At 41.8% G+C, this 576,716-nt stretch overlaps 1 protein-coding gene and 1 non-coding gene across 3 annotated transcripts; one reads left to right on the top strand and one right to left on the bottom strand.

The window, feature by feature from the left end:
* Positions 1–265,082: 265,082 nt before the first annotated feature.
* Positions 265,083–531,811, bottom strand: LOC126092134 (little elongation complex subunit 2-like). Of its 2 annotated transcripts, XM_049907590.1 has the most exons (13): positions 531,680–531,811; positions 483,365–483,578; positions 483,100–483,270; positions 452,879–453,010; positions 433,087–433,212; positions 402,496–402,610; positions 387,443–387,595; positions 365,515–365,662; positions 327,766–328,546; positions 294,770–294,914; positions 278,286–278,502; positions 266,368–266,543; positions 265,083–266,060 (listed from the first exon to the last, which is right to left on the bottom strand). In XM_049907590.1, exons 1-13 carry the CDS (start codon positions 531,796–531,798, stop codon positions 265,936–265,938), a joined length of 2,622 nt encoding a protein of 873 aa, XP_049763547.1. In that variant the 5' UTR covers positions 531,799–531,811; the 3' UTR covers positions 265,083–265,935. The 2 variants fall into 2 exon arrangements, with proteins under 2 accessions (XP_049763547.1, XP_049763548.1); XM_049907591.1 differs by lacking the exon at positions 452,879–453,010.
* A 9,597-nt stretch (positions 531,812–541,408) lies between these two features.
* Positions 541,409–541,481, top strand: Trnaa-cgc (transfer RNA alanine (anticodon CGC)). The gene has a single exon. It is a non-coding gene; the product is annotated as a tRNA-Ala (tRNA).
* The last annotated feature ends 35,235 nt before the right edge of the window (positions 541,482–576,716 follow it).

Here is a 576,716-nt window from a genome sequence, read left to right as displayed (position 1 = left end):
TGATCCTTATAGCGAAATGTAAATTGGTGGCAGTAGAATCGTTCTCCAGTCGACATCATATGCCGGTTCTCTGAATTTCTTCAATAGTGTTTCGCCAAAAGAATCTTATCTTCTCTGCAGGGATTCCTATTTGAGCTCTCCGTTCAAAATGGTTCAAATGGCTCTGAGCACTATGGGACTTAACTTCTAAGGTCATCAGTCCTCTAGAACTTAGAACTACTTAAACCTAACTAACCTAAGGACATCACACACATCCATGCCCGAGGCAGGATTCGAACCTGCGACCGTAGCGGTCGCGCGGTTCCAGACTGTAGCGTCTAGAAGCGCTCGGCCACACTGACCGGCGAGCTCTCCGTAATACTCGCGTGTTAATTGAACCTACCGGTAATAGACGTACCAGTCCGCCTCTGAACTACTTCTACACACATCAATAGAAGTTTTGCATCACCTCGGTTCCGTGAGTCTCGGAACCTATACAGAAAATTGGAATAGAGATCAAGATAAACATCATTTCCACCCTTATTATTGCTCACGAAAATCACACTTTGCATGTTGTACCACAATACAGTGAGACCTTCAGAGGGGGTGGTCCAGAATGCTGTACACACCGGTACTTCTAATAGCCAGTAACATATCCTCTGCATTGATGCATGCCTGTATTCGTCGTGGCATACTATCCACAAGTTCATCAAGACACTGTTGGTCCAGATTGTCCCACTCCTCAACGGCGATTCGGCGTAGACCCCTCAGAGTTCAAAAATGGTTCAAATGGCTCTGAGCACTATGGGACTCAACATCTTAGGTCATAAGTCCCCTAGAACTTAGAACTACTTAAACCTAACTAACCTAAGGACATCACACACACACCCACGCCCGAGGCAGGATTCGAACCTGCGACCGTAGCAGTCCCGCAGTTCCGGACTGCAGCGCCAGAACCGCACGGCCACCGCGGCCGGCCCCCTCAGAGTGGTCGGTGGGTCACATCGTCCATGAACAGCCCTTTTCAATCTATCCCAGGCATGTTCGATAGGATTCATGTCTGGAGAACATGGTGGCCACTGTAGTCGAGCGATGTCGTTATCCTTAACGAAGTCATTCACAAGGTGTGCACGACAGGGACGAGAACTGTCGTCCATGAAGACGAATGCCTCGCCAACATGCTGCCAATATGGTTGCACTATCGGTCGGAGGATGGCATTCACGTATCGTACAGCCGTTGCGGCGCCTTCCATGACCACCAGCGACGTACGTCGGCCCGACCGGGTTGCCTCCAAACACGTCTCCGACGATTGTCTGGTTGAAGCCATATGCGACACTCATCGATGAAGAGAACGTGATGCCAATCCTGAGCGGTCCATTCGGCATGTTGTTGGACCCATCTGTACCGCGCTGCATGGTGTCGTGGTTGCAAAGATGGACCTCGCCATGGACGTCGGGAGTGAAGTTGCGCATCATGCAGCCTATTGCGCACAGTGTGAGTCCTAACACGACGTCCTGTGGCTGCACGAAAAGCTTTATTCAAAATGGTGGCGTTGCTGTCAGGGTTCCTTCGAGCCATATTCCGTAGGTAGCGGTCATCCACTGCAGTAGTAGCCCTTGGGCAGCCTGAGCGAGGCATGTCGTCGACAGTTCCTGTCTCTCTGTATCTCTTCCATGTCCGAATAACATCACTTTGGTTTACTCCGCGAGGCCTGGACATTTCCCTTGTTGAGAGCCCCTCCTGGCACAAAGTAACAATGCCGACGCGATCGAACCTCGGTATTGACCGTCTAGGCATTGACTACAGACAACACGAGCCATGTACCTCCTTCCTGGTGAAATGACTGGAACTGATCGGCTGTCGAACCTCCTCCGTCTAATAGGCGCTGTTCATGCATGCTTGTTTTCGTCTTTGGGCGGGTTTAGTGACTTCTCTGAACAGTCAAAGGGACTGTGTCTATGATACAATATCAACAGCCAACGTTTGTCTTCAGGAGTTCTGGGAACCGGGGTGATGCCCAACTTTTTTGATGTGTGTATCTTCCTATAATCCGACCTGGAAAGCTTCCCAAAAACTGGAGCAGTAGTCAGCAATGGGTTGCACTAGTGTTCTATACGCGGTCTGTGTCACAGATGAACCGCGCTTTCCTAAAATTCTCCCAAGAAACTGAAGTCGACCATTCGCCTTAATTACTACAGTTCTTATGTGCTCGTTCCACTTCATACTCGCAACGCTACGACTAGATATTTAATCGGTATGACTGTGCCAAGCAACACACTACTAATGCTATATTAAAAAATTTCGGGATTGTTTCTGTTACTCATCTTCATCAACTTACATTTTTCTACAGTTAGAGCAAGTTGACCTTCACCACACAAACTAGAAATTTTGTCTAAATGGTATGCTCCTGCAGTCAACAACGACTCTTCCCCGTACGCCACAGCATCGTCAGCGAACAGCGATAGATCGCTGCCCACCCTGTCAGCAGATCGTTTATGTATACAGAGAACAATAGCTGTCCTAACACGCTTCCATGGGGCACTCCTGACGATACCTTTGTCTCTGACGAACACTCGCTATCGAGGGCGACGTACTGGGTTCTGTTACTTAACAAGTCTTCGAGCCACTTACATATCAGGGCCCTATTCCGTAGCTCGTAGCTTCATTAACAGTCTGCAGTGGGAAACCTCGTGAAATGCTTTCCGGAAAATAAGGAATGTGGAATCTACCTGTTTTCCTACATCCATAACATGCGAGAAAAGGGCAAGCTAAGTAAATAACTACCATTGCTTTCTAAATCCGTGCTGATTTGTGACAGAAGCTTTTCGGTCTCAAGGAAATTTATTACATTCGATTTGAGAGTATGTTCAAGAATTTTGCATCAAACCGATGTTAAGCATATTGGTTTGTAATTTTGTGGTCTGTTCTTTTATCCTTCTCCTATAAAGATTTCATCTGTACTTTTCCCAGTCCCTTGGGACTTTGCGCTTTGCGAGTGATTCGCGATACCTGCAAGCTAAGTAAGGGGCAATGTTGTAGAGTACTCTCTATAAAGCAGAACTGGGATTCCACCCGGACCTGGCGACGTATTTGTTTTCGACGTATTCAGATGCTACTCTGCGCCAGGGATGGCTGTTACTATGTCCTCCGTACAGGAGTCTGCACGATGGTCACACGGCCGTATGTTTGTAAGATCATCCTGCGTAAGTAATTTTATTTATTTATTATCATCCCAATGATCACATTTGTAATATAGGATTTGTCAGGATACATTTTAACAACTATATAATATCTTTACAAAAATTTTTTTCTGTGCTGAATTCATATGAATCTATCTTATGTTTAACACAATATACAAGTGTTTTTATAACATAACTTCTTATGTGCTTGACAGACCGATTCCTTGATGTTGTAATTTCATTTGTCACATTTATGATACCACATATTCTTACACAGTTGAGCAGAGCTATTCACTTATACTGTAGTGACATTTGTTAAGCACGTGCTTCTTAATCTTCTTATATGCTTGACAGACATATTCATTGAAGTAATTTCATTTGTCACATTAACTTAAACATATATTCTTATACAGCTGCGAAGAGATATTCGCTTATACTGTAAGAATATTTGTCATGCATATGGTTCTTTATATTCTAGCACAGTCGAGCACAGAAACTCACTTACACTGTAATAACATTTGTCAAGCATGTGATTCTTTACAACAGTTTTAAATTTATCCTCATTTTCCAACTCTTTGATATGTTTTGGTAATGCATTAAAAAGTTTGTTGCTTTGATTACATACATGTTTCTGACTTCGGGTCTTTGTTACAGCTTGTAAGTGGAGATCTTTACATTGCCGTGTATCGTAATTATGGTAGTCTGTATTGATTTTCATTTTGTCCTGATTTCTCTTGATCATCAACAGACATTCCAGAATGTATAATGATGGAATTGTTAAAATTTTCAATGCTTTAAAAAGGGACCCACAATGTGTCGAGGTGGGCTCTGGGTCATTATCCGAATAGCGAGTTTTTGTAATTTGAAAATCTCATTTAGACGACAATTTGTTTTTCCCCAGAATACTATCCCATAGGATGCAATGGACTGAAAATAGTCAAAATATACTAATCTGGTACAGCCATTACTACAAACTCTTGAAATTATTCTAAGTACAAAACATGCTGCATTTAGTTTTAGTGCTAAGCTCACCACATGGTCCTTCCAGTTTATCTTCTCATCAGTGTGCATACCCAGGAATTTTTCACATTGTACTCTTTCAAGTTGTTTGTCCTCCAAGCTGGGATTTAGGTCATCATGTTCACTTATTTTACCATATTGCACATAATTAGTTTCTTTTTGCATTCAGTGTTAGCTTGTTTGCACTAAACCATTTTTGTATATCTTGTAGGACATGGTCTACACTACTGTGCAATGACTGCTTCATATCACTACTATTAAACTAGTATCATCAGCAAATAACATGATTCTAGCTTTTCTCTCTGACACCTGAATATCATTAATGTAAATGAGGAACAGTAAGGGGCCTAATACACTTCCTTGGAGTACTCCTACTCTGATCTCTCTTGAATCTGATCTTAGTTTAATTTTTTGGTTAATATTTGGTGCTGTAATTTCAACCACCTGCATCCTCTTTTCCAGATAAGACTCAAACCACTTTTTTACCGGTACTCTGATACCTATAGCTTCAAGCTTTTCCGAAAGTATGCTGTGGTCAACAGTGTGCCAAAGGCTGTTGACAAATCTAGATCCATCCCGACTACATTTTTTCTCTTTTCCAATTTACTGGTTATTTCTTTTGTGTATTCCAGTACAGCTGTTTCGGTGCTTCTCCCAGCTTGAAATCCATGTTGATTACTGTTCATCAGATTGTGGATATTAAGATAATGTGTGATTCTATATTCCATTAGTATCTCTAAAACCTTAGAGAAAGTTGGGAGAAGTGGGACAGGTCTGTAGTTTTCTATTTTAAGCTTATCACCCTTTTTCAACAGGGGAACGACTTTAGAAATTTTCAGTTTCTGTGGAAACACGCCCTCAGCCATTGACAAGTTTGCTATGTGCGCCAATGGTTTCGCTATTTGATTAGCTGTTTTCTTTACTAGTATTATTGGCACCTCATCTACTCCAGCTGACATCTTGGACTTCAGACTTTTAATCACTTTTAAAACTTCCTTTTCGTTTGTTGGGACTGCCATCATACTGCTGGCTGCCTTTGTTGCTACCATCTCAATCTGCTCCCCAAAATTCCTGCTTAATGTCTGGGGTATATTTAAAAAGTAATTATTTATATAATTAGGCATGGCATATTTATCTACCATTTCTTGAAGGAGACTTTTAAAACGTCAGCTTTCCTTTTGCTGTCTTTTATTGCAACCATAGACTAGTCGGCGAGGGTCTGAATAGAAAGCCTTGAACCGCTTAGCGATTTTACATATAACCAGAATTTTCTCGGGTTCGGGTGCAGTGCTGCATCAAGTTCCATTTGCGATCTAGCAGGAAAAAAATCGCGTGGTATTCTATTTTGCGATCGTCCATGCATGCCCGTTACTCTTCCAATGTGTAGAGTAGCGTTTATAAATGCCGAACTTCATCCTTATGTTCGTGAAATCACGGCCGAACAAAGTTAGCAGTGTAAAGCAGGCCATTGTCTTCTTAAAAGAAGGCGTCCTTGCTGCGGAACATCTGTGGCGCAGGACTCACCCTCTCGCATAAAATGTCCACAGACACACACGCAGTGACCGTGATTCGTCCTTGCAGAGAAGCAACAGTACCGGCAGAAAGTCATCAAACAGCAGCACACAGCGTCGCAGTTGAAAGTAGGCCATCCGATGCATAAACTTGTTCGCACGACTGCCGCACGTACAGAGCGGACTTTCGTAGTTAACAAGATGAAGGGCATACCTCGGACCATTTGGCTCCCTTCCAGTCGTTTTTAATGGTCTCGGCATCACGCGCACAGAGCTAGCTTGTTCGTGATGGTGATCTGAGATTTGCACCACGCTCTTCGATCGTGGATGTATAGGTCGTGCATCATGCGTCGAACCGCAATTGTCGGGGCATGTTTCTCCAGATGGTCAGTTAAGTACTGGCATCGCTATCGTAGTATGATTCTTTGCGATAAAGTACTTCTGTTTTCGGTGACCTCAGTCAGTAAAAGTTGTTTTCTGTCACTTACAATATCTTGAGTCCCATACGTGTCACCAACCAAGCCGATACGTATTGAAAGAAAGGAAGAGTATGTCTTAACATCTCGTTTACGGCGAGACCATTAAGGATACCAAACACGAGCGAGGGATAGCAGCGATTCGTCGCATTCAATACTGCTGTAATTTATCGCTCGTCTCGACCCCAGCACACTCGAGAAGAGAAATTTGCCAAGCAATTTCAGCCAGTATAACGAATGCCACTGTCTCCAGAACTTTCGCTGTAGAAAATGAAGTGCTACGTTTAGCAATAGTCAATAATCTCACAAAGACATGAGAAATATAAACATAAATCAAAAGCCGAAAAACACGGGAATTGTAATTTATTAATCTTGTTTCGTAATGCGTTTCTTGGGAACAGTAGGTTACTTTACGGTCTATATTACATTTTTCAATGACGCCAAGTGGATTGCATACATCTTTTCAGTGTGCTAAAGCAATTGGTTTTTCGCTTATTAGTGCTCAATTCCCTTTTCGTTTTTATATTACAAAATATTTACACAATTTGTTCTGCAGTCTCGCTGCGTCTATAGAAATGTTGTCAATATAGGAGCACTATTAATTACAATAACTCTTGCTCTAAATTGTATGAGCGAGAATTAGATTATATGACATGACAAGTCACTTAAATATAGCTGTATAATAGAATTTCCCTGAACATTTAAATCAAAATGTCAATTTAATACTATAGTGTCTCAATCTGTCTGGGAGTTAAAAACTTTAATAAAGTGTTTAGTTGTTTCGTAAGTAACTCAGAATCACCAGATGGAGGAGCCCAGTGTATGGTGACTGTTACTGTGAAATTCCCATCTATTCTACTTCTGTAACACAAACTTCAAAACTGTTAATCACTGCAAAATCGGACGGTGTATTTTGTATTTCTTCTTAATATAAATGGAAACTACGGCCCTCGCTTCGCTTGTCAGAGTAGTTCGTGGTCTCTCAATAACTATAAATATAAAATTGAGTTCGTACTCAATTTGGGCAAAGAGAAGCGAAACAAAACAAAACAGCACAACCGGACCTAATAATTACAGAAGAGGGTCGATGCAATATTGCCAAAATTCGCTACTAACCACCGTGGCAGCCATATTGCATACACGAACCGCAGGCGATCCATCAGATTGTGATTTCCACGCGTTCAGTGACCGATCACTGCGATTTGCTCACATACTTATGATCCACAAAGCGATCAGTCGCCCATATGTATCTTCTTTGGTTCAAATGGCTCTGAGCACTATGGGACTCAACATCTGAGGTCATCAGTCCCCCCATATGTATCTTCTACAATTTCTTTGGTTAACTGCTCGTAGAAATTAAATATCTAACAGACAGATTACTACATGTAAAATCGTTTCTGCTGTCTGTCACAAGTTTAATATCTATCAGCAACTCCCCAAAGAATTTTATTGGCGTACATTTCATTCCATTCTGCATCCAAACTAGATTCACTTGGAGAACGTGAAGATGTACTATCATACCCAAAGGTATTCGAACGACCTGAATTGCGTTTCGCCTGTTTTGCATGCATCACACATAATTTAGCTGTCTTTGCAGGTCCTCTAATCTCTTTGCAGTTCAGTCTTTTGACAATACAAAATGGATACCAAAGAGATGACTAGAGCAAACTTTTCCTTAAGGTAATCAGTCCAGATGTAAATCAACACCACGATGTTGCAAATACTAGGAAACACGTCATTAGAGACGAGACAGTCCTTAGTGCCTGCAAATTCAATTTTATTACAGTAAGTGACATTTCAAGATCACTAAAACAATTATTAGGATTTCAATTAACTAACTCCGTCACGTAAGTCATTCCAGCAACCTTTAGGCAAGATTAAATATTTTTTATTGACAAGATATTTTGAGACAATATCTGGACTCCTAAGGTTTTCTAATAATTCGAAGTATTTTTGCTCTTTAAAATGTTTTCTGACGCCTGTGAAACGTCGTTTCTGATACAAGTGGTTCGTCATAATCTTTATTTTGAACTAACCAGTTAAAAGCAACGCGATTAACAGCGGCAGGCGCTCTATGAGAACCTCAAAATCAACATCTTATCCCCAGTAATTTCTCTGTACTCGTGGCTGAGCAGTTATTTGTCCACGTGTCTGAATTTACATCGAGGTGACAAACTTTTTTTTCTGGATCTGGACTGAAACCAAACACCTGCAGCCATTGAAACTATGCAAAGCTTTCGCACCTGATCGAACTCGATTACAGCAACGTTTTTCACTTGTGTCTAGCCATGAGTAGCCGTGAAATATCGAAGTTTTCACCAGTATCGGTTAGCAAATCTAAACTTGAAAATTTGTGTGCAATGCCTGTCAAGACCCTGTTAACTAACGGCGGAAAACGATTAATATCATTTCAAGTAACAAAGTTTGGACCTATTTAAAACGAAGTGCCATGATATAAGGTTTTGTGATGGGGAGTCGAACCTAAAATGTAGTCATATTGTTACTTAAGTAAAATCAGATGGATATCGAATTTTTTCACTAGCATTGAGATGTTTGTCTTTGAAATATGGATACAACTTTTCTGCCTGACAGGACATTGAACAAGGCGTCTACCGCCATTGTTTTCTATCCACGAATAGTGAGTTGTGTGCATGTTTGACTAGAAATAACAGCCCCTATCGTCATTGTTGACAATACAGAGACTTTAAAAATGAAAATTATTTATCACCAGTAGTTCGGTGTGCGTATGCTAGAACTTGAAATGAAACCATAAATATTTTTGTGGTGGACCAGGATTGGAACCTACATAGGCGCCTTTCGTGGAGACCTAGAGGGGTTATCAGTCTTGGGGAAAACAACGAAATGATCGAACTATATGGTCTCGTGTGGGGCAGATACCACGAAAGAGGAGAGCCAAATTCGAATCCCAGTCCAGCACCAATTTTTTCAGTGACTAAATTTCAAATAAAATAAGAGCCCTGTGACCTGAAGTGACCAGTGGCTCATTAAATAAAATAAAGTTATAACGTAAGGAAGCTCATTGGCGAAAGAGTTTCTGTTTGTCGCGACTTCTGCCACTGCTATGGCCTAACCTAAACCGGCTGTGCCCCAGTTGGTAGCGAAGAGATATGTTGTTTATAATGCGGAGTTTGAACTATGGTGCAACCTAACGTTCTTGACTTGGTATCACTAGACGTGAAGGAGACCTCTTCGTGTGTGTTTAAAATATCTGATGGAAGGGGGAATCGAACTCCTACATCGCAACTAAGTAACTAAAAGCAATACAGGAGACCACTGATGCCCACAGTTCCTGTATTCATGATTGTGTCGTAAAGTATGATTCACTTAACTTACAAATTAGATGCGATGAAAAAAATTCAGTTCTCTATTAACTGGTTAATTATCAGCTGGTTTCTGATACGGAAATTATGCTAGTATCATGTCAGCGGGATTTAAAGACGCTTTTAGCCATCATAGCCTCTACTGGAAGCCATTTTGAAATTTTCACTACTTCAAGAAACTTCTTAGACAAGAAATACCATTGTGAAGTAGGTAGTTACCAAATACATCGATTATAACTGCTATTATCGCTATTAACTTCTTCAGTCTGCTGCTGCTACACGTGTTCGAAGGAAACATTTAATGGTTCTTGGTAATTTTTAGAAGCAGTTGCGTAAAAACACGCATATATGGAATCAAAGTTATGACGAAGCAGCAGCTGCCATGAAGGAACATCTTGAAGCACTTGCCTCTACTTTCAGGTACTTATTCTGAAATAATTTTACTAGTAATCACTTAGATTCGAAGTATTCCTTATTAAATAAGTTCATAATTTTCATGTTATTGGTTTTCACCCAATACACAAAAGTAACAATTAAGTTCAACCACCTCCATTTTCAAAATGGTAGTTAGACAGTCAACACATAGCAGACTCAAAAGAATCTGGTAGTTTCATATTAATGCCACTGATAGCTGTTTGCTTATTCAAGAGTGTCACTTAATATTGGTTTCTTGTAGTAGATGTTACTTTCCAAGAGGACAACCTTAAAAAGTTAAAACTGTCGGCACCTTTGAAAACTCTATTTCAAGAATTAAGCGTAATCCCATTTTGGATCAAACTAAAGGGAGACTATCGAGTGCTTGCAAACATAGCTTTGAAGGAACTAATGGGATTCATAACTATTTGCTGATTTAAACATGCTTTTTCCAGCTTTTTTAAAAAGCAAATATAGAATCAAACTTTACGTGGAAAACGTTTTACAACTAAAACAAACAAGCTTCAACCCAGGTACAGAACGTGTCGTTAACATCAAGACTAAACAATACCATAAATCTCATTACCATTTATTTTTGCATCAAATAAAATTCTTATGGGCCAAAATATTGTTTCATTATGTTTCCTTCACCATTTTCGAAATTATTACTCAGCAAAGCATTTTTTCATACAATACTAAGTTCAGTTTCATATTATATATAATTTCTATATTACTATAACTACTGTGTAGTGACTGTACTGGTAGAGTATACGTATGTATGTGTGTGTGTGTGTGTGCGCGCGCGCACGCACGTGTGTGTGTGTGTGTGTGTGTGTGTGTGTGTGTGTGTGTATTGAACCAGGGACTTAGAAACGACACAGAGGCTTCGACCCCTGTAGCCCTCAATGGGTCACAACCCCAGCACAGGCCACCCACCCCACCGCTGCCCTACACCGAACCCAGGGTTGTTGTGCAGTTCGGCCTCCAGTGGACCTCCCCACGGGGAACGTCTCAGACCAGACAAGTGTAACCCCAAATGTTTGCATCGTAGAGTAATGATGATGTACGTTTATGTGGGGACAGTGTTTGTGCAGCAATCTCTGACATTAACTGAGGCAGAATAAGGGGAATCAGCCCACATTCGCCGAGGCAGATGGAAAACCGCCTTAAAAATTATTCACAGGCTGTCCGGCACACTGGACCTCGACACTAATCCACCGGGTGGATTCGTGCTGGGGACCGGCATGCCTTCCCACTCGGGAAGCAGCGTGTTAGACCGCACAGCTAGCCGGGTGGGCTCACATATGTATGTACCGGATCGCGAAGACGTTTCCAGAAAAACAGTGGTCGCATTACAAAAAAGTTTGGGAACCACTGCCCTAAACGAGAAGCAACACATAAATTACTGTCATTAATGGTCCCTTTGAAACTTTTCTGTGCGTTTCTTGTGAAGTACTTCAGTATTTCCAAAACAGATCCTTCTGCTCAATCCTACAATGTATTAAATGGAGGATGTGAGATAGCTTATGATGCAGAGTTTTCTAACGATTTAGTCACTGAATTTTCGTTCTAGCTATTTGCGTATTGAATAAAGAAAACGAGAGAAAGACTTTCAAACTGTAACGTTTCTCCAGCGAGATCTGAAGAGACTTCATATTAACCAGCGTGTTACCGCTAAGCCAACATAATACTGCTATGGTATATCTTTCTTCATTACAACTATCTTTCCTAATATAGATTCCTTGGGACATAACATTAGAGAGCAATTATAGCTTAGGTCTGGATTTCCACAGTGAATTTTACGTACTCATTGACACAGCTTAATGGAAGCCATTCATGGAGATGACAGTAAAGCACAGCATTAGACATAAAACCAGGCCACCAGCCGGCCACTGCAGAGACGAAGACCGAGGAGGCCAATATTCCCGACCACTCCTCACCATTCTAAGTCTGACCATATGCACGATCTGGCAACACTGTAGGATGCAGAAGTGTATGGAAGAAGATCTGTCAGTCATCTCCAGCTGTTACAAGAACGTATCTGCTCGTGGTCTAATGGTAAGCTTTGGGCTCTGTGGACATAAAATCGCGTGCTTGAGTCCCCTGCATTCCCTAGTTTCTTAAATAGCACATCAGATATCTGCCAAAGTTACCAGTCAGATGGGACCTAAGATATAATTTGTTTCATTTTCTAATCCACATGTAACAGAAAAAAGTTTCAGAAACAGTTCCGCCAAACAGTTCATGGCTGCATCAAGATCAGAACAATTCAAACTTGAGGGTTTCTTCACCCTGTAACAATAATGTACCTATAATAATTTTTTTCTTTATGAATTTAGATAAATTTTTCTTTCTGAATTTATGTAAAATAATATAAGTAATGTTGTGAATTTCTTTTTCTTTTCGTGTCATGTTAAAGAAACTGTAAACAACTTTTGAAATGAATGTTATTATTTATGTTAGATTTCAAGTAATTTGATAACCAAAGGAAATTGTATTTAATGTTAAAACTATTGTATGGTGTGAAAATTGTAATTTATACACTTGGTCCATACGTAGGTAAAGCAGTAGGATATGTGTAGTAGAAAACCTGTGGTGAATACCCTACCTGTAGGGGAGCGGGAAAAGGTGGATGCAGGCGAGCGCGGGAAAACGCACACTGGCGCGGTTCGGCACAACGGGCTCAGTGAAACAGTCGGAGTTGGGCATCGGTCAGAGGAACATGTACTGTACCAAGGAGGCTATCTAGGAAAAGTGGATTCCATTGAGCCTCGGATGAGCCGATTCCGACGACTACTTGGCACGGCTATCTCCTCAGGCACAAAATTGGAAAGATTACGACGCTAAGAAGAAGGAAAGTGCCGATACTGTGAGAGCCTTAGCCGTGCTTGTATGTGTGCTGTGCTGCCCGCTATCTCGTTGCCCGCCATCCGCCGCACCGACGTGCACAGGTCAAACATTTATTTCATCTTTAGAAGTGTATCTGTGTGGACCAGTGTCGAAACTGTTTTGACTGTTCAATAATAACGTGACTTTTATCAGAATTGCCTTAGCCGTTACTCATCCTTATCACTGACCTAGATAGGGTCCTTACCACATATTGTGCAACCCGAGTATCCCGAACTGAAAGTTCAAAGATAGTATTAACGAGAATTATCAGTAGACAAATCTATGTTATAAAGAAGTTTAAATGTAGGTATGTTAACGTAAATGTTAGTAAAGAACAACAGTTTGATTAAATTGAAAGATAAAGTTTGAATTGAGCTCGCAATGTTAGTTAATTAATTTGAGACAGAAAGAATGATAACTAATTAATTCAGAAATAAAAGAAAAGAGTAGTTATCCACAGATCGATAATTTTGAGTGTTAATTTATCTTCAGGACTTACTAGTTCCAGTTTGATGACCATAACAGTTTCAGCCCCCCCCCCCCCTTCTCTTGCCTATTCTTTCACATCTTGAAGTGTACTGATCAGATTTGAACAGCAAAGTTAAGTTCTATATTAAACCTAAGTGTATTAGTGTTTTTCCAATTTTAATAGTGACATTGTATGTATGCTTTCAAAATTGCTAATTCTAGGGTAATCTATGCCCGATTTCAGTCTGATCAATATACAAAATGCAGTCCGTAGTAATCATTGCTGTGTGGTGTTGTGTATTTATAGCTCGTCCAAATTAATACAAAAGGAGAGAACTTTAGTTCAGTGGATTTTTCCTATTCCAAACTTTGTCATATAACGCAACAGTACTACGTGCCATTATGTTTGTACATGCAACCACTTGTACAGAAAAAAACTCATTCAATGCCTTATTAGGCTGGCGACCGAATTATTAATCATTGGTAATATCTACTGTGTGTAATTCTTGTCCATGCGAACGCGTAATTGTACTTTACATTTGCTTGACGCATCACTGTAGTTTTTGACTGAGTATAGGTCCGATCTTGCTTCCATTAGGTACACGCGGTCAACTTATGTACTAAAACCCTTGTTTATAAGGTGAAGCCCGTGAACTTATTACAGTACAGGCTTTATAGAGCTAACGCACGTCCGACAGGGTGGTAGTATTACAACCCCACAGCAGTTACTGGTTACCAGCTATACGCATCCCGCCACCAGCGTAAGACACCTCTTTCCAGGTAACATGGCACAGCGTTATGAGTGTATTTATCAACTGTCATTTTCTTATTTCCCATATTTATCTCGCAGTTCTCATTTGGATTTTGGATGCCTGAAACTTATAAACGTTGTTCAAGTGTGATAAAATTCTGCCGAAATTTTTACAAAGGCACAGACGGTGTTTAGAAAGGATAGATTGCATGCAACCGGTGGTGGAGTGTTCGTCGCTGTTAGTAGTAGTTTATCCTGTAGTGAAGTAGAAGTGGATAGTTCCTGTGAATTATTATGGGTGGAGGTTACACTCAACAACCGAGCTAGGTTAATAATTGGCTCCTTTTACCGACCCCCCGACTCAGCAGCATTAGTGGCAGAACAACTGAGAGAAAATTTGGAATACATTTCACATAAATTTTCTCAGCATGTTATGGTCTTAGGTGGAGATTTCAATTTACCAGCTATAGACTGGGACACTCAGATGTTTAGGACGGGTGGTAGGGACAGAGCATCGAGTGACACTATACTGAGTGCACTATCCGAAAATTACCTCGAGCAATTAAACAGAGAACCGACTCGTGGAGATAACATCTTGGACCTACTGATAACAAACAGACCCGAACTTTTCGACTCTGTAAGTGCAGAACAGGGAATCAGTGATCATAAGGCCGTTGCAGCATCCCTGAATATGGAAGTTAATAGGAATATAAAAAAAGGGAGGAAGGTTTATCTGTTTAGCAAGAGTAATAGAAGGCAGATTTCAGACTACCTAACAGATCAAAACGAAAATTTCTGTTCCGACACTGACAATGTTGAGTGTTTATGGAAAAAGTTCAAGGCAATCGTAAAATGCGTTTTAGACAGGTACGTGCCGAGCAAAACTGTGAGGGACGGGAAAAACCCACCGTGGTACAACAACAAAGTTAGGAAACTACTGCGAAAGCAAAGAGAGCTTCACTCCAAGTTTAAACGCAGCCAAAACCTCTCAGACAAACAGAAGCTAAACGATGTCAAAGTTAGCGTAAGGAGGGCTATGCGTGAAGCGTTCAGTGAATTCGAAAGTAAAATACTAGGTACCGACTTGACAGAAAATCCTAGGAAGTTCTGGTCTTACGTTAAATCAGTAAGTGGCTCGAAACATCATGTCCAGACACTCCGGGATGATGATGGCATTGAAACAGAGGATGACAAGCGTAAAGCTGAAATACTAAACACCTTTTTCCAAAGCTGTTTCACAGAGGAAGACCGCACTGCAGTTCCTTCTCTAAATCCTCGCACCAACGAAAAAATGGCTGACATTGAAATAAGTGTCCAAGGAATAGAAAAGCAACTGGAATCACTCAACAGAGGAAAGTCCACTGGACCTGACGGGATACCAATTCGATTCTACACAGAGTACGCGAAAGAACTTGCCCCCCTTCTAACAGCCGTGTACCGCAAGTCTCTAGAGGAACAGAAGGTTCCAAATGATTGGAAAAGAGCACAGGTAGTCCCAGTCTTCAAGAAGGGTCGTCGAGCAGATGCGCAAAACTATAGACCTATCTCTCTGACGTCGATCTGTTGTAGAATTTTAGAACATGTCTTTTGCTCGAGTATCATGTCGTTTTTGGAAACTCAGAATCTACTATGTAGGAATCAACATGGATTCCGGAAACAGCGATCGTGTGAAACCCAACTCGCTTTATTTGTTCATGAGACCCAGAAAATATTAGATACAGGCTCCCAGGTAGATGCCATTTTCCTTGACTTCCGGAAGGCGTTCGATACAGTTCCGCACTGTCGCCTGATAAACAAAGTAAGAGCCTACGGAATATCAGACCAGCTGTGTGGCTGGATTGAAGAGTTTTTAGCAAACAGAACACAGCATGTTGTTCTCAATGGAGAGACATCTACAGACGTTAAAGTAACCTCTGGCGTGCCACAGGGGAGTGTTATGGGACCATTGCTTTTCACAATATATATAAATGACCTAGTAGATAGTGTCGGAAGTTCCATGCGGCTTTTCGCGGATGATGCTGTAGTATACAGAGAAGTTGCAGCATTAGAAAATTGTAGCGAAATGCAGGAAGATCTGCAGCGGATAGGCACTTGGTGCAGGGAGTGGCAACTGACCCTTAACATAGACAAATGTAATGTATTGCGAATACATAGAAAGAAGGATCCTTTATTGTATGATTATATGATAGCGGAACAAACACTGGTAGCAGTTACTTCTGTAAAATATCTGGGAGTATGCGTGCGGAACGATTTGAAGTGGAATGATCATATAAAATTAATTGTTGGTAAGGCGGGTACCAGGTTGAGATTCATTGGGAGAGTCCTTAGAAAATGTAGTCCATCAACAAAGGAGGTGGCTTACAAAACACTCGTTCGACCTATACTTGAGTATTGCTCATCAGTGTGGGATCCGTACCAGATCGGGTTGACGGAGGAGATAGAGAAGATCCAAAGAAGAGCGGCGCGTTTCGTCACAGGGTTATTTGGTAACCGTGATAGCGTTACGGAGATGTTTAACAAACTCAAGTGGCAGACTCTGCAAGAGAGGCGCTCTGCATCGCGGTGTAGCTTGCTGTCCAGGTTTCGAGAGGGTGCGTTTCTGCATGAGGTATCGAATATATTGCTTCCCCCTACTTATACCTCCCGAGGAGATCACGAATGTAAAATTAGAGAGATTAGAGCGCGCACAGAGGCTTTCAGACAGTCGTTCTTCCCGCGAACCATACGCGACTGGAACAGGAAAGGGAGATAATGACAGTGGCACGTAAAGTGCCCTCCGCCACACACCGTTGGGTGGCTTGCGGAGTATAAATGTAGATGTAGATGTAGATGTAGCCACAGGAAAAAGGTCTAAATTTGCGACATGTTGTTTACTTTGGGTTTAGGAGATGGGTGAAGGTAGCAGAGACATACCTGAACCTTTGTATTGTGTGTGGACCAAGTGCTTTAGGGTAAAACACGTGAGAAAAAGATTTTTACTTCAAGAAAGATGGTTCTATCATAAATGATTTTGGACATTCAGGGAGCCTTGATGAGAGACATATGTGATGAAATGCAATCATTTAAGCATCATGCAACAATTGCATTCAGTAGGAAAGGTTCAGAAGTTGGGAGCAGTATCACTGCATGCTCTAATTTAAAACAACAAAAATCAAAGGGATGACTATTAATGCATTTTTGCTTGGTCATCATCAGTTGGCTCATTGACAGTTCCAATGCAATGTTCCAACAGGTGACTAGTTATGAGCAGATACCACTTGAGAATTCTGGGGCATGGAAAGCAAAAAGTAAATTTAAAATTTTTCAAATCTAAAAAAATTTAATTTTTATCTCTAAAGAACTTCCTGACCTTAACACAATGCAACAAAAGAGATTAAAATTAAAAGAATTAAAAAGTAAGGAACTAACAAATTAAAAACAAAGAAATTAAGTAATTAAAAGTATAAATAATTCTAAAACAATTTATCAAATACAATAACAGGAACAGAATATGTTTTTTTCCCTCTATATACAAGGTGAGTCACATAACGTTACCGCTGGGTATAATTCGTAAACCACATCAAATACTGACGAACCGACTCCACAGACCGAACGTGAGGAGAGGGGCTAGTGTAATTGTTTAATACAAACCATACAAAAATGCACGGAAGTATGTTTTTTAACACAAACCTACGTCTTTTTAAATGGAACCCCGTTAGTTTTGTTAGCACATCTGAACATATAAACACATACGTAATCAGTGTCGTTTGTTGCATTGTAAAATGTTAATTACATCCGGAGATATTGTAAACTTAAGTTGGCGCTTGAGTACCACTCCTCTGCTGTTCGATCGTATGTATCGGAGAGCACTGCAACATACATCGCGTTTATACAGAATGATCTGCCAACGTTGCTCGAAAATGTCCCACTGGAAACGCGTCGACGTATGTGGTATCAGCATGATGGTGCACCTGCACATTCCGTAATTAACACTAGGCTGACCCTTGACAGGATGTTCGACGGGCGTTTCATAGGACATGGAGGACGCATAAATTGGCCAGCCCGCTCTCCTGATTTTACACCTCTGGACTCCTTTCTGTGCGGTAGGTTAAAGGAAATGTGTACCGTGATGTGCCTACAACCCCAGAGGATATGAAACAACGTATTGTGACAGCCTGCGGCGACATTACACCAGATGTACTGCGGCGTGTACGACATTCATTACGCCAGAGATTGCAATTGTGTGCAGCAAATGATGGCCACCACATTGAGCATCTATTGGCCTGACATGTCGGGACACACTCTATTCCACTCTGTAATTGAAAACGGAAACCACGGGTGTATGTGTACCTCACCCCTCATGGTAATGTACACGTGCGTCAGTGAAAAAGACCAATAAAAAGGTGTTAACATGTGGGCGTAATGTGCTGTTCCAGTCTCTTCTGTACCTGAGGTCCATCACCGTTGCCTTTGGATCCCTACGTAATTCGGTGCTCTCCGATACACACGATCGAACAGCGGAGGAGTGGTACTCAAGCGTCAACTTTAGGTTACAATATCTCCGGATGTAATTAACATTTTACAATGCAACAAACGGCACTGATTACGTATTCGTTTATATGTTCAGATTTGCTAACAAAACTAACGGGGTTCCATTTAAAAAAAACGTAGGTTTGTGTTAAAAAACATACTTCCGTGCATTTTTTATGGTTTGTATTAAACAATTACACTAGCCCCTCTCCTCACGTGCGGTCTGTGGAATCGATTCGTCAGTATTTGATGTGGTTTACGAAATATATCCAGCGGTAACGTTAGGTGACTCACCCTGTATAAATTTTAAACTGATAAGATATTAGTTTATCTTCATCATCTTAAACAATTTTAGTAGAATGATCTGGATGTATAGTTTTAAATTTGTTGTTGTTTTACATATATATAAAAAATATGTTCTGATTTTTAAAAAAAATAAAATATGGGATGCAGTTCAAACAAAACGAATTGCTGGAGAGCTCAGGCAGCCATGACGCTCACTATAGGCAGGAGGTACGTAATAGCTCCCACCTGTTGGCATCCAGAATCAGCCATATAGATTGATTTCCATTAATTTCTCAGCCACATATTAATCGATTTCAAAAGTTAAAAAGCTAGCATAATCTGCATAAAAAGGACTATCCTGAAAAATAGCAAATTATAACATTTTGTGATTAATATAATGATGTTTCCTAACTGTTATAATAAAATTTTATCTAAATATTTTCAATTAGAAGTCTGTGTTGTGCATCATAAGTTAATTCTTCTTCCTATACAAAATTATATAAGCTAAAGTATCATTTGAATTTTATCTTTCAAACTAGCAAATACTTCCATAGTAGTTTTTTGTGTAGCTACCACATTTGTTCTCTTAGATATATTTTTGACATAGATGGGATAATTTGTGATGAAATTGTATGGATTTACTATAACATCGCATTCAATTGTGTCACTCTCTTAAAATCTCAGAAAAGAGAATAACCCTTGAAAATGTTGTTTGGTAGATCTAGATTCCACAATTCTTGAGGAAAACATCATTTCTTCTATTCTTCATACAAGTGTCTGTAGTTTCATGTGATCATACACGGAAGGGTCAATCTTCAGATTATTTTTTTCATTTGGGAAACAGGAAAGATAAAGTAATGCATATCAAAAATTGCAGAAGTGTAGTAATTAGTGATATCTAGCTCAAAATTTCTATTTCTATTCAATCCAGTAATTTCTATGGTTTGTGATAGATATAGGAGTCCTTGGATATTTTTAGTTTTTCTTGCTGTAGGATAATTTTAGTTTTTCTTGCTGTAGCTCTAGTGAATATTCTGGTTGATACCTAACCACAGGAACATGGATTTCCATTGCTTGTAGAACAATTTTACCTTCCTTAGGAAGTGTGGTCATGTCTTCAGCACCAGCTTGATTACGGTTAGGCCATCAAAAAATGGCATTTTTACACTAGAACTCCAAATAAAAATTACAGTAATCTCTTTCCCATGTAATTTCTTTATAATCTTTGAAAAACCCTCCAAATAATTCTAAAGGATGAAGTACATTTTTCTTATTTCTATATTTCCATTATTGAGGATATTACCCCCCCCCCCCATGGTTAATTCACTGGCTGGACATGAAGTCAGTCAGATAAGGGCAGACGATGAAATAAAAGGGTGTCCTGTTCTAGACAAAATGTTGTTTCCTTTTTCAAACAGGTTTACAAAAAACTGTCAATTATTTTTTTGTTGGATTTTTCATCGTATGTTGGATAATCTGTAACATCAGTTCCAATAATACTGAAGCTCATATAAAGTTGAGTATGATTAGGATGAATCCAACCATCTCCTACATTTATATTAACATTGTATCCTTGTTGGAAAGATTTAGGTTACTTATAGTCCTCCCATTCATAGGGAATGAGTAAAACTAATAGTGCTCGCCCTTAATCATTTAATTAGGGGGAAATTTATTAAGAGTTCTTCAACTAACTGTTAAAGTAGCACCATTGAAGTCAATCAAATTATCGTTTTCATCACATACAGCTATTTCTAAATCATCTATAATATTCAGCATTAGCTTTGAATGAAGGAATAGTGTTAGTTTCTTGATGAAAATCATCAGTGTTCCACAAATATTCCATCAGTGAGATTAATATTTATGTTGATTATTTCGAATGAAATAATAATAGTAACTTACTGTCAACAATTTGATTATAAAAACCTAAGACTTGCCCAGTACTATCTTTTATATCCATATATAATTTAACACCACCAATAATAACACCATTTAAAATTTCACCTTCTTGAACATATTTATAAGATCTTTAGAATGAATGAATTTTTCAAATTTTTTTAACAGGAATTACTATTGTTTCTCCATCACAATATAGTTTCTTATTTTTGAAGTAATATTTGGAGTTTAAAATGTTGCTGTAGAAGAAAACCAAATAGTGAAACATTATCATTTCTGTCTCATAGAGATACAATCAGCCTCTTTTTGTGAACACAAGACTTCTCACTCAGTTGAAATAAGTGACAGCAAAAGATGTCTTTAGACAACTCATTTAAACTAATAAAAAGTATATAATTAAATGAAAAATGATTAGGAACCAAAAATAAGAATTCCAAAGAAGTAGTAGAAGAAACGGAAGCTGAATTCTGTTTGATGTACAATAATAGGACCACATGGACTTGGAAAAACGACATTAATGAATGATAATTACGTTTTAGCCCCAGGGTTGTTAAACTGTGATACAACTGATCATTTATTTATTTGTTCTAAAAGTTTAGATCAAATAAAATAATCAAAATTAATAAAATGTGTAAAAAATTCAGGATAAAACTAATGAGAAGATTACTACTTTTATTGAAAATATTAATGAAATTATATCATTAGATGATGTGCAGGTAATTCAGATGTAGTATTTGATGATTTTACTATAAAAAGTAAGGATGAGGGTAGACATAAGGGAATAGATTGTTTTTGTTTAGCTCAGACATTCTGAAGTACCAAAAATAAATAGCCAGAGATAATCTCAATTTTTAAAATGATGACACAAATTTAACTTGTATTTATCATGAGTTTGTTCATGGTGATTAAAATTTGATGATATTTAAAGAAATATGTCATAATTCTTGGAATGAGCTGTTTGGATATAGAGATAGAATAAGAAATTTCCCCAACACATAAATGTTTAAAAAAAGGAATCCAAGGTTCAGGTGATAATGTGTTGAAAGCTGTATAGGAAAACAGATAAGTTGAAAAACAGATAGTATTGTGAGGGAACTTATTGTTCCTTACACTCACCATTATTTAGAGGAGTTTAATGATATTCGATCAATTAAACAATATGGAAAATCCAAGACTATATGCTGAGTGAATCAGAAATAAAAGGTCTATTAATAAAAAACAATTTAGAGGTTCAAGATGGAAAAAAGTTAATAGATGAAGCAGCTAGAAAAATAAATATAAGTGAAAAAATGTTAGAAAATATCAGCCATAGTGAAGATACTACATTACTAACAGTTACATAGAAATTTAAAGAAATTGTTACAAAGATAGGATATAATAAAATTCTAACAGAATTTAATAAAAGAAAGAAAGACTATTATCATAAAAAGATAAATTACATCAGTACAACATTTAATTATGCTTTAGATGAATTTAAAGGATTAATAACTAAGAAATATTATAAATAAATAAATAAATTTACACTCCTGGAAATGGAAAAAAGAACACATTGACACCAGTGTGTCAGACCCACCATACTTGCTCCGGACACTGCGAGAGGGCTGTACAAGCAATGATCACACGCACGGCACAGCGGACACACCAGGAACCGCAGTGTTGGCCGTCGAATGGCGCTAGCTGCGCAGCATTTGTGCACCGCCGCCGTCAGTGTCAGCCAGTTTGCCACGGCATACGGAGCTCCATCGCAGTCTTTAACACTGGTAGCATGCCGAGACAGCATGGACGTGAACCGTATGTGCAGTTGACGGACTTTGAGCGAGGGCGTATAGTGGGCAAGCGGGAGGCCGGGTGGACGTACCGCCGAATTGCTCAACACGTGGGGCGTGAGGTCTCCACAGTACATCGATGTTGTCGCCAGTGGTCGGCGGAAGGTGCACGTGCCCGTCGACCTGGGACCGGACTGCAGCGACGCATGGATGCACGCCAACTAGAAGAATTTCCAGCTTCGGTTGTCAAAGATGTTTTATTTTATTCGAAATATAAAATAAGAAAATCATTTAAAAAAGAAGTCGAAAATGAAATATGAAATCTTCTAATTGAAATTAGTCAGTTGCCAAATGTAAATAAAATTTATGGTATTTATATTGAATGTGGAGATAACATTATTCAACTTACAACATATATTGAAATTTTATAAGACCAAATGCTGTTCCACCAACACAAAATCCATAATTATGTCAAAATTTGTACTTTTCAAATTATTTGATAAGGATGTTAATTATTACATAGCTAAAAATCTTCAAAAACAAATAAATAATATTGAAAGTTGACACCCTAATTGGGACTTTACCAATTTTAGATTAGGAGCCAAATTCTATTAATATACATTATAGGATGAAAGAAAACTTTCCAATAATATCTACTTTTACGGAAATTATTTCAATCCTAGGAATGATTATACACAAGAACAGTTAATTCATGTTATCGACAAAGTACAGGGAAGTTTTTTTATTACTTTTATTTTTCATTAATATTTTTAATCATAAAAATAATTGCAAATAAATCTCATTTTCATTTATTAAAAATTTCTTACTTCTTTATTAATTTTTTATGATTTTAATTTATTTTTCTTATTATTTATATTTCTTTGCCAATTTTATATTCTTTTTGTTTCTCAGTTAAATTTTTATATACAAATTGATAGGCTAATTAAACTGATTTGTTCTACCCAGGAACTCCAAGAAATGAATACAGATAACAAATAACAAATGAGAATTAATCCTCAAATACTGGTTGTATTGACTGTACAAAAAAGGAACGAAACGAACACAGAAAAAATAATTTACAACATATACAAGAAATCGTTCGTAATTGGAATATAAAACATACACTTGCCCAATTTGTAAGAAAGAGATTAAAAAAGTTTCTAAATATATTCACAAATGTGGCTGTAATCGTCCACAGTTTCTGCATGACCTGACCATCATTTAGCAGGACAATGCTCAAGCATGTACAGTGCAAGTTTTGTGTGCTTACATATGGATGGACTGACATCTTAATAGGTAGACTAGATTTACATCTATATGCATACTTCGCAAGCCATTGTACGGTGCGTGGCGAAGGGTACCCCATACCACTAATAGTCATTTCTTTTCCTATTCCATTCACAAACAGAGCGAAGGAAAAAGACAGTTTATATGTCTCTGTATGAGAGCTAATTTCTCTATGTTATCTGCTTCGTCATTACGCGAAATGTATGTAGGTGGTAGTATAATCCTTCTGTGGTCAGCTCAGGTCTCAATAGTGTTCCTCAAAAGCAACATCGTCTTTCCTCCAGGGATTTTCATTTGAGTTCTTGAAGCTTCTGCCCACTAAGTTGGCAGGAGCCAATAGGAGCGCTTCTATAGGATTGTGCTCTGAGGGAAACCCAAATGTGTAGCTTCATACACGTTTGGGATTGGGTGGTCAACAGACACGTGTTTTGCTATTGCTCAGTGGGTCAGCCTTTCCAGGATATCGGTTTTCAGGTGGGCGGATGAGAAGCGTATTGTTCAACATCCTGGTATTTACCCCAGCGACATTTAAGCGCCCAGTCCTTCTGAGAAGGACAGGAAAACTTCTGCGAGCTTGGAATTATTAATAGCTGTCCAGCACGGCGAGTGGTGGCTTGTCGACAGGGAGCAGTACAGGCCTGACATGCAGACGGGGGTTCGCGATCTAACTGCGGCGGTGACAGCTGTTCACATGTGGCCCAGTGACGGTGGTGCGGATTGAGACGGAGGCGTCGCTGGGGCAAAGGTGAGGGTGAAACATCCTGCCCTCCCCAAAGACAGACAGGTCTACGTAGGATTAGTTCGGGAGCAGTATACCAGAATTCTAAGTGACTGACTTCTCTCAGCATGACAAGGAAACCAACAGATAGAACGTACTTAGTACTGGATACCTTTGGCTGTCTGGCGACAGTTACCACCCATTTTGGTACTGGAGGAAGTGACTACCTAGCCTGTGGGAAGCCCCCAGGGATGTCACAGCATAGTCTGTAACGGTTACCTGGAGAGTGTAATCTGACTGCAGAAAGAAAGAAATTACTCACCATGCACAGTGACTCTCATGATCAATTTCATTAATTAGCCATTCGATTTAATATCAATGACGTGCCCCAGGCGAGTGGAAGCGAGGATGAGAGTGCCACAGATATGATTAGCGAGTTGGAGCAGTAACATGCGTGGTTTCGCTGCAGCGAGAACTTTTAATGGAATTTCAATCTTCCACTTACACAGTGAGAGTGTGTCATCATAATAAAATGACCTATATTACCGAATGTATACAGTGATACGTAGTATTAACCCGGTATTTACAACTCCTCTTGCTGACACCTTAAGAGACTTCATAGTTGGTGGGGCATTTGACTGTCTTAGGAGAGTTCGCTCCGGTCGCAGGTGCGAATCCTGCCTCGGGCATGGATGTGTGTGATGTCCTTAGGTTAGTTAGGTTTAAGTAGTTCTACGTTCTAGGGGACTGGTGACCTCAGAAGATAAGTCCCATAGAGCTCAGAGCCATTTCTAGTCCTATGAAGGAAGACATAGCTGTTATTAGGCTGAAAAGAACAGATTTCTTTATTGCATGAGAGAATACTTAAAGGAAATATCGTGTATGCCATACTGTTGTACAGGACTTTCATACTCAGAGCGATGTGAAAAATCGTGTATGCTCTGATTTCATCTGTCTTCGAAAATAACGCGCGTAAAATGGAGAAATCTACATATCGTGTGAGAAATTCGAGGTGTATGGACAGCAAAATCCATATTTTGGATTGGGTAGAGTGGAGTTTTTAAACTGAGGTGTCTATGTTCGGGGTGGAATTGCAGTTAGAACTCTATGTCTAAGCCGCGCCTTCCTGTCTCGCAGCGACCTCCGCCAGCTGCAGGAGTGGTCACGAGAGGTCGTCGGACTGGCAGTGGATAAGAGAGGTTTCGGCTCGACGGCTCCTCACGTGCGCAATAAACTCAGTAGATGGCGCTGGACTAGACTGGAGATGACATGTCAGATTTTTGTCTTGAGATGAAGAGCTATTCAGCACACCACTCACAAAAATATCATGCGATGTATTTCCCACGTTTCTGTCAGCTAGGATGCGACTTGCAACTCGTAAATAAATGTAACTGACTTATTCCCAACGGAGTAACTACAGGACTCACATATATAGGTCCCGGGATTTATGGCAGTCTACGTCCCCCAAGGCCCCCATCCTCTCCCCTCCGATATGCCCAAGCCACCCACACCTGTACACCTCCTCCAATATGCTGATGACACCGCCTTGCTTGCTCTCTGTCCTATCCTTCGACGGTCCCAACGAACCCTTAAAAACCAACCTTGACCAGTTTACCACTTAGTGCAACCAGTAATTCCTTTGTATCAACCCCTCCAAGACCCAGGCAATCATCATAGGACGCATTAACCGTTCCTTCCTTCTCCAGGATTTCTACCTCACCATTTATGTTCGTCAAATCCAGCTCACCCCTACCCTGAGATACCTTGGCCTCCCACTCGACCGTCACCTCACCTGCACCCCTCATCTCCTCTCTTTAATCCTCCCCCCCCCCCTCCTGAGTCTCTGCACTCCCTCCTCAGCTGTTTTCCTCTCCCGTCCTTCTCTCCCACCCCTTCTAGCACCGCCTCTTCCCCCCTTTTCCCTTCTCCCTCGTATCCCCACCCCTGGCAAATCCTCTCAGATTTTTAATTCATCACTGAGTGTGCTGCGTCAGTGTTGTGTTACGGACGTTCTACAGTGTCGTCAAGTGACGTGGTTTTAATCGTGTGCTCGAGTTGTGTACAGTTTTGCTGTCCATGTTTGTTCCGTGCTGTGCCGCCCCTCGCGTGGCTGTTTTAATCGTTCTGCGAGTTTTCATGCTCCAGGCATGCCTTGTGTCTTTTAATCCTTACAGTGTGTGGTTTTTTGTGTACAATACCTTTTTAGATTTTTATCTCCATTTTACAGTCACTCCTTTTTGTATTGTGTCTTCCATTATGTCCTCCCTTTTTATCTCTCTGTTCCACCATGTTTTTCACCTTCATATTGTTTTAAATTTCCTCCTATACACTTGTAATGCCTCCCCAGATGGGGAATTGAAAATACAATAAAGGAAAAAAGTCAGTCTACTTCAAGAAAAGGCGCCCAATTCTACACCATAAGATCACTATTGCAGGCGTCCAGATCCCATGGTGCCCAGATACCATATATCTAGATGTCTGGAAGGATAAAAAACTGCTCTTCCCTCAACATGCAGAATACGTCAGCCAAAATGGACAGAACCCGATAAAAGCTTTATACCCACTCTGCAGCAGCAGGGAACTGAATGTAGGAACCAAACTCTGACTGTACCAGATGGCTCTCCACCCTTCCATCACCTACGGCTCCTGTGCATGGGCCGCGATTGGTGGCTCCCTGATGCAGACCCTCCAGCGCCTGCAGAATAACGTGCTTCAGTGGAGCCAGCATGCTCTTCCCCTCACGAGGGTTGTTGCCCCCAACGAGGAAACAAACATTGTAACTCTAAAGACGTCCATTCGAAAGAAGGCAAGTCGTCTCTACGACAAAGTGGATGCCCTGCGCGACATGCTCACTGGCATACACCACATTGACACCATGACTCCCCGGCACTGGCACTGCCACGCTGTTCCTCTTACCATCCTTGAGGATACAGATTCATATCATTGCTAACGATAGCCCTGTTAAGGCCACTAATAAAGTGTCAGTCTTGATATGTGACGTCCCCAATACGACTGCCAGTATCAGCACCTATGTAGTTGCGCTGCCTATTACCTGTTAACTTGAACTTCCACCGTTGGAGGGTGGCACAGGACATCAAATCCCACTGCCACATCTTCAAGGTGCACTCCAATGATGTCATCGGGATGATGTCATTGCAGGATAGAACAATTTCACAATTCCATCCATTTTGGGGTTCATAAACATTTTATTTTTATCTGTTATTACTTTTCGTGTACTGACAATTCCATGACCTTGGAGATTTGCTCCTCAATTTCGTCCTACGGAACTTGACGTGTAAATAAATAAATAAAAAAAACAATAAGACTGAGATCCACCCGTGACGCTGTACATAAACCTCCCAAAAAAAAGAAAAGAAGCAGCACTGGATTTACATTATCCGCAAAATCGACACCAATAATCCTATCGTTTCCCCTCTGCTTTCCAATTTTCATATGCTGCCGCACCTTTGCCAACACATCTCACCAACCCTCCAGTTACACACCCTTCACATTCTCTCCCAACGAAACTTCAGCCATCCCCCCTCCCAGATCATGAACTCTGGCCCAACATTTACTCGTCCTATCAGCTATACGCCCATCCCACCCACTCCACCTTTGTAGGGCTTCCTCTCCTACCCCTCCCCATATATCTTTACCCCCATTTTTCCCTTCTGCCTTTCTTTCCACACACCCCTTTCCCGACGTCATTAGTGTCACTGATTCCCCTCTCTGGTCCATCCCCCTCTTCACTACCAACAGCCACTCCTATCCCATCGCTGCTATGCACCAGCCCTCCATTCTTATATCCCCGCATTTCTACCCTCTCATCAGCCAACCTTGTCCCTTTCGACGACTGACTCCCTATCCCATGGCAGGCCTTTCCAATTTCCAGACACAGGAAAGTGCTTCTTTTACATGTCAGAGTTTCGGCAACATGTTTTCAGTGTGCGTATATTGTATTTTATTTTACCTTTTATTATTACGGTTTTTAATTACCAGAGCAAAAAAGTCATCCATCGTTTATCTCTAAACTTCCATTTTATTTTTCACCTTTAAAAAGTTTTCGATTCAATGTATGTATCTCCGCTATCTGTTTGTTGTTTTTTTCATCTAATTTACTGTTTTATTGCCCACTGGCTGATGAGCAGGTTGCCTGTACATCTGACGGCCCCCGCCCCTCACCCCTCCCCTGCCCATATGGGGTGCAGGGGGATGAAATAACAATAAAGAAAAAAATAGCAGCACTGGGACTGTGGGTCGCTGTCCTAACATTTATTACCCATCCTTATTTCCCTCCCAATAGCTACTCACTCGTAAATCGGTAGGAGGCTACTCCACTGCGATTTAGTGATAGTTTGCTGTCTTATTATTACTACTCATCCTTCCCACATAGGGCTGTTAGCTAGACTGGCTTGAGCAACTCTCTAGTGCAAAACGAATAACCAAAATATCCTCTCTACATCCAGCATTTTTTGACGAGACTAGCTAGAGCTGATCTCTAGTGCTCAGTCAACGGCAGCTACTCCTCCCCAACTCCAGTGCTTCACAGCCAGAGGAAAAAAATTGAATTTTCCCGCGGATTTTTGAATTTCCCACCAATAGGAGGAGGAAAATTAGGGAGCACCGGTATTCTGGGTCAGCCATCTTGCTTCGTGACATCATAGTTAGACTGCACCAGTATTGCAAAGATAATGAAAGAAAGAGAGTACCCTACATCCTTCCACACCAGCGCTATGCAAGTTGAATTTTTATAAATATTGAGTATATTGTTATTATTGTTATGTTGTCTGCAATTCAGTGTAATTAACATTTGAATTTACCACCAAAATTCGAATTTACTACAAAAATTTGAATTTGCCAGCGATTTTTGAATTACATTTAGTACAGGTTGGGGAGAGGAGGGGAGAGCTGGGGATTTCCTACCGAGGAGGGGGGTAGGGATCCCGATGGGATGAGGATTTCCCTGACAAAGCTGTATCGGGGCGTTTTTCTTCTTTGGGAAGACTGACACCATGCAGTTGTGGTTGTTCCCACAGCTGTATGCTGGTTCCGAGAATTTTATCTTCCAACAAGACGAGGCACCCCTCATTGGGGCATCGATGATTGTCGCTGCTTAAACGACGAACCTCCGCATCGCTGGACTGCGCCTAGTGGTGAAATAATGTGGCTTTGTTCCCTTAGCCGCCTCTCCCCCCCCCCTGCCCCCCACAAGCCTTGTGAATTTACTATGAAAGTGGTAGATACATGTAAGACATAAACAATCGTGACGGAATTACACAGTTCTGCGTCACAACGTAACAAAATAAGGTGTTTGTATTTCCTGGTGGAAATTTGTATAAAGGCACTCACTGTCCCGTTGATTTGTTTCATTGTTAGCACTTTGTCCACCCTCCGTTCTTTCTAACCACCTCAAAAATTCACTTCGGCATTGATTGTATTAGCGTTTGCATTTCTTGAAGTGAAATTGTCTAAATGGTTCAAATGGCTCTAAGCACTATGGGACTTAACATCTGAGTTCATCAGTCCCCTAGACATAGAATTACTTAAACTTAAATAACCTGAGGACATCACGCACATCCATGCCCGAGGCAGGACTCGAACCTGTGACCGTACCAGCAGCGCGGTTCCGGACTGAAGCGCCTAGAACCGCTCGGTCACATTTGCCGGATTGAAATTGTCTCCTTTTCTTCTCGTGTCGGTCTTTTCAGCTCACATACGGCCTCAAATTGTCTTCCATTACGATAAACACACCTCAGAAAGTTTTTCCACGGGGTTCAAATCCAGGCTACGAGTGAGTCAGGGCAAGACGTAAATATTTTTATCTTCAACCCACCTTTTCTGTTGTAGCAGAAACATGCAGAGGTGCATTATCTTGTGGAAACATTAGATTTTCGTCCCCTAGGTCCTCATACATTCTAGTACATTTTGTCTACAGCATCTCAGTGTACATACTAGAGTTTATTCTAGCGTTCACCCAAGCAATGCGCGATTTACCTTCAATGCAAAAGGCGGCCCAAACCGTAACACTTCCAGAGCCAAAATTTTTGTTCATTCCTCCCTGTTCCTCTGTTTTCAACTCATGCCAGTCATATTGCAATCCATGGGACCATCTATATTAAACTTCCTCTCTTCACTGAAGATCACTTTATCCCATTCTCAGATCCGTGACTTATGCTTTTCAACAAATTCCGTTCTAGACTGTTTATATGTTAGGGGGTCAGAACAGGTTTCTGTAGCCTTTTCTCGAATGCACGATGTTTTCATTTGACAAAACTTCTCGTACACGTCTGGCACTTACTGGCGGCTGCGAATTAGCAACAAGTTGAGAAGAATAACGGTTTGTGGCCCTTGCCTTACGCACAAGTAACCACTTCGATGCCTCAAATATTTTTCTACTTTGCCTACAATTTCTGTTCTGTCCATTTCGTGCGCCCAGTCTAACGAAATTACAAATCACTGTACTTGAAATTTTCAGTTTTTCGCTTATTGACTATTAGTGTGTCCCATTCCGTTCTACTCGCGGATTTTTGCTTGTTCGTCACACGATAACTGTTTTCTACTTGGAACTGTCACAATCATGGTTTATGTACACAAAACGCAGTGTTATTAATGGCGCCTGTTTCCTATCTGCAGGAAGAGCACGTACACACGCTCTAACACCACACAGAGCCAACTGACTTTATCTACATCTACATTTATACTCCGCAAGCCATCCAACGGTGTGTGGCGGAGGGCACTTTACGTGCCACTGTTATTACCTCCCTTTCCTGTTCCAGTCGTGTATGGTTCGCGGGAAGAACGACTGCCGGAAAGCCTCCGTGCACGCTCGAATCTCTCTAATTTTACTTTCGTGGTCTCCTCGGGAGGTATAAGTAGGGGGAACCAGTATATTCGATACCTTATCCAGAAACGCACCCTCTCGAAACCTGGACAGCAGGCTACACCGCGATACAGAGCGCCTCTCTTGCAGAGTCTACCACTTGAGTTTGCTAAACATCTCCGTAACACTATCACGCTTAACAAATAACTCTGTGACGAAACGCGCCGCTCTTCTTTGGATCTTCTCTATCTCCTCTGTCAACCCGAACTGGTACGGATCCCACACTGATGAGCAATACTCAAGTATAGGTCGAACGAGTGTTTTGTAAGCCACCTCCTTGGTTGATTGACTACATTTTCTAAGGACTCTCCCAATGAATCTCAACCTGGCACTCGCCATACCAACAATTAATTTTATATGATCATTCGATTTCAAATCGTTCCGTCCACATACTCCCAGATGTTTTACAGAAGTAACAGCTACCAGTGTTTTTTCCGCTATCATATAATCATGCAATAAAGGATCCTTTTTTCTATGTATTCGCAATACATTACATTTGTCTATAGTAGGGGTCAGTTGCCACTCCCTGCTCCAAGTACCTATCCGCTGCAGATTTTCCTGCATTTAGCTGCAATTTTCTAATGCTGCAATTTCTCTGTATACTACAGCATCATCCGCGAAAAGCCGCATGGAACTTCCGACACTATCTACTAAGTCATTTATATATATTTTGAAAAGCAATGGTCCCATAAAACTCCACTGTGGCACGCCAGAGGTTACTTTAACGTCTGTAGACGTCTCTCCATTGAGAACAACATGCTGTGTTCTGTTTGCTAAAAACTCTTCAATCCAGCCACACAGCTGGTCTGATATTCCGTAGGCTCTTGCTTTGTTTATCAGGCGTGTTCCACCTTCTACCACGTGAAGCGTTCATGTCTTGTTATATACTATACTACTGACATCGCCGGCCGGAGTGGCCGAGCGGTTCTAGACACTACAGTCTGGAGCCGCGCGACCGCTACGGTCGCAGGTTCGAATCCTGCCTCGGGCATGGATGTGTGTGTTGTCCTTAGGTTAGTTAGGTTTAAGTAGTTCTAAGTTCTAGGGGACTGATGACCACAGCAGTTAAGTCCCATAGTGCTCAGAGCCATTTTTACTGACATCAAATGCGATACCATTTGATTGCATTCATCGGTAAACTGGATCCCACACTACTGCATATACACTGTGCGCAACTATTCCAACCTACAATGTTAAGTTTCCTACAAATATTCATGCCTTTATAGTGATTTCCACTACTGTAGCATGACAGGTGTTACTGAAAGGCACTGTACCAATGCAGTGTAAAGCGTTGGTGGTTGAACCAATTTGTACTTATATTCTCGAATTACATAAACGTGCTGTTTCAAAGAACTCGCGAGATTTACTAAGAACTAATATCTGGGAACCAACAACAGTTGTGTATATGACTTCGTTTCTCTCCTCCTCAGAATGCAGGCAAGGTCGTGCGCCGAGTCATGGCGCGACCTCGACCATGAACTACTTGCACGACCACTTGCGGGGCGTCCCTGCAGTACGGCAAGGCTACGCTGCTGCCGCTTCACGACCACGCTGCACCTGGCGGGAATGACAGCACAGCGCATCACACGTCACACGCCTCCACCGCTATATCAGCAGCCCGCAAATCTCACGAACGATTAGCAAGGGTAATCACTTTGGGTTAGCATTACAGACAGCCTTGTCGAATAGAGCATTTGCTGCGTGTAAACCGCCTTCAGAAGGCGGCTTGTGCACGTAGAGAGAGAGAGAGGGACCCCAGAACACATCTACATTGCTAAAAGACTAAGACGTTCAACCCAGTCCTACTCACAGGGTGCCTATCTAACAGCTATCAGGGGTAACAAAACTTTGATCTTCACTATTTCACATAATTATCGACCGAATTAAAAAATTTAAACGGCTGTCAACATCTGCTCATAAACAGGGTGGTCCATTGATAGTGGCCGGGCCAAATATCTCACGAAATAAGCATCAAACGAAAAAACTACAAAGAACGAAACTTGTCTAGCTTGAAGGGAGAAACCAGATGGCACTATGGTTGGCCCGCTAGATGGCGCTGCCATAGGTCAAACGGAAATTAACTGCGCTTTTTTAAATAGGAACCTCCATATTTTATTACATATTCGTGTAGTACGTAAACAAATGTGAATGGTTTAGTTGGACCAGTTTTTTCGCTTTGTGATAGATGGCGCTGTAATAGCCACAAACATATGGCTCACAATTTTAGACGAACAGTTGGTAACAGGTAGGTTTTTTAAATTAAAATACAGAACGTAGGTGCGTTTGAACATTTTATTTCGGTTGTTCCAATGTGATACATGTACCTTTGTGAACTTATCATTTCCGAGAAAGCATGACGTTACAGCGTGATTACCTGTAAATACCATATTAATGCAATAAATGCTCAAAATGATGTCCGTCAACCTCAATGCATTTGGCAATACGTGTAACGACATTCCTCTCAACAGCGAGTAGTTCGCCTTCCGTAATGTTCGCACATGCGTTGACAATGCGCTGACGCATGTTGTCAGGCGTTGTCGGTGGATCACGATAGCAAATATCCTTCAACTTTCCCCACAGAAAGAAATCCGGGGACGTCAGATCCGGTGAACGTGCGGGCCATGGTATGTTGCTTCGACGACCAATCCACCTGTCATGAAATATGCTATTTAATACCGCTTCAACCGCGCGCGGGCTATATGCCGGACATCCATCATGTTGGAAGTAGATCGTCATTCTGTCATGCAGTAAAACATCTTGTAGTAACATCGGTAGAACAATACGTAAGAAATCAGCCTACATAATGCCGTTTTACGTTACCGCTGTTGGTGAATGACGCTTCGTCGGTAAATAGAACGTGTGCAAAAAATCTGTCATCGTCCCGTAATTTCTCTTGTGCCCAGTGGACGTTCAAAGTCGTCGTCATGCAATTCCTGGTGCATAGAAATATGGTACAGGTGCAGTCTATGTTGATGTACCATTCTCAGCACCGACGTATTTGTGATTCCCGATTCTCGCGCAATTTTTCTGCTACTGATGTGCGGGTTAGCCGCGACAGCAGCTAAAGCACCTACTTGGGCACCATCATTTGTTGCAAGTCGTGGTTGACGTTTCACACGTGGCTGAACGCTTCCTGTTTCCTTAAATAACGTAACTACCCTGCGAACGGTCCGGACACTTGGATGATGTCGTCCACGATACCGAGCAGCATACATAGCACACGCCCATTGGGCATTTTGATCACAATAGCCATACATCAACACGATATCGACCTTTTCCGCAATTGGTAAACGGTCCATTTTAACAGGGGTAATGTATCACGAAGCAAATACCTTCCGCACTGGCGAAATGTTACGTGACACCATGTACTTATACGTTTGTAACTATTACAGCGCCATCTGTCACAAAGCGAAAAAAGTGGTCAAACTAAAATATTCACATTTCTTTTCGTACTACACGAATATGTAATAAAAATGGGGGTTCCTATTTATAAAAAAAAAACGCAGTTGATATTCGTTTGACCTATGGCAGCGCCATCTAGCGGGGCAACCATAGCGCCATCTGGTTTCCCCCTTCAAGCTAGACGAGTTTCGTTGTTTGTAGTTTTTTCGATTGATGCTTATTTCGTGAGATATTTCGCCCCTTTTGGAACGTACGATAAATCAACTTTGGTTTTGCTTCTTTGTGTTCAATTTTCGTTGTCCTAGACTTCCTTCATCCTTCGAAAGTGTCCCTCTGCTGGAATCCTGCTTTTGTGTTGCTTTGCTAAAAGGTATTCTTTCAGCTATTGTATCCATTCTAATTCCTCTGTTTTTCGTATCTTTGTCACTTTCCGTGAACCACGTGGGTTTGATTTGAAGCTGCTTAGTAAGTTGAAGATCTGCTTGGTTAGCCTGTTATTATCCATTCGTTATATGTGGGCTTAAAACTGTAGTCGACTTTTCCTCATTATGTTAGTTAGCTTATCCATCTTCAAATAGAGTTCTCTATTTGATCTTAATCTGTATTCAGGATTACTACTACTTCTAGGTTTAGAATACTTCTTGCAACTTTTTCCATTTTCTCAAGATCCCCAAGTCTTGTTAACTTCAGTATTCCATTCATTACGAGCTATATTATTACTTTAAAGGTCTAACACAATAAACCAAGTATTTGAGTTAAAAATTAAATGATAACAGGTCAGTAAATGAACGATTCGTTTCCTGATACAGTCTACAGAACAAAATTAGTAACGTTCATTTGCCATGTGCACCAATCATCTGTGCACTATAGCTGACATTTATATGCTAGTTGGGACTTACCCGTTGTCTTTCCCACTCAACATTCTATTTTTTCTTTTCTTTTATATTACGCTGGTATTTGACATCACTACCGAACAAAAAAAAAAGGTTCAAATGGCTCTGAGCACAATGGGACTTAACATCTGAGGTCATCAGTCCCCTAGAACTTAGAACTACTTAAACCTAACTAACCTAAGGGCATCACACACATCCATGCCCAAGGCAGGTTTCGAACCTGCGACCGTAGCAGTCGCGTGGTTCCGGACTGAAGCGCCTAGAACCGCTCGGCCATAGCGGCCGGCCAATACCGAACACCGTGGACAAAATTTCGGATGTTTTTCAGATATGTTTTCTGAGTATTTGGTACAACAGACCCGTCATCTCTCGTGCTTTACGTTCTGAGAACAAAAGAAAGTGTCATTCAGCAAAAGGACAGTAAATAACAAGCATCTGCTGAAAATGAGACAGAGAAAATTTTACATACCGGTAATACATCCAGTATCGCATGTATTGGGGCACCATAAGCTGACAAAACTTAAATTTCTGTACAGTCTGAAACAACGACCTTGTAAACACTACTGAAGTGAACTGCAAGCAGATGGACTAATGTGGCACATTATAAGTACATTGTGCTCAACGATTCATATGGTGCATAAGTTCGTAGCGATTTTCCACAAGTGTAATAAACACAACAGATACACGTAACAGAGACTGTAGCCATCAGTAATGCATTCTGATTCACTGTTTACAACAGTCTGCCAATGCTGGGATAACTTTTCGAATTCGCGATTGTAGAAATCACGTTGTTTTGAGGCAAAGAGCTCGTTGAGCCATGTTCGAAGCGCATTTTCATCCGGAAAGGAAGTTCCTTCAAGGTTGTTTGATAGAGAGCGGAAAAGATGAAAATCTGAGGGTAGAAGGTCAGCTGAATAAGGTGCCTGCGGAATAACTTCCCACCCCAACGCCTGTATCGTGTTTTTTGTCAGTCCAGCAAAATGCGGGCGGGCATTCTCGTGGAGTAGCATGACTTCACGCAGTCTTGCTGGTCGTTGTACTTGGATTGCGTCTGGAAGACGTTTCTGTTGTTGACAATAAATGTCAACAGAGATGGTTACGCCTCGGAGAACCAGTTCGTAGTACACCACACCGCCGAATGCGTGGAGGTCTTTGTACGGGGAATTTCTGCTTTGTTTGGGAACAACCATTCCTTCCTTTTCCCAATGTAAACATAAGGACGCCATTTCTCGCCACCAGTAACAATACGTGATAGGTATGTTCGGTGGTGTTCACGAGGCAACTGATGGCGAGCAAACAAAGATCCACATACAGCCACCCGCAGATTTGTATGATTTCAGCTTTGAACATTCCCCCATTACAAGTAAATGTCGCACAATCTTGGAACGATAACAGTTCATCACATCTGTCAGTTCTCGAGAACACTGATGTAGAGCATTGCGGTTTAATGCGTTTAAATGATCTTCATCAAACGCCGAAAGCCTTCCTGAACGTGGAGAGTCACTAATTTCAAAAAGATCCTCCTTAAAAAGAGGAAACCATTTTCTCGGCATGTTCTGTCCAGTAGTATTTTCCTCATACATGGAGCAAATGTTTCTGGCTGCCCCCGCTGCTTTCACCCCTACACTGAACTCAAACAGGAGAATATGTCGGAAACGTTCCTTTTTCTCCACTTGGCACTCCATTTCCTAGTATCCACATCTCCACTCACTATCTCCAAATGACAGATTTTTTTTTTGTTATGGTTGTAGGGCGCAAAAGTGCTACGGTCATTAGCGCCCGGTCTGTGATTTAGGAAAAGGTAAAAAAAAAATGGAAACCAGCATCAATGGGAGCGAAACTCAAAAAAATGGGGAAACTAAAAACAGAAGGAAAGCTTAAAAATCCACTATGGAAGGGGGTTTGTTTGTCCCCAAAAAGAGCTTCAAATGACTGACGTCATCTCACTCGCACTAATAAACTCGAGAACACGGTCGGCTGAGCGCGTGTCATCTGCTAAAATGGAAGATATATCAGGCGGCAGCTGTAGACGGGCGCGTAGCGGAGTAAAATAGGGGCACTCAAGTAAAATATGTCTCACCGCCCACAGTTGAGAGCAGTGGGGGCAAAGTGGGGGAGGATCGCCGCTTAAAAGATGTCGATGGCTAAAAAGACAGTGCCCTTTCCGGAGTCTTAGTTAAAATTACCTCCTCCCGACGACGCGTTCGGGAGGAAGAGGTCCAAGCACAGGGAAGAGCTTTCACGTCCCGCAATTTATTATTGGGAAGTGTCCACCAATGTGCGTGCCATAAAAGAGCAACACGACGACATAAAACGCTCCGTAGATCGGTGAAGGGAATCATGCCAATAGCAGGCTGAAGAAGAGAGACTGCAGCCTTGGCCGCTATATCGGCCGCCTCATTTCCACAGATATCAACATGTCTTGGGATCCAGAGGAACGCCACAGAGACGCCCCCCAAGTGGAGCAAGTGGAGGCAGTACTGAATCCGGTGGACCAGAGGGTGGTCGGGGTAGAGAGCTTGGAGACTGAGGAGAGCTGAGCGAATCTGAGCAGATAACATACTGTATCCGCTGATGGCGACGGATGTATTGGAATGTATTGGACAGCCTGGAGAACAGCGTAAGGCTTCGCAGTAAAAACCGAACACTGGTCGGGAAGCCAACAATATAGGCACTCCCAACACCAAACGATGTTTTTGAGCCATCAGTGTAAATAAATGTGGCATCCTTCATTTGTGCGCATAGAGCAGCAAATGCCCGACGATAAACAAGAGAAGGGGTACCATCCTTGGGAAACTGACAACGGTCACGGAGCAGGCAGGTCAGGGGCCGGAACCAAGGCGGTGCTGTACCCCAAGTTGTCAAGAAAGTTTTAGGAAAGTGGAAGGAAAGAGAACGTAGCACTTGACAGAAGCGGACTCCCGGTGGTAGTAGGGAGGAAGGGCGGCCAGCATACCCTAAATCCAAGCCGGCGTCGAAAAAAATGTCATGGGCCGGATTGGCAGGCATGGAAGACAGATGGCTAGCATAACGACTCAGAAGGACAGCTCGCCGATTGGACAGCGGAGGTTCAGCAGTCTCAGCGTAAAGGCTTTCCACAGGGCAGGTGTAAAAATCTCCAGACGCTAAACGAAATCCACAGTGGTGGACAGAGTTGAGACGCCGAAGAATAGACGGCCGAGCAGAGGAGAAATGACAATGACAATACGTAAATGCAAAAAGCAACAGCTAACTACAAATAAAAAACTGGCAGTCGATAAATAAACCGATAGCAACCAGAAAACCAATATCCAAAGCAAAAACGCCACGAACTTAGGCATCACCCTAATGCAAGGGGGTTTTTCCTTAGCAACAACGCTGTACCGGATATTACATGACGTCTTTTGTGGCTTAATCAAACTTCTTACTGTCAGTGAGTATTTAATGTATGTAAATTGGTTAATAGGAGATGTGACCAGCCGAGACATACCTGCACCTCTCATAGACCGTCTCGTACGATTGCGAGCATTTATTGCAAAGGCCGGAAAGGACAAAAATAACAGAAAGGACAGAAACATGACTCCATTGTATCTCGACTACTGCTTCTGTTATATGTACAAGAACAATCAACAACGTGAATAAGAGTTTAGAGCAAGAGTAAACCTATAGGTGAACTACTTATTGAAGTTAAACCTCGCACATGACATTTTGATTCTGGTTGAAAGTAAAAAACACTCGTCCTTTCGATTATTATATGCAGTTGATAAATTTAGGCAGATAAATTTAGATAAATAACTGAGAGCCAATTTGTGAACATTCGCAGCAGTACGAAATAACATCATTACAAACGTAAACATGGTAGAATAGTGAAAGACTTCTTTTAAGCAGCCGTAATTAATGTGTATAACGGTGAAAGGGAGGCAGGTGTGATGACAAGGAAAGACATTTTTTGGTGCAATTCATGATAAGCTACGAAGCAACTGTGTAATTAGAAAACCAGGTAGCATTAAGCAAAAATGTAGCAGTACTTTGTAAGTATGTAACAAGATTATCGATTAGACATGCAGAAATGAATATTTGGCGTTGGATAGGAATGGGTGAGAGAAGGTATTCAAAACACGGGAAGACTGATTACGATATAAAAATACACAGTTAGTGGACACTTGCAAGAAATTTAAAATGTCGTACCGGATGATAAAAGTGTTCTTAATAGTCTGCTGTACCAGTACTATGTAGATCGATTGTCTGTCTCATAGTGCATCACTCAGAAATTAATAATGTAGATAATTTTTTTATGTTCTTCGTTAAGGTATTACGTTCTGTATTCAATTATTCAAGCAAGGTGCACGCTCCCGGCTGTAAGGGAGAGTGAAATGAAGACGAGACAAATGGAGAAAAAGTGAGTAAACTGTTTATTATTTAAATAGCAATCGCCATAACTACTAATATGTACGTAAGAGACGACGGTCGGCGCCTTCATGGAAAAATGTTTGCCTTTGCCTACGGAACTATGATTTTACCCGAGCGTGCACCACTTCGCCCGAAGCAAATCGACGGCCAAGAAAGTTTTTCCTGGGCTCCAAAAAAAAAAAAAAAAAAGTGGAAAGTGCATGCAGAGAGATAGGGACTGTACGGAGGCTGTGCAAGGGCTTCCCAGCGAAACTTGTGCAGCGTACTTGAAACAATCTTCGCAACATGTGGGCCTGCCTGGGTCCACTCATGGTTCCGTAGGTAAACGCAAACATTTTTCCACGAAGGCACTGACAGTCTCGTCACACAGTGGGATAAATGTGTTAACAGTTATGACGATTACTTTTGAAATAATAAACAATTTACTTACTTGTTTTCCTTTGACTGTTACTTTTAAATGAGTGCTGAATCGATGTAGCTGAGTGCAAGAACAATGCAGAGTCAGTACGGATACGCGGCATAGATCAGCAGTCTTTGAATAACCAATCAGGATGCGTGGGAGAGAGGCCATGTGACTGCACAGAGGCTCTCGCGAATCTGTCTCGTATTTTCGGTTCTGCTCCAAGACAGATGGGTTAAGTCATCTACCTCAGACTGGATATTCTGGTTTGGTTCTGCTCCAGGACTTTGCCCGTCTGCCATTGCTCTCTCTCACTGTTATTTTTCCTTCGTGTTGAGAATGGCATTTGTCTTAGAAATATCCTCAACGCTTGCCATCCCGCGCGCGCACACACACACGTGTTTCCCAGGAGACTAGCATTCAGGTTAAGTCCGCGTTTCCTTGGGGCGGTGACCCGTATACTGCAATAAACTGTGACGTCTTTTGATTCTATTTACCTCTCTTGATCGCCCCTGCCACAATCGCCTGCGCCGTCCTGGCCACGCGCTACTCAGTGTACTTACAGCAAGTAAGAAATGGTTGCAAGAGTGTCTTTAGTTACCGTAAAAGAACACAAGCGCTCACCAAATACAGAGTACGGTGAACGTCACAAGCTAGTACTTTTTTTCTGCAGAGTAATCGGTGTCGCCGCAAGCCACGAGTAGGTGCTGTTGACGATGTCCGGCTAAACAATCGTTAACTATAAGAAGCTAAGATCGATTTAGTCGGTCGAATTTTAATCGTGTTATTTACTATTGGTTCTTGGAATAGGATGAAACAATTAATGTTGTCAAATCCTATTTAATAAGACACATGTGAAATTACGAATTAAGGTAACTGAATTCTTCAATAGCGAAATAGTCCCAAGCGTTCGTGGTCACACAAAGTCCCATGTACGAGAAATATCTGTAAAACAGTTGGAGTGACCAATAAAATGTATTCGTGTTCAGGGAGATCAATACCAAACCCCATATAAACAAAACTGCTTAGGTATCGTCTGGTTCCGACAAATCACTACGGTGGGCACTGGAATAGCACCAGCTTCGAATGGTGACCGAGACTTGTAACCAGTGGCACCCCATATCAACACGCCGAGTGATACGCCAGTATGGCGATGACGAATACACGTTTCCAATGTGCGTTCACCGCGATGTTTCCAAACACGGATGCGACCATCATGATGCTGTAAACAGAACCTGGATTCATCCGAAAAAATGACGTTCTGCCATTCGTGCACCCAGGTTCGTCGTTGAGTATACCATCGCAGGCGCTCCTGTCTCTGATGCAGCGTTAAGGGTAACTGCAGCCATGGTCTCCGATCTGATAGCCCATGCTGCTGCAAACGTCGCTTAACTGATCGTGCAGATGGTTGTTGTCTTGCAAACGACCCCATCTGTTGATTCATGGATCGAGACGTGGCAGCACAATCCGTTACTGCCATGCCGATAAGATGCCTGTCATCTCGACTGCTAGTGATACGAGACCGTTGGGATCCAGCACGGCGTTCCTTATTACTCTCCTGAACCCACCGATTCCATATTCTGCTAACAGTCATTGGATCTCGACCGACGCGAGCAGCAATGTCGCGATACGATGAACCGCAATCGCGATAGGCTACAATCCGACCTTTATCAAAGTCGGAAACATGATGGTACGCATTTCTTCTCCTTACACGAGGCATCACAACAACGTTTCACCAGGCAACGCCGGTCAACTGCTGTTTGTGTATGAGAAATCTGTTGGAAACTTTCCTCATGTCAGCACGTCGTATGTGTCGCCACGGGCACCAACCTTGTGTGAATGCTCTGTAAACCTAATCATTTGCATATCACAGCATCTTCTTCCTGTCGGTTAAATTTCGCGTCTGTAGCACGTCATCTTCGTGGTGTAGCAATTTTAATGGCCAGTAGTGTATTTAGTCTTCGATCATGAGCGATTCGGCCATTTGATATCACTACTCCTTGTAAAGACGGTCGATATTGAGTGCCTTCTGCGTGCTCCTAAAGACGACGTCAAGTAAAGTCTGTAGTTCTGCTGTATCTGTAGGTAGTTGCTGAGTTGAATTTGGATCGACTGTCACAGGAAAACTTATGGTGTAGCACTTTGGCTGAATGTGCCTAAGCATAACGCTATTTTGTCGAAAGTCGACATGTTGAGAACCGTGGCTGTTAAGGTTTATAATTTATATAAAAAACAGCTACCAGCCACATGTATGGTTTAGAAAGGTTTATTATCTTCAGACCATGACCGGTTTCGGATTTATCTTTACAAATCCATCTTCAGATGGCAGATTACAAGCGTTCTTAGTTGGACCCAGTTTTGTTTATGTTATTCATTTGCTGCACTGGGAAAGAAAAGAAATATTTTTGTTGTCATATCGGTAATGGTATTTTTACGAAAGATTTACTTCTTTTACAAGATCTAATTGCTCAGAGATGGTTTTTATAAACATTAGTAAACTTGCAGGTTAGTGTACTTACGAGCTGTGTAGTTCTGCCTGACGAAATATTCGTGCGTTTATGTTTTCGAACGCAAGCTTGATAAACTTTTCAATATGCACTATGTGAGTGCTATTCCAGTCTATGGATGTCACTTTTAACCTCATCATCTTAATTGACACGCAGCACACACGAATAACGTTTACAAAACGTGGCCCAGCTTCACATTACATGACTGTAAGCTCTTTGCAAATATTGTTCTCGTTTGTAATGTGAAGCTGGGCCACGTTTTGTAAACGTTATTCGTGTGTGCTGCGTGTCAATTAAGATGATGAGGTTAAAAGTGACATCCATAGACCGGAATAGCACTCACATAGTGCATATTGAAAAGTTTATCAAGCTTGCGTTCGAAAACATAAACGCACGAATATTTCGTCAGGCAGAACTACACAGCTCGTAAGTACACTAACCTGCAAGTTTACTAATGTTTATAAAAACCATCTCTGAGCAATTAGATCTTGTAAAAGAAGTAAATCTTTCGTAAAAATACCATTACCGATATGACAACAAAAATATTTCTTTTCTTTCCCAGTGCAGCAAATGAATAACATAAACAAAACTGGGTCCAACTAAGAACGCTTGTAATCTGCCATCTGAAGATGGATTTGTAAAGATAAATCCGAAACCGGTCATGGTCTGAAGATAATAAACCTTTCTAAACCATACATGTGGCTGGTAGCTGTTTTTTATATAAATTATAAAAATAGTGCCTAAGCATGTTTCTTATTGCCGTGGTTAAAGAACGCATATCCTCACGCATATCCACTCATTTAACTAATCTCATTGTGTTTTCATCCCTTTTGTAAATAAGCCGCGAGTCGGACCAGAAACTTCTTCCATTTCTCATATCAAGTCGATGCCTTTTTATATTCTGTTCGAAATTCCCGTTGGCATATACTATGAAGAAAGGAAGGTAGATTAGAGCATTAGAGCTCAATGTCCCGTCGACATCGCCGTCATTAGAGGCGAAGCACAAGCTCTGATCACGAAAGGATGCGCCGGCCGGGGTGGCCGAGCGGTTCTAGGCGCTACATTCTGGAATCGCGCGACCGCTACGGTCGCAGGTTCGAATCCTGCCTCGGGCATGGATGTGTGTGATGTCCTTAGGTTAGTTAGGTTTAAGTAGTTCTAAGTTCTAGGGGATTGATGAACTCAGAAGTTAAGTCCCATAGTGCTCAGAGCCATTTGAATTTGAACGAAAGGATGGAGAAGGAACTCGACCGTGCCCTTCTGGCATTTGCTTGGAGCAATTTGAGCAAATCCTGGAAAACTTTAATCTTGATGGCCGGACGGGAATTTGAACTGTCGTCCTCCCTAATGCGAAGTCCAGCGTACTAACCACTGCGCCACCTCGCCCGGTGGCTCTCCTCTGATCTGCGTGTTTACATAATCTGCTTCTGTTACCTGTTGCTCCACTGCTATAAGGTGTTACGTACTGTCACACCTTGCATTCATCGCACTTTCGAATCGTTCTTAATTTGAGAGGATGTTACTCTTTAAGTCCTCTTTGTCTGGATTGTAATCCTTCTGTCCGTCTCTTGTATTCCTTTCTTATTAGCCACCGCTAGAAATTCCATTCCTTCTCTCTGTTATCATTATTACTGCCCACACACTATTGTCCATCAGCCTATAGCACAGCCACGTTTTCGATTTGTGCAGCTGTATCTCTTCTCGCTTTATTCTTCACACTAGAACAGTATCTTTTGGCTATTTCTGTAGACGGTTTTCTTACGACAGATGTGTCGTTTCTTGCAAAGATAATAAGTAATTTCATTAACAGTTTCACCAAAGCGATCGGGTTTAATAGTTTCTTCCCGTGCAGGGCTGCATCTTCTTCTATTGTCGACCTGATATTTATTACGCTTGTAGTTCACACATGGTTTTATGTGACGCCCGTTAAGGGGCTCCGGAACGCCCTATACTTGCAATGTTAAAAAAACGCTTATAAATTACATCTTTCCTCACAAAGTATTTGAGGTAGGAAGTTGAACTTTTTACAGATTATTTATTGGAATATGGGCTACAACTTAACACAGGGATTTTACAAAATTTTAGTTCAGTTATTAAAGATGATTTTTTTTTCAATTGTAATGAAAATTCACAACATTTTTTTGCAATTTTTTATTTATATATTCAAAAATATACAGTTTTTTGGAAAAAGGCTGTGTTAAATTACGCAGAAGGTACTGTGTAACATTTACTGAAAGTTTGAAACAAATATGTTTGGAAGATCCTTAGAAAACATGCAATTAGTATGAGAAAATAAAAGTTTTGGGACTCGAGCGACAAAGATTGGATTAACTTTTTAGTGCATTCCAGGTCAATAGGATGGATTATCTTCATCCTCTGCAAACTCCTCCTCCAGCTTCCTCTTGTTCCTCCTCCTGTTTACTCTTGCTTGTATTTCTAGACTCTTTACAGCCCTGTCTGCAGCCCGAAGTCGTTCCTTGTCTAAAGCAAGCATCGCTCGTCTTTATTGTTTACAGTAATAACACATACCTTTGGCTTTCCAACATTTCTCCTTTTCTTAAAAGCCTTCAGAGGATTTCTAATAACTTTACTTTTACTCATTATTATACTTCAACAAAACAGAGACTCCAGAAACAGATTTAATTACGAATATTTTCGAGATAACGACAGAGTAAATAAACATGAAACAATCGACAATCACACCAGCGATATATATTGAACCATCACAGGTTAGCCACAACACATACTTTATCTCACATCACTAAAATGTACCTGATGAACACGGACGTTCATAATAACACCATTTGACAGCAGTTGAACAGCGCAACAGTGGGTCACGCCCATGTAGAACACATTTCAAAAAAATTTAAAAATAGTTGTAGTCTCCGGAATTGAATAAATTATATATCTATTAAAAGGTAATAGTCTGCAGATTTAGAAAACACAAAAAAGTAAAAATTGAACTTTTCATGATTTTGAGCCTTTCCGGAGCCCCTTAAAAGATTACTCAACTTTTCAGAAAGCATACTGTTTAAACTTCCCACTTCGCGGACATTTGGCACGTCCCACAACCTTCACCCCATTGGTTGCACGGTGCCTTTCTTTGTGCACATTGGACGCACACTGCTGCTTGACTGCTATTTTTACCGTTCTTCGTCGATGGTTCAGATTCTCCAGCGGAGGAAAGACTGTTTTTATCAAATGGTTCATATGGCTCTGAGCACTATGGGACTCAACATCTGAGGTCATCAGTCCCCTAGATCTTAGAGCTACTTAAACCTAACTAACCTAAGGAAGTCACACACATCCACGCCCGAGACAGGATCCGAATCTGCGACCGTAGCAGTCGAGCGGTTGCGGACTGAAGCGCTTAGAACCGCTCGGCCACCGCGGTCGGCCTATATTTATCAAAGAGCAGCAAAATGCACTCTTAGACAAAAAAAACTCAACACGAAGGAATTGTCCGAATGGGACATAAATCGGTAGATGTTCTGGTACAAACAAATGATTACAGTTTCAGAAAAATTGTATGATTTATTCAGGAGAAAGGGCTTCTTGTTGAGCAAGTCAGTAACGAGTAGGTCCACATCTGGCCCTTATGCAAGCAATTATTCGGCTTGCTACAGATTGACAGAGTTGTTGGATGTCCTGAGGGATGTCGTGCCAAATTCTGTCCAACTGGAGCGGTAGATCGTCAACATACCGAGCTGGTTGGAGGACCCTGCCCATAGTGATCCAGACGTTCTCAGTTGGGGAGAGATCCGTCGACCTTGCTGGCCCAGTTAGGGTTTGGTAAGCACGAAGACAAGTAGCAAATACTCTTGCCGTGTGAGGGCGGGAGTTACCTTCCTGACATGTGAGTCCAGGATAGCATGCCGCGAAGGGCAACAAAACGGGGCGTAGAATGCTGTCGACGTTCCGCTGTCCAATAAGGGTGCCGCGGATGACAAAGGTGTCCTGCTATGAAGAGCAATGGCACCCCACACCATCACTTCTGGCTGTCGGTCGGTATGGCGGGCGACAATCAGTTTGGTATCCCACCACTGTCCGGGGCGTCTGCAGACACGTCTTCGGCCTGGAACCTCACTGGTTGGTGTATAATTGTCTTCAGTGATGAGTCTCGCTTAGAACAGAGCGACGATGACCATCAAATACGCCTTGGATAGCTTTGGGATGGTAACGTCCATACATCCCGACAACCAGGTGTGATAGTCTCCAGTGTCGTTTCTTTTCATACTAGGGCCCCTTTTGTTGCTCTCCGCGCCACCCTAACAGCTCAGCGGCACGATATTCTACGCTCCGTTTTGTTGCCGTTCATGGCAAGATATCTTGGTCTTACATTTCAGCAAGGCAATGCCTGCCTGCACATGGCGAGAGTTTCTACTGCTTGCCTTCGTGTTTGTGAAATCTGCCTTGATCAGCAAGATCGCCGGATCTCTTCCCAATTGAGAATGTGTGGAGCATTATGGGCAATGCCCTCCAACTATCTCGGGATTTTGAAGAGCTAACGCGCCAAACGATAGAATTTTCTACGATATTCCTCTGCAGTACATCCAGCAACTCTCTCCATTAACGCCAAACCGAATAACTGCTTGCTCGAAGAGCAAGGGGTGGACCAAAGCGTTACTGAAATGCTCAATTTGTGAAGCTTTCTCGTGAATAAATCATCCAGTTTTTATGAAATTGTAATCATGTACATATCATCTACCTATTTCCGTTCCATCCTGGCAGTTCTTTCCTGGTGCTTTCTTTTTTGCATACATACTGGGTGATCAAAAAGTCGGTATAAATTTTAAAAACTGAATAAATCACGGAATAATGTATATAGAGAGGTACAAATTGACACACAAGCTTTGAATGACATGGGGTTTTATTAAAACCAAAAAAATACAGAAGTTCAAGAAATGTCCGACAGATGGCGCTTCATCTGATCAGAATAGCAATAATTAGCATAACAAAGTAAGACAAAGCAAAGATGATGTTCTTTGCAGGAAATGCTCAATATGTCCACCATCATTCCGCAACAATAGCTGTAGTCTAGGAATAATGCTGTGAACAGCACTGTAAAGCATGTCCAGAGTTATGGTGAGGTACTGGCGTCGGATGTTGTCTTTCAGCATCCCTAGAGATGTCAGTAGATCACGATACACTTGCGACTTCAGGTAACCCCAAAGCCAATAATCGCACGGACTGAGGTCTGGGGACCTGGGAGGTCAAGCATGACGAAAGTGGCGGCTGAGCACGTGGTGAACTAGCACATTCCCCATTCTGATAACACTGTTCACTAAAAGCGCCTTTTCAGGTAACGTCAACATGCTGCGACTGCTGGCGCATCTGATTCTCTCTTTTTTTTCCTTTATTGGGTTTCGATTCCCCCTAAAGGGGGCGGGCTGGCAGCAGCTGATTACGCCGCTGTTCAGCCTACAGAATTTGTTTTAAAAAGATGAAGATAATAAAAAATAATAACAGTTGGCAATAAAATCGGTGACTTAAAGGTAAAAATGGCAGAAAATTCTGGAGCGTAAAACATAAAACACAGGGTGGATGAAGCTAATAAAACACAGGAAGCAGAAAAACAATAGACAGACAATTAAAAAAAACACGGCCACAGTCTGGGTTCTGTTCGCAAGAGATATAAAAAGCACACCCAGCGACAGCATGATTTCCGTTCGCAACACTGTGGAAGGACGCACAACACCGAACACTCACTTAAACACTGCGCTAAAAGTTGGCACAAATACGACATACCACACCCGAGAGCAGGTGGGGGGAAACTGGTCAGATGACGGGAAAAGGGGGGGGGGAAGGAGAGGAAAAGTGAAGGGGGAGGGGGGAAAGGAGCCAATGGAAGAGGAGGATCCATAAGAGGGGTGGGGGTGCTGAGCAGACGGGCCAGGGATTGGGGAAGGCAGAGGAGGGGAGTACAAAAGGACTCGGGGGGGGGGGGAGAGAAAGGAGATGATAGGCGGGGAGAAAACACAGGATGGAAGGGGGGAGGAAGAGGGAGCCCAGGGAAAGGACGGACGAAAGGAGGGGGGGTTGAGGATCAGAGTTGATAGGAAGGATAAATGGAGGGAGAGAGGGCATCATCCGGGAGGGGGAGCTGATGGAAGCCACCTTGGGAAAGGAGATGTAGGGTGTAGAGATGGAGGGTAGGGGGGACACAACGGTGAAGATGTGGCAGGGGGCGGGGATGGGAGAGGAGAGGAGCAACTAGGGGGTGAGGGGGTTCAAGACGGCGGGAGGTGTAGAGGATGCGGATATGTTCGAGGAATAGGAGCAGATGGGGGAAAGGAATGAGATCATAGAGGATCCGCGTGGGGGACGGGAGGCATATACGGAAGGCGAGGCGGAGTGCATGACGCTCAAGGATTTGGAGGGACTTATAGAATTTGGGGGGGGGGGGGGGGCAGATATCCAGGCAGGACTGGCATAACAGAGGATGGGACGGATTAAGGATTTGTAGATGCTGATTCTCTCTCTCATTACAGCTCCTTTTATACACGATTGTCATGCGCAGTCACTGACTTTTGCTGTACAGCGCCATCTGTCTGACATTTTGTGACTTTTTTTTCCTAATAAAACCCCATGTCATTCCAAGCTTGTGTGTCAATTTTTACCTCTCTATCTACATTATTCCGCAGTTTATTAAGTTTTCAAATTCATACTGACTTTTTGATCACCCGGTACATCAGTGCCGGAAAACGCTCAGTCACACTCAGTCGCAAAGGATCCATTTGGTAAAGCCAAAACAGACGAGATCAGTAATCGTGTACACAAATGCAAACAGAACATAAATGCCATTGACGAAGTTCAGAGGCAAACGTCGAGAAGCAGCCGAGTGGGTCGAACCCGAAGGCCCGGTTACAGCTCTGTGCTAGGCAGCGGGAAGTGTGTATCTCTCGTGCCTCTGCTCTGCTGACAGTTTATACTGTTCTCCTGTTGCGTTATATATCGGGGTTTTAATGCTTTTTAATATTTATTATATTAAACTTACAGTTATAAATGATATGTCAAATGAAAGAGCAACTCAAACGGTTTTACCAGGAACCTTATAAAAGTTCAATGTGAGCACCATTTGTCACACGGCATACATCAAGTCTATAGCCGAGTTCTTCCCAAACGTTGATAAGTGTGTCTTCAGTGATTGTAGCAACAGCTGCTTCAATCCGGTTTCTTAATTCAGGGAGGTCTGCTGGTAGCGGAGGCACGTACACACGATCCTTGATGAAGCCCCAAAGGAAAAAATCGCGTGGCGTTAGGTCGGGTGAACGTGGAGGCCATGCAAAGCAAGCCCTGTCATTGGGCCCCTAGCGGCCTATCCAGCGCTTGGGTACAGTGTTCAACCAACCGCGTACTTCGCTATGCCAGTGAGGTGGAACTGGTGCCAAACACAACTGTTTGAGTTGCTCTTACATTTGATATATCAATTATAATTGTAAGTTTAAGGGGCTCCGGAACGCCCTATATTTGCAATGTTAAAATAACGCTTATAAATTACATCTTTCCTCACAAAGTATTTGAGGTAGGAAGTTGAACTTTTTACAGATTATTTATTGGAATATGGGCTACAACTTAACACAGGGATTTTACAAAATTTTAGTTCAGTTATTAAAGATGATTTTTTTTCAATTGTAATGAAAATTCACAACTTTTTTTGCAATTTTTTATTTATATATTCAAAAATATACAGTTTTTTTGGAAAAAGTCTCTGTTAAATTATGCAGAAGGTACTGTGTAACATTTACTGAAAGTTTGACACAAATATGTTTGGAAGATCCTTAGAAAACATGTAATTAGTATGAGAAAATAAAAGTTTTGGGAATCGAGCGACAAAGGTTGGATTAACTTTTTAGTGCATTCCAGGTCCATAGGATGGATTATCTTCATCCTCTGCAAACTCCTCCTCCAGCTTCCTCTTGTTCCTTCTCCTGTTTACTCTTGCTTGTATTTCTAGACTCTTTACAGCCATGTCTGCAGCCCGAAGGCGTTCCTTGTCTAAAGCAAGCATCGCTCGTACCATGTTAGAACCTATCGTCTTTATTGTTTACAGTAATAACACATACCTTTGGCTTTCCAACATTTCTCCTTTTCTTAAAAGCCTTCAGAGGATTTCTAATAACTTTACTTTTACTCATTATTATACTTAATCAAAACAGAGACTCAAGAAACAGAATTAATTACGAATATTTTCGAGATAACGACAGAGTAAATAAACATGAGACAATCGACAATCACACCAGCGATATATATTGAACCATCACAGGTTACCCACAACACATACTTTATCTCACATCACTAAAATGTACCTGATGAACACGGACGTTAATAATAACACCATTTGACAGCAGTTTAACAACGCCACAGTGGGTCACGACCATATAGAACACATTTCAAAAAAAATTTAAAAATAGTTGTAGTCTTCGGAATTGAATAAATTATATATCTATTAAAAGGTAATAGTCTGCAGATTCAGAAAACGCAAAAAAGTAAAAATTGAACTTTTCATGATTTTGAGCCTTTCCGGAGCCCCTAAAAATGTCATAAATATTATAAAGCGTTAAAATCCCGATATTCATTTATAAACACCCTGTATTAAAACGCAGCATAAGCCCCTAACGTACGTTGTGGTCCACTTTAGTCAGTTCGCAGCCACTCATACTGGCAGTCCACGGCAACAGACACTGAAATCAATGCAGTCCTGGCTGCTTCAACTACATCTACATCTAGATGACGACTCGGCAATTCACACTTAAGTGCCTGGCAAGGAGTTTCTCGAACCAGGAACCACTTGCACACTAATTCTCTAATGTTCCACTCTCTAACAGCGCGCGAAACACTTAAATCTTTTTGTAACCTCGGATTTCTCTCATTTTATTACGATAATCATTCCTCCCTATGTAGGTGGGTGTGAATAGAATATTTCCGCATGCAGAGTAGATAGTTTGTGATTGAAATTTCGTGGTAAGATCTCACCGCAACGAAAAATGACCTGTTTGAATGATTCCTTACCAATTGCGTAGCACTCTCACCCCTGTTTCGATATAGTAAAAAACGAGCTTTCTCTATGTTCTCCCTCTATCCTATCTATTAAGGATCACATATCGCACAGGAATACTCTAGCAGAGGACGAAAAGCCTGGTGTATGCCGTCTCTCTAGTGCATTTGTCACGTCTTTTAAGTGTTCTGCCAATAAAAGCAGTCTTTTTTTGTTCACCTTACCCACATCATCATCTATGTGACCGTTCCAGATTACGTTGTTCGTAGTTGTAATTATTAGGTATTTAGTTGAATTGACAGCCTTTATATTTGTGTGATTTATCGTGTAACCGAAATTTAACCCCTTAATACCCGAATAAATTAGTACATAAAAGATAAAATTAAAAATCATGCCACTTTGTAGTACCCTAAACACTCAAAAAAATGCAGCACTTGTCAGAAGCGTTGGTAACTTCATGCAGAACCAGCACCTACTGGCATTGGAGCTCAAAAACAGTTAACCTTCCAATTATTATTAGCTCAGCACTGATATGATGCGAATTCGCGACATTCGGCATTAAGGGTTAACAGATCCCTTTTATTACTCACATAAGTGACCTCGCTTTTTTTATTTTTTGGGATCATGATCCACTTTTCACACCATACAGATATACCGTCTAAATCATTTTGCAATTGGTTTTGAATTTCTGATGACTTTACTAGACTGTAAATTGACAGCCTTCAGATTTGTGTGATTTATCGTGTAAACGAAATTTGCAAGCAATCTAAGAGAACTGCTGAGATTGTCTCCCAAATCATTTATATAAATTACGAGCAGCAGAGGGCCTATAACACTTCCTTGGGGAATGTCAGATATCAATTCTGTTTGATGACTTACCGTCAGCTAGTATGAATTTTGACCTTTCTGGGAGAAAAACACGAATTCGTTCGCCAAATTGAGACGATTCTCAATAAGCACACTATTTGACTAGAACCGCTTATATGTTGTATCCACGTCCTTTGGTATGTGAACTTGAAATGAAAGCTAACTCTTCCTTACTGTACTTATAATTGAGTGAATATAGCATATGTTGATTAAAATTCATTTGTTTGATTTTGTTCACCAAAGGTCTCAGAAGCCCTCCACGTCGGTAATACCAGATAATTTCTGGTGGTTGAGACTTTGGTTTTAAATATTTAAAAAGAAACGAATTTTTGCATTGTTGTCTTCAAACATATTTTATGAAGTCGACGGTCTCTATTTCCATTGTTTCTGCTGCTGTTGAATAAGTAACACGAATAGACAACGTTAACGTCATCTTTATGTGAAATGAGAGCTTGAAGAATTCTTGAACGAATCAGATTTAGCTGAAATTGAAGTGGATGATGATGTGGAAGAAGTAGGAACTGATTCATCGTCTGAGAATGAAGATGAGGTTCAGCCCAAATCACCAGATGCTAATGATATCAACTGTGATAAATTCAACGCCAAAAGTAGGCACGAGTATATTACGGAGCCATCTCGACAATATCGGCGTTCTGTACAAAATATAGTTCGGGAAAGATCGGGGCACAGACAACAAGGAGAAACTAAGTCTCCGAAAGAGATATGAATCTAACAAAAGAGATATGAATCTAATAAAACTACACTCAAATGAAAGGCTTCTCGTCTATGTATCCATCACACCGTCGAAGATTAATTTTTTTCTTATTTAGGGTTCTTACTAATCATGGGATCAAATCATGACAAGATTTATGGTCTATGCTTCAGGGCCGACAAATGTATTATCGACCAAGGAGTCGGACCCGGTACAAGAAAAGACCACACGGTGGGAGGACCACACGTTCCCCTCTCCTTGAAATGGTCGAAAATTCGAATTTTTGACGAGAGTATCAGTTTTGTGTGTTAATCCTGAAGTTCGGAGACCATCTGACCTAGTTCACGAAACCACCACCAGAGAATGCTGTTTGCCATCCCCACCCACACCAATACTCCTCCACTTGTGAGGGAGATTCAGTCTGTGCTGAGCATTCAGACATGATGGACGTAAGCGTTTATTATTTTGTACACAGTGCGGAATATTGTTTATTTAAACATTTGAACTGCCATTGATCAAGCAACAGACAGTAGCTCCTTTCAGTTTGGTAAGTGACTGCTGGATGTGGAGAGGATATTTTCGCTATTAGTCTAGCAGAGAGTTGCTCCAGCCAGGCTAACCAAAAGTTCTGTATGGGTAATAATGATACGACAGCAAGCTGTCACTGAAGTACAGGGGAGTAGTCTCCTGCCGATCTACAAATGACTACCTGCTGTTGGGGAGAACGTAGCTATGGGTAATAATAACATTAAAACAGCAACCCTACATCCCACTGCTCCAGCTTTTTTTTCTTTATTCTTATTTCACTCCCCAAAATGGGACGGGCTGGCAGTGGCACAATAAGCCGCTTTTCAGTCAAGAGAGTTACAGGAAAACATAGTCAAATGAGAAAAGAACACATAATGTAGAATGGTATAAATTGATGAATAAACAAGAACAAACATAGATGAGTATAAATGGTAGATTTAAAAACAACATAGACGAGAGTCACACACACACACATGCGGAGAATGAGCACTGTGTGTCGACACAAAAACAAAGAAACACCACAGTGGGAGCACAAATGAATGATGCTGGCGACACTGTTCGTCCTGGTTGAACGTAGCACTGAACACGGCACTGGAGAAACACTGACAGCACAACGAAAACGTTAAAAATCACTGCACCAAAGGGGACCTACCAGAGAGTAAAGGGAGAAGGGGGTAAGGAAAGGGAGGGGGCAGAGATGGTAAGGGGAAACCAGGGTTGGGGTAGGGGGGCGGTGGAGGGGAGAAGGAAAGGAGAAGGAAACTCGGTGGGGGGGGGGGGTGAAAAGGAGAAAGGAGGTGGTCGGTAGGGGAAGGGAGCCCTGAGGAGGGTGGGAAGAAGGAGGGATTACATCTGTTAGGAGGGGTAGATGAAAGGCACGAGGACATCATCCGGGAGGGGGAGTTGGCAGAAGACACCTTGGGCAAGAGTATGGAGCTTGTGGAGGTATAGACCAGGCGGGACACTGTGTTACAGGTGCGGCAGTGGGCTAGGGTGGGAGAGGATGGGGGAAACCAAAGGATGGGGGCATCCAGTTTGTGGGAAATGTATAGGATCCGCATTCGTTCAAGGAACAGGAGGAGATGGGGGAAGGGAATCAGACCATAAAGGATCCGCATGGGGGAGGGGAGATGGATGCGATAAGCAAGGCATAGTGCATGGCACTCAAAGATTTGGAGGGATTTGTAGCAGGTGGGGGGGGGGGCGGAGATCCAAGTGGGGTGGGCATAACGGAGGATGAGGCAGATGAGGGACTTTAGGTATGTAGGATGGTGGAAGGGTCTAATCCCCATGTTCGACCAGAGAGGAGTGTGAGGAGACAGAGATGGTTATGAGCCTTGGCTTGGACTGTGATGAGATGGAGGGTCCAGGAAAGGCGGCAGTCGATGGTGATGCCAAGGTACTTGAGGGTGGGAGTGACGGAAATGGGGCAGCCATAGATGGTAAGGTAGAAATCCAGGAGGCGGAAGGAGGGGGTGGTGCGACCTACAATGATTGCCTGGGTCTTGGAGGATGTGATCTTAAGGAGACATTGGTTGCAACATGCAGTGAACAGGTCAAGGTGGGACTGAGGAGGCGCTGGGAACGTTGGAGGGAGGGGGCGAGAGCAAGGAAGGCAGTGTCATCAGCATATTGCAGGAGATGGACGGGTGGTGGGTGCTGTGGCATGTTCACCTTGTATAAGAGGTAGAGGAGAGGGGAAAGGACAGAGCCTTGAGGCGTGCCTGCAGAGGGATAGAAGGTGTAAGAGTTGGAGTTGTGGATGGTAACATAATTGGGGGGGGGGGGGTGAGAGAGGAAGGAGGCTATCAGGTGAACATACTTGATGGGGACGGCGTAAGTCTGGAGTTTGAAGAGGAGGCCGGGATGCCATATGTGGATATAGGCACATTCAAGGTCAAGGGACACAAAGATGGCGGAGCGATAGGAGTTGAGGTCTGCATCTACATCTACATGATTACTCTGCAATTCACATTTAAGTGCTTGGCAGAGGTGAGTGGAAAGGAGGTGTATCAGGTGGAGGAGGAGATCAACGGCAGAGAAGGATGGTTGGAAGCCACATTGGGTCAAGGGAAGGAGGTGGTGTTGGTGGAGGTGGTGGTGAATGCAGCAGGTAAGGATGGACTCTAGGACTATGCTGAAGACCGACGTGAGAGCAATAGGAGGAGGTGTCGGAATGGTTTAGTACATTTGGGAAACATAAGGATCCGGGAAGACTTCCACAGGTTGGGGTAGAAGACGGTGGAGAGGATAACATTATAGAGGGTGGCTAGGACTGTAGGGAAGGAGAGGGAGGCTTCTTTGAGGTGGCGGTATGTAATACGATCATGACCGGGAGCTGTGTTGCATTTGGTGCGTAGTAGTGGTGTGGTGACGATGTCTTGTGTGATGATGGAGGTGTTGAGATCGGATGGTGGTGCAGCCCCCAAGTACTAGAAGCTAGGATCAAGTGGGGGGGGGGGGGGGGAGAGGTGTCAGTGCGGTCCTGGACGTCAGGGAAGAGGGAGTGATCAAATTGGGGATCATTGGGGATGGAAAGAATGTCAGATAGGTGGGAGGCAAAATGATTAGCCTTACTGGTATTGTCCAGGAAAGGGTGGTCATAGTGTAGGAGAGGATAGTGGGGAGAAGGTTTTGTGCCAGTAAGGTGGTGGAAGGCTGACCAGTACTTGGAGGAGTTAATAGACAGTGAAGCATTAAGACAGGTGCATGTCTGTCGCCAGGCCCAGCGTTTTTTGGCCGTGAGCAAGTTTTTAATATGGTGTTGGAGATGTCGGTGTTGGAGGAGTATGTCCCAGTCCTGGGTATGGAGGAAGGAGCGGTAAACGCGACGGGATTCATGGAGGAGGAGTACAGCCTATGGCGGTAAGGTAGGATGGTGAGGATGGATGGCTTTGGTGGGGGACATGCACCTCAACAGCCTCTGACAAAGTCCGGTGAAGAAAGGGGGCGGCGTAGGTGATGTCATCAGGGCGCTGGTAGGTGAGAGGGTGGTGTCCGACCTGGGTATCTATGGTATACCGGTAGGCATCCCAGTTGGCACGGTAGTAATCACGGATGAGTCTCGGGGGCGAGTCTGGGTCGTGGGCAGGGTGAGGGCGAGGTCCGCCTGATACAGTGAGCAGGACGGGAAGGTGATCTCTACCTATAGGGTCAAGGACGTCCACAGTAAAGCGCACAAGGAGGTTTGGGGAGGCAAGAACTGCATCGGGAGTGGTATTGGATTCTGGGCAGGTATTTTGAGGGAGAGGGGGGAGGTCACCTTGAAGGGTGGCAATAAACCAATGCCACTGCCGTAACTGGGCGGGTGTGCGGGTGTGGATGTTGAGGTCGGCAGCAATCACATAGGAAGAGAAGGTGCTGTCTATGTCGATGTCTCGATTTCAATCACTTGTACGTTATTTTCGACATTGCTACAGCTCTGCAAATAGTGAAATGCTCTTCACGAAATAACGAAGCACATCTGGTAAGCAATAAGAGCATAAACTTATGGAAAAAATATCTCAGCAGCAACGGAAAGCAACTCTGCACACATATCAAATTCCTATTGCAGACCCCTACACAGTGGAGTGGAAGTCAAATCAAAATGTTCAAATGTGTGTGAAATCTTATGGGACTTAGCTGCTATGGTCATCAGTCCCTAAGCTTACACACTACTTAACCTAAATTATCCTAAGGACAAACACACACACCCATACCCGAGGGAGGACTCGAACCTCCGCCGGGACCAGCCGCACAGTCCATGAGAACAGCGCCTCAGACCGCTCGGCTAATCCCGCGCGCCGAGTGGAAGTCAAATGAACACGTTGAACTGATTCCAGTCTTTAAGTTTTCATCAAGTGCAGCACTACTTCAGTTTGCAGACAGGCTCTCTGATAGGCTGGAGCAATACACGGAAGTCTCTCCAGACCTTAAGATTCCAATGCATCCATCATCTGCACCACTCATTGAGTCTCACAAGGGTACAAAGCGATTATTGCTACTCTTTTAACAATCGTCCTATTCAAAATGCATGCGTGTGGATCACCAGGGAAAGGGGATGTCTTAGGATTTTTTAGTAGGCTGGTGTACAAGATGACCAAATATTCTCGTAGAGAATCTGATAACACACGGGTATGTCAGCAATATGACCACATAAATATGGAAAACTTTCGAAAAATATAGAAAATGACATGTAACCGATTAAATTCGTAAAAACCTTATATAATCACGAAAAATTGATGTGAAAAACGTAAAAAGTGAGGGAAATATGATGAAATATGTAAAATCGTAAAAATCAAGTAAAATTATGGAGACTACCAATAATACACAAAATCAATAAAACTGAGTGTTTTGGAGGAGGCTAGCGGACATGATGCTACATATGCACACCTTAATAGTGGAAAGAGGAGGCATTCTAGAGACGTGGTGTCAAGGGGAAACAGCAACATTATCCTGCACGTAAGCAATACAACCGAACATCGGACCAAGACTTCTATTTGTAAGAAGAAGGTTACCAGCGCTGGTGGTAAACAGTGACAAGACTGTTACATCTCCTCTGGTTAGTAATGGCGCTTTACATTTCCTCATAAGATATCACTGTTTCTTCGTACGCATTTTCCCCTGCCAATTATAATTTTATGGGACTGTTGTGAACATATCATAGTTTCTGAAGCATAATTGGGCTCGAACTCCATAAATTGAAACTATGCAGTGTTTGTGTTACAAAGAAGAGATGTTTTCTTTGGTATGCAAGGTTGTTGTTTTATCACCTTACAGTTTGTCACCATAGTTTATCGGAGAGAAACTTGCGAATGGGATGTATGTCATGCGTTGGAAATATATTTCTTACAATGAAATATTAACAACATTGCATTACGCAACACCTAATAGGTCAGAAACGGCACAGTTGTAGCATTACAGAATGTTTAAATGCAGAACTGTGTTGCCTTTGGAATGTGTTTATGTTCCACGATCATTTCTCTTTTTCCGAGCGCTTCTTGGTATGGGCAGGAAACACCAGAACAATACATCAGAACTGCTAACACAAGTGATTTACGTAAAATGTTTCAAACTCCTTTTCTAAGTCACTGACAGAAATTGTGAGGTACTGCAAACCTTGTATGTATGTGTGTGTGTGTGTGTGTGTGTGTGTGTGTGTGTGTGTGTGTGTGTGTGCGTGCATGTGTGTCTTTATATTTGCTCCTGTTTACGGAGATAGCGCGTCATGATGTGTAATTTCACACGTCAAACATCGCTGTTATGCATTTGTCTGTTCCCTCATCAGATGCGTTTTCCATTGCTGGCGACCACTCTTAGGGCTGATAAGCACATACGCTTAGCATAATTTCTGGACTGTAATCAGGTGTCAGAACTGGGCGCTGCATACCTTTGGAATATATATTGTGCATGTATCACAAAGAATCTGTGCTTTTCTTTGGTGGCGAAAGAAGTAGTTTTATCATCCTTAAGTTTGTCACCATCGTGAGTGGGACAGAAAACTTGCACGGTGGATGTGTATCAGATGTTGGAAAACATACGTCCTGCATTAGACTATTAACAGCGTTGCACTCCACATGAGTAACATTTCGAAAACCACACGGCTTTAACATTTTACGTGCAGAACCGTGTAGCCTTTGGGGTGCGTTGTGTTTATGTTCTGTGATCATTTCTCTCTTGCCAATACCGTCTTGGTACTGACCCCGGACATTAGAACAATACTTCAGAATTGTTAGTACAGTTGATTTACGTAAAATGCTTCAATCTCTATCTGGAGCTCCCTCATGCATAAACCACACGTATCTTCATCGTAACCATCTGCTATATCACCACACACTCTCATACGTACAAAACACAAACACCGGGTGCTAACCTCCTTGACATGCATGGATCTCTCAGCTCTGTTTGTTCCTTCATGAGACGTAGAATGTAGTGGGTATAGTACCCTCCTACCTATCAAAGACAATGCAGGAAGATCACTCAAAATTCAACTTTATTCTATGCAAGCAATAAACCCTGTGACTGCCATCCTCATAGGGAAAGATGGCCAATTGCTATTGTAGATTAAGCACTATGCTCGAAGTGCATCGGTATAGGGCACTGTCTGGTTTACTTTGGTGTAAATGTCTGAGAATTAAAAATGAATGGACGTACTACATAGTCATACATCTACATTCGCAATCTAATACAGGGTGAGTTACCGCTGGATATATTTCGTAAACCACATCAAATACTGACGAACCGCTTCCACAGACCCAACGTGAGGAGAGGAGCTAGTGTAATTGTTTAATACAAACCATAAAAAAGTGCACGGAAGTTTGGTTTTTAACACAAACCTACGTTTTTTTAAATGGAACCTCGTTAGTTTTGTTAGCACATCTGAATATATAAACAAATACGTAATCAGAGCCGTTTGTTGCATTGTAAAATGTTAATTACATCCGGATATATTGTAACCTAAAGTTGACGGTTGAAACCTCCGACGTTCAGTTGCGTGTTGTAACAAACACGGGCCACGGTCGGCGAGCAGCATCTGCAGGAACATGCATTACTGGTCCGTGGACAATCCTCGCTGGCACAGACAGGTAGAGCGACAGCGACCGTGAACTGTAAATGTATGATGCAGGATCATTGACGACCACCTCATTGGTCCTCACTTCATTGCAGGCGCCCAAACAGCTGCAACATACATCGCGTTTCTACAGAATGATCTGCCAACGTTGCTCGAAAATGTCCCACTCGAAACGCGTCGACGTATGTGGTATCAGCATGATGGTGCACCTGCACATTCCGCAATTAACACTAAGCTGACCCTTGACAGGATGTTCGACGGGCGTTTCAGAGGACGTGGAGGACGCATAAATTGGCCAGCACATTCTCCTGATCTTACACCTCTGGACTTCTTTCTGTGGGGTACGTTAAACGAGAATGTGTACCGTGATGTGCCTACAACCCCAGAGGATATGAAACAACGTATTGTGGCAGCCTGCGGCGACATTACACCAGATGTACTGCGGCGTGTACGACATTCATTACGCCAGAGATTGCAATTGTGTGTAGCAAATGATGGCCACCACATTGAACATCTATTGGCCTGACATGTCGGGACACACTCTATTCCACTCCGTAATTGAAAACGGAAACCACAAGTGTACGTGTACCTCACCCCTCATGGTAATGTACATGTGCGTCAGTGAAAAGACCAATAAAAAGGTGTTAGCATGTGGACTTAATGTGCTGTTGCAGTCTCTTCTGTACCTAAGGTCCATCACCGTTCCCTTTGGATCCCTATGTAATTCGGTGCTCTCCGATACACACGATCGAACAGCGGAGGAGTGGTACTCAAGCGTCAACTTTTAGGTTACAATATCTCCGGATGTAATTAACATTTTACAATGCAACACACGGCACTGATTACGTATTTGTTTATATGTTCAGATGTGCTAACAAAACTAACGGGGTTCCATTTAAAAAAACGTAGGTTTGTGTTAAAAAACATACTTCCGTGCATTTTTTTATGGTTTGTATTGACCAATTACACTAGCCCCTCTCCTCACGTTCGGTCTGTGGAATCGATTCGTCAGTATTTGATGTCGTTTACGAAATATATCCAGCTTTAATGTTAGGTGACTCACCCTGTATATGGTACACGTCAAGTGGTAAAGGGGTAGTTTAGCGATGGAAAAGATATTGGAATGCATGCAGCCGTGTCATTGGTTGGCACTGAAATTATGGGAAAGCTGGTAAAATTGCTAAAATTGATCACGCAATCAACTGTGGTGCTAATTACAGTATATCGCCCCATATCAATGGGGTCGTTTCCATCTGTCCAATGGCACACTGTTGATTACCAGATAAAGATTGACTGACACCACTTCTTTGAGATGGAGAGAGTCCTGGTGGGAGCAACACCTTCCGGGGATGGGCAGCACCGAAACAGTGATCGTGAACGTGACTGCAATAAGGGGAATCAATGCTCTTGGTCTCTTCAAAGTGGAACACTGAGACATCTGATACCACGTCACCATGGAAGATGAGATTAAATGTAGAGATCACAATGGACAGCTGTTTGGACATACTCTACAATGCCGCAAACTCTTCCAGTTTGCTATGTCTTCCAGATTTTTGTCAATAAGTAACACTTCCACTGTCTTTTATTTCTACCATCCTGCATGTTGTGAGAGTAATATAGTTTACACCATGCTAAGTCCAGATTCCTGTGAGAGCGAATGGAATGAAATGTATTAATGTCGAGTTAGCACCTGATACAGACCTTGAAGTCACGGTAGGAAAACAAAATGGATGGCTGTTAATACAGCTGTAGTCATACGCTGCTTCGATGTGTTACAGCATAAAACAATGTATCAAACTGCTTATGAAACAACAACACAAAAACGCTCTCCTTGTGACTGATAGTCAGTACGGCCTTCTTCCAGTACATGTGACAAGCCTTTATACAGTAGACCAATACATGTATATTTAGTCGTATCACCACATATGGTCGATGACAAAACAGAAACGGTATTTGTTTCGCTAATATATCAGAAGAGAGAGATGAGGTAAAATCTTATTGAGTTCTCTACCAGGCAACGTCAGCAAAGTTTTTATAGTTCGTAGTTTTACTCTGTTGGGTGTTACGAAAATAACAAGGGGGGAGAGAGAGAGAGATAGAGAGAGAGAGACTGTGATGCCAGGAAAGACTCGGTCACCATTACGTTTTTGTATTTCTGGTGAGGTAATCATAGGTACACGATAAAGGAGATCAGCACATGTACAGGGTGATATTTATAGACAGTCATTCGATATCGATAAATTGTAGATGTTATGCTTCTGAATTTCTGTGTGCAGTCCACATATACTTTGCATGGTTGTGAATTTCCTCCTGTACGTTAATGTCCTATTTTTCTCATTGTGATAGCTCTCTACCCGTCAGCCTTCTAACTAGGGGAACAGTGTTGTCAGTACTTGATGGAAAATTCAGACAATTTGCAGGGATCTGTAACTTGGTGGGGAACATCTCTTACTCGTCGAAATCAGGTATGCAGTCCTATAAGATTCGTAAGAATAAGACAGGCAGGTGATACTCTGACGAAAGGTGAGTTGAAAGGTGAGCTCTATACCGTTTCTTCTAAGTATTGTAAGCAAAGATATTACAGCCTCTCACGTATGTCTATGAGAGTGACTACAATGAGAAAATCAGAGGCTAATTCGATAGTTGCTACAGAGAGACTGGAGCACAAGTTCTGTCTTAGATTTTTTTCTTCATAAAAATGACACAACAATCTCCTGTGAGTTTTGTGTACCTATAAATGCAAGGACTGACATCTTAAAAGGTAGACTACAGTTACATTTACATCTACACTCCTGGAAATTGAAATAAGAACACCGTGAATTCATTGTCCCAGGAAGGGGAAACTTTATTTACACATTCCTGGGGTCAGATACATCACATGATCACACTAACAGAACCACAGGCACATAGACACAGGCAACAGAGCATGCACAATGTCGGCACTAGTACAGTGTATATCCACATTTCGCAGCAATGCAGGCTGCTATTCTCCCATGGAGACGATCGTAGAGATGCTGGATGTAGTCCTGTGGAACGGCTTGCCATGCCATTTCCACCTGGCGCCTCAGTTGGACCAGCGTTCGTGCTGGACGTGCAGACCGCGTGAGACGACGCTTCATCCAGTCCCAAACATGCTCAATGGGGGACAGATCCGGAGATCTTGCTGGCCAGGGTAGTTGACTTACACCTTCTAGAGCACGTTGGGTGGCACGGGATACATGCGGACTTGCATTGTCCTGTTGGAACAGCAAGTTCCCTTGCCGGTCTAGGAATGGTAGAACGATGGGTTCGATGACGGTTTGGATGTACCGTGCACTATTCATTGTCCCCTCGACGATCACCAGTGGTGTACGGCCAGTGTAGGAGATCGCTCCCCACACCATGATGCCGGGTGTTGGCCCTGTGTGCCTCGGTCGTATGCAGTCCTGATTGTGGCGCTCACCTGCACGGCGCCAAACACGCATACGACCATCATTGGCACCAAGGCAGAAGCGACTCTCATCACTGAAGACGACACGTCTCCATTCGTCCCTCCATTCACGCCTGTCGCGACACCACTGGAGGCGGGCTGCACGATGTTGGGGCGTGAGCGGAAGACGGCCTAACGGTGTGCGGGACCGTAGCCCAGCTTCATGGAGACGGTTGCGAATGGTCCTCGCCGATACCCCAGGAGCAACAGTGTCCCTAATTTGCTGGGAAGTGGCGGTGCGGTCCCCTACGGCACTGCGTAGGATCCTACGGTCTTGGCGTGCATCCGTGCGTCGCTGCGGTCCGGTCCCAGGTCGACGGGCACGTGCACCTTCCGCCGACCACTGGCGACAACATCGATGTACTGTGGAGACCTCACGCCCCACGTGTTGAGCAATTCGGCGGTACGTCCACCCGGCCTCCCGCATGCCCACTATACGCCCTCGCTCAAAGTCCGTCAACTGCACATACGGTTCACATCCACGCTGTCGCGGCATGTTACCAGTGTTAAAGACTGCGATGGAGCTCCGTATGCCACGGCAAACTGGCTGACACTGACGGCGGCGGTGCACAAATGCTGCGCAGCTAGCGCCATTCGACGGCCAACACCGCGGTTCCTGGTGTGTCCGCTGTGCCGTGCGTGTGATCATTGCTTGTACAGCCCTCTCGCAGTGTCCGGAGCAAGTATGGTGGGTCTGACACACCGGTGTCAATGTGTTCTTTTTTCCATTTCCAGGAGTGTATATGCTTACTTAACAAACCATTGTGAGGTGTTTGGCGGAGAGTACGCTGTACCACTGCTAGTCATTTCCTTTCCTATTCCACTCGCAAATAGAGCAAGGGAAAAACAGTACCTACATGCTTCCGTATGAGCGCTTATTTCTCATATCTTATCTTCGTGGATTTTATGCTAAATGTACGTCGGTGGCAGCAAAATTCTTCTGTGGTCACCTTCAAATGTCGTTCCTCGAAAAGAACGTGGTCTTCCCTCTAGGAATTCCCATTTGAGTTCTCTAAGCATCCACCCACTAATTTTGTGGGTGCCAAGAGGATCACTTCGATAGTGCTGTATTCTGAGAGTCACCAGGGGCTGCAGACTCTCGCCCAATTTGGTTGTGGCAATACGTAGACAGGTGTTTTGTCACTGCTCACTGCGTCAACGTTTCTATGATATTTCTAAAACACGTCCTAGAATGTTTCGGTTAGCAGGAGGGATGATGGGAAGCATATTGTTCAACATCTCGGTATTTACCACAGCGACTTTAAGCGCCCAGTCCTTCTGAGAAGGATAGGACAATTTTTATGAGTCTGAAATCATTAACAGCAGTCCGGCACGGCGAGTGGTGTGTTGTCGACAGCAAGCAGTACAGACCCGACGCATGGGCGGCAGTTAACAACCAAGACGCTGCTGTTGACATGCAATCCGGTGCCAGAGGCGTCGATCGGGTGGAGAAGAGAGTGGAACTTCCTGCAATCCCTCCATAGATAGACAGGTTGCACCAGGATTAGTTCAGGAGCAGTATGCCCGAATGGTAAGCGACATACTTCCAGTAGCGTGACAGGACAACTGAGACACAAAGCGCAACTAGTGTTGCATGTATTCAGCTATTTGACGATGGTTACCACTCATTTTGGTACAAGACTAAGTGGCTACCTAGCCTGTGGGAAGCCTACAGAGACGTCACGGAAGCATCTGTGACGGTTACCCGGCGAGTGTAACCTGACTGCAGGAAGAAATCATTACTCACCGTGCAAAGGTGCTCTCATGATCAATTTAATTAATTAGCTTATCAATTTAATATCAATGACATGATCCGGCGTGGGGGGATAGGAGTATGAGGGTACCACGGATACAATTCAAGGTTTGGAGCATTAATCAGGCGTTTTTTCGTCGCGTTAACCTGATATTTACGATTCCTCCGTGCTGTTACCTTTAGAGAGTGTGGATGTTACGTGACATCGCTTACTTTAAGGGAATTGAAAAGTGACGAGGTATCCTGCGACCGAGGTAGAGCATGCTCTTAGCACTACATCATGAGCCAAAAACGAGTTCAACATTCTAGTTCTGTGATACAAAACATAGCAGATAAGAACAGATTTTTCTACCTGATGAGAGAATACTTAGAAGAAATGTAGCCTATGCAGTAGCATTGTACAAGATTTCCACATTAACTAATGATACTTCAGCGATGCGAAAACGCGTGTATGGTCCAATTTCTCTTATATTCGGTAATACCTCGTGTAAAAGGCAGGAATCTACGTTTCACGTGAGAAATTCTATGTGTATTGACAAAAGAACGTCCCTGTATAGGATTTTGTTCACTGAGAAATCTATGTCAGGGGCGGAGCTGCAATTAGTACGAGTGGCACTACATTTTGCCATAGTTAGTGGCAGGAGAGGCCATAAGTAGAGACCAAAGAAGTATGTTGCGAGCCACGGTTTTCTGTCTGACCGACTCTTCAGGTACACAATACAGTCGGTAGATGGCGCTGGACTATGCTGGAGTTTGGTCAGTTTTCTTTTTCGTTTTGAGGCACCATGTTCAGGTAAGTTAATGAGTAGTACGTTCAAAAAAAGTATCATACGTCATATTTCCCATATGTTTGTTGCCTACGGTGTGACTTGCGACCCATAAATAGGTGTAAGCGTGTTTCAACAGCAAATGATGTTGCTACAGCAGTCCTGTATATAGGGGAAGGATGTTACTGGCGTCGTGGGACAGTGGGATGCTGTTCTAATATTGTTATTACCCATATTCATGTTCCCCGCAGCAGCAGCAGCTATTCACTTGTAGATCGGCAGATGGCTACTCCCCTGTACTTCAGTGGTAGCTTGCTGTCCTATTATTATTACTACATTTCATTCCTTTCTCAGACGTTATGTCTGGTTAAAAATGGAAAGTGACGCGGACCTTGATCAAGCGTGACTTTCTTTTAACTGTACGGTATATGTTACATTGCATTTAGGAACTTTCGGGTAATTGAACATGTATCAATAATTACAGATTTCTGTAGTTGTATATATACGTTTGGATGTAGCTGTATTGCCTTGATGTACTGGTCGATATTGTGTGGTATGTCTCCTGTAGTTGATAGTATAGTTGGTATAATGTCAACTTTATCCTGATGCCACATGTCCTTGACTTTCGCAGCCAGTTGGATGTATTTTTCAATTTTTTCTCCTGTTTTCTTCTGTATATTTGTTGTATTGGGTACGGATATTTCAATTAGTTGTTTTAATTTCTTCTTTAATGATGTCAGTTTTGGTATGTGGTGTTTTATCTGTTATAGTGCTTCTGTTCCAGTATAATTTGTATTCATCATTCTCCAGCACATTTTGTGGTGCATACTTGTATGTGGGAACGTGTTGTTTTATTACTTTATGTTGTATGGCAAGTTGTTGATGTATTATTTTTGCTACATTGTCATGTCTTCTGGGGTATTCTGTATTTGCTAGTATTGTACATCCGCTTGTGATGTGGTCTACTGTTTCTATTTGTTGTTTGCAAAGTCTGCATTTATCTGTTGTGGTATTGGGATCTTTAATAATATGCTAGCTGTAATATCTGGTGTTAATTGTTTGATCCTGTATCGCAATCATGAATCCTTCCGTCTCACTGTATATATTGCCTTTTCTTAGCCATGTATTGGATGCGTCTTGGTCGATGTGTGGCTGTGTTAGATGATACGGGTGCTTGCCATGTAGTGTTTTCTTTTTCCAATTTACTTTCTTCGTATCTGTTGATGGTATGTGATCTAAAGGGTTGTAGAAGTGGTTATGAAATTGCAGTGGTGTAGCCGATGTATTTATATGAGTGATTGCTTTGAGTATTTTGCTAGTTTCTGCTCGTTCTAGAAAGAATTTCCTTAAATTATCTACCTGTCCGTAATGTAGGTTTTTTATGTCGATAAATCCCCTTCCTCCTTCCTTTCTGCTTAATGTGAATCTTTCTGTTGCTGAATGTATGTGATGTATTCTATATTTGTGGCATTATGACCATGTAAGTATATTGAATGCTTCTAGGTCTGTGTTACTCCATTTCGCTACTCCAAATGAATAGGTCAATATTGATATAGCATACGTATTTATAGCTTTTGTCTTGTTTCTTGCTGTCAATTCTGTTTTCAGTATTTTTGTTAGTCTTTGTCTATATTTTTCTTTTAGTTCTTCAAAAATGGTTCAAATGGCTCTGAGCACTATGGGACTTAACATGTGTTAAGTCCTAAGGACATCACACACATCCATGCCCGAAGCAGGATTCGAACCTGCGACCGTAGTAGTCGTGAGGTTCCAGACTGAGCGCCTGAACCGCTAGACCACTGCAGCCGGCTTTAGTTCTTCTTTAATATTTGTATTATCTATTCCTATTTATTGTCTGTATCCTAGATATTTATAGGCATCTGTTTTTTCCATCGCTTCTATGTGGTCGCTGTGATTATCCAATACGTAATCTTCTCGTTTAGTCTGTTTTCCCTTGACTATGCTATTTTTCTTACATTTGTCTGTTCAAAAAGCCATATTTATATCATTTCTGAATACTTCCGTTATCTTTAGTAATTGGTTGAGTTGTTGATTTCTTGCTGCCAGTAGTTTCAGATCATCCATGTATAGCAAATGTGTGATTTTGTGTTGGTATGTTCCAGTAATATTGTATCCATAATTTGTATTGTTTAGCATGTTGGATAGTGGGTTCAGAGCAAGGCAGAACCAGAAAGGACTTAATGAGTCTCCTTGGTATATTCCACGTTTAATCTGTATTGGCTGTGATCTAATATTATTTGAATTTGTTTTGATATTAAGTGTGGTTTTCCAATTTTTCATTACCAGTTGCTCTTTACATCCTCGTGCTCCTTTGCAACAGCCTTTTTGTTCTTCATTTATAATTTTGTTCTGTGTTGTATGTGTCATTAATTTCTGTGTAATGACTGAAATTAATATTTTGTACATTGTTGGTAGGCATGTTATGGGGCGATATTTAGCTGGGTTTGCTGTGTGTGCTTGATCTTTGGGTTTCAGATAAGTTATTCCATGTGTAAGTGTATCAGGGAATGTATATGGGTCTGCAATGTAACTGTTAAATAATTTAGTTAGATGTGAATGTGTTGAGGTGAACTTCTTTAGCCAGAAATTTGCTATTTTCTCTTTTCCAGAGGCTTTCCAATTGTGTGTAGAATTAATTGCTCAGGTGACTTCACGGTGAAGAATTATCACTTCAGGCATTTGTGGTATCATCTTGTATGTGTCTGTTTCTGCTTGTATCCACCGTGCATGTCTGTTATGTTGTACCGGGTTTGATCATATGTTGCTCCAGAAGTGTTCCTTGTCTGTTGTGTTTGGTGGATTGTCTATTTTAATATGTGTGTCTGGTAAAATCTCTTTTGGTTTGTGTTGAATGTTTGGTTTTGTTTCCTTCTATTTTCACTTTTTTTGTATCTTCTAAGTCCTTCGGCCAATGCTTGTAATTTCTGATTCTTTTCATCTAATTGCTCTATCGCTTCTTGTTGAGAGATTTTACCTAACTTTTTTCGTTTTTTGTCTGATATTTCATTTCTTATAAATTGTGTCAGCTGTCTGATGTCTTTTCTCAGTTTTTCTGTTCTGATCTGTAGCCTGTGTTGCCATGCTGGTTTTACGGGTTTCTTCTGTGTGTTGGTTGGTTCTGATCTCTGCCTACTGTGTACATTTAGTGTAGTGAGTGCTCCTATGTAAACCAGTAGTTGTAACTCTTCCATAGTTGTATTTTCATTTATTTTGTTGTGTATGATTGTGTTGATAGTTGTTATTGTTGTTTCGGCTTGTGGGTTATTTGGTGGTCTATGCAAGAATGGTCTAATGTCTGTATTTGTGTCTATGTATTGTATATATGTCAGCTGAAATTTTTCTTCTGTATCTAACACGTGTGTCACTTCATGTTCTTTTTGTGCTTGTTCTGGTGGCTGTCTTAAGATTTCGTTTTCCTCTGATTGCTTAATTGATGCGTGTTGTTCTTTGTTTGTTTGCTCTGGTTCAAATGGCTCTGAGCACTATGGGACTCAACTTCTGAGGTCATTAGTCCCCTAGAACTTAGAACTAGTTAAACCTAACTAACCTAAGGACATCACACATATCCATGCCTGAGGCAGGATTCAAACCTGCGACTGTAGCGGCCTCGCGGTTCCAGACTGCAGCGCCTATAACCGCACGGCCACTTCGGCCGGCGTTTGCTCTGGGATGTTTGAGTCCATTACTGTATTTTTTTCTTCTGCTGATTGCACATTATTTTGTTCCAGTATTTGTTGTACTTGTTGTATGATGTTTTCTAATTCTGACTGGGGTATCCTGTTATTTTTTATTATTACACGGATCTTATCAGCTAGTCATTGTTGTGTTAAAAATTTTAATTCTGGGTATCTGGTAATAAATGTTGTGTATACTTGTGATCTGTATCCAGTTGTGTAGGTTCCTAAGTTTGTTGCTTGGTAATAACAGAACATGAGGTGTCGGTTAACTTCATGTGACCATCTCATCCTCTGTCTTTGTTTTCCTTCTAGGGTGGTTGTAGGAAGCATATCCTCCAAAACACCTCTATTTGGATTTAAATCATTTTCCGTGTGGCTAGCAGTGTCATTACCATTGTGGACGGGCATAGGGTTCAAGCGTCGTCCCCGACCATGACAGCGCTTGTCCGAGGCTTCATTAGTTCTGTCCTCAACCAAGTAATCACACTAAAAGTGGGGTTAGCCCTATTAGTGGTTTGTTCTTTTTGTCGCCTTTTACGACTGGCAGAACATATCGGAGGCCTATTGTTTTCCCAGGCCTCCACGCGGTTTATTATTATTATTATTCTTTCCTTTCTTAGATGTTATGTCTGGCTAAAAATTGAAAGTGACGTGGACCTTGATCAAGTGTGACTTCCTTTTAACTGTATGGTATATGTTACATTGCATTTAGGAACTTTCAGGTAATGGAACATGTATCAATAATTACTGATTTCTGTAGTTGTATATATACGTTTGGATGTAGCTGTATTGCCTTGATGTACTGGTGGATATTGTGTGGTATGACTCCTGTAGTTGATAGTATAATTGGTATAATGTCAACTTTATCTTGATGCCACATGTCCTTGACTTCCGCAGCCAGTTGGATGTATTTTTCAATTTTTTCTCCTGCTTTCTTCTGTATATTTGTTGTATTGGGTATGGATATTTCAATTAGTTGTTTTAATTTCTTCTTCTTATTGGTGAGTATGATGTCAGGTTTGTTATGTGGTGTTGTTTTATCTGTTATAATGGTTCTGTTCCAGTATAATTTGTATTCATCATTCTTCAGTACATTTTGTGGTGCATACTTGTATGTGGGAACATGTTGTTTTATAAGTGTATGTTGTAAGGCAAGCTGTTCATGTATTATTTTTGCTACATTGTCATATCTTCTGGTGTATTCTGTATTTGTTAGAATTGTACATCCACTTGTGATGTGATCTACTGTTCGTATTTGTTGTTTGCAAAGTCTGCATTTATCCGTTATGGTATTGGGATCTTTAATAATATGCTAGCTGTAATATCTGGTGTTTATTGTTTGATCATGTATTGCAATCATGAATCCTTCCATCTCACTGTATATATTGCCTTTTCTTAGCCATGTGTTGGATGCATCTTGATCGATATGTGGCTGTGTTGGATGATACGGGTGCTTGCCATGTAGTGTTTTCTTTTCCCAATTTACTTTCTTCGTATCTGTTGATGTTATGTGATCTAGAGGGTTGTAGAAGTGGTTATGAAATTGCAGTGGTGTAGCCGATGTATTTATATGAGTGATTGCTTTGAGTATTTTGCTAGTTTCTGCTCGTTCTAGAAAGAATTTTGTTAAATTATCTACCTGTCCATAATGTAGGTTTTTTATGTCGATAAATCTCCTTCCTCCTTCCTTTCTGCTTAATGTGAATCTTTCTGTTGCTGAATGTATGTGATGTATTCTATATTTGTGGCATTGTGACCGTGTAAGTATATTGAGTGCTTCTAGGTCTGTGTTACTCCATTTCGCTATTCCAAATGAATAGGTTAATATTGGTATAGCATACGTATTTATAGCTTTTGTCCTGTTTCTTGCTGTCAATTCTGTTTTCAGTATTTTTGTTAGTCTTTGTCTATATTTTTCTTTTAGTTCTTCTTTAATCTTTGTATTATCTATTCCTATTTTTTGTCTGTACCCTAGATATTTATAGGCATCTGTTTTTTCCATCACTTTTATGCAGTCGCTGTGGTTATCCAATATGTAATCTTCTTGTTTATTCTGTTTTTCCTTGACTATGCTATTTTTCTTACATTTGTCTGTTCCAAAAGCCATATTTATATCATTCCTGATTACTTCTGTTATCTTTAGTAATTGGTTGAGTTGTTGATTTGTTGCTGCCAGTAGTTTTAGATCATCCATGTATAGCAAATGTGTGATTTTGTGTTGGTATGTTCCAGTAATATTGTATCCATAATTTGTATTATTTAGCATGTTGGATATTATTATTACCATCATTATTATGATTTTTGTTATTATTACCAACTATCCTTCCCATATAGGGCTATTGGCTAGACTGGCTGGAGCAATGCTCCCGTGCTAGATTAATGGCGAAAATATCCACTCCACATCCAGGGAAAATTGACAAACCTGGAAGGAACTACTGTCTTTTGTTTGATCAATGGCAGTTCAATTTCTTCAAACAAACAATATTCCCCACTATGTACAAAATAGTAAACACTTACATCTGTCACATGCAAAGGCTCAGCACAGACTGAAGCTTCCTTACAAGTGGAGGAGAGGAGGGGTAGTTGGGGTGGGATCATGATGGAGATGGGGATGGGAAACAGCGCCCTCTTGTGGTTGTTTTGTGAACTATGTCAGTTGATCTTCAGACCGCAAAGTGAACACAAAAAAGTTGATATTCCCACAAATAAATTTGAATTTCCTGTCAAAATTTCAATTTCCTGCCATATTAAGGGGAGGGTAATGTTTGGTCCTGCGAGTCCAGCAGTCGGCACAGACTGAGCGAATTTCTCATCATTTTTTCCCAGGTCGTAATCTTGGATTATGTTGTGGGAGGGGATGGGGGTGGAAGGGAAGGAAGGGAGCTGGGAGATCCCTGAGAGGAACCCAAGCGCCGGTTGGGGAAGACCCATGACGCCTGCCAGGGTGAGGGTAATTAACCAGGTCATTTAACTGACATGCATAATTAATTTTGTATCAAATTGATATCAAAAGTGGCCTCAGAGCCCCCTTTGCCCTACTACTGATGATAGCAGATGCATTAAGAAATCAGGGAATAAATTCCGTGGTACTGGAAGGAGCCATCGGGAGCAATTATTTCAGGGAAAGTCAGAGACTGGAGTATACACAACAAATATCTGAGGATGTTGCATGCAAGTAATACTCTGAGATGACGTGCAGCTTCAACACGATACCACAGTTCATCAAGAGTAGTGACTGGCCAGTTGCTCGGCCATCACTGACCAGACGTTTTCAATTGGTGAGAGATCTGGAGAATGTGCTAGCCAGGGCAGCGGTCGAACATTTTCTGTATCCAGAAAGGCCTGTACAAGACCTGCAACATGCGGTCGTGCATTATCCCGCTGAAATGTAGGGTTTCGCAGGGATCAAATGAGGGGTAGAGCCACGGGTCGTAACACAGTTCAAAGTGCCGTCCATGCCAACAAGAGGTGACCGAGACGTGTAACTAGTGGCACCCCATACTATCACGCCGGGTGATATGCCAGTGCGGCGATGACGAATACTCACTTACAATGTGCGTTCACCGCGATGTCGCGAAACTGGATGCGACCATCATGATGCTGTAAACAGAACCTGGAATCATCCGAAAAAATGACATTTTGCCATTCGTGCACCCAGGTTCGTCGTTGAGTAAACCATCGCAGGCGCTCCTGTCTGTGATGCAGCGTCAAGGGTAACCGCAGCCATGGTCTCCGTGCTGATAGTCCATGCTGCTGCAAACGTCGTCGAACTGTTCGTGCAGATGGTTGTTGTTTTGCAAACGACCCCATCTGTTGACTCGGGGATCGAGACGCGGCTGCACGATCCATTACAGCCATTCGGATAAGATGCCTGTCATCTCGACTGCTAGTGATATGAGGCCGTTGGGGTCCAGCTCGGAGTTCCTTATTACCCTCCTGAACCCACCGATTCCATATTCTGCTAACAGTCATTGGATCTCGACCAACGTGAGCAGCAATGTCGTGATACGATAAACCGCAATCGCGATAGGCTACAATCCGACCTTTATCAAAGTCGGAAACGTGAGGGTACGCATTTCTCCTCCTTACATGAGGCATCACAACAACGTTTCACCAGGCAACGCTGGTCAACTGCTGTTTGTGTATGAGAAATTGGTTGGAAACTTTCCTCATGTCAGCACGTTGTAGGTGTCGCCACCGGCGCCAGCCTTGTGTGAATGCTCTGAAAAACTAATCATTTGCATATCACAGCATCTTCTTCCTGTCGGTTAAATTTCGCTTCTGTAGCACGTCATCTTCATGGTGTAGAAATTTTAATGGCCAGTAGTGTACAATACTCCGACTTCCTGTATGATGAACGGCCACTCATAAACATAGTATCATCGTTCAGTACTGCTCTGAGTGACGAGGTGTTGTTCTGACTTCCCATCTAGTCTGAACAAACCTTCATTTGGCGCAGCTGTGCCGGCCGGTGTGGCCGTGCGGTTCTAAGCGCGTCAGTTTGGAACCACGTGACCGCTACGGTCGCAGGTTCGAATCCTGCCTCGGACATGGATGTGTGTGATGTCCTTAGTCCCATAGTGCTCAGAGCCATTTGAACCATTTTTTTGGCGCAGCTGTCCCTTTCTGTGCCGGTCCACAGTGGCGGTCACGGTTGAAAGCAGATAGGTAGTAGCCACAGGTGTTCAATACTTCCCTCAACAGAGATGGAAACGAACAAAACGCGTGGAGCTATTCTGGCGACGGTCCTTGCGCTTGACCGCTCCCGGCCGCTCCTAGCTGCCAATTAGCCTGGTTGTACGAAAACAAGCACGCTCGCTGCGCCTAATTAATAGCTCCGGGCACGGAACAGAACGTAGGGAGTCCACCTAATTGCCATAACCCTTCCAGCTGTCGTGGCCCGTGAAGGCGGCACTTCCTTGGGAAGCGAGCAGTCGCACACTAAACGAGACCAACTGCTTTCAGCCCGTAATTGCGGAGGGTAGGGACCTACCTTTAATGTTCCACCACGCTTGTTTCACTATAATCTGCTTATGCTTACGAATAAAACAAAACCAATGCGCAATTGTTCAGGGATTAGACATTTCTTTCATACCCGGCGTTCACAAGTAATACGTATAAAAATAAATCAAGAAATATAGCACATTGTGAATGAATTTCTACTCTGCAGTTGTGTTCTATACACTCTTTCCATGGTTGTTGGATTAAGCGGTCAAGTTTTACGAATGTATAAAATGAAAAGAGAAACTTTCTATGACATACTCGAGATGATTCGTTGCGCAATTGAAAACTCTTCACATCTTCAAATAAATTCAGCAAAACATCTATATGTCAATTAACAATCAATGACTGTCATTAAAAATACGCCTGAAAGAAAAGTATAAATTTTAGATAGTTTAGATACTCTGAACGTCTGAAAGTGGAAACACGTACACCACATTTGCGAAGCACTGTATATAACGGAATCACCACTTCACTGACGTCAAAACGCCAGTGGGCAGAGCCGGCCGCAGTGGCCGAGTGGTTCTAGGCGCATCAGTCCGGAACCGAGCGACTGCTACGGTAGCAGGTTCGAATCCCTCCTGTGAATTATTATGGGTGGAGGTTACACTCAACAACCGAGCTAGGTTAATAATTGGCTCCTTTTACCGACCTCACGACCCAGCAGCATTAGTGGCAGAACAATTGAGAGAAAATTTGGAATACATTTCACATAAATTTTCTCAGCATGTTATAGTCTTAGGTGGAGATTTCAATTTACCAGATATAGACTGGGACACTCAGATGTTTAGGACGGGTGGTAGGGACAGAGCATCGAGTGACATTATACTGAGTGCACTATCCGAAAATTACCTCGAGCAATTAAACAGAGAACCGACTCGTGGAGATAACATCTTGGACCTACTGATAACAAACAGACCCGAACAAAAGTGCAGAACAGGGAATCAGTGATCATAAGGCCGTTGCAGCATCCCTGAATATGGAAGTTCATAGGAATATAAAAAAAGGGAGGAAGGTTTATCTGTTTAGCAAGAGTAATAGAAGGCAGATTTCAGACAACCTAACAGATCAAAACAAAAATTTCTGTTCCGACACTGACAATGTTGAGCGTTTATGGAAAAAGTTCAAGGCAATCGTAAAATGCGTTTTAGACAGGTACGTGTCGAGTAAAACTGTGAGGGACGGGAAAAACCCATCGTGGTTCAACAACAAAGTTAGGAAACTACTGCGAAAGCAAAGAGAGCTTCACTCCAAGTTTAAACGCAGCCAAGACCTCTCAGACAAACAGAAGCTAAACGATGTCAAAGTTAGCGCTGGAGGGCTATGCGTGAAGCGTTCAGTGAATTCGAAAGTAAAATTCTATGTACCGACTTGACAGAAAATCCTAGGAAGTTCTGGTCTTACGTTAAATCAGTAAGTGGCTCGAAACAGCAAATCCAGACACTCCGGGATGAAGATGGCATTGAAACAGAGGATGACATGCGTAAAGCTGAAATACTAAACACCTTTTTCCAAAGCTGTTTCACAGAGGAAGACCGCACTGCAGTTCCTTCTCTAAATCCTCGCACAAACGAAAAATTGGCTGACATCGAAATAAGTGTCCAAGGAATAGAAAAGCAACTGGAATCACTCAACAGAGGAAAGTCCACTGGACCTGACGGGATACCAATTCGATTCTACACAGAGTACGCGAAAGAACTTGCCCCCCTTCTAACAGCCGTGTACCGCAAGTCTCTAGAAGAACGGAAGGTTCCTAATGATTGGAAAAGAGCACAGGTAGTCCCAGTCTTCGAGAAGAGTCGTCGAGCAGATGCGCAAAACTATAGACCTATATATCTGACGTCGATCTGTTGTAGAATTTTAGAACATGTTTTTTGCTCGAGTATCATGTCATTTTCGGAAACCCAGAATCTACTCTGTAGAAATCAACATGGATTCCGGAAACAGCGATCGTGTGAGACCCAACTCGCTTTATTTGTTCATGAGACCCAGAAAATATTAGATACAGGCTCCCAGGTACATGCTATTTTCCTTGACTTCCGGAAGGTGTTCGATATAGTTCCGGACTGTCGCCTGATAAACAAAGTAAGAGCCTACGGAATATCAGACCAGCTGTGTGGCTGGATTGAAGAGTTTTTAGCAAACAGAACACAGCATGTTGTTCTCAATGGAGAGACATCTACAGACGTTAAAGTAACCTCAGGCGTGCCACAGGGGAGTGTTATGGGACCATTGCTTTTCACAATATATATAAATGACCTAGTAGATAGTGTCGGAAGTTCCATGAGGCTTTTCGCGAATGATGCTTTAGTATACAGAGAAGTTGCAGCATTAGAAAATTGTAGCGAAATGCAGGAAGATCTGCAGCGGATAGGCACTTGGTGCAGGGAGTGGCAACTGACCCTTAACATAGACAAATGTAATGTATTGCGAATACATAGAAAGAAGGATCCTTTATTGTATGATTTTATGATAGCGGAACAAACACTGGTAGCAGTTACTTCTGTAAAATATCTTGGAGTATGCGTGCGGAACGATTCGAAGTGGAATGAGCATATAAAATTAATTGTTGGTAAGGCGGGTACCAGGTCGAGATTCATTCGGAGGGTCCTTAGGAAATGTAGTCCATCAACAAAGGAAGTGGCTTACAAAACACTCATTCGACCTATACTTGAGTATTGCTCATCAGTGTGGGATCCGTAACAGATCGGGTTGACGGAGAAGATAGAGAGGATCCAAAGAAGAGCGGCGCGTTTCGTCACAGGGTTATTTGGTAAGCGTAATAGCGTTACGGAGATGTTTAGCAAACTCAAGTGGTAGAGTCTGCAAGAGAGGCGCTCTGCATCGCGGTGTAGCTTGCTCGCCAGGTTTCGAGAGGGTGCGTTTCTGGATGAGGTATCGAATATATTGCTTCCCCCTACTTATACCTACCGAGGAGATCACGAATGTAAAATTAGAGAGATTCGAGCGCGCACGGAGGCTTTCAGACAGTCGTTCTTCCCGCGAACCGTACGTGACTGGAACAGAAAAGGGAGGTAATGACAGTGGCACGTAAAGTGCCCTCCACCACACACCGTTGGGTGGCTTGCGGAGTATAAATGTAGATGTAAATGTAGATGTAGATGTAGGTTTAAGCAGTTCTAAGTTCTAGGGGACTGACGACCTCCGATGTTAAGTCTCATAGTTCTCAGAGCCATTTGAACCATTTTCTAGTGGGCAGCAATAATAAGTTGTTGACAGTTAGTCGCCATGACAGAAACTTTAAACATCAAAATGCATATACGGGGCCTTCTCACTTGCCATGTAATTTTTTGAGGTTATAATCTAGGCCTAAAATTTCAATAGAGATTTTGACTGTGTTGTAGATGAGATATTCCATTAAGAACAGACATGAGGCTGAAATGGCTTGACAGCCACAGAACATGCACAATGTAATACAAGGTAACGCTCAAAACATTAAAGTTTCAGGGTTTTCGAAACTTGCGGTTTCCAATAAATTAGCGATTTGAGACCATCGATTCTGCCACATCTCCCTGTTATCTTCCTCGTACTCAGGATGCGGCAAAAAACTTTCTTGTACTGCGCTTAACATTTCTTACAATCCGTGTTTTGCGTGTGGGAGCGTCGTCCGATTCCACCGAACATCGTCCAGTATCTGTACGCTTAGGAGTTGAAATCGCTGGTACTGCAATCGCGCACGTGCTGATGTGTTATGAGGCGTTTCTAGCCTATCCATCGCCGGGGTGCGAGCATTCCCCCCCCCCCCCCCCCCCGCCCTCCTCCACCAGATCGTGAAGTTTACTAGCGGGGCTACTAATTCACTCCTATTGTTCAAAAATTTATTCGTATTACACACATAGAAAGAAGTTTTGCATCACTCCACTTCTCAGAACCCCTGAAGACGGACGTTGTCTGTGGAGATTTATCACGGATACATTATTACTTTGTGGCAGGAAGGGCTCTCAACAAGGGAAGTGTCCAGGCGTCTCGGAGTGAACCAAAGCGATGTTGTTCGGACATGGAGGAGATACAGACAAAAACTTTCGATGACATGCCTCGCTCAGGCCGCCCAAGGGCTACTATTACAGTAGATGACCGCTACCTACGGATTATGGCTTGGAGGAAACCTGACAGCAACGCCACCATGTTGAATAATGCTTTTCGTGCAGCCACAGGACGTCGTGTTACGACTCAAACTGTGCGCAAGGGGCTGCATAATGCGCAACTTCACTCCCGACGTCCATGGAGAGGTCCGACTTTGCAACCACGACACCATGCAGCGCGGTACGGATGGGCCCAACAACATGCCGAATGGGCCGCTCAGGATTGGCATCATGTTCTCTTCACCGATGAGTGTCGCATATGCCTCCAACCAGACAATCGTCGGAGACGTGTTTGGAGACAACCCGGTCAGGCTGAACGCCTTAGACACACTGTCCAGCCAGTGCAGTAAGGTGGAGTTTCCCTGCTGTTTTGGGGTGGCATTATATGGGGCCGACGTACACCGCTGGTGATCATGAAATGCGCCGTAACGGCTGTACGATTAGTGAATGCCATCCTCCGACCGATAGTGCAACCATATCGGCAGCATACTGGCGAGGCATTCGTCTTCATGGACGACAATTCGTGCCCTCATCGTGCACATCTTATGAATGACTTCCTCCAGGATAACGACATCGCTCGATTAGAGTGGCCAGCATGTTTTCCTCACATGAACTCTATGCACATAACTGGGATAGATTGAAAACGGTTTTTTATGGATGACATGACCCACCAACCACTCTGAGGGATCTACGGGGAATAGATCGGACAATCTGGACCAACAGTGCTTTGATAAACTTGTGAATAGTATGCCACGACGAATACAGGCATGCATCAATGCAAGAGGACATGCTGCTGGGTATTAGAGGTACCGGTGTATACAGTAATCTGGACTACCACCTCTGATGGTCTCGCTGTATAGTGGTAAAACAAGCAATGTGTGGTTTTCATGACCAATAAAAAGGGCGGAAATGTTGTTTATGTTGATTCCAATTTTCTGTACAGGTTCCGGATCTCTCGGAACCGACGTGATGTAAAACATTTTTGATGTGTGTATTTTGTTTTATTATTTACGAAAAAAACATGTATTATTGAATCTTCATTTATTATCGAACGTAAAGAACAAAAATAGAATTGCTCATTCAATTTAAAAAGAAAATTAAAAGGGAAATCTAGAGAAAATCCACTTTCCGAGCTTTTGTATTTGCAAAATGCTTGACAAATTGACAGATTTCAACATTGATGTATTGGATTCAGACTGTTGAAAATAAATAAATTAATATGTCCAGTTGGGATGTGCAATCAGCTACGAATAACGGTAAAAGTCGCGCTTCTATAAACAGAACTTTTTCATCAATATCAGAATTTAAGTCGCTGCCCAGTTTATTTTCTAAACTTGAACAGAGCCTCCTTCTTTCATCCCTAATTTTTTCCAATGCTTAAGTTCTGCAGAAAGGAGAAAGCTGCGTGGTTTTCATTTAAAAGTTCGAAACTTTCGTCCAGTTGTTATAGTGGTGTACACAAATAATAGTAAAAAGGTGTTTTGGAATACGTTTCTGGGTCTATTATTGTTCCATCTGTACTATGGTAGATAAAACTTTTTTTTTTTGTCCTTGGAAATTTTGTCTCGGCGTCAACCTCTTCACCTACTTCTTTTGCATTACTGATCATTTCTCTGAACGTGGATTGAGTCCGAATTGCAAGTAATTTGTTTTTAGCTTGAAATATCACTTTGCTGTCCGCTTCTGGAAGAACAACGGTTGGTTTTTGCAAAGCTTAGCTGACAATATGAATTTTGGACAGTTTGTCGTACCATATAACTACGGAGCAGATTAATTTAAATGACTTTAACTTCGCTATTAAAGAATTGGCCATGTTCCTACTTTCAGTATCTCTGTGATCATCAGAGTAAATTTTATATAAAGCATCCTAGATCTTTCCTTAGTTGAAATGAAGTGCTTTCAAGGTTTCGACTCTGCTCCCCTATAGGGCCTTTAAAGTCAAAGTAGATACTTCGCTAAGAAGTGTTTGCCAATGTGCTGCGGACGCGGCAGAAAACATAGCGTTCTTGAACCATAGAAAAAAATCTGATTTCTAGTGAACTTCTAGCAGCATTATTCACTGCTAAAATGAGACTGTGCGCCGCACGAGGGATGTAAAATGCACGTGTGTTAAGGTCTACTATTCTTTTCTGAACACCTATATTTTTGCTCGCATATTCGCGCCATTGTCGTAATCTTGACTGTGCTTATCTTGCAAATCAATGTTACACGTGGACGAGAAATTTAACAGAAATGTAGTTAAGCCCTGGCCAGTAGTATCTGTGACAGCAAAAAATCACAAAAAAATTTCCTTTAGTTCAGCTTTATTTTAGATGAGTTAAGAAAAACCACTATCAAATATAATAAATATAAAAAATACCATTTTTCAAGAAAATTCGGACTGTAATATATGAAAGTAAATCAAAAAGAAAAAAAAATCACAAAAGCAAATGACACCTAAGTTTGAGCGTTTTAAGCTTAGGACAGAAAAAACTATGACTAGAGAAAGTAAAAAGAATCCTGAGAAGGATGATTCACGAATAAACGAGAAAAATTAGCAGAAGACTGCTGGTATATTTCAAAGAAATGCAAGGAGTGAGGGAACACTTTAATCGCAACAAGTGACCAGTTTTTCGTCCACAGCAAAGCAGTGAAATATAAAGCGATGCTGATTAATGTAAACTGTTCTATATTGAAAACTTCCTGGCAGATTAAAAATGTGTGTCGGGCCGGAATTCGAACCCGGAAACTTCGCCTGTCGTGGACAAATGCTTTACCGACTAATGTAGCATCCTGCCACGACTTATGACCTAGCCTCACATCTGCACTTCCGTCAGTACTTTTCTCCTACTTTCCAATTTACTCCGAAGTCCTCATGAATACTTTTCAGGACAAGAACTTCTGGACGAAAGGATAAGCATTTGCCAACTAAAAGCCAAAGTACTCTCTTCGAGACAAACACAGCTCATTCACATGAATTCGGCGTGTTTGTAATAGCAAAACCGAAGCAATGAGGCGCTGTGACATCCGTCCCTCCAGGCACATTAAAATACACTCCTGGAAATTGAAATAAGAACACCGTGAATTCATTGTCCCAGGAAGGGGAAACTTTATTGACACATTCCTGGGGTCAGATACATCACATGATCACACTGACAGAACCACAGGCACATAGACACAGGCAACAGAGCATGCACAATGTCGGCACTAGTACAGTGTATATCCACCTTTCGCAGCAATGCAGGATGCTATTCTCCCATGGAGACGATCGTAGAGATGCTGGATGTAGTCCTGTGGAACGGCTTGCCATGCCATTTCCACCTGGCGCCTCAGTTGGACCAGCGTTCGTGCTGGACGTGCAGACCGCGTGAGACGACGCTTCATCCAGTCCCAAACATGCTCAATGGGGGACAGATCCGGAGATCTTGCTGGCCAGGGTAGTTGACTTACACCTTCTAGAGCACGTTGGGTGGCACGGGATACACGCGGACGTGCAATGTCCTGTTGGAACAGCAAGTTCCCTTGCCGGTCTAGGAATGGTAGAACGATGGGTTCGATGACGGTTTGGATGTACCGTGCACTATTCAGTGTCCCCTCGACGATCACCAGTAGTGTACGGCCAGTGTAGGAGATCGCTCCCCACACCATGATGCCGGGTGTTGGCCCTGTGTGCCTCGGTCGTATGCAGTCCTGATTGTGGCGCTCACCTGCACGGCACCAAACACGCGTACGACCATCATTGGCACCAAGGCAGAAGCGACTCTCATCGCTGAAGACGACACGTCTCCATTCGTCCCTCCATTCACGCCTGTCGCGACACCACTGGAGGCGGGCTGCACGATGTTGGGGCGTGAGCGGAAGACGGCCTAACGCCTAACAGTGTGCGGGACCGTAGCCCAGCTTCATGGAGACGGTTGCGAATGGTCCTCGCCGATACCCCAGGAGCAACAGTGTCCCTAATTTGCTGGGAAGTGGCGGTGCGGTCCCCTACGGCACTGCGTAGGATCCTACGGTCTTGGCGTGCATCCGTGCGTCGCTGCGGTCCGGTCCCAGGTCGACGGGCACGTGCACCTTCCGCCGACCACTGGCGACAACATCGATGTACTGTGGAGACCTCACGCCCCACGTGTTGAGCAATTCGGCGGTACGTCCACCCGGCCTCCCGCATGCCCACTATACGCCCTCGCTCAAAGTCCGTCAACTGCACATACGGTTCACGTCCACACTGTCGCGGCATGCTACCAGTGTTAAAGACTGCAATGGAGCTCCGTATGCCACGGCAAACTGGCTGACACTGACGGCGGCGGTGCACAAATGCTGCGCAGCTAGCGCCATTCGACGGCCAACACCGCGGTTCCTGGTGTGTCCGCTGTGCCGTGCGTGTGATCATTGCTTGTACAGCCCTCTCGCAGTGTCCGGAGCAAGTATGGTGGGTCTGACACACCGGTGTCAATGTGTTCTTTTTTCCATTTCCAGGAGTGTAGATACTAATCTCCTTGATAGGGTAGATTCTATACTAAACTCCTTGAATCCGCCAAAAACTAACGAAAGAGACCGGACGCAGTAGACCAAGCTGTCTGCCGATGTTAGACCTATGATGACCGCTGTCGGTGCTACTGTGAATGCGGTGTAAGCCCATTGTGACATTTTTTTCCTATCCACGCCTGTACCATATGCAGCTTCTCTGCTCGGTGTCCGCCTCCCTAACTGTGCGGTCAGCGCGGCTGGCTGCCATGCAGACGACCTGGTTTCGGTTCCCGGTACTGCCAGGGATTTTCGCGTGGTGGTAGGACTGGAATAGTATCCAGTCAATCCTGCGCTTACAGTTGAAGAGCTGCTTGAGTAAGAAGTAGCATATCAGGTCTGCTAACCCACCAACGGCCGGGACAGCAGTGCACTGAAACCAAGCCCCTCCAAACCGCACCCCGATGACGTCATTGGTTGAGAATGACACGGCAGTCGGTCGGACGTCTGAGGCCAAAAAGGTGGTAGTTTCCTTTCTGTGATCGATGGTAAAGTGATGATTGTCAGACGTTGCTCTGTAACTGGTTGAGTGAGACATTACAAAGGTCGGAAGAAGGCAAAGTCATATCACGTCCAATAGGAGGTAAAGCATTACTGTGTTAAAACCAACATTCAGATGGAGGAGAACTTTAGTTTAAGCCATCACGGTCATTTTTCCTGTACGATAGACAGAAGATTCCAGAATCAACCTTCATTTCAGTCCAAAGACTCGTTTCACGCACAGTTCTTCGCGCTAGTCTGCAATCTACAGGAAAGTACAGGGCCGTTATAATTAAATTTTTGCTACTTGAGAGGGTCCCATGACGACTGATCACAGGGCAATGGAACTTTGTGGGAACATTTGTAAGGACATGCGGAAGAGAGATAACCAATAAACATTTGAAATAAAAACATTTTAATTTCCACATAATAGGGTGACATTTGTTAATTACGTACCGTGTTTACGTTCCAATTTACAAACATTGCTCAATTTGATGGCCGTCTGTATCCACGACAGCCTGGAACCGCAACAGAGCTACCATTTCATGTGTCCACGGCGCTTTTCGGTGGTCTATGGAACGTCCAGCTGTCGTGAAACTGCTCATCCACTGCTTGGCGATGGCACATTGCGTCCAGCTTTCTCCATCATAGCAACAGTAAATTCTTCAACAGTCTGTGGCGCAATTGGCCGTCGGCTTCTCCAAGGAGCAATTCTCAATATCGCCAGTTAATTCGAACTTCCGAATCATGTTCTTCAACCCCGGTATGGAAAGAGGACCTCTCCGTATTCCTTTAAGGCGTCGATACTGGTGAATAGCAGCTGCACTGCTGCTGTTGTTTTGATAAAACTTCTTTACGAAAAACTCCCTGCTCACCTTGTCCAGACCCATGCTGACTGTCTGCAACTGTAATGAAGATTGATGCCTCTGTTTCTACCCCACGTCGACGTTCCGGTACGTTGCGTAACGGCAAATCGTGGCACTAACACCACCAACTACGCAAAATCCTGTAGCGCACAATCTCAACACCATTCCTATGAAGTTAGCTATCTGAAACTTAGGAAGTGTAGATGAGGGGTACACTTAGCGTGAAAGGTCAAGGCCCCTGTAATGTCACTCCTTAAACAACGACTACCAAATTCATTGTTTATTCAAAATAGGTAAGAGATAATCAACGTGGGCATCTTTTATAAAATATTACAGATATCTTGCTTCTCAAACAAGACAGCAGATAACAATTACCAACAGACTTAAAGAGAAGACCCACAGAGATTTCAAATAAATTACAGTTTGAAACTGATTTAAAGAAATGGCACAAATGTTTTCCTTTAAAAAAAATTGTTACATTATGGAGCTGATTTACGAAAAGCATCAGTTCTTTTAGAACCACCAAAAACCCAACCAGCACAACACGTGACTAGAATTACAATTCATATCAATAAATATAAAACCTTTCTTTTTTTAAAAAAGAAACATTATATGAAATAGGTTAGGTTTATCAAACGGGCAGTGACCCCAGGCTATCCTGGGAAAAGGTGACTTGAATTAAATGCCGGAAGCAGCAGACCAGCCGTTCAAAACAACACCTAAACGCCGTGGCCCAACCGGGAATCACTTCCCATTAGACGACACGTCACAGCTGTGCACCGAAGCGGGACGTGGCGCAGCACCCACGCACCCCAACTAGCAGACACTGGAACACAAACAGACCGCAGAAGACACGGCAAACACCAACCAAACATCAATCAATATACGTTAAGAAATTCATAATGAAATACACAAAGCAACTACTGTTGAGTGAGTGCATTCAATAAGTGCACGTATATAAGGAAATACATATAAATGACTAGCTTTACAAATACAAGTTTTACTAATAACAGAATAACTGGTTGCAAGAATATACGAGGTGCATTCAAGTTCTAAGGCCTCCGATTTTTTTTCTCCGGACTGGAAAGAGATAGAAACATGCGCATTGTTTTAAAATGAGGCCGCACTCATTGTCAATACGTCCCAGAGATGGCAGCACCGTACGGCAGATGGAATTTTACCGCCAGTGGTGAGAACGAGAACTGTTTTAAATACTTAAAATGGCGACGTTTTCCTTACTTGAACAGCGTGCAATCATTCGTTTTCTGACTTTGCTTGTTGTGAAACCAATTGAAATTTATCGACAGTTGAAGGAGACATGTGGTGATGGAGTTATGGATGTGTCGAAAGTGCGTTCGTGGGTGCGACAGTTTAATGAAGGCAGAACATCGTGTGACAACAAACCGAAACAACCTCGGGCTCGCACAAGCCGGTCTGACGACATGATCGAGAAAGTGGAGAGAATTGTTTTGGGGGTTCGCCGAATGACTGTTGAACAGATCGCCTCCAGAGTTAGCATTTCTGTGGGTTCTGTGCACACAATCCTGCATGACGACCTGAAAATGCGAAAAGTGTCATCCAGGTGGGTGCCACGAATGCTGACGGACGACCACATGGCTGCCCGTGTGGCATGTTGCCAAGTAATGTTGACGCGCAATGACAGCATGAATGGGACTTTCTTTTCGTCGGTTGTGACAATGGATGAGACGTGGATGCCATTTTTCAATCCAGAAACAAAGCGCCAGTCAGCTCAATGGAAGCACACAGATTCACTGCCACCAAAAAGATTTCGGGTAACCGCCAGTGCTGAAAAAATGATGGTGTCCATGTTCTGGGACAGCGAGGGCGTAATCCTTACCCATTGCATTCCAAAGGGCACTACAGTAACAGGTGCATCCTACGAAAATGTTTTGAAGAACAAATTCCTTCCTGCACTGCAACAAAAACGTCCGGTAAGGGCTGAGCATGTGCTGTTTCACCAAGACAACGCACCCGCACATCTAGCTAACGTTACGCAACAGTTTCATCGTGATAACAACTTTGAAGTGATTCCTCATGCTCCCTACTCACCTGACCTGGCTCCTAGTGACTTTTGGCTTTTTCCAACAACGAAAGACACTCTCCGTGGCCGTACATTCACCAGCCGTGCTGCTATTGCCTCAGCGATTTTCCAGTGGTCAAAACAGACTCCTAAAGAAGCCTTCGCCGCTGCCACGGAATCATGGCGTCAGCGTTGTGAAAAATGTGTACGTCTGCAGGGCGATTACGTCGAGAAGTAACGCCAGTTTTATCGATTTCGGGTGAGTAGTTAATTAGAAAAAAAATCGGAGGCCTTAGAACTTGAGTGCACCTCGTACCAGGGACGTCGCTTGGGGGCAATAACCCTAAATCACACGCACACCTTCGTGTTAATCTGCCTTTTAATAGTCATCCAGCCAGCGGATTTTAAAGCAAATAGTAACTGCTGGTCTGCATACAGTCACACAAACTCTACCGGCTGCTCTTACTTCCACAACACATGCATTAGAACCAACCGACCGACAAATGCACTCGCTGCAACGCAAATCGTTGGACGAAACGAAGGCACCAAAACCACTTACACGTACGATGGAGAGCGTTGTTCGAGATGGTCTCGAGGGATGTGTCTCTCCTAGAAAACAGGCCCCAAGGCAAAGCGACGAGCAGCGCCCGGAGTTCACACCAGACAGGCCCACCACAAACTCGCTACCGTCCTGCAAGGCAGACCGGCCGCGCCGCTGCTGGCCGAGCCCGCGTGTTTGCTCCGTCGTCCCCTCAAGCACGTCGCAGCGCCTCGTAGCGAGTCCGACGACCAACTCGCCTATCGCAAATACCCGCCAACAGATCACAACAGGGGCAAAGACCGTAGTACAGCCAGGTAATCGATAGTCGTGCCAAATAGACGGTGTGCCAAAAAAGGCGCACCATGGCTCAGTATCCATACGGTAAAAGTTTCGCTTGTACACTGGCTCAAGTTGCGAAAGTTTAACCAAACCACCTTGTATACTCCGGCAATCGTAAGGAAACGCAGAGCGAAACAAACTTTCCACTTCGTGTAACTAGTAGCTGTTCTCTTTAAATGTAGATGGATGTGAGATAATGAAAGAACGTGATAGTACCCGACTGCAAGGTAACTGATGAACATCTGAAGCACTTAACATCACGTCCGCAGCTCGTGGTCGTGGGGTAGCGTTCCCGGGTTCGATTCCCGGCGGGGTCAGGGATTTTCTCTGTCTCGTGATGACTGGGTGTTGTGTGATGTCCTTAGGTTAGTTAGGTTTAAGTAGATCTAAGTTCTAGGGGACTGATGACCATAGATGTTAACTCCCATAGTGCTCAGAGCCATTTGAACCATTTTTGAACTTCACATCAGCTGGCCGGTGTGGCCGAGCGGTTCTAGGCGCTTCAGTCTGGAACCGCGCAACCGCTACGGTCGCAGGTTCGAATCCTGCCTCGGGCATGGAAGTGTGTGATGTCTTTAGGTTAGTTAGGTTTAAGTAGTTCTGAGTTCTAGGGGACTGATGACCTCAGATGTTAAGTCCCGTAGTGCCCTGAGCCATTTGAACTTCACATCGAGTAAGTCCCTCTCTCTCTCCGTGCGAATAGGCCTTGAAGATTGAACGGTACCGACCGAACGCCGTGTCATCCTCAGATATAGTCACGGGATGCGTATATGGAGAGGCATGTGGTCAGCACACCGCTCTCCCGTCGTTGTTAGTTTTCGTGACCAGAGCAGCTACTTCTCAGTCAACTAACTCATCAGCTGACCTCTCAAGGGCTGAGTGCACCCTGCTTGCCGACAGCGCTTGGCAGATGCGGACGGTCACCCAACCAAGTGTAAACCGTGACAGACAGCACTTAACTTCGGTGACCCGACGGTAACCGGTGTTACCACTGCGTCAAGGCCGTTGACACAACGAATAAGTATTTAGAAATAGTGCTAAGAAGAGATAGAAAATGGGACGATCAGGTAAAATCAGTATTAGGAAGGCGAAAGGAAGACAGATTTTTTGGTAGGGTCCGGCAAAATGTAACGAATCTGTAAAAGTAATCACGTAGAAGACGTTAGTTCAAAAATGGTTCAAATGGCTCTGAGCACTATGGGACTCAACTGCTGTGGTCATAAGTCCCGTAGAACTTAGAACTACTTAAACCTAACTAACCTAAGGACATCACACACATCCATGCCCGAGGCAGGATTCGAACCTGCGACCGTAGCGGTCGTGCGGCTCCAGACTGTAGCGCCTTTAACCGCTCGGCCACTCCGGCCGGCGAAGACGTTAGTGTGACAGATTCTACTGTTATACCGTTATCAAGTAGGTTTAACAGAAAATATGGAACGAAGTAAGAGACGCGCTGTTAGCATCGTGACAGAACGGTATTGCTCACAAGAGTGTGAAACAGAAATGCTCGAGGAAACTTTTGGGGAATCTTTCGGATAAAAACGACACAGTTTTCGTGAAACCCTGTTCGGAAATTTGAGAAAACCGTTATTAGAAGAAGATTGTAGACCATTCCTCTGACATCGTCATACATCTCGCCTAGGGATCATGAGAACAAGAGAATAAACATTAGGGCGCATTTAGAGACATTCAGACTGTCATTTGTCCTTCGTTGGATACGCGAATGAAATAGGAGAGAAAACCGATAACATTCGTATGCCTACGACATGCCCACAGCCTGCACTGCACAGTGGCTTATGGAACACATATAGACAGTAAATGAGAGCAGCATTGGTATTTTTTCTGGAAGTGAGTGCGCCATCTGCATCTTCGACGTCATTTCTGGTTGGTAGAATTACGGAATTACTTTGGTACTCACAGTTAGAGTGTAGCCAGCTTGTAAACTTAATCCACTCAACTAGAATGAGACTCAAGGCAAAGAATACACAAATTTATATTTTTAAGTTGTGTAAGAGACTTTTCCCAAGTCATGACCCCGTCCATTGTCCTGAAGCAACTGTGTGAAACGTTAGATTTCATCTTGCATTCGGACCGTTAGTCAGAATAGAAGATTCCTTCTTTCGAACAGTGTCGTTTTGCCTGATTTTATCTGTCTCGTATTACTGATGTTTGTCTCATCGCATACTTCTGATAAGTTCATACACAAATATGGTAAATTCCCTAACTGATGGCATGTCTCAGGAAACCGTACTCTCCATCGGTGTAATGAATAAAAAAACTCTGTCTCGTTCATTATTTTTTAAATTAATGATGACCGGCTTCTATCTGACTTTGCAGTACCAGATCTGAATATGATCTGCTAGTCAGAACGAAACCAGTCACCATTAATTTTAAACAACCATGTTACGTTATAAAAGTCATTGTCTTGGTCAGACAATATTTCATTAAAATTGATTACCCGTTCCAACTTTGCAGCCACCATTTGATCTAAAAATTTTGCAGCGACATGTGTAGGTACGTAGTCAGTACATCAGTACTAACTACGCATCTACGTGTCGCTGATAAATTTTTAAATCAGATGGTGGCTGCGAAGACGATAGCGATCATCAGTTTCTGTAACATGTTTCGTGACCAAAACATTGATTTTTAGAATCTAATCCGATACACAGGTCATCGGTCTTCTCAGGAGGTTCAAACGGCCTCATTTCGCGTACAAAATAGTGATTCAAACCGTGTTTTGCATTCGCAGTATCGTAAATTCCATTGCATTTACATTTCACATCGTTTCCTTCATGTATCTGAAATTGAAATTCAGTAATAGGGAACATGTACTAACAGTATATTATAGAGCGTATCCATTCTTTCCCTCATATAACGTGGAAATGGTTGCGGCATAAACATCCGTTTAATGCCGTTTGAAAACCAAAAAAGGTCAGGGAAAGGTACCTTTCTGCGCGGTACGGCACGTGATGTATGGGAGAGGAGTGTGACCAAATCACTGAGGCCTTAGGACGCTGTGACAAGTGGTAACTAACTGTGGAATAACGCGCATCCAAAGACAGATTTATGTTTTATGAGGATCGGATATATAGTTCCTTGTGTTCGGTGGCTACTGGTATAAATAAAGGTTTTATGGCGAAGGATGTCATCATGGGATTGAACTTTCCATACTACCGCTGTGTCATTCCTTTATTTACTGAGCAACCTTACATTCTCAGCTGACGCTATCACAAAATCTCATTTACATCAGTCTAACAAATTTTGCCGCATGCCACATATACTTTTACTTCATATTTCGACAGTTGCGGCAGCTCTCAAATTTATGATTATCATGGACATGATTTTATAATTTAACATTTATCTCATTCTTTCCTTGACGTAGGATTTACGAGAGATATCCACTCTTCATTACTATTCATCTAGTCAAGGCACCTGAACAAGTACCAAATGTCCGGTGGAAACTCTGTCAGACTTTATACAGATTTTGCGGTTGCGTGTGCTCCTGTTTTAGCCTTAAAATATCGTAAACGTCTTGAGCAAAAAGCTATTACCAGCAGTTGGAAGAAAGCACAGGCGACATCCGTCTACACTAAAAGTAGCAGAAGTGATCCAATCGGGCCGGCCGCGGTGGTCTAGCGGTTCTGGCGCTGCAGTCCGGAACCGCGGGACTGCTACGGTCGCAGGTTCGAATCCTGCCTCGGGCATGGGTGTGTGTGATGTCCTTAGGATAGTTAGGTTTAAGTAGTTCTAAGTTCTAGGGGACTTATGACCTAAGATGTTGAGTCCCATAGTGCTCAGAGCCATTTGAACCATTTGATCCAATCTCATTGACAGCTATCTATCTTAGAACACAATTCTAACGTCGTACAAAGGGCAAAGGGCGTTCAAAAAGTTTTGCACAGTCATCTCTATTTTTTTTATTTTTTTTTGCAGGAGCAGAATGAAAATTTTTGTGAACGTACTTGAAACATTTAGCTATAAGTAGGTATATGAAAGTATCTTCTTTTATTTACAGGTGAGTCATAATGGACCGTGAAGTAGAGGTCAGGTAGCGACAACGGTCGATGATGGAGTTCCTCTTCAAGACCTCCGATGACTCTGCCACATCGATTCACAGTAAGTTGCTCCCTATTTATGCGGAGGGCACAGTGGATCGCAGCAGTGCCAGCAGTGGTTGCAGAGGTTTAAAGAAGGTTATTTCTCCCTAATGAACAATCCACGATGCGGTAGACCATCGACGGCAGTGAGTGATGTGGATAAGGAGACCATTGATCAAATCATCCAAAATGACAGATGTGTGATGACACGACAGCTTTCTCAAATGACTCGTTTGTCATTGGGTAGTGTGGTATCACTGGTAGTCACTAGGGCACAGAAAAATCTGTGCACGTTGGGTGCCTATATTATTGACAAGAGAAATGAAAACGATGAGAAATAATGTGTGCGAGGATCTCATGAAGACCTTTACAGAAGAGTGGAAATAGTGTTTTGACGACGTCATTACTCAGGATGAAACATGGTTGTTTTGTCCGAACCTGTGAGCAAAACCCAATCCTGGAAACGACGGAGAGGCTTCGTCCCGCCGTAGCCCCCAGTGGTTCACAACCCAACAGGCCACAGCGGTCCACCCACGCCACTGCCGCCCCATACCGAACCAAGCTACTGTGTGGTTCGGCACCCAGTGGGCCCCACCGGGAACGTCTCGTACCAGGCGAGTGTTACCCCAAATGTTTGTGTGGTAAATTATGGTGTACGCGTACATGGAGACAGTGTTTGCGCAGCAATCGCCGACATAGTGTAACTGAGGCGGAATGAGGGGAACCAGCCCGCATCCGCCGAGGCAGATGGAAAACCGCCTCAAAAACCAGCCACAGGCTGGCCGGCACATCCGACTCATCCGCCGGGCGGATTCGTGCCGGGGACCTGCACGCATTCCGGCTCTGGAAGCAGCGCGTTAGACCGAACGACTATCCGGGCGGGCACTGGTTTGTTCCTTGAATATATATACTCCATAACAATACTGTGAAGCAGGATGTTGCATGGACGTCAACTTTTTAATGAACGCTAAATTTTTCATTGCTTATTAGTCAAAATACATGTTCACAGTTCAATAAAATCATCAGTCTAGCACCTCATGTGGTGTCACCGCCAGACACCACACTTGCTAGGTGGTAGCCTTAAATCGGCCGCGGTCCATTAGTACATCTCGGACCCGCGTGTCGCCACAGTCAGTAATCGCAGACCGAGCGCCACCACACGGCAGGTCTAGAAAGACGGACTAGCACTCGCCCCAGTTGTACGACGACTTTGCTAGCGACTACACTGACGAAGCCGTTCTCTCATTTGCCGAGAGACAGTTAGAATAGCCTTCAGCTAAGTCCATGGCTACGACCTAGCAAGGCGCCATTAACCATATTTGGAGAGAGTCTCACTGGTATAACCAAGAGCGATGTACCACAATGATGGAATAAAGTTAAGTATAACATCAGCTACGTTCTTTTCTTTATAGCATTAATTACGTATCCTGTTCCAGAATTCACGCCAGTCGGCGTGAGTTGACGCGTGCCCTTTCGGTATCTCCGCCTTGTGTCTAGACTGTCTTGTCTAGACACAACACCTCATGCCTCCTTGCGTCTCACTATTCAGCAATCAACAGATAGAAAGCAACTACTTGGTCACAATTCCAACGAGATATCAAAAGTTCGCATACAAAGATATGCATACTGATATAATCGAAGTTTCTTCCAAGAGATATACATAAATTTAACATTTCATTAAAAAAAGCATGTTTTTTTTAATTTTATCTTTTTCATTAAATACAGGAAACAATAGCTATTCTTCTTCTTAGCGTTTATCCCCCGCTTGCAGAGTCAGCTAGCGTTCGCGCTTCCCACGCCCGGGTTCCCGGGTTCGATTCCCGGTGGGGTCAGGGATTTTCTCTGCCTCGTGATGACTGGGTGTTTTGTGCTGTCCTTAGGTTAGTTAGGTTTAAGTAGTTCTAAGTTCTCGGGGACTGATGACCATAGATGTTAACTCCCATAGTGCTCAGAGCCATTTGAACCATTTTTTTTTTTTTGCAGAGTCAGCTTGTGGGCCCATTTGGGTTTGTCATTGACAGCTTCATAGGTGGCATTGGCGAATTCCATATCCTTCTTGACACGGTCCATCCATCGCGTCTTGTGTCTGCCACGAAATCGTCGGCCATTTATGTCCAGGTGCATAGCAGTTTTTGCCGCCGAGTCTGCTTTCTGCTTTACTGCACATGACGTGTCCGTATCATCTTAACTTGCCTTCTCGTAGTTTGTCGCAGACGGGCGCAACTCCAAGTCGCCGTCGAACGTCGATGTTTGCTCCATGGTCAAATCGGGCAAGCCCAAAGGACCATCGGAGCATACGCATTTCCTTCACGTGGAGAGCCGGCTCATGCTTCGTTGTTCAAAATGGTTCAAATGGCTCTGAGCACTATGGGACTTAACTTCTAAGGTCATCAGTCCCCTAGAACTTAGAACTACTTAAACCTAACTAACCTAAGGACATCATACACATCCACGCGCGAGGCAGGATTCGAACCTGCGACGTAGCGGCCGCGCGGTTCCAGACTGTAGCGCCTTTAACCGCTTGGCCACCACGGCCGGCGCTTCGTTGTCGTTGGCCAACACTCCAACCCACAAAATGCGACTGGGCATACTACCGTCGCATACGGCGATCACACAGAAGGAAGCTGGTCACCTACGCCATTTCATCCAGACTGTGTTGGCACGGGCACGGACATCCGGTAGACTTTCACCTTCACTGCATATGAGTGAGCTTCACTCTCTTCAGGTCTTCTCCACCGATTTTGATGCTCCCATCGATCTGAATACCACACTCCATGTATTCTGTCTTCTTGATATTCAGTCGCAGGACAAATATGCCAAGTCGTAGATTTCATTGCTTGCCTGGGCCTGGAGATGTTCAGGGTGTTCGTTTGCCAGTAAAACACCGTCAGCATACAGGTATTATATTAAGTATTATCAAGAACGTAATTACTTTAGTATCTGTTGTATCGTATTCTACCATACTTCATGAAAAATGAGTTGCGTTGAGCAGTTCCATTACACTGCCCACCAGAGCATGATGTCCGTCTGATCTTGCGTTAGCCGCGGCTGCCCCTTCGCGTTTCCACTTCACAATTACATCACCAACAGTGGACTTGAGCTGCTTCAGAAAGGTTGAAATGTCCTTGACGGATTTGCTGCTCAGGTGACATCCCCTAACTAGCCACATTCGAAGTCGCTGAGGTGTCCTGGCCGGCCCATTCTGCTGTTAATGCTTGTCTAATTACAACACAACATTCCCCGTCGCCTTTTATACCGGTGGATCCCTCTCTTGCTACAGCTAGTGGTCTCACCTTCATTGCACAGAGGGGTCCGCGTACTTCTGATCAGATAGTCTACTTCAGCTAGAGGTGGACACATTCCACTTGCCTGTTAGCCAGGCATCCAAGATGCCGCATGATATCAGCCGAACGGGCAGGCTGTTTTAGTCCCCTCCAAGCCAAGCTGTGCCCAACCCAAGCAGGCAAAGAAGTCTTGCTTGCCTGCCGGTCTTCCCGCTGTGCTACGCTACGCAGCAGTTTATTCTGTACGGTGGATTTTATTTATCCATTTTTCCCTTTTCAGCGTATTTCGTGCTTGTTTATTTATTCGGATATGAACAGTTTTCTCTGAAACCTCGCCCTCTTTCAACTAGTACTGGCTATTCTCAATTCGAACCAGCATCAGGTCACCAATAATACACTCATGTTCAGAAAAAAAAACAGAACACCTTGAACGACTAGAGACGGGATGTTCATATTCACGGGACATGTACATTAGTATGTGCTGCAGAAATGATTAGCGTTTGCATCACGTCGGTTCGCAGGTTCAAGGTCAACATCGATATCGCGGCGCATCATCACCTACCGGTAAATTGTGCCTGCGGCTCTCGTTTTCGCTATAAACCCTATAAACCGAAGGTAATGGATCAGTGTGAGTTGAGCAGATGTGCAGAATGCCTCACACAAGCATAGGCTACTTGTACCAACGAATCAATTCGTTTGAAAGAGGGCGCATTTTTGGCGTGAGACAATGTGATGGATCCATCAGGGAAATTACTGCTCGTGTTGGACGAAGTAGCCGGCCGATGTGGCCGAGCGGCTCTAGACGCTTCAGTCTGAAACCGCGCGACCGCTACGGTCGCAGGTTCGAATCCTGCCTCGGGCATGGATGTGTGTGATGTCCTTAGGTTAGTTAGGTTTAAGTAGTTCTAAGTTCTAGGGAACTGATGACCTCAGGTGTTAAGTCCCATAGTGCTCAGAGCCATTTGAACCATTTTTAGGACGAAGTGTTTCGGCAGTGCAACAGGTGTTCGCAGAATGGTTCACGGAAGGCCGTAGAATACGATGAGATGGGCCAGCTCCCACCATCCAGACCACCCCACGGGAAGATCGACACTTCATCCTAATGCCATTGCAGGACAGATCTGCGTTCTCTTCGGCTCTGGCGCAACAGAGGACCAGTGGTATACATCGCATACTACCGGGAGTGACAGTCCGTCACCGTTTATTACAGCGTGGGTTACGTGTGCGTCGTCCACTTCTCCGCCTAATTTTGACGAATGTGCATGAACATACTAGACGGCAATGGTGAATGGAACGACGCCAGTGGGGACAGGAATGGCATCAGATAGTGTTTTCGGATAAATCCAGGTTGTGTTAGATTGAAAATGATGGTCGCATTTTCGTTCGCCGCAGGTAGGGGGAACGTCATCACAGTGACTGCATTCGCACAAGACATACAGCGCCAACTCAAGGCCTCATGGTGTGCGGTGCTTTTAGGTACAACCGCAAATCACAGTTGGTGCATGTCCAGGTCACTGTGACTTGTGTGATCTACGTGAATGACATCCTGCGACCCGTAGCCATACACTTCCTGCACAACACCCTAGACGCCATTTTTCAGCAACACAATGCACGACCACATGTTGCTCCACGAACACGTACCTTCTTGGTGTCACAGGATCTCAGCCTTTTGCCCTGGCCCACCAAACTTGTCGTCAATCGAAGATCTGTGGGATGTGGTGAAACGACGGTTGCAGTGCTGTGACACAATGCCAACTACAACGGACGAACTTTGGAAGCAGGTGAATGCAGCGTGGATGGCTATATCACAGGACGCTATTCGCGCCTTGTACGCTTCGATGCCATCACGCATGGAACAAGTTATCAGGGCCCTTGGCGGACCCTGTGCCTACTAGGCAACAGACGCAACCGAGGGGACTGAAATGTTAAACCATTTCTGCAGAACATACTTACGTACATATCCTGCGAATATGAACGTCCTACCTCTCATCATTCAAGGAGTTCTGTTTTTTCCGAACATTATTGTACATGTTTTCTGTAGAAAATTGAATTATCTCTGAAAGTGGAGGTCCTTTGCGCCCAACAACCTGAAGATGCGTATTGCACTCCAGCGGCAACTAAAGTAAGGTTTTGTAACTCTAGCTTCTGTAATCTTAGTGCGTTCCAGCCAAATACGACCCCAATTACACCAGTTTCAATTACTTTTTCCAGGATGTGTACTGCGGGTTCGCTGAATTCATTTTACTGTAAGTGGACAAAACTAATTTCCCCAAAAACATTTTAGCACTCACGAAATCTGTTTATCATATTATGTTACTCTAAAAAGTACATGTCTGAAATAAGAAGCTTTACTTGAGCTTTCTTCACACTGCGCTGCATTCCACCAGAATGTGGTTTTTAATATCCACGAAGCCATTTTTTTTCTTAATCAATGTTTGTCCTCAATTTACAAAATCGTATACTGCTAAATAGCCTCAAGCCCTCCCTTCCCACATACTTCCACACGCTTGTCAGTCAATAAGTCTCTGTCGTTTTTCAAAACATTTATGGACTGAGGATACTGCTTGTCAAATGTACGAACGTATCGCAATATATTTGAGGTTCCAGAGTGAATGTTCAGTAACTTTTTACACAACTGGCATTGCGAGACACTTACCGAGTTATTTGAAGCTACATCATAAACACATAACTTAATTCCCCTGCTGGACTTGACCTCTTGTTTCTTGACTGATATATATTGCTCAATTGTTAATTTTTCCCCAGTTTCCTTTAGCTTTGGTTCAAATGGCTCTGAGCACTATGGGACTCAACTGCTGTGGTCATAAGTCCCCTAGAACTTAGAACTACTTAAACCTAACTAACGTAAGGACATCACACACATCCATGCCCGAGGCAGGATTCGGGCCTGCGACCGTAGCGGTCGTGCGGTTCCAGACTGTAGCGCCTTTAACCGCTCGGCCACTCCGGCCGGCTAGCTTTGGTTCGTTCATCTTGCTTCTCCCACTGTTATGATAAATGAGCCGCAGTGAAACTGCCTTTGCAAACATGTACCCGGTTTGTCACGTTGGAATGACAGCGCAATCTGTTGTCAGGTGCAGCTAGCTGAACGGATTCTGTGAAGCTTTCCAGGCTTGCGTAAACCCAAACTCACCTGCTTTTACCACTGGACTTCAGTACACACGTATTCTTATGAGCGCGTTGCGGCAGAAAATGGTTCAAATGGCTCTAAGCACTATGGGACTTAACATCTGAGGTCATCAGTCCCCTAGATTTAGATCTACTTAAACCTAACTAACCTAAGGACATCACACACATCCATGCCCGAGGCAGGATTCGAACCTGCGACCGTAGCAGCAGCGCGGTTCCGGACTGAAGCGCCTAGAACCTCTCGGTCACAGCGGTCGGTCGTTGTGGCAGGTTTAGCTGCTTTAATGGTTGCGGCGGAGATAGGGGCAGATGGCTGGAGAGTGAATTTGTACACCTCTGACTTCACTACGCTACGTATCGATCCGTAGGCATCGCGAAGACAAGATAGGGCTATTTACGGCGCTCAATGAGGCATTTACACAGTCATTCCCCGAGCGCTCCAGTCGTGAAATGAACGGAAGTACTCGTTAATAGGCGGTACAATGGAAGGTACTGTACTTCACAGTGGTTTGTAGAGTATAAATGTGGATGCAGATCTGACGTTGTGTTTGCCTGTGATACGACCCTTCTCAACTGCGAAATTTCTCTAGGCGCCCTGAGGCGTGGCACGCGCCACTTTATACGCTTTACACACACTTTCTGCTCTTTGCATATAATTTCTCCTGGTTACAGTTAGCTGCCTACTTAGTAAGACACCGCGCGGTCAGTCGGTCCTACTAACATAATGTCTGGAAAGTAGTGATAAAGTAGCAATTCTCATCCACAGTGGTAAGCACGGTAGCGAGATAAGAATCTCACGCCGCTTTCTTGACGACGTTCTAGTGGGGGTGTACCGCAGACGGGTTTTCCTGGCCTCTCTCTGAAGCGTCGAGTGCGTGTGAGTATAATGTGAAAGACCGTGATGCGTACCTTCATTGTGCTGTGAAACGAAGGGTAGTGGCACAACATTTTCAGAATACGGTATAAGTGCCCACTGGTAGATATACTGCAACATTTCGGCACTGTGAACTTCCTCAGGCACAGGGATATAAAAAGAAAATCGTCAGTATAATGTGCCTACTTTATTTTCCTAATGTAATGTTGTCGTTGTGGTGATACATCTCACAACGCTAGATTACTATCTGCAAGCTTCTTCAGCTCCGCACAACCACTGCAAATTATATCCTCTTAAAACTGTTTACTACACTGAAGCGTTGGTCTCTCCGTCTAATTTTAAACCCCTCGCCACCCCCCCCCCCCCCCTGCCACCACACGGACTTCCTACCACTGCCTTGATGCTTCAGGATGTGTCCTGACAACGAATCCCTTATTTTAGTCAGATTGTGCCATAAATTTCCTTTCTCCCCAATTTAATTCAGTGCCCCTTCATCAGTCATTCGGTTTATCCATTTAAACTTCAGCATTCTTGTTTATCATCACAGCTCGAAAGCTTCTATACTCTTCTTGCCTGAAATGTTTATCGTCCACATTTCATCTCCGTACAAGGCTATACACTAGAAAAATATCTTCAGAAAAATCTTGCTAACATTTAAATTTACATCCAACATAAACGTATTCCTCTTTCTCAGAACTGCTTTTATTGCTGTTTCCAGTATGAATTCTACATCCTTTCGATTTCGCCCGTCGTCAGTATTTGGCTACGAAAAAAGCAAACCTCATCTACAACTTTTAGTGTCTTATTTTCTGATGAAATTCCTTCAGCATCACCTGATTTAATTCTGTTATACAGTTTTACCCTTGGTTTATTTTTTTTAATGGTAATATTTTACTTTCTTTCCCAGGCACTATCCGTTCCATTCCGCCGTTCATTTTCCCCGTTTGTGACAGAATTACAGCGTCATCGGCATATCTCAATGTTCCTATTTCTTCTCCCTGATTGTTAATTCCTTTCCAGATTTCTCTCTGAAAGGTCTGCTCAGTTTAGGGGTTGAACATTCGAGGTAGGCCACTATTCTGTCTCTCTCCATTCAGAACTACTGCTTCCCGTTCCTGCCCTTTGACTCTCGTAGCTTCAGTCTGATTTCTGTACAAGTTGTAAATAATCTTTCTCTCCCCATATCTTATACCTGATATTTTCAGAATTTCGAAGAGTATATTCCATTCAATATTATCAAACGCTTTCTCTAAGCGTACAAACGCAATAAATAAACTATATTATAAGATGACTCGTAGGGTCAGTATTACCTCCTAAATATCTCCGAAACCCAATATGATATTCCCCGAAATCGGCTTTTACCAGTCTTTCGATTCTACTGTAAATAATCGTGTTTGTGTTTTGTAACTGATACTTATTAAACTAATATTCACATCTGTCAGCTCCTGATTTCTTTCGAACTGGGATTGTTATATTCTTCTGTAAATATGAGATTATTTCGCTTGACCAATATACTCATATCCCCATTGCATAGCAGGTGGAATAGGTTTTTGTCATGGTTGTTCTCCCAAGGATCTCAATAATTCTAAGGGAGATTCGACTCTTCCAGGTGCTTTTTTCGACTTAATTCTTCCATTGCTCTATCAAGTTGCTGTCATAATGCCATATGTGCCAAGTCATATTCATAATATACTGTATGATCGACAAGTTCGTTTCCTGCAATGTTAGATGTGACCATATTCTGTGGCAACTACTCGTGGAAAGCTTTTGCAATGCAGAAGTGTACAATATGTTTTATTTGTGGTGTCCTGGAACACCTACTGAAAGAATTAGGAATATGGACTATTGTTTCTCAGTACACTTATCTTTATTGAAATTTGTCGTATAATATATTCCTATTTCCCATCAACAGTTCAGGCCGCAGAATCAGTACTACGAACTAGAAGATGTCCATAAAGTCGAAAGATGCCTATTGCGTTCGTTTTAATATTCACACATCAAAGAAAGTTTTGCATCACCCCTGTTCCCAGAACGCCTGGTTCCCAGAACTCCTGAAGACAGACGTTGAATGTGGATATTGTAGCACAGATACAGTCCCTTTGACTGTTCAGAGATGTCACTAAACCCGCCCAAAGTCGTAAACAACCATGCATGAGCAGCGCCTCTTAGACGGAGGGGGTCCTACAGCCGATCAATTCCAGTCATTCCACCAGGAAGGAGGAACACGACTCGTGTTGTCTGTAGTTCAACCACGCCTAGATGGTCAATACCGCGGTTCAATAGCGTCCGCATTGTTACTTTGTGCCAGGAAGGGCTCTCAACAAGGGCAGTGTCCTGGCGTCTCGGTTTGAACCAAAGCTATGCTGTTCGGACGTGGAGGAGATACAGAAGACAGGGACTGCCGATGACATGCCTCGCTCAGGCCACCCAACGGCTTCTACTGCGTTGGATGACCGCTAGCTACGGATTATGGCTGGGAGGAACCCTGAGAGCAACGCCACCATGTTGAATAATGCTTTTGTGCAGCCACAGGATGTCGTGTTACGACTCAAACTGTGCTCAATTGGCTGTATGATGCGCAACGTCACTCCCGACGTCAATGCCGATGTCCATCTTTGCTACCACGACACCATGCAGCGCAGTACAGATGGGCCCAACGACATGCCGAATGGACCGCTCAGGATTGGTTTCACGTTCTCTTCGACGATGAGTGTCGCATACGCCTTCAACCTGACAATCGTCGGAAACGTGTTTCGAGGCAAACCGGTCAGGCTAAACGCTTTAGCCACACTGTCCAGTGAGTGCAGCGTGCAGCAAAGTGGAGGTTTCCTGCTGTTCTGTGGTGGCATTACGTGGGGCCGAGGTACGCCGCTGGTGGTCGTGGAAGGCGCCGTAACGGCTGTACGATATGGGAATGCCATCCACCGACCGATAGTGCAACCATATCGGCAGCATATTGGCGAGGCATTCGTCTTCATCGACGACAATTCGCGTCCTATCGTGCACATCTTGTGAATGACTTCCTTCAGGATAACGACATCGCTCGACTAGAGTGGCCAGCATGTTCTCCATACATGAACCCTATTGAACATTCCTGGGATAGATTGAAAAGGGCTGTTTATGGACGACGTGACTCCCCGAATCGCCGTTGAGGAGTGGGACAATGTGGACCAACAGTATCTTGATGAAATTATAGATAGTATGCCACGACGAATACAGGCATGCATAAATGCAAGAGGATGTGTTACTGGGTTTTAGAGGTACCGGAGTGTACAGCAATCTGGACCACCGCCTCTGAAGATCTCGCTGTATCGTAATACAACATGCAATGTGTGGTTTTCATGAGCAGTAAAAAGGGCATAAATGATGTTTTTGTTGATCTGTATTCCACTTTTCTGTACAGGTTCCGGAACTCCCGGAACCGAGGTGATGCAATTATTTTTTTATGTGTGTATATATTTTTTCAATAGCTCGTCAGCTACCATAAGCGTTTAGCTACGCAGTTTAAAAGGACTGTGAAGGATTTATTATCAGACAACTCCTACATAGTCGAAGAATTTATTGCAGAATTAATAGCTCAGAATGTGTCACTACTAGCGCATTTTTTGTGTTAGTTACATGTAATATCAGAACTCCGTACATCTTAAAGGCAGTAGTTTGATAAATATAAGTAAACACTGAGTTTACAATTTTGTTTTATGCCACTTGGTACAACAGTCTGGAAAGTATTTTACGCTCTTTATAGCAATTATTGTGTTTTTTTAATTTTCTTGTAACCATTACATAACTTGATATGACTACACAATGCGAGGGTCTTGCACACCCTTTAACCAGCCTAATACGCTGCTGAGTGATAGGAGTGGGCGAGACAACAAGGAACAGCACTCAGAGTTGACAACACCGACGTTATTTTATTCAGTAGAACATAAAAAAAAATTCTTTTGTCCTCCCACCTTTTTTACGAAACTCATAACAACAAAAATTTTTCAAATTACTGAAATGTACCATTTAGTCATAAAACTTCACTCATGACAGAAAATTCCTTTTTTTCCGAGACTTCAGAATTCCTTCAATTGACTTTGGACACCAGTAAAATCCACCAAAAACTGATAGTAAATACACAAAATATGCGTTACGCCCATTGGTGACCTAAGTTTCGAAGTAATTTGAATACAATTCAAGCACCGCTAATCCAGTGGACGGGAGGGGACGGGGCGTGCGGCGTAGACTTGCCGCCCACAGCAGTACTGGGAGATGGACGCGTCCCATACAACAGACCAAAAACCAATTTTAAAAATTAAAAACAATGCGCTGTTTTACAAGAAAGGAAGGACACCATGACTTGCAAGCCCAACACAAATTGATAAAACATTTACCCAATAACTACGTATGGTAGTATGCAAACTATCAATACATGCAACTCAGAATTACAATGAGCTATACAGTCCTTAACAACTGCGTGACATCAAAATTACAGTAGTAGGCGACAAAAAAAGGATTTAATACTCCAAAATTACTTTACCAAATCATTTACGTAATTAATTACAATTGAAAGAATAGCTCTTATTAAAATAAACTTCGCCATTTCTGCTAGCAGACCAAACAAACTTTCAATGTCCAAACGTTTAACAAATGCTTCCTCATAATAATTGCAGTGAAAAGGGTAACTCTTACTAAAATAAACTTCAATGGTTTCAAATAGCAGAGAAGACAAACTTTCCAACCCAAAAATTGTTTTACAATTAGTTACCATTAATGTTGTTGTTGTGGTCTTCAGTCCAGAGACTGGTTTGATGCAGCTCTCCATGCTACTCTATCCTGTGCAAGCTTCTTCATCTCCCAGTACCTACTGCAACCTACATCCTTGTGAACCTGTTTAGTGTATTCATCTCTTGGCCTCCCTCTACGATTTTCACCCTCCACGCTGCCATCCAATACTAAATTGGTGATCCCTTGATGCCTCAGAATATGTCCTACCGACCGATCACTTCTTCTAGTCAAGTTGTGCCACAAATTTTTCTTCTTCCCAATTCTATTCAATACCTCGCCATTAGTTGCGTGATCTACCCATCCAATCATCAGCATTCTTCTGTAGCACCACATTTCGAAAGCTTCTATTCTGTGCTTGTCCGAACTATTTATGGTCCACGTTTCACTTCCACACTCCATACAAATACTTTCAGAAAAGACTTCCTGACATTTAAATCTATACTCGATGTTAACAAATTTTTCTTCTTCAGAAACGCTTTCCTTGCCATTGCCAGTCTACATTTTATATCCTCTCTACTTCGACCATCATCAGTTATTTTGCTCCCCAAATAACAAAACTCGTTTACTGCTTTAAGTGTCTCATTTCCTAATCTAATACCCTCAGCATCACTCGGTTTAATTCGACTACATTCCATTATCTTCGTTTTGCTTTTGTTGATGTTCATCTTATATCCACCTTTCAAGACACTGTCCATTCCGTTCAGCTGCTCTTCCAGGTCCTTTGCTGTCTCTGACAGAATTACCAAGTCATCGGCGAACTTCAAAGTTTTTATTTCTTCTCCATGGATTTTAATTCCTACTCCGAATTTTTCTTTTGTTTCCTTTACTGCTTGCTCACCTACCCTTAATAACCCCAATGAAAGGGGCAGCTCTTATTAAAATAAACTTCACTATTTCGAATAGCAGACGAAACAAAATTTCAGCGGCAAGAAAACCGCCGTGCTTACCGTCCCACCCAGTGGATGAATCGTTATCTATAGTGCCACGCACTTTCATAAGATACTATGGAGAATCTAAGGGGTCAATATACAGATTGAATAACATCGGGGAGATACTACAACCCTCACTCTTATAACTGCCATCTGGTTTCTGTACAAATTGTAAATAGCCTTTCGCCCCCTGTTTTTTACCTCTGCCACCTTTAGAATTTGAAAGAGAGTATTCCAATCAACATTGTAAAAACCTTTCTCTAAGTCTACAAAGGCGAGAAACGTAGGTTTACCTTTCCTTAATCTATTTTCTAAGATAAGTGGATATTAAAACTAATAATGGGGTGAGACTGTATTTTTCTTTTCACCGTGTAAATTGCACCTTGTGATGCGGCTTTAAGACGCGAAAGCGGTCGCCTTTAAATAAAAAACAATTTTACCAGCTGTTAGCGGAGTTCTTCCTATCATCATGCTTTTCAACAGCTGCCTTCTCCGGAATATAAAATACACTCCTGGAAATGGAAAAAAGAACACATTGACACCGGTGTGCCAGACCCACCATACTTGCTCCGGACACTGCGAGAGGGCTGTACAAGCAATGATCACACGCACGGCACAGCGGACACACCAGGAACCGCGGTGTTGGCCGTCGAATGGCGCTAGCTGCGCAGCATTTGTGCACCGCCGCCGTCAGTGTCAGCCAGTTTGCCGTGGCATACGGAGCTCCATCGCAGTCTTTAACACTGGTAGCATGCCGCGACAGCGTGGACGTGAACCGTATGTGCAGTTGACGGACTTTGAGCGAGGGCGTATAGTGGGCATGCGGGAGGCCGGGTGGACGTACCGCCGAATTGCTCAACACGTGGGGTGTGAGGTCTCCACAGTACATCGATGTTGTCGCCAGTGGTCGGCGGAAGGTGCACGTGCCCGTCGACCTGGGACCGGACCGCAGCGACGCACGGATGCACGCCAAGACCGTAGGATCCTACGCAGTGCCGTAGGGGACCGCACCGCCACTTCCAAGCAAATTAGGGACACTGTTGCTCCTGGGGTATCCGCGAGGACCATTCGCAACCGTCTCCATGAAGCTGGGCTACGGTCCCGCACACCGTTAGGCCGTCTTCCGCTCACGCCCCAACATCGTGCAGCCCGCCTCCAGTGGTGTCGCGACAGGCGTGAATGGAGGGACGAATGGAGACGTGTCGTCTTCAGCGATGAGAGTCGCTTCTGCCTTGGTGCCAATGATGGTCGTATGCGTGTTTGGCGCCGTGCAGGTGAGCGCCACAATCAGGACTGCATACGACCGACGCACACAGGGCCAACACCCGGCATCATGGTGTGGGGAGCGATCTCCTACACTGGCCGTACACCACTGGTGATCGTCGAGGGGACACTGAATAGTGCACGGTACATCCAAACCGTCATCGAACCCATCGTTCTACCATTCCTAGACCGGCAAGGGAACTTGCTGTTCCAACAGGACAATGCATGTCCGCATGTATCCCGTGCCACGCAACGTGCTCTAGAAGGTGTAAGTCAACTACCCTGGCCACAAGATCTCCGGATCTGTCCCCCATTGAGCATGTTTGGGACTGGATGAAGCGTCATCTCACGCGGTCTGCACGTCCAGCACGAACGCTGGTCCAACTGAGGCGCCAGGTGGAAATGGCATGGCAAGCCGTTCCACAGGACTACATCCAGCATCTCTACGATCGTCTCCATGGGAGAATAGCAGCCTGCATTGCTGCGAAAGGTGGATATACACTGTACTAGTGCCGACATTGTGCATGCTCTGTTGCCTGTGTCTATGTGCCTGTGGTTCTGTCAGTGTGATCATGTGATGTATCTGACCCCAGGAATGTGTCAATAAAGTTTCCCCTTCCTGGGACAATGAATTCACGGTGTTCTTATTTCAATTTCCAGGAGTGTAGTTTGTGATATTCCACTTCATATCCCTACCGATCGATACACCCAGGTATGAGCTGACTGATTCCATTTGTGACTCACTGATTTTTTAGTCACAGGATACTACATTTTTGGTTTTTCTGAAGAGCACAATTACACATTCCTGAACATCTGAAGCAAGTTAGCAAATTTTGCACCACTTTGCAGTATTATAAAGACCTGACAGAATGTTTTTAGAGCTTTTTTCAGACAGAATTTCGTTACAGATAAATGCATCATCGGCAAAACCCCTGGGTTAACTGTGAATCCTCTCTCTCTCAGATCATTAATACACGACATAATCAGCAAGCGTCCCAACAGACATCCCTGGTGCACGGTTCAAGTTACTTCTATACATATCGATGACTCTCCATCCTTGTCGCGTTCTCCCTATCGATGCAGTCTCAAACTTTGTTTCATAACCCATATGATTGTAAATACGTTAATATGCGTTCCTGTAGTACTGAATCAAATGCTTTTCAGAAGACAAGAAATACTGCAACTGTCTGGCTACCTTGTTCCATGGCTTTCAGGAATCTTGAGAAACGTGCGAATTGGGTTTCGCATGTCCGATGTGTCAGGAATTCATACTGTTAGAGATACCTCCTTACGTCTGAGCACAGAATGCCTGAAAGCATAATACACTACTGGCCATTAAAATTGCTACACCAAAAGGAAATGCAGATGATAAACGGGTATTCATTGGACAAATATATTATACTAAATCTGACATGTGATAACATTTTCACGCAATTTGGGTGCATAGATCCTGAGAAATCAGTACCCAGAACAACCACCTCTGGCCGTAATAACGGCCTTGATACGCCTGGGCATTGAGTCAAACAGAGCTTGGATGAGTGTACAGTTACAGCTGCCCATGCAGCTTCAACACGATACCACAGTTCATCAAGAGTAGTGACTGGCGTATTGTGACGAGCCAGTTGCCCGGCCACCATTGACCAGACGTTTTCAATTGGTGTGAGATCTGGAGAATGTGCTGGCTAGGGCAGCAGTAGAACATTTTCTGTATCCAGAAAGGCCCGTACAGGACCTGCAACATGCGGTAGTGCATTATCCTGCTGAAATGTCGGGTTTCACAGGGATCGAATGAATGGTAGAGCCACAGGTCGTAACACAACTGAAATGTAACGTCCACTGTTCAAAGTGCCGTCAATGCGAACAAGAGGTGACCGAGACGTGTAACCAATGGCACCCCATACCATCACGCCGGGTGATACGCCAGTATGGCGAAGACGAATACACGCTTCCAATGTACGTTCACCGCAATGTCGCCAAACACGGATGCGACCATCATGATGCTGTAAACAGAACCTGGATTCATTCGAAAAAATGACGTTTTGCCATTCGTGCACCCAGGTTCGTCGTCGAGCACACCATCGCAGGCGCTCCTGTCTGTGATGCAGCGTTAAGGGTAACCGCAGCCACGGTCTCCGAGCTGATAGTCCATGCTGCTGCAAACGTCGTCGAACTGTTCTTGTAGATGGTTGTTGTCTTGCAGACGTCCCCAACTGTTGACTCAGGGATCGAGACGTGGCTGCACAATGCGTTACAGCCATGCGGATAAGATGACTGTCATCTCGACTGCTAGTGCCGGCCGCGGTGGCCGTGCGGTTCTGCCGCTGCAGTCCGGAACCGCGGGACTGCTACGGTCGCAAGTTCGAATCCTGCCTCGGGCATGGGTGTGTGTGATGTCCTTAGGTTAGTTAGGTTTAAGTAGTTCTAAGTTCTAGGGGACTTATGACCTAACATGTTGAGTCCCATAGTGCTCAGAGCCATTTGAACCATTTGAACCATCTCGACTGCTAGTGATACGAGGCCGTTGGGATCAAGCACGGCGTTGCGTATTGCCCTGCTGAACCCACCGATTCCATATTCTGCTAACAGTCATCGGATCTCGACCAACGAGAGCAGCAATGTCGCGATACGATAAACCACAATCGCGATAGGCTACAATCTGACCTTTATCAAAGTCAGAAACATGATGGTACTCATTTCTCCTCCTTGCATGAGGTATCACAACAACGTTTCACCAGGCAACGCCGGTCAACTGCTGTTTGTGTATGAGAAATCGTTTGGAAGCTTTCCTCATGTCAGCACGTTGTTGGTGTCGCCACCGGCGCCAACCTTGTGTGAATGCTCTGAAAAGCTAACCATTTGCATATCACAGCATCTTCTTCCAGTCGGTTAAATTTCGCGTCTGTGAAACGTCGTCTTCGTGGTGTAGCAATTTTAATGGCCAGTAGTGTATTATAAGGAAACTGCAGAAAATTAAAATTATTGTGGGCGAACGAAGATTTGAACCCTGTTACTCCAAATGCAGCTCCAGTGTTTTCATCAATGTGCTTCTGCTCTCGATTAGAATTTGAACCAGTGACGACGGTCACGAACTGATCCCATGAAGAAGCCACACAGGAAAACAAAACAAAAAAGATGAAAATAAAAATTAACTAGTGAACTACAAGATCTACCTAAAGGAAGGGAGACATATTAGGATTTAACTTCGCGTCGACATCGAGATCATTAAAGACAGAGCACAAGCTCGGGTGTTTCAGGGATACCATCCCGACATTTCCCTGGAACGATTTAGAGAAATCACGGGAAATCTGCATCTGGGTTCCGGACGCGGATGTGAACCGCTTTCCTCCCGAAAGCGAGTCCATTGTGCCAACCAACGCGTCACTTCACTCGATAGGTCTACCTGACTTAGGTTACGAAAAAAATGGCTCTGAGCACTATGGGACTTAACTACTGTGGTCATCAGTCCCCTAGAACTTAGAACTACTTAAACCTAACTAACCTAAGGACATCACACACATCCATGCCCGAGGCAGGATTCGAACCTGCGACCGTAGCAGTCGCGCGGTTCCGGACTGAGCGCCTGAACCGCTAGACCACCGCGGCCGGCACTTAGGTTACGGTAGTACCACATGGAGAACAGTGGTGCGACCTACAGTGGTTTCGTCTCCAAGTGGAAGGGGTCGAATCGGTTCCACTTACACGTATAGGAGCATAGGGCTACCTGAGAGAAGCACAGACGGGTGTTGTTTTTGTGGTCTTCAGTCCGAAGTCACATTTGTTCCAGCTCTCTACGCTAGTCTATCCTGTGGAACTTTCTTCATATCTCCTTAGCTATGGCAACTTACATCCGCTTGCATCTGTTTACTGTATTCAAGCCTTGGTCACACACGGTAGTTTTACCCCCTCCCGTTACACACACACACACACACACACACACACACACACACACACACACACACACACACACTTCCCTACATTAACAGACTATTTGATACCTCAGAATGTGTCCTATCAAACGATTCCCTTTAAGAAAACTGTGCCAAATAATTCTTTTCTTCGCTAGTTACATGACCTACCCATCTAATCTTCAGCAATCTGTTATAGCACTATATTTCAAAACTTTTCTTCTCTTCTTGTATGAATTGCTTATTGCCCACGTTTCACTTTCACACAAGGCTGCACTGCAAAAACATTTGGAAAAGACTTCCTAACACTTAAGTTTATATCAAATGTTAACAAAATTATCTTTTTCAGAAACGCTTGTTTCGCGATGTAATTCCACCTTTTATATCCTTTCTAGTTCGGCCATTACCAGTTACCTTGCTGTCCAAATAGCAGAACTCTTCAACTACTTTTAGTCTCTTTTCCTAGCCTAATTCCTTCACATAATTTTACTATGATCCTTTATCCTTGTTTTACTTTTGTTGATGTTCATCCTATAACTTCTTTTCAAGACATTATCCACTCCGTTCGATTGAACTTCCAAGTATTATACTTTCTCTGACAGAATTTCAGTGTCATCGGCAAATCCACAAGTTTCAGTTTCTTCAACCTCTTGTGGATGTTTCCCACTGTCTCGTTTTCACAGCACACGAATTCTATGACAGCACGTTGCTTCTGACGAACGTCAAGTGTAGCAGCCATCTTGAAGACATGCTGTGATGGCACCACTCACGGGAACAGGTTGAACTAAGTTTGACGTGGTCGTGCGGTAGCGTTCTCGCTTCCCACGCCCGGGTTCCCGGGTTCGATTCCCGGCGGGGTCAGGGATTTTCTCTGCCTCGTGATGACTGGGTGTTGTGTGCTGTCCTTAGGTTAGTTAGGTTTAAGTAATTCTAAGTTCTAGGGGACTGATGACCATAGATGTTAAGTCCCATAGTGCTCAGAGCCATTTGAGCCAACTAAGTTTGAAAACAAGTGGGAAAGATGTATCTACACACTGTAAAACTTTCACACATGCAGAATGAAAACTGTATTTTTAAAAAAATAGTGTGGATTTCTCTTGGAGTGACCCTCGTACAACAGGACAGGGAGGTGTTCACTCGCTTCCTGGGACAGTGAAGATGAAGACCCATCACACGGAGCAATGCTCGACGCCTGCGATCTTGCAGTCGCACATTGAAGGCAAAAGAAGGGGGAAGAAGTTCCTTGGTAAAAAAAGTCAGTAAACTGGCTGCTTCGGTCTCGTGGATAGATTTAATTTTATACACACAATGCCGGCCGGTTTGGCTGAGCGGTTCTAGGCGCTTCAGTCTAGAACCGTGCGACCGGTACGGTCGCAGGTTCAAATCCTGCCTCGGGCATGGGTGTGTGTGAAACTACAAGAACAGTTCGACGACGTTTGCAGCAGCATGGACTATCAGCTCGGAGACCGTGGCTGCGGTTACCCTTAACGCTGCATCACAGACAGGAGCGCCTGCGATGGTGTGCTCGACGACGAACCTGGGTGCACGAATGGCAAAACGTCATTTTTTCGGATGAATCCAGGTTCTGTTTACAGCATCATGATGGTCGCATCCGTGTTTGGCGACATCGCGGTGAATGCACATTGGAAGCGTGATATTCGTCATCGCCATACTGGCGTATCACCTGGCGTGATGGTATGGGGTGCCACTGGTTACACTTCTCGGTCACCTCTTGTTCGCATTGACGGCACTTTGAACAGTGGACGTTACATTTCAGATGTGTTACGACCTGTGGCTCTACCATTCATTCGATCCCTGAGAAACCCTACATTTCAGCAGGATAATGCACGACCGCATGTTGCAGGTCCTGTACGGGCCTTTCTGGATACAGAAAATGTTCTACTGCTGCCCTAGCCAGCACATTCTCCAGATCTCTCACCAATTGAAAACGTCTGGTCAATGGTGGCCGAGCAACTGGTTCGTCACAATACGCCAGTCACTACTCTTGATGAACTGTGGTATCGTGTTGAAGCTGCATGGGCAGCTATACCTGTACACGTCATCCAAGCTCTGTTTGACTCAATGCCCAGGCGTATCAAGGCCGTTATTACGGCCAGAGGTGGTTGTTCTGGATACTGATTTCTCAGGATCTATGCACCCGAATTGCGTGAAAATGTTATCACATGTCAGTTCTAGTATAATATATTTGTCCAATGAATACCCGTTTATCATCTGCATTTCTTCTTGGTGTAGCAATTTTAATGGCCAGTAGTGTATTATGCTTTCAGGCATTCTGTGCTCAGACGTAAGGAGGTATCTCTAACAGTATGAATTCCTGACACATCGGACATGTGAAACGCAATTCGCACGTTTCTCAAGTATCCTGTTTGACCCAATGCCCAGGCGTATCAAGGCTGTTATTACGGCCAGAGGTGGTTGTTCTGGGTACTGATTTCTCAGGATCTATGCACCCAAATTGCGTGAAAATATAATCACATGTCAGTTCTAGTATAATATATTTGTCCAATGAATACCATCTGCATTTCTTCTTGGTGTAGCAATTTTAATGTCCAGTTGTGTATTTCACGTATATCTGTATACATATTTCACATGTATCTCTAGCGAATTTCGCCCTGCAATTTCATTTTCATGCAGCTTAATATTTATGACGCCGTATGTCCTGAACTACATGCTGTACGATGATATAATTTTTCGGGTGCATCCAGTGGTATATGCGGCTACTGTCTGAGAAATGTGTTCTGAATAGTCTTAGTATTAAAGGAATAATAAACTGAAACGTCATGCTTGACGGGCAGTTTCTCACACAACTCATTGTTTATGACGTCGTATCTCCTACCTATATTCGTACAATATTTTTCAAGGCACTTGTGGTTACTGTGTGCGAAATGTGTTGCGAACAGAGTTAGTGGCAAAGAAGTAATAAATTAAAACGCCAAACATGATGCCGCAGTTTTTCACGTATCTCAGTATTTGCCGTCATATCTCCTGAGGCCGGCCGCTGTGACCGAGCGGTTCTAAGCGCTTTAGTCCGGAACCGCGTTGCTGCTATGGTCGCAGGTTCTAATCCTGCCTCGGGCATGGACGTGCGTGATGTCCTTAGGTTAGTTTGGTTTAAGTAGTTCTAAGTCTAGGGGACTGATAACCTCAGATGTTAAGTCCCATAGTGCTTAGAGCCATTTGAACCATTTTATCTCCTGAACTATTTGTCGTCCAATGATATAATCTTGCTTATACATTCAATGTATATGTGAGTACTATTTGAAAAACGTATCGCGAATACAGATAGTAGCGAAGAAGAAAAAATTAAAATGTTATGCTTCATGCGACAGTTTTACTGCATAAACAGCGAAAATGTAGTAAGCGATAAGCTTTTTTCCTTTCATTATTTCGTGGCTGTTGTCAGCGACAGAAAGTTTCGTAAAGATTTGAAATTACTTGTTAAGTACGTTGCAAATCACTAAGTACTCTCATTCTCAAATACTGGATGCCTAAGTATGGCTATTCGCGCGTCATGGCCTACTGCTCGTTCATGCCTCCTCTTTAATAGGCTAGTGGTTCTTACCCTCATAATGATTTCTACACAGTATGATGATTTGTAGACAGTGATTTGTGTCCCCCCCACAAACCATGGACCTTGCCACTGGTGGGGAGGTTTGCGTGCCTCAACGATACAGATAGCCGTACCGTAGATGCAACCACAACGGAGGGGTATCTGTTGAGAGGCCAGACAAACGTTTGGTTCCTGAAGAGGGGCAGCAGCCTCTCCAGTAGTTCCAAAGGCAACAGTACGGATGATTGACTAATCTGGCCTTGTAACATCAACCAAAACGGCCTTGTTGTGCTGGTACTGCGAACGGCTGAAAGCATGGGGAAACTACAGCCGTAATTTTTCCCGAGGGCATGCAGTTCTACTGTATGGCTAAATGATGATGACATCCTCTTGGTTAAAATACTCTGGAGGTGAAATAGTCCCCCATTCGGATCTCCGGCAGGGACTACTCAAGAGGATACCGTTCTATGGGTCTGAGCGTGGAATGTCAGATCCCTTAATCGGCAGGTTGGTTAGAAAATTTAAAAACAGAAATGGATAGGTTGACGCTGGATATACTGAGAATTAGTCAAGTTCGGTGGCAGGAGGAACAGGACTTCTGGTCAGGTGAATACAGGATTATAAATACAAAATCAAATAGGGGTAATGCAGGAATGATGAATAACAAAATAGGAACACGGGTAAATTACTAGCAACAGAGCAGTGAACGCATTATTGTAGCCAAGATAGACACGAAGCCCACACGCACCGCAGTAGTACAAGTTTATATGCCAACTAGCTCCGCAGATGAGGAGGACATTGAGGGAATTTATGATGAGATAAAAGAAATTATTTAGATAACTAAGGGAGACGAAAATTTAATAGTCATGGAGGACTGGAATTCGATAGTAGGAAAAGAAAGTGAGTGAATTGTAATAGGTGAATATGGACTGAGGGAAAGGAACGAAAGAGGAAGTCGTCTGGTAGAATTTTGGACAGAGGAAAATTAATCATAGCTGACACTTGGTTTAAGAATCATGAAAGAAGGTCGTATACGTGGAAGAGACCTGGTGACACTGGAAGGTTTAAGACTGATTACATAATTGTAAGACAGAGATTGGGGAACCAGGTTTTAAATTGTGAGACATTTTCAGGGGCAGATGTGAACTCGACCACAATTTATTGGTATGAACAGCAGAGTAAAACTGAAGAAACTGCAAAAAGGTGGGATTTAAGGAGATGGGACCTGTATAAACTGAAAGAACCAGAGGTTGTACAGAGTTTCAGAGGAAAAATTAGGGAACTACTGACAAGAACAGGGGAAAGGAATACAGTAGAAGTAGAATGGGTAGCCTTGAGAGACGGAATAGCGAAGGCAGCAGAGGACCAAGTAGGTAAAATTTTGAGGGCTAGTAGAAATCCATGTGTAACACGAGAGATACTGAATTTAATCGATGAAAGGAGAAAATATAAAAGTGCAATAAATGAGGCAAGCGAAAGGGAATACAAACGTCTAAAACAATGAGATCGATAGAAAGTGCAAATTGGTCAAGCAGGAATGGTTAGAGAACAAATGTAAGGATATAGAAACATGTATCACCAGGGCTAAGATAGGTACAGCTACAGGAAAATTAAAGACGCCTTTGGGGAAAAGAGAAGCAGCTATATGAATATCAATAGCTCAGATGGTAAACCAGTCCTAAGCACAGAAAGGAAAATAGAAAGGTGGAAGGACTATATAGAGAGTCTACAGGGTGGTCCATTGATCGTGACCGGGCCATCACGAAATAAGCGTCAAACGAAAAATCTACAAACAACGACACTCGTCTAGCTTGAAGGGGGAAACCAGATGGCACTATGGTTGGCCCGCTAGATGGCGCTGCCATAGGTCAGACGGATATCAACTGCATTTTTTTTTAAAATAGGAACCCCCATTTTTTATTTCACATTCGTGTAGTACGTAAAGAAATATGAATGTTTTAGTTGAACCACTTTTTCCGCTTTGTGATAGATCGCGCTGTAATAGTCACAAGCGCAACATTCCGCCAGTGCGGACGGTATTTGCTTCGTGATACATTACCCGTGCTAAGATGGACCGTTTACCAATTGCGGAAAAGGTCGATATCGTGTTGATGTATGGCTATTGCGATCAAAATGCCCAAAGGGCGTGTGCTATGTATGCTGCTCGGTATCCTGGACATCATCCAAGTGTCCGAACCGTTCGCCGGATAGTTACGTTATTTAAGGAAACAGGAAATGTTCAGCCACATGTGAAACGTCAACCACGACCTGCAACAAATGATGATACCCAAGTAGGTGTTTTAGCTGCTGTCGCGGCTAATCCGCACATCAGTAGCAGACAAATTGCGCGAGAATCGGGAATCTCAAAAACGTCGGTGTTGAGAATGCTACATCAACGTCGATTGCACCCGTACCATATTTCTATGCACCAAGAATTGCATGGCGACGACTTTGAACGTCGTTTACAGTTCTTCCACTGGGCACAAGAGAAATTACGGGACGATGACAGAGTTTTTGCACGCGTTCTATTTAGCGACGAAGCGTCATTCACCAACAGCGGTAACGTAAACCGGAATAATATGCACTATTGGGTAACGGAAAATCCACGATGGCTGCGACAAGTGGAACATCAGCGACCTTGGCGAGTTAATGTATGGTGCTGCATTATGGGAGGAAGGATAATTGGTCCCCATTTAATCGATGGCTATCTAAATGGTGCAATGTATGCTGATTTCCTACGTAATGTTCTACCGTTGTTACTACAAGATGTTTCACTGCACGACAGAATGGCGATGTGCTTCCAACATGATGGATGTGCAGTACATAGCTCGCGTGCGATTGAAGCGGTATTGAATAGCATATTTCATGACAGGTGGACTGGTCTTCGAAACACCATACCATGACCCGCACGTTCACCGTATCTGACGTCCCCGGATTTCTTTCTGCGGGGAAAGTTGAGGGGTATTTGCTATCGTGATCCACCGACAACGCCTGACAACATGCGTCAGCGCATTGTCAATGCATGTGCGAACATTACGGAAGGCGAACTACTCGCTGTTGAGAGGAATGTCGTTACACGTATTGCCAAATGCATTGACGTTGATGGACATCATTTTGAGCATTTATTGAATTAATGTGGTATTTACAGGTAATCACGTTGTAACAGCATGCGTTCTCAGAAATGATAAGTTCACAAAGGTACATGTATCATATTGGAACAACCGAAATAAAATGTTCAAACGTACCTACGTTCTGTATTTTAATTTTAAAAAACCTACCTGTTACCAACTGTTCTTCTAAAATTGTGAGCCATATGTTTGTGATTATTACAGCGCCATCTATCACAAAGCGTGAAAGTGGTTCAACTAAAACATTCATATTTCTTTACGTACTACACGAATATGTAATAACAAATTGGGGTTCCTATTTTTAAAAAACGCAGTTTCGGTCGTTGTAGTTTTTTCGTTTGAAGCTTATTTCGTGAGACATTTGACCCGGTCACTATCAATGGACCACCCTGAATATTTACATCAAGCCAGAAACGTCATACGCATTATATGCAACAGAAACTTTCGTCACGAAACTGAAAGTTGAACAAGAAAATATCAAGACATTAGAGAGAAGAATCATCAGAAAAATTCAAGGGTCCAATAAAACATAAGAAGGCTACAAACTGTGGAGTAGACAGAAAGCGAATAGATATCTACAATAGTACACGGTATGAAGAAACGTTGACTGACTTTTTTGGGCATATCAAGTAAATGCCGGACACCCAACAAACTAAACAGACTTTGGACTACAGAGAAAGCATTAAGACCATGAAGTGGATCACCGAAGTCAGAAAAGACCTCAAGCACGCTGCCATAATAGACGCAGATATACAATACAAAAAACATCTACGAAACAATCAACTGGAAATGAGCCAAGAGGTCAAAAAATACGAGACAAGAACAACTTGGTCGTAAGAAAGGAAGAAAATGCATAGTGATAAGATGGAAGAGGAGTGGTACCTGAGAAAATATCACATCAAGTAGCCACTTCACGTTCCCTAAAGTGGCCTCCATATAACTCTGCCATTTCTGAACCAGGTGTTTAAATCTTGCGATTCCTTCTGGACAAGAATTGGGGATATCATCTCACTGATTTCTCATGCAAAAAACTTCTTGTTCATCTGTATGATTTGAATTTACATGTTAAAGAGGTTTACTTCGTAAATCATAACTGGTCTAGGATTGAACCCTGAGGAACAGCACACTGTATTGGCTTCTCGCCTGAAAGGTAAGTGTCATTCCTGTTCTATTAATTTCTTTCTCAGATCACTTAACTCCTACCGAAGTGGGTCTTCTGTCTGTGATGTTCTGAGTAAGACCTGAGCAGGCACTAACAATTCGTTCTTTTTATATTGTTTTGTCGGCAAGACATTTGTGACACGTTTGCACTCTTCCATGGCTTACACTAGACGCAGACAGCTGGGGTACACTAATTCCGTCCCAGGTGGTTCGGGGTGGCGGAAGAGAGGGCATCCGGCCCCCCTCTGCAACTAACACTGCCAAATCAATAGTAACAAGACGGACCCCGCGTTGCCGCGGGAACAAGGCCTCAAGTAAACATTTTGTCTGCAAATTCTTGTTATGCTTTACATCAAAGTGGCTTAGCATTTTCCTTGGCAGTTACAGGTACCGCTAATAAAAGGGTACCAAGAGGAACAAAGCCCGCTACTCATATTACAGTTGGAAATCGTAGTGTTTAGTACACCGGCGGCAGGCAGCAGTCCTGGGAAAGCGTGGAGTGGAGGCTTGGTGCTCTCATTCCTCTGTATATGGCCGCGACGTCGATAGCGCCTAATTTGGCGCGGCCGCGGTAGCAGCGCCACGCCGCGTCGCCTTGGACTGGTTCGCCACCTCGCGAGTATTCTACCTGCCAGTGCGAGCGTCCTCGCTGCGGTATACGCGAGCCCTGTCGACCGCGGTTATATCGATTGTAGGCCACACTTCCGCGCGCAGCTGTTTCTGCGCTGTAGCAGATGGTGAGATCGCTGGTTGATGCCATGTGATTTAAGCAGCGTCTTTCGTCGTGGGAACCGTGTAAGACGTTTGTTCAGAAAGTAAGGGGAATTTTGGTTGTTTTAGTCCGATTCGCACGGTTATTTCGTTGTCGTGTTGGTAAACATGGCTGGGCCATATCGGATTGTCAGCTGTTAAAAAGATCACTAGCGCTTTGTTAGTATCGGCGCTTATTTGTTTTGTATGAAAACAGAGCACAGACTTTGTACTAAATTTTGCTGTAAGAGTGGAATAAAGTGCAACAGAGTTTTAGAAATGTACAACACTGCTTTCGGTGAGTCAGCTGCGTCCAAAAATCAGGGATAATTGTGTAATTCTCGTGTTGTCTTGGTCCGATTCACGTGATTATTTCGTTGTTGTGTTGGTAAACATGGCTGGGCCGTATCGGATTGTCAGTTGTCAAAAATATTACAAGTATTTGCGCATATTTATTTTGTATGAAATTGGATCGAGAATTTGTATTAAATATGTTTTTTGGTGGTTCTATTACGAGTAAAACTAGATTTTACGAGTGGTTTAAAAATTTCTTCGAAGGCCATGTAGGCTAGACGCAGCAGCACATCATCGATGAAATCGTAGGACTAGTGAAAGAAAACATTTGAAGAACTGCCAAATTACAGTCAGTCAAGGCGTCGATGATGTTGACGTTTCAAATGGTTCATGCTACGAACTTTTTTTTAATGTTTTGGATGTGTAACGTGTGACAGCAAAATATGTTCCAAAAGTATTGAGTTACAAATAAAAACATCGGCGATTGCAAGTTACTGAGGAGTGGCTAGATGATGGTAATAGCGATGGGGAACTACAAAAACGTGTCAAAACAGGTTGATGGATCACAGGTTTACAAAAGTGGCTGCGAAACTAAGGCTCGGTCATCCAAATGGGAGTATTCTGAATCGCCAAGACCGAAGAAAGTTTGATGAGTGCAGTTAAATATGAAGATTGTGTTCATTGTGTTCTTCGATTTTAACGGTGTAGTGCACAAGGTTGAACAGTCAATAACCAGCACTATTTACAAATTCAACGAGGTTTGCTTGAAGCAACCAGAAAAAAAAACACGCTTGTGATTTGTGGCGAAGCTATTCATGAGTTTTGCGTAATGATAATGCACCTGCTCACACTTAATTGCCTGTCCGTCAATTTTTGGATGGAAGCAATACTGTAATGACGACCCAGCTTCCATATTTGAAAGAAGGGCTTCCATGTGCTTTTCCCACAAGCAAAGATGGACAGTCGTTCTACAAGTATTGACAAGATTTAAAACACATCGTTGAAGGGCTCAAAGCTATCCGGAAAACCGAGTTCCAGCAGTGCTTCAGGGTTTGGCGTTAAGTCTATAATATCTAATTTGGGCTGTCTGTATTAATGCAGCCGGCCGGAGTGGCCGAGCGGTTAAAGGCGCTACAGTCTGGAACCGCACGACCGCTACGGTCGCAGGTTCGAATCCTGCCTCGGGCATGGATGTGTGTGATGTCCTTAGGTTTAGTTAGGTTTAAGTAGTTCTAAGTTCTAGGGGACTTATGACCACAGCAGTTGAGTCCCATAGTGCTCAGAGCCATTTGAACTATTTTTTTGTATTAATGCAGACGAATAAATAATTTTTTTGCGAAAGACAAAAATTCCCGTATTTTTTAAGCACAGCTCGTACGAGTCATCGTGTGCTCCCCGTTACTGGGATAAATTACGTCCAACAACGGCCCTGCATTAGTCTTCCACGAGAGTGTGCATCTGACAGTTTTCGATTATAACTTTCCGGTCCCTAATTTAGAGGCAGACACAGTTTATTTAAAATTCGAATCCAGCGAAAATGTCTTTAACTCTGTGCTTTGAATAGTCGTATAAGCTAGTGCACTGCGTGAGTATCTATACGGATTATAAATTAAAGTTCCCCTCCTCGTTTTTCTGACTGTATGTGAAGGCTAATCTCAGGAACCGTTGTACAGACTTTTGATACGGTTTTCATTAATAGATTGATTCAAGGGAACATTTGTATACATCACTACATATTAAAAACAGTCGTACGTCCGGGGCAGATCGCTAGTTTTTGTTGAAATATCTGCAAGTCTGTGCAGCCGTTTAGTTCTGCTTGTACTTCATCCATTTACACAAGCGATTCATCCGATACGGCGCTGTTAGGGACACTATAGGCAGTTACAAAATTGTAATTCAGTTTAGGATAATGCACGGATAATGGTTCACAATTTTAAACCATTGGGAATAATCAATTATTCACGTGCAATTGTGTGCGTTTTTAAGTGTTTGAATACATTCGAGGTAACTCTAATTTATTAAACGATATTTTACGTATATCAGTTAGGCGCAAGAGTTTTATTTGCATTTTCTGTTGGGCTCTAATCTCCTGTGCACTATTAAGAACTCACGTAAAAATATCGTCGACAGAGATTTTCGCTTTACATTTTTTGTTAACAAAGCTCACCTAAAATTCGTTTACCTATTAACCTGACACCAAACGACATAGGTCGCTAATTGAAACAGACGGACAACCAGGGAGCTCAAAATCTAACAGCTATTCGTGTGAGTTATGATTGGCGATGAGCTAGCTTACTTAGGGCTCGTTTTGCGATCCTGTCACTCATTCGAGTGTTCCTTGCGGCAGGGGCGCCTAACGCGCGAAAATAAAAAAGAGAAAAAAAGGAGAAATTAAAATCGAACAATTATTAAAATCAGTTGGTTGGTTGGTTTAAAAGGGGGAAAGGGACCAGACTGCTTGGTCATCGTACCCTTGTTCCTATTGTAACAATTCCATAAGGGAAAGAATAAAACGAACGAGACATACAGCACAATACCGAGAGGAAGGAAAAACCACAAGAACGCCAGAAGAGCAACAAACACCACAAGGAACCTAACAGGACACGAAAAACACAGAGAGACGTAAGAAACAGGTAGAAGAGAGTAAAACAGGAGAGCAGATTACCATGGCTGGCTGACCACGAAAATAAAAGGATAAGCCAGCCACTCTGCAACACATTAAAACCTCCATCCTAAAAGCACTAGGGTGGAGGACACAGAAGGACAAAAGACAGGCGCTAAAACTTAGATCAAATGCTAAAACCCAACCTCACGTACAAAACGTAAAACCAAATCAGCCGATGAGGCATTGTCTGTTAAAATTAATGATAACAAGTCGAGAAACCGAAGATGATGTGTCAGGGCAGCCAAACGAGACAGTGCAAAAGAATATTGACCAGCACCACATCGGCACTGAGGTGGGTCTTCACGGTGCAGGAGGTAGCCGCGGGTCGCCCAAGCGTGGCCAATGCGGAGCCGGCAAAGAGCCACAGAGTCTCTGCGAGAGGCCCGCATGGAGGACTTCCACACATTCGTAGTCTCCTTAATGGCACATAGTTTGTTGTGTGTACTGAGACTATGCCATTGCGTCTCCCAGAGCCGAAAAACCTTCCTGCGTAATAATGAATGCAGGTCAGCCGATCCCCATAAGCGATTTCCGTGTAGCCTGTTTGGCCAGCCCGTCAGCAAGTTCATTGCCTGGGATTCCGACATGACCTGGGGTCCAGACAAACACCACTGAACGACTGGACCATTCCTGGGCATAGATGGACTCCTGGATGGTCGCTACCAAATGGTGACGAGGGTAGCACTGGTCAATAGCTCGTAGGCTGTGCAAGGAGTACACAGAAGAAACAACTGCACAGGGCATGAGCAGATGCACTCAAGAGCACGAGAAATTGCCACCAACTCCGCAGTGAAAACACTGCAGCATCTGGCAAGGAGTGCTGTTCAGTATGTCCTCCATGAACGTACGCAAAGCCAACGTGACCATCAACAATCAAGCCATCAGTGTAAACCACATCATGGCCCCGGTACAGGTCAAGAATCGAGAGGAAGTGACAGCGGAGAGCCGCAGGGTTAACTGAGTCCTTAGGGCCATGTAAGAGGTCCAAGCAAAGCTGCGTCCTAGGTTTACACCATGGAGGTGTACATGAATCGACCTCAGGGAGAGGTGGTAAAGGGAAGGACTCCAGTTCAGACAGAAGGGACCGGACATGAACCGCAATCGTAAGCCCTGACCTAGGCTGCCGATGTGGGAGGTGAACCACAATGGTTGTGAAAAGGAGATAGTAATTAGGATGCTCAGGAGAACTACAAATGTGTGCAACGTAACTGGCAAGCAGTTGTGCATGCCTAAACTTCAACTGAGGGACTCTGGCCTCCACCAGGACGCTGGTCACCGGACTCACCCCAAAAGCTTCCATCGCTAGTCGAATGCCACAGTGGTGCACTGGATCGAGTAAACGCAATGCTGAGGGCGCCACCGAACCATAAATCACACTCCCACAGTCAAGACAGGACTGAACAAGGGATCTGCAGAGTTGCAGCAGTGTAGAGCGATCTGCATCCCAGTTGGCATTGCCCAGGCAGTGGCATTTAGATGCTGCCTGAACTTCCACTTAAGCTGACGAAGGTGAGGAAGCCAAGTCAATCAGGCATCGAAAACCAGTCTTAAGAATCGATATGTCTCCACTACAGTGAGTGGAAGATAAAGTTCTGGTTCTGGATGAACAGTACGATGCCAACAGAAGTGCGTGACACATGACTTTGTGGCTCAAAACTGGAAGCCGTGGGCAAGAGCCCATGACAGCACCTTATGGATGGCTCCCTGTAGACGCCGCTCAGCAACATCAGTGCTGGAGGAGCAGTGGGAAATGCAGAAGTCGTCTGCATACAGAGAAGGTGAGATGGACACTAAAACTAGAGATACACTCTATACTGGGCCATGGGAGACCACATTCTCCTGGATAAGGTGGGCACTATGGGAGGCACCAACTTGGACATGGAAAGTACGGAGCGACAGAAAATTTTGGATAAAAATCGGGAGCGAGCCCCAGAGACCCCACTCATATAATGTGGCATGGATACAATGTCGCCAGGTCGTGTCGTAAGCTTTTCATAAATCAGAAAAGACAGCAACCAGGTATTGGCGTCTGGAAAAGGCTGTTCAGATGGCAGACTCGAAGGACGCAAGATTATCAGTGGTAGAGCGACCCTGGCGGAAACAGCCCAGGCACAGAGCCAGTAGGCCACGTGACTCCAGGGCCCAACCAAACCCCTTACACACCACACATCCAACAGCCTACAAAGAACGTTCGTGAGGCTGAACGGCCGATAGCTATCCAAATCAAACGGTTTTTTTACCGGGTGTGAGCACCGGTATATTGGTTCTCTCCCGCCAATGCAATGGAAAACCAGCATTGCACCAGATCCGGTTGAAGAGGATGAGGAGATGTCGCTTGTAGTCAGACGAGAGATGTTTAATCATCTGACTGTGGATCCGATCTGGCCCAGGAGTGTGTCGTGGCAATGTGCAAGGGCGCCGAGGAGCTCCCACTCTATAAATGTGGCGTTATAGGGTTCACTGTGGCATGCAGTGAACGAGAAGACTTTTCTTTCCATCCGCCGTTTGAGGGTGTGAAAGGCCGGGGGGTAGTACTCCATCGCAGAGGCTCGAGCATAGTGCTCAGCAAAGTGCGCGGCAATCGTGTTTTCGTGGGTAGATAACACGCCATTGATGTTAACGCCAGGGATACCTGTTGGGGTCTGAAACGTGAAAACACGTATGATCTTTGTCCAGACTTGGGAAAGTGGCGTATGGCACCCAATGGTCGAGTCATTCCTCTCCCAACACTCTTGTTTCCATCTTTTTATAATCTGGTGAACGCCAGGAATGGAGCTGTTTAAAAGCTATTAGGTGCTCCAGGGAAGGGTGCTGTTTATGTCGCTGTAGAGCCCGCCTACGCTCTTTAAGGGCCTCAGCAATTTCCAGCGACCACCAAGGTACTGTCTTGAACCGGGGGTATCCTAAGGAACAACGGATCGCGTTTTCCGCCGCAGGAACGATCGTTGTAGTGACCTGCTCAACCACTACATCGATGGCACCATGTGGGGGAGAGCCAACAGTGACAGCAGAGGTGAAGGCTTCCCAGTCTGCCTTGTTTCAAGCCCTGCTGGGTAAGTGGCCGTGGGCATGATGAAGGGGGAGTGACAGGATAATAGGTAGGTCATTACCACACAAGTTGTCATGTGCTCTCCAGTGGACAGACGGGAGAAGGCCAGGACTGCAAACCAAGAGATCAATCGCCGAATATGTGCCATGAGCCACAATCAAATGTGTGGGGGCAGCTGTATTTAGGAGGCAAATGTCGAGGTGAGTGAGCAGGTCCTCAACATCTTTGCCACGGTCATTAACCTTGGCCCCACTCCACAAAGGGTTGTGGGCATTAAAATCATCCAGAAGGAGAAAAGGTGGGGGGAGTTGCGGAATGAGTGCAGCCAAAACATGGGGTGGTGCTTCACCATCTGGAGGGAGGTAGATGTTACAGATGGTAATTTACTGTGTTGTCCTCACCCTGACAGCCACAGATTCTAAAGGTGTTTGAAGGGACTCAGGTTCGCTACAGGCAGAGGTGAGGACGAAAATACATACTCCAGCTGACAGTCTGTCACAGGCAGGACGATTTTTGTAGTACCCCCAATAGCCATGAAGGGCAGTGGTCCTCATTGCAGGAAGTCATGTCTCTTGAAGGACAATGCGAAAAGCAGGTGCACTGCTTAAAAGTTGATGTAACTCAGCCAAGTGGGAGAAAAAACGGCTGCAGTTCCGCTGGAGAATGACACTTTCTGTCGTCTGGGGTGGCATGGAGTGACCAAGGAGGCAAATTAGGCTTCAGCATCACCTGTCATGATTGGCTGAGTGTTGGCATCCAGTATCATTGCATCCGAGGTGTCAGTGAGATCTAGGTCCTCAGGGGACACCAGATTCTCCACCTCATCCTCAGATGCAGAACCATGGGGAAGTGCTGGTGAAGGGGGCACCAGAGGCTCACATTTCTTAGTGGACCTCTTTTGGGAAGTTTTGCCCTCTCGACACTCCTTAGGGTACGGCTGGGAGGGCTTCTCGGAAGTAACTTCATGGACAGAGGAAGACCTTGAAGCTCTTTGACCAGCAGCCAGTGGCTCTTTCAACCACTGGCTGGTATCCATTGGACCACTGGGGGGACCATGGAAGGTAGAGTCCCAAGGGACTCCTTTTGTGTAAGAGGAGCTGGAGGAGGCCATTGTTTCTCTAGCTGGGGGGAGGGGACCAATGTCCCCAGCATTCTGGGGATTGATACTCCCAAAGTAGAAGCTCTGGGAGCAACAGAAGAAGATGTGCCCCCAGCCAACTGAAGGGGCGAGGAAGATGGCTGGCCCTGAGGACCCACTGGAGGAACCTTAGATGATGGGCAGATGGTGTCATCGATGGTGATGCTGTTGTGGCAGCAGCACAGGAGCAGGGTGTAGCCTTTCATATTTGAGTTTAGCTTTGCGGTGAGTTTAGATTTGTGGTAAGATAGCCTGTCCAGGGTCTTGTACTCCATAATTTTCCACTCCTTTAGGAGTACCAGGCAGTCCAGCGAGGAGGGAGAGCGATGTTGCCCACAGTTCACACAGGTGGGAGGAGGCGCACATGGAGTATTTGGATGCAGCGAACGTCCACAGTCTCTACATGTGGTGACTGAAAGGCATCGAGAGGACATGTGCCCGAATTTCCAGCACTTAAAGCACCGCATAGAGGGAGGGACATAGAGTTTGACATCACATAGGTACACCGTCACCTTGACGTTTTCAGGCAATGAATCACCCTCAAAGGCCAAGATGAAGGGCTGTAAACACACCGGACGAAATGAACACCACACCATTCTAAATTGGCATGTAGCTTGTCATCGGACTGTAGCAGGAGGTCACGATGAAAAAGAATTCAATGGACCATATTGAGGCTTTTGTGGGGAGTGACTGAAACAGGAATATCACCCAGCTTGTCACAGACGATTAACACCCGGGATTTGGTTGGGGATGCCGTCTGAATCAAAACCGACCCATTGCACATTTTCGACAGCGCTGTCACTTCCTCAAACTTATCCTCCAGGTGCTCAACAAAAAACAGAGGCTTTGTTTCCAGAAAGGAGTACCCATCAGATCTGCTGCACACTAAGTAATGTGGCGAATATGGATCCTGTCACTCTGAAGCCATACGTTCCTCCCAAGGTGTTGTTAGGGAGGGGAACGATTTAGGGTCATACCTGGTAGCATGAAAATCAATTTTACCTTTCTTAGAGACTGCTGGGGCCATTCAGTCCCCAGTAAAAGATGACTGTGTCTGCTTCATCGTGAGACATCCACTCTGATGTCACCCACTCTGATCAGGGGTCTCCCACAGGCGCCACCCAGCCACAGCAAAGGCCACCTGGCATGATGGCCATTGCCAGGAGTACTGATGCCCCAAGAAGATGGGCATCTACTCCTTGGGATACGTGGGGAGTTTACAGCTCAGGCATCAGCAGTGCGATCCCTGCACTGTCAGGGGGCTACCACCAAATGGGTACGTGATGGCCCCACCACAACAGACTGGTACCGTGCTGGATATTGGGCTCAGAGAAATCCAACAATGTCATGGGGGGATGAGGACAGGAGACAACTGAAGAAGATGACGTACCCTGGAAAGTGTCCTCACCCAAATTGCAGGTGGAGATGCAAAGCCATGACGAGAAGAGGTTCAGGAGATCGAATCTCATGGCACTATGGATAACTGGGCACCATTTAAGGCATTCTTCCCCATATGCCCCGCACTTCTGTAGAATTTGGAAAGTGGCAGGTCAAACCATAAAATGGGAGCTGAACTTATAGGGCCGAAAAGTGAGAGACTCCTTTTAGTCGCCTCTTACGGCAGGCAGGAATACCTCGGGCCTCTTCTAATCCCCAGACCTGCAAGAGGCAATCAGTTAGTCAAGTGGAGTTTTTCCCTCTATTAAAACACTGAAGGCTGATCTCGAAAATAATTTTGACGTAGAATCATTTAGCAACTTTGGCTACCACATAATGCTGTGATCAGTGCGTCTATGTTCTTTTAAACGAAAGCAAATGTAACAGGCGGAATTACTCGATAAAACCACAGAAATGTTGTATAAGACACAATCTGAAATGTTTTAAATTTACTAAGTCGATCAATGTTGATACTCCTTACACACAATACTAAACGCATATTCCTTGTTTATGGTTCATGTGTCATTGTTCAAATTCCGTGTTCCCTATCTAACAGCTTCCAGCGGCAATAAATAAATAAATAAATAAATAAATAAACCAATATTTCGAATAATTATTCACCAGATTAAAACTGTGTGCCCGACCGAGACTCGAACTCGGGACCTTTGCCTTTCGTGGGCAAGTGCTCTACCATCTGAGCTACCGAAGCACGACTCACGCCCGGTACTCACAGCTTTACTTCTGCCAGTACCTCGTCTCCTACCTTCCAAACTTTACAGAAGCTCTTCTGCGGACCTAGCAGAACTAGCACTCCTGAAAGAAAGGATACTGCAGAGACATGGCTTAGCCACAGCCTGGGGGATGTTTCCAGAATGAGATTTTCACTCTGCAGCGGAGTGTGCGCTGATATGAAACTTCCTGGCAGATTAAAACTGTGTGCCCGACCGAGACTCGAACTCGGGACCTTTGCCTTTCGCGGGCAAGTGCTCTACCATCTGAGCTACCGAAGCACGACTCACGCCCGGTACTCACAGCTTTACTTCTGCCAGTACCTCGTCTCCTACCTTCCAAACTTTACAGAAGCTCTTCTGCTAGGTCCGCAGAAGAGCTTCTGTAAAGTTCGGAAGGTAGGAGACGAGGTACTGGCAGAAGTAAAGCTGTGAGTACCGGGCGTGAGTCGTGCTTCGGTAGCTCAGATGGTAGAGCACTTGCCAGCGAAAGGCAAAGGTCCTGAGTTCGAGTCTCGGTCGGGCGCACAGTTTTAATCTGCCAGGAAGTTTCATATGAGCGCACACTCCGCTGCAGAGTGAAAATCTCATTCAATTATTCACCAAATTTAAAAGGCTGTTATTATCTACCTCATTAAGATGTAAGAGGTTCATTCAAATGGAACCTGGTTAGTGCCTTACACGTAAGGTGGCACCACGTATCTGTGGGTATGATGGCGCCATCTATTGGTAAAGAACCTGACGCGTGCGCACCGTATGGTATTGCACACAGCCAATGTGGTTTCACGCCGAAAAGAAGAAGGTATCGTCCACTACCGAACATGCGAACCAGTAAGCAGGAACAACGAGGAGTGATTCGATTTTTGGCAGCGGAGGCAGTTAGAGGCCGTGAAATGTATCGATGTGTGAAGACTGTGCACGGTAAGTACAGTCTGAGTCGTTCAAGTGTTTTGGAATGGCGCAAACGATTCCTTGAGGGGCGCGAGTCACTGGAAGGTTATGCTCATCCTGGACAGGCTCGTCCACCGTACAGTCCCGACCTTTCACCATGTGACTTTCATGTGTTTGGACCTCTAAAACAAGCTATTCGCGGACATCGATTTGCAACGGACTACGAAGTGTGTGACTGGATTCATGCCTGGATCCGACAGCAGCCCGCTTGCTTCTTCACGGCTGGAATCGACGGGCTAGTGTTGCAATTGGATAAATGTGCCAACAGTTTTGGCGATTATTTTTGAGTATGTGTACTATGTATAACTACACTTTTGAATTAATAAAATCGTTACCGTTACTTTACAGTAGTGAACGGGTTTCATCTGAATGTCCCTTGTATGATTTCACGTTAAAGGTTTAACACTAAAAGAGAAATATTACAGTTACAAACTGCATATAACTCAACGCAGGCAAATAGCCAGATTTTATTCATCCGATTTTTGAGAATGAGAGCACTTAGTGCTTTGCGACGTACTTTACACATAATTTCAAAACTTTATGAAACTTTTTATCGCTGACAGTCCTCAGAAAACGATGAAAGAATAAAAAAGCTGATCGCTTACTATATTTTCGCTATTTATGCAGTACAACTGCCTCATCAGGCATGACGTTATAATTAATTATTTCCTTATTACTGCCTCTATTAACAACATATTTTCCAGACGGCGTCAACATATACCGCTTTATGAACCAGCGTAATTATATAACTGTACCACACAAAGTTTGGGGAATATGACGTCACAAACTTTGAGACGCCTGAAAAACTGGATTTGCATAAAAGTGTCGCAAATTATACAGACTATACTCATCCGGTGTTCGACAACGAGAGCCTAACGACTCCCAACAAACTTCAAAGATAATTTCATACATTTTTAAACTTTTTCTCGCTTACATGCTTAACGCCAGACATTTAAAATATTAACTCATTTGTTATGCAGTCAGTAGATTGAAGCCGTTTTGGACATGGTAATTCGATTCTTTAAACTAGAGTCGAAGCTTTACTGTTAGATTGGTAACAACTGGAAACAGACAAATAACCGTCCGAAGCCATACGTGCTTTGGTGACTAAGGTGGAATGAGAATTCAGGCGGCTGGTTCATCTACATCTACATCTACATTTATACTCCGCAAGCCACCCAACGGTGTGTGGCGGAGGGCACTTTACGTGCCACTGTCATTACCTCCCTTTCCTGTTCCAGTCGCGTAGGGTTCGCGGGAAGAACGACTGTCTGAAAGCCTCCGTGCGCGCTCTAATCTCTCTGATTTTACATTCGTGATCTCCTCGGGAGGTATAAGTAGGGGGAAGCTATATATTCGATACCTCATCCAGAAACGCACCTCTCGAAAACTGGCGAGCAAGCTAGACCGCGTTGCAGAGCGCCTCTCTTGCAGAGTCTGCCACTTGAGTTCGTTAAACATCTCCGTAACGCTATCACGGTTACCAAATAACCCTGTGACGAAACGCGCCGCTCTTCTTTGGATCTTCTCTATCTCCTCCGTCAACCCGATCTGGTACGGATCCCACACTGATGAGCAATACTCAAGTATAGGTCAAACGAGTGTTTTGTAAGCCACCTCCTTTGTTGGATGGACTACTTTTTCTAAGGACTCTCCCAATGAATCTCAACCTGGTACCCGCCTTACCAACAATTAATTTTATATGATCATTCCACTTCAAATCGTTCCGCACGCATACTCCCAGATATTTTACAGAAGTAACTGCTACCAGTGTTTGTTCCGCTATCATATAATCATACAATAAAGGATCTTTCTTTCTATGTATTCGCAATACATTACATTTGTTAAGGGTCAGTTGCCACTCCCTGCACCAAGTGCCTATCCGCTGCAGATCTTCCTGCATTTCGCTACAATTTTCTAATGCTGCAACTTCTCTGTATACTACAGCATCATCCGCGAAAAGCCGCATGGAACTTCCGACACTATCTACTAGGTCATTTATATATATTGTGAAAAGCAATGGTCCCATAACACTCCCCTGTGGCACGCCAGAGGTTACTTTAACGTCTGTAGACGTCTCTCCATTGATAACAACATGCTGTGTTCTGTTTGCTAAAAACTCTTCAATCCAGCCACACAGCTGGTCTGATATTCCGTAGGCTCTTACTTTGTTTATCAGGCGACAGTGCGGAACTGTATCGAACGCCTTCCGGAAGTCAAGGAAAATAGCATCTACCTGGGAGCCTGTATCTAATATTTTCTGGGTCTCATGAACAAATAGAGTTGGGTCTCACACGATCGCTGTGTTCCGGAATCCATGTTGATTCCTACATAGTAGATTCTGGGTTTCCAAAAACGACATGATACTCGAGCAAAAAACATGTTCTAAAATTCTACAACAGATTGACGTCAGAGATATAGGTCTATAGTAGTTTTGCGCATCTGCTCGACGACCCTTCTTGAAGACTGGGACTACCTGTGCTATTTTCCAATCATGTGGAAACTTCCGTTCCTCTAGAGACTTGCGGTACACGGCTGTTAGAAGGGGAGCAAGTTCTTTCGCGTACTCTGTGTAGAATCGAATTGGTATCCCGTCAGGTCCAGTGGACTTTCCTTCGTTGAGTGATTCCAGTTGCTTTTCTATTCCTTGGACACTTATTTCGATGTCAGCCATTTTTTCGTTTGTGCGAGGATTTAGAGAAGGAACTGCAGTGCGGTCTTCCTCTGTGAAACAGCTTTGGAAAAAGGTGTTTAGTATTTCAGCTTTACGCGTGTCATCCTCTGTTTCAATGCCTTCATCATCCCGGAGTGTCTGGATATGCTGTTACGAGCCACTTACTGATTTAACGTAAGACCAGAACTTCCTAGGATTTTCTGTCAAGTCGGTACATAGAATTTTACTTTCGAATTCACTGAACGCTTCACGCATAGCCCTCCTTACGCTAACTTTGACATTGTTTAGCTTCTGTTTGTCTGAGAGGTTTTGGATGCGTTTAAACTTGCAGTGAAGCTCTCTTTGCTTTCGTAGTAATTTCCTAACTTTGTTGTTGAACCACGGTGGGTTTTTCCCGTCCCTCACAGTTTTACTCGACACGTACCTGTCTAAAACGCATTTTACGATTGCCTTGAACTTTTTCCATAAACACTCAACATTGTAAGTGTCGGAACAGAAATTTTCGTTTTGATCTGTTAGGTAGTCTGAAATCTGCCTTCTATTACTCTTGCTAAACAGATAAACCTTCCTCCCTTTTTCTATATTCCTATTAACGGCCATATTCAGGGATGCTGCAACGGCCTTATGATCACTGATGCCCTGTTCTCCACATACAGAGTCGAAAAGTTCGGGTCTGTTTGTTATCAATAGGTCCAAGATGTTATCTCCACGAGTCGGTTCTCTGTTTAATTGCTCGAGGTAATTTTCGGATAGTGCACTCAGTATAATGTCACTCAATGCTCTGTCCCTACCACCCGTCCTAAACATCTGAGTGTCCCAGTCTATATCTGGTAAATTGAAATCTCCACCTAAGACTATAACATGCTGTGAAAATTTATGTGAAATTTATCTTCTCTCAGTTGTTCTGCCACTAATGCTGCTGAGTCGGGAGGTCGGTAAAAGGAGCCAATTATTAACCTAGCTCGGTTGTTGAGTGTAACCTCCATCCATAATAATTCACAGCAACTATCCACTTCTACTTCACTACAGGATAAACTACTACTAACAGCGACGAACACTCCACCACCGGTTGCATGCAATCTATCCTTTCTAAACACCGTCTGTACCTTTGTAAAAATTTCGGCAGAATTTATCTCTGGCTTCAGCCAGCTTTCTGTACCTATAACGATTTCAGCTTTGGTGCTTTCTATCAGCGCTTGAAGTTCCGGTACTATACCAACGCAGCTTCGACAGTTTACAATTACAATACCGATTGCTGCTTGGTCCCAGCATGTCCTGACTTTGCCCCGGACCCGTTGAGGCTGTTGCCCTTTCTGTACTTGCCCAAGGCCATCTAACCTAAAAAACCGCCCAGCCCACGCCACACAACCCCTGCTACCCGTGTAGCCGCCTGTTGCGTGTAGTGGACTCCTGACCTATCCAGCGGAACCCGAAACCCGACCACCCTATGGTGCAAGTCGAGGAATCTGCAGCCCACACGGTCGCAGAACCGTCTCAACCTCTGATTCAGACCCTCCACTCGGCTCTGTACCAAAGGTCCGCAGTCAGTCCTGTCGACGATGCTGCAGATGGTGAGCTCTGCTTTCATCCCGCTAGCGAGACTGGCAGTCTTCACCAAATCAGATAGCCACCAGAAGCCAGAGAGGATTTCCTCCGATCCATAGTGACACACATCATTGGTGCCGACATGAGCAACCACCTGCAGATGGGTGCACCCTGTACCCTTCATGGCATCCGGAAGGACCCTTTCCACATCTGGAATGACTCCCCCCGGTATGCACACGGAGTGCACATTGGTTTTCTTCCCCTCTCTTGTTGCCATATCCCTAAGGGGCCCCATTACGCGCCTAACGTTGGAGCTCCCAACTACCAGTAAGCCCACCCTCTGCGACCGCCCGGATCTTGCAGACTGAGGGACAACCTCTGGAACAGGACAAGCAGCCATGTCAGGCCGAAGATCAGTATCAGTCTGAGACAGAGCCTGAAACTGGTTCGTCAGACAAACTGGAGAGGCCTTCCGTTCAGCCCTCCGGAATGTCTTTCGCCCCCTGCCACACCTTGAGATGACCTCCCACTCTACCACAGGTGAGGGATCAGCCTCAATGCGGGTAGTATCCCGGGCAACCACAGTCGTAGTTCGATCGGGGGATGCGTGGGACGAGCTGGCCGTCCCCGACAAACCCCCATCTGGACCCCCACAGTGATGCCCATTGGCAACAGCCTCAAGCTGTGTGACCGAAGCCAACACTGCCTGAAGCTGGGAGCGAAGGGATGCCAACTCAGCCTGCATCCGAACACAGCAGTTGCAGTCCCTATCCATGCTAAAAACTGTTGTGCAAAGAACGTCTGGACTAATCTACAGAGAGCGCAAACAAATCGACACAAAATTTAAACGGTTATTAAAATACAAGATTGCCTAGTAAATGCAGTAATGCTGCTACTTGCGCACTGCTGACACACTGCTCGGCGGCGGAAGGAGACTACGCGATTTTACACTATTCAGGTACTAAAACGCGATGCTACAACTATCAAATACTATAATACGCCCGAAATTTATGAATTAAACAATGCAAGTACCAAAAACACGCAAAGAAATTAAGAATTAAACTATGTAACAAATGAGTGAGCTAGGAGTATACGACTTGCTGCTGCAGCTGCTTATCCAACGGCGGCAGGGAGCACACTGACTGTGACCAACCGACACTGGCTGTTCAAAACAAAAACAGAAGACAGACGACTACGCGAATTTACACTATTCAGGTACTAAAACGCGATGCTACAACTCTCAAATACTATAATACGCCCGAAATTTATGAATTAAACAATGTAAGTACCAAAAACACGCAAAGAAATTAAGAAATGAACTATGTAACAAATGAGTGAGCTAGGAGTATACGACTTGCTGCTGCAGCTGCTTATCCAACGGCGGCAGGGAGCACACTGACTGTGACCAACCGACACTGGCCGTTCAAAATAAAAACAGAAGACAAACGACTACGCGAATTTACACTATTCAGGTACTAAAACGCGATGCTACAACTCTCAAATACTATATTACGCCCGAAATTTATGAATTAAACAATGCAAGTACCAAAAACACGCAAAGAAATTAAGAATTAAACTATGTAACAAATGAGTGAGCTAGGAGTATACGACTTGATGCTGCAGCTGCTTATCCAACGGCGGCAGGGAGCACTTTTCTCTCAGAGTCTTTTAAGGAGGAACATATTCACCTATTCCTCCTTTTGTGCTCCGGCAGGAGTATTTTCCGCTGGTTGTTGTTTACTCTGAGTGTGTTTGCGGAAAGATAATAACCGCACAATAAAGAAAACTCTTCAGCAATAATACTAGTGGCATATAACTAAGCTGAGACGACCGGACAATGCGCTCAAGGATAGGATGCCTCTGGAATTAATGGAAGACCATGCGCTAAAAAAAGGAAAAATTAAAATCGCATGGAAAATTGGAAAATTTAGTAAAATCGATCAGTCAAGAGAAGTCTTTTGCTATGTTAAAACAATGAAATATTGGTTTGAAAGTCATTGTGATGTGAAAATATGCGAATCATTTACCTCCTTTATCCAGCTTAAATGTACATCTGATTTTGGATACGAACATCAGTTAACTTAATATACAGAACAAAAGGGACTAGATGCGAGTGTTTTGGCCAAGGCTACGATGGAGCCGGTCACAAGTCGTGGGTATACAATGGTGTGCAAAATAGTATCAAGTCAATATTTAAATTTAGTTCTTAAAAGCAGTGCAGGAGTAACAGACTAATCAAGAAATGGGTGAGAACACCTACAAATTATTTGGTTATACCATGCTGCAGCGTTAGGGTTTAAAAGCTTGTTCTCCCGATATTTACAACATAACCTCAAAGACACCATTCAATGCCTTGGGCTGGTAGTTAAGAAAGCATCTGTACGCTTAGGGAATCACTGACATTTTTAAGGGTTTCGCAAAAATAATTCGTCAGAGTAAGAAATGAAACGAACAAAATGTAGCAATAGGTCTTAAAAAATCTTAGTCTTTTCAGATTCGTATAAGCCACTAGAAAGAATTAATACAATACCAATGGCCTTGATGTCTTAGAGTATGGATTTTGCAGCTGTATATGATTCCTTACCAACGAAGATGTAGATTACGGTTTAACATCACATCTACTTCTAAATCTACATACACACCTCACAAGCTATCGTATGGTGCGTGGCGGAGGGTACCCTGTACCACTTCCAGTAATTTCCTTTGCGTCCCACTCGTAAATAGGGCAAGGAAAAAACGACTATCTATATGTCTCCGTATGAGCCCTAACGTCTCGTATCTTATCTTCGTGATCCTTCGTGAAATGTATGTTGGTGTCAGTACAATCGTTCTAGTCAGCTTCAAATGCCGGTTCTCTAAATTTTCTAAATAGTGTTCCTCGGAAAGAACTTCACCTTCCCTGCAGGGATTAACATTTGAGTTCCCGAAGCACCTCCTTAAAAGAAAAATGTTCAAATGTGCGTGAATTCCTAACGGACCAAACTGCTGAGGTCACTGGTCCCTAAACTTACACCCTACTTAAACATACTTATGCTAAGAACAACACACACACCCATGCCCAAGGGAGGACTCGAACCTCCGCCGGGAGGGGCCGCGCAATCCGTGACATTGCGCCTCAAACCACGCAGCCACACCGCGCGGCAAGAATAGGTAGTACTAGTCTCCTATTGTGGTCTCCTTTACACATGAACGACACCTTACCAAAATTTTCCCAATAAACCGAAGGGGAGCATCGCTTTCTCTACTACACTCCTCATGGGCTCGTTCCATTTCATATCGTTTTGCAACGTTGCGCCCACATATTTAAACCACGTGACTGTGTGAAGCAGGACACTACGAAAGCTCTGTCCGAACATTACGGGTTTGTTTGTTCTACTCATCCGCATTAACTTCCATTTTTATATATTTAGAGCTAGCTGTCCTTCACCACACCAACTAGAAGTTTTGTCTAAGTCATCTTGTATCCTCCCAGTGACTCAACTTCTACACCTTCCCATACACCACAGCGTCATCAGCAAACAAGCGCAACAACTTCGACGCCTTCACGTACACCACAACTTCATCAGCAAACAACCGCAGATTGCTGCCCACCATGTCCGCCAGATCCTTTATGTATAAGGTGTGACAATACAGTAAGGAGACTGAAGCGAAAAAAAAATGTTGCTTACCATTTTACTCATGTTTAGTGTCTCCTTCAAAGTAGTTCTCTTCTGATTGCACACACTTTTCCCAACGCTTCTGCCATTGATGGTAACATTTCTGGAACTCATTTTCTGTAATATCCTCCAAAACCCTCGTCACAGCTTATTGGACACCTTGTGTTGTTTGAAAACGGCGTCCCTTGACCGCCGTTTTGACTCTTGGAAATAGATAAAGTAGCATGGAGAGATATCTGGTGAATAAGGTGGCTGTGGTAGTACTGAAATTTGTTTTGAGGTTGAAAATTGCTGTACTGACAGAGTAGTATGGGATGGCGCATTATCATGATGCAGAATCCAATTGTCAGCAGTGTTGGCATGGACACGAAGAACTCTTTTTATGAAGTCTTTCTAAAATTTCTTTGTAGTAATATTGGTTAACTATTTGTCCAGGAGGCACCCACTCTTTATGAACAATTCCCTTGGAATCAAAGAAACACACAAGCATGCATTTCACTTTTGACTTTGGCATGCGAGCTTTCTTTGGTCTGGGTGATCCCTTTGAGCACCATTGAGAACTTTGGCGTTTTGTCTCTGGATTGTATTGAAAAAAACCAACTTTCATCACCAGTGACATCATGGCTTAACAATTCTGGATTGATTTCCGTTTGCTCTAACAGATCGGCTGCCACATTTTTGCGTGTTTCTCGCTGTTGTGGTGTGAGATTTTTGGGGACCATTTTTGCACAAATCTTTCTCATACCAAGATCTTCAGTTATTATTAGACGAACCGTTTCTCGATTGATGCTCAGTTCTTCTGCAATCATTTTCATGGATAATCTTCAATCAGATCGTACGAGTTCACGCATCCTGGCCAATTTGACATCTGTCCGTGAGGATGATGGTCGCCCACTGCAGTCTTCATCTTCAACATTCGTTCTGCCTTCACTAAACATTTTATGCCAACGAAAAACTTGAGCTCTTGACATAACCTCCTCTCCAAAAGCCTTCTGAAGCTTACTGTTAGGTGTTGTCACGTTTTCACCCAATTTAACAGAAAAAGAAATAGCATAACGTTTCGCAATATTATGCGGTTCCATTTCTGTGACAAGAGACACAAACACGTTTTAACTTATTACAGCACAACTCACGACTGAGGAGTTCCATCGATGTGCCGCTTGGACTGGAAGCAGCTTATAGACCAAGGTCAAAGATATTGTGTCTATGTAAGCCTTCAGGGTTGCCACATCTTGCAAAGAAAATCAGTCTCATTACTTTATTGTCATACCACATACATAGTGAATAACAGCCGTCCTATCACAGTTCCCTCTGACATTCCTCACGAAACCCCTGCCTCTGATTAAACTCGCCATCACGGACAACTTGCAGGGTTCTGTTATTTAAGAAGTCTTCGAGTCATTCATATGTCTGGGAACCTATTCCATATGCTTGTATCTTCTTTAATCATTTGTAATGGGCCACTGTGTCAAATGCCTCCTGGAAATCTAGAAATATAGAATCTCTTGTTGCCCTTCATCCATAGTTCGCAGTATATCATGTGAAAAAAGGCAAGAGCAATGCTTTGCAAAACCATGCTGATTCGTGGACATAAGCTTCTCGGTCTCAAGAAAACGAGATCATTAGTGAAGGAGTGCAAACTCGGATAGAGAAAGGTTGGTTAAGGATATCTGCAGCATCCTTGACAAAGGAACCACCCCGGCATTTGCCTGATGCGATTTGGGGAAAATAACGGAAAACCTTTCACTAAACAAGCTGCGATTCCCACAAAAGCTCTACTTTCGTCTCATGAAGTTGCTTACCAGGCAGCAAAGAGCAGGAATCCACACTTCATAACAGGAGACAAATTTCAGTCTTCAGAAAGAAACTAATGCTGTGGAAAAAAGGTGGATAATAATAACTTACATTAAGTTTTACCAGCTCTTCACACAGTTTTAGAAGACGACGACTTCCAGTTGCGTGAAGACTTGAAGTCTACGTTTGTGGATCATTTAACTTAACTCAATGATTACTTTCTTTAGTACCGGTATTTAACAAGCTGATCAACTCATCTAGATGAAAGATCCATTCAGTATGGAACATCCGTTAACACTTACCACTGAAAGTGAAGAGCAATTTTTGAAGTTTCTTCAGACTCAACATTGAAATTGAAGTTCGTTTCCTAGGCACTGTTTGAGTTTTGGAGCTTGGTGAAGCAGAAATATCCGCAAGTTGGCAAGGCGGTAGGAGTTTTTAGACTTTTTGCGTCATCCTACGTATGTGAAGTTGGCTTTTCAACATTGGCAGTCATCAACGTGAAATATAAATCACGAATGTATGCGGAGAAAGAGATGCAGGATGCTGTTTCCAGTGTTGTATCGAAATCTGAAGAACTGTTGCTGAAGATGCAAGTTCATCCTTCCCATTGATTTCAGTGCAAGAATAAGATAAAATAACGATAAAAGTTGATTGAGATGCGTTATGTCGCTAGATAAGAACGAAATATGTGTCCACAATAATTTGACATTTGCGCAGTAGCTCTCAGGAATGGCAGAAGTTCTGCAAATATATATACAGGGTGCCCCATTTATCTTGACCACCCTAAATAACTGTTTGTCCAGATGCAAATTACAAAATGTTTCAAGCAAATGTTCTTTAGTCGTTAGGTGGACATCAACCAGCATGATTGTCTTTGTTGTAGCTTTGTGTTTTACAAAGATATGAACAGCGGTATGACTTTTTTTAAATGGCACCCTGACACAACGTTATTAATTACATAACACAACATTTACGTTGACACTCCCAGCACTTAGTGCAGGTACTCGGGGTAATGGAACACATCCACGTGCTGACGTTGACAGAGAACAAATGTAAACATGATTAGAATTCACGCCCATCATTTCGTCAACCATCATCAGTTGAAGTGTTGTGTGAGTAGAATGTACACCAGCGAAGAGAAGGTAGAAATGCTACTCATCTATGGGGAATGTAAGTTAGCAGAACAGTAATTGCAATACTTTTTTTCTTATGTACGGGTACATTTAGTACAGTAGTTTAGTTGTTTTAAATATCGTTGTGTAGTTAAATCATTCAGTAAAGGCTGTCCTTCCTACAAATTGCATCGACATAACGTTTCTTTTATTGTTGTTGTTGTCATTGAAGGTAGGGGAAATGCTACACAGGCAGGGGAACTGTACAGAGAGCGATATCCTGACAAGAAACCACCTTCCCGATGGATGTTTTCTCATCTTGTTGCGACGCTTCAGGAAATGGGAAGTTTTCAACCCACGACAACGCAAGTGTCGTAGCACTCTCACAGACGAAGCTGCCGAAGTCACTGTTCTCGCTTCCGTTGCTATGAATCCACATATGAGAACACGACAGCTTGAACATGAGATTGGCATTCTTAAAACCAGTGTACACTGTATTCTTACATGTCACTGGTTCCATCCTTACCATGTACACCTACATCAAGAATTGCATGGGAATGATTTCCAGAATCGTGTACAGTTCTGTCATTGGGCATAGCAGCAAATCCTCGCCAACCCGAACTTCTTCTCCAATGTTCTATTTACCAATGAATGTTCCTTCTCAAACAAAGGACAGGTAAATACAAGGAACATGCATTATTGGTCCAGCGACAACCCACAATGGCTTAGACAGGTGGAACATCATCATCGGTGGAGTGTTAATGTCTGGTGTGGGATGTTTGGTACTACAATTATTAGCCCGTATTTCATCAATGGTAGTCTAAATGGCACAGCGTATGCCAACTTTCTCAGACGAATTCTTCCTCCTCTTCTGGATGAAGTGCCGCTAAGAACAAAGATGCTTATGTGGTATCAACACGATGGATGTCTAGCACATAATGCCTTGTGTTCACGTCATGTTCTGAACCGAAGGTATCCTGGCAGGTGGATTGGTCAAGGAGGAACAGTTACTTGCCCTGCTAGGTCTCCTGATTTAAATCCGCTGGACTTTTTTCTTTGGGGATGCATTAAAGACGTCTATCGCGATATTCCAACAACTCCAGAGGACATGCAGGAATGTATTGTGCTTGTTTGTAATTCTCTTCAGCAGGAAACACTGGAAGCAGTAAATAATTCATTCATTCAATGAGTGCACCATTGTATCAGTGTCCAGGGTCACCACTTTGAGCACCTTTGTATGTTCTACTCCTGGGCAGTGGTACAGGAGAGTCAAAGTCAATTTTGTGTTATGTTTTTACTTTGTTTTCATTTGTTTTCTGACAACTCCAGAAAGTGGATGAGTTTGTGAACATGGAGTCAAGGTCAGTGTTGTGTTATGTAATTAATAACGTTGTTTTTCAGTGAATGGTACACTGTGATACATTTTTGAATAGGTCTTTAGGAGAGGAAATGAATTACTGAATAAAAAACGTCATATTGCTGATCATATCTTTGTAAAAAGCAAAGCTACAACGAAGGCAATCTTGCTGATTGATGTCCCTCTGACAGCTAAAGAACATTTGCTTGAAACATTTTGTAATTTGCATCTGGGCAAACAGTTATTTAGGATGGTCAAGATAAATGAGACACCCTGTATGTATATATTAATGTCTTTTACCTAGAACTGATTTCTTCACTTCTGGCAGCACCAGTAAAATTGTCAAATATGCTTCCAAACATATTTAACCACACTTGGAATTGGATGTTGTGTAAAAAGGAACAGTGGGTGTTTATGTTCATGTGAAGGGAGCTGTGGACCCAAAAAGTTTGGAAACAACTGGTATAGATACTACTGGCCCTGAGGTATACTTTGACAATCAAACAAAACATGTACAGAACTCATTTCTTTCAACTTCAGTTGTCCCACTGTATATGGAAAAAATATAATTCACAAAACTAATGCAATAAATTCATTAACATGACCAGCTGTTAAATTATGGAAGTTAACGAATGACCAGATTTTTTTTCATTAGCCCTGAAGACAGCTTCTAATCTGCATAAGGGACCATATATTTACATACATACATATAATTTGATTTTAAATACAGGTTGTATTGTGCAGCATGCAGTTGGGTCAATTTTATAATTACGTTAGATTAAATTTGGGTACACTACCTATACAAAGTTGTTTTGCTCATACACTAAGAATAATAAGGATGGAAGCTGTTTGTTTATAATTAAATTAATTGATGAGAAGGATAGCAGAAACTGGTATATAATTAAATTGCTATATCACTGCTGTCACTATTTACAAACTCATCAACAGTAGAAAGCTTTTCCTTTGCTAATATTTTCTAGCTATATTTTTATCCTTTTGGATACTGTGAATTTAATTTTATAAAAATTTAACTTTAATGTCATTGAATAAAAATGTGGCATCTATATTCATGCAAATTGATACTGAAATATGCTTACCATTTAGGTATCAAAGTACTCTACCTGAAAAGTAAGCAGACAACTATCAATCATTGGAGATACAATAGTTTTGTATATAACCTGTCAGTATTAGTTCTTGGTGCAAAACACATTTTCCAACCTATCCAAATCGATGGCATTAAAAAAAGAAAAAGAAAGGAAGGCAATTATAGAATCTTGCACTCTCGTGGAAAAAATTCTACAGGCCCCCCACGTGTGCAGGTGATGTTTTGTTGAGTTGGAAATGGGCTGGAGTGAAGTAGGCATGCAGGATGGGGAAGGGGCCCATTTTGTGTAAATGCCCCTGGCTGTCCGTGACTGTAGTTTTGTCCCTGATTGCCTACACAATTCCGTAAGGTTTTCATGCCTGCTCTAAGGTTTAGTCCATACAGCTTCTCCAACATGCTCATTGTTAACTCCAGGTTTCCCAACTTTTGTTTCCAATTCTTTTAATTTTTAAAATTTTATTTATTTATTTATTTATTTATTTTTAATTACTGTGTGGTGTAGTTCTAGGGAATGTGTCGTGACATTTTGTTGTAAGCATAGACCTAAAGAGCAGAGCTAATTCCTTGAGAGGGCGCTGATGCAAATTGTAAGCATGTTGAATCAAGTATATTCCTCTCTACCTTCTCTTTCCATAAATGTCATGTGCATCTTTTGCCTAAATAGGATGACTATGGTAGCAAAATATCATAGCAGATTAAAACTGTCTGCCAGACTGTGACTCAAACATGGAACCTTGCCTAGTGATCAGTCATTCAATGCTACAATTGGCTGAATGAGAGGTTTAGCAGAATCACAGGAAATCAGTTCTAGATGGGTACAAGAATTTTGTAATGCATAATAATGGTGTGCTTCAGGTTCAAGTGCGAGTCAAGTGGCCCTTCTTCTCATCCCCCCCCCCCCCCCCTCCCTTGCACAAGCCTATGCCTGTAAGAACTTGAAAAACAGCACACATATTGCTGTAGAGTAGAAGATTCAGTCTGGGTGGTGACTAAAGTTAAATTTACGTGTGTTTATATGGGTGGGCAAGTGCTGACATCTGTTTCCGAACAGTTTCATTGTTGTAATGTAAACTTTGTTTTTGGCTCCAGTCAACGTTATTTCATGTGCAACTTTGTTAAATACTTCACTCTGTTTTGTACTGTTTACTTCCTTACGATGTGTATGCAATTGTTACAGATACTCTCTTTATTACACGTGTTAGTGCATAGACAATCTCAGTTTTCATTACAAACAACATTTAAGTAAATTTTACCTCCTCGAATAACTTCTTCTTTTGTGGAAGCATGCCATGGTTCCTCACCCGCTGGCGGTCTACTGTGGCAGCAAGGCTTGCTTCCTCCATTCCCCGCAACCATTTCTAGCAATCAGCCAACTTACAGTTAACATGAAGTATATTCACTGCCTGATGAAAAAAGTGAAGTACAGGAAGAGGAGGGTGAAATGAAATGAAATTTTGCAGGTTGATAGGATACGTGATGTTATTTCAGTGATTACAAAATCAAGTCAGATTTTCAAAGAACTAGGCAGTATGAGTCCACTTATCAGGCTGTCTAACTTATCAGTATGATGTTACACTCCCTCCGGCATGGACGATTACACGATCTGGTTGGGAAAGCCATTGTATCCTCTCCTGAGGCAATCTGGCCCATAACTGTTCTACCTCTTCCTCAATATCCTGGAAACTGGCACTACAATGTAATTGACATCTGAGCTGGTCCCACATGTGTTCTATTCGGGACAGTACTGTGGATCTCTCTGGCCATGGGAGTACTCAAAATCACACAGACAATTCATAGATACACATGCCATGTGTGGATGAGCATTGGGGAATGTACCACAGTACTGTCACATGATTGGTTATATGTGAGAACACAGGAGTCTAGCATGTACTGTTGTGCCATCAGAGTTCCCTCACTCACAACCACGTGTGATCTTAAGTCATACCCTATGGCTCCTCACATCATGATTCCGGGAGTAACACCACTATGCCTCTCCAAAACATTGGAAGAATAGGACTTCTCCTCAGACTGCCACCATATTCGCTAATGATCATTATCTGGGCTAGAACAAATCCACGATTCCTTGCTGAACACAATGTGACACCATTCATCAGCAGTCCACACTTCCAGGAAATGACACCACTCCAAACACAGCTATTTGTGTTGTGGTGTCAACAGCAGCCTGCTCACGAGATGGCAGCTGCTGCTTTGATCCAGCAATGGTGCAGGATGTCACAGACTATTGCAGGGAGTCTCTTACTTGTTCTCAGATGGCAGGTGCAGGTGTGAAGAGGTTACAATGTGCTCGATGTGCAATGTGCCGATCCTCCATTGTGGTGGTCAGATGTGTCAATCTGAACCTTGATGACGAGTATGCCTGCCCTCCCATTCCCATAAAGTCCAACATCATGCCACTTTCGCATCCGAATAGCGCACAAATCTGAATATTGCACGTTTTGATGAGCCAGCCAAATGGAGAACCACGATGAGGCCCTCTCCAACTCTGTTAGGTGCTGATAATGCTATCTCTGAGAAACACGCCACATCCCTGAGTCCTTCACAGTGATCACTCAACATCTGAGGCTGTTTGAAACCCTTATACACCATACCGGGCCTCCTGACAACACTAAACATGAACAACACTAATGCACTCTGGTGGCTGTCCTGCATGTCAGGGAGAATTGCAACAAGTGCGTGTGTGTGTGTGTGTGTGTGTGTGTGTGGTTGAATCATCTCCAGTCTGCCAGGCTTGACATAGCCATCTTCGGATTAACTACTTATTGGAGTCAGTCACAAAATGTTTAACTACTGACTTGTCTAAAAAGTGATTTTTCCTTATTAAGTGATTGGAATAAATACACACAAACTGCAAGAAGCAGATTTATGCTTGGACTAATATTTCTTAATTTGGTCAGTTAATGGTTCAAAAAAGCATAATGCATTGCATCTGTTTGTGATTATTTTGGACACAGTTGTATAAAATTGATTATATTATCTACACATATGAAGGAATAAAAACACAAAAAAGTATACCACAGTACATACTGCTAAATATTGGCTCATAAATCATAGTTAACTGGCTCTGCAATCGCATACCAAGTTTCATGAAACTCATTATGAAAAAGACCCTTCAGGTATGTGGAATGAGTTGTTATATTTTAACAGCAGATGCAGCATACTTGTGCAAAGTATACTAACAACAAATTATAGCATGCACTGCTCTACACGTAGTGATAATTATGGGCATTACTTTATATGTTTCCACATATATTAAGAGAAAGCAGCTCCGTTGAAGAAAACTACTGGTCTTCCTCTTTTACTACTCACCTGCTGTTTTCATCTCAGGCTTTGAACAAAGTATTTATGTAACTTTACGCAGATCACTACCAGATATTTATATATTGGGAAAATCAAGATCAGTTTAATGTAGAGTTGGGTGGACTTTACATCCCTAACTCCAAATATTTTGATAAATTGTATAAGTGGCTAGTGAGGTATTCTTTTACTTTTTTAAAAATACCTGGGAATTTCCTGTTCCCTGCCTGATGACTACTGGCAACACATTACAGACTTTTGAACTAGGTAATAAAACTTTAAATCTGAACACAAGTTAGAGATACTTAGTCCATATGGAAATTATTTTTACTTCTATTGTGGTCATGAATAGTACAGTTCGGCCTAAATTCATTCTTGTTATTAACCACCAATATCAACAGAGTGTATATGTTGAACACAATAGTGTAACAGTTGATGAGACTTCTGCAACATATTCAGTTATCAAATTTACCTGTATTCTTAATGCATACTTCAGAAGAATACATACATTTTTCACCTTAGCTGCATTACCCCAAAAGATTATCCCGTAGGGCAATATTTATAGAGCGAAAGTATGCTAAGAATCTGAACGTCAACAGAATGACAAAATGAGAGACATTTTTAAATGCAAAACTTTGCTATTTGGCTTATTTATCTATGTATTACTACCACCTAGGAACTTTGTATATTGGATGTAACCCAGTGCACACTCATTAATCTAAGCTTGTGGTACCTGTAAGTCATTTTGATTTGTCTGTAATTGCATAATATGAGAGTACATAACATTCAGAGATAAGCTGTTTGCTGTAAACCATCTGTAATCCTGTTCCATTATTCTGCTAGCTGTGTCAGGTATGGATGTGTTTGGGATCTTTATCAGTATACTGGTCTCACCAGCAAACGTTGCAGTTTTTTAAGCATACTTCAATGGCCCAGACAAATCATTTACGTAGGCTGATAACAGGAGGAGAGCAAGACTGAACTTTATGGGTCAATATATTTGACATTTCTCTCACTCCAGATTTACTGTTATTCCTGTCCTATCATTTGTTACAGCGATCCTCAGTTTTCTATTGTTTTAGTATGTCCTATCATTTGTTACAGTGATCCTCAGTTTTCTATTGTTGTAGTATAACTCCATTCTTGCAAGGGCGATGCCTTTAATGCCACCCTACTTTAGTTTCCATAATGGACTTCTATGATCCACCCAATCAAAGGCCTTGGCTAACATTTTGCTTTCACAGTAAAAGAGCCCTTATTAAATCCAAACTGAGATGCAGTTAAAAAATTATTCTCAGAAAGGAGGTTCTGTCATAATCTACTTCCTCAAAATTTTCTGAGAATATAGGAAAAATGGCGATGGACCTGTAATTAGAGGTCACTGGCTTATCTCCAGTTTCTTAAATGAGTCTTTCAGGGTCCCAAGTCAGTACAAGATTTTAGTGCTTTGGTTGAAATCCCACTTTTTTCAGTGGCTTATAGATTTTTGTGGTCTCTATAAGAGATATCTGGTGGTATAATATGCAATGCCTGTCAAAGTAAGTGTAATAGGTTTGCTTTTGATGGCCTATTTTTTCCCGTTTTCTGACTATTATGAAGAATTCATTGAATGACTGGTATTTAATTCATTGAATGACTGGTATTTAATTTTACCTGTCTCGCTGTTACTGTCATTAAGGACTTGAATATCATTTGCTGTATCAAATTCATTTGTTTCATGATTGATGATGCTCCATACTGCCTTTGATTTATTCTTGTAATTCTGAATCTTTTGTATATCTAAAAACAAAGATGATTTGACTTACCAAACGAAAGTGCTGGCACGTCGATAGACACACAAACAAACACAAACATACACACAAAATTCTAGCTTTCGCAACCAACGGTTGCCTCATCAGGAAAGAGGGAAGGAGACGGAAAGACGAAAGGATTTTAAGGGAGAGGGTAAGGAGTCATTCCAATCCCGGGAGCGGAAAGACTTACCTTAGGGGAAAAAAGGATGGGTATACACTCGCACACACACACACACACACATATCCATCCACACACATACAGACACAAGCATTTCGTCTTTCCTTTTCCCTTTCCCTCTCCTTCCCTCTTTCCTGACGAGGCAACCGTTGGTTGCGAAAGCTAGAATTTTGTGTGTATGTTTGTGTTTGTTTGTGTGTCTATCGACGTGCCAGCGCTTTCGTTTGGTAAGTCAAATCATCTTTGTTTTTAGATATATTTTTCCCACGTGGAATGTTTCCTTCTATTATATTCATATCATTAATTTGAATCTTTTGTATGTAGTACATGGTTTCTTCCTTTTTGCATGGTATAGTAAAGAATTTTGCTCTACTCCTTGTACTGCATCTTTCATTTTTTATTGCAGCTAAGCTCTCTGTATTAAATGAAACTTTCTCTTCCTGGCACAATATACTTTTCTTTCAGTTGTTAAGCCTCTTTCTCTCAGTTTCAGTGTAATTGCTTCTGATCTGCTGTAAAGGAAAATTAGATTTGTAGTATACTGACTGTTGACGAAATGTTCAGCTATATGGATCTGCATATCTTGACACCTCGTCACTAGATGGTAAGTATGACACTCACTGAGATGTCATGGTAGTATAACACTGCTCCCTGGCTGGAAACTGGAGAGCTAGATTTGTAGTGCTATACAAATACAGGGTGTACATAAAGTCCAGGAAGACTGTCAATTATTTACTTCACAAGAACTAACTATTGTACAGATGTCATACACATTGCAATTTGAAGAGAAGCCCTGAAAGTTTTTTTTTTTTACAAACATTCGATATGCAAACCATGAGTGACCTGGCAGACGTCAATACGGTAATCAAATTCTTGCCATACCCGTCCCAGCATGGCATTGTCAACTGTGGCAGTCGCTTCCCGTATTCTCTCCCGGAGCTCTGCTACCTCACGTGGTAGAGGCAGTATGTACACCAGATCTTTAATGTGTCCCCACAGAAAAAAGTCATGTAGAGTGAGATCTGGTGATTGTAGAGGCCATTTTATGAAACAGCTGTCCCCTTATGAATGTCTCTTGTATCCACTCCACATTCACTTCATTCACACTGGGACGTCCGCTTCTCTTTGCCGGACGCAATCAACACGTTGTAACAAATTTGTTGTGCCAGTGGTAAATGGCCTTCCTTGTTGATGGCTTCTTACCGTACTTGGTTCTACACACCCGTTGAACAGCTGTAGCACACTTGTTCTTGTCAAATTCCAACACACAGAAGGCTCACTCCACACCTGAACTAGCAATGTTTGCGACTAGTGCTGACTATTTGCAAATTACCAAATTACACTGTGCCGGTATACGTTAAAAAAAAACTTTCAGGATTTCTCTTCAAAATGACATATGTATGATATCTGTACAATGTTTGATTCTTGTGCAATGAATAATTGAAAGTGTTCCCATACTTTTATGTACACCCTGTATTTTTTTGAAATAATTAAATTTTCATCTATTGTTTATCTTTGGTAAACATTTTTCCAGTGTTCATCCTGCGAAGTCACTTTGAATAGCATAATTGAGTCATCATTTATCATTCTGTGAAGTATGTTTCCCAATGTAGTAAAGGTGGGTGCTTTCTTGCTTCCATTTGACCATCATGATTAGATAAATCATTTATTATGGGACTCACATTTATTTCATGAAACACCATTGGATTTTTAACAAATTACCGGTTGCTGTTTGGACTGTGTCATTTCCATTCTTATTGGGGATATTACTTTGGGGATTAAACCAGAGTTTGATACCAACAGCTCTAGGTGTCCTCAATCAGAAGTGCCTGAAATGAAATCAGCATTTATATCTCTATATACAATTACTCATTAATTACTCCTACTAAATCTTATTAGTACCCTGTCTTATTGCTTAACAGAGTTTAAAACATTTGCTGTTGGAAACTGTAAACTGACAGAACTGATATATTGTATGTTCTCAAGAATGTTACTGAAGTACATCACTAAAACAGCTGTTCACTATAGTACTCACATTTGTCTATGGCCTGGGACATTATTCCACTTTTTATGTATATAGATAGCCATACCCCCTTCTCTTGTATTAAATCTACATTGATGTGATACTAACAAATATCCAATTGGGTGCATCTGCTTAACTTCTGTGATTTTCAAATGCTGGTCTGTTATGCTTAGCTCATTGTAGAAATACCTTCAGATTTTTCAATTTCATGTGATTATATAACAATTCTTCTTTCTTCTTTAAAAAGCTTATAACATTCTGATGGAATTGTTTATTCTATTATTATTGTTACCCACTGTGATGTCCAAGCTGCTGTGTTATTTTTCTGCATTGCTTGTTACAACTGTCTTTCAAACAAATATACCCTAAAAAGGGCCTTGTCAAAATACTGGAAGTCACAAAGATTTGCTGCAATGGATGCTTCTGGAAAATGGCTGTGCTCATAATCTCTTACCAGAACATCATGCTGTGTATGGTGTGATGCATCAGTCGCACCCGTGTGAGATCGCCTGATTCTGTTGAGTGATTTCTGAATCACAGAATTGACACATTCAATAGAATTCTGAACAGTTTGGGTAGGATGAAACCAGATCCAGACAGGCAACTGCAGTACTAAACTTCATTAAGATTCTAGCTATATGCTAATCTTGGACCATTAGCTTTCACGAGCAATTTTCATAGTCACTGACCTATTCAGCACATAGTGTTGCCAGGTAAGTTTCACTCTACTGTAGGCTTGAAAAGTCATTCTTCGGTATTATTTATTTATTTACGAGGTCTGCTCAAAAAATTCCAGAACTTCATCCACAAAATTTTTCTAGGGTTACTTTTTACTTATTGTGCACGGTCTCCTGTGAAATACTCTCCTCCACCTTGGTATGCCTCTTTCTGGATCGTGTGAAGTGAATTTTCTTTTATCTTGTCTATTGTTGCAAATCTTCGTCATTTCGACAAGGTTTTCAACTATGAAAATTAAAAAAAACTCCACAGGGGCCAGGTCTTGAGAATACAGAGGATAAGGCAGCACAGTGATTTCATTTTTTCTGCAATAGTCACACACCTTACAAGAGTCATGAATTGTCTCACCACATTTCAGGCCATTTCCTTCTTACATTTTATTGCATCACAACATGTCCTGATAGTACCATCGATCAAGAGTTTGTCCTTGTGGCATGAATTCATGATGAACTACTCCATCAATGTCAAAGAAAACTACAGCATGGCTCTAACATTTGACATGACCTGAAGAGGTATTTTTGGTCTCGGAGAACCTTTCCCAACCCACTGCGAAGACTGAATCTCTGTCTCAACATCATAGGCATAGACCCACATCTCATCAACAGTTATGATTCTCTTAAGGAACATCTTGTTCTCATTTGCACGATCCAAAAGCTCTCCAGAAAGGCCTTCACCCCACAATTTGTGGTCTTGACTCATGAGACGTGGGACGAACTTTTCAGCAACACAATGCATTCCAAGATGCTGTGTCAGGAGTTCATGACATGATCTAACTGAAATGTTATGTTCTTCTGCAATCTGTTGGACAATCATTCTTTGATTGGCATGCACAATTTTGATGACATTCCTGATATGAGCACTGTTGGTAGACGTCAAAGGGCTTCCTGAATGAGGGTCATCTTCAACTTCCGTCCAACCATTTTTAAACCATGAGAACTTCATGCAAAATTTAACACAAATGCATTGTTCCTCTAACTCTGTCATTTCAAACTGTACAATGCAATGTACTACTCAATATAGCACTGAACAATAACTAACAGACATACAACAATTAAACTTCCAGCATCTACACATTTAACACTGGCATGTGCAAGGATACCTGCATTTCACTCCAACACACCATTGGCACAAAATTACGAAGGTTCTGGAATTTTTTGAACACACCTCATACTTAGTGGTGCACACCTTTATCCTGCTGTCTAGATACTATTATGGGTCATTTAGATCTGTAATCACATTGTAAGTATAAGTAATTGTACATTTTATCTTTGTCAAACAATTTTCAGATACATTCCATTTGTGTTGTGGTAGACTATGACAGTAAAGTGTCTTATGTTAATGTGTTACTATTTTACACTATATCCATGTTAATATCAGGTCATATCATACTACATACTTTTATTTTATTTTGTGTGATTAGACTTAGTGGATTAGGCTATGCTGCCCCTAAGATTCTCCACTGAACTTATTCTATAGGATTTTCCCCATCTTCCAATGTTCACAGTCACTATGTGCCTTCTTTCAATCAACCCCATCACCTCTTCCTAGAAAAATGGTCACTTCCCCAACAAAATGAAATCTGTTGCAATCCTCAAGCACTATTATCTCCTACTGCTTTCAGCATGTCAGGCTCTACCATCTTCTGACTTGTCAATTCAATAACATATGGTTTCTCATGTAGATGTTCCATCTCTGTAAAATGCCATCTTCTCCATTTACCAGTTGCTGACTTTTGGGCTGGACAATAGATTTTCCTCAAGATTTTCCTTCAAAACTAGCAGATGGTTGAGATACTGCTTACAAGTACCGTACTCAAAGTTCGACAGTCATAGAATAACACTGGCATAGATAGAGTTTTCTTCAAAAGCTGAGTTTCAGATAAGACATTGGATTAGAGAGAGAAAGATACAGAGACAGAGAGAGAGAGAGAGAGAGAGAGAGAGAGAGAGAGAGAGCCTGAATTCTTACTTTTATTTAAGCATCATTTGTGTATTTAGAACATTCTGTGACCTATAAAAATTTTTAAGTTTGCCATTTTATATTATTTACTTTTTTATTATTATTGTGTTGAGATCTGGTGCCAACCAAACACAGGAGTACAACAAAAAACCAACAAAGTTGCAAATTTCACTTCTTTATTCACTCAAAATTTGCGAAATTTCTGAATTTTCAGAAATATCATTTTGACTATCTGTTATGATGATTTGAAAATCAGTCTGGCCCAAAACTAGTTACTGAGTGAATAAAAAATGGAAATTTGCAACTTTTTATGGTTTTTCATTGTACTGATTAACATAAGTTGCTGACCTACAATTACTACAGCATGCTAGAAGTTCATACATACACATGAGCCTGGTAACATATGTATAGATTACCACATCTGCAACTCAGTTCCAGTACCAGCCCATGTGACATATATCCTATCTCTGATGCTTTCAACCAGTGGATATTGTTCCAGACTGCAATAAACTCCCCCTATCAACCATGGACCTTTCTGATGTGAGATGACTTGTTTACTTGCTTCATTGATACGGGTAGCCCTACCATATCTACAACCAAGGCAGAGTGGTGTATGTGGAGAGTTGCTGGGCAACGGTCTGGATGATTGACAAATCTGGCTTTGTAATGCAAGGCAATGTGTCCTTGTTATGTTGGTTCTGCAGACAGCTGAAAGCAAAGGAAAACTACAGATGTAATTTTCTATTGTATGACTTAATGGTGGTATTCTCTTGGATAAAAAATTCTTGAGGTAAACCAGTCCCCATTCAGATCTCTGACTGGGGACTATGTGGGAAGATAATGTCATCATGAAAAACAAAACTGGCATTCTACAGGTCGTAGCATGGAATGTTAGAGCTCTTAACTAGTTAAGTAGGTTAGAGAATTTAAAAATGGACACAGATAGGGTGAAGTTAGATATAGTGGGAATTAGTGAAGTATGGTGGCAGGAAGAATATGACGTCTGGTCAGATGAGTATAGGGTTATAAATACAAAATCAAATACAAGTAATGCAGGAGTAGGTCTAATAGTGAAGAAGAAAACAAGAGTGCAGATAAGTCAGTATGAACAACAAAGTAAATGCAGTATATTAGCCAAGATAGACAGGAAGCCAACAGACACCACAAAACTACAAGTCTATATGAATACTAGCTCCATAGATGATGTGATAAAATAAACTGTCAAGATAGTTAATGAAGATGAAAATTTAATTACGATGGGGGACTTGAATTATGTAGCAGGAAAAGAAAGAGAAGGAAAAAAAGCAGGGGAACATGGACTGGTGGAGAGGAATGAAAGGGGAAGCTATCTGCTCGAATGATTCATAGAGCATAGCTTCACCATTTCCCAACACTTACTATATGAATAATGAAAGAAGGCTGAATACATGGAAGACAGCTGGAGACTCAAGCCTTTTTGAGACAGATTATGTAAAGGTAAGACAAAAAATCTGAAACAAGGTTTTAAACTAAAAAAGATTTCCTGTGGAAGATGTGAACTCTGACCATAATTTATTGGTTATGAACTACAGATTAAAATGGAAGGAGTTATAGTAAGATCTGGACTTAAGAGATGGGGGTAAATTGAATGACCCATAGGTTGTTGGAAGTTTCAAAGGAAGAATTAAGTAATGACTGGCTGTAAGAGGGGAAAGAATATGATGAAAGGCAAATGGGTAGCACTGAGAGATGAAACAATGAAAACCGCAGAGGATTCAAAAGAAAATGCCAAATATAAATTGTTGACTAATACATGGGATACTGAATTTAACTGAAAGGAGGAAATATAAAAATGGAGGCAATAAAGCAGGGAAAAGGGAATGCACATGTCTAAAATATGAGAGTGATAGAAAATACAAGGAATGACTAGAGGGCAAATGCAAGATTGGAAGAATGCATAATTAAGGGGAAAATAGATGTTGCCAACAGGAAAATTAGGGAGACCTTTGAAGAAAAGAGAAGCAGCTATGGGAATGTTAAAAGCTCATATGGGAAGCCCATACTATGCAAAGAAGGGAAGGATAAAACGTGGAAGGAATACATGGAGGGTGTACATATGGGAAACAGGTGAGGCAATATTAGCCTTATGGCTTTTCTTAGAAGATAGGTTGTAGAAATGCAGATCCATGTTTATAGAATCTGAAGATATAGAGAAATCTTTTGAAAACATGATTTAAAATTCTAAAGGTAGGAGGGATAAAATACAGGGAGTGAAAAGGTTATCTACAACTTGTACAGAGGCCAAGTTGCAGTTAAAAGAGTTGAAGGACATGAAATGGAAGCAGAAGTTGAAAAGGGAGTGCGACATGGAAGGGGAATAAAGCTCAGGCAGAAGAAGTGATAACTTTGAAATCTGCCAGTGACATTTTAATTCTGTCAGAGACAGCAAAGGACATGGAAAATCAATGGAATGGGATGGATTGTGTCTCAAAAAGAGGTTATAAGATGGACATAAACAAAACTAAAAAAAGGTATAATGGAATATGGTTGAATTAAATCACTCAGTGTGGAGGTAATCGGATTAAGAAATGGAATACTAGAAGTTACTGGATAGTTTTGCTATTCTGGCCCAAGTTAACTGACCACTGAAGCAGAGAGGTTATAAAAGGCAACCTTGCAATAGAAAGGAAAGCATTTGTGAAGGTGGGAACTTTCTGTCTAGCACAGATTTAAGTGTTAAGAAGTCTTTTCTTCCAAGGTATATGTCTGGAGTGTACCCTTTTATGAAACCGAAATGTGGAAAATAAATAGTTCATAAAAAATAATAGAAGGTATTGAAATGCAGTGGGGTTCTGAATAGGACTGTGCGAAATTTAATTGGGAGAATGTATTTAGAGATTCCAAAAATTTTAACAGGTCAGCATCATCATGAGTCCACATGGCAAAGATGTCGTCAGTGTATCTAAACCAAATAAGGGCCTGAAGGCTTATGGATCCCAAGAAACCCTCTCCAAGCGACCCATGAAAAAGTTGGTATAGGAAGGAGCCATCCTGTTTCCCATGACCATGCCACTGATCTGTTTGTATGGTGCCCCTCAAAGGTAAAGTAGTTGTTTATAAGTGTAAAATTGTTTAAGGTGAGCAGGAAAGATGTCGCAGGCTCGGAATCAGGTAGGTGCTGGTTGAGGTGATGTTCAGCAGCAGGTAGACTGTGAACATGGGGGATGTTGGTATAGAGAGGGTGGTGGCACCAGTGGTGACAAGGAAGGTGAGTAGTGGGAGTGAGATGGGGACAGATTTCCAATTATCTAGGAAAGGGTTGGTGTTTTAAAATAGTGGAGGCCAATCTTTGTACTATAGGATGCAGGTTTTGATCAATATGGCAGATATACATTCAATGAGTGCTTTCAAGCCAGAAGTTATTGGACAGCCAGAGTGATTGGGTCTGTGGATCTCAGGAGGAAGGTAAAAGGTGGGAATGTGTGGTTTGGGTGCAGTAAGAAGTTCTGTGGGTTGAGTTGTTAGTTCTTGTGAGGGACCTGATGTTTTGAGGAGAGACTGTAGGTCAGTTTGTATCATAGGGATGGGATCTTGTGGCAGATGCTGTATTGAGAGGTGTCAACAGCTGGTGCAAACCCTCACTTACATTCTCCTACGAGTCAAGTAATGGAGTCTGCTGGTAGGATAATGATGGAGTCATCAGTTTTGAGGAGCCTGGAGAGGACAGGTTACGGTTGCCTTTCTTCATATTTTTTCCGTCTTGCGGCCAGTCATTACTTAATGCTTCCTTTGCAATTTCCAATGACTTATGGGTCTTTCAATTTACCCCCGTCTCTTAAGTCCAGATCTTTCTGTAACTTCTGCCATTTTAATCTGTAGTTCATAACCAATAAATTATGGTCAGAGTTTTTTAGTTTAAAATCTTGTTTCAAACTCTTTGTCTTACTTTCACATAATCTGTCTCAAACAGGCTTGAGTCTCCAGCTCTCTGCCATGTATACAGCCTTCTTTCACTATTCATATACTAAGTGTTGTGAAATGGTGAAGCTATGCTCTGTGAATCATTCCAGCAGATAGCTTTCTGATTCATTCCTCTCCACCAGTCCATGTTTCCCTGCTTTTTTTCCTTCTCTTCCTTTTCCTGCTACATAATTCAAGTTCCCCCATCATAATTAAATTTTCATCTCCCTTAACTATCTTGACAATTTATTTTATCACATCATCTGTAGAGTTAATATTCATATAGACTTGTAGTTTTGTGGTGCCTGTTGGCTTCCTGTTTATCAGGTTACGGTCATATTGTACAGACCTAAGAAATCATTGTGAAGCAATGCTGGATCTTAGGAATTCTTGGAAGGCTTTTTAGGGGTGATTTTGAGATAGTGGGATCATATTCAGAACTGTTCAAGGCAGTGTTCAATGTGACGGATGCTGTTGGAGAGGTCTTGAAATTTGGTTGGAAAATGATATTTCCAGGTGACATCATGTGTGAAGGAAAGTAGATCCTTCACAAAAGCAGCATAATTAAATGCAAATTTATGGCTGAAAGTGAGACCCTTGAATACTAAAGATAATTCAAGAGAGGAGGCTGCATTAGATGAGAGGTTGAGAACACTACTGTTGTTGTGATCATGAATTACCATTGCTCTGGGATGCACTAGTGACTTCTGGGGGATGATAAGAAGGTTGGCCAAGCTTAGTTTGTGGGGGAGGAGGGGTGATCGATAGTTGTGGCTGCTTAGGGAACTAGAGAAGGACAGGAAGGGACACATCACGTGAAGTTTAGGAGAAGGTAGGATAGTTTTCTGAGGTGAAATCTGGCCTGCTGTTGAGGAAGTTTGTTTGGCAGGTGGTATCATCAAAGGAAACATGAGGGGCTGATGACTGTAGGATTTTGTAGAAAGAGAGAAATCTGGCAGAGAGTAAAATGGCAAATGAGGCATATAGATCACAGTTTAGCCGGGTATGTGCAGGAGATTGCTGTATTTGAACTGTAAAACGGGCTGGTGTAGAGTAGGATTACATTCAGAAACAGAGACTATCAGCATTAGGCATTTGGGATATGCTGGGGACAAGGAGGTTTCAGTAAACAGAATGAAGGATCTTGTGCAAAAGCATGTTCTCAAAATGACTGAATATAATGTCTGGTGGGATTCACCAGGGTAAGAGAGAAGGGCATATTAGAGATGGTGGGAGTAACAAAAAAGAAGCATATGGAGGAAAACGATAAGAAAAAGGAAGACAAGCATGGAAAAATCAGAAAAATGTAGAAAAAATTTGCATGGAAATCACGATACTGGACAAGGTTTACAAGAGGTAATGAGTGGGTGTGAAAATGGACAGGAGCTTAAAAACAGCACAAGCAAAAAGAGGAAATCATTGGGGATAACATTCCCTAAAATTGATGATCAATCACTACGCCCCCCCCCCCCCCTCACTAGACAATGGATCCACCACCATGGTTCTTGACTGACAAAACTATGTACTACACAAATGAGGGTCTACAACAGCTGTGCGACATCTCTACGTACAGCATCTGCCATCAAGATCCCATCCCTATGATACAAACTGATCTACAGTTCTTCCTTAAAGCCACAGGTCACTCACAAGAACAACTCAATCCATAAAACTTCTTACTCCACCCAAACCACGCACTCTCACCTTTATCTTCCTCCTAAGATCCACAAACCCAGCCACTCAGGCTGTCTCATAGCTGCTGGTTTCAAAGCACTCACTGAACATATATCTGCCTTATTGATAAAAACCTGCAACCTGTAGTACAAAGAGTTCCCTGCTATATTTAAAACCACCAACCATTTCCCAGATCATCGAAAATCTGTCCTTATCTCACTCCCATCACATATCTCTGCTTGTCGCCATTGATGCCACCTCTCTCTATAACAACATCCCCCATGTACATGGTTTACCTGCTGCTGAACATTACCTCTACCAGCACCCACCTGGTTCCGAGCCTGTGACATGCCTCCTATCCACCTTAATCAACTTTACACCAATGAACAACTACTTTATCTTTGACAACACGCATACAAAAAGATCAGGGGTATGGCCATAGGTACCAGGATGCCTCCTTCCTGTGCCTGTCAACAGGATGTTAAACACTAATCTCCTCCTCCTTCCAATGGCAACTTTTTCATGGGTCACTTGGAGAGGACTTTCCTGGGATCCATAACCCTTCAGCCCCTGGTTTGGTGTAGATATGTTGATGCCTTATGGACTCATGGTGAGGCTGACCAGTTAAAATTTTTGCCATCTCTAAATATATTCTCTCAATTAAATTTCTCACAGTTCAATCCCATACACATTGGCACTTTTCTTGATGGGGGTCAGCTACACACTTCCATTCACATTAAATCTACTCTCATGAACTCATGCCATGCTCATTCATACAGTAATGTATTCGTTCGTATATAGACACTTTACAGCAATACACCACCATTCTCACCTCAGCCTTCACTTGACATAATTACCCCACCGACACAGGCCCTACATCCAACCCTGTTATTGCTCAACCCTCCAAAAAAACAACTTGGCAGAACACCTTTTTGCTCAGTACTATTCTGGCCTTGAATGCATTAATCAGTTACTTCAACAAGGCAATGAATTCTTACAAACATGCCATGAAATGAGGTCCTTTTGTCTGCTATTTTGCCCACCTCACCTAGAATAGCATTTCATTGTCACCTCAATCTGCACAGTGTCCTAGTCAGACCCAATGCTCCTGCGCATATATCCCTGCCCTATGGCCCTTACCCTAGTGACTGATGGCTCTTGATCTTCCACCATAATCAAGTCCATCAACATGAGGTGGCAAATATGAGGTAGTCAAGGACGTGGAAATGTGAGTTCTACTAAGCCAAGACTGCTTGGTAGCTACAACCGGAAAACACAATTAAGTAGCAGGAGTACAAAATAAGAAAGTATTTATTATTTAACTTTGCTTCAGTCCATGATCAGCTGGTTGACAATTATGGAAGACGCGACTAGACTAAGCGTCTGTAGAATGACATAATTTACAAGTCACAAATCTTGCAGTGATGAATTAATCTCTCGTAATCTTGAAAGTTGAATCTGGTGAATTTGAAGACTAACTTGGAATGGAGCTACAAAGACTTGATGGCAGCAATAACTGAGCTGCAGACGATGACAAACATCGGCACTGGCTGACCATTGAGTGCAGCTAAAAACTGTAGACTGGCACAACTGCACTACTCTCTTGCTGCACGTGAAGTGGCCTAGCGGCACCTCACAGTGAGCTAACACAGCCATTCTTCTATTCCATTTATCGAGAGAATCGCATCCAGTGGATAGATCTTGCAGGCAGCGGTGTGGTCGTATGACTGATGACATCACAGTGACCGTCCCTTCTGTACGACTTTCCCTATGCACCCTCCTACCACCACATATACCAGCACTGTAACTGGCAAAATATGCTAGCAAAGGGGGAGTCACCTGTGAAAAGACACATGCATACACCAATTTTTATGTACACACTGTTCGGCCCTACATTGGTATGACTACCACCAAGTTATCAGTTAGGATGAATTGGCATTGGCAGATGGTGTATACTGTTAATACATAATACCCTGTTGCAGCACATGTTCTACAACTTGATAGTTGTTACCTCAGTGCCGGTTTCACCACACATGCCATCTGGACTCTTCCCCCTGACATCAGTTTCTTAGAACTCTGCAGTTGAGAACTGTATTATAACATGTCCTTGGTTCTCACCACCCACCTGGCCTTAATTTACATTAATTTCTGTAACTGCAACATTTCTTCTCTGTAACTATTTATTTCTTCACTCCAAAAAATGGTTCAAATGGCTCTGAGCACTATGGGACTCAACTGCTGTGGTCATAAGTCCCCTAGAACTTAGAACTACTTAAACCTAACTAACCTAAGGACAGCACACAACACCCAGCCATCACGAGGCAGAGAAAATCCCTGACCCCGCCGGGAATCGAACCCGGGAACCCGAGCTATTTCTTCACTCCCTTTTACACACATCAAAAAAAGTTTTGCATCACCTCGGTTCTGAGAGTTCAAGCACCTGTACAGAAAATTGGAATAGAGATCAACATAAACATCATTTCTGCCCTTTTTAATGCTCACAAAAACCACACATTGCATGTTGTACCACCATACAGCGAGACCTACAGAGGTGGTGGTCCAGATTGCTGTTCACATTGGTACTTCTAATACCCAGTAGCACGTCCTCTTGCATTGATGCATGCCTGTAATCGTTGTGGCATACTATCCACAAGTTCATCAAGGCACTGTTGGTCCAGGTTGTCCCATTCCTCAATGGCAATTGGGTGTAGATCCCTCAGAGTGGTTGGTGGGTCATGTCATCCATAAACAACCCTTTTCAATCTACCGCAGGCATGTTCCATAGGGTTCATCTCTGGAGAACATGGTGTCCACTCTAGTCGAGTGATGTCATTATCCTGAAGGAAGTCATTCACAAGATGTGCACAAGGGGGGTGCAAATTGTTGTCCATGAAGATGAATGACTCGTCAATATGCTGCCGATATGGTTGCACTATCTGTCGGAGGATGGCATTCACGTATTGTACAGCCATTATGGCGCCTTCCATGAGCACCAGCAGCGTAAGTTGGCCCCACATAATGCCACCCCAAAACAGCAGGGAACATCCACTTTGCTGCACTCGCTGGAAAGTGTGTCTAAGGCGTTCAACCTGACTGAGTTGCCTCCAGACACATCTCCGACGATTGTCTGGTTGGAGGCATATGCGACATTCATCAGTGAAGAGAACATGATGCCAATTCTGAGCAGTCCATTTGGCATGTTGCTGGGCTCATCTGTACCGCACTGCATGGTGTTGTGGTAGTAAAGATGGACCTCGCCATGGACGTCAGGTGTGAAGTTGCGCACCATGCAGCCTATTGCGCACAGTTTTAGGCATAACACAACATCCTGTGGCTGCACGAAAAGCATTATTCAACATGGTGGCATTGCTGTCAGGGTTCCTCCAAGCCATAATCCATAGGTAGTGGTCATCCTCTGCAGTAGTAGCCCTTGGGCGGCCTGAGCAAGGCATGTCATCAACAGTTCCTGTCTCTCTATATCTCCTCCATATACGAAAAACATCACTTTGGTTCACTCCAAGGCGCCTGGACTCTTCCCTTTTTGAGAGCCCTTCCTGGCACAAAGTACGAATGTGGACGCGATCAAACCATGGTATTGACCATCTAGACATGGTTGAACTACAGACAACATGAGCCATGTACCTTCTTCCTAGCGGAATGACTGGAACTGATCGGCTGTCGGATTCCCTCCATCTAGTAGGTGCTGCTCAAGCATGGTTGTTTTACATCTTTGGGTGGGTTTAGTGACATCTCTGAACAGTCAAAGGGATTGTCTGTGACAAAATATCCACAGTCAATGCTAATCTTCAGGAGTTCTGGGAACTGGAGTAATACAAAACTTTTTTTTTGATATGTGTAGTTTTCTATATTTTTTATTTTCTGACCTGTCAATTTTTCCTGCCCCCCCCCCCCCCCCTTTTCCTTACCACATATAATGCACTTAATTTTTCACTCCTGTTAACTCTTGTATGATTTTGATCAGGGTTCATGGCGACTTTTCTGTAATTCTCCCCTTTTTTCAAACATTGTGAATCCTTTTCCTTCATCCCTCTTCCCTCCCCTGAAACCCATCTGGCGGCAGAATGAGCTACTGCCTCTGAAAGCTTGCACATTTCCTAAACTTTTATAGGTATTTTCTTCTGCTGCCCCTTCGTGAGTTCATCTTTAGTATTATAATAAGGAATTATAAACATATTTGCAAAAAACATGTAACCTTGATTCTTCAACCTCAGACTGCAGTTGTACACTGTTTAGTTTTTTCTAAGCTTTTGCTTCCTGCAGTGTTTTTAGTATGTGAGCCATCATACAAGAGTGGCCTACTTGTCTCCTAGACAGCACATGACGAAGATAGTACATAATGTATCATAGTACAATCTGTCATGATTATGATAGATGATGCTTTGAACAACTCCTGTAAGGACAATTACTGCAACAGTTTTGCAAATATTTGTTATCCATTCCTGGACATATTATAGCAACTTACTATATCAGAATTCAACCTGAGAATGACGTGGAAGCATTTTCTTTACAATCACAACACACATTCTGTGACATACACATTTACTCTAGCATGCAGATAACCTCAGTAGAGATAACTGAGGTACCAAATTAGAAGAGTTGTTCTACAATGAGGCAGTGGCGACCAAGGATTCCTTACCTCAAAACACTTGAAGTTGGGGGCAGGGCCATTGACTACTGCTTTATCATTTCGATCATTCACCTGAACATTGTAACTAACAAAAAGCAAATTTTCCACGAAAAACCAACTATTTTTATGTGTACCTATATTGGCTTTCTTTATGCAGGCACTGTATGTGAGGTAAAATACCATTCTGCATATTTTTGTAGCAGCAGAAAACATGTTTGCTTATGTTATCTTTGAAAAATGGCCATATTTTAATTTTTCTGAATGCACAATGCTTTAACCACACTGTTACAACATTTTATTATGAAACACACTGGTTTTTCTGTGTGACTCATTGGAAAAATAAATAGAATACTGAAAAGAAGTACAACACATGTCAAAACCCATAATGTTTACTGCAGTATAAATTTACACGAGCAGTGCCAGAAGGTACTGGAAAATTTAATACTATTCCTGTTGCAATTACACTAAATGTGTACATTCATCATTACATTTTCAGTCCTTAGTCAATGGGTTTTGACAAACAGACATGCAAATCCAGTATTTACTTGGTAGTTGCTGACAGAAATTCTGTTTTTCAGCTGGGATATATTGACACATGTGTAGTTAGCCTTTGTTCTTGCCAGTTCTGTTTGAAAAATGTTTATCATACAAGGCTGAGAAAACTGAAATGTTAGCTGGTGGAAGATCTCTCTTCCCAGTATATCTCAGTTTTCAGCTTCTTTCCAGTACTGTGAGAAACCCATGGTTGCAGGACGACTTTCTTCCCTCTTAGTGATGTAGGACTGTCAGTTGAAATTAACAGCCAGAAATACTCAAGTTAATTTGAATGATCCTCTATGCAACACTTGCTCTAGTGCACTATGTTCCCTGAAAATCTCTGGTTGCATCTTACAGACTGTCCTTGTCAGTCACAATGACTGGAATCCAGATGCCTTGTTCATATACATGAACTAACGCTCTTTTGTCACTCTCTATATGGACAAAATCCCTATCACATGTTAGGAAACTATGCCCTGAATTGAGGAATTTCTGCCCCCCCCCTTTTTCTGTCTTCCACCCCAACTCTTCATATCTAGGCAGCAATTGCAACCTACATCCTCAATTGTTTGTTGAATGTCTTCACTTACGGTTTCTACATTCTGATACCAAGGAAGTTATTTTCTGATGTTTTTCATATGATCCTTTCTTTACAGAGTCTGAGAAGTACCTCTTGGCTCCTTATCTTATCTGTCCACCTAATTTTCAGCAGTCTTCTATAGCACCACATGTCAAATGCATTGATTCTCTTCTTTTCCAGTTTTCCCACAATGCATAATTCCACACAATGCTGTTTCCAGATGTACATTCTCAGAAGTTTATTCCTCAAATTAAGACTTATGTTAAGTACTTATAACCTTCTTTTTTTCAGAAACTACCATTTTTTGTGATAGTCTACTTTTTGTTTCTTCTTTGCTTTGTTGATTTTGTGTTAGTTTGCTTCCACGGTACTAGAATTGTTACATATTGTTTAATAGTGGGCCCATATATGCCCAGTTATATTCGGTTTTGCAGTCACATGGGTCAATATCTGATTACATGGGCAAGAGGGTTTTCAAAATGAATTTTGCACTCTGCAGCAGAGTGTGCAACAATATGAAACTTTCTGGCAAATTACAAGTGTCTGCTACGCCACGACTCGAACATGGGACCTTTGCTTTTCATGGGCAAGTGCTTGAGTGGCTCAGCTGGTAGACCACTTGCCAATGAAAGGCAAAAGTCTAGTGTTTGAGTCCTGGTCTGGCACACAATTTTAATCTGCCAGGAAGTTTCAAGTGGGTTTTTCTTCTGCCTGGAGTTGATGGCCTCCCCCAATCCTCTAAACAGGTTGCAGCTGGAACCAACATGCCTGGCTTGCAGGAAGAATAATTTCCCCATGGTGGCCAGTGTTGCTAACACCAGCTGCAGAAAAAGTTTTTAAAATCCTATGAAAAGGCGGCACCTCACAGAATTACTGTAAACAGAAGTAGGAAGTGGTCAATAACAGTGCCTACACTCTGCTCTTGACTCCACTGGCTGAAAGGCCTACAGGTTTAATGATTTTGTGGAGCAGGCTGGAGTTCCCATAATCGAGGAGTCGGCCAGCAGCACTTGTAGGGTGGATAAGTCAAGTGCCTCCTTGAGCAGAGAGAGTGATTTTGTTTTTTATTTCTGAAGTCGAAAGTAGGAGGTCTATGTGATTAACCAAGTTACTGAGTGCAGTATGGAAGACTTTCAGAATTTGAACTTTGTTCCTGTGTGTAGGAGTAGTATTCTGCCCAGGGCTTTCTTGTTTTTTTTAACATAAGTTTGTAGATTAGTGAGTGAGGATATGTTTGATAACAAGAGAAATATCAGAGTAAGGTATGGATCCGTTAGCAAGCTGGATATGGTGTTGCATAAAAGTGAGAGGCTTTCTTAGGTTAATTCATGTCAATAAATTCCATTTTTCCGTAGAAAGTTTGGGGAGGTGTTTTGTGTGGAGATTATCAAAAGGAATTTTTAGGAACCACTTGTAGGGGTGTGTGATCTGTTATTGGTGAATATATTCCATTCCAGTCGTCAGTGGTTAGATCTAAGAATCTTTATGAAAGAAGTTGGACAGCCACAAACCATTTTCAGTTATTGACTTCAGAGTTGTGAGAAGTTTAACCCTGTCTTGTGGCTCAAAGCAAGGCTGGTGACTCTTTTTTTTAGACTGGTTTTACGAGTGCAACAATGAAGAGAGCTATCCCAGGTCCACCAGTAAACATTTTCAATAAAATCTATGGAGCACTATGTCACATAATTTGTCTCACGTTGCACACATCACCAAAAGTAAGTGGATTCTGCCAATGGCCACAAGTGTGACTTTGTGCAATGCTACAGAACCTCTAAGGCATGGACAAGAGGAATGTTTCAAAATTTCATAACTATTTCTACTTCCTGATCATTAATTTTGATGTTAAGTTTATCACTAATCTCATTTCTACTATTTCTCATTATCTTTTACTCTCAATCCATATTCTTTACTTATTAGACTGTTCATCCTGTAATTCTTCCTCACTTCCACTGACGATAGCAATATCATCAACAAATCTTATCATTGATGTACTTTCACTATGAATTTTAATCCAACTCTTGAACCTATCTTTTATTTCAGTTGTTGCCTCTCTGATGTGCAGACTGAACAATAGGGGCAAAAGACTGCATCCCAGTCTTACAATCTTTTTAGTCTCGAGCTTTTCATTCTTGGTCTTCCATTCTTACCTTTCCCTCTTGGCTATGTATTGAATATTACCTGTTTTTTCGTATAGCTTACTCCTGTTCTTCAACAGTATAAGGAAAAGATAGATTTCTACTTACTGTAAACATGACACATTAAGTTGCAGACAGGCACAATGAAAAGACATTTACGTGTTAGCTTTCAGCCAAAGTCTTTGTGTCAGAAAAGGAAATACAGACACATTCATTCACACAAGCAGGCACTCCTCACACTCACATGATCACCATCCCCGACAGCTCCGCCCAGAATGTTGCTTCCATTATTAATTAAAATGTCAGATTCTCTGGTGCCTGTATCTTTCCTAATGCCAGACTGGTCATCATCTAACAGGTCCCCATTTTTGTTTCCTTTCTTCTGTATATTATTCTTGTTGGCAATGTGGATGTGTGGGCTGTTAAACTGATTGTGCAATAGTTCTCACAATACTCACAAGGGAACCTCCCCATCACACCCCCCTCAGATTTAGTTATAAGTTGGCACAGTGGATAGGCCTTGAAAAACTGATCAATCGAGAAAACAGGAAGAAGTTTTGTGGAACTATGAAAAAAATAAGCAAAATATACAAACTGAGTAGTCCATGTGCAAGATAGGCAACATCAAGAATAGTGTGAGCTCAGGAGCCCGGTGGTCCCATGGTTAGCGCGAGCAGGTGCAGAACAAAAGGTCCTTGGTTCAAGTCTTCCCTCGATTGAAAAGTTTACTTTCTTTATTTTCGCAAAGTTATGACCTGTCCGTTCGTTAATTGATGTCTCTGTTCACTGTTATAAGTTTAGTGTCTGTGTTTTGCGACCGCACCGCAAAACCGTGTGATTAGTAGACGAAAGGAGTGCCTCTCCAATGGGAACCGAAAATATTTGATCGCAAAGTCATAGGTCAACCAATTACTCCACAGGAAAACACATCTGATATATTCTATACAACACTGGTGACAGCATGTGCATCACATGACAGGAATATGTTGTCGACCCACCTAACTTGTACACTTGGCGAATGGGTAAAAAGATTCTTCTACCTTGCCAGATTTAGGTTTTCTTGTGGATGTGATAATCACTCCCAAAACAGTGATGAAAACATAAGAGTTTGTCACATAAACTGCAACAAATGAATGCAACAGTTTCACAGTCATACAGTTTTCCCTGTGCTCTGTCAAAACATATGTTTTTAACGTTTTCAAATTTTTCCGTGTGTAGACAGTCAAATCCTGTGTATGTCCAAGCAAATCTAAACATGTCCTGGAATTTTGGAGAGAAAAGTTGATTATGTGAGAGTACCTGAACTTTGATAATTGTCTGAAAATAAAAAATTAAACTTTTCACTCGAGGGAAGACTTGAACCTAGGACCTCCCGTTCTGCACCTGCTCATGCTAATCATGGGACCACCGCGCTCCTGAGTTCATACTATCCTTCATGTTGCATATCTTGCGCATGGACTACTCAGTTTGTATAGTTTGCTTATTTTTTTTCATAGTTCCACACAACTTCTTCCTGTTTTCTCAACTGATCTGTGTTCAGTTTTTCAAGGCCTATCCACTGTGCCAACTTATAACTAAATCCGAGCAGGGTGCGATAGGGAGGTTCCCTTGTCAGCTCTCACTGTCTTCAGGATCCTGCGGATGACATTTTCCCGACAGTCTTCAGACTCCTAAAGTCTAGACAGCAACTTGAGTACTCACTTGATTGTCACTTTCCCCAAATATTTAAGAAATTTTGAAGGATTGGCATTTATCTATTTATTATGCCTTACATGATCACCATCACCCAAAGCTCTATTAAACTCTGACTCTAATACTGGATTCCTTATATCTTCCATATCACCTCCCATTTCTTCTATTACTTCGTAGATAGTTCCTCTGCCCTGAAATGATCATCAGTGTAGTCTTTCTATCTGTTTACTCTCTGCTCTGTATTTAATAGTGGAATTCCTATTGCACTCTTAATGTTGACAACCTTGCTTTTCAACTTCATAGAAGTTTGTTTTGATTTTCCTACACAATGAACCAGTTCTTCCAATGACCATTTCATTTTTGATTTCCTTAAATTCTTGTACAGCCATTTTGCCTTGGCTTTCCTACACTTCCTATATATTTCATTCTTAAGTGACCTATATTGCTGTATTCCTATCTTTCCCTGAGCAGTATGTACTTTCTCCTTTTTTTGGTCAATTGAAGTATCATTATTTCTTCTTCTGCTCGAGACTTTTTTCACAGTAATCTTCCTTACAGAGTTAGTTAGATAGATAGTGTTTGTCTGTCTAACTTCAGTGATTGATCTTTTTAGAGTTGGACTACAGCAGTGAAATACACTGATGGGAAGAAAATTGCAACACCAAAAAATAATTAATTTAGAGTAATGCAAGTTCAAGAATACATTTGTCTAAATAACATAAATAAGAGATTAACATTGCAAGATCACAAGTTAATGTAAGTATGAAACAAGCCATTGTAAATGTGAAATGCTAGTACGCTGATAACGGTATAATTGCCTGACTGTTGAATGCAAGCATGCAAACATATGTCCACTGTGTTATACAGGAGCCAGATGTCAGTTTGTGGGATTGAGTTCCATGCTATTGCACTTGGTCACTCAATACAAGGATGATTAATGCTGTTTGTGGATGACACTGGAATTGTTATCTGATGATATCCCGTATGTGCTCGATTGGAGACAGAGCTGATGATCGAGAAAGCCAAGGCAACATGTTGACACTCTGTAGAGCACATTGGGTTATTACAATGGTATGTGAATGAGTGTTATCCTGTTGGAAAACCTCTCCTGAAATGCTGTTCACTTGGCAGCATGACAGGTCAAATTACCAGAATCTTGTACAATTTTGTAGTCAGGGTGCATCGGTTAGCCACGACAGTGCTCCTATTATCATACAAAATCGCACACAAAACGATAACTCTAAATGTAGGTCCAGTGTGTCTAGAATGCAGAGACGTTGACTGCAGACCTCAACTAGCCTCTTTCTAACCTACAAACGGCCATCACTGGTACTGAGGCAGGACCAACTTTTGTCAGAAAACACAACAGACCTACACTCTGCCCCCCAGTGAGCCCTTGCTGGACACCACTGAAGATGCACATGATGATGGTTTGGGGTCGGTGGAATGCATGCTGCAGTGCATCTGGCTCAGAGCTGTCCTTGAAGTAAGAAATTGGCAACGCTTTGTTGTGTGACTGTGGTGCCAGCTCAGTTTGCTGCCGTAGATGCAGTATGATGCACCAGAGCCATACGCTAAATACTATGGTCTTCCCTCTTGGTAGTTCCACATCACTGTCCTAAATCCAGTCTTCTTGCAACTGTACATTCTTGTGAACACCCTTTGTTGCCCTAAAGGCATTCTTGACTAACATCAACTCACCATGTCTGTTCTCAAAGGCAACTAACACTCACAACCATTCCAGCTTGTATTTTAAAGCAAAACTGATTCGCATCATCACAGTAGCATTCCTAATGCCACTATTAATTGACTGGTGTGAAATCTGAATAGACATCTGTTAGATGTAGAAACATGCCTATCAACTTTTGTTTATGTTGCACAACTTCTCCTTGGTGCTGTGACTTTTTTTTTTTTTTTTTTTTTTTTTCGTCAGTGTATTTACAGATGATTACATTTTGCGAAAGGTAAATCATCTGCCATTTGTTGTTCTGCCAAGTGCAACAGTCAGACCAGATTTTCTGATCCTCACCATCAATGAATGGATTGAAATGTATAAGAATGTACTTCAGAATGAATGATTTTCCTTTGTTTGAAGAACTGTAGTTTCACTAAGATCATCGGAGACCCATTCTCCAAGGTACTTTAGAGATCATCTGAGACCCATTCTCCAAGGTACTTTAAGGTTTTGGCTCTCTTGATATGCTTGGCAGCACTGAGTCTCATCATTCTTTAGTATTGGTAATGAATATGGTCTTTCTGATGTTCATCAACTGAACTGTTTTCTGTGCTTTTAAATGCAGTGCCTAAAACTGCATGGAAGCCTCTTGGATGTCACTAGTAAAGCCAGATCATCAGCACAGGCCAGGCATGGAATCCTAGGTTTTATGTACTTTGGTCCCCATCCTTAATCTGATATTCATTGGTAGACGTCTGATCCAGTCCCTGATGAATTTTTTGCAAGACACAGTTAAAATATATACATGATGTAGTGTCTCATTGCTTCACGTCTTCATTGACCAGAACACTGAGAGTTGTCCGCTAATCTTTACTTTAGATTTGATGTTGTACAGTGTGGCCTGCATCAAACTACTGAGTTGTTTTTGTTGACTCTCATTCTCTTAGTATTCCAAAGAGAGTGGTTCTGTTCATGGTGGCATATACCTTTTGCAAGTCAGCCTGGCTCATTCCTTGTTCTACTGGAAGTCTGTCTTGAGGTGTTGTATTCGCTCAGTACAGGATCTCGATGCTCTGAAACCTGGTTGATATTCCTGTAAATCATTGTCTGGCATCTTGTTATGTTTCGTTTTATGCCACTATCCCCTTCCCCAGAAGAAACTTTGTTGTTTCTGAAGAGATTTATGACTAGTTTGACTTCCTTGAATGTGGGAGGAGGGACTTGCTCAGTACTGTGATTAGGAGGTTCTCTAAAAGGGAGTTGTTGGAGAAGTTCATTGGTATTTAGAAGTTTCTGGAAGTAGTCAGTTAATAGTTTTAGTGCATTTGCTATCATTAAGGCAATGTCATCCATCTATCACTGGAGATGAAAAATAGGAGGCATTAAATGGGTTGCCTGTTGCTTGAGGACCTTTTATAGGTCTCTAGAGTTGTTTCTTTTAAAGTTCTCCTCCTACTGAATCAGTTGTTTGTTGTACTTCCTCTTTGCCTCTCTTGTGTAATAATGGCTTGTAGGTTGGCTTCATTCTTGTGCTGATTCCATTGAACCATGCTAATCGTCTGGCCTCTATAGCATCAACACATTTGCTGGACCACTAAGGGTGCTTACTCCCCTTAGCTCTACTGATGATTGTCTCCTGAGTTGTTGCTACCAAGGCATCTCTAAGTTGGCCCCAGTTTGTTGAGGTGTCATCCTGTTGGCATTCTGGTCCAGTCTCTCTTGTTAGCTAAAACTATCATTTTTGGGTAACAAATCCATGGATATTCTTATTCTGGTCCTTTATATTACCCATTGTTTCGCTTTATTTGGTATCAGCAGCAAGTGTTTTGGATGCTCTTCAGCCCTTTAACTTCTTTAGTAGAATCTGCACTAACGATTGTAAAAAATGTTTGTCACAATATGACCACACATCCAACCATGGCACCAAACATTAATTTAAAGTCACTTCTGAAAAACATAAACATTTTTGCTGATATTTAGTTCCATGTACTTCTACTGGAAAATGATCTATGTGGCAGCTATACCACAGAATGGTGTGAACTGCAGAATGGTGGTTCGCAGCTGGCTCAAGGTAACCAGTACCAATACACATAGTTTTGACAATGTGCACTGGCACAAGGAAGAGAAAAGCAATGTGAGCGGAGCCACTATATCATGCAGACGGCAGATTACTTAGTCCGATTCAGCAAGTCACGGACTGCGTGGGTCGAGCTTACCACCAGCATGTATTGGAAACTAATTTGGTGCTGTTCATGTCATTTTCTCACATCTGCAAAATATGTGGCAGACCAAGCGTTAAGCAAAATGAATTCCTTAGCTGATCTGCAAGCTGCACACCATGTGAGTTGAGCTCACTGCAAGTACCTGACAACATGCACGGTACATTAATTTGGTGCCATTTGTTTCATTTTTTGTGTGCTAAAAAGACACAATGCCCTGCAGGTTGAACAGAACATGAGTCACTTTTGGCAGGGGGACTCAAGAGCATAGTTTTCCCAAGGGTATGGTCAAGTGATGTGCTCATAACACTGGGAAGTGCACATCCTTCAGGACCAGTGTTCAAAGCCTGCGGACAGTAACTGTCTAATTGCATGACTGAGAGTAAAGCAGTGATCCCCACATATTACCTCTTCATATACATTTTTTGCATGCTAAACTCTTAACTAAAACAGCAACCAACACTCTATGACACCTGGAGTAGTTGCTTTCTTGCATTAAAAACTGTGTGTGTGTTTGGTTCTTCTGGGCATTCAATGGTGAGGTTGTCAGCACCCTCACATGCATTAAAAGTGTATAAAATTACTAAAATGTGATCATACACACCAAGACAATGGGAAAGAATAAAAAATGCTATACAGAAGACTAAAACACAAGTAAAACAACAAAGGAGCTAAAAGGCAGGCACAGGAAAACGTCACTGGCTGACCACTTATGAAAAATACATTAACACATTAAAACCATCTCCCTAAAATCTTGGAAAGAACCTTGGACAATTCACAAAACTTAGCCACATTCATTTGAATGTTATCTAAAGTAGACTGCAGATCTGTTGGCAAATCAGCCATGGCCCAATGGTCAAAAAATAAAAGGCAGTCCAATAAAATGTGGTGCACAGTGACCTGTACACCACAGGTGCCACACATTGGAGGGTCCTCAGTTCTGCCATTACTATCAGATGCCCAGTGAGCTTCATTTAATCAAGTCCACTTCCCTGTACAGGAATTGGCTAGCCAAATCTCTAAAATGACTGAATTTACGTGTCACACATTTTTATTTTAAACCATGGAAAATCCAAGATGTGATAATGAAAATATTATGAAAAGGGGTAAAACAATACTCACCATATAGCAGAGATGTTGAGTCACACACAGGTTCATCACAAAGACTACTAAACACATAAGCTTTCAGCCTGAAGGCCTTCTTCTGAAAGAGACAATATACAAACACACATTCATGCAAATGCAGCACCAACACACACGACCACTATCATTGGGCAGCCCCAGCTGCCAGAGACTGTGCTCAAGTGTGCGTGTGAGCTGCATTTGTGTGAATATGTGTGTGTTTTGTCCATTTCAGAAGAAGGCCATCTGGCCAAAAGCTTATGTATTTCATAGTCTTCTTGTTGTGCCTCTCTGTGACTCAACATATCCAATATATTGTGAGTAGTAGTTTATCCTTCTCATAACATTTTTATTTTAATGATAGTAATTTTATAACAGTTTTGTTCACAACTGTCTTCATATTTTATGTCCTGTTGATAAACAATACACTACTACTGGAAGGGACTGCTGCTAATTAAGTGCATTCAGTGGATGAGGGGTGTTAATGGCACAAATTCCAGTTGTGAAACGACTAAAAGCACTGGTATGGACTTAAGAATTTGTAAGATTGTTTGATCATCGTTACATTTTTATTTATTTATTTATTTATTCTTTGCCCATGGACTCCAGCTGAAAATCCAGCTGAGAGTATCGGGTGTGTCATACAATAGGCTATTAACATCAAACTTGATTTCATTATATATAAATGAAACAGATGATTAAACAGAAATAGTCCATAATCATACAAAGGTATTACATGTTTCACATTATATGTACACACAAATCCAAACAACATACATGATAATTTTAAAAGATACATTTCAGTAATGATATAACGTATTAAACACCATCTTAGTATTCACTCAAACTGTATATACATTTCTCTGTGAGATATAGTTTCAAATGATTTTTAAAACATTTTAGGTCTGTTTCTTTTTTAATGATTTTGGGGAGTTTATTAAAAAACCTTTTGCCTGCTGCTTCTGGGGCAGTCATAGACAGTTTTAGATTTCTGTTTATCATGTAGTAATTTTCATTTCCTCTTGTACCGTGTTTGTGTACATCTTTATTTAGGAGGTGTTTATCACTTGACCTTATCGCCATTATGCTTTGGTATATGTACAGTGAATATACTGTCATAATATTATAGTATACAAAAGCTTGCCTACAGGTCTGTCTTGGTGGTATTTTTGCAATGCATCTCACTGCCCTTTTCTGAATTGTGAATATTCTTTTTAGGTAGCCAGCTTGTGCACTTCCCCATATATGAACTGAATAAGACAAATGTGGGAAGACAAGTCCATAATACATTGATCTGAGGACTTTATCATCCACAGTCTTAGCTGTTTTATGCATGATGAAGATCTGTTTGTTTATCTTTTTACACAGTGCATCGATGTGCTCCCCCCATGCCAAATGTTTGTCTATTATAGTTCCTAGAAAATTTGTGCTGGTTACTTCTTTAATAGTCTTTCCATTTATATTAACATTTATGTTATAATTTTCACTATGCTTGGTCTGAAATACTACATTCATTGTTTTAGACTGATTCATAAACAGGTTGTTTTGTGTTAAATATTTATTTGCATTTTCGATAGTCAGGAGTGCTCCTTCTCAAGCTCCTCCTTTGTGTCAGCTGTGCAAATGATTGTTGTGTCATCAGCATACATTATAAGTTTCTGATTTATATAGCTAGGGAAGTCATTTACGTAGAGTATAAATAGTATTGGCCCAAGTACAGACCCTTGCGGCACACCGTGTTTAACTGTTTGTAATTCTGATCTGTAGTTTGTTATATTTCCCCCACTAGTATGTCTGATTTCTGTACATGGTTTCCTATTTGTAATGTATGATTTAAGTATGTCATAGCATTTTCCTCTAATTCCATACTGATATAATTTCATCATTAATTTTGAGTGGTTCACACAATCAAATGCCTTAGATAGGTCCATAAAAATCCCACAAGTCTTTTGTTGCCTGTCAAGTAAATTAAGAATGTGCTCAATTATATCTGTTGATGCTGTTTTTGTTGACTTCCCTTCTATGAAACCATGTTGTGATGAATGCAGTATACTGTACTTTGTTATAAAACTTACAATTCTATTCTTTATTATCATTTCATAGATTTTAGCAAATGTTGAGATCAATGATATTGGCCTGTAATTTCCTAATTCATCCCTGTTCCCTTTCTTAAATATTGGCTTCACTTTACTTACTTTCAGTGAATCTGGAAATATACCTTCTTCTATCGCAGCATTCAGCATGTGTTTCAATGGTTTTAATATACATTCTCTGCATTCTTTTATGAGATGTGATGTGACACCATCCAAGCCAGATGAATGTTTAATTTTAAGTTGTTTTATTAGGTTTGACACTTCTGCATCTGTTGTAGGTATGAAAACCATAGTATGATTTGTATGTGGGGGTTTAACAATTTACTTGCTGCATTTGTTTTATTTTGACTTATTAATTCGTCTGCTACAGTAATATAATATCTGTTAAAAGTATTGGCTACTTCTAGAGGGTTTGCGTTGCTTTTCCCACTCATCAGCGGGCAGATGTACCTGGAATAATGAATCAAAAGAATTCCAAGCTCAGGCATCAAATTGTGTAACACAATTAAGAGAAGTATGTGAACTGATAATCAGTGCCATGGCAATTGACTTATTAATGTGCCAATGTGTTGTGGTGAAGATATTTGTTATTGCCTCAAAATAACGAAGCAGCGATTGGTTGCAAATAAATCTTATAATGTGGGTAGTGCATTCCAATACATTTCACTGTCTTGGACAGACCATGATAGATCATGATGGTTAAGGGTGAGAAAAAAAATTATATATATATATATATATATATATATATATATATATATATATATATATATATATATATATATAAATAAAAAGAAAGATGATGAGACTTACCAAACAAAAGTGCTGGCAGGTCGATAGACACACAAACAAACACAAACATACACACAAAATTCTAACGGTTGCCTCATCAGGAAAGAGGGAAGGAGAAGGAAAGACAAAAGGATTTGGGTTTTAAGGGAGAGGGTAAGGAGTCATTCCAATCCCGGGAGCGGAAAGACTTACCTTAGGGGGAAAAAAGGACAGGTATACACTCGCACACACACACATATCCATCCGCATATACACAGACACAAGCAGACATTTGTAAAGGCAAAGAGTTTGGGCAGAGATGTCAGTCGGGACGGAAGTACAGAGGCAAAGATGATGTTGAAAGACAGGTGAGGTATGAGCGGCGGCAGATTGAAATTAGAAATTAGCGGAGATTGAGGCCTGGCGGATAGCGAGAAGAGAGGATATGCTGAAGGGCAAGTTCCCATCTCCGGAGTTCTGACAGATTGGTGTTAGTGGGAAGTATCCAGATGACCCGGACGGTGTAACACTGTGCCAAGATGTGCTGGCCGTGCACCAAGGCATGTTTAGCCACAGGGTGATCCTCATTACCAACAAACACTGTCTGCCTATGTCCATTCATGCGAATGGACAGTTTGTTGCTGGTCATTCCCACATAGAACGCTTCACAGTGTAGGCAGGTCAGTTGGTAAATCACGTGGGTGCTTTCACACGTGGCTCTGCCTTTGATCGTGTACACCTTCCGGGTTACAGGACTGGAATAGGTGGTGGTGGGAGGGTGCATGGGACAGGTTTTACACTGGGGGCGGTTACAGGGGTAGGAGCCAGAGGGTAGGGAAGGTGGTTTGGGGATTTCATAGGGATGAACTAAGAGGTTACGAAGGTTAGGTGGACGGCGGAAAGACACTCTTGGTGGAGTGGGGAGGATTTCATGAAGGATGGATCTCATTTCAGGGCAGGATTTGAGGAAGTCGTATCCCTGCTGGAGAGTCACATTCAGAATCTGATCCAGTCCCGGAAAGTATCCTGTCACAAGTGGGGCACTTTTGGGGTTCTTCTGTGGAAGGTTCCGGGTTTGAGGAGATGAGGAAGTGGCTCTGGTTATTTGCTTCTGTACCAGGTCGGGAGGGTAGTTACGGGATGCAAAAGCTGTTTTCAGGTTGTTGGTGTAATGGTTCAAGGATTCCGGACTGGAGCAGATTCGTTTGCCATGAAGACCTAGGCTGTAGGGAAGGGACCGTTTGATGTGGAATGGGTGGCAGCTGTCATAATGGAGGTACTGTTGCTTGTTGGTGGGTTTGATGTGGACGGACGTGTGAAGCTGGCCATTGGACAGGTGGAGGTCAACGTCAAGGAAAGTGGCATGGGATTTAGAGTAGGACCAGGTGAATCTGATGTAACCAAAGGAGTTGAGGTTGGAGAGGAAATTCTGGAGTTCTTCTTCACTGTGAGTCCAGATCATGAAGATGTCATCAATAAATCTGTACCAAACTTTGGGTTGGCAGGCCTGGGTAACCAAGAAGGCTTCCTCTAAGTGACCCATGAATAGGTTGGCGTACGAGGGGGCCATCCTGGTACCCATGGCTGTTCCCTTTAATTGTTGGTATGTCTGGCCTTCAAAAGTGAAGAAGTTGTGGGTCAGGATGAAGCTGGCTAAGGTAATGAGGAAAGAGTTTTTAGGTAGGGCGGCTGGTGATCGGCGTGAAAGGAAGTGCTCCATCGCAGCGAGGCCCTGGACATGCGGAATATTTGTGTATAAGGAAGTGGCATCAATGGTTACAAGGATGGTTTCCGGGGGTAACAGACTGGGTAGGGATTCCAGGCGTTCAAGAAAGTGGTTGGTGTCTTTGATGAAGGATGGGAGACTGCATGTAATGGGTTGAAGGTGTTGATCTACGTAGGCAGAGATGCGTTCTGTGGGGGCTTGGTAACCAGCTACAATGGGACGGCCGGGATGATTGGGTTTGTGAATTTTGGGAAGAAGGTAGAAGGTAGGGGTGCGGGGTGTTGGTGGGGTCAGGAGGTTGATGGAGTCAGGTGAAAGGTTTTGTAGGGGGCCTAAGGTTCTGAGGATTCCTTGAAGCTCTGCCTGGACATCAGGAATGGGATTACCATGGCAAACTTTGTAAGTAGTGTTGTCTGAAAGCTGACGCAGTCCCTCAGCCACATACTCCCGACGATCAAGTACCACAGTCGTGGAACCCTTGTCCGCCGGAAGAATGACGATGGATTGGTCAGCCTTCAGATCACGGATAGCCTGGGCTTCAGCAGTGGTGATGTTGGGAGTAGGATTAAGGTTTTTTAAGAAGGATTGAGAGGCAAGGCTGGAAGTCAGAAATTCCTGGAAGGTTAGGAGAGGGTGATTTTGAGGAAGAGGAGGTGGGTCCCGCTGTGATGGAGGACGGAACTGTTCCAGGCATGGTTCAATTTGGATAGTATCTTGGGGAGTTGGATCATTAGGAGTAGAATTAGAATCATTTTTCTTCATGGCAAAGTGATATTTCCAGCAGAGAGTACGGGTGTACGACAGTAAATCTTTGACAAGGGCTGTTTGGTTAAATCTGGGAGTGGGGCTGAAGGTGAGGCCTTTGGATAGGACAGAGGTTTCGGATTGGGATTCTAATCCTACTCCTAATGATCCAACTCCCCAAGATACTATCCAAATTGAACCATGCCTGGAACAGTTCCGTCCTCCGTCACAGCGGGACCCACCTCCTCTTCCTCAAAATCACCCTCTCCTAACCTTCCAGGAATTTCTGACTTCCAGCCTTGCCTCTCAATCCTTCTTAAAAAACCTTAATCCTACTCCCAACATCACCACTGCTGAAGCCCAAGCTATGCGTGATCTGAAGGCTGACCAATCCATCGTCATTCTTCCGGCGGACAAGGGTTCCACGACTGTGGTACTTGATCGTCGGGAGTATGTGGCTGAGGGACTGCGTCAGCTTTCAGACAACACTACTTACAAAGTTTGCCATGGTAATCCCATTCCTGATGTCCAGTCAGAGCTTCAAGGAATCCTCAGAACCTTAGGCCCCCTACAAAACCTTTCACCTGACTCCATCAACCTCCTGACCCCACCAACACCCCGCACCCCTACCTTCTACCTTCTTCCCAAAATTCACAAACCCAATCATCCCGGCCGTCCCATTGTAGCTGGTTACCAAGCCCCCACAGAACGCATCTCTGCCTACGTAGATCAACACCTTCAACCCATTACATGCAGTCTCCCATCCTTCATCAAAGACACCAACCACTTTCTTGAACGCCTGGAATCCCTACCCAGTCTGTTACCCCCGGAAACCATCCTTGTAACCATTGATGCCACTTCCTTATACACAAATATTCCGCATGTCCAGGGCCTCGCTGCGATGGAGCACTTCCTTTCACGCCGATCACCTGCCGCCCTACCTAAAACCTCTTTCCTCATTACCTTAGCCAGCTTCATCCTGACCCACAACTTCTTCACTTTTGAAGGCCAGACATACCAACAATTAAAGGGAACAGCCATGGGTACCAGGATGGCCCCCTCGTACGCCAACCTATTCATGGGTCGCTTAGAGGAAGCCTTCTTGGTTACCCAGGCCTGCCAACCCAAAGTTTGGTACAGATTTATTGATGACATCTTCATGATCTGGACTCACAGTGAAGAAGAACTCCAGAATTTCCTCTCCAACCTCAACTCCTTTGGTTACATCAGATTCACCTGGTCCTACTCTAAATCCCATGCCACTTTCCTTGACGTTGACCTCCACCTGTCCAATGGCCAGCTTCACACGTCCGTCCACATCAAACCCACCAACAAGCAACAGTACCTCCATTATGACAGCTGCCACCCATTCCACATCAAACGATCCCTTCCCTACAGCCTAGGTCTTCGTGGCAAACGAATCTGCTCCAGTCCGGAATCCTTGAACCATTACACCAACAACCTGAAAACAGCTTTTGCATCCCGTAACTACCCTCCCGACCTGGTACAGAAGCAAATAACCAGAGCCACTTCCTCATCTCCTCAAACCCGGAACCTTCCACAGAAGAACCCCAAAAGTGCCCCACTTGTGACAGGATACTTTCCGGGACTGGATCAGATTCTGAATGTGACTCTCCAGCAGGGATACGACTTCCTCAAATCCTGCCCTGAAATGAGATCCATCCTTCATGAAATCCTCCCCACTCCACCAAGAGTGTCTTTCCGCCGTCCACCTAACCTTCGTAACCTCTTAGTTCATCCCTATGAAATCCCCAAACCACCTTCCCTACCCTCTGGCTCCTACCCCTGTAACCGCCCCCGGTGTAAAACCTGTCCCATGCACCCTCCCACCACCACCTATTCCAGTCCTGTAACCTGGAAGGTGTACACGATCAAAGGCAGAGCCACGTGTGAAAGCACCCACGTTATTTACCAACTGACCTGCCTACACTGTGAAGCGTTCTATGTGGGAATGACCAGCAACAAACTGTCCATTCGCATGAATGGACACAGGCAGACAGTGTTTGTTGGTAATGAGGATCACCCTGTGGCTAAACATGCCTTGGTGCACGGCCAGCACATCTTGGCACAGTGTTACACCGTCCGGGTCATCTGGATACTTCCCACTAACACCAATCTGTCAGAACTCCGGAGATGGGAACTTGCCCTTCAGCATATCCTCTCTTCTCGCTATCCGCCAGGCCTCAATCTCCGCTAATTTCTAATTTCAATCTGCCGCCGCTCATACCTCACCTGTCTTTCAACATCATCTTTGCCTCTGTACTTCCGTCCCGACTGACATCTCTGCCCAAACTCTTTGCCTTTACAAATGTCTGCTTGTGTCTGTGTATATGCGGATGGATATGTGTGTGTGTGCGAGTGTATACCTGTCCTTTTTTCCCCCTAAGGTAAGTCTTTCCGCTCCCGGGATTGGAATGACTCCTTACCCTCTCCCTTAAAACCCAAATCCTTTTGTCTTTCCTTCTCCTTCCCTCTTTCCTGATGAGGCAACCGTTGGTTGCGAAAGCAGATTTTTGTGTGTATGTTTGTGTTTGTTTGTGTGTCTATCGACCTGCCAGCGCTTTTGTTTGGTAAGTCTCATCATCTTTCTTTTTAAATATATTTTTCCCACGTGGAATGTTTCCCTCTATATATATATATATATATATATATATATATATATATATATATATATATATATATATATATATATAAGCTTTCGCAACAAACTGTTGCCTCATCAGGAAAGAGGGAAGGAGAGGGAAAGACGAAAGGATGTGGGTTTTAAGGGAGAGGGTAAGGAGTCATTCCAGTCCCGGGAGCGGAAAGACTTACCTTATGGGGAAAAAAGGACGGGTATACACTCGCGCACACACACACATATCCATCCACACATATACAGACACAAGCAGACAAGACTCTTTGTCTTTAAATATGTCTGCTTGTGTCTGTATATGTGTGGATGGATATGTGTGCGTGTGCGAGTGTATACCCGTCCTTTTTTCCCCATAAGGTAAGTCTTTCCGCTCCCAGGACTGGAATGACTCCTTAACCTCTCCCTTAAAACCCACATCCTTTCGTCTTTCCCTCGCCTTCCCTCTTTCCTGATGAGGCAACAGTTTGTTGCGAAAGCTTGAATTTTGTGTGTATGTTTGTGTTCGTTTGTGTGTCTGTCGACCTGCCAGCACTTTCATTTGGTAAGTCACATCATCTTTGTTTTTAGGTATATTTTTCCTTCATGGAATGTTTCCTTCTATTTTAACTATATATATATATATATATATATATATATATATATATAAAAAGAAAGATGATGAGACTTACCAAACAAAAGCGCTGGCAGGTCGATAGACACACAAACAAACACAAACATACACACAAAATTCAAGCTTTCGCAACAAACTGTTGCCTCATCAGGAAAGAGGGAAGGAGAGGGAAAGACGAAAGGATGTAGGTTTTAAGGGAGAGGGTAAGGAGTCGTTCCAGTCCCGGGAGCGGAAAGACTTACCTTAGGGGGAAAAAAGGACAGGTATACACTCGCGCGCACACACACATATCCATCCGCATATACACAAACACAAGCAGACATTTGTCATATATATATATATATATATATATATATATATATATATATATATATATATATATATATATAAAACAAAAATCTCTGCTTACCTCTTCTCTTGAGGCGATGTTCCACTGGTATAGTTTTGGCTGAAAATAAAAAACTCCAGCAGAGCACACTTTTGTAACAATGGCTACAGTATTTTTTGATGAAAAAATCTTACAACAGTCCTTTTTGTCAGTACATCAACTGAGACGGTAAGTGTATAGTCATGACCTCTAGTCAAGTTATTGTTAATTCATCAATGAACAATTGTGACAAGGGTAATGATTTCAAAAATAAATGAATTTCTATCTTGCACAACAACAAAAATATTTTTTAGTTGCAACCCATTAACTATAATGAAATTCCTCATTACAAAGAAAATGAGTTTTCAAATAATCTTTGATACCTTTTCTCTTACAATGTTATTTTATAAAGTATTATACTGATTAAGTACAGTTTAAAAATTAATTGCAATTGATGTACATTGTACCCTAATATAAGCGTACAGACCAAAGAGGCTTATTACAAGATGCCTGTTCCTACAAAACACATTTCACAGATACATCTATCCGGAGATTGATAGTTAATCAATACCAAATAGTTTAATCTTGTGACTTCAGTTTTACATATCTTACGGAAAGGAATGACCATGAGAGCAGTTGTTTTTTATTTTTTGTGACAATCAGCTGGTCTGCCTCGTGTATCGTTTTATCCAAATGGTTTATTAATGTTAATCTACATTCAGATCCAATGATGGCACCTTTAGTGTATTGAAACCGGTTATCCAGTAAACAGTATTTAAGCAATCTTGGCGTTTGAATTATTTCTAAATCTTTGATGTGCATATTTTTGACAGATGAGCAGCAACCATAAAAGATCAATAATAAACAACAGAAAGACACACACACACAAGAAGAAAGTGAAAGGAAGCATTCAGTACCGACTGACTAGATTTTAAACTTACAAATTCCATATGCTTATCACTTCCCAAAAGCAACCAGATGAAAGCTGGTATACCAATTTCTCACTGATTTGTGCAAACTTTTTGACACCATAAAGAAACATTAACGTGCCTGTAACTGCCATTCATGAAATAGAAGGTATGTCTCAAATTTATTTCCACTCACTTGAATCGTAATCTTTTAAATTTATATATTGTATTCTTAGACAAAATACATTGTATGGTTGGGGTAAAATTGTATTATATGCACTGGTAAGTATACATTGTTTACTAAGCATTTAGCACATTATGCTTTTTTATATTTAATATTCTAGGCCCAATTCATAGTAATTTACAATTAGTGCTTCATCATTTATGCTATTTGTACTTGTACATGTAAGTAACATTTATTTTTGACACAGTAACTGCTCTGCAATTTGTCTTACAATTAAACTGCACTGTACATAAAATCATCAATACTGTAATGATAATTTTCAATCAAATAAGTTTTGAGAGATTTTTTTGAAACATTTTTATTGTTTATCTCTTTAAAGTTTGAAGGCAGTTTTTCAAGGGATATGATGAGATTTGTTTTGTATTTCATGGATTCATGGAAGAGGTTTGATTCCTTTGTGTCGTGGTTGTGTTGTGTCTTGTTATCTTGAGTACCAGAAACATACCTGAATTTTGTGCAACACAGGAATTTGTATAGATATCTGCTGGGTAGTATTAAGATCTGAAGGGCTTTAAATTTTGCCCTACACAATTCTCTCCATTTAAGATTTAAGATTGGCTGTCATTCATAGTGCCCTTTTTTGTAATTTCAATAGTCTATTAATGTTTGTTTTGGAGGTACCTCCCAATTAAACTATGCCCTAACTTAATGTCAAATAGATTAGTGCATAGCATATCATTCCATAATATTTATGCAAATGCAACTCACACACATGACTGCAGTATGTGGCAACTGAAGCCACACTCAGTATGTGGTTTCAGTTGCCACAGACTGCAGACATGTATGTGTGAGTTGCGTTTGTGTGAGTGTGTGTCTATCATCTATTTTTGACAAACTCCTTGCTGGCTGAAAGCTTATTTCTAACAGTCTTTTTGTTGTGCCTAACTGCAACTCAGCATCTCTGCTACATGGTGAGTAGCAACTTTCCTTTTCATAACATTGTTACATTCCATCCTGGATTTTCCATTGTCTGATTCCATAATATTTGTGTCTTTTAGGTAGTTGAGCTTGAGCACTACATATAGGTTTGAACTATTTTGACACTCATATATTCAAAGTGTTTATCAAAATTTACATTTTCATTGATTATTATTCCCAGGAATTTAGAGTATTTGGAGTTCTTTGCTATCCATTCGTCAATGCAAATATTGATATCTTCACTCTGAAGTTTTTTTAGTTTGACATTTAGACAAAGTGTTTTAGTAATGTGGGCATGCAAATTTAATTCAGTAAATCTTTGATCAGCATTATTTACTTCTAAGCTGGCTTTTATTTCTAGATTTTCTGTGTCTTTATCCAGGAACACCAGTTGTGTCATCTGAATAAGTAACTATTTTGCCATAATTATTGAGGTTTTTCATTCGTGTATAAAATCGATGGCTTAAGAACTGATCCCTGTGGCCTAGAAACATGTAGAGTGCTTGCTTCAGACCTTATTTTCTCTCCTGTAATTTTTGTGATTTCTTTATACCGTCTCCTATTTGTTTGGTACAATCGGATCCATTTTCCTACATTCCCTCTTAAACTATATACTCTTAATATTTCTACTAAAGTGTTGTGATTTATACAAATGCCTTTTTTACAATCATAAATACTCCTAAAATGACATTCTCTATGAGATTTGTGACTGCGAATCTGCTGCATTTGTCTTTCTGGAAGTCAAATTGGTTCTTTTGATTAATTCATATTTCATCACAAATGCAATGAGTCTCTGTGAATAAGATTGTTCAAATGTTTTTTATATAATTGGTAGAAGAGCTATAAGTCTATAATTTTCTGGTTCATATTCATTTCCCTTTTGATGTACTGGCTTTAACAGTGCTGTCTTTAAGTAATCTGGATTAATTACGTATAGGAATGATGTGTTGATTAGCTGTGTGAGGTTTTTTGAGTTCCTGCACACAGTATTTAATATCTATAGATGATATTTTGTCAGTCTCTATTATACGTGTTGTTTGTTCTTCTGTCATCTGAAACAGTGCCATGGATTTTTTGTGGGAGCTAATAAATGTTTTCCTTGTGTTATTGTACTAATATTTGCTTTTTCTTTTAGTTTTTGGCCAACTGTGGCATAAGAGATTTATGATATTATTCTATTTCTCTGTACTTTTATTTGCTGACATTAAACTGTATTTTGCTATGTTTCTGTGCCTATGATGGTGTATGATTTGTATTTATAAGGGACCAGCAACTCTTGCTTTTATTGTCAGCACTACTTATGTAAGTTTTTGTTTGGCTGTTTGCAATACTTTGGCAAACATTCTTTCATACTTCCTAAGTTAGGACCACACACTGGAAAACAGAAGCATTGACCCGTTGATAGGCACACACAAAAAGAGAGAAACTTGCTAGCTTTTGGGATACCACCTAAGCCCCTACATTCAACCAGAACTTCCATACATTTTCTATAATACTCTTTAAAGTTTTCATCATTGCTAGTTTTGTACATCCTGTGCACTATTTATACATTGTTCCTAGAGACCAAAATACCTTTTGTGTGCAAATTTTTTGATGTTATTGTTGGTTTTGGCATTAGTATTCTTTACTGGGCATGTTACAATGAGGTAGAAGGAAAAGGCATTTCTAAAATGTAACATTTTATGATCCAGCAAAGAATCTTCTTCCAGTATTGCCCATCCTTCATTCTTGAGTTTTAGCCTAAGTGCTGTTAAGTTTTGTTCATTTAAGCTTTATTTTCTCATTTTCTTGTACCTTTTCTTTTTCAGTGATATTATTTAAGCATATTTTGATTGCATAATGGTCTGCCAGAGCTGTTTCTATGATTTCACTTTTGTACTGAAAGTCACATAGATTTGTGAATGTATGATCTATTTGTGTACAGGTGTTTGCAGCTGTGCATTTTGGATTTGATATCGTATCACTGAAGCCATATTTTTGCATTGAGTTAAGAAGATCCCTATTATCATTGGAATTTTACAATGTATTTATGTTTAGGCAACCTAGAAGTATGGGTGCACAGCTTTTGGTTAGAATGATATGTAAGGGTTCTCTGATGTTTTCAGTCTGAATATGACAACCAAAAACAGTATGCTACATAATAGTGAATTGTGGTTTATTTTATTTTCACAGGAAAAATGTGGATCAATCTGACTGTGTCATACCTCTCTAGTCAAATTGGCATAGGTGACAGCTAGATTGTAAATCTCTCCAGCCTTGGAATGCTCTTGTTAACCTCTAGCATTTAATTCCTATCAAAGAACATTATACAAGCACAATGTGTTGTTCTGGCACCTGATGACCAAGATTCTAACACTCAATCAAGATTGAGATCATTACTGATATGTCCACCTCGATAGCTGAGTGGTCAGTGCACTGGAATGCCATGCAAAGGGGCCCAGGTTAGATTCCCAGCTGGGTCGCAGATTTTCTCCACTCAGAGATTGTGTGTTGTGTTGTCTTCATCATCGTCATCTCATCCCCACTGATATGCAAATCGCCGAAGTGGTGTTAACTAACAAGACTTGCACTAGGCGACCAGTCTACCTGACGGGAGGCCCTAGCTACACGACATTTCATTTCATTAGTGATATGAAAGAGGGGAAGTTCTCCCCCCTGTCCTGAGAAATATAATCAGAATATGACTGTTTGGTACATCTGGTGGAAAGTTTGAAGAGTGTTTAGGAAATTGAAGATGGTGAACTTCAAACTTGCACCATTCTCCATCTAATCCAGTACCTCTGTAGTTGGATCTAATTCTGCAAATCCATTTGAAGAAGGACCCCTATAAAAGTTGCTCTGTAATAAAGAGATATCGATTCAAAAATCACACAGCAGTACTATTTTCAGTGTTTGACAATGATTTAAAATAATGTAAAACCAAAGCTTATGTCTCTTCCTTACAACCAGTGTAAATACACAATTTGGTTTATGTTCAACATATTTCTGTCTGTCACATCTCTACATATGAGAGTTATTTTCCTAATGTATACTAAGTTACCTTTCAATCCATCATTCCACAAGTGGTTAAAATGTAAGGTCTGAGTTAGTAACTGAATAGCAAAGGGTAACTGTAGGTTCTGCAAATCATTCTAAACAAACAGTACTATCAACTGTTAACATTGGATGTCTGGCACTTACACAAAAGAATTATTAGCTGTAGGACTGCTTTCCAAAGATTCAGTGTCTCAGCAAAGACTCAACAGTATCCCATGTCCTGTGTTAGAGGGAAGCAAGCACAAGAATTTAGGTGTCTGTTAATCATACGCAGTTCAAATGCATGGTAAATAATTCCCTTTGTGGAAACAAAGCAAGGGATAGGAAGGATCAGTTTCTACACTCAGTGCCTATGCCTAGAGGCATAGTGGCTGTTCCAGTGGCTAACTGCAGATTGTGGCACATGTTGGAACAAACATTACCTTTGCTTGGTCTCTGAGATCGGTTCTTTACAGTGCCTGATACAGAAGATGGAAGAAACAGGCCTTGCTCACAGAGTTTCAGCGAAACTAAGTCTGCAGCATTGTCCCCAGAGGTGAATGTGGTTTTCGTTTATAACTTTCAACTCATTTGTTTCCGGTACAGGGATCCTTGCTTCACATTAATACGTTTATTGTCCTCCGTCATCCTATAAAGTCTGTAACATCATCACGGAATCACCCCGTGTATACGTACATTTACTGACGCCCGCGCCTATAACTTTGACGGTCTGTAGTCTCATTGGATGACATTTCTGGACATGGGTTCCTATTCAAAATACAATGTACTCACTCCCCTCTACATGTCCTATGAGTCTGTGATGGGAATTTCTGACCACCCTGTATAGTGGTCCACTAAATTCATTCGATAATTCTCGCAACATTACTTGGATTTGTGCAACAGGAAGAATGAGGCAATGAGGAATTGAGAACAACGTTGTTATCATTGTGTGCCCATCAAGGCTTGTAATACTTAACGTGAATGACAAAGGTCAGGAACAAATTTTCATATGTTGCTATTGGATAGTAGTTTGTAACCAATACCACTATGTCAACGAATTTGCAGTCATCAAATTAATTTTGAAGGATTCTGTACATCCATTAATCATTAAGTGTTTATTCTTTCAGACATGCTCTTAAATATTATAAGCCTATGCAGGAATACAACAATAACAACACTGGGCTTGATTCCTCCCTCTTCCTGTTGCTAGAAACCACGTAATGTTGCGAGCATTAGTTGATGAATTTTGACTATGATGTTTTCATGCAGACAGTGTGACATATGGAAGTATATGTTGGTCTGGAAAGTTGTAAAAATAGTCGAAGTGTTAAGGGCACTGCACGTAATAAGCAGGAAATCCAAGTTCCAGTCCCTGTCCAGCACAAACTTTCATGTGTCACAATTGGGTAGTAAATCTATACATAACACAGCTGATCTCAAGAAATTCACAATCAGCAAATTAATTTTAAGTTTCCTACAAAAGATTCACTGGGAAGCCTTTATCATTCTCCATACAGTCCTGACCTCTTGCTGTGTGATTTTCGTGTTTTTGGAGCCCTGAAGAAAGATATTCATGACTGTTGATTTGCTTCGGATGAAGAGGTGCATTCTTTGGTACAATCATGATTTCACAGGTAACCAAAAACATTTTTGGATGCAGGCATAGACACTCTTGTCGCACTGTGGGATAAATATATTAACAGTTCCCAGAATGAGGTTCGCAGGAGAGCTTCTGTAAAGTTTGGAAGGTAGGAGACGAGATACTGGCAGAAATAAAGCTGTGAGTACCGGGCGTGAGTCGTGCTTCGGTAGCTCAGATGGTAGAGCACTTGCCCGCGAAAGGCAAAGGTCCCGAGTTAGAGTCTCGGTCGGGCACACAGTTTTAATCTGCCAGGAAGTTTCATATTAACAGTTACACAAATTACTTTTCAAATAATAAACAATTTATTTACTTTTTCCATCTGTCTTGTTTTCATTTCACTTCAAGATCCAAAGAAATACTGTTGTGTTCTGCCCACTTGTGCCTAGGAAAACCTGCTTTCTCGGATCGCTAGACAGCAATTCAAGCAAATCATATTAATGAAGTTTAATACAGTAAGATAAATGACAATGCTTGACTTTGTGTATTCACAAAGGTGTGTCACAAGCAAATGGCGACATGGAAATAATCAATGTCCTTCAGTATATACAAATCCAATAGAAGCAAAATAATATAGTTCATAAGAGTCACTACTGTAGCGTTCGTAGGATGGCTTGTCTTCCGCTCGGGCCACGGCCAGGCGGCGCGGCGCTTAAGTTCTCTTCGTGTAGAGGTTGCTGCTGTCTCAGTGCCGTCCTAGATAGGGATGGGTCAGCATACTATTGGCTGACATTGTCTTCACAGCCCTCTTTGCTACAACATTACTGGCCAACGTGCTGGTGCTTAACTTTACACCGGAGCAAATACACCTCAAAAACGAGACTGTTAATAGCCTAGTGATCAATAGCCAATCAATTCAGAATAAAGTCGCAGAATTTGAAACATCCCTAGAAAAGCAGATGAGCTCATTTATTACTTGATACAAAAGCTTGGGTAAAACTCTTTAAGTGGCAACAGTGTCATTTTTGGGGTATATCTGCATGTATATTGAAAGCATGGAGTAATGAAAAATGTATGTGATGTATTAACTGAAATAGACAAGAAACCCAAATACATCGCGATATGAATAGAACTTGCATGTGAAATTGTTTGGTCACCATCAGTATCAGGGGTGGGCATAAACTTATAAATGAGTCCTTCTATCAACCACCAGACTCACCCCCAGATATAACCAAAACCTTACATACACTTCCTAATCATACTATCAATCTTGGAAAACACTTAACTCAACAAAAAATTTATTAGGATAGTTAATTTTTTGTAACTGGTGGACCTAAGATAGCCTGTAAAACAATAATAAATGCTTTCTCTGAAAACTTCTTGGAACAGCTTGTTTGGAACCCATTCATATTGGAAATATACTAAATATAATGGCAACAAATATACCTGACCAGTTTCTGTGATAATGATGTGATGTGTTGCAGCAACACTGATTACCAAAGTACAGAGGACAACTAAAACAAGTAGAAAGATTTGCATGTTCAGAAACAGGTACTACATCATATCTCAAGGAGCAATTTGAAACACTTAGCTCTGGGCATGAGCACACAGAAGAACTGTGGCTCATGTTTAGGAAAATAACTGACCACACAATGGATAGGTATGTATGAAGTACAATAGTCTGCAGTAGGAGGGACATTCCAAGATATACACTATCTACAAACAAAATACAGTTACACAACAGATGTAAAATAAAGCTTAAAGTGACACTATGAGAAACATAGGGTAATGTCAAAAGGGTAATGCGTGAAGTTTTCAATAACTACCATAAAAAAACCTTATCCACAGACCTCTCACAAAATAAAACAAAAAGTAACTGGTGATAGTGAATATATACACAGAGGGCAGCACAAACAGTGATAGGTTTTTTGATCTGTGAGATAGTGTCACAGAAATGCTGATAAACCTAATAGACCTAAACCGGCAGTCATACTGACAGATGCCAACTATCCCGCAGAAGCCTACTTACAAGATTTCAAGGAACAGTATTAAGTGAAGAATATAGGAATACACAACAACCTCATATGTATCACTTCTGTACAGACCATGAAGACAAGATTACACAAATTACAGTTCACAGAGATACATTTCACCAGTATTGTTCCTACGTGCCATACATGAATGAAACTGGAAGAAACTGTAATATGTGATAAAATGGGAAGTACCCTCTGCCATTCACTTCACAATGGCTTACAGAGTATAAATGTACATGTAAAATGAAGATATACAAAATTCTTTAAACTGTACTGCTTATTTGGAATACTATAAAAGTAAAGCTCACAGCTACAATCATGATGTCACGCAATACTTGCTATCTTCCCCAGTGTTTAAATGTAGCTAAAGCCATTTTAATAATAAATGTGGAAAGGGGTCCAATTCTTCTTGACATAATTCTGTCTGTCACTTTCTGTCTATTACAAGTTTGATATGACCCAATACCAAATGAATGCATTGCATACAAGCTCTTTGCAATTGCCTGAACAGTGGCTACAAAGGCAGGTAACTGCTACATGTGCATTAGAAGAAGACTTTTGGCAAGATGACTGATGGGAGTACTTGAAGTAGTAAAAATTAAATTACATCAATCAATATTGACTGACTTATGCTGGTTGTTCATGTGAGTGAGCAGACAACATTGTTTAATGTGCCTACAGAATCCATATCTTTGGAAGCAGAAATGACATATAGAGTTAATAATCACTGAAGTATTAGAAGTTACCGAATTCATTTAATTTACTGACATGGTACAGCTATTACACGCAGTACTGCCTGACAGCCTTAGTTGGTAGTTATTGGAAAGGAGTCACTACCTGTTAATGGCACTCAAGTTCCTACTGATTCAGTGGTTACCATTGACTATCTTATTGTGAGTTTTCTTAGATGCTGCATATAGTATGGTTTACATTGTGATGGCATACCTGCTATAACCTCTGTGCACAGAATGGTTTAGTAAATTACAGTGAAGAATCTCACACTTTCCAAGTAGCCCTGAATCAGAGATTTTTCAAGCAAGGTTCTGCTAGCTCATATAGAATACAACCATGACCTAGTCACAAGAAATTTTGGCACACAATATTTGTTGATCACCCCCTTCTCATCTTAAAAAATAAAGGCACCCAGTAATTTGTTGTCTTCCTACTCCTAAGCCCAATATTCATTTTTCTTATTCTCTCCCACACCTGTGTGGCAGCAGGTAAGTTTTACATCACACATGAAACTCTGGACTATGAAGCAGGATAATGTGCAAAACTCTATTTTGAGGTAACATATCCTAAATCATATATTGCTAGTTAAGGACTGCAATAAATGTGCAACACAGAAGGATCAAGGGTGGTATGGAGAGTGAGGGGCTGACAGATTCAAGTGAAGCAGTTATGTAAAATGTATATCATTTCCATATAAAAACATGGACCAAATTGCTTACACCTTTAGACAGTTCTCAACAGTTAATCACTGGAAAGAACTAATTCTTTCACAACATTTGGTAGCCTACCAACTTACTTCACAGCTGTGTATGTAGTCTAAAGGTGTACAAATATTCATTAATAGCTCACTTGCCTTTACTAAATACTGTTTATTTTTATTAAAACCATACATTTATTATAATTAGTTCAAAATTACACTTTCAGAGGAAGTATATTATGAGCCTTCACACAGTATGGAAATTATTATTTATGACAAAGTTTGCACAATGTATATAAATTCTTTTATGACAATTTCAAGCAAAAGGAATCTCATATGTTACATTAGTGGCTGTAATATCCTCCTAAAAACAAATTCATGTTTAAAAAACAGTTTTGCTTGTTTGTCATCTGTTAACAGTCTACATTTTTACATGGAAGTTGCCTTAGAAAAATAATCCTGTCCATCTTCACACACACAGATCTTTCCACAAATGTACATGACTGAGTAACGATTAAGGTAACTGTTTGCTACATATGAATACCTTTTGTCGAGAGACAGTGCTCAAAAGCCTTCTTCTATTTTAATTACTTATTATATAAACATACTGTTAAGTTTTTCCCTAAAATGCAATATAAAGTTGCAGTTCAGCATCTTTGCATCACTTAGCCACTATGGTAACATAAGGACAATAATTTCACTTTTCATTATGTCACAAATCAATTTTTAACTCTTGAAATCATAAGATCTATAATGGATTGGTAAAACAGTACTATTCAATGATCTAACCCAATCAATGAATAACAGTTTAATTCATCTTAATCTGCTTTTTGCATAGCACCCATCTTTACTGAGTTACAGCGTAGATAATAGGGAACATACAGCAATGTCTGAAAGACTACACTTCTGCATTGGTATTACTAGAAAAAGAACACATTCACTACCCTTAACTCTGTGCAGTGATGGGATGCATATAAACAATGAACTATCCTGACTGACTGAGACTTTATTCACGGTTTCAGAAACTGAAAGAAGGAGGCACCAGACAGATGGAGTTGGGAAACAACACATGATGTTTAGGGTCTGAGGTGGATAAACGGGTCAGTTATCATAAGGAGGAAGGCACTGGACAGCACTTACATGAACACAGCATATAGAATGTTGACAGGAGAATTTTGGATAAAAATGCATCCACAATTTCTTTACCACAAATGTTTTCTTGAAGTAATGGTTGTTAATATGCAAGAAAGGCTATAGTAATCTCTGCAAGTATGCTGTTGACATTACAGAAATAAATGTGTGTGTTTGAGTCAAGAACATGCCTTATAAATACTTGCATGTCTTCATTTCTCCCTGATTTGTGCATTCACTATGAATTTTTTGGTATTCTGGTTCAGCATGGAATATATTATATCTATCAGGTAAGGTAAACTTACCTGCTAATATATTATATACTAGGTTCAGCATGGAATATTTTAGTTTAATGAAGTCATGAGCTGTAGTAACTTAAGTCACCTGTTATGCAGGCATTAACAATGTCCTTTACCATTTATTTGTGATAGACTTAGCAATTTGGAGGAGGGAGGCCGAATGGCAAATTCCAGATTCTTAAATTGTAAGTTCATTGGGGGAAATCTTCTGCTTGTCTACCAATATGTTTGAAAACTTTTAAGATTAAAAATTTATTGGCCATGTCTCTCTGTTAACAGAAACAGCTGTTACAGTCACTTAAAATTATGTATCTAGGTCTCCAATACCTGGTGCATGTTCATATTGTGCTCTATTTTGTTGTGTGTAAAGCTTGAGGATTACTGGTTCTGCAATTTTTTGTACAAAGTCTTGTATTGAAAATAATGGCAGAAAATGTGGATGTATTCAAAGTACTGAAAAAGACTGCACTGAGGTGTCTTGATGCCTTTTAAGAAGCCTTCTGCCTGTTTGTCTGATGGAAATTTTGGGATGTTCCTTGCAGTTTTATTTATGTACTTGTAATGGAACTGGGAGTTGTGTTATTTCCTACCAGATTTGTTGATACCAAATCTAATGAGGAAGGTTGTAAGTGTTTTCTTACATTTTTGTCAGAATATTTTTTGTGAATTGTAATTTGCCTTATTTTATGCTAATTTGCTTATATGTTCAAGAGTGACAGCATATTGATTAATATTAGTAGATGTGACGAAGAATATCAAAGAGACTGGTTACAAGTGGAAGCTTGTGTGTTGTGTAAAATGTCTTTGACGCTGGAGTCGTCTTTGACTGTAGTCAGTTGGCAGTGAACTCTCGGTGTGTGACGGTGGAACCATGTACAGGTCCCCGTTATAATAATTTGCAAGTGACCAGCAAAAATGAGTTATGCTACTACTTTTTTATACAAACATCAAGAAGGAAGCACATTCAGAGAAATGGTATTTGAAGCACCAAAAATGAGTCAAACGCATTGAGCCAGGACATTTCCACAGCCGACGAAACAGCATTACGGAATCATACTTTCACTGGACAACTGAAGCCAGAACAAAGAAGTCAAATATCATCTTATAAACATTTCACAGAAAAGTGAGTACTGTCACGAAATATGCTAAATTCAAGTATATAAAATTAGTGAGCATATTTCATACTCCTGTTTTATTATATGACAATGTTATTTGTAGGAATGTAAGCTGTTTTTAACTACTTGTGCAGAATCTGCTGCTGTTCCTACCTTTAAAAGAGTCTCTTATTTTATGATATATTGAATAATGGAATACGATATTGACAATATTTCTTAATTATGAGGCAGTGTAGGTTCTGCAAGAGAGAAGGTATATAGATAGTCTGCTCTTTTTTGCTTATTTGCAGAATATAGTTTGTCAGTTATGCAGCTATCATAGCTGTTATTATGGATAATTATTAAAATGAGATTGTCACACGAACCTGTATACTCAGTTTAATGGTGCCTTGTAACAGACCATTATGTGTTGAGTAAGGCTGCAAGAGTCATTGTCAGTTTAAAAAATCTGTGGTAGTGTATTTATTATAGCCCACATTCTGAATTTATTTTTTTGGCCTTTTGTTTCTATGTGCCTTTGACACAGGATATGTAGGGGAGAGTTAGGTTAACTGAACAGGTCAGGTCAACTGGTCCTTGCTTGTAAATTGTATCAGAATCTATTTTCTGTGTCTTCCAGCAGATGGCTCAAGTAACTACTCAGGTCAAAGATCTTCAGCTACCAGTAACAGTTGAAAATCAATAAACAACTGTTTTGTGTGGCTTTCTTTGTTTCCGAGGTCCCACATTTTTTTCCCCACTCATATTGTTTGTTGTTTATTTGTGACTTCAGGAAGAGTTTTGGAGAAGTCAAATACACCATAGCAATTGTAAGTGTTTACCCTTTACAGCAGATGGTTCTGTTTTTGACTAACATTTGTTTAGCAGTTGTTTTAGCGACATTAAAAGAAAAATGTGTGGTTAGGTTAACTGGACACCAAGGCAGTTAGGTTATGTGGACCGGTCCAGTTAACCCCAACATAACTATTTACTTTTGTAACTTACATAGCTTTTAATTTCAAAATACTTCACGTAATATTTAGTTAGAATAGTGATGAACTATACTTAAGGCCTGTTTTAGCTGAGGTATAAGTTTTTCTTTCATTTGCCACAAGTTCGTATTCATACAACTAACCACCGGTCGTATTCAGCTGAAGATCTTAAATTAGTCCTTTTACAACAAAGCTTGTGACAGATGGCTACTAAATCATCCTGGTCAGACACTGCCTATCTATGATGTAGCAGGACTAGTAGGTGAAGCATTTCCATCTGCTTTCACTCCATCTAATATCGGCAAAGGTTTCAAAGCTACCAGAATAATGCCTTTCAATGATGAAACATTTAGTGACGCAGATTTTTTGTGTTCATCTGTGACAGACTGACAATTTGAGCCAACTGAGAATGAAGTTGTTTCATAAAGTAATGTTCCTAATACAGTTCCAGGTTCAGTTCCTCCACCTTCTCCTGCATCTGCTTCTCATCCAGTTCCTTCAACTTCTGCTGATAATCTCATTCCTCGTTGTCCTCATGAACAAGAATTCAAAGCAGAACTGTTTGTGGCTCCAGAAGCCTTGCTTCCATTTCCAAAGTGTGGTCCCCAAAAAAGAGATAATCGTGGCCGAAAGAAAGGAGAATCTCTTATTCTTACAAGTTCACCAGTGAAGGCTTGCCTGGAAGAAGCAGCCTCTGCCAGAGATGAAAAGAAGAATAAAAAAAGAAACCTACTCCACAAGAACCAGATTCATCACCAGAAGACAGCACTCACTTGGTTTTAGAAGAATCCGATTGTTCATGGGATGAAGACATTGAAGCAGATGAGGATATTTCAGAAATTAAAGCTGGTGACTTCTTAATTGTTAAAGTCCATGGAATTAAAAAAGACTCAGATAGCAATTACGTAGCTGTTGTGAAAAAATCTCTTAGTTCTGGGGCTGAAGTGATTTTCTATAAGTGGCACAAACCGTCCAACAGATTTTCCATAACAGATGAAAATGCATTTGTTGCCACTGCAGACATTATTATGAAACTACGCTAGCCCCTTAAAGACTTCCGTGAAAGATTTGAAGACATGATTTATTTCAATGTCGATTTATATCAATACAGCCTTCGCTAAGACTGCTTTTATTTAAAATTTCAATCAGTACATTTGACATGTAATGCAATAAAAACTAAATGTTGGTGAAATATACTTTAAAACATTGTAAAAGTGAAAATTAAATTATTTACTGTATTTCTATTGATTTTACTACCTGGCCAGTTATTTTCTGTGTGCTATTCACTTTTTTATATTCCTGCATCCATGGTGCTTCTGACACGAATAAAAAAAAAGCTCAAAGTGTTCGGTCAGAGAGACGGTTGGCCTCTGTAATAAAAAAAAAAACTGAGTGGAAGGATCAAAAAACGAACTAGAAGAGATGTCATGTGACACAACGATCAACAACGAACAAAATGAGGAAAGAAAAAAAAATTGCCGGGAACGAATCCTGTTACACCGCAATTTTTTAAATATTAATAGCAAGGGCTGTTATAATCATTTTCAGTCAATTCAGTTAAATGTGACTGCATAGTACGACACTAGGGACAATAACCTACTACACTAACAAACACTGCTCTATAAGTGTTTTAAAAAAGTAGATCCTTCACCTGGAAACGTCTTCTTGTTACTTCTAACTACACATTCTTACCGTCTGACTCTCTAACCTTTTTTTTAAATTCTCTTTTAATAGGCCAAGATCTACTGGAAAAATCCAGTTGGATAATTTCGACAGGACTGTTGTAAAACAAACAATCGAAGATTTTTATATGGTACAGAAGATTGCTCCCAGTCTGAGAACACTTCGTCCTGTACTACAAGAAAAGATCGGCTGGACGTGGGGTATTACTTCACTGCGGAATATTTTGTTATCCATGGGATTCACATGGCAAAAAGTACAAAATAAGCGGTCTTTACTGCTAGAGCTTGGAGACATTGTTGACTAGCGGTCATGAGGGAAGCAGCCACAGAACTATTCTATTTGGATGAAACGTGGATCGAAAGTAATATGACAGTAGGTAAATGTTGGCAGAAGAGTGATATTGTCGGCGTTGTGGGTTGGGGAACGCCCTCCAAAAGACTGATTATTGGAAGCGTTGGATCAAGGAAGGGATTGTCAGGGAAGCCGAACTAAAATTTTGGGCTAAATAAACTAAAGGTGACTACCATGGTCAGATGAATTCAGGAAATTTTGAAAGGTGGTTTTCAAGCATGGTGCTCCCGAAACTTCCTCCGAAGTCGGTAAAAGCAGTTTCTGTTCGCTTTAACCCGTAACTGGTACACCTATAAATTGTAACACATAAGGTACATCTGGGTCCTCGGGACCCACCCAAGTTTTGAGTATATTTTGGTAAAAAAAACACATTTAAATGAAATTTAAATATGAAACTTTTATTAATGTTTTGTTACTAATGTTTTAAAACCACATTCCTCATTTATGGTCATACCTTAAAGATGTTACAAAAAAGGACAATAAACTGCATAAAATACGAAATGTGAAAAATATACTTTTGGAAAGTCCTGCACATCAGTTACAAATAGTAAGATAGACAACTGAAACTTCACGTTTAAACACAAAATGTACTATGCTTCACAACAGTAAGCCAGAAGAAAAGTTCAAAATCAATATAAAAATTTCTGCAGGCACAACTTTTGGATAAATTTTAGTACATTTCTCAGCTAAATGACTATGTGATCTTTGAAAATAGCAGAAATTATGACAAAATATTAGGTTTCAATTATACAGCATCTTCACCAGTCCATTTCAGTTATTTCATTCATCCAGACTACCGAAACAGTTTGGACATAAAGCAGTGGAACATTCCAAACATAATGGTGTTCGACATCTGGCACACGCCCGGGATGCTTTCCTGTCTTTTTTAGATGGGCACACTGAGCATCTTTTCCTCTTCGATTTAGTAGCACCAGCTTCACTGTGAACCTGGGATGTTCCTGATGCCTTGGAGGGGGTCATGCCTAGAATATCACAAATGGAATTTCGGATATCTTTTCTCAAAAATGGAGAATCCAATCTTCTTTTCATACAATCACTTATGAGTTGTGTACCTAGTTCAATGAGGAATTCTCTGCGTGTCACATCATCAGTATCTTCTTTCCCATGGTACAAAACAAAAGCATTTACACCTGCTATATCTAGCATAGTGTAGAAGACTGCCATAGGCCACCGCCTTGTTCTTCTAGAAGTCGTGTAATTATGCGTCTTTTCGTCAAGTGCGTCAACTCCACCTTTTGTTTTATTGTAGTCATGGATTATTTCAGGCTTATTTTCCACCATACATTCTCCATGGTGCATTGTCGATATCAGGTTGACAACCTTGTTCTTTTTGGGGACGTGTGAAAGTATTGTTACAGAACCAGAGTATCCGTAGATTGAAGAAGACACATTTCTGCCCTTTGCTGTTGAAAAGCTTGGTGGTAGCTCAGCCTTGTTCTTTCTCATGGTGCCAATATAAGTCAAATTACAGTTCGACAACTCATTGACCAACTCCACACTTGAGAACCAGTTGTCCCCTGTCACATTTCTGTTACTTCCCTTGATTGGTTCAACCAACCGCATGACAACAGCTGTTGGTAAGAGGACACGGCGCGGGATGGCTACAGCTGATTTTCCCGAATATATCTCTGCATTCAAACAGTAGTGCATTTTGGCATCAGCTAGAATAAATATTTTTATACCGTATTTCCGTGGCTTGGATGGAATGTACATCCTAAATGGACATCTACCACGGAATCCTACAAGCATTTCGTCAACAGTGACGTACTCTCCGACTGAATAGTTTTCTTGACAAGCTTCTATCAATGAATTGAAGAGCCAAGAGATGTGGTACAGTTTATCTGTGAGTTTCCTTGCGTCACGGGTTGCTGCATCATCAAAACGAAGGCAACGTAATAAAAACAGCAAACGTTTCAAGGGCATAGTTGCCCTAAAAATTGGTCTACCAGTGCCGTTTGTAGCATATAAACCATTCAGATCTTCGTTGTTTGACTTGAAGGCTCCCCACAAATAACAAAGACCTATGACAGCTTTTATTTCAGTACTGTCTGTTAGATTTGAAAAAGAATTCTTTTTTGACTCAGGTGGCAATGACATAATCTTTTCATTGGTTCTGAGTACTACCTCTGCAATCATTTCTTTGCTGAAAAGTAGTTCCCAAAATGCTAGAGGGGTCTTTTCTGTTACCTGTCTAGCTGCATTACGTATGCCAGGAAAGTGAATTGGAGCAATGATGTTGGTTTGAGAGGTTCTTCCACGTATGCTGGGTGTTGTTGACCACTTGAATCTGTTTCTTCCATAGATATAATTAGTTCCAGATTGTTCGTTGTTACTGTCTCCATCATCACTTTCATCACTTCCAGTTTCATGTTCACTAATTTCATAGTCACTGTCGCTTCCACTTATGTCTTCAATATCACTGTCCAATGGTTCGTTCAGATTATCTGTAGTATCTTCCTCGCTCATTTTTCTGAAGCACTACACCGTAAATCCAAGATACCGGAAATAATGCCACGAAAAGAAAACTTTCACTAACGGTACACCTGGGTCCACGGGACCCGATCACCTTTATAGAAACAAAACTAACAAAGAAACGCCTGCAACAATGTTGTGGGCTGGTAGCCAGTTGATTGTTAGGAGAGTACAGGGAGAGGGAAGTCAGTGCTACCACACACATCACGGAGCTGGAAAAAAGAAATTTCGCTCGGGTCCCTGGGACCCAGGTGTACCAGTTACGGGTTAATACAAGAGCATAGACCTGCTAAAAAAAACATACGTTATTGACGAAATGGCGAAAGAGAAAGGCCACGTGGTTGTACGCTTGCCTCCCAACAATTGCGATTTGAGTGCGGTAGAACTGGCATGGGCGAAATTAAAACGGTTGTTTAGGGAGCGCATCATTTCCGGGGACATGTCGAAAGTTAACCTTTTTGCGACAGCAAGTGAATCCCGTTTGTCTGTAACTGCCGATGACTGGGAAGGGTACTGCATGAAGGTCCAACAACTAGAAGAAGAATACTGGAGGCGTGATGGTGTTATTGAACTAGCAATAGACGATATCATTTTTAACACTGCCGAAACGGATAGTAGCGACGAACATAAAGCACACACAGAAGAGGAGTACAATGAAAGTGATTCTGAGCGATGTATTTGAGAGTACAATACAGCGTAACAATTGTCAATAAATTTTCCAAATTTATTCCTTCTCTTTTTATTGCCACAATGTAAGTTTTTCTACTAATTCTGCATAATGCCAAATTGTCCAAGAGAATTGTTACGAAATTAGTAGCAATAAGCAGTATCATTCAATATGAAACTTTCGATTTCGCTTCATAACGGCCAACCGTCGAAATTGTAATATTGGGTTTCACACACAAATAATTTCACGTATCCTGCAATCTTTTATTATGCCGCTGTCCGCTTTTGCGCTAGTATATGCGCAACATTAACAGTTGCTGCTGCGGCTAATAGATGGCACCAAGACCACCTACAATACATCAGACCACAACACAGAAACCAAGATGGCGCCCGTCTTAGGCCAAGTATTTCAGCGCTACCGTAATACGAATAATTTACAGACTTCATAAATGGAAAGTAGATTCTAAATTGCGTAAGAAATGTATTGTTATGTATTTTTGTATCTTTAAACTTAAATATAAAGTTGTCACTAAAGCCACAAATCACGTAATAAGAACTATGACGAAGTAAAATTATGAGATGCAACTGAAAATCAAATCCAAAAAACTACTACAAAACACATGTAAATGGCATATTTGGACCCTAATAATAATTTGCACAATAGAAGCTACATAGCAATAATAAATGAAGCGTGTAACTAAAGCACAAAATTGTATTAAACAATATGCAGTTAATTCTAGTCACTGTCATTACGTAATACGTTAGAAGTGTTTGATTTTGAGTACCTGTTGGATTTATTTGCTGCTCAGCTTGGCCACTTTGCGTTTTGTTATTTTTGCTGCAATGTCTTCATGAGTTCCTCTTTTTTGTTTGACTAGTGTTCGAGCAATTTCCTTTGAAACACACTTTTCATTCAACAGTTTTGTGTAATTATTAATAAAAATATTTGAAAGCACTTTAATACTTTTCTTGATTATTGTCTTTAAAGGAATGCCACATTTGCACACATCACTGAGGTTACTAACGGCATTTTCACACAATTCAGTTCCTAAGGCAAGTACTGCATCTCTCTGATTTTCAAGTTTTAGGAATTCTGGTTCATATGTGCTGCTAATCAGAACTTGAAAAAGTTTATATATGTTACAACACAAGGAAATCATTATAGAAGAAGGACACTTCAATCCCCCACGATTCAATTGGTTGAAATAGGAAAGGAGTTCTTTGGTTTCACACTGCAACAAAATTTCATCCTGTGTCTGCAACATTTCTTCACAGCCTGAACATTTTCCACTTTTTTGCAGCTTCTCAAGCACTGTTTTGCTGGTGTAGCTAGCAATACAGACCAAGACTTTTCATCCATCATGGGAATGTTTGCTAGTTCCTCTAGAGCAGGTTCTAATTTATCCAAATTTTCATACTTTTGGTTTTTTATGCTGTAATTTACTTTTGCTGCAAAATCATTTAATGTAAATTCACCATGTTTAGTAGATCTGAGCTTTAGTAGACTTATTACTTTCAGTTTCCTCTCAGATTCCAAGATTTGCTCAACTGAAACATTATATGTGCAGCCACTTAGCCTTCTGTAAGCTCCAAATCTTGCTTCCAAAGCATCAGTTTGTAATTTTGCTGTAAGAATATAGGACCAGTTATAAGTGTTAAAAATGTATCTGCATAACTGAACTGTTGCTGCAAGTGTGTGAGAGAAAGCAGTATATGTTTCATTGGTTAATTTTCCATGAGTAGGCAATGCATGCCAGATATCAAGAAATGTTTTCAAATTTTCAAGAAACACAAGTTTGGAGTCAGTAGGTCCAGTGATTGGGCTAGAATTATCATCTGATGTGTATTTGCCTTTCATGGGATGCTGTACATTAGAAACTGTCCACCATTTAATGATTAATTTCAAAAACTGAATAGTGCCATCAGAAATCTCAATCCCCTGACTTTTCAAAATTTCTAGTGCTGCCACATTTTTGGAATCAAAAACACTGAGAGCAAGGGTAACATTCTGTCTCTCAATAGAAGTTGGATATACTGCTTTTCTCACTAGCTTTGGGGCAAGTTTCAACAGTTTATTTTTCTCAGAATGAAACAGGTTCCTCAAATCTGAAAACTTTGCTTCACTGACAGTATACTCACATGCAGCATTCCCTTCATCACTGTGTAGAAAGGTATTGATGAAAGCAAATGTATCCTCAATATTTGGCATTATGAAGGATTCATTTTTTGCATTCAACCAGTTATTTCTGATACACTTAAGCAAGTGCACATTGTCAAACAGAAGAAAGAGAAATTTGGATGGAGCGACTGGATTTGTAATACACGGCTGTAAAGTGCCACCACACATAAGCTGATACATTTTTCTATTAGTGCTATGGTTATCTGTTACCAGGCATATAACATCATACTGCAGCTCATGCATTAACTTCAATACATCAATTGTCATTTTCAGTAGAGTATCAGAATTAACATTTTTTACAGGAAAGAGAGCTATCACTTCTTTATAATGAGAATGTAAAGATGATGCCATGAAAACCTGCATTGTACCTGCTCTTGTAGTATCTGAAGTATTCTCAGCAACACCAAGTATCTTTCCTGCCTTATAAGAGAATTTTGAATTAACATAAACTTCATCTAGCATCACTGAAATTACCTTGTCACTTCCCTGAAGAAATTTATTTTTTTCCCTCAAAAAATCAACCTGTGATGGACCAATACAAGGTTTATTTGGACCCATTTTGCATAGAAAATGCCTTAAATAGACAGGATGAGGTAATGTTAATACATTTGTTTTTCTCAAGTGATGGTAGGCACCAGGAAATGAAAAGCAAATGGTTGCTGCCCATATCAAAAGCTCAGGAGAATATCTGCTTTGCTTTGTTATTGCGAGTTGTAATTGCTCCAAAACAAATTCTATTTTAGGTGCTATTTCAGCGTCAAAATCACTACCAGCTTTTAGTGCTTGTTTGAGAACGTTGACTAAAATTACAATCTTGTCAGTGGTGCCAGTAGAGTTATCTGTGAAACCATTTAGGTGACTCACCAGATTATCAAATTTCGTCCACTTGTCACATTTCAAGTTCTCTTCCTCCCCAGACTGTAGTATCCATTTCAAGGTTTCCGTAGGCAAACACACATTTTTGTGAAACACTTTTACTTCCAAGGAACTTGATATTTTGAAGCACACTGAAACTAATGGCACATCACTGACTGAATCATCCTTTAATTTAATGAAAGATATGTAGTCATCCTTTACTAAAATTGTAAATGGACAAACATTCCTTTTCTGCACTTCACTTTTAAAATGCTGAAAGTCAGGTATATTGTCATTTTGGCACCACTTACTGAAACTACATTCATCACGTTCCAGTAGCTGTTGAACACGATCTTCAGGATTATTCCTTTGCTTAGGAACTGGTACTGTGTGATATGAAGGTTGATTAGGAAAGATAGTTGGGATTGCATCATTTGTTAGTTTTGGTATTTTTCGTGGCACACGTATTGGTTCACTATTTTCCACAGGAAAAATGTCTTCCCTAACCACAAACTTAGGTTCAAAATGCTTAATGCACACCACAGCTTTATCGTTCACTTCAAAATTATCTCTATGAATTAGTTTCATCCATTTGTTCCTCAATGCTGTTTCCTTGGGAAACTTAAATGTTGAGGTATCGTATGTTTTGCCGTAATTGGATTTACATCCTGGTACACAACAACTACGACCCATCGCAAGAACAGTTTACACTTGAAATTATGCCGAACTTACTACTGAATATAGAAAATAAATACTAGCGTAGCACTTTTGACGACATTCACAGCATATAGCATAAATAACAGCTAGTAATAAATGCTTTCGCTTCTCCTGAACGTCACGTATACAATGTTACACACACGCGTTATGGAAACACAAGCACGCTGGTTTGTTTCCCCCACGATTGCCGCCATATTGTCAACTATCGATATCTACCTTAAGGTCTGATTTATTGTAGGTGGTCTTGATGGCACTGTGTATACTGCTTGGAGCACAACTTTTATGTGGACGCCAGAGTGTTGCCAGCACTGCGTAACGTTAGCGCGACTTATTACCCTGTCAATATGCTGTGTGCCAGTGGGCGGAGCTTACCTCCTCTATACCCTGCACCCCCCCCCCCCCCCCCCCAGAATTAGCTCTTCTCTTCTTTGTGAACAAGCAGTACCTGTTTTGTGAGGCAACAAGCCACGTAGTTCCATTCCAGACCACTAGAGGCGCTAGGGGTCAAACGAAGCTGGAATTGACCAATGAGAGCTGTCTAAACTCCAATGGTTCTTGTTTTGAAATATTCTATCGTCTTGCTCGGCACTGAAGTCTGTGGTGCTCGGTTACAGTCGTCTTTGTATTTATTTCATATTTACATACTACTCATCTTCATTATAAACAGATTTTTTACTTTAAATTCATAAAGTTCACAGTGGAACTGAAGAGATTTCCTGCTGAAAAATGTCCACAGTTAATTGTAAGGTAAGACATTTAATTTTTCATTAAATAATCTCATAGCCTACAAATGAAATGTATTCTCTTCTATCGTGAATTAAGCAGTGTGTTTTCCGTTTGTTTATTTAAATAACTTTGATAAGTCTGTTGTAGTTTTTTTTAATGAAGAGTTTTATGTCTTTTTTTTTCAGAATATTCAACACAACAGACTGACGTTGAAATACCTGTACTCCTGAAAGTTCCCCGACTGTTCATCTGGCTATTACGGTGGGTTCAATGGAGGAAATTTGCAACAAGCATTTCTACTGGTTTCCAAAATAACATCGAGAGTTGCTTCTAAAGTGGAAGAGTGTTTGTAAACTGTTGCCAGATGTGAACTGTGCTTCTTATTTTGTTTGTGAAGATTTTTTTTTTTCGAAGAAGATTTTATGAATAAAAGTAGGCATAGACTAAACAGGGGTGTGTTTCCAAAACATGTGACAGGTGTTCCTTGTGAAATTGCCAAAATCGGTATTGAATCAGGTGACACTGTTGTTAATAGTGAATTGGGCGTACCAAGCACTAGTGGTGCTATGGCAACTGTTCATTTTACAGCTGCTAATACCAGAAGTGAAACTGGTGTTAATGAACTACAAAGCCTTAGTTGTGCTGTGGCAAGTAGTTCTCGTGTAGGTGTTTGTACCAGAAGTGGGTCAGGTGAAACTGGTGTTAATAGTGAATTAGATTTACCAAGCACCATGGAAAATCTTTGTTATACAGATGCCAATACCAGAGGTGAAACTGGTTTTAGAAAATTACCTATCACTAGTTGTGCTGAGTAGAGTAATTCATTGAGTGATGCACCTCTTAAATTTTTTATCTCCCCTCAAAATGAATCTGCAGATAGTGAGTACACATTCTTATCTGAAACATTTTGTAATGAGGAAAGTGGTGTTTTAGGTACAGGGGTTTCAAAAGCAGACTTAACTCCAACAAAATAAAAAATATACAAGATTCATAGGCATACTCTCACAAGGCTATCAAAACTGAAAGCAAACCTACATCACGAAAAATCAGAACTGAAAGCACCTAAAGATTTATATGACAGCAATTCTTTCTCTTTCATAGAATCTACTAATTTAAACTCTGTTGCCAAAGATTTCATAAACAGCCAATTACGAAATGCTCATCGATCAGCAAATGCAAGGCGATGGACACCCGAGGACAAAGTATTTGCTTTATCCTTATACAAACGAAGTCCCCGCCTATACAAATATTTGTCAGTTCATTTTTATCTTCCTTCTGTGAGGTATCTGAAATGTCTCTTGTCTTCTATACCTTTTGAACCAGGATTGAATATATCGGTCATGAATGTAATGAAATCAGAAGTTGAAGTAATGAACAACAGTGACTAATATTGTGCTTTGTTGTTTGAGGAAATGTATTTGGAAAGAGGGTTGTATTATAATGCAAGCAAACAAGGAATTTCAGGGTTTCAAGATTTAGGGCATTTAGGGAGGCCAAATGTTCATGCAAATCATGCATTAGTTCATGGTTAGAGGCATACATAAAAGCTGGCAGCAGGTTGTTGCTTATTATTTCACAACATAGAGTGGCTAAGATACTAGTTACAGCGCTCCTAGCAGCAACCGACGCTAACTCGGCCGCCATGATCTAATTAGTCAAAACATTACGAAAGTGTTACTGTTGTTTGTGTTGGAAGTGTGTCACCTGTTGTGATATTACTGCAATATTTAACTTTTCTAGTTGACTTTTTTGTTACAAAATATAAAGTCAACATGCCTGCAGTGTGTTCAACGTTCAACTGCACAAATCGCAGCGATACAACAACAAATATTTCATATTATAAGTAAGTAACAAATATAAGTGGACACGTGTAACACACAGTACAAAAAATTCGAAGTGCCTGATGTAACGTCTGTTAGCAAAAGACATATTATGTAATAAAGAGAAAACATTGTGTATCATGTTTTGTTCTTGTATAAAATTATGTACTTTTTTAAATTTATTTTAGATAATATCTGTGTCGGCGAGTACTGAAGCCGCCACAGACGATACTTATTAAATATCAAACAAAGGTGAGAATATGTGACTAGTATAAATAATACTGAACGAACATTAATTTCTCTGTCGTCTTCTTGGAGTTACGTGAGTAGGATAGCCTGTGACGTTATATTGTACGCTAGCGTAGCATTCTTTCGTCAAGTTTGTAAGAGGGACGCCATTAAGTAAGGTTTTGGAAAGGTGTGTAATTAATCGAATTGTTTAAATGTTTTGAATAGAGTTACTTAGTGAAACCTTGCATTATGATTTGTAATAAGCTTGCCTGGTATTTTATCCCATCCCTTTAAGACATTTTCAGTTATTTAAATATTATTCGTAGTGCAGAGCTGCGCTACGAACGAACGAGCCGTTGCCGCGGCGCATTCAAATTGCATTAAATGAAATCTATCATACCGCAAAGAAGCGGGCAGGTAATAGTGAAGTAAAAATTATTTCTTTCAGTTTTCGGAGTTGCAGAGCAGAGCAGCAGATTTTATGATGTGTTTGACAGGTTGATGCGGGCTGCTGATAATATATTTCTAACAGTGCAAAAAGATAATTTACTTTCATAACATAAAAGAAATCTTGCTGTGCGTAGTTCTGGTCTGGCAACCTTATAGCAAAAACATCTTTTTTTCTCCGGTGATAGTCTCATGTTCTCGTGTTAGTCGTGATACTTATTGTTGTTTTACTGTTAACAAAAATCCATTGCAAAATTATGATGTTGAACAATCATTGCGTACTGTAACATCAGTATTGATAACGAAGTAATTTTCATTAACCTTTTCAATAACTATAAAGTAAGGAAGGTATGTTGAACTTTATGGCGAGTTACAGTAACGAAAAAATGTTCCTTTAATAGAAAGCCAGATCCAGAACAATAAGAACATAATATATTTTGTTTTGTTGAAAATTAATGATCCAAAGAAAGGCATAGCACAGCATCACTAAAAGGTATTTCGTGTCTCTTTTCGTAGTAACATTTTATCTAATACATTAGTTGTTACGCGAATAATAATAATAACAAAACAAAACAAATAGAAAAGAGACGAAGCGAAACTGTCGCCCAAAAACGCGGGGCCCGATTTTGCAGTGGCCACGAAAATAACTGTTTTATGTGTTTTCTTTCATTGTCTATTGTTATATACATGTATGTATTTAGTGATAAATGTATGTATGTGTATCATGATTAATGTCATGTATTAATGAATGTACAAACATTCTTTCATGAAAAAACGCACCACTGCAAGCGAGTCAGAGGAAACGATCCTGATAGTACTGAGAAACTGTAACGACTACATAATCCGGGGGCAGCCGAACCACGAAATCAGATAAACTAAAGGTAATACTACAGTGTAGTTGTCCTGTTTGTAGAAGCTTAACTCCAGTGAAGTGATCTCATATCGCTAGTGGTGTGCGTAGTTTGACGTTAGTGTTTATGACAGGCAAAGTTGAGTGTAGATAGTAATTTTTAGTGTGCAGTGTATTGTAGATAAATTAACATATTTTGTGTGCAAGTGGCAAAACTGTCAGATCTTGTGTTCGAGTAGGTAATTTATGAATATGGTTAAATTGCGTAGTCAACGTCCGAGCAATATGGATACTGAGGAACAGCCATTAGTTAGTGCAGGAAATGTAGAAACGGGTGCATTAAGCAGTACAAGTACTCTCTTTGAGGATATACCATGCGAAAATGTGGGGGCAGGGGCACAGGGAGTGATGCCACCGCCCACCAGTGCTCAAGGAGATGTAGATAAAGAAATTGCACCAACCCCAGAAAAGCAGGAACCAGAGAGGTAATCTGCCTGGTGGGTATTCACTTCAGGCGATATTAGAGCGCGTGCTGGATTACCAGTCAAAACTTGCGCAACAACAAGCTGAAAAGGACGAAAAAATTGAGATCTTCCTTGCCCAGCAGGCTGAGCGGGATCGCCAGCAAGCTGAGCGGGACCAGCAACTTGTGCAATCGTTAGAAATTATGAAACAGAATTATGAGTCGATACCTAAGGCCGTGCAGGAGTTGGTACAGGTCAACAACCTGCAAGTAGCAAACACTAACATTGTAGACGAGATAGGTGTCTTAGCCAACCGATTAGAAAAGCTAGAAATAGATTCCACACAGCTTGTAGAGCGGAAGTGGAACGAACAAGCGACTAAACTTGAAACCGAATTCAACTCTTGGCTAGAAGCAAAGGAGAGCGAGATCGACAAAAATATTAATTCTAAGGTACAAGCAGCCGTGGCAGAGATTCCGAATCGTTCAGTACCGCAGTAAATAGTCAAGTACAGAACGACGTGCAAACCATCAAACAACTACTCAATGAGGATATTCCGCAGTGGCAAGTGAATATTAGCAAACGGATATCCGACTTGGAAAAGGGTTTAGCACAGAGCAGCAAACATCTTGAACTGAAACTATGTCGCCAACAGCCAATGTTTTTGGCAACGCACAAACTTATACAGGTACGCGACGCAACAATGGTGAATCTTTAGGCGATAATGCGAAGAGCTGTAGCTTCGGTTCGGAGCACACAGCCTATGTCCCAGGAGCAAACCAGTATAGTCCAAAAATATTGGTTGAAGAAAGTTTGATCAAAAATAGGCAGTTTCAAACGTCTACTACTGAACGGAAGTCAGTACACCCAGTAGTATTCATAAAAAGCTTTAAAAATATCTTGCCTAGTGTGTGGAACGAGGCACAGAAAATTCAATATGTAATGTCATACATTCAGGGTGATGCAGCGTTGTGGGCTACGGAAGTAGCAGACAGCTGCATGACGTATGAACAGTTCGAAAGGGCGTTTTTGTCGAAATACTGGTCGCCTTGTATACAAGAGCGGCTAAGAAAAGAAGTATACAATCCCGAACCGTACTCACCCCGTCTTGGGAATCTGAGACGGTATTTCGAGAAGTATATAAACAAGATGCGCTACTGGGATGAGCCTATCTCACCAAGAGACATAATAAGACTCCTAAAATCACATTTGCCCATTCATATCAAAGAGAAACTAATACACGTACCAGAGAACGACATGGAACATTTCCTGTCTGTTCTAGATTCAATAGTGTTTCACATGGTCATCAACTCCTGTTCGCTCTAACCCTTTGAACGGAACATCGGTCTGAGATACCGCCATAGTTGACATTAACAATGCTAACGGCGCTGCATTGTTCGTGAGGGTGGGGAGAAGCCCAGTAATCTTCAGTCGGGTCCCGAACCGCAGCTGGCCAACAACGTATTGTCGGCGCATGCATTGTTTTCAAGTAAGTAGAATTTTTGTTACGTATTGTCGGTCTGTGAGACCGTGTTCCGAAAAAATGCATTCCCCTCCCGGTCTGACAGACCGGGTGTTCCTAAAAGTGTCAAATTTTTGCCGGTCTCCCAGACCGGTGTTCCTAAAGTATCACGCATTTGTCGGTCTGTATGACCGATGTTCCACTCTTTGAACTCTTCTGTTTTCTGTGTAGCAACATTTCATCTATTTGATTGAAATTTTTGCCACCACACGATGCTTAATACTTTTGTGTTCATAGAAGAACGAGAAAAAAGTGTAACAACTCGTATTTAACGTTTTAATTTTTCCTCTTTCCGTTTTTCACACACATTCTCCAATTTACCGCGCAAACTTATTACAGCGATAGAATTATCCCCATTAAATTTCGTTAAAACTCATTTTTCCCTTTTTCCTTGCAGGTTTACAATGGAAGGTCCGAAATATGTTTCAAATCGGTCGAAAAGAATTGTAGCCCTTGCACGCTCTCAAAATTACCTTGAAGAATCAGACTCGGAAGTGGATTCAGATGAATCATGCATTCCAGATGAGGACCTTACTATCCAAGATCTTCGCAATGAAACAGATAATGACGATGACTCTCCCAATGATGATGATCGCGATGATGAAACTATTCGAGAAATATTTGAAGTCGAAAATACCGCAGTTCGCGAAGAAACTGGAGAGCAACCACAGTCTGACATAACTTCTGGTGGAAGCAGACTAATCACTCCACAGAAGCCTGCTGATGTTGCTAGCTCATCTACGCGTTCTGATGACACTCTAGATGAGAGTCGTCTTCCAGTTTCTTACTACGGAAGAAACAAGTGTTTCACATGGTCATCAACTCCTGTTCGCTCTAAGACGCGAACAGCAGCATCCAATATAATAAAGGTACGGCTATCAAAGATACAAGGGCCTGCTCTTACCGTGGGGAAAAACCCACTCCCAGGTGAAGTGTGGCGCCTTTTGTTTACTGACGACATGATTGAGACGATTGTAAAGCATACTAATGAAAAGTTGGCCAAAATTCGTTCTGTTATTGAACTAAAAGAAAGTGTAGCTTACAGAGACACTACTGTGCAGGAAGTGAACGCTGTGATTGGAGTCACAGTTCTTTGCAGCATATTCAAATCTGCGAGGGAGCCTATGACCTCGCTGTTTTCCACTTCGGTCTTGGGGAGGCCAATTTTTCGATCAATAATAACAGAAAAGCGATTAGGAATATTGCTTAGGGCATTTAGATTCGATGACTCGAGCACGAGGGAACAGAGGGAAAAATATGACCCAGCTGCTGCCATTACAGACATATTTAATAAGTTTATTTGGAACTGCCAACAAATTTATAGCCCTGGAGCGCATTTGACAGTTGATGAAACTTTGGTGCCTTTCAGAGGGAGGGTTAAATTTCGTATATATATGCCGAATAAACCGGCTAAATATGGCATTAAGGTCATGGGTCTGGCAGATGCACACAATGCATATATTTACAATGCCTACATCTACTCCGGCAAAGGCTGTGATGGAGCCACACTTTCTACAGCAGAAAAGAAAAAGAGCATTCCCACGCAGTCTGTAATCCGCCTATCTAAAGGGCTGTATGGCACAAACAGAAATATTAGTTGCGACAATTGGTTTTGTTCTGTGGAACTTGCCCAGGAGCTACTAGCTCACAATTTGACATTAGTTGGGACACTAAAAAGAAACAGACCCCAGATACCAGCAGAATTTCAAGCAAGAAGCGATCGTGAAATTGGGTCCAGCCTTTATGGCTTTACGAAAGAAATGACTCTGCTTTCTTATGTCCCAAAAAGGAATAAGGCAGTCCTACTTCTTTCGTCAATGCATCATTCCAATTACACTGACGTTTCAAATGATAAACCTGAAATCATATCTTTTTATAACGCCACAAAAAGTGGAATAGACACGCTAGATATGAAGTGCAGTGTTTATTCTACTAATCGCAAAACAAGAAGGTGGCCGTTGGCTATTTTTTACCACATGGTGGCCATGGCTGGATCAAACGCAAGTATACTTTATGGACTTTTTGGAGAGAAGAAAACCGTATCACGTTTTGATTTCCTGAAAAGAGTTTCTCTATATTTGGTCTACGATTTCGTAAAATCCCGACTGGCAATCTCCAATCTGCCTCAAGAGCTACAAAGTATTATTTCATCTTTAGAAGAAGAGGCAGCAAAAGAAAAGCAAATCGTTAGCCAACGGAATAAATTTGTTGTTCGAGTTGATGAGTGTCCGACGGACACACTTGGTAAAAGAAAAACCTGTCGATTTTGTCCATATCAAAAAAAGAGGAAAACTGCCTACAAGTGTATTTCTTGCGAAGAACCAACGTGCTTGGAGTGTTCACGAAAAGTGTGCAAGACTTGTGCAATTAAAAATAAAAGTTAAATTTTTTCTTTGCATTACATTTTAGTATTCATTTTCTTTGTGTTGTAACTATAATAATGTAAAAAAAAGTATTTCTAAAGGAGTAATGTGTAAACAACAAAACACTGCAAATTAAAGTTTTTCCTAGTAATAAACTTGAATTTACTGGTATTTTAACAAATATTATGGTTCAAAAACCTATTATTATGTTTAATTACACCTTAAAGAGAGAGAGAAGCAACGTAGAAGTGCGGAAAAGTCATAAAAATAGAGAAAAATACACTTTAAATGTCCTAGCGGTCTAGCAGACCGATGTTCCATCTTACCGCCGAGTAAACGATGTTCCGGTTAGAGGGTTAATCCAGGAAGACGCAAAAGCAGCGTGTGATCACTCGCGGAATACTGGATCAGGGTGTAAACATGACAGGAATAATAGTGCACAAAACCACAACCACGGAAATTGTGGGGGTGGTAACAAGCGGCAAGAGCACTCGCAAAATTGTAATAATGGTAGAAGTCAGAACGGGTATGGTCAACCGTCCTATAATAAAAAGCGTCGATTTGACGACCGGTACGATACCGGATTGCCAGGGACCAACCGCAGGAAAAATGCGCGAGGTCAGTGGCATAGCAATTACAGCGACAGTAATCGAAATTGGAATCAGAATCAGCGACCAAGCCCAGAACGGCAAGGTAGTGAACGGTACGATAACAACAGACCACCACTGCAAAACGCGCCTATTGCGCAGTCGTGGCGGCCTACAAATCAAAACGTACACATAGTAGAGGTCGCGGACAATAGCCGTCCAAGTACCTCGCAAGCAAGCCATTCAACAAACTAGAATCGGCCACGATATGCTCTCCATCGCTGGCCGAGGGGTGGAGTGAGAGCAACACGAATGACAATAATATGCCTGGAATACATATGCTGCGTTACAACGACGGTATCAGTATGGATAAAGATCTACTGACCGAACCGCATGAATGTAAGAAAGATAGTAACGAAAATGTGCAAGCCATAATAGAAGCGAAAATCAATGATGTTGCCATGAAGATAATCATCGACACAGGTGCCTCAGTGAGTGTAATGAGTACAGAATTGTTTAAAGCGCTGGGGAAAGGACGTAGCATACCGACTTTCCCGGTTAATAATTGCAAGGTGTCTGGAGCTATAAGTGCACAGAGCCAATTAGTTAAGTACCAGGTGCAGGTGGAGATTTATAAGGAGGGCGAAGCCATAGTGAGCTCGTTCCTCATTGTTAAAGGGTTAAAGGTGGCCTGCATTCTGGGAGTAGATTTTCTCCGTGAGAGGGACGCAGTGATCGACCTCTCCTCGGGAAAACTAAGCATAGTTAATAAAGGTAGAAGGATTGAGTTGTCTATGATGAAATCGAAGGAGGTACTTGTGCCATGTTGCAACCGAATAAACATCAAATGTAGGAACCCCTGGGTGCTACACCTCGATGATTATTCACATGTGGCAGATCTCTATTATCCTAGTATTGAAGATAGAAATTCTGAAACAAATGTTGATGCTTTTCAAACCAAAGTACAGGAATCTGAAAGTTTAAGCAACATACAAAAGCAACAGTTGACGCAGCTGCTATTGGAATATACCATGGTATTTACCGACCGACCAGGAATAATCAAGGGGTACCACTATCACATAGAGGTGATGCCCCACAAAACATACTGTCGCGCATCTTACTCCATCCCTTGGTCGAGGAGGGAAGTAGTGGCTAAAGAGATTCGAAAGATGTTAGAGTGGAAAAGTAAACTAATTTATTCAATGACCTGTCAGATGTAAATAGTAGCAGTAAGACGATTACAATTGTGTTTTAGAGTATGTTAGCTTTAAGAAAGAATTTGTGTGTATTTAAAATTTTGAGGAAGCAAGACATAAATAACTAAGCATAGCATGAAAGTAGAATCAGTAAACTGGGCAATAGCATGCAAATTGAAGACTTTGTTTACAGACAATTAGTGTCATTAAAATACTGTATTCTCATCAAGCAATGAAGAATCTTTTTGTTGATAAAATAATGATTAATTTCTTGAATCTTTTTCATTTGTAGTAAGTAAGTACAATTAATGATGAGATTTCATATAGTAATGTAACAGGTGTAATTGTGTTAGAATTAAGGAACCCTGAGAGAGAGTCTCTACAGGAAAAAAAATGACTTTGTAGTACGAAACAATTATGTGATGTAACGTTTACTGCCAATAGTGATCTGAGAACGACACTGGAGCAGAATTCAATCAAAAACAAACCCGTTCCGTGTAACCTACGCTTTGTATGTATCGATGCTGCAGTTGAAGCCCGTGTACTTGGTACACGTCCTTGAATATTAATTACGCGGTACGCGAATCAAGTCAATCAACGCGGAAACTACACTGTAGTCCTGTAGGACAGATCATTTAAAATAAAATACTAATACTAAATGAAGTATTTATTGAGCAATATGCCCAAGTCCAGCTGTCATGCACATGGTAAAATCTGTTTGCTAGATGGGTGATAACCTGGCAAGCTACACCGAAAAAGGAAAAGAAAGCTATGTACCAAAAATCACACACCTTTAAATAATTACAAAAAAAGCCATATATGCCTAGTAATAGTACTAAAAGTGTGTAATGACATGGTAAACACAATGGACTCAATGTAGATGAGAGTGATTATGCTAAGAACAGTTGATATGCATTAAAAATAAACTGTGTGCATAAACAATCTAGGAAAGGACGGAATATTGTGTGTAGCAGGGACGGAAAATGACTGTTGTATCTGCACCAATATATACGTCGGTATAAGTCAAATGTTGAGTGTCTAACTGTCATAGTGCAGTGCTCAACGAACAATAAATTTACTGTGTGTAAAAACGGTAGTTAGTGATCCGTTCGGAGTCGATTCAAACAAACATCGCTCGACGGAAACGTTTACTGTGTGTGAACCGGAACATTTTCGCGTGTTGAGAGACGCTCTGGCAGCGTATCGACCGTGAGAACAAATGAAAGTGTGTGGTACAACGTGCGTGTGACGAACCCTGAATTCCAGTGTCACAATGCGATTCACTTGTGAAGCCACAAGAAACCCGTTATCACGCCAAAACGTCCTGTGCATACCAGCGAAACGACGGCTTACTGAACAATAAACGCTTTTAACCAAGTTGCATTTTCTTCCACAGTTAATAATCTGTATCCTTAAAGACAGTACACCGTTGTGGAATATTTGTTTCGTGCGTTATGACGGGGAGCCATGCGGAGAAGCAGAGACGAGTGCCGTGCCGACAGCCAGCCGGTCGCGGGAAACAACTGCAACACCAATGGTGAATGGTTCGGCGCGGTTCGCTACTGCGCGGGCGCCACCCCAGCACGCCGTCGCTGTTACGGCGAGCAGGTCGTCGACCCCAGCGGTCGTTGGCACGCCGCGTTCCAGACGACGCTACGCAACAATTGCTTCGCACCGCCCGCTCCGTACGACATTGTCGACATTCAACCGAAAATTACCAACTACGCTGTTAATGTACCAACATGAAAATGATTTATAGGACACGAAGTTTCGTGAAAAACAGTTTTTCTTTAGTTTACTGTGTATAAACTCAAAACATTCACTTGTTCGATGATATATGTTATATGTTTTCCTCATATTAGTGAAGCAAACTGACACGAATGCCATACCATGGTAGAATATTTGTCGTGAGTAAGTGTAGAGACAATCCATTACACTACTGTAAAACTATTTAATGATTGACTTTTAGTGTGACACAGAACACAAATACTACCACGAATGTGAAAGAGAGTAAAAGGTACATTTTCAACAAGGGGACTAAAAGTCTAACATTTTATCATAAATAATCTTCGTTATCTGTGAACATTTGATAAATGCCAACCGTTTTTGATGAACAATCAGACTGCGTTTTACGACAAACCAGGCGAGATGACAATGGCTCCGGCGCAGTTTTCCCAGGTATCCTGACCGCACATAGCCCGAATGGGGGAGCCAGAAAACTGTAATGACCCTGGGACTAGGTTTACGGTCACCTCGCAAAGTGTGAGAAAACCATAAAGAGTGTGATTAAAACTATAGTGCAAAATAGCAAACAAGTGAATAGTGAATATTCCAAATAAGCTGACAAACAATGACAAAACGAACGTTAGTGGCAGCATATTGCCGAGTAACTATGACTCTTGGCGGGAGTAACTATGACTCTCTGTCGTAGTTACTGGGCAAGTGAAGCGCAATACATGGGCCTAGCCCTCTTAGCCTCTCCTTGCCTGCGGCTTCCCCCCTTCCCGTGGGCCCGCCGATACGCCAGCCCTCATAGGGTTGGTAAGCTGAGTGGAAGTCCGCACTTGGGGCTTTGGGGGGGTTACCAGCCCCCCATCGCATAACCCTCTACGTTGGGACAACAAAAGAAGAGAATACGGGTACCGGGCCTTCCGCTGAAGGTCCCGACCCAACAGTCCCGACTGCTAGCCTACCAACCGTCCCTGAAGTAGAAGAAGCCGGGGATCCATGGTTCCACTGCAGCATCTGCAGCCGTGCCTTCCGCAGCAAGATCGGGCTCGGTCAACACCGCCGCCGCGCCCATCCGGAAGCGGCAAATGCGGAGATCACCACAGACAGGAAGCGAGCTCGGTGGGCGGAAGAGGAGATGCGGGAGCTCGCCCTGGCGGAGGCTAAGCTTCTCTGTGCGAGCGACTCCAAACTTCTATTTGCAAACCAGGAGCTTCTACCCCTGTTTCCGCACCGTACCTTGGACGCCATCAAGTGCAGGAGGTGGATGGCGGCGCACAAGGCGATGGTGCGGGAGTACGTGGGGGAGCTGACGCGGCAACAGGCGCAGCAAGGACTGCACCACCCACCCGCCTCGGAGTCGCTGCCGGAGGAGCCACCCTCTCCGCCGGAGCTAGAGCGCCCGCTACCAACATCTGCTGTCGACGATGCCATATGGAGACACCTCGGCGGTCTGCCGCGGTCAGCCGCGCGCTTCTCGGCCCTGGATGACCTTGTGTGTTTGGGACCGGGTACGTCGTCGGCGGTGGTCGCGGCCGGGCTGCCTGAGGCCCTCCGTGCTGTCGGCTCGGAGGAAGCAGGATCAAGGAAGAAGACGCCGCGCCCGCCATCCAAGCAGCGGCCAGATGGTGGTCCTCCGCTTTCGAAGCGGAGGCGCCGCCGGTGGGAGTACGCCAGATGCCAGGATGCCTTCAGGAGGAACCGTGCACGATGTGTACGTGGCCTCCTGGACGGCACCCTGCTCCAGCCGCCGCCGAACATCCCAGGGCTGGTGGACTTCTGGCGCAGCCTCTTCACGACGGAGCCACCCTCCAGCACAGGCTCCATCCCTGACCGGCTTCTCCCGCGCTTGGAGTCCGTTGACTTTGAGCGCCTGTGGGGGCCGATCACTGCAGAAGAGGTCGCGGCAGCCTTGCCGCCCAGAGGTTCCGTTGCCGGCCCTGACGGCCTCTCGCCGGTGCAATTGCGCCGCCTTCCGGCGGAGGTTACCACCAAACTGTTAAACCTTTTCCTGCTGACCCGCCAGCTTCCCTCATCCCTCCTCCGGGCCAGGACCTCCCTGCTTCCTAAGACAGCCGCCCCAGCATCCCCCGCTGACTTTCGGCCCATCACCGTCTGCTCGGTGTTAGCCAGAACCTTTCATAAGGTTCTGGCGACTCGCCTTATGCGGATGTGTGCTGTGGACGAACGTCAGCGGGCTTTCATCCCAAGGGATGGGATGCCGGAGAATACCTTCCTCCTGGACCGGGTGCTCGTCGGCGCCGTCCGCCGCTGTCGCTCTGTGTTCATGGCATCACTCCATGTGTCCAAGGCGTTCGATTCGTTGGACCATGCGGCCCTCCGCCCTGTGCTTAAAGCCCATGGTCTTCCGGACGAATTCATCGATTACATCGAGGGCTGCTATGCGGACAGCACGACGGTAATTGCGGGGGGCGGCGACGTGTCCCCGCCCGTGCGGCCAGCGAGAGGTGTCCGGCAGGGAGATCCTCTGTCTCCTCTCCTTTTTAACTTCGCTGTCGATTGTGTTTTAAACCAGCTGCCCTCACACATAGGTGTTAAGGTGTTGGGCCGCCAGATCAACGCGGCGGCCTTCGCGGACGACATCCTGCTCTTCGCCTCCACAAGGGGGGGCCTGCAGTCCCTCATCAACGCAGCGGTGGCAGCCCTCGACCAACTGGGGCTGCGAGTCAACCCGCGGAAGTGTCTCACCCTCGCACTCGTGGCGTCCGGCCGCGAGAAGAAGGTGAAGGTGGATGCCAGCGTCACCTTCAATGCCGGCGACACCACCATGCCGGCATTGGGAGTGGGTGAGACCTTCCGCTATCTTGGACTGCAGTTCTCCTCCTCTGGGCGGTGCCTCTTCCATCCGAGGCACCACATCGAAGAGCAGCTGTCCATCATTTCGCGGGCGCCGCTGAAGCCGCAGCAGTGGCTGTATGCACTGCGTGAGGTTCTTCTCCCGGGCCTGTGCCATGGCCTCGCCCTGAGCCGCACCCGCATCGGTGCGCTCAAGGCCATGGACATCTGCGTTCGGGCTGCGGTGAGGAGATGGTTCCGCCTCCCAGCGGACACCCCCGTGGGCTACTTTCACGCTCCAATAGCCCATGGGGGCCTTGGGATTCCATCCGCCCGCTGGATGCGGCCAACCCTGAGGCGGGGCAGGCTTCTCACTTTGTTGCAGCTCGAGCCCTCTACCACCCACGCAGACCTGGGGGAGGCACGACACGAAGTGGCAGCGCTGGAACGACACCTCACGTGGGAGGGCCATCTGCTGCAATCGGCTGCAAAAGTTGGTGAGATGTGGGCGGCACGCCTGCACATCACCTTCGACGGGGCAGCCCTTTCGTCGTCGGCCAGGACATCGGGGCAACACAGCTGGGTCGAGGACACCAGTCGCTTCCTGTCGGGCCGTGACTATGTGGCGTGCATCCGCACGCGGATAAACGCACTACCAACTAAAGTGCGCAGGAGTCGCGGCCGAGACAGGGAGAAGATGTGCCGCGCAAGGTGCAACGCCGTCGAGACTACGAACCACGTCGTCCAGGGCTGCGGGCTCACCAGCCGAGCCCGGGTGCGGCGTCACGACGCGGTTGTGAAATACGTCGCGCGCGGGCTGGCTCAACGAGGGTTCGACGTGTCTGTCGAGCCACACCTCCGAACGCCAGAGGGAGTCCGCAAACCCGACATTGTAGCGTCAAAGGACGGCGTGGCCCATGTCATCGATGCTCAAATAGTCGGCGACCACCTCGACACCGACTGGTGTCACCGGCAGAAGGCGGCGAAGTATGATGTCCCGTCGGTGCGGCGTGCTGTCGGCGCTCTCCGACCCACAACCAGCAGCTTACAGTTCGAGACAGTGACCCTAAACTGGAGGGGGACTTGGGCACCTACATCTGCCCGCCAGCTCCTGCAACTGGGCTTCCGCAGGCGGGAATTAAGCACCATAAGCACGCGGGTGCTCGGAGGGACTACATGGATCTTCGGAATCTTTGAAAAAATGACGTCGATAAGGCCGAAGTACAGGGAGGGCGTGGGCTAGTGAGTTGGTGTTTCTTAGGTTAGTTTGCCCTGACTCCTGGGGCTTCAATATCGGGAGCAATACCGTCTTTGTATTCTTAAATTGTAATTTGTTTTGTACTTGTGAATAATATGTCTTAGCGGTTACACCAACAGCGGTAACCGGCGCCCTTGTGAGCTCCTCTCGGGGAGCACGGCGCACTAGCTCCTAAGAGTTGTTTGTTTACTTGTGTTATTCACATGTATGTCTGTGAATAAAGACGGCTGAAATAGTCAATTGCTGCCAGGGGGCATTGTTACGTCTCTTAGCAAAAGATATTATGTAATAAAGAGAAAACATTGTGTATCATGTTTTGTTCTTGTATAAAATTACGTACTTTTTTTAATTTATTTTAGATAATATCTGTGTCGGCGAGTACTGAAACCGCCACAGACGATACTTATTAAATATCAAACAAAGGTGAGAATATGTGACTAGTAAAAATAATACAGAACGAACATTAATTTCTCTGTCGTCTTCTTGGAGTTACGTGAGTAGGATAGCCTGTGACATTATATTGTACGCTAGCGTAGCATTCTTTTGTCAAGTTTGTAAGAGGGACGCCATTAAGTAAAATTTTGGAAAGGTGTGTAATTAATCTAATTGTTTAAATGTTTTGAATAGAGTTATTTAGTGAAACCTTGCATTATGATTTGTAATAAGCTTGCCTGGTATTTTATCCCATCCCTATAAGACATTTTCAGGTATTTAAATATTATTCGTGGTGCAGAGCTGCGCTACGAACGAACGAGCCGTTGCCGCGGCGCATTCAAATTGCATTAAATGAAATCTATCATACTGCAAAGAAGCGGGCAAGTAATAGTGAAGTAAAAATTATTTCTTTCAGCTTTCGGAGTTGCAGAGCAGAGCAGCAGATTTTATGATGTGTTTTACAGGTTGATGCGGGCTGCTGATAATATATTTCTAACAGTGCAAGAAGATAATTTACTTTCATAACATAAAAGAAATCTTGCTGTGCGTAGTTCTGGACTGGCAACCTTATAGTAAAAACATCTTTTTTCTCCGGTAATAGTCTCATGTTCTCATGTTAGTCGTGATACTTATTGTTGTTTTACTGTTAACAAAAATCCACTGCAAAATTATGATGTTGAACAATTATTGCGTACTGTAACAACATCAGTATTGATAACGATGTAATTTTCATTAACCTTTTCAATAACTATAAAATAAGGAAGATATGTTGAACTTTATGGCGAGCTACAGTAACGAAAAAACGTTCCTTTAATAGAAAGCCAGATCCAGACCAATAAGAACATAATATATTTTGTTTTGTTGAAAATTAATGATCCAAAGAAAGGCATAGCACAGCATCACTACAAGGTATTTCGGGTCTCTTTTCGTAGTAACATATTTTATTTCATATATTAGTTGTTACGCGAATAATAATAATAGAACAAAACAAGAGACGAAGCGAAAGTCTACAGCCAGAGTTATAGAAAAGTGGGGTGAAACTGCATGGAGTTCAAACATTGGTTAAAGCCTGTGCCAGGTAACTCAACTAAAGCCTATTGTAGCTATTGTCAGTCCGAAATGTATGCAAAAATTAACGATTTAAAAACATTTGGAAGCGAAAAAAACATAGAGCAAAATATGAACTAATTTCTCAAAATAAGCAACTGTCATTTTCTGCAGTACCAGTGAAAACATGTAATTCATGTGCAAGAGCTGAGTGTACGTTAGCTTTGTACATTGTTGAATACAGCTCAATTTCCAACATTGCTCACTTGACTGACGTATGTAAAAAAATGTTTTAAGGATTCGAAATCAACAAATGACATGAAATTACATAGAGCCAAATGTCCGGAGCTAATAAATTGTATTCTAGCACTTCATTTCAAAAAGGAACTTTTAAGTGACATAGGTGACCAAAAATACAGTTTATTATTAGATGAATCAACAGATGTAAGCAGTAGGAAATATTTCGGGATCGTGGTAAGATATTTTAGTTTAAATAAAAAAAAGTAGTGTCTGCTTTACAGCTTTGTAGCCCCTGGAGAGTTCTGATGCCGTTGGAATGGTATCGGAACGTTTACAGTGTTTAAAAAGCTGAGGGCCTCAAACTACAAAATTTAATTGCAACCGATAATGCAACTGTTATGACTGGTTCCAGCCACAGCGTGTATACAATTCTGAAAACGCAACACAATCTTCCACATCTCATTTTGATACCTTGTGTATGTCACTCATTACAGTTGGCAGTAACGCTCAGAAATCACTTTGCCACGAAACATATGAGTTTCTGGTCCGTGGAATCTACACCTGGTTCTCACTCTCGTCAAAGCGCCAAATTGAGTATAAAAATATTTTTCAGCTAATTAATTGCGATGATGCACCGTTAAAAATACTGAACGCGTGTGACACACAGCGGAGATGCTTTATAATATGTACTCAGATGAACAGAATCGACTCTATATTAGGGTCTCCATTCGTCCCGTTTTTCCCTGGACAGTCCCGTTTTTTACCAAAATGTCCCGCTGTCCCGAAAGTTTTTGTGGGGACGCTCAAATGTTCCGCTTTTTTATGATTCCGCTTGGCTAGAGTATTTTACGCTACTGGTTGTTTGACCTGCTATTACCTGCGCAATTATTTATGCTAGGAAGCGTGTGATGACTTTCAGCGTACCCCAAACACGTACGATTTCAAAAATCGCAAGTAATTTTAAAGGCACTATAGGTTACAAATAACAACGAAGATTCTTCTCTTCTAAATCGATCCACTGAATCCGTCGCCCGCATCTCGTGGTCGTGCGGTAGCGTTCTCGCTTCCCACGCCCGGGTTCGATTCCCGGCGGGGTCAGGGATTTTCTCTGCCTCGTGATGGCTGGGTGTTGTGTGCTGTCCTTATGTTAGTTAGGTTTAAGTAGTTCTAAGTTCTAGGGGACTGATGACCATAGATGTTAAGTCCCATAGTGCTCAGAGCCATTTTTTGAATCCGTCCTTTCGGTCCAGAGATACTCTACACCACTGATACTTGCTCTCTGGCTTTCGTCACCACACTGTTAATGTTTTGCACTGTGCAATCACTGTTTCATTATGCCAAAACGAAAGTGTAATTTTAACAGCAATATAAAAAGCGAGTTTCCTTTTATCACTGGTAGTGGAGAAACGGTTGAATGTACGTTGAGCACAACAAAATTTGCTATTGGTCACAGTGGAAGGTCTGACATTGTGAATCACATTAAGACGAAGAAACATCGCACGAGCGATCAAACGAAAAGAACAAATAAATGCGTGAGTGACTACTATGTAAACTTAAAATCAGTAACAGAAATGGATAGGCAGTTGGCAGCACAAGAAGCTACGTTTGCATACCACAGTGCAATGCATAACCATAGCTTTAAGTCAATGGACTGTACTACAGCAGTTGTTAACTTTTCAATCCTAAATTCACATGTTGACACACAAAATTTAATGCAATAATTTCAAATGTTATTGCACCGTATGCAGCTCAGCAGGTTTTGAAATGAACTGAAAGGTGCTCGATTCATTTTTGTAATGATTGATACATCGAATCATCTGGATTTGAAGTTGGTTCCTCTCCTTATAAGGTATTTTCACCTTGAAAATACCTTATAAGTGAAAGTGCTCGAATTGGTTAATTTAGCTGGAGAAACTTCAGATTTACTTCACAATTATGTGCTGGAGGTTTTAAAGAAATATGATCTTGAGGGAAAGGTGATTGCAGTTTCTGCAGACAACACTAACACCAATTTTGGTGGTAAGCAAAGGAAAGGAAAAAACAATTTGTTCTATAAACTGCAACAGAATACAGTGAATAATATAGTAGGTGTTGGCTGTCCAGCACATGTGCACAATTCCCCAACTGGCTCAGATTGCCTACCCATCGACTGCCAATTAATCGTAAACAAAATCTGCCCGCATTTCCACATATATACAGTAAGGATAGAATCTCTGAAGTCATTCTGCAAGCTTACTGAAACTGAATACAAAACTGTACTTGGGCACAGCAAGACAAGGTGGCTAGCTCTGCTACCAGCATTGGAAAGAATTGTAGAGATATTTCCTGCTTTGAAATCATATTTCATTTCCCTTGATAAGTATCCTGCTATCCTTAAACAATTATTTGATGACCCTGTGTCTATTGTTCTTCTACATTTTCTTGTTAGCTAGATAAAACCTTTCTCCTCAACAATTAAATGTATTGAGAAACAAGAAATCACAATAGTGGAAGTTTATCAAAAAATAAACAAATTATTGGGCAAATTACAATGTAGAAAATCTGAAAGATTTCTCACCTGCTTTGTACATGAGACTCTAAGAAAGCTGAAAGAAGAGGGTGAAATTACTGTAGAACAATTTCATATTTATGCTGTCATCTTCTACGACTCTTGCATTGAGTATTTTAAAGAATGGTATTTACCATTTCTCACACCTTTTAAAGCATTTGACTGGGTTAATACTGAAAAGGAGCAGCTACAGTGGAAGGATATTCAGGACTGATGTGTTTTTGTGTACCAAATTTTCCTGTTGATGAAGACGAACTGTTTGATGAATTTTCATGTGCATAGAACTTCATAAAAAGTGAAGAAGGAGACAAAGAAAGTGTTAGTGCAACGTGGTGTAAAATATTTGCTTATTTCAAAAGTAAAAACATTAAGATGAAAAACATGATTCATTTGGTGGAGTTTTGTCTGGAAAATCCTGGGTCAAATGCTGCTGTGGAACGTGTGTTTTCGTTAGAGAACACTTCGTGGTCAGATGAAAAAAACATAATGAAAGTTGAAAGAGTGAGGGCCTTGCTCATTGTCAAAACACACTTTAATGGTGTATCGTGTACTGACTTTTATGATACAATTTCAAACGAAAATGCATTTCTTGATAAAGTACATAAAAGTGAAACATACGGTGATAGTGTGGCAGAGTAATTGTAAAAAGTGATTTGGGATCATCTGAGTGCAAGTTGTATGTGTATTAAATTTAGTCAATACAATATTTATGTCCCGTTTTTTTTCTTCATTGTCCCAGGTTTTTCTCTAATTTATTTTAAATGTCTCCTTTTTCAATGACAATGAAATGGACACCCTACTCTATATGTACTTATTGAAACCAATTCTTGGTGAGGTGCAACAGACAATCAAAATCTTTGACAGTGAAAAACCAAACCCCGTAAAACTAAAAGTTGTTTGATGGTTTTGCTACGTTCAGTCTGCCAAAGAATTCTGTTGCCGACGGCAGCAACAACCGACCAAGACTACATAGAACTCAAAATAAGAGATCACCTTAACCCAGATAACCATGACGTGCTTCTGGAAGGACGACGTCACTCACTGTTGAAATTATTTATTTTTGCGAATAAAGGATTGTTGCAACAGACTGTTACGCATTGTTATATGAAGTAGGCAGAGTCAGTTGCGTGCTGCGACCCTCAGTTTGACGCTGTCGTTCATAGAGAGTGAGAAACGGTGTGTTCAAAATAGGGCCGATTTTACCATGGACGAACTGACTGACCTTGTCATCGATTGGTATGTATATTTTCTTTCACATTGCGTCAATAATTCTGAAACTTGTCATATAATATCTTAAAGAATTAACCTATATTATTTATGGGTTCATATTATGATTGAAAGTTATCGTCAGTTGTAATCCAATAATGTTTTCAACCGTCCTTCCAGGAGGACGTCAGGGTAATATGTTGTCATTTTGTATTCACAGAAAACAATGTACACTGATGGAACTTTTGGACATGTTAGAATCGAAAGATGAGGAAATACCTAATACTGGTGTGAATGTAACATTATACCCTCCTCTAAATTCAACTGATGAAGTAACAGATGAATATTCAGGTGCTGAAGAAAATCCAAGTGTAGATAAATTACCAGCAAATCAGCTCAATGCTACTGCGCTTTGTGATTTGGCCATTTCTACCAATGGTAGAATGCTGTGAATGCAACAAGGAAACAATCCTTTACCTCTAATGTTGTTCCAGGTCCCTCCAGCAGTACAAATCAGCAACAACAGCAACAACAACCACACACAAACCAGCAAGGCTATCGAAGAATAATGTTCTAAACCTCAAGAAATATACCTGGAAAAGTGGTAAAATAGTTAATCCAACACCTGTATGGCCTCTAATGTTTACAGTTGCAATGAAGAAAGGGCGAACAACGCTTGAATATTTCCAAACGTTTTTTGATAACGAAGTGCTTCAAATGATGGTCACTTACAAACATCAGTACACAGCAAAGAGAAATAGTCTAGGTGATTGTTCAGAAGAAGAGATGTTGGTGTTTATTGCAATACTTCTGCTAAGTGGATTGGAACAGTGTCACGCAGAAAGATTTACTGGCAATCAGATAAAGACAGTCACAACGACCTCGTAACAAATGCAATGTCCAGAGATCGATTTGACTTTATATTTTCCAATTTGCATGTATGCAACAATGACAATGTAGATAAATCAGACCGTTCCGGGAAAATCCGCCCATTACTGTGTATGCTGAATGATATATTCAAAAAACTTGCGCCTCACATGCGGCATCATTCTGCCGATGAATTGAAGGTCCCATACCTTGGAAGTCACAGGTGCAAACAATTCACAAAAGGGAAACCAATCTGATGCGGATTCAAATTTTGGTGTGGAGGCACAAGTGGTGGGTATATTATTTGGCTCGAACCCTACCAAAGATTATGAAACGGAAGGTATGGGGTACGGTGTGGTAATGACTTCTGATGACCAGTTACCTCCACAAGTTCCATATCGAATATACTTTGATAACCTCTTTACCAGCGTTGAACTACTACATGACCTAAAAGAGAGGGGCATGGATGCAACAGGAACAATAAGAGGAAACGGAGTTAAGAATTGTACTCTATCGTCTGTAAATAATATGATAAAAGAAAATAGAGGATCATATGAAGTTTGTTCTGACTCAGCATCTGGGATTTCCATTGTACGTTGGAATGACAACAATGTTGTTGCTGTTGCCATCAACTTTGACAGAGTGCAACCACTAAACTCTGTAGCAAGATTTTCCAGGGAACAAAAGAAAAGGATTAGCGTGCCTCAACCTAATTTATTACACTCCTAAAATACTCATATGGGAGGCATAGATCGAGCTGACCAAAATGTATCCCTATATAGATGCTCTATAAGAGGGAAAAAGTGGTATTTCCCGATCATTGCACATTTTATAGACATTGCAGACCAAAATGCCTGGGATCTTTACAAGCACAACGAAGAGCCCATAGATCATCCGACATTTCGTCGTCGAATTGTCACTGCAATTCTTTAAAGTAACAAAAGAGTCACTACCAGCAGAGGACATCCTAGTAAGAGGGCAAAACTAAGATTCTAGATTTGATGGAAGAGCACATTATGTTGCTGAATTACCAATGGACGAGATAACAAAAAAGAAGAAGCAGCTGAAATGTCGAAGTTGCCACAAAAAAACTACTATGTGCGAAAATGTGACGAAGCACTTCATGTTTGTTGCTTTTTGTCTTATCATACTAGTGCATAAAATATGTGTATATGTTATTTTCTTTGTTTTTTGTATTTATTAGCTGTTTTAGCCCATAATTCAAATTTATTTATGTTTATTTGAAAGTATCAAAACCAAAACAAGTTAACTGTGCAATACCATATACTTTAAAAACATTTTCCCTTATTGTCCTGACGTTCTTCTGGAAGGGCGCCCATTTTTGGAAATACCAAATAAAAATAAATACTCAAAATTGTTTTTACTTTCTTCCTTACAACCTTGTGAATGAATGTAGATAAGATATAATTCAATTTTGGAAAACAAATAATTCAGGACTACCTGGGTTAATCCCATCCCCTACATCAGATATTTTTTGAGTCAAATGTGCAGAAGCTTCCAGTAAATCATAATGTTAGTATTGTAAAGAATAAAAAAACAGTGTATTGATTTTAAAGTAAAGTTAGGAGAAGAAATCCAAAAAAGACTTCCAGCCAACTACAAAGCTTTAGAAAAAATGACACTCTTAAGTGAGAAAGAAACAATCAAAAGACACGTCATTAACTAGTCTTGTAAAGGAAATGGGATACCCTGACGAAAAAATTGACAAAATCTTTCAGCCGTGGCAAACTATTCACTTCGTTGATTGTAATCCGCTAAACGGGGACACTATTAACGTTTGGGCTAAAGTAGCCGAATATAAAAATGTGATTGGAATAAACACGTCCAAGGATTTAAGTGATTTCGCTATTGCTGTTCTATCTTTACCACATTCAAACGCCGAAGTAGGAAGGGTGTTTAGCTCCATGAATATTGTGAAAAATAAGCTTCGGAACAGACTTTCTGAACAAACTGTAAATTCTCTTTTTCTCATCAGAAACCAACTCAAGGTTAAAAACATGAGTTGCTCGACTTATGATCTCCCAGAAGATGTTATTAACCAAGTGAGCAAAGGAAGAGCAAGAGAAACTGGAGAGGCTTAACGCAATTGATGATCCTGGAGACTTCTTATGTAATTTTGAAATTTAGGTAAAAGCATTCAGATAATAATTATATTTTCTTTCATGAAAGTGCAGCGTAATATATACATTATGACATTTTGCATCAAAAGTCGAATCGAAGTTACTCATCATTGCGAACATCTTCTGCTATGGGACCAGCCGTGAAATCGCAAAAAATTAGCTATTCAATATATTTTTTGAGTGACATTGGTCTTTTTGTGTGATACAGCCGATTTTTTCTGCGATTTCAGGGTTTGTTTCATAACAAAAGTTGGAGTTATGAGTAGCTACATTATTTGGGCTTTCAATGTAACACGTTTAAAATGTCGCACTGTATGTATTTTAATAGCTAAAAGCATACTTTTCATTTTGTCTTTTCACATCGGAAGCTTGAGACACGAATTATTTTGATTGAGTGGAACATTTAATGGCTTCGTTTGCACATTAAATTTTTTTTCAGATTTTTTTCTTACTGTGCATATGTTAGACTGATTTTGTTTTTGAAAATACTAAACTTTCAGTACCATTAATCAATAAATTAATGTGATTTGTAGTGTTTCATACCAAGTTTCTAAAATATCTCTGGAATAAAAGCAAAGTAGGGCCATGAAAAATATGTTGTAGGCGTTGTAGTACGTTATTGTCTGGCAATACCCAAGAGCTGAAAATAAATATAATAATCTCCCCCGCCCGCCGACATATCTTTGCCCTTAGCAAAGTTTAGCGACATCTAGCGGATTTTTAGTGACCGTTATTTTACATATCTAGCAGATTTTTTAACACCAGTTAGCGACTTTACATATTATGCAACGACAACTCTGGTGTGGCGAATTTCCCTCCCGTTCTCGTCTGACGCCATACATCGACATTTATTAGAATAGTCTCGTGTACAATAAAAGAGATTATTGTAGAAGAGCTACTTTACGTAATATTTTGAGAATTTTTCCTTTAATTGACTACTTAATTAATGTTTATTATTACTCATCGATTTTAATGTTGACAAATTTGGGGGAAATTAGAAGTTGATGAACATTTCATATTCTGTTACCCTGTTTAAAATTAGCTAAGTTGGCGTTCTCTATTCACTTTCCAGGCAATATTGTTGGACAATCGAAGGGTCTGTACGGTAAATGGAAAAAAGAGGATTTATAAAGTGCTGTTACAGCTGTTTGCAATGGACAATCTGTGTATGCTGCCGCCAAATTGTATGAAATTCCGAGGAAAACTCTTGAAGGCCACTGCTGGTAGCCGATCACCAAGAAAGATGTTCGGCAGGCCACCAACTCTTTCAGTGGATCAAGAAAATGAGCGTGTTACTCGCATCATCAGACTCCAGTCTGTGGGATTTAGGAAAATATGTTTAGAAATGACCATGCAGGGAAATTTTGGTTTCAAGGAATTCGTGTACGCCACCCTGAAATAGTTTTCAGTAAAGGAGAAAGTCTGAGTTGCGGAAGACTGATGCGTTTTAACACTGAAAGAGTATCCCAGTTTTATAATCTTCTGGGAAACGTTTATTGGTGCCATGAATCTTTCATCTACCCCACAGCTGATCTACAATGTGGATGAAACAGGATTGCAACTCACTCTTAATCCACAGGACAGAATTTTAGCTTTGAACGGTTCAAAGCGTGTTCACGTGTCAACACACGGGGAAAAGGGAGAAACTGTGACAGTCTTTGCTTGTGTCGATGCCACTGGAACAAATTTCACCCCCCCCCCACCCATGATCCTATACAAGGGAAAGAATAGGAAGGATATTTGGGGTGATGGGTTGCCACCAGGGTCGATATTTGAAATGACACCTAAAGGGTACGTCACTGTCGATTCATTCTGCAGATTCATGGAACTAAGCGCCACAGACTGCCAGGAAAAGCACTGCTCCTTCTGGATGGACACAAAAGCCATTTGGACGAAGCAGTCTTGAATATAGCGGAAATATCCAACGTTGAAATTTTCCGTCTGCCTGCTCATTGCTCTTATGAAGTGCAACCACTGGATAAAAGTTTATTGCGAGCTCTCAAAGTTTATTGGAACAAAGCTGTAGACAACTTGAGACGGCGATACCCTGGATGCCCTGTGTCAAAGATCTATTTTCCTACAATATTTACAGAGTACGTCAGCAACGGAAATTGTACTGGAACAACATCCGTTGCTGCAGTACTGCGGTCGAAAAGTGGGGCCGAGGCTGTTCCCCAGATAAGTTATTGCAATATGATGATGTATTGCTATATTATAGTTTTGAGTTTTTGATGTTGTCCATTATGGACAAATCGTAATTCCTTTTATTCTGAAGAAGGTTGGGTTATCCCAACTGAAACCTCAGTAAATCTAGGTAAACATTGCTGCCAATTTAGTTTTTTTTATGTTAAAGCTATTGTTTTTAAAAGAATTAACACTACAAAATTTTGGCTCCAGCTTATCTCGTAACTATTGACCACGAAAATTTAGAATTTAGCTTCTATACTGTATAATATATAATAGGTACACTGTAATGATAATCTCAAAATATTTAATTACAGATTTTAGGGTTTTGAAAAGGAAAGGAAGCATTTGTAGGATATCACACAGTCACTTATTACTTCATCATAGTCACATGATTAGTCACATCTGAGCCCCGAGCCAGAGTTGCAATAATCACAAGTGTCAAACTTCCAGAGGGCAGTCCCTTGCTTTGCACAGGGCACTGATCACTGCGCTTGTGCTAATGTTGTCCTCGTTTGTCATGGTCGGACATATAGTTGCCTTGATTCTTTCAGATGATAGAAGTCTGTGTTGAGGGCAAAATCAGTGCAATGTTGTTACGAATTAGTTTTCAAGTGCTGAAATAGCAATATGCCAGGGGCATAGGCCAATGGTTCTCAAACTTTTTTCCTTGGGGACCACCAACACTAGGAAAAATAGTACCAGGCTCCCCCAGCCTATTGTTGTTAGTAAAAATAGTCATATTTTATATTTTTTCTTATAATGTTTACCAAACTCAATTTAAAAGGATTTTACGCAGCAGAAACCAAAAATAACATGACTTATAACGAAAATATGGAACAAATTTTTTATCTTTATCACGTTTTCATTTATTCAAAAATTTATGAAATGAACATTATTTACAATTTAGCAAACAAGAATTACAAGAGCAATAAAAAGTTAAATGAAAAAGTTCCGTGTTATGGATGAGTTTGCTTTTGAGAACAAAATTTCTCAAGACTTGGAGGAATAGCAGAAAGAGCCACTCGAAGTTCTTTGTTCACATTTAGCTTTGAACAGTAGTTCGTCTTCATAGCTAACAAGCTGAAAATCCAGTCTCGCACTAGTATGCTATGTGCCGACTGAGATGTCGCACAGTACGGACGGGGAGTTAACGCGCGCGCGAGAAGCGAGCGACCACGTGCCGGCCGGCCGCGGTCCGATGGGGCTTGCCCCGTCGGCCGCCCCGCCATCAGCCGGCACACCTATGACGACTGGACCCGCGGTGGGGGGAAGTATTAGTACCCTGCCGCGGAGCTGCCCCTGGATGACGAAATGGATTATTCTACGGACTCCGGCGCTGCCTCCGTCGCCGATCCCGACGAGCAGACGTCGCAGCGCAGAACAACTCGCCGCGATCGCGCTTCTGAACGGCGTCAACATCGACGTGAAGCAACCGTCGACGGCTTCCTGCAGCCGCCGTTAAAGAAAGAAGCACGGCCCCTACGCGTAGTTGCCAGAGAACTTGATGTGTCAAACCGCTATCAACCTCTCCAGGGGGAGGGAGCGACGCTTCATGAAGCCGCGTCGTCACTAGCGGAACAGCAGCAGCGCCGAGCAGCGGTACAACAACGAGCGGGAGAAGAGGCCCCGCCCCCCATGGACGACCAACAGCCGTCATCGCAGGACCGCTCACAGGCTCCGACATCGGCCCCGCATAGGAGGGTGCCACCTATTGTCCTCCGCTTCAAGGAATCTTACAAGAAGCTGCATACATGGCTGAAGACGCACTGCAAGCAGCCATTCACGGTAAAGCAGGCAGGCGACGACACACTGAAACTACAATTGTCGTCAACAGATGACTACACCCTCACGGTCGATGAACTCGGACGATCAGGCATCGCTATGTATACATTCCCGGCGGTTCGCCCTCCGGTCATCAAGACGCTTGTCAAGGGCATTCCAATGTCCTTGACGCATGAAGACGTCAAGGAAGAGCTGCGCGACCTCGGTTTCGCCGCCTCCCTCGTCGAACATCATCGAATGCCTGGGACGAATCAGCACACAGGACATCGTATCATCATCTTACCTGATATCCCAGCGCATCGAGATATTTTCCAGCTTGACCGGTTTTATGACTTGTCCATCACCGTAGAAAGATTACGGAAGACGCGTGGCCCTGTACAGTGTTACAGGTGCCAAGGATTTCGTCATGTCGCACGCCTGTGTACTATGGACTGGGTCTGCGTAAAATGCGGCGGCCCACATGACAGTCGAACGTGCACCAAGGCCAAGGAACAGCCTCCTACATGCGGACTTTGCGGCGGACCACATCCCGCCAACTTTCGCTCCTGCCCCAAACACAAGGAGGCGAGTCGACGGCAACGTGGCCTGCCTCCTGTTCCACCGAAGAGGACCACTGCTACGGGACGACGCCGCCAACAGCCACCGCCGCCGCCGCCGCCTGTACAGCCCAGCCGCGCTCAAGCTTGGCCCACACTAATGGACCGCCGCACGGCCAAGATACGTGCCGATCTCACGGTTGCAGACGCTCTCAAGCAGTCGCTACAGCCAGATGTCACTCCAGCAGCACCTGCCCGTCCGGCAGCGCCACAACGCCGGTGTGACCCGGCACCTCCAGCGGCTTCCCCGCCTCTCCAGCCAGACTTGCAAGGAGTCTTCGCACTCCTCACACAAATTACTGCCTCTCTTGCTGAAGTCTCCAAAGCCATGTCGCAACTTCCAACCACCGTCGCCGCCGCCGTTGAGGCGACCATCAGCCGCGCCTTCCAGGCCCAAAAAGATGCTGCACCTACTCGACATGAGTAGAGCACTTCACCTCGAAGACTTACGCATTGTGGCGTACAACGCCAACAATCTCACGCATGATGTGCCGGAATTACACCAATTTCTTGTGGACAACAACGTGGACATCTGTATGCTCTCCGAGACGTTCCTCAAGCCAGGAATTCGCAGCAATATTGCGAATTATTGCTGCTACCGCACTGACCGACTGACGCATGGAGGCGGCACAGCAATATACATACGACGAACCATCCGACATCATGAAATTCAGCCACCTGCTACTAGGACTTTCGAAACGACTGCGGTTGTAGTGGAAACCAGAACCGGACCAGTGACGTTTCTAGCAGCCTACCGCAGCCCACGCCGACTCCTGGATCTCGACGACGCCCGACTCCTGCTACGAACACCTGGCAAACTATTCATCGCGGGCGATCTGAATTGTAAACATGCCGCCTGGAACTCTCAGGTCACCAATATGAGTGGACGTCTTCTTCTCCAGGCTGTGGAAGAAGCGCAGGCCTATGTTTGCGGCCCCGACGAGCCTACATGTTATCCCTCTCGCGGCAGACCTGATGTTATTGACGTGGCCATAACCAAGGGCATCCCGCAATTTATGAATGCGGAAACCCTAAATGCTCTTAATTCCGACCACCTGCCAGTACTGTTTGACTTGCACGTCGCTCCGAACCAATATGCCGGCCGTCTCAATTTGAAACACACAAACTGGGAACATTTTCGGGAGTGTGTTACCTTCTCCGTTGACGTCATCAATGCAGATGAGGAGGTCTCTGAGGAATCCGTGGGGACGCTCACCACCGCTATTACCGATGCCTTGGAGCTGGCTACACCACCACCCAAGCCTCCGCAACCCTCGCCGCCTGGACTGCCACAGCACATCTTAGACAGCATCAGAACACGGAACAGGCTCTGCAGGGAGTGGCGCCTAACTCGAAATGTCGACCTTAAGAAGCGGATTAATCAGCTACGCCGCGATATTAAGGCTGCCATCATTGCTCACAAGAACCAACAGTGGGCCGCCAAACTTCGATCGTTCACGCCCGACCCCGCTAACTGGCAGGCCATCCGTTTCTTCACCAACCGTCGGACGCGCATCCCGCCGCTCGAGACTCCCGATCGAACTGCCTATCGTCCCACAGACAAGGCAAACCTGCTGGCTGACTCATTTGAAGTCAACTTTCGTCCGCTGAATGAGGGAGTGGACCCCCAGCGTGTCAATAACATCGATCAAGAGGCGGAAGCGCTGCTGCAAGAAGATGCAGATGACGACGGTGGCGACCCCATTCCACCTGTTACCCCCGCAGAAGTGCAACATGGGATTCGAGCACTCCCATCGAACAAGGCTCCAGGATCTGACGACATAACTGGGCGGGTCCTAAAACAGTTACCATGGACTGCAATAGTGCGGCTAGCCACTATTTTTAACTGGATACTCACCACTGCGACCTACCCAGCGGCGTGGAAGCACTCTGTTGTGGTACCTGTACCGAAACCCGGCAAAAACCGACGCCTCCCGACGAGTTATCGCCCGATAAGCCTGCTGCCACACGTCAGTAAACTGTTTGAGAGGCTTCTTCTACAACGACTTCAACACATCATCTCTCTCCGCAACATCTTACCCAATGAACAGTTTGGATTTCGGAAAGGACATTCTACCAGTCACCAAATCATCCGAGTCGTCAACGACATCACAACCGCATTCAACAGGAAGGAGTTTTGTGGAGCAGTTCTCCTGGACATTACGAAAGCCTTTGACAGCGTGTGGCATCAGGGGCTCATCTGGAAACTCAACTCGTTCGGCCTTCCACGAGCCTACGTCAAGCTGATTGCCTCATACCTTCACCATCGCACTTTTGCAGTTCGAGTGGACGACGCCCTCTCCACGGCACGGCCGATCTGCGCGGGAGTGCCCCAAGGATCGGTACTTGGACCGGTGCTTTACACCCTGTATACGTCTGATCTCCCCACACCGCCGAGGGTCGAGAAAGCTATATACGCGGATGATACGATGCTGTTCACACGAAGCCGATGGCACGACGTGATGAGGCCACGTCTTCAGAGTGCCTGCAACATGTTGGAAGAATGGGCAACGAAATGGCGCATCCGATTCAATCCGGCCAAGACGCAAACGATCGTCTTCACGAAGCGAAGAACCATGCCAACCCGACGACTACGACTGTACAATACGGAACTGGAGTGGCAAGACACAGTGCGCTACCTCGGGGTGATCCTCGATAAGAAACTAACATGGAAACCGCATGTGGACGACATCCGGAACAAAGTATCACAGCGCATGGGAGCGCTGTATCCTATAATCAACGAGGGCTCCGATCTTTCCGTCGAAAATGGCCTATTAATTTATCGCATGTACATTCGCCCCCTCATCGACTACGCGTGCGAAGTTTGGGGTAATGCTGCGAGAACTCATCTACAGAGACTCCAATCCCTTCAGAATAAAATACTTCGGCGGGTATTCCACGTTCACCCGCAATTTCCGCACAAATACCTGCACGAAGCAGCTGAAGAACCAGAAGTGCTCCAGCGTCACCAGGAGATAGCGAGACGTTTCTACGAGAAAGCAACGATGTCCACTAACCCCCTCATCAGAGACTTGGGGGAAGAACCTGATCCACACGACAGATACAGACGGCCGATCGCACTGCTCGCGAGATAATGCAGCAGTGCCCTTCAAAGTAAATTAGCTCCCTACCACATCATGCACACACCCCGTGTCCGCACACACACAAGCCACACTGCAAATAAAGATGAACAAAAATTTAACACAACCCTCTCAAGCTGTAGGAAATGCCGAAAGGTAAAACCTACGCCAGACAGTTAGCAGATAACCTCAAGAAGCGGGCGGAGCACTAGTATGCTGTTGCAAAAGGAATCAGAATCTACATTGGATTTTGACTTAGCGTTGGGAAGTCCCTGCTAATATGTATCCAAAAGACTTAAAAAAACAGTATCTATAAAGAAGAGACATTTAAAAATTGAATAATATACATTTTTCTCCCGTATCCATAATATAATAATTTCTCTGTGTAAGTTTCGAGGGCAAAGAAATATAACAAAACGATCTAAAGAGACTTTTGTTGATTTTTTAGTCGTCTTCTCTTCTTCTCTTGTCTTGGTTGCGTGTAGGCGGACATCTTTCTAGTGCTGGCAAATGTAAGCATATTTGTACTAATTAAGCAGATAATATATTGATTTAATATTATTGTTCACTTTTAAATTGTAAGAGGTGATCCCGATTTCATGTCCGCCTTCCTTGAATTACCCTACATTCGAGTAATTTACAGTGCAACAATCGCAGCAGCCGATGCAGCCAACGACGCTATTACGTGGCGATATTAACTTATAAAATTTAGCGGAAGCGAAAAACTCGCCCGCTATTAACATAATATACAATTTTCTCCACAGCCGCCCGACGCTGCAGAAAATACGTAGCTTAAAGATTCTTATTTTCAGTACAACAGCCGAGAGCCAGAGCCAGGACTCCGACTACAATGCAATGGTTAACGGACATAAGAAAAAATACTCTCGCGCGTGTGTGGGCCGCAATTGTAATTAATAACTAAAGATTTTTGGCCTTAAAGTGAGCTGACTAGCCGAGGAAATTAATATGAAAAGTTTATTCCATTGTTCAACTTATATGCTCATGTTTTAAGATTCAGCGAGTCTAACGTTTGTGGCGACTACCGCACACGTCGATCGCAGCCGACGCGTAAAATTCGCGCCAACCACAGAGATTATTCTCCACAGTTCGCACGGGAGTCACAGAGAAGAGAGCCGTCGACTGTGATTCTCATACCTACCTTTTTACTCTTTGTTGTTGATTCTCTTTTATGTATTCTCTTACTTGACAACCTGTTATATGTAAAAGAAATAAACAAGAAACTTGAGTTCTGACTCCGTTAGATTCCGATTTCTAACTGTGTTTGCGTGGGAACACCTCTACTTACGCAACACGTTCATTAACGTAACAAATAATTTATACTGAAGATTAATATTGTTAAAAAAGAGAACTTCACAAAAGCATTTAATTGTAAATCAAAATTGAATGAAATATCATTTTGATTAAGGCCCACCACATAAGTCGGCAACAATCAACATTACCAATAAATAATGTATTAAATTACGACGGACGCGAGACTGGCGCTACAACGTTGGGGCCCGATCAAAGAAAATGCGAGATTTATTAATATGATACTTACTATTGTAATGAATGTAATTATGTATGTGCCTAATTGTTGTAAAATATTAATGCCTACATGAATTCTTTTACATGTACAACAACAAAACCACACCCTGAGGAGATCTGGAGAAGAAAACGTGTAGGGAAAAAAAAAAAATAAATAAAAAAAAAAAATAAAAGGATTACGTGAAAGAAAAATAACAAAGGTAAGGCCTATTGTGCAAGCATCCTGTGTAGCTCTGAGCGGAATATCGAACCCATGTGGACATGAGAGGCCTTCGGTGAAAAAATAGTAAGTAAAGTGCAAATTAAATTGTGTGTATTTGTGTGTTCATGTGTTTATTTTTGGAGTGGTTAATTATTCGAGTGTGTATCAGTGTTTAAGATTTGTCAGTGGCTTAAAGTGAATTTATTATGGGTAAGATAGGACAATCTAAAGCATCTGTACCAGACGAACAAAATTCTGTTAACATAGAAAGTGAGGATCAATTGCAAAACGTAAACGAATCCTAAGCCACCGCCTCGGATAACGTAATTTCCGGAGTGGGGGGGCGAGGATCTGTGGACGGTGAATGACGCTCCACAGCAGAATGGGAATAGAGTAACAATTCCACTGCCTGGGCAGGGGGGCCAATCGAGTGCTAGATTAAGCGGGATACCTGTATGCTCAGATTGCTGACCGATTTGCAGAATTTCTGCGCAGGTTAGAAGAAGGAGATAGGGAGAGACATCAGAAATTTGCTCAGATGCTCTATGACCAAGAGCAACAAAGAGAACAGAAAGAAAGGAAAAAGGAAAGAATGTTAGAAGAGACGGAAAGAGACAGAGACGAAAAACTTGCTCAAATGCTCCATGAACGTGAGCAGAAAGATATAGAGCGAGATCAAAGATTAGGAACGAAACTAAACAGTATCCAAAGCGAACTTGCCGAGGCGCGAGACGCTTGGAAGGAAATACGTGATACTGTGCAAAGCCTAGCCGGCTACATGCAAACCTACAGATATCGCAGGCCAGGCTAGAAGACAATGTCCAGACTTTAACCAAGCGCGGTGATAATGTGGAGATAGATGCACGGAAAAGTATTGATACATATTTGGAAGTGCAAGCTCAAAAAGTCGAAAGAATTTAATGGATGGCTAGAAGTAAAGGATCGCGAGATATCTGCAAGGATTGAAAGCTATGCAAAAACAACTGTAGAACACGCGACTGCGGTTGCGAGTGTAAATATTGACGCTAGCGCTGCCGCACTACACGCCGAATTAACACAGATCAAATCCCGTGTGATAGCGGAGTTGCCGAATTGGCAACAGGAGGTCGTGCGGAGACTGTCTGCGTTGGTAAGCAATTTAAACAGTGGCGGACAGATAAGGAATCCCACTCCGCTTACTGATTACTATAATAATGCTGACGGTATGCAGGGTGCGAGTGCGCAACCGCAACCTAATGTGAATTACGGGCACGAACAATATGCGATACCGAGCAGCGCACATCACGAAGTAATGAATGCCACAGAAGGTAGCAAATCAGATGTGCAAAAAGTAGGACAATGTGATAAAACACAGGGCATTCCAACCCTTCAATAGCGAAAAACGAAATTTCCACCCTGTGGTCTTCAGTAAGAGCTTCAGGAATGTGTTTCCCAGGACATGGACAGAAAGACAAAGAATACAGTTCGTGGTCTCCTTTATTCAGGGTGACGCGGCACTGTGGGCCACAGACGTGTCCGAAAAATGTCTAACGATGCAACAGTTTGAAGGTGCATTCTTGCAAAAATTCTGGTCCGATAGCGTCCAAGAAAGACTACGCAAGGAGATGTACAGTCCAGAAATATACAATCCTAAGGTGGGAACGAAGAACAATTCATGGAAATGTGGATTCTGTTGACTTATTGATCGAAGACATGAAAACCGAAAACAAGTGGAACCATGCAAACTGTAATCAACAAAAAGCCGATTACAATGGCAGCCACAGTAACAGTAGTAACTTAGTACTAAATGGTAACGGGAATAGGCAAGAGCACCAGCAACAGAATCGAAGCACAAACAATGGCAATGGTTATAACGGCAACGGTTAGAATCGTCAAAATCGGAAGAGACATCATGATGGTCGCATGACTAATGGATATAATTGTAACGGCAATCCGCAATGGCTGAACAACCGAAACCAGTGGCGTGGTTGTAATGAACCGACACCACAATGGCAACAAAACACAGTGCCACAATGGAACGCCAATCCAGGTCCATCACAGAACATGTCAGGAAGTTAACAACCAACAAACCAGAGCCATATACAGTATCAAAATACACCATCGGGGAGGCAGGGCGGCCAACCCAACAGTAGCAACAACAACCAGAACCACAATGTGAGATTAGTGGAAGTGACAGACAACTGTCAACCCACTAATGCTCATCCTTTAAACTGAAGACAGCCACAATACGCCTTCTGTTGTTGGCTGCAGGATGGTGTAGTGAGGGTACATTCACGGATGACAACCATAAACTTAATGAGGGAATAAAAATAGAAAAGGAACTTGTAGACATACCGCAGAAATGTAACGGAACCCACAAAAGTGTTGTGCAGGCTATATTGCACGCAGATATGTACGGAGCAGCAATACAGATAATAGTCGATACCGGTGCGTCAACCAATGTCATGAGTGCAAATCTTTACAAGTACTTGAGTCAAAATAATTGAATACCAGTATTGCCAGTGAAGAATTGTTGTGTAACTGGTGCAATAGAGGCACAATCTCATATCATAAAGCACCAGGTGCAAGTCGAGTTTACGGTAGGAAATGAAGCAATGAAATTCTCGTTCCTAGTAGTTAAGGGATTAGGTGTTGCTTGCATCCTGGGGATGGAATTTTTACGTCAGAGGGACGCAAAAATCGACCTCTTGTGGGAGGAAGTAAGCCTAATGAATGAGGGTAGACATGTAATTTTGCCATTGTTGAGGACACGAGAAGTGAACAGTAAATATTGCCGGAGCTTTCAGTATAGATTCGTAGGTATACAGGTAAGCGAGTCTAACGTTCATTAACCTAACAAATAATTTATACTGAAGATTAATATTGTTAAAAAAGAGAACTTCACAAAAGCATTTAATTGTAAATCAAAATTGAATGAAATATCATTTTGATTAAGGCCCACCACGTAAGTCGGCAACAATCAACATTACAAATAAATAATATATTAAATTACGATGGACGCGAGAAGTATAACAAGTGAGATCAATATGTTGCTCTTGCTCTTCTATATTTAGAAATGATGGTCCAGGAGCATTTATGAATGGATTTTTAATCCAATTAAATTTATCAAAATCATTGCAAAAATATTTATCGAAGTGAACTTTTAATGTTGCAAGATGATGAAGAAAGCAAGCTTTTATCACCATTGGAAGTATCGGATTATCTGTATCCTTTAACAGTGACACTATAGTAGGGAACATATCTAGTATGCCACGTTCCACATTTGGCATTGCCACAGCTCTAATTTCTTTGTGAACGCCTTCACCTTTTCATTCCAAGACAGTACAGTTGCCTGATTACCTTGAAAAGGAGTTTAAGAATATTTAGTTGCTCAAAAATGAAGGGTATAGAGAAAGACATTGGTTAACTCTTAAATTTGAATTTTTCAAATCAAGTACAGTAAGATAACGGTAACCCTGATCTATGTTAGGTGGTGTAATGAGTTCATCTTAATGATGACAGATGGCAGCACGATTTTGATTTGTTTCTGTGGGAACCCAAATACGTTGGTGAGAAACGATGGTAACCCACAGATTCAAAATGGAGGCAGCAGCAGGTTGCAGTGAGGGAAGTTGTGATATTTTTGTAATTTTAACTGAACTGTGTGGTGATTCCAGTGATTCTGACTGTTTTGATGATGACATTAATGATCCTGACTTCAATTTAAATGAGGAGATGAAAGATTCTACTTATACTGCAAGTGAAGTAAGTTTTGTTTTCCACATCATGTTATTTGCTGGTTACCATTACCTTTGTGCTGGCTAGTTAGGCTACATATTTTATTTCCATATTCAAATTTTTTACAAGATCTTGATATGAGGATAGAGTGACACATCTTTTAATGCAACTACTTGTCCTCTGTAAATCATGGAATGTTTACAAAAAACAATATTCTCATATTTGTGGGTTACCATTTTCTTCATCTTATCATTGATGAGGTTACCATTTTATTGGTTAACAGCACTTTTTTAATATTACACTATCCATACAACATTTTTTTAACCCTCTAACGGTAAGGTTGGGATTGGATCCGACCCCAGCGAGTCTGTTTTGTTTATAACTACCCACTCCCTTTTCTGAGAGCGTTGTGGTTCCAGCTACCCTACCAGCCAGTCGTCCCGAGAACGCCAAGGAGGCCATGTCAGTCCGGTGAGTGACCTGCAGCTACCCTCTCTATCCGAAACCTACATTACCCGCACTCAGGTTGGATCCGACCCCACTTTGCTGTTTACATCACACTTGTTAGTTTCTTTTGTGGGGAGGATTCAACCCCATATTGATGTTTATATTACATCTAAGTTTTGTTTTCTCTTCTAGTATCTTACTAAAATGGCGCATCAACTCCTTAGAACTCCTGAGGAGATATACAATGAGTTTCTCCGACAGGAGGCTGAGTCAGAGGATGGCAACAATATCAATGCAAAAAACTGTTCAGAAACTGAGGATGATGTATTATCTAATAAGGTACATTTTGGAATTAAAGTTCCTATTTTTTCCAAAGTACTTTATATTCTTACTTATTGACTATAAAAATAAAAAGCTTATTGTTATAACAAATATTATATGTGTTTAATTGATAATAAAACTTTTTCCCATTATTCATTTTTTTATTTTGCCCCAAAAAATAGATATTTGGAGGGTGGGGTCTGATCCAACCCCACCAAACCGTTTATGTCAGGAAACTTCACCTTACCATTAGAGGGTTAATAGAATGAAGAGGATCGCAACAGAACTCACCCTGGGAATAAAGACATCACAATGAAATCACTGAGAAAAGAAACAAGCTCGCAAACAAACAAGAACAGAAGAAACTTGCAAGGAATAGTGGTCTTGAATATACCACAAAAGAAGGTACAGTGATCCAGGCACGAAATTTAGTTGGAGCTTCCTGTAAATGTTCTAAAAAATGTTTTGAACAGATTGGGGGAGAAGCTTATACAGAGTATAAACACATCATTCTGGAACATTGGGGACTTGAATGGACAAAATGCTTATTTGTCTGGTTCCATGCTGCTAGAACCCATAAAAAGAAGATATACAGGCAATGAAGTTAGCAGGCATAACAATACTGTACGATACAGTGTTATAAAAGATGGCAGAAGCAGTGAGGTCTGTAAAGTCCAAAATGCAAACAGGGGCTACTACTCCACCAGAAGATAGAAGAGGTAAACACAAGAATAGACCAGATGCCTACTCAGAGGAAGATGTGCAATTAGTCAAAAAACATATAGAAGGTATTCCAAAATACAAAAGTCACTAAAGTAGAAAAGATAATGGTGAAAAATTCTGTGTCGATGGAATATTCTATACAAAGTTGCTACAACCATTATAAAGATGAATACTGGATATGTAAGATGTACCATAAATATATCTTGATACTATTGTATATTTATCTGTTATGATTTATTATTATTATTATTATTATTGTGAATGAATAATTGTTGTATTATAAATATTACTTCAGCATGCATATCTGCTTGCCCTGCACAGGCACAATTATGTACAATAATAATGATTTTAATTTTTTTTAATGTATTGAACACACTGATGATGCCAATTGTATGGAAAACATACTGAAAGGCAAATAAAGATTCTATTCTATTCTGTCCTGATATCAAAGCGCAGCCTGTATCTTTTGATAAGTATCATCGCATTTTCATTCAAACTGCCAAAATCAGACCCAACATGTGATTCAAATTAAATTCAACTGACAGAAGCAAAAAACCACCTGGAAAAATTAAGAGAAATAAACATACAGAAGGAGTGACATCTTAGAAAAGCCCAGGCAGGTCAAAATAATATAAAAGTGCAAACAGAAAAGGCAGTTTTTGATAAAGACATTCATGTAATAACTTTCGATCTACAACGTGCATTGCTCACTCCTAAACTCTCTACATGTCTATAAGTGGAAACTGTGAACATATAACTTCCGCATTCATCCCTGTAATTTTTCACCAGGTCATTTCTTTGTTTAGGTTGAAACAGTAGCATCAAGGAGCTCAGGGAAAATAGGCAGCTGCTTACTGAAGTATTTTGAAGATCACAATATACTACGGAATAAGTTGATTGCAATTTCAGACAACTGTTCTGGGGGGAAAAAAAGGGGGGGGGGGAGATTTTCCGCCACTGAGCACCACTTCCCACTTCCTGGACATTCCATATAGGCAAGTGATCGATATTTTGCTGTTGTGGAGCAGTATGTTCGCTGACGTGCAGTTTGTATATGCCCCTCACGACTGGATGGACATCTTGAAGAAGTGTGGCCAAAACTGACCATTTTGTGTCCATGTTGTGTCATCAGAAGATTTTGTGTGCATCAATGACATCAGATCTACATTTAGTCAAAAGAATATCTCAGTAGAAGGGCGCAAGGTGTTATTGCGAGATGCTGTACGGCTCCTCCTCTGTGCAATGACCGAGGAATCTTGTTTTTATCAAATACATATCAAGGGGAAGACTGGCAGAAAGTCAGTTTACACGAGGTCACTTTACAACCTTAGAACACAAAGTTTGTATTTTTTCCGTTGATTTGTTGCGTAAGATGTACAGTGACTACCAGTTGCATAAATAATAAAATATTAATATCTTATGTGTGAAATATTTTTAAGCTTTTCCAATTGAATACCTCCATTCATAGCTAATGTGGGTTACCATTATACGTATTTCCCCGTCCCCTTCAAATATCAGTGAGGTAAGCCATTTTAAATAAAAAAAATCTCCATTGTTGAAACAGTCTCCTTAAAAAAAAAAATACTTCATTCCTCAGTTTAAACATTCTTTTCAATACTTTAGCACCTTGAAAACCATTGAGCATTACTAAAAAAAGAGTGACTCAGTGTGTTCAGCACCCACCTCCTCACATAGGGGGAGACGCCCAAAATGAGATAGTATGGCAAAACAACACAGTGGCCTTTCTTTTTTTAATTTGGCAGCTGACACAATCATAATCTTTGGTTTGCTTGATAGCTTGTGGTGGCTACACTTTGGCCACAAGCCCTTAATCTTTGCCTGCTTCCATATGGTGACGTGAAATGCAGGAAGCCATTTTTGAAGTCAACGAAACTAATATTTCTATCGGCAAACTTTCAAATTTTTGCAGTGTTGATTATTGGTGCTGAAAATTTACTATCAGGAAAGAATCTTATAATGGTAAGTCTTTAAATATGTGGCAATATTTTGATGGTGTGTTTCTTAATTTTCGAGGTTATGGCCAAAGTTACACTTGTGTTGAAGAGGGCAAAACGACACAGGAGTATGCCATTTTGCCCTGCTCTATTACATAGCTTACTGATTGCTGAAATGCAGTGTGCCTGTTTATAAAAAGCCATTAGAAACTAAAACAATAAAATACTATATTTGTAACTTTCTGAAACATTTTTCTTTGCAAACAATGGTGAATAAATACAAACAGACTGCAATCTGCCATTAGAGAGAGTAACATGGGATGGCTTAAAGCTTCTTTAGTGAACAGTGTACCTCAGGCTACGCTAAGACGACACTGTTCTGGAAAAAACAAGATGGCAAAAGAGGGTAAGAAGACACTTTGTTGATTTCATACTTTATTTGATCACAAGATTGAAAAGCTGCTAGTTCAACATATTACCTGGAATCACAACTTTTTGGGTTAACCTGTAGTGATATTCGATGCCTAGCATATGAGCTGTCTCAGAGAATGGGCACTGCTCCTCCTTTTAATGCTGACAGTCAAATGGCAGGCAAAGACTGGTTGATAGGTTTTCGAAAGCGTAACCCTGAGATAAGATTACGGCAGCCAGAACAAACCTCTGCAGCACAGGCTTTCAATAAGCCACAAGTCTTACCATTTATACCTCTGCTTGAAAAAGTGGCCAAGAACCATAATATACTGCCAACACAAATTTATAATATGGCAAATCAGCACTCACACAACAGTTCAAAAACCTCAAAGAATTTTTGTTGAAAAAGGAGAAAAAATAGGTCGGTTCTATAACAAGTTCTGAGCGTGGAATTCATGTGACTGTCATAGTGCGTTGCAGTTCCAGTGGAAAGTACGTTCCTCCTGCATTAATATTTCCTCGAAAGAAGCTGAATCCAACGCTTTATGATGAAGCTCCATTGGATACCCTGCGTCTGTACAATGAAGCTGGTTACATGACTGCAGAATTATTTGCGGAATGGCTGCAACACTTCATTTCCATCGTGAAGCCAACAAACGAAGAAAAATACTGCTAATAATAGATGGCCACAGTAGCCATAAGAGCAATAATGCTTACAGGTGTACAAATTCCCCTTGCAGCCTGCTTGCCCCTAGCTCCTCTGCAACCATTCATGCAGGTCAGCCTGCCGCGACGTAAACACAAGAGTGCGCCTGTACTGAGGCATAGTGGGTAATGCGGCCGACTTGGGCTCCCGCAAGCCCGGGGTACCTGGGTTCCCGCAGACCTGCCAAGCTTCAACCTGCTCAGCTTGCTGCGCCTGACAACAGGTTGCGCTGTCAAGCTACCTTGACTAGAGAAGCCAGGTAGTTAGCCCGCAGTTCCTTTATCGCAACGGTGGGGGCAGCACAATGAACAGGTCGAAGTTTAGTGAGACTGAAAAAAAAAATTGACAACTGGCGAATACATGCTGGTAACGAAACAGAGCACAAGTGCCGCATGAGAAATGTTTCCGTGTGTTTATGAGGCCACTTCAAATAAATCGGTAGGTGTGTCTCAATGCAAACTATGTAAAAAGCTCTTAAGTACTTATTCGGGAACCTCGAGTATGTTATGACATGTGTGCAAATTTGACAAGCAGTTCTCTCACTCCGTAAATACCTCGAAAGAGGAGAAAGATTTAGTGTCCAAAAAGTGCGTCGAAATGTGTGCTAAGGACCCCTTAGCAGTATAGAGGGAGAAGGCTTTTTTAATTTAGGGCAGACACTGATCGACATAGGTAAAAAATATGGCTCAGTTGATATTAAAAATATTATACCTTCCCAGGTGACAGTAGCTAGGAAAGTTCAAACCTTAGCTGATAAAGTGCGCAGCAAAATGCTCCCAGATATAGTGCATGCGATTCGTTCTGGTATATGTGCCAGTACAATTGATCTATGGACAGACAATTACAAAGGAGTGCATTACTGTCCGTGACAATGCATTACATAAATTCAGACTGGCGTTTGAATAAATATGTACTGATGTGCTCTGCGTTTCCTGACTGCTCAAAAACTGGCTCGAATATTCGAAACGAGTTGGAAGATCGCTTAGAAACTATGGGTGTTTCTCGTGAAGACATTGCCAAAATTACGTTTGTCACAGACCAGGGCAGTAACATTGTCAAAGCTCTCAAAATATGTCAGCGTCTTCCATGCATGGCTCATAGTATAAACACAGTCATGAAACATGTTCTGAATGAACAGTTTTTGAAAGAAAATGTTCCAAATATATTAGTCATTCTTAATACAGTGCGGGCTAAGGTTTCCTACTTCAAGAGAAGAGGTCTCTTTAAAGCAGTGGGTTTCAACTCGTTGGAATAGTTATTTTGACATGCTTATATCAGTCCATTCTCAGATTGATTCAGTGAAGGCTGTCTTAAATAACGAATGTAATATGCTGGGTTATGACCACCATATAACTGGCCAGCTTATAGCATTTCTTAAGCCGTTTAAAGAAGCCACAGTTGATCTAGAGGGTGACAAGGAGCCAACCCTACATTTAGTTCTACCATGGTTTTATGCCTTAAAAGCTCACTGTACCGTACGGGATAACGATGAAGAGGTTTGTAATTTTATTCCATCTGAATATTATAGAACCACTTGTGAAATATATATGTTGATAAAATGTATTTTCAGGACATGAAACCCGTGAAACAAGCCGCCGGTGCCTTCCTAGAACAGAAAATGTGTGTTAGTATGTTGCATAAAATTGCAACGTTTATGGTGCCTAACTACCACACATTAAGAAAGTTAACCGAGGATGAAGAAATTGATGTCTACCAAGCACCATGACAGATGTGTGCTGAAGTTAAGCTCCTAAGATAATGCATATATTCTTCATCTACACGTACATGGGTATTCTGCAAGTCACACGCAAGTGCTTGGTTGAGGGTTCATCGAACCACTTTCAACTTATTTGTCTCCTATTCTCGAATTTCGCGTGATATAATACACCTACATCTATCCGTCTGAGCGCTGCTTTTTTGTATTTCATTCTGATGATCATTTCTTCCAATGTAGATGGGACTCAATAATATATCTTCGAATTCAGAGGTGTAAGTTGGTGACCGAAACTATAACCGTTCAAAGTCAAATGGCACGTCGGTCCGAATCATAGTGATACGTGCAATCAAACTTTCTTCACCTTTGTACTTTCCTTTCAAAACTGTGGCTTCGATTACGTTGTTCTTTAATTTCTTCACCGCAAGCCGGGTGCCATTAGAAAGATGGGCTGGTTTACCTATCGCAACATAATGATTGCCGATCCGACTTAATTGCAGATTGGGAGGCGGTAATCCGGGCAAATCCAGTGAATTTAAAAATTCCGTAGGATAGTTGACTACATTATCTTGGTTAATAACGGAATAAACCAACTTGTATGTCATCAATTCGCCAGGTATCATATTTTGAATCTGAAAATTCATTTCGTTAACATCAAGGTTTCTGGAGCCAAAATTGTTTGCAACTGTTAAACAACATTTGCTGTGCGCAAATTGACAAACACGATGTCTGTGAATGTGTCAGACATCTCTCAAATTTCAAAAGGTCATAGACATTTCGTTTTTAAAAAAATACACACACACACACACACACACACACACACACACACACACACACACACACACACACATATATATATATATATATAGAGAGAGAGAGAGAGAGAGGGAAACATTCCACGTGGGACGTGGGACGTTATTGGGTTTTGGATTCCCGGCCCAACAGCGCTTCGTAGAGTAAGGAGTATTAGGACGAAGCATATAACCTACCCCAGTCCTAGGAGACTGCGAGCTCTAAAATAATGGATATTTTTAGAGTTGTGGAGAATTCAAGAGTGGTGTCTTATTTTGGAGTTCCAATTCCAGTTGACCATGAGGAGCTGTTATATCACTACGCATCATTGTTTGCTCTTGATCCAGCTGTATTTGATTTATTTTCTAAAGCATGTCAGCAATTGGATGTTAATATAAAAGAGTTTTTAGAACGAATGGATGAGAGGACGACTACTGAAATCGTTCGTCTCATTGCTGAAAGAGGAGTGTGTGATCCACAGACCATCGCTGAAGATTTTGGTTTTGAAGTGAAAGATGATGGTTCTGTCTCTCGTGTCTGTACGACACTGAGTTCTGATTCCTGGAAATTGGACGTTGCAGTTGATTTTGTCACTGATCTCGATGATGCGGCAACGCGCCCATCCGTGACTACACTGCCATATTGTGGAGCCATTAATGTACCAAGCTTGGGATATCCTGAAGTGCCAGGAATTTGGCTAGATGATTTGGATATATATGGAAATCCCATTGATCAGAGCGATTCAGATATGGAAGATGAAGGACCTCAATCGCCACGGTATCCACCTGATCAAGACCCACCAGCCGCTGCAGTAGCTGGCCTATCTTTGGAAAGGCAACTGGAACAGCAGGCGCGAGATGCGCCACTTCCAGAAGATGATGCTGAGATGGTTGAAGTTCAGGGTAATGGACCTGAAGGTATTGAAGACTCTCAGCCTGCAGCGCAAGAAGAGGAGCCGCAAATGCAACTTGTACCATATGAGTCACAGCCTTCAACATCTAATATGTCAATGGAGATACAACCAGTGGCACGTGTAAGGCAGCCCTGTGTTAGAGCGAAGGCTTTCACATTGAAGAGAGTCAATGATAATGAATATATATATATATATATATATATATATATATATATATATATATATATATATATATATATATATATATATATATATATACACACAGTGATGTTCCTCTTGATGGTCAAGTGTGCAAAATTTCTTCAAGATCAGAATAAAACTGTAGGTTGGGGTACAAGTGTGTAAGTGAAGTACCCTCCCATTCAGAATTTTAAGCAGACAGCGCCCTTCATCCTGTGTAGTGTCGCGGAATAGTAAAGAGTTGGAAACGTGGAATATTGTCAAAGTTTCGTTGTCTATGCCGAGAGCCAGAGGCAGTAGGTTAGCCAGGAGGTAAGAGGATTGCACATGTATCGGAATGTGTCGTCACACAGGGGCAATGGCCTTGTTACACACAACAGGTGAGAGAGAATTGCTTAGCACGTGGGTTTGTGTTAGACGGAGACTTTCGTAGCGTGTAAGACAGAGGTATAGCGTCAACTGTACTGCATTTCACAACTTCACATACGTCTGCCATACCTCTGTCGCAAAGAACACCAAAGGGGCGAGTATGACAGATGAATCAGCAGTATGAGTGGAATGAATGTGTTCATTACAAAGGAGCATGTTGTCAGGACGTCGCTCGTGCTTCCTTTAAATACGTCAGCTTTGATAGCAACAAGGCACTCGCAGTTAGACTTGCAGTTAGATGTGTACTGGGACGCTGTATAGCACTCAGCTCAGTGATCAACATGTTAATCTTTATTAAGGAGATGTTGCAGTAAGGGCGGCCCATCCAGCAGCAGACGTGAGGGGACAGTAGCAGCTCTGGTCCTCTGTGCTGCCGCTGTCAATCATCAACCCAGGATTAGCAGACATCGCGATAGACTCGTTCGCCGCCAATGCTGACCACATCAGTGAGCCGTCGTCGAAATCGTGCGGGGCCTAGACCCTGTGCACCTGCTGTCACAACCGGGTGAGCCGACGACGCTGGGGAACTGCAGCCCGTTCCGCCCGTCCACCGCGAACGAGCCACCAGGAGGAGCAGGGAAGAAGACGGGGTGGGATAGACTACACTCCACACTACGAGAACGCCTCTCGTGCCAACAGTGCCGCGACTCCAACCCGGAGCCTCCTACGCGCAGCGGCCTGCTGTCTGCCGCCGAGCCAGCTGGCCGGCCAGCAGGGCACCGCCAGCCACGCGCGGCCGAAGTAAGGGCATTCCACGCTACGTCACAGCATGCAGCGCAGCACTAGCAAGACTGGTGCGGCCCAGAGCTGGTGTCAGCGCTACGAGTCAGTGAGGACTCGGGGAAGGTCGTTGATATCACCAAAGTCAGCCAGCCTGTGTTACGCGGGCCACATTGTACTCAGCAGGAATAAAGGTGTTATGAATTAATAATGTTTCTTTGGCATTTCTGACGCATCCACAGTCATTTCCTAGCATCCTGACAACTGGAGAGGTCACCGCTCGGCTATCCAGTCCACCGTAGGTGACCGGGACCACCTGGGCGCCTACAGATATGGTATCAGAAGTCCTCGCGCCCACCACCTACGGATTTGGTATCAGAAGTGTTCGAACCGCCCACTACAGCACTGGCCTGCAGATCTGGTATATGGAGTCATCGACACAGCCACTGCAGGACTGACACCACAGAGTTGCGGTCAGAACTGTCAACTCTACACAGCCTTGTGGTAAGTGCATGAGGCGATTTTTGTCAATAACTATGGATGCATGTTCTTTGTTGGGAGTGCATTTTGTGCGGAAACAGCAGATTTACCTGAGTTTAAGGGAAACAGTTGGGAAACATACTTGGTACCAGTCAGATGTACTGTGTGTAATTTACCCGGGAATGGGGAGCCATGCACGAAGTTTGTACCAGTAGAATCTTCAATTTGTAGATGGTTTGGTCACGCAGTGCACAATTGTAGAGAGTGTTGCTGGGCAATAACAAGGCGGAAGGATTAATTTTGTTTAGTTGTGCATTGTGAGTCTAGTTTGTCTTCTTGTGTGTAGTGCTCAACTGTGACAAAGGAGTTGAGTAGCTAGTGTAGTTATTGTTCTGAGGAGTAAATTCAGTATAGAGTAAGTTGTTGGTAATTTGCACAAATCATGCCGGAAATAAGATCCGTTAGTACTGAAGTGAGTATAGCTGCTCTGACGGAGCAAGTCACAAAATTGTTAGAAGAGAATGCGCAGCATAAGTTACTTCTTGTAGAATTAATGACGCAAATGGAGACCTAGCATTCAGCGCAAGAGTCGCAAACGGGTTCAAGTGAGTGCAAGTCAGTAGCAATGTCCAACCTTGCAATATATCCTTCAGTAGCTAACCTGATCACACCTTTCTCGGGTAAAACAACAGAGGATGTCATAGCGTTCATTAATGATGTTTTGGAAACAGTTGCAATGAGCAATTGGTCGCACGTAACTACGTTACATATGGCAAATTTGCGACTTGCAGGGGAAGCCAAGACGTTCGTGATGTACCATGAGACGCTTAGTAAGGCGAGCACGTTTGAAGAATTGGCAGATGGGTTACGACAAAGATATCATAAGCAGAATAGTGCAAGATTTTTTAGGGAGAAGTTAGCTAATTTGACACAGAAGGTCAATGAGACAGTGGGGTCTTTTTCAGATAGGATACGGAAAATTAATTCGCAGACTTATGAATTATCGGGTAATCCTGATGCGGATCATGTATTACTACGAGAGGCAGAAAACAGAGCCCTCGATGTATTCCTCACGGGAAATTAGAATTTTCTTGTAGGGTTAGGATGGAGAATTCCGGGAATTTAGCTGCAGCACTGCGTATTGCTATGCATCTGCAGAAGATAGACATTGCAATAAGGGTTTGCAATAATAAACGCATCTTTGCGTCGGAGAGGAATTGTTACTGTTGTGAGAGGAAAGGTCACATGAAGGCTCAATGCAGACAGACATAGCGCTATGCTTGTAAACGCTATGGACACAAGGCAAATGAGTGTCGCAGTAAGCAGAATGGTAACAGGAATAAACAAGAAAAAGCGTTAAACGGGAACGAGAGTGTTTCGTCCGTCGGACGACATTCCCGGTAAGCAGAAGTACGGTGAAAACTAGTACAGAGACGGATTGTTGCTTGATGGGTGTTTTAAGGAATAACAGATGTAAGTTTTTGATTGATACAGGGGCACATGTATCTGTTGCTAGTCTAGAACTCGTGGGTAGGAGAAGACTAGGTACTCCTAGGTATAGATTATGTGGAGTAGAGAATAATGAGTTGCAATCATGGATACAACACAACTCGTTTTTAAGATTGGAACTGTAGAGTTCGGAGATCAAATGGAAGTGTTGCCAACTGTAGGACAAGGGTATTCTGTGATTCTTGGATTGGACTTCCTCGATAAACACCATGCCAAAATTAGTCTTTCACAGCGTACAGTTGAACTTAGTGGAAACTTGTTTTCAATGGGTACAACAGCTGTAAATGTTTCTACGTCACAAGGTGCATCCGTTGCTAAGATGTCACCAATTGAACCATGTACAAAGGCATTAAAGATGATTACGCATGTCAAAGTGCCTTCGGGTACAGGGAAGTTAGTTTGGTTGTCAGTAGGTACCGATGTACCACAGCAGAGACTATGTGTGATGGAGCCACTGCAGAGCAATGAAGCATTGGATAAAATGCATTGTTTTATTAGGAGGAGCGTTGCGCACGTAACGGATATAAATGGGGGACTGATGATTCCGGTCAGTGTAGATAATTTTGGGGCAGATGAAGTGGATCTCCCAAAGGGTTTAGTGGTAGCAAGTTTGGAAATACTCGACGATGAGGATATAGGTGAATCCCAAGGTGATTATAATGTCAAGCAAACCGTCAAGGCATCTGTACTACGTGATAAGATTCGTCATTTGGAGAATGGTGATCGGAAAGCTATGGAAGCTTTGTTATTAGAGTATTTATATTTGTTTAATTCAGAAGGTCCATTACCAGCAACTCCTATTACACAACACCGTATACCGACTGGTGATAGTCCGCCGATCTATAGAAAACCATACAGGATAGCGAAACACCTACAACCACTAGTGGAAGAATTTATTAATAAGTGACGGTATTATAAAGAACAGTGAAAGCCCATGGTCTGCCAACTTAGTGGTAGTTCCTAAGAAGTCATTGGACGGTTCTAAAAAGTATAGGTTTTGTTGTGACTATCGTTTTTTGAATGCACGAATTGTAGCAGACGAGTATCCAATACCGAACATTACGGAAACATTGGACAACCTAAGCTGGTGTAAATATTTTTCGACACTAGATCTAAAGAGTGGGTACCATCACATAGAAGTCAGCCCTGAGGATGGACCGAAGACGGTCTTTACAACAAGCCTTGGTCACTTTCAGTATCGCAGAATGCCATTTGGGTTGAAAAACGCTCCTGCTACTTTCCAGCATCTGTTAGATGGTGTGCTTCGGGGACTGAAACCGAAGATTGCTATGGTATACCTCGATGATATTATTACTTTTTCGCGTAATATAGAAGAACATGTGGAACGACTGAACGAAGTATTTAGTAGGCTAAGAGTGGCAAATCTTACACTTAATGTCAAGATATGTCAGTTTGCTGGGATGCAAGTGACTTATCTTGGGCATATTATCAGTCAGGATGGGGCAAGAATGGATCCTCGTCTAACGTCGGCTGTGCGTGATCTTCCGGTACCACAGACCACTAAACAAGTTCAGCAATATGTCGGTTTATGTAATAGCTACAGACAATATGTAAAGGGGTTCACAGAAATTGCACATCCATTAACGAGATTGTTAAAGAAAGGTGTTAAGTTTGAATGGACAGCACAGTGTCAGGAGGCATTCGAGAAGCTCAAACAGATACTAACATCAGACCCAGTGTTGATACTTCCTGATTTTGAACAAGAGTTTATACTATTTTGTGATACTAGTAATATTGCTGTAGGTTGTATTCTTTCTCAGAGGGTTAATGGACAGGAACATCCAGTGGCTTATGCTTCCAGGCAACTGAATAAGGCAAAGAAGAATTATTCAACAACAAAGAAAGAAATGTTAGCAGTGATTTACAGTATCTCGTATTTTCGCTGTTATTTATATGGGCGTAAGTTCAAGGTGATTATAGATCACGTAGCATTGAAATGGTGGTTGGGGTTGGTTGGTTGGTTGTTTGGTTTGGGGAAGGAGACCAGACAGCATGGTCAGCGGTCTCATTGGATTAGGGAAGGATGGGGAAGGAAGTCGGCCGTGCCTTTTCAGAGGAACTATCCCGGCATTTGTCTGGAGTGATTTAGGGAAATCACGGAAAACCTAAATCAGAATGGCCAGACGCAGGATTGAACCGTCGTCCTCCCGAATGCGAGTCTAGTGTCTAACCACTGCGCCACCTCGCTCGTGTTGGGGTTGAAAGATCCTTCGAGTCGTTTAACAAGATGGGCACTGAAACTAAGTGAATTTGACTACGAGGTAATTCACAAACCAGGGGTAAAACATATGAATGCAGATGTGCTTAGTAGAAAAATAGCAGCTGTACAAGTTGTGGGCATAAGTGAGAAGGAGAGGATAAAGGCGCAAGCCACTGACAGAAAGTGTCAATTGCTCCAAACGCAACCGCAGTTTGAAATGCAGGATGGGTTGCTTTGCAGGAAGACGAAGTGCGGACTACGCATCATGGTACCGGAGTCGCTGAGGGAAGAAGTGTTGAAACAAGCGCACGACCATGTATTGTCGGGTCATGGTGGTAAAAGAATGACTGATAGACGGGTAGCTGAAAGGTTTTGTTGGAAGACACGTTGGAATGATGTAGAGCAGTATGTGCAAAATTATATACTGTGTGCGCAGAGAGCAGATTTAAATCATCAGAAAATTATGTTACAGAGACTACCTGAAGTGGACCGTCCGTTCGCATTCATCGGATTAGACGTAATCTGAGCATTTAACAAGACCCAAGCGAGTAATCGATACGTATTAACAATATTAGATCATTTTTCCGATACCTGGTAATGGTAGCTATTCCAGATCAGAAGGCAAGCACTGTTGCGCAAGCCTTATTAAATATCTGGTTGCTGAAGTATAGTGTGTCTGATACTATAATTACAGATCAGGGTAGTAACTTTATGTTGGAGCTGATGATGCAGTAGAGAATGAAAAACAGTTAAGAAAGTTAATTGTACATCGTGCTTCACTGGAAATATTGCAGAATGCCAAAAACTGCCAAGGGCAGATGTGAAATGTAGCCTGTCGACATCAGTCACTGCTAGTATGAAGGGAAGGATCAGATTATGTAAAGAAACACCATAAGTAGCTTGCAGATCAACTTTATATAGAAAACCCTGTTTTTAACCTAAAACAATCAAAGAATGTACAAACGTATGTACCCTTTGTCGCCTGCACCATTACTGTTTCTGTAACTATCCCGCGCAATGCAAGGTTTCTAAATAATAAGGTTGGGCAGTACGCGCTCTGCTCTCCCGTTGGGTGACATTGTGACATCAGCATTGAAGCAGGTGCTCGCAAGCAGATGACAGGGCATGCACATTGACATTAAGTTTCTGATGAAAGATTTTGTTTGTACCAGAATTTAGATGTCTAAACTGCTTCTCTGCAGCTAAAATATTGCAGTTAAAACTGATAAGTTATAATCTGTCGCAGCTTATGCATTACACATTGGTAAAATATCAGATCACAACCAAACTGACACACACTTGAAATGTGAACCGTTGAATCAAATAAATCAGAAACTATTAATTTAATCACATCGAAATAAATTTATATAATTTATGATTACATAAATAAAAAACAAGTTTACTTATCACTTCTCATCTGCGGTGAAGTTGTGAAGCAGTGTTGTAAATATGCAAAAACATTCGTAAGATCAGTCTGGTAATGTCTTGACAAAATTTGAGAGATATTTACAAACACAGTATCACATGCAACTACACTCTATATACAATAGTTCTGTCAAAAATGTATGTACCTATATACACAACTTTTATTTTCAAAACAGACTATGTACTGAATTGATAATTGTGTTGACATATGCCATGTTCTCTCTTTTCTTGATGAGCTGTCTCAGATATTCTTGCTCTGTCTTTTAATGAAAGCCAGTGCGAACGAATAAATGTGTGAATTTTAGCGTAAATTCTAATTATCTCTTAGTGTATATTGGGAAAACGTTCACCAAGTGTTGCAAGTAACTTACTAATGATATCACTGCCATGAATCTGAGCAAAATTCAGCCCCATTTGGCTTATTGTCTCATGCCATGCTTCCAAAGCCATAAGAAGACTTCTCCTAGGAATCAAGCACAACCAGATGGTAGGGTTTTCTCCTGGGATTGACATTAGCTCTTCAGTATGTGTGGCAAATGTTCTGTCATACTGCCTGCACTGATGAGCTATCTATGCGGCAAGGTACCGAAATCCCTCCACGCTAAAATCGGAACCCCCGGATACTGAGGAACTCTCATTAATTGCAGATGTCAGTTGTATCCCCTCAGTTTCTCTTGACAGTGCTTCGGACATATCAGGAAGAATGCTACTAAACACTGCTGCAGCCACAAATGTTCCTTCCTCGTCAGGTTCAACAAAAGAAGCACTCGATATAGGGATATCGAAAGCATTGGCACTTAACAATAATAGCCTTATTCTATTTTTTACATCTACAGGAGTTGGATGGTCGTAAAAATGTCCCAGGCCCCTTATAGGAGGAAAGAAGTTTTCTAGACAGCCCTGATTCAGCGTGGCAGTAAGTATATATTTGACGTTGTATTCTGTTAAGTCACTCACTGGATAGACCTAAAAGTGACCGAATACATTTCATGAATCTTTTCTGAAAAGGTAACAAATGTCTTGGTGATCCAATGTGTGTGCTCTCACATTGTTTGTAGAAATTGGAAGACATTGTTCTTGTACCTCGAAATGAATTCCGAATCCACATGCCGCAGGTTTCTTACTTTCCAAGGTCCTTGAATTGAGGACATCTAAGAAGTCACTGGTGTGTCCTCCTTCTGGCATTAAATACTGAATGACCTGAGAAGTTGTGTGACAGCAATTTGGCAGCTAAACGAACTCTCTGTCGGTCTCTGCCCTTAAGAGTGATGTGTTGCTGAGTTAACTTTGGGCACATTTTCATCTCGCCACTGTCTAAAGTCAAAAGTGTCTAAAACACGGATTTTGTCATTGCCTTATTTTCTACAATAATGCCTTCATCCAGCAAATGATTCCATAACAGCTTAAGCAAATGTGGACATCAGCGAACACCCACACATGTTTCCGTGTGTCGCTGGGATGAGGGAAACAACTGTTTATGTGCATCATGCCAATCTTGTTCCAAACAGAAATGTTTTTTGCTACCATGTCAGCTGCGCGAGCTACAACCTGATGCGAATTACTGGCTAAGGCGACAATAATTTCAGTCAAGAGGACAGCTGTCATGCGAATGTCAAAATCTTAATAAACAAGTCGTTTCCAACTTGCAAATAGCCCACCCACCACAACAACTAAAACATTACTGTGGGGTCCTAACACCCTGTCCTCTTGTTGATCATAGCAAATCCTGCTGTCAGTGTTCATTTCGTCAAAGAACAAAACGCAAACGTGTTCTCTGTTGGTGAACGTTTTAACCTGCATATTCATCATAATTGAAACATCTTTCAAAATGCCAGTACTGCACTAGAAGACCTGTTTATCCAGGCCCTCAACGTTGACACTGCCGGTAGAGGATACCCGATTTTTTTTCCCTCACAAAATTACACGATACAGCACGCAGAGTAATCGATTTACAAATGTCCTCATTACACAATTGAACCCTTTTTGAGTCATTTAATAAACTTTTTATTTGCTTGTTTGAAAATATTTTCCACAATGCATTAGTAAGTTCATTAGACACAGGAACCCCCTTATTAATTCCTTCCTTGTGCAGAAGTCGTCATGTTCTTCACAGCTGACTCCGAAGATATCTATTACACGCTCAAAGTTGCACACACTTGTTTGTAAGAGCAGCATCCCTTCTTGCCGCTATAACATTCATCAAAGAAACTTCATCTGTGCCAGAAGAAAGATTATCATCTGTAACTATACCCTTATTAATATAATAAAGGGAAACATTCCACGTGGGAAAAATATATCTAAAAAGAAAGATGATGAGACTTACCAAACAAAAGCGCTGGCAGGTCGATAGACACACAAACAAACACAAACATACACACAAAATTCTAGCTTTCGCAACCAACGGTTGCCTCGTCAGGAAAGAGGGAAGGAGAGAGAAAGACAAAAGGATTTGGGTTTTAAGGGAGAGGGTAAGGAATCATTCCAATCTTGGGAGCGGAAAGACTTACCTTAGGGGGAAAAAAGGACAGGTATACACTCACACACACACACATATCCATCCGCATATACACAGACACAAGCAGACATTTGTAAAGGCAAAGAGTTTGGGCAGAGATCTTGTATACACTCACACACACACACATATCCATCCGCATATACACAGACACAAGCAGACATTTGTAAAGGCAAAGAGTTTGGGCAGAGATGTCATTCGGGGCGGAGTGTGTGTGAGTGTATACAAGATCTCTGCCCAAACTCTTTGCCTTTACAAATGTCTGCTTGTGTCTGTGTATATGCGGATGGATATGTGTGTGTGTGTGAGTGTATACCTGTCCTTTTTTCCCCCTAAGGTAAGTCTCTCCGCTCCCGGGATTGGAATGACTCCTTACCCTCTCCCTTAAAACCCAAATCCTTTTGTCTTTCACTCTCCTTCCCTCTTTCCTGATGAGGCAACCGTTGGTTGCAAAAGCTAGAATTTTGTGTGTATGTTTGTGTTTGTTTGTGTGTCTATCGACCTGCCAGCGCTTTTGTTTGGTAAGTCTCATCATCTTTCTTTTTAGATATATGCCCTTATTAAGATATTTATTATTTGGCGACAGCTTTTCCAGTGTCTTGAGAGATCTTCTATGTAGCTGTTGTGTCTTCTGTTGCACGTGACACATTGACGATCGTACTACTGCAGGCAAATTGCATTATGGAACTGCATCTGGATTGAGCACTCTTTCTCGGGGCACATTGAGCAATTCAGGCTGTAAATCCCTCATGTAATCTGCTTCTGCGAAAAGGTGAGAGCATATTTTGGCATGCGCAACATTTACACTGTCTTTCCTACAACATTTGGACAGCTGTAGTTTTTGTAATGTTTCATTACACGGGAACTGTGATATATTATGTCAGCTCCCTTTTTGTCCTGGTTGTAGGGAAAACAGCCCACACATAACAGCACAGCCTGGCATTGTAAAAATTAATTTTCGCACTCAGTTGTACATTCAGCACTGAGTATTTCACATGACAAACCATAAACCATACAGCTGAGAAACACAGTGTCGATCCCACTGACCACTGTTCACTAACTATTTAAGTTCCGAATCAAATCTCTGTGCAATAACAGCAAAAACTGTAACACTCCCGAATCCATTAAAGTTTCCAATATTGACTGTACTGCCGAGGGAAGAACTCAATCAGAGTACTCCACCAAGAACAGCAAAACCTATTACACACAACAAATAGGCGTAAACCTGTGGCATTGCAGAATGAAAAACAGTTAAGAAAGTCAATTGTAAATAGTGCAGCGCAAGAAATACTGCAGAATGCCAAAAACAGTCAAGTGCAGATGTGAAATGAAGCCTGTCGACAACAACCACTGCTAACAAGAAGGGACGGAGCAGATTATGTAAAGAAACACCATAAGTAGCTTGCATACCAACTTTATATAGAAAACTCTGTTTTTAACCTAAAACAACTGAAGAAAGTACAAACGTATGTATCCAATTTACAGAATAACCATGGAAGATGCTTTGTAAATAAAAGCGAAATGCATCTGGTGTAATTCTTTTCAATTCGATTGCAGTCAGCTCAAGATGGATAATCTAAAGTGACAGATATTAACAGCTGAAACATATTAAAAACAAAACTGCTCATATGCTTTTCAGTGTCTCCAAACATCACCCCATCTGCATGAGGCCCATAGTAACTGATGATGAAACAATAGAGCAAGTCAGTGAGATTAAATTTCTTGAACTATGGATAGACAATAACTTGTAATGGATTATTCACACACAAAAGTACTAAGAAGCTGAGCAGTCTGTGCTATGTTTTTGACATCAGTTGTCCGAGTGTGTCAGCAAGTACGGACATGATTATTGTCTTCGCGCTTCACTCTGAGTGAGCATGGACAAGTTTCTTAAAAGATCTGTGCTGCCCTCCACATCTGGTACAAGTGGCAGGGGCAGAAGCGAATCAAAATCGAAGAAAAGACTTTAGAAACCATCAAGGCTTCTGCGTCACTTCTCAACTAAACACTCCAAGGAAACTGATAAACCGTTGGATTTCTTCGAAAGGAAAATGAAAACACTTAACCAGCAGCAAACTACTACGATTCAGGTAATAAAATAATCATGTTATTTGTTTATTTAAAAATAGTATCAATGTTTCTGATTTTTTATTCATTTTTCTCATTTAACAATATTTTTTATATGACTTTAGGTATTCAGTGTCAACGAGAAAGCATTACTAGCTAGCTACAGAGTCACATTCCAATTCGCTAAAGCAGGGATGCCGCATACAGATGTGTAGAATCTTATTTTGGCAGCAGCCCTGGATATAGTTGAAATTACATTACGTAAGCAAGAGGCAAACAAGCTAAAAAGCAAACAACTTCCTGGTAATACTAATGAATGCAGAATAAATGATATGGCAGTGACATTTGAGAACAGTTAGTCAAAAAAATTAAAGAAGAGACCACACTGCAGTTTGATGAATCTAATGATGTTTCAGATTGTGCACAATTTATAGTATTTGTGTGCTTTGAGACAGATGAAAGTATCATGGAAGACATTTTATTTTGCAAAGCACTCCCTGCAAACACTACTGGTCAGTGTTTGTATGACATGTTTTTAGAAAACACTCGCAACTATGAGATAGATTGGACAAAGCGTATCACCATTTGTAGTGATGGTGCTAAAGCTATGATTGTCAGTAAAAGTGGGCTCGTTGTGAAATTAAAATCAATAATGCCATATTTTTTGTGGACACAGTGCTTTCTTCATCAAGAAGCTCTGGCAGCCACGATTTTAACTTCTGATTTAAATGATTTGCTTAAAGAGGTGATCAAAGTTGTAAACTCTATTAAAGGTAAAGCACTGCAAACTCAACTGTTTAAAATCATTTGTGAAGACATGGGTTCACTCCATCAAAATCACCTTCATCACACAGAGGTCAGGTGGCTTTCCAAAGGAAAGGTATTGACACTAGTTCTGGAACTAAAAGGTGAATTGTTAATGTTCTTACAAGATTATAAGCTGTACTGTTAGTAACACCCCTCACTTTGCAATTATTGTAACAGACACCTCCGCTCAGGTCTCCTCGAAGATTTTGCCAAATTCTCTGCGACAGTGTTGCAAGCAAGACTCATGTTACTTCATGGCCTTGAAATACCTCTGTACAAACCAATACGTAGGCACATGTTTCATTCAGCTAGCCATCTTCCGTGTTTATGACTCATTTTGAAGAGAAGGTAAAAACAAATGTCTTCAGACAACTTCTTGTAAAAAAGGACGTACTTTTTATAAACTGTGATTACCCAACAGTGGCTGAAATATGCAGCAGCCGTAGGGCTGTGCCAGCCGTCCGCCGGCCAGGTGCTCAATACCTCCGCCCTCTTAGCCTGCTGGGCAGGCTGGATGCTCAGCCTTAGTGGTCGCGAAAGGGTTAATGTTTTTATTGGTTTAAGTGCTAAAGTATTCAGTAATTGTAATTACAAATTATCACATGTATCAAAGTAACCTTTTCAAAATTTTGAATTTTTGAAAGATATCTGGGATTGAGACTACCTTACCTATACCTGCAGAAGCTGTGAACAGAAAGTTATGAGCTTCTTGGAAAATAAAAATTTGTTTTGAAGAAAATGTAAATTTTTTGAAGGGCAAATTCACCTACACACTTTACTTTCTAATTAAACCATTCTCTACCACTGTTCCATAGCTGCTTTCCCACACGGGTACCTAAAAGGCCCAGCCCCATAGGCAGCTTCTGTTCTGAAGTTGGTGAATCTCCACTACTGGTCTGGCAATAATTGACCATGCTGCACCAGAAGATAAACAAAATTCACCACAAAATCGTACAAAACCATAGAAATACAGTTTTTTTTGTTCAGAAAGTCAACAAAACAGAGAAACTATGTATTAAATGTACATGTTTGAGAGCTGTAAATGTTCCTTAACAGACACACAGTTTTCTCAAATTATATGCTGGAGGTTTAGAATGTGAAGCACTATGAGGTTTGATACAAGTCGTTATTTTCTATGTCCACTCTGCTGTTCAGTCCTCTCCAGTTTCATGATCAACGATATACACAATTATACACCATCCAGGACGTTCAGCTTATTTGTAAACAGACTTCTTTGAGTTAATAGATTATATTAATTGATGCATTTACCAATTTGTGAGGAAAGGTAACATTCCAATACAGAGCAAACTAGCTCTCTCTCTCTCTCTCTCTCTCTCTCTCTCTCTCTCACTCTCTCTCTCTCTCTGTGTGTGTGTGTGTGTGTGTGTGTGTGTGTCTGTGTGTGTGTGTGTGTGTGTGTGTGTAACGACGCTAACAATTGCTGAAACAAAAACGTTCCTGGCTATTATCCTCCACATGTCAATCAGTGAGAGGCCAAGTATGGCCAGTCACTGGTTAGCTGCAATTTTTGCCCCAATATTATGCCAAGGGACAGATTTCTGAATATTTTGTCTATGTTCCACATAAATGACAATTCAAAGCAAAAAAGAAAGGTGAAGTAGACTTTGATGCCCTTCATAAGGTCAGGCCTCTTCTGGATGATTTGGTAAGGAATTTCAAAGAAAGTTATCAGCCAGGTGAAGTGCTAACAATTGATGAAGTTATGTGTCCTTTCAGAGGGTGTTTAGGTTTCAAAGTTTATATGGCTAATAAGCCAAAAAAATATGGCATGAAGCTATACATTCTTGCAGAATCCAAAACTGTGTGCATATACAACTTTGAAGTTTACCAAGGGAGGGACGATAAACTGGACAACAGTGCTTCTGCAGTGGTAAAGCGATTGCTTGGCTCTCTCCAAGGTAAGGGCCACACTGTATATGTTGACAGATTTTACACCAGTGTTCAGCTAGCCAAAGAACTGGCTAGAGCCAACACTGGTCTTGTAGGGACTGTAATGCCAAACAGAAAAGGATTGCCCAAGGCTCTCAAAGAGGGTAAACTCAAAAAGGGTGAACAAATATTTCGCCGCAAGAACGATGTGCTACCATTGCGATGGAAAGACAAGGGGGATGTGTGGATGATAAGTACCAGGCACACATCCTCAATGTTGCCTGCTGCTACAAGAGAAGGCAATGAGAAGTTGAAACCAGTGGCAGTGCTGGATTACAACAAACATAAAGCTGGTGTAGACCTTTTTGATCAGCGTCTTTCATATGGAGCACTTGATCACAAAACAGTGAAGTGATGGAGAAAGCTTACCTTCCACTGTACAATTATGGCAGTTTCCAATGGTTTTATTTTGCACAATTGAATCAATGAGAAGAAACTGAGCACTCCTAAGTTTATACAGGAGGTCTGCACTGTGTTAGTGTTACAGAGAGGAGAGAGAATTGAGGATTCTCATGGATATGCTACGATTGCTCGATTGTCGCAGAAACATTTTCCGAACCGTGTGGAAATGGCAGAAGGGAAGAAGAAAGCACAAAGACATTGTGTAGTGTGTAGTGGAAGACAAAAGAACATTACTGGGAAAGCTGGGAGAAAAGATACTTCTTATGAGTGCAGTGAGTGTAATGTAGGTTTGTGTGTCACCCCGTGCTTCAAGCTTTATCACACTGTGGTTCACTATGCAAAATAGCTTATGTGTACGTAGCTATGCTTTATGTGCAAATGGTATAACAAATGTCTTTTCCATAATTTATTTCTTCTTTAAATTGAATACAGTAGTAAAAATAAATTTTTGACAAAAATTTATTTTCGCAAAATCGAGGAGAAATCCGCATCCCTTCTTGGAAACAGTATATGCCCCATACACATGACTGTTAACCCATGTAAAGTTGAAACCTTAAAGTTTTAAACCATACGTGTGGCTTTTATGTATCTCTAACTAAACGTCCTTTACAGCTATTTAAAGTCTGTTGAAAATAGAAAAAATCAGTCAGCACACAGGGAGTGGCATGCAGTTAAGGGTTTAGCATGGTAAGTGTTAAGGATAGCATCACAAGATGAAATACACCATAAGTTCTCACATATAGTATTCTTTTTCTTACTCCCCGAAAAATAAAAACTCATTTACAGAAAAAGTTTGCATAACAGTGTGCATCTGTAAAGGTAATCCAAAAATATATTTATCCTAACAACAATTATCATAAAATGGGGATTTAATTTTTCTTTTAATGACATGTTGGAGCATCCAAAGCATCTAGCAAATGATTATTGTGGCTAACTATAATGAGAAACAGAACACAACAAGCATTGTGTGCATCACGAGTCATCATGTTGGGACATGTCATATTGGAGGCAAACGTGAGGTGCAATCAATATGCTGTGCTCATGTGGGGCTCCCTTGATTTACATGTATGGCCAGGAACACTATGGAGCTATTTTCACAGGAATCTATACACTGACAGATTACGCAGAGTGGGTTGAACAGATGACAAAACAAAACAAAACTGAAAATATTTAAACTCTGTTATCTACAATAAATATTAATTTTCAAGAACAAATACAGCACAATAATTTCCCCAATTTTGCAACTTCTGCTACAGGAATTTTAAACTTTAGTACACAATTCTGTTGCAAAGAGGTACTTAACGCCTTTATCTCTGCCTGCTGCTTCATAGGTGATCAGCACCATTGGGTCGTGTGACTAGTCTGTCCTTCAGAATGTTTATTTTTTTCTTGGATGGGTTTTTTCTTCTTCTTTTTCTTTTGTCTCTTTTTATTAGGTTTAAACTTATTTTGGGTTTTATCTGGAAAAAGAAAGCACAGACAAATGTTTAGTATATTGTAAGGTAGTGAGTAAAACTTGTTTTTCTTTTGTCAGCACCCGTGATTTAAAGCATAATAAATATGAAAATAATAATTAATGCACCCCCTGTGTCATTGTACATAACTCTTGATTTGAAAACAGTCATGAGACTGTTTATTTACACTACAGCTTATTTTAACATCACACACTGCAAAAGCATATAATGAATGATGATATTTGATAATTTTGTCATAATCAAGGAAAAAGTTAAAAACTGCCAGAAGCAGTATACTGTGGCGTCTACTTACAAGTGGTATTCTGACTAATGGTACAGGGTTCAAAAAGGCATGGGACTCGATGTAGTTTGTACTGGTTTGGTGTCTGCAAGTTGACATCAAGCGGTGGCCACTGAATCTCTGTTACAATTTCTGGTGCTTCAGCATCAACACTTTCATATATCTGTTTCAGGTCCAAAGAACTATCCCTATAAAAAATTAAATCATCATTAGCATTAAAAATGTAACAGATCATTCTTCTTAAGTTTTCAATGATGAACAACTAATGAGCATTAATATGAAAGAAGCACCTATCAGTAGAGTTCACAAGCATCCACCTACAAAGTAGGAAAAGAAACTATATGGCATAGAGCACATCAATTTATAGGCAATCTGCCTCACAGAGTGTACAACAGTTTATTCAGTTGGATCAACAAAAGTCAGTAGGATAAGAAGGATGAGAAGTATGAAGAAGGAAAAAAAAATAAAATAAATAACATAAAAATAAAATAAACGTATTAATTACTTGTTGACCAATGGAAATGTAAGACGACAGGATGAAGATTTTGTGGGGGGGTAGGAGTGAGATGCATTTCCATCACTGAAATATAGTTTTAAATTCTCTAAGTAGCTGTTTGATGCATACTGTATTTACCTGGGTGTATGGCGATGCTCCCCTCCCCCCCCCCCTTTTTTTTTTTTTTTTTTTTTTTTTTTTTTTTTTTTTTTTTTTTTTTTTTTGAAGCGGCTCTTCAAGAAAATTTTATTTTTAACATATTCTAATTAAAATTAATAACTGGTTCACTGTTAAAATATCTGCATAACAAAGTTAACACCATACCTATTCTAAACTTATGCAATTTACTGACTGTCTACATTTCCTTCTTTGCTTACTATCTAAGCCAGTCATTTGTTTATTATTTTTAATCATCATCGTCGTTAGGAGCAGTAGCAGAGGCGGCGGCACAACCACAACCACAACCACCACCACCACCAGAATCTATATACAAGCAGCAATTAATTAATAATCTCAGCTCTCTCAGTAATTTTGCTCCTCCTCCGGAATATATTGCAATTTCCAAGGTTGTGGTTATGGTGGGACCTGAGAACACAGCTGTTTTATCTGAATACATAGCAGATTTCACATCTATAACCATATGAAAATGTATGAATAGTTTCCTTTGTCTCTGGCTTCTGAACAAGTCATCTGCCCATTGTTCTCTAACTGGCTGCACAGATGTGGCAGCTGACAGACCACTTTTCATTCCCATCATACCATCAGAGCGAGTGTTGACAATATTGCTCCATGAAACACGTAAGTATGTTGCCGGGCCCTCTCCTGCAGAAATCTATACTACTGTTAGTGTACTTGCCCAATTTTAAAGCCAGTTTCATTCCAACTACAAATGAGAAGCAAGCTAACCCAGATTCAGTTGCAGTCTCTTTTTCATGGCTACTTTGAAAATAGAAGTATAATACAAGTTTGGAGGAGAGCTTCCCTTAAAGTTTGGAAGGTACGAGACGAGGTAGTGGCAGAAGTAAAGCTATGAGGACGGGTCATGAGTTATGCTTCGGTAGCTATCTCCCCCCCCCCCCCCCTCCCATTTTGCTTTGTTGATGTTCATCTTATATCCTCCATGCAAGACACTTTCCATTCCGTTCAGCTGCTCTTCCAGGTCCTTTGCTGTCACTGACAGATTTACAAAGTCGTCAGCGAACCTCAAAGTTTTTATTTCTTCTCCATGGATTTTAATTCCTACTCCAAATTTTTCTTTTGCTTTCTTTACTGCTTGCTCAATATACAGATTGAATAACATCGGGGATAGGCTACAACCCAGTCTCACTCCCTTCTCAACCACTGCTTCCCTTTGACACCCCTCGACTCTTATGACTGCCATCAGGTTTCTGTACAAATTGTAAATAGCCTTTCCCTCCCTGTATTTGACTCTGCCACCCTCAGAATTTGAAAGAGATTATTCCAGTCAACATTGTCAAAAGCCTTCTCTAAGTCTACAAATACTAGAAACGTAGGTTTGCCTTTCCTAAACTTATCTGCTAAGGTAAGTCATTACGTCAGCATTGCCTTGCGTGTTCCAACATTTCTACGGAATCCAAACCGATATTCCCCAAGGTCGGCTTTTACCAATTTTTCCATTCAAAGAATTCGTGTTAGTATTTTGCAACCATGACTTATTAAACTGATAGTCTGGTAACTTCCACAGCTGTTAATACATGGTTCCTTTGGGATTGGAATTACTATATTCTTCTTGAAGTCTGAGGGTATTTCGCCTGTCTCCTATATCTTTCTCACCAGATAGAAGAGTTTAGTCATGGCTGGCTCTCCCAAGGCTATCAGTAGTTCTAACGGAATGTCGTCTACTCCCGGGGCCTTGTTTCGACCTAGGTCTTTCAGTGGTCTGTCAGATATCTCCCATTTCATCTTCATATACATCCTCTTCCATTTCCATAATACTGCGTTCAAGTACATCGCCTTGTAGAGACCCTACAGCTATTCTTTCCACCTTTCTGCTTTCCCTTCTTTGCTTAAAATGGGTTTTCTATCTGAGCTCTTGATATTCATATAGGTGGTTCTCTTTTCTCCAAATGTCGCTCTAATTTTCCTGTAGGCAGTATCTATCTTACTCCTAGTGATACATGTTTCTACATCCTTACATTTGTCCTCTAGCCATCCCTGCTTAGCCATTTTGCTCTTCCTGTTGATTTCATTTTTGAAACATTTGTATTGCTTTTTGCCTGCTTCAGTTATTGCTTTTTTACATTTTCTCTTTTCATCAATTAAATTCAATTTCTCTTCTATTACGCAAGGATTTCTACTAGCCCTCATCTTTTTACCTACTTGATCCCCTGCTGATTGCACTATTTCATCTCTCAAAGCTACCCATTCTTCTTCTACTGTATTTCTATCTTTTTGCAGTTTCTTCAGTTTTAAGCTACAGTTCATAACCAATAAATTGTGGTCAGAATCCACATCTGCCCCTGGAAATGTCTTACAATTTAAAACCTGGTTCCTAAATATCTGTCTTATCATTATACGAGGTTCACTCCAAAAGAAATGCACACTATTTTTTTTTAAAAAAATCCTTCTTTTATTCTACATGCTTGAAAGTTTTACAGTGTGTAGATACATCATTTAGGAACAATATTTTCATTTCTCCACATAATTTCCATCCCTCTCAACTGCCTTACACCATCTTGGAACCAGCGCCTGTATACCCGCACGGTAAAATTCTGGACCAACCTGCTGGAACCACTATTTGGCAGCGTGCACAAGGGAGTCATCATCTTCAAACCTTGTTCCACGAAGAAAGTCTTTCAGTTTCCCAAAGAGATGATAAGTCACATGGAGTCAGGACAGGACTGTAAGGCAGGTGTTTCAGTGTTGTCCATCTGAGTTTTGTGATCGCTTCCATCGTTTTTTGACTGACACGTGGCCATGCACTGACGTGCAACAGCAAAACATCCTGCTTTTGCCAACGTGGTCGAACACGACTCTGTCGAGCTTGAAGTTTCTTCAGTGTCGTCACATATGCATCAGAATTTATGGTGGTTCCACTTGGCATGATGTCCACGAGCAAGAGTCCTTCGGAATTGAAAAACACCGTAGTCATAAATTTTCCAGCAGAAGGTGTGGTTTTGAATTTTTTTTTTTTTTTCTTGGGTGAATTTGCATGATGCCACTCCACTGATTGCCTCTTCGTCTCTGGTGAAAAATGATGGAGCCATGTTTCATCACCTGTCACAATTCTTCCAAGAAATTCATCTCCACCATTCTTGTACTGTTTCAAAAGTTCGCTGCATACAATTTTTCTTGTTTCTTTATGAGCCACTGTCAACATCCTACGAAACCACCTGGCACAAACCTTTTTTAATGAGGAATTCTATGACAGCACGTTGCTTCTGACGAACGTCAAGTGCAGCAGCCATCTTGAAGACATGCTGTGACGGCATCACTCACAGGAACAGGTTAAACTAAGTTTGAAAACAAGCGGTAAGGATTTATTTACACACTGTAAAACATTCACACATTCAGAATGAAAACTGCATTTTTACAAAAAATAGTGTGCATTTCTTTTGGAGTGACTCTCGTATAACCTATCTGAAACTTTCCAGTGTCTTCAGGCCTCTTCCATATATACAGCCTCCTTTCATGATTCTTAAACCAAGTGTTAGCTATGATAAAGATATCCTCTGTGCAAAATTCTACCAGATGGCTTCCCCTTTCATTCCTTACCCACAGACCATATTCACCTACTGCTTTTCCTTCTCTTCCTTTTCTTACAGTCACATTACAGTCCCTCCTGACCACTAAATTTTCGCCTCCCTTAACTATCTGAATCATTTCTTTTATCGCATCACACATTTCTTCAATATCTTCATAATCTGTCGAGCTAGTTGGCGTATCAACTTGTACTACTGTGGTAGGTGTGGGCTTTGTGTCTATCTTGGCTACAAGTGTTCACTATGCTGCTCATAGTAGCTTATACACATTGTTATTTTTATTTAATTCACTATTAAACCTACTCCTGCATTACCTCCATTTGATTTTGTATTTATAAACCTGTATTCACCTGAGCAGAAGTCTTGTTGTTCCTCCTGCCACTGAACTTCCCACTACATGTAACTTTAACCTATACATTTCCCTTTTTAAATTTATTGTATTGACCATATTTTATTTATTTATGTATTGTATAGACCATATTTCAGTCACTTTAATATCTGTGGATAAGTTCCACCCATCACACCAGAAATGAAACAGCACACAAATCAGTAGTAGGCAGAGTGGTGGTCTCACATCAAAAGTGTGAAAGTTGATTTCAAAATATAAATACTCATGGCCAGAAGAGACACAAAACTGTTGGTGACTGTGGTTCACAATCACTATCACTTATAGTGAAATACTAGTCCACATTTTTTTCAACACCGAAATCAAGATACCATTAATCCCCCCCCCCCCCCCCCCTGCATCACCTCCCTCTGATTGCAATTATTGGGGTGTTTAATAATCTCTATGGGATCTCTGTTATAGCATTTCATATATTTGCTTGTGGTGGCTGCCAATACCTAAGTGTAGTCAAATCAAATTTGGTGGTCTCCTGGCTACAAAATTGTTCCACAACAGCTGATCTGTCTGTTTCAGCCTTTCTGCAGTTTCCCCTGTGTTCTGGCCATTGTTTCACTTTTTTATTAGTATCCACTTAAACATCAATGCAACTACATGAAATTGAGTGTATTCTTGCTTTTTTCCACCAATTTGCAAACATCCCTGGCTGACTTTAGGTGTTTGCATACCTTTTGGATGTATTTGAAGATTTCAACAATACTATGTTTCATCAGCATCTTTCTTCCTATGTGGTCAGTTACCAGTTACCTCTTTAATGAATGACAGGATAATCTTGAATGTCACAGATGCCTATATGGCTATGATCTTAGCGTGATTGTCTTAATGCCCTTTTGTTCTCACTGGATGAATATCCACTCTTTAGCAATGCTTTAGTGAGATATTCCAATTCTGTGTTGAGTAGATATTCCTCGGTATATTTGCTACCATTTCTATAGCACCTCACTTTTGTCATGGGTGTCAATTTGTGTCCTGGCTTAAGTAATGGTCCTTGTGTCAATTTTCAGTATACTGTGTGGTCCAAGCTACCATATTCTTTCTTGGAGACTTGCACATCAAGGGAATGTAATCTGTGATCTACCTCCTCTCCCACATTAAACTAAATCTTCTGGTTAATCTCTTTAAGATAAAATGACCTAGTTTCTCTGTGCCATATCTCCACAACACAAATCTATCATCCACGTAAAGGAACCATATTTTTGGCTTTTTGTTAGTGTTCTGAAAGCATGTGCTTCAAATTTTTCCCTGAAGAAATTTGCTATCACCAGACTTAAGGGGGGCTCCCTATAGTCACACCATTCATCTTCTTATTAAACTACTCTTTCCAACTGAAGTATGTGATCACGAGAGAGTATTTAAACAGTTCTGCAATATCTGCAGGAAAATTCTGATTCAGATGTTACATCATCTCATTACACAAGATCATGGTAATCAGTGATACATCATCAAAAATGAGTATTACATACTCTGGCTTGACCACTATGTCATTTAATTAACTGATAAAATGTGCCTCAATTCTTGTGCTATCAAGAACTCAGGAATCGAATAGGTGGCCTTTTACATTAAAAATTTGGGCACATTTTATTCAGTGTAAATTAAATAGCATATTGGTCCAGATGGAGGACATGTTAATCAGTTTTGATATGAATGAGATTTTCACTCTGCAGCGGAGTGTGCGCTGATATGAAACTTCCTGGCAGATTAAAACTATGTGCCCGACCGAGACTCGAACTCGGGACCTTTGCCTTTCGCGGGCAAGTGCTCTACCATCTGAGCTACCGAAGCCCAACTCACGCCCGATGGTAGAGCACTTGCTCGCAAAAGGCAAAGGTCCCGAGTTCGAGTCTCGGTCGGGTACACAGTTTTAATCTGTCAGGAAGTTTCAGTTTTGATATGGTATCACTGTTTAACATAGTTCCACTTAATGAGGCACTGGAAGAGCTGAATCACATTTTTTCCTGATGATGTTGGAGAACTGTTTAAATATTGTCTCGTGATCCCACGTTTCAAATAGAAACATAAGTTTTATAAACAGATGGATGGTGTGGTTGCAGGGAGCTCTTGATGCCCAGTGATGCTGAATTTCTTCATAAAAAAAATCTCACGAACCAGCATTACGAACGACCAACAAAAAACCAAATATGTTATTCTGTTACATGGATAATATATCTGTGTTGTAGAGATATGGCAGAGGGGATCTATGCTGTTTTCATGAAGATCTCAAAGAGATTTATTTCAAGATTCTGTTTACTGCAAAGGGAGATGGCAGGTGATGTTCACTTGATGTGCAAGTTTCCATGAAAGAAGGTAGTAGATTGGGCCACATGGTATACCAAAAACTGATACACGGGCTGTTACCAACACCATGACTCCAATTGCCACCCATGACAAAGTGAGGTGCTATTAAAACGTTAGCAAATAGATTGAGGGATATCTGCTTGATGCAGCATTGGAATACCTCACTAATGCACTGATAAAGAATAGATATTCATCCGTCATGACAAAAAGAGCATTAAGGCAACCAAGAAAATATCATAGTGCTGCACAGGCATCTGCAAAATCCAAGGGTATCATCTAGTTGTGTAGATGTATATGTGAGCACTACTAAAAGAACTGTTGAAAATCAACTGTAAGAAGACAGGCACAACTGGAAAAGGGGAGAAACTGACTCATCAGGTGTTGAAGAACATGCTTTGCAGCTAGGAGACCACCGGATTTGATTTGATAAGATTCTAGTACTGGCAGACACAATCAGATACTATAAATGTTTTATAGACAGATCACAGAGATTACTAAATACTCCAAAATTTTAATATGAAGGAGGGTGGTGGTGAAACTGAATATTTGGATTTTGGTGCTGAAGAAATGTGTACTAACGCTTCAACCATGGTGTTATACAAAATCAGATAATAGCAATTATGTTAGCGTTTTAAGAACGTGTGACATCACACCTCTATGAGGGAGCACAAGAAAACAGAATTTTATTTCCACCTGTAGTGAACCGGGTGTGCATTGGACCCTTGAAAAAGCTAGAATCCCCCTTGAAGGTGTCATCTGCAGACGGGGATGAAAGCTTGGATTTCAATAACAAATTCATCTGATCACAACGTAAGAACTCTATATATTTTAAGTATTAGGTTGACTTCATTTTCAGGGAAATGATACAGTCAAGAGTTGTTTGATATGCAAAAGGAATTCTGTGTACTGATTACTTCACACTGTTATGAAGTGAAATTAACAAAAGATTTGTTTGATAAATGAGAGATAATGTTTCAGTTGTGGTACGCTGAGTCATAGATGATATTCTAAGCTTGAACATAATGAGATATCTCAAAAAGTGTGACATCCATATCAACTAGCTCTGATTTTAGAAATATGCATCTTGCGAAACCCAACTCTCAGTTTTCTCACATGATATCCTGAAAGCCATGGACTGAAGTTGTGAGGTAGACACAGTGTTTCTTGGCTTCCGAAAAACTTTTGACACAGAACCACTCCAATGTTTATTAAATGAATCTATGATCATATAGGGCATCAAATGAACTTTACTGAAGATTTCTTGGCAGGGTGAGCACAGTATGTTACCTAGAAAGTAGAGTCATCCAACATACGCGTACATTTAGAAGTACCTCAGAGAAATCTGTTGGGACCCTTGCTGTTCTTGCTGTACATTAACGACTGGCAGACAATATTAATAATAACATCAGATTTTTGGAGATATTGCATTTATTTACAATTAAGTATTATCTGAAAAAAGCTGCAAAAATGTTCAGTCAGATCTTAATAACACTTCAAAGTGTTGCAAAAGTTGGTAACACGTTTTAAATTTTCAGAAACTAGTCAACTAGTAGAAGTACCTGGGTCTAACAATTTGTAGGGATATACAGCTGAATCTACAGGAAAGGGAAGCCATCTGGTAGAATTTTGCACTGAGCACAATTTTATAATTGCTAAAACTTGATTTAAAATCAGGAAAGAAGGTTGTATAGGTGGAAGAGCCCTGAAGACACAAGAAGGTTTCAAATAGATTACATAATGTTAGAACAGACATTTTGAAACCAAATTTTAAATTGCAGAACATAACCATGGGCGAATGTGGACTCTGTCCATCATTTGCTAGTTATGAGCTGCAGATTAAAACTGAAGGAACTGCAGAAAGATAGGAAACTGAGCAGATATGACATGGGTAGGTTGATGCAATCAAAGATTGTTGACAGTTTTTAAGGGAGTTTTAGGCAATGACTTACTGAAACAACAGGAGTAAGGAACATAAGAGAAGATGAATGGGTAGGCTTGAGTGGAAAACCAGTGAATACAGCAGACGATCAAATAGGTGAAAAGACAAGCCTCAACAGAAATCCTTGAATAACAAACGTACTGAATCTAACTGGCGAAAAGAGGACACATAAAAATGCAGCAAATGAAGCATGCAAAAGGGAATAAAGACTTCTAGAAAATGAGGCTGATAAGAAGTGCAAACTGATAAAAAGGAATGGTTGGACAAGAAGTGTAAGCATGCATGACTATGGGAATGATAGGTGCACAATTAAAGGGACCTTCGGAGAAAAGAGAAGCACCTGTGTGAATATTAAGAGCTCACTTGAGAAGCCCAAACTAAGCAAGGGGAAGGCTGAACGGTGGAATGAATATATAAAGGAGCTATATACGGGAAACAGGCTCTGAATGACCTAAGTTGAAACAAGTTGCCTAGAGTACACAACATTCCTTTGGAATTATTGAAATCTTTGGGAGAGCCAGCCATGAAAAAACTATTCTAGCTTGTTTGCAAGATATATGAGACAGACGAAATACCCTCAGATCTCAAGAAGAGTGTAATAAATCATATACCAAAGAAGGCAGAAGCTGAGAATTGTGAATACTACCAAACAATCAGCTTAATTACGGTATATTGATAATTTTTACTTATGGACCATCTGACAGCAACTGAATAAAACACAATTTTAGTGCCATACGCGTTTCGCCTTTATTTTCTGCAAGGCATCATCATGGCAGGTTGTGTGGACAATTTCTTACATATTACGCCCCTGTTGCATTTTTGGTGGTGTTCTTCTTCTTATGAATGCAAATTTGCAGTTTTTTCCCTCATTCCACAGCACTATGAACTGAACGCTTGTTTCAATGCAATGTTTTGGTTTCTGTTGTCAGACAGTCCACAAGTAAAGATTATCAATATACCGTAATATTACACGCAACTGAGGAAGACAGGACTACAAAAGTTTAAGAAATCAGCTTAATAAGTAATGGATGCAAAAATACTTAAATTACTTACAGACAAATGAAATAACTGGTAGAAGTGAACATCAGATCAATCACTTTGGGTACCAGGGATATGTACAAATATATGACGCCATATTCACCATACACAGTATCTTAGAAGGTAGACTGAAGAAACATGAGCCTGTGTTTATGGGATTTATAGATTTAGGGAAAGCTTTTGACAATGATGACTGGAACACACTTTGAAAGTCTGAAGGTAGCATGGATAAAATACTTGAAGCGAACGGTTATTTCCAACATGTACAGAAACCAGACTGCTGTTATAAGAGTCGATGGAAATGAACAGGAAGCTGCAGTTAAGCAAGTGAGATGAGGTTGCAACCTGTTCCTGCTATTTAACCTGTACATTCTGCAAGATGTGAAAGAAATAAATGAAGTTTGGAAAGGGCATTGAAGTTCAGGGGAAAGAAATAACAACTTTCTGGTTTGTCAATCACACTGTAATTCTGTCACAGATGGCAAAGGATTCACAAGAGCATTTGAAGGGAATGGATAGTGTCTTGAAAAGAAATTGCAAATAATTAATATCAACAAATATAAAACAAGGTTAATGGATTGTAGTTGACTTAAACTGGATGATGCTGAGGGAATTATATTAGAAAGTGAAACACTAAACTAATACCGGTACGTAACAACTGAAGATAGGCAACGTCTAGAGAATGTTAAACGCAGACTAGCAATACCAAGAACAGTATTTCTGGAAAGATAAAGCTATTGACATTGAAGGGAAATATAAGGGTTACGAAGGAAGTCTTTTCTGGACATATTTATTTGGAGAGCAGCCTTCCATGGAAGAGAAACATGGCCAATAAGTAGTTCAGACGAGACAAAAATAGAAGCTTTCGAAATGAGATGCTACTGAAGAAGGTTGAAAATGAGACGGGTAGAATAACTAATGAGGTGGTACTGAACAGAACTGGGGGAAAAGAAATTTGTGACACCACTGGACTAAAAAACGTGAACACTTGAAAGGACACATCCTGAGACATTTAGGTATTATCAATTTGGTAATGGAGGGAAGTGAGGTGGGTAAAAATTATACAGGAAGATCAAGGCTTGTAGATAGTAAGCAAGTTCAAATGGGTGTAGGCTGCAGTAGTTATGCAAAGATTAAGAGACTTGCTCAGGAGAGAGTAGTCTGGTGACTGCATCGAACCAGTCTTTGGACTGAAGACAACAACAACAAAAGCAAAGTGGGATACTCACATACGCTCAGTTATAGGAAATGCAGATGGCAGACATGATTCATTGGCAGGATACTGGAAAAATGCCATCAATATACAAAGCATATAGCTTACAAAACTTTCGTGCTATCAATTCTAGAACATTGCTTAGAAGTTTGTGAAGATTTTGAATGCTTGAATGCGTACAAAAAAAGAGCAGCACAAACAGTGATTAGTTTGTTTGATCCATGGGAGATCATGCTGGAAACACTGAAAAACACGAACAAGAATGGGGGTCTGAAAAATGGTTCAAATGGCCCTGAGCACTATGGGACTTAACTTCTAAGGTCATCAGTCCCCTAGAACTTAGAACTACTTAAACCTAACTAACCTAAGGACATCACACACATCCAGGCCCAAGGCAGGATTCGAACCTGCGACCATAGCAGTCACGCGGCTCCAGACTGTAGCGCCTAGAACCGCTCGGCCACCACGGCAAAGGGGTCTGAAAATAAGGTGCCAATCACCTCACGAAAGCCTGCTTATTAAGTGACACAAACCAATATTAAGTGAATAATCTAAAAATATTCTACAGCCACCAATGTGAAGACAAGATCAGACTGCTTACAATGCGCACAGAGGGATTCTTCCTGCACTCCATATGGATATTGAACACGGGTGAACATTACTTTGTGGTACAACAGAAGCAGCCTCTACCATGCACTTCACAGTGGTTTTGCACAGGATAAACGTAGGTGCTGACTGCTGCTTTTGCAAAACAAAACAACTATTCATGTATACTTGCAAGCACCTTCAATGTTCTAACTCACTGGTAGGTAAAGAAATATTACCTGTCAGTGGCTTTCATTAGTGATGCAAAAGCACCCATTTTCTTCCTGTGAGACAGCAGATAATCTCCTGGTTCCACATCCAGTAGACCAAGCAGTATACTGTACAAGATGGACAGCAAGGAGGAACGAATTCGCTGGTCAAACCATTCTCGAGCCAGATCTTCCATCTTTTTGTCCTCAACTAAGAGCAGTTTCTGAGATGGTGCGTCAATCCTTGCTACAAAAATATAAGAAAGATACACACAATCCATTATTATCCATGGAGTGTTGCTGTACATGTGTTGAATCTGAGTCAATGGTAATTATATTTATCTTGAGTACAGAAAGTAAACAGCTGAACACAGTTATTTTAAAAGGTTAAAATAGCTATGTTTAGCTGCTTACTTTCTGTACTCAGATAAATATAATTACCATTTAATTATTGAAAAAGTGAAAGTAGTAACCACTACCACATTATGTGCTGTAATAGTCTCTACCACATTACCCAGCTCACTAAATGTTCCAACCTCCATTTTTTTATGCAACAAAATGTTACACCCTCCTTTAAAACATTAAAAACTTTTTGTTGTTGTTGTTGCCGCTGCTGAAGATGGGTTTGATGCAGCTCTTTACCCAAGTCCACTGGCTTCTGGGAGACTCAAGGTGTTAAGGTGGGTAGCAAGGACAGTGAGTTATGTGGAATTGTTCTAGATGTCTCTTTTGAAAATTACCTTAAGCAACTAATCAGAGAAAGTATCTCCTTGTCACCAACAGCCCAAACTTTCTGACTCAGTGCAGAACAAGGAAAAGGCTATAACATCACTCAATATGGCTGTAAATAAGAACGTACAGAAAAGTACATAGATATTTCTGCTAAGCAAGAGGGATAAGGAACATATCAGATTACCTGAGCAGTCAACACGGAAATTTCATCTTCAGCACTGACAATGTTAAGCACTGCTGTGCAAAGTTCAAGAGTACTGTACAATACATTTTAGCCAGGAACGTGCCGAGCAATATTATGAGAGATGGGAAAGGGCCAAATGTCATGTTAGACAGCTGCTACGAAAGCAAAGAAAGCAGCACCGCATATTTCAACACAGCCAAAGTCTCATAGACAAATAAAAACTGAAAGAAACCAAAAACAGTGAAAGGAGAGACATATGTGAAATGTTTAATGAATTCAGAAGTAAAATTCTATCTACTGACTAGGCAGAAAGACCAAAGAAGCTTTGATCTTACGTTACATCAATAAACAGATTGAAGCCATCAGTCCAGATATTCTGTGACCATAATTACAGAGGTGATGACAGAGGAAAGGCTGAAATACTAAATGACTTTTCCCAAACTGTTTCCCTGCGAGGTTCACTCTGTAGTTACTCCTTTAAATTGTTACACTATCAGAAAAATGAGAGATATTGACATAAGTGATCTTGTGCTGGAACAGCAACTGGAATTGATCAACAGAAGGGTTCCTAATAACTGGAAAAAGTGCAAGTCATTCCCATTTTCAGGAAGGCTTGTCGAACATATGCACAAAACTATAGGGCTATACCTCTGATGTTGGTCATTTGTAGAATTTGGAACATCTTTTATGCTCACATATTATGATACGTCAGAAGACTGAATATCTCCTCTGCAGGAATCAACATGGGTTCCAAAAACAACAACTGTGCGAAACCCAGCTCACTCTGTTAGATCAAGAGACCCATAAGGCTGTAGATAACGACACCCAGATAGAAGCCACGTTCCTTGATTTCTGTAAGGCATTCGGTACAGTTCTGCCACTGCCACCTAATGAACAAAATACAAGTGCACAGAACATCAGACCATCTAGCAAATAGAACACAGCATTTTCATTCTCAATGGAGAGAAGACTTCAGATGCAAAAGTGCCTTTGAATGTACAAAAAGAGAGTGTTACAGAACCATTACTTTGCACAATATATGTGAATGACTTAGTGGATTAAGTATGAAATACCTTACGTCTTTCATGGATGATGCTGTAGTTTAGAGAGTAGTCTACATGCATGAAGACCTGCACAGGATCAAACGTTAGTGCATGAATTGGTAGCTGACCCTCAACACACACAAATGTAACATATTGCACATAAATAGACAGAAAGACCCATTATTGTATGATTACATGACTGCAAAACAGGAATCATACTACTGTCTGGAAATTAAGTATAGTCAGTCCTAAAGGGTGAAAACAGAGACTGGAGAACTCTATGTTTTGTGGTTTTGTGATATTTGTCAGTTGTCCAGGGCTACAAGCATAAAGCCATACTATATGGACACAGGCACCACACTGGCTGCTTTCTATTTTTATTGTAAACTATGAATGAACTGTGAAGTTTTACATTTTCTCCTTACATTGTGTCACATGTTGGTTGTGGCTCCTACTATTTTCAATCTTTTAAAGCAAATGGAGCACTGTACTTCATTGACACGGTGCTTCATAAAATTACTTTCGGACTAGGGATTGTGCTATTCTGTAATACAACTGATGTCCAACAATGATAATGTGAGACTATCATATACACCAGACAAAGTAAACCTTGCACACTGCATGTACAGTTAATAGGCCACACCACATGGTAACACGTACGTTATTGTCGCATCAGTGCTCTACCAATTCTTATCCCATTTGTTTGTTACTTGTTTCTGTTGACGTTGCTATTAAAATAACACAGTTTCCTTTTCCCATTTTCTGTAATAACGTAATATTCCAAAGCCATGCAAATAAGAATTCCCCATTCCTTAAAAGAGATTTATTTAAAAACAAAAAAAATTGCACTGCTGCTATGGCTAAACTGATATTTCGGTCTTTTTATCCATTTATTAGTAAAAAATAAAAACCCCTGTTCTAACAGAGACCACATAAATACCAAAAAATACTAGGCATTCTGAAATAAAATATGTGTAGGTTTTTCCCGCCCCTACCATGTGGTATAAACTGCCGCATGCAAAACAAAAATAATTTTGAATTATCAATAACTCTCACAATTATGTCTGAAGACATTACATTTTACATTACTATATGTTTAACCTGGACACCCTATGTTTATCCACTGGTCTCCATCTCCAATTTTTACAATCTATTCCAAATTAACTTGTCCTTGGTGAATGAGTAATGTCCTGCAAGCTGATCCTTTCTTTTAGTAAAGTTGTGTTGTTTATTTCTCCCTAATTTGATTCTGTACCAATAATAATAATAATAATAATAATAATAATAATAATAATAATAATTACTATTATTATTTATCCAAAATAACTTTAGTCTTGGACATTGTCAGTTTTTGTACATTTGCAAAGATATCATGACATAAATGTAATGAATATATACAACAAGTAGCACAATTATATACCGTATTTACTCGAATCTAAGCCGCACTCGAATCTAAGCCGCACCTGAAAAATTTGACTCGAAATAAAGGAAAAAAAAAATTTCCCGAATCTAAGCCGCACCTGAAATTTGAGACTCGAAATTCAAGGGGAGAGAAAAGTTTTAGGCCGCACCTCCAAATCGAAACAAAGTTGGTCCATTGTAATATGAGACACAATTTAGGTCGAATGAATGACGATACAGCTACAGTAGTTTGGTTCCAGTCGTAAGCTTAGCAGTTAAGCTTTACCACGTAGCCATTGCTATGCATCAGTCTGTATTTGTACGGGTACCCTTCCTTTTTCACGTGCTTCGTCTGGTTTGAATCGATTGCTTATTTTGCTTTGATCTGATAAATACCGTTTTCTTTGTTATAGGTGTTTGCGTCACTCTTAAGCTGAAAATGCATTACTGCACTGTGTCATGCATTCTAATAGTGCGTGTTACGGCCTGTCGCGGCTCGCGGCATGGCTTGCTTTTGTGCACGCTACCGCCGCGTACAATAAAAAGAAGAGAGAGGAATCGTCTCATAAGCGAAACAATGACAAGACTGCTATTTGTTGTTACTTACACTGCTGCTTTCTTTGATAATGATCAACAAGAATCAAATAATAGACTGCGTATGATAGAACATGTTCTGAACGAGAGTTGGGCGAAAATTTTTCTCCGTTTGAAAATCTTTGCGGCCGCTTCTTTATTACATCAAATTCTGCACAGAAATTAGAGTCATCTTAGATTTAAAAATCTAAGTCACTTGCCTTGCTTCATTTCTGGCTGTATCACTATTAGGCATAAGAATATTTCGAATATAAACATGAGACGATACGTATATTCTTCCGCGTTTGCTGTTGTCTCACTCTAGTTTCGTGGTTTATTAGGCAGACAGGATTTAAATGATATAGCAGCAAATACGAAAGAATACATGGTAAAATGTTTATATTCGAATTATTCTTATGGTGAAGAGAATACTGTATGTGATTCAAATTTCATCAGGTTCCTATTAGCAACCATCTCTTCTCACAGATAGGAAAAAATTCAGAACGTAGAGTTGGCCATATTGACAAACATCCCAAACAGTCTTCCCAGTCAGATTTTCGTAGTACACTGAAATTGTGCTACATTCGAAGATGAACAATACGGAATTTGTATTTACTTCGTTGGATAATGTATGAAAATGCAGTGGTCGAAACTCGCGGCGGAGAAAAAAACCTCGTCTTCCACTTTTTTTAAAAAAATTATTTACTGACGCAGAGATTTTGGCGCCAGTATTTATCTTTGTGCCTACAAAATTGCCTGCGTAGCGCTACATATATTCGACGGCAGAAGTTAGTTGTTGCGGCACCTACCAACATTTTTCAGAACTTCAGATTACTTTGCACTCGATTCTAAGCTGCAGGCGGTTTTTTGGATTACGAAAACCGGAAAAAAAGTGCGGCTTAGATTCGAGTAAATACGGTACTTTTGTATAAACATTGACCATTAGTACACTGAGGAATATAAAACTAGAATCGATAACAGAGCTCAGAAATATATGAGTGAGTATAAACATTTTTCAATTAACAAGTGTTTCAGTTTTCCTGTAAAATGATTTCCATGGAGCTGCTTTACATTATTGGGCAACCTATTACAGAATTCTCATCCAGATTTAAGTGGACCGTGATCTGTAGCTTTTTTATTGGTCAGTCCCCTATGATAATCATACCTGGTTCGTGTGTTGTAATTATGGATGTCACTATTCACTGTGCTCAGTTTACCATTTTCTTTTACAAACATAATAGTCTCAACAACCTAGACTGAATACACAGTCAGTAAATTATAATTTCTGAAATAGTACCTTCAAGACTGGAATTTACTTATATTGACAATTACCCTAACTGCTCTTTTGGAGCTTGAATAACCTATCCATGCAGACTTTTGGGGGTGCCACCCCAAATTTCAATCCCATATTGCAAATGCGATTGAATTAATCCATAATACGCTTGTTTAAGGGAGGAGGATTTATTATATTTGAAAGATGTTTCAGTAAGCAAATACTGCAGCTGATCTTTTTACAAATGTAGCTGATATGCTCTTTCCATGCAAGATGTTAGTAGATCACAATTTCTAAAAACTAATGTTTATCAGATGTTTCAACTGTAGGCAGTGATGCAGTAAGAGATTGGTAATAACTTAATAAGAACTTCATTACAATAGTCTTATTCTTATTCAATGTCAGTTTATTCATTGATAGATATTCTGCGATCAATTCAGAGGTCTCTTTATTGCTTTAGACTGATAGCTTATCTGTACTGCCCAAGCTAATAAATAATGTATCATCCGCATAGTTCACTAGCTTTCAGTTTTGCAGCTGTGTTATAGCATTAACATAGCCCGACAATACTTACCTGGCAGGACTCTACAACTGAGTTTTGTAAGCTGATTTTATTGTAAGGATTTTACTTTCATTCTTGTAAGACTGTTTAGTACACTGTCTTCTACCTCAGAGATACAAACTAAAGAAGTTTAGTGCTACTCCTCTTATGCCGGTAGTTTATAATTTGAGTAATGGCACTACACAATTCACAGAATCAAAGATCTCAGATAAAACTAGAAAAGTTCAAATTACTTTGCTTCCTTTCCTCAGCTTTAGCAGTTCACATACTGCTGTTATTATGGAGATCATTGTCTTTGGAACCCATGCTGCGAATTGTTTAATATGTTGTATTTACTGGAGAAAGATTACAGTTGGTCAAGAATTACTCAATTAGTTATTCATTCTATTAATCTAATCTTCAGCACTCTTCTTAAAATCATAGCTCAAAAGCAGTAAGAACTCATTCTTACAGCATTAAAGCGTTTAATTTTATTTTGTTCATTGCCTCTTATTTTTAATAATGTACTATCTATTACTATTAACAATCAAAACATTACCTACATTCCTATCTTGTATTCTGTTGACAGTATGGGTTGCCTCGTGGGGGGGGGGGGGGGGGGGGGGGTGGAAGAAAAAAATAAATATTAATTTTTGAGTTTAAATAAAGCAAAGTGTAAAAAGAAGGTAAAAAGGTAAACACTGATGAGATTTCATAAGAGAGGAGTGTTAAATTACCAAGTGTCAGAAGCAGTAGAAACTCATTCTTAAATTAATAAAATGTATAAATTCATTTTGTTCATTAAAAATTAGAAAACAAGATGGAATACATAACTGCCGGGAGTTTTTAGAAATTCCTTTATCAGAATGTATATGTAAGTACTAAATTGGAGAATCACTTCACTTCATAGAGAGAGGGAGGGGGCAGAGAAAAAGAGAGAGAGAGAGAGAGAGAGAGAGAGAGAGAGAGAGAGAGAAGAGGTGGGGGAGGAGGGGAAAGAGGCAACAGGTGTAAGTAATAATTATGCCTATGCCTATACCTGTAGCTATGATTCAGATTCAGGAGTACCAACAATAAGAAACAATAAGTCAACAGTAATAGGTAAAAGACGAAAGATGAATTTGAAATGTTCACAGGGAATAAAACGTGCTCAGTAATCAATATTCTGTGGTCTTACTCTTTCCCACCTTACATGATGTTTCAATTACATGGCACTCATGGATAACTGTAGCAGCTTGTTGTTGCTTACTGCCTGAAAGTGCTGTGGGTGTTTATTTTGTTGTTCTACTTATTCAACTAAAATATGTCGCATTATGTGAATAAAATTGTATGAATAGTTCAAATTTGCGTCTGTACTTGTCTATTCAAGAAGACTCATGAACATTTTCAGCAGAAATCCTAGAACTCCAGTATTCCTGAAAAATGTAGCATACATCAGCTGATAACAAAATGGAAGTCCAGCAGGGATGACTTTAACTGTAAGCACAATCGGAAGGTTTGAGAATAAATTCCAGAAGCCCATAAGCATGTTGTAGAAAATTCTACTGTCCTGAAAAAAATCTGTTGGGTAGCATTCAGGACAGACAAATGTTAAATGTTCATGATATGAACACACTATCCAGGTTCCTTCACAACTTTAACATCTCCTCTCTGATCTGCTACACCTGGTCTTCCTCCACCCAACGCACCACCTTCATAATCATTGACCTCCACCTCTCTGATGTCTCCATCCACATCTCTGTCCCCATTAAACCCACCAACCGCCAACATACTTACATTTTTACACCTATCATTATTTCCACATCAGAAAATATCTCCTATATAGTCGTGGCACTCATGAATAATGTATCTACAGAGAAGAGAACTCTCTTACCCAGTAAGGCCTCCTGAAGGCTTAACCCCCCCTCCCCCAAGAATCAACTGCAAAAGAGTGACTCCCTCATAATCCAATACCACCCTGGATTGAGACAACAGAACCATATCCTTTGCCAGGGTTTTGATCTCTCCCCTGCCCTGAAGTGAGGGACATCCTACCGAAGATCCTTCCCATCCCTCCTAAGGTCGTGTTCTGTCCCCACCCAACCTACACAACCTCCTAATCCATCACTATGCCACTCTCACTCCCAACCTCTTGTCATAGGGATTATATCCCTGTGCAAACCAAGGTGCAAGATCTGCCCAACCCATCCAGCCAGCTCCTCCTACTCCTGTCACAAGCTTATCCTACCCCATCAGAGGTGAAAGCAACCATGTCATACAGTAAGAACACTGTAAACACTGCACATCTACATCTACATCTACATTTATACTCCGCAAGCCACCCAACGGTGTGTGGCGGAGGGCACTTTACGTGCCACTGTCATTACCTCCCTTTCCTGCTCCAGTCGCGTATGGTTCGCGGGAAGAACGACTGTCTGAAAGCCTCCGTGCATGCTCTAATCTCTCTAATTTTACATTCGTGATCTCCTCGGGAGGTATAAGTAGGGGGAAGCAATATATTCGATACCTCATCCAGAAACGCACCCTCTCGAAACCTGGCGATGCAGATCGCCTCTCTTGCAGAGTCTGCCACTTGAGTTTGTTACACATCTCCGTAACGCTATCACGGTTACCAAATAACCCTGTGACGAAACGCGCCGCTCTTCTTTGGATCTTCTCTATCTCCTCCATCAACCCGATCTGGTACGGATCCCACACTGATGAGCAATACTCAAGTATAGGTCGAACGAGTGTTTTGTAAGCCACCTCCTTTGTTGATGGACTACATTTTCTAAGGACTCTCCCAATGAATCTCAATCTGGTACCCGCCTTACCAACAATTAATTTTATATGATCATTCCACTTCAAATCGTTCCGCACGCATACTCCCAGATATTTTACAGAAGTAACTGCTACCAGTGTTTGTTCCGCTATCATATAATCATACAATAAAGGATCCTTCTTTCTATGTATTCGCAGTACATTACATTTGTCTATGTTAAGGGTTAGTTGCCACTCCTTGCACCAACTGCCTATCCGCTGCAGATCTTCCTGCATTTCGCTACAATTTTCTAATGCTGCAACTTCTCTGTATACTACAGCCTTTCATATCGGTATGTCTACCAACCTGCTGTCCATCAGGATGGATGGCCACCACCAAACTGTTGCCAAGAACCAAGTTAAATCCCTGGTGGCACAACATGCAGCTGAGCATGACATGCTCAATACTATGGTTGCTTCACAACCTGTGTCATCTGGATCCTTTCCTCAAACACCATCTTCTCTGAACCACATAAGTGGGAGTTATCCTTACAACACATCCTCCATTCCTGTAATAGTCCTGCCCTCAACCGCATGTCACCCATAGCCCCTGCACCCTCCAACCTGCATTCCTAGCTGGCTAACCGATCCCCTCCCTCCGAGCCACTAGCCAGCCATCCACCCCCCCCCCAACCCCCCGTGCTTCTCCCTGCCTCCCTGTCACAAGCTGCTGCAAGTACCACACAACCACCAGATCACAGTTTTTGTGGTGTCACCGCCAGACACCACACTTGCTAGGTGGTAGCCTTTAAATTGGCCGCGGTCCGCTAGTATACAACGGACCCGCGTGTCGCCACTGTCAGTGATTGCAGACCGAGCGCTGCCACACAGCAGGTCTAGAGAGACGTCCTAGCACTCGCCCCAGTTGTACAGCCGACTTTGCTAGTGATGCTACACTGACAACTACGCTCTCATTTGCCGAGACAATAGTTAGCATAGCCTTCAGCTACGTCATTTGCTACGATCTAGCAAGGCGCCATTACCAGTTAATATTGATTGTGAAGCATGTACAGTCAAGAGAGATGTACACCAATTATGGATTAAAGTTAAGTATTCCAGCAGCAACGTACCTTATTGGCTATATTAATTGCATTGTCATTTTCCAGACCTCACGCCTGCCTGCGTGAGCTTAAAGGCGTGCATTTCGGCCTCCTCTAGCAACACGGTGTTGGCTCTTCTGTCAACACAATAGTTTTAACACCTTCCAACAACTAACCACTACATTTAACTGCTGAGTTCACACATCCCTCCTCACACATTGCTCCTGTCAGAAGTTTCCATCTCTCCTTTTTCCTATGTATGATGATAACTTACATGTGATCAAACATCTTCACACCACAAAATCATCCGACAGCCTCAGCCAAATTTCTCCCGCCCTTTTCACATTATGAACTCACGTTATACTGTCCTGTTCCCCTTATAACTGCCTAATGCTTTCACTTGTCCTTTTCCAGTGTCATTTCCCATTTCCTAATAGCATCCCTACACTAATGTACCCCTGCTCCATCTTTATGAACCAGTACAGAAAAGTATCCCTTTCCTTGGCTAAAACCCAGTCCCACATACTGTTCTTTAAATGCTGTCTGAACTATAGACTCCCCTCCCAAGGGCCTAACCATAAAAATCCCATTCTCTGGATCCCCCTCCTTTCATAATGACCTTGATGTTTTCAGATTCCTCAAGTCCCTGTACCTAACAAACCTGTTATTGCAGAAACACCTCTCCAGGGCACATGTATTCCATAACTACCTTTACTCCCTCCACAAGGTACTATTACTGTGCCATCCTTACTATGTACACAACATTTCCAAAATAGAAACCATTGCACTCCAACAACTGGAGGAGCATTCCAGGTACCATCTCTATAAACTGTCCAACCTGTTGACATCCTATTCCCACCTTGGGGCATCACTATCCACCAACACTCGTGCTATGAACTCCTTGTCAACCCCTCATAACCGCCTGACCCTGGCTAGATGATATCTTCAATTTACCATTCCTCCAAAATTCCCTCCCACAAAATGCAGAACTCAAGCAAACCCAAAACAACGTTGTTAACTTTTCCATCAAAAACCTCAGTCCCCCAGAAGTCCCAGTCTTATCCAAAGGCCTCACATTCAGTCCTGCACCCAACTTTAACCATGTTGGACTTACCACAGACCTATTCTCCTCTTCTGTTCCTACAGTGGAAATACTTGGTCACCAATCTCTCTAACCAATGCCAACCTAATCCCAACATTTAACCTTGCCTCTCCCAGTTCATGTTATCACCCAAGCATGGACCTCCTCCCCTTACACCTAACAATCCCTTGCTCATCTTCCAGGAATCCCTTACCCCCAAAACTGGCCTCACCATCCTTCCCCAGGTGTCTACTTTTCAGCAGAAGAAAGGGCAGTCATACACAACCTGAAAACAGATCATCATCTAATCATCCTCCCTGCAGACACGGCTCCACCATTGCAATGAGGAGTCGCAGTGACTACCCGACAGAAAGCCTCTGCAAACTGTTAAGACTCCACCTACAAGCTCTAGCACAGTGATCTCACCCCAGAAGTCCAACATAACCTCCAATTCCTACCAAAATCCACAGGCTCTTCCCAGAATCTCTCACCTTAGTGTATATCCCTCCTCCTCCCAAAAACACCTGGCAGACCCATCTTCTACACGCTCCCCAAAATCCATAAACCAAACAATCCTGGATGTCCCATTGCTGGCTATTTTTCTACCACTGAAGGAATTTCTGCTCTTGTTGACCAACACCTCCAGCCAATGGCACATGTTCTACCATATCCACCTCTCTATGTACCAATGTTCCACAAGCCCATGGCCTTGCCACTATGGACCATTACCTCTCCCAATGTTCTTCAGACTCCAAACCCACCACCTCACTCCTTATACATCTTACCAACTACATCCTAATTCAAAACTACTTCCCCTTTGAAGGAAAGGTACACAAATAAATCTGTGGCTCAGCCGTGGGCATCTATATGGCACCTTCCTATGCCAACCTGTTTGTGGATCATCTAGGGGAAACCATGGCCTCTCAGAACTCCCACTGCCTAGTCTGGTACAGGATTATAGACATACCTTCATAATTTGGACCCAGGGCCACGATACCATATCCACATTTATTCACAATCTCAACATCATCTTTTTCATTTGCTTCACCTGTTCCTCCTCTACCCAATGTGCTACATTCCTGGACATTAACCTTCTCCTCTCTCATGGCTATATTCACCACTCTATGCGCATTAAACACACCAGCAATAAACAGTACCTTATTTCAATGGCTGCCATCCTTTCCCCATTATAAAATCCCTCCCATACAGCCTTGTCACTTGTGGATGATGTATCTTCAGTGACAAAAACTCCCTTGCCCAGTATGCTGAAGGTATCACGAAGGCTTTCATAGACAGGCAATACACCCCTGGCCCCCCAACCTCACCCACAGACAAATTTCCCATGCAATATCCTTACACACCTCCAATCCTAACCCCCTCCCAAGAATCAGCCACAAAAGAGTGCCCCCCTCCTAATCCAATCCAATCCCACCTCGGATTACAACAACTGAACCATATCCTTCACTAGAGTTTTGATTATCTCTCATCCTGCCCTGAAATGAGGGACATCCTACCCAAGATCCTTCCCATCCATTCTAAAGTGGTGTTCCATCCCACCCAGCCCACACAATGACCTAATGCATCACTATGCCACTGTCACTCCCAACCTTTAGCCATAGGGTTCATGTCAATGTGCATACTATGTGCAAAACCTACCCAATTCACTCATCCAGCATCTCCTACTCTTGTCACAGGCTTATCCTACCCGGTCAGAGGTCAGGCCACCTGTGACAGCAGCTACGTCATACAGCAAGTCAGTTGCAAACACCGCACAGCTTTTATGTCAGTATGACTACCAACGAGCTGTCAAACAAAATGAATGGCCACAGTCAAACTGTTGTCGAGAACAAAGTTGGCTCTCTGGTGCAATTACTGCTTTAGAATCTGAGCACCAGGATCCCTCCCTTCACCATCATCTTCTCTTAACTACGCAGATGGGAGTTATTCTTACAACACATCCTGCACTCCATAATTGTCCTTACCTCAATCTCAGAGCACACGCTGTCCCTACACCCTCCACACAGTGGTTTCCCCTTCCTCTGTCCCATCCCAATTCACATTCCCACATCACCTTCAGTGTGTGCTGCTCCCCACTGACCCCAGCAATACGTGCCTAGCCTGTAATACCTGCCACCCCTTGCACTGACCCCTCCCTGTAAGCCCCTGATCTCCCACCTCCAATGCTTCTCCCTGCCTCCCTCTCTCCCACCCATCCCACCTGACACTACCTCAACCACAACCAGTCCACCTGCCAAGAAATAAAGCAATTGGCACTATTAGTCCAGCCGGTGCCATATAGGGGCACAGGCACACGTGTGTGGGTGTGTGTTTTCTGTATTATATGTATTTTCTTCTAGTTCATCAAAGAATAACTCTGAAACCTAGCAAGTTTTCTTTCTTTTGTTTGTGCCTATTGACAACTCAGTGCTTCTCTTTTCAGTGAATCATCTCATTTAACTAAACATACATTTTGTAATCTTGAACTGAAGTCTTTATGCCTGAAACCCTGCTGCATTTCATGTGTACAGCCATGACTTCCAACTGACAAATAAAAGAGGGTGAAATGTTGCGAGTGGTTGCTTAAGAAGACTGTAGATCGCAAATTTGATACTATAAAATATTTTATTAGTGATGGAGCTTCGTGACACATTTCTGGCCATGTGAATAGCTAGACTAATCACCTCTGGTTCACTGACAATCCTCATTCTGTGCATAAAATCTGTCCTTGCAAAAAGAAAAACTGGACTGAAATGCATGGTTTGTGGTAGTTGAATTATTGACATGAAGTTCTTTGAAACCACTGTCAATACAGACATTTTCTTCAAATTTTTGAAAATTTTTGCTTTCATGAAAATTCCAACTAAGTACCAAACATTTCAATCAATCCCTGTTTCGTATTCGAAAAGCTTTTGTAAAAGAATGGGGAATAAGCAAAGCTTTGTAACTTACTCATTCACTGGACTTGTCTGGTTGTGAGTCTATTCGGAAATTTAAATAACCCTAAAATACTAGAGCAACTAAAGTAAAACAACACATGAATATTGAAACAATTTAAATTACAGTTCTATATAAAAGAAGTTTAAATGTGATTTTACAAGAACTAAAATGCATAGAGGAACAGAGCAATCATTTTCAACATATGTTGTAGTTTTAAAAAATTCTTTCTGCTTTTAACTAAAATTGTTGTTCTATGAATGAATGTGTATTGTTCACATTTTTATCTTGGAGATCCTACAAAAGCAATTGAGTGAAAGTAAAATAAAAATGCAAGGCGACAAAAACTGAAGAATAGTGATACACACACACACACACACACACACACACACACACACACACCAGTAAGCCGAAACATTATGACTACCTGCTTAATAAATGTTGGTTCACCTTTAGAACGCAGTACAGCAGCGACTGTGCCTGACACAGATTTGGCAAATTGTTTATAGGTGTCCAGAGGTACGTGGCACCAAAATTCTCAAATTATGAGTTGGTGCTTTGTGGGTGTAGCATTGGCATCTGATAGTGCCCCAAATGTGTTTACTGGGTTCCGGTCAGGCGAATTTGGTGGCTGAGACATCAACCCCAGTTTGCTGTCATGCCTCAAACCACTATAGCACAATTATGGCCTCATGATAATGAAAGTTATCCTGCTGGCAGATGCCATTGCCATCAAGGAGACTTCATGCGGGTGGTCGGTAATAATGTTCGTGAATTCACAGCTATCATGACCCCTTCAATCACTGCCACAGGAGCCATTGAAGCCCATGTGAATGTCCCCTGTAGCATAATGCTTGCCCCAAAAGCCTGCTTCTACGGTATAGTGCATGTTTCGAGCGGCCATTCACCTGGATGATAAGGTATCCAGACCTGACCACTGATGTGTGTAATTTTCCACTGATCTACAGTCCAATCTTGATCTTGTGGCTACTGGTGTAGTAACGGACAATGTCATTGGGCCTACACAGAAGCATATAGGGATGGTCTGCGGTGGAGTTCCATGTTCAACAATATGAGCTGAACAGTGTGCTCCAAAGAGTTGTGCCATCACCAGCACTGTATTCTGTCATCATATCGGCCACCTGTCTTGCTTTACTGAATGGGTAAGTCTCTGACCAAGTTAGGTGATGAGTCATTGATGTCCAACACTGTAGTCAACTTGTGGTTTCACCAACCTCAACCACTTTCCATGGATGCTTACAACAGTAGCCCACGAAGCTTCTCCTTTTCTGAGATGCTCATTCCGAGATACTGGGCCATAACAATAGCCCTTTCTTTAAAAAAATTGTTTATTTCAATGGATTTCCCCATATGTACTTTGTGTCATCACTAGAATGAGTCCCCATTTGTCTCTGCTTTCCTTATTATGTAAAGTGCCCACAATGCCACCAGGCGGGGCTTAATATTATTGTCGGCAGCGGCCATAATGTTTTAGCTTATCAGCGTACTTCTATCACACAAATAGTGTTTTAAAATTGTGAGCTGGAGTCTCACAAATTGAGGTGTCTTTTTCTATTCGATAGGAATAATTTTTATCATTTCTGTTCCTTTCATTCCCTCATAAGTACTTAATATTCTACAGAGACAAAGCGATAATTATCAACACAACCTCAGTTAAGTACCAAAAATCAGCAGCTCTTATGTTCTTAGAAGAGCACTTTCATAATTCACCTTGTGCGATTCAAGTAAATACACAGAAGACACCAGTGATGACAAGGCTGGATTGCTACCAAGCTCCACACAGTCATAAGTTGGCTATTTCCTTATTGAACTATCCCAAATGTACACAACCTGCATGTTAACACTCATGTTATATAACATTCACTACAACAACAAATTATTGACCACTATTGCCATTCCTAGCTCTTTATTTTAAATATTATTTGTAATTCATCAAACTACAGCACATTTTGTAGTAGTTATAGTGTATGGTAAAAAAATGCAGAACATGAATTTAAAACACTAAGAAGCTGATATGAGTAATGTGTCAGCTGTGCTACCAAAGGAGTTTCTCAAAGAACTTGGGTTAACTGATCCCAAAATTATTAGATTTGATTAGATTTACTTTCATTCCAATTGATCCGTAGTGAGGAGGTCCTCCAGGATGTAGAACATGCCAGAAAACAATAATACATGACAAATATTTGCAACTAAAACAAATACGCCAATGCACCTTCCACACGTCCCAAGTGGAATGATCATCCTTTAAAGAAAGAGAAAAATGAACACTATCTGAAAGGATCATTTTACAATTTTACGATCATTTTACAATTTTACAACACCCATTTACTAAGATTGCATTAATGCACTGAATTAAAAAAAATGTTCTTTTTATTTATAAGGTAATAAACATTTAATAGAACTACTACAATGCTTATTTACAATAAACACATTACTGCACTGAAATGGTGTAGAAGTTAGATTTCCTTTACACACACACACACACACACACACACACACACACACACCAAAATCAGTTGGTTCTATTGAGTAAAAAGGCCACACAAACATGCTGAGAATTCTGTCTGCACAATGCACAGCATAGAAATGTTTCACATGAAATCATGGAATGTAACAATATTATGAAAGGGATAGTTACTGCTCACCATATAGCGAAGATGCTGAGTCACAGATGGGCACAACAAAAAGACTGTCAGAAATTGAGCTTCAGCCAACAACACCTTCATTGAAAATATACGACATGCACGCACACATTCACACAAACGCAACTTACGCACACATGACCACAGTCTCTGGCTGCTGAGGCCAGTCTGTGACTCAGCATCTCCTCTATATGGTGAGTAGCAAGTATCCTTTCCGCAATAGTGTGAGGTGTTTCAAGTGGTAACTCACCTCTAACCAAATTGCATTTATCCCTGAAATACAGGGAGATCCACTGCCTGCAGACCTCCGACATGGCTGGAAGTTCCATACCATACTCTGACTGATACTCAAGTTTTGATGCCAGACAGACAGGATGAACTTCACCATTAGCTATCTATAAGAAAGACTATATGTTTATTCACATATTGTTGAAAACACACTGGTACAAAAATCTGTATTGAATTTTCATCAACATACATAATGAAATATTCATACACATGGTGACCTTACAACTTACTGCAAAAACATATGACATATGATGTACCATAATATCATGTAATGATAACTGGATCATTTTAAATGTAACAAAACTAATGAGTTTCTACCGAAAAAAAAAAAAAAGAGAAACACATTGGTTATCAATTAGGATGAATGATGTAGACGTATGATGTATACTGGTGACTCACAATATCTTGTTGCAGACCATGCTCTGCAGCATGACAGTCGTTACCTTGGTGGCTGTCTCACCACAACTGCCATATGGATTCTTCCACAGACACCAGTTTCTCAGAACTCCGCAGGTAGAAACTGGCATTACAACATCTCTCTGGTTCTTGTCACCCACCTGGCCTTAATTTAAGTCAATCATTTTCTTTAATTTTCTTGTCTCATCATTTATTCTCACTAACTGTTCCTTTCTTCAGTGCCCCCACCCCCCTCCCACTTCTACCACATATACCACACTTAGCTTTCAGCTCTTATTAACTCTTGCATGGTGTTTTTCAGTAATCTCTGTCTTGCTTATTTCTCTATCTTCCACCTTTAAGGTTTCAGGTTTCAAAATCTCATCTGGTGCAGTTCCCAACAATCAGTCTTTTCATTTCATCCTATGTATTATGTCTTCCCTGACCCAGGGTTATAGGCATCTTTTCCAAACTCCGCCCATTTCTTAAACCTCACGAGCCCTTTTCCTTCATCCCTCTTCCTTCCCTTTCAACTCTTCTGCCAGAAGGAGCAGCAACTGGCTCCAAAAGCTTGCTGTAACCTTGATGTGTGTTTCTTCCTGGCATCGCTTGGTGCACAGATTTTTTTTTATCTGTCCAATTACACACAGTCTGCCAGAAAAATGTATTCATACTTTAAAGAGTGAAAAGTATTACTTATGTGTTTATTTTACATTTCATTATTGAGCATTCATCTTGTACAACCTTCAGTTTAGCACATGGTTACTTTAAATATTCAAGATGTTCACTGTTGACAGCTACACACATAACAGAACGAGGAACGGTCACCGCAACTATGTCAGTCAATGTTACAGTGGAGATTGCTGCACATGCCGCTGCAATCTCCTGGTGAAGTTCCTCCAGCGTGCGTGGCTATCTACATCTACATCTACATCTACATCCATACTCCGCAAGCCACCTGACGGTGTGTGGCGGAGGGTACCTTCAGTACCTCTATCGGTTCTCCCTTCTATTCCAGTCTCGTATTGTTCGTGGAAAGAAAGATTGTCGGTATGCCTCTGTGTGGGCTCTAATCTCCCTGATTTTATCCTCATGGTCTCTTCGCGAGATATACGTAGGAGGGAGCAATATACTGCTTGACTCTTCGGTGAAGGTATGTTCTCGAAAGTTCAATAAAAGCCCGTACCGAGCTACTGAGCGTCTTTCCTGCAGAGTCTTCCACTGGAGTTTATCTATCATCTCCGTAACGCTTTCGCGATTACTAAATGATCCTGTAACGAAGCGCGCTGCTCTCCGTTGGATCTTCTCTATCTCTTCTATCAACCCTATCTGGTACGGATCCCACACTGCTGAGCAGTATTCACGCAGTGGGCGAACAAGCGTACTGTAACCTACTTCTTTTGTTTTCGGATTGCATTTCCTTAGGATTCTTCCAATGAATCTCACTCTGGCATCTGCTTTACCGACGATCAACATTATATGATCATTCCATTTTAAATCACTCCTAATGCGTACTCCCAGATAATTTATGGTATTAACTGCTTCCAGTTGCTGACCTATTTTGTAGCTAAATGATAAAGGATCTATCTTTCTGGATATTCGCAGCACATTACACTTGTCTACATTGAGATTCAATTGCCATTCCCTGCACCATGCGTCAATTCGCTGCAGATCCTCCTGCATTTCAGTACAATTTCCCATTGTTACAACCTCTCGGTACACCACAGCATCATCTGCAAAAAGCCTCAGTGAACTTCCGACGTCATCCACCAGGTCATTTATGTATATTCTGAATAGCAACGGTCCTATGACACTCCCCTGCGGCACATCTGAAATCACTCTTACTTCGGAAGACTTCTCTCCATTGAGAATAACATGCTGCGTCCTGTTATCTAGGAACTCCTCAATCCAATCACACAATTGGTCTGATAGTCCATATGCTCTTACTTTGTTCATTAAATGTCGATAGACATTATCTTTCACAGTTCCCCGCAAGTAAAAGTCCACAAGTGTTAGAACTTGTGACTGTAGAGGGAACTCAATGGACCCTCTTTGTCCAATCCAGTGCCCCAGAAAGTTGTCATTCAGGAAAGCTCGTATGGCTAGGTGGTAGCGTGGTGGCCCCCAGTCCTGTCGGTAAAAGACCTCCAAAAAGCATGCATATACCTGGCAAAACTGATATGCATGACATTTCCAGGTAATATGCATGACATTTCCAGGTACAATTCTCCATTGACAATAGCATCAAAGAAAAAGGGTCCTCCTAATCTCCTAGATGATCGTCCATACCACACATGAACCCTGCTATTTTGACATCATTATCCACATAAACATGCGGATTATCCAGGGCCCAGTACACTGTGTTAAGCCGATTCACGGTTCCATTAAGTTTAAATTGTGTCTCGTCACTCTGCACTACCTTCATCACAAATCGATTGTCGTAAGTTACCATTTGTTGACACCATTCGAAAAATTTCATTTGGCGATCAGGATCATCATCATCATTAATCACGTGCAGTAATCGTGGAATGTAAACTTTCCACTTTGCAGCTTTCAGAATTCTTCATACACTTGTGCTGCAAAACTCCACTTTATGAGCACATTGCGTAGCAGACTTCTGTGGAGAATTAACAAACTTTTCCAACACGAGAGCCGATGAAGCAGGACTTGTAGTTGTACGTTGTCTTCCTGATCTTCCTATGTGAATATCACTAATTATTCCAGGCAATTCACACTTGTCAATGATAATTGTTAGGTGGGTTGGCAGTTCTGTTTCAAATTCCCGCCTCCACTGATGTTGCACTTCAACAGCATTACCAAACTTGAAAAACCACTTCACAATACATTTTCATTGCTGGAATGTTACGCGTGCTCCAGCCATCTTTTCTCGATACCGAGATGAAAGTAATAACATCTGTTGAACCGAAGACAACACACTCATAACTCAGATTGAACAACAATATTGATATCTTGATAGAGCCTGACAAAGAGTGTATACTTTTTCTGGCAGACTGTATTATAGAAACACATATATTGTCACAGAACTACCAAGAAGTGATATTGGCGCAACATCCAACCGCCCTCTACCATGAGTCTTTCAATAGCCAGAATTTTTTTAACTCAAAAAAATTTAGATTTCATTCTGGGAAATGAATATTATACACTACCACTTTTATTGGCTGCTGGATTGATAAAAACCTAACTTTTAGTTACAAATGAATGACGTATCACCTTTATATCATGCATTGTTTGATAACAGCATACGTTTCATCTTACCCTGACTCCATAATCCCTGGTGTTTACAGATGGATGAAGAGATGCCATGAATTTAATTGAGCCAAAAGAGCAGTTAGTTCTTTCCACAAAACAAACTGCATGTACTTTTGACTGTAGCAAATTCACACATTTGTCAATGCATTATGCCCCCCCCCCCTCTCAATGAACCATGGACCTTGCCGTGGTGGGGAGGCTTGCGTGCCTCAGCGATACAGATAGCCGTACCGCAGGTGCAACCACAACAGTGGGGTATCTGTTGAGAGGCCAGACAAACGTGTGGTTCCTGAAGAGGGGCAGCAGCCTTTACAGTAGTTGCAAGGGCAACAGTCTGGATGATGACTGATCTGGCCTTGTAACAATAACCAAAACGGCCTTGCTGTGCTGATACTGCGAACGGCTGAAAGCAAAGGGAAACTACGGCCGTAATTTTTCCCGAGGGCATGCAATTTTACTGTATGATTAAGTGATGATGGCGTCCTCTTGGGTAAAATATTCTGGAGGTAAAATAGTCCCCCATTCGGATCTCCGGGCGGGGACTACTCAAGAGGATGTCGTTATCAGGAGAAAGAAAACAGGCGTACTACGGATCGGAGTGTGGAATGTCAGATCACTTAATCGGGCAGGTAGGTTAGAAAATTTAAAAAGGGAAATGGATAGGTTAAAGTTAGATATAGTGGGAATTAGTGAAGTTCGGTGGCAGGAGGAACAATACTTCTGGTCAGTTGACTACAGGGTTATAAACACAAAATCAAATAGGGGTAATGCAGGAGTAGGTTTTAATAATGAATAGGAAAATAGGAATGTGGGTAAGCTACTACAAACCGCATAGTGAACGCATTATTGTGGCCAAGATAGATACGAAGCCCACACCTACTACAGTAGTACCAGTTTATATGCCAACTAGTACTGCAGATGACGAAGAAATTGAAGAAATGTATGATGAAATAAAAGAAATTATTCAGATAGTGAAGGGTGACGAAAATTTAATAGTCATGGGTGACTGGAATTCGGTAGTAGGAAAAGGGAGAGAAGGAAACGTAGTAGGTGAATATGGATTGGGGCTAAGAAATGAAAGTGGAAGCCGCCTGGTAGAACTTTGCACAGAGCATAACTTAAATCATAGCTAACACTTGGTTTAAGAATCATGAAAGAAGGTTGTATACATGGAAGAACCCTGGAGATACTAAAAGGTATCAGATAGATTATATAATGGTAAGACAGAGATTTAGGAACCAGGTTTTAAATTGTAAGACATTTCCAGGGGCAGATGTGGACTCTGACCACAATCTATTGGTTATGACCTGTAGATTAAAACTGAAGAAACTGCAAAAAGGTGGGAATTTAAGGAGATGGGACCTGGATAAACTGAAAGAACCAGAGGTTGTACAGAGTTTCAGGGAGATCATAAGGGAACAATTGACAGGAATGGGGGAAAGAAATACAGTAGAAGAAGAATGGGTAGCTCTGAGGGATGAAGTAGTGAAGGCAGCAGAGGATCAAGAAGGTAAAAAGACGAGGGCTAATAGAAATCCTTGGGTAACAGAAGAAATATTGAATTTAATTGATGATAGGAGAAAATATAAAAATGCAGTAAATGAAGCAGGCAAAAAGGAATACAAACGTCTCAAAAATGAGATCGACAGGAAGTGCAGAACGGCTAAGCAGGGATGGTTAGACGACAAAAGTAAGGCTGTAGAGGCTTATTATCTCACTAGGGTAAGATAGATACTGCCTACAGGAAAATTAAAGAGACCTTTGGAGAAAAGAGAACCACTTGTATGAATATCAAGAGCTCAGATGTAAATCCAGTTCTAAGCAAAGAAAGGAAAGCAGAAATGTGGAAGGAGTATATAGAGGGTCTATACAAAGGCGATGTACTTGAGGCCAATACTAATGGAAATGGAAGAGGATGTAGATCAAGATGAAATGGGAGTACGATACTGCATGACGAGTTTGACAGAGCACTGAAAGACCTGAGTCGAAACAAGGCCCCAGGAGTAGACAACATTCCATTAGAACTACTGACAGCCTTGGGAGAGCCAGTCCTGACAAAACTCTAGCATCTGGTGCGCTCTCTGTAGATTAGTTCAGACGTTCTTTGCACAACAGTTTTTAGCATGGATAGGGACTGCAATTGCTGTGTTCGGATGCAGGCTGAGTTGGCATCCCTTCGCTCCCAGCTTCAGGCAGTGTTGACTTCAGGCACACAGCTTGAGGCTGTTGCCAATGGGCATCACTGTGGGGGTTCGGATGGGCATTTGTCGGGGACGGCCAGCTCGTCCCACGCATCCCCCGATCGGACTACGACTGTGGTTGCCCGGGATACTGCCCGCATTGAGGCTGATCCCTCACCTGTGTAGAGTGGGAGGTCATCTCAAGGTGTGGCAGGGGGCGAAAGACATTCTGGAGGGCTGAACGGAAGGCCTCTCCAGTTTGTCTGACGAACCGGTTTCAGGCTCTGTCTCAGGCTGATACTGATCTTCGGCCGGACATGGCTGCTTGTCCTGTTCCAGAGGTCGCCCCTCAGTCTGCAAGATCCGGGCGGTCGCAGAGGGTCGGCTTACTGGTAGTTGGGAGCTCCAACGTCAGGCGCGTAATGGGGCCCCTTAGGGATATGGCAGCAAGAGAGGGGAAGAAAACCAATGTGCACTCCGTGTGCATACCGGGGGGAGTCATTCTAGATGTGGAAAGGGTCCTTCCGGATGCCATGAAGGGTACAGGCTGCACCCATCTGCAGGTGGTCGCTCATGTCGGCACCAATGATGTGTGTCACTATGGATCGGAGGAAATCCTCTCTGGCTTCCGGTTGTCTGATTTGGTGAAGACTGCCAGTCTCGCTAGCGGGATGAAAGCAGAGCTCACCATCTGCAGCATCGTCAACAGGACTGACTGCGGACCTTTGGTACAGAGCCGAGTGGAGGGTCTGAATCAGAGGCTGAGGTGGTTCTGCGACCGTGTGGGCTGCAGATTCCTAGACTTGCGCCATAGGGTGGTGGGGTTTCGGGTTCCGCTGGATAGGTCAGGAGTCCACTAAACGCAACAAGCGGCTACATGGGTAGCAGGGGTTGTGTGGCGTGGGCTGGGCCGTTTTTTAGGTTAGATGGCCTTGGGCAAGTACAGAAAGGGCAACAGCCTCAACGGGTGCGGGGCAAAGTCAGGACATGCGGGGACCAAGCAGCAATCGGTATTGTAATTGTAAACTGTCGAAGCTGCGTTGGTAAAGTACCGGAACTTCAAGTGCTGATAGAAAGCACCAAAGCTGGAATTGTTATAGGTACAGAAAGCTGGCTGAAGCTAGAGATAAATTCTGCCGAAATTTTTACAAAGGTACAGACGGTGTTTAGAAAGGATAGATTGCATGCAACCGGTGGTGGAGTGTTCGTCGCTGTTAGTAGTAGTTTATCCTGTAGTGAAGTAGAAGTGGATAGTTCCTGTGAATTATTACGGGTGGAGGTTACACTCAACAACCGAGCTAGGTTAATAATTGGTTCCTTTTACCGACCTCCCGACTCAGCAGCATTAGTGGCAGAACAACTGAGAGAAAATTTGGAATACATTTCACATAAATTGTTATAGTCTTAGGTGGATATTTCAATTTACCAGATATAGACTGGGACACTCAGATGTTTAGGACGGGTGATAGGGACAGAGCACTGAGTGACATTATACTGAGTGCACTATCCGAAAATTACCTCGAGCAATTAAACAGAGAATCGACTCGTGGATATAACATCTTGGACCTACTGATAACAAACAGACCTGAACTTTTCGACTCTGTATGTGCAGAACAGGGAATCAGTGATCATAAGGCCGTTGCAGCAGCCCTGAATATGGAAGTTAATAGGAATATAAAAAAAGGGAGGAAGGTTTATCTATTTAGCAAGAGTAATAGAAGGCAGATTTGACACTACCTAACAGATCAAAATGAAAATTTCTGTTCCGACACTTACAATGTTGAGTGTTTATGGAAAAAGTTCAAGGCAATCGTAACATGCGTTTTAGACAGGTATGTGCCGAGTAAAACTGTGAGGGACGGGAAAAACCCACCGTGGTACAACAACAAAGTTAGGAAACTACTCCGAAAGCAAAGAGAGCTTCACTCCAAGTTTAAACGCAGCCAAAACCTCTCAGACAAACAGAAGCTAAACGATGTCAAAGTTAGTGAAAGGAGGGCTATGCGTGAAGCGTTCAGTGAATTCGAAAGTAAAATTCTATGTACCGACTTGACAGAAAATCCTAGGAAGTTCTGGTCTTACGTTAAATCAGTAAGTGGCTCGAAACAGCATATCCAGACACTCCGGGATGATGAAGGCATTGAAACAGAGGATGACACGCATAAAGCTGAAATACTAAACACCTTTTTCCAAAGCTGTTTCACAGAGGAAGACCGCACTGCAGTTCCTTCTCTAAATCCTCGCACAAACAAAAAAATGGCTGACATCGAAATAAGTGTCCAAGGAATAGAAAAGCAACTGGAATCACTCAACAGAGGAAAATCCACCAGACCTGATGGGATACCAATTCGATTCTACACAGAGTACGCGAAAGAACTTGCCCCCCTTCTAACAGCCGTGTAGCGCAAGTCTCTAGAGGAACGGAAGGTTCCAAATGATTGGAAAAGAGCACAGGTAGTCCCAGTCTTCAAGAAGGGTCGTCGAGCAGATGCGCAAAACTATAGACCTATATCTCTGACGTCGGTCTGTTGTAGAATTTTAGAACATGTTTTTTGCTCGCGTATCATGTCGTTTCTGGAAGCCCAGAATCTACTCTGTAGGAATCAACATGGATTCCGGAAACAGCGATCATGTGAGACCCAACTCGCTTTATTTGTTCATGAGACCCAGAAAATATTAGATACAGGCTCCCAGGTAGATGCTATTTTTCTTGACTTCCGGAAGGCGTTTGATACAGTTCCGCACTGTCGCCTGATAAACAAAGTAAGAGCCTACGGAATATCAGACCAGCTGTATGGCTGGATTGAAGAGTTTTTAGCAAACAGAACACAGCATGTTGTTATCAATGGAGAGACGTCTACAGACGTTAAAGTAACCTCTGGCGTGCCACAGGGGAGTGTTATGGGACCATTGCTTTTCACAATATATATAAATGACCTAGTAGATAGTGTCAGAAGTTCCATGCGGCTTTTCGTGGATGATGCTGTAGTATACAGAGAAGTTGCAACATTAGAAAATTGTAGCGAAATGCAGGAAGATCTGCACCGGATAGGCACTTGGTGCAGGGAGTGGCAACTGACCCTTAACATAGACAAATGTAATGTATTGCGAATACATAGAAAGAAGGATCTTTTATTGTATGATTATATGATAACGGAACAAACACTGGTAGCAGTTACTTCTGTAAAATATCTGGGAGTATGCGTGCGGAACGATTTGATGTGGAATGATCATATAAAATTAATTGTTGGTATGGCAGGTACCAGGTTGAGATTCATTGGGAGAGTCCTTAGAAAATGCAGTCCATCAACAAAGGAGGTGGCTTACAAAACACTCGTTCGACCTATACTTGAGTATTGCTCATCAGTGTGGGATCAGTACCAGATCGGGTTGACGGAGGAGATAGAGAAGATCCAAAGAAGAGCGGCGCGTTTCGTCACAGGGTTATTTGGTAACCGTGATAGCGTTACGGAGATGTTTAATAAACTCAAGTGGCAGACTCTGCAAGAGAGGCGCTCTGCATCGCGGTGTAGCTTGCTCGCCAGGTTTCGAGAGGGTGCGTTTCCGGATGAGGTATCGAATATATTGCTTCCCCCTACTTATACCTCCCGAGGAGATCACGAATGTAAAATTAGAGAGATTAGAGCGCGCACGGAGGCTTTCAGACAGTCATTCTTCCCACGAACCATACGCGACTGGAACAGGAAAGGGAGGTAATGACAGTGGCACGTAAAGTGCCCTCCGCCACACACCGTTGGGTGGCTTGCGGAGTATAAATGTAGATGAGCAAAATGTATGAGACAGGCGAAATACCCTCAGACTTCAAGAAGAATATAATAATTCCAATCCCAAAGAAAGCAGGTGTTGACAGATGTGGAAATTAGCGAACAATCAGTTTAATAAGTCATGGCTGCAAAATACTAATGTGAATTCTTTACAGACGAATGGAAAAAGTAGTAGAAGCCGACCTCTAGGAAGATCAGTTTGGATTCTGAAGAAATGTGGGAACACGTGAGGCAATACTGACCCTACGACTTATCTTAGAAGCTAGATTAAGAAAAGGCAAACCTACGTTTCCAGCATTTGTGGACTTGGAGAAAGCTTTTGACAATGTTGACTGGAATACTCTCTTTCAAATTCTGAAGGTGGCAGGGATAAATTACAGGGAGCGAAAGGCTATTTACAATTTGTACAGAAACCAGATGGCAGTTAGAAGAGTCGAGGGACATGAAAGGGAAGCAGTGGTTGGGAAGGGAGTGAGACAGGGTTGTAGCCTCTCCCCGATGTTATTCAATCTGTATATTGAGCAAGCAGTAAAGGAAACAAAAGAAAAATTCGGAGTAGATATTAAAATCCATGGAGAAGAAATAAAAAATTTGAGGTTCGCTGATGACGATGTAATTATGTCAGAGACAGCAAAGGACTTGGAAGAGCAGTTGAACGGAATGGACAGTGTCTTGAAGGGAGGATATAAGATGAGCATCAACAAAAGCAAAACGAGGATAATGGAATGTAGTCGAATGAAGTCGGGTGATGCTGAGGGAATTAGATTAGGAAATGAGACACTTAAAGTAGTAAAGGAGTTTTGCTATTTGGGGAGCAAAATAACTGATGATGGTCGAAGTAGAGAGGATATAAAATGTAGACTGGCAATGGCAAGGAAAGCGTTTCTGAAGAAGAGAAATTTGTTAACATCGAATATAGATTTAAGTGTCAGGAAGTCGTTTCTGAAAGTATTTGTATGGAGTGTAGCCATGTATCGAAGTGAAACATGGACGATAAATAGTTTGGACAAGAAGAGAATAGAAGCTTTTGAAATGTGGTGCTACAGAAGAATGCTGAAGATTAAATGGGTAGATCACATAACTAACGAGGAGGTACTGAATAGGATTGGGGAGAAGAGGAGTTTGTGGCACAACTTGACAAGAAGAAGGGATCGGTTGGTAGGACATGTTCTGAGGCATCAAGGGATCACCAATTTAGTATTGGAGGGCAGCATGGAGGGTAAAAATCGTAGAGGGAGACCAAGAGATGAATACACTAAACAGATTCAGAAGGATGTAGGCTGCAGTACGTATTGGGAGATGAAGAAGCTTGCACATGATAGAGTAGCATGGACTGAAGACCACAACAACAACAACAGTTTTCATATTTACTTGGCTATTGACTTTTTAGGGTTTTTGGATTGCTTTCAACAAAAGTTTTCCTCTGACTTACATTTTTTTATATTTTTAAGCATGTTTACAAGTCATGTGAGATGACATCTTTCATTATTTTGTAATTTCAATACTGATTCTCACTTACATCGTAGCGAATATTTATATTGTGTCACTCTGGATCCTCGTAATCCTCCATGTGCTCTTCACAGTGACATCCAAATCAATGTCCTTGCCAAATGCATTCCCACATTATACTAACTTATACCTTTACACAAAGGTAATTCATAACAACCATGCACATGAGCCTACAATGATGGGGTGACAACACAGGCAAAACAAATACTGCACCACAACTAACACATTGTTGTGGGCTCAACTATCATTTATGTGTTATTTTTCTAGATTTTTCATGTCAAAAACTTCAAATAATCAACTGCAAATGGAGCTCAATTATGGTTAATAGTCGTTCTGTAAAGAAATGGTAGTTAATCTAAATCAATGGAAAGACCAAATGTCAGAAAATTAACACATCAGCTAATCAACAGTGAATCAAGATGAACTACAGTTTGGCTGCGATAAGTTGGCCCTTTCTTCTGTGCTGCCAACAACAGAGAAAATCAGCTCTAATCTGAAGCTATTCATTTCTATCCAACCATTGCCAATATTTCCACTATTTCCACATGTGTCACTTCTGCTTTAAATGTAAGAAAAAAATTGGAATAATGGTGCCAGCACTGCAGGAAGGAGTTGGTGCTACCTTCCTCTCACTTTCCCTCCCGCCACAGAAATCCTAATGTAGAGGCACGACATACCTCTTGCTATTCCCAACAGGAACCGTGCTAAGCATGTTCTCATCAGTGAATAACACTCAAGAACCAAAAACTATAAAACAAGTTGTTGTATAGGACAGCACAAACATGGTAAAGGTTTATTATTTTATATGCACGTGGAGAACTATGCTAAGGGATGTGCTGTGTTTCCAAGATGGGATGGCAATACAGTAACTTCACATGATTAAATATCTGTTTGTATGCGAATATATAAGCTTCTTGCTTCAACAGCCTTCACTGGAGAAGCACGATATCCTCCTATTAAAAGTATATAAAGCTGACGACAGTTATGAGGAAATTCAAACAAATGAAGTATTAACTGAACTGTCATTCTGAATGCATATTTTAGTGTATAAATTTCTCTGTGGTGTTTTTGAGATCAATATCTCTTACGTTTATTTTGTAAGTGTATCCAACCATTGCCAATATTTCCATATGTGTCACTTCCTCTCACTTTCCCTCCCGCCACAGTGTGTGTGTGTGTGTGTGTGTGTGTGTGTGTGTGTGTGTGTGTGCGTGAGAGAGAGAGAGAGAGAGAGAGAGAGAGAGAGAGAGAGAGAGAGAGTTCAGCATAATTATTCACGAAAAGTAGAAGTTGCTGTACCACAGTCCCTTCCACCAGGAAGAGGGCATTGAGACCCTGACAAAATGCACACACAACTAACCTGTACACACTGATGTCTTCAATGATACTGTAGCATGTGCATCCCTTCACTAATATTCAAATATAAAGAGCAAAATCTGCTACCGAACAACTGCTTTCCTGAGTACGGTACTAAAGGAACAAGAGTTTAACAAACTGATGCATAAAGTATAGTGCAGGTAAACAAAAGTTTCCATATCTGCTATTGGGACAAAAAAAACGACTTGCACTACCTACACTTACTTTTTAAGATGGATTATATTTCCAAATTTGAAATTCATTATGTGAAAGGAATGGAAAGTCAAGTGCCAGATCCATTATCTTGTTTCGAGCAGAAGATGAATGAATAAGCAAGTATGGTCAAGAAAGTCAGTTTCAAATGAAGTTTCTATAGTAAGAGGTTCGCAATTGTGGTGTGCAGGATTTAGTGCATCTTATAATAAAACAAAAACTGTGATACTGCCAAATTACTAGCATCAACAGCTAGAATGGTCAGCCAGTTACAGCATGATGGAGTTTCGTATTGGAAGACTAAATCATAAAGGCAACTATATCTGGGTCAGAACAACTAAGTGAATGACAGCTAGTTGTTTACAAGACAGCTCACATAGCAACAACCAATTGGAGATTAATCTTGGTCGTGCCTTCTGTTATGTTCTCAGTTGTCATATCCCTCTGCCAGTGGGATAGTAAACATTTCTACCTACCACACACTTTGGTATCGCGGTTAACAGGAAAATTTTCTAACCACATACCAATTCTATAGTAATCATGATTCATAAAGTCGAGAAGAATTCTACTTTATAAAATGTATAAAGGAGAGTTAGAGCAAGCTAAAGCTTAAAATAATAATTATTTATCAAATACTTTTATCAAAATTTTATGAAAACCCAATGAAGATGTTCTTGAAACCCTTACTGCCTACCACCCACTGTGCAAGTCGGAGCACCCACTAACATGTGAGACCAAGTTGACTACCACTGCTCTGCCACATCAGGTGCCAGTTGCCATAGTCAGCTGCAAACAATGCTTGTGGCTGGTAATATAATAATTTTGGTTTGTTCCCACTCTTTGCTTGTTCCACTTTGTGCTATGATTATTCTATATAACAGAATAACCTAAACGAGTCGTGAGTATAGTGATAAGGGCATTTTCATCCTGCTAACGGAACTCGATACTTGACAATAACTGGGAACACATACGAGCATACCCAGAAAAGAAATGGACAGCTGTTGTTGCAGCAGCCATTTTGTGTATGCAGACAAAAATAACCAATAGCGTGGTCTACCTCCCTTGCTAGACTGTTAACAATCTTGTTATTTTGATTGAGGTGTATATGAACTAGAGGATATGTAGACCCTTTTAGGGAAAGGGAATGACTGGTTTGGAATGTATACTAATAATATGAGCAATGCGCCACAATAAAATTTAATTGCTTTAAAAATAGGTGTGTGCAGATTAAAACTGTGTTTAAGACTTGTGACACATTAAAAAGTGAACATGGACAATAAAACACTTACATATTAATTATATAGAGTAGCAGCGAGAGCCCTGTGTGGCTCAATGGTCTCCGATTTCTATGGTCCACTATCCAACATTAGAAGGTGGGGAAGAATGCATTCCAACAGTTATTGAACATTGGTCAAAACATCTTTGATTACAAAAAACCAAATTAACCATGGTGCATACTATCATCAGGTGTTTGAGAGTTTCGTATTTTTTCTTTTTTCCAATTTTTCAAAAAAAATCCCAAACATTTTTGTCAGTCAATGGTCTTGCACGTAAAACGGCTTTTTTAACAAGTTCTTGGCAAGTGAAAACATGAAATACATTGCTTTCTTGAAACACCAACCATAAGAAAATCCTGCAGGGTAAATAATGGTAAAACTAAGTAGTTACGTAAGACTTATTGGGAGCATCGGTTTAAGTAGTGGGCAAAACTGCTGCCTAAATGTGAAAGATTCTGAATAAATCACCACATATGAGCAAGGAAATGGCTGTTGTGAACTTTTTAAACAGCAGAATAATAGAATAGCCAGTGTCAGCAGGATGAGAATGAACATGCCTGGCTAAAATGACTATTCAAGAAATGCGAGTTCATAAGGCGTTTGAGAAAAGAAAGCGAAAATCTAAATAATGGATACATAACTGAGGACACAAATGTCCTATTGTTTAAGATTTTTGATAAAAAGCAGATCATTTCACCATCTGACTGCCTCCCACTCTCTCTCTCTCCCCCCCTATGTGTGTGTGTGTGTGGGGGGGGGGGGGGGGGGCAAATGCATACACTGACTTCTGTTTTATGCACTTGTCAGTCACCTGCTTATCCACTATTGGCTGTGTTGTGACAGCTTCAACTAATAATAAATTATAACTTTGTGTCAGTCATGTGGGCTTTAACTGATTTGCTGTGTTTTTTCACATCCAAACCCTCATCACCTGGTGGGAGATACCTCTTACGTAAAAGCTTGTAGTGTAAAGCATTGGTGATTGCTTGTAGCAGCATGAGATGTGGTCACTTGATGTACAATAACAAGCATATTGCCATTAAGATAGCACAACTTTGTTATCATCTACTACTACTACTACTACTACTACTACTACGTAATCAGGCCCAGTGGACCGCACGCATCTACAAGTTTTCTCCTCCACTGTATTCTGTCCATTGCTGCTATCCGCCATTTGTCCATATCTATTGGCACTTGGTTTAAATCTTCATGGAGTCCATCCATCCAATGCTTCTTGGGTCTCCCTGGCGGTCTCTTTCCTGTAGGTGTGAAATCCAGGAGCTTCCGAGGCCATCTGTGATCCTCCATCCGGGCCACATGGCCGGCCCACTGCATTCGTTTGGCTTTGACAGTTCCTGCTATGGTGGGCTGCTGGTATAGTTCCTCAAGCTCTTGGTTGTATCTGATCCTCCATTCCCCTGTATCTGCATCCAGAACTGGACCGAAGATCTTCCGAAGCACTTTTCTCTCAAAAACAAGGAGCTTATGGAAGTCCTGTTTCCGGATACTCCAAGTCTCACAGCCATATAGAACAACAGGCTGGATCAGGGTTTTGTACAGTCGAATCTTGAACTGTCTGGAGAGAGATTTGGACTGAAGTAGTTGTGCTAGGCTGTGGTAAGATTGGTTTCCTGCTTGTATTCTGGCATTGATCTCTGCTTCACATGACGAGTTTTCAGTGAAAAGTGCCCCTAGGTATTTGAATTCTTGCACTCTCTTGTAGGAATGGTCCCCAACCTGCAGTGATTGTAGATGATCAGCAGTCTGACAATGACCACGCTTCGTAACGAGGTACTCTGTCTTAGCTTCGTTTATGTTTAGCCCAAATTTGGTGGCAGCCTCCTTTAGTGCTTTGGTCACTTGCTCCAACTCCTCTTCCGACGTAGAGAGTAAACAGATGTCATCTGCATAGGCTAAGTATGCCAGTCTCTTTCCTTTGATTTCAATCCCTTCGTTCTCTTGGAAGGTCTCGCGTAAGATCTTCTCGAGGGCAAAGTTGAACAGGATAGGGGACAACCCGTCTCCTTGCCTGAGTCCTGTCACAATTTCAAACTCCTCAGTTACGCGATTTCCCATCTTCACCTTTGCACGTGTTTCGTTAGACAGATCTTTATCAGACTGATGAGTTTCTCTGCTATGCCAAACTCCCTTAAACAGTTGAGCAGGCTCTTGCGATGTATGCAATCATAGGCCTTCTTAAAATCAACGAATAAAATATGCAAATCTTTACCATATTCACCCAGTTTCTCAGTGAGCTGTCGGAGACTGAAGATGTGATCTACTGTTGACCGTCCTGGCCGGAAACCTCCCTGGTACTCCCCAATCACAGATTCTGCCACTGGCTGAATTCTATGTATGAGGCAATTGGACAGGATCTTATAGCAGACATTAAGCAGGGCGATTCCTCGATAATTGTCACATTTCAGTTTGTCGCCCTTCTTATGTGTTGGACAAATCAAAGCTGTTTTCCATTCTTCTCGTAGTTCTTCTTTGGTCCATATTGCCTGTATCAGTCGGTGTATTTTTTCTGCAAGTTTCTCTCCTCCTGCCAGGATCATTTCAGCCTTTATTCCATCTTTACCTGGACTCTTTATTCTGTTTAAGGTGTCTGATTCTGGTTTTTATCTCATCCAGGGTAGGTGGGGGATAGTCTGCATTGGCTGTAATTGGGTACTGGAAATCAAACTGCAGTTCGGGTTCATCACAATTTAGCAGCTGTCGAAAGTACTCTTTCCAACTCTCAGCTATGTCCCTATCGTTCGTCAGGATCTTATCATGGGAATCTTTTGACAAATTTCTGCTTGGCCTGGTGACCTTTGCAGAGATACTTCACCCTCAGAAACATTTCCCTCGTCTTTTGTGCTCTGAAGTCTGTTTCTGCTTCAGTGACGATATTCCTTATGTATTTCCTCTTTGCTCTTCTCAGAATTGCTTGTGTAGTCTTTCGAACCTCCTCAAATTGTGCTTTGGCCTGTGCCAGATTTGTCCCCTTCAGCCATTTGTTCCTGGCTTCCTTTCTCCTTTCCAGGGCATCTGCACATTCCTTTCCAAACCAGATCTTCTTGGCTCTGAGCACTATGGGACTTAACATCTGTGGTCATCAGTCCCAGATCATCTTGCCCACTGGGTTTCCCATGAGTGTTTCCTTTACTGTATCCCTAACTGAGCTCTGGATATTTCCCCACATTAGTTCGAGGTCCTGATTCGCATCCACTTCACTGAGTGCTTCAAAGCGGTTACTATGTTGCAACTGGTATCTGGTCTTCGTTGCCTCATCTTTCAGTTTCTCCACATGGTACCTTTCCAATCTTTTTAACTTAGGCCCCGTTCTTCCTTTACACTGTATGTTTAAACAGCCTCTGACCAGGAAATGATCACTCCCACCTTCGGCACCCCGCGTTGTCTTAACGTCTAACACCCATCTCTTGGCTCTGAGATCAATGGCAACATTGTCTATTTGATTTACAGTTCTCCTATCTGGTGATACCCAGGTTCCCTTATGTATGTTTTTCCGCTGGAAGTTTGTGCTGGAGATGAACAACCCTAATGATGTAGCGAAGATGATGAACCTAACTCCATTGTCATTGCTTAGGTTGTGTAGACTGTGCCTACCTGTTGTGTCTTGGAATATTTGTTCTTTCCCAACCTTTGCATTCATATCACCAAGGAGGATCCTCAGGTGTCCATTTGGTATAGCATCCATCACTGCCTCTAGCTGTGCATAGAACTCGTCTTTCACTTCACATTCGCTCTCCTCCGTGGAAGCATGACAGTTCACAAAAGTTGCCTTAATATGCTTTACTTCCAGTGTTAGAACAGATATTCTTGGGTTGACTGAAACGAATTCTGAAACATTAGTGGCCAACGTCTTATTGACGCAGAAACCAGTGCCTAACAGATGACCTCGTTCACAGGCTCCATACAGAATTGTACAGTTTTCAACATCAATGCTCCCAGCATCGTCCCACCAGATTTCTTGCAGTGCAACTAGGTCTAGTTTATACCTCTGAATTTCCTTGACCACACTGATTGCAGCTCCTGTCTTCTACAGACTCCTTACATTCCACGTTCCAAATCGTATACCATCTGGTACTCAAAAATTGTTAATTTTGAGTTACATATTTATACATGTTAAGAACTGTGTCCCTCATAACATAAAAACCCTGTACCTCAATACAAGCATGCTTAGCTCTTCTTTAGCGGAGTATAAAAAACTTGTATCTTGTAACATTCAAATCATAAGATATGAAACCTCACACATCAGAAGAATATTTGTGCTTGGAAATTTACAGCACTTTCTTCATTGTTGTGCCAATGCAATACTTACATTGAGTTTGTTGGCAATATATGTACAACATTCTTTGTAGAACTTAAGCAGTGTTATAGCATAGTAATTAATACACAATTAATTATTGTTATGTGTGTAGAAAATTAAACAGGCTATCCAAAAACTGTAAGTACACAAACAATGAAGTATTTTATTTTCTGTAAGAAAGAAAATTCTCCAACAGAAATAATGTTACTACATGAAAGCTTAACTTTCATTTTGCAGATACTTCTCTTTGTATGTAAATAGTAATATCATGCTACAGGTCTATAATAATTATACGTAATGGTCCTGAAGTGGGTAGTATATTAATTTTACAGCCAATCAGCAAATTTTCTGATGCTTTCTTTTGATACTGCAGAAAACTCAAATGCAGATACATAATTATGAATCAAGGGGAACTTGAGACAGAAGATAGCCCTACAATTATCTGACAGTTCCTCCTCAGAAGTTGCAAGTGTACAGCAAGCATTATTCTCATCAGTACACAAACCTTCGGTTTCTAATAACTTAAGAAGTGTGAATCTACAGCAGCAGAGGAAACTGAATGCCCAGAATTAGATGATCCAAATAATAATAATAATAATAATAATAATAATAATAATAATAATATGGCAATTTACAATCAGTTGCAGCTGCGGAAAACAAAGTGTATTAGATAATAAGAATCAAGGGAAAAGCTATCCTGTACATGTAAACATACCAAATAATGTGGAGCCAGAAGCATTGGATGAAGGAAAATGAAATAACAATGAAGTGTGCTACAAACAGCAAAGCAGGTCCTTCTGAATGAAAAAGGAATGCAGCTAAAATTTCTAGAATGAAAGGCAAAGAATCTAAATGTACTGTGGATAATAAAAAAGGAGAATAAATAGAACAAACAAGAGAACCTCGGAAAATGGGGCCATGACGCCCACTGAAATTCTGTTGCAAATCAAGGAACAAGAGAATGCATTCTTCAACATCTGAGGAGAAATGTAGTAAAATATTTCATACCTCTGGGGAAATATGACTGAATTTTTTGACAGGGGAGGCTTTGGAGAACATTTACAGAGGTGGTATGTCAGCACTGGATGGTGGACCAGGCTGAACCTTTGGAGGAGCAGGAATCTCCACAACATCAGCTTTTTCTGACGTTCTGGGAGCAGGTACGGGCTTCAAAGTAACTGCAGTACCACACGTGCATTGACAAAAGCAGGTACTTGTTGACTGATATGGAGGAGGGAACCAGATAGCATGGTCTTCAGTCACATTGGATTAGGGACAGATGGGGAAGGAAGTCGGCTGTGCCCTTTCAAAGGAACCACCCCAGCATTTGCCTGAAGTGATTTAGGGAAATCACAGAAAACCTACACCAGGACGGCCGGACATGGGTTTGAACCATCGTCCTCCCGAATGCGAGTCCAGTGTGCTAAACAACGCACTACCTTGCTCGGTAAAGCAGGTACCAGTGCTGACACTAACAACATCCATTTGTGTAGCAGCATCGCGGTATACTGAACTGACTGTTTAAAAGACAGAAGCAAAAGGGGTGGCAAATGTGGACGAAGGGGGGAGGGGATGGGGGCCTGCACACTCTTACGAATCATCTTCACCTCACCTAAGTTATTTTAATCTCCTGTATCTTCGTTCCTTCAAGAAAGACAGTGGAGTCCCTACCCAGATACGGTGATCCCCAGAGCAATACACTCTTCAGAGGAGATGAACAACCGACATCTTCCTGGGCAGCCTTACCACATTTGCTCCAAGTGGCTTCGTTCTCCTTTACAACCAAGAGTAATGTGCAAAAATTGCTGGTGTTTAAAACGGCACACTTGGTTAGTGACACATGGCTGCACGCTGAAGCAGAGGAAATCTGTGTTGACATGCTCTGGAAGTTTCAGGCTGTTGAAAGTCAATATAATGGAGTCTGATTTGATCATATCGCCATTCACTCTTTTCATGATATTCTGCATGTCAACAATTCCCTCTTGGACCTGCTCAATATTCAGTTACTCTTTGAGAATGTCCACCAGATCCCCGCTTCTCACAACACCTTTGCTGTAATTCAACTTGGTGTGAGCTCAGTTCCAATGGCATATTACCCAAGGCATTTCATTTTTAGCTGGTTCATTACCTGTTGGGAACTAGAAGTTTTGACTAACAGTGTCCCAATGAGCAACTGCTTAACCTATATGTACATGTAATGCCCTCTAAACCCTTTTGAATGTAAAATGGGAAGCCTTTCTCAAAGATTCTGTATCTACTTTTAACTATCAAAAATACATTCTGATCTGCAGCAAGCAGTCTGCTTCTAACTACTGAATAATAGGTCACGCAGGATATGGTGGCCAATGTGCAGTGACCAATTTTCATACAAAGAGCTGGGCGAGTTCATTCGTTTGTTCAGAAGGCGACGCCAACAAGCGTTTCCCACCTTTTGGCTGATCGGCGATGACAGAATCAAAGCATATGCCCCGCTATCTTTCTCAAACGATTTTACAGGAACTATTTATTCAGTGATAAAATTTCATTTTCCCTTTACTTGAAGCTTTGTATGTCAGGTTCATTATGATGTGCCCATCATTTCGTTAATGGTCATACTTATTGTGATATTTACATGGTAGTAAGATACTATGCAACATTCAAAAAAGTTTGCAATGAAAAACAGGGGTCGCTATGATTTTGCATCTGGTGTATATTGCATAATGTGTTGCTGCGTATGAAATGTACCTAACATACTGAATTTTTCTTCAGACTTGGTTGGTGGTCTCTACCTTTCATCAACTTTGAAAAAATTGATCTGATATAGTGCAATCATTTGTGATTGCACAACGACTGCAATAAAGCCAGAGTGAAATATCCACAACATTCCTCATATTTCATAAACGGTTTTTGTGATGCTGAAATGAGGTTTTGGCAAATGGTGGCACACAAAAAAACTTCATTATCTACCATGTTATTCCATTAACTACAGACTTTTCCTATGAAAGAATGTCATTTTTAAGGGCTGTTGATAGCTGGTGAAACGACAAACGCTATGGTTTTTTGGGACAACATAAGTGAAATCATTACACATTTATTTTGTACCGAGGATGTGCTTTTTCATAAGATACTGACCTTACTTTTCCTCAGTTCCTCACTTAATAAACCACTGTTACAGAATTCTCTCATAATTGTGTCTGCACTACATGTTAGTGAGGTGAGATTGTGTAAATTCCATTGAGTTTTGGCAAAAGAAGCACATTTTAACATGGTAGCAAGGGAAATGTGTAGGTTTTACTCAAAATTCCCCATTCCTGACTCTTCTCTTAAAGTTACAAATGGCTGACAAACCAGGTGAAAACAAATTGCTGCATTCCTCATGGAAATCTTTTTAGTTGCCAACCAAAGAAGAGGTGACAGATAATTTTGAATGGTCACCATGCAATGGTGGGCATGGGGGACCTGCTTAATATTTACCAAAAATGCGAGTGCAGGATTCAGTTTAGAACGGAATTTCCCCTACAGCACTCAGGGCAACCCTCCACCACTCTCACTGTCCCCACACTTTCCCAGCTGACTGTGCGTCTGACCAGTGGTCCACGCATTCCACTAGCAGGAGAAGAAAATTTCAAGGGGTTAATCTCAGCCCCATAAGCAGCTAGGGAAATTTGGATTGATGCAGACAGAGCACCGCCTGCCTTATACAACAGAGGTGTAGCATTTTCCCCAGAGGTTGCCCGCTAATGACTGTTCTGCCTCAACTGTCACGCATCCCATCGTCAGGCAGCATACTTTCAGATTGAGGTTTTTTTTAAAAAAGGATTTTACCAGCTTTGCGATGTGGGCAGTCCAGCCTAGTTCCCCGTTCCGTCTGCCACATAATGTTCCACTGCTGAATCATGGGGTCACTAAAGCATGCCCAGAGCTTACGGTGACAGAGAACTGGTGGCACTACCAGTCTCCAGCTCAGGAGCACTGGGGTCACCAAGCCCGTACCCAGAAAATTAATGCTGAGCCCCTGAGCGCCAAAGAAAGATGAATTGGATCTCTGTTTCTCTTATGAGTTACATAATATTTATGAGTGTCAGTAAAATCCTTACCAGAAGTAGAAAGAGGGCAATATAGAAGAAATCAGGTGATAAAAAGGCAGCTGAAGCTGCAAGATATTGTGTATTTACTATGGGTGTAAAGGTAGCGCAGTTAGTGCATGCAACCCAGACCAGTTAGCTTCATTTTAAACAGAAGCTGGAATGTCAATATTGTTAAATCGTCAAATTTAACACATATTTCGGACAACACAACAACACATATAAGTCACTGAGTAAGTTGACCTGTGTACAAGTCGGCATTCGATTAAACACTGAGTCTCAGTCTTGCGGCCGCTGCTCGGCTGGCCGCTTAGATGGCGCAGCTGCTGCATGGCTGGCAGACAGCGCCGCACGTAGAGGACGTGCGTAATTGCGCGGCAGCACTTTGAATAATCGGCGAGTCACAACACTTTTCCCCCCTTTGAAATTGTTGCACTGGTCTTGATGGAGGTGTCCTGGAGATGGCTAACGTCCATACGCGTTGTTTGACTCGCTGTAAAGTCTCGAGGAGGAGGCTTCCCGTACGGACGGAAGTGTCCCCGATGATAACGGGTCGAGATGACAGGAGACGTAGGGGTCGAATCTGCTGGGGCCCCCTGCACCAATCTGCCCGTTGCGGCGAGTCCAGTTGATATGACAGGAGACATGAGCGATGTGTCGGCGTCCGTTGGAGGAGGAGGCGAGTAGGTGTACTCTGACAGAGGATGGTCCTCCGGTTCCGGCATGGGCACGTCTCCTGGTGGCATCCGTTCTGGTGCTGGCATCGCGATGACGGTGAGAGGGCTGCGTTGTGAGTATTGAGAGATGCCAAGATCCCGAGCATCAGGTAGAGCCAAAGGTGGTGTGGCGGCATTCGGAACAGGCGTTGCTGGCACCCGAGGCAGAAGCTGGTCCGAATGACGCACTGCAACACCCGTGTCCGTCTGGATTTCACACAGGCGTCTGCCACGGTGTCGTAAGATGCGGCCCGGGCTCCATTTTGGCCGCCTGCCATATCCCTGTACCCAGACGAGGGCGTCGGCGGTGAACCGGCCAAGTGAAGGCACCCGCGGCCGTGAGGTGGGAGGCCGCAGAAGATGAAGTAGCGTGCGGGGCTGTCGGCCATGTAAGAGCTCAGCCGGGCTGTGATTGCCCATGGGGGTGAAACGGTAAGACGCCAGGAACTGGAGAAGCGCGTCATCAGCAGCAGAAGAAGTCAGAAGTTTCCGAATCTGAGCCTTAAATGTGCGGACCAGTCGTTCAGCCTCACCGTTGGATTGTGGATGGAACAGCGGGGCCGTGACATGCGTAATGCCGTGACAAGCACAAAAATCCGCAAAGTCGGAAGAGGCAAATTGCGGACCATTATCAGTAACAAGAGTAGAGGGAAGGCCTTCCAAAGAAAAAATGCGGGCGAGAGCACTGGTGGTTGCCGCGGTGGTAGGTGACGTGCAACTGACAATGAAAGGAAAGTTAGAGTAGGCGTCAATTACGAGGAGCCAATAAGTACCTAAAAAGGGTTCCGCAAAGTCAGCATGAATGCGCTCCCAGGGCTTCTCAGGCGAAGGCCACGGTGACAAAGATGACTTCGGGGCAGCGGCCTGTGACGCACAAGGGCCGCAGGCAGCGATCATGTGTGCGATTTCAGAATCGATGCCCGGCCAGTACACATGACGGCGTGCCAGAGATTTTGTGCGAGACACACCCCAGTGCCCCTGGTGAAGGAGGCGCAAGACCGAAACATGCAAAGACGCAGGTACCACAACACACGGCGAAGCATTGTCAGTGGAGAGGAGGATAACACCATCCCTAGCCGTGAGGCGGTAGCGCAAAGTGTAGTAGTTCCACAACGGATCAGAAGTCTTAGCGGACGGGCGATCTGGCCAACCCTTCTGAATACAGCGTAAAACCCGGGAGAGGGTAGGGTCAGAACCCGTAGCAGCCGCCAGCCTGTCCCCAGTGATGGCGAACCCATCCACAACCCGCTGCTCGGCAACATCCAGGTGGAAACACAAAAGTTCGTCCCTATCGAATGCCTGATCAGGACCCTTGGGAAGGCGAGACAAAGCATCAGCATTCGCCTGTTGAACTGTTGGCCGGAAATGAATCTCATAATGGAAACAGGACAAGTAAAGAGCCCAACGCTGGAGGCGGTGTGCAGCCTTGTCGGGAAGTGACGCTGATGGATGAAACAAGGAAACAAGCGGTTTGTGATCCGTAACAAGATGAAATTTTGAGCCATAGAGAAAAACACCAAACTTATGAAGAGCATAAATGATGGCCAAAGCTTCTTTCTCAATTTGAGAATACTTCTGTTGGGCATCCGTGAGCGTTTTGGAGGCATAAGCGATGGGTTATTCCGAACCGTCAGAAAAACGGTGCGCAAGGACTGCACCGACCCCGTATTGAGAGGCGTCTGTGGCAAGAACAAGATGTTGGCCAGGTCGATAAGTAGCCAGGCACGGGGCCTGTTTCAGCATAGTCTTTAATTGCCGGAAAGCCGCGTCACATGACGCGGACCAGTGAAAAGGCACGTTTTTATGCAACAGGCAATGCAACGGCTGAGCCACCGACGCCGCAGACGGTAAAAACTTGTGATAGTATGCTATTTTCCCCAAGAACGCCTGCAGTTCCTTAACAGATGTAGGGCGCGGAAGGGCATAAAAAAAAAGTGTGCGGAGATTTTGAAGATGTTCTTCAGTGGTGGAGCCAGTGACAACAATGTCGTCCTGGTAATTTATACACCCCGGGACAGGGAGCAATAATTGTTCCAAGAATCGCTGAAAGAGAGCAGGGGCGCTAGCAACCCCGAATGGCAAGCGTTGGTATTGATAGAGGCTGAATGGCGTGTTAAGGACCAGAAACTGCCGGGAAGCAGCGTCGAGAGGAAGTTGATGATAAGCTTCCGACAGGTCAATTTTAGAAAAATACTGTCCTCCAGCGAGTTTAGTGAACAGTTCTTCAGGACGGGGCATAGGGTAAGTGTCGATGAGGCATTGAGCATTTACAGTGGCTTTGAAATCGCCACACAGACGAATATCACCATTGGGCTTAGCAACTACAACGACAGGAGAGGACCACTCACTGGAAGTGACAGGAAGCAAGACCCCTGAAGCAGTGAGACCATCCAACTCCCGTTTTACCCGATCACGAAGGGCCACAGGAATGGGCCGAGCCCGAAAAAACTTAGGCCGAGCAGTGGGTTTGAGCATGATATGAGCTTCAAAGTCATTTGCACGGCCTAACCCAGGAGAAAAAAGGGACGAAAATGTCGTCGACAAGGAATCCAGTTGAGCATAAGGATTAGCGTCAGAGACAATATTGACAGAGTCATCTATGGAGAACCCAAAAACGCGAAAGGCATCGAAACCAAAAAGATTTTCTGCGTTGCTCTGGTCGACCACAAATATGGGAACAGTGCGAACGACGGATTTGTAAGATACCTCAGCATTAAACTGTCCCAAGAGAGAAATCTTCTGTTTATTGTACGTCTGTAGTTGCCGAGTGACAGGGGACAGGAGTGGAGAACCCAGCTGAAGATACGCCTGAGAAATAATTATAGTGGCAGCAGAACCGGTATCCACTTGCATGCGAACATCTCGACCAATGATTTGGACAGTGAGGAATAACTTCCCTGAAAGGGAAGAAGTGCAATTGACAGACAACACAGAATCAGAATCAGCGTCATGTTCATGAACATCATGTATGCGGTCGGATTTACAAATGGAAGACACATGACCTTTCTTTTTGCAATTGTGACACACAGCCCAACGTTGGGGACAATCCTCGCGTGAATGTTTCGTAAAACACCGCGGACATGAAGGAAGTTGCCGGGGATTTTGCTGCAGTTTCTTAGTGGGTTGTTTACGGCTAGGCCGAGGCTGCGCGTGGGAGCGTACTGCGGCCACGTCAGCCGGCGGGGACGTGCCGCACGCGTCATCAACAGCGCACAGAGGTTGTATGTCCCCGACCTCACCCCACGCTTCTATTTGTGCCCCAGTGGAGCGAGAAATTTCAAAAGACTCCGCAATGGAGAGAACTTCATCTAGAGTCGGATTCGCCAACTGAAGGGCACGTTGCCGAACTTCTTTGTCGGGCGCCGACCGGATAATGGCATTCCGTACCATGGAATCGGCATAGGATGCTTTGTGAACGTCAGTAACAAATTGACACTTTCGACTGAGGCCATGAAGTTCAGCAGCCCAAGCGCGATAGGACTGATTTGGTTGTTTTTGACAACGATAACAGGCAACACGAGAGGCTACCACATGCGTTTGCTTTTGAAAATAGACAGACAGAAGGGAGCACATTTCAGCAAAGGACAAAGACGCAGGATCCTTCAAAGGAGCCAATTGCGACAACAACCGATACCTTTGAGGTGAAATCCAGGAAAGGAACAGAGACTTACATGGTTTTTCGTCCGTAACATGAAATGCCAAGAAGTGCTGTCGAAGACGTTTTTCATAATCAGACCAGTCTTCCGCCGTCTCGTCGTAAGGTGGAAAAGGAGGTACAGCCAACGACGAGAAACGCCCCGCATTTGACGCCGCGACGAAATCGTGAATTGCCGCTGTTAGAAGCGTTTGCTGTTCAAGGAGATTTTGCAAGAGCTGTTCTACAGTAGCCATGGAACCCTGTGAGTCAACGGTGAAAAGGAAAAATCCACTACCTCGTCGCCAATTGTTAAATCGTCAAATTTAACACATATTTCGGACAACACAACAACACATATAAGTCACTGAGTAAGTTGACCTGTGTACAAGTCGGCATTCGATTAAACACTGAGTCTCAGTCTAGCGGCCGCTGCTCGGCTGGCCGCTTAGGTGGCGCAGCTGCTGCATGGCTGGCAGACAGTGCCGCATGTAGAGGAGGTGCGTAATTGCGCGGCGGCACTTTGAATAATCGGCGAGTCACAACAAATATTTCATAGTTAATAATTTAGCGGAACTTTCAGTGGTGAGTTATAATTTGCATTGGCTAGGGTTACTGTATTTGTAACTTTCATCACAGATTTTTTAGGCACAAAGATAAAAGACTGCGAGAAAAGAAAAACTAATAATGTACAGAAAGTTCTGGTTAAGAACTCCGAATTATTTAGGAATAAAGTAAATGACCCACCGAAAAGCAGCAGTGCTGACTCATTGACAGATGAACAAACAAAAGATACAAACTTAGCTAGCTTTCAGAATGTAATTCCTTTAATGCTTGTAGGAGAGACATGCACACGAACACACACAGGTATGTGCATGTGTGTGAGCATGTGTGTGTTTGTGTGCAAATCTCTCCTAAAAGTGTGAAAAAGGAATTTCATTCCGAACACTACCAAAAGTCTGTACCTTTCGCCTGTGCACCTATAGATGACACAGCACTTTTGCCTTTCAGCGAGTCATGCCCTTTATTCCTAAATAATTTGTAAAAGAATAACTAAGATATTTTATAATGCTGGGTATTATGCTCAGAACCAAAATGTTCTTCCCTTCAATATTTTACAACATTGGAGCACAGCAAGTGGCAACACATTCAGAAATATTTACTTGAAGGACTTGCCCAAATAGAATGTGATAGGGTACATTCAATAATTGAACACAGGAATAGGAATAAACTACGAGACTGGTGTGTAACAGATGTTATCGGCTCTGAAGTATAATCCATCTGTGGGTATTCACTATAAACTGGATTAGGAAGAGGGCTGGAAATTACTTCCCAGATGTCCCAATACAGTCACCAAGAATATAAAAAATCTGTACACTTGACCACTTGCAATTTTCACAAAAAAGTATCATAATTCAACGTCTCAAAATTCAGTTATTCCAAGAGATTATTGTCCTTTTTATGAAGGTTCTCTTAAAAAATAAGATCATGTGAACTCTGGGAAAAACATGAAGGACATTTCCTTGTCCATTAGTTGAGTGAAAAAGACTTTAAATTCAAATTAAATTTGTTTTATGTGCTTGCATGCTCAATTCTCTTACAAACATTAAAAAATATTAATGCAGAACTCCTATCTTCTGTTAGTTACTCTAGCTTCAACTCACATACTGTCCTCCTACCATTTCAGATCTAAAGCAGGCACAGTACTTACCACTGTATTGTCTTTAATCTCCTTGTCCCTCTTACACCTCGCCTTTCATCTCTATCTGCTATCATCATTACAACAGGTAACCTGCCCCTCATTTTGTATATTCCCCAACCTGTCCTTTTATCTCTGAGGAATGCATTAACAATTCCAAAAGGTAAGATCATTTGCTTTGCTTTGTTGCAAAACCATAATATTTTTTTGACATGAGGTTTTGCTGTCTTAATTTTGATGCATGATTGCCTGCATCAGAATGCAGCACACAAACTGATCTTCATGCTTCTGCACGACTCAAAAGGAAAATTCACTTGAGAAAAGTAAAAAAATATGTGAAAACAGAATGCCCAGCCATTACATACCTCAAGGAGGTGAAATTCTACGTACTGCCAACAGATACACACAAAAAAAGCAAGGCAAATGATCTTACCCTTTGAAACTGTTAGTCCCTTCCTCAGAGAGAAAACCGTACGTTGGGGTGGTATGAAATAAAGAGGCAGGTCATTTGTTCTGAGGATGACAGGAGATAAAGATGAAAAGGGATAAGTAAGAGGGTACACGATGTAAAAGATAGTACATTGGTAAGTACTGTGCCAGCTTCAGACCAGAGATGATATGAGAGATTGTAAGGTAAAGCTGAAATAAGAGGAAAAGAGAAATGGGAAGAATTTATAATTAAAAAATAAATTTAAGGTGGAGGGGGTACATTAAAGGAGGTTAAGTCCAGAGGGTGACAGGAGGAGGAAGTTCTTATGTCCTGAGTTCAGAGAAACTAATACGGAGTGGGAGAATCCAAATGTTCTGTGTTGTATAGCAGTTACTAAAGTCCCACGAGCCATGCTTTAAAACAGGTCCAGAAAATAGGTACTGGGTGACCACAAGGCACACAGTTCTGAGTCCATTCAAGCACTCAACCAGTCTACTGGTGGTCACTCCAACATGAAAACCCATACTTGGCAGGTTTTACAGAAGGAAGTATTGTTAGACAAGGAAACTTGGCTTAAGAATGATGGTCCAGGAATGTCATATAATTTAACATGGACGTTACAAAGATTAGGAGAGAAATGGAAGGTGACAAGAGAGTGGTGTGGGAAGGATATCAGGGAGAGAGGAAATTGTTTCAGGGCTCAACTTCAGGAAGTTGCAGCCTTGCTTGATGGTGACTGAGGTGTGGTTGGTACTGGGTAACAAGGGAGATGCTTCCAGGTATTCTTTGGAAGAAGAAGAAGAAGGAGGAAGAAGGAGGAGGAGGAGGAGGAGGAGGAGAAGAAGAAGTGGAATCTATATTTGCTGGAGGGTGACAGGAGGGGGCTGCACAGGAGATTTGTTTGTGGACATGATGCACGAGATAGTTGAGGGTGAGGAAGCCTGCGTATTCTGGCCCGAGCTGTTGGAGTTGTGTGCATGAGGTATGCTTACATGTGTGAATGAATGGTGTATGTTTCTCTTCTTCCGACGAAGACCGAGGATGAAAGCTTATAAGCTTATGTGTAAGTATCTTTTAACTGTGCCTATCTGCAACTTAGATTGTTATCTTTACAGTATGCTGCAGTATCCTTTCCTACATTGTTGATATTTCTGCCTGGAGTTTCCATTCTTTGGTTTTGGACATTGAGGTGAGTATAGGGAGAAGCAACATTCTAGGGCTGAGATACCATACTTATTTTGGATGTCTGCATAGGTGAAGTCAAATTGATAGTGACAAAGAGTATTCCGGGTGAGAGACGGAAGAGAGATGCATGAGAAAGAATCTGAGTATTCCATGATGTGGCTGGTGTCTTTTATGTACAATGGAATGCTCTGCATGATGGGTTGGAGGTGCTAGTCTTACAGTGTTTAGATGAATTTCAGAGAAACTTTGAAGCTTTCTACTACGAGACAGTCAGGGTGGTTATTTTAGCAATTTCTGAAAGTAGGGAGAATATGGGAGTACACAGCTCACGAAGGGGTAAGGATCCTATAGAGGCTCTAACGAGTTTTTGTGAGTGGTCTCGGGTTTTTACGATTTCTACATTTCAATTGGTAGGAAGGAATGGGGTCATCAGTAGCAATTTTGTATGTTCATGCGTGTGAGAGCTGACACAGCCCCTCTGACACACACTTCCCACAGACAAGCATCACAACAGTAGTGCCTCAGTATGTAAGGAGGATGGCAGTGAGTGGTCTGCCTTCAGGTAAAGGGTAGCTGAGGATTGGCTTGAATAATGTTTGGGGTTTTGGTGATATACTTCAGGAAGGACTGAGATGTATTGCTGGGACTTGCACATTTCTGTGCTCTCCTTCTAATTCTTAAACCTACTACTGAATTTACTTCTCATTTCCCTTCTTCTTATTTCATCTCTACCTCTGAATCAGTAATAATATCTAGGCTGAAGTTGACAAAATGGTAACCACTGTACTATCCTTGATCTCTTACGCTTCTTGACACCTTCCCTTTCTTGTTTGTTTCCTTTCCAAGTGGGGGTCTGAATATCCTGTCGTTCTTCCTATTCGTCCCCAACCTGTACTTTTATTATCCCCAATTAAGAGGCTCAAGAGCAACGATAGTTTTTTGTTTTTATATTACGTCTATCTGCAGTATTTGGAGAGAGAGAGAGAGAGAGAGAGAGAGAGAGAGAGTGCGCGCGTGTGTGTGTGTGTGTGTGTGTGTGTGTGTGTGTGCTCATTTAAAAACTACTTGGCAGATACAACATCTCTCTCACTGAGAGAATACCGATTATTATTATTACTTGATCTATTTACTTTGGCAGAAGAGGGCATTGTAGCACAGAAAGCTTGGATCAGGAATGCTTAAACTATCCACATATTATTTTATATTCCGGGCAACCGCAGCTGTTGAAAGGCATGATGTTAGGAAGAATTCTGCTCACAGCTGGTAAAACTGCCATTTATTAAAACACAACCGGTTTCGTGGCTTTAAGCTGCATCAGCAGGTGAACAATGTTAAAAGATCATAGGATTCCATTGCTTCCTAGTCAAAATTTACTATTCAGAGAATATCATCAATACTATGGCGAGCGAAAGGTAAAGAAGTGCCATATCCTTAAAAAAATTTGCCTGATCAGTATGACAGCACTGCAGATCAGTGCAGGGCAAGGCAAAAGTGGCCTGCACGAACGAGAAAGAGTCTTTCTTTATCATTCATGCGGGCCGCTTTTGCCTGGTCCTGCACTGGGCAGCCCTACTGTCATAATAATGCAGGCAAATTTTAAAGAATGGGGCACTAATTCTTTACCTTTTGCTCGCCACAGTATTGATAATATTCTCTGAATAGTAAATTTTGACTAGGAAGCAATGGAATCCTATGATCTTTTTACACTGTTCACCTGATGATGCAGCTTAAAGCCACAAAATTGGTCGTCTTTTTATTAAAACAATTTTACCAGCTGTGAGTGGAGTTCTTAGATTGTTCACCTGATGATACGGCTTAAAGCCATGAAGCCAGTCGTGTTTTAATAAACAACTACTTTACCAGCTGTGAGCGGAGATCTACCTAACATCATGCTGAAACTATTCAACTGCAAAGTAACAAAGGGATATGGATACTTCCAGTAAAAAAGCTGTACTGTGCTAACGGAATCATTTTTGGGTGGTCTATCTCAAGTCTCTGACTAAAAAACATTAAGCATCTAATACTTAGTCATTGAATCAAAACATGTAGGATATATTAGAAGTCTAATGGAAGTATTGATTTAGATTTTTACTTTTTAAAATTCAATGTTCTCAATGTGGTGACCATCGTCTAATTACTAGGTCCTGATATTAGTGTATAGTCATGATAAGAGTGCCGCTCTGAATTCAATATCCCTCTAATAGAGACCCACTAATTCTCAACATAATATTAATTATTTGAAAGCAATGACTGTGATAAATACAGCAATTGAGTGGGAGAAGCTTCAAAATAAATTACATTTTGTTACTTACTGTTAACACTGTCATTGCTATGTGTTGTACGCATGCTGTCATATTCATAAACATCATGAAACCAACTGTATACCGCCAAGCAGTCCGATGATCAGCACAGAACTATACCAAAGGGCTGGTAGCAAGAATAATAGAAAAGGGTTGCAGCCTCAAAATGTCCACAAAGAAGCATACCTAAATTTGTACCAGATCTAATCTGAATGATAATTATGCAAATAGGTCCAATTTACCTTTGCCTACACTGTTAAGAAGACATAATGTAGAACAGTCATACAATCCAATTAAAAAGATACTGCAGTGGTTATTTCTCATTATGGTAATCCTGTGACAAAATATGAATGCATTTAATGCCACACATTGTAAATAATGCAAGGAGTAATGGTAAGCAATCTTGCCATATAGTTGAGGGATAAGATGGTAGACAGGAATATAAACAAGACTGAAAATACTGTAGGGCAGGAACATATATTCAACAAAAATTTGATCAATAAAGTTTCTTGTTTTCCATTTCTACTTTTCCTTGGTTTCTCAGTTGCCTGACACAGCGTACTTTCACCAACAAGTTTCTAGGGAAAAGATTTATAAAGAAAAAGTTATAAAAATTATGTTCTACTAACCCTCACAGCATCTTGCTTGCTTCGCACAAGCATCACTATGGGCCTGTAGCCGCTTTCACTTTTCAGAAAATTGGCTCTCGTTTCCTCTTGGCTGTCTTTCTCAAGCATCAATTTCCACAGTCTGTAAGATACACTGAAGTTTGACATCAAATTAATTCTCTTACTATGGTCTTCTGAAGTGTGTTTTTCTTCTTCGGATATGTTTCCATTGTTACCGGGACTCGATTTCTCTAGTTCATGTGCTGCACAGCTTGCAGTAGCAGAAACATTCAACGTATTATGCTTTGACTGTTTTCCATAGGTTTTTATTTGTTTTTGAACACTTGCAGTTGCATTTTTATTTACACTTGCACTTGCATTCTTATTAAAACTTGCACTTGCGTTCTTATTATCACATGTCTTGTTATCACATGACTCAATTTCACTTCTATCAGAACACTGTGATTTTCTTCTTTCTTCTAGATTCTTAGTTCGATTTAGTTTTGGAGCTGGCTGACGCGTCACCTTCTTTTTCTTCTGTGTGTGATGTTCTCTGGTGCTGTCATCATCATCACTACAAGCAATGAAGAGTCTTTCAGTTGATGAATCTGAAGGACACTGATCATCTTCCTCTGATGACTCCACAAGTTTTTCGTCATTTTCACTTTCTGCACCATCCTTTTTACATACGAGTTCAGGACTTTCACTTTGCAACTCATTTTCAGCTTTCTCTGCTGACGTATTTCGTGCAGATTTTGTTGGTGATGCACTTTTACTGCCTACAGATGCAGTAACTGTGGGCCTGGAAATTAATAATCACAAATCATGACTTCCTCAAAACATGTCAATCAAAATGATGCTAAAAACAACAGGTTTTAGAATGAAATTTTCACTCTGCAGTGGAGTGTACACTGGTGTGAAACTTCCTGGCAGATTAAAATTGTGTGCCAGTAAGCTTCATAGCTTTTATTACACACAATCAATGACAAAATATAACTAAAAATATCTTGGTAAATGGATAATAATGCATTATATTTAAAGATTTTGCTAAAGTGCCTCTGGGGGAGAGAGTGAGAGGAGTTGAAGTACATGGACAGGATGAGGGGGCGGGGGAGTTTGAGGAGGAGTTGGGTGAGAGGGGAAAGCGTGGAGACGAAAAAGGAGGGGGGAGACAAAAAAGGAGGGGGAATGGGAGAAGGAGAAAAAGATGAAATAGAAATGTCAAAAGCCTGGGCCTTCGTCTCTCGTGAAATGGACTGCACGACACAGAACGACATTGAGACAGCAGACTCACAGGACAGTACTTGTAATCTCCATCTGTCCACTCAGATAACTTGTCAAAGGATAAGGACACAACTTCAATGTCAAAAGCCAACTGTGCACTAATATGATGAGCCCCCTCATATTTATTGTGTGAACGAAGTGTATCATTGTGTTTCAGTCACTCACAGCACATGCGTCTATAATGAAGCGATCCTCCCTGCAGGCTTCTCACTGGATATCCGGTAGTTCCTCTTAATACAATGCGAATTAGGATAGATTGTTACTCAACAGCTGAGCAGCAGACGGACATATTTAAAATTGTAATGTGCCCGTCTGCTTCTCAATGCCTCCTCTCTGTATGGTGGGCAGCATCTATCCCATTTCAAACTGTTATTGCACCTCAGCCTTTCTGTTGTTTGATTCCTCCAAATACAAGCATTCATGAGATGGCTCTTTTTGAATATAAATTCATCCATATCAATGCTCATATTATTGTTTCCTATCATTGCTTGAGGCTGATCTCTCTTACATCCTTTCATGTTTTTTGTTGTGTTCCATGCTCCTTTATATGTTCTCAAACCTCTTCATACGTCTTCATTGCCACTCCTAATCCTGCCTCAGTCATCACTTGCACTGCTATATTGAATGTTATTCTGAGTAGAAGTCAATTCCTATCTCTCCAATGGAACTTCAACAGTTCACACCTTCTTATATGTTTTACAATAAATTTAATGATATGAGTATAGACGTATGTGATTTTTTGAAAAATTGAATTACAGTGATGCAGTCAAATAGATTGATGTCAATATTGCAAAAATGAATTAGTGAACATTAGTTAGGGCATTTTAAGTTTACAGTGTGTAGTCAATGGTGTCTAAGAAGAAAAAATAACTGCCTAAAGCACACAAATGTGTTTCTAAGCTTGAAGCTTGAAGCAGACAAACAGAAGCTAAACGATGTCAAAGTTAGCGTAAGGAGGGCTATGCGTGAAGCGTTCGGTGAATTCGAAAGTAAAATTCTATGTACCGACTTGACAGAAAATCCTAGGAAGTTCTGGTCTTACGTTAAATCAGTAAGTGGCTCGAAACAGCATATCCAGACACTCCGGGATGATGATGGCATTGAAACAGAGGATGACAAGCGTAAAGCTGAAATACTAAACACCTTTTTCCAAAGCTGTTTCACAGAGGAAGACCGCACTGCAGTTCCTTCTCTAAATCCTCGCACAAACGAAAAAATGGCTGACATCGAAATAAGTGTCCAAGGAATAGAAAAGCAACTGGAATCACTCAACAGAGGAAAGTCCACTGGACCTGACGGGATACCAATTCGATTCTACACAGAGTACGCGAAAGAACTTGCCCCCCCTTCTAACAACCGTGTACCGCAAGTCTCTAGAGGAACGGAAGGTTCCAAATGATTGGAAAAGAGCACAGGTAGTCCCAGTCTTCAAGAAGGGTCGTCGAGCAGATGCGCAAAACTATAGACCTATATCTCTGACGTCGATCTGTTGTAGAATTTTAGAACATGTTTTTTGCTCGAATATCATGTCGTTTTTGGAAACTCAGAATCTACTATGTAGGAATCAACATGGATTCCGGAAACAGCGATCGTGTGAGACCCAACTCGCTTTATTTGTTCATGAGACCCAGAAAATATTAGATACAGGCTCCCAGGTAGATGCTATTTTTCTTGACTTCCGGAAGGCGTTCGATACAGTTCCGCACTGTCGCCTGATAAACAAAGTAAGAGCCTATGGAATATCAGACCAGCTGTGTGGCTGGATTGAAGAGTTTTTAGCAAACAGAACGCAGCATGTTGTTATCAACGGAGAGACGTCTACAGACGTTAAAGTAACCTCTGGTGTGCCACAGGGGAGTGTTATGGGACCATTGCTTTTCACAATATATATAAATGACCTAGTAGATAGTGTCGGAAGTTCCATGCGGCTTTTCGCGGATGATGCTGTAGTATACAGAGAAGTTGCAGCATTAGAAAATTGTAGCGAAATGCAGGAAGATCTGCACCGGATAGGCACTTGGTGCAGGGAGTGGCAACTGACCCTTAACATAGACAAATGTAATGTATTGCGAATACATAGAAAGAAGGATCCTTTATTGTATGATTATATGATAGCGGAACAAACACTGGTAGCAGTTACTTCTGTAAAATATCTGGGAGTATGCGTGCGGAACGATTTGAAGTGGAGTGATCATATAAAATTAATTGTTGGTAAGGCGGGTACCAGGTTGAGATTCATTGGGAGAGTCCTTAGAAAATGTAGTCCATCAACAAAGGAGGTGGCTTACAAAACACTCGTTCGACCTATACTTGAGTATTGCTCATCAGTGTGGGATCCGTACCAGATCGGGTTGACGGAGGAGATAGAGAAGATTCAAAGAAGAGCGGCGCGTTTCGTCACAGGGTTATTTGGTAACCGTGATAGCGTTACGGAGATATTTAACAAACTCAAGTGGCGGACTCTGCAAGAGAGGCGCTCTGCTTCGCGGTGTAGCTTGCTCGCCAGGTTTCGAGAGGGTGCGTTTCTGGATGAGGTATCGAATATATTGCTTCCCCCTACTTATACCTCCCGAGGAGATCACAAATGTAAAATTAGAGAGATTAGAGCACGCACAGAGGCTTTCAGACAGTCGTTCTTCCCGCGAACCATACGCGACTGGAACAGGAAAGGGAGGTAATGACAGTGGCACGTAAAGTGCCCTCCGCCACACACCTTTGGGTGGCTTGCGGAGTATAAATGTAGATGTAGATGTAGAAGCAAACCATGCATGAACTGCCGGAAGACAGAGCCAAAAATCATCAAAATGGAAGAAAGTAAAAACAAAAACAGACTGCAAAAATGTCACCTACAATAAACAAGGTTTGTCCTTTCTTACAGTAAAAATATCCCCATGACTGGCTCAGAACAAAAGATGAATTCGAGTGTCAAAAAGTGAACATTGTTAGAAAAAAGTTACATTTGATGTGCCAAAGTCTAAACTTCCAAGAACCACACACAAAAGCACCAAGTAATAAAAGATGCAATCAGTGATAGGAGACATACGGCAGAAATTGTAAAAATATATCAATGAAAATAATCAAATTTTGAAAATATAATGCAACTGGATAGTTAAAAAATCTACTCATGACGCAGTGGCAGGAGAACACACATTGCATGCTTTTGGAGCCAGGAACTCCCCCTCCTGGCAGAAGGGGCAGGAAAAGAGATGAAGGAAAAGTATGGTGAGGTTTAGGAAATGTGTAGTTTCTATAAACACCATTATACTAGTCAATGGTAGTGATGAAGTAGTCAATGAGATCTACAATCTGTTTAATAATGATCATCCAAATATAAAATTCACTACAGAAAGAGAAAACGATAGTAAAACTAACTTCTAAAGCAGATAACAAACTAGTCTTTAACATATACAGAAAGCAACGTCCCCATTCATGAAACATTCTGCCACCTCGTAAGATATAAGCATGCATACTTCCATAGCATGACAGGGTGCTAAAAACACCCATTTCTGCTGTTAACTTTAACAATGAAGTAAATACATTGAAATCGGTAGCTGTAGTAATGGATACTAAGAACAATATTATGAAAAGGAAAGTTGCTGCTCACCATGTAGCGAAGATGATGAGTTGCAGATGGGCACAACAAAAAGACTGTCACTAATAAAGATTTCGGCCATTAAGGCCTTCGTCAAGAATAGATGACGACACACACACACACACACACACACACACACACACACAAAAAGCAACTCGTGTGTGTGTGTGTGTGTGTGTGTGTGTGTGTGTGTGTGTGTGTGTGTGTGTGTGTCGTCTATTGTTGATGAAGGCCTTAATGGCCGAAAGCTTTATTTGTGACAGCCCAACTGTGACTCAGCATCTCTGCAATGTGGTAACGCCTTTTGTTTTCATAATATTGTTGCATTCCATCCAGGATTTTCCATTGTTGGATACTAAGAACAGCTAGTTGATAAATATCTTACAGAAAAAGAAAAACAGTTAAAGCATATAGGATGAATCAAAAGACGAAAGTGTTAAAAAAGCAGATATATAAGTTTTCGATGTGTGGGCAGTATCTCAGACAAAATAAACAATGTATTTAAGAAAAGTAATGTGATGTTAGCTTTCCAAACTGAAAAATTGCAATAATACTACAAAGGACTTAGGTGTAAAAAAATCAATATATGACCAACCAGGTGGCTACAGAATTAACTGTCAACAATGTGAAAAGTTTTACATAGGTCAAACTGGGAGGAAACTGAAGTCAATGTTTCAGAAACACACACAACAATCACATACTTTAGCTCTAGGCTTCCATCTTAAAGCTTGTAACCATACCATATGCACCACTAATTAAATATGAAAATACTGCATCAAGCACAAAAACGGATTTAATATGAACCTTCTGGAGGAAATAGAAATCTTTTGTAATGATGTTCTCAATGAACAAAAAGATCTGAAAAATAAAGCCGCCTTACAGTATTTTTCTGACGTCTTTCACTCCTGGTTCTATTTCATAAACCATGTTCTCGAATTCTATCACTACTCCCCCCCACCCCACCCCCCTCCCCCCAAATTCCAACAGGCTTGTCTTCATGATAAAGCTTATGGCTTAATTGTTTTATAATATAGAGAGATTGCCTGACATACAGGTGACAAGTTTTATCTAATGTTTTAATGGCAACACGTGATGTTAATGACACTTTTATTATACATAATTTTCCTATACTCCCTGTTATGTTTCTTCAATATGCAACTGCACTAAAGATGGATTGTATTATGGTTTGTTATTCACGCTGTTCAGCATAAAATGTTGCTTAATATTCAAATAATTTACTAGTCATGGATATGTATGTACGTATTAAGGCGAGGGGGTTGTCATATCTCCTAAAAATATAATGTTACATCACATAAATTTTTTACTATCAGGCTCACTATTAATGTACCCCATCCACTCCTTCATTGTTCTTTTAATGATCTTTCCCCCTTCAGTTTGTTACACAGGTATGTATATGTGTACCCTATTAATATTATTACATAGGTCTCAGTTGTTAAAAAGTAGCATAGTATTAATTTCTTGCTTTCACTGTAATGTATTCAAGAAGTTAGCTTTCATTGTGAATCTGTTGTATAGCATTCATCAGTTCCAAAAGTTATGTTGTAACTTGTGGTCCTGTGAGCCAATGTTTTATTACAGGGAAAAAATTACAGTAGCTTCCATTTAATTATGAGGGTGGTTTGAAAAGTTCTCAGAATCACCACAAGAGGTCAGCACTAGCGCAACGAGTTGTTTGTGTGATATTCATTGCACTGTTTCCTGTAAGCACGGGCCACGTCAGTGCTCTTGGAAGAGAGCTGTGGTGGTGATGTGGCTCTGTTGTTTCCATGTAGTAATATGTGAAGTCAGGGGAAAAAAATCAAGATTCAAGCAGTGATTAAGTACTTTGTAAAGAAAGCTATGAAAGAAAAGGACATTCATGCCGATTTCCAGAATACACTAGGGACTCTGCTCCTTCATTTTCAACTGTTGCCAAATGGACAAATTAATTTAAATTTGGTTGTGAGAGCTTAGGTGATAACCCGCACAGTGGTCGGCCAAGATGTGTCATTACTCCAGAAATGACTGCAAAAGTGCACAAAATGATCACGGAGGTACGCCGATTGAAAGTGCGTGAAATTGCTCACGCTTGCCAGATGTTGTCCTAAACGGTATACCACATTTTAACTGAAGAACTAGAAATGAAAAAATTATCTGCAAGATGGGTGCCGCAACTCTTGATGTGCACCCGCACACATGTGCCGTCACTGTGGCAAAATTACATGAACTAAGGTATGAAATGTTGCCACACCTGCCTTATTCACCTGATATGCCTGAGTCAAAATTACCTCTCTTCCCATAAGTGAAAATTATTTTGGTGGACGAAGATTCACATCAAGCGAAGAATTGATAGCCGGAGTTGACAACTATTTTACAGGCCTGGAAGAAACTCATTTTGGAAATGGGATCAAGGCACTGGAATATCGTTGGACCAAGGGCATTAATCTACAAGGAGACTATATTGAAAAATAAAAGAAGTTTCAGTGATGTAAGCACTTTTTTCCTATTCCATTCCGAGAACTTTTCAAATCACCCTCATAGATCGTATTATGTGAAATGTATGTAGCTTCTTTCCTGTTATTTTACATTTAGTATGTTAAAACACTCAGCAATACTATGTTTAACTTTATTATATTTGACATGAACTTCTGGCCAATAAGCTGCCTTTTGTAAGAAGTATGTTCTTACTCTCATGATGTAGTTCTCATTGTAATGTGCAATGAGTCATAAGTTTCTTTTTCAAATAAAACTGTTATTGTCAAGTGCTGTTACGTGCATAATCTTCACATATTGACTCCACTTGCATATAGACATGACATCATGTGAATACACGTTCATTGTAGACAATATGTAAATTTGGCAATTACATATTCTTCATTAAATTGTTTGTCATTTTATAACAAATCCTTGATACGGACATTATGTAATATATGTTAGATATGTCATCTGTTAACCTGAGGTCTACATTTCATCCTTGTGTTAGATAATCATCTGTAGCCCACAGTCTACATTCCATTCAATGTCTTTAAATCTTTACATACACAAGTATGTATTTTGTTTAGTAATCACTTGCCTGAATCAGCCCCCCCCCCCCCCCTCCCAAAAAAAAAAATTCTATTTGCCTCTCGAAAATATATTCTTAGTGACTAAGCACCTAATATCTTTTACCTAAAGTTTGACAAAGAAAGTCATTCATCATTATCACTATTATATAACTGTGTTACCAACATTCCTTAAAGCCAAATATGGGCACATGGTTAGTTATGCTGTGGTTATTAACCCCCCCCCCCCCTTTCATGGTATTATTATTACTGATATACTAGGATTTTATTTAAGCACTTTAATTAAACTTTATTTACATATGATGTTTCTATCTAAATGTAGTCCATATTTTACAATACTGATTCATTACTGTAACTTAGGGGCATATTAACGCAGGGTGACATTTCAACCTACTACTGAACACAGCATTTTAACTCGTTTTTACGTTGCAGGTACTACTTTTATTATGTGTATGATGTAATTGACGTTTCTTTATATACATCTCATAGAGCATACACAATGATTATGTTACTGTTTAACGTTAAGAGTTTTATAACGATTTCTACCTTATAGTGTAAGATCGATGTTATTTGTGTTTGGGGATAACAAGTTCGTTTTTCTGTTCGCATGTGAAATTATACCACAGATGTTCGCCAAAGACTGTCCAGTACCCTGCATTCCGTAAGAAACTTATCATTGAGATATTATTGTACCATATGATGAAAATACTTTGTAAATTTTTTTAGATGAGCTCCTCAATATTTTGTACAATTGGAGAACTTATATCTCTGATTGTCTCTTCAGTACTGCTTCTGTTTACGCATGTTATTAGTACCTTTGCCTTTAAAAGTCCTGTGTATTGCATTGGGCATAATACATATCACTTCAGGCCGGGGGATTACCTTCATAGTCTTCGATGTTATTGAATTTAGCATATGTTAAAATTCAGGAGTAAGTAAGAAACATGTTTTTTTTTTTTTTTTTTTTTTTTGTTTTCTCTAAAAATAAAAAATATCCTGCCCCAAGATATAGGCCTCCAAAGATAACACTGTGAACACTATTTTAAAGATGTGAATTTTGGAAAAAATTTTAAAATTCTGTAGCTCTGTAACAGTTCTGAATATATTGTTACAAGTTTTTTTATTTGAAAGATAATTGCTCTATGATTACAATGATATCCTCCGTTTGGACATATCTGTCAAAGCTATTTTACTGTCGCCTTTTGGCATTATTTGTTTATTTATTTATTTTTTCAAAAATGCCAGTCCATAAAAGTTAGATTTTTTCCTGTTGACAGAAAAGTCCCATGAACTACTATATTCTCTGTAAAGAAAAGCATCCACTTTTACACTGGACGGGTTTTATCTTTTAATTTTTTTAAGGTCTTCAAGGGTAATGTATGTCTTCACTGAAGTTGTTTCTTACTGATTTCTTTGTTACAATGTTTATATCCATTGTCTCTGTTGCAGTTGTTTCTTTTCACTTTCTTTGTTGCAGTTATTTCTTTTCACTTTCTTTGTTGCAGTTATTTCTTTCACTCTGTTGTAGTTTCTTGTCAGTTTCTTTGTAATGATTGTTCATTGCTGGCTTCTGTATTGTAGTTGTACAGTGCCAATTTGGTTTACTGATGGGGCTTCTAAGAAATCTGACACCATCCAGTGAGTTCTATGTTTTCGTGAGGAATTTGCCAGTTGACACAGTTGCAGTGTGTTTTGTGAAAAGGATTGTCTGAAATGTCTTCTGACTGGGGCCACAGCAGAGTAAAGTGTGCTGACTATTTGCATATCCGCAAAAGAGTGATATCTAAGACAAACAAAAAACAGACTTCGTCCAGGTTTGGGAACAAGTATTCTCATTTGAAGATTCTGCTTCACAGTGAAGATGTTCCCAGTGATGACTTTTTGTGTTCTAAATGTTTTGACAGAATAACAACAATCATAATATCTGAACAAGGTGAAGCCTCCCATGGTGTAGATGATGCAGATTTTGCATCAATAGAGGAAGAATTAAATACCCTGAATCAGTCAGCTACAGAGGTAGGTGTTAGTCCCATTAAGAAACCGTGGTCAGTGAAGTCGAGTCATAAGCTCTATGCATCGAGAAAGAGCAGAGAAATTACTAAAGCTATGGATGAATATGCTACAGTAAAACTGACCACACTTTTCAAAGTAGAAATTCCATCTTCAGAAGAAACTGAACCAAAGCACTCTTGCACCTCTTGCCTGGAATTTTTCACAAATATCAATTCAGCTGTTGAATATTGTGCATCCTACAGTGAAAAGGTGCAAGTTTTAACTATTATTCCAGAGACATTTTCAAAGAAAACAATTTTGAACCACATTCCATCAGTTTCAAAGTACATGGTACACAAATCAAGAAATGTGAGGTCTGTAAAAGGTGTCTTTGGAAGACCAGATCCTTATTATGGTCATCCTATAGAAGTAGCTCAAGTTAAATTGTGCAGCCATTTTATCTGGAAGATAAATGGGACTGCTCTCGCCAGAGTGCCAACAAAAAAGACACTACAACTGTAACAGTTGTAGGTCAAAAAGTTGTGAAAGTGAAGAGGTGCATGACTTGCAGTGTTAAAGAAACTTTTGCTGTTTATAAGAGCAACTATACAACTTCATACACTGGAAGATAAAAATTTTATACACTACGACCTAAGTGGGTATTTTCACACCCACCTAGAGATGTGTGTTTATGTGTGTACTGTGTGAATTTTGAGCTTTGTTTGATAACTTTGAAGACCTTATTGGATCACATGACATATGATACCTTGGTTGGGCGTGTGAAGTCATTAGTAGTGTGTGAAGTAAAGCAAAAGACTCGTTTGTTTCAAAAATGTGGTGACTGTCTTTACAGACAATTGGCCTGGAAAATGTAGTAGGTAACTCTGCAGAAATTACACATGTGACATGCGAGGAAAATAAACTAATTAAGAAAACTGTTGCCTTTGACAGTTTCATTGATGAAGTTGCTAAATGGTCAGTTCAGCATCTGAAGAAATTGCAACAATACATTGCAGACGAGAAAGGGTTTGTACAGGCAGAAGAACTATGTTTAGTGCTTCACTGTGAATTTGCTGAGAACTGGTCTGTAATTATCACAAGAGAATTACAAGGATATCTTTGGAGTAATGAGCAGGTTTCAGTTTTTACAGGAGTTACATATTTTCAAAATGAGACCACAAGTGTTGCAGTTATAAGTGGTAACACAGGACATGGCTCAGAACATGCTTTGCTAGCAATGCACAAAATCCTTCAACTGCAAACAGGGGCAGAGAAGATGATCATTGTTCCTAGAATGAGATTGTCACTCTGCAGCGGAGTGTGCGCTGATATGAAACTTCCTGGCAGATTAAAACTGTGTGCTGGGCCGAGACTCAAACACAAGACCTTTGCCTTTCGCGGGCAAGTTGGTAGAGCACTTGCCCGTGAAAGGCAAAGGTCCCAAGTTCGAGTCTCAGTCCGGCACACAGTTTTAATCTGCCAGGAAGTTTAATCATCATTGTTTCTTTTGGTGCTCCTAGTCATTTTAAAAATCTTTACCAGCTGTTTGAATTGAGTAAGTCGCTTGCGCCAACTGGCTGGGTATACAATGCTACTGGTCATGGGAAGGGGCCTTGTGATGGTGTAAAAGGCCTGCTGAAGCACCATGCTACAAAACATAATCTTGCCAAACCAAATACAGCTGTGATTCAGAATGCTGAGGATTTTACGAGAGTCATGAAATCTTACATGTCCACAGTCCTCATTCTTTTGTCCAAAGAGGAAGTGAGCAGAAAAAGAAAGAACGGCCCAAACAAACTACTCCTGTGAAAAGATTCAGAAGACACATTTTTGGACTCAAAGTGATGGGCGGACACATATTGCAAGCACTTTAAAGAGCAAGAAAGAAGAAATTTCTTTCGTTTGGCTAACACCTCAGAAACAGTAGGATAATATTCAGATTCACAACCTGAGAAGGGGGATGTCTGCGGCATGTGTGTATGCCTGCGACTGGTGGATTGCAAAGATTATAGACTCCGGTTATGAGTTAGACAAAACTGTAGTGAACTTTACGCTAACCACAAGGACCAGCTTCTGGATATAGGTTTCCATCTGAAGGACAGCAACAACACCATCACCACTCACTTTCTGTTCACAATATTTTGAAGATTGTCGAGTGCTCCAGTTCCTATTGGTTCAATAGGAAAGCATCACTCTTATATCAAAGGAAGATTCTGAAACAGTGAAACACATTTTTAGTTCATTGACTGGCTAATTTCAGTACAAAACAGAGCGCACAGAAGCTGTATAAATTGAAACCTTTAAGTCTTTGGACCTTTCACAAACATTTTGGAACCATTTAAAAGGCTTGAAAAATGAGTATCTTATTAATCTTTCAAAACTAAAATTATGTTAAATAAGGCTAGGTTTTGATTTTTATGAGCCTGTTATTTGATAATGTGGTAATAAAACAGGTTTTGTGTATGGCCAAAAATTCAACTGTTTATAATGCCGGTTCAATCTGAAAGTGAAAGCTCTCCATTTCAGGGAATGTAGAACTATATAGCAAATCAAAATTTTATGGATTGGAATTTTTGAAGAAAAAAAAGTTCCATAAATTATAAAAATAGTTCAGAATGCTATAGTAAAAGAACTTTGACAGGTAAGTCCAAATGGAGAATTTCTTTTTAATCATAAAGGAATTATCTTTCAAATAAAAAAAGCCAACAAAATATCTAGAACTGTTCCAGAGATACAGTATTTTAAAAAATTTTCCAAAATTCACATCTTCAAAATGGTGTGCACGTCATCTTTGGAGGGCTGTATCTCGGAGCAGAATTTTTTTTTGGAGAAAACAAAAAAATACATGTTCCTTACTTAGTCCTTCATTTTAACATATGCTAAATCCAATAACATCTGAGACTATCAAGGTACGATATTTTCCTAGCCTGCCTGAATTGATATGGACTATGCCACTGGAATTCATGACATGCTCTACATATGAGACATGGCCATTGTTTAGGTAATGACAAATGTCATGTTGTGACTAAACCCTGTAAGTATTCATGTACGTTTTGCACTTTCTTGGAAAAGATTTTATAACATTTCCTGTATACTACTTTTTTTGGATAAAATTCGTGAAGATGGTCTGTGAATGAAATCGGTCGAAATTTGGGTTTTAAATAAAAAGAGCAGCTGATGGTCAAACTTGCACTGTATATAATAAATGTCCTAAATGAAAAATTTAACACCTTCATTGATGTACTCTTATTAATCCTTCACCTTCAAATTGCTTTTCAACATACAACTGTAATGAATAGGGGGAACTCTAGAACCAACTGCTGGATCACACAGGGAATAAGGGTTTCATTCCAGAAGAAAAGACTACTACATAAAAAGTGTAACTTCAAGTTTGGATTAGATTATATTAATACTTGTTCTACAGATCATAAATACAATACTTTAAATTGACATGGAACATGTCAGTTTAACAAAGGTTTCTTTACATGACATAATTTAATGTTTCTTTAACTATGTGATTACTAATTTATATATAAAAATTCATCTACTGAGAAGGATTAGTTGTCATTCAGAAATTGTTTTAATCTGCTATCAAAAGCTGGTTGCCTATCTGTCAGACTTCTGATGTTATTTGCTAAGCAACCAGAGATTTTTTGTGGCGGCATAATTAAACCCTTTCTGTGTCAAAGTTACATTTAAGCCACATTAGCGAAGAACAATCTTTCTGCTACTGTTGTAGCTATGCTCATTGCTATTGCTATTGCTATTGCTACTGAATTGAGACAGGTAATAAATGTCTGCAAAATGATCTTGGGTAGGCTCTTCTTCACCTGAATTACACATATATTGGAAAAAAATATTCCAAATACCAAGAAAAGTAACAACAGTTGCAAAATAACGCATAATGATAAATTCATTTATGACTTAACTAATAAAGTGAGTATTACAAAACTGAAAGTGGTGGAACTATCACAAGTAAATAAAAATGTAACACTTGCCTTAGAAGTAGCAAACATATTTAACAACTTTTCAAAGGTGTTGCAGATAATATTATAAAACTAAACATAAATAACATCACCTAATTATATATGTATGTTGTTGTTGTGGTCTTCAGTCCTGAGACTGGTTTGGCGCAGCTTTCCATGCTACTCTATCCTGTGCAAGGAAACGACTTCCTGACACTTAAATCTATACTCGATGTTAACAAATTTCTCTTCTTCAGAAAAGCTTTCCTTGCCATTGTCAGTCTACATTTTATATCCTCTCTACTTCGACCATCATCAGTTATTTTGCTCCCCAAATAGCAAAACTCCTTTACTACTTTAAGTGTCTCATTTCCTAATCTAATTCCCTCAGCATCACCCGAATTAATTCAACTACATTCCATTATCCTCGTTTTGCTTTTGTTGACGTTCATCTTATATCCTCCTTTCAAGACACTGTCCATTCCGTTCAACAGCTCTTCCAAGTCCTTTGCTGTCTCTGACAGAATCACAATGTCATCGGAGCACCTCAAAGTTTTTATTTCTTCTCCATGGATTTTAATACCTACTCCGAATTTTTCGTTTGTTTCCTTTACTGCTTGCTCAATATACAGATTGAATAACATCGGGGAGAGGCTACAACCCTGTCTCACTCCCTTCCCAACCACTGCTTCCCTTTCATGTCCCTCGACTCTTCTAACTGCCATCTGGTTTCTGTACAAATTGTAAACAGCCTTTCGCTCCCTGTAATTTACCCCTGCCACCTTCAGCTTTTGAAAGAGAGCATTCCAGTCAATATTGTCAAAAGCTTTCTCCAAGTCTACAAATGCTAGAAATGTATGTTTGCCTTTACTTAATCTAGATTCTAAAATAAATTGTAGGGACCGTATTGCCTCACGTGTTCCCATATTTCTATGGAATCCAAATTGAACTTCCCCGAGGTCGGCTTCGACCAGTTTTTCCAATCATCTGTAAAGAATTCGCGTTAGTATTTTGCAGCCGTGACTTATTAAACTGATAGCTCGGTAATTTTCACATCTGTCAACTCCTGCTTTCTTTGGGATTGGAATTATTATGTTCTTCTTGAAGTCTGAGGGTATTTCACCTGTCTCATACATTTTGCTCACCAGATGGTAGAGTTTTGTCAGGACTGGCTCTCCCAAGGCTGTCAGTAGTTCTAATGGAATGTTGTCTACTCCCGGGGCCTTGTTTCGACTCAGGTCTTTCAGTGCTCTGTCAAACTCTTCACGCAGTATCATATCTCCCATTTCATCTTCATCTACATCCTCTTCCATTTCTATAACATTGCCCTCAAGTACATCGCCCTTGTATAGACCCTCTATATACTCCTTCCACCTTTCTGCTTTCCTTCTTTGCTTAGAACTGGGTTTCCATCTGAGCTCTTGATATTCATACAAGTGGTTCTCTTTTCTCCAAAGGTCTCTTTAATTTTCCTGTAGGCAGTATCTATCTTACCCCTAGTGAGATAAGCCTCTACATCCTTACATTTGTCCTCTAGCCATGCCTGCTTAGCCATTTTGCACTTCCTGTCGATCTCATTTTTGAGACGTTTGTATTCCTTTTTGCCTGCTTCATTTACTGCATTTTTATATTTTCTCCTTTCGTCAATTAAATTCAATATTTCTTCTGTCACCCAAGGATTTCTACTAGCCGTCGTCTTTTTACCTACTTGATCCTCTGCTGCCTTCACTACTTCATCCCTCAAAGCAACCCATTCTTCTTCTACTGTATTTCTTTCCCCCATTATATATATATATATATATATATATATCAAATAGATTGGCTCCGACAGATGATGGTCATCCGTTTCCTGCATGGGCACGTCTCCTGGGGGCGTCTGTTCTTGTACTGGCACCGAGATGACTGTGAGAGGGCTGCGTTGTGAGTAATGAGATATGCCAAGACCCCGAGCGTCAGGTAGAGCTGAAGGTGGTGTAGCAGCATTCGGAATAGGCGTTGCTGGCACACGAGGCCGAAGCTGGTCCGAATGATGCACTGCAACACCCGTGTCCGTCTGGATTTCATACAGGAGTCAGCCACGGTGTCGTAAGATGCGGCCCGGACTCTATTTTGGCCGCCTGCTATATCCCCACACCCAGACAAGGTCGGCGGCGGTGAACCGGCCACGTGAAGGCACCCGTGGCCGTGAGGTGGAAGGCCACAGAAGATGCGGGGCTGTCGGCCATGTAAGAGCTCAGCCGGGCTGTGGTCACCCATGGGGGTGAAACGGTAAGAAGCCAGAAACTGGAGAAGCGCATCATCAGCAGCAGAAGAAGTCAGGAGTTTCCGCATTTGAGCCTTAAATGTGCGGACCATTTGTTCAGCCTCACCATTTGATTGTGGATGGAACGGAGGGGCCGTGACACGCATAACGCCGTGACGAACACAAAAATCCGCAAAATCAGAAGAGGCAAATTGCGACCCATTATCAGTAACAAGAGTAGAGGGAAGGCCTTCCAAAGAAAAAATGCGGGCGAGAGCACTTGTGGCTGCCGCGGTGGTAGGCGACGTGCAATGGACAATGAAAGGAAAGTTAGAGTAGGCGTCAATTGCGAGGAGCCAATAAGTACCTAAAAAAGGTCCCGCAAAGTCAGCATGAATGTGCTCCCAGGGTGTCTCAGGCGAGGGCCACGGTGACAAAGATGACTTCGGGGCGGCAGCCTGTGACGCACAAGAGCCGCAGGCAGCGACCATGTGTGCTATTTCAGAGTTGATGCAAGGCCAGTACACATGATGGCGCGCCAGAGATTTTGTGCGAAGCACACCCCAATGCCCTTGGTGAACGAGGCACAAGACCGAAGCACGCAAAGACGCAGGTACCACAACACGCGGCGAAGCATTGTCGGTGGAAAGGTGGATATCACCATCCCTAACCGTGAGGCGGTAGCGCAAAGCGTAGTAGTTCCGCAACGGGTCAGAAATCTTAGCGGATGGATGATCTGGCCAACCCTTCTGAATACAGCGTAAAACCCAGGATAGGGTAGGATCAGAACCCGTAGCAGCCGGCAGCTGGTCCCCTGTGATGGGGAATCCGTCCACAACCCACTGCTCGGCAATGTCCAGATGGAAACACAAAAGTTCGTCCTTATCAAATGCCAGATCAGGATCCATGGGAAGGCGAGACAGTGCATCAGCATTCACATGTTGAGCCGTCGGCCGGAAATGAAGAGCCGTCTGAAAAACGGTGCATCAGGACTGCACCGACCCCTTATTGAGAGGCGTCCGTGGCAAGAACACGATGTTGGCCACGTCGGTAAGTAGCCAGGCACGGGGCCTGTTTCAGCATAGTCTTCAATTTCTGGAAAGCCGCATCACATGACGCGGACCAGTGAAAAGGTACGTTTTTATGCAACAGGCGATGCAATGGCTGAGCCACCGAAGCAGCTGACGGTAAGAACTTGTGATAGTATGCTATTTTCCCCAGGAAGGTCTGCAGTTCCTTAACAGATGTAGGGTGAGGAAGGGCATCGATCGCAGCGACAGTTTGCTGAAGCGGACGAATACCATCCCGAGAGAGTTGAAGCTCCAAGTACGTGATAGATGCCTGAACAAATTTTGATTTCTGAAGATTACACTTAAGACCGGCAGTCTGTAAGACACGAAAAAGGGTGCGGAGATTTTGAAGATGTTCTTCAGTGGTGGAGCCAGTGACAACAATGTCGTCCTGGTAATTTATACACCCAGGAACAGTGAGCAATAATTGTTCCAAGAATCGCTGAAAGAGAGCAGGGGCGCTGGCAACCCCGAATGGCAATCATTTGTATTGATAGAGGCCGATAGGCGTGTTAAGGACCAAAAACTGCCGGGAAGCAGCGTCGAGAGGAAGTTGATGATAAGCTTCTGACAGGTCAATTTTAGAAAAATACTGGCCTCCAGCAAGTTTAGTGAACAGTTCTTCAGGTCGGGGCATAGGGTAAGTGTCGATGAGGCATTGAGCATTTACAGTGGCTTTGAAATCGCCACACAGACGAATATCACCATTTGGCTTAGCAACGACAACGACAGGAGAGGACCACTCACTGGAAGTAACAGGAAGCAAGACCCCTGAAGCAGTGACACGATCCAGTTCCCGTTTTACCCGATCACAAAGGGCCACAGGAATGGGCCGAGCCCGAAAAAACTTAGGCCGAGCAGCGGGTTTGAGCGTGATATGAGCTTCAAAGTCGTTTGCACGGCCTAACCCAGGAGAAAAAAATGGACGAAAATGTTGTCAACAAGGAATCCAATTGAGCATAAGGAATAGCGTCAGAGACGATATTGACAGAGTCATCTATGGAGAACCCAAAAAGGCGGAAGGCATTGAAACCAAAAAGATTCTCTGTGTTACTCTGGTCGACCACAAATATGGGAACAGTGCAAACGACAGACTTGTAAGATACCTCAGCATCAAATTGTCCCAAGAGAGAAATCTTCTGTTTATCGTACGTCCGTAATTGCCGAGTGACAGGTGATAGGAGTGGAGAACCCAACTGAAGATACGTCTGAGAATTAATTAGAGTGGCGGCAGAACCGGTATCCACCTGCATGCGAACATCCCGACCAAGGATTTGGACAGTGAGGAGTAACTTCCCTGAAAGGGAAGAAGTGCAATTGACAGACAACACAGAATCAGAATCAGCGTCATGTTCATGAACATCATGTATGCGGTCGGATTTGCAAACGGAAGACACATGACCTTTCTTTTAGCATTTGTGACACACAGCCCAACATTGGGGACAATCCTCGCGTGAATGTTTCGTAAAACACTGCGGACATGAAGGAAGTTACCAGGGGTTTTGCTGCAGTTTCTTTGCGGGTTGTTTACGGTTAGGCCAAGGCTGCACGTGGGAGCGCATTGCGGCCACATCGGCCAGCGGGGATGTGCCGCACGCATCGTCAACAGCGCACAGAGGTTGTATTTCCCCGACATCACCCTACGCCTCTATTTGTGCCTCAGCAGCGCGAGAAATTTCAAAAGACTGCGCGATGGAGAGGACTTCATCTAGAGTCGGATTTGCCAACTGAAGGGCAGTTGCCGAACTTCTTTGTCAGGCGCCGACCGGATAATAGCATCCCGTGCCATGGAATCGGCATAGGACTCTTTGTGAACGTCAGTAACAAATTGACACTTTCGACTGAGGCCGTGAAGTTCAGCAGCCCAAGTGCGATAGGATTGATGCGGTTGTTTTGACAACGATAAAAGGCAACACGAGAGGCTACCACATGTGTTTGCTTTTGAAAATAGACAGACTGAAGTGAGCACATTTCAGCAAAGGACAAAGACGCAGGATCTTTCAAAGGAGCCAATTGCGACAACAACCGATACATTTGAGGTGAAATCCAGGAAAGGAACAGAAACTTACATGTTTGTTCGTCTGTGACATGAATTGCCAAGAATTGCTGTCGAAGACGTTTTTCATAATCAGACCAGTCTTCCGCCGTCTCGTCGTAAGAAGGTATAGCCAACGATGAGAAACGCACCGTATTTGACGACGCGACGAAATCGCGAATCGTCGATGTTAGAAGCGTTTGCTGTTCAATGAGACCTTGCAATAGTTGCTCTACAGTAGCCATGGAAACCTGTGGGTCAATGATGAAAAGGAAAAATCCACTACCTCATCGCCAATTATTATAGCGTCAAGTTGAACACATATATTTCAAAACGACACAACACATATAAGTCACAGAGCAAGTTTACAAGCAAGACATGTGAACACGGTAACATTTGAATGAGCACCGAGTCCAAGTCTATCGGCTGCTGGCTGGCTGGCTGGCCGCTTAGGTGGCGTGGCTGCTGCATGGCTGGCAGACAGCACCGCATGTAGAGGACGCGCGTAATTGCGTGGCGTCACTTTGAATGATCGTCGAGTCACAACACTGATCTACTTACACACTTATGTGACTGCTCATTTCAAGCAGGTCCTTCAAACAATCTTAAAAAAGAGTGCTCCAAACATAGTTGATCTACTTGCACATTTATTGACTGCTCATTTCAAGCAGGTACTTCCCCTGATGAACTGAAAATATCTCAGGTTATGCAAATACGCTTTAAGGCACAAAAAGATGCACAATGAAGGACTTGTCCAAATGAGGTTGAAATCAGTATGTGTGTTGCACATGTACAGATGAACAAATGATTACAATTGCAGATAAATAAGACGATTTATTGACAAGAAAGAGCTCCACAAACTGTGCACATTAATAATGCATTGGTCCACCTCTTGCCCTTATGGAAGCAGTTGTTCAGCTTGGCATTCATTGATAAACTTGTTGGATATCCTCCTGAGGGACATCGTGAGAAATTCTGTCCAACTGGTGCATTGGATCATCAAAATCCTGAGATGATTGCAGGGTCCTACCTACAATGCTCCAAATGTTCTCAATTGAGGATGGATCTCACCGTGTGGAGGTATGTATCATCCTGCTGAAATTTAAGCCCTGGATGGCATGACATCAAGGACAACAAAATGGGGTGTAGAATATCGTCAACATACTGCTGTGTCCAAGGGCCCAGAGGGTTGTTTGGCAGTATGACACGCAAAAGTCAGGTCAGTATCCCACCACTGTCTGGGGCGTCTCCAGACATGTCTTTGCTGGTCATCAGGGCTCAATTCAAAGCGGGACCCATAAGTGAAGACAATTCTACTCCAGTCAACGAGGTTCCACATCGAAGACTTGTCTGAAAACGCCCCACACAGCGTTTGGGTACCAACCTCACCGGAGGCTGCCATACGCTTCGACAACTTGAGTGCAGGTCTGGAGAGCCACTTCTTTTGATAGCAAAACCCCTTTGATTGTCATCTATGGCAACTTAACACCACAGCAATACATCGGTGATTTTCTATGCCCCTTTTGTTCCCCTTCATGTCAAGACATTCTGGGCTTACAATTCAGTAAGATAATACCGGACCGCACGTGGCGAAAGTTTGTACTGCTTGTCTGCGTGCCTGTCAGATGCTACCTTGGCTATCAAGGTTGCTGGATCTCTTCCCAACTGAAAATGTTTGGAGTATTATGGGAAGGGCCTCCCAATCATCACAGGATTTTGCTGATCGATCGCACCAATTGGACGGAATTTGGCATGATATCCCTCAGAAGGATAACCAATAACTATCAATCAATGCCAAGCCAGATAACTGCTTGCATAAGGGCCATAAGTGGACTGACGCATTATTTACTTGCTCAACTTGTGAAGCTCTTTCACTTGAATAAATCATCCATTTTTCCTAAAAATGTAATCATTTGTTATTCTGTAAATGTATATCTGATCTACTGATTTCCATCCCATTCAGGTAATTCCTTCATGGTGCACCCCCCCCCCCCCTTTTTTTTAATGTATAGAAGAAGGTAGGAGAGTATGGTGTTAAGAATTACTCCGGCAGAGAGATGTGTAACGTTGCCAATGAATGACGCTCACATACTATGAAAGATGTAATGATTTAACAGCATTACAAATTCCTGTATGGTATAATATGTACAACACAGGAAAGAATACCACTCATCTTTAGCTTTATGATGTTTAGCACATAGCAACATTCAACAATAAAAGTATCCGCTCTGGCTTTTGAGCACACTCTTTCTCCAGAAAGAGTACACAAACTTACTTACACAACCACACAGAAACCAAAACACACACACCAGCTGCCACAATCTGACTTCATTATTGATTATTGAAAGCAGTTGTCAGGGCAGATGGTGGTGGGGAGGAGGTAGGGAAGTATGCACTAAGTGAGGAGGGAGTAGTGGGATAGTATGAGGCAGGTCTTTCGAATGACTCAGTGGCTGCATAACAAAACGAAAGTTCAGAGGGCAGAGCATATCCAAGATAGAAGGATGAGGAGGGGAGAGGAAATGAGAGGGAAGTGGAAATGAAGGGGGGACAGTGAGGAAAGAGAGAGGGGGGTGGGGAATGCTCACATGGAAAAGGGGGAGGGGGGTAGGTAGAGTGATAGCAGGAGGCAGTACATGATCTGGATGGGGAAGAATTGATGTGGGCAGTACAGAGAAGGGAAAAGATAACATTAGGCTGTCGAAAATAGGTTAGCAGTGGTTAAGGCCAGGGGATTGCGAGAGAGCAGGATATCTTGGAAGGACGATTCCCACTTATGTAGTTCCAAAAAGCTAGAATTGGAAGTGAGCATCCACGTGGCTTGCGTAGCGACGCAGCTGCTGAAGTCATTTCTGTCATGGAGAGTAGCATGTTTTCCAAGTGGTCAAGTTTGCAGTTTCCCACAGTTTGGCAATGGCTACTCGTGCAAACAGACAGTTGTTTACTTGTCATAACCACATAGAATCTCCTCCAATAGAGGAAGAGATGACAAAGGAGATCTGTTTACGGGTGATCTGTATAAGATACTATCTGTCAAAAGATCGACATCTAGGAAGGCGGCTTGTTGAGTTGAAAAGGACCAGGTGATGTGAGCTTGGGACTAAGTATCAAGGTTATGGAGGAAAAAGCAAAGATTGTCCCTGCTGAGTCCAGATCACGAAAATGTCATCAGTGATCTGGAACCAGACAAGGGGTTTTACATCTTGACTGGATAGGAAGGATTCATCCAGATGCCCCACTAAGTTGGCATAGGATAATGCCCATTGCAGTAACACAGACATGTTATAGAACTGATATTTGAAAGTGAAATAATTATGGCTTATGGAGTAGTTGGAAAGGGGGATTAGGAAAAAGTTGATGGGTTTGGTTTCAGGGCAATGTTGGGAAAGGTTACTGTTCCATGGCCACAAGGCCATCGGCATGGGGGATGTTGATATACAGAGACGTCACATCCACAGTGACCAACAAGGTTCCTGGAGGTAATGGGACAGGAACTGCGGAAGGGTGATGAGTAGTGTCTTGACTGTAGGATTTTGGGCTAATGGCAAAGTCTTCAGAAAGTACTCAAACTTTTGCAGAGGTCAAAGTTCTGGCAGAAAGGTTGAAAAAGTGTTACTGGACAGATGTTCAGGAACAGTGTGTTTCATTATGGGACCTACGAGGGATCCATCTGGTGTGTGTGTGTGTGTGTGTGTGTGTGTGTGTGTGTGGGCACGCGCGCGTGCATGCGTAGTGTGGGAGGGGAGGGGCACTTTTATCAGAGTGGGAGATTCTTTCATGGCTATAGATAATCCCATGTGGTCATAAGACAGGAGTAGCTAGAACATCTTCCTCAGATGGTGCTGACTGTTCCCTTAGTTGAAGGGCAAGAGTTTCTACTGCAGGGATAGCATTCAGTAACTTGTGGTCACACAATAGGAGGATTTTACAAAAGGCGTAGAGGTTGTCAGGTATAATTTGAGCTCGTATTATATGATTGTGAAGGTTCAAAATTGTGAGACTGGTGGAATTGGAAAAAGAAAGCGTCCTCCAGTAGGATAGTCAACAGGGCAAGAGACCAATTTTAAAAGTAAGGCAATTAGGTGGGACACCATGTTTCAGCCAAGCTTTCAGAAAGAGAATATGCAACTGTAGTTTTGTTAGGACAAGGGAGAGTTTTCAGTATTGGCAGAGGCAGATGAGCAGGATTCATGGTTGGATGGTCAGGATACAAAAGGATTGACTGAATAAAAAGAAAGGCGCATAAGATCGATCACAAACTGACGTGTGATAGTAAATACAGGTGCACTATCATAAGAGTGCAATTGTAAATACACATGCATGATCTATTAACGATCAAGCTGGACAGCACAAGTTGCTAGTGGGTAATGTGTTAGAAAACAGCACTAAAATTACATGATCAAAAAGGGGGCATTGCTGTGGAAGCAAAGATTTGTAGTACAGCACTTACTAGCACCCGGTTACGTAACCTGACAAAGCAGGGAGAATAGTGTGCTGACCACATTCCCCTCCATATACACATCCAGTGATGACTATCAACTGAGGATGACATGCTGGCCAGTCAGCACCACTGGGCTTTTCGAGGCCTGTTCGGACTGAGGACTTACTAGTATGGTGAACAGTTAAAACAGCAGGCATTCAAATTAGGCACAAAAGGATGGCTAGTGTGTGTGTGTGTGTGTGTGTGTGTGTGTGTGTGTGTGAGAGAGAGAGAGAGAGAGAGAGAGAGAGAGAGAGAGAGGGGGGGGGGGGGGGGGGGTTTGAAGGCAGGTACTGTAGAGGACAAGAAAGTACAGATATATTAAAGAATAAAGAATGGACAAATGAGTTGTAGGTACATAAAGAATGGTAGTAAGAGAGGTGAAAGGGAATGGGATGGAAAAGAGTCGAATCATCATGTATAACAATAATGTAAACTGCTGAATGGTTTAATATGTAAAATAAAGGAAAGGTAACCCCTCAGGTGTAGCTGACTAGTGTGTGAAGCATAAAAACAAGTGACAAAAAAGTTTTCACATTAGCTTTTGGCCTGTTGCTCTTTCTCTAGCAGAAGTATGTACACACACACACACACACACACACACACACACACACAACCAAATGCACACAACAGCTGCAGCAGCAGGACTAATAGCTGATTATCAATTATAGAGAGCAGATGCCAGGGTAGATCGAGGTGGGGAGGAGATAGAGATGAATGCTCGAGGCATGAAGGGGTTAGTGTGAGACAGATGACACAGCAGCTGCAAAACGAGACACAAGTGTATATATGACCACACCTTTCTGAGTGCTATCACTGCAATAGAAACTCTTATCCTTCAACTGCTGGAATACCATTCCCAGCACCATCTGAGGAAGCAGTCCTACCAACTCCTCTCCTATGCCTGTATGGGATGAGTGCTATCACTGCAACAGAAAATTTGCTGCCAAAACTCTGACATCTACAGAAGTCTGAGTACTTTTTAAAGGCCTCATCTTTAGCCCAAAACCTAGGTTCAGCCATACTAGATTTGTAAAGGACCTGTCTTCCCCTATTCATTCTCTAAAGCTGAAACATTTCTTTGCCACACACAGCACTGACAAGAGCCAAACAAAACCCGCACAGAACTTTGTTTAAAACAGTTCCAACCTCTCTCCAACTTTGATCTAACTCCCCTTCCAACCAATCACCCCCTGATAACCTATCAGGAATTCCTGGCATCTAACCTGGCCTCACCTTCCTTTCCTAATTCCCTCCCCAATGAGCTCTAAGTTGCTCATATGAAACACACAGCTATCTGTAACCTGTAAACCAATCCTGACCATATCATCCTCTCTGTGAACAAAGGTTCCTGAACAGTCAATATGAAATGTAATGATTATGCAGCTGGGGGTCTCTGCCAACTTTCCGACCCCTTAGCGTACAAACCTTACAACTCTGAATCCATCTCAGAAGCCCAACACGACTACAGCAGCTCCTCAAGGCCACAGGGGTCTGTCTCAAAGCCTGAATCCATCTCCTTCCTCCTACCAGCAACTTCCTGCACTACTCCTTTTACATACTCTCCATCCCCACAGATTTACCTAACTGTCATCTCATTGTGGCTGGGAATAATGATTCTACAGAAAGAACCACTACCTTTGTTGACCAACACCTCCGAACCACTGTCCACAACTTCCCACCCCACACTGAAGACACTGCTCATTCCCTTCACCACCTTTCCAAAGTTCCCACCCCATTACTTCCAGATGCCTTGATGATCACTGTGAATGAGATGTCCCTATACATCAACATCCCCCATGTCGATGGCTTTGTGGCCATGAAACACTAACATTTCCCAACATAATTCTGACACCAAATCCACACACTATTTCCTAGACCCCCTTGCCAATCACATCCTGACCCACAATTATTTTACTTTCAAAATCCAATTCTATAAACACATCTGTGGCACTGTAATGGGTACTTACATGGCACCATCCTACAGCAACTTATTTATGGACCATCTGAAGGAATTATTCCTATCCAGACAACACCTAAAAGCCCTTGTCTGGTTCTGACTCACAGATGACATTTTCATGATCTGCACTCCTAGTAGGGACAACCTTTCCTTTTTCCTCCGTAGTGCATCAACCACCACCAACAATACCACCAATTTGACAGCTGTCATCTATTTCATCTCAAAAAGTCTTTCCCTTACAGCCCTAGTTCCATGGATGCCACACTTGCAGTGGAACATCAGAAGCTGTAGAAATATACGAATAGCCTTACCAGAGTCTTTATTGACAGACTGTATCCTATACAGATCACCCATAAATATATCTCCCTTGTCATCTCCTCCTCTGAGACACGTAAACCTGTTAACCAATAACTGACCAAAACTCCACTGATTACCCAGTATCACCCTGGCCTTGAAAAACTCAACCACATCCTCCACCGTGTCTTCGACTATGTCTCGTCAAGCCCTGAGATGAGGGATATCCTAAGCAAAATACTACCCACATCCCGAAAGTTGTGAGCCAACCTATAGTTTCCTTGTCCATCCGTACTGGTATCCTGCTGTCAATCCTACACCCCAAGGGCCATTTCCTTGTGGCTGATCCAGGTGCAAGGCCTGTCTCATACACCTACCCACAACTCCTACAGCAGCCCAGTCACAGGCATTTCCTGCCTTAAAAAACACAACAGGGCCACGCGTGAAAGCAATCATGCTCTATATAGCAATGCTGCAATTGCTGTGCAGCATTCTGTTTAGGCATCACAAGTAACCAACAGTCGACTTGCTTCAACAGCCACTTCCTCTGTGGCAGACTGACCATCCAGTTGCTGAACATGCTGCTCTCCAAGACACAAGCAACTTCAACAGCTGTTTATGTGAACCATCTCAATACTCATTTCCAGCCCTACTTTCCCTTAAACTAACTACACAAGTGAGAATTTTCTCCCCAGCATATACTGCGCTCTCTCTCTCTCTCTCTCTCTCTCTCTCTCTCTCTCTCTCTCTCCTACCCCCTATGTATTCCTCTCTCATCTCTATTTCCTTTCTGCCCCCCCCCCCCCTAAAAAAAATCCTCTTATATGCTCTGTAGTGCTAGCACTAAGTCATCTTTCAAACGACCAGCCTCCCACTGTCCCACTACCTCCTCCTCACCCTGAGCATACTTCCTTAGTTCCTTCCCACCTCCATCAACCCTGGCAACTGCTCTCAACAATCAACAGTTAGTCTTTCTGCAGCAACTGTGGTGTGTGTTTGGGTGTCTGTGTAGTTGTGTGTGTGAATGAATGTACTTTCGCAAGAGAAAGAGTAAGAGCTCGATAGCTAGTGTGGATAAACTCGAGAGCTAGTGTGGATACTTTTCTGTAGCATTTTTCTATGTACCACGTATCAGTCAGATATAATGATTTAATATTTAGCTCATGTGTTGTGCACTTTTGTTACATATTTCTTCATGTGATTAGAATACTGTGGGAAGCCGGATGCCTTCAAGGTGAGGTGGTGATTGCAATAACTCCACAAGAAGAAGTACCTCCATGGGCATTTGTGCACATACGATGTATCATTGTCCCAGGTTGTAGTAGCATGGCAAGCTTGGAATAAATGCACTCAGCTGTAACAATGCTGCAAATGATTCTAATAAGAAACAGCAGAAGAATGTAAAATGTGATTCATACGACTCATATGTCAGACTTTGAGAGAAGGAGATATGTGAGGCCCCTGTATTAATAAAGTTTCATATGGAGAATGTTGTTGAAGAAACTCTTCATATTAATGTATAAGAATTTAATGTTATGTTGAATTTCACTTCCAATATTATTCAAGACCACCAAGGAAAGAAGTTCAAAACATTTGCACAGTCACAATCTAGATATAATTATAGCTCAGGCGCAAATCAATATGGCGAAAAATAATTGAATTCAAAGGAAAGGAACATATCCATAACAAATATATTTCAAGAGGTAATGTAAATAACTTCAGGTCCATCACAATTTTGTCTTGCATTTCAAAATATTGGTTGTGGTTAAAGTGACCAAACTATGAGGTCGTCAGTCCCTAAATCCTTTGTGTGTCAAGTTGGGAGTAGTCCTCAGAGAGGAAACACGCAGAAGACAAATCCCAATGGACTTGATTGTATCCAAGAATTAAGAATGCCAAAAGAAAGAAGTAAGCAGATGTGGGAGAGTGGTAAAAGGGTGAAGGTGGGAGTTTCCCTGCCAAGAAAGCAGTTCAATACCCCCGGGACATGCTTATGCAACCACAGACGCAACCTCTGCATCGAACTGATGCTTCCACACCCCCATTACCACAAGAAAACTAGCTACATGGACAAGATAAAGCCTTACAAAAGAGAACAATGATGACAAGTCTGTCAACTTACAACAGGTGTAAAACAATAAAGATTTTAAAAGTTGGAAGGGCAGGTAAAGGTGTACGTCCTCTTCAGTCACATTTGTTAGCCATATGTGACCTGCCAGTTCCTCCCAATGTCACAGAATTGCAGTCAGTCTTAGAAAACAATTAAATATTATATTTGGTTCATACCGAATGCTGCACAAATCAAAGCTCCACTGCATCACCTGTTTTGCAAGAATGTCCCCTTTGTTTGGACAGATGAGTGCCAAGAAGCTTTTCAAAAACTTATAGATGCATTGCTCTCACCGATCGATGCTTGATTCACTTTGATCCTGACAAACCAGGCGCATTGCAAGTTGACGCTGCTTCTTACGGAATTGGTGCAGTGCTTCCTCACAAATTTGGTGATAAAGACAGACCTATTGCTTTCGCAGTGAAAGTGTTGTTCAAAGCTCAGTGTACCTATTCACAAATAGAGAAAGAGGCATTGGCTATTGTTTAAGGTGTCACCAAATTTCACCACTAACTGCATGGCAGAATATTCTAGTTAGAAATGGATCACAACCCATTCCTGTCCTTGTTTCATCCGATGAAGCCGGTTCCTGTACGAACTGCCCAAAAATTACAAAGATGGGCTTTGTTGTTGTCTCAATATCAGTACGAGATTGTGTATCGTCCGACAGCTCAACATGGTAATGCAGACGCACTTTCACATCTCTGATTGGCCCTGATACAGACTTTCACACTTCTGCTGCATCTTGTCACATCAATGCTCAGTATTCTGAATTGCTTCAATCCTTTCCCCTGAACTATCGGAAAACTGCACAGGCCACAGACGCTGATTCAGATTTGAACACATTGCTAAAATACATTTGCACATCTTAGACTCATTCTTTGAATAGCATAAAGAACTCTGTAGTGTGCTGCTACTTTGCAAGTCAGCATATCCTCGCTATACAGAAAGGTGTGATTCTTTTCCAAAATGACATTGGACAGTCACGTGTGTTGATCCCTAAGGCTTTGCCAAAAGAAGTGTTGCAGTTACTTCACCAAGGACACTGGGGGATTGTTTCTAAGAAACAGTTAGTGCGTCGACGTTGTACTTGGACACCCAAATAGAATAGATGACATCACGATATCATGCCTGTGCAGGAAATCAGTTTGCTCTGCCACAAATATTATCTGCTTGGCCTAAGTCTCAATCGCCACAGCAATGTGTGCACACAGACTTTGTGGGACCTTTTTGGAACACTTGTTGGTTCATTGTGGTAGACTCGTATAGCGAGTTTCCTTTTGCTGTGCCAATAAACTCGACATCATGTAGCACAATTCAGGTGTTGTCCTCTATTTTTTGAGGCAAAGCATTGCTGAAGTCATAGTGTTGGACAACGGACCTCAGTTCATGTCAAATGAATTTGAAACATTTTGTGAACACAATGGCATGCAGTATCTAACTAGTGCACCATTCCATCCACAGTCAAACAGTGAAGTGAAACATTTCGTCAGAACCTTCAAGCAGCAGATGGCCAAATTTCGCACCGTACACACCACAGATCAAGCACTGCAACTGCTTATCGCCTCCTAACATTCACATCCACAAGATGGACCATCGCCAGTGGAATTGCTTCACAGCCACTGCCATCGGACACTGCTCCAACTAACTCAGCGGCGCCAAAGAAAGGCCACATGTATCGCTTCACATCACATGATATTGTGTTTTACAGGGTTTTTAACTGCAGCAGACGGTGCTCGCGAGGCGAGATCCTTTGTTGACTTGGAGCATGTATGGAGGAGGAGGAGGAGGAGGAGGAGGATATTAGTGTTTAACGTCCCGTCGACAACGAGGTCATTAGAGATGGAATGCAAGCTCGAGTGAGGGAAGGATGGGGAAGGAAATCGGCCGTGCCCTTTCACAGGAACCATCCCGGCATTTGCCTGAAGCAATTTAGGGAAATCACGGAAAACCTAAACCAGAATGACCGGAGACGGGATTGAACTGTCGTCCTCCCGAATGCGAGTCCAGTGTGCGAACCACTGCACCACCTCACTCGGTAGCATGTGTGTATCTCAGTTCAGGCCCGGACAGACTGCAGCGCAAACATGAAAATCAAATTCACCACTGTCATGTGCATGGTGATCCTTCTGTGTCTCTTCCCCCAGATTCACGGATCCCGAGGACAGCGCAGCCACAGCAGCCACCAGAGGGTGTCGTCATGACACCGCAAGATGACCGCATGGAGACAGAGCCTTCGCCTCCTCTCCTCCTACCGATGGAGCTGAACCCGCCCACACCGCAGCAGCCAATGCCTACTAAATCTTGCTATGGGCCTCAGGAGGCTGTGGGCCTCAGGAGTTGGACGCGTACCCTTCTGGTCGTTTTCCAGGGGACATTTCTGCCAGAGCAAAGGCCGGGTGGCAGGGTACGACCAGAAGCTTGACGTATCCTGCAGCCACAGCTTTCAGTCCATGATTCTACCTGCCCTCCTGTTGTTGATCTCCTTATACAACGATAGTCTGTCGCTTTGGGGAGAAGGAATGTTCCGGCATAAAGTCAAGCACCGGCACGCTGGTCAGAAATGTTAGACCAGAGAGGGCTGTGAAGAAGACGTCAGCCAATTGCGCACGGACCGACTTCTCTATAGGACGACAACCCGACATCAGCGCCCTCGAGACAAAGAGGACATAGGCGCCACACTCCCTGGTCGTGACCGAGTTGAAGACTAGCGAGTTCACTAGGTTCTACAGCAGCGAGTTCAAGAATAGCATCAAGACTAGTCATTTCGCTTCTACTATGTAGCATTGGCTACACTGAAGAGATTACTTAGTTTGTCTGTCATCCTTTGCTCATGATACATCAATATTTCACAAAGTTAAGTATCGTAATCATTCCTTTTGTAATAAACTTCATTAATATGATTTGCTTGAATTGTTGTCTAGCGTTCCGAGAAAGCAGGTTTCCTTGGCACCCCATATTCGACACGTAGGCCCAAACACCAACAACTATCAGCATAGAGTCTGGCTCCAGTATCCCAACTCCAAAGTCGGCATTCTGGTACCCCTCTTGCCCAACTTGTCAGCATGTTCATTCCATGGGATCCAAATGTGACCAGGGGTCCATACAAGGACGAACAACCATCCAGTATGGTGGAGGTCATACAGGAGACCCTGGATAGTCACAACCAATGGGTGTCAGGGAAGCGCTGGTTGACAGCCTGAAGATTACTCAAGGAGTCACTGCTGATTTAGAATGACTCGTCAGTGGAAGAACGAAGATGGATGTGGGCTTGAAAAATGGTCACTAAGTCTGCATCGAATGCACTGTATCTGTTTCACAGGGAGTGCAGAACCATAGCATCTATCAAGTCTTTCGGTCCACAGAAGAGGACAAGCCAGATCTGAGGATGGGGAACACACCATAGGAGATGCACACAATTTCTCAAAATAGTGGAAAATGTTATGTATGACAAACTTACAGAATTTATAAGTACAAACAAAATCCTACATAATGAACATCAAGGATTCAGAAATAAGTGGTCAACAGTACTGCCATTTGTGAGAATATAAATTGTATACAAAACTTGTAGCTCAAGAAACAAGTATCAACATGAGTATTTATTGACCTACTGCAAGCTTTTGCCATAGTAGATCATTAGATTCTCCTGTCCAAGTTTGGAAAGTATGATATTTGATATTCATCCAACAGATGGATCAGATCCTCCCTGAGCAGTTGTAAGCAGGACATGAATACCAAGTGGTGAACCTTCGAACTATTTCTGAATGATTGTTGGAATATAATGTAATTAAGTCTGGTGTAATACAAGGACATGTAATCAGACCACTATTGTTCCTTCTGTGCATTATCGATCTAAGCTTAATGGTGGATGCTAAAAAAACAATCATATTTGCAGATGACACCACAATTCATTTACAAGCAAAAACTACTGAAGAATTATAACAATCAGTAAACACTGTCACCAAAAAGAGTGGCAACTGGGCACAGCATAATCAGCTCATAATAAGTATTAAAAACTGTCGTCATAAAATTTTACAATGCTCTAAGCTCAAGGATATGTATAATCCATGCACCTCTATCAATGATGGAACAGTTAGTAACAGCAGAGAAATCAAATTCTTATGTTTACGGCTGCACAGCAATGTAAAATGCAACAAGCATATAAAATAGCGTAACACAAAATTGTACAAGACCTGCTACCTTCTTTGCTCAACAAAATCCTATTGCACTGCGAAAACAGTAAAGAGTGTATATCACGCACACTTTCATTATCACTTTAAATATGGGGTCACATTTTGGGGGAACTCTAAATCAGCTATCAACACATTCAAGCTGCAAAAGAGGGCCAATAGAATCGTGTCTGGATGCAAACCTAGAGATTTATGTAAAACTCTCTTTATGGTAGGGTCGGCTGTGAAGTACAAAATTCCACATGTGCCTAAAGAGCTGCAAACATGCAGTCTGAGACACTGCCTGTATTGGCTCTATTTCGTCTGTCTTTACTTTATCTGGTCCTTCTCAGTTCAGCACGACATTTCATTTAGCAGCGCGATAAGACAATATTTCTTCCGGGATTTGATACAGCATTTTTTAGTCGGCACAACTTTCTTCAGTTCGACAGAATCGTGGTGTCAGCACTGTTTATCCTTTGCTACTTGTTTGTGGAATAAAGGAAGTTCACAGGTCCAGTAGCTGTTTGCACAAAAAGAGAGAGTCTAGTGATCTAGCACCACAAGCCTTTGAAAATTAATGGGTATCATGGACATAAAGGGTGAGAATTTGAAGTCATGCACACACACTTGAAAGCCGCACATGCATTAGCATTTAGCAGTGTGTTGTCATCCGTGAGAGTGTACCCCGAAACAGCAATTCTGTGTACTTCCAAAACAGCCCGCCATGGATGAGTGCCTATTTAAACACTGCCGTACTACACTCGTGCCCAATTATCATGTTATTACTGTTTACATACATTTGCCTTATCTTATTGTGTTCAATGTATGTTACAGTGGATGGTGTACATGCCACACTCTAATAAAGATGCATTAACATTCTTGGTTGTGTTGTGTGCCCAAATTACAACCAAAGTGATGACGAATGTAGGATTATTTTCCATGTGGTTTTTAGTCTCTGGTTGGCCCTCCATTGCATCTACGATGTCTGACGGTGCTATTGATGAATTTTTATGTCGAATAGCTGATCAGCAAGGGGCTCTTACAGTGGCATTGCAGCATCTCAGTCAACAACAGCAGGCATTTGCCATAACGCAACACAATCAAATCCATGTATTGCAAACGCTTGCCTCTGTTTTGGCCAGTTCACGTCTGTCTCAATCTACGTTGCCTGCCGCGACACCCCTTGCACATCCTGGTTTGCCTGTCAATACCCTGGTCGTTTATTCCGCTGTTTCTGGCTTACAATGAGTCTGTCAAAGATTGGGGAGCTTACGAAAAATGGTTGTGGAAGCACTTTCATGCATTTGGATTGACTGATGTTACCTTATGCCACACTTTCTTTTTGTCTTGGTTATCACCATACATGTATCAACTCCTTTGCCAACTATCCCCCTGCAGGATCTGTCTTCACTCTCTTTTGGTAACATGAGCAACAGACTTTCGAAATACTACTGTAAATGTAGAACTCGAGTTGAGTTCTGTGAGTGTAGTAAGAAACTGGCAGTCACCAAGCCGAGAGGATGTGCAGCAGCAGCAACAGCAGCAGCAGCAGCAGCAGCAGCACTTGTCTGATAAGAAGTAAATTAATTTAGTCTTTGTTGTTATTTTTTCACGTGCTTCTGCAAAGAACTGAACCATACGTGTGTATTTTACTGTGTAGACTAGTGGTTAGAAAATTAATCACAGTTTTTGTTTTTGCATTAGTCTTGTGAATATCCTTGTGTAGGGCAGCTTCCTAGTGTAAATTTTCCCATCGTTAGAAAATTAGTAATGCCACAAAGTTTTAATTTTGTGCTAGTAGACAGCATACAGTTCGGTTCAGTGCACTCTAGTTTGAATATTTATCTCATGCAGTAACTTTTCGGTAAACAGGATTAGAGGTATCCGTAAATGCATCAACTTCAGTAGAAAAATTTATTTCTGTTTAATAGCTTGCAGTCTCAGAGTACAGCGCGAAATCTGCAAAGCAACTTTTAGTGTTACTTTATTCCCCTTTGGTATATTTTATATACATTTCAAACTCAGTGGCGCTATTTGAGATCTTATATCTATTTTATACACAGTACAATATGGCTACGAACTGTGGTTGTTGTGAGCGGACACAAGGAGTGTTGGCTGCTGTCCGAAAACAGCTGTAAGCTGCATAGGATACTGTCGACAAGCTTCTAGCTAATGCTCGAAGTTGCGGTGATGTTGAGTCACCAGTGACAAGACCTGCAACACCCTTTGTGCCACTGGAATCCTCTGGTGACCTGGACATCGCTACGGCTTCTGGCATGCATCATCTATCTGGTCCACCTCACTCCAGCGTGGGTGGCAGGCAGTGGTGGGTTCGCATGTCACTGGGTGGAAGGCAAAAGAGGGAGCAAGACGTGTGGCTAGCTCCCTACATCTCAGCAACAGGTACGAGGTGCTACCCAGTGTTGATGATAACTCTGAGGCACAACGGAATGCCTCTCCTGTTGGGCCAGTGATCGATTATGCTGCCCAGTCCGGACAAGTACAGAGGGAGGGTATGCTTGTCACTGGGAGCTCCAATGTTAGGTGGGTGATGGAGCCCCTCAAGGAGATAGCAGGCAAGGTGGGAAAGAATTCCAGTGTGCATCCGGTATGTTTGCCGGGAGGTCTCATCCGCGATGTAGAGGCGGCCCTGCCGGCGGCTATTGAATGCACTGAGTGCAACCAGCTGCAAGTAGTGGCACATTTCAGCACGGATGACGCCTGCTGCTTGGGTTCTGAGGCAATCCTCGGCTCCTTTCAGCGGATGGCTGATTTGGTGAAGACAACTAGCAACGCACACGGGGTGCAGGCTAAGCTGTCAACTTGTAGCATCGTACGCAGGGTTTATCGCTGTCCTATGATTTGGAGCAGGGTGGAAGGTCTAAACCAGAGGTTCAGATGACTCTGCAAAGATATCGGATGTGAATTTCTCGGCCTCCTCTATCGGGTGCAGAAATGTAGGGTTCCCCTTAATAGGTCAGACATGCACTAAACACAGGAAGCGAATACTATGGTAGAGGAGTACGTGTTGTGAACACATGGGGCTTTTTTAGGTTTGAGAACACCTCGCTTGGGATCAAAGACGATTAGCCTGTTAAATTAGCCACAGTGACCTCAAAGAATCTTGGTCCTCATAGATCAGAGATAGAAAAGATTAATATGATTTTAATAAACTGCAGGAGCATACAAGGAAAGGTCCCACAATTAGTATCGCTAACTGAGGTTATAATGCACAGATAGTATTGGCAGCAGAAAGCTTGTTGAAACCAGACATTAATGACAACGAAATCCTAAGTTCAAATTGGAATGTTTATCGTAAGGATAGGTTAGCACCAATGGTGGCAGCATGTTTATTGCAGTAAAAATTTGATAAAATCTAGCGAGGTTATCACAGATTCCAAATGTGAATTAATATGGGTGAAACTGAGTATCAAAGAACGGTCAAAAATGGTAATTGGATGCTTCTTTAGACCACCTGAGTCAGTATCTGTAGTTGTAGAGTGCTTCAGACACAATTTGCAGAGTATCATTAGTAATTTTCCTGATCATGCCATTGTAATAGGGGTGACTTCAACTTACCAGGTATAGATTGGGAGCATTGGGAGCATTATGCCATCTAAACTTATGAAGAAAGTGAAGACAAAAATTAATCCAAACCATCCCCCCCCCCCCCCTTTTGTATTGTCAAAATGTAGACGATCAATAAATAGCATAACTTTTAACTTTTTCACATATATACTTTATATCAATAAAAGAGTTTGCAATTTTGATTATTCAGAATAAGTTAAAAATAAAGTTTTCTCAAAGACTCTCTTTAAAAAGGAAATGGGGATCATCTTTTACTTGAGTGTCTTACAATACTAAATTATTTAAATTTTGTTAACCAACTGACAACAATAAAGAATAAAAATTATCACGGTTAAAGACGTAATCATAGTCATAGGTTTTCTATAGCTCAATTCTGAACTTCTATGTCTCAACCAACAATATCAACAGTTATATCAAAAATAGACTTTCCAAAACGAACCTGGAACTATGGGACTGTCAAAACAAACCTGGAACTATGGGACTGTCCCTATCACATGGCAAAAGTACCATGACAACACTATCCAACAGAAGCCGCAGGTGTTCCCTGGAGAGAAAAATGTTCAGCAAGTCATAATTTAAAAGCTAATAAATGAAAAGCACCAGTTTGCTTTTGTTCTATTGTAGAACAAAAGCAAACTGGTGCTTTTCATTTATTATTATAATGTTGTTCTACCAAGAACCGACGGAATATTCTGTTAATATGATTTAAAAGCTATGTTATCAATACTATTCAAGAAATATGACATGCTTGAAACATTTCTGTTGTATGGGATGTCATATAATATGTAATGAAAGGTCAACAGCCACTTCTGAGTTACTGTCTGGTCACATTTGGTGTCAGTATTCATTTTGCCTACTGAAGGATCAGGAAATGAACTGAATTCATTTATCAAATGACAACTGAATTGTAAAACTATTACATAAACAACAAAATAAGTGATTTTTCTTGTTATCTTTTCTTTCCAGTTTTACTGAGGTGACACTAATTTTGAAACAAAGGCTCAAATGACACCTCTTGCCAACATTTATTTCCATTTAACTTTTTTTTAAACCCTCTGCATTGATCAGAATTTTGTTTTAAGCTACCATACTAATCTGTATACCTGTACAAGTAAATAAAAAAACCTGTTGTAAATTCGTATCTTAACTACTGATATTTCTGTGGAACTACAAGAGCATGACAGTTATGTTTGTATAATTACCATGACACCAAAGTCATATCTATGGAATCAAACAAGTCTATGGTTAGTATTTTTAAAATAAATGGAAAAGACAATTTACCAAACTTACTTCTAAAAGATTATGCTTTGGATGTTGGAAGTGAATTGCCAAACCTATTATATTAGCTGCTATTGAAAATTACATTTACTGAGCTGTTCACAAACATGTTCAATGAGCAACTTACGTGTTTAGTATGTGTAACATAAAAGGCAAACATCTGTCAGGCATTTTAAAGACTTGCAAGTGATGCAAGAGCACTGCAACATCTTCAGACTGAGTGCCTGGTCTGCTCTTGAAAACGGAAAAAGCTAGTATTTTCTACATCCATTTCAGTGTCATGTGAAACTCCGGGAGAAAAGGAATCCAGTAACAAAGTTCTTGGATGCATAAGTTTGTTAGCTTTGAGGAACTGAACTACTGCCTTCAGCACTCTTCTTAAGACACTAGTGATCTTAGAAGGTTCCATAGTGGAGGAGTAGACAACTGGTTGAGAGGACACTATCCTCAATTAATATCACACACTTGACATCCAAAGTGAAGTGAGGTGCCACCTTGAGATAGGAGTCCAAGGACATTCCTGACTGTCTCCATCTCTTATTTTTATTTTTTTAAAGAAGGAGGAGGAGGAAGAGGAGAAGGATAAGAGCATGCTGAGGAACAATGAACATATTATTAATTCCATGACTGCTGATGCTAGACTTACTTCAAAACCCCTTGGCTCCGTGGACGACACAGAAGAGCTCTGATACTGTATTTGTGATACCATTTATTTTTATCCATAGTACTCATGTTCCTTGGTGGCAATGGTTTATCAATATAAACAACTTTTTTACCGAAATATGAGACATTTGCTGAAAAACAGATAGAAGTTTCTGTAAATATTTAAAATATCACACATTTCTGAATTTTAGCAATGGTTAGTTGAGAAAGTGTAAAAAGCAATCTTTACAACTTTAAGTGTGTAGTAAGTGAAAGCTAATATTCTTCTTTCTTTTTTATTTTAAATACTACTATTGTTACTCTGGACTCAAATTTAGTTACACAGGTACACAAAAGCTTCATTATATACAAATTCTCCCATCAGACTGAAAGCCATTATACATATTTTACATGAAACATGAATAAATAAATAACTTTACTGTGCATATCATAACTATGAAATGTCAACATTTGTTTCCTAGTCATCCAATGTACTAATAATTTTCTTGTAGCATCGTCTCCCTTCAAAACTGATCTTTCAGAGACATGCATTACTAAAAACAGTATGAGTGTTTGTTGCAGAATATTTTGGTTTGATACCAAAGTGCAATTCACTGCAATATACATGTAATGACAAAATCGCTAGTTGCTTTCAGCTGATATACACATTTTAGTTGTCAAAAGAGTTCATGAGCCATCTGCAGGGTGTGCTGTGTTTCCGTTGGTTTAGCACTCCCTGATTAATGACTTTCCATGGCTGTTGTTCTTAAAGACCGATTCATTCCAGATTTTTTTTTTCTTTATTCTATTCACACACTTCTGCTAACTTCTCAGTTGATAAGAAATACTAATTTCCATTATGTTCTTCCTTGTGCATTAAATAACATTCTCTCCTTCCCATGATGTTAGTATTTGTGTTTGAGGTATGGCTAAATTAAAAGAACACAGACTGGTATTATTAGGACAGCTAATATTCTAGAAGCTCCAAAACTGGTGACCCTGACTTTATTTATTCATATTACACATCGGAAGACAAGATTTAACAAGACTGAATCACTTATCGAAACTGTACCATCACTCTCTTGGCTTCCCCTGCATTTACCACCTCTCTGGCCTCACAATCCAGCACTGTAGTTCACACAAGTGGAGGCCAGCTTTCTCTAAGCAGGAATTGTGGTAGAACTCTACTGATAAGCCAGCTAGACCACAAATCTGCTGCATAATTAAAGATGTAATCACAGCCCCACCTGTGACAGATACTTATGAAACAATGTAGAACTGATCCATAAGGTGTCTACCTCGCAGGAGGAATGTGTTCAGCACGTTTTAACGCAAGAAGAACATTGGTGACAGGAGGCTGTCACAATACATTAGGGATATGAGCAGTAAAGTTGATACCGATAGAGTCGCAATAGCATACTATGTATCTCATGAAGCAGTCATCTACCACCTCAAGTGAAAGCAATTTACTGCATTGCAAGCCAACATTGCTTTGGACAACGTAGCTGAATTAGCAGACAAGGTATTCAACGAATGCCTGCAACGGTAAGCACATTGATGGCATCATGTAACAGCTTGTTGTCACCAATGGTTTTGTGTGTAGATCATGATGTTCTGGTTGCCAAGGTTGATTTGCTAACGAAGCAGACTGGTGAACTGCTGTCCTCATGAGGCCCACGGCAAGTAAAGAGGCTGCTAACGAAGGCACTTAAGGAGCCACTTTTCCATTAGTTCCTCAAGCTCTGCGACTGGTCAGCCTACCATCTGCTGGTATTACAGAAGATTCAGGGATCAGGTGCATAAATGTACAATCGTATATGCTCACCCAAACACTAGCAGAAGTCGGACATAAGTGCATTGACCGACTGCTGGACTAAGTGCTTATTTATCAGTGACAGTGGGTAAAAATACCTAGTATACCTGGATCGGACCTATGTGCATCTCTGTGCATGCAGCTACACAGCAAGTGACCATCAACCACTTTCTGCCAGACTGCGGCTAATAATTCAGCAATAATGATGTACAGCATATTGTGTATCAAGCTTGATCTCTGACTGTGACCTGACCTAACATGGGATTTTACACTCACCAGTGTATTGGAACCAAGCTTATCAACAACAGTTTTTGAAGGAACTCAGCCAAGCACATGCCCAAGCTCATGCAAGCCACCAGTGGCGTGTACACAAACTTACCGTAGAAGTTCACAGCCTCAATATGACCACCTGGAGTGCCAAAAGAGATATGTCATGACATGGTGCACTACATTAAAACTAATGGCAGCCCACCCATATCCTGTTGAGGGTAAACATTTGGCTTCAGACCACATGGCCATGACAAAATCAGAATTCGATAGTATGTGTGTGAACATGTTATGCAACCACTGAGTAGCCCTTGGTCATACCCAACTCATTTGGTTCCTAAGAAGTATGGTACATGGAGGCCATATGGAGATTATTGAGCCGTCGATGTCAGACCTGTGCTAGACTGTTACCCAGCACCCTTGCTATGAGATTATAAATATGCACTGAGTGATGTGATGTTATTCAGTGTCCTAGACTGTGCCAAGGTGTAAATTCAGATGGTCATAATCACTCCACTTGGTTTATTAGAGTCATAACATAACATTTGCTATGTTTGTGCTGCATTACAAAGCCAAAGGTTTAGAGACTCTGTCTTACAAGGACTTTCATATTGCTTTGCACACCTGGATGACACTCTGGTTTTCTAAGCCTCGCTAGAACAACATCAGCAACAGCTAAGCTAACTGAGATGTTTCAATGACTACAGCAGAACAGCATCTTGAACACTGTTAAGTACATTTTTGATCAGTGACCAACTTTCTGCACTATAAAATCTTGTTGTCAGGTTCACTACTGTTACCCAAGAAAGTTGAGGTTATCTTACAACTCCCATGACCAAGTACTTCTAAAGAATTGTGTCAGTTCCTTGGCATGCTTAATGTTTACCAACGACATCTGCCACACACAGCCAAATTGCAGCAACCATTAGCGGCTGCACTCACTGGCCCAAAGAACAAAGGCAACTCAAACATTCCATGGTCGGACAGCATGATCCTCACATTCGATGGGGCCACATACAGCAGAGCAGATACTGCATTACTCAAACAGCCCGCCCCAAATGCTCCCTCGTCATTAGTGATTGATGTAAGCCAGACAGTGGCTGGTGTGATGCTACAACAATGATGTGATGATGCGTGACAGATGCTAGCTTTCTTCTCACGTTAACTTTCACCGTCACAATGAAAATGAAGCGACTATGACAGAGCACTTCTGGCAACCTACGAGGTCATTAAATACTTCAGACCTCGACTTGAAGCAAGAGAATTCACCATTTATATTGACCACAAGCCGCTTGACATTGCCTTTCACCAAAAATATCATCAACAGTTCACCTTGGCAGACAATCAGTTGGGCTTCATACCCTAGTTTAGCATGGATGAGAAGCACAGTTCTGGGGCTGAAAACATTGTAATTGACTATTTTTCCCATGTTAACAGTATCTCACTGTCACAGTTGATTGACTTCACTCAACTTGCAGAAGCACTATAGACCGACCCTGAAAATACAAAGTCTGCTTGAGGATTCTTCTTCAGCATTATGCCTCCACTTAGTAAATGTTCAGTGCCACCCTGGACACCAATCAACAACTTGCCTAGGCCCAAATGTTGTGTATGGCTGGGCCTCCGCATGGACTGCCAGGAGTCGACCTAAATGTGCATCAAGTGTCAATGCAGCAAAGTTCATTGCCATGTGTTCGCACCAATGCACCGACAGGTGACTTTCCGGACATGACTGCTTGCTTTGGGCTTGTCCATATTGATGTGGCAGATCTAAAAAAAAAAAAAAAAAAAAAAAAAAAAAAAAAAAAAAAAAAAACACCTCCTCTGTATCCAACAAGTGGATAGCATGTTTTGGCTGCCCTCTGCACATCACAACCTGTTTGCACACAGCTTGACAAATTCTGTAACACTACTCACCATAAAACCACCCAGCCAGTAACAGATAGAACATTGGCATCATCCTCTGAAGGCCATGCCCATGTGTCACAACTGAAACTGGACAACAATTTTACCACTGGTCTTGCTCAGTCTACAAAGCACTTACAACCCAGACTGGACTCTTTGCCAGCTGAGCTAGTTTTGGAGAACACAGTAACTATCGTACAAATTTACTGATCCACAGGCCATCATTGAAATCCGACCTCATCAAGCATCGAGGCATGGCACCTTGCCCACCTACGTGCAGCACAAACTACAATATTGCACACACATCATGCTACATACACAAGGAGTGAAGCTAACACTGACACCTCCATACAAAGATCCTCACCACGTAATCAGCAACGGCGAAAGAACCATCGATGTCCTTTTCAACAAACAGCCTGTACTGTATCGCTGGACCGAGTAAAGCCAGCATACATATTCCAATAAGAACCTATTGCTGTACTTAGGCATCCATCTACTGCAATACCAACACCAGCACTGTCGTCATACCAGCACCAGTGCCAACACCGGTTATACCACCAGCCAGCCAACCAGCCGTACAAGGTTGGATCTTTTTCCAGCACGCTACTTTGACAACATTCCACTTTCCCAGATGGGGCAGCTGTAGCGACAAAATCGCTAGTTGCTGTCAACTGATGTGCACAAGCCAAGTGTCAAAGAATTACCACGCCTTCCATCAGAGGCACTGTGTTTTCATTCCTTTAGTGCTCCTTGATTAATTCGACTTTGACTTTGAATGGAGCAATGAATATGGATTATGTATTCTGTCTGGTATTCGTACACCCTGAGAAATGTTTCAGACACCGTTCCAATGAATTCATCCTATAGAGCAGACAACAATATAGGAAAAGAGAATAGCAGCTACTTACTGTAAAGAAGACACATCAAGTTGCAGACAGACACGAATGTACGTGCGTGTGGACACACACACACACACACACACACACACACACACACACACACACACACACACACAGAGAGAGAGAGAGAGAGAGAGAGAGAGAGAGGCAAGAAAGCAAGCACACCTCATGCACAAACGACCGCCAGCAACATCTCAGGTCAGAAAGGGATAGTAGTGTAGGACGGGGAGAGAGACAAACACGATCTGGTGGAGTGTGCAAGGACTAGACTACCAACAGGCACGGTATCAGGAGGTTGTGGGGCAGGAAGGTGGAGGTGGGAGGAACAAAAGAGGAGACAAGGGTGGAAAGACAGGCAGATGTGCTGGCAGAGGGTTGCAAATAAACAGGGTGAGAGACAAGAATGGGAAGGAGATGAAGGAACGGAGGGGATGGAAACAAATGGGTGGAGGGTGAGGGGACAGTACATTACAGCAGGTTGAGGCTGGGATAATTACGGCAGTTGAGAACGTGTTGTAAGAATAACCCCCATTTGTGCAGTTCAGATAAGCTGGTGGTGGAGGAAAAAATCCAGACGGTTTGAATAGTGAAGCAGCCATTGATATCAAGTGGATTTTGTTTCCACACAGTGGTCTACTTTGCTCTTGGCCAAAGTTTCGCGTTGCCCGTTCACCCTGGTGGACAGCTGATTGGTAGTCATACAAAAAAAGTCATAAAAATTGTGGAATGATTGCAGCACAGCTGGTAAATGACATAGCTGCTTTCATAGGTGGCCTGGCCCCTGAGGTGATAGGATAAACCTGTGACAGGACAGGAATAGGAAGTGCCTGATGGGTGGATTTGGCGAGTTTTGTCTGGTACCAACCGCTGCGGGTTTTGAATCCGCGCCAGATGGCATGGACCTCGATTACCACTAGAGGTCTCTACAGCTGTCGTGCCGAAGCCGTGGCTGCACACGTTCCTGGCTCGTGTATAACGTGTGGGCACCACGGTGTAGCACGGGGGTCCCAGCAGCCACTAGCGATATACTGTATCCTGTATATAAGCGCCTGCCTCTCGCTCAGCTAGACAGTCAAATTCGTAGTGTCTAACGACCTCTCGGCAACAGACAGTGTGTTTACAGTACTTTGTTTTCATTACGAGTGGACTTTGTGGATTCATTTGGTTGTCGTTTGTCACCCCATTGCTTCTTGCGTGTTGTTGTCGTAAGGTCTCACCCGGTCGTCCGTCGTTGTTCATGTCCGTCCTTTCCCGTTCATTTGTTTGTTTGCGGGCCGCTCCGTTTGGTCCCACGCTTCGTTCTCGGTCGCGGTTACAACCTTTTGCACCTGGGTCTTCCACAAGAATATGATCCTTGTGCCAAGGGTTTAGGATTGGAGGTGGTGTAGGGATGGTCTAGGATGTTGTGGAAGTTGGGTGAGCAACGGAACACCACTTTGGGTGGGAAGTCTCTCAGGTAGGATGTCCCTCATTTCAGCACACGATGATAGGTAATCAAAGCCATCCTACCTGAGATACTTCCCACCCCTCCTAAAATGGTGTTCTGTCACCCACCCAATCTTCACAACATCTTAGTCCATCCCTATGCCACTCCCAATCCCAGCCCCGCCACAAGCATCACATCCCTGTGGGAGACCCACGTCAGGGTGTACACGCAGACAAGAAAAAAAAAAAGAAAAAGATAAATAATCCTGGGTTTCCCGATTAAACAATTAAAAACACACTTTTTCCCATTTGAAAACCTACTTTTTCCAAGGTGAAAAATACACTTTTCCATGATAAGTAACAGTATACTTTCCCTTGGAGATCTACAAATATCTTCGAATGGTAAAGGTTTTATACACCAGAAAAAGAAGGTGGGGGGGGGGGGGGGGGGGGAGGAGTTTTGAAAAGATCTGTGATGTGCAGCAACATTTACGCAGCATATTTTCATAAAATGATACGCTGCATATTTCTGTACTAATACTATGAAAGTACGGATTCAAAGTAGCACATTAATTTCCTAAGCATTGAAATTGAGACTGAACACACATCACACATCACTGTGTGAACACACAAATAGGAAAAGTTAATGGTTTAAATTAAAGTACATAGAGTAGCTCACACGAGAAGTTAATCTTTCATGTATAATATTGATCTTAAAGATTAATAAACTTCAAGGAAAGTTAAGCTTCCACATATAATACTGTGTGTGTGTGTGTGTGTGTGTGTGTTACACTTTAAGATACATCACACAATTTTAAATAATGACATTAATGTCTGGTCTTCTGGGCTCGAAATTCTTCTAAGCGGCTAGTCCTTAACATGTTAAGTCTTAAATGAGAGTCAAACGCTCTGTGATTTAAAAAATTCACTGCACATTTGCACACTTAACATAATTCATCTTTTGCAAAAGGAAATTTACTTTGAAACTAATGTTTTCCTAAGCAACATTTTCCTGTGACCTGTTAGAAATAGCTTCAATTCAGCAATTGCCAGAGAGCACCAGAAAACAGGCGCTAACAGCGTATGGGCAGCTACAATGATGCAGGAAGTCCATATGTTAGTAGATATATAGTATTAAGAGATCTCACATGACGTCATAAAAGAAATAGGATACTCTAAGAGCATTGGAATTTCGTAAACATACTAAAATGCATAATTTGGCTTAAAATGCACATTCATATATCCAGATTCACAATGAAGTAGGCCCCAACATGGTATCAAGTTTTCAGTGAGGTTATTGGGATGCAAATTTTCTTGGAGTACCAGTACTGTATTACTTCATGTTTGGTCCTTTATTATAGCACAATGTCATATGTGCCAGAAGATGAAAATGTGCACTTGAAATATAAGAGCCACATTTATTTAGCAAACTGACAAAAATAACTTCATTGTTCTGCACAGCGACTGACTGCCAAAAACGGGGAAATAAAATAAAATCAGAAAACTAAAACTAGTATGTGTTAGACTTCCATAATTATGCGAATGTATTTTAGTTCACTTGCTAGCTCCCAGCCACGGAAAACTGTTTTGTCTTCATTTTATGTGAGAAGTGTAAATGAAGAGGAAACAGTAAAATCACTAAATGTAAATACGGGTTATGTGGAGACTAACACCTGCCCATTACAACCCAGACCGCTATGCACATGGGCAAATCAGGCAGCTTGTTGGCACTTCTGATACAGCTAACAGCCACACTTCAAGCAGCTGGACGCAGGAGAAGGTACTTCTCATACGCAACTCTGCTGTGCTTAGAAGTGCGCCCGTGGGCAGCTGCTCAAACAAACTTATTGTAAACAGTTGTGATGTCACGCTCATCGGCAGCAGTTTATTGTTATGAAGTAGTCCATAGTCTTCATTCTAAAGCCTTTCACATATTTTTGCTGTTTATCAGTTCTTACCAGGCCAAAGGAAAAAAAAATTTAACTAAAGCAATGAAAATTTCCCAGAATACTAAAATATTCCCGAGTTTTTCCCGGTTGTCCCGGAGTGTGTACACCCTGCAGGAGCAAAACCTGCCCAATCCCCTCACCCAGCACTTCCTTTTCCAGTCCTGTCCCAAGTTTATCCTATCCTGTGAGGGGCCAGGCCACCTGTGAAAGCAGCCACGTCATTTACCAGATCTGCTGCTTACCATTGTACAGCTTTTTATATCGGTGTGACTACTACCTACCAGCTGTTGACCAGGATGAACGGCCACCGCCAAACTGTGGCCGTGAGCAAAGCATAACATGCTGCTGAACATAACACATTTGATTTCAATGGCTGCTTCACTATCAGAGCCGTCTGGATCTTTCCCTCCACCACCAGCTTTTCTGAACTGTGCAGTTGGGAGTTACCCTTACAACACATTCTCCGCTGCTGTAATTATCCCAGCCTCAACCTACAGTAACATACTGTCCCCAGCAGTTTCTACCCCGTCCGTCCGATCATCTCCTCCTATCAGTATTCATTATCAATTCAGCCTGTATTAAGAGAAACCACATATACATAAACTTTACCAAGATGCTCTTGTAATAGTTTTCAGCCTGTTTACAGACTTTATGTCCACCTTCAAAGAAATTTAGAAGTCACACTGTAGCTGTCTATCTGAAGATATGACTGACTTTATACACCTAAAATTGCATTTTCAGGGAGAATACATACGCAACACTGACTCTGAAAGTATGAAGACACATCAATTGCAAAATTACATGCAACTCCAGCTGATGGAAATCTACATAAAAATGTTGCCAAGAGGAGTTATAGGACAAATAGTAAACGCAAGTTTTTTTTGTCTCCATCTGGATGACAACTCATACAAAGCACGTCAATAGGGTAGGTGATCATAAATTCAGTTTGCTATGCATTATGCAGGGTGTATACGGGGACAAGGAAAAAAAATTCCCGGATTTCTCCCGGATATCCCGTTTAAAAAATACGCTTTTTCCCGGGCGAAAATACACTTTTTCTGTGCTAACTGACAGATTTTCCGTAGATTTTCCCTCGGAACTGCAAAACTTATCAATTCTTTGAATGGTTAACGTTTTATACAATCGCGTAGAACTTCCCGGAAAAAAAAAAAAAGACGGGCAGAGAAGTTTTGGAGAGACTTATAACAAAAAATGAGACCTTTGATTTGCAGCAACATATACGTTGCATATTTTTGTATTACGAAAGTATAAATTCGAATTGCACCAAACACAGCGCGTTAGTTTGCGGAGCGTTGAAACCGAGGTTGCGATGTCCTTTTGTAAGCGAGTCATATCTCAAGCCACGAGATCTCGTCAGCTTAGATTAGATTTACTTTCATTCCAATTGATCCGTAGTGAGGAGGTCCTCCAGGATGTGGAACATGTCAGAAAAACAACAATACATGACAAATATTTACAACTAAAACAAATAAGCTAATGTACCATTCCACAGGTCCCAAGTGGAATGATCGTCATTTTTTAATGAACACTAAGAGTCATTTTACAAATACTATTGCACTGAATTTAAAATAAAAAAGTTTTTTACTTATTTATAAGGTAAGAAACATGTAATACAACTACTGTAATACTTATTTACAATGAACACATTACTGCACTGAAATGGTGCAGAAGTTAGATTATACTTACACACACACAAGCACACACCCACACACACACACACACACACACACACACACACACACACACACACAAATTTTCAGTGAACACATTACTGCACTGAAATTGTGCAGAAGTTATGTTGTACTTATATACAAATCAGTTGGTTTTACTAAGAAATTCATCAATGGAGTAGAAGGAGTTGGCCACCAATAAATCCTTTAGGCTTCTCTTAAACTGAATTTCATTGGTTGTTAAGCTTTTTATGGCTGCTGGCAAGTTATTGAAAATGTGTGTTCCTGAATAATGCACACCTTTTTGTACAAGACTAAGTGACTTTAAATCCTTGTGAAGATTATTCTTATTTCTAGTATTGATTCCATGAATTGAGCTGTTGGTTTGAAAAAGTGATATATTTTTAATGACAAATTTCATTAAGGAATAAATATATTGGGAAGCTGTAGTTAGTATCCCTAGTTCCCTAAACAGGCTTCTGCAGGATGTTCTTGAGTTCACACCACATATAATTCTTACTGCACGTTTTTGTGCCCGGAAAACTTTAGCTTGGCTTGATGAATTACCCCAGAAAATAATCCCATATGACATTATGGAATGAAAGTAAGCATAGTATGCCAGCTTTTTCATTTTTATATCCCCTGTGTCTGACAAAATTCGCATTGCAAACAGAGATTTGTTAAGACGCTTCAGCAGTTCTGTGGTGTGCTCCTCCCAGTTGAATTTATTATCAAGCTGTAATCCCAAGAATTTAACACCGTCCACTTCTTCTATCTTCTTGTCATCATATGTTAGACATATACTCTTGGGACACCCCTTACAAGTTCTGAACTGCATGTAGTGTGTTTTTTCAAAGTTTAGTGACAAAGAATTGGCTAGGAACCAGTGATTAATGTCCACAAATATTTTATTGGCTGATCTTTCTAAGACTACACTTGATTTGCTATTTATTGCCGATGACAGCAGCTATTCAGAGCATAGGACACGTGTTATAGTCAGCCAATAGCAAGATCACTGGTTAAATAGCGCGAACACTCAAGAGGAAAAGTTAACGGTTTACATTAATGTACACAGTACCGTAAGATTAACACGCTACAACAGAAGCTTAGCTTTCACATGTAATATTGATCTTTTTTTTGCGTGTGTTATACTTTAAGATACATCACACAAATGTGCCAGTAAATTTAATATTATGACATAAATGTCTCGGCTCGAAACTCTTGTAAGTGGCTGGTCCTCAAACTGTTCAGTTTCGAACGCTCTGTGGTTTAGATATCCATCCCACTTTCTCACACGTAACATAATTCATCTTGCGTAAAAAGAAATTTACTTTGAAAGTAACGCTTTTCTAACCACCGTTCGCAATACTATCCGAAGACTGTTAGAAATAGGTTCGATTTACCAGTTTCCAGAGAGCACCAGAAAACAGGCATTATTGTGCGTGTAGGAAGCCAGTATGTTCGTGTTTATAAAGCACTAAAAGAGCTTATATTACACCATAAAAGAAACAGGGCATCAGAGGGTACTCCAAAGAGCATCGGAATTTCGTAAACCATACTAAAATGCATAATTCGGCTTGAAGTGCAAATTGCCTTTTTCCAGATTCACAATGAAGTATGTCCCATCTGATATTAAGCTTTTCAGTGTGGTTTTTGGGATGTAAATTTTCTCGGAGTACCAGTACTCTACGATCTCATTTTTTGTTCTTTATTATGGCATAATGCCATATATGGCAGAAGATGATAACGTGCACTTGAAATTCAGCGAAAAGTTGGAACTAGCCAATACTGTAGAATGAAACACTTCGTTTCAAATAAAATGATTGCCTTAGCGGAAAGATTAATAAAGCCAAATTTCTTTAGCAAACTTGCTAAAATAACTTCACTGTTCTGCAAGGCGATTAATGCTGACTGCTACTAACTTGGAAATAAAATAAAATCAGAAAACTGAAATTAATAATACATTTTTGCCCTCCATAATTATGTGAATGTATTTTAATTCACTTGATAGCTCCCCGACCACAGAAATCCGTTTTGTTTTCATTTGACTTGGGAGCTGTACACGAAGAGAAGCAGCAAAATCACGTAACGTAAACACGCGTCACGTGGAGGTTAACCCCCTCCCCACTACAACTCAGACAACTCTGTGCAAGTGTGAATCTGGCAGCTAGGGCGCGTGAGAAAAATTTTTCTCATTTGCATCAGGCTGCTTGCTACTGCTACAGACACAGCTAACAGCCAAACTTCAAGTAGAAGGAGAAGGTACTGCTTATACGGCAGTCAAATGCGCATGCGCAACAGACCGCTGGTAATTGGTCAAACGAACCTAATGTGAACAGTTGTGACGTCATGCTCATAGCAAGCAGTTTATTGTTACGAAGAATTACAGTCTGCGCCCTACGGCCTTTGACAATTTTTGCTATTTGCAAACGCTTGTGCGTGCACGGTTTTTTGTTGTAAATTGCACATTTCCTTTGTCACTAGAGTTTTATTTTTTTCCCTCTCGTTTATATTTTATTGCTGCAGTATCATTCTCCAGTAGCAGGATACAATAACATTCTTTGCTAGAGAATCAATTCTGCAGCCAAAATTTTAAAAAAATTAACTGAAAGCTAAAACAATGAAAAATTCCCGGAATTCCGAAAAATTCCCGGGTTTTTCCCGGTTTTCTCCCGGATGAAAAAATTCCCGGGTTTTTCCCGGATTTCCCGGTTGTCCCGGGTCGTATACACCCTGATTATGGCAATTAATTCAAATTGTTAGTTTAAAGTTTTCAGACTGCTGCTCCAAACACACTTCCATTCCATTATCTAAAATAGAAGCACAGAGAAGCTTATAGGCCTATAGTTCAGTATTTCCCGAGATGCAGTTCAACTTTAACTTCATCTTGATCAACTGAAATAAGAATTCTTTTAACAAACATGTTACTTGTAAAAATTCCATTGGAAGACTGTTTTACAAACATTCCCTGAGGCAGAATTATACTTTAATTCACCTTTAATAATCTCAAATAATCACTTATAGCGAATATTGCCAGAATGAATATGAATGCTAGACTGTCTACGAACATTTTCCGAGGCAAAGTTATGTTTTAAATCAGTTTTAAGTAAATGACATGAGAAATTGTGTAGCACACATACTGTCAGCATGGAAGGTAGTTATGAACTGCTTAGTGAGCTATTCCGCATCTTTCGTGCATGTCTGCTCAGGGCATTCTTGTGACTGGTCAGTCTAGTCCACCAGTCACTGACAACAGTATATGAATGCTCTAATTACTAAGCGAGGTGGTGCATTGGGGAGGTTCCTTTGAAAGGGCACTGCTGACTTCCTTCCCCATCCTTCCCTAATCCGATGGGACCGATGACTTCGCTGTTTGGTCGTCTCCCCCAAATCAACCAACCAATTCTCTAATTAATCTTTGTGCATGAACTTAGATTGACTGAAATTGTAATTGGAAAACTATGAATGTGGATAAAGTCATCATCATCATTATTATTATTAAAACCACTAACATTTATACAGTAATTATAGAGAGTAAAAATTATGGATCTTAGCACTAAGCCTAGCAGATGAACTGCTGCTCTCTGTACGTACTCCAGCACAACACAGCGCCATTCTCGTGCTTCCTGACCATCTATTACTTGTGTGGTGGGGTGAGTGGTCTCTCGTTCTTGCCTGTTCGCTGGCTAAAAGCATGGTATGTCTCATTAACGAAATAAAAACGTCTACTATATCTTTCCCACCCAGCAGGACTTCATGAGTGACCACATGGTCAAATGGTGGGGAGTTATACACCAAAAGTTACAGTCAGAACCTATTCGCTTAAACTTTTACCTTTCTCTACAGAAAGTTCATTTCAAAGCACTGGACAAGGACAAGCAGTTAGTTGGAAACGATTTTGTGATGAGCTAAATTTCCACTTAAGAGGCAAATAAACACACACAATTGTCACCCCTTGGGCAGTGAACACCCACTACTATATTTAGATCATATGTGTGGCGGCCAAATCCTTGTTATCTTTTGTGCTTCGAGCAAGAGCAAGGCTTATAGGCCTTTTGTTTCTCAAGAGAGAAATACCAATGAACTGGTGTACCTTGATATGCTAACAAGGTTTTGCAGTGTGCAAACTGATGAAGATAGTCACAAATACTGTCCACATCTGCAACCAAATGGCATACTACATCACACTAAACCAATGTCTGGAAATTTTCTCCCTGATCTATTTCAAAGACAGTGGTTGGGTAAGATGGTTCCTTTAAATGATCACTTCACTGATGGATCTGATTTCTCTCCAATTTTTCTTCTGATGTTCTACCAAATACAAGAGTTTTTATCATCTTCCAGCTGGCTGCATTTGATGAACTCAGATCAAATCTCCATAACTGCATAAAATGTAAGGTCTTCACTGAAGCACCCATAAAATACACATTTTAATTAGATATTCTTATTAGTGTCTCCTACAGGATTAGTTGACGAAAGTAAAAGTGCATTTTACTTTTATTTGTGTCTCTGGGCATTATTCCTTATTTTGCTTCCTGAAGGTAGTAAGTAATTGAAAGAAATTTTTAAGATAAGTAGAGAGTGGAAAAATTCACATTTTGCACTGACTGTGAAATGCATGCAAATTTTGCCTCAAAATGTGAAGTTACCTAATAGATGCTATTTCACAGCTAATAGTATCCAGAGGAAATATTTTCTCACAGATGCTTTGAAACAGCTTTATTTTTGGCATATTAATATCAAAAATGTAACCAATTTTCAGTTACTAGTATTATATGGCATCTGGCGAAGTCCAATTTGGAAAGATAATGTGCATCAGAATCTGTCTGCAAAATAAAACACAATGATGTACTAATGCTCTTGATGTCTGGTGTGAGCCACGTGTGGGCAATTGAGTGGCCTATTTGAGATACACGCCGCATAATGCAACGTAGTACTATACCACTAGAGGTTGGGCCTGAACTATCTCATTAGCAATACTCTGCCAACCACAACAAGCAACAGTGCGGTAGCTGTTCCAAAATGCTTTGTGTTCATTGTTTTCTCTCCTTATTTTGAAATGAGTGAAGCAGCTAATCCTGATCCATCATAAATTTCAATCACGATCCTTACAACACCAGAAGAGATCAGCAATCCCTATAACAAAGTTTCAGTTACACTTTGGTAGAAAATGAGTGAAAACTACTGCCCTTCGAGAGGGAGACAGGGCTTGTTTCCTTGCATCGCTCTACTCAGTGACTGTTTTTAAATGCATCTAGTGCCAGATCTATGTAATTAGTACCATTGCAAAAATCTAGTGTTTTCTGATGTTGAAAATAAATAATATAATCAAATACGTAATCAATTAACACTGCAAGCAGCTGAAAACAATGTCTATTCAGCTCTTATGGAAACCCTTTTTCACTGCAGCCTCCTCACCCACGTGTTGGTTATATACTTGTAATTATGGCATAATTTGAGGCGACTGCCACCTGCCCCATATTCCTAGCTAAGAAAAGAAAGGGATTAGATTACTGACAATCATGTGAAGTAAAATGCATTGGTGGAGTAGAGTCCCCCCTCTCCGGACTGGGATTCCCTGACATTCTTTGGTTAGTGTAGAGGTAACAGCTCTACTGAGTGGCTATTTGACTGTGGTGGAAAGTGAATACTCAGACAGTTTTTGTTGGTGTTTGTGCAAATAGGTTACATGTCTCTGAAAGGCATACCGTGCAGTGAAGTGGACATTTGTGGAAAGGAAAATGCAGACACTGTTGCAGTTATAATTAAATAATACTACTTGCAATCTAGCAACCATTGGTAAATGACAATATTCCCTGTGATTTCAAAGTAACAATAGCTAATGAGGGTAGAGCGAAGCAACACTAAATTTTATTGCAAGTATTGCAAAGTTGAGTTACCTGCAAGGGTAAGCACATAAATGCAACGGAACCATTCAGTGGTAGCCAGTAGCAGCTTTACTATAGAAAGTGATCAGACAAAAATCAAAGTTTATGGAAGTGTGGTTGGTGCTTTTTATTACAGAAAATTATTCATTTCTGCCAAAGATCACTTGTACGGTCTGCGCAAATCCTGCTTTTTTGACAGTAAAGGAGCAGCACATCTTAGACTCTATGGTACAAAGTGCACAGCAATTGCCTGTAACATTTTAGCACCACATTTTGAGCAAGTGTTAACAAGGGATTTAGGAGGCCAACGATACAGCTTAACTTTAAATGAAACGAATGACACTGCAGTAACAAAATTACTGGGAATTGTAATTAGTTACTATTCTATTGTAAGAAATATAATTATTAATATGTATTGTACAGTTAGACAAATGCACTTCAGATGGTATTACTAAGACTCTTACAAGCTGTCTTTCTAAAGGAGAGATGAACTTAAATAAGCTTCTCGCAATGGGCACAGATAATGTCTGTCATGAAATGGAAATGGAGTTTATGCTAAACTGAAAAGTGAAATCCTGCCTCTTGCAGTTAATTAGGTGAGTGTGCCACTCTTTGCAACTTGTGGTTTCACGTGCTACTATGACTTTCTGCCAAGGAATTTAGAATAATTAATTAAAGAGACATACAGCTGGGTCTCACTTTCTGCCATGAGGCAAATTACGTATCAGGAACTATCTGCTACAATAAATGATGGTGATTTGCCATTAAAACTAGGCTAGTTCAAATGAGTCAGACAACATTGTCATCCATTGAAAGTGCAGTAACCCAAATATTAAAGCAGTGGTTGGAGCTTCTGGCCCAGTTTGAATTCTCAAGACAGATTAACACTCTTACATGGCTGAACTTTTGTTTTCAATGTACAGCTACGAATCTAACTACTTCTACCTTGTTTCTCTTACATCTACTCTACAGGAAGTTCAGAGTGTGAATAAGAAATTTGCATCCAAATGTCAGGATCCCACGAAGCTATCGAGTGATCTACCAGTAATCATTCTCATTAAGTCATTGTGTTCAAAAGTTGTTATTCCTGGATTCCATTTAGATATGCTGAATTTCAAAGTTGAGGAACACTTGCAGCCAACTGCCTGTCTTGGATCTGAATGTGAGACAAAACTTTCTCCAAGAAGCCTTGCTGTAGTGAAGTTATAAAACAAATGCGGCAACAGCTTTGTGAGAAAATTAAAAGTTCTTCAAGATATATTGTTATTTTCTCCAGTGCTCTTCTTTTAGGATCCCAATGCTATTACACTAAACGATAAAACAGGCCAATGATGGAAAAACGTTTTTGCTGAAAATACCTTATTCTTATGTTTTTAAGGGTGGGAAATCCAAACATGATACTTAAAAAACCGTATCACCCACCATTTCTTCACATTTTAAAGTTAAATTTATTAAATCAAGCAATTTTTAAAGAATTTAACAGCTTTTATATAGTTAAAATAATTTAAAAAGTAGGTGTAATGAATGTAGATTATGTTGGTAGCACAGCTGAAAAACATTTGTTGGCAAAAACGGTTGATTCTATTTTTGTGTTAACAGATGGTGTTTTGTTTACTGTCAACCTAAACTCACTTTCCCATTTCCTGTATGTGTGCTCAGTACAATGTCTAACCGTGGTTGTAAAAACTCTGCTGACTGGTGAAAAAGATTTATCTATCATACTTTGGATCTAAACTTGGTGATCAAGATAAATCTTGAGTGCCGCATAAGGTATGTTATGTGTGTGTTGAAGATCTGAGAAAATAGTCCAAAAAAGAGAAAAGAGCCTTCACATTTACTGTTCCTATGATATGAAGGGAGCCAAGAAATCATTCCGATAATTACTACTTTTGCAGTGTTGATATTACTGGTCAGAATTCCGGGGGTGGGGGGGGGGGGGTGGGGGGGGGGGGGGGGGGAGAAGGGTAATAAGCTACCCTAACCTTCCATCCGCCATCCGACCAGTAGGGCATGGTGTAGATTTGCCAGTTCCTGAACAACCAGCTGTTTTAAATTCTATTCCAACAAAAGTATTTTCTGATGTGCAATGTGATTTAGATGAACCAGATGATGATGAATTCCACTGTAATACAGAAATTGTTTACTCAAACCGAGCTTAATGATTTGGTTAGGGATATGGGCTTAACAAAAGAATAAGCTGAATTGCTTGGCACTAGATTAAAAGAAAAGAACTTATTGGCAGTCAGAACCAGCATATACATGTATAAAAAGAGAGAGCAGCAATTTTCCAAGTTTTTCCAACAAGAAGGTGATTCAGTGTACTGCTCAGACATTCCTGGTCTGATGAATGAGTTTGGTATTGAATATAAAAAGGAAGACTGGGGGCTGTTTATTGATTCATCCAAACTTGTTTAAGGGGGGGTAGGACATCAAACGGGCCGTCTTGGAGCAGGAGAGACACCACAGGACATTTTAATTTCCACCGTCATACTTTAACGAATAAATTCATAAAACTTTGTCAGCATGACCAGGATGGATTCAGGATTCACAATTGTAGCAGTAGAAGTTGTTTTTTTTTAAATTACATGTGAAAGTTCATAATTTTTTCCCTTCTACTGGCTGCATTTGTTGCTACAGGTACACGTTTCTTTATAAGTAAGAAAGATTCTTCGATGAATTTTGCACAGCATACAAACCATACTTAGAGGTGTATGAAACTCTAGAAATTATTTAATTTATGAAAAAATGAATGTGCTGTTACATTTTAAACTTAATGTTTAGAAAAAACTCAAATATTATAGTTAATTATCTCAATTTTTACCACAGTTTTTAATATATTTGGAAAATTCTAGAGTTTCATACAGCTGTAAGTATGGTTTGTAGGCTGTGCAAAATTAATCGAAGAATCTCCCTTACTTACGAATAAAAGTGTACCTATAGCAACAAATTCAGCCAATAGTAAGTGAAAAAAAGGTGAAATACAAATGTAAAAAAATAAAATTATTTTCTTATATTTTTGAACTTCCACTACTATAAGTGTCAATCCTGAATCCTTTTCTGGTCATTGTGACAAAGTTTTATGAATTTTATTTTTAAAAGTGTAGACAGTGGAAGTTAAAAATTCCTGTGGAGTCTCTCCTGCTCCAAGTCGTCCCGTTTGACGTCCTACCCCCCTTAAAGGCTGTTTTATTACACAATGGTAACATGTATACATCTGTACCTGTTGGACATTCTCTACATATGAAAGAAAGCTGTGAAAACCTAGAAATAGTGCTAAATAAAATAGGCTATTCTGCCCATGATTGGATGATATGTGGCAATCTAAAAGTAACATACATGTTCCTTGGTTAGCAAGGTGGCTTTACCAAATTCCCATGTTTCTTGTGCGAATGGGACAGTAGGGCTAGGGATCAACACTGGTGCAGAAATAACTGGCTTGTGAGGGAATCTTAAAAACGTGGTGTGAACATTCTACGCAAAAACCTTATAGATTCCAAAAAGCACACCCCTACCACCTCTCCATATAAAGTTAGGCCTAATGAAACAGTTTGTAAAGGCTTTGCCTAAAGTTGGACCATGTTTTAAGTATCTCTGTCAAAAGTTTTCACACCTTTCAGAAGCTAAACTAAAAGAATGCGTCTTTGTCGGAGCTGACACTAGAAAATTGATGTTTGATGCTAACTTTGAATGCACAATGACCTTAAATGAGAAAGAAGCATGGGTATTATTCAAGCAGGTCATTACAAAGTTCTTAGGACATGAAATAGACCCACAACATGTTTCTATTATAGCTATAATGTTAAAGAAGTTTAAAACTTTAGGGTGTTTAACGAGCTTGAAAGTTCACTTTTTTGAACAGTCACCTTGATTACTTCCCAGGCAAAATGGAAGATGTTAGTGAGGAGCAAGGAGAGCGTTTTCACCAGGACATTAAAGTGATGGAAAAACACTACCAAGGCCACTGGAACACCAACGTGATGAGGGACTGCTGTCGGTCACGTCACCAACAAGTTCAGCAAGTGATTCATCATAGAAAAAGCTACACAAGAAGCTTCAAAGAAAAAAGAGAAAGAAAATAAAAACCAAGTCCAGCTGACGAGTGAAACCTTTTTAACACATATCATTGTTTTAAACAGTTTACTGTAAATATAAACCATGCTTATGCTGTAACAAAGCATTTCATTAATTTCCCTGTTTACTGTATAGCATAGGATCTTTATACTGTATAATAAAAAGCTTATTGCTTGAAAACTATGGGTCACACAAAAAAAAGTAAGGCTAGATTTGGATTCAGCTGATAAAAATCTACAAAGATCAGCTATCAAAGTAAAAGAAGTTTCTCAAAAAAATGTTCCGTTCGCCTGTGTAATCGGTCTAAGAATTTACACTACATAAAATGGACTGAAGTAAAAGACATGGTAAAATTTTGCAATGAAGTTGCTTCATAAAGAAATTCTAGTGGCGAAAACCCATTGCTGAAATAGTGAAAACTGTAACTCCCATCCATTTCTTTCCACATCTGAATCAGATGTTGAAAGAGTCTTCAACCAAGTAAATGTAATAAAAACAAAAAAATGAAACAGACTGAAAGTGAGAAATGTGAAATCCATTTTGGCAACCAGATTTGGCCTTATTTGGCTGCACCTACCAGAATCATAATCATCAAAGGATAATGCAGTTTTTGTGGCAGATTTTGACGAACAGGCAATTTTTTAAAGTGAGTACAATACATATAACTTTCATAACTGTACACGATAATATTCAACAATTTAACATTGCCTCTAGGGCCATTTTAGTTACTTCACCTTTCAAGTTTCAAATTTCACTACATCTTATATAACTAGTTTTTCTGTTCTGTCCACATTCTTTACATGGCGGGAGACGTACTCAATGATAACCGTGCTTATTAGTTCTAGTGATTTTTTGGTGAATTTTAGAAAAAGAGTTGGTGTATTTTCATTTCCCAAGTTAGTTGGCAACATTGACTGTCCTCTCCCCTTGGGCAGTCAAAATTCTAGTTTGTTTACGCTTGCAGCCGACGGCCACTATACTGTGTGTGCACTGTGCTTTATAGCAGCTGGAAAACAATATCTATTATGTTTTTTGACTGCGCCTCTAAATTCTTCCCCTAACATTCAAATAAAGTTACTTTCAGTTCTACTTCTACGCTAAGTGCCTTGTCAGTTCTACCTGTAGCGTTGTCAAGCATGGGTTGCACTACTATGAACACCCACACAAGGCAGAAATTAATTGAATTTTTCATGAAAAGACAAACAAGTTGGAGAAACTTGTTAAATCCGATACACATTCAGTTCCAGATAGCTTAGAACAGTCAAATGAAGAAAACAAAGGCCATTTTGCAAAAGAAAAGTTGTTGCAGTTTCCGCAAATGCAAACATTCTACTCAAAATGTTACCAGTCGGCATTTTTTTTAACAGCAAATTTCAAAGAACTACAGCTTTGTTGTCTTCACTCGTGTAGCATTACTATCTTTTAAATTGGTGCTTCTAATCATTCGCAAACAAATAGATGCAAATTATGCCAAAAATAGATGCTACATTTTCTGGTTCCTGATGATAGGTACATTAAGGCTTGTCTAAACCCTTACTGTTTACTCTCATAATGAGCTCTACAGAACACAATGTGAGAATGAATGAATTCGAAAAGGTAGAGCACAACTGTAATTATGAATATTTGGTGTCATGACATTACAAAACATATTCCTGCTTTTGTCATATTAATAACATACATTTCCAGGTCTGCTGTTAAGTCTACACTTACCTTTAAACTACCACTATCCACTCATTTTATCACTGGTTTTCATTTCATAAATATGGCAATATTTTAAGTACCAAAAAATAATCTATGTAAAAGTAAAATATTCACTTAACTGACCCACATTTTGTTGGGTTTCTTTCTATACAGATCTCACATAATGGTTGTTCAAACAATGGAAAATCCAGGATGGGATAATGTCAACATTATAAGAAGAATACATTACCACTCACCATACAGAGGAGATGTTGAGTAACAATATATACTTTTTATAACACTGTCGTCACAGTAATCTGTAGTTACACTTTCAATATACTTACATGATTTTTCTTCTCTTACAACAACAGGGATGTCCCATTCTGTATCATATTCTGGGGAGAAATTGTCCATAATGCATTTCAAACCACTCATTGATATGACCACATCAGGTCCACAACCAGAGACAATATTCTGAGCTGTTTTGTCTCTGCTCACTGTAAATAAAATGGACAGTAGTGATTACGGACAGTGAGAAATATATACTCACTACATAAACAACAATTACTGACCACAAGCCAATAGTGCACCTGAAAAGCAGTGAAGCTCACATAATGCAAGCTAAGATACAGGAAGCTTAAGTTGAGAGCAGTGAGATTTTTGGGGAAAATTTAAGTGTGTGTAGAAAGAACAGTCTAATGGGAAATGGAGGTAGTATATTTGTTACAGTACACAAGAAACTCAAACCCACTGAGAGGGAAACTGAAGCAAGAAGCAAGACTCAGTATCAGGAGTGGGCATAAAATTTTAATTGTGATCCTTCTATCAGCCACCAGACTTAATCACCTGTTGTAACTGAAAACTGTAAGAGAGAAACTCAGTTAGTTTGTATGCAAGTTTACAAACCATACTGTAATCATTGGTAGAGACTATAATCACCTAACAGTGAACTGGAAAAATTACAGTTTCGTTAAAAGGTGTCATGCCACGAAATCCTGTAAAATATTACTAATATCATTCTCTGAAAACTACTTAGAACACAGCTTGGAATCCCACTCATGATAGAAATATATCTAATGGCAAGAAATATACCTGACCTCTTTGGGGGTTGGCCACATTGAAACTGGTATTAGTGACCAAGAGACAGCTGTGGCAACAATGATTACCAGAGTACAAAACAAAACTAAAACAAACAGAAAGATATGCACGTTCAATAAACTAGATAAAAAAGCAGTAGAATCATATCTCAATGAGGAACTTTAAACTTTCATCAAGGATGTATCCAGAAGAACAGTTTATAATGGGAGGGACCTCCATGGTATACAGGGACTGTAAAGAAACAGACTATTTATAATAGGTGTAAAACCAAGTATAGTGCTATAGATAGGGAGAGGCTGAATGGAACACATTCAATTGTCAAGAGAGCATGGCATGAAGACTTCAGTGAGTACCATAGCACAATAATTTTAAATCATCTTTCACACAACCCAAAGAAATTACGGTCATATGGAAATGCTGTCAGTGGGACCAAAGTTAATGTTCAGTCACTTGCAGATGAGACAGGAACCACAAAAAGCAAAAGCAAAAATTTGTAATTCTATTTCTAAATGCTAGTTTACAATTAAAAACCCAGGAGAATGATCTGAATTTAATCCTCATACCACTGAAGAGACAAGTGAAATAAGTGGTAGCGTCATTGGCATTGAGGAACAGTTGAAACCATTAAAACTGAAAAAGCTTCTGGGCCCAAAGGAATCCCTATCAGTTATTATACTTAATTTGAATCACCTCTTAACTATAATCTACTGTAGAACCCTTGAACAAAAAACCATGTCCAATAGTTGGAAAAAGGCACAGATCGCACCAATTTACAAAAAGGGTGGTAGAAGTGATTCACAAATCTACCATTAAGTATCGTTGACATAGATTTATTACATAATCTCACAATATATTCTGAGCTCGAACGTAACAAGCTGAACAGAATGACCTCTTTCAATCCAACCAACATGGATTTTGAAAACATCGATCATGTGATACCAAACTCGCACTTTTCTCACATGACATACTGAAAGCTTTGGATCAAGGTAGTCAGACAGATGCAGTATTCCTTGATTTCCAAAAAGCATTTGATTCAGTATCATATCTTTGCTTATTATCAAAAGCATATGGGGTACCAAGCAAAATTTGTGGCTGGATTGAGGTTTATTTATATATATATATATATATATATATATATATATATATATATATATATATATTTACTTACCCAACAAAAGCGCTGGCAGGTCGATAGACACACAAACAAACACAAACATACACACAAAACTCTAGCTTTCGCAACCAACGGTTGCCTCGTCAGGAAAGAGGGAAGGAGAGGGAAAGACAAAAGGATTGGGTTTTAAGGGAGAGGGTAAGGAGTCATTCCAATCCCGGGAGCGGAAAGACTTACCTTAGGGGGAAAAAAGGACAGGTATACACTCGCACACACACACATATCCATCCACACATACACAGACACAAGCAGACATTTGTAAAGGCAAAGAGTTTGGCTTTTTTAGACGGAAGTACCAAAAAAAAAAAAAATAAATAAATATATTTTTCCCACGTGGAATGTTTCCCTCTATTATATATATATATATTCTGTCACGGGTTATCTGGACGGTGTAACACACACACATATCCATCCGCATATACACAGACACAAGCAGACATTTGTAAAGGCAAAGAGTTTGGGCAGAGATGTCAGTCGGGACGGAAGTACAGAGGCAAAGATGATGTTGAAAGACAGGTAAGGTATGAGCGGCGGCAGATTGAAATTAGGAATTAGCGGAGATTGAGGCCTGGCGGATAGCGAGAAGAGAGGATATGCTGAAGGGCAAGTTCCCATCTCCGGAGTTCTGACAGGTTGGTGTTAGTGGGAAGTATCCAGATAACCCGGACGGTGTAACACTGTGCCAAGATGTGCTGGCCGTGCACCAAGGCATGTTTAGCCACAGGGTGATCCTCATTACCAACAAACACTGTCTGCCTGTGTCCATTCATGCGAATGGACAGTTTGTTGCTGGTCATTCCCACATAGAACGCTTCACAGTGTAGGCAGGTCAGTTGGTAAATCACGTGGGTGCTTTCACACGTGGCTCTGCCTTTGATCGTGTACACCTTCCGGGTTACAGGACTGGAATAGGTGGTGGTGGGAGGGTGCATGGGACAGGTTTTACACCGGGGGCGGTTACAGGGGTAGGAGCCAGAGGGTAGGGAAGGTGGTTTGGGGATTTCATAGGGATGAACTAAGAGGTTACGAAGGTTAGGTGGACGGCGGAAAGACACTCTTGGTGGAGTGGGGAGGATTTCATGAAGGATGGATCTCATTTCAGGGCAGGATTTGAGGAAGTCGTATCCCTGCTGGAGAGCCACATTCAGAATCTGATCCAGTCCCGGAAAGTATCCTGTCACAAGTGGGGCACTTTTGGGGTTCTTCTGTGGAAGGTTCCGGGTTTGAGGAGATGAGGAAGTGGCTCTGGTTATTTGCTTCAATATATATATATATAATAGAGGGAAACATTCCACGTGGGAAAAATATATTTAAAAAGAAAGATGATGAGACTTACCAAACAAAAGCGCTGGCAGGTCGATAGACACACAAACAAACACAAACATACACACAAAATCTAGCTTTCGCAACCAACGGTTGCCTCGTCAGGAAAGAGGGAAGGAGAAGGAAAGACAAAAGGATATGCGTTTTAAGGGAGAGGGTAAGGAGTCATTCCAATCCCGGGAGCGGAAAGACTTACCTTAGGGGGAAAAAAGGACAGGTATACACTCGCACACACACACATATCCATCCACACATACAAGACACAAGCAGACATTTGTAAAGGCAAAGAGTTTGAGCAGAGATGTCAGTCGGGACGGAAGTACAGAGGCAAAGATGATGTTGAAAGACAGGTGAGGTATGAGCGGCGGCAGATTGAAATTAGGAATTAGCGGAGATTGAGGCCTGGCGGATAGCGAGAAGAGAGGATATGCTGAAGGGCAAGTTCCCATCTCCGGAGTTCTGACAGGTTGGTGTTAGTGGGAAGTATCCAGATAACCCGGACGGTGTAACACTGTGCCAAGATGTGCTGGCCGTGCACCAAGGCATGTTTAGCCACAGGGTGATCCTCATTACCAACAAACACTGTCTGCCTGTGTCCATTCATGCGAATGGACAGTTTGTTGCTGGTCATTCCCACATAGAACGCTTCACAGTGTAGGCAGGTCAGTTGGTAAATCACGTGGGTGCTTTCACACGTGGCTCTGCCTTTGATCGTGTACACCTTCCGGGTTACAGGACTGGAATAGGTGGTGGTGGGAGGGTGCATGGGACAGGTTTTACACCGGGGGCGGTTACAGGGGTAGGAGCCAGAGGGTAGGGAAGGTGGTTTGGGGATTTCATAGGGATGAACTAAGAGGTTACGAAGGTTAGGTGGACGGCGGAAAGACACTCTTGGTGGAGTGGGGAGGATTTCATGAAGGATGGATCTCATTTCAGGGCAGGATTTGAGGAAGTCGTATCCCTGCTGGAGAGCCACATTCAGAATCTGATCCAGTCCCGGAAAGTATCCTGTCACAAGTGGGGCACTTTTGGGGTTCTTCTGTGGAAGGTTCCGGGTTTGAGGAGATGAGGAAGTGGCTCTGGTTATTTGCTTCAATATATATATATATAATAGAGGGAAACATTCCACGTGGGAAAAATATATTTAAAAAGAAAGATGATGAGACTTACCAAACAAAAGCGCTGGCAGGTCGATAGACACACAAACAAACACAAACATACACACAAAATCTAGCTTTCGCAACCAACGGTTGCCTCGTCAGGAAAGAGGGAAGGAGAAGGAAAGACAAAAGGATATGCGTTTTAAGGGAGAGGGTAAGGAGTCATTCCAATCCCGGGAGCGGAAAGACTTACCTTAGGGGGAAAAAAGGACAGGTATACACTCGCACACACACACATATCCATCCACACATACAAGACACAAGCAGACATTTGTAAAGGCAAAGAGTTTGAGCAGAGATGTCAGTCGGGACGGAAGTACAGAGGCAAAGATGATGTTGAAAGACAGGTGAGGTATGAGCGGCGGCAGATTGAAATTAGGAATTAGCGGAGATTGAGGCCTGGCGGATAGCGAGAAGAGAGGATATGCTGAAGGGCAAGTTCCCATCTCCGGAGTTCTGACAGGTTGGTGTTAGTGGGAAGTATCCAGATAACCCGGACGGTGTAACACTGTGCCAAGATGTGCTGGCCGTGCACCAAGGCATGTTTAGCCACAGGGTGATCCTCATTACCAACAAACACTGTCTGCCTGTGTCCATTCATGCGAATGGACAGTTTGTTGCTGGTCATTCCCACATAGAACGCTTCACAGTGTAGGCAGGTCAGTTGGTAAATCACGTGGGTGCTTTCACACGTGGCTCTGCCTTTGATCGTGTACACCTTCCGGGTTACAGGACTGGAATAGGTGGTGGTGGGAGGGTGCATGGGACAGGTTTTACACCGGGGACGGTTACAGGGGTAGGAGCCAGAGGGTAGGGAAGGTGGTTTGGGGATTTCATAGGGATGAACTAAGAGGTTACGAAGGTTGGGTGGACGGCGGAAAGACACTCTTGGTGGAGTGGGGAGGATTTCATGAAGGATGGATCTCATTTCAGGGCAGGATTTGAGGAAGTCGTATCCCTGCTGGAGAGCCACATTCAGAATCTGATCCAGTCCCGGAAAGTATCCTGTCACAAGTGGGGCACTTTTGGGGTTCTTCTGTGGAGGGTTCCGGGTTTGAGGAGATGAGGAAGTGTCGGAAGGTGTACACGATCAAAGGCAGAGCCACGTGTGAAAGCACCCACGTGATTTACCAACTGACCTGCCTACACTGTGAAGCGTTCTATGTGGGAATGACCAGCAACAAACTGTCCATTCGCATGAATGGACACAGGCAGACAGTGTTTGTTGGTAATGAGGATCACCCTGTGGCTAAACATGCCTTGGTGCACGGCCAGCACATCTTGGCACAGTGTTACACCGTCCGGGTTATCTGGATACTTCCCACTAACACCAACCTGTCAGAACTCCGGAGATGGGAACTTGCCCTTCAGCATATCCTCTCTTCTCGCTATCCGCCAGGCCTCAATCTCCGCTAATTCCTAATTTCAATCTGCCGCCGCTCATACCTCACCTGTCTTTCAACATCATCTTTGCCTCTGTACTTCCGTCCCGACTGACATCTCTGCTCAAACTCTTTGCCTTTACAAATGTCTGCTTGTGTCTTGTATGTGTGGATGGATATGTGTGTGTGTGCGAGTGTATACCTGTCCTTTTTTCCCCCTAAGGTAAGTCTTTCCGCTCCCGGGATTGGAATGACTCCTTACCCTCTCCCTTAAAACGCATATCCTTTTGTCTTTCCTTCTCCTTCCCTCTTTCCTGACGAGGCAACCGTTGGTTGCGAAAGCTAGATTTTGTGTGTATGTTTGTGTTTGTTTGTGTGTCTATCGACCTGCCAGCGCTTTTGTTTGGTAAGTCTCATCATCTTTCTTTTTAAATATATTTTTCCCACGTGGAATGTTTCCCTCTATTATATATATATATATATATATATATATATATATATATATATATATATATATATATATATATATATATATATATATATATATATATATATATATATATATATATATATATATATATATAATAGAAGGAAACATTCCACGAAGGAAAAATATATCTAAAAACAAAGTAGATGTGACTTACCAAATGAAAGTGCTGGCAGGTCGACAGACACACATACGAACACAAACATACACACAAAATTCAAGCTTTCGCAACAAACTGTTGCCTCATCAGGAAAGAGGGAAGGAGAGGGAAAGACGAAAGGAAACATTCCACGTAGGAAAAATATACCTAAAAACAAAGATGATGAAGGAGCCAGCGGGTAGCGTTGGTGGTTTGGGGATTTCATAGGGATGAACTAAGAAGTTACGAAGGTTATGTGGATGGCGGAAAGACACTCTTGGTGGAGTGGGGAGGATTTCATGAAGGATGGATCTCATTTCAGGGCAGGATTTGAGGAAGTCGTATCCCTGCTGGAGAGCCACATTCAAAGTCTGATCCAGTCCCGGAAAGTATCCTGTCACAAGTGGGGCACTTTTGTGGTTCTTCTGTGGGAGGTTCTGGGTTTGAGAGGATGAGGAAGTGGCTCTGGTTATTTGCTTTTGTACCAGGTCGGGAGGGTAGTTGCGGGATGCGAAAGCTGTTGTCAGGTTGTTGGTGTAATGGTTCAGGGATTCCGGACTGGAGCAGATTCGTTTGCCACGAAGACCTAGGCTGTAGGGAAGGGACCGTTTGATGTGGAATGGGTGGCAGCTGTCATAATGGAGGTACTGTTGCTTGTTGGTGGGTTTGATGTGGACGGACGTGTGAAACTGGCCATTGGACAGGTGGAGGTCAACATCAAGGAAAGTGGCATGGGATTTGGAGTAGGACCAGGTGAATCTGATGGAACCAAAGGAGTTGAGGTTGGAGAGGAAATTCTGGAGTTCTTCTTCACTGTGAGTCCAGATCATGAAGATGTCATCAATAAATCTGTACCAAACTTTGGGTTGGCAGGCCTGGGTAACCAAGAAGGCTTCCTCTAAGCTACCCATGAATAGGTTGGCGTACGAAGGGGCCATCCTGGTACCCATGGCTGTTCCCTTTAATTGTTGGTATGTCTGGTCTTCAAAAGTGAAGAAGTTGTGGGTCAGGATGAAGCTGGCTAAGGTAATGAGGAAAGAGGTTTTAGGTAGGGTGGCAGGTGATCGGCATGAAAGGAAGTGCTCCATCGCAGCGAGGCCCTGGACGTGCGGGATATTTGTGTATAAGGAAGTGGCATCAATGGTTACAAGGATGGTTTCTGGGGGTAACGGATTGGGTAAGGATTCCAGGCGTTCGAGAAAGTGGTTGGTGTCTTTGATGAAGGATGGGAGACTGCATGTAATGGGTTAAAGGTGTTGATCTACGTAGGCAGAGATACATTCTGTGGGGGCTTGGTAACCAGCTACAATGGGGGGGCCGGGATGATTGGATTTGTGAATTTTAGGTAGAAGGTAGAAGATAGGGGTGCGGGGTGTTGGTGGGGTCAGGAGGTTGATGGAGTCAGGTGAAAGGTTTTGTAGGGGGCCTAAGGTTCTGAGGATTCCTTGAAGCTCTGCCTGGACATCAGGAATGGGATTACCTTGGCAAACTTTGTAAGTAGTGTTGTCTGAAAGCTGACGCAGTCCCTCAGCCACATACTTCCGACGATCAAGTAACACGGTCGTGGAACCCTTGTCCGCCGGAAGAATGACGATGGATCGGTCAGCCTTCAGATCACGGATAGCCTGGGCTTCAGCAGTGGTGATGTTGGGAGTAGGATTAAGGTTTTTTAAGAAGGATTGAGAGGCAAGGCTGGAAGTCAGAAATTCCTGGAAGGTTTGGAGAGGGTGATTTTGAGGAAGAGGAGGTTGGTCCCGCTGTGACGGAGGACGGAACTGTTCCAGGCAGGGTTCAATTTGGATAGTGTCTTGGGGAGTTGGATCATTAGGAGTAGGATTAGGATCATTTTTCTTCGTGGCAAAGTGATATTTCCAGCAGAGAGTACGGGTGTAGGACAGTAAATCTTTGACGAGGGCTGTTTGGTTGAATCTGGGAGTGGGGCTGAAGGTGAGGCCTTTGGATAGGACAGAGGTTTCGGATTGGGAGAGAGGTTTGGAGGAAAGGTTAACTACTGAATTGGGGTGTTGTGGTTCCAGATTGTGTTGATCGGAATTTTGAGGTTTTGGAGGGAGTAGAGCTGGAAGTGGGAGATTGAGTAGATGGGAGAGACTGGGTTTGTGTGCAATGAGAGGAGCTTGAGGTTTGCTGGAAAGGTTGTGAAGGGTGAGTGAGTTGCCTTTCCGGAGGTGGGAAACCAGGAGATTGGATAGTTTTTTAAGGTGGAGGGTGGCATGCTGTTCTAATTTGCGGTTGGCCTGTAGGGAGGATGCTCTGAACAGCCGGTGTGGATGTGGGAGAGGAAAGATTGAGGACTTTTATTAAGGATAGGAGTTGACGGGTGTGTTGATTGGCCGAGTTGATGTTTAGATGAAGGATTAGGTGGGTGAGGGCAATGGATTGTTCAGTTTGGAACTGGTATAGGGACTGATGGAAAGAAGGGTTGCAGCCAGAGATGGGAACTTTAAGTGTGAGGCCTTTGGGGGTGATGCCAAATGTCAGACAAGCCTGAGAAAATAAAATATGGGAGTGTAATCTGGCTAGGGCAAAGGCATGTTTGCGGAGGGAATGTAAATAAAACTTAATGGGGTCGTTGTGGAGGTGTTGTGAGGGTGACATGGTATTAGAAGGTGGAAAGTGAAACATGAGGCTGAAATGAAAATGAAAATAAATATAAAAATATATGGGGAGAGATAAAGGTGAACTTCAATTCAGCTACATTCATAACTGGAGCACTGAACGTACCATCTTCCAGATAACACCAAAGCCAGAAGTCACACAGATTATGATCAGGCGATCTGGACAGCCAGGCTGTATGGAAATTACAGCTGATGATTCTAGCAGTTTTGAAATGCCTCTGCAGCAGCCACTTCATCTACAAATCCATGCTGTTGAAGGGTTGGAATGGTGCTGGTACACAAAAGGCTCTCGAAATTTTGCCAGTGACGGTAAAGGTACAGGACCTGCAGGACTTATCTCTTCGAAAAAATATGGCCCTATAGTAAATGATGCATTAACCCATGACACAAAGTCAACTTTGCAGAATGAGGTGGTAGCAGTTGATATTCTGCAATTCTGCAAATTGACATGTCCTTTAAGATGGAAATGCGCTTCTTTTGTTCACAGAAATGTTACTACATGACCATTCACTATCCACTGCCACACAAGCAAGAAATTCCAGAGCAAAAATTTGTATTGCTGACAGATCAGCAGGAATCAAATCCTGAGCATTGGTTATTTTGTACAGAAAGCAACGCAGTGTGTTTCATAAGATTTTATGCATCATGATTGCAGGCATGTCAAACATTTGGGCAATTCCACGTGCATTGCTTGTTTGCACACCCCTGCTTGACCCCTTCTGCAATGCTGTGGCCATGTCTTCAACAGACAACAGATAAACTATTTTTCTCCCTCTCCCACGCTGCACATAAGAAGAAACCGTCCGAATTTTATCATCATTTTCTGCAGAGCCTTGGCAGGCATCAGAACAATGCCTTTTTTCATACCTTTGTATGTCCAGAACTTCTGCAGTGCTACTGGCATAGAATCCTCATCCTTGTAAAAACATCTTTACAAGAACACATGATCCTCCATGGAGACAGTCATGTTGGGCATCTCGGATGCAAACTGTGGAACAGCCGCATGCCATGCATCTGTTGGTGGGCATATTCTGACAATTACAATGTTATCTTCTTCTTCTTCTTCTTCTTCTTCCCCCACCCTTCAGTGACTGTTCCCCATTTCAATAATACACTTTTCAAATCTGATGTCATTATGAGCAATAGTTCTCTTCCTGTAAATTTTATTATGGGACACCCTGTATATTAATGACCTTGTACACAATATTAATAGTAACTTAAAAATTTATGTAGATAATGCAGTTATCTGTAATGAAGTTCTGTCTGAAAGAAGCTGAATATTCATCCAGACTTTGATCAGATTTCAAAGCGGTGAAAAGATAGGTAACTTACATTAAATGTTCAAGAACATAAAATTCTGCACTTCACAAAATGAAATAAGCATAGTATCCTATGGTTATAATATCTGTGAATCACAGTTGGAATTGGTCAGCTCATACAAATACCTGGGTGTAACACACTGTAGATATATGAAATGGACAAATAGGACTAACAGGAGATATTGAAGTTATACAGAGAAGGGCAACAGATTTGTTTGATCTGTGGGAGAGGGTCACAGAGATACTGGAGGAACTGAACTGTAAGACTATTGAAGATAGATGTGAACTATCCCTAGAAAGCCTATTAACAACGTTTCCAGACCAGCTTTTAGTGGTGACTCTAGAAATATGCTACAACCCCCTATGTACCGTATTTACTCGAATTCAAGCCGCACTCGAATCTAAGCCGCACCTGAAAAATGAGACTCAAAATCAAGGAAAAAAAAATTTCCCGAATCTAAGCCGCACCTGGAATTTGAGACTCGAAATTCAAGGGGAGAGAAAAGTTTTAGGCCACACCTCCAAATCGAATCAAAGTTGGTCCATTGTAATATGAGACACAATTTAGGTCGAAAGAATGACGATACAGCTACAGTAGTTTGGTTCGAGTCGTAAGCTTAGCAGTTAAGCTTTACCACGTAGCCATTGCTATGCGTCAGGCGCTCCGTCCGTATTTATACGGGTACACTTCCTTTTCCACGTGCTTCGTCTGGTTTGAATCGATTGCTTATTTTGCTTTGATCTGATAAGTGCCGTTTTCTTTGTTATAGGTGTTTGCGTCACTCTTAAACTGAAAATGCATTACTGCACTGTGTCATGCATTGTTTGTCGCATCCTGATAGTGCGTGTTTACGGCCTGTCGCGGCTCGCGGCATGGTTTGCTTTTGTGCGCGCTACCGCCGCGTACAATTAATAAAAAATAAAAAAAAATAAAAAAAAAAAGAGGAATCATCTCATTAGCGAAACAATGGCGAGAGACTGCTATTTGTTGTTACTTACACTGCTGCTTTCTTTGATAATGATCAACAAGAATCAAATAATAGACTGCGTATGATAGAACATGTTCTGAACGAGAGTTAGGCGAAAATTTTTCTCCGTATGAAAATCTTTGCGGCCGCTTCTTTATTACATCAAATTCTGCACAGAAATTAGAGTCATCCTAGATTTAAAAATCTAGTCACTTGCCGTGCTTCATTTCTGACTGTATCACTATTAGGCATAAGAATAATACGAATATAAACAAGACACGATACGTATATTCTTCCGCGTTTGCTGTTGTCTCACTCTAGTTTCGTAGTTTATTAGGCAAACAGGATTTAAATGAGATAGCAGCAAACATGAAAGAATACATGGCAAAATGTTTATATTCGTATTATTCTTATGGTGAAGAGAATACTGTATGTGATTCAAATTTCATCAGGTTCCTATTAGCTACCATCTCTTCTCACAGATAGGAAAAAATTCAGAACGTAGAGTTGGCCATATTGACAAACATTCCAAACAGTCTTCCCAGTCAGATTTTCGTAGTACACTGAAATTGTGCTACATTCGAAGATGAACAATACGGAATTTGTATTTACTTCGTTGGATAATGTATGAAAATGCAGTGGTCGAAACTCGCGGCAGAGAAAAAAAGCTCGTCTTCCACTTTTTTTTTTAAATTTATTTACTGACGCAGAGGTTTTGGCGCCAGTATTTATCTTTGTGCCTACAAAACATGCCTGCGTAGTGCTACATACATTCGATGGCAGAAGTTAGTTGTGGCGGCACGTACCAACATTTTTCATAACTTCCGCTTGCTTTGCACTCGATTCTAAGCCGCAGGCGGTTTTTTAGATTACAAAAACCGGAAAAAAAGTGCAGCTTAGATTCAAGTAAATATGGTATTGCTCCCACAGGGATCGTGAATACAGGATTAGATTAATTACTGCACACACACAAAGGCTTTTAAAAATCATTCTTCCTGGGCTCATATTTGAATGGGATGGGTAAGAGACCTAATAACTGTTACAATTGGGCATACACTCTACCAAGCACTTCACGGACATTTACAGAGTATAGATGTACATAGATGATATACCATTATATGAACATAATATTACAATATTTGGGGTAAACTGTGTTTATACTGGAGACAGAATGAGTATGGCATTCTGTAACATAGTTTAGTTAAATTTCTACAAAAACACACTAACTATTCGTATGACATAAAGGCCAAAAAATGAGAGTTCTCGCTCCCAAAAATCAGCAGAATTCTGGAAACTGTTTTAATCACTCAAGTAGGCCTTCAATATGAATAACCTGAGTTTGCCTTTATTTCTGAGTGGAGCTTCAGCTGTGGTGAAATAGAACAATGTGGTTTTTTTGTGTGCCATGGTTGGTAACAGGCAATCAGAAAATAAACAGCGCTATGATGAAAAGGTTGCATGAAAGTAAATCACCATCTCATCAAGTGGCACATCCAGTTTTCAACAAGTATCACATTTTAAAGAATCTGAGGTCTCTCTATCCAGAAAGAAGTACGTTTTGTGGTGAGGGAATGATTTCTAAGGAATACAGAAAACAACTGTACCAACTACAAGCTTCAGAAATTACAAAACCTGTCAGTTTTCTTTTTAGGAAACATAGTGATCACAAGAACTTCGATAAATAAATGTTGAGCAAGTGAAGCAGACATTTTCACCAGAAGTAATTTTGGCACTAAAGCTTCTTAAATAGTCACATTGACAACAAAGGTTTGTATCTTACTTCTTCAGAAGCTACAATAAAAGATATAGATCATGTATTAAAATGGTACACTTCACAATGTCAGTAGTACATCACATCGTTCACGTACTCACAATGATGACAGAATGCAGTACCTTTCAACTGACATCAAAAGGTTGGAATGGCTACAGAATCAATTGCTACCATATCTATACTCCATTAAAAAGAAAGCACTACCTCTGAGAAGCAATTCCTTAGTAATGAAACTTATGAAGCTATTAAACCTACAATCATCCAGATGACACACGTGACAAAACAGGTACTGAAGTTATGACTGTCATGTTGTAAAGCATGCTCTACAATAGGATAGTGTGTGTTGCCAGTGTGTATCCTTTCTCTATATCCATTCACATTATGATTAATTGGTAGACATACCAATGTAAAAGACCAAACAATGTTTACGCAACATTTGGTACATGACGTGTCATTTCACAAATGTATGTTTTGCCAGTTAGGGGTTGGTACAGCTGGTGGTGGGGAGTGCATTGGTCAAGTCTAATGGCAGGGATGATCACTGGGGTAGGAGCCACTGGGTAGGGACGTGGGAGCAGAAGCAGCATACAGCCTGACCAGGATATTGCAGAGACTGGGGAGGTGAAAAAAAAGCTACCCTAAATGTGTTGAGCAAAATGTCAGGCATAATAAACGTCATTTCAGGGCATGATTTTAGGAATTCACAGCCTTGTCGAAGTAGCTGATCAATACATCCCAGACCAGGATAATACTGAGTGACAAGAGGTGTACTTTTAAGCTGTGTTTTGGAAGGATCAGCAGAACCCAGACTGGAGGTGACAGCCCAGGAAATCTGCTTCTTAACTAGGCTGGTGGGGTAAATATGTCAAGCAAAGACTGATGTGAGTGATGGTGCATTGCTGTAAAGAGTCTGCAACTGCACAAATGTATTTGTCTTGAATGCCAAATCTGTACGGGAAAGAACGTTTGACATGGAAAGGACGGCAACTGTCAAAATTTAAGTACTGTTGTTTGTTAGCACGTTTAATGTGAGCAGAAGTGTGTAGCCGACCCACAGTGAGGATGACGGTAAGATCAAGGAAAGTGGTGTGGGATACATAATAGGGCCAAGCAAAATTTCTATTCTGAATTCCACACTACTCTCCATTGTAGTTTAGAAAAGTAACGGAAGTAACTTGTAATGGTATTAATTTCAACCCACAAGATACATGTGAATGTCACTTTGAAATTGATGATTTGTGATCTGAGCGGACAAATCTCAATTACAGGCCACACCAAGATTTTTCAAGCCAAAATTTAGGAAAGAAAGTGCTACAAATATGGAAATAGCATGAAAGCTATACCTCCAGAAAAACCAGTCTATGACCAGCACTAGTCCCTCAACACCATTAAGAAAATGGACCCAGATTCTAAGTTTGTTACATTTTCATTGGTAGACCGTCCCATTAAAATCCACACTGAGTGAAAACAGCTTAAAGGCTTCCACTACTATGGCGGTTTGATGTTCCACAGGACCAATCCCTTACGTCCCTGCAAATGAATAAAGTTCAACGGAACAGACAAATGGGATTGATGAGTTGTTGTCACCACCATACTAAAAACTTTACTAAATCCGAAGCTGTGAAAAATAACCAAGTGGAAGATTATTGGAAAATTCTCTGTTTCTTACCAATGTAGGTCATCTCATTTTTACACTCCCCTTGAATGAGAACATATATTAAATCATATTAAGGAATTTACAACCAATTTATACTTCAAGTCTGCAACCAGCTCATCTAATTCACTGTATCAACTTCTGAGTTATGGTTATCAATAACATCAAATAATATTAATCAAATTATCTACGAAAGGGTAGCTACACACTGGCCCTCTCCCTACACCTACCCGAACACAGCTGTAAAGTAGTAACTCAGCTACTGCTAGTAGTCATTTTACCTAACCTGGTGTCTTTGTTGCAAAGCTCTCTGGAGGAAATACGGCTGCCATTTCATCATTGTCTGTTTTCACTTTTAGTTCCATTCCGTAATTAGGTGGTACATATCTGGCAGCAATTCCCTGCAAAATAACAAAGTAATGAACTACACCAGTGAGACATTTGGACAGTTTTTAAGTGCAAACACATAAAAAGTTAACACAGTTTATATCATGTATACCATTACAAAAGAATTTATTCCAAATTAGTATCTTGAGTGATGCACGCTATACATAATACATATGGAATGCACAATTACATTTATTTAAGGTATCACAGAAAAGAGTCAAAGAGCTTGATCACAATAACAATGAATAAGTAGTAAAAGAAATCAGACATTAAGTTTTAAGTAAACAACTGACCTATGTGTTGTACGTTAAACACACATTATCTTCATCATAAAGAATGACCAGATTTTCTTGGATGAATATTGACAGGGGTGTAGAGATCAGAGGAAACAAGCTTCACTTATCACTCAGCGTGCCATGATTATTTCCATGCTAGTCCTTTAAAGTTCTCCATAATTACCCTTACTTCACTTTCTTCTCAGTTTTTTTATGCATCAGACATTTTAATGCCTTGGAGGGCATTTACAAGATTTTGTTGATTGCCTCTAATGCCTTTTTTTGCTATGTCATCAGCAAATACAGTACACAGTATCTTTCCACTATATTTTAATCCAACCATTTTTTTTCTTTCATAGTTTGTACGACTTCTTCAACACATATGTTAAAGTTTTGCAAAGGTACACAACAACTACAAATGCAAGGACACACATGACCATAAAAGAAATACAAATTTATTGGGTCAAGGAATGACATCAAGAAGAATACAATGCCAGTAGTGAGGGTCATTAAGCAACATCAACAAGAACAAAATGCAAGCAATGTACATGTAGCAAATACATTAATAACTGACAGCTGGGAGGCTTACCAGGTTAAGTAAAATGACTATTAGTGGTAGCAGAGTTACTGCATTACAGCTGTGTTCGGGTAGGTGTAGAGAGAGGGCCAGTGTGTAGCTAGGGAGTCAATTTAATTATCATTTCATTCCAGAGAAGCTGTATGGTCATCAATGGTTCCTGCTCTTTTGGGAACAGATACTACCTTCATATATAGTTAAAATATGGCTACCCAGCCATTGACCTACTTGTGCGAACACACACACTACGCTCCAACTCGTATGGGACTTAATAGATTAATCTGCAGTAGAGTATCTGCCATGTAAGCAGGAGATCCCGGGTTTGAGTCCCGGCCGGGTCACACATTTTCAACATGTCCCCAATGGCATATATCAACACCTGTTTGCAGCTAGGGTGTCAATTTAATTACCATTTTATCTTTTCCTACTTAATTTGATTGGTGTTATTTGATTTTATTGTCCTTATAAAGAAACTATTCCCGTTAGGTGTCACTGCTGTAGTGCTGCAAGCGCGTGGTGGACCGGGTGAAGTCCATTGATGAATGTGCTGCATCTGACAGAAGGTACCTGAAGGCATTCTGTTCAAATGTGAGCATGCATTGCACTTCGCTTAGTGGCCTGACTTATGTCCGCTGGCAGTAGGTGTTAGTAACCAGTGAGTTGCTACATCCTACCTAACTTTTTCTCATTTTAGCTACCTTTTCACCACACTTAAATATTGTTTTATATTTTTGTCACTCTTTTTCTGTTAAATATACTCCATTTTCTTCACAGTGGTAGAAAGCAACTCCTATCTCCCATTAATGAACACCATTTCCATACCAATGAATGTGTAAGAGATCCATCAGTTTCTTTCTAGTCTGCTTTTCAGCAGAATACCTAACTGCTTCTGTTGTTTTTGTACTAGTTCTGAACTCAAGGTGGTCTGCACAAAACACTGGTCGATCATTCCTTTCGCTGAATTTTGCCTGTATTTAGAATTATCATGGATGCTGTCTTAGGATAAGACAGCATCCATACAATATTGCCTTTGTTGGTTTTAGTATTATTATTGTTACGCTTTTAAAAATTCCACTGGAAAGTTTCCTATTTCTTAACACACATTAACAATGTTTAACAGTTATAAAACAAAACTGGCACCAAATACGATGTGAACTGGCTACAAGAGGAGTACTCCACTGTTTGTGAAAATTGCAACACCCTGAGGGAATGGTCTAAATCAGTCCAAAACTGGAGGAAGTGTTGAACTATTGAACCATTATAAGTGATTACAATTTCAAAGAAATGGCACACACACACCTGCGAGTATCCCCTTTCATGTAACGGGCAAGCTCAATAGTACTCCACACACAACCAGTGCAGAGGCATCAAATTCAGTAGAAACATGCAACCAAGTGTCAGTATGCCTTGTTGAATGCAAAGAGAGCAATATCAGCATGTGAAAGAGTTTGAGCGGAGCAAAATGATTGGCCTCCATTAAACAGGACGGTCATAATGTGAGACTGTGGTTCATACAGGGCCCATTGCTATGACAAAGATGAGTTTGTTGAAGCAGTGGACAGAAGATGATAATACACAATGATGGACCACACAATGTGACCACGGCATGGGATAACCACCATCTTGTCCACAGGGATGAAACTGAAAGTACAGTTTCGTTTACAGTGTTGACTCAACATTGGTGCACTAAAACAAGTGTGGACATGCCTGTGTTGATGGTCTGACCCTGTCTGATGAGAGCTGGTGGCACAAGACATAGTTTTATTTTTGGGCACAAAAACAATTAGGGTTATGTCAGAACCATAGAACACAAAGACAAAAAAAGGAGTTAAAAGTGCCTACACGTTAAGCCCAATCAACAGAAGGAAAGACAGCTAAAAGCAGGTACTCGGTGAAAGGTCCACATAGAAAAATTGAGGTCCTAAACTGAAGATTAAATGTCCTTTGTCATACTGCTATGACAGATAAAAAGTAAAATGTGGTCAACAGCCGATAACTAAGAAGGCAAATATAAATTGGTATGTCAGTGGTTAAAAGAGGAACATTCCGTCAGGAAATGGTAAACTGCCAAAGACTGAGGGCAATAAGCACAAGGTGGTGGTTGCGGTGGTGGTGGTGGTGGTGGTGGTGGTGGTGGTGGTGGTGGTGGTGGTGGTTGTGGTGGGGGGTCTACATTCAATATCCAACTCTAGGTCCCACTGTAATTAGCTGGATGAGACAGTTATTTGTTGGGTTCATGCCTAGTGAAGCACTCTGATGTTCGATGAAATCTAAGTTGAGACCTGTTTTGTATGTACTTGGTCTTAATGGAACACATTAAGTCTATCTTAAGACTGCTACTTGCAAAGAGGGCATTAATATTGAAAATTCCTGCTTCCTTGCATTTAATGAATACACCACAAAATCTGTTCCACTATTTATTCTCTCTACTGACACATTTCGTATCGAGGAACCATCAGTTCCTCCTTCAAATACCACATCTCTCTCCATTACATCCCGTGCTGCATGTCCCCCTCCAAAAAAAAAAGGTGGAGTCAAAGTGATACTAAATGTAAACACTTCCCCAAAAACTTGTAAAGCCCACAAATATATATTATGCAGTTTACTAAACGTGGTAGGTTTATTCTGAATAAAGATGTAATAACAGTGCAGTTTCCTTAACTTTTTTATTACCGTAGTCCACTAACTTTTACGTAGTTCTGATTTAGATACCATGACAATTTCGTTACACAATGACTCACAAAAAACCCACGTGTACCTATCGTAGATATTGATACAGTTTTACAGTTGATGTGGTAACCTCTCATCTGGCAGTCACTTTATGGAGTTTAAAATAGTTTCTGCACCACCTAGATACCCAGTCAACACATGCTTAAGCAATGTGGATGAAAGCACATGGTGTGTAATACTTTTTGGGAAAGCTACATAACACTAGTATCCCCAAAACTTAACACGGGCTCCCTCCAAGCCTAATGTCTCTTGGATTCGTTTCACAGAAGATAGTACATAGGTAAACAGTTTTCTAGTAGTGGTCAATGACAGGTTTGATAACTAATAATAAGTTCAGTGCTCCACGAAAATTATTTATTACAGCATTAAATATCAATAAATTGCATCTGTGGGCCCATTGCTTGAAATACGATTAACACAATTGCATACAATCTCTACACAGCAGCTATGAGGTTGTGGTTAGATTATGGTCCAGGTGGTGAATAAAGTTGACACCCACTTACAAACGAATTTACCCTACTTTCTTTGTAAATTATACATTTGCGGTTTTGATTTTAATTCTAAACAGAAACTAATCCTCAGACCATATTTAACAACATGTTCCCATTTGTTAACATTAGCCGGCCAGGGTGGCCAAGCGGTTCTAGGTGCTACAGTCTGGAACCGCGCAACCGCTACGGTCGCAGGTTCGAATCCTGCCTCGGGCATGGATGTGTGTGATGTCCTTAGGTTAGTTAGGTTTAAGTAGTTCTAAGTTATAGGGGACTGATGACCTCAGTCCCATAGTGCTCAGAGCCATTTGAATCATTTTGTTAACATTAATTATTTTCAATAATGAAGTTAGTCTGGGCTGTAAACTTCATACCCATATACCAGCAGCTGGAGGATCAGGACTGGCCAAAATCCCATTCTACAGGCTCCTCATCCTTTGCAACAGTCATGTTATTACTCAAAACCCCAGTCCAATGTAGAAGATAATTCTCTGCACTGATACTTCTCTCAGCTTTCAATGTTGCCAGTCCTGCCAATCCACATTTCTGTCTGTGATTTGCTTAACAATAACTGCTCTCAGTGGAACCTATCATTATCGGCCTCCTCAAACTATCAGTAAATGATTGTTAACTTCATGGAGTGGAGAGAGACAGCATCATTCTAACACAGCACACCTACAGGTCGTATTATACTGGGTGGTCAGAAACAGTTTGAAAATCTTCTAAGGATGTTACAGGATAGGTTGTGCTGGGAAATAACTTGAGAAAAAATATGATACATTCCACCATTTCCAAGTTAATTAACACCAAAGTTAGCCAATCAAGCTGTTGCGCAGCAAGTTCAAGTGGCCTGCCAGAGACGGTGTCGTCAGCAAATTCGTTCTTCATTTGGTTCCCTAAAACCAGAGAGAGGGACAAAAATTGCACATGGAATTGTAGTAAGGATCGAACTGGAGCCAAAGGTTGAGCAGTCTTCTGCACTCTCATCTAACAACTGACACCAATTGTATCTGACCTGCCATTTTAATGTGCATGCACAACAATCTGATTGGCTAACTTCAATGCTAAGAAAGATACAATGTATCGAACTTCTTTCTTAACAATTATTTCTCAGCACAACGTAAGCTGCAACATCTTTACAAGATGTTTTGACTGTTTCTGACCATAATGGACAATTTACAAGCTGATTCAGAAGATGAACCCTGGTACACCCTCGTAGCATTCTGTACTAATACACTCATGTCATGTTAAGTCATGATTTCAAAATGCAAACACATGTAGCAGCACCCAGGCTCAGGCAGACTTGTAGAAGACAGTCAGTAATACTCAGATTTGTGGAAGATTTTAAATGTCTCAGGCAGCATGGTCAATTTTGTTGTGCAAAATTCCAAAACATAGTTAGTTGCTGTCATACAACCTCATCCATAACCTCGTGTTTGCGGTCGCCTCTGATACAGAGGTTCACGTTTACACTCTGAAAGTGTTAGTTTTATCACTGGAGGGAACATTTCCCCTTCCAATGTCTTATGAAGTTTCTTCTGTAGCCCAAGAAATATTGTACAATATAAAAAGCGGAAGAAGTACAAGAATGTTGGGCCAATACCCAGAAACAAAGGTCTAATGATAGGCATTTGTCATCTTTCCAATTCCCTCCTAGCACAGGACTCTGTTTGCTGTAGTGTTTTCAAGAAATCTTCAACAGTGCTGTCAAGATGCGAGGTAAGTGGAAATTTTGACTAGGGTCAGATTCTTGTTTTATTTGAGTTCACATTGAATATAAGACAAACTGAGTTCAAATGAGTTTCTGTTTAGTCAAAGGTTAGCATACGAGTTCAAGTTGGATAACAGTTTGTGGGGACATACTTCTGAACACAAGAAAAGCTTTATGTCAACAGCAAGTCAAAGTTACAAATGAAATCTTGTGCATTCTCATATTTCTATAGACCATGATAAATCCTACTTGCCTTGGAAAATGATCTAAAAAAGGATGGATGGATGGATGGATTGGTGGGGTTACTGGGACCAAACCACAAGGTCAGCGGTCCCTCAATCCTTCGTGTGTCAAGGAGGCAGTAGTTCCCAGAGAGGGAGGACGAATTCCAATGAACCTGACTGTATCCGGGAATCAAGAAAACCAAGAGAAAGAAGCAAAAGGAGGGGAGAGAGGCATAAAAGAGGTGAAGGTCATAGATTTAGCATGCCCAAAAAGCAGCTGGAGGCGTCCAGGACACGTTACGCAATTACAGATGCACACACTCGTATTGACCATGGTTCCCACACCCTTCATTACCACATGAAAAATAACTACACGGACAGCTGATACAATCTCAGGAAAAAGAACAATGATGACAAGACACTAAACTAATGACAAACGCAAAAGAATAAGAAGAATTCAAAATGTGAGAAGGGCTGGACCCAGACCCGACCACCATACAAGGGCAGCCATGGGGCCCCTTAGTCATAGAAGCGTTGGGGCACCCCTCCAATCCCTCAAACGGGTAATGAGGCTAATGTGGCCTAAATCACAGAGAGGAGTAAAAACCTCTTTCTTGGGTAAAACGTAAATCCACATCAACTGCTTAAGTATCACCCGCTAGCGTATGACGAAGTTTAAGGTTTCACCATAAGGTGGCCAAATTAGAGCAATCTAGCAAATTAGGGCAATCCGGCAAGATGTGGGCCACTATCAGACGGGCATCATACTAACAGTGTGGTAGGTTTTCATATTGGAGAACGTGGCCACGGGTCAGCCAAGTCTCGCCAATGTGAAGCCAACAGGAAACAGTAGATTCCTTGCAAGAAGCAGGAAGGGAAGACTGCCACATGGTCGTGGTCTCCTTTAAAGTTCGCAGTTTCTTCACAGAAACCAGGGTACACCAATCTGTTTTCCAAGCCTCCAACAATAAATTGATGGCATATCATTGACAGACGGTCTGTCTCCGGTACCTCCACCTCCAAAGTTGGCCCTCTGGTAGTCAACTTGGCCAACAAGTCCGTTTCCTGGAATCCCTACCTGGACAAGGGTCCAAAGACAGTCTACCATCCAGCTTGGTGGTAGTAACAGGGAGTAACTGCCAACTAAGAACATATAGCTCGTGCAAGAATGAAGGTGGCTGAGGGGTCGAGCAATGGCCACTAATTCTGCACTGAATACACTACATCGGTTTGGCAGGAAACATAATCCTCTGCACCCTGTATGTGTGTATGCATAACTAGTGTGTCTGTCGACTGCACAGCTGTCAGTGTATACTACATCTGAGCCTGGAAATGTGTCAAGGATGCCGAGCAACAGACAGTAAAAGGCCATGGAGTCTACAGAGTCTTTCGATCCAAGAGATAGGTCAAGACAGATCTGAAGACAGGAGTGAAGGTGATGCCAAGCCACACACCAGGCTCCTCAAGACGGGACAGAATGAGAGCTTTGTAGAGCTGCAAAAGTAAAGAGCGGTCTGTGCCCCTAGCTAGTGTTACTGGGACAACTAACAGTACTAAGCTGTGACCAGCATTTCTCTTTAAGTTGTCAGAGATGGAGAGGCCATGTCAGCTGGGCATCAAATACCAATCCCAAAAAGCACTAAGACTCCACCACATTGAGTACTTCATCATCGGTGTAGAGTTCTGGTTGAGGATGAACAGTACATGGTGACCAGTTCATGGTGCATATCTTGGCAGCGGAAAACTGGAAGCAATGAGTGAAAATCCAGGACTGTGCCTTTCGTACAGCATCCTGCAGTCAGAGTTCAGCAACACCCACAGTTTAGGGGCAATAGTACATGCAAAAGTTGACAGCATACTGGAAGGGTGACACTGTAGACCCATCAGCTGCAGCTAGAACATTGATAGCCACTAGAAAAGTTTAATAAGTCACAGATGCAAAATACTAACGTGAATTCTTTACAGACGAATGGAAAAACTGGTAGAAGCCAACCTCGGCGAAGATCAGTTTGGTTTCCGCAGAAATGTTGGAACACGTGAGGCAATACTGACCCTACGACTTATCTTAGAAAATAGATTAAGGAAAGGCAAACCTACATTTCTAGCATTTGTAGACTTAGAGAAAGCTTTTGACAATGTTGACTGGAATACTCTCTTTCAAATTCTAAAGGTGGCAAGGGTAAAATACAGGGAGCGAAAGGCTATTTACAATTTGTACAGAAACCAGATGGCAGTTATAAGAGTCGAGGGGCATGAAAGGGAAGCAGCGGTTGGGAACAGAGTGAGACAGGGTCGTAGCCTGTTCCCGATGTTATTCAATCTGTATATTGAGCAAGCAGTAAAGGAAACAAAAGAAAAATTTGGAGTATGTATTAAAGTCCATGGAGAAGAAATAAAAACGTTGAGGTTCGCCGATGACATTGTAATTCTGTCAGAGACAGCAAAGGACTTGGAAGAGCAGTTGAACGGAATGGACAGTGTCTTGAAAGGAGGATATAAGATGAACATCAACAAAAGCAAAACGAGGATAATGGAATGTAGTCGAATTAAGTCAGGTGATGTTGAGGGATTTAGATTAGGAAATGAGACACTTAAAGTAGTAAACGAGTTTTGCTATTTGGGGAGCAAAATCAGGGTGTATACAGGGACAAGGAAAAAAAATTCCCGGATTATTCCCGGATTTCTCCCGGATATCCCGTTTAAAAAATATGCTTTTCCCCGGGCGACCTACTGTCACTTAGCACAGAAAAAGTTCCCTCGGAACTGTAAAACTTATCAATCCTTTGAATGGTTAACGTTTTATATAATCGCGTAGAACTTCCCGGAAAAAAAAGAAAAGCCGGAGCAGAGAAGTTTTGGAAAGACCTTTGATTTGCAGCAACATATACGCTGCATATTTTCGTATTACGAAAGTATAAATTCGAATTGCACCAAACACAGCTTGTTAGTTTCCGGAGCGTTGCAACCGAGGTTGTGATGTCCTTTTGTAAGCGAGTCATATCTCAAGCCACGAGATCTCGCCAGCCGATGACAGCAGCTATTCAGAGCATAGGACACGTGTTATAGTCAGCCACTAGCAAGATTACTGGTTACATAGCGCGAACACACAAGAGGAAAAGTTAATGGTTTACATTAATGTACACAGTATCGTATATCTACAAGAAAAGCTAAGCTTTCACATGTAATATTGGTCTTTTTTTGGTGTGATATACTTTAAGATACATCACACAAATGTGCCAGTAAATTTAAAATTGTGACATGAATGCCTCGGCTCGAAATTCTTGAAGTGGCTGGTCCTCAAACTGTTCAGTTTCGAACGCTCTGTGATTAAGATATCCATCCCACTTTCACACACGTAACATAATTCATCTTGCGTAAAAAGAAATTTACTTTGAAAGTAACGCTTTTCTAACCACCGTTCGCAATACTGTTAGTTATAGGTTCGATTTACCAGTTGCCAGAGAGCGCCAAAAACGACTTATTGTGCGTGTGCAACTGCAGTGGTGTAGGAAGCCCACATGTTCATGTGTATAAAGCACTAAGAGAGCTTACACTACACCATAAAAGAAACAGGGCATCAGAGGATACTCCAAAAGGCATCAAAATTTCGTGAATCATACTAAAATGCATAATTCGGCTTGAAGTGCACATTGGTTTTTTCCAGATTTACAATGAAGTAGGTCCCATCTGATATTAAGCTTTTCAGTGTGGTTTTTGGGATGTAAATTTTCTTGGAGTACCAGTACTCTACGATCTCATGTTTGGTTCTTTATTATGGCATAATGCCATACATGGCAGAAGATGATAACGTGCACTTGAAATTCACCGAACAGTTGGAAGTACCCAAAATTGTTAAATGAAACACTTCGTTTCAAATAAAATGATTGCCTCAGCGGAATTTCTTTAGCAAACTTGCAAAAATAACTTCATTCTTCTGCAAGGCGATTAATGCTTGACTGCTACTAACTCGGAAAGAAAATAAAATCAGAAACTGAAATTAATAATATATTTTTGCCCTCTGTAATTATGTGAATGCATTTTAATTCACTTGATAGCTCCCGGCCACAGAAATCCGTTTTGTTTTCATTTGACGTGGGAGCTGTACACGAAGAGAAGCAGCGAAATCGCTTAACGTAAACACGGGTCACGTGGAGACTAACCCCCTCCCCACTACAACTCAGACAACTCTGTGCAAGCGCGAATCTGGCAGCTAGGGCGCGCGAGAAAAATTTTTCTCGTTTGCATCTGGCTGCTTGCTGCTACTACCGATGCAGGTAACAGCCAAACTTCAAGAAGCGGGAAGCGAGAGAAGGTACTGCTTATACGCGAGTCAAATGCGCATGCGCAACAGACCGCTGGCAACTGGTCAAACAAACCTAATGTGAACAGTTGTGACGTCATGCTCATAGCAAGCAGTTTATTGTTATGAAGAATTACAGTCTGCGCCCTACGGCCTTTAACATATTTTTGCTATCTGTAGACGCTTGTGCGTGCACGGTGTTTTGTTGTCGTAAAATGCACATTTCCTTTGCCACTACAGTTTTATTTTTTTCCCTCTCGTTTATATTTTATTGCTGCAGTATCATTCTCCAGTAGCAGGATACAATAACATTCTTTGCTAGAGAATCAATTCTGCAGTCAAAACTACAAAAATGTAACTGAAAGCTAAAACAATGAAAAATTCCCGGAATTCCGAAAAATTCCCGGTTTTTTCCCGGATGAAAAAATTCCCGGGTTTTTCCCGGAATTCCCGGTTGTCCCGGGTCGTATACACCCTGAAAATAACTGATGATGGTCAAAGCAGAGAGGATATAAAATGTAGACTGGCAATGGCAAGGAAAGCGTTTCTGATGAAGAGAAATTTGTCAACATCAAGTACAGATTTAAGTCTCAGGAAGTCGTTCCTGAAAGTATTTGTATGGAGTGTAGCCACGTATGGAAGTGAAACATGGACGATAAATAGTTTGGACAAGAAGAGAATAGAAGCTTTTGAAATGTGGTGCTACAGAAGAATGCTGAAAAGTAGATGGGTAGATTAGATAACTAATGAGGAGGTATTGAATAGAATTGGGGAGAAGAGGAGTTTGTGGCACAACTTGACAAGAAGAAGGGACCGGTTGGTAGGACATGTTCTGAGGCACCAAGGGATCACAAAGTTAGCATTGGAGGGCAGCATGGAGGGTAAAAATCATAGAGGGAGACCAAGAGATGAGTACCCTAAGCAGATTCAGAAGGATGTAGGTTGCAGTAAGTACTGGGAGATGAAGAAGCTTGCACAGGATAGAGTAGCATGGAGAGCTGCATCTAACCAGTCTCAGGACTGAAGACAACAACAACAAACAACAGAAAAGGGGGCAAACTCAATGCAGAGCCCTGGGAGACTCTGGTATCTTTTGTGGTGGGGGGTGTACTATGAGAGAAGCACCAACCTGAACCCAGAAATTACAGTGGAACACGAAGTTCTGGTTAAAAATCAGGAGTGGGCCCCGGTGGCCCCAGTCGTGTATGGGAGCAAGGACATGGTGACATCATAAGCCTTTTATAAGTCAAAGAAGGCAGCAATAAGACATTGACACTGAGCAAAAGCTGACCACCTAGCAGACCCAAGGCAGACCAAATTGTCAACTGTAGAACAGCTTTGGCAAAAAATGTCCTCGGACGGAGCCAAAATACCCCAAGACTCAAGGTACCAACAGAGCTGATGAGTCACCATATGTTTGAGCAACGTGCAGAGAACATCAGAGAGACTATTTGCGCAATAGCTGTTCATCTCAAGGAGGTGTTAAGCTGGTTTCAATACTGGGATGACTATGCTATCTAGCCACTGAGACGGGAAGTCACCCTTGCTCCAGATATGGTTGAAAATGGCCCTGGAGCCAAGTCAGGGCAAAGGGCCAAGGGCACCAACTAATTCCCACTCACTGAATGGAGCACTGCATGGCACCAGGTGACATGTAGTAAATGGTAAGTGAAGTGTCTCTCTCCACTGTTAGTGGACACAAAATGCAGGCTGATAATTCTCAGATGTAGAGGCTCAAACATAATGCAAAGCAAAATTTTCGGTGACAATGTCAGTGTTAGTGTAGACTATTTGCAGGTATACCAGGTACACCTGCAGGGGACTGGTCTCCATAGGACATCAAATCTTTGCCAAAAACCTTTGAATGAGGTGTACACAGTCCAATGATAGCAGCATATCGTTCACAGTATTCTCGTTCCTGTCATTTTATGAGGTGGCTGACATGGGTACGGTTTAAAGGCAATGAGCAGCTCCACCAACTGATGTCACTTGTGCACATTTGAGAGCCTATCTGCAATCTATAATGGACACGGCAATAATTCTAGGGGCCCACCAAGGCACTGTCTTCTGACGGAGGGATCCCAAGGAAGAGGGGTTCACTAAGTCAGCTCTGGACAGTGGCATCGATACCTCTATGTGGTGGGGTGCGAAAGGTGACCATTGGTGGAAGCATCCCAATCAGTTTTGTAGGTAGCCCCTCTAGATGGATGCCTAGGAGACTGATGCTGTGAGTGGGTCAATTAGAACATGATCACTGTCACACAAGTCATCATGGACTCAGCAGTAATGGAGGGAGGAAGAAGTGGGCTGCAGGTGAAAGATCAATGGCCGAATAAGATCCTTGTGCCGTGCTGAAGTGTGTGGGAATACCAGTATTCAAAAGGTAAGGATCAAACTCTGTGAGTGAGTTTTCACAGCTCTAACCCACAAAAAGTGGTGGGCATTGAAGTCACCCACTATGAAGAGGGAGGGGGAACAGCTGAGATAACAGTGCAGCAAAAAAAATGTTCTGCGATTCTACATCATTAGGAAGGAGATACAGATTACAGATGCTTAATTCCACAGATGACTTCACAAGACCAGCCACAGCTTCCAAAGTAATATTAAGTGGAATGTATCTGCTGTAGACAGAGTCGAGAACATGCGCCCTAACATCTCCCAACACTCTTTCATGGTCAATGGAATTCTTAAAATATCCCTGTTAGCCATGTTCCACATTTCAGGGAAACAAGTTTCCTGAAGGGACTGCAAAAAGCAGGAGAAATATCCAAGACGCTTTGTAGCTCAGCTAGGTAGTGGAAAAAAAAACTACAGTTCTACTGGAGGATCATTCTGTCAATTTCCTGTGGGGGTGTGAAGGGTCCAAGGACGCAGGTCATGCCCCATGGCTGCCTGCTGCCACCAGTTACAAGGATACGGCATCAACAGATCTGTTTAGATAGAGAGAGAGAGGGAGAGAGAGAGAGAGAGAGAGAGAGAGAGAGAGAGAGAGAGTGAGTGGGTGGGTGGGTGGGTGGGTGAGTGGGAGGGATCCAAGGCACTTGGGCCACTGCAAACCCCACCTCACATACAGAGGCAGAACATGTAGAGTTCAGCTGCATGGAGGTTACATGAATATCCTTTTTGGAGGACCACTTCTTGTCTTTCTTCTACTTCAATGAACGACCTCTGCAAGGGCTTGTGTGCCCCAGATTCTGGGACAGATCAGGAACACAAAGGCCTATGATCCGCAACTTCTGGCTCCTTCAACCATTGTATGGTATCAAATTGCAGGTCAGTACAGTCCTGGGAGGGAAGTGTCCCGAGGGCTCCCTTTTTGGTAAGGGACGCTGGAGGATGGAGTTGGCTTTTCAGTTAGAGTTGGGGACTGACATGCCCAGCGGGTAGCGAGTAGACACTCCCAAATGGGGTGTGACAGAAGCACTAGGAGGAGGGCTCCCAGTCACCTGGGGAGCAGGTGTAGTCAAGTGGGCCCAATGGCTTGATGTAAAAGGCACAGAGGACAATGGTACAGTCCCTACAGAGAATGACATCGTTGTTGCCACAGCGTACGTCATCGTCATAAGCGTAGGACGTGGATGATCATATTTCTTCTTGGCATCTTAATATGTGAGTCAGTCAAGAGTCGTGCATTATTAAATTTTCTTTTCTTGTTGTAAAATGGTGCCCTTTGGTGAAAAGGGGCAATGGTGCTTCCCACAGATGACATAGACAGTGGAAGGGGCATAAGGGGCATTTGTGTGCAATGGACGTCCACAAATCCTACAAATGGGGCTGGTGCATGGGAAGAGGGACCATATGGCCTGACACCGCCATGACACACCATCACCTTGACCTTCTCAGGCAACAACCGTCCTTCAAAAGCAAAGATGAAGGCTCCAGTATCCACCCAATTATTCTTTGGCCACCACTGGACACAATGTACTTGTACAATGTACAAGTGAGCAGCACTTGTGACTACATGAGGGATATCATTTTAAACAGAACAGAGGTACTCTTCATATTTGAAGACGCTGTCACTTCTGCAGACCTGTCTTCGTGATGTTCAATGAAGAACAAAGACTTTGTGGTCAAAAATGAATCCCCATTTGCCCTAGAACAAACGAAGTATTAGGGGGACTATTTCACACCTTGTCTCTCAACCCTAGGTTCCTCTCCTGGCATAGACACAGAGGGGAACATTTTGGGCTCACATCCCTCCTTCTTATAAAATGTCTTAGCTTCAGAAGGGACGGCTGGGTTCGTGTGGACACCATCAGAAGAAAGTTTAATTCGCTTCATGTTACGGGGTAAAGTCAGTGCCAACACGCCAGTCGGGAACGACAGACGGGACGGCTGCGAGAATCGGTCAGCCTATCGCATGCTGACCAACCTCCCTCCAGGATGACAAAGTGCCAGCAGCTGCACTTAGGTAAAGAGGGCATAAGCGCCACGCCCAACTGGTGGCAGCCCACTTGGATAGCAGCTTCAACGTTAGCCACTTCGTTAGCCTACACATCGTAGCCTCTATCATTAGTAATCTCTATGTAGTACAGGCTTGTGTTTGTCTATTCTGAAGAAGACAGATTATTTTGTATGTCACCCTTTTCTTGTTGCACATGTATCAAAGGTAAGTATTTGTAATTGTCTAGTTGTAATAAAACTCATTAACATGATTCATTTGATTGTCTAGCGAAATGAGTATGCAGGATTCATAGACACAACATGGCAATGAAGATGTCCGAATAACATGGTGCCAATGATAGGTTGGTTGTTTGGGGAAGGAGACCAGACAGCGTGGTCATCAGTCTCATCGGATTAGGGAAGGATGGGGAAGGAAGTCGGCCTTGCCCTTTCAGAGGAACCATCCCGGCATTTGCCTGGAGTGATTTGGGAAATCACGGAAAACCTAAATCAGGATGGCCGGACACGGGATTGAACCGTCGTCCTCCCGAATGCGAGGGTGCCAATGATATAGGAGCACTAACACAGTGACACCCTGTTAACTTTTCGAACCCAGAGCAACCAGCTGCCACTGATTGTCTCTGTTTTGTTTCGTTGTCAGCTTTTCTGTTTTTCTGGCACCTTAATTCTACCTTGTCTTTTCTTTGTGGGGCATGTTTACATGTTTTAACAGTGTCTCTGATAGTGTTTTTCCTATTCAGTGTTTTCAGGTGGGTGTTGCAGAAATGTTCTTTGCTTGTGTACTTATTTTTCTTGCTTGCATTGTCTCTTTATTGCATTTGCCTACTCCTAAATGAGCAACCCACCTCTCCCACCCCCTGCTCTTTACCTCAGCAGCAAGTGATAGATGCAACGCAGCTAATACAGATGTTTCAGTTTCAGACACAGCAGATTGCAACCCTTATAAACAAGGTACATCAGTTACTGGCCAACCAAGTGACCAACACAGCGTGCCCAACCAACCAACATGTAACAACTGTAGCTCTAAGTGCCATACCACCTTTTCGCCAGTTTAACGGAAAAGAAGAGGAATGGCTTGAATGGTTGCAACAGCACAAAGCCCACATCACTGCTCACGAAGTATCAGGTACTGTGAAACTACATTCCTTTTCGACAATAAAAGGAAGTGCAGTCTTTCACCTCACTCAGAAATTGTTCCCTAATGCCACTTCCTTGAACTTTCCTATGATCAGGTTCTAGGTGTTCTAACTATTATGATCAACAAGTGAATGTGGTGGCAGTTAGGTATCAATTGTTTTGTTGCAAGAAAAGTTCAGAACAAACTTATTGCGCCTGGGTAACACATCTACAGGGTATAAATTCAAACGTGCTTGTGGTACTTTTATGCTCCGTGATGCAATCGTGTACGATGTACCTGATATCAAACTTAGAGAACAGTTTTTGCAACAGTCAGATCCATCATTTCATCATGTAGTGCAAATTCTAGATCAACAAGTGAATGTGGTGGCAGTTAGGTATCAATTGTTTTGTTGCAAGAAAAGTTCAGAACAAACTTATTGCGCCTGGGTAACACATCTACAGGGTATAAATTCAAACGTGCTTGTGGTACTTTTATGCTCCGTGATGCAATCGTGTACGATGTACCTGATATCAAACTTAGAGAACAGTTTTTGCAACAGTCAGATCCATCATTTCATCATGTAGTGCAAATTCTAGATCACTATGATTCAGGTGCCGAAGCAGCCGATAAATTTGAGCAGCCACCAATTTGTCAAGTTGAGTCGTCCCTTGCTCACGATTGGTCGAGTAGGCAGCAACAGCACACACGTGCCAAGCCATGTACCAGTTCTCTAAACAGGCGGCTACATCAGTGCATTGAATTAAGTTATGCCTCAGTGCTACTCACGGCACAAACACCAAGACTGCTCCTCCAGACAAGCACAGTGTTACACTTGTGGCAAGAAAGGTCACATACAATCCGTACGTTTGCAACAGAACAAACGTAAGACTTCCACTCACTCACAACGCTCTAGTCACAAGGCCCATGTAATCAATGCAGTGTATTCAAAGCCTGCTGCAAGCATTAGCAAAACTAGCAAGCTAACAGCTTCTTCAGTGCTACGCCAGTCCAACAAACGTTTTGTTCATTTGCATCGTAGTGGAAAATGTATGAAATTTCAGTTGGACACAGGTGCCCCTGTTACACTGCTGAATCGTAACACACATAACTGTTAGGATCCCCACACCTGGCTACATCTAGAACGTACCTGATGGCGTATAATAGACAAGACATTCCCATTCTCAGAAAATGTACTTTCTTTGCCATGTACTGCTTGCATACGCAAACTTTGACTTCCACAGTGTTACAATCACGCGATTGTGAGAACATATTTGGCCTAGATTTGTTTTGTTTTCAAATTCAGGGCAATGTGTTGTCAGTGACTGCGTCCAATGTCAACGACAGCTTGCTGAAGGAATTCCCTGAACTCTTTTTTGAAGGTTTAGGCAAGGCTAACAATTTTGTTGCACATATTACTGTGAAAGACAATGCTCAGCCAAAATTTTGCTGGGCAAGAAGTGTTCCCATTACATTACGGGACAATGTGGCTGCTGAACTTAAGGAATTGCAAGATACTCGAGCTGTTGCGTCCATACAAACTGGTCAATGGGCAAGTCCACTGGCTTTGCTCCCAAAACCTTCAGGCCGCACTTCAAATACCACTAGATGAATAATCTCAAACCGTGTGTGTGTTGTGAACATTCATTTGGCTTTGTTTAAACATTTGTGTTTGCCTTTTGGAACAGCTGACTGCTCAAGTACTAAACTGTTCAAACTATTTGGACGATATTGTAGAAGCAGGTCATACACCTGAAGACCACAATGCAAATTTCTTTCGCACGTTATTTTATGCAGGACTAAAGTGTAGACTGGACAAGTGTGATTTTTTAAAACCTGAGTTGCAGTACCTTGGTCATGTCATAAACAGTCAAGGTGTGCATCCTGTTCAGTCACATCACATTTGTTGGCCATACATGTATGACCTGCCAGTTCCTTGCAATGACACAGAATTGCAGTCAGGCTTAGGGAAAATGAGTATTATATTCGGTTCATACCGAATGCTGGCCCCCCCCCCCCCCCCCCCCCCCCCAATGAACCATCCATGGACCTCGCCGCTGGTGGGGAGGCTTGCGTGCCTCAGCAATACAGATAGCTGTACCGCAGGTGGAACCACAATGGAGCGGTATCTGTTGAGAGGCCAGACAAACGTGTGGTTCCTGAAGAGGGGCAGCAGTCTTTTCAGTAGTTGCAGGGGCAAGGATGATTGACTGGTCTGGTCTTGTAACACAAACCAAAACAGCCTTGCTGTGCTGGTACTGCGAACAGCTGAAAGCAAGAGGAAACTACGTCCGTAATTTTTCCCGAGGGCATGCAGCTTTACTGTATGGATAAATGATGATGGCATCCTGTTGGGTAAAATATTCCGGAGGTAAAATAGTCCCCCACTCAGATCTCCGGGCAGGGACTGCTTAAGAGGACGTCATTATCAGGAGAAAGAAAACTGGCATTCTAGGGATCGGAACGTAGAATGTCAGATCCCTTAATCGGGCAGTTAGGTTAGAAAATTTAAAAAGGGACATTGAGTTAGGTTAGAAAATTTAAAAAGGGAAATGGATAGGTTAAAGTTAGATATAGTGGGAGGAGGAACAAGACTTCTGGTCAGGTGAGTACAGGGTTATAAATACAAAATTAAATACGGGTAATGCAGGAATAGGTTTAATAATGAATAGCAAAATAGGAATGTGGGTAGGCTACTACAAACAGCATAGTGAATGCATTATATTGGCCAAGATAGATACAAAGCCCACACCTACGACAGTAGTACAAGTTCATATGCCAAATAGCTCCGCAGATGACGAAGAGATTGATGAAATGCATGACGAGATAAAAGAAATTATTCAGATAGTGAAGGGAGACGAAAATTTAATAGTCATGGGTGACTGGAATTCCACAGTAGGAAAAGGGAGAGAAGGAAACATAGTAGGTGAATATGGATTGGGGCTAAGAAATGAAAGAGGAAGCCGCCTGGTAGAATTTTGCATATAGTATAACTTAATCATAGCTAACACTTGGTTCAAGAATCATAAAAGAAGGTTGTATACATGGAAGAAGCCTGGAGTTACTGACAGGTTTCAGATAGATTATATAATGGTAAGACAGAGATTCAGGAACCAGGTTTTAAATTGTAAGATATTTCCAGGGGCAGATGTGGACTCTGGCCACAATCTATTGGTTATGAACTGTAGATTAAAACTGAAGAAACTGCAAGAAGGTGGGAATTTGAGGAGATGGGACCTGGATAAACTGAAAGAACCAGACGTTGTAAAGAGCTTCAGGGAGACCATTTGGGAATGATTGACAAGAATGGGGGAAAGAAATACAGTAGAAGAAGAATGGGTAGCTTTAAGAGATGAAATAGTGAAGGCAACAGAGGATCAAGTAGGTAAAAAGACGAGGGCTAGTAGAAATCCTTGGGTGACAGAAGAAATATTGAATTTAATTGATGAAAGGAGAAAATATAAAAATGCAGTAAATGAAGCAGGCAAAAAGGAATACAAACGTCTCAAAAATGAGATCGACAGGAAGTGCAAAATGGCTAAGCAGGGATGGCTAGAGGACAAATGTAAGAATGTAGAGGCTTATCTCACTAGGGGTAAAATAGATACTGCCTACAGAAAAATTAGAGAGACCTTTGGAGAAAAGAGAGCCACTTGCATGAATATCAAGAGCTCAGATGTAAACCCAGTTCTAAGCAAAGAAGGGAAAGCAGAAAGCTGAAGGAGTATATAGAGGGTCTATACAAGGGCGATGTTCTTGAGGACAATATTATAGAAATGGAAGAGAATGTAGGTGAAGATGAAATGGGAGATATGATCTGCGTGAAGAGTTTGACAGAGCACTGAAAGACCTAACTCAAAACAAGGCCTCGGGAGTAGACAACATTCCATTAGAACTACTGACAGCCTTGGGAGAGCCAGTCCTGACAAAACTCTACCATCTGGTGAGCAAGATGTATGAGACAGGCCAAATACCATCAGACTTCAAGAAGAATATAATAATTCCAATCCCAAAGAAAGCAGGTGTTGACAGATGTGAAAATTACCGAACTATCAGTTTAATAAGTCACTGCTGCAAAATACTAACACAAATTCTTTACAGACAAATGGAAAAACTGGTAGAAGCCGACCTTGGGGAAGATCAGTTTGGATTCCGTAGAAATGTTGGAACACGTGAAGCAATACTTACCCTACGACTTATCTTAGAAGAACGATTAAGGAAAGGCAAACCTATGTTTCTAGCATTTGTAGACTTAGAGAAAGCTTTTGACAATGTTGACTGGAATACTCTCTTTCAAATTCTGAAGGTGGCAGGGGTAAAATACAGGGAGCAAAAGGCTATTTACAATTTGTACAGAAACCAGATGGCAGTTATAAGAGTCGAGGGGTATGAAAGGGAAGCAGGGGTTGGGAAGGGAGTGAGACAGAGTTTCAGCCTCTCCCCGATGTTATTCAATCTTTATACTGAGCAAGCAGTAAAGGAAACAAAAAAAAAAAAAAAAAAAAAAAAAAAAAAAAAAAAAAAAAAAAAAAAAAAAAAAATTGGAGTAGGAATTAAAATCCATGGAGAAGAAATTAAAACTTTGAGGTTCACCAATGACATTGTAATTCTGTCAGAGACAGCAAAAGAGCAGTTGAACAAAATGGACAGTGTCTTGAAGGGAGGATATAAGATGAACATCAACAAAAGCAAAACGAGAATAATGGAATGTAGTCGAATTAAATCGGGTGATGCTGCAGGAATTAGATTAGGAAATGAGACACTTAAAGTAGTAAAGGAGTTTTGCTATTTGGGGACCAAAATAACTGATGATGGTCGAAGTAGAGAGGATATAAAATGTAGACTGGCAATGGCAAGGAAAGCGTTTCTGAAGAAGAGAAATTTGTTAACACTGAGTATAGATTTAAGTGTCAGGAAGTCGTTTCTGAAAGTATTTGTATGGAGTGTAGCCATGTAAGGAAGTGAAATATGGATGATAAATAGTTTAGACAAGAAGAGAATAGAAGCTTTCAAAATGTGGTGCTACAGAAGAATGCTGAAGATTAGATGGGTAGATCACATAACTAATGAGGAGGTATTGAATAGAATTGGAGAGAAGAGAAATTTGTGGCAAAACTTGACTAGAAGAGGGGATCGGTTGGTAGGGCATATTCTGAGGCATCAAGGGATCACCAATTTAGTATTGGAGGGCAGCGTGGAGGGTAAAAATCGCAGAGGGAGACCAAGAGATGAATACACTAAACAGATTCAGAAGGATGTAGGTTGCAGTAGGTACTGGGAGATGAAGAACCTTGCACAGGATAGAGCAGCATGGAGAGCTGCATCAAACCAGTCTCAGGACTGAAGACCACAACAACAACAACTGAATGCTGCACAAATCGCAGCTCCATTCCACTGCTTGCGTTGCAAGACTGTCCCCTTTGTTTGGACAGTTGCGTGCCAAGAAGCTTTTTCGAAAACTTAAAGGTGCATTCCTCAGTGGTTGATACTTGGTTCACTTTGATCCTGATAAACCAGTTGTGTTGAAAACTGATGCTTCTTCTTACAGAATCGGTACAGTGTTTTCGCACAGATTTGACAATAAAGACAGGCCAATTGCTGTCAAATCAAAAGTTTGTCTAAAGCTCAGAGTAACTATTCACAAATATAGAAAGAGGGATTGGCTATTGTGTATGGTGTCACCAAATTCCACTACTATTAGTATGGCGGAAAATTCTACTTAGCAACGTATCTTAAGCCATTGCAGTCCTTGTTTCATCCGATAAAGCCGGTTCCTGTATGAATTGCCCAAAAATTGCAAAGGCGGGTATTGTTGTTGTCTCAACACCAGTACGAGATTGTGTATCGCCCAACATGGTAATGCGGACACACTTTTACGTCTTCCGATTGGCCCTGATACAGACTTTGGCGCTTCTGCTGCCTCTCGTTGTCACATTGATGCTCACGATTCCGAATTGCTTCAATCATTTCCTCTGAACTATAGGAAAATTGCACATGCCACAGAAGCTGATTCTGATTTGGACATTTTGCTAAAATACATTCGCACATCTTGGCCTCGCTCATTGCACAGCATAAAGAATGCTATAGTGCGCCGACACTTTGCACATCAGCATAGTCACGCTAGACAGGAAGATATGATTCTTGTTCAAAATGACAGTGGACAGTCACCTGTGCTGGTCCCCAAAGCTTTGCAAAAAAAAGTGTTGCAGTTACTTCACCAAGGACATCGGGGAATTGTTCGTACAAACCAGTCAGCATGCTGACACTGTACTTGGCAGGGTCTGGACACCCTAACAGAACAGATGATGTCGCAGTGTCATGCATGTGTGGAAAATCAGTCCACCCCACCACAAAAATTCTCTGTTTGGCTTAAGTCACAATCACCATGGCAACGTGTGCACATAGACTTTGTGGGACCTTTTTGGAACATTCATTGGTTAATTGTGGTAGATTCTTATAGCAAGTTTCCTTTCCATGTGGTGATGAACTCGACAACGGCACGTAGCACAGTTCAGGCGTTGTCCTCTATTTTTTACCCCAAAGGTTTGCCTGAAGTCATAGTGTCAGACAATGAAACATACTGTTAATGACATGGCATACAGCATCTAACTATTGCATCATTCCATCCACAGTCCAAAGGCAAAGCAGAACATTTTGTCAGAACCTTCAAGCAGCAGATGGCCAAACATCGCACTGCACACACTGGCAATCAAGCATTGCAACTGTTTCTCACCTCCTATTGTTCACATCCACGAGATGGACCGTCGCCGGCGGAACTGCTTCGTGACTGCCGCCATTGGACACTGCTCCACCCTCCTCAGCAGCCAGCACCAAAGCCAGCACCAAAGGAAGGGTGCAAGTATCGAACTGCACCGCATGATATTGTGTTTTTCAGAGTTTTTAGTGGCAGCAGACTGGGGGCACGAGGCGAGATTCTTTGTCGAATTGGTGCAGGCATGTATCTCATTTCAGGCCCAGATGGATTGCAGTGCTGACATCACTATCAGATTCATCCCTGTCACGTACTTGGTGATCCTTCTGTATCACTTCCCCCAGATTCATGGATCCCGAGGACAGCGCGACCACAGTAGCCACCAGAAGGTGTCATCCCATCACTGTGGGACAACCCCATGCAGACCCGCCCGTGCCCCATGGCCGACACCTTCTACAACAGGGTATGGGCCTCAGGAGATGGACACATACTCTTATGGGTATTTTCCAGGAGACGTTTCCATCAGAGCGAAGGCTGGATGGCAATGTATGAACGCAAGTGTGACACTCTCTGCAGCCACAGCTTCCGCCATGCTTCTCCCCCCCCCCCTCCCCCAATTGCAGTGCTCCACATATGACGACGGTCTGTCATTTTGGGAGGGAATGTTAAGGTGTAAAGAAGTCAGCGCTGGCACACCAGTTGAGTGCGACAAAGAAGAGACGACTGTGAGAATAGGTCAGCCGATCACATGCTGACCGGCCTCCCTCCAGGATGACAAAGTGACAGCAACGGCCCCTGGGTGAATAGGACATCAGTGCCGAAGCTCACTGGTGGCAGCCCACTTGGACAGCCACTTCGTTAGCCTAAGCATCGTAGCCTCCATCATTAGTAATCTCTATGTAGTTCAGACTTGCATTTGTCTATTCGGAAAAGGCTGATTATTTTGTATGTTGCCCTCTGCTTGCGGCACATGTATCAAAGTTCAATATTTGTAATCATCTAGTTGCAATAAAACTATTAATACAAGTTGTTTCATTGTTTGTCTGGTGAACCGAGTATGCAAGATTCCTAGCCACAACACTTCATGTGAGAATATTCCACTGTGGTACCACCTGGTCACAACAGCAACTACTTGGGCAGTAAACTGTTACCTAGAGACTCCATGCACAATCAATAATGATCAAATACTTCTTGGCTTACATGGGGAGTTTCCAGCTCAGGTGCTAACACTGCAATTCCTGCTTGGTCAGAGTGCTGACACCGTACAGGTGCTTGGACCGTGCTAGCAGGTAACTGGACCAACAGCCCACACACACACACACACACACACACACACAAAATGGAATGACTGCTGTGTTGTGGGCATTGTAGCGTTACAAGAAAGGAAGGGAGCTAAGAGAGAAAGGAACAAAGGGTGGAACATATGTTGTGTTGGGTGACCTTCACTGCACAATCTGCAATTAAGTAAAATCTGGAAAAGAGAGAGCAGGTGAAATGCAACAATGGGGGACCATATTGTTAAGAACAAAAAGTTGATGAATGGCGGAAGGGAACAAAACGAATGTACAAAATCACAAACCAAATCCAAGCACAATCAGTATCAAGAAGACCATCCAATGGAATGGCAGAGAGGAAAAAAGAATACGAGGTGCTACCCACAATACCCGAGAATTTCACTGTAAAACTCAGAAGAACTACACTTGCGTCCTAATGTCCTCTATCCCCTTCAAAGCAGTCACCTCATGCAAACTGTGTTAGACTGGAACTGCAGTTTTCCTCAATTTGAAATAGAAGTTGATGAAAATCCATTGCTCCTCCACGTTATCCATTTCACAATTTGCAGAAGCATTGAAACATGTTCCCAGACACAAACTACAACTCACTGTTGCATACACCAAAGATGAAGCTAACAGTAGCTAAAATGTGTACCTCAGACAGCTAGCAGCAGAGTGGTGTACTTTTACTGGTTTGATGGGTACAATGAAAGTCTAGGATATTCCGGGTAGCACCTTGTAGTAGAAGGATAGACTTGCAGCACAGAAAGCGAAGTGGAGCTGCAAAAGCTGGAGCCCTATAGTGGCCAATTACATACTCACAAAAGAGATGTGAGCTCCCTGTGGGATCTAAAAAGTCGTCACTCCAATTTTACCAAGCCAACACTCCAAATTTTTAAGTCACGATTCGCAAGCCCAATGGATCATTAAGAGGGCAAGACAATTTCAGATTCAAAGTAAGTGGCCAATATGAAGTAGATACTCAGTCAATTCACCATACAGAGAAACTAAAGGACAAAACAATCAAAGGATCAATTTTTCACCCATTTAGATATTTCCAATTCACTCAAGACTTATTGTTGAAACAGCGCATATGGAGTAAAGAAAATGATTACATTTACAGAGTGGTTACAAGGTACCAGGTATCAACCCATGCTAAAACACCCATATTAGTATGTGGCGTAGCTTCCACAGGCAGCAATGCAGGTGGTGACTCTGCCATCCAGTCAAACATACAGATGTTATTCCACCCCTTCTCAACCTGTTTGCATAGTGCCATAAGAGTTGTTGGTTGACGAGTCACATATCCCACGGGTGTTTAATTCGAGACAAGTCAGGAGATCGTTCTGGCCTGGGAAATCGCTGCACATCTTGTAAAGCAGAGTGGGTTTCACAGGCAGTGTCTGGGCAAGCTTTATCCTGTTGGAACAACACATAACCTTCCTGTTGCAAGAACAGCAAAAGAACGAGCCTAACAACATTCTGCATGTACTGAGTGCCAGTTAGTGTTCCCTCCAGAAACACTAAAGGAGAATGATACTTATAGCTTATCGCACCCTGGACCATAAGGCCTGGGGAGAGACCAGTGTGTCTTGAACAAATGCACTCTATAGACTATGCTCACCAGGTCTATGGTGTATGCGCAAACGATCATCACTTGCATGCAGGCAGACTCTGCTTTCGTCACTGAAGATCACAGCACGCCAATCCATCTTTCAAGTGACCATTTGACAGCACTAATCATGCTGTGGATACTGTAGTGTGGGGTGAGTGGAAGAAAGGCTACAGGTGTGTGTGCCCACAGTGCTACTGTTAATAACTGGTTCGCAACAGTTTATGTTGACATATCTCGGCTCACAAGCCCTCTCATCTGTGCTGTGGTAGCTGTATCGTCTGCCACTGATGCCCTTACAATATGATGATCCTGACAGGTGTCTGGGCTGCATCGACATCCAGAACCTCGCCCACAGGTGTGTAATGTTCACATGACCACTGATACCAGCAAAGTTGCACAAATGACGCAGCACATCCAACTAGTGTGCCATTTCTCTGAAAGGACCATTCTGCCAAAAAATACAGAACATATAAAGTCCCTGGTAAACCACAGAGTAGGTTTTTCACTCGTTAATTTCCAAAAGTTGTCTTCATTGTATTCGGACTTTATGGAAATGTCATTCTGAAGTCAAATTATTTCCTCTTCAAATTCAGTTTCACTAAAAGAGAAGAGAGTGTTCAGATTGCTTGAAATATCTTCCACATCCACTTTTTGGAAGGGATGAGTTATGAAGGTTCCACTGCCTTCAGTGCTGTCAGGTTGGCTGAATAGTTCTTTGGAATCGCTTGCCATCGCTTGCCCTATGACATTTGTTGATTCAACAGTTCTGACTGTATTTGAGGAAAGTGTTTCACATTTAATTTCTGTAACTGTGCTATCTGAGGGTCAACTTTTTGCATGAAAAACTTTATAGAAGACACAAAAGTTATGACAGTTCAGTTTTCTCCTTGAAGTTCTATGTTTAACTCATTTGGTTTTACTGTCATATCAGTTACAAATGCCATATACAACAACCAGCTCAAATTATACACATGCAAGTATCCTTCCTCTCTTTCAGGCATGGACTGGGTGCTGTATATTACCATAACACACACTATGGATTATTCTGCCACAAAAATCTTGACCCCGGCAAGATCCTTTTGGGGGCCAGTAATTAAAGAATCTGTGGAAATATGTCTAGCACAAAGTCTTATAAAATCATGATGATGGCTTTCAACTGGACAAGGCATGGGAGATGGTGATTTCTTTAATTTCTTCTGAGAGAAAACATTTTATTCATAACAATATGTCTGTCAACATCTGATGTTTGTTTTTACTGCCGTGAGTGCGTGTCTACACTGAAGTCACCACAGATTATAAACTACTTGCTGCTGCCTGTCAGATAGCACAGTAAGAAATCCAGATTTCTCAAACAGTTCAAAATCTCAAGCATGGATCTACATACGGTTACAGTTAAAAATGAACTATTTTTCAGTATTAATTCACAAGCACACACTTCTATGTGCTGATCACTAAAAAATCTGCTTGTCTCAATCTGTTAGAACTTGTGTTCTGTCTTAGTATATGTAACAAGTCCTCTTTTTCCCATATTAAGTTCTGCATGAGTGAGCTACTAGAGTGAAATCTTTTATATGTAATTTATGTAGCCTTGCAGGTATGTGGTGCTCAGATGGACACAGGATGTCTATCTTTTCAGATCCCCATAATTTTTTTGAACAGACAAGAAGCTCTTTTACATTATTACTCACTCCTGTAACATTTTGATGAAATAAGCTAACCTTAACTTACATAATCAATCCAATGTAAGATGCATGTACCTACGAATCATTTATGAACTCTTTCTTTCATGTTATTTGTAATAATATTATCTGTTATATGTGCTGCATCACTGAACATCAGACACCATTTTCTTAACAAAAAGTGATTGACTGCAATTTCATGGCACTCCTTCGATTTCTCTTTTAATTCTTTCAGATAAAATATTCAGCTCATCTAAGAAACAGTAACACTGAGACTGAACACCTGGCTAGACTTTCTAGTGGTGGTGCCGTAGAAAAAACCAAGTGAACTAATGACTACACCAGGGGTGGGCAAACATTGCACACAGCTCATGAGCACACAGCGCTGCATGTGTGCTGCTCATGTGCAATTGTCGACCGGGGCAGTGGCAACAGCCGGCAGGTTGTGGCAGTGTAATACCAGGCTAAGCTGCGGAAATTAATGAGAAGCGACCACTACGTAGTGAACGTTGTATTTCAAGAACCGGAAAATGCAGAGTGAATCAAGGAAACGGAGAAGCGGAGATTTGCTATCTTTTAAAAAGGAATGGAAGAATCATTTTTTCTTTGTGCAAAAACGTGAAAATTTGAAAGGTTTAATAAATTTCAAAGGTACAAGTACCATTTTGTCATCGCATTCTGAGCGGATGGTGAAAATGACTGAGCTTAAGAAGAGCGATCTGACGATACTACATGAATTTGACGTAAGTTGCTGTTGTCAAAAGAGATCTGCTACTTTCTTTCGCCGTGTCTCTTATCTAATTGATTTAACATTTTATGCAGCACTGTTTTCAATTTTTCAGGATGACAACAATGATATTCCAGTGGTACGTGCAAGTTATAAGATTGCGCTTAATATAGCAAGAGCTGGAAAACCATTTGCTGAAGGTGAGTTTATAAAGAAGTGCATCAATGACGCTGCTGATTTACTTTGCCCACTGAATGCAAATCAGTTTCGAGCTATCACTCTGTCTCAACGTACCGTAAGTCGTCGTAAAAGTGCCATGGCAGCTGACATTTACTGTCAATTAAGGAGTGCAGTGGAGGAGTTTGATTTTTTCTGTTGTACTTGATGAGTCCACAGATATTTCAGACACCACACAATTAGTGATTCATGTCTGTGGCGTGGACACTGCTCTGCACATAACCGAGGACTTTTTAGATATGATATCTTTAAAAAGCACGACCACCGGTGCTGACATCCTAAAAGCCGTTGAAGAAGCTGTCGATTCAGCTGGCTTAAACTGGGAACGTTTGGTGTCAGTGACAACAGACGGACCACCTTCAATGAAAGGGGAACAATTGGGATTTGTTGTATTATTAAGAAAAAAGCTACAACATACAGAAGAATCATTGTACAGCATCCACTGCATTTTGCACAAAGAAGTACTCTATGCAAAAGCAGCAAAACTGGGGGACGTCATGCAAGTGGTTATTTGGGCAGTTAATTATTTGAGATCCCATGGGCTTAAACACAGACAGTTTCACACATATTTAGCTAAAATTGGGGAAGAGTACAGTGACATACCATACCACAGTGAAGTCCGCTGGCTTAGCCGTGGTAATGCACTCAAAAGATTTTTTGAGCTGAGAATACCAATAAAAGAGTTTTTAAAGGACAAAGGAAGGTATGACCCCAAGTTAGAAGATCCAGAGAGGGTTGTCGAGCTCGCATTTTTAGTGGACATTACCGGACACATGAATGCATTGAACACTGGACACATGAATGCATTGAACACAAGTTCGCAAGGAGAAAATCAGCTAATTTGCGAAATGGCTGAAAAGGTACATGCTTTCACTAGCAAGCTTGAGCTGTGGGAACGACAGCTCTCATCAGGTAATGCGGCACATTTCCCTACTCTGTCTACTGTTCGAGAACAGAATTGCAAAGAATATGTTTCCATACTTAGTACAATAAAAGAGGAATTTCTCAAGTGATTTGGGGACATATTTATCCCCAAGCTTTTGAACGTTTCTCTAGACCATTTGCTCCTTCTGTAGATGATATTCATCCCAGTTTGCAAATGGAATTAATAGATCTACAGTGTAATTCTCATCTGAGAGACAAGTCCCTTTTGACAAAATGTGTAATAGAGTTTTACCATGACTTTCCACAGCAAGAGTTTCCTTGTCTCCATCGTGAAGCCGCGAAGATAATGTCAATGTTTGGCTCGACATACGTTTGTGAGAGATTTTTTTCTGTCATGAAAATTAATAAGTCTCGGTTAAGAGCAAACATCAGTAATGAAAATTTACGTAACTGTTTGCATTTGTCTGTATGTAGAAATTTTGTTCCAGACATTAAACATATTGTAAACTCCAGCTGTGATAATTAAATAAAACGTATCATAGGTAATAGGTACTCTTTCTAACCATGATTTCTTTCAAGCAATCCTACTAACATTATTCCTTCATTCAATAAAGCAAGCTAGGAAACAAAACGCATTACAGAGGAAGGAGCAGAGAGAGAGTATGGTGGGGAGGGGAGAGAAGCGGATGATCAACTTGCCCCGGTGTGCACGGAGAATACCTGTTAACTGCACATGTGCAAGTGCACCGCACATGTGCAGGATTCCTGCCCGCCCCTGGACTACACAATAATGAAACTTGGCGTAGAGTGAGATAGGGAGGAGAACTAAAGGGCAAAGCCATAACTGGCATCGGGTTCTGCATTCATCATAGAGTACAGTCACTTTTTACTTTGGTAAGCCCCATTGTCTGCAAGTTTCAGTACCACTTAATATCAATTTTATTCTCACCACCTACAAATCAAATCATTTGCTTCACATCTTTAGACACTATTTCACTATACCATTGTTTTAAACCAGGTGACTACAATGAACATCTCTTTGCTTTTTGATGTTCTTCAAAACTCTTCTCTCACTTCCATAAAGCATATTATTTGAACAAATTTTGGAACTTTTCAAATCATTTTTCCATTGGCTATCCCTGAAATTTCAATTCCTTGGTTCATTATAGAACATAGATATAGTATTAAACACAACAAAATAAGAACACACACACACACACACACACACACACACACAAAGAAATGCCAAATACGTCAAATAATGATTTTAGAAAAAAAACGCAGAGACCTGATTTCTGAAAGTTGTGCATCCCTTCTTTAAAAAACACAATGAAGAGAAGGGGCTTTGGAGTTGAAACACCCAACCTACAATTATTTTTTGAACTAAATATCAATTATTGTTAGATCTACCTCCTCATGTTATCCATCATAATATAGCAACATACAACATCACTTAAACCAAACAAAAACAGAAATTAAAAACTTTGCAATTTATTTTTAATGAATTATAAAAGCCAGAATATATATCTTACCGATGAAAAAGAGTCCTTAGGTGCTGGGAGCGCTCTGACAAGTTTGCTATTCCCAGAAAATACCAGTGGAACCATTTTCACATTACAATACTTCTGAGGATAAGTAGCAACAGAAGACAGACGTACCTAGAAAAGAGTAAAATACATGCAACAAAATTTTTTCAACAGCTATCAGAAAGTGTTAAACTGAATCACCATATGTTATAGCAGAAATGAGAATTTTTTATATCCATCTAGTTAATGAATTTCTGGAAAACCTACTTTAACAGCTGTTATTTTCATAAAATGATGCCTGCAGGCAGATACAACAAATACTATAGTTTAAGTTGCAATATTAAACCATGGAAACTCCAGGTTGGAACATCAACAATATGAGAGAAAAGATAGATTAATACTCACTGTAAAGATGGTATGCTGAGTTGCAGACAGGCACAATGTAAAGACTGCTACAAATTTAGATTTCAGCCAAAGCCTACTTACACACACACAAGCACACCTCACTCATACATGACTGCCATCTACGGCAGATTGGATTGGGATGCAGCTGTCATGCAGAAAAGAATCAGCAATCTGGAGGGGGTGGGGAATAACAAGACTGCCAACAGGCACAGTGTCAGGAATCTATGGGGCAGGGAGGCAAGCGGGCGTGGAAAAGGAAAGGAGCAGGGAAGGGGAAAGATGGGCAGCAGAGCAGTGGCGGAGGGGGGCGGGGTTGTGTCGGTTGTGTGCAACACACAAGGAGGGTGAGGGACATCAATAGGGAGGAGATGATATGGCAAATGGGGTGGAAAGTATTGGAAGGAGGGTGTGGGGGGAGTAGGTCACCGTAGGTTGAGGTATGATAGGGATAATTTTGGGAACAGAGAATTGTATTGTAAGCATAACTCCCGTCTGCACATTTCAGAAAAGCTGATGAATGGGAGGATCAAGATGGCTCAGGATGTGAAGCAGCCACTGAAATCAGCATATTATGTTCTGCCGCACCCTGTATCACAGGGTGGTCTACCTTGTTCTTGCCACAGTTTGGTTTGTGTGTGGGGTGTCATAGGGGTGGAGGTGGGGGTGGGGGGATGGCTCCAGGGGAGAGATTCTGGGAAGGGCAGGGGTTGGAGATGTTGGACATTTTGGATGGGAACACTCTGGCAGAGTTCATAGGTAGAGAAGTCAAATAACTGGCAGAGGTCTTCCATCAGGTAGTCACTGTGACTTGTAATGACAGTAGTGGAAGCTTTGTCTGCCAGGGGTGGTTAGGTGGGAGGGAGAGAGAACCATGGTTGGATGGTGGTATAAACTGGGAGAGGCAGGGTTCAACTTTGGGATTTTGTTGGCTCTGGTTGGAAGGGTTGGTGGCAAAGAAGTGTTTCCATTGTAGAGATTGGGGCAGGGTGAGTAGGCGATCAAATTGTCCAGCATGGTTAAATTTGGTTGCAGCGCTAAAGGTAAGGCCTTTGGACAGGACTGAAACTTCTGTGGGACTCAATGTTTTGGTGGAAATGTTAACAACAGTGTTCTTGGAATGTTGTACCTGTATTTGGTGGGGTGTTGGTAAGGAGTTTTTGGGGATGTGGGAATTTGATAGTGGTGCCTTGAGACATAAGTAGGATGTCAGCAGGTTTCTTGTGCCAACTGACTGGGTATACAGTGCTACTGGTCACGGGAAGGGGCCTTATGATGGTGTAGGAGGCCTGCTGAAGCACCATGCTACAAAATATAGTATTTCCAGACCAAATACAGCTGCAATTCAGAATGCTGAGGATTTTATGAGAGTCGTGAAATCTTACACATCCACAGCCCTCATTCTTTTGACCAAAGAGGAAATTGAAGAATTCCGTGAACAGAAAAAAGAAGAATGGTCCAAACAAACTACTCCTGTGAAAGGAATTCAGACGACACGTTTTTTGACTCAAAGTAACGGGCGAACTCATATCACACTCACTTTAAAGACCAACAAAGAAGAAATGTCGGTCTTTCAGCCAACACCTCAGAAACAGTAGAATAATATTCAGATTCACAACCTGATAAGGATGATGTTTATGGCATGTGTGTATGACTATGGCTGACTGGTGGATTGCAAGAGGTTATAGATATCAGTTATGAGTTAAATGAAATTGTAGTGACCTTTATACTACCACATTGACCAGCTGTTGTATACAGGCAGTGTTTAAACACAGAACAGTGTTCCTGGAGCCACTCTGTAGTGATTCTGGATGTGTGGAGTGTTGCATTGTCCTGCTGGAACTGTCCAAGACTGTCGGAATGCACAATGGACATGAATGGATGCTAGTGATCAGACAGGATGCTTACGTACGTGGCACCTGTCACAGATGTATATAGGTGTATCAGGGGCCCTGTATCGCTCCAACAGCACATGCCCCACATCATTACAGAGTGTCCACCAGCTTGAACAGTCCCCTGCTGACATGCAGGGTCCATGGAGTCACAGGGTTGTATCCATACTTATACACATCCATCTGCTCAATACAATTTGAAACGAGACTAGTCCGATTAGGCAACATATTTCCAGTCATCAACAGTCCAATGTCTGTGTAGAGGGGCCCAGGCGAGGCATAAAACTTTGAGTCATGCAGTCATCAAGGATACATGAGTGGGCCTTCGGCTCTGAAAGCCCATATTGATGATGTTTCATTCAATGGTTTGCACGCTGACACTTGCTGACGGCCCAGCACTGAAATCTGCAGCAATTCATGAAAGGATTGCACTTCTGTCGTGTTGAATGATTCTCCTGTCATCACTGGTCCTGTTCTTGCAGGATGTTGGAGATTTGATGTTTTACTGGATTCCTGATATGAAATGGTTGTAAGGGAAAATCCCCACTTCATCACTGCCTCGGAGATGCTGTCTCCCATCGCTCGTGCGCTGAGTGCTAGTATCCTCAAACCCTTCTATTATCACACAGCCACACAAAGTCATCACAAAATAATATCTTGAAGGTTCTTACCCACATCACAAAAGAAGTTATTCTCAAAAACCTGTGTTCTGTGAAGGTGTTAACATACACAGCAGAATTTCTGCCCAAAACTCTCAGTACCTGATCAAATTTCAGGCCACTTAGTTGGTTGTTTATATGTGCATAATCTATTGTGGTCTCATTTCTGTTTTTGATTCTGATTTGCATACAACTGTTTTCCAGGAATCCATCACAGCCTACCCACATAACTTGTGTAAATTTCAGATTGACAAAATGGTATTTATCCTCAGAAGTCAAAAATAGTAACAACTGTTATACAATGTTTAAGTACAGAGCTTAGCCAATACCTCATCAAGTATCATAAATCACACCGTTGTTTCACAACAGCTATATGGTAACGGAAAGTTCTGATTAAATGAAAATAATTTAAGGAGTAAAGGTAAAAACTCACCGAATAGTAGAGGCGTTGACTCATCGAAACCTAAATAAAAAAGATTGAAAACTTTGCTAGCTTTTGGGCAAATCATTTTTCGCAATGAGTACACATACACAGCCACACTCTAACACATCTGTATGGTTTCATTGTGCCAGATGAACACACTGTACTGGAACTGCACTTCTGTTTAGCCAAGCTGAGGTGTTGCGCTGGATGAAGTGGGCGAGGAGAGATAGGAGGTGGGGTGGGGGCGGGGGCGGGGGAGGGCGAGGGCGAGGTGGAGGGGGAGAGGGAGGGGAGGGGGAGGGGGAGGGGCAGAGGGAGGGGAGGAGGAGGAGAAGGAAGGGTTGAGAAGGGTGGGTGATGGTTGCAAGGAAAGCAGCAGGTGCGCAGTATGGATGTCATCCGTCATACAGTGAACAGCGGCAGATCTGAACCTGGTGGCCAAAACTGGAACAAATTTTTTCCAGACCGGTTCAACATTAGCACATCTACCAAATTTTGCTGCCATATGATAAATACAGCACGCACTGGACCACCATGAGTAGCTGAACATTAATTATATCCACCTGATACATAAGCCATCTACAGGAAACCTTACTTGTTACGCAAAATCCCAAATGTCTTGTCTGGTCTAAGTTCATTGATAATATCTTCACGAGATGGATGCAGGGCCAAGACACCTTTCCTTTACTTCTACACATTGTCAATATGTTCCATCTGATTTGCTTCATCTGGTGCTCCTCAGCCCAGCATGGCACCTTCTTGGGCATTTGACCTCCACCTCTTTGATAGCTATCACTATCCTATCAAACCCACTAACGATCAACACAATACCTGCCTTTTGATAGCTGTATCCTATCCAGGGCAGGGGACGCCACGTACGTGTAGACCCCAGTCCACCACGCACTGCCAAGAACCAACTCCCTCATCATCCTGCAATGGAGCAACTGAACCATACTGTTTGCTAACTACTTGTTATCATGCCCAGAAATTATGAATATTTTACCCGTGTATTATTCCACTGTCCATCCACAATATGGAATATGTTCATCCATCACTACAACACATACACTTCCAACCTAATAGTACTGTAGGTTGTAGTCCTGTAAATGGTCAACATGTATTTTTCCCCCCATTCAATACATCCTACTTAAGTCCTGTCACAGGCTTATCCCCATCCTATCGTATCCTATCAGTAGCATGGCCACCTGTGAAAGCAGTCATCATACATTAGCTCCGCTGCAATTTCTGTGTGGCATTTAATATGGGCATGATCAGCACCCAGCTGTTCACCCAGATGTATGGCCAATGCCAAACTGGCGAAGAGCATAGTTGACAACCCATTGACAAAACCTGCTGCTCAAAACAACATGTTTGATTTAGAAGGCTACTTAATGACTTGTACCATCTGGATCTTTACCCCCAACACCAACTTCTTGAAACTGCATAGATGGAAGATGTCCTTGCAATACATCCTTTGATCCTGGCCTTAAACTCTGCTGCCTGTCCCACATCCACCTCCACACTGTCCCAGGGCCCTAACTTCATGCATCTTACACCCACACCCTCTTCCCCCTGGTCTCCCCTTTCTCTGTTCTGTCTCCTCCTTCCAATCCACTCCACCAGTCATCGTCATTGCACACTAACCAACCTCACTGGTGCTGTTGTTGGTGCTTGTCTCACATTCCTATCACATGCACCTGTTGCTTTCCTCCCAACTGTCAGCAATCATTCCCCAATCGTCCCTCCCACTCCCTGCCTTTCACATCTCCTCCACTCCACCAGATGTAACCCTTGACCTGGGTCAAGCTGTAGAATGGCAGTCCAGCACAGTGTACTCAGCTGGCATAATGTAGCCATACAGGTATACGAGTATCGTTGTGTATGTGTACTCATGTCAAAAAAGGAGTCATCCAAAAGTTAGCAAAGATTTCAGTCTTTTTTATGTGGCTTTCCATAACTCAACGACTCTACTATTCAGTGAGTTTTTACCTTTTCTCCTCAAATTATTTACACAGTTCTTTTGACTTTCACAACTTTAAATATAGAGATGAAATGCTCACTAAACAAGTGTGTTTTACAACAAGTGTGTTTTACCAAGACTGGATAAAGTAACTTTCCTGCATTTACACATGTGTTTGGTATTTTGGATTCGGGACACAAAATGAACAACTAAATGATTTCGTTGCGTCTTTCCAAGGATGTTTCTGTCTTACAACTAGATAAAATAGCATAAAAGCACAACAGGTCTTGCATAATGGCAAATGCATCCTTAGTTATCACAGTGGAAAGGTGCAGGATTTGCAGAATCTTACTTGTAATTGTCAACATCTCATGGCTCCGGAGAATACACTGAAAACTATAAATTACTGTTCCAGATCTGTACTATCACAAACACGTTTTAGTGAATTAGGCCCCATAGTGTTTTGTATTAATTTTGAGAATGTTCCACTACACAATTCTGCCAGAACCTGTGGAGACTATTCTAAGTAAGAATATAGTCAACAAAATCTATCATTGTACTCCATAGTGCACTTCAACTGTATGATGAGCTCTGGACTCATGAAAGCCTATTGTTGTCATATTGCAATTATTGTTATATTTCACCCAAAATAAATAAGATTAGAACAAAACCTTTTGTGTTGTGTATGTTGGCCTGTCTATATCTAAAATTTTCATGTGTATAAAAATAGATGCAACACAACAAGTCTGTTCCACAATATGAAGGAAAAAATATAAAACACAGTGCAAACACACAGGATGATCTATTTGGAATCTGGACACACACTACGATTATGTAACAGTTGCATGTGGTACTGCTTGCAGGAACAAGCGCAATATGCCAAAACTTCACAAGATACTGGAACTAAGGGTCCACTTTATGTCCAGTGGTATGATATTTTCCACAAAGTGCTGCAACAAAGGAGATGTCTAAATGTGCACTAACTAACACAACAGAAATGCTTGAGAAGTTAAAGACTGATGAAGAAAAAGAAGTAATAAAAAATTTAGAAACCACAATGTGTTTTAGATCAGAATGCAAATACAGGGACAATGAGACAATCTGAAATGTTATTGAGCTCATGTGGGTGGACTATAACAGTTAGAAGAAGGGACTGAATCTATTTGTTCTTTGTCAAAAAGGTCATTTAAAAATTGAAAATAACGACCCAAAATCAAACCTTTTGGACCTATTTAAAATTTCCTTTCCTCTTACATATTTTCTTTCTTAAACAATATTAGAACCAACTGTTTGATGTTATAATTACACCATTAAAATTCTCTTTTTCAGCAAAATATTCTTGATTTCCAAACGCACTGAAGAAACTAAAAAACACCTTGAACAGGTAGGTGATTTTGGTAAAGTAATTCTTGTAATATATAGCAACTGACTATTGCAATAGTGTTCCCTGTTTAGCAACTGTTCCAAGTACACTGTAATTTAATAAGCAGAAACAATAAATGCTAATTTTGTAGTGCGTGAACTGTCATGAGCTATTCGTCCAGATTAATAGCAATACAATATTGTTTAACTTACTGTATTCACATTTGTTAACAACAAATGTATTTTGTCTACTTCTGGGCTTTCTCTTAAATAGTACAGTAGAGTCCCGTTCATCTGAACTAATTGGGACCGGACCTCGCTCGGATTACCGATTTGTTCGGTTTAGTCGGAATTATGGTGATGAGTTTCTAGAATGAAGTATACCAAGCAGATAAGTAGGTACACCATGGTAACAAATGGGAACAAGTGTGGGAATAATGGCTCCCTCTCACTCCCTGCCCATGGGGTTGAGCATTGTTGAGACCTTTGTAGTGTCTGAGATCAGTGGCTCGCAAAGCGCTTGGTTATGTTAGTTATTGATCACTGGCACGTGTAAAAGTTGTATTGTATTCGTTCAGGTGTAGTGGTGTATGTATTTCCATCTTGAGTAAACGAAAACATGCAACGTTAACTCTCAAAGAAAAACTGAATGCTTTGAAGCGGATAGACAATGGTGAGATTATCTAAACTGGCAAAGGAACTGGGTGTTTGCAAAGCAACCATTTATGATGGAAGAAGAACCAAGTGAAGCTTGAACAGTCCTGTGCAATGTCTTTGAGAAAAACACTCGAAATTCGGCACACTTCGAAACCGTCCCAGTATGATAAAGTGGATGAAACTCTTTTCCTTTCATTTATCCAGGAAAGAGAAAGGCGAACTCCTTTGAGTGGAGCACTGGTTCAGGAGAAGGCTGTTTACCTGAACAAGTTAATGAATGGTGATGAGTCTTTTAGTGCAAATTGGACAGATTCAAAAAACGTCATGGAATTCATCAGCTTACAATTATTTGAGAGAAGCTTTCTTCTGACCATGATGCAGCACAAGAATACTTGGGTGAGTTTGAAAAAATGATAAATTTATAATGCTGACGAGACTGGCCTTAATTTTAGGGCATTGTCAACAATAAGCCAGGCATCAAAAGCACAAGACCAAATTCCTGGTTTTAAAATGTGCAAAGATTATGTGACTTTATTAGCATGCAGCAACACTGCTAGTAATCACAAGCTGCCTTTAATGCTGAGCGGCAAATCTGCTAGGCCCAGAGCTTTAAAAAACTGCAACTGGAAGTCCCTGCTCGTACATTATCATAACCAGAAAAAAGAACGGATGGATGGTAAGCTGTTCAAAGAATAGTTTCAGGGCCAGTTTGTTCCCTCTGTTCAACAGTTTTCTAAGGAAAATCATTTGTCTCCCCGTGCAGTCCTTTTGATTGATAATGTGCCATCTCACCCCAGCACTGAGGAATTAAGTGATGGAGTAATTGTGGTGAAGTTTTTGTCGCCGAATGTTACACCACTTCTACAGCCGAAGGACCAGGGGATACTGCAAACATTAAAACTGATTTACAGAAAACAATTTTTAAGAATGCTGACCCAAGATGATAGCATTCCTTTAGTGGAAAAAATAAAAAAGACCAATGTGAGGGATGTTGTTTATTGGGCTGCTGAGGCATGGCAGAATATTGCAGAAAATACTCTGAGAAAATCGCGGAGAAAACTGTGGACATCTTTTGAATTTTAGGACAACCTAGTTGAAAACGAAGAGGAAAATCTACTACAAATGGTACAGATAATCCCCTGGATGTGAAGAAGCTAGTGAAGAGACGAAGATGAGTGGATGGCAGCGGATGGGGCATGTGTGGAGAACCTTACTGACGCTGATTTAGTTGCTGCTGCAATTCAAGACCAGGAAGAAGTGGACTGCTGTGACGGAAGTGACAATGAGCCTGAAAGTGACAAAGAAGAGATGGTGCCACACAATGATGCAGCAGAAGCCCTTGACCTCACGCTACGTTATTTGGAGCAACAGCCCACTGCTACACCTGTTGATTTGATGTTTATAAGATGATGACGCAACTATGCGTCATATAACAGACTGTTGTGACAATGCCACGAGATTTAAAAGTGCCGCGACGTCAGTACGCAAACACGGCGATAGAGGCGCTCCGCAGCTTGGCCGAGCGCGGGAGCGCCACCTAGCTATGAACGGCGCCGGCCACATGTCACGGCAAGGCAGTTGAGTGACAGATACGGAGTTGGTAGCATGAAATCCACTATTGTTTCTACGTTTGTATATCCACGCAATTTATTTGTGAATTAAAGGTTATAACACTTTTTGGCGATGAGGTCGGGATTTTTTTTTTTTTTCCAGCGTTGGAGTATTGTGCGTTCGTGTCTGGGCAGACATGGAACAGCTTCTCCAAGCGCTCATTGAACAACAAACACAGCTGACGGCTGCTATTCAGGCACAACAAACACAGCTGACGGCTGCTATTCAGGCGTTGTCGACGTCGCTTACTCATCGTCTGTCGTCCTCTTCTCCGCCTCCGTTCCCTCCTTACGACGAGGCCGCTGAAGACTGGGAGGATTATGAGAAGCATTTGCGGCAACACTTCTTGGCTTTCGGCGTTGTCGACCCTCCGATGTGTAAGTCGTTATTTCTATCTTGGATTTCCCCACGGATCTATCAGCTGCTATCTCAGTTAGCCCCTCTGCGGGAACCTGCCTCTCTGTCCTTCCAAGAAATGTGTGACTTATTGTCTAACTATTACCGCAAAAACACCCACGTCGTTGCTGCCCGCGTGGCGTTCTACTGGTGTCGTAAACAGCCCCATCAATCTTACCGGGCTTGGGCGGCGGAACTACACGGTCTGAGTAGGAAATGTCAGTTTGTCACGGACACTCATCATGAGTCTTATGCTGATTCAATGGTTAGGGATGCTATTCTACAGCTTGCTCCTGATAAAGAAGTTCGGCAACATGCCCTACAACAGCCAAACCCGTCGTTGTTGGAAGTTCTAAGCATCGCTCAATCCTTTGAAGTGTCTCACGCTGCTGGCACGCAAATAGACGCGTGGTGTGATGTAGGCGCTGTACAGTCAACTTTCCCAGGAGAACGATGATGTGGCGGCGGTTCACTCGCGTAAACGACGTCGCGTTGGGCCGCAACGCTCGCAGCGAAAACAGCAACCACCGAAACAGGTTCGTTCCGCCCTTCCTTCTTGTCCACGTTGTTTCGTACAGCATGACAGGGCCGCGTGTTCAAAACGTTGGGCCACGTGTAATTCATGTAGGAAAAAAGGCCACATTGCTTCTGTGTGTCAGTCCCCTCTAGTTCCTGTTGACGAGGACGCGGCATCGGACATGGGTGTTAACTGTGTGCTTTCTCCAACAAATAAGTTGTTTGTTACTGTTCGTGTTCTGGATAAAGACATTCGCATGCAAGTGGACACTGGCTCTGCAGTAACTCTCATTAATTCTCGCACGCATTTGGAGTTGGGCTCCCCTCCCTTGTCTCCAGTTACGCGAAATCTGAGAACTTATAATAAACAGAAAATTCCTATCGTTGGCCAGTTTGATGCTTCCACTGCCTACAAGTCTGTTGTTCGGCCCCTCACGTTTTATGTGGTGGATCATGCGGGCACTGAAAATCTGTTCGGTTATGATGCTTTCCAGTTGTTTGGGTTCTCCAATGATGATGATGTGCACCTCATATCTGAGGATATTCCGTATCAACAGCTGGATGGATCGTGTTCTGAATTCTCGTCCGTGTTCTCTGCTGGTCTGGGTCGTGCCAAGTATTTTGAAGCCCACATTACTCTTAAACCTACAGCTCGCCCTAAGTTTTTCCGGGCACGCCCTATTCCGATGGCGTTGCGTGCACCTGTCAAGGCTGAGATAGACAGGTTAACAGCTTCAGGGATTCTCCTTCCTATTACCTCCAGCGAATGGGCATCGCCAATCGTGGTGGTTTCTAAACCAAACGGGAGTCTGCGATTGTGTGGCGATTTTAAAGCCACTGTCAACGCTCAGAGCCTGATTGACACTTATCCTCTTCCCCGTCCTGAGGAGTCATTTACCAAGCTCGCTGGGGGCCAGTTCTTTTCCAAACTTGACTTATCGGAGGCGTACCATCAGTTGCCGTTGGATGCGTCATCCAAGGAATTTCTCGTCATTAACACTCCTTGTGGGTTGTATCAGTACCAGCGGTTACCATTTGGTGTCGCTAGCGCGCCGGCCATTTTTCAGCGGTTTTTGGAACAGCTCACGGCTTCCGTTCCTGGCTGCATCAACTACCTGGATGACATTGTTGTCACGGGGGCCTCCACTGAGGAGCACCTTCGCAATTTGCGTTCATTATTTCGGGTTCTGCATTCGGCTGGGTTGAAGTGCAATCCGGACAAGTCACAGTTCTTCCAACCCTCCATTGTGTATCTTGGTTTCCACTTGTCCCGTGAAGGATACGTCCTCTACGTCAGCACGTTGCGGCCATTACCGCTCTCCCCCGGCCATCTACGGTCAAAGAACTTCAGGCGTTTCTACGCAAGATTGCTTATTATCACAAATTCATTCCATCCGCGGCGGCGGTGGCTCATCCTCTGCATCAGCTGTTACGCAAAAACGTTCCTTTCTGTTGGTCCGACGAGTGTGAGCGGGCTTTTGTCCGCCTGAAGGCTCATTTGCAGTCGGTGCCTTGTCTTGCCACATTCCGTCCGAGTCAGCACTTGGTTCTGGCGACTGACGTGTCACAGTATGGCCTAGGGGCTGTTCTCGCCCATCGGTATGAGGATGGGTCGGAACGGCCCATTGCCTATGCTTCCAAGACCCTCAACGATGCCCAGCGGCGTTACTCTCAAATCAAAAAGGAGGCGCTCGCTATCATTTATGCTCTAAAAAAGTTCAGCGTTTTTTTGTATGGTTCTAAGTTTCACCTCATCACCGACCACAAGCCGCTGGTCTCTCTGTTCAGCCCCTCGGCGTCGCTTCCGGATAAGGCAGCTCACCGCCTGCAACGTTGGGCCTTATACTTGTCTCGTTTTCACTGTGAGATTCACTATCGCCCCACGACCCAGCACGCCAACGCTGACGCGTTGTCGCGTTTGCCGATGGGCCCTGACCCGGTTTTCGATCGAGATGAACTACTCTGTTTCCACATTGATGAGGAAGAACGTCGTGGGGTCGAGGGTTTTCCGCTTACAGGTTCGCAGGTTGCGTCGGCTACTGCGCGGGACCCGGTCCTGCGTCAGGTGATCGGTTTTGTTCAACGGGGTTGGCCTGACAGGACCAAGGGCTGGGCATCAGATCCCCTTCGCAACTACCATGCCTTGCGCCTTCGTCTGTCTGTTCGTGAGGGTGTTGTTCTTCTGGCCACGGATGGCGCATCTCTACGGGTCGTGGTGCCAGCTTCTCTTCGCAAAGATGTTCTCAAATTATTGCATGATGGCCATTGGGGGATTTCTCGGACTAAGTCCCTGGCCCGCAGGCATGTTTATTGGCCTGGTATCGATTCGGACATCTCCCACATGATCGCTGCGTGTGGTCAGTGTGCTCAACAACTGGCTGCGCCCCGTACAATGCCCTCTCCATGGCCTGATCCGGTGCAGCCATGGGAACGGGTGCACGCTGACTTTGCCGGCCCCTTCCTCGGCACTTATTGGCTACTGTTGATTGACGCCTTCTCGAAGTTTCCGTTTGTGGTTTGATGTCCGTCGCCCACCACTGCGGCGACGACACTGGCTTTGTCCAAAATCTTTGCGCTAGAAGGTCTTCCATCCACGACTGTCACGGACAACGGCCCTCAGTTCTCTTCGCAGGGTTTCCGTGATTTTTGTACTGGACAAGGGATTCATCATGTTACAGCACCGCCTTTCCATCCCCAATCGAATGGGGAGGTCGAGCGCCTTGTCCGCACTTTCAAAAGCCAGATGAAAAAATTCCTTACTGATTTTTCTACCGATGCTTTGTTGCAATTTCTGAGTTCTTATCGCTTCACGCCTCTGGGTGATCGCAGCCCTGCTGAACTCTCGCATGGCCGCCAACCGCGCACTCTACTGCACCTGCTTCACCCTGTCAGTACTGTGTCCCCTCGTGCGGGAAAATACTCGGTGGGTGCCGACGTGTGGGCACGAGGGTATGGATCTCGCCCTAAATGGATTCCAGGGGTGGTCAAGGCTCTTCGCGGCCGCCAGCTTTGTGAAATACGTACGGATGACGGCATGGTTGTTTGCCATTACAACTAGATGCGCCCACGATTGGTGGCCATGCCGGTGCCACCGCCCCTTCTTTCGCCTCCACCAGCCCGAGAAGCTAGTCCTGTCACTGCTGCCGATCTCCCGTGCGTGTCGCTGCAGCCTCGTCGCTGCCGCTTCCGAGTACGCCGGAACCGGCCCCAGTCGCAATGCCGACTTCTCCGGGACCCATCTCGCTGGAGCACACCTCCAGGTCCACGACACCTATGGATGCTGCTCCGGAGTTTTCACCCATCATCTCGTCCAGGAGGCACGTTCCACGCACAAGCTTCCGTCCTGGACATTTTTGACCATATTCTCGTGTTTCTCCGCGGGATCTTCTCGGGGTCTCCCAAGAGGCCATGGATGTCTCCGCACTGTCCGTGTCTCCAAGGAAGTGAGTGTCTTTTTTTTTTTCAAGGGGGGAAAAGTGTTGTGACAGTGCCACGAGATTTAAAAGTGCCGCGACATCAGTACGCAAACACGGCGATAGAGGCGCTCCGCAGCTTGGCTGAGTGCAGGAGCACCACCTAGCTATGAACGGCGCCGGCCGCATGTCACGGCACGGCAGTTGAGTGACAGATACGGAGTTGGTAGCATGAAACCCACTATTGTTTCTACGTTTGTATATCCACGCAATTTATTTGTGAATTAAAGGTTATAACACAGACTGTCTTCATTACGCCAAAAAACAATGACTGAGGTTTTGTCATCTAGAAAGTGGGGATAAAATGTCCGTTTTTCTTTCGTTGTTATGCATTGTTTAAACCTAATGTTTTCTTGCCAATTTTTCTAATACATGTTTATTGTACTGTGTAAATTAAAATGGTGTGTACGTACAGCAGTTTTCCGCACAGTTTTCCATACTTAGACTAACATTTTGCATGTTCGGATTATCCGAATTTTCACATTACCGGGGTTCAGATTAGCAGGACTCTGCTGTATTAGCATTTTTAAGTTATTTTTAAAGCAGTTAAATATCACTACACCTATACTCCATGTACAACATAAAACTATGAAAAATTGGAAAGTACTACACGGAATACAGACAATGGATGAAGTAAGAGTAGTCACACATTAACACTGTGTAACAGGTAGTTTCAGTCGCAGACAGACACATAAACAAAACAAGATTCAATAAGTAGTAACACATCTGAACCATGTCCATCCTTGGAGCCACAATGGTCTGCCACTGTGGCCCCACCACAGTATGTGTGACAATCATGTATTTGCTACGTCCATTGCCAAAACTTTTCAAAATTCTGTAGGTCATTCACACTTTACATCAAAGCCCAAAGAGATTTACTTTCTCCTAGTACAACGAAATCTCTGCTACTCTGATATCGGATTTCACCAAGTTTATAAAACTTGTTTTTAGTGGAATTATTTTGTTGAACACTTGCTTAGTGACAATTCAAAATTTCAATTATTTTGACAAATTGCAGACAAAACTGCTTTCATTTAAGACCCTGATGCTGAAATTAGCACCTTTTCTTTTTACCACAGCTAGCCTACTGAAAGCTTTATTGGAAATGTCTATTTGTTACTGTCCTTGAATTTATATTGGTATAAATTACAAGTATTTTCAATTTTCAACAAAGGTCTTCATTTAAAATTAGAATTTAATCTTATCTTTGTAACTTACAACAGGCAATGGAAAATCCAAGATGGAATGTAGCAATATAATGAAAAGCATAATTGCTACTCACCATATAGCGGATCTGCTGAGTCGCAGAAAGGCACAACAAAAATACAGTCGGAATGTTAGCTTTCGGCCAACAAGGCCTTTGTCAAAAATGGACAACATGCACACGCACACACGTGCGCGCACCCGTGCCTCCCCCCCCCCCCCACACACACGTGACCAGTCTCTGGCAGCTGAAGCCTTTTCATTATATTGTAACTTACATCAGAACTAGCTGATTATCCAGCAATGGCCAGTAGATAGGAAAACGAATTAAATTTATGTACAGAAAATAAACAAACTATTTTCATTTGCATTTTTAAACTTAAAAATACAGCACATAAATTATAAAACAAAATCTTTTAAAATGCATTGAAATATTAAATTAACACGAGACTTGATGATATGTAATATTTTTAGTTTCCCCTCCAGGAACAAGAATAAACAAATTTTAGAGTAAACCCACTCTTGAGCAAGTAACATAAAACTGTCGATACGAGTTATCCCTCCATGTCACAAGCTTCTATTTCCATTCTCAGGTGTGCTGCGGATGCCCTTGCCTCAAGTAATTTTCTTCTTGAGATATATACCTGTACCAAATATGGTTGAAATTAGTAGAAGTATTCAAATTTATGTGGTAAGTGTCCCCTTTCCTACTATCAGCCCCCTCTCTAGGGGTTAAATGTCACCACGATTATCTCCAAACAGTCTTGCAAATCCAAAAACAATGGTTCAAACACTAATGTATGGAGCTTGGTTTCAATTATTTTAATATGTCAGCCTCTTCATTCTCACACACGTGCATGCATCCTGAAAATGATTCCGATATCTTCCAGTGTGCCACTGCACTCAATGAGCCATTCAAGAGTTATGCTTACATGTTACGACTTTTATACGCCAACTCTGACAACTAAGGCCGTGTCCTACATGAGCGATAGAAGCGAGCGACTTCTGGATACGCGACACTCCAGCGACAAGCAGCAACATCGGGCGAAAACCTTGGGTGTCTTGTGTGCGAGCGACCATGTCACGCTACAAGATGGCTGCTCGCACCAACCAGCTGTTTCTATAAAACGGCGTCCTTAACCTGTAGATTACTGTAGCTGGAGAGTAAGGCTACAGAGTTAGGTTTACTTAAGAAAATAAAGTGAAAATGAATGCTATGCATGGAATTTACAAAGGGAGGAATCTCTATGGAGAATTTCATAAGTATCGTCAACTACAAAGATCACCAGACAAGTTCGTCGAATACACGTGAATGAGCAGAGGAGCATTCGACTATCTCATCAATAAATTACATATGAATGGTGTTTTTTTTTTTTTTTTCCCCATGATCAAGCACTTTTAACAGCCAATAAATGCGGAGGAATGACTATTACATGACCGACTACGCTAAACACTAACATAAGCGCACAGATTGAAACCATTAGACAGTAGCTAGCTGTCGTGTAGGGGTAGCGTATACAGTTAATAATTACATGTAAGGGAAAGGTTCTGGGTTCGATTCCCTGCCATTATTTAATATTTTTACTGACTCAGTTATGATTCTGTGTACTAAGTTTTATGTATACCGTTTACACTGCATCGCTAAGTATATTTTTAAGGTCTTGCCAAAGAACTTGATCTTCACACCTATCCCAGTGTATCACACACATTTAATTCCTAATAATTTACAATGAAGTATGAAATTTTACAGATATTTGATGTTGCGAACGCAATCCATCAGCAGTCAGTGTTAAGACCGAGCATTTCAACTACTCTAAATAGTCTGTAAAAGTAAAGCTTACAAAATTTTTGAAAAGAAAATCAAACGTTTTGTGTAATGATCTGTCTAAAAGTATGGCATAAAAAATATTAGGGAAATGTTTGGTGCACCTCATTTTCTGTTCATGATTTTGAGCATCATACAAAGGCACATGGAACGTTTCTCTGATCCACTTATTTCTTTTACACAAATCATTTCATAAAATATCTGACTGATTTCTTCCATTTGTGAACTTCAAGTATTATTCAGAAGGCATGATCTTACCGACCCCTCGTTTGCCTTCCTAACGTACTTGATTCGAAGGAAGCCTTTTTGACATTCAAATACCACACCAATGTATCTCTTTATGTGCAAAATAGCTAGGTCTTGAACAGATGACATTTTTGAAACTTCATTTACAGCAGTTTTTCGTGAAATATTTCAATTTTTCCTCAGCTTATTAATTAAGCTTTTGTTCGTTACCCTGATTACTTTCAAGAAGTTAAATATTTTCATGCCAAACTAGACCTCATGCTGGTTACTTTGATACCCCATTTACCTGTTTCTCTCCCGTTGTTTGGCTATGAAAATTTGGACAATACCTCATTGTGTAAGTTATAGGGAATCTTGTTTTCACTCCGTTCATGTGTTTACAAAAACGTACCGAGTGTTAATCATATGATAAAATAGTCCTTTCTGCGTGCTGTCATTCCCAAAATTCATCATTTCGATATCTTGAACCTTTTATGCCATACGATGATTTTTACGACCACTTGATTCCCAAAGCGTAGGAAAGGTTCAGACGCGCCGCGAGCGACTCATCCGCGGATATAACAACCAATATTTCAAGAATGAAAAGAGATATCATTCCAGCCTCAACTTTAAATACAATTTAGATATATTGGTTACATTTCATACGCAATAATGTATGGCCTTAAATGAACTATATGGAAAGTCTACACAATGTGATTTTACGTCTACAAATTCTAAAAAAATTTCGTGGCGCCATGTACTCAATTTCGTGCAGCACAGTAACCATGATGAATAACAAAAATAAATTCTGACCTTTATCATTTAAGGTTATCAAGCTATAGGTTGCGGAAGAATCAAATTTTTTCACTGAATTGTTTTCTTAAAATCAGATGTTAAGTAATTCACAGCTGCCGTCGCGTCTGCTCCACTGCTTTGCCAAGAAGACACTTGGCTGTCACTCTGTGTCGCGCATGCTGCAGCGACAAGATTCAAACACATTTGAATTCAAACATCGCAAGTTGCAGGGGGAGACATGCAGCGACACAGATGCCGCTCACATAGGACACTTCCGTAACTACACCTGCGGTTGTGTTTTGTTGGGTTTGTTGCCTGAAGCTGCCGCGTGCTGTCACTCGCTTCTGTTGCTCACTTAGGACACGGCCTAAGGATGTTAAAAGTGTTTTACTCTGACAATATTTCTTCCTACACAGCAAGCCATATCTTCCTGTACAGTAAGCCATATATGCAACACGTTCAGTTTTAGTCACTCCAAGCACCCCAGAGTTTCCAACCGCAAGTCAGAATAAATTAACTTCACGAAATTATGACAAAAGCAGGTGCTCTGTGAAAGGATAAAGGCTAGGGAGGAGAGGACAACAGCTTGTGGGAATGATCTAGATACTGAGAACACTGTGGCTTTTGCCTGCTGCAGTGCGAGTGAAAAAAAAAAAAAAAAAAAAAAAAAAAAAAAAAAAAAAAAAAAAAAGAAGTGAATGTTTTGCCCTTGTCCAGTGGACATACTGTTTTAGTCACATGTTTAGTCAAATGTTTCCTTCTATATATATATATATATATATATATATATATATATATATATATATATATTTAAAAAGAAAGATGATGAGACTTACCAAACAAAAGCGCTGGCAGGTCGATAGACACACAAACAAACACAAACATACACACAAAATCTAGCTTTCGCAACCAACGGTTGCCTCGTCAGGAAAGAGGGAAGGAGAAGGAAAGACAAAAGGATATGGGTTTTAGGGGAGAGGGTAAGGAGTCATTCCAATCCCGGGAGCGGAAAGACTTACCTTAGAGGGAAAAAAGGACAAGACAAATGTCTGCTTGTGTCTTGTATGTATGGATTGATATGTGTGTGTGTGCGAGTGTATACCTGTCCTTTTTTCCCCCTAAGGTAAGTCTTTCCGCTCCCGGGATTGGAATGACTCCTTACCCTCTCCCCTAAAACCCATATCCTTTTGTCTTTCCTTCTCCTTCCCTCTTTCCTGACGAGGCAACCGTTGGTTGCGAAAGCTAGATTTTGTGTGTATGTTTGTGTTTGTTTGTGTGTCTATCGACCTGCCAGCGCTTTTGTTTGGTAAGTCTCATCATCTTTCTTTTTAAATATATTTGTCCCACGTGGAATGTTTCCCTCTATTATATATATATATATATATATATATATATATATATATATATATATATATATATATATATATATATATAAAATAGAAGGAAACATTACACGAAGGAAAAATATATCTAAAAACAAAGATGATGTGACTTACCAAATGAAAGTGCTGGCAGGTCGACAGACACACAAACGAACACAAACATACACACACAATTCAAGCTTTCGCAACAAACTGTTGCCTCATCAGGGAAGAGGGAAGGAGAGGGAAAGACGAAAGGATGTGGGTTTTAAGGGAGAGGGTAAGGAGTCATTCCAGTCCCGGGAGCGGAAAGACTTACCTTAGGGGGAAAAAAGGACGGGTACACACTCGCACACACACACATATCCATCCACACATATACAGACACAAGCAGACAATGCCTATTTTTTTATGACTGTGGTCGTAATTGTCTCTATCATATCTTCAGATTCTATTGTCTTTAATTTCATTAACTTCTGAACTCGCAAAGATATCCATATTTTAAAATTGAGCTAATTCTGTGCTATCTGTTTTTGTTGGGGACTTCCTTGTATGTGTATCTTGTTTAAATGAAATTGTTTTAGGTGTTCTCGAGCTATGGCGGGGACATACATATAACAAATTAGTGTAACATAAAATACATTACAATATAAGAACGTGGGATATTACAGATTACCTACAATAGAGAGCAACAATTTCAGATTCAAGAAAGAAATTAATATCATTAAAGAATCAATGATAATACATAGAGAATAATGGAGGATAAGCTCAAAAGAGGGTGGATTTCAAAAATGTATAGAAACAGAATCCTCAGAACTGAATTTACAACAATAAGACAGAAACACAAAAGAAACAAAGAAAGAAAGGAAGTTTGTATTACATATACTAAAATGATATTAACAATTCGAAATATCTAAGGCTGAAGAAAAAAAATATCGGGAGAATACACACTTAATGCACAACAGTCTGGCACAGCATTCAAAGTAACTAAATGGTAATGCAAACACTCTCAATTTAAAATATAAAATGAACATTACCTTCCATACTGTATCCACATACTTCTTTATTTCTGGATGTATATTCTTGCATCTCTTTTGATGTGTAGGCCATATGTTCTCAACATATTTGTAAAACATAGGTCTTTCTTGTAACACCTGCTGGTGCAACGTCTGTGGCAAAAATGACAATTTCTTAGATATATATCTCATATATGCGCTAACTACACACAACAGAAAGGCTCACATAGACAAAAAATTAACTCACAAAAAGTTTTATGCACATTGGTAGAACTTCTCTAGTTAAAATGAAGATGAGATAAAAATTTAAGGTGCTGTCACAAGAGATATGAAAAGTTATTTAGAATAGAGGAATGCAAATGTAATTCACTAGAAGAAAAGAGACAATCAATGACTGAGGCACTTCAGATTAAATGTTTCCAAACCTGTGCTGGGTGCAGCATTCCTTTTTCTTCAATTTCTTGCCCCGAAAATCTGCCTTCCAGAAAATATATACACTGAACAGCCAAAACATTATGACCACTATGACAACGACATTGGATGACGCCTGCTGGTGCTGCAGCCACATGATTCGGTAACAAAGTACGCAAGTGGAACAAACATGGATGGGGGATCATCCTAGTGAAGATATGGGCAAAAACGGGGAAATCAAACAAGAAAAATGACTTTGACAAAGGGCAAATTATTATTACACAGAGCCTATCAACGAGTATCTTGAAAACGGCGAAGCTGGTCGAATGTTGACAAGCTACTGTCATGAGTATCTACGGAAAGATGTAGAAGGACAGTGCAACTACCACTAGGTGCTAAATGGTTGCACATTCACGACTCTTCACAGAACATAGGGTTCGGAGAAATTGTTTCACAGAGTTGGATTCTGCATAAATGGCAAAGTGGGTGAAAGTGGACGAATACCAGACAAAAAAAAGAAGTAAGGAAAATCTCAACTATTTAGATTAAGAAGAGTTATGACAAGATCCATTCGACAACGAGGATCCAGTGTGGAGAGTAAGCAGCCCTCATACAGATCGCGGGGGCGTGGATGCGGTAACCAGCAATTGATACCAACTGCTGCTCACTGGTGCTGACTACAAATCTGTTCACCGACACCGATGCTGAAACTAACCTTTGATGCTGCCGGCACCCATGCTGTTCACCAGCGCCGATTCCACACCTGTTCACTACTGCAGCCTAGACTCTACACCGGGTGAGCAAAAGACAATAATTATTCGAATGTAAAGTTAAGGACACTGTTCAATAATAGACTGTTAGTATAGTTATTATGCTCAGAGGTGTATTTTTTTAATGATCACTAGATCTAAAACTAGAAAGAACATGGATCACAAACAGCAACTAGCAGAACCAGCCACAGCTATTAAAGTGACTAGGGAAATGCCAGTCAGGTCTGAAATAGTGAATTTAATTGAAGCCCAGCGCGCAGATTCAGCAGCTGTAAATGCTCAAATTGCTTCTTTAAGAAAAGAGTTGAATGCTAAGTTAGATGACCAGAAAACAGAGTCGAATACTCAAAATGCTTCTTTGAGAAATGAACTGAGTGTGAGTTTAAGTGAAAAACAAGAAGCACGAAGTGCCACTTAAAGTGAAAAGCTTGATGCACAGAGTGCTAATTCAAGTAGAGAAATAGACACAGTGAATACTCAAGTAAATAATAAATTGGACATTCAGAATAAAGCTTTATGATTGTTAAGTGCAAAAGTAGACAAACAAAATAAGGAATTTAGCCAGTTGTGTGAAGGTATGGGAAATTTGAAGACTGAATTTGACATTTTAACCACTAAAAGTGGAAAATTTTAAAATAGATTTGAAGGATGAATTAACTAGCTCTTTAAGTAGTCACGTCAATCAGCTGTTCACTGACTTTAGTCAGACACAGAGTAACCAATTTTAGGATTTGGCAAAGAAACTAGAATTTAATATTGAACATGAATGTAATAGCGTAGAGTCTGAATTGAGCGAAAAACTAGGATCATTTCAAAGTGGCTGTAATGTTACGTTTGATGCTGTAAAACATAGATTACACACCTTAAAGGAGAGTGTTGAGAAACAGGATAAATTATTACCAATAGTCCAATCGCAAATTGCAGGCGTTAACACACTATTTAAGTTGATAATGTAGAAAGAAATTTTAAAGAGAAACTAGCCACTTCGGACATAATAAATATCAGTAATCTGGATGAACAGGTAGAAGATATGATAGACAGAAAAGTTGCCGCGAGAGTAACCTCCGACAACGTGTCTCCAATTTTATCTTCCGAACTTAATGATACTAAGAGAGGCATAGATAATTTATGGAAACAATTCAAACTTATCCAGGATAGAGCAGAGAACAGAATAACTTTTCCTGATGTTGTGTTACCTAGTAAAGAGGTGATTGTTTTGCTATGGGGAGACTTTCACACAAAATTTAACGAGAAGTACTGGTTTGCACTTGCTCAAGTGAGGTTAATATCAGATCCATGGGATACGGTCAGAGTCACATCTGTCTCCCAGGGACGTTAACGTTCTGAGTTAATGGGCAGAGTGATGACCGTCAGATCCTAGTTGTTTTAGATGTTTCTTCTGTGCTATTTTTTCCCACACCAAATTTCCTTAAAATCTTGAACTATTCTGTAATCTATTCTTGAATTCTTAAACTATCCTATAATTTTAGTACAAGAAAACTGGATATGACAGTAAAGTAGAAAACTTAAAAGAGAATCACAGATGAACAGTGATCTCTAGTCACGAAATGAAACAAATAAAATATTATTTGAGTGAAAGGTATAATATGATGATACTAGTTAAACCGAGTGATGTCTAGACGACATAAACTGAACAGAGTATTTTATGTGTGTATGAAATATAGTGTAAAGTGATTAACTGAACAACTATTTGATTGTAGTGTATAATTTTCTATTTTTATAGAACATTTTATACCTTTTATGAAATGTGATGTAAAGGGGAGGGTTTGTATTAGTTTTGGAAGAAGTTGGTAGTAAGTACAAGCATAACTAACACCAAACACACACCACATCTTTCAGACAACCCTCACAGACAAGTGTAACTGATTCTTCACCATTTGCCGTTCCATACGGGTTGCTAAGATTTTTCTTTGGGGACTTCAAAGGTGAAGGTGAGAATGTCCATTCTGTAGGAGGCGTTTAACACCATACCTCCTCCGGCTTCTCACTAAAGTACCAGCGAAGTATGGATCTTGGTGAAGGGGGATGGGAAGGGTTTCCTGTCTTTGGGGCTATCTTCTTTCTCTTCTTCAATCTTAGCAACCTTTTCTACTTTTTCCTTTCTTACTTCTCATCTGAGTACCGGTCAATCTTTCCCTCTTCACATATTCATATAGTTCTGTTGCTAAAGTCCTCCTTATTTTCTGTGGTTTCCAATAACCTTCAACTTATTTCATATAAGTAGACCGAAGAATCAGGATACACACACACACTTACGCATACACACAATGAAACACAAAGACGCAAACAATGAAAGTACAGATAAAATTGATGTAAGAACCATCAAGTGTTGTAGGGGGAAAGAATGTGCACATAGAGAAATATGCACACATGGCTGTTTATTGTGACGGTTCTACATCGCCTAGTTACTTGAGAAAACTATCATGTAGGTATTTATTAATATGTATATATAGGATATATATGTATAAGAACAATGACGATTCTGTATCACATATGTACATAAGGATATAAATACTATGATAATTCCACATTAGGGATACATAAGAAGGAAGTGTGAGTAGTTAAGGAGAGCAAAAGCCAAGGAGGAACTAATTAGCATACACCAAGGAGGAACTAATGAGCATAAGCCAGGGAGGAACTAATAGTGATAATTATTCAGGAATGTCAGTCGAACATTGTTCTGATGATTTGTAGGATAGTGGGACAAGTATAGCATAAGCAAATATATGATATATTGAATAATATATATATATGTGGTGCATAATGGAAGCCTAGGAGTGGAAGCGTAATGGAGGACTCTAGGGGATTAAATGAAGTATTAAGAAGTGAGTGTTAAGTGTGAAACAGATTTAGTTTCCAGACAATATTTAATTATAGTGTACATAAAGATCTAAATGAGGGTAGTGAACAATGAGACCTACTCAGGAAAGATAAGGAGGGCGCACCCAGCATGTATTGGATATAAAAGGGCAAGTAGGCGGACCTAAGAAAGGCTGACCTATACTGTGCGGACAGGGGCACCAAGGGGATTGACCTGCACCATAGGAAAATAGGAATTAAAAAGGGGCATACCTGCCAAAACAGAAGGAGAAAGGGTACTCATATGATCAGCTCGTATGTAAGGTATAGGTAATGTTCCTAGAGGGGAAAGGACAGTATTGTGACAAAAGTCACAAAATTTTGTAGAGATTATTCTCGTAAATTTGGATTCTCTATTCCACTAGCATTGTTATGGTTTATGTTTATGAGTGTCAGAAAGAACACACTCATTTTCCCACAGTTCCTCCAGACTACAAGCTACGGTAGATAAGGAAACTAATATGTACTAAAGAAAAAGCAGTACAGAAAAGTAGAATAAAGAATTTTATAATTAAGTGTCTATGACAACTGGAGTTTGTGATTGGAAATCGAGAATGTTGTCCGCACGGTTCCTAGACACAAAAGTACTAACTCCAATAGTAGGTGAAATGCTCAGATAGTTATTCTCAAAACAAAGAAAGAAGAGCTAGATATTAAGTACACAATTACTAAAAGAAATGTAATGTATACTGATTAAAAAGTGAATTAGCGTTATGGGAGACATTAATGTACATAATGAATATGTATAAAATATCGCGTGTTCGAGCTAAGGGGAGGGATATGTAGTGCCTAGAGAATTTTGGGGTAAATTCTAGAGACACTTGGTCTTCCACCATCTCGAACACTCGATATTTTAAGTATGAATGTGGGAGAGTGGAGATGTGTCTACCGCGCCAACGGTTTTTGTGTGTGCAGGATGGACGTGTATCAGGAGAATACTGGAATTGTGGAGGTCGATCGCCATTTGTGCCATAGAAACTGTATGTGATGTACAAGGAGCAAGCACGCGTTATTCCTTGTTGGTGTAACGATTGTAGTTGTTAGGAACAAATGAAATATGATTTGACTAGAGACTCTTTCAAGAGCAGAGAGAGAGAGAGAGAGAGAGAGAGAGAGAGAGAGAGAGAGAGAGTTTTTTTTAATCCCTCTAACCAGCATTATTCCTTCGGAGAAAAAGTTGTGGAGATCGACGTAGCCACGTATACAGAGAAGAGGATCAGCTGAACATTTCAAGTCAGTTGTAATAAGAGAAAAGGAAAGTGCACAATCCAGTTTTGCACTGCTTCTCTTGTCGCCAAACCGTTAGAATCTGGGTCACGATTGGGTGCCATCACCGCGTATGCAAATAAGCAGAATATAATTTAAGCGAATTACATGGCCTGTGCGTGGACAAGTGATGCCACATACCTCCATAAACCTACCAATAAACTGTTGGATCCCTGATACGCAGAATCAGTGATGTATTTTGTTACAAAGACAGACAGACAAGTTATTAAGCAAGTGGTCACAATGATCTGGCTTATCAGTGTAAATCATGATGTAGGATGAAGTTTTTACATTTGTCACCCAAATGTGCTACTATTGGTAGCATTGTGTCTTAAGGAATTATTATAAAAGCAATTAAAGAAATTTTGCTAATGTTCTCTGCTATACTTGTTCAGTGGTGTCTTGTTAGCACATTTTTTTAAGGGAACACATATTTTTACGATAACAGTGTGCAGTGGTGGTGGTGGTGGTGGTAGAGAGGGGGACACTAATTTGATAATGATTTGATTTTCTCATCAGTGAAAATGCAGAATTGTGGATACCATATTTGGGAAATATGTGATCTCTTAATGCCACACTTCCCAACATGTTATGTCAACAAACTGTAATTCAAAATGCACCTTTCGAAAACATTTTCGGGACATCACACTTGGTACCTGAATAGGGATTGTCATTTTAACCAACTATTAATCTATCATTCATTTTAGCTTAATTATACTGAATCCAGTCCTGTCTTCGCAGATGCTTCATAAACATATCAATAGCTGTTTATTTTGCCCTATTTTTAATTTTGTTTTGTCCATCTTAGTTAATATGTTCACCACTTATTTGTCGACTTCAAAACTCAACACTAACGCTTAACTGTGTCTATTGCTTCAATAGCTTTTGATATTGTACAAACTGGCAAAGGTTTTGGTTCATCCCATCTTCCCTTTATTCTTGTTTTCTGTCATCTGTTCCTGCAAGACTTAATAAATTGTCATGGACGGACAGAAGGCAGCAACACCACCATTAAACATATGCTTTGAAACTAAAGTAGTCACTGTTCTCTTCTAATCGCAATATTTGCTGCCACTGTTCAGCAACAAATCTTTTATTCTCTGGCATGACATCATCTGTTAAGTATCTGATGAAAGCAAACTTTCTTGAAGCAGTCCCAGATTGTGCTTTCTTGTGTGGAATCCCCCACACTTCTTGCAAAATGCACAGCATCCAAGATCGTTAACTTCCGCATTGTAGTATGAAGGCAGACCATCATTACCTTCCTCCTTGTAGTATGAAGGCAGACTAACCTTCTCTGTACAAGAACTTTCTGAGCTTTCTTGTTTCAGCCATTTTATAATGTCTTAATTGAGTGGCTTGTACACTTGGGACAAAAACAACACCACAGTCATATCTTGTATGCAAGAATAGTTCAAATCTAGTCCTTGTTGTTGTTTATCTAAAAAGAAAGATGATGAGACTTACCAAACAAAAGCGCTGGTAGGTCGATAGACACACAAACAAACACAAACATACACACAAAATTCTAGCTTTCGCAACAAACGGTTGCTTCGTCAGGAAAGAGGGAAGGAGAGGGAAAGACGAAAGGATATGGGTTTTAAGGGAGAGGGTAAGGAGTCATTCCAATCCCGGGAGCGGAAAGACTTACCTTAGGGGCAAAAAAGGACAGGTATACATCACACACACACACATATCCATCCGCATATACACAGACACAAGCAGACATTTGTCACCAATCTGCCCTCATTTAGTAATCCACTCATAAGGCTCATAACAACAGAAGTGGCAAGAGGAACACAGGATTCGCATTCTTGCCACAGTAAACTTTCATATTCCAGGTGTAGCCACCCTTTAGACAAAGTTTGAACAATTAAATTCCAAATTTATGGCGCTTATCCTTTATACACTGAATGAAACTTAGTCTTCCTCGAAATGGCACAAGTGTTTCATCAATGCAAACTTCTATCTCCAGTACAACTGCACTTTGAAATCTCTGCAGTAATTTATCAATAAGAGGTTGAATTTTGAATGAGTGGTTTCCCGGTGGGCACTGGTTGTCATCGGAAAAATGCCACACATGTAAAAGCAGTTCAAAATGATTGCTTGACATAACATTTTTTACATTGTTGTTATAGAGCATATTTCTTGACCAATAATTTGGGATCCTCGGTTTTGCATTTAGTGACATCCATAAAAAAAATCCTAAAAATTGTTCAATTTCAGTTTTGCTGACATCAGTCCACTTTTTCAGTCGTGAATTAACAGTTACTGAATGACTTTCTAAGACTTGTTTTGCGTACAAATTAGTTTGTTGAGTCACATATTCTAAAATTTCATCGGTTACAAAATATTTGAAGAAATCGTATGGTGTCTTGCCTTTGAGAGTTGGTGCAACAGAAGCATTTACACCAGAACTGGAATGAATAAATGTAGAGTTTTTCATATTTTTACCCGTAACTGGCCCCCAGACAATCTCATTAGAATTTGTTCTAAATGTGTCATCTTCATCTTCACTACTTTTTGATATTACACTTACTTCAACTGAACCTGAATCAACTGCAGTAGTTATGGCACTAACATGGTTACAGGTGCTTTGTTGCCTGGTTTTTACAGCTGTGAAGTCTGGTTTTTTGACTGAATGTGGACATAAAACTCTTCTTCCGACCTTCAATGATGTGATTCCATCATCAGAACTTCCAGTTTCACCTCCGGTCTCCTCGGGTAAAAATTCATCCGGGATATCACCAAATAAAGACACAGAATCTTCATCACTTATGTCCATAACTTCATCTAAAAGCATGTCTTTGTCCATCTTCATAACTTTTACGAGACATTTTCTTCTGCCACAATATCACTTTGTTACGGAGCAAACAACAATGAATAAAGACTGTAGCAACAATGCAGGAAAGCAATAATGGAACTGTACACAAATAATGCTGTGGAATGAAAAACTGACAGGAGTACAAAACTAAAATTATTAGCGCCATAGCAAATGACACACTTGGTACCTTTACTCTGCGGCCATGTGAATCATATGTAACTCACACAAAAAAAATTTAAAAAAGGTACTAAAATGCCATATTTTCACTTTATTTGCATTTAACAAGTTTACTTGGCGCAAACTAAAGTAGGATATTGAAAAAAAGTAAATGGTCCCTAGGAGTCGGTAATCCGACTATACCATGGCAGTCAACGTGTTAAGCACCTTAAAATACTGTCTGTAATGGGCTACTGTAGCTCGAGTGTGGTTACTTCTAACATTTTGATATGATTCCCACGTTGTTCTACATGATATACTTATCCCACTAGTCAGCCACCAAGGCTGCCTTTTACTGCTAGTACCCCATTTAGAATGTTCTAATGGAAAGCAACTTTGAAGGTTCATGAAAAATATTTAAGGAAAGCATTATACTTGTCATCTATGTTATCGGCGTGAGTTGACCTGGAGGAGAAGTGGTACAGGGAAAGGACTAGAGTTCAGTGAGAAGACACCAGACACAGCCTGCAATTGTAATCCCTGATATGCTTCACGTCTGCTGTGCAGCGAGCTACGTTAACTTAAGTATTAACTATATTTTTCTTATTTGTCACTTCTTCTTCCGTGTGTTTTTGCTTTTAGGAAGCTTTAATTGTCGAGTGCTAGTAATAGTGTTCCATAGATTTCGTGTTTGTTTTGAATACAGTCAGAGAGAGTCCCTTTGTCAACCCTAGTGCCAGTAGTGCTAGTGTTTGTTTTCAATACAGTCCAGAGACAGGTAGTACTATTTTTCATTGTTTTCTACAAGAAGTGTCTAGTAACCACAGTTTAGTCAACAATCAGCCGCCTTTAGTGAATTAGCAGTCTAGTTAAAAGTTGATTAACTCTTTACAGTAAATTTATTTCTTAGGATGGATAGGATGTGTGACTGCTGTGTACGGACGCAGGAGGAGCTGGCCACTGTTCGCGAACAGCTGAGTGTGTTGATGGCCGCGGTCAGCCGTCTTCAGGCTGCTGCCTCGGAGTGTAGCGGCAGTGGGGAGTCTGGCGCGTCGCATGGTACACCCCAGGTGTTACATGCTTCACCCACTGTCCCTGCTGTCGAGACATCTTCGCGGGTACCGGGCGTGGTTGGGCCACCCTCTCCCCAAGGGGAGTGGCGGGTTCAACGGCGTTCGCGGCACACGAGGCGGAGGGTCAATGTGGAAGCTCACCGTGTGGCATCGCCCGCTCTGCCTGTGAGTGGACATGTGGCCGCTCCTTCAGCAAGGTCCGAGCAGGCACACGGGGGGAGGGGTTTATTAGTTATTGGGAGCTCCAACGTTAGGCGGGTGATGGAGCCCCTTAGGGAAATAGCGGAAAGGTCGGGGAAGAAGGCCAGTGTTCACTCTGTCTGCTTGCCGGGGGGTCTCATCCGAGATGTGGAGAAGGCCCTGCCGGCGGCGATAGAGAGCACTGGGTGCACCCGACTGCAAATTGTTGCTCATGTCGGCACCAATGACTCCTGCCGTCTGGGTTCAGAGGTCATCCTCAGTTCGTACAGGCGGTTGGCGGAATTGGTGAAGGCGGAAAGCCTCGCTCGCGGGGTGTAATCTGAGCTAATTATTTGTAGTATCGTTCCCAGAACCGATTGCGGTCCTCTGGTTTGGAGCCGAGTAGAAGGCTTAAACCAGAGGCTCAGACGATTCTGCGGAGATCTGGGGTGCAAATTTCTCGACCTCCGCTATCGGGTGGAGAAATGTAGGGTCCCCCTGAATAGGTCAGGCGTGCACTACACGCCAGAAGCAGCTACAAGGGTAGCGGAATACATGTGGAGTGCACACGTGGGTTTTTTAGGTTAGAGAATTCCCTCCCTAGGGCCGACAAGATGCGGCAAGGTAGGAGTAGGCAAAATGCAACAGGGAATAACAATATTAATCTGCTAATAGTAAACTGCAGGACTGTCTATAGAAAGGTCCCGGAACTGCTCTCACTAATAAACGGTCACAATGCCCATATAGTACTAGGGACAGAAAGTTGGCTGCAACCAGGCGTAAAAAGTAATGAAATCCTAAACTCAGATTGGAATGTATACCGCAGAGACAGGCTGGACAGTGAAGGGGGAGGCGTGTTTATAGCGATTAGAAGTGCAATAGTATCGAAGGAAATTGACGGAGATCCGAAATGTGAAATAATTTGGGTGAAGGTCACAGTTAAAGCAGGCTCAGACATGGTAATTGGATGTCTCTATAGGCCCCCTGGCTCAGCAGCTGCTGTGGCTGAGCACCTGAAGGATAATTTGGTAAATATTTCGAGTAGATTTCCCCACCATGTTATAGTTCTGGGTGGAGATTTTAATTTGCCGGATATAGACTGGGAGACTCAAACGTTCATAACCGGTGGCGGGGACAAAGAATCCAGTGAAATTCTTTTAAGTTCTTTATCTGAAAACTACCTTGAGCAATTAAACAGAGAACCGACTCGTGGCGATAACATATTAGACCTTCTGGTGACAAACAGACCCGAACTATTTGAAACAGTTAACGCAGAACAGGGAATCAGCGATGATAAAGCGGTTACATCGATGATTTCAGCCGTAAATAGAAATATTAAAAAAGGTAGGATGATTTTTCTGTTTAGCAAAAGTGACAAAAAGCAGATTTCAGAGTACCTGATGGCTCAACACAAAAGTTTTGTTTTAAGTACAGATAGTGTTGAGGATCAGTGCACAAAGTTCAAAACCATCGTACAATATGTGTTAGATGAGTATGTGCCAAGCAAGATCGTAAGAGATGGAAAAGAGCCACCGTGGTACAACAACCGAGTTAGAAAACTGCTGTGGAAGCAAAGGGAACTTCACAGCAAACATAAACATAGCCAAAGCCTTGCAGACAAACAAAAATTACGCGAAGCGAAATGTAGTGTGATGAGGGCTATGCGAGAGGCGTTCAATGAATTCGAAAGTAAAGTTCTATGTACTGACTTGGCAGAAAATCCTAAGAAATTTTGGTCTTATATCAAAGCGGTAGGTGGATCAAAACAAAATGTCCAGGCACTCTGTGACCAAAATGGTACTGAAACAGAGGATGACAGACTAAAGGCCGAAATACTAAATGTCTTTTTCCAAAGCCGTTTCACAGAGGAAGACTGCACTGTAGTTCCTTCTCTAGATTGTCGTACAGATGACAAAATGGTAGCTATCGTAATAGACGACAGAGGGATAGAGAAACAATTAAAATCACTCAAAAGAGGAAAGGCCGCTGGACCTGATGGGATACCAGTTCGATTTTATACAGAGTATACGAAGGAACTTGCCCCCCTTCTTGCAGCGGTGTACCGTAGGTCTCTAGAAGAGCGTAGCATTCCAAAGGATTGGAAAAGGGCACAGGTCATCCCCGTTTTCAAGAAGTGACGTCGAACAGATGTGCAGAGCTATAGACCTATATCTCGAACGTCGATCAGTTGTAGAATTTTGGAACACATATTATATTCGAGTATAATGACTTTTCTGGAGACTAGAAATCTACTCTGTAGGAATGAGCATGGGTTTCGAAAAAGATGGCCGTGTGAAACCCAGCTCGCGCTATTCGTCCACGAGACTCAGAGGGCCACAGACACGGGTTCACAGGTAGATACCGTGTTTCTTGACTTCCGCAAGGCGTTCTATACAGTTCCCCACAGTTGTTTAATGAACAAAGTAAGAGCATATGGACTATCAGACGAATTTTGTGATTGGACTGAAGAGTTCCTAGATAACAAAACGCAGCATGTCATTCTCAATGGAGAGAAGTCTTCCGAAGTAAGAGTGATTTCAGGTGTGCGGCAGGGGAGTGTCATAGGACTGTTGTTATTCACAATACACATAAATGACCTTGTGGATGACATTGGAAGTTCACTGAGGCTTTTTGCAGATGATGCTGTGGTTGTTGTAACAATGTAAAATTGTACTGAAATGCAGGAGGATCTGCAGCGAATTGACGCATGGTGCAGGGAATGGCAATTGAATCTCAATGTAGACAAGTGTAATGTGCTGCGAATACATAGAAAGATAGATCCCTTATCATTTAGCTACAAAATAGCAGGTCAGCAACTGGAACAGTTAATTCCGTAAATTATCTGGGAGTATGCATTAGGAGTGATTTAAAATGGAATGATCATATAAAGTTGATCATTGGTAAAGCAGATGCCAGACTGAGATTCATTGGAAGAATCCTAAGGAAATGCAATCCAAAAACAAAGGAAGTAGGTTACAGTACGCTTGTTCGCCCACTGCTTGAATACTGCTCAGCAGTGTGGAATCCGTACCAGATAGGGTTGATAGAAGAGAGAGAGAAGATCCAACGGAGAGCAGCGCGCTTCGTTACAGGATCATTTAGTAATCGCGAAAGCGTTACGGAGATGATAGATAAACTCCAGTGGAAGACTCTGCAGGATAGACGCTCAGTAGCTCGGTGCGGGCTTTTGTTAAAGTTTTGAGAACATACCTTCACCGAAGAGTCAAGCAGTATATTGCTCCCTCCTACGTATATCTCATGAAGAGACCATGAGGATAAAATCAGAGAGATTAGAGCCCACACAAAAGCATACCGACAATCCTTCTTTCCATGAACAATACGAGACTGGAAGAGAAGGGAGAACGAATAGAGGTACTCAAGGTACCCTCCGCCACACACCGTCAGGTGGCTTGCAGAGTATGGATGTAGATGTAGAGATGGATCACCTTGTCAGGGAAAAGGATACAGTAACCTGGATGTTTAGGTGAGCTGTGAATATGCGCAGTACAATTGACAAGCAGTTATTGTCGCCTGATCCACAGTGGAGAAACCCCAGTTTCCATGAGTAGGCTGTTTACAGTGCTCATTTGGAAAGCTCCCGTTGCAAGTTAAAACTCCAATGTAGTGGACAAAGTTAAACTCCAATGTGGTGGACAGGATCCAGCATCTGCAATGTTGCTGGTGATGCTGAACTATACGCCAGGCTCCATAGTCAAGAGGGGACTGTACAAGGGCTCTGAACAGCTGCAACAGTGTAGGGCGATCTGAATCTCAGTCAGGGTGACTCAGACATTGAGGAATGTAAAGGTGCAGCCAACACTTTTGCTTAAGCTGATGAAGATGGGGAAGCCAAGTTAAGCAGTTGTCGAAAACCAGCCCTAAAAAGTGATAAGAGTCTGCTACGTTAAGGAGATAGTCAACATGATAAAGTTGTGGGTGCAGGTGAACAGTAAGTCGACAAAAGTACAAGACCCAAGTCTTGGCACCTGAAAACTGAAAGCCTTGGGTGAGGGTCGATGACTGTGCATTTGGTATGGCTCCCTGAAGTCGACGTTCAGCCACACCAATAGTAGATGAGCAAAAGGAAATACAAAAGTCGTCAGCATATAAGAAGGGTGATATTGAGGACCCCACGGCTGCTGTGGGACCATTAATGGCCATTAAAAAGAGTGGGACGCTCAGCACATAGCCCTGCAGGACCCCATTCTGTTGGTTATGGGAGGAACTGAGTGAAGCACTGACTGGAACTCAGAAGGTGCAGAGTGACAAAAACTTCTGTATAAAAATTGGGAGAGGCCACTGGAGACCCCACTCATGCAATGTATCAAGGGTGTGTTGCTGCCACTCCAGGTAATCAAGCTGTCAGTGGTGGAGCGACCTTCGTGGAAACTGCCCTGGGATGGAGTCAGGAGGCCCCCAGACTCAATGAGCCACCACAACTGCTGGCTCGCCGTATATTCGAACAGATTGCACAGAATGTTGGTGAGGTTAATAGGGTGATAGCTATCCGTATCATGTGGGTTCTTATCATGTCTTAGCTCTGGAATATTGCTATTGTGATAGAAATTTGCTATCGCTCCCGATGTGGTTGAAGATGGCAAGAAGGTGGCACTGGTAACCCGCTGACAGATGTTTAATCATTTGGCGATTGATGTGATCTGGCCTTGGTGTTGTGTCCGGACAATCTGCAATAACACTGAGAAATTCCCACTCACTGAATGGAACATTGTATGGCTCAGGGTGGCAGTAGTAAAAGATTGCTTTAAGGTACAAAAGGTAATGCGGTAGCTCTCGGATGTAGAGGTACGAGCATAATGCTTGGCAAAATGCTCTGTGACTGCATCTGGGTCAGTATATACAGCTCCATGTGAGGAAATTCCAGGTATACCTGCAGGAGTCTGATAACCGTAAAGGAGTCTGAACTTAGTCCAAACCCAGGAAGGATGGGTTCGTGTTCCAATGGTGGAGACATACTGTTACCAGTACTCCTGCTTCTGTGTTTTGATTAGTTGACGGATCCAGGCATGGAGTCGTTTGAAAGCAACGTGGTGCTCCATTGATGCATGGCACTTATGACATTGTAGGGACTGCCTACAATCCCCAATGGGCACGATTTCCAGCGACCACCAAGGCACTGTCTTCCACCGGTGGCAACCTGAGGACTAAGGGATCACTGACTGAACTGCAGAAACAACAATCGTAGTAAAATCAATGTTACCATGCAATGGGGGCCCAATGGTGATAGCAGAGGAGAAAGTGTCAGAGTCAGCTTTGGTAAGAGCCCATCTGGGCAAGTGTCCTGTGAGTGACGCCACGGGTGTGACAGGAAGAGCAGAAAGCGGTCACTGCAACACAAGTCGTCGTGAGCTCTCCAGTGGTTAGACGATAGAAGGCCACGACTGCAAACTGAGAGACCAAAGGCCGAGTGTGTGTCGTGTGCCACGTTGACGGCACCTGTTTTTAGGAGACAAAGGTCGAGTTGCGTTAGTAGATTCTCAACATCTCTACCACGGCCAGTAAGCTTGGTTCCACCCCACAAAGGGTTGTGGACGTTAAAATCACCCAGAAGTACACAAGGCGGGGGGAGTTGAGAAATTAGTGCAGCAATCAATACATCTTGTGGTACTTCTCCATATGGGGGAAGTTACATGCTGCAGATGGTAGTTTCCTACCTTGATAGCCACAGCTTCTAAAGGTGTTTGAAGGAGCACAGGTTCGCTATATACAGAGGTAAGGACATAGATACATACTCTATCTGACATCCTGTTACACGCATTACGATTTTTGTAACACCTCCGATAGCCACAAAGGATGGGAGTCCGCACTGCTAGAAACCAGGTTTTCTTAAGGGCAACGCAAAAACCATATATAATGCTTAAGAGTTGTCGTAGCTCAGCAAGATTGGGGAAATAAGCACCACAATTCCACTGAGGGATGACACTTTCAATAGTCTGGGAAGGCATGAAAGAATCAACGAGGCAGCATACACCTCAGAATCATCTGCAGCCACCAGCTGAGTGCTGGTGGCTATGACCATCGCTGTAGAGATGTTAGCGAGATCGAGGTCCTTGGGGGTGCTAAAATTTCTATCTCACACTGAGTCCCTAAACTGGTAGAGACTGGTGTGGATGCTACCGTAGTTACTTGTTTCTTAGCAGACTTCTTCTTCGTCTGTTTGCCCTCTCACTTCTCTTTAGGTGCTGTCTGGAAGACAAATGTACATGTTTCTTTGTTCTAAGATGCTACGTCCCACAGCTGAGTCCTAAAATTGCATTACGGGGCATGCACAGAGACCATTTAACAACCTATTGCTAATATGGCTCCAGAGCCTTGGCATACATAGACACGTCCATGTGTTCATGCAATTTCTGTTTTACAAACATGTTCTTATGCCTATTTTCTTTCTGAAGTGGGCTTCATCAGATGATATGCAATACCAATAATCGAAAATTCACTACACATTTACATGCAGAAAATAAAGCTGTTTCAAACTATCTCTAATTAAATAGTTCACCTGGATAAAATTTGTTGAAAAGCATTTGTGGTGTCGCCCAAAAAATGAGGTCCCATAGCAAACCATGATGGAATCTCAAGAAAGGAAAGGCGCTGCCTGACGCAGCAACAACAAATGAGAGATGTCGGTGTAGACACATCCTCATGGCGCCTTATACGTCACCACTGCTGTAAGAGTACTTGTGCTGACATAAGTGCAGTGCCAGTCAGCGCAGTCTGCAATTATGGCTTATCATGACAGCATTGTGTTACACCAGATCCAGCAGTGCAAGTTTTATTAAAAATCAGAACAGCGTATCAATGTTATAGTCAGCTGTACCTTGATGTAAGATTTTCATTCTGTGTAGAACCACGCGCTAACTGTTAAATGACATCGACAGTAACAAATAAATGTTATCTATGTGTACGGGGATCATTTCTAAAGCTAAGTATTCTATCTCAAAGACTTCACTGTGACATACTAATTCTGTGTGTGTGTTGTTGTATCTGCTCAACCTCCTGCAGAAGTATGTTTAGAACTGTTACACCACCACTACTATTAAGCTTTCTGGTTTCTAGAATTGATACTAAGAAGTTGTTCATAATTTGTTAAAGTGAATTCTGTGTATCATTGCGAAATACTAGGCTGTAAAAACTATTTAGGCTGATGTGATTCTTCCCAGATTTCAGGAGAGCGAATCATAATTGCAAACATCCAAGAATCAGGGTATTGACCCTCAGACTAGATTCAGTTAAAAAGTGTGAGGAGACAGTTCTTGAAATGAATATTCAAATATCACAACATATTGTAGCGAATTTTGGTCCTGTTGTTGCATTGTGAGATGCAGACAGTGCATGCTGTAAAACCTCCATATCCAAGAGACTGCTATACCTTGAAGTGTTACTGAAGCCTAAGTCCAATCATGTCCTGTCAGCTAATTCCTGTTTGCATTGGAATGTGGTGTGGACATTAGACGTAATTTGCTTGAAAGTATGTTGCCACTGTATGAGCTACAGCTTCAGATGTAGTGATTGCAGTATCATTGTCCCCTATAGCTACTGTAGAAGATGCATTATCTTTCCTACTGACTCTTCTCATCCCCTTCTTCTTGGGGTGTGAATGGGTTAACAGACTGTACTAATTATTTCCATGACTGCTTTTTGCTCTGACTGACCACGCACTAAACTTTTGCCCAAACAACATGAAAGACTTCAAGACTGTCACGAGATGGATGGCATTCCTTGCTCCACCATGGGACTGGCCCTCTGCCTAGTTTAACAGGCAACGTCAAGAAAGAGGTAGCAGCAGCCTTGTGAGTGATGGTAATCACATATTCCATCATGTCCTGCATGCTCAATTGATGTTAGAATACAGCCAGGTTGCTGTGCTGTATCCAGTTGGCTTTTATAAACATTCACTTATGCAGTTTGGTGGCACCTGCTGATGTAGATGGCAAATAGATCCAAAAGGGAAAATGGTTACTAGCATGCAACTTCTCTGTCGCTTCTCAAAGGACAATATCAACTACCGTATTTACTAGAATCTAAGCCGCACTCGAATCTAAGCCGCACCTGAAAAATGAGACTCGAAATAAAGGAAAAACAATTTCCCGAATCTAAGCAGCACCTGTAATTTTAGACTCGAAATTCAAGGGGAGGGAAAAGTTTTAGGCCGCACCTCCAAATCGAAACAAAGTTGGTCCATTGTAATATGAAACACAATTTAGGTCGAATGAATGACGATACAGCTACAATAGTTTGGTTCGAGTCGTAAGCATAGCAGTTAAGCTTTACCAGGTAGCCATTGCTATGCGGCAGGCGCTCTGTCCGTATTTATTCGGGTACCCTTCCTTTTTCACGTGCTTTGTCTGGTTTGAATCAATTGCTTAGTTTGCTTCGATCTGATAATTGCCGTTTTCTTTGTTATAGGTGTTTACGTCACTCTTAAGCTGAAAAGGCATTACTGTACTGTGTCATGCATTGTTTGTCGCATTCTGATAGTGCGTGTTTACAGCCTATCGCGGCTTGTGGCATGACTTGCTTTTGTGCGCGCTACCGCCGCTTACAAAAAAAAAAAAAAAAAAAAAAAAAAAAAAAAAAAAAAAAAAAAAAAAAAAAAAAAAAAAGAAGAGAGAGAGAGAGAGAGAGAGGAATTGTCTCATAGCTAAACAATGGCATGAGACTGCTATTTGTTGTTACTTACACTGCTGCTTTCTTTGATAATGATCAACAAGAACCAAATAATAGACTGCGTATGGTAGAACATGTTCTGAACGAGAGTTAGGTGAAAATTTTTCTCCGTTTGAAAATCTTTGTGGCTGCTTCTTTAGTACATCAAATTCTGCACAGAAATTTGTCATCTTAGGTTTAAAAATCTAGTCAGTTGCCGTGCTTCATTTCTGACTGTATCACTATTAGGCATAAGAATAATACGAATATAAACATGACATGATGTGTATATTCTTCCGCGTTTGCTGTTGTTTCACTCTAGTTTCGTAGTTTATTAGGCAGACAGGATTTAAATGAGATAGCAGCAAACATGATAACAGCAAACATGAAAAAGACGTGGCAAAACGTTTATATTCTTATTATTCTTATGATTCACATTTCATCAGGTTCCTATTAGCAACCATCTCTTCACACAGGTAGGAAAAAATTGAGAACGTAGAGTTGGCCATACTGACAAACCTCCCAAACAGTCTTTCCAGTAGGATTTTCGTAGTACATTGAAATTCTGCTACATTCGAAGATGAACAATACGGAATTTGTATTTACTTCATTGGACAATGTATGAAAATGCAGTGGTCGAAACTCGGGGCGGAGAAAAAAAGCTCGTCTTGCACCCCTCCCCCTTTTTTTTTTTACTGGCACAGAGGTTTTGGCCCCAGTGTTTATCTTTGTGCCTACAAAGCTTGCCTGTGTAGCGCTACATATATTCGACGGCAGAAGTTAGTTGTGGCGGCACCTACCAACATTTTTCAGAACTTCCGCTTGCTTTGCACTCGATTCTAAGCCGCAGCCGGTTTTTTGGATTACAAAAACTGAAAAAAAGTGCGGCTTAGATTCGAGTAAATACGGTAGTGCAGGAAAGCAAAGTGACACATCAATGACTGTGGATTATTCGTTTGCAGTGCTGAAATGTGTTACTTCCTTTGAACTGAGGAAGCAGACATCATTCAACAAGATGGAACACCTCCATTACTCAACCCTTAGGACAGGTGTATGTACAGGCCCACTGATTGTGATGCATACTGAAGTTTCCGAGGAGGAGAAAGAGATGCAGGAGTTCTTAGATGATGATCTTAGAGACCACATTATCCACATTTTCCTGAGGTGGAAGATACCGGGAGTGCACTGTTATCCTTAATGTTGCATTAAATTGAATGCTACATTGGAAATTGAGTGATGAGAGTGACACATACACAACAGCATGTACAGTGGACAAATACCGCCATTCCGCTCTTGGTCGTCTCATCATCTGTACCATCCTTCCAATGGGTAATGTAAGCCATAAACACAGGTTTGTCCGAATGTTTGAGATGAGTTTCTTGTATGAACAAAACAAGCTTTAACAGCTTTACTTCTTAAACCATTTACGTTTCTTCACAATATAGAAGTCATCAGAGGAGAGTTTTCTTTCGGCTTGTCATCATATGCATCCAGTTCCATTTCAGTGTTATCTTCATCACATAACACTGACCTCTTGTTATCTGATGGTTTTCTGACACGTTTCTTTGGATTTTGACTGTGTGGATTTTGCCACTTATGGTTGTGATATAAGCTATTTGGATAAGGTTAAACTGCTTTGTGTGTCTATCTTTGCAGTTGAAGGTTGCCTCTGCAGCTTGGTAGTGACCTCTGCTGGAAACGGTTTAGAAATAGCTGCGTATCTAGAAGCATGGTCATTATTATATGTACATGTACTCTTGCTAATATCTACTGTCTGTTTTTGTATGGCAGAACTGACAACAACTATAGCTTTTCTGAGATTGGAAGCAACAGAAGTTGAGAAAACAGGAGGTCATAGTGCCTTGCATTCTTTTTTTCTCCAGTACGAAAAAATTCTCTTGGTCTCTTTAATTCCTTGGATTTTCTTTTCTTTTACAAATACTGGGAAATTGATGCTCCAAGTGGGGCGATTACCTGAACGGCTTACACAGAAGTATGGCTTGAAGGACTGTAACTCTGCTTCAGTGTCCATGTCCACGATATATCACAACCTATGTTGCCCTTACTGCAATTTAAGGCCATGGTTTTCTACTGCTACAGCAAACTGGCCAAAATGTTAGCAATCAGAAGTGTGGTCGCTTGGCAATACAGAGAAGTTTCAACCGGAAGTGTTCTGATGCAGAACCCCACTTTTACAATTTTCTGAGGGCTTTTAAAACATGGTGTAAGATGTAAAAGGTAGAAAATTACTTTTTAAGTGTATACAGCGTACTCTTGATTACCCATGGTAATGTATTAGAGTTGTTCAAAAACAAAAATTAATTACAATGTCATAATTAAAATCACTTAACTAATGTTTATAATAAATTCTACTTTATTCATCATATTACATATGATAATACTGTACACACAGAATATTGTGCACGCCAATTTCATATCACACTACACTACTTTGAAACAAACCAGTCCTGCATTGATATCTGTCTCAGTGAGGTAACTTGTCTTTTAGACATTGCATCACAAATTTTACGCAATGCAAACTTGTCAGAAAGGGGAGCATCTTCTTGTTGTTCCAGGTAGTCCAGTAACCCTTCGACCCACTGAAGTGCTGATACATGACTGATTACTGTTTCTGGAACTAGGGAATGCTGTCATCTCCAACACTGTTTTTTGCCTCCTCGGATTTCCCTTGTACACGATGAACAATAGCACCTTGCTTTGTGTGGTCAATGTCCAACCATTCAGAAATATTTTCCTTGTCAAGAGTTTCACACTCTGGACTATTTTTCAAAACAGCAGCTAACAGGCTATCTTTGTCATCGGATCACTGATTTCATCAATTTTAATCATGTTTTTCCGCGACTTGGCTAATGATGATTGTTTTACCTTATTTTGACAATTCGTTAATTGTGAATAGCACAGTCAGTTGTTTCAAAATGTTGGAAGACAGCTGTTCTCATCAATAAGTTTTTGTACCAGATTTCTTCTAACTTAGGTCAGCTATGAAGGGACTTTGAGAAGGAAGATCAGGTAATTATAGTTGGGGGCGCAGGAAACAGCCTGTCTATGAATCCAAGATACAGTATTAGGAGTGACCTGGATAAAATAGGAGCAGAAACTGAGCACACAAATGTGGGGTTTGTGGAGGTCTTTCAGTGCCATGATCGGCCCTGGGTAAACACTGCTGTAAGGCATTTTAACACTGAGTTGAACAGGATGCTCCAGACACCAGCAAAATCCCACATACGTGTTGTTCCAGTAAATGCTATTGGTAGGTGGGGATACACTACACATGGCCTGCACCTGAATAGGATGAAGAAAAATAAGTTAGCTTCTCTATAAGCAGAAACTGTAAGGGGGTCCACAGTCACACAAGGGGTGATCCCTGTGATTAATGGGTTCAGGCAGACAGGTTTTTTAGGTTAAAGCCAAAGTTCAGGTTTTTTAGGTTAAAGCCAAAGTTCAGACAGATGACAATCAAGAAAAGTAGAATAAAAGAAACTTCATGTACAGTAAATAGGGGTAAAGCTAAGGGCAGTATCAACTTACTTCATCAAAATATCAGGGGAATAAAAAATAAAGTAGATGAGCTATTGGTATGTTTAGATGATCTCAAAAATAAAAATGAGATTGATATACTCTGTCTGTTTGAACACCATGTAACTGTGGGCATGGATAGTGTCAGTGTAAGTGGGTATAATTTAGCATTTTACACTTTTAGATCTAGGATGCATAAAGGAGGAGTTGCTATTTTCATAAAACAAAGTTATAAATGCAAAACAGTAGAAGTAAGCAAATTTTGTGTTGATCAGCACTTTGAGGTTTGTGCATGTGAACTTCAGCTAGATAATGTAGTATTGATATTAGCAACAGTGTAGAGGTCCCCATTAGGAGACTGGGAGCTGTTCATAAATGAACCTATTATGCTGTCTGTCAGACAAAAAGAAGAAGTTATTAATCTATGGTGATTCCAGTGTAAACTTTCTAGATAATTCTGATAGGAAAAGTGGACTAGAAATGTTATTAACAACATATAACTTAGAATCAGTGATCAATTTCCCTACACAAAGAGCTCAAGACAGTAGCACACTAACAGACAATGTATTTGTTCAGAAAAAGTATGTAAAACAAACACACGCTTTCCCTGTGGTGAATGTATTGAGACGATGATGCATGACTGATTAACTTACAAAACCTAACAGGGTGTACAGTTCGGAAACCATTAAGTAAAGGGTTAGGTCACTCAACTCGGCATCTATATAGCACTTGAGAGAAAGCTGAAGAAATGTTAATTGGGGAGATGTATATACTGATCCAAATGCTAATGATGAATGCAACACATTTCTTGATAAATTTATATCCCTTTTTGAACATTGTTTCCCAAACCAAATTACTAAATGTAACACCACACACTTTTCAAAGAAATCTTGGATTACTACAGGTATTAAAGTGTGTTCAGAAAGAAAAAGAAAACAGTATGAGACAGCAAGAACTACTAAAGATCCAGAAGTAGTTTTACACTATAAAAATTATGGTAACATACTGAGAAAAGTTGTGAGGGAATCATGAAATTTGTATGTTAGAGAAGAAATTAACAACTCCAGCAATAAAATCAAATCAATATGGAATGTTGTTCGAAGGGAGACAGGAAAAGTAACCACTGGGCAGGTAGTATAACTATTAAAGAGAACGAGATCATCCTAACCAACAGTACACAAGTAGCTAATGTATTTAACAACCATTTCTTAAGTGTAGGAGAAAAAATTGGTGAGAACAGTTCAAAAGAAAAAGCTAGGTAGTACATGGAAGAGTCTGTTTTGAAAAAAATGAGTCAGATTAAGTTCCACCTAACAACCTCTTGTGAAATAAGTTAAATTATTGATTCTTTGAAAAATAAATGTTCTGTTGGAGTAGATGACATCTCTAATAAAATATTAAAACAATGTGGAGCAATTACAGCTGATGTTCTGAGTCACAGATGTAATGCATCACTAACTCAAGGTATTTTCCCAGACAGGTTAAAATATGCCATTGTCAGGCCTCGCTACAGAAAGGGGGACACCACGTATGTTAATAATTATCGGCCAGTATCCTTGCTTACAGCATTTTCAAAAATCTTCGATAAAGTAATGTACTCAAGAGTGGTTAGCCATCTCAACAGTAATGGGATACCTAGCAAATCACAGTTCAGATTTCAAAAATCTTGTTCCATTGAGACAGCAATATACAATTTCACTGTCCACATAATAGAGTCTTTAAATAGTAAAATGTCACCAATAGGAACTTTCTGTGACTTGTCCAAAGCATCTGATTGTGTGAACCATGACATTATGTTATAGAAATTACAAATCTATGGTATAAATGGAATAGCATATGAGTGGTTTAAGTCATACCTACAGAACAGGAAGCAAAAAGTTTCCTTATATGGGTCAAGTGATTTAAATAAGTTTGCCACTTCATCTAACTAGGGTGAAATTACATTAGGTGTTCCACAGGGTTCAATCATGGGTGCCCTTCTATTCTTGATACACGTGAACGACCTCCCTCACTATCTGAAACAAGAATCTGAACTGACACTGTTTGCTGATGATACAAGCATCATTATTAATCCAGTAAAAGAAACTCCAACTGGAAATGATACAAATAAGGTCTTTGGAAAAGTCATTAATTGGTTTTCTGCAAATGGGCTTGCTCTAAACACAGTACATACAATTTTCTGCTGCAAAATGTACAGCTCCTTCAATAAATATAACATATCAACAGAAGTCAGTAGATGGGGTAGAGCATTCTAAGTTTTTGGGTGCACATATAGATGAGAATCGTAATTGGAAAATTCATATTTTGGATCTTCTAAAGTGACTAGGTTCAGCAACTTTTGCAATCAGGATAACTGCCAATTTTGAGGATATAGAAATTAGTAAGCTAACATACTTTACATACTTTCACTCTCTGATGTCACACGGAATAATATTTTGGGGTAACTCAACAATAGTCGCACATCTTGTAGGCCAGTACATTTACTCACTAATGAAATTTGTTCGCAACAACTTGGACCAGTTTAAAAACAACAATGACATTCATGATTATAATACTAGAAAAAAGAAAGACTTACACTATCCTTTACTCAACCTATCTTTGGCACAGAAAGGGGTTAAATATGCTGCTATAAAAATTTTCGACAAATTACCAGATGAAATAAAATGTCTGACAGACAGCAGTAATAGCTTCACAAATAAATTAAAATTATATCTCCTTGACAAGTCCTATACCATAGATGAATTCTTGAATAGGAATAAATAAATCTATAAATATAGTATATGCATGTTGTGCCATTTAATGGAATGGGGTAATTAATAGAAATATTAATCTTTAACTCTGTATTGTAATATATATATTAAAAAATCTTGTTTCATATGTGCATTTCTTGTGCGCTTGACACGTTCCACATCATAATGGCTACCGTAGCATGTGATTGGTCAATGGAACATGCAACTAACTAACTAACTTGATTCATGGCAGCCATGGCATGCTGATCTATTAACTGAATTGAGGCTGTCAATTAAGGGGGGTAAATATTTTACAAATATCATCCCGTCATCCGATTTCAGAACAAGTTCATTTGGATGTGATGGTACCTTGTCTAGAAACAATCCAGTCCTTGCAGGTAGACCCTTCAACATTAAATGTTCTTGCACCTGTGCCACAAAGCAATTATGGTACCATGTCTAAAATACTGTGCAGTCCACTGAGGCCGCTTTCTGGTGAAAACAATGGACTGGTAAATTGTGCATTTATTTTCCTTCGAAACAATGAGATTTTTTAGCTTTATCTATTACCAAGCTTACCATTATGTGATCCCATACCATTAGCATAACACAACACAGTTATCCTTTCCTTGTTTGGTTTATAACCAGGTGCACTATGCTCCACTTCAAAAGCTTAAGTCTTTGTTGGCTGACACTTCCAAAACAGTCCAGTTTCGTCCGCATTGTATATTTGCTCCAGCTCTAAATTTTCTCGTGCAATAGACTCCTGGAAATCATTACAAAATTCAGAAGCAGCCTTATTATCTGTACTTAAATTTTCTGCTTGGACGGCAATCTCCCCTGTTTAAATCTTGTTAACCAGCCGGAAGGTGCATTAAAATCTCCTTCAGTCCCCAAAGTTTTGAAGAAAAACTGCGCCTGTTTGGTGCATATTTGGCCAGATACTTGTGTGCCCTCCTGCTCTTTTCTGCTGAGAACATTCCAACATGGCTTTATCCAGTCCTGCATATGTAGTCATTTTCATAGCCTTCCACTTTGACAAGCCTTTAGCTGAGTCAGAACTGCTAGCAAACTGAATTATTCCGTCTTTGCTTTTCAGAATATCACAAACTGTAGTTTCACCCCATTGTAAATCCATGGCAGATTCTGCTATCAATACTGCCTTTTTTGAGTTTGTGAATTATTTCCAGTTTCCGCTGTATCACCAGCAAAGCACATTTTCACTTTCCTGTTCGGCATTAACAGAAACCAAATGATTACACTGTCTACCACAACAATAAAGTCCCAAGATTGAGGTGTTCAAGCACTGGCTCCTGGGTAAAAGAGGGGGTCAGGAGGGGGGTGGGTGAGAAATAGTCCACAGATAGTCTGTTCGTGGGTAGGCTAATCTAGAGTTTACTGAAGTCTGTAAAACAGAACTAAGCAATTTTTTTAAATTGTACTGATCTTTAATTTGAAAGCAATATTCTTACATAAATTTGACAAATGAACACATCTGCAGTTTTTTCACTAAAATCTAGAAAAAATTTTAGTGAATTTTTTCTACACGATTCTCAGTTTCATAAATATAATGGAAAATGCTGCTGTCCAAATCTGCAACAGTAATATACTTCTTCTCACCACTGAATGTACATCAGGAATACAAGGCACTCCATTGTCATTTTTACTAACACTTCCGTCACTTCCTGCACTGCCATCCTTTTCTTGTATAAGAGAACTAACCAATCTTCCACTGACACACTTTCAACAGTTACAACAGTGGCATCAACATGGAGGAAATCTTGCACTGCATGCACTAACTGCACCTTTTCCCATGTTGAAGCGATGAGACTTTCAGTCATATCACTACACAGATTTGGTAGGTAACATCCATAATCTTTGTCCGTTTTGGAAAACCCACTTTCTCGCAAGCAGTTGGAAATGGGCTGCAACTTGATGGTGCAGTTCAGTGGCATGAAATCTATCTGCAAATTTCCTAAATTTACATTTTTGGGGCATGGAGGACAGCAGTCCACAAATAGAAGACTTTTCCAACTGTAAACTCCCATTTTACCAGCAAGGTTATGCAACTGCTTTTCAAATAATTCTGACATCATACAAGCTTTATGACTGACATTGCAGCTCGAGAGCAAAGTTTACACATTTTTAAAACAAAATAGTTTCTTTGATTAGTCAACCACATATGTGCTTCAACTTTCCAGAGGCATCAACATTGGTGTGTAACTTAATTGTAAGGTGTACCTTACTATGTTTTTCCTCCATGGTCATTTTTACCTTTGGAAGCAAGTGTTTCATTTGGAGGAATGTTTAAATTGTCCTTAGGTTCACAGCACTGTTAAGATCTTTTAACTTACAGTCTTCCATTCACCAACAGTCTTTTTAAGTTCATACTCCTTCCCCACACACAGTTTTGTAGACAACATTACACCACTTCTTAAATCTCTCGATCCACTCATTAGATGCAAAGAAATCCTCATGTCTAAGTATAATAGCCCCCTTCAACGCATTTTCACGTAACACCATGCTATTCATTAGGATGTCTGAAGCACTCCTGCTATCTGAAAGCAATTTTTATATTTTTCCAACTCTACATATTTTGAGTAACTGGTATATTTTTTTCTTTTGCACATTTGGAGATCTTTATTTACACTTTCCAAGATCAAGTCTCTGTTTTTAACTATGGTATTCCGTGTGGACATAGGTATCTCTAAACTCTGTACAACACATTTCACGATGACCTTCTACTTTCTCAAGAATTTTCGTTTTCCCTTCCATCAAACGAGTCTTCCTATCTCTCCATGTCATGTTCTTCCATCTTAAAACTGCAACAGAAAAACACTATACTTCTGTTTAAAACAAAAGCTAACAACAAAACACTTCATTTACAAACTTAATAGCTACAATCAACGCAACTCTCAATTAAGAATCTCCTACACTGTGGCTGTGGTGATGAAACCAAATGGCCTTGGTTGATATTAAAAGCTTCCTTGGAACAGCCAATCCAATTAGATGCACAGAACAGTGCCAGTTGCTAGTTAATTTTGACTACTGTAAGCCACATGCATATTATTTACAAATATTGGGAAGCAGATGGTGCCTGTATGTGATCATAGCCACAAGATGAAGTTACCTATCACAGAAATAATATGGATACAACAATATCAGCGTACGCCAACCAAAGTTTCCCAGCTCTGCTGGATGTGACAGCCTATGAGTTGTTAATAAAGTGAAATGCCAACCTCTAGCCCTATTGGACCTTCGAACACCTTTAGTTTAACAGACTCCTCAATTAAGCTGTTCCAAAAACTAAGCATTTGCATCATGATACTGCTCTCATTGCATTTCATTTCATGACATATTCAAATCAGTGCTTGATGACAGTTGATTTGCTTGTTTTTTTAAGGCAGGTATGTCACTGATGTTCCTTGCATCTGCTCCATGTGAGATATGCTACATTTACATGGAATACTGTGCGCACTTGGCTTTTGGAGACCTATGTCATCTTTAACATTACAAAGATTTCTTATTTTTGTTGGCAGGACTGAAGGTAATATCCGTTAAATAAATGTTTGGAATCACATTAGTCTAACCATATTTTCAAGTCCAAAAAATATTCTGTACTACTGACCACACATCACGCAGGTGATGGGAATGCCGTGGAATGTTTTGCTGCTTACTACTGAGATATACAACAGTGGCGACTGTAGCCGTTAACAAATAATGCATTAACATCATGTAATATCAAAAATAATGATTAAACATTTAGATGAACATTTAACTAGTGCACACGTTTGTTTTGTTTTGTTTTTGGTAGCAAAAAAACTGGGGTCATATGCGCCCAAGTCAAAACTATAGAACAGAAACACAGAGATGGGGGAAACAACTATACGTCAGTCCCAATGGACAAATAGGAGACAGCTAAAAAAGCACGAGGGAAAAAAATGGAGGTCCAAAGCTAAAAATTACATGGCCTTTGCCATATTGCTTCGGCTGATAAAGAGTAAAACACGGTCGACAGTCCGCGTGTCATTCGCTAAAACGGCTGATAAATCAGATGGCAAAACCCAAACTGGAACGTAAATTGGTAAAAAAGGGGCATTCCAGCAGAAAGTGGCAGACAGTTAAAATTTTGGGTGCAATGCTTACATACAAAGTGGTGGGGCAGCGCCACTGAGCAAATGACGATGACTAAAAAGGCAGTGCCCAACACGCAGCTGAGTAAAAATAATCTCCTCCCAGCGGGAGGGCCAAGAGGAGGTCGTCCAAGGCACTGGGAGAGGCTTAAAAGGCCGAAGCTTATTCCCATGAAGGGAGAACCATTGGCGGTGCCAAAGAGACACTACCTCCTGACAGACGGCAATGCAGAGATAATCGGAGGGAACAGAGGCACTCGCGGGCTGAGGTAAGAAGACTGCAGCCTTGGCAGCGGCATCAGCAGTTTCGTTTCCAGGCAGACCGACATGACCAGGGACCCCACAGAAACATGACATTGGCTCCACCAAGAATGAGGAAGTGCAAGTTTTCCTGGACCCGCTGCACTAAGGGATGAGCAATGCACAGCGCCCAGAGACTTTGGAGGGCGCTGAGTGAGTCCGAGCAGAGGACACAATTGGACAGGTTGTGTCGCCGGATGTACGCCTTGGCCTGAAACAAGGCGAAAATCTCTGCTGTAAATACTAAGCAGTGCGCCGGAAGCTGATATCGAAAAACACGGGTGCCAATGACGATGGCACACCCGACCCCAAGATCAGTCCGAGAGCCATCAGTGTATACAATGGTACTATAGCTAAGTTCCAAGCAAATGTCGTGAAACTGATGGTGATAGACCGAGGCTGGAGTAGTGTCCTTAGGAAGCGAATGAAGGCCAAGGTTAACAGGGGCCGCTTCACAAAGCCAAGGTGGTGAAGGGTTCACACTCACTGAGAAAGTTGAAGGTAGCGTGAAGTTAAGCCACCGTAACAAGTGGCAAAAACGGACTCCACGAGGTAACAGAGAAGAGGGACGAGCCCATTACTGACGGTCTACGGAATCATCAAAGAATGAGGCATAGGAGGGGTAGCCACGCATGGCAGACAAACGGCATGCATACCTGCTGAGGAGAAAGTCACGCAGTAGGACATTCAGCAGCTGCACACATATGGTTGGAAACAACTAAAGCACTATGTTAGAGACTGGAAATTCTTCAGTGGCAAAAAAATTAAAGATAGTTATAATCCTACAGATTCTATGAACAAACTCAGAAACTGAAATTACTTTGTAGAAAAGAAAACAGTGGTGGTTTGGATGAACTTAGATGGTTGTCACATGTTGGGGGGGGGGGGGGGGGGGGGGGTTGTGTATGCAAAGGTAAAAAACATTCAGAGATTACTGTGGAGCCCCTGTCCAAACATCGACATTCGTACATAATAGTGCGTGTGACTGTGTGATTTGTTTGGATAGTTCAATGTTATCTTTGATATTTATCTTCCAGAATTAAAAACAGAAACCCATTTCCATGGCAGCATGCACAAAATTCTTGATAACCTTTTTTTTCTGACTTTGTAAAATGACAAAGGTGCCTCATAATATCAGAAGCTAATTTTCAAAGTTCTGTATCCAACTTTTTTTTTTTTTTTTTTTTTTAATTGTGGTATTTCCATTAAAGAGAGAACTAGTAATAACCATCCATTATTCCCTGTCCTTGGATATTTAATTTCTAATTTAAAAAAACTTTTGAAAGTCAAATTATCGAAGACAATAAGCAATTAGTACTTACACTGAAGAGCGAATTTTCTTCTTTTGTAAGAGGGTATCTTGCATTGGAATGAGTCAATTTGTCGTACAAGTAACAATAGACCTCATGCTGCACAGCATCCAGAAGAGATTTTTCAGGACACTTCGCAACAGGGTGGAGTACGTTGAGGTACCTGCGCTCAGTTGGATTTTTCTGAAACAAATAATTTTTAATAAGTTAATCTAACGTTCTGTCACTCTTAAGTATCATTCTCTTTTTACTCAAAATTTTGAAAGCTTATATTTACCCATTTAATTTTCTTTTTATACACTATACATAGCTGTCTTAAATTCTGAGCCCTCTTAGCAGCCTGTACTGTCTCACTGCTGGTATCACCTTCAGAACAAAATTCTACAATTGATCTGAAAGTGTTGTTGAGTATTTTCGAAGTTGTATAGTACTTCTTCCATATTTCATCAGAAAAGACAAATCCTTCATCTGGGTTTGCATCCACTTTTTTCCTGAAATTGAGAAACACAAAGGTCAACATTAAAAGTCTATATGGAGGAGCTGGTAAAGCTATCTTCCATCTAAAGATTAGAATGAATATGAATGTGAATGTGGTTTACCAAGTAGAGGACTTTCATGTTATTTTGTCCTGTGATATGGATAACACCATCAGTTAGAAGAGGACCTAATTAAAATGTGAATCACAATAAAGCTTTATTTCATCACATATAAAGGCAATGCTTATAATCATTAACTGGCAAAAAAAATTAAACATTTTACCAACTGCAGACCGGATCACGGATTTACTCTCACAGCGACGACGACATCATCATCATCATCATCATCATCGATCATCATCATCACATGGTATACAACTTTGCTTCCGCCATTTGCCGACAGGTGGCGACAACGGAAGTAGTGGTCAAAAGAAACAGATTGCAGACATCAGGCAGTTAGCTTGGACCTCAGTCAACATAACCTCATTCAAACATTAGTCGATTTATGTCTGCATCATAAAGTTGTTCTCAATTGAAAATTTCAGTTTACGAGCCTAATTCTCGTCATTTGCGTGAAGTGTTATTGTTTTGTTTCAATATGAAGAAAACAGCGGCTGAGTCTCATCGAATGCCCTAAAGTTCGTATGGTAAGAACACTATTAGTGAAAGAACATGTTGTGAGTGGTTTCAACGCTTCAAGAAAGGTGATTTTAACGTCGTAGAGCGGCATAGTGGTGGAAGAGAGATGCAGAATTGGAGACATTGCTGAGTGAAGACTTACATCAAACTCAAGAAGAATTGGCACGATTAGTGGGAGTGACACAGCAAGCCATTTCAAAATGTCTCAAGGCTATGGGCATGATTCAGAAAGAAGGAACTTGGGTCCTGTGAGAGCTGATACCAAGAGACGTTGAACGGCATTTGTGTTTGTGAACAGTTGCTTCAGAGGCAAAAATGGAAGGGATTTCTGCATTGCATTGTGACTGGGGATGAAAAATGGGTTCATTACAATAACCCTAAATGCAAACAATCATGGGGATATCCCGGCCATGCTTCCACGTCGATGGCCAAACCTAATATTCACGGCTCCAAGATCATGCTCTGCATTTGGTGTGACCCGCTAGGTGTCGTGTACTATCAGGTGTTAAAACCAAGTGAAACAATCACAGGTGCTCGTTATCGAAAGCAATTAATGCAGCTGAGCAGAGAATTAAAACACAAACGTCCGCAATACAGCAAGACGCATGATAAAGTGATTTTGTAGCACGACAACGCTTGACCCCACATTGCAAAAGAGGTCAAAATGTACTTGGAAGCGTTAAAATGGGAAGTCCTAACCCACCCGCTGCATTTTCCAGACATTGCTCCCTCTGACTATCACCTGTTTAGATCAATGGCGCATGGCCTGGCTGACGAACACTTCAAATCTCATGAAGAAGTCACCTATTGGACCGATTCGTGGATCGCTTCAAACGATGAACAATTTTTTCAACGCAGGATTCGTACACTGCCCGAAAGCTGGGAGAAAGTAGTTGCCAGCAATGGGAAATACTTTGAATGATACTTGTATGCACAATTTGTTTCATTAAAGCCTCAAATGTTGGGGAAAAATGGCAGAAGCAAAGTTGTACACCTTATATATAATATTTGAATTTTGAGCTTTCTACTGAAAGTAACAATTCCAGGTGCAAGAAAATCTCCTCAAAATGTAAGAAACATTCCGTGTCGATCAATAACAGCTGTTAAGTGATACAGTAACAGAATAAAGGGTTAAACAACTCAGAGAAACGTGGCTTACAAAAAGAGCTGGTTTAGCAAGCCATCCGTGTGAAACTTACTGATAATTGAAGAAGCACATTGGACTGTTCACATAACCTTGAAGTTCTGCCATATCTGTCTCAAAATACATAGATCTCTCTGACCTGTGTACCGTGCACCCAAAATCTAGCCAGAACCCCATTAAAACCATAGTAGGCACAACCTGTCTGCTCCCCAAGACTTGTGACAAAATAAATTTAAATGTGCTAGCAGACCGCATTTCCCAATGTAAGCGAGAAATCAGCCGAAAAATCACCATTAAGTACGACTCTACCTATTCTTAACTAAATGTTTTTCAATCTAAAAAGCAAATCAAAATGTAAATAACTTAATTACAGCCCACTGATGATGCTTTACCTCAATAAAGTGAAAAGCATCTGGTGGAAAAAATCACACATTTTTGTAGTTGCAATGACAGACCAAAAATACCCTCAAGAATTATAAAGCAACTATGGACACTGTGGCCATACAAATGAAGAATTGAAATTAAAGAGTTTCACTGCCTTACCATACACCTTATATTCAGATTACCTAGGTAATAGTAATGTCAGGAGTACCTCCATCACACACTGTAAGGAGGCTTGTAGAGTATACTTGTAGATGTACATAGAAACTAAGTAACTTTGGTTTACAATGCACAGGCCGGGTTAAACATTTGACCCAAGGTCTTTCTTATACAGCTGGTTTATGTCAAGCTCGCTTCTTTTGTAACTACTGGGGAACTTACAATGAAGGGAGGTAAGGATTTGACATTCTGTTACTGATGAGGTCATTAGAGGCAGAACACAAGCCCTGGCACGGAAGGGAATCGGCCATCTTCTCTTTGTAGGACCCATCACAGGATCTACGCTAATTAATTTGGGAAACAACAGTAAACATAAATCTGGATATCCAGATGGGGATTTCAATACTCCTCGCAAATGTGTGTCTGGTGTCTTAACTAGAGCGCCACATCTCTCGGGAGAGGTGGGGATGCTTTATACTGTCACGTTTTATATGTCATTGTCTGGTTTCAGGAGAATGTACCATCTGCTATCTATCAATGAAATATTCTACGATTCAGTCATAACCGGGTGATGTATCAAAAACCTCTGGTACTGGCAAATCTGTATCCCACATTGATGAAGTGCAGTCTGTGGTTGTGAAATGCAAAAAAGCCCTCTGCAGGATCATACAGTTGGATTGGTTGCATAGAGGTTAAGGGACCCAGCTAGGTCACCAACCCCTCGCTCAAAAAACAAACCCTAAAAAGGTAATGTTGCCACCACTTTAGGTGATGTGAAGCAGGGGTGAAACAGTGATGAAATAGACAATATCATACTATATCGTTGGAGTGGAAGTCAATCACATAAAAGAGGAAAGGCTAAAAACATAGCAAAGATCAAAAAGATACAGATAAAAATAAAACAAGATAAAAGAAAAAGACATGGCCGGCAGACACTTGAGTGTTCCCTGGGACTCAGCAAGCAGCAGGAGGCACCCGTAACACAACTGACCTACCTTTGACACAGTATGGTCAAAATATTCAAGTCAGAAATGAAAACCCAGGTTGGAATGAGAGTGAAAGGACCCAGGAAAGTGATCACTGTCAGAAGGATCACTATGGATACTGTAATACAGTGACTTACACTGGGTGGGTAAAGCATAAGAGCAATGGCTGAAAACTGACCATGCGCACTGTAATTGCCAGGGAATCTGTCGCAGAAAATCATTAGGCAAAACTGTTCAATGAGGAAACCCATACCAAAATGTCTGTGGTGTTCTCCCACAGTGGGTTACACATATTAAAATCACTGAGGAGGAGAAGGGGGAAAGGTTGGGGAGTTGCTGCATCATATTAAGCAACACAGAATTTTATTTCCTTACATCACCATGAGTCCAGAAGTCACAATGCTGAGGGAGGTGGCAGTAGTAACCATTACAACTGCACTGCATAACCACCCTGGCGAGGAAGACAATGAGGTTGGAGTAGCAAATCACATTTACGTCTTCAATTGCAGTTACCTGCATCATTAGCCCAGAAACAAAGGCTCAGGATAAGTCTTTGATTTCTCATCAACTCGTCCTCCACCTCCTGAAAGTGTTTGAAGTCTGCAAAGATTTTTACAAGTTAAGTTAAGATCGGGATGAGCGAGCGGCTCTATAGCTCGCAGCCTGTGGTTACTTTGGCTGCTGATTGGTATCGGTCTTTGGATCCATTTGGTTTCAGGAGGAGAGATCCCTAGAGATGCTCCCCCCCCCCCCCCCCCCCCCAGCAGGATATGCAACAAGAGAAAAGGAAAGCTTCTATGGGTGAGGCTGGAGGATTTAGGTTCCTGATGCTGAGACAGAAGATGATAAAATGGTTAACTCTGCCTCAGATCAAGGGGATTTCATCGCAGTGTGACGACGGGTTGATGTGTACGGATTTTTCCACAGCTGTCATGAAACTAGTCATTATAATAACAGGGAGAAGACATTCTTAACTCATTTTTTAGCATCAGATTATGGTAAATGATCAAATGTTTTATATTTTTCGATTGCCTTTTCCTTCTTGTAAATGGGACACATTGGTGGGACGCATTCTATTCCCAACAGTTGACAAGTTGCAAGATGAACACAAGGTGTTCCATCATGTTAAGAATGATTGATTTGACTGATTGATGGAGGTATTGTGGGACTAAACGCTGAGGTCATCAGTCCTGCTGTCTCACCAATGCGAGCCAAATGTGGTTGAAGATCCCGAGTACATGTGGCCTCTGGGTTAAGTCCAACTGTTGGATCATACGGTTGTGGATGGAATCCAGGCCTGGGGCCGAGCCATGTGAAGAGGTAAGAGCCTGCGGAAGTCCCATTCAGTGAAGGGTTCATTATAGGCTTTGGCTTGGTGGGAGTTGAAATAGAGGGGAGTTTCTTCAACTCATTGTTTCTGCTGGAGAAAGGTATCAGGATAAAAAGATGATGCCGACGCTGTTTCAAAGTGTCACGAGAGGTTCTGCAAGGACCAATGGATCAGTAGACAGAGCAGCATGTAGGATAAGACCCTGGACAGTTGATTGTCACTGACAGAGCAGAAGGCTACGGAACTTGCACCAAACCTGTGATGAAGAGGTATACGTTCCCTGGGAGGAAACATAGTGCTCCCAGAATTTCTTTTTACTCTGCTTAATAAGGTGGCGAGCCTTAGCAGGGAGATACTTAAAAGCAATAAGGTTAGTCTGTGTCCCCCCCTGCAGGTTCGGGGTTTAGAATAGGCCCGTGGTATTCCTGCCTGTCGTAAGGGGCGACTAAAAGGAGTCTCACGCTTTTTGGCCATTAAGTGATGGTCCCCTGTAGGGTTTGACCTCCATACTTCCAAATTTTTCCAAAGAGTGAGCCAACTGGGGGAGGGTGCCTTACATGGTGAATCGTGTCCATAGTGCACTGAGATCTTTAGCCCCCTTTCCCGTCGTTGCATTGCAGCCCTGCTCATTTTCCATCTCTTGGGCGAGGATATATTCCTGGGTGTAGTTTACCCCATGCACTATGCAGTGTTGCTTTCTGCACCGACAATGACCATGGACTTCTTTGCGCCTGATATCCAGCACGATAGCCAGTCCACTGTGGTGGGGCCGCCATGCACCCTGTTGGTTGTAGCCCCCTGACGACACAGGAATCGCTCTGCTGATGCCTGCGCAGTTAACTCCCTATGTATGCCAAGGAGTAGATGCCTATCTCCCTGGGGCATCGGGACTCCCGGCAATGGCCATCCGGCCGGGTGGCCCTTGCTGAGGCTGGGTGGCGCCCATGATGGGGAGGGCCCTTGGTCGGAGTGGGTGACATCAGGAAGGATGACCCGCAATGAAGCATGGTACATCATCTCTTGCTGGTGGCCAGCCACCAGGAGTGTCTAAGCATTCTAGGGCTCACTTAAATGGGCAGAAGTATGATCCCAAATTGTTCCCCTCCCTGGCCACACCTCGGGAGAAGCAAAAGGCTAAGGATGGTAGTGAGACTTATTCGCCCTGGTACCTAGTTTGACGAGAGCTGATGGGGAGTCTTTCACGACGATGAATCCTCAGTTCTTTGTAGAGCATTTAAAGGACAAGTTTGGGGAGGTGGAGGGATTGTCCAAAATGCGCTCTGGTCAGTTCTGATAAAAACAGCATCCTCTGCCCAGTTTCGGGCATTCCTCGCTTGTCACAAGTTGGGGGATGTTTTAGTTACCATCACGCCCCATAAGAGTTTAAATATGGTCACGCCCCATAAGAGTTTAAAAATGGCCCAGTGTATTATATTCCTCAGGGACCTTCTTTTGCAGTCCGATGGCTAGCTGCATGCCAATTTAGAGCAGCGCGGTGTTCATTTCGTCTGGCATGTCCACCGGGGTCGGAGGGATAACCACGTTGCCACCATTGCCTTCATCTTGGCCTTCCAGGGCGATACAGTGCCCGAGAAGGTCAAGGTGATGGTCTACTGCTGTGACAACAAGCCCCTTATCCCTCCCCTGATGCCGTACTTTAAGTGCTGGAAGTTTGGCCATATGTCTTCCCACTGTGTCTCCAGCCTCACATGTCGAGATTGCGGACACCCGTCACATCCCAATACTCCATGTGCCCCGCCTCCTATCTGTGTCAACTGTGGAGAGCATCATTCACCTTGTTCACCGTACTGCAGGACTTTACAGAAAGAGTGGAAGATCGTGGAATATAAGCCCTTCGACCGCCTGACCTACACTGATGCTAAGAGTAAGTATGAGCACCTACATCCTGTGGCTATGACCTCCTCATATGCAGCTGCTACAAGAACAGTTGTAGCACCATCCGTTGCACCAATTCCAACCAGCACTCAGAGCTGTAAGACTACACCTGCCCCCTTGATGGTGGGGGGGCACTTCCCTCCATGTTCCTCCGGCACCACCTGCTTCAGGAAAAACACCCCCCCCCCCCCCCCAACCATCGGGGACATCAGTCCCCACAAGTGTAAGTCTTCTTTGGCTCCTCTCGCCAGGAAGAGGTCCATTGGGTCACTCCCTTCCTGGGATATGACCAGTGGAAAAGCAAGACACCCCGCCAGTGGCTGAAGCAACCACAGGTAGCTGGTCGTAGGGCTTCGCAGTCCGCCTCCGTTCCTGAAACTGACCTGGTGAAGCCCTCCCAAGGAACAGCGAGAGAAACAAAAAAGGAAGGCAGCACCCAAGAATACAGACCTTGCAGTGGTACCCATACCACCGCTCCCTACAAGCTCTGTATCTGAGGTTGAGGTGGAGATTCTGGCGTCCGCTGAGGACCTGGATCTAGCCGGACCCTCAGACACAATGGATGTCGAACGCACACGTACTCAATCGGTGGCAGCAGATGACCCAGCGGCGTAATCTGTCTCCTCGGCCCCTTCACTCCTTTTTCGGCCACAGACAATGTCATTCTTCAGTGGAATTGCAGCAGTTCCTTTCCACCACCTTGCTGAGCTCCGACAACTTATCAGCTTTCACCCTTTCTTCTGCATTGCTCTCCAGGAAACTTGGTTTCCGGCAATGCAAACCCCCACCCTCTGTGGCTATCGGGGTTATTATAATAATCAGGAAGCTTATGAGAGGGTATCTGGTGGTGTCAGCATCTACGTCCTTAACTCTCTTCGCAGTGAGACTGTCCCTCTACAAACACCTTTAGAGGCTGTCGCTGTTCAGGTGTGGACGCCTCAGGCTGTTACTGTCTGCAGTATCTATCTTCCACTGGATGATGGTGTCCCACAGCATGTATTGGCTGCGCTGATAGCCCAACTGCCGCCACCTTTTCTGTTACTGGGCGATTTTAACACCCATAACCCTTTGTGGGGTGGCTTGGTGGCAACAGGCTGAGGCACTGTCGTCGAGCAGGTGTTGGCACAACTTGACTTTTCTCTCTCAAATAATGGTGCCTCCACACATTTCAGTGTGGCATATGGCATGTACTCAGTCATCGACCTTTCACTCTGCAGTCCTGGCCACCTACCATTTGTCCAATAGAGTGTACATAACGACTTGTGCGGTAGTGACCACTTTCCAATCTTTCTGTCACTGCCACAGCGTCACTCTTCTGGGCGCCTCCCCAGATGGGCTTTGAATAAGACTGACTGGGACTCGTTCGCCCCCATTGCCACTATTGAGCCTCTTTCTCTTGGCACCACCGATGTGGTGGTTCACACGATCACCACTGGCATCGTTTCTTCCGCGGAATCTGCAATTCCCTGTTCTTCTGGGTCCCCTCCGCGGAGGACTGTGCCCCAAGATCGCTGAGGCGATTACAGATCGCAGGCAGGGCCTCCAGCATCATAAGCGGCACCCTCATTGGAACAACTCATCGTCTTTAAACGGCTCCATGCCCGAGCCTGCCGACTTATTCGTCATCGGAAGCAGGAGTGCTGGAAAAGGTATGCTTCCACCATTAGCATCCGTACCTCTCCATCGCAGGTTTGAACCAAGATTAGGCAGCTCTATGGATTTCAGAGCCCCATCAGCATCCCTGGGATTTTCCTGAATGGAGCAGTCTGTACTGAACCAGACACGAGTGCAGAACTGTTCGCAGAGCATTTTGATCAGAGTTTCGCTTCTACGAATTACCCACTGGACTTCTGCTCCCTGAAAGAGCAGTTGGAATGTCGGAGCCTGTCATTCCATCCCGAATCTTACACTGCTCCTTTCAGTGGGTGGGAATTCGAAAATACCCTAGCCGCTTGCCCTGATATGGCTCCCGGGCCAGATCGCATCCACTACCAGATGCTGAAACACCTCTCAGTGAACTGCCAGCGACACCTCCTACACCTTTTCAACAATATCTGGGTTGGGGGTGAGTTCCTGTGTTCCAGTGTTGAAGCCTGGAAAGAACCCCCTGGAGGTGGACAGCTACCGCCACATTAGCCTCACCAACATTCTTTGCAAGTTGCTCGAATGCATGGCGAGCCAGAAATTGAGTTGACTACTTGAGTCTCGGGGCCTTCTGGCTCCGTCTCAGAGTGGGTTCCGTAAGGGCCACTCTGCCACTGATAATCTGGTCTGCCTGGAGTCTACCAGCCGTATGGCCTTTGCCCGCCATCAGCATCTGGTAGCTGTCTTTTTTGACATGTGGAAGGCATACGATATGACATGGAGACATGAACATCCTCACCACACTTCATGGGTGGGGTCTTTGGGGCCCGCTAACAATTTTTATTCAAAATTTTCTGTCACTTCGTTCCTTCCATGTGCAAGTAGAACCCTCCCATAGTTCCTCCCAAGTCCAGGAGAATGGGGTCCTGCAAGAATCTGTCTTGAGTATCTGCCTCTTTTTAGTTGCTACCAATTGGCTCACTCTGCAGCAGTGGTAACGTCTGTATCATCTTCCTTGTATACTGGTGACTTCTGTCTGTACTACAGCTCCGCTGGCATTGCAGTTGCTGAATGGCAGCTGCAGGGTGCTATCCGTAAGGCACAGTCTTGGGCAGTAGTGCACAGCTTCCAGTTTTCAGCTGCCAAGACTTGTGTCATGCATTTCTGCTGGTGTTGCACTGTTCACCCTGAGCCACGGTTTTATCTTGACTGTGAACCTCGTGCTGTGGTGGAGACGCATCATTTTTTGGGACTGCTTTTTGATACCTAGTTGACTTGGTTCCCTCATATTTGGCAGCTTAACCGAACACTCTTTGTTGCTTGAGTCAAACCAGCTGGGGAGCCAATTGGTCTACCCTTCTACGACTGTATCAGATGTTGATTCAGTCCCATCTAGGTTACGGGAGCCTGGCTTACGGCTCGGCATCGCCTTTCATGTTGCGGTTGCTTGACCCCATCCTTCACTGCGGGATCCGATTCGCAACTGGAGCTTTCCGCACAAGCCCTGTAAACAGCATACTTGTGGAGGCTGGTGTCCCTGCATCGTGGATACGGTGCCAACAACTACTGGCCACTTATGCTGCACATGTTTGTAGCTTGGCCAGGCATCCCAATTACCATCTCCTGTTCCCCAACTCGGTCATCCATCTTCCCAAACGGTGGCCCCGGTCAGGGTGTACGATCCCGTTTTGCGTCCAGACCCTTGTCTCTGGGCTTGAGTTTTTCGCCCTCCCGCCTCTTTTCCAGGCCCATCTACATATACCTCCGTGATGTGTGCCCCACCCATGCCTTTGGCTGGATTTGGCACAAGCCCTGAAAGACTCAGTCCCTCTTGTGGCCCTCCGCCGATGCTTTCTTTCCATCCTTGGCACATTTCCTGGCTCTGCTGCAGTCTATACCGATGGTTCGATGGTTGCTGGTCAAGTTCGGTATGCTTTTACTCTTTGGGAACAATCTGAACAACACTCGTTGCTGGATGACTGCAGTGTTTTCGCTGTAGAGCTTGTCGCCATCTCTCGCGCCCTAGAGTATATCCGCTCCTGCTCAGGTGAGTCCTTCATTATTTGTAGTGACTCCCTGAGCGGTTTACAAGCTATCGAGCAATGTTTTCCTCACTTTCATCTGGTGATGGCTATCCAGGAGTCCCTCCACATTCTTGTCTGTTGCAGCCACTCCGTGGTCTCTGTGTGGACCCCAGGTCATGTCGGCATCCCAGGTAATGAACGTGTTGACACGCTGGCCAAACAGGCTGTCGGTGCATGGCCTTGGTGATTGGCCTTTTGGAGTGTGATCTCCAGTCAGTTTTGCGGCAGAAGGTCCTTGGTACTTGGGGTGATGAATGGCGCATCCTGCCTTCAGCCAACCAACTTCGAGTTGTCAAGGAGACTAAAGGTGTGTGGCACTTCTCCTTGCGGGTCTCTCGCAGGACTCTGTTGTACTCTGCCGGCTGTGCATTGGCCACACCTGGATAACGCATGGTTTTTTATTGTACCGCAAGGATCCCACCTCTCTGTCACTGTGGTTCAGCATTAACAGTGGTCCACATTTTGTTGGACTGTCTGTGTATAACTGCACTCAGGCAGACGTTGGCGCTGCCTGATACACTTCCTGCCCTTTCATCGGATGACGCTGCAATGACAGGCTTAGTTTTGAGTTTTATTCGAGCAGGGGAACTTTTATCGCTTGATACGAGGGTTTGTCTCTTTTTAGTGTTGAGTCTGGCCTTTGGCCTACAATTTTGGATTAGGTTTTTAGTGTGTCTCTTGGTGGATGGCTTTTCTTTTTTTCGTTTCCACAGTTCGCCAACCACTGTAACATTCTGTGAGCTTTTATTTCTTTTTGCTTGGTATTTGTCTGTGTCTTTCTTGTTCTGTGTAGTTCCTTGTCATCTCCATTGCCTGTTTTTATTCCTTGTGGGTGTATAATGATCATGGAAACAGGGACCAATGGCCTTTGCAGTCTGGTCCCTTCAACCCCCACAAACCAACTGTTAGTGTGTGAAGGGTGGTGTTTAAATCGTTGCAGCAGCCATCTGTCATCCTGGTTAGCGACTGCTATGTCTGAGATCCACCAAGGTACTGGTCAACGATGATGGGGACTTGTGGATAGAGGTATTACAGTGCCAGCAGCATAAAGAATTGTGTCAGAGACGTCTTGCATGACTGTATCAATGCAATCTGAGGGAGAGGTCTCGAAATGCACAACAGACCTATATAAAGGCCTACAGGCTCTGCAGAATGCAAAACATGGAGGCCTGCCTGCCTCGCAGTGTCAGGGGAATGATAGAATTGTTCCCTGTTCTCACTAATCAGTGTCGTGTCTATGTATGAGCATACCATGGATCTTTATGGTGCTACACTGTTTATTTCAATTAATTCTGCATTGTATAAGAAGGAGATTACTAATACATCATCAAAACAAATCACGACATTTACATGCAATCCCGAAAGTGAAATCTGCATCTAGTGATAGTTGTGGTATCAGGAATCTACTCAAGTCAGCTTAATTCCTTGACAGATAATACAAATGACTTGGCATGGTTTGTTTGGAAAGCTGGGAAAACCACTGATCGAAAAACTGATAAAGTTCTGAAGAAAAACATTGTCTCTGAAGCATTTGAAGACTTGCTGAAAAAATACCCCAGTTCTTAAAACACTGCTTCATGGTGAAACCATGTTGTTGTTGTTGTTGTGGTCTTCAGTCCTGAGACTGGTTTGATGCAGCTCTCCATGCTACTCTATCCTGTGCAAGCTTCATCATCTCCCAGTACCTACTGCAACCTACATCCTTCTGAATCTGCTTAGTGTATTCATCTCTTGGTCTCCCTCTACGATTTTTACCCTCCACGCTGCCCTAAAATACTAAATTGGTGATCCCTTGATGCCTCAGACAATGTCCTACCAACCGATCCCTTCTTCTAGTCAAGTTGTGCCACAAGCTCCTCTTCTCCCCAATTCTATTCCAATACCTCCTCATTAGTTATGTGATCTACCCATCTAATCTTCAGCATTCTTCTGTAGCACCACATTTCGAAAGCTTCTATACTCTTTTTGTCTAAGCTAGTTATCGTCCACGTTTCACTTCCATACATGGCTACACTCCATACAAATACTTTCAGATACGGCTTCCTGACATTTAAATCTATACTCGATGTTAACAAATTTTTCTTCTTCAGAAATGCTTTCCTTGCCATTGCCAGTCTACATTTTATATCCTCTCTACTTCGACCATCATCAGTTATTTTGCTCCCCAAATAGCAAAACTCCTTTACTACTTTAAGTGTCTCATTTCCTAATCTAAATCCCTCAGCATCACCCGACTTAATTCGACTACATTCCATTATCCTCGTTTTGCTTTTGTTGATGTTCATATTATACTCTTCTTTCAAGACAATGTCCATTCCGTTCAACTGCTCTTTCAAGTCCTTTGCTGTCTCTGACAGAATTACAATATCATCGGCGAACCTCAAAGTTTTTATTTCTTCTCCATGGATTTTAATACCTACTCCGAACTTTTCTTTTGTTTCCCTTATTGCTTGCTCAATATACAGATTGAATAACATCGGGTATAGGCTACAACCCTGTCACACTCCCTTCCCAACCACTGCTTCCCTTTCATACCCCTCGACTCTTCTAACTGCCATCTGCTTTCTGTACAAATTGTAAAAAGCGTTTCGCTCTCTGTATTTTACCCCTGCCACCTTCAGAATTTGAAAGAGAGTATTCCAGTCAACATTGTCAAAGGCTTTCTCTAAGTCTACAAATGCTAGAAACATAGGTTTGCCTTTCCTTAATCTTTCTTCTAAGATAACTCGTAGGGTCAGTATTGCCTCACATGTTCCAACATTTCTTCGGAATCCAAACTGATCTTCCCCGAGGTCGGCTTCTATCAGTTTTTTCATTCGTCTGTAAAGAATTCGCGTTAGTATTTTGCAGCTGCAACTTATTAAACTGATAGTTTGGTAATTCTGACATCTGTCAACACCTGCTTTCTTTGGAATTGGGAGTATTATATTCTTCTTGAAGTCTGAGGGTATTTCGCCTGTCTCATACATCTTGCTGACCAGATGGTAGAGTTTTGTCAGGACAGGCTCTCCCAATGCTGTCAGTAGTTCTAATGGAATGTTGTCTACTCCGGGAGCCTTGTTTCGACTCAGGTCTTTCAGTGCTCTGTCAAACTCTTCACGCAATATCATATCTCCCATTTCATCTTCATCTACATCCTCTTCCATTTACATAATACTGTCCTCAAGTACATCACACTTTGTTAGACCCTCTGTATACTCCTTCCACCTTTCTGCTTTCCCTTCTTTGCTTAGAACTGGGTTTCCATCAAAACTCTTGATATTCATGCAAGTGGTTCTCCTTTTTCCAAAGGTCTCTTTAATTTTCCTGTAGGCAGTATCTATCTTACCCGTAGTGAGATAAGCCTCTACATCCTTACAATTGTCCTCTAGCCACCCCTGCTAAGCCATTTTGCACTTACTGTCGATATCATTTTAAGATGTTTGTATTCCTTTTTGCCTGCTTCATTTACTGCATTTTTATATTTGCTCCTTTCATCAATTAAATTCAATATTTCTTCTGTTACCCAAGGGTTTCTACTAGCCCTCGTCGTTTTACCTATTTGATCTTCTGCTGTCTTCACTATTTCATCTCTCAAAGCTACCCATTCTTCTTCTACTGTATTTCTTTCCCCCATTCCTGTTTAATTGTTCCCTTTAGCTTTCCCTGAAACTCTGTACAACCTCTGGTTCTTTCAGTTTATCCAGGTCCAATCTCCTTAAATTCCCACCTTTTTGCAGTTTCTTCAGTTTTAATCTACAGTTCATAACCAATAGATTGTGATCAGAGTCCACATCTGCCCCTGGAAATGTCTTACAATTTAAAACCTGGTTCCTAAATCTCTGTCTTACCATTATATAATCTATCTGAAACTGCCCCTGGAAATGTCTTACAATTTAAAACCTGGTTCCTAAATCTCTGTCTTACCATTATATAATCTATCTGAAACCTTTTAGTATCTCCAGGATTCTTCCATGTATACAACCTTCTTTCATGATTCTTAAACCAAGTGTTCGTTGTGATTAAGTTATGCTCTGCGCAAAATTCTATCAGGCGGCGGCTTCTTTCATTTCTTAGCCCCAATCCATATTCACCTACTATGTTTCCTTCTCTCCCTTTTCCTACTCTTGAATTCCAGTCACCCATGACTATTAAATTTTCGTCTCCCTTCACTACCTGAATAATTTCTTTTATTTCATCATACATTTCTTCAATTTCTTCGTCATCTGCAGAGCTAGTGGGCATATAAACTTGTACTACTGTAGTAGGTGTGGGCTTCGTGTCTATCTTGGCCACAATAATGCATTAACTATGCAGTTTGTAGTAGCTTATCCGTACTCCTATTTTTTTATTCATTATTAAACCTACTCCTGCATTACCCCTATTTGATGTTGTATTTATAACCCTGTATTCACCTGACCAAAAGTCTTGTTCATCCAGCCACCAAACTTCACTAATTCCCACTATATCTAACTTTAACCTATCCATTTCCCTTTTTAAATTTTCTAATCTACCTGCCCGATTAAGGGATCCGATGTTCCACACTCCGATCCATAGAACACCAGTTTTCGTTCTCCTGATAACAATGTCCTCTTGAGTAGTCCCCACTCATAGGGTACACATTTTCAAGAAAAGGAAGGTACTGTAGATGGTAAAGAAATCGTAGTATAGATCGAGTGTGCTGAAAATTACTGTGACAAATTTCAAAACGAAATTCAATCTGCATACTGAAACTCTTAACAGATTGGGTCAATCCATATGAAGTGGTCCAGTGATGGTTCTTTGACCATTTTTAATATTTTAATTTTTTTATGTGTGATAGACTTTTAAAATAATTTATCTTGCACCTTTACTGGATGGCAGTCGTTTTTATTTGTAGGCGCGCAACGATTTTTCAGTCTGGATACATTAGCGAAAATTTGAATCTCTCTGCACTGGGTTAAGTTACAACATTGCAATTGACATGATTGTTTTTAGAAAAGTGTCCTCTACAACATTGTCTAGTACACAAAATACCCTAAATTCAAAAATAACCAATCAAAATGACCTCCAAAGCTTGGTATCCAAATTTTCAAAAATCCACTTTTTAGACCCAAAAACAACAAACAAGGAGTGATTTATGAGTGTCTATTTTTTTCCTATAGTTAAATATCATACACTACTAGCCTCATATAGAGCAAGAACACTTACAAATGCTTCCTTAATTTTTTATGAATTTTTGAAATTTGAAAATTTTCATTTTTTGTAAGTTTGGTGTTAGTTATCTTAGATGGGACTGAATATAAAAATATGATTTTTGCACAGTTTGTACACCTATATGATAGCAATGTACTGTAAAAATTACAACATAGATATCTGACTGTGAACAAAGATATGAATTTTTGAAACTGAGGAGATAGTTCACATTACTCTACAACTGATCTTATGGCTATTGCCTATTTAAATGGTTTATTATTTCATTGTAATAAAATTTAATTGTGGCAAATGTTTAGTTAACACTATCACCGAGTACTCATTTAGTTAAATTATTTTTAATAATGAAGTATCAATCAATAGGAGCTTTTGCTTTTGTTCTATGGTAATAAGAATGCCCATTTACATTTAGGTTAATTGTCAATAAAGAAGTAAATTATAGCTGGATGTGGCATTATAAAAGTACATTATTGCTGGGTGTGGCATTGTTGTAGTCAGTCTGTTCTGAAACCTCTGTTACAGTAGATGTACATACTTCATTGAGAGTGTAGTGTGTGTTAATGTGCTTTGTTCTGTGTGTAATTTGTAATTAATTTTGAGAGATTAACTGGAATGTAATAACATGGATGAACAGTGCTCTGTTGGACCGCTAGTAAGTGAAGTGTGTCACAAAACAGTTTACAGTTCAGTTTCAAAGAACTTGAAAAATGTCAAGGACGTTGATGTAGTTAGACAAACTTTGATTAAATTTTGAGTACGTTCTTCTGTAACATCAGAAGAAATATATTCTGAAGTACAACCACATTTTGGAAGAAAGTGCTGTGATCCACTTAAAGTTCATAAAAAGCCCATCACTAAAGGTTTGAGGAAATAAAACTTGACCATTTGTCCTTGTTATGTGAGAGTGAAACAGCTTCCCAAGCGAAACGTAATGTGATTGCTGGAAATTCCCTGAGCCCAAATTGTTACTCAAAAATATTTGTTGTGAATCCAGAACCAGAATCATGTAACCTTGTTATGACATATATATTCCTAATGAGGAATCTGTTAGCATGTTGGATTTTGCTTGTTCTAAGTTAGACATATCTTCTGCTTCAAAAATAATAAAATTAAGTAGCAAAAAAAGAAAAGCAGCTATTGAAAATAAGGTTCAACAAATTTCAGACAAAACTAGAAAAGATTTGGAATCATGCTTTAATAATACAAATACCAACATTATTTCTAAAGAAGAAGAAAACATACCACCAGCATCATCTGGCATTGCATATTTGAGCTTAATAGACAAATTAAATGTTCAGTGACATCTAAAGAGGAAAAAGTTAAAATTTTAAGTTTGCTCCTGACTCACAGTCAAGAGAAAAAATAGTTCATGAATTCAACGTTTCTCATTGTTTGGTTAAACTAACCTGAAAATTAATGAAAGAGCAAGGCATTCTTCCAGTTTTAGGAAAGAGGAAAGGAGTAGGTACAAGTGAAGAAACAATTAAAAAGATCCAGCAGTTTTTTGAAGATGATGAAAACAGTAGAATGTGCCCAGGTTGCAAAGATAGCAAAAGAGTTGTTATAAATGGAGTTAAAGTAACAAAGCAGAAACGACTAGTGCTGTCAAATTTAAATGAACTTTATGTAGCTTTCACAAATTTTCATCCTGAATGCAAAACTGGAAGGTCAAAATTTTGTGACCTCCACCCTAGGTGGTGTATTTTGGTTGGATCCTCAGGTACACACTACATATGTGTTTGTTTATATCACCAAAATGTTAAACTGGTGATTGCGGGTGCAAAACTCAGTGATCTTAACTACAAAGAGTTACTAGATTTAATGGTCTGTGACACTGACAGTTATGACTGCATGATGAGTTTGTGTAATAAATGCCCTGGTAAGGAAACCGTTACTGAATTGTTTCACGAATATGATGAGGAAATGCCAGACAGTATTACCTTCAAACAATGGATCACAACTGACACGGCAGAAATGGTAACAGTGGTTGAATCCCAGAAAGAGTACTTGGGCTCTTCAATTGATAACTTACAAAAACTCAAAAGTCACCACTATGTTTCTAAAATCCACATGAAACTGAATGCATAGTGCTAGCTGATTTTGCAGAAAATTTTACATTTGTGATTCAGGATGCAATACAAGGGTACAAGGGTCAATGACCAGGCAACAGTGCATCCATTTATTCTCTACTTTAAAAATGAGAGTATGAAGTTTGCAGTTCTTCAATTTGCATTTGAAATGACTACCTGGAGCGCAACACTTTAGCTGTACATGTGTTTCAAAAGTATGTAATAAATTACATAAAAGAAAATTTTCCCAAGGTTGAGAAGCTGAGATACCAGGTGATCAAAAAGTCAGTATAAATTTGAAAACTTAATAAACCACGGAATAATGTAGATACAGAGGTAAATGGTTGGAATGACATGGGGTTTTATTAGAACAAAAAAGTTGACAAAATGTCCGACAGATGGTGCTGGACAGCAGAACTGCTACCGTGATGGGTGAGAGGTACGCCGATATGTTACAGAATCGCATCATCCCCAGCCTGGCTGGTAAACACCTGCTGGAACGTACGATGTGTATTCAGGATGGCGCTCCACCCCATATTGCTAGACGTTTGAAAGATCTCTTGCACGCGTCGTTTGGTGATGATCGTGTGCTCAGCTGCCACTTTTGTCATGCTTCGCCTCCCAGGTCCCCAGACCTCAGTCAGTGCGATTACTGGCTTTGGTGTTACCTGAAGTCGCAAGTGTATCATGATCAACCGAAATCTCTAGGGATGCTGAGAGACAACTTCTGACACCAATGCCTCACCATAACTCCAGGCATGCTTTACAGTGTTGTTCACAACATTATTCCTCAACTACAGCTATTGTTGAGGAATGATGGTGCACATATTGAGCATTTCCTGTAAAGAACATCATTTCTGCTCTGTCTTACTTTGTTATGCTAATTATTGCAATTCTGATCAGATGAAGCGCCATCTGTCGCACATTTTTTGAACTTTTGTATTTTTTTGGTTCTAATAAAACCCCACGTCATTCCAAGCATGTGTGTCAATTTGTACCTCTCTATCTACATTATTCCATGATTTATTCAGTTTTCAAATTTATACTGACTTCTATCACCCGGTACTTTTTAGATGGAAGTGGTAGTCGGTATAAGAACAAAAAGAATTTTTCAAATCCGTGCAACCACAAAGTAGACTGGGTTGGAGGCTGAATGGAACTTTTTGGCATCTTGCCGTGGTAAAAAATGCATGTGAGGGGAGTAGGAGGTACAACAATATGTGAAGTAAGTAAAGCCAGCCTACAAAGACCAACCAATGACCAAATTCTCACAGTACAGGACATGTATATCTTTTGCAAGGATAATATTAAAGGCGTTACCTATTTTCTGATCAAGAAAGAAGAAGTGGTTCTGCATATGAAAACAACACTTCAAACAGGTTTGAAAACTATATAGCAATAAAAGGGACAAGGCATTTCCACAGATTCTTTTGCACTGCAAAAAACTTACTTCTATGCTATGTAACATCAGAAACCAAAATTTATGAGGATCATTGTGTCAGTAAAATTACATCTCTGTCTTTAACGTTGAATGGCATAGTGCCATGTGTGTATGATGGACAGTGGTGGCTTGCAGAGGTTGAAAGAATAAGTTTGGAAAACAATGATGTTTTTGTGCATTTTTACCACCCTGCTAGCCCAATAACATCATTCAAGAAATCTACTAGTGACAAAGATGGATAAGAATGAAAAATCTTTTAAGGAAACTTTCACTGCTTGAACTTACCACAGCAACTGGGAGGTCTTATTCTGTATCACAGAAGCTCTCTGAAGAAATAAGTGTTCTGAACATTCACCACCAGATTTTGGAACAGTCACATCTCGAAGGATGTTAATTGAAAATATTTATTTTAAGTATGTCAAAATAATATAAATGTTAATTTCAGTGATGTTTCCACTTTTTGTATATAATTCAGTACCTAACTTCAATAATTATTGATTATATCCCACCAATATCACACATGAATAGGCAACAGCCTTAAAATCAGTTGTAGAGTAATGTGAATTATCTCCTCAGTTTCAAAAATTCATGTTTGTTCACAGTCAGATATCAATGCTGAAATTACATTGCTATCATATAGTGTGCAAACTGTGCAAAAATCATATTTTTATATTCTGTCCCACTTGAGATGACTAACCCCAAACTTAACAAAAAATGAAAATTTTCAAATTTCAAAAATTCCTAAAAAATTAAGGAAGCATTTGTAACTGTTCTTGCTCTATATGAGGCTAGTAGTGTATGATATATAACTATAGGAAAAGATAGACTCTCATAAATCACTCCTTGTTTGTTATTCTTGGGCCTAAAAAGTGGATTTTTGAAAATTTGGATACCAAACTTTGGAGGTCATTTTGACTGGTTATCTTTGAATGTAGGGTATTTTGTGTAATAGACAATGTTGTAGAGGACACTTTTCTAAAAACGATAATGTCAATTGCAATGTTGTAACTTAACCCATTGCAAACATAATTTTGCTAACATCTCTAAACTGGAACACTGTCACAATTTACAAATGAAAATGGCCACCATTCAGTAAAGGTAAAAGGTAAAAATTTTTAAAAAACTGTTTTGAACTTCTCAATTATAGGGTAATCACATATAAAAAAATTAAAACATTTAAAAATGGTCAAGCAACCAACTTAATTTTTATTAGACCACTTCATTTGGATTGACCCTGTGGCGAGAGTCCAGGTTAGATATAAAGAAGCCGAGAGGAGGTCATGTCATTGGGTCAGTGGCCGCCACCAAAGAGGATCGGATGACATCCATAAAATTGGGTCTGATTTGGAGTGTGAGAGAGGGGCTGAAGCCTCCTGATATGCTGGGGAAGACTCTTCCTTGGACTTACACTGCTTCTTCTTCTTCTTCTTCTCCTCCCTAGGAGGGAGGGTGGGAGGAGGTGTTACCAGGAAGGGAACAGGTGACAGTGATTTCTGGACTGGACAGAGAGCGAGCAGCTTTGGGGGCCTCAGAGCATGGGTCCCTCATCCGACCCGAGGTTGCAGGCTTCCTAGCTTGACAATGGCAGGGAGGGGCACTCCAAGAGTGACATCCGCCAGGGGGGAGGAAAGGGAAAGAGAAACCGCAGGGGAAGGGGGAGAGTATCTCCCTTGAAAGCCAGAATACAAGTGCCAGTTTCAGTGTGGTTGTCTTTACGAACCTTCTGCACGCATCGAACAAAATGAATGCCGCGTCACTCCAGATTAGCCTGGAGTTCATCAGTTTGAAGGGTGAGGTCCCTGAGAAAAATCACTACCTGGGCCATATTCAGAGACTACTGAGGTGTAATATACAACCAGGACATCGCCAAGATGATCACGAGCATGAAGAGCTGCAGACTGGGAGGCAGAAGCAGCTTTGATCAACAGGGAGACCAGCCACATCTTACTGAGACACTTCACTTCACCAAACTCACCCTCAATATTCTCCACAAAAAACAACGGCTTTATGGTGGTGAATGTGTCCCCGTCCGTCCTAGTACAGACCCGGTAGTGGGGAAAATGTTTCATCCCACCTGACCCTCTTCCCAGGGTGTAGCCAAGCAAGGGAAGGCTGCAGGGTCACACGTAACAGCATTCAATGAGCTGGTACCACCTGAAGAGACAACTGTTTGAGAACAGCCAGATTTTTTAAGCTTGATACACTTCATGTGCCAAACATCCACCTTGACACCACCCAATCCGATCAGGGGCTCTCCCCATGGACGCCACCCAGCCCCAGCAAGAGCCGTCAATCACAGCGGTTGGTGCCAGGAGTTCCGATGCTCCAGGATGACAAGCTATCACTCCTTGGCATACATGGGAAGCCAACAGCTCAGGTATCAGTAGTGTGATCCCTGTGTTGTCATGGGCTCAGCCAGATGGGTACATGACAGCTCCACCACACAGACTGGCTATACACACTGGTGACCTAGTGGGGCAGGAGGAGGCTGTGACGGCAAAGGAGAGCGGGTAGAGGAATCCACGCTGTAGTTGCTAGGGAGGAGGTCTTCCCCAAGCAGATCACACTAAAGACAACAAATTTAGAAGTGGAGATCAAACACCCAGGGGGGGGGGGGGGGGGGGACCAAAAACAAACACCAAAAAGGATCAAAAACAGACAACAGGAACAAAACATCAAGGAACACAGGGAACCAGGTTGATAGCCAGTCGACATAAATAAGAACACCGAGAGAGGGGAAGTATGGGGCAGCGGGGAAGGAGTGATGATGAGGAGAAGGGCATGGTGAAAGAAATATAGCCCAGGAAGGAAGAATGGGACACAATAGCTTGGGGCACTGTGTACGCCATACACGATCTAACAAAAGAACAGTGAGCCCCTTGCGAGGTCAATCATGTTCTGTACACCTACAATTGCCACAGGTGGGTTCACTGGTACGCTGAAATGACATACATTTGAGACAGGAATTAAAAGTGCTGCATAGATGGTTGGTTGGTTGGTTGGTTTAAAAGGGGGGGGGAGGGGGGAGGGAGGTACAAACTGCTAGATCATCAGTCCCTCATTCCGATTAAAATAATTTCACAAGGGTGGGAGTAAAATGATCGAGACATAGAAAACACAGCTGGAAGAGAGGAGAAAACCACAAGAATGACAGAAGGGCAACAAACACTAAAATGGCCAAAATCGGACAAGAAAACCACAAAGAGACGCAAAAAACATATAGAAGAGATATAACAAGAGAGCAGATTACCATGGCTGGCTGACCATGAGAATAAAAAGGAGAAGCCAGCCACCCTGCAACACATTAAAATCTCCACCCTAAAAGCACTAGGGTTGAGGACACAGAGGGGCAAAGAACACATGCTAAAACTTAGATCAAATGATAAAACCCACCCTCACGAATAAAATGTAAAACTAAAGTTGCTGTTCAGATGTTGTTGCCCAACACTGAAGGTAGGGTGCTAGGAAAGTTAAAAGTCCGTCACAGAGCTGCTAATGATGGGCAGTCCAGCAAGAAGTGGACGACCACCATTTGTGAGAAACAGCAACACCAAGGTAGGTCCCCAGATGGAGGAGGTAACCATGCATTAGCCACGTATGGCCAATGCGGAGCCGGCAGAGGACAAATGATTCCCTGCGAGAGGACCGCATGGAAGACTTCCACACATTCGTAGTCTCCTTAATGACATGTTGTGCATACTGTTATGCCATTCCGTCTCCCAAAGCCGAAAAACCCTGCAGCAAATGACAGAACGCAGGTCAGTTTCAGAGATGCCCATCTCCAGAAGTGGTTTCCACATAGCCTGTTTGGCTAACCTGTCGGTAAGTTTGTTGCCTGGGATTCCAACGTGTCCTGGGGTCCACACAAACACCACGGAATGACGGGACCACTCCAGGATGTAGGTGGACTCCTGAATGGATGCTACCAGAGGATGCTGAGGGTAGCACTGGTCGATAGCTTGTAGGCTGCTCAAGGAGTCAGTACATAGGAGAAATGACTCACCATGGCATGAGAACATGTGTTCAAGAGCATAAGATATGGCTGCCAGCTCTGCAGTGAAAACTCTGCAGCCATCTGGCAAGGAGTGTTGTTCAATATGTCCTCCATGAACATACGCAAAGCCTACATATGACCATCAGCCATCGAGCTGTCGGTGTAAACCACACCATGGCCCCGGTACATGTCGAGAATCGAGAAGAAGTGATAGCAGAGAGCTAGAGGGTTAACTGAGTCCTTAGGGCCATGCAAAAGGTCCAGAAGAATCTGCAGCCTAGGTCTACACCATGGAGGTGTACATGAATGGACTTCAAAGAGAGGTGGTAACAGGAAGGACTCCAGTTCAGACAGAAGGGAACAGACACGAACCGCAATCGTAAGCACTGACCTGGGCCGCCAATGTGGGAGATCAACCGCCACGGTTGGGAAAAGGAGACGGTAATTCAGATGCACAGGAGAACTATGAACGTGTACAATGTAACTGGTGAGCAGTTGTGCACGCTTAACCTTCAATGGACGGACTCTGGCTTCCACCAGGACACTGGTCACTGGACTCATTCTAAAAGCTCATGTCACTAGGCGAACGCCACATTGGTGCACTGTGTCGAGTAAACACAATGGTGACGGTGCCACCGAACCATAAACCAGACTCCCATAGTCAAGGCAGGATTGAACAAGGGCTCTGTAGAGCTGCAGCAGCATAGAGCAATCTGCACCCCAGATGGTGTTGCTCAGGCAGCGGAGGGCATTGAGGTGCTGCCAGCACTTCCACTTAAGCTGACGAAGGTGAGGTAGCCAAGTCAATCAGGCTTCGAAAACCAGTCCTATGAATCAATGTGTCTCCACTACATGAGTGGATCATAATTAAGGTAAAGTTCTGGTTCTGCATGAACGGTGAGATGCTGACAGAAGTGCATGACAAACGACTTCGCAGCTTAAAACTGGAAGCCGTGGGATAGAGCCCATGACTGCACCTTGTGAATGGCTCCCTGTAGGTGCCGCTCAGCAACACAAGTACTGGAGGAGCAGTACAAAATGCAGTCATCCACATATAGAGAAGGTGAGACTGACGGCCATACAGCGGCTGCTAGACCGTTAATAGCCACTAAAAATAGAGAGACACTCAATACAGAGCCCTGCAGAACGCCATTCTCCTGAATATGGGAGAAACTACAGGAGGCACCGACTTGGATATGCAAAGTATGGCGGGAGCGGGTCTCCAAGAACCCCACTCATACAATGTGGCAAGGACAGGTCGTGTTGTGTGCTTTACGTAAGTCAAAAAAGATGGCAACCAGATGTTGGCGCCTGCGAAAGGCTTTTCGGATGGCAGACTCGAGGGACATAAGATTATCAGTGATAGAGTGACCCTGGAGGAAGCCGCCCTGACATGGAGCCAGTAGACCACGTGGTTCCAGGTTTGGTGAGGCTGATGGGCCGGTAGCTATCCACATCAAGTGGGGTTTGACCAGGTATGTGCAACAGAATGATGGAGCTTTCTCGCCACTGCGATGGAAAGATGCCATTGCACCAGATCAGGTTGAAGATGACGAGGACATGTCGCTTTTAGTCAGAAGAGAGAAGTTCAATTATCAGACTGTGGATACAATCCGGCCCAGCTGTGTCGGGGCAATGTGCAAGGGCTGAAGAGCTCTCACTCCATAAATGGGGCATTATAGGGTTCACTGTGGCATGTAGTGAACGAGAGGACTTTCCTTTCCATCCGCCGTTTGAGGGTGCGAAAGGCTGGGTTCAAAATGGCTCTGAGCACTATGGGACTTAACATCTGTGGTCATCAGTCCCCTAGAACTTAGAACTACTTAAACCTAACTAACCTAAGGATATTACACACATCCATGCCCGAGGCAGGATTCGAACCTGCAACCGTAGCAGTCCCGCGGTTCCGGACTGAGCGCCTAGAACCGCTAGACCACCGCGGCCGGCCGAAAGGCTGGGGGTAGTTCTCCGACGCAGAGGCTCGAGCATAGTGCTCAGCAGAGTGCTCGGCAATCGTGTCTGCGTCGTTAGATAACTCGTCATTGATGTTAAAGGCAGGGGCACCTGTAGGGGTCTGGTATCCAAAAAGACGTCTGTTGTTTGTCCAGACTTGGGAAGGTGACCTACGGTGTCCAACGGTTGACACATACCTCTCATAAAACTCCTGTTTCCGTCGTTTTATAAGCTGGTGAATGCGGACACGGAGCTGCTTAAAGGCTATTATGTGCTCGAGGGAAGGTTGCCGCTTTTGTCACTCTAGAGCTCGCCGACACTCTTTAATTGCCTCAGCGACTTGTGGTGACCACCAAGGGACTGTCTTTCGCTGGGGGCACCCTAAAGAACGAGGGATCGCGTTTTCCACCCCAGAAACGATCGTTGTAGTGACCAACATCGATGGCTCCATGTGGGGAAGATTCAGCAGTGACAGAAGAGGTGAAGGCTTCCCAGTCTGCCTTGTTTAAAGCCCACCTGGGTAGGCGTCTGTGGGCATGATGCCGGGGGAGTGGCAGGTCGTCATGTGCTCTCCAGTGGATAGATGGGACAAGGCCAGGACTGCAAATCGAGAGATCAATAGCCAAATATGTGCCATGTGCCACTCTCAAATGTAAGGGGGCACCTGTATTTAAGAAGCAGAAATCGAGTTGTGACGGTAAATTTTCGACCTCCCTACTTCTGTCAATAAGCATGGCGCCACCCCACAAAGGGTTACGCGCGTTAAAATCTCCCAAAAGTAGGAAAGGTTTAGGGAGTTGATCAATCAGTGCAGCCAGTTATTTCCCGCATTGTCCTTATTCTGACAACCACAGCTTCAAGAGGGGTTTGAACGGGCACAGGTTCACTACATACTGAGTTCAGGACACAGACACAAACTCCACCTGACACACTATTATAGTCGCTTCAGTTCCTGTAACATCCCTTACAGCTGCGGAGGGCAGGGGTCCGCATTGTCGGGAACCAGGTTTCCTGGAGGGCAATGCAGAAAGCAGGTGTAAAGCTTAACAGTTCCCATAGCTCAGCCAGGTGGTGGAAAAAACCGCCGCAATTCCACTGGAGGATTACATGATCGTGAGACTGGGAAGGCATGAACCACTCAATGAGGCAGTCATGCGATCGACATCCATTGTGACTGAGGGCCCAGCGAGATCTAGGTTCTCAGTGGACGCCAGAATCTCCACCTCATCCTTAAACACAGAGCTTGTAGTGGTGGTGTGGGTGCCACCACAGTGCCTTGGTTCTTCGGGGTCTTTTTCTTTTTAGGTTTCTCTCCCTGCTCCTTAGGTTTTTCCGGCTGGGAGGGCTTCACTGATTCTGTCTCAGGGACTGAGGAGGACTGTGAAGCCCTACAACCAGCTACCTGGAGTTGCTTCAGCCACTGGCAGGTGTCAGCTTTGCCATTGGTAGAAACCTGGGAAGGGAGTGACCCAAGGGATCCCTTCCTGATGAGAGGAGCCGAAGATGACTTACGCTTCTCGGGCTGAGAAATGGGGACTGATGTCCCCAATGGTTGGAGGGGTATTGCTCCTGAAGTAGGTTATGCAGGAGCAACAGGGAGGGAAGTGCCCCCCACCATCAAGGGGGCAGGTGGAGTCTGACAGCTCTGAGAGCCAACTGTACATGGTGGAGTGGAAGATGGTAGAACCTTTGTCGTATCGGAGGCATAGATTGACGTCACATGGACAGGATGTAGCCTCTGATATTTTCCCTTAGCCTCAGTGTAGGTCAGTCAGTCCACGATGTTGTATTCCCCTATTTTTCTTTCTTTCAGGAGAATCCTGCAGTGTGGTGAGCAAGGCGAATGCTGCTCTCTGCAGTTGACACAGATGGGAGGCACAGGGCACAGGGAGTATTGGGATGTGAAGGACGTCCACAATCCCGACAGGTGATGCTGGAAGTACAGTGGGAAGACATATGGCCGAACTTCCAGCACTTAAAGCACTGCATCGGGGGAGGGATATATGGCTTTACGTCACAGCGGTAGACCATCACCTTGACCTTCTCGAGTAATGTGTCACCCTCTAAGGCCAAGATGAAGGCACCGGTGGCAACCTGATTATCCCTCGGACCCTGGTGGACATGCTGCATGAAATGGACACCCCGCTGCTCGAAATTGGTGTGCAGCTCATGTTTAAACTGCAAAAGAAGGTCCCTGTGAAATATGATACCCTGGATCATATTTAAGCTCCTATGGGGCGTGACTGAAACAGAAAGATCCCCAGCTTGTCACAGGCGAGTAGTGCCCATGACTTGTCAGAGCATGCTGTTTTGATCAAGACCGACACTTACCGCATTTTGAACAAGCCCTCCACCTCCCCAAACTTGTCCTCTAAATGTTCCAGAAAAAACTGAGGTTTCATTGACAAGAAAGATTCTTTATCAACTCTCATACATACGAGGTACTGGGGTGAATAAGCTTCGTTGCCATCCTTAGCCTAACATTCCTCCTATGGTGTGGCCAGGAGGGGGGATCAATCTGGGGTCATATTTCTTACCATTGAAGTTAGACCTTGATCACTTAGAGACTGCTGGTGTTTGACCACCACGCTTCATGGCATGTCATCTGCCCTATGCCACCCACTCCGATCAGAGGCCCTCCCCACAGGCGCCACCAGCAGCAGCAAAGGCCACCTGACAGGACGTCAGTGTAGAAAACGATACTGCACAGTGGATGGAGGAAAACGCACCCAGGAGGGGGACCCCACCCAACAGCTGGAAAACAGGAGGAAGTGCAGATCCACTTCGACGAAGGATGTGAGAGGTCTATGTGCATAATGGACACGATGCATCATGTAGAGCACCCTTCCCCAATTGGCTCCCTCTTTGGAAAAATTTGTGAGAATGGAGGTCAAACCCTACGGGGGACCAACACATAAAGGCCGAAACGTGTGAGACTCCTTTTATTCGCCTCTTACGACAGGCAGGAATACCTCGGGTCTATTCTAACCCCTGGACCCGCAGTGGGATGCATAGATGGTGGTATGCAGGGTTTGACATCGCAGCAGTGAACCATTATCTGCACATTATTTTGAGAGCATGGTCCCTTGAACACTAGAACAAATGCTTCCACATCAGTTCTACTATTTTTCAACCTTTTCTGAATTTTTGGTTTTACACAAGACATTGTATGAAGTTTTTTATGATATTGGTATTACTTGTGGTTTAGCTGTGTTAATAGATGTAGGGTGAAGTGGGGTAAGTGTAACCACGTTTTGGCATAGTTCAACTTTGACACCAAATTGCCAACTTGTTATTGAAGATATGATTTTGAAATTTTTCATGCTTAAAGTTTAACTTATTGACTTTTAAACAATCTACATTTTGTTTTTGAACAAAGAAATTATATGGTCAATTAATTGTTTTCAAAATTTTGTGTTATGAGGTTACACTTGCCCCATGGTTCGGGGCAAGTGTAACCCCGCATTGTTGTACCCATACAGAGCATTGTAAAAGAGACTTGGGGTAAGTGACCTGATTACCCAATTTTTACTGAACTTGAGGATTTTTAAATTATTAAAATCTCTTAAATTTTACTCAAGATATGAACTTTTTTGCACACGCCTCTTTGTATATTATGAAATACACACAAAATGTTAGCTAAACTAAAAAATAAGTGTTAGCCTAAACCATAAAACACTGAAACAGAATGCTTCATAGATGATTTATTTTTGTTTTAGGCCAGTAATTTATTAGTTTAAATTCTTCAAAAGTAATATCTTTTCTTTAGTAGGCAATTTAACAAAAATAATAAAAATCTAGTATCAAGAGAAAAGAAAAGTTCACTTTATAAGTTCACTTTCTATTCTTTTTCATGATAATTGAACTCAAGTTGTTGGCAATTTGTATTTAACGCTAAACTGCCCTAATTCAACTTATTATATTCACACTTAGGCCCTAACTGTTATTTAGTCACTGAATCTTGTATGAATAAAATGTAACACCAAATGTCAGGTCTCCCCTGCGACTCAAAGTAGGCTCAGGCAGCACTGGAATGACGTCAGAGGATGGAACTTCCGTCTCATCTCTTCTATCAGGCCAGTAGAATGTGGTGCCATGCTTTGTCTTATTTTTGCATCTGAGGAAAATCACTTCTGGATCTCCTAAATCACTAATTTTGGTAACATGGCCAATAAAATGAACCTTCTTACATTTTGTTGCAAAAGTTACCAGAACAGTTTCCAACTGTAATTTTATCTTTGGCTTCAAAAAAAGTTTGCCTCTTTTTCTTCTTCACAGTTTATCATTTCTTTCCTGAGATCGTCCAGTGTTGTTATGGTCCCATTTTCTTCATCATCACTTATTTAAGACAGGCCTCCTTCAGTTTCACTTTCTTTACTTGTTGATTCAACTTCCAGTCTTTTTTTTCTTGTTACCCACATGAGCAATCAGGGATTTTTTTCCACAACAGCACTTTGTTTGGAAGATTTACTTTTCATTACCAAGCCCTTTTTTATGTCGATAATGCTCTTTCGTTTTGCTTTCTCCTTATTATTCTTGTTTCCTTTGAAATCTTTTTCTTTATAGATGGCATCTTGAAAAGTGATAACTTCAGCTCCTGGTGCAATTCTTTCCTTCTTTGTTTTACCAGTGGGACTACACTATCGGACTGTGTCATATTTTATAAAAGGAAACGTGGTTTAAAAATATAGTAGACTTAAATGAAAAATAAAATATATCTCACACAAACTCCATATGTACAGGAAGGCCAGTTTAGTTGATCTAGTGTGATAGCAAAAACATGGTTACGGCTTAAATGAATAAATCTGTTCCGGTAAGTTTGTTTGGGGCAAGTGTAACCCCCCCCCCCCCCCTCCCCCGGTTACACTTGCCCCAGCCTGTTGGTTACACTTGCCCCACATAGGAAAAAGTTGGGGTAAGTGTAACCATGCCTGGCATATCAAGAGCTTTATCAGTAGAGTAAAATGAATCTCATATTTGAAATTGTCATGCAAAAGTTAGTTTGTAACCAAGTGCAGTTATCTTTAAAACTGCCAGAATGACAGACTACCAAATTCTGAGCGTGTCACTCACTCGCAGAGTGAAAATGTAGACGTCAATTCAAGTCCAAAAATTAATTACTAATTTATGTCAGATTTGGCAACTTATGGTTAAATATAACAAAGAAAGCAGTAAATTAATATGTGTGATAGGTCAGAGGTAAAAATACAGCTTCTTTAAGGCACCATAAGCCGTGGTTACACTAACCCCATGGTTACATTTACCCCACTTCACCCTAGTTACTTTCTTGGTATGGAGCAAAAATCAAGATGACAACTGTTAGATCACTGTACAGAGCGAAATTCAATATCACTATTGTTAGTTCTTTAAATCGTTAAGACTGTAGTAACTGAACTTAGGCAATGCAGACATTTAGTTTTTTTCAGTAATTGTTAACATTTTACTTTGAGTGAGAAGTGTGGGCTTTGTTGTAGGTTTATGAGTAGTGGGTTACGATGCGAGACTTGTTCAAAATATTTTCGTTTAAGGGAGGGGGAGGGGGGGGTGTAGTGGGGAAGCCAGCGGGCATTCTCGAGAGATCTTCCCCTGGAAATGTAGATTCTGTAGCACAAATAAGTAAAAAATAAGTTAATAGAGACTCATGAGCATAAGATCTGTGCCTTCAGGTGCAGTTACAAAATGCAAAGGAGGAATTGCACAGTGAGAAGGGTGCTGGGGAATGGGAACAGGCTGCTCGTATGAAAGCAGCTAGGAGGAGGAGGAGGAGATATTCAGACAGTTGTACTTTGCATATCACCAATAGATTTGACCAACTGTCAGAGTTTAGTGGAGAGGAGGCTCTTGTAGCTGTAGGTGTAGGAAACATGCAGCAGACCTCAGTACTTCAGGACCCTAAGACAGCTGCAGTTTCAAATAGAAAAAAAGGAGGCTCTGGTATTAGGTAGTTCACAGGGCAGAGGCATAGGCCAGCAGCTGCAGAAAGTGTTGGGGAGTACTGGGTCACCCAAATTGTGAAGGGTTGTTCAGAAGATTGTTACTTTAATTTTATGACAGAGGACCAGGTAGTAACTGTGAGTGGAACTGGGAATAGTCTTGATAGGGATGAGGAGTATGATGTACGCAGTAACCTGGAAGAGATAGCTACCCAGACTGGTGTGTACTTCACACAGCTGATCAGTGTCATGATCGGCCTTGTCTTAATGCTGCTGCGAGATGCGTTAACATGGATCTGAAGAAAGCACTGATGGTGGAGGGCATGGCTCACATTGCAGTGGTGCCAGTTGAGTCCATCAACAGATCAGGTTTCACTAGGAATGGCCTGTATCTCAATAGGTATGGAAAGAGGAGGTTGGAAAAGCTTACAAGTGACAATGTAGGATGCAGTGGTCCGATCACTCGTGGGAAAATTCCTGTACTAGTTGGTGTTACAGTTGCACCTTTTTAAGACTGAAATCAGCTGACAGGTATTCCCATTTAAAGTCATGGCAAAGTCTACTCATGACAGTATCTAGTTTGTCGACAGGAGACACACACATAATGAACAAACCTCAGTTCTTAGCATAACACACTGAAGATACGTTTGAAGAGGTGACAGCAATCCAAAAGACAAAGAGCAGCTTGTATCTTATCAAGATAGTGGATCTACTCAGTTTTGACTCCTGGTTTCGTGTACTTTAGGTAATATTACAGTTGGGAATTGCACAAGGTGTAAGTCATCTATTTATTTATTTTATTTCACATGTCTAGTCCCACAAGACAAAATTGAGGAGAAAATCCCCATGGTCATGGACTGTGTCAGTACATGAAATTACAACAGAAAAGTAATAACAGATAAAATAAAATGTTTATGAATACTAAAATGACAATGTGCTATAAATTTATATAAACATACTCAACAATCTAACACAGGAATATTACCTTATTAAAGGGAAGTGAGCAAAGATGGAAAGCCTCAAAGGGGGAGCATACACCGAATTGAGCTGTCTTCCCTACACAATCTGCACTTCTGGATAATTTTGAAAATTGGTGGTAGGTCAAACCCACTAACGGGGACCATGTGTTTCTTTAATGAAATATTGTAGAAATGTTGTAGAAATGTTGTAGAGAACCAGCAGTGGAAACTCAAGTCCCAATCATAAACCAGATCCAAGCAGAGAATGCACCAAGAAAACCATGTAAAGGAAAGGCAGAGGGGGAAAGGATAGTGGAAGTATCAGCTTGCAGCACAAAAAGGAAGTAATGCTGCAAAAGCCGAGACCTGTGGTAGCCAAGCATGTACTCTCTTGATACTGAATGAGACTGTGTAATCCTCAAGCCTGGAGGACTGGCTACATGAGCCCTCATTTGATTGGATGTAAGTACCTAGGAGCCCACCTTTTCCACAGGAGGAAGAGAAAATTTCGAAGGGTCACTCCCAATCCCATGAACAGATAGGAAAATAAAAGTCCACATAAACAGAGCCCTACATGCCTAGATAAGCCCTATACAACTGAGGCACGGCAGGTTCCCCAGATGTTGCCCGCTAACAACTGTTCCACCTCAACAGCCATGCATCTCATAAGTGTGCAGCACATCTTGTGATTGAGGGGACTTTTGTAGAGGTTTTACACCATCCTCGCCATCTGGGCAGTCAAGCCAAGATCCCCGTTTCCTGTGACACACAGTGTTTCACCACTGCACTGCAGTTTCCCTCAGATGGTAAATCAGCTTCAAGAACAGTTTGAACCTTTCCTTTTACATTTTTATTTACTCTCTTCAAATTTTCTTTGCCATCAGAGAATGTGTTATGTTCGCCATGGTATGCAGTTTGACAGGGGAACAGCCAGTGTCAGTTTACCAGTGACGGAACTTTTCTGTAATTAAACTACATCATCAGATGATAACTTGACATCATCTGCTACCTAATCTTTGGCATTTAATATAGCTTCAACACTACACACATCAGGTAGTCGTTTCCCGCAGAATGTACAGTTTTTGTTCTGGTTTCACTCTGTAGCCCTTCACCAAAATTTTTCTACTCCGTCCTACGGTTAAAATTTTTACTTTTTTTTAATTGATGATCTGTTTCCTGAAAGGGAAAACCATTTTAAAAATTCATATTTTTTAAGAAACGTAAGTTGATCATGGAGACAGTTTTTACCTTGACGTATCTGCTTCCATTCTAAATTTTAAGAGAGTTAGCTGACTTTATGACAGCTCTTTGGTGGACTGTACTTTTTGTTTGACGTCGTTTAGTAAATGACAATTGCTGTCAGTAACTTCCTCGACACTGAATTTCTCCATTACACAGTAAAATATTTAAAAAATCTTAAAAAGACTATAACTGGTCACACTAATCACAATTATTATTGTATACTGTATTATTTAGAGGCTGAGCTCAACTGTCCATTGGAATAGGTCATTCACAGCTATACTTTCACACTGTTTCAATATCAAGAAAAACAAAATTTTGCTAAGACTTGCCCTAATGCGCCCTCCTACCACCACCTATACCCACCCTGTAACTGGCAAAACATTTATTATCAAAGGAAGAGCCAACGGTGAAGCTACATGTCATATACCTGCTGTTATATAAACATTGTTCACCCTTTTAAATGGACATGACTACCACCATGTGTTAGGATGAATAGGCATAGGCAGAGGGTGTTTACTGGCAACAGACAATATCCTGTGTAGAGCACATGCCACAACATACACAATCAGTTCAGAGCATTACATAAATAGATTTCTTGCCTGCACATTAAAGTATTTAATCTTGTTTTTATTACATATTACTTTCATTTTTCAAGTTTTTAAACCAAAATAGATGTTAAACAAAAGGAAATGTAAAGTCAACACAATGTATGCATGCGTGTGAATTTTGTTAATTGGTTGGTTGGTTTGGGGAGTAGAAAGACAAAACTGCTGGGTTATCAGTCTCTTTTTCCAAGGTCAGGCAGGTATCCTGGCTGATCACAAGGATAGAAAAGGATGAGACAGACACTCTACAACACAGTAAAATCTCCAGCCTTACGCACAAGGCACAAGAAATACAAAAGGTAAAAGAAAGAAGACGAACAGACAGCACCACAGGGAGCAAGAAAGAGTTAAAATTTAGGTCAAGTGATGGTCTGGGAGAGAGAGCTGCACACCCACCCTTAGACTGAGCGATAAAAACTTCCCTCTCAAATAAAACGTAAAAGTAGATCAACCGTTGAGGCGCTGTCTCCTAACACCTTAGGTAGCATGCCTGGAAGGTTAAAAGACAGTATCAGGGTGGCCAATTGGGACAGTCCAGCAAAATGTGGACTACTGTCAATCAAGAACCACAGCAGTCCTTGCGACGGAGGAGGTGACCGTGAGTCAGCCAAGTAAGGCCAATGTGGGGCCGGAAAAGGACAATGGAGCCCCTGTGAGTGCTAGCGTGGATGGCCTTCACATGTTCGTTGTCTCCTCGATAAGATGTAGTTTATTTGGTGTACTTGGGGTGTGCCATTTGGTATTCCTGATCCTGAAAACTGTAGGGTGTAAGACCGATTGGAGACCAGTCTCCGGTGTGTCAATCCTCCAGGGTCGCTTTACCGGTAGCCTGTTTCGCCAGCCTGCCAGGAAGTTAATTTCCCACAATTCCAATATGGCATGGGGTTCAGATGAAGGCCACTGAATTTCTACAGTTTTTGAGGGCATAAACAGACTCCTGGAGAGTCATTACCAACAAACTCCTGGATACTTATTACCAAAGGATGGCAAGGGAAGCACTGGTTGAGAGCTTGTAGGTTCCTTAAGGAGTCACTACAGATGAGGAAGGACTCACCCGCGCAGGAGGAAATATCCTCATGGGCACAAGAGATGGCCACCAAGTCTGCAGTGAAAACACTGCAGCCATCCAGCAAGGAGCACTGTTCATTACATCCAGCATGAGCATAAGCAAAGCCAATGTGGCATCAACCATCAAGCCATGCGTGCAAACTGTTACTGAGGCCTGGTAATCGCAGAGAATAGAGAAAAATTGGCAGGGCCTCAGAAGGAACTGAGTCATTCGGGCCTTGCAATAGGTCAAGACGAAGCTGTGGTTGAGGCATGGACCATGGAGATGTATGCGAGTGGACCTGCAGGAAAGTTAGTACAAGGAGATGGAATCCCTGATCTGGGCAGCCATTGCGGGAGATGGATCACCGTGCTAAGGAAAAGGAGACGGTAATTTGAATGTTTATGCGAGCTGTGAATATTATGTAGTATAATTGGCAAGCAGTTGTTGTCGCCTGATCTGCAATAGAGGAACCCCAGCTTCCACGAGTAGGCTGTTCAGTGGGCTTGTTTGGTAAGCCCCCATCGCAAGTCGAACTCCACAGTGGTGTACAGGGTCCAGCATCCACAATGCTGAGAGCAATGTTGTACCATATGCCATGCTCTCAAGACAGGACTGTACAAGGGCTTTGTACAGTGGCAACAGTGTATGGCAGCGGAGAATGTTAAGATGTCACCAGCACTTTTGCTTAAGCTGATGAAGATGGGGAAGCCAAGTTAAGCGGGCATCAAAAACCAGTCCTAAAAAGCAATACGTCTCAACAAGATAAAGTTTTTGATGTGGGAGGCCAGAACAATGATGACAGAAGTGCACGGCAACAATGACTGAAGTGCATGACCCAAGTCTTGGCAGCTGAAAACTGAAAGCTGTGGGTGAGGACCGATGACTGCGCCTTTCGTATGCCTCACTGCAGTAGATGTTTGGGCACGCCAAAAGTAGATGAGCAGAAGGAAATAAAAAAGGCATCAGCATATAAGAAGGGTGATACGGAGAACCCTACTGCTGCTGTGAGACCATTAATGGCCACTAAGAAAAGTGTGATACTCAGTACAGAGCCCTGTGGTATCCCATTCTCTTGGATATGGGGGAAACTGTGTGAAGCACCAACTCGAATTCTGAAGGTGTGGAGTGACAAAAGTTCTGTATGCAAATCAGGAGCGGGCCCCAGAGACCCCACTCATGCAAAGGAGTGAGGATGTGGTGTTGCCAAGTGCTATCACAGACTTTCGTCAGGTCAAAAAAGACGACAATAAGGTGATGACAGTGGGAAGAGGTTGCTTAGAAGGCAGACTAAGTTGTCAGTGGTGGAGTGACCTTGGCAAAAACTGGGATGGGACAGAGCCAAAAACCTCCGAGCCTCAATGAGCCAACACAACTGCCAGATCACCATAGTTCGCACAGCTTGCACAGAATGGAGGTGAGGCTAATAGGATGATAGCTAGCCACATCTAGGAGGTTCTTACCAGGTTTTAGCACTGGAATGATGATACTTTCTCGCCACTCCAGATGCGGTTGAAGACGGCGCTGGTAATCTGCTGACAGATGTTTAGCCATTTGGTGAAGGATGCAGTCTGGCCCAGGAGCTGTGTCAAGACAGTCTGGAGGGGCACTGAGCAGAGCATTATATGGCTCACAGGTTGGCATGTAGGAAAAGAGAGGTGGTGGTGTTCCACATATTCTTTTAGAGTGTGAAAGGCGCAGTGGTAGCTCTCCGACACAGAGGTTCTAATACAATGCTTGGCAAAATGCTCTGTGATTGTGCCTGAATTGGTATATACAGTTCCATACGTGGAAATCCCAGGTATACGTGCAGGAGTCCAATACCCGTAAAGGTGTCCCAGTTTAGTTCAAACCTGCAAAGGAGAGGTTCATGTTCCGATGGTGAAGACATACTGTTCCCAACACTCCTGCTACCATCGTCTGATTAGTTGACGGACCAGGGCATGGAGCCATTTGCAGGCAATAAGGCCACTTATGATATTGGAGGGCCCGACTACAATTCCTAATGGCCGCTGCGATTTCCGACAACCACCAAGGCACCATCTTCTGCCAGGGGCAACCTGAGGAACAAGGTATTGCCGATTCAGCTGCAGAAACATGGTAGTAGTAATGGTCTGGATCACCTCATTGATGCTGCTATTCAACATGTCCAATGGTGGTAGCAGAGGAGAAACTGCCCCAGTCAGCCTTGGGAAGAGCCCATCTGGGCAAGTGTCCAGGCAAGTGATGCCGGGGGAGGGACAGTGTAAGAGCGGAAAGTGGTCACTACCACAGAAGTCGTCATCAGCTCTCTAGTTGATAGATGGTAGAAGGCTAGGACTGCAAACTAAGAGACCAATGGCCGAGTATGTGCCTTGTCCACAATGAAATGAGTATGGGAACCTGTATTTAGGAGTTGAGTTAGTAGATTCTTGGCCTCTTTACCATATCCAGTAATATTGGTACCATCCACAAAGGTTTATGGGCATTAAAATCACCCCAAAGTAGAAAAGATGGGAGGAGTTGGGAAATTAGTGCAGCCAATACACGGTACGGTACTTTACCATCTCAGGAAGGTAGATACTGCAGATGGTACTTCCCTGTGTTGTCCTCATCCTGCCAGCAACAACTTCTAAAGGTGTTTGTAGGGGCACAGGTTCTCTATAGACAGAGGTCGCGACATATATACATACTCCACCCGACATCCTGTTACAGCCAGTAAAATTTTTTTAATACAACTGATAGCCATGAAGGGCGAGGGTACGCATTGCTGGACGCCAAGTTTCCTGAAGGGCATTGCAGAAAGCAGTTGTAATGCTTAAGAGTTGCTGTAACTCAGCCAGATGACGGAAAAAACCACTGCAGTTCCGCTGGAGGATGACACTTTCTGTGATCTGGGAAGGTATGGAGGGAGCAAGGAGGCAGTTTAAGCCTTAGGGTCACCTGCTGTCACTGGATGGGTGCGGGTAGGCCTATCCATTTCCACTGTAGCTGAGGCATTGGTGAGATCTAGGTCTTCTGGGGACAGTAGAATCTCCACTTCATCCTCAGATGCGGAACTTGTAGGGAGTGGTGGTCATCAGGGTCTCATGTGCCTTAACCAATTTCTCCTTCATCCTTCAGTCACTGGTTGATATCTACTTTTGCATTGGTGGAGACCTAGGAAGGGAGAGTCCCAAGGGCCCCCTTCCATGCAAGAAGAGCCAGGGCAGGCTGTTGCTTCTCCAGACAGGAGTTGGGGACCAATGTCCCTGGTGTTTAGGGAAGAACTGTTGCCAAAAAGAGATGGTTTTGGGAGCAACGGAAGAAGAAATGCGAACAAACACCAATGGAGTGGACCGTAGTCAGTGACCCTGAGGCAGAGATGAGGGGACTGCCATTGCCAGCAAGGGTATTGTCGTTCTAGTTGCAGTATGTGAAGATGACAATGAGGTGTAACTGTTCATATTTTCAATTAGCCTTTTGGTAAGTCAGCTGGTGCAGGGTCTTTTACACCATAATTTTCCTCGAGGAGGGGCAAATGGAGTATTCGGATGGACATCTACGGTCTCAACATGTGGGGTTGGAAGTACGCAGGGAAGACGCGTGCCCGAATTTCCGGACTTTAGCACTCCATCGTGGGAGATTTTAGATCATATTGATAGACCATCACTTTGACCTTTTCAGGTAACGAATCACCCTCAAAAGCCAAGATGGAGGCACTGGTAGCAACCCCGTTACCTTTAGGTCCCCTATACACGCACCAGATGAAGTGAGCACACCGAAAACACAGGTGAGAAACAGTGACTGTGCTGCAGATGCTTTCGGAATCACGACTGATCCGCTGCGCATTTTGGACAGCACCACACTTCCCCGAACTTATCATCCAGGCATTCTACAAAAAAAATTGAGGCTTTGTAGCCTGAAAGGAGTCCCCATCGGTGCTGCTGTACACTAAATAATGAGGCGAATATGGCTCTCTTCTTTCTGTAACCCTAGGTTCTTCCAACGGTGTAGCGAGGGACAGGAACAATTCGGGGTCATACTTCTCAGCACTGAATTTAACCTCCCCTATCTTACAGACTGCTGGGGCCATTCACTCTCCAGCAAAAGATAACTTTGTCTGCTTCATACTGGATCATCTGCCAAGATGCCACCCCCACCGGTCTGGGGCTCTCCCCTTGGATGCCACCCAACCACAGTAAAGGCCACCTGGCATGATGGCCATTGCACGGAGTCCTGATGCCCCAAGACGATGGGCTACTACTCCTTGGCATAAGTGGGCAGTTTGCAGCTCAGACTTCAGTAGTGCAATCCCAGTGTTGTCAGAGGGCTACCAACAAGTGGGTACATGATGGCCCCGCCACAATTGACTGGCTACCGGGCTGAATACTGGGTGCATCAAAATCCAGTATTGTCAATGGGACAAAAGAGTGCTGTGGACAACAGACGGAGATTATGCACCCAAAAGGTGTCCTCGGCCAAATAGCTGGATTATAGGTGGAGTTGCAGAGCCTTGACAATAATAGGTGCAGACAACCTTAAAGCATGATGGATATGTGATGCACTGCGTAAGGTGTCCCTCTGCAAATGGCCTGCACTTTGGAAAAATTTGAGAAGTGTGGAGGTCAAACCCTAAAGAGGACCATGAAACTGAAGGCCGAAAAGTAAGAGATTCCTTTACATCGCCTCCTACAACAGGCAGGAATACATCGGGCCTATTCTAACCCCAGAACCTGCAGGGAGTTTTGTTAATTATTTTCATCTATGAAGTAATAAACAATGAAGGAGTGAAAAACCCGTTAATTTATACCTTTTGGAACAAGAATGAATAAAAAGTTACTCCATTATCCTTTTCCCTTTCGATGATATTACTGTTAGTGTGGGTCTCCGTATTTGGGTTAAAGAAATTGAAAACCATAATTAGGGCCAAGGCTCCAGTTCTAGCCACTTTCGTGTATTTGTGAATTTTTTAACTTCTTTTGTATACTGGCTAATCTTACAATAGCTTATGGGTCATTCCATGTCAATTCAGTCAATTTGAGAAAATGTTCCAGCTGATAGTCTCAGATTTGGCTGAAATTTAGCACACCAATGCTACCAAGTGTGGAACACTCATGTACAAAATATCTTCAGACCCAACTTCAGGACTTCATAACTTTGGAACTATTCCACACAGTCCAGTGAAATTTTTACAACCCAGTAACATCCATTTAGAGAACACGCTCCATGAATCAAAACACCAACAACATATTTCTGAGGGAAAATAAAGAATTCCAAAATGTGATTAAAAATGTAATACGTTAAAAGGTACATATTGTAGGTGCCCTCTATGCCACATATAATTCACTCAAAAAGGGTACAGGTGGTTTTTTTTTTTTTTTTTTTTTTTTTTTTTTTTTTTTTTTTTTTTTTTTTTTGCCGAAACACACACAGAACTCATCTTGCCCATATCATTCACACAAACAGAGTTACATGCACATGAAAACAAAAATTTGAAAAATTACCTTAAAAACATGGATTTTCTAAGTGTGGTATCACAAAAGGGACAAGTGATATCCAAGCCAAATTTCAAACACTGCATAAGTAGACCATAATATAATATGTGGCAAAATTTCAACTTGTTATTGCAAGGCATTTGTGTACAATAAAAGTTGACAGAGATGTATTTGGTTACGTTTCTTTTAACACGATTTAGCAAGTAACAGCTTGTTTCACATAAAGCTGCAGCAATTGTTGTGAACCATTAGGCAACAGAAAGTTAGACAATGGTAGTTTTCAGAGACAGAATGAGTCATTCTTAGGCAGGAACAACAAAGGAAACAAGCAACAATTACAGCTTACTCATGTTTCAAGATTCTAGTTCAGACTGGTCAGTACTATTGTGGAAAGTCAGTATGGAGGCAGAAGAGTGTACTAGTGGTGCTTTTGTCCAAACAAGTTGCAGTATTGGTAGAGCGCAAGCATCTGAATGTCATAAAACAACATATGGAACAAAATGTGGCTTTCGCTTTGTACTGTATGATCTGGTTGAATCGAATCAAGATTTGTTGCTATGGAGATCCAGGATACACCCTGTGGGCACAAGAAGTACAGTTCCAGGAAACTTTAGTGTTTGTTATCATCACATGAGAGTGTTTCTGGATAAGTATTCTTTCCTACAAAGAAGTTGTTTTGATCCATTTCGGATTCATAAGAAGACAGTGAAGTGTAGCCTCAGAGAAATTGGTATAAAATCAGTATTGAAAGTGAATCAGTGCATGGGACTAACCAGGACAAAAGTTATGTTCCAGGTGTGTTACACTGCTAAAAAGATGAAGAATATTCTGATAGTTTACATGAAAGTGACTAAGAGTATCAGCCACCTACAACCACAGCGGATGAGCGATTAAATACTTCAGTGACTGCTCTTGGTTCATCTCCCACAAAGTTGGGAAAAGAGACAGGCCCAGTTATGGTAGAAGAAAACTACAAAAAGCTCAAATGGAATTAAAACACAAAATAGCTGAAACACTAATGGTGGAAGAGGAAGAACTATCTGCTCCAAAGGAACAGAAATCATGCCAGATATGCTCTGATTAGGACAAAATTGTGCATGATTTAAAAGAAAAATGTGTCATATCCACACGCAATGTCATAAAACAACATATGGAACAAAATGTGGCTTTCGCTTTGTACTGTATGATCTGGTTGAATCGAATCAAGATTTGTTGCTATGGAGATCCAGGATACACCCTGTGGGCACAAGAAGTACAGTTCCAGGAAACTTTAGTGTTTGTTATCATCACATGAGAGTGTTTCTGGATAAGTATTCTTTCCTACAAAGAAGTTGTTTTGATCCATTTCGGATTCATAAGAAGACAGTGAAGTGTAGCCTCAGAGAAATTGGTATAAAATCAGTATTGAAAGTGAATCAGTGCATGGGACTAACCAGGACAAAAGTTATGTTCCAGGTGTGTTACACTGCTAAAAAGATGAAGAATATTCTGATAGTTTACATGAAAGTGACTAAGAGTATCAGCCACCTACAACCACAGCGGATGAGCGATTAAATACTTCAGTGACTGCTCTTGGTTCATCTCCCACAAAGTTGGGAAAAGAGACAGGCCCAGTTATGGTAGAAGAAAACTACAAAAAGCTCAAATGGAATTAAAACACAAAATAGCTGAAACACTAATGGTGGAAGAGGAAGAACTATCTGCTCCAAAGGAACAGAAATCATGCCAGATATGCTCTGATTAGGACAAAATTGTGCATGATTTAAAAGAAAAATGTGTCATATCCACACGCAAAAAAAAAGTAGCTATGCTGACCCTTGCACCTTCTAGCTGGTCTATTGACTACACTGCAAAGGAATTCAATGTTTCTAGACGTATGGTAAAGCAAGCTAGGAAAATAAAAGCAACCCAAGGAGTGCTTCCACAACTTCAGCAGGCTCAGGGTAAGCAATTGAGTTCAGAAATAAAGGTGCTAGTGTCAGAGTTTTATGAAAATAATGACTACAGCCGAATAATGCCTGGAAAAGAAAGACTATGTAACGGTGAAAATGGGAAATGTATATGTACAGGTGCAAAAAAGACTGTTGCTATGCAACATATCAGAACTACATATAGAATTCAAGGATAAGTATCCCAATACCAAAGTAGGTTTATCATCTTTTTTTTCAATCTTCGGCCAAAATGGGTTGTGCCTGTAAGTGCAAGGGGAACACACAATGTTTGTGTATGTGAGACCCATAAAATGCTAAGCTGATGTTTGCTGCTATAAAGGATTCTGATCTGGATTACAGAGGTGCAATGAAGCTGCTAGTGTGTGACATTGCAGTTCCTACCAGTGCATGATACACAGGTGTGAAAAGTGTCCTGGTAAGGCAAATCTTGCAGAACACATGAATAACAAACTGTATGGTGAACTCCTTATGACTGACGATGAACTTATTTCTTATAAACAAAGGACACACATGGATCGCACAAGTCTTGAAACAAAGCAAAGTACAGTGGAAGATTTTGTTGAAATGTGTTGTCACAAAACGGACAGACTGACCACACACAGCTTCACAGCAACAGCACAATCGGCTTATATCTCCAGTTTTGTAAGGATAATTTGAAACAAGATGAAATTATAGTAACACTAGACTTTTCTGAAAATTATGCATTTATAGTTCAAGATGTCATCCAAGTGATGTGTCTGTCATGAACTTGTGCGTTTTTAGTGACTGTTTAATTCATGATGCCATTGCAGTTCATGCCCACATTCGCACTGTCATGGCATATGTGAAAAACAAGCTGCCTCACATACATTTTGCGAAATACTTCAGTGATGGGGCAGCTAGATAGTACAAAAACTGTAAAAATCCAAAAAGTTTATGCATGCATTACCATGATTTTCAGATTCACGCAGAATGGAATTTTTTCACAACAAGTCATGGTAAAAATGTATGTGATGGTATTGGTGCTACCATTAAGCGCATGGCATCACGAGCTAGTCTGCAGCACCCTACAGAAAGTCACATTCTAACACCTATTCAATTATTTACCTGGATACAGAAAAATACCTCTGGCATACAATCATTCTATGTTTTGAAAGATGAGGTGAAATCAGTCTAAGAGTTGCTAAAAAGCAGACTAGAACACGTTAAAACTGTTGCAGACACAAGGAGCCATCATCACTTCTCTCCCGTGGACTCTGACAATGTGCAGATGAGCAGACTGTCCGGTTATAACTATGGGTTCATGCACAACATGTGTCTTCACAGTGTGTCTGACGCAGGATTCAGAAGCAAAAGCAGCAACATACAACAAAGTTGCTATGTTATTGCTGTTTATGATGACAAATGGTACTTAGGATGTGTTGCAGAGTGCTGTGAAGCAGAAGGTGATGTATTTGTGAACTTCATGGCACCAGCAAGATCATTTCACTGGCCACATTTGGCGGACAGATGTTGGATTCCTTTTGAACATATTCTTATGACAGTTCCAGTTCCTGTCACAGTGCCAGGAAGACAGTACAATTTGCCCTCAATGTACAGAGTACAGTAGCTATAAGTGTGGGAGAACGTCCGTTCGAAGCACAATCAACTGGTTTTTAGTAGTTAAGGTGCAGTAAACATCAGTGATAGGTTGTGGTAATCTGTCTATATGTTGTTGCTTAGTGATTAAACAGTTGTGGGAGAGGATAAGAAGAGGCAGAACAGTTGACGATATGTTTTTACAAAATTTTGTTGTGGAACAATGGCCACATCACCAAATACACGTCAACTTCCATTGTACACAAATGTCTTGCGACAACATGCTGAATATATATCATTATGGTCTACTTATACAGTGTGTGAAATTTAGCTTGGATACCACTTGTCCCTTTTGGGCTACCACACTTCGAAAATCCATGTTTTTCAAGTAATTTTTCAAATTTTTGTATTTTCGTGTGCATGTAACTCAGTTTTTGTGACTGATATGGGGATGATGAGTTCTGTGTGTGTTAAGGCCACATTAAGCTTACCACAAAAAAATTTATACCCTTTTTGAGTGAATTATATGTGGCATAGAAGGCACCTACAATATGAACCTTTTAATGTATTACATTTTTTTAACCACATTTTGGAATTTTTTATTTTCCCTCAGAAATATGTTGTTGGTGTTTTGATTCATGGAGTGTGTTCTCTAAATGGATGTTACTGGGTTGTAAAAATTTCACTGGACTGTGTGGAATAGTTCCAAAGTTATTAAGACCTGAAGTTGGTTCTGAAGATAGATTGCCAGATGTGGGTTGCAATTTCCGGGTCACACCACCTTCTTTCACAAGTCATAATTCTGGAACTAATTGGCAGGGGAAACTAATACTTTGTACACGAGTGTTCCACACATGGTAGAATTAGTGTACTGAATTTCAGTCAAATCCGAGACTATGAGCTGGAGCCCCTGGTTGAAGTGACATGGAATGACCCTTATTATAAATGACACAATGTGCTATTCAATTTGATACAAAATAACTTCTTGGTTTGTTCTTGTTTGGGTTCATAATTTTCTGAAAAGGGCTGTGTTGAAGAAATTGAATTTTGTAGAGTTTTTCTTTAAGCAATGCTTAACCAGTTTCTCATATTCTACATGTTTAAATAAATCATCAGAAGAAAATTAATCAGTTGGGAGATAAAGTTCAGTTTTATAGTTCCATTTCTCAGGCGTTTCAATATTGTACAAACCATAAACTATTCTACTTCTATGACCATTAACAGACCCACACTATTTTGGTTCTCTGTTAAGGCCATGGTAGAGACATGTATGCCCCCTCCTCCCTGTATGGGAGTTACGGTATTTGTATAAGTGCAGGTTGTGATGCATGAACGATTACATATGGAAGTTTGGGTCTGGAAATCGACCCCTCGCATGAAGCAGTAAATCCGAGTTCAAGTCCCACTCCGGCACAAATTTTCATTGTCATGATTTCATTATATAGCTGCCCATATTTGCAACTGCAAATATATTTCATGTAGACACATATGTGTCCTGTTTTGAATGTCTCTAGACATTTACTTGAAACATCACAATAGACAGTTGTTCTATATTTTAACTAGACAAATTTTGTGTAAGCAGGACTATTTGAGATATTTCTGGTATTTTTATATCAAGATAGATCTAGCTCATGACCTTGCCTGTGTATCTCTATCAATTTAGCTATTTCTGCAAAATAGTACAACATGCAATACAAATCATGAAAATATAACATTTTTTAACTCAAGGTTTTTGAGGCAACCAAAGAATAAGAGATTTCAGTATTCTCTCAGTGAAGTTACAAATGCACTGGAAGGTTTTGAGGGAATGAAGATTGCTATTGCAAGCAAGTTACACAATGCTCCAGGACAACAAGAAATAAGATTTCTGGTCTATCCCCTGAAAATCTACAAGGCACTGCAGCCAAATTCTGTCATAAGGGGGGGGGGGGGGGGGTTATTATGCACTTGGGTCTGGAATGTTTGGGGTTTCCAGTTACCAAGGAAACTATGTATGCCTATGCATAAACTCACTGAAAATATAAAATCTGTTAAGTTCTAAGGCTACACTGCAAACAATCAACCTGCAAAAAAAAATATATACAGCTGTCTTAAGAGAGAGGCAACTTTCTCACAAAAAGGTGCTGAATGTTAATGGAGCTCGAGTCTGTTACTGGGGAGAAAAATAAGAAACTGGTTCCAGGAAGTATCTGAAACTCTGAATAATAAGGATATGTCATATGGCCCTAAAAGAGTTTTCAATATGGGTGAGACCTCTTTTTTTGACTCCTGATGGGGAATTAATCGTACGTTGTTTCTAGACAAATAATTAAAGTACTTTTTGTTAACTGTTTTTCTGTATGTCTCAATTGCTGCAACTTTTAATTACTCGTTAAATTCTAGAAACTTTAGCACACTGCCAAAACCACATGGTTTGAGACAAAGAAGAAATATTTTGTTCCCTTAATCAGATTCATAAAAGCAACAACAATGCTAAGTCCTATCAAAATCTGAGACAATGGCTATCAAATCATTTTTAGTCATGGAATGACCCAAGTGTAATAATTGCAGACTTCAAGAAGATTTTAATAATTCCAATTCCAGTGAAAGCTGGTGCTGAGAGGTATGAATATTTCATAAGTTTAGTAGTTTATGGTTGCAAAATGCTAACACAAATTATTTACAGATGAATGGGAAAACTGGTAGATTTCAGAGAAATGTACAAACACGTGAGGCAGTACAGACTACACATCCTCTTAGATGATAGGTTAAGGAAAGCCAAACCTATATTTATGACTTTTGTAGATTTATAGAAAGCTTTTGACAATGTTGACTGGAATACTCTAGTTGAAATTCTGAAGGAAGCAGGGATAAAATACAGGGAGTGTGTGGTTATATACAACTTGTATCGATCCCAGAGAGCAGTTATATTGATCAAGGGGCATGAATGGGGATAAGTGGTTGAGCCTATTCCTTTCATACATTCAGTAAGCATTAAACACAAGTTTAATTTGGAGGATGAATTTAAGTTCAAGTATAAGAAATTAAAACAGTGACATGTGCCGACGACATTGTAATTCTATCAGAGACCGTAACAGACTTGGAACAGCAGTTGAATGGAATGGACAGTGTTTTGAAAGGATATAAAATTAGCATCACCAAAAGCAAAACAAGGGTAACACGATGTAGTCTTATTAAATCAAACAATGCTAAGGTAATTAGATCAGGAAATGAGACACTATAGTAGAAGATGAATTTTGCTATTTCAGCAGCAAAATAAATGACAACTGAAGTAGAGAAGATATAAACCGTGGACTGGCAACGGCAAGAAACGTATTTCCAAAGAAGCAAAATTTGTAAACACGGAATATAGATTTAATTATCAGGAAGGCTTTTCTGAAATTATTTCTCTGGAATGCAGCCTTATATGGAAGTGAAATGCGGATGACACACCATTTACAGAATAAAATGGAAGCTTTTGAAATATGGTGCTGCAGAAAAATGCTAAAGATTTGATGGGTAGATCATGTAACCATAGGATATTGTGAGTCATCAATGGATCACCAACTTAGTACTGGAGATAAGTTTCGGGTGTTAAAAATTATAGGGGGGAGACCACGAGATGAACTCCATAAGTACGTTGAAAAGGATGTAGGTCGCAGTAGTTACTCAGGGATACATGCACAGTATTGACAACCACGAGTTGCATCACACAAGTCTTTGAACTAAAGATCACAATCCATTTTTGTAGCTCAATGTAAACTATAATATGGGATTCATGTCACAGCGGTAATATTATTGTAATTTTGACGCCATCTGTCCAAGCATGGTTGGTGAACGACACGATTGGCAACAATAGTAATTAACCTATACTCAAACATTTCCTCAGTTCATTTTTTTTACGATTATCATTATTACTACTATCGTAGCCTATTTTAATTAGCTGAAAATGCGTAATTACAACTCCTTGTTACATGCTTTTTTTCCCATAAAGGTCCAAGTATTAAACTTTGTAGATTGTTTATTATGCTTGTATGCCTGTTGTAACAGATCCGTTATTGACATAAAGAAGCGTGATCAACGTACGTAAAACAAATTAATTATTTCATAACAGCTGTCACATTGTGAATGAATAAAATGACATGTACCAAATGCGTTAATCAGGCAAAGAAATGCTACAAACAGGGAGTGCACATTTCTGTAACCCTCTCTCGCAAAATAACGACATTCGTACTTAATAACGTATAAAAGAAACACAAACCCTTAATGCGTAGCTCAATGTCAAGTTTCCTCAAAATACTTCCAATGCATTGGGGATACAGTGTTTTGTAAACAATGAAAAAATGCACTTAAGGTAACAAATTCTGCTTGTCTAGCTATACCATAAAACATGTCAAAAAATATTGGCCATATTTTAAAACATAAAGTTACGATAAATCGAGTCACACTCTCCCACAACACGTAAAATACGTACGCCCGTATTACACAATGCACAAACATCTTTCTGTACGTGACATTAACCGAAAAAAAATCTAATATCACTTCAACCTTACCATATTTTCCTATACTCGTCCATAGCAAGTATCGGGATTTTTAAACAATCAACACATGGCGCTGTCACAACATTCAAACAATGACACCACAAAGCTCTAAAACGAAAGCTACCCCACATCTATTAACCATAACCACAACAAAACTCTCATTTGAATATCATCTTTGGTTAACAACCAGTAATTTAGTAGTTCGAGTAAACCTTAAGGGAAGAAACTAATTTCTCCTCAAATAAAGATTTAAAGGGAGATTACGGCGAGAAAGGTCAGTGTGACCTCTCCGGAAAACACAAAACTTTGGCATAAATTGCCAATGCAATCCATGACTTACCAGAAGAATATCTCCATAAGGAGACGCAACATTTAATAACATCTAGCAAAAGGCAAGCTGCAATAACAAATACATTATCAGATAAGCAATCGGCATCTTAGACATTTAACAACTTAAGGTTACCGTACCTTAAGATCTCCCCAGAAAAACAAGAAAGAAGATGTCGGTCATCCAATGGAGTTTGTGCTCGACAAAAGAAAATTCTTCACGGGAAACAGAAGATGTTTCCATTAGAACAAGACACTTCCAGTACCTCAGGTAGGAGATGAGGTAAAAGTCACAATAAGGGTCAGTCAGTTTATGAGAAACACAAATTTAACAGCTGTGGAAAATTCTCAAGTTAACCCTGAGGGTAATCCTGCATAAAGAGCCACACAACATGTAACGACCCATACTAGTTTTACTCTTATTCAACAAATTGACAGCAACATATCTCCAGAAAGTTTTGCACATTTTCAGAGACCTCAAAATTTTTACAAAACTACTGATAGTGGACCATTTGTGGCAGACCAGAGAAAAAAATAGGTCGTGTGCACTCAATACCCTTAGGAAAGTTTTTGTATGTCTCCCTGCCAGAAATCAAGAATGCAGTCATCGGCATCTCTTCTGTTGGCAAAAATGAAATAAAAATATAATTAAAATCTTCAGACAAAAGAATTTCTTTGTTTATAACAAAGTAGTAAAGAAAAAAATATGGAGCCTACATTCTCTCCTTTCTGTTTCACAAACCAGGAGTAATCAGAAAAATCGACATGGCCCTGGTAAAAGCGGAGATTTTGGATGTCATGTAATTTGTTTAACCAGATTTACCAAAAAATATGGTTCAGATCAAATAGTGAAATTACAAACCTTACTGGAGACAACATCAGTACATGGAAGAAGATGCCCTGTTGATTTATATGAGGGTTGGAACTTTAATAGTGGCAACTACTTATTTACAGCTCGTACAAAATAGATACATGTTTCAAAGTTTTACTGACATTCAACCAAGAGCTGCATCACACAAGTCTTTGAACTGAAGATCACAATCCAGCATTGTGTATATCCCGTTGCCAGCGATGTAGAAGTCACAGGATACTCTTAGCATTGCCAGTTGTGCTGACAGTTCGAGCGGCGCGTTCTATTACCCGACGAATTTGTAGCAGTTCTGAAGTGAATGCCATGAAGTGTTTCCTTCAGTTTAGAAAACGAGTTGAACTTACGAGCGTTTAAGTCAGGGGAGTGCAGTAGCTGGTACAGCACTTAGCAGCCTCATCAGTCAAACAAATCAGTAACGGCTTGCGCTGTATGTGCTTCAGCATTGTCCTGCAAAATGATGGTCAGGTTCTGCAGAAAGTCTCATCATTTCTGTCTCTATACTATTCATTTTTGGAACACAACCTACGACCAGCTTAAAGACAGAAGTGATGACACTTTCTGCAGGACCTGACTATCATTTTGCGGACAATGCTGTTCAGGATCGCTACTTGGTGTGGAACACGAAAGGCAGCAGCATGTTTGACCTGCTCAAGTTGATCTACCACTAATTCAGTAATCTCTCGAAAGAAATACGCCCAAGGATTAGGTAAGTTGGCAAATACTGTGTCTAACTTCACAGAAGATACAACAACAACACCCCTGGGCTGGCTCTTGGTTCCCCTTTGATATAGCAAGTCCCGCTCTTCAGACCTCCTGCGTCCAATTCTAGACATGTGAGCTTAAACTTCAATGCATTAACCAAAGACCCCAACTCGACAGTTAATTTCTTATGATGATCTTGCAAACCTAATATGCCCATATCCTCTATCCGATTGGTTAAATGCACTAACTGTGCCCGCACCCTCTCCAATTGACTGTCACTAGGTTGAGTGCCTTCCAAAGCACCCATTGTGTGCTCAAGGCCCCTGCTGCTGCTTTGCACCTGAATTCCTCTTCTTGAGGATGTTAAGGGGGAGTTTGTTGTCGTTAGACATTTACTCCACTTAGATGGGTTGAAGTTTACTGTGACGTTTGGGAATAACTGGGACGGTTGTGCATGTTTAGGTACATATGATTGCCGGTCAGAGACAGGCGGTAGGTCACGTGAATTGACAGGTATGCATCGGCTAGGGGCCTTTACTTGACTGGCCCTGTCGACGCCTGGGACTGTCAGAGCGGATATTTGATGATGATGGTGATGGATGTCGGGCGCAGTGAGGAGGAGAGTCTTCTAAGTCCTCCTGGCGCCTGGGTACCTCTTCTTGTCCTTCTTCTTCTTCTTGTTGTAGTATGTGTCTGCTTGTGACACTTTAGGATGTGTCACATCCTCCCAGTTGGCAGCTTCGGTGTCTTCGGCGGTCCTCGCCCCTTGTTGTTGGCTTGCGTTCTCTTCTTCTTCTTCTTGTTCAAGGCCCCTAACAGCCTTGAACAAATATTCGAAGGCTGCTTCTGTCTCACCCATCACCGCCGGCTTCACGTCAACCGGTAACACGAAAGCGGGCCACGAAGCCCAGAACACTGCCCTCAATAGGCTGGCGCCTTATCGCCAACTCATAAACAAGGTGGTCGTTCCTCAACAGGCCGATCCTTGGCACTGCCTGACTGCCATTCAAATAAGGCACCTGAAACAATCAACAACGAATACAATATGGTGCAACACTAACAGAAATAAAATTCAAACGAACAGCAACTGGAATGGCAATATCACAAACGTAACCATGCCCTGCTACCAGTTGAAATCTGTTTTCGCAGGACAGAGTGGATCAGGTTGTGGAAAGGGATCCAAATCAGTTGCTGTTAGTAGCACAAACATACAAACTTTATTTTGCTAAAACACTTAATCACACATACCCTTAAAAGAATTCAGAAACAATATGGCTTTAGGCCAGAACACAATTTATTAAAATTGCCTTAAGGAATACTCATGGCTGAAGGCCTTAGTTACAAAATAGAAGAACTGAGGGCTTAAGGCCTGAATAACAAGAATTTCAGCAAGAAAATTTTAAAACGTTTTATACATATAACCTTTCAACTTTTAACTTAAGACGGCTGAAGGCCTTATTTTAAAATATTTCACGTAGAAGTTCAGCTGAAGGCCACATACTGAACATTAAAACAAACTAAACTAATGCACGGCTGAAGGCCTCGCACAGTACTTGAGACTAAAAGAAAATCACAATCCAAAACAACAGAACAGTGGTGCTCAGAAGTGTTATACATATAACCTTTCAACTTTTAATTTAAGACAGCTGAAGGCCTTATCTTAAAATATTTCATGTAGAAGTTCAGCTGAAGGCCACATACTGAACATTAAAACAAACTAAATTAATGCACAGCTGAAGGCCTCGCACAGTACTTGAGACTAAAAGAAAATCACAATCCAAAACAACAGAACAGTGGTGCTCAGAAATGTTCCAAGGGTCGGCCTGAGGATGAAATCCTAACGTAAGTTTAGTTGAGACAGGCAGCCAAATGTAATACTAAATAATCAGATGGCTACACGACCTAGGTATTGCTGAAGAAGCAACTAACAACTTAATCAATTCCCTTCCACCTGACAAATGGCACAACAACCGAAAATATCAGCGAGGACAAAGATACCAGCAGCTCTATGTCTTGTCAATTGGCATCTAAATACAGTCAAGGCACAATAACCACACAAAAAGTGAACAACACCAAGGCTGTTGAACTGCACGCTGTGCCAGACAGCATCGACATGGCGAGGAAAACACACTGCTGGAAAACTATGCTAATGACCAGGGCAGGTAACTGGAATGTTAACGGCCACAAGGCAGAAGATACCGCTGGTGCACTTCACTAATAAGTTACAATCAATTCAATAGTTAAGCACCATACAGGAAGACAGCTGCAACATTTTGCTGACTCCAGCACACCATACGTTGCTGCTTGCAGAAACGGCCCAGAAAGCAACAACTGGCAATGAATGAAGAGATGTCACCGCAGTTGAGGTTTCATAACAGGTTAACTGATTACTCAACTCCAGTATCCACGTTTGGTGGGAGACGAACTTTGCAGCTCTCACAGTGCCTCATAAATCCGCCCACGCGTGCACGCTGCCAGCGACTCCGGCCTAACCTCGCACTGCAGAGACTTCCTCGCTGCTCTGTCACAACCAACCGACTGCCTCACACATCACACATGGAAATATAGTGGTCTCACCAAAGATGGTACAGCAGTACTAGTATCGATAAGCGGAGACTTCCTTGCTGCTCTGTCGCAACCAACCAACTGCCTCATACACCACACAGAAATATAGCGGTCACACCAAAGATGGTACAGTAGTACTAGTATCAATAAGAGCTGCTGATACCTCTGATGGAGGCAAGTCAGCAACTCGTTATGGTAGTAACTCAGGGAGCAATAAGACGCCACTTGATTGTGAGGAAATGCCAAAGAAGAAACGGCATCAACGCGAGCCGCCACGGCTCAGTCAATTTCTTTGCCTGAAGTTTCTTGACGAAAGACAAACTGGTAAACCAGTTGTCACCAGTAATATTTCTGATTGTACCTTGTACTGAATTACTGGCATTATATGGTCCCTCTGATTGCTTACCGATGTTCGGTTCTAAATTCAAAGTGTAAGCTGTTTTTACATCAACCAAAGCAAACACTTTTAATCCATACTTTGTAGGTTTGTTAGGAATATATTGCTTGAATGGGCAGTTTCCGCTAAATGACAAAAGCTGTTCGTCAACAGCAAGATATTCACCAAGTGAATAATAGTTTTGGCAATTGTTCATGAATAGTTCAAGTACCTCTCTGATAGCAGCCAACTTGTCAATCTCTATGCGAAGACCTCTGTCATGGATATTATCAAGCCTCAGACATCTGAACAGACACCTGAATTGGTTTTCACTCGTGCATAAATAACATGATTCAAGTCCATTTACCTTTGAATTATCCCACAATTTCGATATGCTCTTCTGAGAACATCTCAAAGATCCACACAGGTATAACAAAGCAATGAAAGCTCTGATCTCTATTGCATCTGTTTCTTTAGCATCCCTTTCCATAGGGAAGTTAACACGACCTGCATTGATGTAGACAGGGTGTTACAAAAAGGTACGGCCAAACTTTCAGCAAACATTCCTCACACACAAATAAAGAAAAGATGTTATGTGGACATGTGTCCGGAAACGCTTACTTTCCATGTTTGAGCTCATTTTATTACTTCTCTTCAAATCACATTAATCATGGAATGGAAACACACAGCAACAGAACGTACCAGCGTGACTTCAAACATTTTGTTACAGGAAATGTTCAAAATGTCCTCCATTAGCGAGGATACATGCACCCATCCTCCGTCGCATGGTATCCCTGATGCGGCGATGCAGCCCTGGAGAATGGGGTATTGTATCACAGCCGTCCACAATACGAGCACCAAGAGCCTCTACGTTTGGTACCAGGATTGCGTAGACAAGAGCTTTTAAATGCCCCATAAGTGAAAGTCAAGAGGGTTGAGATCAGGAGAGCGTGGAGGCCATGGAATCGATCCGCCTCTACCAATCCATCGGTCACCGAATCTGTTGTTGAGAAGCGTACGAACACTTCGACTGAAATGTGCATTAGCTCCATCGTGCATGAACCACATGTTGTGTCGTACTTGTAAAGGTACATGTTCTAGCAGCACAGGTAGAGTATCCCGTATGAAATCATGATAACGTGCTCCGTTGAGCGTAGGTGGAAGAACATGGGGCCCAATCAAGACATCACCAACAATGCCTGCCCAAACGTTCACAGAAAATCTGTGTTGATGGCGTGATTGCACAATTGCGTGCGGATTCTCGTCAGCCCACACATGTTGATTGTGAAAATTTACAATTTGATCACGTTGGAATGAAGCCTCATCCGTAAAGAGAACATTTGCACTGAAATGAGGATTGACACATTGTTGGATGAACCATTCGCAGAAGTGTACCCGTGGAGGCCAATCAGCTGCAGATAGTGCCTGCACACGCTGTACATGGTACGGAAACAACTGGTTCTCCCGTAGCACTCTCCATACAGTGACGTGGTCAACGTTACCTTGTACAGGAACAACTTCTCTGACGCTGACATTAGGGTTATCGTCAACAGCACGAAGAATTGCCTCGTCCATTGCAGGTGTCCTCGTCGTTCTAGGTCTTCCCCAGTCGAGAGTCATAGGCTGGAATGTTCCGTGCTCCCTAAGACGCCAATCAATTGCTTCGAACGTCTTCCTGTCGGGACACCTTCGTTCTGTTAATCTGTCTCGATACAAACGTACCGCGCCATCAAATGGGCATCTGCCAACTCCGCATTTGTAAACATTGCACTGACCGCAAAACCACGTTCGTGATGAACACTAACCTGTTGATGCTACGTACAAATTAACTGTAACATGGAAATTAAGCGTTTCCGGACACATGTCCACATAACATCTATTTTTTATTTGTGTGTGAGGAATGTTTCCTGAAAGTTTGGCAGTACCTTTTTGTATCACCCTGTATATTCATGAATGTTGTCATAATGCTAATTATGTTTTCATCCAAGAACAAATTCAGAATTTCTATTTCCGTCTTTTTAAACAAGCTTGATTTTTTGGTCCAGGCAAATGAGTAATAATATTACAAATGCGTAATAATATTACAATATCTGCTTCTAACCTTGGTAGGATATTTATTTTTACTCCATTTAGTTATTCCATAAAATTTTTAAAAACATTATCAGCGACCTATTAAAATTAAAATTTAAAGATTAGACAGTCTTGATCGCAACTTTTTATTTTTGTTGGAGTGACCAGTTTCTATTCTATTCAAGAACCATCTTCAGACTCCAGAACGGTGGGTGGACTCCGTGGAGCAAGTTGCGCCCACCCTCGACGCTGGAATAAGCATCCAGCATCGAGGGTGGGCCAACTTGCTCCACGGAGTCCACCCACTGTTCTGGAGTCTGAAGATGGTTCTTAAATAGAATCGAAACTGGTCACTCCAACAAAAATAAAAAGTTGCGATCAAGAATGTTTTAATCTTTAAATTTTAGTTATTCCATCTTTCCCCCCCAAAAAAATGCATCCTCTTGAGTTACTTCTTCGTGTGACATATATTCATCATTTTCTGACACTTACTATCCTGTTCCTGAATCATGACCACTTTCATGAACACAACCCTCAGTCTCTGGGTCAGCACTATCACTGTGAGCATCTTCATCTCACAGCTCATCGAACCATTCCAGCCATACATTAGGATTGCTGTGACTCGCCGATCTTTCAAAGTGCCAGCCATTCAGCAGAAGCGCCACCTAAGCGGCCAGCCAGCGGCCGCTAGACTTGGACTCAGTTATGATTTGACTGTTAAAGTGTACACACGTCTTACTCTGTTTACTTGATCTGTGACTTTCATGTGTTGCGTCTTCCTTGAAATATATTTGTTCAACTTGAAGTTATAACAATTGGCGACGAGGTAGTGATTTTTTTTTCCGTTGTTGACCCACATGTTTCCATGGCTACTTTAGAGCAACTATTGCAAGATCTCATAGAACAGCAAACGCTTCTCACAAATGCGATTCGTGATTTCGTCGCGGCATCAAATGCGGGGCGTCTCTCATCGTTGTCTCTACCTCCTTTTCCTCCTTACGACGAGATGGCCGAATACTGGTCCGATTACGAAAAACGTCTTCGACAGCACTTCTTGGCGTTTCATGTCGCAGACAAACATGCAAGTCTCTGTTCCTTTCATGGATTTCACCTCAAATGTATCGGTCGTTGTCGCAATTGGCTCCTTTGAAGGATCCTGCGTCTTTGTCCTTTGCTGAAATGTGCTCACTCCTGTCCGTCTATTTTCAAAAGCAAATGCATGTGGTAGCCTCTCGTGTTGCCTTTTATCGTTGTCAAAAACAACCGACTCTATCCTATCGCGCTTGGGCTGCTGAACTTCACGGCCTCTGTAGAAAGTGTCAATTTGTTACTGAAGTTCACAAAGAATCCTACGCCGATTCCATGGTACGGGATGCTACTATGCGATCGGCGCCCGACAAAGAAGTTAGCCAACGTGCCCTTCAGTTGGCAAATTCGACTCTAGATGAAGTCCTATCCATCGCTCAGTCTTTTGAAATTTCTCGCGCCGCTGGAGCGCAAGTAGAGGAATGGGGCGACGTCGGGGAATCACAACCTCTGTGCGATGTTGACGAAGCGTGTGGCGTGTCCCCGCCAGCCGACGTGGCCGCAGTACGCCCTCAAGCGCAGCCTCGGCCAAACCGTCAACAAACCTCTAAGAAACTGCAGCAAAACCCACGGCAGCTTTCTTCATGTCCGCGGTGTTTTACGAAACATTCACGAGAAGATTGTCCACAACGTTGGGCCGTGTGTCACAAATGCAAAAAAAAAAAAAAAAAAAAAGGGTCATGTGTCTTCCGTTTGCAAATCCGACCGCATACATGATGTTCTTGAACATGACGCTGATTCTGATTCTGTGTTGTCTGTCAATTGTACTTCTTCCCTTTCAGGGAAGTTATTCCTCACTGTCCAAATACTTGGTCGAGATGTTCGCATGCAGGTGGATACTGTTTCTGCTGCCACTATCATCAATTCTCAGACGTATCTTCAGTTGGGTTCTCCAGCCCTGTCACCTGTCACTAGGCAATTACGGACTTACAATAAACAGAAGATTTCTCTCTTGGGACAATTTGATGCTGAGGTATCTTACAAATCTGTCGTTCAAACTGTTCCCATAATTGTGGTCAACCATAATAATGTGGAGAAACTTTTTGGTTTCGATGCCTTTCGCGTTTTTGGGTTCTCCATAGATGACTCTGTCACTATCGTCTCTGATGCTATTCCTTATACTCAATTGGATTCCTTGTCGACGACATTTTCTCCTGGGTTAGACCGTGCAAACGACTTTGAAGCTCATATCACACTCAAATCCACTGTCGGTCTAAGTTTTTTCGGGCTCGGCGCATTCCTGTGGCCCTTCATGATCAGGTCAAACGGGAGCTGGATGTCTCACTGCTTCAGGGGTCTTTCTTCCTGTCACTTCCAGTGACTGGTCCTCTCCTGTCGTTGTTGTTGCTAAGCCAAATGGTGATATTCCTCTCTGTAGCGATTTCAAAGCCACTGCAGATGCTCAGTGCCTTATCGACGCTTACCCTATGCCTAGACCTGAAGAATTGTTCACTAAACTTGCTGGAGGCCAGTATTTTTCTAAACTTGACCTGTCAGACGCTTATCATCAACTTCCTCTCGACGCTGCTTCCCGGCAGTTTCTGGTCCTTAACACACCTTTCAGCCTCTATCAATACCAATGATTGCCGTTCGGGGTAGCCCACGCCCCTGCTCTCTTTCAGCGATTCTTGGAACAATTGTTGCTCACTGTCCCTGGTTGTATAAATTACCAGGACAACATTGTTGTCACTGGCTCCACCACTGACGAACATCTTCAAAATCTCCGCACACTTTTTCATGACCGAGCGAGGTGGCGCAGTGGTTAGCGCACTGGACTCGCATTCGGGAGGACGACGGTTCAATCCCGTCTCTGGCCATCCTGATTTAGGTTTTCCGTGATTTCCCTAAATCGCTTCCGGCAAATGCCGGGATGGTTCCTTTGAAAGGGCACGGCCGATTTCCTTCCCCATCCTTCCCTCACCCGAGCTTGCGCTCCGTCTCTAATGACCTCGTTGTCGACGGGACGTTAAACACTAATATCCTCCTCCTCCTTTTTCATGTCTTACAGACTGCCGGTCTTAAGTGTAATCTTCAGAAATCAAAATTTTTTCAGTTATCTATCACGTACTTGGGGTTTCAACTCTCTCGGGATGGTATTTGTGCGCTTCAGCAAACTGTCGCTGTGTTTGATGCCCTTCCTCGCCCTACATCTGTTAAGGAACTGCAGGCCTTCTTGGGGAAAATAGCATACTATCACAAGTTTTTACCATCTGCTGCTTCGGTGGCTCAGCTGTTGCATCGCCTGTTGCATAAAAACGTGCCTTTTCACTGGTCCGCATCATGCGATGCGGCTTTCCAGAAACTGAAGACTATGCTGAAACAGGCCCCGTGTCTGGCTACTTATCGACCTGGCCAACATCTTGTTCTTGCCACAGACGCCTCTCAATATGGGGTCGGTGCAGTCCTTGCGCACTGTTTTTCTGACGGTTCTGAAACACCCATTGCTTATGCCTCCAAAACGCACACGGCTGCCCAACAAAAGTATTCTTAAATTGAAAAAGAAGCTTTGGCCATTATTTATGCTCTTCATAAGTTTGGTGTTTTTCTCTATGGATGCAAATTTCATCTTGTTACAGATCATGAACCCCTTGTTTCCTTGTTTCATCCATCAACGTCACTTCCCGACAATGCTGCACACCGCCTCCAGCATTGGGCTCTTTACTTCTCTCGTTTCAATTATGAGATTCATTTCCAGCTGACGGCTCAACATGCGAATGCTAATGCACTGTTTTGCCTTCCCATGGGTCCTGATCTGGCATTCTACAGGGACGAACTTTTGTGTTTCCACCTGGATGTTGTCGAGCAGCGGGTTGTGGACGGGTTCTCCATTACCGGGGACAGGCTGGCGGCTGCTACGGGTTCTGACCCTATCCTCTCCCGTGTTTTACGCTGTATTCAGAAGGGTTGGCCAGATCGTGCGTCCGCTAAGACTTCTGATCGGTTGCGGAACTACTATGCTTTGCGTTACCGCCTCACGGCTAGGGATGGTGTTATCCTCCTTTCCACCGAAAATGCTTCGCCGCGTGTTGTGGTACCTGCGTCTTTGCGTGCTTCGGTCTTGCGCCTCCTTCCCCAAGGGCACTGAGGTGTCTCTCGCACAAAATCTCTGGTGCGCTGTCATGTGTACTGGCCCGGCATCGACTCTGAAATCGCACACATGGTCGCTACATGCGGCCCTTGTGCGTCACAGGCCGCTGCCCCAAAGTTAACTTTGTCACCGTGGCCTTCGCCTGAGAAGCCCTGGGAGTGTATTCATGCTGACTTCGCGGGACCTTTTTTAGGTACTTATTGGCTTTTTGTTATGGACGCCTACTCTAACTTTCCTTTCATTGTCTGTTGCACATCGCCTACCACCGCAGCAACCACCAATGCTCTAGCTCGCATTTTCTCTTTGGAAGGCCTTCCCTCTACTCTTGTTACTCATAATGGTCTGCAATTTGCCTCTTCTGATTTTGCGGATTTTTGTGCCCGTCACAGTGTCATGCATGTCACAGCCCCTCCCTTCCATCCACAGTCGAATGGTGAGGCTGAATGACTCATCTGCACATTTAAGGCTCATATGAGGAAACTCCTGACTTCTTCTGCTGCTGATGATGCGCTTCTCCAATTTCTGGCTTCTTACCGTTTCACCCCCATGGGCGACCACAGCCCGGCTGAGCTCTTACATGGCCGACAGCCCCGCATGCTACTTCATCTTCTGCGGCCTTTCACCTCACGGCCGCGAGTACCTTCACTTGGCCGGTTCACTGCCGACGACCTTGTATGGGTACGGGGATATGGCAGGCTGCCAAAATGGAGTCCTGGCCATATCTTACAACACCACAGCTGACGCCTGTATGAAATCCAGATGGACAAGGGTGTTGCAGTGCGTCATTCGGACCAGCTTTGGCTTCGTGTACCAGCGATGCCTGTTCCGGATGCCGCTACACCACCTTCAGCTGTACCTGACGCTCGGGATACTGGAATCTCTCATTACTCACAATGCAGTCCTCTTACCATCATATCGGTGCCAGCACAAGAACTGACGCCACCAGGAGACATGCCCATGCAGGAACCAGATGACCATCATCTGTCGGAGCAACTCTACTCGCCTCCTTCTCCTTCGGATGCAGACACATCGCCCATGTCTCCTTTTGTAACAACCGGACTTGCCGCAATGGGCAGATTGGTGCACTAGGCCCCAGCAGATTCGACCTCCACATCTCCAGTACCCCCACGTCTCCAGTCATCTCGATCCGTTATCATCGGGGACACTTCTGTCCGTACGGGAAGCATCCTCCTTGAGTCTTAACGGCCAGTAAAACAACACCTATGTACATTAGCAATCTACAGGCCACCTCCATCAAGACCTGTGCAAAATCTGCAAAGGGGGAAAAAGTGTTGTGACTCGCCGATCTTTCAAAGTGCCGCCGCGCAGTTACGCACGTCCTCTACATGCAGCGCTGTCTGCCAGCCATGCAGCAGCAGCGCCACCTAAGTGGCCAGCCAGCCAGCGGCCGCTAGACTCGGACTCAGTTATGATTTGACTGTTAAAGTGTACACACGTCTTACTCTGTTTACTTCATCTGTGACTTTCATGTATTGCGTCTATCTTGAAATATATTTGTTCAACTTGAAGTTATAACAAGGATCTCTACTAAACTCTGTCTGAGGTTTTTTTGCCTTTGATATTTCTTACAAAATCTAAAACCAAAGAGAATACTAGGTAACATGGAAGGTAACTGCAATCAGTTTCAGTAAGCCTAAATTTATGCACATCATAGATCGATTGAATCTAGGAAAGCAATAAAGTAATATAGACTTACTTTGTTTCAGATTGTGGCAGCAGTGCTCGCGTGGATGACCAGTGTTCCCCAGACTATAATAATGTTTCGTAAACAATGTATCTTTTATAACTGAAAGCCAACAATGACCGGAGCTAACAGCTGGAGAGTTAACAGAAAGGTACTGAAATTGGCGCAAACTCAATAGAACCCTGTCAGACAAAATTGAGCGTGAAAGTCATGTGGATGACGAGTGTTATCCACGCAAGCAATGGAGGGCTTAAAATGTTTTGTGGGACAGTGTCAAATGCCTTGGTTACATCTACTAAAGTTGTGTAGGTGTGTTCATGGGCGTACCCAGCGAGGAGCAGGGTGAGGGGAGGGGGAGGGGGGCAGCTGCCCCCCCCCACCCGCCCCCCACCCGCCAGAAGATATTCGAACTCGTTCGCACAGATCCGGGAGTAATTTTTTCGTCTTCGGCATGTTACTGTCGGCCATTTTAATAAAGAAATATTATCGAGCATCATATTTTCATTGCTCAAGCCACAAACTCAGCCTTGTGGTGAACGATGCAAACGCGGTGCTGGAAATTAGGAATACTGTTGCCACTGTGAAAGACACTATAAACTTTTTTAGAGAATCGAGTACACGTTGGAAATACGCTCCTAGTTTAACAAGAATGTGTGACACGAGATGGTCTGAAAAATATAAATCAATCAGACTATTTTCTCAAAATTTCCCAGAGATTGTGAGAGCTCTAGAAAAATTGTCTACTGAGGGAAATTATGCAATGAGGAAATCTGCGTATTAGTTGCATTCAGCCATTACCGAACCAGTGTTCATCTTATCTTTACAAACAATAGCCAAATATTCAGCAGTTTTGGAACCAGTAGCTAATGTCCTGCAGTCTTAAGTCTGTAGATATGATCGCGGTGAGGGAACACATCAGAGGAATCCTTGACGTGCTCAGTAATGATCGAAAGGAAGCAGAGTAACTAGCGAATTACTTGCAAAACCACAAGTTATAGCAGAGGAACTGGAAATAGAAATTACTGTTCCACGTTTTGCTTGCAAACAAAAATTCAGAAACAATCCACCATCCCAAAATGACAACGAATACTGGCGACGTTCGTTGCTAATACCATACATCGAATCATTCGTGTCATCATTAAATAGACAACTTTCACCAGAAAATACACCAGCTTTTGCTCTAAATAAGCTACATGCCTTGAATATGAGCAATTCTAGTGTAACAGACTTCCTTAAAAGTGCAGAATTGTTTAAAACATTTTATGGATTGGATGATATTGCCGGAGAACTGGGACTATGGTACAATTTGTGAAGGAAAAAGAATATAACTGAAGCTAAATTAAAGGATATGGAAGTTGTTTACCTTTTTAACGAAGCCAATATTTTTTTCCCTTGCATGAAAAAAGCACTAAAAATTTTGAGCAGTATTCCTTGCACAACAGCGACTGTGGAACGATCCTTCAGCACACTTTGAAGAGTGAAGACGTGGCTCAGAAGCACTATGCAAGAAGAAAGGCTCACAGGATTGTGCCTGATGAGCGTACACCGCAATTATGTGAAAGAAAACTGCGAGATGTTAGAGAAGAAAGTAATTGAGAAATTTGCGGCAAATCCTAGAAGATTATTACTGAATTAAAAAGTTGTATTTTTAAACAAGTGGATTCTTATATTTAAAATGTTGATTGAAAGCAGTTTTTCACTAGTTTACTGTTTTATTTAATAAGAAATGCTGCACGTTTTCTTGGATTGTACAAGTGCATTCTTGTATTTAAAATATTTATTAAAAGCAGTTTTACAGTGGTTTACTGTTTTATTTAATAAGAAGTGCTGTATGTTGTCTCGAGTCCTTGTTTTCTGAGACTAGTATGACCTGCCCCCCCCCCCCCCCCCCCCCCAGTTCAGATCCTGGGTACGCCCTTGGGTGTGTTCCCTATTTTCAAAACCATGTAATATTGATAATACAACTTCCTGAACTGCCTTTATTGTTGATAGACCACTTCAGAATCTATATTGGGCCCTGTTTAGGAGGTTGTAAGACTGAAGAAAATCATTTAATTGTTCTTTCATTACTGTTTCAATAATCTTGGATGTTATAGGTACTATTGCAATGGGTTTGTAATTTTGGAGTAAATTTCTGTCTCCCTTTTTGAATATGGGCAAGACAATTGTCAGTTTAAGGCAGTCTGGAAATATTTCTTCTGTAAACATCCTATGGATTAGGTAAGACAGTGGATTGCATAAAGTGTTTGTTATTTTCTTTATGATAAAATTATGTAAACCATAGATGTCCTCAGTTCTGGAGTTGCTCAATGATTTGATTACATTCAGTATATCCTTAGGATAAATAGTTCTCCATCCAAATTGTAGCAAGTTTACTGGCAACTCTATTTCCCACAAATTGGGAAGTCTATCTTCATTGTCCACTAAATTTCCTTCATCTGTTACAGCTAATTCCCCAGAATTTATGAAACTATTATTTAGTTCATCTGCACTTAGAGGGACAGGTAAATTTTCAATTAACCCTGTTTCTATGTTAATTATTTGCCATGCTGCGTTACATTTGTTACTGGCCTGAGAAATATAGTTGTTAGCTTTTCCTTTGCAGAAATGATATCTTGTCTGTAAAGCTTTTTTTAATTTGGCATATGAATGTCTATATTCATTATTCGAGCAAGATTTATCATAGTAAATTCTTAACAGAATTCTTAAGTTATTTAAGTAAGGTGTATACCAGTCAGTTACATTACTTTTGTTTTCTCCTTGCATTTAATGTATTGTGTTTAGTGATGAGGGGGCAATATTCATTAAAGACAGTGATAATGATGGTATCTAAGAAATAATCAAAAGCATCACTTAAAGTCTTATTCTCCACGACAGTATTACACCAATCAATGGTCAAAAGTCTTTGCATGAGATTTGTTATATTTGATGGGTTTATCTGCCTTACTGTCTGGGGTTCTATTGGTTGAGCATGATTTTTTTGTAACCCCATTCATTTCAGGAAAATTCCATCGTGGTCAGGGAGCATTGGTTTAACAACATTTAAGACTACATCATCTCTGCCAATGTTTGATATGACATTATCTGGACAGGTGCTCTGCCTGGTAGGCTTATAGTTAAGGCAATTGTAACTGTATGACTTGAGGGTATCTTGTAGTAATCTATTTTTAGAATTTTGCACCATCACATCTATATTAATGTCACCAAATATTAAAATTTTATGATCCTTATATCTAAGTAAATACATTAATAGATTATCTACATGTTGGACAATAACTTTGGCTCCAGTTTTGGGGACACAGTACATAGATACTACAACAATCTTGCTTTCGGGGAAGTGAATGGCAGCAATTTCAATTTCTCCTTCGTACACTAAATCCTTAAGATCTATAATCATAACTGTTTGTTTGAGATCACTTTTCATTAGTATTGACACTCCTCTATTTTCCATAACTGATCTAAAATAGCCAGTTAAAAATGTAAAACCAGCAGGACTATACATCTTGGATCCATGTTCTTAAAGCTAGTGCTCATTTAGGCGCAGAATATCACAGTACAAGTCTTCTAAAACTAGTTCCAGATCATGCAGTTTGTTTCTCACTTACTTTATGTTTATATGAAAGAAGGGCAGATGATCACAGTCTTCTTTTGATTGTAGCACAGGTTTCTCATAATCTAACTTCGTAGTTAATGGTGGTGGTTGAAGGTTATTAGGCCTAGACTAAGACTTGTAAAACCAAGTCTTGGTCATCATTGCAAGTTTCCCTAATGGAGACATTCATGTTGAAGACTGTGGATTGTTTTCTGCAATTTTAACCTATTACTTACAACTTTTTCAATAGTCTTGCATAAAGCTAATGTACCAGGGTAATTAAAGTGCTGTCCGTGTTTTGTGTAATAGCCTCTTTTATAAGTGCTTACATTTTTACTGTCACATTATTAAAATGATCACAGATTTAGTTGTATCTAGTAATACTTTTTGATACTTCTTTGCTTACTCGTGAAGCTTCAGTCAAGTCATGTCATGTGGTATATCCACTACGGTGCTATTTGTATGTGTGAGTCTAGCTAATGTTCTCTTGAGGGCAGAGGTGGCATCAGATGCTTGATTTTTGCTAACACCATTTGATCCTCCAATTACAACAACAAAATCTTTAGAAGACATTTCAGGGAACTCAGTTTTACCCACAACATTACTCAGAAAGGCTCCAGGTTTCATAAACCCCTCCACTTCAAACTTTGTTGTGTCATTCAACACTGAACTTAATAAATTGGACATACCACGACCACGGCTGTCTGAAAGAATCCTTATTTTATGTTTGCTTACAGACTTAGTCACATGACTTTTTAAATTCAAAGAACTGGATTCTTCCTTTTCTTTTGTTTTGCAGTTGCTTTTGATTAATTGTTTCCAGATTTAGTTAATGCTTCAACTCTATTTTTTGAATGGGGAAAGTTGCTTTCATAGTCTTTGATCTTCTTTGTGAGTGTTCTTTTCCTCGAAACATATTCCCAAGGCATAACATCGTTGCATGTCTGAACAGCTGTTTCACTGTTAAGAGTATATTTGTAATGCCTGATATCACAATCAGTAGCACTAACCTGTTCCTTTTGTTTCATTTTCTCTAACTAAAGAGCTTTAATATCCTCTTGTAACACTGAAATAACTTTCATAAGGTTATTTCTTCCAGGGCATCTCAATGTGAAGCAAGACTACAAGCATTTTCATCCACCATGTTACTCGGACATGCCTGTTTAGTGTTCGTATCTGCACAACTACAACACTTAGACTCAGTTTTTCATCTGGAAGATTATTTTCTGACACTTCAGCACAACAAAAATGACAACATTTGTCATAAGAGTCAAACAGAATTAAGTTACGCACTACCTTTTTACAGGTAACACACTTTATATCAACTGAAACAGGACTTTTTCATCGAACTGAAACAGACACTACCTCTCCACCTGGTGCCCCACAAGAACAACATTCAGACACCATAATGCATGTTTCTTTCAATTAAATGACCAACTTATAATCAATTTTACATGCACTCACATAGTACCTGGCCAGATTTCCTCTTCCAAAGCTTGAACACAACACATTAAAACAAAGCAAGCTTGTTACATATCTAACACACGTCAGAACTAACCTCACAAATTTCCAATTTCGTATCTAACATAGATAAGATGGATTGCCAATTGTTGTATCACGTGCAATTTTTTCTTAATTGTGATCTGCAATGCCTGTCAAGGATGACAATGTGAGGGTCAAATATTAAGGAAGTTCCTGCAAATGTTCTATTTGTGTGGGTAATAAGTGTCAGGATGGGTGGAGTGGGCAAGTTGCTCTCTGTTGGAGGTGAGTGGAGGTGCAGATAATGATAGCAGCCAGTTTGTTAAAGTTCTTTATTTCCAATCCTAAATAAATGTAGAGCAATGCAAACAGGGTCAACAGATGAAAGGCGACAGACATTGAACCCTGGACCCAGATGCAAAAGTCTGGATGCATCACTGCTAGCATTTTATCAGAGAAGTGGCCCAGTGGCACTGGCTGTTGTTGTGTCAGGAATGGTGTACCAGTGGCTGGCTCAGATAGTCAGAGCAAGGCAGGCCAGCCCAGCAGAAGATGGCAGATCTATCAAGGTTGATGTACATGGGACCGTAGGCATTACAAGTTGGAGAGTGGCAGTGAGCAGCGTCGAAACCTCTTGGTGCAGTGCTGGGAGGATGTCAGTTCTTGCCTCAGACTATGAGGTGTCAACAGGAACCCTGGTGTACTGTCTTACGAAGATGGTGGCAGAGTGCTGGCAGCCTGATGGCATTTGTAGATTTGCAACCTGGCTGCAATGAAGATAGCTGTGTCAGTGGTACATTTTGAGCAATTTGCTGCAACAAAAGCATAAATATATCTTGAGCAATTTGCTGCAACAAAAGCATAAACATATCTACAACTGCTTTCCCACTATGTGTTCTCCTACTTGCACCTGGAGTAAACTGTTCAAGAATAAGCATCAGCTCCTGGTGTCCTTTTTCATTTTTCTATATTACAGTATGGTCACTGTCTCACTCCTACAATACTGAGACACAGAGTTTTTGGGAATGTTTTGCATTATTTTGCTCTAACTGCCTGCAGCTGTGTCATCTCTTTGCTGGTGCTGACACAACCAGTATGGATGAGCAAGTTGAAGAATGTGAAATGTGGGATTTTAGCAACTCTACACCTGAGATGGCAGTAAACAAATCTATTATCACCAAAATTGTACAAGCTGCTGATGCAGTAGTTTCAATGGTCATGATTTGGTGATGATGTTCAGTCTGATATTTTTTTTGTATGATCGAGCAGATACTCCATCATCACATGGCCATTTTGTGTAGAGGAAAGGTAGGTTCTGAAATGTCACATTGGGTGCCATTAATCAACAACACTTGCCCTGGCAATTCTGTTTGCCGTACAACATGAAAATAATATTGTTCATAGCTGGTGCAAATGATCACTGCTGGATTTGCCACTGGTACCTTTAACTGACCATATATTTTGAAATAACTCAGTTCTAATTCAAATCACCTCCCTAAGGCACTTGGTCACAGGCTTCTCAGACCGAATCAGGGTTAATTTGCATAACCCAGGGACTGTATGTACCCTTTAGCACACAAATTCCTGCAGAGCTGCCAAACCTAGTGGATAGGTGTGGATGTTGAAGTGCTCAAGCCAGCAGTCCTTACATGTTAGCGGTATCTGCATTAAGTCTTCACTCTGGTTACCTCTTGCATACTGGTGATGTTGGACATATGGTAGTACAGTGGTAAGGATTCTTCTTCTGCTTCTGTTAGTAACTCCAACAGTGCGATTAACTCATCTCAAACTTTATGGAACTCCTCTGAGAACTGAACAAGAGGTATGAATATTAGGGTTAGGTGCCCCTTAGACAGCATGGAGAAGCATTTCCTGCAATTCTGTGGTCTCAACACATGTAGATACTGTCAGTGATAGTCTGAAGGAGCCTTTTGATAGCCAACTGGGAGACAACATTGTCCAAAGAGTCCGTTAGAACACCCAAATCATGGTTCACTGCATCTCCTGATTCTCATATGTGAGTCATGAGTGTGGCAGCAATGGTATGTATTTTCAGGGTATTATTTACTACGTCCTTTGCGAGACCCACAAGCTGCATGGCATTTTTTTCAATGTTTTCCTGGTTATCTTTAACATCTACTTGTTACGGCAACATGTTTATCTTTTCTAAGTCTTCTGCATCAACAGTACCAAATGCTGTTTTCAGGATTCTGCTTCCTGAATCTAACCAGCTCTTCTTCTGTCCGACACACAGGACCAACTTCATAGTCTGGTGTAGCTGCTCCTGTAAATATACTAAGGCTGACTGCAATACCGATATTCCCCTGATTGTCATTCAACCTCAATTTGTCTTGCATCATGAATTGCAATTTCCCAAAGATTGCTTTCAGTTCATGAATTTAATTTTCTATTATCCATATGTTAAAGTCCATCCTCAATGTCCAATAATGTTCTAATGTTACTATGCTGCTTACTCCATGAATAGTACACCACTAGTCAAAAGGACATTCCTTAAGAGCTTCTGCCACTTTGATTCTGCCCAACAGGCTCAGGATCACCACTGTTAACAGCTTTTACATTCTCCTTTTTCTTGCACTCAGTGACTGGAGCTAGAGCTGCTGCCCTCTGTTCTCTGTGAACTAGTCATGGGTTGGATCTGGACCACTCCCTATGGGAAGAGCAAATCCTCTGTTAGCCTACCTGTCCTTTTCATGCCCCAAGGCTGTCAGCCAGCCCTCATTCCTCTTCGAAAGAAACTGCCAGGAACTGAGGCACTGCTTCCGGAACACACTGAAATGGGTGAATCCATCCTGCATGCACACCTGTGGTATAGGCTGAGAGGTGCAGTTTCATGTTAAGTGAAGATGGCATCTTGACTACTTGATAAGGTCCTTGGCAATGTGAAATGAACTTCTTGGAATATATGGGTTAGTTAACATTAACCACTGCCCATCATAGTACTTGGGGAATTGTGCTTTCCTGTTGTGGGTGCCTTCCTACCATTCTAGGACATTTCTATGAGGGTTGTCTAGAAATTAAGCTCATGTTGGTCATGAATGGAAACCACAGTGAAAATCAGAGCTGCACCATATAGCTACTTATCTACATCCTCATGTCTCAAACTTAGACATTTGCTGTAGCGTTGTACCGACTGCTGCTGCCTGTGCTTTCCACCAATTCTCTCTACTGGTCTGCAGCTCATTGTCTGTGCCAAAATGTTATCTTCACATTCATGTGAGCAGAGACGAAAATCAGAGGGAGCCGCATCTGGGCTGTATGGTGGGTGATCAAACATTTCACAGTGAAAATGCTGCAGGAGTGTCTCCATTGCCCCTGCAATTTGTGGTTGAGAGTTGTCATGAAGGAGGCAATGCTTGACAGGTAAGTTATGTGGGGTTGATAAACTCAGGCGAAATCTCTCAACAGGCACCCATACTTGGTGGGAGACATTGTTGTTTGAGGCATCTTTATGTGCTCATTATGCTCTCAGAACTGTAAAGAGTGATATAATGTGACTGACAGGTATACTGGAGACACTGCCCAACACATGTGTGTGAAGCTTCATAGGATTTTCACTGTGTTTTCCATTTCACGACCAATCAGAACTTACTTCCAGGGCACACCTCATATTTACCTTTTTAATCTTTCAGCAAAATTTAGAATGGAGAATATATCTTTTCCTGAGGTGGACTGCATGTTTCAAAAGAGGAAGTCACCATGTGATCGAAAACAGCTTCATATGAAATCAGGCCTGTATTCTCATGGATCTCCTAGTTATACGCTGTTACCACATAATGAAGTAAAGCATCCCTATCACTAGTATGACTATTACCATTTATAGTTCTGTATTCTTCTTTCTGTCCTGTTTGGTTTCTCAGTCTTCCCCTGTGGTGAAGTGCACTGGTCTGTAACTTGTTTGTGTGTGATGGTCAACACAGGTTCTTAATTGAGTAAGGCATAAAGTTAGTGTCCTGCTCAGTTATCAAGGTCTCTGGCGTTCTGAACTTCAGTATCCACTGTTTAACCATAGGCTGGGCCACTCTTCCTGGCTGTTGATTTGTTGCAACCATCGTGTCCACAAAACATGAGGAATGATCCATTGTAGTTAAAATGTGGCGATTTTCTGTTGCTGTTTGTACAAAGAAACCACAAATGTCCACATCATACGTTTGGGATGGTCTGTCTGTCTCAGGTAACCTTTGTATTGGAACCCACTGATGACTCAGCTTTACTCTTTGTGCACAAGGAATTACATACTTGTAGTCCTCTACATCTTGTTTATGCATCTTCCACCAATAATTTTCTGCAACTTGGCACTCTGTTGCAGATCAGCCACTATCTCTTGCCAAAATTGTATTATGAGCCTGCTTCAATATCTCGTTCTGCAAACTTGCTGGTACAACCATACAATGACCACACCTCATTTTGCTTGTACAGCACTCTGTCAGCAGTGCTGGATTGTGCTTGCCTTGCAAACTGCTGACAATCCAGGTCAGGGCTTGAGCTTTGTGTCATTCTTCCATGTTCTCTGCCTGACCTGTTCAATCACATGTATTTTGCAAATTAGTCCATCCACAATATCATGTGATTTCCCTGGCTGATGCACAACCTCAAAATAAAATTCAATTAGCCATAAAGCCCAGTGTGTCAAGTGACTAATTGAATCTTTAAGACCTGTAACCCATTTCAATGCTACATGACCCATTATTACCTCAAAATGTCATACATACAAGTAACAATAGAAATAGTGGATACAATTGAATGAAAAGTTCTTAAGTTTCCAGCTGCATCAAGTGATTAAAATTACACTAGCTATTGGCCAAGCACTCCTTGGCCATTGTCGAGTGGTATTACTGCCAGTGGGCTGCTGGTATGCTCTTATAAACACTAGCTGTCAGCTGTAATGCCATTGGTGCTCATATAATCTCCATATTTGGATGTATGTTGACTCAGCATTCAATTTGTTTGTTTTAACTTTATGATCACTGAATCTCATGTTTGTCTGAGCTGCACTCTGCCATCTCTATTAAGTGTGTTATCTGTGATTTTCATTTCAACTGCTTCTTTAATTACACAGTCCCAGAAGCCATTAACGCGAGCCACAACAGAGGTTTCATCAGATTTCATCTGATGACTGTTTTCTTATGCATGCTCAGCCAAAGCAGATTTCTCATGGTAGCATATGTGATACAACCTCTCACGCTCATTCCTGCGTTGTTCCACAGTGTATAATGTTTGTCCGATATATGTCTGGCCACATTCACAAGGTATTTTCTAGATCCCAGGTGTTCTGAAACCTGCAATGTCTTTAATTGACCAAGTTTTGTCAGAGGGCTGAAGATATATTTATCTTATATCTTTTCAGCAGGTGGCTTATCTTGCTTGACATGTAGCCACAGAATCACAAGAAAGCAAGTTTCTTTGCCTGCTCCTTGTAGGTGATCTTATTAGGTTTCTTGCTTGAAATCACATCATTTATTTGATGAATGTTGTAGCCATTCTTTCTGAAGACATTGCATAGATGGCTCATCTCATGGTGCAGGTTATCAGCATCCGATATCATTCTTGTATGATGCACCAATGTTTGTAAAACAGTGGGCTTCTGTGCTGGGTGATGATGGCTGATGGCATGCAAGTACAGATCAGTGTGGGTAGGTTCTCTATAGATGCTACAGCCAAGGCATCCATTTTATTTGTGGCAGACAAAGACGTCAAGGAAGGGCAATGCATTGTATTTTTCTACCTCCACAGTGAACTACATACTGCTGTTAATGCCACTGGGGTGTGCCAAGAACTCATCAAATTTCTCACATCAATGGAGCCAAATGATGAAAATTCATCAACCTATCAAAAGAATCAACTAGGCTTTAGTGGCAACATGTCTAAGGCAATATCTTTAAAATTATCCATGAAGAGGTCTGCAACTGCTAGAACTAATGATCTGTCCATTGTAATGCTGTCCATTTGATTGTAAAACTTGGCATTGTACAGAAGATAAGAAGACATAAGAGTGTGCCCGTATAGCTTCACCACGTCACTTGCACAGAACTGGGCCACTAGATCAAAGAATCTTTGATAGTCACATTCATAAACAACACCACCACATCTAGCTGACCATAACGTCACCCTCAATAAGTCACAGATGATTAAAATGGTATCCACCATTTGTCCACCAACATACAAGCTGGTGAAGTACTTGGTCAATCTCCTCACTCCACATGTGGGACACTGTGAACAGATTATATCAGCCAAATTACAACTTATGTTGTGAGGTACCTTGAAAAAATGTTGAACCATTATACAAGCAGAATAATCGCAAAAACTATAGAGAGTATTAGTTATGTAATACTATTAATGACATATGTAACAATGTTACATCAACTAATATATGTCAGAATGAATCTTTGTAAAATCGAAAATACCAATTTCATAGTACACACTGTTTAAGAAACCGTTAGAAATACTCTTATATCATTTACATTCTGCAGTTTTGTTATCTTGTGCAACACAGTAGCATTGCTTGTTGAGCACTGAATGATGTGCAACTCATGGTCTAGATAATAATACAAACCATCATGTGGAATATTTAGCCCCTCGGTCTAGGTCATAATACAAACTATATGTAAAGAACTATGTGATAATAACAACATACATTAGTATTAAGCTTGGTATGATACCATCTGATAGATGATTTAGGTCTTAATTAGGGCAGAGCTGAGGGGTACGAATTGCATACTAAGGTTTACATAATACTCAGAAACATGATATTGTCCTTGTCATATACAGCATTATTGAGGTGGTGTATAACAAGTGCATATAAGCTGTAAGCTACAGTTTTATTTAATTTTTTTGTTGCGCTACAGTGTAAACATATGATGGAAAGCCCCATGTTTAGGTCATGGTAAATACAATTACTGACTTACAAGTAAATACAATTACTGACTTATAAGGAAAGTAACTGCTTCTATAGGAAACTAGTGATGATCATATTGTACAGTCGTACAAAGTTGAGTATACGTAGCATGATATGATACCTAGCTCGATGTCTAGGTTATGCTATCTACCATTATTGCCATTTAAAGGACCAAGCGTGTTGAGTATTGTATGATGTTTTTTGTTATATAATGCATGCCTTAATTTGGAGTAGGCTCTCATTATATGAACTATGCAGTAAGAATTACAAATATTCAAAGGTATATACTAATATCTGTTTAACTAACAGCAGTATTGAGAGAGTGTACTATAATAACATGAAAACTGTAAACAAAAAATTTAAGTGTAATCTGATGTACCATATCACACAACATTATATGTAGCTCCATGTCTAGATCATGGTTGGTGTAACACTGACGTTATGTAAAAATAGCTACATCATTAATACAGGATAATATATTGCCATAGTTCAGATGTAAGCTGTACTGGTTTTTAAATATGATACATACCATAGCCCCTTGCCCAGGTGATATTTAGTATAGGAATTATGATCAAGAAAAATAACAGCAGTGAGTTATAAACATCAAAAGGCATAGGTAGCAAACAACATTAGGAAGTAATATTGGCCTGTTATTTGCACATTAACAAGGGAAAACACTGACAATCCAATGTTATATCATAAATATTGTTGAAGATGTTGAAAACACTTTCATGATTAAGTTCAATTTGATCATTTTATATCTTATCTGGTGCTCGAGTATTATTACTATATATCTGCAGGTTCTGTAACAGATCTTGTTACACTCCTTTTGTAGCTTTATCTAGCACTTTCATGTTTTGATGTAGGTCCATGATTTTTTGTTTAGTAGTTTTTATGTGTATTCTGTATGCAGTTTTATTTTGTATGTTAGTATGTTCGTGGAATCTCACTGAAAATTAACCTGTTGTCTGCCCTACGTAGAGTTTCTAGCAGTTACCATACTCCAATTTGTAAACTACTGAACTGGTATAAATATCTATCTTATTATTGCCTGTATGTGTATGGTGGCATAATTTCAACTTCAAGGTGTTTGATGTTCTAAATTCTAATTTGACATTTGATTTTTGAAATTTATGCTCAATCTTGTCTTTCTTATTATCACCTAGGTGATGGCATAACCTCAACTTCAAGGTGCTTGATATTATAAATGCCAATTTGGCATTCGATTTTAGAAATCTACACTTGACCTTCATTCAATTTTCGAAATCTATGCTCAATTTTGTATATGTATTATACAAACATTGAAAATATTTATTTATTATGTTTCTAAGTTATCATGTAAAGGACTGCTGCCACATGGTGGCACTTCTAATCACTAAATAGCCCGTTCGACTACTGCCCAGCACTGTGCCATCACTTGTAAACATGAACTCAGTAGGCAATATCGTACAGCCTAATGTAATTGAACAGAAATTTCTGTGCATGTTTGGCACAATCATGGTATTATTGTTCAATGTATAATGTTGCAATGGAACATCATCTTCAATGAGATAGTTGCACCTCCAGCATGTTATATTTCATGTTTTTGATCTTGTATTTTCCATAACCATTTTTACTTCCATTACACCTATTCACAAATATGTCCATGACAAAGTGATCATTCACTATACTGAGTAGCACAATGGTCTGTGTATGTAAATGATATGCATAAAAACTGGCATGAATAACAAAACTAAAAGTTTTCGGTAATATTCTTTCAGATCTGAAGACGTCCATTTTTGTTTACAGATCTCCCATGCTTTATCTTTCTAGTCATCCAATGCCTCCCAAAGCCCCACTGTCTGGCCGCAGAGAAGCATTCCCCTTGTGTCTCAGTACCACCCATAACTGCTGGAGCAACTGAATTACATTCTCCACAAGGATTTCAACTACCTCTTGTGGTGCCCTGAAATGAGAAATATCCTGCCCACTATCCTTCCCATTCACATACAGTGGTATTATGCTGCTCACTGAACCCACAAAATATCCTTGTCCACCCCTACATAACCACTGCTCCCCATCCCTTGCCTTATGGCACATATCCCTGTATTAGATGATGCAAGACCTCTCCCATACATCCTCCCGCCACCACTTATTCCAGTCTGCTCACACACATCACTTATCCCAACAGAGGCAGTGCTGTTTCAGAAACCAGTCATGTGATCTACAAGCTAAGCTACAACCACTGTGCTGCGTTCTAGAGTGGGCATGACAACTAATACGCTGTCTGACCGCATGAATGGCCATTGATGAACTGTGGCCATGAAACAACTGGACCAACCTGTTGCAGAGCACACTGCCCAACATGACATCCTTTATTTCAGTGACTGCTTCACTACCTGTGCCATCTGGATCCTTCCCACCAACACCAGCTTTTCTGAATTGAGTAGGTAGGAACTCTCCCTGAAATATATCCTACATTCCCATAACCCTCCTGGCCTCAACCTTCATTAGTGAGTGTCCTTGCCTATCTAACTCCTTCCCTGTTCCCATTCCATCACTACACAGCCTTCTATTCCACCAATGTGCCCAGTTCTTTTAATGCTCTCCTTTCCTGCTAACCCCCCGTCCCACCCCTCCACTCATCTCTATCCCCCACCCTCCATCTAACCTCCTAACTGCACTTAGCTGCCCCACTCTCCACCTTGTCCCTGGGAACACTCCCAGTAGATCCTTACTGTCCCCCACCCTTACCCTGCTACCCTCCCCCTCCATGCCCCATCCTCCTCCTTACCCCATCCTGTTGCCTCTCCCATAATGTGCAGCTCCTCGCAGTCTGGCTCCAGCTGCCAGAGACTGTGGCCATGTGTATGAGTTGCATTTGTGTGTGTGTGTTTTGTCTAGTTTTGACAAAGGTCTTGTTGCCCAAAAGCTAAATTTCTGACAGCCTTTTTGTTGTGCCTTTCTGTGATTCAGCATCTCTGCTATATGGTGAGTAGCACTATCCTTTTCATTATATTGTTACAATGTAGCTCTGATATAAATTCCACATGCTGTGCATTTACTCATTGTTTATGGTGTCTTATTAACTTTGCTGAAGAGTCAATGAAGCTAACATGGGTAGGGGAGAGAGACAGTGGACTTAGTGTGGTTTATTACATAAAAAAGTTTTAAAAGTGAAAACTTGTAATGCCTAGAACATAATTTTCCTATCACAATTAAAGGTCAATAACTAGTTTTGGTTACTATATGCAACTTTCTTCAGATCTGCAACACATGTAGGAAACATAGCTTAAGAAAATTATGTACAATCAAGTAGAATATAAAAACACTGGACAAAACCTGAGCAGAAATAATGGGAAGCCAGTTCTAGGTGTAAAAGTAAACATTTGACAGAGCCATTGAACAGTGCATTATAAACTAAGTTAATGCTTGTCAGATAATATACCATTCAAAATATGAAAAGGTGGTGAATAAGCATTGGAAAGCATCATTACCCATAGTCAAGCAGCAGCAGCAGCATTCATTTGTAAATACCAAAACATAGCAGTACATAGTGAAAAGATCACTGTGAGCAAGCCATCGTGTAGACCTGTCGAAACAATTGTAGACAAGAAATCAAAAAAGGCTTACTCTACTTCCAAATGGATTTTAAAATATAAAGATAACATGACACAAAGTTAAGATTACAAGGTAGAGATCTCTATTATGTCTGGAACAGGCAACATGCCATTAGTAGGAAGCAGATCCTATGTAACTGGCATTAATTCATGAGTAAAATCCAAGAAACTTGCGCCTAAGGCCAACTAATTTTAAAACTATAAAAGGAACAGGGAAATGAAGTTAAAAACTACAAGCTGTCTTTTTTAGCTAACTGGAAACGTGCCATATGTAAAAGATAGATCATATATGAGACTAAATTGATAAAAACATCAAAGTACAGAGTTGTGCGGGCAAATGTAAATAGCAGAGTAAAAGACAGCTCATACATGAGAGTCAAATGAGAAAAACATCAAAGTACAACATAACAGTAAAAATACACTCCTGGAAATGGAAAAAAGAACACATTGACACCAGTGTGTCAGACCCACCATACTTGCTCCGGACACTGCGAGAGGGCTGTACAAGCAATGATCACACGCACGGTACAGCGGACACACCAGGAACCGCGGTGTTGACCGTTGAATGGCGCTAGCAGCGCAGCATTTGTGCACCGCCGCCGTCAGTGTCAGCCAGTTTGCCGTGGCATACGGAGCTCCATCGCAGTCTTTAACACTGGTAGCATGCCGCGACAGCGTGGACGTGAACCGTATGTGCAGTTGACGGACTTTGAGCGAGGGCGTATAGTGGGCATGCGGGAGGCCGGGTGGACGTACCGCCGAATTGCTCAACACGTGGGGCATGAGGTCTCCACAGTACATCGATGTTGTCACCAGTGGTCGGCGGAAGGTGCACGTGCCCGTCGACCTGGGACCGGACCGCAGCGACGCACGGATGCACGCCAAGACCGTAGGATCCTACGCAGTGCTGTAGGGGACCGCACCGTCACTTCCCAGCAAATTAGGGACACTGTTGCTCCTGGGGTATCGGTGAGTACCATTCGCAACCGTCTCCATGAAGCTGGGCTACGGTCCCGCACACAGTAATTTTACAGGTTGACAGTCATATAGGGGATTGTCGCTGCGTGAGCAGACGTTGTATCAAAAGCTCATTACTTGCAATAGTACAACAGGTATTATTGTGAGAGCAATATATGCAATGGTTCCAAAAACTGTCAGCTGTCCCATACCTGTATGCAAAGAAGCCAATACTAAGAACTGTATGGCATATATATTTACAGTTATGGAACAGCTGACAGTATTGGGCACCGTTGTATATACCACTCTCACGATAATATCTGTTATACTATTACAAGTAATGAGCTTTTGATCCAACATCTGCTCATGCAACTGGACAATTTCCTATGTGACCATCATCCTGCAAAATTACAGTATGTAATTCATATTTTTACTGCTATGCTGTACTTTGATGTTTTTCTCATTTGACTCTCATGCATGATCTGTCTTTTATTCTGTTATTTACATTTGTTAGTGCTACTCTGTTCTTTGATGTTTTTATCAACGTGTTTATGCGCACCACCAGTCCTTCTACCTGGTACTCTGAATGTGTCTATGTGTACACACGTTCAGAGTACCAGGTAGAAGGACTGGTGGTGCGCGTAAACACGTTCAGAGCAAGCATGGACAGGTACAAAGGCACGCGTGCCAACACGTCCAGAGCAGTTAAAGGGTTAACTTTATATCACTTTATATTTTAAAATCAATTTGGATATAGAGTAAGCTTTTTGAGATTTCTGGTCTACAATTCTTTAGAGTGCATGGCTTGCTGACAGTGACCTTTTCCACTATGTATTGTTATGTTTTGGTACTTACGAATGCGTGTTATTGCACGACTACAGCTAATGATGCTTTCCAGTGTTTATTCACATAATTTGAATGGTATGTTATCTGAGAAGCATTAACACAGTTTATACTACACTGCCCCCCTCCCCCCCCCCCCCCCCCCCATGAACCATGGACCTTGTCATTGGTGGGGAGGCTTGCGTGCCTCAGCGATACAGATAGCTGTACCGTAGGTGCAACCACAATGGAGGGGTATCTGTTGAGAGGTCAGACAAATGTATGGTTCCTGAAGAGGTGGCAGCAGTCTTTTCAGTAGTTGCAGGGGCAACAGTCTTGAAAATTGACTGATCTAGTCTTGTAACATTGACCAAAATTGCCTTGCTGTGCTGGTACTGTGAACAGCTGAAAGCAAGGGGAAACTACAGCAGTAATTTTTCCTGAGGGCATGCAGCTTTACTGTATGGTTAAATGATGATGGCGTCCTCTTGGGTAAAATATTCTGGAGGTAAAATAGTCCCCCATTTGGATCTCTAGGCAGGGACTACTCAGGAGGACATTGTTATCAGGAGAAAGAAAACTGGCGTTCTACGGATCGGAGCGTGGAATGTCAGATGCCCTAATCGGGCAGGTAGGTTAGAAAATTTAAAATGGGAAATGGATAGGTTAAAGTTAGATATAGTGGCAATTAGTGAGGTTCGGTGGCAGGAGGAACAAGACTTCTGGTCGGGTGAATACAGGGTTAAAATACAAACTCAAATAGGGATAATGCAGGAGTAGGTTTAATAATGAATAGGAAAATAGGAATGCAGGTAAGTTACTACAAACAGCATAGTGAACACATTATTGTGGCCAAGATAGATATGAAGCTCATGACTACCACAGTAGTACAAGTTTATATGCCAACTAGCTCTGCAGATGACAAAGAGACTGATGAAATGTATGATGAGATAAAAGAAATTATTCAGATAGTGAATGGAACGAAAATTTAATAGTCATGGGTGACTGGAATTCGGTAGTAGGAAAAGGGAGAGAAGGAAACGTAGTAGGTGAATATGGAATGGGAGTAAGGAATGAAAGAGGAAGCCACCTGGTTGAATTTTGCACAGAGCATAACTTAATCATAGCTAACAATTGGTTCAAGAATCATAAAAGAAGGTTGTATACATGGAAGAAGCCCGGAGATACTGGAAGGTCTCAGATATATTATATAATGGGAAGACAGAGATTCAGGAACCAGGTTTTAAATTGTAAGACATTTCCAGGGGCAGCTGTGGACTCTGACCACAATCTATTGGTTATGAATTGTAAATTAAAACTGAAGAAACTGCAAAAAGGTGGGAATTTGAGGAGAGGGGACCTGGATAAACTGAAAGAACCAGAGGTTGTAGAGAGCTTCTGGGAGAGCATTGGGGAATGATTGACAAGAATGGGGGAAAGAAATACAGTAGAAGAAGAATGGGTAGCTTTGAGAGATGAAAGAGTGAAGGAAGCAGAGGATCAAGTAGGTAAAAAGATGAGGGCTAAAAGAAATCCTTGGGTAACAGAAGAGATATTGAATTTAACTGATGAAAGGAAAAAATATAAAAATGCAGTAAATGAAGCAGGCAAAAAGGAATACAAATGTCTCAAAAATGAGATCAACAGGAAGTGCAAAATGGCTAAACAGGGATGGCTATAGGACAAATGTAATGATGTAGAGGCGCATATGACTAGGGTTAAGATAGGTACTGCCTACAGGAAAATTAAAGAGAGCTTTGGAGAAAAGAGAACCACTTGCATGAATATCAAGAGCTCAGATGGAAACACAGTTCCAAGCAAAGAAGGGAAAGCAGAAAGGTGGAAGGAGTATATAGAGGGTCTAAACGAGGGTGATGTTCTTGAGGACAATATTATAGAAATGGAAGAGAATGTAGATGAAGATGAAATAGGAGATATGATACTGCGTGAAGAGTTTGACAGAGCATTGAAAGGCCTAAGTCGAAACAAGGCCCCGGGAGTAGACAACATTCCATTAGAACTACTGACAGCCTTGGTAGAGCCAGGACTGACAAAACTCTACCAACTAGTGAGCAATATGTATGACACAGGCGAAATACCCTCAGACTTCAAGAAGAATATAATAATTCCAATCCCAAAGAAAGCAGGTGTTGACAGATGTGAAAATTATCGAACCATCAGTTTATACTAACACGAATTTTTTACAGACGAAAAACTGGTAGAAGCCAACCTCGGGAAAGATTAGTTTGGATTCCATAGAAATGTTCAAACACGTGAGGCAATGCTGACCGTACAACTTATCTTAGAAAATAGATTAAGGAAAGGCAAAACTATGTGTCTAGCATTTGTAGACTTAGAGAAAGCTTTTGACAATGTGGAGTGGAATACTCTCTTTCAAATTCTGAAGGTGGCAGGGGTAAAATACAGGGAGTGAAAGGCTATTTACAATTTGTACAGAAACCAGATGGCAGTTATAAGACTCGAGGGGCATGAAAGGGAAGCAGTGGTTGGGAAGGGAGTGAGACGGGGTTGTAGCCTATCCGTGATGTTCAATCTGTATATTGAGCAAGCAGTAAAGGAAACAAAAGAAAAATTTGGAGTAGGAAGAAGAAATAAAAACTTTGCGGTTCGCCGATGACATTGTAATTCTGTCAGAGACACCAAAGGACCTGGAAGAGCAATTGAATGGAATGGACAGTGTCTTGAAAGGAGGATATAAGATGAACATCAACAAAAGCAAAACGAGGATAATGGAATGTAGTCTAATTAAATCAGGTGATGCTGTGGGAATTAGATTAGGAAATGAGATGCTTAAAGTAGTAAATGAATTTTGCTATTTGGGGAGCATAATAACTGATGATGGTCAAAGTAGAGAGGATATAAAATGTAGACTGGCAATGGCAAGGAAAGCGTTTCTGAGGAAGAGAAATTTGCTTACATCAGATATAGATTTAAGTGTCAGGAAGTCATTTCTGAAAGTATTTGTAAGGAGTGTAGCCATGTATGGAAGCGAAACATGGATGATAAATAGTTTAGATAAGAAGAGAATAGAAACTTTTGAAATGTGGTGCTACAGAAGAATGCTGGAGATTAGATGGGTAGATCATACAACTAATGAGGAGGTACTGAATAGAATTGGAGAGAAGAGTAATTTGTGGCACAACTTGACTAGAAGAAGGGATCAGTTGGTACAGCATATTCTGAGGCAGCAAGGGATCAACAATTTAGTATTGGACGGCAGTGTGGTGGGTAAAAATCATACCGGGAGACCAACAGATGAATACACTAAACAGATTCAGAAGGATGTAGGTTACAGTAGGTATTGGGAGATGAAGAAGCTTGCACAGGATAGAGTAGCATGGAGAGCTGCATGAAACCAGTCTCTGGACTGAAGACCACAACAACAACATACTACACTGTTAAATGGCTTTATCAAATGTCCACTTTTACATCTAGAATTGGCTCACGATTATTTTTGCTCAGGTGTTGTCCAGTGTTTTTGTATCCACTTGATTGTTCATCATTTTCTTGGGCTCTGTTTCCTATATGTGTTACAGATCTGAAGATGGTTGCAGATAGCAACCAAAGCTAGTTATTGACCTTTAATTGTGATAGGAAAATTGCAGTCTAGGTATTAAAAGTTTTTACTTTTGAATATTTTTTATTTGTAGAAAAGTATTACTCCAGTTGTGTTTTGGACAGAGTAAAGACGTGATCATACAAATGTCTAGTACTGACAGATAATGAGTTGTTAATTGTTGAGAAGTAATTATGTCTTCATTACGTGCTGCAGCAAGCAATACTTGGAATATTGAGAAGGTTAGAATAAAAGCCTGACCCACAAAACTGATGGTGAGACAACTTGAATTCTCTGACTTTTTATTCCATTAATCTTCTATAAGGGATTACAGTGCATCAGGATGCTGTGGTAAGGGGGCTTGAATGCCATGGTTGAGCCTGCTGTACACGGTCTATGCCTGGTTCTAGCCTCTACAGTGAGCTGCAAGCTTCTATACCTGGTTTGCATTGCAATACACCAAGCTCACCAACATACTGACAACCTTCCTAATTTTCAGTCAACTTTGAATACCTGCAGCTAATGTTGTCTTACCATACCATCACAGACTTTGCTTAAAATAACTACAAATTAGGGAGATAGTGTAGAGAAAGTGGAGAGTTATGGTATTGTTGGCATGCCGAGTTATCAAAATATGGTCACTGCCATTGCACACTCTGAAGTGGCTTTGTGTGGAAGAATTTACACTTAGGTAGACAATAAACAGTATGTTTGTTAATATCAATGTAAATTCAGTCTTCTCCATCCTGGAGCATTAAAGAACAAGAGTAACTGTCTCAGTTTAACAGTAAGCAGTGGCTAGACAGTTCGCCTAGATTGACTAGTTGATGAAGACTATGTATTAAAGACCACAAAGTGAGACAACAGTGAGATACCAAAGTCTGGAGGGAAGAGTGTCAAGAGGCCAAGTCTCAGTATAGCAATAAGTCTGTTGGTGGCTCCATGTAGCCCTGTTATGACGTTTCCAAGTTGACAAGCTGGCTTCAGCTGCCAGATGTGGGGCACACATTGGCTTAAGTATCAGCTGGTGGATGAACTGGTTGCTGACTGTTTGTGGCATTGTGATGTAGTGGAGGCAAATAGGTTCACACTAGCTGCACCACCTAGGAACAATGCTGCTGCTACTAGCTGGCAAGGTGAGTGCTCTGAGTCACATTGGTGGCATCCTGAATTGTCTTCACACCTGGTGTTGCAGAAGATTTTGTACAGATGTACTTGTTTACAGTACCATGGTCATGGCCCCTGAATTTGTGTGTATGCAACTCATGGCACTCTACTGTTATATCAATGGTTTGTGTACCAAGACATAACATCCCTCCCCTGCCTCCGCTGGAGGAAAGATGATGACACATCTTGGCACATCAGACATCAGCATCACTGCTGCTGATGTCTGGAGGAAGTGTTGAACCCGGTTGACTTCATGAGCTGCTGAGACTGGTGTCCATGAGTCCCAAGACAGCTGGATATTGAGAGTGTCAGTGGCTGTTGTTCCCAGATGCTAGGCAGACCAGATCTGAAACAAAAGTTGAGGAGAAATTTTCTGTCGGGGCCACGTGAGCCTTGTGAAGACGTACTTGATTGAGATGCTTGCAGCAGTGGGTTTTATCTGTCAGCTGGACATTGACCATGGCCATCCTGAGGAGACAGATGATGTGAGTGAGCACCTATTGTTGGCAGACCCTGGAGAACATCTTACCCAAGCACTGTCCTGAGGTGAATATTGATTACAGTTGAGCCACAGGGCTGGAAGGACAAATCTGTGTGGAAGAAGATCTATGGTGTAGCATTGTTGGGATTCTGCCCTACCTGGACACAGGATAAAGTGTTCATGTTTTTATGTTGAGTTGTTGAGTGGTAAAGGATGTTGCAGCAGCATAATTTGATGCTAAATCACTGTAAGACTCAGTTTTTACAGTTTCTAACTAACAATTCAACAAGAACCAATATTTTGATCAGACAGAATGGGCATATCATAAGCGAGACAGAACAGTTCAAGTTCCTAGTCGTTCGGATAGATAGTAAGCTGTTGTGGAAAGCCTGTGTTCAGGAGCTTGTTCAGAAACTAAATGCTGCTTTATTTACCTTTAGAACAGTATCTGAAATAAGTGACAGTCCAACATGAAAAGTAGTCTACGTCGCATATTTTCATACGCTTATGTCGTATGGTATTATTTTTTGGGGTAATTCTTCTGATTCAAGCAGGGTATTTTTGGCTCAAAAATGGGCTGTTCGAGCTATATGTGGTGCAAGTTCGAGAACCTCTTGTCGACCCCTATTCAATAGTCTGGGAATTCTGACATTGCCCTCGCAGTATATATTTTCTTTAATATCGTTTGTTGTTAGCAATATTAGCTTATTCCCAAGAGTTAGTGGCTTTCACTCAGTTAATACTAGGCAGAAATCAAATCTGCATGTGGAACACACTTCCTTGACTCTTGTGCAGAAAGGAGTGCAGTATTCTGCTGCATCCATTTTCAATAAGCTACCACAAGAACTCAAAAATCTTAGCAGTAGCCCAAACAACTTTTAAGTCTAAACTGAGGATTTTCCTCATAGCTCACTCCTTCTATTCTGTCAAGGAGCTCCTGGAAGAGCTGAAATGGTGTACATTGTTGATTTTCTTTATTTAAACTTAAGACTTGTCACCTGAATATGTTTCTTATATTTAATTTTATCTGTTTCTACTATTGTGTTATAATTTCATTTATTGACTCGTTCCATGACCATGGCAACTTCTCCTTAATTTGGTCCCATGGAACAATAAATAAATAAATAAAATAAATGGAAAGATGAAGAATGCCATATGTTGCAGGCATTGGGCTCTGTTGTTAGTTACATTAGTATGAGAGTTAAACAATGGCAGAAGTGGCTTATGACATGTTAAAAGAACAAAACACTTACTGTATACATTGCCAAGAAATTTTTGAGAGCATAGATGATTGCTAAAGCCTCTTTTTCTATTTGACTGTGGCTGCATTGTGCAAATATGAGAGTTTTCGAGACAAATGAAATAATGTGTCCCATATTGTTAACTGCATGAGAAAGAAAGGCCCCAATACCATAGTCCAATGCATCTGTCGCAAAGAACTGTAACTTTGTAGGACCATGAGTCATCAGGTACAATGGCTTGAGGAATTCTGGTTATAAGTCCACATTTAGGGGATCAATGCTGTTTAATGCTGTTTAACGTATTTATCAAGTAGCTGATGGAGCAGTTTGGCAATTTTTGCTTGGTGGGAAATGAATTTTCATTTGTAGTTCAACTGACCAATATCACTAGGAATCAGCAGCTTTTGCATCACCTCTACACTGTGTGAAGTGGTGTGTTTCCCTGAAGCACTGAAAATGTGCTCTGGATATTTGTCTTGTAGCACAAGAAAAGATCATTTTTCTTTGCTTCATTTCAGGTTGAGTTGTTCAAGAACTGCGAGTAAGACTTCCAAATTTGCTGCAAATTCCTTCACAGTTCTACCAGTGACAAGGATTTCATCAAGATAACTAGCTGTGCTCAGAACTCCTAACATCGGGTGTTCCAAATATTGTTGAAATATTTCTAGTACACTAGCAATGCCAAAGGACAGGCAGTTGTATTGGAAAATGCCAAATGGGGTATTATTGACTAAGACACACATGGAGACATCATCCAAAAGTAGTTGTAAGTAGCCCTCTCTCAGATCAGTTTTTTCATACAGTACGAATCTGGCAAGTTTTGCCATCTTTCTTCAGGATAGCATAGCTATTGATGACAGACTATGCATTGACAATGGACTTAAAATCCTCACAAATTCACAAAGACCCATTTGATTTTTCAACTATTACCATAAGAATAGGCCACAGACATTTGGCTACCAGAGTCAGTATTCCTTCTTGTTTCAGTCATTATAGCTCGAGGCAAAGCTTGTCCATTAAGGTGAAATAGGCATTTTGGGCCTTGAAAAACCTAAGTGTTGCTTAGGGCTTCAAGGTGATGTGCACTTCAAAGTCGGAATGCAGGTCATCTGACTGGAGAACATTGAGGTATATTTCAAAAAAAATGTTGAAAATAAGTACCAGTCACAAAAGATTGGATACGGGTCAACAAATCATAAATTTCAGACCCAGAGTATAAACAGATCTAAACCCAAGATATTTGTTTTTTGTGATATATCGGCGACCAAAATATGAGCCAGCAGTGGTACCTCTTGATACCTGATTTGTGTGCTGAGTTGGCCATTTACCTCAGTGGTATCATGCTGTGGCTTTTCAGTTGTTTTATGAAGTTTTTCAGTGACAGTGAACCTGGGCACCAATATGTGTCCCAATTCATGATGGTGATGGAGGAGCCAGTATCTATTTGAAAATGATGGGTATGGTGTTGATTATAGTGTCTGATGCCATCAGTCAATCAAAGATGGGCAGAATGGCTTGCACATGGAGGACGTCTGAGCTGTGCACAGGGTCTGCTTCATCTGAGTCTGTGTCCACGGGTCCAGACAGGCACTATCAACAATCATTTTAAGAGTGGACTTGCAAAACTCTGCCTTATGTCCAATTTTACTACAGGCTTTGCACTTTTAGGGTAGTAGTAGTAGTAGTAGTAGTAGTAGTAGTAGTAGAGGGTTTTTTTGGGTGCAGGACAGCAAGGTCTTCTGGGCCCGCTCAGTAACAGAGTGAGACGAGTGTCAAGAAAATACCCAGAACAGTAATATAAAACAGATCATAAAACACAGGTAACAAGCTTTGAAAAATATGTGCCTACCCACATCGAAGTGTAGGATGAAGCAGGGCGTCAGCAGTAAAACATGGACAACACAAGAAGAAAGTGGTAGAGGGAGCTAAAACAATGTAGCAGATGGAATTGGCTAGCTGACTGCAAGGAAAAACGGAGGGGTCAGCCACTCTGCAATACACTAAAACCTCCAGCCTAAAAGTTTAGGTCAGAGTCCAGACACATCACAAAACTTTAAAACCCTAGACACACACGTCTCATTATTAGCGAACACACAAGGCAGATCCCCATCAACGCGTGCTTCTGCCCTTGCATCACGGTATAAAATGCAGTCTGTTAAAATGTGCTGGACAGAGATGTGCACACCATAAGCATCACAAAATGGAGGATCCTCCTGCCGTAATAAAAAGCTATGTGTGAGAGGACAGTGCCTGATCCGAAGACATGTGAGGGCCACTTCTTCCCGCCTGAGCAACCGGCAGGAGGAACACCACGGCCGAGTTGTTGACTTCACCAACCGCAGTTTATTGGCTGTCATTGCCAGCCATTCTTCCTCCCACAACTCCATGCACTTCCTGTCGAGTGCAGAGATGACAGACTGCAAGGGGATAGGACACTGGACCACATCCTGCTCTCTGCAGGCCTCCTTGGCAGCCCGATTGGCCTGTTCATTGCCCCATATTCCGACATGACCAGGCACCTAGCAAAAGGATACCTCCTTACCCCTCCGTTGGAGCAAGTACAGTTGGTCATATATGAGCTGGACCATCTCCTCAGTTGGGTACAGATCCTGCAGTGATTGTAAGGCACTAAGAGAATCGGAGCAGAGAAGAAATCGATTGCCCCGACCACGATTCATCTGCTCCAGTGCCTTCAGGATCACGTGGAGCTCTGCTGCGGAAATGGTATATTCATCAGGGAGGTGAAGTCAGGTAACATGATCAGGGAACACTACTGAACAGCCAAGGAAATTCTCCTTTTTGGAGCCATCAGTGTAAACGACGGTGAAACCGTGATGCACATCTAAAATGTTAAAAAACAGAGATTGAAATCTAAAATATGGTGTGCTATCTTTCTTAAAAGTAGTCAAATCTAAAATAAGTTTGGGTCTCCAGAGGAGCCAAGGTGGAAACTGCTCCAACCGTGACGTAAAACACGAAGACCAGCCATAGACATCGCAGTGAGGCAATCCTGTGAGCGAATCCCATAGGGCTGTGTCGCACATTGCTGGTTATGAAATAGCCGTGCCAGACGAGGCTGAGCAATGGTATGATATGCAGGTGTGTATGGTGTCGACAAAGTTTTATAGGCCTGGTGCACTGTAAGTAGCCATTGCCGCATATGAAGTGGCGGTTCACCAGCCTCTGCACAGAGGCTTGGTAGGAGGCTAGTTTGGAATGCCCCAGTGGCCAACCGAAGCCCTTCATGGTGCACAACATCCAATATCTTTAAGTAAGAAGACCCCACAGACCCATACACCGTGCACCCATAATCGAGCCGAGATTGCACAAACGCCCTGTAAAATTGGAGCAGACAAATTCTGTCAACTCCCCATGTACTGTGGCTAAGACATTTTAAAATACTAAAAGCATTAGGTGACCGTCATTTCAGATCTTTAAGATGAGGTAGCCAAGTAAGCTTCGAGTAAAAATTGAGCCCCAGAAATCTCACCGTGTCTTTAAAAGTAAGAATAGTGTCCCTCATCCTCAACTCAGGAAAGGTTAAAATCGAACGAGAATGGTGAAGAAGAACACATACGGACTTCTCAGTGGAAAACTTAAAACCACTCTTCTGCACCCAGTCGTACAAACGTCTAAGAGCAAGTTGCAACTGATGTGTTGTTGTTGCAAGGCTTGAAGAAGAGCAAAACAAAGAGAAATCATCCACAAACAAGGAACACTGGACAGGACTTTTCACTATGGACGTAATGCTATTAATAGCGATGACAAAGAGAGTCACACTTAAAACGCTACCCTGAGGGACACCGTTCTCCTGCTCAAAGCGATCAGACAGGATGTCACCAATTCGGTGAAAGACCCTTTTTTAAAACCTGGGAAAGACCACACGAGCCCGAGTAGCTACCGTAGTGTTGCCTTCACTACTTGCATGGGGAAGACCTTGGAGTGGATGGTCAACCACTGCCTTGTCTGGATGTTAGAATCCCGGCAACTCCTTAGTTGCTTTCAGTGTGGGTTCAGGAGGTTTCGTTCCACCTTTGATAACCTTGCCCTCCTGGAGTTGGCTATACAACAAGCTTTCCTACACCGTCATCACCGTCGAGACCAATTAAAATGAACACACAAAACAAAGATTGTTTAACTTACCAAACGAAAGCATTGGTATGTTGATAGAGACACTAACAAACACACACACAAAATTCAAGCTTTTGCAACCCACAGTTGCTTCATCAGGAAAGAGGGAAGGAGAGGGAAAGACGAAAGGATGTGGGTTTTAAAGGAGAGGGTAAGGAGTCATTCCAATCCACACACACACACACACACACACACACACACACACACACACACACACACACACATATCCATCCGCACAGCTGTATATGTGCGGATGGATATGGATGGATATGTGTGTGTGTGTGTGTGTGTGTGTGTGTGTGTGTGTGTGTGTGTGTGTGTGTGTGTGTGTGTGTGTGTGTGTGTGAGTGTATACCTGTATTTTTCGACATCAAGACAGCCTACGGCCCGCATCTCGTGGTCGTGCGGTAGCGTTCTCGCTTCCCACGCCCGGGTTCCCGGGTTCGATTCCCGGCGGGGTCAGGGATTTTCTCTGCCTCGTGATGGCTGGGTGTTGTGTGCTGTCCTTAGGTTAGTTAGGTTTAAGTAGTTCTAAGTTCTAGGGGACTGATGACCATAGATGTTGAGTTCCATAGTGATCAGAGCCATTTGAACCATTTGAACAGCCTACGATACCACCCTTGCTGCCTCAGAATATGCTGTACCAACTGATCCCTTCTTCTAGTCAAGTTGTGCCACAAATTACTCTTCTCTCCAATTCTATTCAGTACCTCCTCATTAGTTGTATGATCTACCCATCTAATCTCCAGCATTCTTCTGCAGCACCAAATTTCAAAAGTTTCTATTCTCTTCTTATCTAAACTATTTATCATCCATGTTTCGCTTCCATACATGGCTACACTCCTTACAAATACTTTCAGAAATGACTTCCTGACACTTAAATCTATATCTGATGTAAGCAAATTTCTCTTCCTCAGAAACGCTTTCCTTGCCATTGCCAGTCTACATTTTATATCCTCTCTACTTCGACCATCATCAGTTATTATGCTCCCCAAATAGCAAAATTCATTTACTACTTTAAGCATCTCATTTCCTAATCTAATTCCCACAGCATCACCTGATTTAATTAGACTACATTCCATTATCCTCGTTTTGCTTTTGTTGATGTTCATCTTATATCCTCCTTTCAAGACACTGTCCATTCCATTCAATTGCTCTTCCAGGTCCTTTGGTGTCTCTGACAGAATTACAATGTCATCGGCAAACCGCAAAGTTTTTATTTCTTCTCCATGGATTTTAATTCCTTTTTCCCCCTAAGGTAAGTCTTTCCGCTCCTGGGATTGGAATGACTCCTTACCCTCTCCCTTAAAACCCACATCCTTTCGTCTTTCCCTCTCCTTCCCTCTTTCCTGATGAAGCAACTGTGGGTTGCAAAAGATTGAATTTTGTGTGTGTGTTTGTGTTTGTTAGTGTCTCTATCAACATACCAACGCTTTCGTTTGGTAAGTTACATCATCTTTGTTTTTAGATATATTTTGCCGACATGGAATGTTTCCCTCTATATATATTTCTCGACAGAAAACATGAAACCAGTCTTTGCATCCCACTCCTCCAGCCTCTTTAATGTGAGTTGCAACTGATGAGTTGTTGTTGTAATATTGGAGGAGGAACAGAAACGTACAAAATCGACCACAAATGAGAAGCATTGTATAGGTCTTCCTACAGCAGATGTGATACTGTTTATGGATATGGCAGAGTGTAACACTTAAAACACTGCTATGAGGAACACCATTCTTCTGCTCAAACCTAGTTGACAGAACCTCACCAAAACAGTGCTGAAAAATGTGCTTTGATAAAAAGGATTGAATAAAGATGTGGAGGTTCCCATGGAAGCCCCATTGGTGGAGCTGACCTAGAACAAGGTGACTCCAAGTAGTATTGTACGACTTACTGATATCAAAAAATATATCGACACAATGCTGTTTACATAGGAAAGCCTCCTGAAGAGGTCAGGTTGTTCACAGTGGATCAAACTCTCCTGAATCCACACTGAGAATGACTTAGGAGCTATCTGGTCTCCAGCATCTAGATCAAGCAACAGTTCACCATTTTCTCCAAGGTTATTCCTACACAGCGTGTTAAGGCAACTCTCCAGTAACTACTGGGACACATACAATCCTTCCATGGTTTGAGAAGAGGGGTCAAAATTGCCTCCCTCCATGAGTTGGGGAAGTTACCTGTCTGCCATATCGAATTAAAACATTGTAAGAGGATTTTCTTGGACGCTGGATTCAAGTTCCACAGCATGCTGTATCAGATTTGGTCATGACTGAGTGCAGTATCAAAGGGGCACCAGCCAGTGCCAATTCTAGCTACCACTTGGCAAATGGGCAGTTATAGGATTCCAAATTGTTAGACCTGAAGTCCAGCTCATCCCTTACCATCATGGCATGGTAACAATGAAACACTGGCAATGTCAGTAATCTCTGCCATCATCTGTGCAATTTCCCCACATAATGTTTGGAGACACCCCTGATTTAATAACACTGCTATAGGTGACCGACTGGCTTTAGTGGAAATCCTCCTGACAGCTCCCCATACTATAGTAGAAGAACGAGAATGGTTGATAGAGTCCATGACCTTTTCTTGCTCTTTCTGATCATGTGTCAAGCCTTTGCCCTCACTAATCAAAAGACTGCAAGATTTCCCTCCTATGTGCAGCCCTTAAACCAACACAGATCTGAATGATCAAAAGGCACTCATCAGTCCACAAGACACAGGTGGCCTCCTAGAATGATGAGTTGGGATGGAGAGGTCAGCAGCATGGTAGATTACTTGTATGATGGGGTCCACCCACTCCTGGATGCTGTCACGCACTCAAAAACAGCCAGCTGGTCAAACAGAATCCAATTTGCTCTGTTGATGTGTTGATGATCATCCATGTTCTTTCAGAAAGAGCTCCATCCATTATGTGAATACAGCATGGGAAGTGGTCACTGGAATGAAGGGCATCAGTGACTTGCCACTAAACAGACTCCACAAGGGCTGGAGAGCAGAAGTGGTTGAGAATGACCCAGTATCAGCACAGAAATTAGTGTGTGTGCCTGTATTAAGGATGCATAGCTTGTAATACATGATGAGGCTCTCCAAAACACTACCGCAAGGACAAGTGAAGGTCGAACCCCACAATATATGACAGGCATTGAAGTATATCAGAAGGAGAAAGTGTCAGGGGAGTTGTTCAGTAAGACCTGTTAGAGCCTGAGAGTCAGTCACATCATGCAGAGATAAATATAGTGAACAAACAATGAGCCTCTGACATCCATGAACTTCAACTGCTACCACTTGCAGGTCAGTAGCTAGAGGGAGAGTAGAGGAGTGGTGTGTTGTTATTGACAAACAAAGCGAACCCTCCCTTGACCCTTTCCCCTGTCAGATCATCCTTGTGACATAGTGTATAGTCCCTTAGGATAGAGGTGTTAGATACTTAAAAATGTGTTTTGTGCAAACACAAGCACAGGGGGGCATGATACGATCATAGTCAGATCCCTCAGACAGCAACAAGGTCACAATGTTCTGATGGCTTCGGAGTGGACTGCTTTGGCCATTTGGCCTTCGTCTATAGCTTGGATTTTTGGGACAGTGGCAAGGCTGCTGTGACAGAAACACTCTGCCGTGTCTCTTCCAATGTCTGCCATGAGAGTCTGTTATCTACACTCACATTATGTGCGGCAACTTTCAATGCTTCAGCAATAGGATAACTGGGCTGCAGGACCAGCAGCCACGCTGGTAGCTGCATTTACGGGTGCAGGTAGATGTTCCTGGCTCAACTGTCATAGTCTGGGTGCTACCACTGAGCTGGACAGGCTGCTTCAATGCTGAGGCAAAAGACCTGACAAAACCTGGTGGCTGAGTGGCCTCTAATTCCTTCTCCACATCACATTATGAGACACATTGGGTGACTTTAATGTCCTGGATCTTCTTTTCTTCAGTGAAGACAGGACATTTCCTGCTCCAAACAGGATGGGCCTGGGAGCAATTAAAACACCTGGGTGGAGCGTTGCATTGAAAACCTTGTTTGTTTGGCACGCTGCCAAGTCATCCACATGTAGCCCAACTGTTACAACCCATGGTGGTGTGATCAAAGCTTTGGCACTTGAAGCAACACATTGGATTTGGGATATAACATCTAATCATAAAGTGGAGAAATTCTGCTGCAATATACTCTGGCTACTTCAGCAGATTGAATTTCAGAATTAATGATGCTGACTTTTGGAGCTCCCCATGAACCCTTTTCATAATGTTTTGGACTTCAGTCTCCCTTGCACTTTCCCATTCCTATGCAGTTCTTTTGTAT

This window comes from Schistocerca cancellata, chromosome 7 (assembly GCF_023864275.1).
Source record: "Schistocerca cancellata isolate TAMUIC-IGC-003103 chromosome 7, iqSchCanc2.1, whole genome shotgun sequence".
Classification (NCBI taxonomy): Eukaryota; Metazoa; Arthropoda; class Insecta; order Orthoptera; family Acrididae; genus Schistocerca; species Schistocerca cancellata.
Note: the sequence above shows the minus strand (reverse complement) of the source record. Positions and strands in the feature narration are given on the sequence as shown.

What these genes read in the sequence shown, in the direction of transcription:
- LOC126092134 (XM_049907590.1), bottom strand. Translation starts at nt 531,798, where the DNA reads ATGTGGGGTAGCTTTCGTTTTAGAGCTTTGTGGTGTCATTGTTTGAAT. An exon ending in GACGAGTATAGGAAAATATG is followed by an intron (nt 483,579 to 531,679) that starts GTAAGGTTGAAG and finishes TCTCAATTTCAG; the next exon opens with GAAAAAAGTGGATGCAAACC. An exon ending in CGGAGCCAAGGGGTTTTGAA is followed by an intron (nt 328,547 to 365,514) that starts GTAAGTCTAGCA and finishes ATTAATTTCCAG; the next exon opens with GCCCACAGTTACTGCATCTG.